Source organism: Podarcis raffonei, chromosome 7 (assembly GCF_027172205.1).
Source record: "Podarcis raffonei isolate rPodRaf1 chromosome 7, rPodRaf1.pri, whole genome shotgun sequence".
In the NCBI taxonomy this organism is placed as follows: Eukaryota; Metazoa; Chordata; class Lepidosauria; order Squamata; family Lacertidae; genus Podarcis; species Podarcis raffonei.
The window spans coordinates 53,445,673-54,022,388 of NC_070608.1; positions in this window are offsets into that span (position 1 = coordinate 53,445,673).

Below are 576,716 nucleotides of genomic sequence, written 5' to 3' on the forward strand. Positions count from 1 at the left end.
ACGACCTATTAGATCGATAAAATAAATCTTTTCTGAGATAATTACATGGCATCTGTGATCTATTTTGGTGTGGCTGGGCTTCCAGGAAGATGCTGTTGCTTGTTTTACTTATAACTGGCATAAATTAAGAGTAGGACTAAAATGCCTTTCAGTGTTAGCTTTAATATAGTATGGTCCAGAAAAAGGTTTGTTAAAAATAATCATTTTGTGCTTGAATTGTGACTATGTCCTTGACAATAACATATTTTTGTACTATATACATAGCTTTAAATAAGCACAATAAAGTACATATAAAAGTTACCATTGTAATTGATACAGTGATTTAATAACATTGTAATTTATCCAGTGGTTTTGAAGATTTTCAGTTGCCAGTTATCACTAGTCTAGCTGCAGTCAGTAAGGTCATTATTAACTCCAAATCTGTTTCCTTGGTTATTCCTTTCAAATATCCTAAGAGAGTTTGCTATGGTGTTAACACTATATCACATCCAATTATGTCAGTTAATCTCCATGTTTATATGTGGGGAAATAAAGCAGTAATATTTGGATAATGTAGATGAAACATATTTTTCTCATAAAAACGAAAAGAAAATCACTTTGTGCTTTAGATATTACTCCAAACATGCTATATTTAGGGATGGATATGTGCTGATAAAAGTGTAGTGGAAACTGTTCTGTTTGACCATAATTCATACTTGAATGTGAACAGACTACAATGTGAAGGTTGTCAATAAATTATTATGAGGCGAAAATGCTCTCTTCTTCCATTTCTTGTTCACCCATAAAATGACCAGGCGAATAGTCAACAGCATGTAAACCCAAAAGCCAGGTTGTCATAAACTATCTAGCATCCCCATGGCAAAGATAAACAGCAGCATAAAGGAAACACTGACAACACCATATGCCATTTCATTCTTATGTATGGATATTTTGAAGATTTTTAGGTTAAAAACAAATGGAAATGTGGCACTTAAGAGGATGACATTTATCAGTTCCTGTCAGAGGGAAAAAAACCACAATACTCAGGAGATCTTAAATGTTGACAGTCTGGGTTTTTTTTAAAGCAGATTTTCCAGCTGCACAAATTCCCTTTCAGACACCCCACCTTAAGAAAAAGGAAAAGAAACCCAAATCAACACAATACATGCATTGCTCCTTGCTAACAACCTGTCCCAGAGGAGTCAGTAGTTTTTATCCACTATATAGTAACTAACAGGACAATTCAATGACCCTTGCACTAATGTAAATCCCAACTCAATGACATGGTGCAAAGGCCATTGGATTCTCCTGAAAGTTACCTACCGTATTTTTCGCTCTATAACACGCACCTGACCATAACACGCACATAGTTTTTAGAGGAGGAAAATCCCTAGGCATGCCACCCATAGGCATTTCCTCCATAACACGCACAGACATTTCCCCTTACTTTTTAGGAGGAAAAAAGTGAGTGTTATGGTGCAAAAAATACGGTATCTATTCCTGCACCTAAATTAGTCATGTCCAATAATTTTAATGAGCCTACCCACAGTAGGCCTAATGTTGGATGCAACCTATTGATAATAAACATGTAAGCATAGTTTTATTATCTATGTCTCCTTAAATAAGGCATACACTGGTTTAATTTATGGATAAAGCGATTCTATTCTTGTCAAGCTACTATTCACAAAAGTTTTATCTCACGACCTAGCCAAACACTGATGATGCTTTTAAGCAGAGCCGGCCTAGCCATTAAGCAGAGTAAGGCTGCTGCCTCAGGCAGTAACAGCCCCCTTGGTGGTATGCTGCTAGTGTCCTGCCTGCCTCGTCACCTCTGCCAGTGACAAAGACACACCAACACAATTGGTATCAATTTTGGGAAAGATTGCATTCACTTTGGGAGAGATTTTGCCCAAAATGGCATGAGTTCTTGCAGAGTGCACAACATCTCATGTGGTTTGGGGCAAGATCTCACTCAAAATCAATGCGATCTTGCCCAACATTTCACCAATTGTGGTGTTCCTTCTCCACCACTGGCAAATGCGGCAGGGTGCGTGGTGGCAGCCAAAGCAGGTGGGTGGTGGTGGGAGCAGCAGTAGGAGCAGAAAGGCAAAGTGGCACCTCCCATTTTGTCCCAAGCGGCAAAACAGGACGTGCCACCCCTGATTTTAAATCACCCAATGTCCATTTTGTTGAGCAACAGAATCATCTTTTCATTTCTTAGGCACTCTGGGAAATTGCAAGCTAGTTAGCCCATGTGCAGGTCTTGAAAGAGAGGTGAACCTGCTATCCTTTCCTTTAAGAATAGATGTTTCGATCTGTGGATGAATTTGGCCAAATTTTGATCTTGAAAGGTGATCATTGCTCGTACCAAGTAACCATCGTAAGTACTCTATAGAAGCAATATCGTTTGGCTTTACCACTCCTGGCAACATATCATTCATGATGCTCAGGAAATGCATTATGCGATCCATCCATGAGAGGAAACCCTTTGGTTTTGGGTAGTTAACAAACACAAGTTTTTGAGGGATTAGTATCAAGTTCTGATCTTTTTTCTGGATTGGAACTTGCCAGTCCCGTAGTATGTCACCATCAAGATTGTGGGCCACATCCTCTTTAATACCCATATTTCTAATTGGTTTCCTTCCAGGGCTCTGAGATGTTACTTCCGTTATTACGTTTGTTTCAGGGCTCTGCTTTGGGATTTCCTCCTCAGGTGTTAACTGGGGTTTTGCCTTGTTTGTGGATAAATATCCTGAATATATTTTATCTTGTGTGTGTGTGGGGGGGGCAAACCAAAAAGTTTCATAGAAATAAACGTGAAGGCTTCACAAGTCCCTAATTTCTAATTTGTCTTGTGTGGCTTAGAAGGCTTTCACTGAAGTCATCATAGGGCATATTGTGATTGCTAAACTGCCAACTTTCTTCCCCTGGTCTGCTTATGACAGCACTCTGACACTCCTGTTACCATGTCAGCACACTCTGTCTTTGGGGAGGGTCTCTCTCTACTTGAAGAGCTTATGGAGTTTCACAAGCAGGTACTCTGGGAAATGATTATGTAGCTGTCCAAAATGCAAAGCTAAAATGGCAACTGTGTGCATTATTTCGCAGCATGTGCTTTGATGCTCTGCCATGTATCATCTGCAGCTAAGAGCAAGCAGGTCACGACACAGATGTAAAACCAAAATGAGTTTACTGCTACTTTTGACACAGTCAATAAATAATGTTTCTCTCTTTCTTTCTTATTTTTTTCCCCTTCCAAAAGATGTGACTATAGCTCTCACAAAGGTTTCTGGATTGACAGCAGGGAAGATTGAAATTCTCAATTTAGCCATGGAGCAGGTAAGGTAGAGCAAAGGCAATAATCCTTCAATATACTGCAACCCTGACCAGGAATGACCACTTCTAAGGATGAGAGGGAGAGGTGCAGGCACTGTCTTTATTCAGTCCTTGACCTCTCTACTGAGATTGCCAATAAAAGTAGAAATTAGTGTCGGCTGCAGTAGCATGGATTTTTGGGTTTTTGTTTTTTTTAAGATATGGGTGAAGAGAGTGGCTGCAATCCCCCACTGCAGTCTGAAGTGACACCACCTGTGCAATCAATCACATTTTCGGTAGGGATAACCAGGAAGCGAGAACCATGGTCAGCATAAATAAGACCATAAATTTCAGTCTGCTGCTTGAACGCTCCTAAGCTTGCTAGCAGCCAGGGTGAAAATAACAGGTTGTATTAAAAATGCACGAGCAATAAAACAAAAGTCAAATTTCTGCTCGGGAGTATCGCCATCTCCCTCCTTAATTAAAGAAGCTGTCATTGGAAACCAAGCACAACTTATTGATTTGTGTGGCTTCTGCAAGGCCACATGATAGAGAGAATAAAAGGAGCACTTCTGGCTTCTAGCGAACAGATAGGCTCAACTGTATAATGACATGCTAGGTGGGCTGAAGCTAAAAATAGTTGGCTCTCAGTTTGGATAGAGGAATATGTTCTCTTCCTGGTGTGTTTTGGTTTAATTTGGCCATCTGTTTATATATGTGAGCCTATTATTATTATTATTATTATTATTATTAAGCGTGTTCTCCAATAAATGAGAGCACGTGTTGCGGTGTGGGCCGCCGGGCCAGGCCTCTGGTTGCCAGGCAGGTTAATAGTTGTTGCCTGGCATTGTGATTGGATAACCGGGTTGCTGGGGCAAATTGTATGTTGCAAATTGGGTGGGTGGGACCATAGTCTTCAAATATCAGTGCACTCTGGTTTCTCTTTCTCTTTGCAGAGTGCATCGGATCACCCGCCCGCCCGCCCTCTTTTCCGGTTGACCTTGCTTTGCCTGTCATGGGGTCGTCTGCCTTGGCGCAGGGGCCTAGTAGGAATTTTGCCATTTGGTGATTGGCTGTGCCATTTGGTTTTTGCCTACTACTCAGCAATTCGTCACAACTTGTAAGGTTGTGGTTAGGCATTGGTTATAATATGCTGGTGGTGGAGGGGTCAGGTTAGGCCGTGCCTGCCCCTCCCGTTGCGCTGAAGGGAATTCCGTTAAAGGATTCCTGGGGCTTGCCATGATTTCGTCCAATCCCTGTCATGGGACCAGGGCCGCCCAATCCCTGTCATGGGAATCCTTGTCATAGGACCGGGCCGGCAAGCTTTCGGGGAGCTGCTGGGGTGAGCGGCGTGGGTCCGACGCTTAGCTTAAATGATCCCCAAGTTAGACTTTCCCTTCTACTGGCTACCGGTCGGACCTCGGGATGTCAGTTCTGTCCCAGGCGGGGGGACAGATAGTCATAACCAATGTCTAAACAACCACTCACTGATTTTGTATTTTAATAAAGTTGTGGCCAAAATAGTGCCCCAAAACCAAAACTAAATTACGTGTTATGTGTGAAGTTATTTGAGGGGTGGCCTGGGGACCTACACACGCAATTATTATTATTTCATACTCTCCCTTCACCATGAAGTTCCAAGCCGGGTGGAAACGATTTAAAATCCAATATAAAAACAGTTAAAACAGATTACATTCAAAAGAATATCATGGGTCCTGAAATATCTCTCTCTGGTGTCAAAGGTCAGGGTAAAAAGGTATGTCTTCAGTATTTAAAGTTTAATGTTTTCCTATGTTTTCATATATGCTGGAAGCTGCCCAAAGTGGCTGGGGAAACCCAGTCAGATGGGCGGGGTACACACACACACACACACACACACACACACAAAATTATTATTATTATTATTATTATTATTATTATTATTATTATTATTATTATTATTAAATTTAAACTCCATAATGAAGGTGCAAGACACACCTCTGTGGAAATAATAATAATAATAATAATAATAATAATAATAATAATAATAATAATAATAATTTATTATTTGTACCCCGCCCATCTGGCTGGGTTTCCCCAGCCACTCTGGGCGGCTTCCAACAAAGATGAAAGATACACTAAAATGTCACATATTAAAAACTTCCCTGAAAGGGAACTACCATAGGACATAGCTCCTGAACTAGACTGTTGGGTCTCATTTTACGCAGGGTATTAATAACCCCAAATGAATGTACAGTATGTTATTAACAAGACTAGCCCCTCAACATAATTGTTCCGCGTAGGAGGATTCTATTTGCTTCCTTGCTTATTTATTCATCACATGGCTACCCCACCTTTCCTCTGAGGAACTCAAAGTGAAATACATGGTATCCCTTCTCCTGGTTTTATCCTTATAACAAGTCTGTAAATTAGCTGAGGCTGAGAGGCAGTGATTGGTCAAGGTTACTCCTTGAACCTCATGACTCAGTAGGAATTTGAACCCTGGTTTCTCAGGTCTTAGTCCAACACTCTAATTAGTTCTCCCACCATACTCAGGAATGTTGGGTTGGTCTGCTCCTTTTCTTTTGGTCTGAGTAGCACTGATTTAGCCAGCGTGGGCACACCATTTCCCAATCACAGGTACATTGATATCTAAGCACAACTTTGCACATTGGGTGGAATTCAATGTTGCACTCATTCAATCTATGCAAGCATGCCAGCTTGCCAGGCGGAATAATGTCTCCTCTGCCCACTGCATGACATTCTGGGGCTACTCCTGATCTCCCCAGAACTCATTATTGTGGGGGGAGGGACACACGGGGAGGAGAGATGGTCTGACTCAATGTAAGGCAACTTCCTATGTTTCCTATGCCCTCCAACTTAGGTAGAAAGTAAATGCCTTAGCTAAGATGTATGGTGCATTCTGTCCATGGTCAGAGAAACTTGCTTCTTTAGCCAGCTTGAACATGTACAGGAAAAAAACCCCTAGTTCCAACTAGGACATGATACGGAAGAGGCTCACCCTGGCATCAAGCCTCATCAAATTTTGAAATTATAATGGAAATGAAATATATGAAATGCAAACTCTTGTTCATTGGCCTTCAGTAGTAAACCAAGCAGCCAAAATATGGTGGTCTGTTTAAATGGCTGCAACTCCTGCCAGGAAAGCAGGGTGGTGTTTTTACTCTAGTTTATAAGGACTATTAATCATAAGGGTTAGTGAAGCTGCTTATCCCTGCCAGCTGATAAAGATAAGGTAGCTGAACAAGTTAACTGTACAGAAAATGACAAGCACTCAAATCAGCAATTGACTCGGCAATTACGGTGACAGACACAGAGGCCGTGACAATACTTTGAAAAATGACATATGTTCCTTTGGCCAATTCAGGCTCATCAAAGCATGTTCATTCTAAATTAGGAAATGAAAGATCTGAAGCTGGAATAGGGATGCTACAACCCTCAGATCCACATTGCTGAATCTGCACAAGAGGCATTGATTTGGAATTTTAGTCATCGGCTACACCCATCCTTCTGGCTTCTCTTGCTACTTGTCTTCTGCCAAGATGGGGGGGGGGAGGTGGGTCAATAATGGTTGTTTGTCCATAAGCAAATATTGTTGCAAATCTTATTTGCTGTCTTTCTGTGACTACAGCTCAGATTGATGTGTTTCTGTTCATGCAATCTGTTTTGAGCCATCTTTTCTGGGCTTCAGAACAGCAGTTGTTTTGTAGCATCTCACGACAGCCATTTTCCAATGTTGATCAGGATCTATGCATCCTTTTTTTTGTCCCTTGATTTTATTTACACCCCACTTTTTCCCCTGACAGGGACTCATGGCACCTTACAGCTAAAAAGAAGAATGGCCAGAAACCTAGGAAAAAAGCAAACATTAAAAAGAAATTGAACACTGATGGAAACAAAGCTACAAACACACACAAATTAAAAGCAGTTGGTTTCCAAAATCCTGTTGGAACAGTCTTTACTTGATGGCAGAAGAACAAGGAGGGAGAAAGTTTAGCTTTTCATGGGAGGGAATTCTAAAGGCTGGGAGCTGTCACCGAGAAAACATTGTGTGCCATGGAGAACACTCAATTTGGTAATCCAGATCTTAAACTGGAATATGGTGCTTTTCTACCACCTGAAGATGGGATATTCCTTTTCGAAGGTTGAATTTTTAGCTAGTTAAAAGCATTTATAAATAGCTTAATATTATAAAAATCTCTAAGTGGTGCTTAACAAAATAGAATAAAATAAACAATATGCTTAAAACAATAATGCAACATAAAACCGTAGAACATTCATATAAAAAGAGGAACCTGGGGAATTCTAAAGAATACAACAGGGTCTGATCATACGAGCCCACTGAACTATTTCAAGACCAGATCCTGGGTGCGTTGACTTGATTGGGTTCCCTCAGATTGGGGCCAGGGCCACATGGGAATGGCAGTGGCTGTGCACACACCTAGTATATCAATTAGGACAAAAGGGTTGTCAGTGGGAACCTTAAACAGGAAGTTGGCATGATTATCTTTTATAGCTGATGCCAAAGGGGCAAAGGATGTTTCTACAGATTTTAGGGTTAGGAAAATACCAATGGGGGGTGGTGGCAGAGGGAAAGTCCCCTCTTCCAGACAAGGGGGAACCTATATCTTCATGTTTGTTGAAGGGTATGAAGCAAAAGTGGGCAGCAGTGTTCACCTCCTGAAATGAGACAGCATGATATTCATGCAGCAGTGCTAATAGTGTTTTGGAGGCACTTTTGGCATTGGTGGCAAAACCAGACCCTTTGAAGTTTAAAGAGTGAAGCCAAAAGTTGTTGGTCTCCCAGCTGCACCAGTGGACTGTGCTTTATGGGCTGATGGTGGTGCTGAATCTCCCCTGCTATAGCCTCATGAAATGGCTTCTGCCATTAAAACATTGCTTTGGAAGCAATCCTTGACTTCTTAAACATTTTGAGATACTGGTTAATATAGGTATCAGACTAAATTATTTGAGCCTCATTCCCACTGAAATCAATTGTATCATTGGTTTCAACCCATTGAAAATGCAGACTATATATATTCCCAGTCTGCTTGGGAACAGCAAGCATTTAGAGTCTCCCCCCCCCTTAAAAAAAACTGTTTTGAAAAAGTGAGCGATTGTTTTCATAATATTCTCAGTTTTTCACATTTTATTCTTCTGATCTGACATTCAGGTCATCTCACTAAGGGCTACACTATTAAGTTTTACCCAGGTCCAGTCTCTTCTGTTTTCATAGTTTAAAAGTTCTGATTCAGCATAGCAGTATGAAAGGTATGAAAAAACCTGTCCCATTTCTCCTTCTTTCACATGTGCTCAAGCATCATGGCTAAATATCAGTTTGGAATGAACTGCTCTGGCTCTACTGCTGATGGATTATGTGCCCTTAATCAAATCATTGTCTCAGTTTCCTAATTTATATAACAAAGCTGATATTTTAACACCTACCTGAGAAGGCTTGATGTCATATTAATGAATGGTTCTAATTAATTAACTAACAGATTAACTGATGACTATGAACTACTTCATTAACCTTTGAGAAGCCATCAGTCAAATGCAAACTGTCAGTTCTGCTTCTATGTCTATTTGAGATACTGAAACACTTGAAGAAATAAGGATTTATTAAGTGCCCTCTAAATTCTATAATAGATATTGAATCAAGTATAGAGAACCTTTCAAATATGTGAAGAGTAGGTCTTTTAAAATAAAATAATAAATAAATAAATAAATAAATAATTTTAATAACAAAATAGTAGAATAACAGGAGGCAATATACAGGACACTGAAAAGATGTTGGCCATTAACAGTATAATCATCAAAACTGTTGGATATACCCAGCTTCATATAGCCAGCATACTTAACTCTAGTTAATACATGAAGGGGTTAAGACCATAGTGTAAAGTATCCTGCCAGGCTTAGCTAGATCACACCACCTCACCTTGGGAGGGAGGATTACCAAACTCTTAGTTCTATTTTCTTTTACCGTGTGAACCAGACAAGGAAGGACGTCTGTAGGCTCTGTGGCTTTAGCAAACCATCTTGGTGTTTCTACACAAATAATTTAGAAACTCTTACCTGTTTTGAAAGTAAGTTGTACTGCCTGTCTTTTCTTGCTGCTGTATGGAAAAGCACATGAATATGACATTCAAAGTTTGTAAGTACTGTAAACCATTTTTAACTTACCAAATGTGTGGTCTCTTTCTATGCTAAGGGGAAGTGGGAAACTCTATAAGTGACCTAGAAGGGGATATTTTAAAGGTCCTATAGCCTATATTTCCACACTTTGCTGCATGTTTTGTGATTTTAAATCTCTGCTGGGACTCTCTCACCAAAGAGTACTTGCCCCAAATCTGAATATAGGCACCCAGGGAATTCTCCTTTTATTATCTAACCAAAATACTAAAAACCAACAAAAGCTGATTCACTGGAGCATTCGTCTCTGATCAGCAGCTACGTGTAAACTTCTTTTTGAGTCCCTTAATTGTTATACTAGAGAAAAAGATCTAGTTCTTTTCACTGTAAATCAACATTAAATATAAGAATCAGGAAAATGAATTTATACAAGCATAAATCTCCTGCAGGTGAGGTATATGCCAGTATAAACTCCCTGCAGGTAAAAGGAAATTAGACACAGCAAGACGTTTACCACTGTCATCAGTGGAAGCCGGGTCACGCTCCTGGTCTAAGTCAATCATTAACTTCTGCAAAGGGGTCCTGGGAGTGATTGTGATTTTTAACAAGCAGTTTTGAGGTGATTCTGTTTACAGGTTTGGCTTGTAAGTATGTAGCTGCTTATTTTCTCTTAGGCTGCCACTTTGTAAACCTCTGTTTATAACCCATCTGCTCAGGAGGGGAAAGCTCAGCTTGGCAGTCTCCCGTAAGTGTTAATTTGATTGTTCCACCTTCAGAACTGCAATGATTGGCATTATTCAATAGATCACCTTCCTTTGTGCAAAGCATCAGTCAAAAGGAAGCGGTCACATTTTAAAGAAGGATGTTATCACAGAGAATGGGTAGGAAACTAAGCTACCCTCTATAAACCTAAGTGGACATCTGTTTGAGGAACTAGTCCTATCTAGGAATTCAGCCTGATAATAGCCCTTGTATTCTGGGCACTGTCTCTCCATAAGAACCACAATGTGAAGGTCAGTTGAGGGCCTCTCACTGTACTCAGCTGAATGTGGTAAGAAGGAGGCCCACATGACCGAGAACCTGTGTTATCAGGGTACCAGGGGACTGGAGTGGAGGGAGGGGTATGTGCCCAGCATGCAGATATTATCAGGGGTGAATTGGTGTGCATTTATCTAGCTCCCTACCCATATCCAGCACTACCCAGGGCTATTGAAATTTCTGATAGCCCTGCCCTTGTTACTGACAGAGGCACTAACGGGGTTCCAACAAACCCCACACAATTAAAAGAATGCATGGTGGGTGTGGGTGTTCATGGGGTTGAATAGGGTAGTCGCATCCCAGGGCCCGGGACCCCTGCTGGTGTCTGTATTGACAATGCATTCAGTTTAGTGTTCTTCCATGCAAGGTGGATCATTCCTGGAGGACCTCTAAATGTCCACAGGGACGTTTCTCTCACCAATCATATGGCCATAGGGATGATGGAGAAGACAGATGAGTGAATTGGTGGTGGTCATGGCAAGTGCTTTAATTGTGATGTGTTTTTAGTTGTTGCTTTGTTAAAGGTGTTTTATAGATTGTAATTGTTTCACTGATTATTTGATAATCATTCTATACGATTTATGCTGTTCCATTATGATGTTCTATTATGGTCTATCATGTCATTATTATTTATTGTTTGTAAGCCGCTTTGGAATTCCTTTGAAAGAAAAGCAGCATAGCAATGCAATCCATCAAGCAAGTAAGAACCATCCCACTTTCTCTCTTAATCAATGAAGTGTGCTCATCTAGATCCCCCTACTGTAACTTGAAAAGCTGCAATGCAGTCAGAGGTTCAACTTCGCCACTTGCTAAACGCACAACAGGGTGAATAGGTGGGCTTATAGCCAGAACCATAGCCAGGTGATCTTGTGCCCCTGGCAGAACCGTCCAGATTGCACCCCCTAGCCATTGACAAATTAGCTCTTATTTCCACCTCTCCTCCAACTCCCCCTCCATCTATTCAATTCACCATCTATTTAAAATGATTTCTTATGAGGCAATAATCAATATTTATATTTATGGACATATTTTTTTAGCCAATTTTGCGCCCCCCTATCACCTGCACCCCTGGCAGGGCCCCACCTCTCCACCCCCTAGCTACGGCCCTGCCTACAGCTCTAAACTGCTGCTGAGGAACACTGGTTTGTCACTTTACAGAGATATGTTGCCTCTTGCCTGCCAATTGGTCTAATGGTGCTGCTTGATTGACAGCTCCTACCACTCAGCATCATGCTCAACCTTGGTGACAGGAGTGGCAGATCTACACACTCAAGTAGCACAGTGCATGGGATACAACATACTGTTCTGCAAATTATTTAAAATTCCTGTGCATAGAACATTTGCTAGGATGTTCCTATCTTATTTCTCCAGTTCTGTTAGAAAAATACTGCTGTGAAGTGCGTATTTGCAGCTATATTTGCTCAATCATTATGCATAAGTAACAGCTTTTTGGGGGGGGGGGTTCATGCATTAACACAAACAATGACTGTGCAACATGACTCATTCAGCCTAATGTATGCAAGTAGGATTTTAAGGAATTAATTAACCTAGATAATTTTCACTCCTTTAATTTAATTTTGTGAGAGTTTTCATTTGGCCCTTTCCTTCTGGCCTTGAAAAAATTATCAGCCCTAACATATACCAAATCACAGTAAGGCAACCTCTCATGGGAGTCTTTTCTACTGTTGAACAGTTCTTACCACCAGAAAGGTCTTCCTTGTTTAGCCAGAATTTCTTTTCACATAACTTGAATCTATTTGTTTGGGTTCTAGCCTCTAGAGCAGGATAAAACAAGCTTGCTCTATCCTCAATTTGGCAGCCCTTTAGATATTTGAAGATGGTTATCATATCTCCTCTCAATCTCCTCTTTACCAGGCTAAATAAACCTCAAAAGGCTTAGTTTCTAGACCCTTGATCATCTTGGTCCTCCTCCTCTGTACATTCCACCTTGTTAATATCCTTCTTAAATTATGGGGCCATGAACTAAACACAGGATTCCAGGTGTGGTCTGACCAATGCAGAATAGAGCAGCACTATGACTTCCCTTGATTGGGCTACTATACCTCTGAGAGCACCCTTTTGCCCTCTGGCCCCTCCCTGTCAACCTGAACCATCTACCTACCTTACTACTCACAATTAGTTCAAGTGCTGGTACTTTCAGCTTTCTCCAGTGTTGTCTTTGCAGAACTCAACAGGGAGCAATGAAACTAGAATTAGCTGGTTCTGCCCACCATTACTTCTGGCACCACCTACCTCTGGCCTCCCTACCTTCTTCCTTACTGGGCCACAGGCATACTGCAACAGGCCAAATAAGAAGAAGGAAAAACCTTTTTTTCTTTAAATCTCCAAGCCATTCTAGAGGGTATGTAGCCTAAACTGTGGACCAAACTAAAGGAGTTGGGTGAAAGTTGTTTGCCTCATTAGGGTAAACCATAGGTGAATATAAAGTAAAAATAAAGGGACCCCTGACCATTAGGTCCAGTCACGGACGACTCTGGGGTTGTGGCACCCATCTCGTTTTATTGGCCGAGGGAGCCGGCGTACAGCTTCCGGGTCATATGGCCAGCATCACTGAGCTGCTTTTGGCGAACCAGAGTAGCGCACAGAAACACCATTTACCTTCCCGCCGGAGTGGTACCTATTTATCTACTTGCACTTTGATGTGCTTTCAAACTGCTAGGTTGGCAGGAGCTGGGACCAAACAACAGGAGCTCACCCCGTCACGGGGATTCGAACCACCAACCTTCTGATTGGCAAGTCCTAGGCTCTGTGGTTTAACCCGCCGCGCCACCCGCGTCCCATATAGGTGAATATATTACTCCCAAATAGCATCTTGGAGAGATGCTAGATCTAAAAAATGGGTTAAGCTTCTCTCTACCACAACCACATCATGTTCCAATTCTAAATGCCCCATTGCTGCTTTGAAGTGAAATTGAAAGAGACAGGAAATCACAAACCTGCAATTTCTCAACTCATCTAGCTTGGCACTGAAATGGGCACCTTCTTGTCAGAATGGAATGCTGCACGAGATATATTCATCTGAGTTTTGAATCATTTATATGCTGGCCTTTTTAATTTGCGACCACAGAAATAACATGCATCCCTCCCCACCCCACGAAATGGGATATTGCTATCCTACTATACCCTAAATCAAGTTTCAGGCAAGTAAGGATACAAGGCAATGTAGGGATTAACAAAGATGGCAGGGTGGGTAGCTTGAATTCAGAATGAGCTACTCTTGTATGGAGCTTGGCAAGAGGTATTTATTTATTTATTTATTTATTTATTTATTTAGGTTAATGTGATGTATCTCTTTCCTGAAAGGGTGGGGGGTGTAGGGAGGGAGGAGGGGTGGAGGGAGGAGAAGGAAAGCATGGGGGGAGTTTGGAGGGAGGAGGGGTGGAGGGAGTAAAATGAGGATTTCTTCCCCCAAACATCAAGCGAAGGGGGGGGGGGGTGGCTTAGAGAAACCAAGAGGGGTGAGGTTTAAGAGCACAATGTATTCCAAGCCCCAGCAGCCTTTAAATTTTACAGTGGGCTCCCGATTTAAGTGGTACCAATGGAAGGGATGGCAGGGTAAATTAAACCCACGCTAGAAGAGTAATAATCAATAAACGGCAGGCACAAACACATGCTGCAAACACACACACATGACTTAAAATTGGAGAGGAGCCCTGAGGATCATTTAGTCCAACCCAAGCAATGCAGAAATATTTAGCTGTCCCATACAGGTTCTCAAGGACAATGGAGGGGGGAAAACACATAAGCACCCTGGCCAACAAATTAAATGTAAGGCAAACACACTCAGTCACCCAGACCAGCCATGCAATTGGACAGGCAAGGGCAATATAGGGGAAAACATACAAGCATCCTGGCCAAAATGGAAGGAAAGCGAGGAGACGAGGGAGAAAGAAAGATGGAGCCACACTCACACTCAGACCTCGCTGGGGGCACGTGCTTGGCACAAACAAATCAAGCACCAGGAGTGGGGGGGAATAGAAGGTTAAATGTAGGTTTTTACACGGAAAAGAGAACACAGCAAGGCAAACCTGGATGCCTGGGTTTTTCAGAGCAGTAAAGCAATGAGCGCACGCAAGCCTCTTAAAGTTAAAAGGCATGCAAGGAACCAGACACCCCCCCCAACTCCAAACCTCATGGCTCTTCTCTGACTCGCTGCGGGACGACGACGACTGAGGAGGAGGCGGAGCTGGAGCCGCAGCATTAAGCTGCTAAACACGCCCCCCGGAGACACCTGGTTGGCTGCCTCCGGTGGGCGTGGGCACCAGCCAGGTGAGGAGGGGCGGAGCTCGGGCTGCCGCCCACAACCACTCCCCTCTCTTCCAGGGAGGAGAGTCTTTACCATTCATGTAATGGAATATCCAAGTCATAGGAAAAATTATCTATTCCAAACAGCCTTTATGTCTCTCATAGTTTTAGTAGTTAATATTCTTTCTTAAACACTTTTTTATTGCTTTCAGCAATTTCCCCCAAAAGGATAAAGTTGGAATTTTAAAACCATTTAAGGATCCTTCCCCCATCCTTTCTTTATAGTTTATTAGTGCTCAGTTTTCTGTTTCATGAGATGGAGCTTTGCAGACTATCCCGGATGATCTTTGGGGATATATATGTTTAATATACTTTAATATTATATTAGCATATTTGGAAGATAAAAAAGTTTGCAGAATCATCAAATTGGATCTCCATATAGCAAATAAAGCAGATTTCATTGTCTCCAAACATCTACAGAGGACCACAGCCAGAATTCCCAGTGCACACAGCAAATTTAGTGAGAACAAGAGAAAGATGGGAATGTAAGTCTGAGTAAGAACCAGACATTATACAGACATTAGAACCATCTGTCATTGAAAATTGTTTAGACATACATAGCCGCTTAAGATAGTTCATCAGAGATTTCAACTGGCAGGTGGTAAGCTTTATAAAAATTAAATGTGTGGTATTTACTTTTACTTTTCTTTGAAATTGCCTTGAGCCCTGGGGAGACTGAGAGCTGCATAGTCTTTGAAGATTTGTTTTTTTACTTGTGGAGTCTAATTTTGCCCTTAGTAGTAAAAACAGCTTATTTTTCAGATAGTGTCAATCAGCCGGTTCCCATTAGCATCAGTGGACATACCTTAAATCACACTTAAATCACACTTAAATGTTGCAGAGAACACTGAAGGTGTGAAGAGGCTCATCATGTTTTCGGATCCTTTGTATCTCACAATAGTTGCTACCTGTGCCCATCTTACTGCATTCTCGAAGTAGGCTGAAATTACTATGCCATAGTTTCTCATGAGGCCAACATCCTCTACCAAAATGCTAACGTTGGCCTGGGGCAGAGAAATTGAAGAAGGGTCATAGTTCAATAGTAACTGCAAATAAAGTGCCGTGCTATCACACAAGGGAAGGAGCGGAGATGAGTCAGCTGTTTCTGAACTCTATTGTCCTACTGCCCCCCATAATTTGCAAAGGGACAACTGGTGATTGCTTCTGCCTGCTCCTGCATATTCCCATTGCTGGTTTCTCTTTTACTTCTTCTATGGGAAACCTTTTCTATTCCAATTCACATCCTGTGTGATTTAGAACCCTGGCAGACAAGAGCCCTGCTCGAAGGCAGCAGATTCTGCCACAGAAGTTCCACCACCAACTTGTAGGGGCTGTTGAAATAGTGATATGGACATGTAGGAAGAGGCAGAAGCCACAGGCTGTGAAGATCATTTGTATCTAATAAAGGTAAAGGTACCCCTGCCCGTACGGGCCAGTCTTGCCAGACTCTAGGGTTGTGCGCTCATCTCACTCTAGAGGCCGGGAGCCAGCGCTGTCCGCAGACACTTCCGGGTCACGTGGCCAGCGTGACAAGCTGCATCTGGCGAGCCAGCACAGCACACGGAACGCCATTTACCGGGTACCTTCCTGCTGGTAAGCGGTCCCTATTTATCTACTTGCACCTGAAGGTGGTTTCGAACTGCTAGGTTGGCAGGCTCTGGGACCGAACGACGGGAGCGCACCCCACTGCGGGGATTCGAACCGCCGACCATGCGATCGGCAAGTCCTAGGCGCTGAGGTTTTACCCACAGCGCCATCCGCATCCCAAATGGTGCAGTATTGTAGCTAATACTGCACCATTTTTGCCACCATTTTTGGTGGCATGCTACTCTTTTCATGAAACTTTAGATCTTTCCAGTTGCATGCTTTTGTTTCACACTCAATTCCATTTGGTGCCATCTCCATCTATTGTCATATGGATGGGTTGATTGTTCTACAAGTTCATTTACACAGGGCTTTTGCAGTAAAAACACGACACTGGCCTTTTAGGTACAGGATCTCTGCAGATGTCAACTCTGATGTGATGGAACTGAATCCATATGGAAGCACTGCTCACAGCAGTCGTTATTGCTACAAACCCAAACTTCCCCTGATGGCAGCAGGTGATCTTTCGAAGGTGGTTCTTGTGAACAGGTTAATCTGAGGTAACCTAAACTCCATATCACCTGGGTAAGAAGGTAACCTTAAAGAAACCCCACAGCTAGTCATACTGAATTCTAATAATGCTTTGCCTGGCCATGTAATGAATAAGTGCATAGAAGGTCTGAAATACAGCGAGGTGATTTAAAATTTATTTTTGTAAAATAGTTTTGTCTGATATCTAAAATAAAACACTGGGTTATTTGACATGCTCAGATTAAAGAAGGGAATTATGCTATTAATATTTCATTCCATGTCCTGTTTTATATAGTTTAAATGTATGGGTCATAGTGGAATATTTTAGTCTTAATGTTGATATCAAGGGATAGTTTCACAGTCATTCAGTTGGATCGGTGAAAGTACCCATGAAATGAGGACTTATTAAATCCAGCACTAAAGCACCTTAGCTTCGGAGCACTTTGACACTCAATCTCCAAAAACTCGTGAGTATAATTACTATGGTGAGCAGCCCCATTAAAACCATAAGATCATTTTCAGAGACCATGAGATCCGGAAACTGTGGATGTCATCAAGTTGGTCATTGTCTGATAGTTCCTTATGGCAACCTTATGATTTCTCAAATCTTCATACAAATAATAATAATAATAATAATAATAATAATAATAATAATAATAATATCTTTATTGTCATTGCCCCCTCTCAGGGACAACGAAATGTTGTTGTTGGAGATAAATATTTCTCATTCTTCCTCTTCCCTGCAGATTTTTACAGTGCTGAAGTTTTGTGAAGTAATAACTCCTAGGAACAGTTAAGCAGAATAAAACCCACTGGACAAATGATGAATGTGTGTTTTTGTTTTTGTTTTAAAAAAAACATTAAGGAGACCACACACACACACACACACACACGGAAAATAATAGTGTTAATCGAGTCATCCAAGACATTACTTTTTACATAGTGGGTTTTTTTTTGGGGGGGGGGAAATCTTATTGGTAACAATTTATTTAACAAACCTCAACATATTTTCCAGGTGTATTCAGTGTTGATCATGGACTTTAGTGGAATATTTGAAAGCAGCCATGTTTTCTGCAAGACCTGTATCAGAAATTCTGTATTCTTTCCTTACAAAACAGCACATGCAATGTTGGTTTTGACATTTCTTCCTAAAGAGTTGTCACACTCTTTATACATCAGTAGTATTTCCCTCCTCCTTCCAGCTACCCTCATTTTCATAGGAGTGGATTATCTGCCTCCCATGTCTTCATTAACGACAGACATCTTCTTTTGCTGAGAGAGTTGATTGCCAGGAATCTGCCAATAATATTTTACACATGTTTACAGTCAATGTGACAAACTTAATTGGTTGATTTAAACAGCTGCCAGGCGACTGTTAGGGGAACAACTGAACAACCGAAGCAAAACACACTCACACTCGCTTATCATTTATACAGAAAGCAGTTAGAGGTAGGAATTTATTGCATGAAGGAAAGGAAAAATATAATGCGAGCCACAGATGAAAGAAGATTCAAATGATATTCATACAGGCATCATCGTGGCATTAACACTGTACCCATTCACTTAAAAAGCAAATTGGTTTAAATACGTGAGAATATAGTGCACATTTTCAAACGCATACATAGAAGCTTGCTTCCTTGCTTCCTTCATTTTCCTTCTTTCCTTTTCTTCCTTCCTTTCCTTTCCTTCCCTTCCCTTTCCTCTTTCATGAGCTCATGGATATTTTGCAATGTTCCCTGTTCCCTGTAATGAATAGATTATAGATCTATTTACACATCCTATTTTAGAGATCCACAAAGGCAAAACCTGGTTAGAAGTAAGGTACTTTCCAAATGCAGTCACCTTTTGCTCCTTCATCACTTGTGGTGTCCATGTATAGCAACAACTAGTGACAGATTTAAGTCTGGAAGTAGTTGGATTCTATCAGGGTGACTCATGGGAATGGTCATAATGGTCTAGTTACACAGCTGTGAATGAGATTTGCAATAAATGGCTGATGATCACTGGTTTTCTCTTCACTAGAAACAGAAAATGTGGACTGGAGAGAATGAAACATATGCCAAAAAACAGAAAAAGAGTACAGATGAGAATTTAAGCACTGTAGGCCTGTGAAGAGTAAAGAGTCTTGATTCAAAATTTTCTTGAAGAATCATTGTGCTTCCCCCCTGCCTTGTCAAAGAGAAAAAAATGATTATGGAAAAAAGCTTGTATTTGTTTTCCTTGTCTAGAGACAACCTATTAGTAGAGATAAATGTCTTTTCCTGAAGCTTCACTGCTTTCAAATAATTGTATCAGTGATTACTGAATTATGTAATATTTTCAGTATCGGTCAAGATTAGCATTGAGGGGCACCCATTTAGAAGTGCTCTTAAAACATTTGGCTAGAAGGCAGTGGCGTGTGGTGAAATTTTTCAGAGGGGAACAGTTAGGATCAGAGGCAGCAGCTTGAGAGGGTGCTGGGGGGCTGACATGCATGTTGATGTTGTGACGTTCTGATGTTGCACATGTGAGCACATGTGAGGATTGTGCCTCTCTCCCTAATCTGGGCAGAAGCTTCCCAGGCTTTCAGAAGGAGGTGCTAGAGGAACATTTAGGATCATAGCTTAGTCCCCCTAGTCCACTGACCACAGCTAGAAGGAGTATCTTTTCCAAAAAATAAATTGAGCAAAACCTAGGCCACAACTGCATTTTAAGCACTATTGTATCACTTTAACCAGTCATGGATTTCTCCAAAGGATCCTTGAGAATCTTTGTTTGTTAAGGATGCTGAAAGTTGTTAGGAGACCTTTACTTTCCTTAAAAAGGTAAAGGTAAAGTGACCCCTGACCATTAGGTCCAGTCATGACCGACTCTGGGGTTGCACCACTCATCTCGCTTTATTGGCCAAGGGAGCTGGCATACAGCTTCCGGGTCATGTGGCCAGCATGACAAAGCCGCTTCTAGTGAACCAGAGCAGCACATGGAAACGCCGTTTAGCTTCCCGCTGGAGCGGTACCTATTTATCTACTTGCACTTTGACGTGCTTTCGAACTGCTAGGTTGGCAGGAGCAGGGACCGAGCAACGGGAGCTCACCCTGTCATGGGGATTCAATCCGCCGACCTTCTGATTGGCAAGTCCTAGGCTCTGTGGTTTAACCCACAGTGCCACCCACATCCCATCTAGTTTCCTTACAGAGCTACAATTCTCAAAGAGTTCATTGGGAAATAGGGGATGGTTGTGAGAATTGTAGCCCTATGAAGGGAATAGGGATCTCCTAACAACTCTCAGAATCTTTAGCAAAGGACAGTTCCCAGGATTCTTTGGGAGAATTTGGGGGAAAGGACTATAAAAGTAGTATAACTAGATTCTTAATGCATGGTATGGACGTTGCCTTAGTCAGTTTATACAATTTTTTATGAGATTGAAGTTGCATTCTCCTTTAAGATCAAAATTATTGTCCACCTCATCTATGGTATGAATGATAAATGTTTGTGCATTGCTCAAACTTTTCAATTAGGACTGGGCAGCCTCTTCACATGCTTGGTGCAACCATACAGTTGTTTCAGAGAGAGGAAACATCCAATTGCATTAATTTCTTGTGTAAAACACATGATTCACTGTCTCTAAAACTTCTGACATCTGCAATATGGGCAAAGATTAAACTTGACTTTTGCTTCATTTCAGAAGTCGTAATGCTTAATGAGCCTCTCAACTTAAAACTTTGTAAAATATTTTAGATTATTTTTTCCATGTGCTTGTTCTCCCTTCCTCTAAAGTTAATGGGTCTGATCTCAGTGAAAACAACATTGTCCAGAGTGTGCTTTGTCCAATTATTTCTGATGTTTCTGGCTACACTCAGAAGTAATAAAAGCCAAGCCTCTTGTGTAGATGCTGCAATGTCATGCACTTATTTCTTTCTGAGCAGCTGATTAATTTACTCCTGATTTGCAGCATTCCTTGCCTGTAAACAGATAGGCACAACCTCACCAGATTATTCATGCAATTACCAAGATGGATTGATGGCTCTTTATCTTTGCCTTGGCATTATTTAATTTTGCTAAGCATTATTTCTAAAGGAACAAACTACATTACAAAGTTGGGTATGCCAGTGGAATAACAAGTTGAACTAATCTCTAGGAAAACTCTAATGCCACAGAACTGCTGTGTTTCGGAAAGAGATATATGAAGAGCCAGAAGGTCAAAACAATAAAAGAGAGAGTCTACCGCTACCGTTTTTAAGGCCCACATTTGTTATTACTAATAGAGAAGTGAGGGTAAGTGTCTGCCTCAAGCCTCGACTAGGTAATAGCAACGGCTTAATGATAAGTTCAGCCACATGCAGCCCCCCTGCAAGCTGGTGATTTACTTCCAGGCCAAAACAGGAAACAGACCATTTACTTGCTCCTGAAGGGAACTCTTAGTGTCATTTTTAAATGCTGAAATACTTTGGGCAATGAAAAGACAATGTTCAAATGCATTCGTAGGGAAGGAAATACCCAGTATATATGCCTTATGTACTATCAATACTGTCAAACAAGGCACGGGGAACTTGGCTCTCTTTTTATGTGGATACTTTTAAGAAATGAGAGCAGTACAGTAGACACATGGACCATTAACAGCATCCTGAAGGCCAGTTCCAATGGAAAAGGAGGGCAAAACTAACAAACTAAGCAACAAGAAAAAAAATGCCAGAATTGTAAACATGTTAATAGTACTCTACTCAAGAGTACTATTTGCTCAAGAGGCTCCCTCCAGTACAGTGTGGAGAGTGCTATGGGAGGAAAGGGAAGATTGGCAGGCATCACACTCACTTCCTTTCACCAGTAGTAGCCTCCACTGTATGAAAGAGCCATCCTTGAAGAGAAGGAGCCCTTCTGCTTCTGGAGAAGCAAATCTAAATAAGTAGAACCCTCTGTTTGTGGGAAATGAAATATAAATCAACAACCTCCCCACATAAACAGCCACTTCAACAACAAACTAGACTAGAGCTCTTCTTGAAACCAGAGCCGTCTTTCCTATTGGGCTTACTGGCATGATGCGCCAGGGTGCTGGCCTCTCAGGGGCGCCCCAGCGAGTGGGGGAGCTGTGCGGCTTTGCTGGCGGCCTCCCCTTTCCCTGTGCACCTGCCAGCTGTGCCCCGTCAACCATATGGCTGGCGGACGTGCAGCTTGCCTCCCAAGCCTCCATGGGAGGAGAGTGATCCCTGCAGAGGCTTCGGATGGAAGCTCCACCCCGTCAACTATATGGCTGGTGGGTGTGCAGCTTCCTTCCCAAGCCTCCGTGAGAGGAGAGCAATCCCTGCAGAGGCTTGGGAAAAGGTTGACAACTCTGGGAAATGGGGGGGGGGGCGCTGGAGGGATCTTTGCACCACGGCGCCGGATATGCTTAAGACGGCCCTGCTTGAAATGTTTGTTTTACTTGCATATACATATCAGCTCATGAGATCTCTAACCTGAATTCTTAAAGGCAACAGGGTGCTAACCTCTGCCTACTTATCTAGGGAGTAAGCCTCTTTGAACCTAATGGGGCTTAACTTTTGAGTAGACACATATAGGATTGAGCTTTCTCACAAGGACTTTATGGCAATTGGATAGCTCAAAAATCCTTGTAGCTGATTCAAGCCCTTCCCAATCATCAGGGTCTTCTGAGGCTTTTCAGGAAACCACTAGGGGCAGAAATATCAGTTTCATCACTCCCCTTTCACATGCTTTCCCCTGTGTATTTTGGAAGGAAATCTGCAAGCACCCACTCAAAACACATAACAAAGGCATTAAGATAGTTTTGTAGGGACTGTCTCAAGGACAGTGCCCATGAAAATGTTCCTTTCATGCTTAGCTTCAAGGTAGGTAAGTGAAACCATTGGGTTAATTGGTCTGTGGTTTCTTCTAGTGCGCTGCTCACAGTTTTATTTTAGCTTATTTGTAAATGACACATTTTGATTTGATTTGAGGATTGTCGTTTATTTACCCTTTGCAGAACCAGATAGGCTACATTTATTTTCATGGACATTGTCAAAGGCCTGGGTATAGTATATAAAAAATAACAACAAGCCAGCTTGCTGAATTTTCCTTGCTTACAACTGGGATCTCTGCACTGCTGAGAAAACTCAAGCTCTCTTTCCCAAAGCCCCTTAACGTGCACAGAAATATTGGGATTTGAATTAGAGGCTAATCAGGAGCAGCAGATAAAGTGACGTGTCTGAGGCCTGCCTTTTTTGTCGCCAATTACTCCAGGCTCCTGGTGTTCATGTCTTCCCTGTACTTTCTTTAATTAGCACTTTATTAGCTTGGCTTCAGAGAGCCGAGCCTGGAGAAAACTTTTTTCCAAATCCTCCAAATGGTTGCAAAACAGAAGGTGATTAAAGTTAGTCTTAAGCAATAGGCAGCCTTTGAATCTCGGAGCGCTTTTTAAAAGATGCGCTCTTGGTGCCTTCCTCCTGGAGGGATGTTGTGCTGTCAGTAACTGTATTTGAAAAAGCAGTCTCACACACCATTAAGCTATTTTTCTGTCTGCTATTGATTGAGACCTATTATAAGAAGAAGAATCTTGACATTCTCCCCTGGCTTCCGCCATGAAATGAAGCCTGACTGTTGTTGACAGAACAAGGAAATACAGGTGTTCTGCAGGATTTATGCAGGTGATATGACAAGCATGAAATTCTTGTGCTGGAAGAACTGTAGACACACAGACCCTGCACAGGTGCAGAACTCTTCAGGGCCAAAGCCATAAACATACTACTTAATATCATCCAGATCACAGTCCGCAGAAGGTGAGCACTGGAAGTGACCAAAGTACTGTACCTACTAGGCACCTAGAGTAACAGGAATAAGAAACACGAATTATTATTTAATAATAATAAAATTATTATTTAATAATAATAAATGGGGTGGCTGAAGTGACCCTTCCATCTCACCCAGATTAACTCCTTCTTGCCCCCAGATAAGGTACTCAGTTGACTGCAGCCATTATGACAATGAAACAAAAGCAAATGTGCTTCCTTATTTCTGGTTTAGTACCCTTTCATTTAAGAAAAAAGTTTTGACATGTTTTGCATTAAAGGTAGAGTGTTTGAGAAAATCACTTTGCAACAATGTGACTAATTCTGCTTTTTTATTTTATTTTAAAATGCCTGTTGTCTCGTTTGCATTTCATCTCATTGACTAGTGCTCCATTTCTGGACTGCCATTGAATTGGTGAATGAGAAAGCGTGTCTTCCAATAGAGTTCTTGCATTGCTCTGGTCTAAAGAGGAAGAAACAAGCTTGGTGCTTGGGCCAAATAAGACCAACCCCCCAAAAAAAAACCTTTCAGTGCAGATAGCACAATGCTATTATGTTTTGCTTTACCTCAGACAAAATTTTAATACAAGTGAATCCTATGACAAATTCTGCATGGATTGGAAAGAGATGAATTAACAAACACCCCATACATATGTTGTCAGGGCCGTCTTAAGCATATCCGGTGCCATGGTGCAAAGATACCTCTAGCACCCCCCCCCGGAAACTCCAAAACAAGTGAGGGGGCAGTGGAAAATGTCCTCTGTCCTCCCCTCGCCCGTGGTGGCGGCGATCAACCAGGAAAACGTGCTGGCGGACATGCTCTCTGGCGTCGGGGCGCCCGAGAAGGCAGCCTGGGAAGGCTGCGCACCGCCTTTTGCCAGGAAGTAGGAGGAGGACAACGACTGGGAGCAGGGCCGTCTTTAGCAGATGCAGAGGCTTGGGAGGGAAGCTCCTAAGCCTCTGTGGGGATTGCTCTCCTCCTGCGGAGGCTTGGGAAGGAAGCTGAATGCCCGCCAGCCATATAGTTGGTGGGGTGTAGTTGGCGGGCGTGCAGGGAAAGGGGAGGCTGCCGGCAACGGCGCGTGGCTCCCCCACTCGTTATGGCACCGCTGAGAGGCCAGCACCCTGGCGCAACAAACCACTAACACCAATGGGAAAGACGGCTCTGTATGTTGTATCAAAGAGTTGCATCACTCTCATAAAAACAAATCATTCTGCAGTGGCTGCACAGTCAAGTTGACACCATCCCAGTCCCTGTACCCTTTAATTCAGCCATTGCAAGAAGTAGACTAGCTGTCCACCCCTGGGCTGTGTGTATTAAAGTATCTTATCATAACCTATAATCTCCTCAGTGCAATATAATGAAATGTTTGGCATATGTACAGACTTACATCCTCTTCCTTGCTGAAATATTTCAGCTACAACAGCATGAAAAATACCTCTAGGTACTTTATCAGTGGATGTAGTTCCATATTCTTGGCAGGCAAAGCAATTATCTGCTTCTCCTCTGCTTGCTAGACATGCTTACTGTTGACTTATCGGATGAAACCTGTTTACAAGTTACTTTACTGAAAGTCAGCCAGGCTATCCTAAACATTCGGAAAGCCCGGGATCCTTTGCAGTGCAGCACAGTGGATCAAGGCAAAGGCAGTATTGAAAAAGTGATGCACCGACCCCACATTCTGGATGTCCCATGTGTGTGTCAATATTTTGGTAGCGGAAGCATGTGGTCCTCCATCAGGATCAACAATAACTGTTTCAACTGATCTCCAGGAGTGTAATTTTTCTGTCCCTTAAATGCCTTTCCTGAAATTTAATTACCATTGGAATCTATGGGACATTTTCTTTAGCCATGACAAACAGTGCAAGCCTAATCACCTCTACTCAAGTTCACAAGAGGTCTGCTACAATAAATATGTCATGCTGTATCCTAACCCTACATACCTGGAAGTAAGTTCCATTGAACTCAAAGGCACTGTCTTTACAGTAGACATGCACATTCTTGAACTACCAGGGTGATAACCAACTGAGCCATACTTAAGAGTTTGTTAATGACAGGTCCAAATCAATGGACTAAAACCACTTATGTCAGTAAGTATAATCTGTGTATGACTAAATATTGGATATCACCCTTAGGCAGCAAACTTAAACCCGTTTATGTGGGAGTATCCCTAGTTGAATTCAATGGGACTTGGTTTTGAGCTGACATGGTTAGGATTGCAGCTTGAGTCTTTACAGTGCCAAAAATGTAATTGGCTGGATCGAGACACATCAAAGGAGTGTTTCAGTTAAACACATTGTAAACTTGGTATGAGAAATTGGGTTGGCAAAAACAGACCTCCACAGCGCCTTCTGGTGTTACAGTGTTATAATGCATAAGCAACACATATAAAGCGATTTTTCTTTGCCAATGTAGTAGAGTCCTTTGTTTAAATATTTATATATCTGGAAGTTATTATTTTTTTAATTTACTTGACCAGTAGGTTATAGGTACTTCTGGTGTTTGTGTGAACTGGGACAAGGGGTGGGGATAGCATAAAGTTCTGTTCTGTTCAATGGAAAATGGAAAACAGTGTTGAACTGAAATTTATATCACGCAGGATGTAATTAACCACCTTGGAGTTTAGCCAAAGCAAAACTGCTTGGTAAAAAGAACAGCAGCTAGGTAACAGATGCTCAATACTAGAGAGATGAGAGGCATATAAATAAGTATAAAGAGAGGAGGATATAGCTGAACAACCATATTTGAGTTACAAAACAGATTCTGAAATAAAGTAAATGTTGAGTATTATATTTTCTGCCATGTACAGTATATTTCAGTCGGATGAAAATGCATTAATTCCCTACACATACTGGTGTAAAATCTTAATATGAATTCCTTCTCTGTCTCACAAGCATTGTTTCTAAATAGCATAGCTTTAATCATGTTTGATGGTAATATTGCAAAGCATGGTCTTATTTAAAGCCTACAAAATTAATAAGAAGAAACTGGCTCTAATAATATTGAGCAATATGTAGCCAAGATGACAAAATATAAAATGTATGAAATCACTGGGCCAGCTTTGCATAGGACTGTGTTGCTAATAACAGTAGTTAGAAATCAGGTAGATTATTTGTTGATGTTTTGCTTGGTCCTAAAAAAGTTATTGTCTGACTATATTTTGAAAATTTTATTCCTTCCTCATAACTTGAAGAGTACTGAACGTGACAGTTCAGAGTGGAGTCCAAAAACTAGATTTCCTACTGCTTAGAGAGGGGACTTTTACTCTTTGAGAAGTACATTCCCTCTAACCACTAGGTCATATTACCTGATTTGGCTTCCCTCCTCTTTGTATACCACCTAACGGTAATTGCCAGCTTTGCTGACGTAAGAACTGTCACGTTCCTCTTTTCTGCCATTCTAAAACTCACAAAGAGCGTGTGTGCTTTGCTCATTCTGAGTGCAGATCCAGGTAATCTATGGATTTTATATTTTCAAAAGTGGAGGATTCCCAGCAACCCTCAGTGCAACCTGTAACTTGCATAGCACTTAGAAGAACACAAATGGTTTCCTTGTGTCCCTCCAGATGTTGCTGGACTACAACTCCTATCATCCTTGACCACTGGCCATGCTGGTTGAGGCTGATAGGAGCTGAAGTCCAACCAAATCACTGCAGTCCAATTCTCATCTGACTAAATGCAGACTGTGTGTGCACATTCAGAGCACTTTCTTTCCCTCAAATAATTCTGGGCACTGTGGTCCACATACCCTCCAACATTTCTGTGATGAAAATAGGGATGTCCTATTCCATTATAAAAATAATTTTACTACATCTGACTGGGTTGCCCCAGCCACTTTTGATCTTTTGATGGTTTCCAACATATATATATAAATGATGGAATATTAAATATTTTAAAACTTCCCTATACAGGGCTGCCTTCAGATGTCTTCTAAAGGTTATATAGTTATTTACCTCCATAACCTCCCATGTATCTATTGTGAAAATAGGGACATCTTAAGGAAAAGTGGAACATTCCAGGATTAAATCAGAAACTGGGATGCCTTCTATAAATCTGTGACTGTCCATGGAAAATAGGGACACTTGGAGGGTCTGGGTTTCAGAGTTACAAATTCCTAGCAACCATGAACAAAGTACAGTGAGAGTACTTTAAAGGTATAGTGTGCACATATACTTTGTAGATTCAGTTTGAAACCCTGTCTGCCCCCCCCCCCCGTTTGTTGGAGGATCCAGCTTGAGGAAGACTTGTGGAGAACTCAAAGACCTCCTGATAATTTTGTGACATTTCATTTGGTCCTAACAAAGACATTATTTAACTGTGTATTTTAGATGTTCAGCATGATAGAAATAATTTCCCATTAGAGTCATTAAGCATGATCTACAATTTAGACTCATTTCCCCCTTACAGCAATGGGGTTGCAGCCTGAGATAGGGGCCCATTACATTTCTGGACCCCTGCAAAGTGTACCCTTCCTCTTGTTTCCATGTTTGGTCCATTATTTCTCTGAGCCATAGAGTCTAATTTCCTGAGCCATCTGTTAACTAGCATTTTGTTTTCCATTCTTCTTCATGTTGTCCAGGCTTTAAGTTTCGCTTTATATTCCAAGTGTGTGTGTGTGTGTGTGTGTGTGTGTGTGTGTGTGTGTAAGCAAACTGCAAATAAATCCATATATATATATATGGAGAGAAAGGTTTCTCTCCAGCTTTTGCGACTTTAAAAAATATTCACAAGTTTTATTTGTGTTTGAAGGGTTTTTATTAAGCGAGAAACTGTAGTCCTATCTAGTCATCTCTCTGCCATTATGATTCTTTGTGTGCTGCCTGATGAGGGAGCTAGGTGGGATGTGTGTATATACAGTATGATTAATCTTGATTTTTAAGTGTAAATTGCACACAAAAGAAATTTTCACAGGCTTTCACAATTTTATTTGTTTTCTTATTTAAAAGAAAAAAAACACAATATATTTTCCCAAGAGAATTGTTCCAGAGAGAGAGGGAGAGAAATAGCACCAATTACCCAACTATGAACAAACTTTTGAGAGAAAGTGAGAAGAGCTGAATCACCTTCTTACCTAAACAAGAAATCCAAAAGAAGTGACAAAATACTGCAGAGATGTATGGAGTGACAGGTAGATGTTTTACTCTAGAGCAGCAGAATAACCCAGTTATCTATGGTAGCACAGTCCAATGTTGTTTGTACTGCTGCATTTCAATCCATATTTAAGAAACCAGCAAACTTCACCATATTTATTACATGGTGAGTTGGTTGTCTATGTTTACACAGTGTTGACACTGCATCTTGTGATGATTTAGCTAGGTCAGGGCAGTAGCAGTTGATGGGGCAAGTTGGCTGTGCTCACCTGACCTGCCATCACGTGTGTTGCTGCTGCTTACCAGAAGGTAGAGTGGGAAGAGACAGGGAGGTTGGTGTGGTGCAAACACGTTAGTGGAGCACTGAATTTGGCTCTGTCAGTGCAACTGCACCATGTTGACTTTGCCATCACCTCCCCCTCTCGCTCTACCACCCAGTAAGCAGCAGTAACACAGGCAATGTGAGGTCAGGTGAGTGCTGCTGGGTGACTCAGGGGCAGCCAACATTGTGCCCTACAGATATTGAACTCCCACAAGCTCCAGTCAGCATGTCCAAACATTTGGAGAGCCCTGGATGACTTAAAAATGATATCCATGTGAAGAGTTGGTACATCTCTGAGTACTGGATTCTGAGGTCAAACGAGAGTGAAAGGCCAACACATTTCTGCCCTTGCCTGTGATTTTCTAAGGGAACCAGGTTGGGTGCTTTTGTGGTCTGCTATAGAAAGGCAAGACAATTATGATGCTCTTATGATCATGTAACCCAATTCAACATCTATCTTCTGTGGAAGCATTAGCTGACTTCCTTGCATCTCTGCTCCCCCTATGTGATCTCTGATTCTTCGTTTGCCCAGTGCCACTTTGCTGTGATTAACAGATTTACTTCACTTTTCTCTTTTTCTCTTCGCCCCCTCTTTTCAATTTTCACAAATTGAGTGGTGTTGCCTCAAAGTGAAGAGCTGGGTTCTTTTTGATGGTTCAGCTTCACATGTCGTTTCTGAGCTTCGTAATCCTGCTGGTTTCACTCCTGCTCTTCAAATTATTTTCCATCTTTCTGACCTACAGAACACTTTTACATGCTGTTTGCAGACAACTGCTAACTAAGCCCAGCAGAGAGCCCAAACCTTGAGAAGTCTTTCAACCACCTGTTTCCAAAGAAAGACTAACAGAGTTAACAGGTGGCAAAGGAAGAAAGCATTCAGGGGAAGAAGTGGTGGTCAGGATTCACTGGGTGCCAAAAAGCAGCATAATTCAGGTCTGAGCGAATAAAAGACTAATTCAAGAAAATATGGAGATGTTTTGAAGACTGAAGAAAGGCAGCCACAAAAGAAGAAATGGCAAAGCATTTCTGTGTGGCGATTCCTTTGGGATTGGTTCAGGTGCTGCAGCTGGTGCAGAATGCTGTGGCCAGGTTGTTGAGTGGAGTACCTGGACACACACCTATTACACCTGCGCTGAAGGAACTGCACTGGCTGCTGATCAGCTACTGGGTCATGTTCAAGGTCTTCTTGTTAAAATATAAAGTCCTGAAAGCACCACCTGCCCCTCTATAGACCCCTGAGATCACATAGATCAGGCACATCCAACTCCCAAGAGACTGCAATCTACTCCCAATATAAAAATTCTGGAAGTGACCTACCCATGAAGGTAAGGGGGAGCCAAAGTTGTTGACCTATTTTTAGGGGGGAGGTGCAAGCCAAAGTTGTGGACCTTTCTTTGGGGGGTGGGACGGAAAGCATGTTTAGCTTCCTTTGGTGGGGGCATTGCTCACCTAAAACAACGACGCAGCGGTAACGACTACTTTAGTTTTCTAACTCGTTGGCAAAATAGCCATTGGACACAATAGAGGAAAAGAGTGAGGGGGGGCAGGGAGTTTCGCTCCATTGCTTATCACTACCGCCGATCAATAGGGATCCTGTGATTGACCACAATTGACCATGATCACCCAGGGATTGGACATCCCTGACATAGATCGTCTGGGGAAATTCTACTTGTAGCACAGCAGCCTACAGAATAGAATAGTACGGTGACCCCAAAATAGGCATTTTTGCTGATGCCTCTGTTCTGTGAAATGCCCTTACCTCCGCCATATGTGAAGCAGCAGCTATCGTGCAAAGGTGTATCTTTTTGCCTAGGCTTAAGATCAGCCCCTGATTTATGTGTGTGGATCTCCTGAATCTCTGGTTTTTCTTGCTTTTATGTGCTTTTATATTTCTCCCTTGGTGTTGTCTTTTGGTTTTAATGGACATTGTTATATTGCACATAGTATACACTTTGCAGGGATATTTAAAATGTGTGGTTTAGAAATGCTTTAATATAAATAAATATACATAAAACATGCTCAGTTGTGTGGATATTTCATATGTGCTGGAAAGGCAGGAAACAGCTGGCCAAATTAGGCCCAGAAGAGATTCTAATTTGGGCTAAACCAAACCAAGTGACCAGCCTCACACCTGACATCTTATGTATCATGTTTTTGTATGTGCTGGGGCAACACAGCCAGATGGGTGGGGAATAATAATAATAATAATAATAATAATAATAATAATAATAATGTGTGGGGCTGGTAAAAATGCAGCTGCAAAGGAACAATAGGGAGTTTAAAGTGTCTTCTCAATTATTCTGTGGTAAGCGGGGATCTCTCAAAGCACCAATCGGCTGTTCTTTGTTGAGGGCAACCCCCTTTGAAGTAATATGCAGGTGTGGTTTGGAGTCAAGCTTACACCATTCCTTTGCAGGCAGCTTTGCCATTTGAATGGGGCAAAGGCAGATCTAGGGGAGCATAACCAATTTGGTTGCATCAGGCATGGAGCTTCTGGGGTGCCGCAACAGGCTCTGCAACTATGAAGTCCAATGGAAGGTGTGAGGCAGGGGGATCACCACAGTCTTAGAAACATTTGTGAAGGCAGTCATTCTGTGGCTTTAGGCATACATATCACAGCCCACTAGTTCAGCCTAATTTTGTGAACATGTTGTTGCCTACTAAGCAGCAGCATCCCATTACCATCTGTTAAATCTGGTGATACACTGAAAGAGTAATATTTTTAAGGATATACAGTCTAGCTATTTCATTTATGAGTTGTGTGCCATTGAAAATTATGTGCCATTAAAGTGATTTAACAGTTAAAAACATACTGGCATAAAGACATATGGGGATAAAAATCTCCATTTAAAAGTTTCATTTGAAAAGGAAGGTCTTCAATAGGGGCTGAAAAGAGACTGCTTCTTTGATATAGAATGAGCAGGAGTTGCAAAAGCTACTGGATTGAACCAGGGCTCAACCCAATAGGTTTCAATAGGTTTCATTCAAGAGTGGTTGTGAAGGGAGAGGGAAGGTATTCCCTGTATTTTATATTTAAGTAAATTGCTCTGATAAATTTTCCCTGTATTTTATATTTAAGTAAATTGCTCTGATAAATTGCTCTGATAAATTGCTTTGCTGAGTTTGGAAGAGGCCCACTTCCTCTTTCTGCCGGCTAGCAGGGAGAGAGAGCAGCGGCTTTGCTAAGAGGCCAACTTCCTCTTTCTGCCGGCTAGCAGGGAGGCCCATTTCCTTTTTTCTCTCAGCTAAGCAGAAACTGCAGTTGCTTTCCGCACATGCTCTCTGCTGCAGTAACGCAAGAGAGGAGCACACGAACAAGGGAAGGAGGTGGGCTTAGCTAGTCAGATAGCCATATGCCATATAAGGAAATAAGCTTAACCTTGCCAGCTGATTGGAGGGAATTGGGGAGATGGACATGCTCTCAGGTATAAAAATGCTTGTTTACTTGTATCGTTGTAGCCAGTCTTTGGAGAGGACTCCACTGGCTGCCTCTGCGCAGATCTCAATAAATCTCTTTTCTCTGACCAAGAAGTCTCTGGAATTGTTTTTCCCCTCTGGCCACGGGGTTGGCGGACCACTGGACCTCCGGGTACTGCTAATCTAAGGCTTCATTTTGGGGGCTCGTGTCCGGGATGGGTCCCCACCCCACGAAAGGTGGACCGAGGGGCCAGACTCGACCGGGTGAGCAACCAGGACCAGCGCTCGCAATCTCCAGCGCGCACCCTGCCAGTTCGTAGGGGGAGATCGCCATGCTGTGCCTGAGCCGAGACACCCAGTCGGGGGAGAAAAGAGGACGGCCGAAGGAGGGGTCCGCAGCGGAACAGGTAACCCTAAGGGAAAGGGCGTGGTAGGAAGCCTGATCAGCTTCACCTGGCCGTGAGCAGTAGAGTGCCGCCAGGAAAGGGTCTGGCTGTGAGCAGTAGAGTGCCGCCAGAAAAGGGATAAAGGGTCTGGCTGTGAGCAGTAGAGTGCCGCCAGAAAAGGGATAAAGGGTCTGGCTGTGAGCAGTAGAGTGCCGCCAGAAAAGGAACAAAGGAACTGGCCGTGGCAATAAGGTGCCGCCCCGCCAGACAGGGACGGGAAAAGGGAAAAGGGGAAACAGAGGTGGCAGTAGAGTGCCGCCAGTAAGGTTGGGGAAAGGGGAAACAGAGGGAAAATTATTTTGGTGTGTTTTGTGTGTTGCATGTTGGAATTATATTGGGGTGTGTTTTGTATGTTGCATGTCAGATACTCCAGTGGCTGAATTGTCAAGTGTGGGCCGGGGCTTAGCGTCCCCTTGGCCGAGCGATTGCAGGGCTGTGCATTTCTTGGCAACGCGAGTTCGCCAAGTCACAGTCTGTAGTGTGTGAAGTGTGAAAGGATCTTAAGCCCGGTTAGGAGCGGAGTATCTGAAAAAAAATGGGGTCTGGGGCAAGCCAACGTAGTCCTCTGAAATGCTTTTTAACCAATTGGAAAGCAGCTACGAAGCATGATGATTGGGGTTCAAATTGAGAAGAGAGAGGATGAGGACATTATGTGAGGTTGATTGGCCCACCCAAGGAACTAATTGGCCATCGGAGGGCAGTTTTAATTTGCAACTAATCAACCCACTATATCAAAATATCTTGGACGTCCACCCAGACCAGATCCCTTATATTTCTACCTGGAAAATCAATGTAGAAAAGAATCCACCGTGGCTGAAAGCCTGCCGAGGCGACGCCCCACAAAATACAATATGTGCAGTCTGACTGGCAGGGAAGTCAGAAAGGCCCCCCGGTGATACCAGATCCGGAAGGAGAAGAGGGGGAAGTCATTAAACCGCCGCCACCCTATGCTCCACCAACTGCCCCTCTAGCGAATCCCCCAGGCCCAGGGCCCCAGGACCAGGGAGGAGCCGGCCCTCAGCCTGAACCCTCCAAGGTTGATGAATTAGAGAGCGAAGAGGAAGAGGATGATGAGGAGTTTATGAAGGGACTAATTGAGTTAGCAAAGAAAGGAAAAAGGCGGACTCAGTATCAGACACTGAGGTTGCAACAGTATGTACAACCCTATGCGGAAGAAGTGGATGTTAGTTCCCATTTGTTGGCAGCAGCAGGATGTTCCCCAACACAAGGGAAGAAATGGCAGAAGGAATGGATAGAAGCAGCAACCAGGGCGTCCCTCCATAAGTCCCATAAGGCACAGAAAAGGGGTGGGACTGCAATGATGCCTCTACGCAGAGTGTATGACCCACCAGGCCCCCCCCCCAGGACAGGGTGGGGAAGCACCACCATGCACTTATACAGTCCAACATGTGCCTTTTTCAAGTGCTGATGTGTGCAATTGGAGAAATTAGAACCCTACCTTTGAGGAGAACCCAGATGATATTGCCAACGCCCCATTATAAAGGCTGCCTTTGTAGCTCAGGCAGCGTCCGATATTCGCCAAAAAAAAAATAAAAATCCAGAAGCCTGAGGGGTTCATCGACCATGGGCTGCAATGGATGTTGGAGTTAGCTCAAACCACTTACAATCAGAGAGATGAGGAAGCCCAGAGAAAAAAGGAGAAGTATCAAACAAAGAAGTTGATGGCATTACAGGCTACCACACCCGCCCCTCAGAAAGAGGAAGTGCCCGGGGAGGAGGGCGAAGCCGTCTCGGACGGAATCAGTGCGCCATCTGCCGACAGGAAGGGCACTGGAAGAGAGAATGCCCTATTCTATTATTAGGAAGAGATTTGTTGGTAAAGTTGCAAGCCCAAATTACCTTTAAAGCCATCGGGAGAAGCCACAATGTCCACTATGTCACTTGGGGAACTGGTTGTGGAGGCACCCCTGAGAGAGTACTGGCGCCTCATGATGGTAAAAGAAGAGGAGGGACCCATCCCCGCCAGTATTCTGGAACAAGTGAACCCCACAGTATGGGCTGAAGGCAACCCCCTAGGAATGGCAAAGAATATCCCACCAATAATTGTGAGGCCCAAGCCATTTGTCAATCCTGTTGCAGTAAATAAGTATCCCATCCCACGAAGGGCGACTGAAGGAGTGTGGGTGCATCTAGAGCGACTGCTCCAACATAGGATCTTGAGGCAATGCCAATCACAGTGAAACACCCCTTTGTTACCAGTGAAGAAAGGAAGCAGGCTATTATCCTGATACCAGAACCAAAGAACTCCGTGGCTTTCTGGGGTCTGCAGGATTTTGTAGGATATGGATACCTAATTACAGCATCATTGCCAAGCCTCTACATGAGTCAACCAGAGGAACTGAGAGAGACCCCTTTGTTTGAAGCACAGAACAACAGCAAGCCTTCGTGGATTTGAAGAAGGCACTACAGCAAGCCCCAGCGCTTGGCATCCCAAATCCTGAGAAACCCTTTACTCTATTCGTGGATGAGGACCAAGGGACGGCGAAAGGGGTTTTGTGCCAAAATTGGGAAGCTGGCAACAGCCAGTGGCATACCCATCTGAGCGCCTGACGCCTACAGAACAAGGCTTACCGCCGTGCATGAGAACAGTTGTGGCAGTAGCCACCCTACTGAACAAAGACAAATTTACTTTTGGCCAAGACACTGTTTGTGTGACCCTGCATGCAGTCCCAGCTTTGCTTGACATGAAGGGTACCTATTTTCTCTCCCAGGCTAAAATGAGAAAATGTCAAATGTTATTGCTGCACCCGCGTTTGAAGTTTCAGGTCACCACCGCCCTCAACCCAGCTACCCTGTTGCCGGTAGGAGAAGGTGAGGAGCAGATGCACGATTGCATTGAAGTAATGGATGAAGAATATTTTAGCAGGCCTGACCTCAAAGATGAAGCAAACCCCCACTGGCCTTCATGGTTTGTGGATGGAAGCAGCTTTGTTGAGGCTGGACAGCGAAAAGCAGGCTATGCAGTGGTAGCCTTGGAAGACCAAGTGATCGAAGTGCAGCCACTCCCGCCTGGAACGTCGGCCCGGCTGGCATAAATAACAGCGCTCACCAGAGCCTTGTGCTTGGCAAAGGGACAAAGGATAAACATTTATACTGATTCCAAGTATGCATTTCTGACTTTACATGCCCATGGAGCCTTCTGGAAGGAAAGAGGTTTGCTTACCTCCAGAGGTAACCAGGTGCCTGTTATAGAAGATCATTCCCCGCTATGGGCTACCTAGGTCAATAGGATCTGACAATGGACCAGCCTTTGTCCACTCAGTTTTGCCATAACCCCCCATGCTAGTCAAAATGTGCAGTTTGATAATTATGTGCAGTCATTCTCCCGAGATTTTCTCTCTTTCTTAACAGGTGGACCCAGGCCCACTGCTGTTAAAGTTGCTGACCTCACCCCTTGGGTCCACCACACTTAAGTGAAGAAGGCTATTTTAGATTGGACAGTTACACCAAATCCTGATGATCCTCTGAAGCTAACCATCTCCAGAAGAGCGCCAGACAACTGCCCTGCTGGTGTCACTCCGGACGCTGACACTTCTATGCACGGCTGGACAAGTGGATGGGAGGGACACCCGCGGGCAGCGTCCCCAACGTAGAGACTTTTTTCCAGCAAATTCTGAGGCACCGCCAGGACTTTTGATATTGGGGCCAGAACTCTTTGATATAGTCACTCCGTGTGTCAGGCCTCTGCAAGGGTGGATATATATTCCTGTGGGTATATGTTAATATATGTAGAGGGAGAAGCCCCTTTCGGATACAGTGTGTTGGGAAGAAATCATGAGAGTATTAAGCATCCACAAGGACAGGTGGGAAAATTGGTTAAGATAATAGGCTCCTCCTCAGAGAGGTGGGACACAACCTCCCAAGAAGCAAGGCAGCTGATAGAGCACGAGTATCAGTGGGCCCTTCAGCAATAAAATAGATATGTCCCAGATAATAATGTCAGCATTTCAGCCACCATTGATCACATGGAAACAATGATAGCCAGGAACCCGCTGAAAACTACAGGAGGTGATCTATGGGGTTGGTTATATTCTTGGCTGCCTCATGGCAGTTGGCTCAGGCATATTGTGGTATTATTAGCAGGGCCGCTGTTAATCCTTCTGCTTCTTTGCCTCTGTATACCCTGCTTCGTGCAATGCTTACAAGGTGTGATGCAAAAAGAATCATGGCCCTTATTGCTCTTCCCCAGGATTATAGACCCGAGAGACCAGGACGAACCTAGGAGATAGGTTGTCCCAAAAGAAGAGGAGGGAGTGAAGGGAGAGGGAAGGTATTCCCTGTATTTTATATTTAAGTAAATTGCTCTGATAAATTTTCCCTGTATTTTATATTTAAGTAAATTGCTCTGATAAATTGCTCTGATAAATTGCTTTGCTGAGTTTGGAAGAGGCCCACTTCCTCTTTCTGCCGGCTAGCAGGGAGAGAGAGCAGCGGCTTTGCTAAGAGGCCAACTTCCTCTTTCTGCCGGCTAGCAGGGAGGCCCATTTCCTTTTTTCTCTCAGCTAAGCAGAAACTGCAGTTGCTTTCTGCACATGCTCTCTGCTGCAGTAACGCAAGAGAGGAGCACACGAACAAGGGAAGGAGGTGGGCTTAGCTAGTCAGATAGCCATATGCCATATAAGGAAATAAGCTTAACCTTGCCAGCTGATTGGAGGGAATTGGGGAGATGGACATGCTCTCAGGTATAAAAATGCTTGTTTACTTGTATCGTTGTAGCCAGTCTTTGGAGAGGACTCCACTGGCTGCCTCTGCGCAGATCTCAATAAATCTCTTTTCTCTGACCAAGAAGTCTCTGGAATTGTTTTTCCCCTCTGGCCACGGGGTTGGCGGACCGCTGGACCTCCGGGTACTGCTAATCTAAGGCTTCAGTTGCAACACTCCTACCATGAAAGATCAACTTTCTCAATCACCTTCCTGAGAAAGAGAGTATTTGTGATTGAGCAGTCATTGTCACAAATAAGTGGGTGTCCTGCGCACACCCAGCCAAGGAACACAATGGCGGATAGTTATTTTTTTATTGACAAAAGAATGCACTTGCAGCAGCTCCCAAGGCACACTGGATACACATGTCTTTACATAGCTGGAATTAACTTTTCCAGGTTTGTGCCCAGCAGACCAGTTGAAGCAACAGTGGGAATCATGTCCCCCTCAGGCTTATGCAACCTTGTCTGACAGGGTGCACACATGCAACCCAATACTTCTCCTGCATGGAAGTCATTGTTGCACTCTCTTCTTCAAGCCCCTCCTGGTTCTAGGAGACAGATGGCAGTGGATGGTGGAAATTTGTCCAGCACCTTGTCTACACTATAAGGCTACATCAACTGAAACTGATCTCAAATTTGATCCAAAAATGCAACCTAACCATATCAGAAAAAAATGGCATTCTCCAAAAAAAATTACGTTGGGGTCTTATTTGTAGGATCATAATGTTCAATGAGCTTGAACTTAACTCTTTCAGTGTAACTCATTTTCAAATAAACTTCTTAAGAATTTAAACCTGCAGTGATTTTGAAAAAATGAACCAGTGACTCCCTCCATAGAAATGAAATGGATTTGGGGTAGGGGAGTTCCATGTACCTATCAGAGCTTAAGAATGTGAGAACTTTTCTCTTATTTAACACATAAATGTCATTTTTGTTTCTATTCTTAAATGGCTGAAGTATGCTTTTTTAGAAATACATAACCAATAGGTGGCAGCACTCGATCCAGTATTTTTCAATGGTGTTCCTTCCTCCATTGTTATAGGCAAGTTAATTGATTTGGAGAAGTGTTTCACTACAGAGCGATACACATGGTATTACTAATTCAAACACATCCTTTAAAGCACTAACAGATTACAGACCTTCATAATGACTTAATTAGAGCATCACAAACAGTGGCATCGCCTCCCAATTTAGCATCAGTGATTTCAAAAGATCTACTAGGGTTTTTGTCCATAGGAGAGGACACATACACAGTGATTCTCCACACCTTACTGTAATATTTAGTATGACCTATGCCGTGAAATCTCTTGATATGCACATAAAGTTTACACACCAGTTCAAGAAAGTTTTAGAATGGCTTCATGGAAGCAGCTTCCCTACAGTTACGGTAACAAATGTGCAGAACATTGGTCTAAAACCCTGACCATAAACCTTCTTGCCATATCCCAGCTTCAGAGGCCCATCCCTTTTCAGACTTTCATTAGCAAATGGATTCTGTCTGGTCCATGTTGAAGGTCCTCAGGGAACTTTGAACATTGACTCCTTTCTATTTAAAAGCACTTATGTCTCTATATTGCACATTCATTGGTCATTTCTTTCCATGAGGCAACTTGTCAATCAGAAAGAGCTTCAGTGGCAGCAATTTCCTTAAAATCAGAGCATGTAGAAGCTTCAGCCTCTAAATCAAAGGTCAATCTAGTCCAGCATTCTGTCTCACAGTGGCCAACCAGATACCTATTGGAATGCCACAAGCAGGACATGACTTCAACAGTGCTCTGTCCACCTGCAAATGGTGTTTAGAGGCATCCAGCCTCTGGCAGTAAGAATATAAGAAGAGCTCTGGTGGATCAGGCCAAAAGGTTCATCTATTCCCATATATCAGGCAATCTGAAGTCTGCAGGTATTTCATAAAATTGTCACAGGATCACTGTGATATAGATGAAATACAAGCTCAATCCTTGTTCTAGCCTGGCAGGCTCTCCTTAGAGCAGAGTGGATGTTCTTTATTCCAGAAGTCTGGAGCATCATGTCACTCCAAAGAATAATCACTACAGCTCCTCCGTGTCCCTTACTTTTGCGTCCTGACATTTTTATCTAGCAGCTATAATGTTGAGGTACAGATTACTGTCTGAGGAATCTTTAGTCCTTGTATCTGTTTCCTGGTACCTAAGTTATGTTGGCCAAAAGGCTATTTCATTTGTAAGAAGTGAACAATAAATTGGGCCTTGAGGAGAAATGAGCTGTAAGTCCTAGCAGGAGGAAGGAGTCGCAAGACTTTTCTGCTGATATAAAGCAGAATTCGCCCAGGTGCACATGTTTCATACACCTATGAAAATCAATAATATGTAAACCAAACATGTTGTTAGAAAGCAATAGACACAGCATGGATTTTCACACAGTGAAAGTGAGGGGAAATAAGGGGGGAAATTAAAATTGTTCTGAATGCAGCATATGATCAAAAACTTAATATATTGTGGTATTTAATATAACAGTTCAAAGTACATCTCATTCTGCATCTTTTCATTCTTTTTTTATTTGTTTTGTGTCTGCCCAGTTTTTCACCTAACATTCTGAGTATCCCTTTGAGAGAATGTGACATCTCGCAAAATTGTTTTTGCCAAGATAATAACAAGTATGGCAAAGCAATAGAGGCTGCAGTCCTGCACAGTTACGTGGGAGGAAGTTCCATTTGACCCTGTGGGGCAGCATCTGCTTTGAACGCAAAAGGTCTTGGGTTCAATCCCCAGCATCTCTGGGTAGAATTGGGAGAGATCCCATCTGAAACTCCATGCTGGCTGTTTAGCCATAATAATTAACATTCATTCATTCATTCACTCATTCATTCATTCATTCATCTGAAACTCCAGCCAGTGAAGACAATAGTGAGCTAGATGAACCAATGGTCTGACTCAGTATAAGTCAGCTTCCTGTGTCCATACATGCTGAGTAGACATGCATAGGGTTCTACTGCAGGTCTGTGACCCTAACCCATTACTGAGGAGATAAGACATTGTTGTTGTTTAGTAGTTTAGTCGTGTCCAACTCTTCGTGACCCCATGGACCACAGCACGCCAGGCACTTCTGTCTTCCACTGCCTCCCACAGTTTGGTCAAACTCATGCTGGTAGCTTCGAGAACACTGTCCAACCATCTCGTCCTCTGTTGTCCCCTTCTCCTTGTGCCCTCCATCTTTCCCAACATCAGGGTCTTTTCCAGGGAGTCTTCTCTTCTCATGAGGTGGCCAAAGTATTGTAGCCTCAGCTTCAGGATCTGTCCTTCCAGTGAGCACTCAGGGCTGATTTCCTTAAGAATGGATAGGTTTGATCTTCTTGCAGTCCATGGGACTCTCAAGAGTCTCCTCCAGCACCATAATTCAAAAGCATCAATTTTTCGACGATCAGCCTTCTTTATGGTCCAGCTCTCACTTCCATACATCACTACTGGGAAAACCATAGCTTTAACTATAAGGACCTTTGTTGGCAAGGCTCAGAAAATTTATGCATATAGGTTGGATTACTTCAATGAGCTCAATGGAGGTCCTTCAGGTTGGTCCAAAAGCTGGAGCTAGTGCAAAATACAGTGGTTTGACTGTTTGACTGACAGGATATTCTCACCAAGTTATTATAGCTACAATCCCTAACTGAAGCTACAATATAATACAATATGTTGACTTGCTCTGATGGTGCCTGCTGCTTAGTGGAGTGGGGACTATAGGATTGTCCGACTCAAACACACCAATCTGCACTATTTTCTGTCAATTTTGCATATAAGAAACCAACAACAGTTGGATGTTTACAATGGTATCTGGAGGGGGAGAGGTGTGTGCATGTGGGAGAGGAGAGGAATGTACATTGATGCAAACCTGCAGCCTCACCAGACAGTCTCCTGAAGCAGTGCAGTTCTTAAGAGCTGCATCACATGCTTTCCCCTTGAATGTTTGCATCAGCATGTGGAACAGACTCATATTTTATACGTGTAAAACCTCCAGACATTTCAAGCAGAGGAAAAGGAAGAAATCTTTAGTTTTCTGGTTTAAAATAATTTACGATGTCAGATGCCTCAGCTGCTAGTAAGCATATTAAGAACCCTATTCTCATGCATCTGAGCTTCTTTTGTTGTTGTAAAAATAGATAAATTTAACAGCTTATTCTGTTAGTAATATATTATTTTAAACTATGTCTTTCTATGGTTTCCCACTCCATGGTTCTATAACTCATTCCCTGTATTATATGCTACTCCACTATCTGTGATGATTCCCAGCTCTCTTAATAAAAAGCCACAACTCCCATGCTGTAATCACTGAAACATCTCACCCTCCGAAGTGCCTCAGGATGAAAGTGATGGAGTTGGATGAATCAGTGCTGTTTTATTACTGCATACGCTGTGATGCTAATGGCTTCAACACTGAACGTATTACATGCTAAAATTAGCTGAGAAAAGGCAGGTGGGCATTAATGATATGTACTAGGCCCACCCAATTTTAGCCATATCATGTGCCCCTGCCTCCTGGTAATGACAGTAACTAAGGAAATGGATGGAGGAGAAATTTGGTTCTGTTTGAGTTTTTTTGTGAGCCTGCCTAAATTGCACTTATTGCAACAATGGCAAAACTCAAAGCTATCATTTGAAATTCACACTTCTCTGAATTTTGCAATTAAGCTTGCTGATTGAAAAAAGTACAAAAATGTGGACTTTAGAGGAACACGTGCATGAAAATGCACATTAGTGAATATAGCATATAAAAATACACTAAATACTAAAATATTCTTCCACATTACCTAATACGTTGGTTGCTATTATTGTGTGTGGTAACCGGAACAGCAACACTACAGAAAGTACGACAGATAAAAGATGTAAACCAAACTCATATCTTTAGAAAGTGTGGGAAGGTGAGTTTCTGTTCTAATATTGTTTCTTGTTGTTTTGTAATGTGAGAAAATAATGAAAGCTAAATAAAAATACACTATATTGGGGAAAATGGCTTGCAAAAATGTGTATATCAGGTAAAGCAGCACATATGAATGTATGTATGCACACTAAAAACACTAGAGACTATGTCCATTTTTTGAAACAAAAGCTTATTTTTAAAATGTGGTAAGTAGATCTGTAAGGGTAAATTTTCATTGAAACTGGGTGTGATGCATTTCTTTCAAATCAGTAGAGTCTTGCAAAGGTAAAGTATTAGTCATATTTAAAAATGTATATCTTACATTAGTTTTCATTTTTAACAGCTAGAAAAATCAGCTGGATTACACTTGTTCAACAAGGAAAAGTTCTTCGTCTCATACAAGGCTGCTGGTGTTAAAATGACATTTTAGTTCAAATAAGCTAGAACTAGAGGAGAAAAACAGCAGACTGAATACTTAACAGAAGTATCCAATTCTAAAGGGGAGAATGAGAGAGAAACAACAGCAATTAACCATGACATCCAACATCCTGCTTGACTTGTGCTGGGGTCATCCTGGCACTGGGAAGCAGGGACTGTCAGGGGACCAGATTCCCCACCTTCCCCTGATCTGTGTCCAACATGCTCCACTCCACCATGACATTAACCCAACACATCCCCTTTTCTGCCCTATCAGTACCTGGGCTCCAACTTCAGCAGGTAGCTGCAAGAAGAAGGCACCCTCTTTGCAGAGGGAAGGAGATCTTAAATTTCTGGTGGCACCCAGGACACTCTGCCAGGGAAAACTGAATTGCAGGGCTAATCTTAAATGAAATTTAAGAAAAACGAGTAAGCAATACTGGGAGACTAATTACAGTACAACTGTAACAGTTAATGGTCATGGTTTATCCCAAATAATCCTGACAAATTCAGTTTGGCGAGATGCTAAATTTTTGGATGGATACCCTTCTCTGACAATACCAAATAACTAAGAAAATCCTGGGATTTTAACACATAACATCAAAATACTAGATTGGACACATTTGCTGACTTCTACTTTTAACTAAGGATTGCTATGACGACTCTACCCATGAAAAATAGGATGTGTCCTGGAAAAAAAGGACATATGTCAAGCCTTGTTATGATTATATTATTACACCATGGTTTGGAAGCTGGACCAATTTCCTCGCAACTATTAACCAAAGTCCCAGAGGCCATATCATTCAACTTTTTTTTTTTAATTAAGGAGGTGTTTCCAGCAGTTCCAGTTGAATTTTGTTTTGCTTTATTCACATATACAAATTAGTGTAAATTAATTGACTACTATTTATTTAGAAATGCTTTCTACATCACATTAACAATGTCAGAAGTGACACATCTCAGGTGAAAAGGCATCCATAGTTCTTGTGAAAAGCTTCTCAATACTATTCTAATTCAGGAAGAGTATCTGATGGTAATTATTCTAGGACACTTATGTCAAGGCAGTTGAAGCAGTGCAGGCTTGTCCGCCAGGGCAAATGGGGAACTGCTCTACCCACACCAATCTGCTCTCTGTTCTTTCACACCTTTCTGCCTTCTTACTTACAACCAGTCCACAGGGTTACCACAGGGTTAGAATTCCTGCTCCATGATTGCAGTCATGGGATTTTTGTCTATCACATGACGGAGTATGTTTTGACTCCGACAAAGTGGGAAGTGATGGAGACAGGATGTTTGTGTTACTGTGTTCCATGAAGTGGGACTATTGTCCTTTATTCTTTCTCTTTGCTGTCTACTGCTAGAGAGAGAGGGAGGCATGTTGCAGTGCTCTGTGTGTGTTTATATGTAAATAAAGTAGATTAGCCAAAATGCTGAGTTGCTGAGGTCTGTCAGGACAACTGCGCAAACTCTGTAGATCCCTAAGTGTGCCGGTGTCTATTGGCATCGTTTGCAGTGATGTTCAGGCAGAAGAAAGCTTTTGAAGCTCCTGAATGAATGACCAGGAGGGAGAGAACATGCCAATCGGGCATGTGTCTCTGCCAGGGTCCTACTCGAGTGTAGGACAGCTCCTGACAAGTACCACAGGGTTAGCTACCTCTTCCTTAAACTCAGTGTTGCCCCTTGTAGAACTTATCATAGAGGACAATGGGGGGGGAGAGACTAGAATTAGTTGACTTTGCCTGTCACTGGCTCTGGCTGCACATGCTGTTGGGCTCCCTGTCTCCTGCCCTACCAGTCCCAATGGGAACCAGCCACCAATGGATTGAAGTAATGTCACTCTCAGTTGTAGGACAGGATCTACATGCACATCAATCCTACTTGTGGGGTGCTCATGATATCTACACCCCAACCCACTGGGCATAAGGACAAGTTTTGTCCCATCCTTTCAGAATTTCACGCAATTTTCTTATCTTTGAGACACTGAAAATGTCAAAGAAAATGGCAAATAAATTATATACTGCAAAACACTCAAGCATTGTATAACGCCAAGCAAATAACCCAGGTGCCAAAACTACAGTAAGTTTTTCTTTATTAGCTTAAATCCTTTAGGAACACTTAAGTTTTAAGCTGCCTACAAACAGCAAAGGGATATTTAACCAGAGAGGAGTATTGTAAGGATGGAGAACTTTCCTTAGGGAATGGTGGGGAAACAGCAGATTATTCTCCAATGCAACTACGTAATGTTGCTAATGATGCACTTCTAGGATTTGCATTTCTATATTTGGAACAATGTGCAGTGAGGGATATGGATGCACTGTGGCACAGGTAGTTTGACAGATCTGCAGGGAATGCAATACATGGTGTTAGAACATCTGTTAAACCTGCCATCAATTCGAGGGCAGCCAAAATAAATATTTATCTGTTAGATGATCAGGTAAGTCTCACATCATGTTCTATATCCCAAGAATATTGTCTTCAGAAAGCCTTTTCTTTCCCAGCTGTTTATTTCATGTATACACACACACACACACACACACACACACACTTTATATTTAGTACACACCGAATAATATACAAAAAAGGCCAGATATAATTGTTGATGTGTATGTGTAATTTTATGCATTTTTAAAAAATGAACATGCATGCAAATTTTGACCAATATAGAACTTGCAATATTGCTATAGTTTAGGTTTGTGTATCTTTTGATTAACAAACCAAGCACAATCCACCAGACATATCACAATAACTTAGCGGGCTGCATTTCTCTGAGTGGGTTAAATATTATGCAGGTTTTTACTCTGGTCCCATGTGGCCCTTTAGGCTTCTCAATTTGACCCTTAGAACTCTTTGCAGGCCACAAACCTGCTTCAAACTCACTGTTTATGTCTGGCTGGAGTATTTAATTGAATTCAGACAATGCCTCTTGCCTCTTGGATGGAGGATATAAAGGGGTGTTTGAATGTGTGTAGAAACTAGAGTGCTGTATAAAGTTAAAATTCACATCCATTGCTCTCCCCACATTTGCCTCTGGCCTCACCCACCACTGGCAGATGGTCCACAGAAGGTAGCCCAGAAGAGAATGTGGCTGAAAAAAGTTTCCTATCCCTGCTCTACTTACTGGAGTCTCTAATGAGTGGTCCTGATGATAGCCATCTCAATTATAGGCATATGATTCATACAATCATTCATTTTTTTGGGTCAAAATGAACATGCTTTAGAGCAATGTTTCCCAACCTTCGGTCTCCAGCTGTTTTTGGACTACAGTTCCCATCATCCCTGACCACTGGTCTTACTAGCTAAGGATGATGGGAGTTGTAGTCCAAAAACAGCTGGAGACCCAAGGCTGGGAAACACTGTTTTAGAGGACTGGGAGCATGACAGGAACTCGGCTAGATGCTAACAATCTACAGGAACGTCTCTTAAAAACTGATAGCTTGACAAGTACAAGGGAGCTGTTTCTTTGCCCATTGGCTCCCCTCCCCATGAGCTTGGATGAGACCTTAAAATGTTATGCAATCTCGGTTTTCAAATTATACTTGGCAGAATCCCCTCTGTAGTTTCTGGTAGCGCTTACCCTGTCTTAGGCTGTTTCCACTTTACTGCACAAGCAGTAGGTGATCCACACCTGTGCTTCTCCATCTCGCTGTAGCTGTTAACACTGTCTAGTTTGCACAGGGTGTGTTTATTGGCACCAAAATCATGTGAGCATCTGGATGGGGTTTCAAACAGAGACTCTTTCACCACAGTGGAGGGTCTGTCTACCACCCCTACTGCTTCTGAGCATGAAGCTCTGTAGATGGGTATTCAGAAAACTGTACATGTTTCAAAATATCAAACAGAAAGAAGGAGCTGGGGAGGGGTGTGTGTGTGTAAATCTGCTTTCTGGTTGAATGGAATGATTTGTCTAGATGAGCAAGAGAAAGTTTACAAGAAACCAGAAAGGGAAAATTGCCAGAAATTGACAGCTTGAGCACTAGCAAGTATTAAAACCCTCTTTGCTAATTGCTGCCATCACAAATTAATGGAAGTCTTTTAAGTCTCTTGTCAGTGCTTATGTGGCATTCCATAGTTAAGGGATTTCTATGCTGTACATAACAGATGTCATCATTAATATGCAACTACATATGCTTCAAGTCTATAAGGTTTTGCGTAACATTTCTCAGCCTCCTTGGCCTTTATTTTCCGTTCTCGTTCTTTCATTCCACCGTGGCTAGCTTGAATTTTATTTTATTTTATGCCTATTATTGCTTTCCACTCCATTGGGGGCAGGGGGATCAACACAAATTTGATGTGCTCTCTCCTGAAGGGTTCTTCTTGAATATTTTGTATAGAAAGATGCAATATAAATCCTGATAATACATAATAAGCATTAAGGATAAGGCTGATCAGAATGACATTCAAACATTTTCAGATATCTTGCTCATGGGGATGAAATCCACTCCACCCACCCACCCCACTTTGTTTTGTCTCCAAGCAACTTTAAACAAAATGTTTCCTGAGACTCCTGCTGGTTTTCAACTTCTAACTTTGTTAAAGCCTAAAACCTCTCCTGCACTTTTATTATATGGTGTTTTCCTTTAGGGAATTCATTTGAGTCTTTCAAATCTTAGATATTTTAGATGAAAATAGATAATTCTTTTATGAGACTCTATTGGCAACAGAAAATGGCTATCCCTTTGTTCCTTCCTCCTGTTGATCTTATACAGAGCTACTGGTAGGGGAGTCCCGTTTTTTTAAATAAAAAATGTGCTTTTATATGCATTGAAGTCCAGCAACAAAGAATATTACCATCAATGTTTTCCATTCCCACATCCATCTGTGGTTGTACCGAAGCCGCCGTTGTATTTAATTTGTTTGCAGGTTCTATGGGGTTGCGATCAAGAACATATTTCAGTATCAGGACTAGTTTTAAGAATCTTTTTTTCCCCCAGAACTCTCTTGAAAGCATTACAGAACTATACTCTACTTGATTGCTGCACTATTAGGGTTTTAAGAAGGCAGTGCTTGCCATCCCACTCTGTATTGATAGCATGCATTACTGTTCCAGTTCTGCTGCAGTTCACCTTCCACCAAAAACTAATGCTTTTCATTTCACTGCCCACTGTGGTGAAATTACACAACTTATGGAGCTTATGCATAATTAATTGTGCAACTTACACAATTAATTAGGTATGTTGCATTGTCATTACATTATTCCACACCACTCATCTAAATGCCAAAGAAACACAATGCAAATAGTGAAAAACACACGCATCAATTCTGTATTGTTTCTGGACTGAAAGCAACAACAACATCAAATACTGATTGTATTCACTGGATTGACTTCCATTTGTCACATGGGATGAATAAGCAAACTTTGGCAATTTCTGTTCCTGTTCTCATTGGAATTCTCTGACTACTATACACTTGATGACTAGCAGCTCGGTGTTCCCCCTGTGTATCTTGTGTAGTGTATGGAGCAGAAATGACAGCATAACATCACATGAAGCCAAACACAGTGATGCCAGTGCTTCCTGGAGAGGAGGAGGCATCCAAACTTCAGGCAGTGTGGTCACAGTCATATGTTCATCACTAACTTTATGCCAAAATGTCACCTACAACTTCACATTACGCAAAGGCTGGGGAGACATTTTGGCTCAGCCTTAGGCAACGCTGAGCCAAAAACTGTCCTTCAATTTATTGAAAGAGGCTTTTGCTTTTCTTTCTTTAGAATTTCAGTGGGCTTGTGCTTATTGTTCAAGAAGGGTGTTTGTTTTTATCTTTCTTTTTATTAAACCTTTATCCAGCACTCTGCAGCCTCCCTGGGTGCCTGAAGTCCAAAAAACCTGCAACCCAATGGGAGGACTTACCTCATGATGTCTTCCCCTGAGCTTTAATTGAAGCTTGAGAAACTGGAGAGACTGGCTATCAAGCACCTGAGACTGGGGTGCTCATTTTGTTTTTTTAAAGGGAACTCCTTTTTCAAAAAAGCAAAACCCAAAAAATCTGGTCACACACACAGCACACAGGTGTCATGCCTCCCTAGCTTCCTGAGCTTACATGAAAACACAGCCAATATTATCAAGAACAGTGGACACATGGGAAGGCTGTAGAATTCAGACTACCAGACAGAAGATTTCTAGAATGAAAGAAAGGATAAACTGTGGCCACTTTAAAAGTAAAGTAAGCATAACAAAAATTCTCTAATCCACACAAGATAATTTCTCTCCCTGTCTCTCTCTCTCTTGTTTGACACCCCCCTTGGAAATCCCTTTGGGGCAATTTCTGAATGCAATTTCTCTTCTTATTGATTGATAGAGAATTCTAGGAAAAATGCAGAATATATTTTCCATACCGCAGTAGCCCAAGAGTGTTTTGGTGGTATTGTGCCTGTGTCTGTCCATTCAAAAATGCAAACTTTTATTTTGGTGCAGCCATCAACAGGCAAACAGCATTGTGCACACCTGCCCTAATGTACCTTGTTGTTTCTGTCTTCTTTCCCCCCTTATCTTTCAACGAACATTGCATCATTCATCTTTCTTGCAACCACCAGCCAGGGACGCATAACCTTAGAAATCCTTTCTCTAATGTCCTTCTCTCACCTTCATGAACAGACTGTAGACTTTTATTTTTCAATCAGAAAGAAGTTGATGTCTCTTGTTTTGGTACTGAACAGCTGATCATCCTCTGCCTCAGGGATTTGGCACTTAACGCCTGAGTGGGAGATGGAAGTGTGACTGAACACCAGTGAACTGGAGAGCCTTCAGCCAATCTTCTGCATGCCTTATGTAGTTCTTAAGGTTTCTTCAGGTCAACTGAACACTGCTGCTTATGTTCGTTGACTGGAAAAGCAAAATATCTATATCTCTTGAAAAGCATCAGCAGTGGCAGTTCTCTTTCTCCTCACATGCATGGCAATACTAGTGAAGATTAACACATACACACAAATATACGCACAATTGGTGCTTGGTGGAAATAGGTGGCATCTGCTGCAACCTACAGTCTGATACAGCATGGGACCAGGATACTTGAAAGATAATATCACCACTTATACCTGTATAACCAGTCACTGCACTCTGCAAGTGAGGGCCACCTGTGGTTACCATCTTAGCAGGACAACTGTTCTGTACAATATAGGAATTGGGTCTTTAGCATTGTGGCACCTACTATTTGGAATTCCATCCCATTATAGATTAGACAGTTGGTATCTCTGTTGTCTTCTCAGAGCCTGCTGAAGACCTCCCCACTCCAACAAGCCTTTTGAGTTTGGATCAGTGTGTGAGCATATTGGAATTGTTGCTAGATGTTTCTATTGTTTTATCATTTGTGTGTTTGCCACCCAGTGATACTTTGGAAGGAAGGGTGGGCTGTAAGTCTAATGAATGAATGAATGAATGAATGAATGAGTGAGTAAGTAAGTAAGTAAGTAAGTAAGTAAGTAAGTAAATAAATAAATAAATAAATACATGCATGATCACTTGGGTTCCTTTATACTGTCAGATAATTCCACTGTAGTACTTCTAGCCCAGTTCTGCAATGTACTGTTATTGCACCTTAGTTAAGGTAAGATTTGATTGCTTCCACATTACACTATGAAGTTCATTTGTTTTATATAGGATGTGATCCAAGTTGGTCACTATTATCTAATTCAATATTTTTTAAAAAAGTTTGATTGTTTAAAGCCAACGTTAAGGCTATTTTATGTTGGCTCAAGCTCCACAAAGCTGGAAAACTTGAAGGTGAAGTTGATGCCACAGCAGATCAGTAATGATGTTGCCCAAAGTCACACTCCATAACCTTGTTCTTTCAGGCTGAAATCTAGATGTGGAGGATGGAGTGCATGCGACCAACAAAGATGTTCAACATTGTTATGTTCTTGTATTGCCTCATGAAGCATTTGAGGCTTTCTGCTGATCTAGATGAAGCCTGCTGCTGCTGTCCTGTGCATTCCACCTGAGCATTCCACCAACCCCTTCTTTGATAGCTCACATTCCAGAACTAAAAGAAAGAAAGAAGATAAAGCACATGGAGTCCACTAGGTGTCTCACTCTACAAGCACTGGTGTGCTGGCAGAATTCTAGCTTCAGAATGAAACTGAGCATGCACCTTATAACTTTTGCCAGCAACTGCTGTCATAGGCTTTGATGAAGCAGAAAAATCTTAACTTTTGAATAACTGCTCAACGCTTCATCAAACCAATGGAACATTTATCAATGCTGATAAATCTTCAGTGGGTTTTCGCAATTACCTATTCATTTGCTATAATTTATTACTGTAGTCATACTATTGAACCTAGCACAGTTCACATGGGGTAATCTTAGATCTGGTTTATCATAATAATCAAACCTTTATTGGCATCACTTACAAACATTCAGAATAAATAAGCCAGTGCGATCTCTTTGCCATTTCAACAGTACAGTCATTTGCCAAAGGGAAGAAGAGGCGAGTGATCCATTTCATCTCTGTGGGTCTCCAGCAAGGGCAGGATCCTGTAGCATACTTCAGTGGCAAAGATCTGGTTTATGCATCAGTTCAAGTTATTCATAGACTCTTTAACTTTTTCTTTTCTTTTCTTTTTAAATCTCCCAGGAGTAGGGTACAGTGGCGCCTCAGGTTACATACACTTCAGGTTACATACGCTTCAGGTTACACACTCCGCTAACCCAGAAATAGTGCTTCAGGTTAAGAACTTTGCTTCAGGATAAGAACAGAAATTGGGCTCCGGCGGCGTGGCAGCAGCAGGAGGCCCCATTAGCTAAAGTGGTGCTTCAGGTTAAGAACAGTTTCGGGTTAAGTACGGACGAATTAAGTACTTAACCCAAGGTACCACTGTATTACAAATAAATAGACTCAGCTTTGGGAACCTCAGTTGGGAAGGTCAATCGGTGATTAAATTATGATTCTGATGCATATTCAGCATCCTGCAGTCTGTTTGGGTTATGGTCCTTGTCATATAAATATATCATCCTGTTCCCCACCATGGTGAACCAGATGCCCTGGGAAACCCACAATAAGTACATAAGTATAAACATGAGTGAATTTGTCATTTTTGCTTTCTTTCCATGTCTTTTTTTCTCAATTCCAAAACAGTCCTCATGAAAATTTCTCAATATTTTAGAGCAAATGTCTCATAGTATACATTTTTGTATGCAGTTTGCCTAATTCATACATTTTTTGCAAAACAATTTTCCTAACATGATACAATTTGATATGTTATGTTTAATAACATGCACATTTATATGCAGAATATACCCTAGCACAGGCATTTTTGCATACATTACTTAACTGGACTGCATTGTGAAAATTCAGAGAAGTATGAATTTTTAAGGGTAGCTGTGTTTCAGTCTGCATATTGTTTTGGAAAATGTGAATTACTTAAGTTAACCTTTAAATGCAAAGTAAATCAAATTTTTCTACCATCCCTACATGAGAGCAATAGTCCTCTCCCATTGCTGCTGTCTAGCAAACAGTATATCGTATACTTGGTTTGATTTGAATATATATATATATATATATATATATATATATATATATATATATATGCTGCCATTGTACAAATCACAGGACAATTTACAAGAGGCCAATAGATATAATGCCCCTACAATAAAATAACACAATTCTTAAAAACACATAATAAATAATTAAAAAACAATTTCTAAAAACAGCAAGTTTTTGAATTAATATCTAAACATTGTCTTGATTTTGTATTCTTTCAAGTGGATCCCCAACTCTTGCCAATATGGAGGTTTCCACCCACATATAAACCTAAAATGGTTTGGCTTTGTGGTCAAATTGCTGCAACAGTGCAACTTCGGTTGTAAGTATCCTTAATATATCCTCTCTTTTTGCGTTAAACATCAGATAACAGAATCTGGCTGCAATTTACATTTCCCTCTTCCATCGTCGTTAACAGAATTATTGGGACATGTATTCTGAGGATCATGGCTTTCAAGCATGCAGATCACTGGTATTCATTGGCACAGTATGTACTGTCAATATGTCAACAATGCTGCCAGAACTAAACAAAAAAGCATCCTTCTTTAATGCCAAGCAAGTACATGCAGCTACTATATATGACATATTCAGTAATAAGAACCTTAAAAACTTAAATCCTTTTTTTACCATGAATTAAAAGAAAGTAAGGCTGTTACATATTTTATTCTTCAAACATGAACTACAGTAAGTTAGCTTATTAACTGCATCTTTGTCCAGTGGATCTGCACAAAGCAAATCCATAACACCGTATAACTGCCAGCTCCTACCTTTTCAGAAACAGTGGTGTGCCATTGCAGTCTATTGTAAGCTTTATTTAGGGTTCTTCAGTTGAAATCCAGACTCCTGTTCAAAGGCAGAGATCATGCCTTGCATTTAAGAATCCTGGAAACAAATGGATCAGAAAACCAGGACCTATAACTTCAAAACTTTCTCCTTTTGTAACTGAATACCCTGCTGGGCTCAAGCAAAACCATAACTTATGCTCAGCTCAACAAATGACACTTCAAAGTTGTTCTTCTAGCTATTGTATAAATATCGCAGCTTCCTTAAGGGAAGAGAAGATGGCAAAGATAAAAGCTCAACATGTGGTCTTCAGGAGGCACACTCCATCCCTGATTGCTATTAGCTTTTTATTTTCTTTATTTCTTCCTTCTGGTATTATCACTAGGTAGCTCTCCTGCCAACAGCAACAACAACCAGTATCAGCAAAGATTTCACTGGCTTGACTTTTGGAAAACAAAGTGAATCAGCGTTGTCTGTTGTTTAGGCCTCAAAGCAAAAGAACAGCAGCTTGCTCGTCCGTCCTTGTTCTCCCCAGATCTTTCCCCGGATAATAACTCCCAAAATAGAGCAGAAGTTTTCTATTTCACACATCCTGGAAAGGCCTGATTCAGACATTTGACAAAGTCAGTGTGGTATGGTGATTAGAGTGTTAAACCAGGGCCTGGGAGACCAGGTTTCAAATCCCCGTGCAGCCATGAAACTTCCTGGGTGACCTTGGGGAAGTCACAGTCTCTCAGCCTCAACTCCCTCTTACGGTTGTTGTGAAGCTAAAATAGGGAGGATGAGGACCATGATGCCACCTTGAGCTTTTTGGAGGAAACCACTTGACAAACCATTTAAGGACCTTTCTGCCTGCTGTAACAAAGCGTGTTCTCCCTAAATGAGAACATGTGTTGCGGTGGGGTCCCTCTGTTGCCAGGTAGGGTGATAAAATATCATCCTGGCATTTAATTGGATGGCTGTGTTGCTGGGGGAATTTACTTGTTGCAAATTTGGTGGGAGGGACCGAATTGTTTAAATTCTGAGCACGCAGCTTGGTGCTTTCTCTTTCGCTGCGTGAGCCGGATCACCCACCCACCCGCCCTGAGTTTAGAAGGTTTGCTTGACCTTGCTATGCCTGTCATGGGGTCATCTGCCATTGGGGCAGGGGCCTGGTAGGAATTTTGTCCATCTGGCTGATTGGCTGGGCCATTTGGTTTTTGCCTACTGTGTAGCAAATCGTCACAACTTGTAAGGTTGGCGGTTTGGCATTGGTTATCAATTGGTTGGAGGAGGGGTAAGGATTGGCTGTGCCTGCCCCTCCAATGCTGCTGCGGAAGGGAATTCCGTTAAAGGAATCCAGGGGCTTGCCATGTTTTCATCCGAATCCCTGAATGGGGCTAGGGCCAGCAAGCCCCGGGAAGCATGCGGGTGAGTGCTGAGGGCCTGTGACTCAGCTCCATTGCTCCCCAATATTGTTTTCCCTTACTGGCATCCGATGGAGTTCAGATGTCAGTTCTGTCCCCAGGCGGGGGGACAGATAGTCTTAACCAATGCCTAAGCAACCACTCACAGATATGTATTTTAATAAAGTTGTGGCCAAAATTATGCCAAAAACCTTAAACAAAAATTTATGTGTGAGTTGTGAGTTATTTGAGGGGTGGCTTGGGGACCTCGATATGCAATTATAATGTGCTGCGCTAAATACTGTGTGATTTTCAATTGTATTTTATTGCTTCTTTTATTTCTTGTATTACAATTTGAATTCCATGCAGGCAATAAAAATACAATTACAATCAATATACAAAGTCAGTGCAATGAGTGTGCTCTCTCCTGGCTTCAACCACAAATCCACACACATGCACCATGGACCACCTGAACGAAGCTTGCGGATCAGCAGTGCATCACTGAAGTTACTAATCTAAAAGGTCTGTAAGCAAGCACCCTTCAACTAATTTACTTATTAATGACTGAAAAACTCGATCATTCTTTTAAACAGGCACAAGCTGTTAATACTACAGTCCTTTACTACCATTGTTAAGAATAACAACACTCAGTGTTTATTAATTAGCTTCTTAATTGATGAATCCATAATTAATTCCTACATACTCTCTAGAAATGCAAGAGAGGAATATTTTACCCACTACGAAGATGAAGGCAATTTGAAATTAGGAGCGTGTCAGCTGGGAATTGTAATCACATGGTATCTATCCATAAGGCCAAAGTGGGACTTGAGATCTCCCTGAGCATGTATGATTCCAGTCAGCTACCTAGCTGCTTCCCTCTGCCATGCAAGATCAAGGAATGATTCAATGCTTTCAAATGACTCTTGAGTCTGAAAGTCCACCACTTCTAACTCCTGGCACTGAAATATGTTTGCAAATGCAGTTGCTCATTAATAAGCCTTGTTTGTCTTTCCCCCCCTGTGCAATGTTTTCAAAATTTACCTGTTCTCAATTTCTCATTGTTCTGCTATTCCAGTCATCAAAAATGTGTCAGTGAAGTTAAGAGGCTGAAAGTGGATTCATGTTCTCTTAGCTCCGTCTTGACCTGTGCTGAAGAAATATATATGGCCTCTTCAAACACTTAACTGTCTATGAATAAATCATTTCCTTTAACAAAATGTGAAGGAAAAATACAGTTTAACCTGTCTGTTTCAACATAGCTTTGCTTTCAGAGTTCATGGAGAGAGGATTGTTTCTTGATTATGTTTCATTATGAACCATTTATATGGACCTTTTCGTGTGTAAATAGCTCTTGGTGTATTTTTTAAAAACCACAAAACATCACAAAACTACTGTTTGCATTTAGCAGATGGAAACTCAGACTGAGAGATTGTGGTTTGCCTAAAGCCAGCAGTAACAGGAGATGTACAAATTTGAACCCAGGTTGTATTTGATATCCAGTGGAGCACATAAGCTCTCAGCAACTGAAATAAATTCTCTTACACATATCTCTATTGCTGCAAGGTGCTAACAACCAATACCAAGATGAAAGTCTACCAGGCTTGCATGTTGAGCATGCTGCTTTACAGAAGTGAGTCAGGGTGACTTACAAACACCAGGAGTGATATCTCAACACCTTCCCCATGTAGTAAGTCAGGAAGATTTTGGGCATCACATGGCAGAGTCTCAAACAAAGATGTGCTCTCCTAAGCCCACATTCCCAGCATGTTCACACTCCTGGCTCAGTGACGTCTATACTGGCTTAGTCATGTGCACAGAATGGAAGATAGCAGCATCCCCAACGATGAGCTGGCTTCAGGCACCAGGCCCATTGGCAGACCAACTCTGCATTACAAAGATTTCTGCAGATGAGACATGAAGGCTGGCAACATTAACCCTGCTGTGTGGGAATCCCTTGCAGATGACCGCAGTGCCTGGAGACAATCCACAATGGTGACCAGAAGAGGAATGACCCCTGGGAGGAGCGCAAAGAAGAAATGCCATGGTGCATCTGCAGCAGCACAACCAGAAACCCTCAGCTGCCTCAACTGCAATGAAACATGTCTCATAGAATCATAGAATCATAGAGTTGGAAGAGACCACAAGGGCCATCGAGTCCAACCCCCTGCCAAGCAGGAAACACCATCAGAGCACTCCTGACATATGGTTGTCAAGCCTCTGCTTAAAGACCTCCAAAGAAGGAAACTCCACCACACTCCTTGGCAGCAAATTCCACTGTCGAACAGCTCTTACTGTCAGGAAGTTCTTCTTAATGTTTAGGTGGAATCTTCTTTCTTGTAGTTTGGATCCATTGCTCCGTGTCCGCTTCTCTGGAGCAGCAGAAAACAACCTTTCTCCCTCCTCTATGTGACATCCTTTTATATATTTGAACATGGCTATCATATCACCCCTTAACCTCCTCTTCTCCAGGCTAAACATGCCCAGCTCCCTTAGCCGTTCCTCATAAGGCATCGTTTCCAGGCCTTTGACCATTTTGGTTGCCCTCCTCTGGACACGTTCCAGTTTGTCAGTGTCCTTCTTGAACTGTGGTGCCCAGAACTGGACACAGTACTCCAGGTGAGGTCTGACCAGAGCAGAATACAGTGGCACTATTACTTCCCTTGATCTAGATGCTATACTCCTATTGATGCAGCCCAGAATTGCATTGGCTTTTTTAGCTGCCGCGTCACATTGTTGGCTCATGTCAAGTTTGTGGTCAACCAAGACTCCTAGATCCTTTTCACATGTACTGCTCTCAAGCCAGGTGTCACCCATCTTGTATTTGTGCCTCTCATTTTTTTTGCCCAAGTGCAATACTTTACATTTCTCCCTGTTAAAATTCATCTTGTTTGTTTTGGCCCAGTTCTCTAATCTGTCAAGGTCGTTTTGAAGTGTGATCCTGTCCTCTGGGGTGTTAGCCACCCCTCCCAGTTTGGTGTCATCTGCAAATTTGATCAGGATGCCCTTGAGTCCATCATCCAAGTCGTTGATAAAGATGTTGAATAAGACCGGGCCCAAGACAGAACACTGTGGCACCCCACTAGTCACTCTTCTCCAGGATGAAGAGGAACCATTGATGAGCACCCTTTGGGTTCGGTCAGTCAGCCAGTTACAAATCCACTGAGTGGTAGCATAGTCAAGACCACATTTTACCAGCTTCTTTACAAGAATATCATGGGGCACCTTGTCAAATGCCTTGCTGAAATCAAGGTAGGCTACATCCACTGCATTCCCTTCATCTACCAGGCTTGTAATTCTGTCAAAAAACCAGATCAGGTTAGTCTGACATGACTTATTTTTCAGAAATCCATGCTGACTATTGGTGATCACAGCATTCCTTTCTAGGTGCTCACAGACTGTTTGCTTAATGATCTGCTCCAGAATCTTCCCTGGTATTGATGTCAGACTGACTGGGCGGTAATTATTTGGGTCCTCTCTTTTCCCCTTTTTGAAAATAGGGACAACATTTGCCCTCCTCCAGTCTGCCGGGACTTCGCCTGTTCTCCAGGAATTCTCAAAGATGACTGCCAGTGGTTCTGAAATCACATCTGCCAGTTCTTTTAATACTCTTGGATGCAGTTCATCTGGCCCTGGAGACTTGAATACATCTAGACTAGCCAAGTATTCTTGTACTATCTCCTTAGTTATTCTGGGCTGTGTTTCCTCTGCTGAATCATTTGCTCCAAATTCTTCAGGTCGGGCATTGTTTTCTTTATCGGAGAAGACTGAGGCAAAGAAGGCATTGAGGAGTTCAGCCCTTTCTGTGTCCCCTGTTTGCATTTCACCATCTTCTCCTCTGAGTGACCCCACTGTTTCTTTGTTCTTCCTTTTGCTACGAACATACCCATAAAAGCCTTTTTTGTTGCTTTTAACCTCTCTAGCAAGCCTGAGTTCATTCTGTGCTTTAGCTTTTCTAACTTTGTGTCTACACGTGCTGGCTATTTGTTTGAATTCCTCTTTGGTGGTTTCCCCCCTTTTCCATTTTTTGTACACATCCTTTTTTAATCTTAACTCAGTTAAAAGTTCTTTAGATAGCCACCCTGGCTTATTTAGGCACCTTCCATGTTTCCGTCTCATTGGTATTGCCTGAAGTTGTGCTTTTACTATCTCCCTCTTAACAAACTCCCAGCCATCATGAACTCCCTTTCCTTTTAGTATTACTGTCCATGGGATCTCACCCAGCACTTCCCTAAGTTTTATGAAGTCGGCTTTCTTAAAGTCGAGAAATTGAGTCCTAGTATGCTTGGCTGCTCCTTTCCGCTGTATAGTAAACTTCAGAAGAGCATGATCACTCGCGCCTAATGATCCTTCCACTTCTACCCCACTAACCAGGTCATCAACATTGGTTAGGACCAGATCTAAAATGGCTCTTCCTCTTGTTGCTTCTCCCACTTTCTGGACAATGAAGTTGTCTGCAAGGCCAGTGAGGAATCTGTTTGACCTTATGCTCTTGGCTGAGTTTGACACCCAATAAATATCCGGGTAATTGAAGTCCCCCATTACTACTGTCTCCCTTCCTTTTGCATGCTTGGCCATCTGTTCCAGGAAGGCATCATCTATGTCCTCCGTTTGGCTTGGGGATCTATAGTAAACTCCCACAATGAGGTCACTGTTATTCTTCTCTCCCTTAATTTTGACCCAAATGCTCTCACTTTGGCTTTGGGGTTCTAAATCTTGGATCTCTTCACAGGTATACACATCCCTGACATATAACGCCACTCCTCCTCCTTTCTTGTCTGGTCTGTTTCTCTGAAATAGATTGTATCCCTCCATTATTACATTCCAATCGTGGGACTTATCCCACCAGGTTTCAGTGATGCCTATTATGTCATATTTAGTTTGCTGTACCAAGAGCTCAAGCTCATCTTGTTTATTTCCCATGCTTTGCGCATTAGTGTACAGACATTGAAGTCCATTAATCATTCCCCCGTGTCTCTTATTTAAGGATTTTTTCCTCCCACCACTAGGTCTGCGTGCTGTTTGCTCCATTCAGTCTATGACATTTGGATGATCATCTTCATTAGTTGATAGACTCCTACCTTCAGGAGCACTGTCTCCCTCCCCCACATTAGTCAGTTTAAAGTCCTCCTGATGAGGTTTCTGAGATTTTTTGCAAAAACATTCCTCCCAACCGTTGTGAGGTGCAGCCCATCGCTTGCCAGAAGTCCATCTTCAAGAAACTGCATTCCGTGATCTAAGAATCCAAACCGTTCCTGTTTACACCATTTGCGAAGCCAGTTGTTCACTTCCACTATTTTTCCCTCTCTCCCTGGGCCACGTCGTTCAACTGGGAGGACAGATGAGATGACAATTTGTGCATTTAATTGCTTCAATTTCCTGCCCAGAGCCTCGTAATCTCTTTTGATCTTCTGGAGGCTATTGCTTGCAGTGTCATTGGTTCCCACATGAACCAAGAGGAAGGGGTATTTGTCAGTGGGTTTTATGATTCCTTGCAGTCGTTCAGTTACATCTTGGATCTTAGCCCCGGGGAGACAGCACACTTCCCGAGACATCTTGTCAGGCCCACAGATCACTGCTTCTGTTCCCCTCAGTAGGGAATCCCCTATCACCACTACACGCCTCCTCTTAGGTCTGGTCAGGATTCTTCTGTGAGCTGTCCATTCCAAGGTTGCCTGCACATTCCCTGAGGACTGACTTTGCTGCTCGTCTTCATATACCTGATCGACTTTAATGAGGGAGAGATCCTCAAATGGAGTCTGCTCTTCGTCTTCCATGCTAGGGGAGAGGACCTCAAAGCGATTGTGTATTTCTAAACAATCAGAGCGAACCCTGGGCCTCCTACTTCTTTGAGTCACGTTTCTCCATATATCTGGCTCCTGTGTTGGTGAACTAGCCTCCTTCTCAGGGGAGTCCCCTGTCTCCTCCTTGGTGGAGACGGTGTGCTCTGTTGCTTCCAAGAAGAGCTCCAGCTCTCTAATTCTTTGGAGCGTAGCTACACGTTCCTCCAGTTGCTGGACTTTGTCTTTTAAGAGGGCAATCAACATGCAATTGCTGCAGGTTGTCTCTTCCATATATGTCTCTACAGCTGCGGCAGGAGCTGTAAATCTCCAAAGGTTTGGCTTCACCAGTAACAGCGCACTGTTCCACTGCTGCCTTAGATAGATGGATGGCAACATGGCTAAAAGTGCTCCTCTACAAGTGGTATTATGCACAAAGCACAACATGCTTTTCTTGTAAGAATCAGGGGATGCCAATTGTAAATAGGTTTCTGTCACTATTAGGTCACCATGCTAGATGAAACCGATTATAGATACAATGCGCCCATGATTTAACACAAAGAGAACATTTCCTTGACCCTCTGCTATAAATTACTATAGTTACTATAAATTACTTACACTGTTTCTAAATGCTGCAGTGCCTGGTGATGACACAGAAAATGAACCCCATGACCAACATAAAATAAATAAATACATTTATCATTCATTTTCTTTTTGTGTGACTGACACACAAACAAGAAACATTTTTTTATATAACCACTAAACAACTGATTTTGTGTCCTGCTGGAAGATGCAGCCTGTTTGGTAGAGGTCTCTGATGAATACATTGCTACAAACACGATTGTCAGGCTATTCACATTTTCTCAGCATACAGCAGGTTTTACATACACTGAATGTTTAATTAATTTGCTGATTAATGCTTTTTTTATTATGCTATTGCCATTTGGCAGCTGTTTTGACAAAGCTGCCTTCCTCATTATGGAATTTTGACTTGTAAAAGGAAGTCAACCGGAGAAAATGGGCTTATTGAATTATCCAGCTCACCAATTATATAGTATAAAATTATTCATCCTGATATAATTTGATCAGGAAAAATCATTTATCTTTACTAACTGTGTAAAATTAGATATTATTCTGCTGGATAGGTGCAATTTTGCAAGTGTCTGTAGTTAGAGAACTTTTAAAAATTTCCTTGCGCACTGAATTATTGCCTATTTTCTGATTCAACTTTGTTATCAAAAAGGTTAGTTTCTGACTAATCGCTCCATTGAGCCCAATTCACTCAAAGCTTTAAAAGCAACACTTAGCCATTTCAGAGCAAAATGCCAGACTAGGGGCCCATTATTGGTGATGACGCTTTGCAAAAGCTAAGTTCAAGTATGTTTCAATCTGTTAGGAAATTAATTAATCCAAAATCATTCTTAACCATTTCTTCATGGAATCAACATGGCATAATTGTTCAAGTCCATACAGCATAGAAATAGAACTATTTGACTAAAACCATGTAGAAACTGGGAATATGTGCTAGACTGAATGTTTATCCGGCCCCCGGGAAATGCTCTAAGAACATAAAAAGAGTTTAGTTGGATCAGACCAAAGGCAGAGCCTTCCAGAGGTTGTTGGACTATACCTTGCATCACCCTGGCCAGCTTAGTGTGGCTCATGGGAGTTGTAGTCCAGCAACACCTGTAAAGGTAAAGGGACCCCTGACCATTAGGTCCAGTCGTGACCGACTCTGGGGTTGCGGCTCTCATCTCGCTTTATTGGCCGAGGGAGCCAGCGTACAGCTTCTGGGTCATGTGGCCAGCATGACTAAGCCACTTCTGGCAAACCAGAGCAGTGCACGGAAATGCCGTTTACCTTCCCCCTGGAGCGGTACCTTTTTATCTACTTACACTTTGACGTGCTTTCGAACTGCTAGGTTGGCAGGAGCAGGGACCGAGCAACGGGAGTTCACCCTGTTACGGGGATTCGAACCGCTGACCTTCTGATCGCCAAGTCCTAGGCTCTGTGGCTTAACCCACAGCGCCACCCACGTCCCATCCCAGCAACACCTAGAGGGACCATATTAGCTGCCCCAGGTTTATCCTGTCCACCATTCTGTTCCTGCAGTAGCCAACTAGAGGCCTATGAAAGCCCACAAACAGGACACAAGGGCAATAGCACTCTTCTGTTCATGTTCCCCACCAACCAGTATTCAGAGACTTACTACAGCTGATACCAGAGGTGATAGTCATTATGACCAGTTGCCATCGGTATCCTTATCCTGTATGAATTCAGCTAATCCCTTTCAAAACCACATAAACTGGCCACCGCTACATCTTGTGATAGAAATTCCAGAGTGTCACATTATCCGTTCTCATCCTCACATCTAAGTAATATTAGGGCACTGCTTGTGCTGGCCAGTTCTTTTGTTACAACATGATACTTGATTGAATAATCATAATATATTTTGGCTTCAATCCTAAATCCTCTTACCTGGAAGTTACCCCCATTGAATTCATAGGGCTTATTTCTGAATAGACATAGTTAGGGCTGTGCTATTGCGCCTTGTTCCTAAGAACTCTGAATAGGAATTTCTGAATAAATATGTCTGGAATCTGCAGGGGTTCTTGATCATGGACCTTCATGTTTACTTGTGTCCTTAAACTGCTACCACTAAAGCATTAACTTGCTTCATACTGCCATTAATTAAGGTTAAATGCAGATTAGATTTATATCTTCTGTCTTCAGTTCTGCTCAGAAGCTTCTCTTTGATGCTGTTCTTTCTAGCAAGAGAGATAAGGTACTGCCAAGTGTGTGCTGTCTAGTAGTTCAGCTTTAGAAAGCTTGATCTTTTTGCTATGACCTAACAGCTCTGGTGTTTTTGTAACTTACCTCCAGGTAATGGGCTTGTATATTTTCTTAATGAGGTAAGGCAACAGCTCCAGGTCAAGCAGTAAATGGAACAACTTCCCACCTCTGTCATAAGTTTAAAGGTGACTGAAACAATATGATGCCTCATTTTTTCTTCCTTTTCACCAAGATAGTTTCCTTTTAGATTGAGCTTCTCCATATTTCAGGCAGAAAATCCTCATGTATCTCTCACATTCAGAAAGATTCTGATGATGGCCAGCATGGGTCAAATACATTGTCTGGAAACTGAAGAAAGTATTTTAGTTGATACATAATTCAGTTTCTCAAGCAAGACATTGACTGTGTAACTTATACCCGCTTAGATATCAATAAAAGAGGGAAGCATGACAAAGGCACTGCATTGCCACAGCAACAACATACGAGGCAATATGGAATTCATTCCCAATTAAGGCTGCAATACTATGTACACTCAAAAGTAAGCTCTGTAGTCTTCAATGGAGCAATGACCACTGAGAGAAACAGTTATCAGAAAAGAGAAGCTAAATGGCAGCTGGTCACCCATCTGAGCCAAAAGTGTGACCTTCACCAGGTCATCTTGTACTCTGAGACAGCTAGATGAAATAGCCATTGCATTTCATGGGGGGAGCAGCCCACGATTTAATCATCCCTCTAACAACACATTAAAGTAGACAGCATACGAAGGCCTGCTGAGCACTGGACATGGGCTTATGCATCTTAGATGAGGCCCTAGATTATTTTGTAAAGGGGAGGAAAAAGACAAAATGGATGGATACTACTTAACAAATTTATTTTTATATATACCGTATTTTTTCGTCTATAAGATACCCCCATGTATAAGATGCCCCTATTTTGGGGGACTCCGATTTAAGAAAATGAGGGAAGAGCTATCAGTATATAAGATGCCCCCAAATTTTGGATATTATTTTTTAGGAAAAAAACCTGGTCTTATACACAAAAAATACGGTATATATACATTTCTGTCCTGCCCTACTGATGGACCACTCGATACAGTTTACAATTATTTAAAATCACAAAAGAATAAACATATATTGAAATGCAAAGAATAAAACAATAAAGACACAACAGGTAAGATACTCAACATTAAAACCCATTTAGGATCCATCCAGCTCTAAGATTCTGTTTAAATCATGAGCTGGATCTAGAGCAAAGTTAAACGCGCTTAGATCCCAACTGAAATTGATAGGGCTTAAGTTACTTATGACTAATTTTCCACATTAATTTCAACAGGACCTAAGTGTAAATTCAAGCCCTATGGTTTGAAATACATCCTAAAACTCATAAAGCAAATTTACTAGAGAATAAGTCCCAAAGAATTTAAAGGACTTATTTCTTAGTATACCTGTTCAGGACTACAGTCATACCTCGGGTTAAATATGCTTCGAATTGAGCGCGTTCGAGTTGTGCTCCTCAGCAACCCAGAAGTAACGGAGCGTGTTACTTCCGGGTTTCGCCACTTGTGCATGCGCAGATGCTCTAAATGACGTCATGCGCATGCGCAGAAGCGGCGAAAAGTGATGCACGCACAGACGTGCCATCGCTAGTTACGTTTACCTCTAGATGCGAACGGGAATCCAGAACGGATCCCGTTCGTATCTAGAGGTACCACTGTACACTATTTGTTCATTTTAAACTTCTCACTCTAATGCACAGAAATCTACTAAAAATACAGTCAACCACCAACACTTTTATTTTGGAACAGTTGAATTAGCAAGATATATTGATGACTGAATATTCTTCTTTCAATTCCAAATCCTACTAAACATTTAACACCTATCAAAAACAGTAGTTGTTGGTTGAAAGGGAGGCTATAGGAATTCCTCCATGAGATAAGTTCTCCAGTTTATACAATTGCATAACACTTGGAGCTAAGTTGGGTACAGAAGTTGGCTTCCTCCAAGCCATATTACATTGGTCTCTGCTGCAGGCATGTTACAGACCTGATAGACCAGACGAATGATCCATCATAGCACATCATGCATAGCTACTGTAAAAATTGTTTCTCCAAGGGGGACATGTGGTATTTTGCTTTGTAGAGTGCTTTAGGGATACAGTGCCTCAGAGGGTGAATGTATAAAGGTTAAGATTAATGTTGCTGCCTTGTCCATAATTTGGAGGAGAAGATGAAAGTGCTTGATGGACGAAAACAGCAACTTAAATGCTTAGGGATATTTAGGATGACTCAGATAGCTGATGAATCTCTTTAAAGGTAAAGGTAAAGGTACCCCTGCCCGTACGGGCCAGTCTTGACAGACTCTGGGGTTGTGCGCCCATCTCACTTAAGAGGCCAGGGGCCAGCGCTGTCCGGAGACACTTCTGGGTCACGTGGCCAGCGTGACAAAGCTGCATCTGGCGAGCCAGCGCAGCACACGGAAACGCTGTTTACCTTCCCGCCAGTAAGCGGTCCCTATTTATCTACTTGCACCTGGGGATGCTTTTGAACTGCTAGGTTGGCAGGCGCTGGGACCGAGCAGCGGGAGCGCACCCCGCCGCGGGGATTCGAACCGCCAACCTTTCGATCGGCAAGCCCTAGGCGCTGAGGCTTTTACCCACAGCGCCACCCGCGTCCCGATGAATCTCTTTAGGAGCTACCAAATATAAATGGGGATCCTTCAAGTAGCCAGACAGATGCTTCAGAGAGGTTCATAAACATGGTGTGATGGTGATTCAGAACCATGTTCTGAGCTTCCAAGGTTTTATACAGTAATTGGGTCTGCTGAATTAATCAAACCCAATGCACTATAGGCCCAATATATGATAACCATTGTAATGTCATAGGATATCCTGAATGATACTTGACGGGGAGAAAACTTATAAAGAAGATGGATTATCTGTATTTATTAACTGTACCTCAGCTATATATCTTGTGGTAGTAAATTTTGCACTTTGCCCAACTCTAAATGCCATCTATCATCCTATAGTAAACAAAAAATGATGTGATGTTTAATGGGTGATAAAAATGCCCATAAGATTTGCTTGTTTGTCAAACTGTTATTAAATGTATTTACAATGATAAAGTATACGAAAACCACCAATAGAGAGTTCCACAGTATTTCTTATTTTATAGCTGACATCACCATGAGATGATACTTAACAGTGGGGGTGGCAAGGGAATTTTAGATTCAAGACATGCAATTCAAGACATATCCCACTTTGCTGTCCAGAGCTGTTTTTCACCTTGATTATGTTGACATTTAAATTGCAGGTTTGTCATAAATCTTTGGAAGATTGTGGACCTTATAAAATCAAAGGCTCTGAGAAAGAAAAGATCAAGAGTTTAAAGCAGAAAACCCATTATTCTGCTTTCATAACATTTTTGTACACATACTGAGCAAGGGAGATCAGCATCCAGTGTAACTCTCATCTATACTGGCAGGCCTGGAGCGAGCCTCCCATTCATGTCCAACACAAGAATGGCATGCAACCACTTATGGGTCATGATTATATATTTTGCACTAAAATCACACCAAGCAAGCAACCATATACTGACACCTGTAATAGAATTATCTGTCAACCTAGGCATATGCAAGCTTCATTGACAGGCAGTGAGTGATACAGGAAGGGGAAAGTGGGTAGTAAGAGAGACTGAAAGTGTGTTTGGACAGGCTCTATCACAGATAAGAGAAGATGGAGGCTAAAGAAGGACAGGATGGCCAGTTGTTCATGTGGGGATGGTCATAGCAGCCTCAGAGCATGACATGGTGATGTCTGCTGGGCTTTAACTATGCCTGCTTGAGCCTTGCTTCAAACATTCATTTGCCCTGATTTGGTATGGATTGCCTAGCGTGTTCCCACACCACTGCTCTTTTTGTTCCTTCTTGTTCGTGTGCTATTGATCCTATCATTGTGCTTTGTCTCTGCCAAACCGCTCCCTGAGCACTGTGTGGATGAATATATTTATATGCTCAACTTGTGATTGCCTAATGTAGAGAAATACAGCTCGCAACTATTTACTTCATCTTTGATCAGCCATTCAACAAATCATCTATTTTATTGGTAGGTTAGTGGGTGAAAAACTACATAATTTCAACCAGATTTCTGATGGATTTCATGGGAGCCATATTGCCATAAAGGCCTAGATCAGAATAAGGTATGTGAAGTATTGGGAAGCACAATGAAATAGTGCTAAGTTGATGTTAGGACTGTGCTCTGATGAGCTGCGAGTTCTTTGAGATAACTCTTTAGGACTGTTATTCTGGTTCATATTTTTCTTGTTGTATATCGAAGCTTTTTGCTATGCTTACCATTATGCAACTGAGGGGAGTGCCATAGCTGAGTGATAGAGCGTATGTTATGCATGCAAAATATCCTAGATTCAATCCCTTTTCTAGATAGGGTTGTAAAAGACACTTGCCTGAAATGCCAAATGACCACTGCTGGTCAGGGCAAGTCATTACTGAGCTAGATGGACTTGTTTCCTGACTGGGCATGCTCCTGTTTACAAAGAAAACCCCAGCAACAGTTATTTTAAAAACCAAAAGTCTGAAAACAGAAAAGTCTGAAAACAGAACAACAAAAGGAAAAGAGATGGCCTCTAGCACTAGGCAAGAACCTCCTGTGGATTTTGATAATGGGAATATCACCGAGTATTGGGCCTGATGGAAGGTATTCATGAAGCTAATATTTGCAGGCCCAGAGGCAGGCACTCTGTCAGAAGAACAAAAAGCTGCACAGCTCCAAATCAGCATTGGACAGAAAGGTAGATATATCTGCATGGCCTGGGGGGCCTCTTGACAGGCTATCTGCAGTAGCCAGAAAGAAACCTGCAGTTTTTTCTGCAATATTTGAAGCATAACGTTGGCCCAGAACAGAAATGTCTGCAGACGGCACAAAGTGTTATATGAAAAACAGCAAGGGACAGGCATAGCCAGTATTTGAGAAGCGCATTTGAGCTCTGCCAAGCTGGTCTGGTGAGAGCAGGTGTGGGGTCTCTGGGCCAAAAGAGTTGCCAGTCTTTCTACCAGCTACCTACATTGAAGCTGTCAATGGGTGATGGTGCGTATTTCCATTCTGTGATGAACCTCATCTTCTGATTTCTACAGAATGAATTGCTGATGAAGGGGGTAAAACAGGCCAGGCTGATGCGAAGAACCTCTGTTGATTTGTTTCTTGTACCCCAAGTTGTCACTTAGAAGCAGATATGTGCATACAAGCATGTGTATATGAGGCTCCATCATTATGTAAGGAAGCACTCTGAGAGATGCCTTATAGCCTGAGAAGAATTTCTAAAAGTAGATTTGTTTTGCATGTGTTCAATCATAGGTCAGTTCCATCCCTCCGCTTTTTGCATATTTAGAAAAACATGTAGACCTCCTCCCATGCATCTATATTGTTCACATTTTGCATGCATTTTGAACACATGGTTTCCATACACTATTCATTTTGTACTCACTTCCCCTATAGAATATGAATTTTGGGGGACATTTATGAACCCAGTGTGTAGTCAGACTAAGAGCTACGTTCCAGGACTGGCAAACCAGGTTGGTTTGCTTTAAATTGGGGACAAAACAAATTTCAGGCTTGCCTGCTGTTGGATTAAGTATAGATAAACAACCTTATAAAACAGTAGCCCAAATGTACGGTAAGTGTTGCAAGCTGAAGTCATAGCCAGTTCTTTGCGTCAATATTATGCTTATGGAGATGTCTTCCTTAGTTTGGATGTCACAAGCCCTTCAGGCTGGTTTCTCAAAGATGGATGCTTAGCCAAGGTTCTTGGATGCTTCCCCCCCCTAAACTGCACCTGGAGAGCATGAGGTTCTGGAGTTTGTGATGAAGCAAAGCATGGCCGGCAGAGGTTTCTGTCCGCCGCACGTAAGCCAAGCTGTGCTCTGCTGCACCTGCTGGAAGGCAAACATGGGTCATCTGTTTGTGATGTGGACTGTTGCAGCCCTTGCAAGCCATCCATCATGTCTGGTCTGAAACACCTGGCAACTTGGCCATCTGTCCATTAAGACTTTCCTAGCTTACTGATGGGCCCTGGCCTATCCTTTTGGAATGAATTATGACATATTGCATAGTTTAGATTGGCTCCCCAATATTGTGGAAATAAATATTCCTAAACACCCTGCTACACTTTTATGAACATTTTGCTCGAGTGAGAAATGAAGCCAAACAAAACAACACTTGAAATGTATTCCTTCTGACTGTTTCTCGGGGAAACAATTCCAACAAAGTGGTGGCAATATATCAGCATTTAACATACATTAGGGAGTTGAATGTGTCAGGAGTGGTTTGAGCAAATCAGCTAACGTAACTTCTCCAGCTTCTAAAAAGTAAGAACGTAAAGAAAGCCAAGAAGGACTTTTACTGACGGTATCTGCGCCATTTTATTAATATTAGTCATACAATGTGAGGATGTAGGACATCTCGCGAAATGCTTTTTAATCTTTTACATTGGGGTAAGGGAGTAGACCCAGTTGGTAGGCTAGATCCTTGCTTCCCACATCCCTGTTTAGGGGGAAGGTGGCCAACTAAACTGCAGATAATCTAAAACTTCAGTGAAAGCTGTTAATCTCCTCTTTGAAGGTATGGAAGCTCCCAAGCCTTGGGGAGGCTAGGCAAATTTTCATAGAGTTAAAATATGGTTCTGCATTACATCTGAATACAGTAACTAGACTCAGCCTACCGGTCATGCACAACTCAGCTTGAACTATTGCTGGATCAGGATTATATATTTTGAATTAAAAATCACACTTTGAGCAACGATTTACTGACATATTTAGTAAAATTATCATTCACCCTGAGCATGTACAAGCTTTCTCTGTCGGCTCCTTCACTGGCAATCTGTGAATGGTGGAGTGGTAGAGAAAGTGGAAAATGGACCTGCTTTGGCAAGTGGCCAGGGTTGCAAAAACTAGTTTTTTCAAGGCATGCATATTAACCGGGCTATGGATTACTTGATTGATCAAACACTCGATTGATCAAATACATCATTTTCTATCACAAGCAAACCTCACAAAGGATGATTTCCAAATTTCCAAAGTATTGCAACGCAAGTGTTTTCTCAGGTATATTGAAATGTAGTAAAAAGAAGAAGACTGTTTTAAAGCCCTTGGGACCCAAAAGCACCTCATCCCACATTGTTCAGTAAGACAGGAAACTTCTATGGATATTATCACTGTCTGAAGTGCATTATGCTTGCAGGAATGTGATGGTCTTTTCTGTGGTGGCAGAAACTTTGGAACACCTTCCCCAGAGAGGCTTGGCTGGCTTTGGCAATGAAATCTTTCCATTTCCAATTTAATATTATTTTCTTAATTGCTCAGCATTTTAAAGGGGTTACATTTGGTGTGTTTGGGCTGCTGTTGATTTCTTTTAAAAGCTTTTATTGTTTTTTGATAGATTTTATTTTGCTTTTATTGTTGATATTATTGTGGACTACCCTGGGATGTGAAGGCTGTTTAGATTTTTTTTTGCAATTCTTTCAGAAAGGATAATAAATGAATTCTTTCAGAAAGGATAACAGAAAACGTAAGCTTGTTTTCTATTGCCTCCTTTTCATTTTGGGATCGAGAGCACCACAAATACTAGAATATGAACAATCACTAAATGTTCCTCCATGGTATATAATGATGTGATTTGTAATCCTGGCATCACAGATGTGGAAAAGATCGGTTCAACAACTTTATAAAAGAAAAAAGGTACAGCAAATTATGTCTGAACAGTTAATCTTCTAGTCACTGCTTGTGCTGCCTCTATCCATGTTGATACCACCATAAGCAATCTCAGGTGTGCTCCCTTCTAGCAGTGAAGAGGAATAATTAAAATAAAAATAATTTTTAAAAAACAAACAATAGTGGCAAAGCAGCAGGCAACACAGCCTCACGTAACGCCTTTCGGATGCTCAGCGATGCCTCTGACAGCTCAGATTGCTGAATGCACCATCTGTCAGTCTTCCACCCACAAACTTTAGAAATTGTGCTTTTCATAGCTTAGGTGTTTGTGTACACATGCAAACACACCAGTATTTTGTTAAGTCTCAGCTAATTGATTTTCAACACGTTCAAAAGTGTATGTCACAAGCTTCATTTTTCTACAGGTAGCAGACCTGGGTCTGCACTGTATCTCTGAAGACTACACCATGGTTTCACATGACCGAATGGTCCACACTACAAAATAAAAATAAAAATCCCTGCACATAAAAGTCCAGGTGTCAGGAACAAGGATTCTAGCATAGGCTCCCCACCCCCCGACAAGCTAGTTTTCTTTCTCAGATTTTTGTTTTTGGAAGGAGCATCAGGCAGCGAGGGAGGGGTGAGGGAGTGCGATGTGGGAGGAAGAGAGGGGGATCTTTCTATCTGGCAATCTTTTGCACAAACAAAACATTTATGCAACACTGAATTCCATCCTATAAAAATAAATTATAGGCTGCAATCCTATACATTTTGGGTGGCTAACCCTTACCCTTGGGGCTGTTCTACCCTGTTCACATGCAACCCGCCCCCCATACCTCACTCATTTTGGCAGTAGAAGCAAAATGAAAAAGAACCATAAGGCAGATACAGACTTATCAGCTGATCTGCATGGATAAGCTCAGGTGAGGTGTGTGTATACCTGCATGTGTCTCTGCATCTCTCTGAGGAGTGTGCTCCTGTGGAATGGCACACCCAACACTGAAATGTAATCCACGTGCAGTTAGCCAATGGTGAGTGAGGCCCTTAGATGAAAAGAAAAGTTTGACAAAGCTGCTATATACACTTACTTTGTGGAAAGTCGCATTGAATTCAATGGGGTCAACTTTGGCTTAGATATGGACAGGGATGCACCACAGAACAGTTAACATTAAAGCACCACTAGAACAGAAACAATGATGACAAACAGAACAGAAGGAGAGTAAAACAGCCAGACTACTTGAATGCTTCTTTAAAAAAATGCATTTTCATGCATATATTCTAGCCACTTCAGTTAATGGCCTAATCACATACGTTTTAGCACTTTGCAGGAACATCGATTATCAAAGGGAGAAGAGACTGTTACTTGATAGTAACTTGGGCACTTTCACCAACAGAAATTGATTTCCCCTTAACTGCCTTGTATTTTTTCTCTGGGAACAGGTTAATGGTGACTCTTTAAACAGGATTGGCAACCTCCCCGCCTCCTCTGTAGATCCCTGTGCCTTTAACAGCTGCGTGGAAAACAGAAACCCAACCTTTTCCATTGTACAGATGGAGTGATAGGAAAAGCTTCACCCACCAGGCTCCAGCTTGCCATCCTGCTTAAAGCACCAAATCTCTACCAGGGGGGAAAAAAGGCACCCATAACATTTATAACAAGTGAAACTGAAAGAGGCATTTTCTCATCTCCAGAGTGTGTTTGCAATGAAAGGTCAACGGATAAGATCTCAAATAATCTTGCTGCTCACGCCTGTGATAGATTTTCACATATTCATAATGGGTTTCATTTACACATGCATATTTTATGATCAGCTCAGCTCTTCTTGCACACTAAATTTATGTAACCTAATTGCGCTCTACTGTAATTTGCAATGTACAGCTCTTGTTGTTCTTCTTCCCTCCTGTGGCTGCAGTCCAAGGCACTCTTCTCTGTACAGAAGTGCCTGAAAGCTCGGCGCACAGTGCCATGCCATCTTCATTTTAATTGGCTGCTGGGGGAAACAAGCCTTTGAGAGGGAAGACTATTTATTGGCTTTCAAATATTTAAGACCTCCTAGAACTGATGGGAATTATAATGACCTTACCTTACCTTTGATGTAAAATGAAAATCGCCTGTTCAACAAAGCATACTGCATAATACTTCCTTGCAGCATTAGTTTAAACCTCTGACAGTGCTTATTTAATGCACCTTTTTTAATATGCGCACACAGGTTCAGAGAGAAATATTAGCTAAATTTAAAGCCTTATGCACACATATTTTGCTCACACAGGGTTAAAGTATGCTTTCCTTTTAACTATATCTGTCACTAGTGATGTGGATGTCTACAAGGCAAAGAACCAGATAAGGCACTGTTTAAAGAGTGCCATGAGGAGCCGTCTGCCATTTCATTAGAGTTGCTGAATTTCAGCTTCAACTTTGAGACTCTGGTTAGAGTAAAACTAGACCTCAAAGGATGCAGGGCGACAGGGGGATGATTCACTACCATTTGTGAGCTCCTATTTTAGAAGGCACTAGGGGAAGCATAGTTTCACCCCCTTACCCCACCCTCATTCCCTCCCCAAAACCCTTGTTCAAGTCCTGACACCTCTGCCAGGATCTCGCCAATGTGTGGCTATGTAACAGAAGCAAAGTCGCACTCAAGTTCTGGCAGCTCCCAAGGAAAGAAGATGTTGTTTCAGTTAAGCCCAGAGCTCAATTTAGCAGTGTCCAATGTGGGACTCCAGCTCCCATCAGCCTTAGCCAGTATAACCAATGGTCATGGATGATGGGAGTTGTAGTCTAGCAACATTTGGAAGGCATCACATGGACTCAACTGAAGCTTTAACACCCCTAGCCCAGCAGGACCTTATGAATGCCCAAACACTCAAGCAAATAAACACTGGCATTTAAGATTTAAACACCCAAAAAAACCTCTTGCTTTTCCTTGTGGAGATACTTTGGGTGGTTTCAGATACCATAAAGTCCAAGGTGACTCAGTAACTTCAGAAAGGCCTTCAGAGATGGTCCTAGTTTTATGTCAGCATCCAAGGTGTTGGGAGCAAAGAATCTGTAGCTCAGGTTACAGCAATTGATGATCTGGATCTCTTTAAGGTAAACGTAGATCATATAGATTCAAATTTAATTGAATAAGGGATTTGGAAACTGGACTGTTTGTAGCAGATTCCAATGGATGCAATATTCTCACATTCATTCTGCTTTTCATCTCATCCACCACACAATGTCTGTGTCCTTCTTTAATTAAACAGATGCTCATGCCAGTGTGTTCAGATTTACATGACTTTCACTATCTGGACAAAAGGGGAAGTACCTGGCTTGCTGGGTGCCATTGGCTGTCATTCTGAAGTGCACCGCTGTGTGGTCGTGACTTTAAAAAGAAGAGGGGGTGGGAGAAGCTGAACACTGCTTATATGGCATTCACAAAGTTGTCACTGTAGCTAACAATGTGTCAAAGCTTCAAGTACAAATAAATGTGAACCTTACCTCCCAAGGTCTCCCTTCTGGTTTTATCTCTGCAGTGAAGTCAGTGTCGCAACAGCCCTGAGAGAGACTTGAATGAAACATGTGAAAGCAAAGCATTAACGTGCTGCAGGATGATGGTTTCTAAAGCTGTTTCCCATTTCTCTCTTCTCTTTATGGTTTATTTCCCCTGACTTTGTTCTCATTAGTCTCAGCAAGCAGAAGTTAGTATTATCCCGAGGAAAGCTACATAGAATGCTACAAACCTGCTGTTGGAGGTGAATGGAACAGAGTCTCATCAGTTTTAGGCAGTGGAAAATGTGAATGGCTCCAACTTTAGGATCCTGGTTGGTAGCAGTCATTTGACCTTGATATTTCCTGTTTCAAGTGTTCCTACGTTAGCAAATCCTATGTGGCAGTTGCCAGTCAACGCTGCAAATGACTGGGATTAATTCACAACCCATGATGGAGCGAAATATAAAATTTCAGAATCAGAGCCCCCATCCAAAATTAAGATGGATTGACATTCTGGGCAGTCTAGGCCTGTCCAAGGTAGAAGACCATGGGTTGATTCAACAAAGAACAAAGCAACCTCTTGTGTGAGCAAAAAGACTTCTGTTTGCACAACAAGACTTCTACCTCTCTCCTTTCCCAGGTGGCCCCTAAATCTGTTCTGAGCCCCCCCCCCCAACCCTCTGGAGCAAATTAGGAGATGGTACAGGGCACACATGAGGAAGGAGGGCAGTTCCATGACACTAGCAGAAATCATTCCATTAGCACAATTATTTAGATGAACATTATCCATGACAACATTGCATCTTGCAAGGCCAAAGCTGGGTAACTTGTGCCCTCGGATATTGTTGGAGTCTAACAATATAGCCAATGGTCAGGGTGATGCAGTTGTAGTCCAGCAATATCTGGTGGGTTACAGGTTTCATGTCTCTGTGCTAGACCCCATGGCCTCAGATGCTACTGACTGAACACTTTTGGCTACACACAAAAGGCAACATCCGCACCACAAATTTAAAGCACTCTTATACCACAATCATAGCTTCTACCAAAGAATCCTGGGAACTGTAGCTTGTTAAAGTTGCTAAAAATTGTGGCTCTGTGAGGGGTCTCCTAACAACTCTCAGAAACCTTAACAAACTTCAATTTCAAGGATCTTTGGAGGATATCATAGATGTAAAACTAATATAAATGTGCTTTAAATGTATGGTGAGGATATGGCCAAACACTTCAGCTGTGGGTGGAGATAATGGCTTATAAGGTACAAAAGCAAGAAAGATGCTTTACACAGTCATTTGATTCTCTTATTTGTGCATTTATAGTACATCTGCAGAGGGTGAGGGCAATGGAAATTCTCCCAACATTGGCTTATTCAATCTACTTCTGAATTCCTTGTATCTTTCTCCTGTAACTTGCTCTTTACAATGCTGAACCATTAATATATTCAAGTTCATTGGAAAGGCTGAAAAGTTTAATGTTCAGAGCCACCATTCTTTGCTTTTGAGATGTTACACAGATAAGGAGGTAAGTAAATCCAGGCATTCATCTTAGAACTCCTCAGATACCTTGCTTTCAGCTCCAAGATGAACAGATGAATGCTAATGCTGTTTCTGGAGTGTTGTGTTGTGTTTGTAGCTTTCTCATAAAACTATGACTAGTTTCACATGATGGCATAGCTTGTGTTACAGTCCTGCAGGCTTCACCAACCTGGTGCCCGTCAAATAATTTGGACTACCACCCCATCATCCCTGACCATTGGGATGATGGGAGTGGTAGTCCAAACCAAGAGAGGATAATACTGGAAGCTCTGAGCCCAATTTTAGCTTCTTCAGAATATGCACAGTAGTGTCCCTTTAGGCCAGGAGTTTTCTGCTATTTCCTCAACCAGCATAATGTTTCTAAAGAAACTGCCCCAATAAGCATATTAAGCAATAAGCATATAAAGGAATTTGCCTGCAAACAAATTGGACTCATGGTTTGTTTGTTTTTTGCCTTACTCATCGCAATAGTCACAACTTTGGCATTTAAGGCGAACCTAGTCTATTCCCGAGGAAGGGTGAGATGGTGCATCACCCTCCTCACATTGTGAGCAGGGCGACAGAGTACTCTGGTAAAGGGGCCTGGGTGGAAGAATCTATCTGTCCAGAAGCTCATGTGGAGAACAGATGGCCCAATAGTCTTCCCAGTGGTGGCCTGGTGGGTCAGCTGAGTTGATCTGTGTCTTGGGGTGACTCACAACCCGGGCATGACCCATGGTTACACCAGCATGGTGTAGTGGTTAAGAGTAGTGGACTCGTAATCTAGTGAGCTGGGTTCACTTCCCCACTCCTCCACATGCAGCTGCTGGGTGACCTTGGGCTAGTCACACTTCTCTGAAGTCTCTCAGCCTCACTTACCTCACAGAGTGTTTGTTGTGGGGGAGGAAGGGAAAGGAGATTGTTAGCCGCTTTGAGACTCCTTAAGGGGAGTGAAAGGTGCAGGATATCAAGTCCAAACTCCTCCTCCTCCTCCTCCTCCTCCTCCTCCTCCTCCTCCTCCTCCTCCTCCTCCTCCTCCTCCTCCTCCTCTTCTTCTTCTTCTTCTTCTTCTTCTTCTTCTTCTTCTTCTTCTTCTTCTTCTTCAAAATCAGCCTTCTGACAGGAGGCTGATTCAGGATACATACCCAATTCCTTAGCCAAAGCCAACAACATCTGCAATCAATAAAGTTGTAGCCATTTTCAATTCCAAAATGTTGTGGTGTCAGTTATTCTTCTTCCCATCATCGCCATCTTCCCTGCCTTATCTGAGACACACACTCCTATCATATATGGGATGTTGGGGATTTTTCTTAATCTCCTTCCCACGAGTTATTTTCTGTTGTTTTCCAATAGGATAACTTTCGCATATGAGAGGGGACAATAATTAAGGCTTCACAGAAGCCAGAGGGGGGAAGAAATACATCTGCATAGCGCAAAGTACAGAGAGATATTAGTAATGGTAGTAAATATAATAAATCATTTGACCAAATGTGAGGTACTGCAAGTCTTCCATACCTAATGTGCTGGTGGTGAGCGAATTGTTATGAGTTTGGTGGGGTCATTATGAATGGTATATTGGATCTCTACCATACTTGTGATCCTGTGTCCAGTAATAATTTAGCAGAATAGGCTTCAGAAACTGCCAAACCAATTCCTTTATCAAGGTAATGGTTTTGTCTGCCTAGTTAAGTACCATGAGTTAGCCCAATTAAAGTTGCTCTGTGCCATAGAATGAATGGGTGGTCCTTTTCCCAACCGCGCACTCCTCACTCAGCTGCTACATGGGTAAAGTTGTGTGTGAGTGAGCTGGAAGCTGGAGACAGAGACATATTTGCTTTGTGCTGGACTTCAGGGTTCGCCTGGAAACCTAAGGAGAAGCAAAGTTTATGGGAGTGTTAACACTGTGAGCCCCTCTGATCTATGGTTGGGTTGTGTATATATACATAAAACCATAAAGGCACCACAGCCTCCACTGACCTTCACTCCAAGCAAACCAAACCCTAGGCAATGCTCACACATCCCCAGAGCTTCTCAGAGGTTGGTGTGGCATGTAGCCATAACATTTTAATGCTGTCTACCATTTGAGCTTTGTGAATTTCAAAGTAGCTTAGGGGCAAAAAGCAGGGATAAACTGTAGTCATTTATTTATTTGTTTGTTTAATTATAACTCTCTCAAGGTGCCTTACACAACAGCATATTAAAAATACAATTTCCAACAATCATAAAATAGAATGCAACATAAAACCTCCCATATAACTCACATTAATAAAACATTAATTGCACATCCATCCTAAAGATGGAATCCTACCCTGCCCTCCATAAGCCTACCAAACCAAAGGAGCTCAGTGGCAGGATAGGCCCCTGTTGCTCAATTGGTAGAACAGGAGACTTCTAATCTGAGGGTCGTGGGTTTGAACCCCACGTTGGGCAAATGACTCCTTTATTTCAGGGTGTTAGATTAGATGACCCTTGTGGTACCTTCTGACTTTACAATTCCATGCTTCTAAGCCAGTGAGGAGAAGGCAGTCTTCAAGGGCTCTGTAGTAGCTTTATGGAGGCCAGCTAGCAGTGAATCCCACAGTCAGAATGTGCTTAAAGATGTGAATACTTTCCAAACTGTTTTCTTTCTCATCTCTAAAGTTCTGTTTTTGACAGTGGGGTGTCACCCAAAATGATGTGCAAACCTGGTAAACTAAGAGCCATCCAAAAATGCAATTAAAACTTTTTTAAAATCACAGTTTGAATTTGATAGCACAACAAAACATGGTCTAATTAAGATCCAGCCAAAATGTTGTCAACAGGAGTCCCAGCACGAGAAAGGCTCTCTGTGTTAACAGCTGTAGAAAGCCTATAGAACAGAATATATAGAAAATAGGCTAGCTAGCAGAAAAGTAGCCAGGTGTACTTCTACTGGAAGAATATAACCACAGACAATTGGCAACTCTTGTATGTAAGTACCGACATGTGTCAGCCTGAGGCTTTAATATATGTGTAACAGGAATCCAGACCACAAAATGGAAAATGATACATCTCAATTTTATTGAACAGTAAATCAACCATAAATTGAAACTACAACAGAGGACAACAGTGATGAATTTCCACTTGTGGAATCAGTCAACAGCTGGTCTCTCTGATCTTCAGGAACATGTGAGACCTAGACCTGTTCCAGTCAGTCCAGGACAAGGCACTCAGTTATAAGTAGTGGTTAGTGTCCTCTCTTCTCCATCAAACCGCTTGCACCTTCTTTTGCAGGATAGTTTTCACTCTGCCTGCTGTTCCTCTTGTACTATTTTCAGCAAAGGCAGCACACAGAGGCACAAGCCACTCCCCATGGCTACTCTCAAGTCATGTAGCAATGTCAGCAAACCAATTTAGCAATGTCACCAAAGTAATCTGGTAAGTTCAGCTGAACAATGCATGAGTCCACAAACGTTCAACAACATGTCCTGTGTCTATTTTTTAATTGAGTTTTCATGTAGAATTTTAGCCTGCCTCTACCTGGGTGGCACTGTGGTCTAAACCACTGAGCCTAGGGCTTGCTGATTGGAAGGTTGGTGGTTTGAATCCCCGCGACGGGGTGAGCGCCCATTGCTCGGTCCCAGCTCCTGCCAACCTAGCAGTTCAAAAGCATGTCAAAGTGCAAGTAGATAAATAGGTACCGCTCCAACAGGAAGGTAAATGGTGTTTCTGTGTGCTGCTCTGGTTTCGCCAGAAGCGGCTTAGTCATGCTGGCCACATGACCCGGAAGCTGTACGCTGGCTTCCTCGGCCAGTAAAGTGAGATGAGCACCGCAACCCCAGAGTCGTCCATGACTGGACCTAATGGTCAGGGATCCCTTTACCTTTACCTTTACCTTATTAGTATTATCTAGTTTTACTTCCTCTTTTTTGAAATAAGTTATTCAAGTCCTCTCTTCATCAGCATGTCTATGGATGCCTGATTTTTGTCCCATGGTGTGCACTGCACAATTTTTTTCTTTTCAAAACATTGCATCCCTTTTCAGCTAGGTGCTTGTTCATCAGACTTCATCTTCTGTGGAAGCCTAGGCTTATAGTTCTCACTTCCATTAAAGATAGGGCAAGGAGCAATGCTTTCTCCACAGATCAGATGCAGTGGTACATATGGGGAAAGGATGTATGTAAGGAGACAGAAAGGCAATGAGTCCTTTGAAAAAGTTGCTCATACCTGTAAATGGGATGCCTGTTTGCTGCATCACTGGATGAAAGAAAAGTATTGGATTGCCTTTGCTAATCCTGTTTTATTTTAATGTTCACTTCAACATAGCTGACATAAAGATCTTGCTGTTCCCTCAGCGTAAAGGAGATCATTTCTGCCCAGTAAATCCAAAGACACTCAGCTACTGTGTACAGGATGACATAGTTAGTCTTTCAAGTCTTTGTGGTATGGGAGTCCCAAGTTATAAACCCAACTTTTGACAAGCTGACTTCTGCTTCTTCCTGGTGCTGTGAATCAACACAAAAGCCAGAACCTGAACATTAGGGATTGTTTCTATCAATTAGCCAATGTCAGGAGGGATGAGTGCTTGATTTGCCTGGAACTATCTGTTTTGTTAAGAATCATTGTGTGGGTCATCTGCTTCTGAACAGGGGGATCTGTTGTACTGGAAAGCAAAATCAGCTTAGATTTTGCACAAAGCATCCAGGAGCAGGGAAGTTTGGGAGGAGGAGAATTAATTTTTGATGTAAAATGTGGTCTGGAAAAAATGCATGAAAATCTATACAAATATTTGGTCAAATATATGTTGGAAATGTGGGACGCGGGTGGCGCTGTGGGTAAAACCTCAGTGCCTAGGACTTGCCGATCGTATGGTCGGCGGTTCGAATCCCCGCGGCGGGGTGAGCTCCCGTCTTTCGGTCCCAGCTCCTGCCCACCTAGCAGTTCGAAAGCACCCCTAAAGTGCAAGTAGATAAATAGGTACCGCTTTATAGCGGGAAGGTAAACGGCGTTTCTGTGTGTGGCACTGGTGCTGGCTCGCCAGAGCAGCTTCGTCATGCTGGCCACATGATCCGGAAGTGTCTCCGGACAGCGCTGGCTCCCGGCCTCTTAAGTGAGATGAGCGCACAACCCTAGAGTTGGACACGACTGGCCCGTACGGGCAGGGGTACCTTTACCTTTACCCTATTATGTTGGAAATGTAAGGAAAAACAAGGCACCTTCTATCATATGTGGTGGACATGTAAGGTAGTAAAAGAATTTTGGGAAATGATATATAATGAATTAAAAAAAATGTTTAAAATAACTTTTTCTAAATCCCCCGAAGCCTTTCTTTTAGGAATCTTAGGTGTCAAAATCCCACTGGAACAGAAAAGACTATTCATGTATGTGACCACAGCTGCCCAGATGTTATTGGCCCAGAGATGGAAAGCAGTTAAAGTCCCATCCAGAGAAGAATGGCAGATTAAGTTGATGGATTATGCTGAAACAGCAAAAATGACCAGAAGAATCAGAAATCAGGAAAACCAAAACTTTAATAAAGAAAGGGGGGATTTATAATTTATCTTTAAAACCATTGTAAACAGTTAAAATTGTTAGTAGGATTGGAATAACACTCGTAGTTTAATGGTGAATTTTTGATATAATGGAGATGTAAAAGATTCAGATTATTATAAAAGATGCAGGAGGAAATGATTAACAATAGGACCCACAAAGAAGAGGATGAAAGTCCAGGAGATTCTATGGAATCTTGTCTTTATGTTGTATGTTGGATATGTGATTGTAAAACTGTAATTTGAAAAACCATCCCCCCCCCCAAAGAAAATCTATACACACATTTGCCACGTCTTCTAATGTCATTCCTACTTTCTGCGTGGGCAAGTTTGTCTCATCCACCTTCACCTGGAAGAGGCTCCAATGTCTGGCCATGCAGACTAGCAATGATGGGAGTTGGAGTCCAGCAGTGTCTGGAGGACCCAACATTGGCTATCCCTGAATTAGATTACTGGTCTACGTTTCGTTCCAGTTCTCATTGAATTACGGTTGTGATCCTGGGAGCAGTTATTTGCAAGTGCCATTGAAATAAATGCATGTTTTATATTTCTGTCTTCATGACATTTCTCCCCATGTATATGTAAAACAATCTTCTTTTCAACCAATATTGAAACATGCTACCACTAGACTATCATTACCTCTCATTCAGACTGTGTAGTACACTTAGCAGTTATTCTTTGCAGTATAGCTTTGTAATACAGTGCCTCAAAGCTGAAAACAGCTTTTATCCTAGATTGCACCTGTAAACAGCTTCTATCATGGACAGTTATATGGGTTAGTAGGCAACCCTCTACTTACAGTGCCAGGAGTAGGTTATTTATACTATGACAGGCTCAGAGATGTGATAGTGAATGCAACAATGGGGGCTATATCTGCAGCGATTTCTCAGACCCCCCCTCTTTTTTATTTCACTTCTTTAGAGGGACTGCTATAGCTTTTAAGTCAAGTTTCATTTTGGAACAAAAAATAATAAAATAAATGACAAGTCCATTTATAAAGGGAATCAATTTATTTCAGACTATTCCACATTCTCTTCCTAACACATTGCACATGTAATGGACTGTGGGCTCTTAGGATTTACAAGAGAAGGGAAGGATTCCTGGAATGGGGTGGTAAATGAGCTGCAGCCATAGTCAAGCCTTAGAGGAACATTAACCAAAATGTTTGCTCCTGTCATGGACTGAACACAAGAAGATTCTATCATTGCTCACACGATGAGCTATCACAGTGGGATATGTCAGAATCCACAGGGTGCTAAAGGTATATGCTCTTTATATAACTGGGAAAAGGCCACAGGTAAACTCTGTTTCTTTTCTGAGCCAATTTTGATAAAATTTCTGTATTTTGTGAAGTTTTGAGAAGGAATATTCCTGAGAACAAAAGAAGAACCATGCTGAATCAGACCAAAGGCTCATCTAGTCCAGTGTTCTGCTCCCAGAGCAGATAGCAAGATGTCTATCGGAAGCCCACAAACAGAACCTAAATGCAACAGCACTCTCTCAACTTCTGCCTCCCAGTAACTGGCATTCAGCCTCCAAAAGTGGAGGAGGAACATAGTCATTTTGGCTAGTAGCCATTGATAGTTTTATTATTCATAAATCTATCTATTCTTCTTTCAAAGCCATCCAGCTTTGTAGCCAGCATTGCATTTTGTGGTAGCAAGTTGTGTAATTTAACTATGCTCTGTATGATGGGCTACTTCCCACTTTTTGTCTGGAATCTCCCACCATTCACCATTTCAGTTCAGCAGGAAAAAAATATATATAATGAAAACTCCATATGAATTTTGTATGAAAAGATCTATGAGATGATACAATCTGATCGCAAGTTTTTATTGCAAAAAAAGGTAAACTTTGCATTATGATACCTCCATTTTCATGTGCTTCCTTTGACTGGTGTTCTCACCTGAGAAGAAGAAGAAAATGTTATCTGGGTGCTAAATGCACTGGTCCTTCTCTGGATCCATGCTTTGGAAGAAACAAATAGCCTGAAGTGGTCTGCCTATGTGATTTAAAGGGGGAAAGTTGAATGCTGACCGGTTGGCTTTCTGTTCTGTATGAAATGTTTGGCTCCTTTAAAATCCCAACATGGGATCTACTTATTTGTTGCAAGTCAAAGTCAGGGAAGCATCACATTCCAAGCAAAAATAAATGTTACAATAAGTGGATGGCATAAGTACTACTCAAAGTACTTCAGAAGATTTTGCCAAATAATTGAATCAAGCAGAGCTAAGAAGGTTGTATATACTGTATGTGTGTACACTGCTTCTCATCTCTTTCACCCTGCCCCCGCACTGGTTTGAAGGAATGGGTTCATCTTTCTTTGTCAGTGTTAAGGCTGGATGTTCCTCCCTTCGCTCTTCTTTTTTTGATTTTGAGAATGGAGATTTGTTCTCAGTTCAGTACTTTGTGAAGTTTTGAGAAGGAATATTCCTGAGAACAAAAGAAGAGCCATGCTGAATCAGACCATAGGCTCATCTAGTCGAGTGTTCTGCTCCCAGAGTGGATAGCAAGATGTCTATCGGAAGCCCACAAGCAGGACCTAAATGCAACAGCACTCTCTCAACTTCTGACTCCCAGTAACTGGCTTAAAGAAGACCTGGGTGTACAATTAATGCAACCCCCTTAAAGGAAAAATAAATAAATAGGGTTCTATTGTGGTTGGAAAAAATGCTAGCACTAATATGAGAACTAGTTTAGGAGTAGGACCAAGAACAGATTGGGAGCAGCCACTAGAGCTGGCAAAATAAAAGGGAGGAGGCGTGGGAGAAGAGAATGCAGCAGGAGATAGCAAAATTGAGAAAGGACTTTGAGAAAAAAAGGAAAGAGCAGAAGGCAAATGGAGCTGGTGATTCAGAAAAGGAAAAAGAAGCCTGAGCAGAAGGACTCTACAGAGCAAGAGGGCCAGTGAAGGAAACTACTGACTCTGTAATATTGATTATATTGTTGCTCTGGGGATCACATCTATTCTTCAGAAAGGGTAACTTTCACAAAGAGCTGTTTCTTGTACCAAATATTCAGGTTAACCTTGCACAGGCACTTACAATTCTGGACACGTGGTAAGACTCATGGAAATGCACGGTTTACCATGTTAGCCAGAAGCGATGGACTCAACATGTTCTCCAGCAATGAATCAGGAACTTGGCCACAAATATGGGGACAAGCAACCGGAGACACTGGAGCTTTAATTGTATGGTGTAAATGAAATGTCCTCTGACGAATGTTGACACTGGGCAGCATTTTCAAGGACAATCAAGAGAAGAGCAGTTGCCAGGGTTGCCATAAGTCTGCCTCAGTCTGCTGCTCCTTTATTTGTTTTCCACCACCACCACTACTAATAACAACAAAGTACTACATAAAACAAACTGTGTTTCTCACCAGATTTACAGTGAGAGCTTTTGTCCCTGACATTAGAGCAGGGACAGCTTCTTTCTGAGGTCAGATGGCTATATTGTGTTTCATTTCAAAAATCGTTTCTCTTTATACTCCAGCAAATTTATGTTGGGAGCAATGTGAGGCTCAAGGTGCTGGCGGGTGCTGAGTCATGGCATCAATTTTAGAAAATGTCCTTCACGGAAAGCACAGAGCATTTGGTGTGCTTTCACATTTTAATTTAGTCAACATCTTCGACAAAGGAAAGGATAGCACCAGAAGGGCTGAAAGGAACACATCGCTGAGATCAGCAGTTTTCCCAAGGACTTACTTTTTTATTCCTTAGGATTGAGTTTGATCATATACTTTAGAAAGCAAAGTAAAGGGATTTTTTAGAAGCACCGATAGGGAGAAACTAGCTTTGCCCTGGAATCCTCAAGCAATGCAAGGGACATGATGAAAAAACAAAAGACTGAAACCATTATAACAACAAGTTATAAACAATCTCTCACTTATTTCCTCAGAAGCTTGTGTGGCTTTCTGTAGAAAACAGGCTGGAGGCACCAGCAAACCTATTCTGTAACTTATAGACAGTGTTGATACAGCACCCTACATTAGAGAAATAATGAAACCAAAAGGATGTCAATAGCAAGTCTTTTACTGTTCTGACTCACCCATATCAGGTACTCACTGGGTCAAAGCAGGCCAGTTGTTGAAGGATCACCAATGGCTCCTAGTGAGCAAACTTACTCTAGCAAAGACTGGAGGTGAACTGAAGTCTTACAGGTCCTTTCCTCCAGTCTACCACAGTAAGCCTCTGAATACCAGTTGCTGGGAATTAAAAGTGAGGAGGGTGCTGTTGTGCTCAGGTGCTGCTTGCTGGTTCCCATAGCCACATGGTAGGCCACTGTGAGAATAGGATGCTGGACTAGATGGGTCATTGGCCTGATCCTGCCCCCTTACTAAGCTCCACCCATTTGGCCTGAAGACTGTTGATCATAAAGGGCCAATCCCTTGACCTGAAGATGAATCTCTCTCTTTTTTTGTGGCTACCTGCCTGGCACATTACCTGCACCATTGAGCAGCCATGGTTTGGGAAGCACTAAATTACTCTCAGGAACCAGGCTTGGAAGACTGGATCTGTGAGGCTTCCAGCTCAGACTCTGCAGGCTGCAGACCACCAGATTCAGGTTCCATGGATTCTGACTCTTCAGCCTCAGGGGGCTGGTGCAGTACCCCAGAAGCCTCAATCAACTCTTCTTCCTCCTTCAAGATCTTTCCTAAATCCAGAGCCTCTGACTCACAGTTGTCACTGCTTCCTACTTAATAAGCATGTAGCAGATCTGTAGTCTAGAATGCTGCCATTGAATTCATAGTAGGGAGGTATTATAGAATGTCAGAACAAAACTGAGCTCTGCTGATATTTGACATGCCAAATGGCTCCTGAATTGTGAACTAGAGGGTGTAGTCACCTCAGAGAATGGCACTATGAGTTGGATGATGCAATTCAGTCTTCGCAGATTATAATAACATGGGGAGGGTGTTCCAGTGTTAAATCAACACAGAAGTAATTGCATCCCAGTGTATTTGAAAATGTAATGACATTAGTTCTGAAGATGCTGCACAAGATGAATGTCAGAGCTGAAAGAACAGCAAGGAAGCATTTTGTTCTACCTAAAGATAACATCTGCTTGTAGATAGCAGAGGTGTTCACTGACCACAAGACTCAGTTGAATTCAGCTTTTTGTGAAGCAGCCTACTTCATCCCACAGTGATTTGTGGTCTGTCCGAGTCTACTAGGTTTTCAATCTTCTTATTCACTATTCCATTTTTAGGGAAGATTTTAATGTTTAATGCTGGATTGTGTTTTTAATATTGGATTGGGAGCCACCCAAAGTGGCTGGGGAAACCCAGCAAGATGGGTGGGGTATAAATAATAAATTATTATTATAAATTATTGTTATTATTATTATTGGGAAATAAAAAACATAGACAACTCTCCCCACATTTTAGACATAAGTGGCTGAAATTTTTAAGCATGGCTGCCACTCCAGAGTGTATAAAGCCTCCTAAATTACAGCCAAATAGTTCCTGGGGGTTTTGTATGGAACCATTTTAAATTTATGAGTTTTTTTTAAAAAAAAAACACCACACACACTTTTTTTTAATGATCGGAACTGGATGACATTTGTAGACAAGCTTGATCCATCTGAGAGCATGGATACTGGAAACTTTCAGAATAGCTGCAGTGGTTCTTCTGAAAGAGCAGAGTTTATAATCTGGAGGTAGTAATATATGAATCATGTTTTTTTGGGTTATCAATCTGAAACCTGAAAGAGGTGTTGGGGTAAGAAACATGAAAATTGTGGACAAGCAAATCCAGGTGTTTTGTGCTGGGTACTTACAAGTTGGACCTGTCAGTCAAAATGGAGCTTTCTGTGTGTTTGTTCCTCAGAAACAAATTTCCCTTAATAGAAGGTCTTTATTTTGCACTTGTAAAGTTGCTTCCCAAAGTACTGGGATTGGAAAGCACTGGCAAAATAATTTACTCTGATGACAAACTGTACCTGTCAGTTTCAAAGGTATACTTTCCCTCTTCCCCATCCTGGAGTTTTTCTTAAGCTACAGATATAAATTTTGATTTTTCAAGTTAACTCCCTTTCTCCCCACACCCTCACCATTTTCTGTAATTATGTTGGTGTCTGGATTGCTGAGGCCTTGAAAGTCTAAGGTTCCTCCTTAGACTAGTGCCTGCCTTGCAGATATTTTGCTCCACCCTGCCTCATTATTTTGGATTCATACAAGTCTTTTGCACACCCCTACGGGATCTTACCTGTCAGCTAGGTGCCGGGATGCCTGCCTCAATATAATGGGATGAACTGCAAATAGCACAATGGCAAGCCAATATTTTCTTGGTTTTAAGTTTAAAAATTGGTCTCAGTCACTGGTTTTCAATGCCCTCTTCTGCTTGCTCTACATAATATTAATGTGACAGCTAAGCACTGGTACATTTACAGTTTTTTAAACTTACACATTTGACCACCTGCAGAAAGAGAAGGTGAAATCAGTCTGGGCAGTGGGCAGTGAAATGAACTGAAAGTCTGTGTAACTTGCAATGAAGGAGCTAAAATTTCACCCTTTGATTTATCTAACCCATTGAAAACCAAGCTGTTCTGCTAAAAATATATATCTCAATATCAAGTGCTTTTGGTGAACTGCTCATAAAATTCCCAAAATGAAAGAGAGACAAAAAGCCTAAGAGAGACTAAAAATTTAATATATCTGAATAAATTATTACTCTATGCATATGAACTTCATGTGCATAAAAAGACTATTGTATGATACGAGTGAGACCTACAAAGTAATAGGGAGCAACATGTAGAAATTATGTTCAGGACTTCAGCAAGCTGGTCATGTCCTTTTTCATGACACTCTTCCATTGCCTTTCTACCCTGATCCTACTCCTTCCTCAAAAGACAGTAGCACCCCTTGTCCATCAAGCATACTTACTCCTCATTAGAGGGTTTTTTTTTTGGGGGGGGGGAATCTTCTAAGGGAGTCCTTCTCCCCAAGGGCTCTTCCCCTGCTTTCCATTTATTTTCCTACACTTTTTTTTTTTTTTTGCAAACCTTGGCATTTCCACAAGCCTGCTCTTGTGTATTTTTACAACATAAAGAATGGCCTTCAAAGAATCACCTCTCTCCCTCTCTCTCTCTCTCTCTCTCTCTCTCTCTCTCTCTCTCTCTGTGTGTGTGTGTGTGTGTTACTATTCTAAAGAGTAACAGAAACTGTCATGTTTGTAAAAGTGTAAAGGTTTCCCTCCCTGTTTAATAAATCTTTCACACACTTGGTAAGGAAAAGGCGTGTTAGCCTGGAAGGACACAATTACAACGAAACAGAGACACAAAATCTCCTAGTCAATAAAAATAGATACCTGGCCTGGAAAGAATCATATGGCAACATATATGTGGTAGCCATGCATATAATTTACCCATATGGTGTTTAAGAGATACAGTGAGTAAATTGCACAGCCATTAGCTACGTGATATACTGAAAAGAGTTGATCAAAAAGACAGATTACTTTGAAAGGGCCCTGTTTATTTTATCATAGATAAACACACACACACACATTTTATCAATAAAAGTATTTCTATAGCACCATCTAATAAAATATCAGGGTGGTCTACAACTGTAAAACACAAAGCTATAAATCACCTTGTCAATATGACTAGACATTACTTGGGCTGTATTTTGTATCTGTGGGTGGAAGACAAACTTAACTCAAATGGTGATACTTACAATTTTTTATTCACTCCCATATTGTGTGTGGGTATATAGATGAAGTTTTGTGTGCATAGCTGCTACTGTTCTGGCTTCTGGGTTTGTTTTCACTGAACATATTCACACAACCAGTCACCACATGCTGTTTCAAATCAGGATAAGAAAAGCACAGAAAGAAAAAAAGGTTGTGGGAATCATTCTTAACTTTAATGAGATCCCAAGGCTCATTCTCTATTTTTTGCTTACTGTGCACTTAAAACCATGCAACATTTTCCAAATTCATTTTAAATTACCATTTAGATACCATAGCTGTGGTCTTGGGGGCAGCAGCTCCAAGAAAGTGAGTGAAGTCGGAGCATGATCAATGACCCTGAATACTAGAACTGGCAATTCACAGAAAATCATTTTGAACTTAGTCTCACACATTGAGGAATCTAGTCTTTGTAGTTAGTCCCATAAATCCTAAGCCGTTTTATGAAAGATGCATTAACTTTCTAATTGTTTTCTCACAGCAATGTGAACTGATCTTTCTTATTCTTTTTGTTTCTGCATTTTTTAAATAGAATTCTTCAGCATTTGATCATTGGGATTTTAATTGCCAACATGACTGCTTTCCCCCTGTGTCTGATATATATATATTCCATTTGTACTGTTTTCCAAAATGCACTTTATTCAGGATTATCTTGGCTTGGTACACTCAAGGTCTTATTGTCCATCTCTCCCACTTCCTTTGTTGCTCTATGAGTCCTTCTCTGACTATGGGATGGCAGGAGGTAGACCAAATATGCAAGTGACAGAAACCATAGAAACAAGAGGCATATTTATTACAATTTTCAATGCACATATATGAGGGTGCATTTGTGGACAGAGATCAAAACTTTTGATACATATCTTAAGGCTTGGGTCAGTGTATTTGGGTGTTAGTCCTTCAGAGAGTCTGGTTCCAAACCATTTAGACCAGGGGTAGGCAACCTAAGGCCCAGGGGCTGGATCTGGCCCAATCGCCTTCTCAACCCAGCCTGTGGACAGTCTGGGAATCAGCATGTTTTTACATGAGTAGAATGTACCCTTTTATTTAAAATGCATCTCTAGGTTATTTGTGGGGCATTGGAATTTGTTCATTCCCCCCCATATAGTTCAGCCCACCACATGGTCTGAGAAACAGTGGACCAGCCCATGGCTGAAAAAGGTTGCTCACCTCTGATTTAGGCTTTAAAGGCTAAAACTATAAATAATTTGGGCCTGGGAGTGAATAGGCAGCTACTGTAGCTGCCACAGAATGGGTGCAATATGTTCAGAGCACTGAGCTCCTACAAGAAACTGTTGTTGAAGCATTATGCGCCAAATGAAGGTTTGGGCCATCTTTAAGAGCAGCTTCACAAAGAGTGCATTGCAGTTGTCCCACCTGGATGAAACCAATCCATTTGCACTGAGGGAAGACTTGTCCTTCCAAGATGATACTGCAATTGAGTAGCGTATTATGTTGCTCTTGAGATTTGTTTCCCTCTGCAAATCACGCCGAAATAGTCTGTTATTCTTTGTGACATTGATATGTGTTGAACAAAGCTGGAATCAGGGTGGGGCGCTTTTAAAAGCAGATAGAGAACTGCTTTACTTTGGCACCAAGCAGAGTACTGTAGTAAGTGGAAAGAATGAGATGATACATCACTGATACTAACTTGCTAATGAAAGTGCTCCAGTGCAGAATATGTCAGATTTTGTATGCTTGAACAGCTAGCCTACTTTGCGAAATTAGTCATTAAATTCCCCATATCTATGAAAGAAGCTGGAAGGAGATGCAGCATATTAAGCAGCCATGTTAAACCTTCCTGTTGTTGGTTTTTAGTTTTAGCACAAAAACAACAACAACCCAGTTTTTAAATGTTCAACTATCTTGCCTTGAAATGTGAAAACATTTCCTGTAATAAATTAGGTTGGAATCATAAGGTCACATTCCCTCAGAAGCAATCTGTCAGGGATTGCATGCCAGCAATGGGTGGAGCTAAATCTAGTGGAAGGTGGGGCCAGAGCCAAAAATCGATGCGACCATGTCTTCTCACTCTTTCTGTGACTACATTTTGTCACTGTCTCTGACCCCAATTGCACTATACAGTCATACCTTGGTTCTCGAATGTAATCCATTCTGTAAAGTCCATTCGACTTCCGAAAATGTTTGAAAACCAAGGCACAGCTTCTGATTGGCTGCAGGAGCTTCCTGCACTCAATCAGAAGCTGCAGAAGCTGCGTCAAACTTTCAGGTTCCAAAGAACGTTCGCAAACTGGAACACTCACTTTTTGTGAGCATTTTGTGGCATTCGGGAGCCAAAACGTATGAGTACCAAGGCATTCAAGAACCAAGGTACGACTGTACTTTCAATTATAACCACTGGAAACATAGTTTGATTCAAATGAACTGCTTGATACATATCTTCCTAAACTGAAAAGAGACACAGCCTTAAATGTGAATAGGCTCACATTGCCGATTTTCAGCAGATGAAACATATAGCACCAATAGTCTTTTCATGGAGGAATGGTCAATCCTGCACTAGAACACAGCGGTCATGTGTAGACCAATTTACACAATAAATGTTACGCCTGTGTGAGCTGTCAGTCACAACTGTGCATCAGTGTGTGTATAACCAGCTTGGACAAAAATTGCTTTATGTGAAACAAAAACATTTCTGTTTCAAAAAGTATACACTGGATCACTTTGATATCTTTGGAGATATTCAATAAAATTCAAATGTATGAAAAGAGAAACTGCCTGAGCAAATATATATGTAAGCTTGAGGCACCCGACGTGGAGCTCTCCAGATGTTGGTGGACTACAATTCACTGTCATTCCAGACCACTGAACATACAGGGCGCTATAGTTGGGAGTTGTAGTTCAACAACATCTGGACACCACTCCTGCTGCAAACTCTCACAACATGTGCAACCCGATATTTCTGCCTTTGTGATGTTATCAAATGCTATAGGAATGTTGCAGTATTCCTATTCACTTGCTGCCACCATATCTTGAAATTTTAAAAGGCTTCTTTTTGTCTATACAGGCCTTCAAAAAAGCCATTGTTCAACCTCAAAACTAACCCAGAACAAATATTTCCAGAGCCACTGTTTCCTTATATGATTTCCCCATTTACATTAAAGTAAAAATATTCAGAACACCATGCCTAAAACCAGCAGTTGCTTTCAGACCAACAATGCAATCTATATATAGCACACTGAGCATTTTTATCCAATATGAAGTGGTCTGCGATCCTTCCCCCACCTGTAAGGATGCAGTGTTAGCTTGTGGCTAGTAGAATTAGATAGCAATCCACTACCCCATTACTTCTGGAGCATCTCTATTGATGTTGATCAGAGTAATCTGAGCAAATGGGTTTCTGATGAGACTCCATTTTTGCTTGCCCCTCCCCCCCGGCCATTTCTGTAATAACGACAGGCGGAATCACCAAATGCCAGAAAATACCATCATGTTATTTATCACCCAATAAAAACAGCTGGCATCTGAGTAGTGCAATCTCTCTCTTTTTATTCTTTTTTACTTATTAACACTTTCCGTCTCTATTTCATAACAATTGTGTATGCTTATGCAATTTACTGCAAATTATTCTTTGGGAGAGATGAGACTATAGAAAATAGGCAACAGCAGCAAATCAGTTTTATATGTTTAACTCAGCGGGGTTTCAAATCAATAACTAATGCATGAATTGAAGATATCCATAAATAATTTAATGCTTAGTGAAGCTCAGTGACTATAAACTAATACTGCTATCATTTTTAACACTGTTTACAACTGCACAGATGCTTTCCCTTTCCCAGGCATATTTTCCACAATTCATGCCCAGCGATGCCTTTTCTCTCCCGATTGTCCAATTCCATCTTCCATCAAGTATAAAGGGGTGGGAGGGGCAAAAAAATTATTTTGATACATGAATGTGTGGTTGTGGCCATTATCTTAGAGGAGGCTTTCCTCCTGTGCAAGGAAGGAATTCCTCTTCTAAATCATCCCAAGTTGTGGAAGGTGTGTGTGTGTGTGTGTGTGTGTGTGTGTAAATACTTACGTAAAAAAACTTAATGTTTAAGGGAAGGTTTTAATGTTTGATCTTTTATTGTGTTTTTAATATCCTGTTGGAAGCCTCCCAGAGTGGCTGGGGAGGCCCGGCCAGATGGGCTGGGTGTAAGCAAATTAATAATAATAATAATAATAATAATAAGAAGAAGAAGAAGAAGAAGAAGAAGAAGAAGAAGAAGTAGTAGTAGTAGTTTTTAAAAATGGTTCCAAATTAATCTGGAATGATTTTTTAATCAATTCAAAGGGTTTTCATCAATTAATTTAACTAATTGACTCAAGATACTATTTTGCAAAGCCAAGTTGGGACCATATGTTGATCTGGAGGGTGTATTTTCTCAATCAGGATCCCTTAAGAAAGTGGCCTCTGAAGGGCAGCACACCCAACAGTGCTGTTCTGTTGGCTACACAGAAGGACAGAACTGTGTTAGGATCTAAAGAGGTCAAGCAATTAGACCTTTGGTGAAGAAGGTCCTGAGGCTTGACCACACACAATCCCTGTTAGTTCAATAGGCTAGATTCCAGGTTCAAAGCCTAGAGTCCTAGCACGGATTGTCAACTAATGAACTAATGTGTGTAAATATCAAGCAGATCCACAGTACAGCTGGCATTTATTCTTTGACGGTGGACCAGAGTGAAGACTATTGCACTATTGCTACCAAAACTCTGCCCTTTGATTGGCAAAATTGAGTTTGGGGGACTATCCTGCAATTCCTTTCAGCCATCCGAGGAGGATCCCAATGGCCGGCTGCAAGGTGACACGTTTTTTGCCAGCTGGGTGGGGGGACCATGATGGGCTGCAACCACCGCCCACTCTGGAACCAGGTAAGATGCCATTCCCTGACAATGAGGCAAAAAGATTGGAACCTTTTCACATAGAAAGAGAACCTTTTGAGAAACTGAAGGGCATATTTCAGCAAAACAATGGTTTTAATTGCCACAGTATTTTCTAGCCTGTTCACAGCCAATATTATTCTGGAATTATATACAGAATTATAAGAATACCTTGGATAGATGTCAGCACGCCCTCTTGTCTGCCTTCAAAATATTGAAACATTGTGATGTGCCCTTTTTGTTTGCTTTTAAATTTAAGTATGCCACTGTGAAATATATTTACCATATCTAACTTCAAATAAGTATTTTATAAAAGTTGAGTGCTGGTTGGTAAGTATAAAGGTTCTAAATCACAATAGTAAGTGTCTACCAAATTAGCCAAAACTGACCCCAATGTAGTATATAGTGGTACCTCGGGTTAAGTACTTAATTCGTTCCAGAGGTCCGTATTTAACCTGAAACTGGTCTTAACCTGAAGCACCACTTTAGCTAATGGGGCCTCCTGCTGCGGCCATGCCGCTGGAGCACGATTTCTCATCCTGAAGCAAAGTTCTTAATCCGAGGTAGTATTTCTGGGTTAGCAGAGTCTGTAACCTGAAGCGTATGCAACCTGAGGTACCACTGTACTGCATTACCACCTGGACTTTCTGATTTAATACCATTTTAGTAAGTGAGCTAGTATGAGGTACATGTTGGACCAGCATTTACCCTTTCATATTTTTGCTATGAGACCTTAGGTTCAATTTATCTCAGATTTAATTATACAGAAGTCAATGTATAGATGCAAGATGCTTGCCAGAATCATCCCAGTTGTAATTCAAAGGTTGCAGAGAAGTCAATGGAGTTCCACTGTGATGAATTAGCCCCAGAGGCTATATTTTTTGCTTCTAGATTTCCAGGATGATATGATTTTGTTGTTATATTAACCACACTCTATTGCTGCAAATCAAGGAAACAGTGGGTATACATAGTAACTATATGTAGCTGTATCTTAATAGAAATCTTTGCTGCCTTCTCTGCTGTATAGGAAAGACCTGCTTATGGCATGTGTTACGAGGACTTGGACACAGGAATTGGGATTAAAATGCCACAACTTTATTGAGGAAAATGAATGATGAAACTAAGCCTGAGGATTGGTGGAGAGTTTGAGCATGCAGAGTCAACTAGTCTTGTGATTAGGGGCATGGGTGGCATAGTTTTGCTCTGCAGCAGGATTGAATCTTGCCATATGAATAATATCAGTCAGTAGCACCCAAGAGGCAAGCTGCCATAGAAACTTAGCTTCATCTCTTCTGTGCTCTACTCATACTGTTCCTCAGGGCATTCTTTTGTTGGCCACACTTTGGTGTATTTGCACCGTCTTGTTTACTATTTCCAGAGTTAACAGAGCCACTTGGGAGGCAAAGGTCACGAAGCAACCAAAAGATCTGTCCAAACATCAAATTCAATTATATTGTTGTTGTCGTCGGCATCCGTTTGCTTGAGAGACAATGGAGTTGCTACCAATATACCATTATATTCAGGGAGGAGGAATCATCCAGATGATGTTGAACTACAACTCCCATCATTCCTGTCTACTGTCCAAACTGACTAGGTTGATGGTAGTAGGAGTCCAAAAAACTGAAGGACTACAACACCCCAGTTCCTGATTTAATATTTACCCTTTAACTACCAGGAAAGCAGTGCATACAGATCCTTGACAGATGTCACTATGGTCCTTAAGCAGGACTAGATCTGATGAAACATCTATTTTAAAGTGTTCGTTTGTAATTCAACCAAGTACAGTTTCCCATAATTTACTATAAATTTAAAACGAATGAATCTAACAGGAATCTGAGCTCATGTGCATCTCCCTCTGCTTGCAGTGCACACTCCTTTTTGTAATTCAAAACCCATTCTATTGTGATTTTCTGCAGTTTCTTTTGCAAACATAGCTGCTCCAATGTAATATTTATCATTAAACAATGATTACAATAGCTAATCAGACTTTTAAATTGCTGACATTATAGAGAAGGCAGAAATATATGAATGTTGTCCATTCAGGTAAACCAAGCCATTTGGCTTGTGAATTTTTATATATGTGAAAATAAAATTATTCCCTGTTTTAGCTCAGTCCCTGTTAGCTGCCTAGTGGGATCCATTTCAGGACAGAAAAACAGAATGTAAATATTTTCAAGAAACAAATTAATGATTCTCAGCTGCTTCTAAAATATGCAGGAGCAAAATTTAAGATATTTGGAGGGGAAGGGGAAGAACTGTAAATGAGCAAAAGTGCCTTCAACATCTGGCCCAGCATTTATTTCCATTCACTTTATTTCCAAACAGTGATAAAAATAGCTTTATCAGAACATGCCAGAATTTTTGACATCAACAATCATTTTGGCATACTGATTCCATTTTTAAAGCGCTTCACTCAAACTTCAAATCCCTGTCAGAAGAAACAAACAGTGCCATAATCTAATGTTCTCGCTGCTTGGGGGGAAGAGGAAAGCTTTGAAAATTGTGCCCTCTTGCAGAGTCCACATTCATCCTGTCAAAACATTTAACTTCATCAGCTCCTTCTGCTGAATTCTGCATTAATATGCAATGTGAGTTTTGTGAGAGTTATGGTCTGTCATGCTTTCTACAATATGGTACATAATGACCACAAAACACCTGTCATTTGCTTATCTTGTCTTCAGCAGGGTCTGCTATAAAGCACAACTTAAGGCCTTTTAAATAATTAGATAAATACATATTTTTGACAGGAATTGCTTTACCTGACTCCCAGCAGTAACAACTGGAATTCATAAACCCCAATTGACTGCATGTACACCTAGTTCTCTCTCTTACATTCATAATTGAAGGTCTGCTTTTGTTGTGGCACTTGACATACCCAGAACAAGATACTTCTGTCTGTTTAGTTGGGACTGGAGGTGTTGTCATATCTTGTGTGTGACAGGTGTTCAGGCAGAGCCATATCTAAATGGAAAAATCCCACCTGAGATTTGTGCTGCATTGATGTTGTTTTTTAATGGGAAGTATTATAATCTTTGACAACAATAATTATCCCCAGGCTTGCACAAATTCAGTAGTTGAAAACTGGGTTGAGGATGAACACTTGGGTTGTCTAAAAATTCCCCAGGAATTTTAAAACACTGAAGGCAGATAGACTAGTTTCTGATGGTGGTGGTAATGATAGTTCCTGTACATTTTGCCTCTTATCTCAGGTTGGTGTTTTTGTTTGTTTGTTTTAAATGGCAGTTGTGATGACAGACTTCTGGGAGCTGCCGGACCAGTGACATTGGAGGGTGAGGAGAAGGGGGGAATTAAGACAGAGGTGGGCAGCTCAGGCCAACCACAGAGTAACAGCTTTAACAAGAGGGTCTGGTTTTGCAAGTTCTAAGGCTTTGATAAGTTGTAAGGGGAAAGGGGTGAGTTTGGGGAGGTAGTTGGTGTTTGGTGGGGATAGTCAGGGTTGGCAATTGAAACGAGAAAGGACATAGCCCTAGTATAGCTATAACTATATATATCAGGCGTGGCCAGCTTCCAAGAGACTGCGATCTACTCACAGAATTAAAAGGTGGCAGTGATCTACCCCCGTTTTAGTGGGGTTCAGGTCAAAGTTGTTGAGCTTTTTTGGGGAGGGGGAAAGTGTTGGAGATTCATTCCTCATGTCTGCAGTCATGGGATTGTTGTCACATGACGGTGTATGGTTTTCATTCCACAGAGTGGGAAGTGACGGACACAGGATGTTTGTGTTACTGTGTTCCATGAAGTGGGACTATTGTCCTTTGTTCTTTTCTCTCTCTGCTGCCTGATGAGAAAGGGGATGGAGCTAAGTCAGAATGCTCCGAGTGTATTATATGTAAATAAAGCAGATTAGCCAAAATGCTGTGCTATTGGTTCTGTTACGCAAGCTGCGAATACTCTGCGGATCCCTAAGTGTGCTGATGTCTCCAAGGCATTAGTCGCTGTGATGTTCAGGCAGAAGAAAGCTTTTGAAGCTCCCAAATGACTGACCAGGAGGGAGAGAACATGCCAGTTGGGCATGTGTCTCTACCTACTCGAGAGTAGGATGCCCGGTTTTTAGGGGGTTCAGGAGGCATAAGTTGCTTAGCTTTGGGAGGGGGTGCAACATTTTTACATTATTTTGGGGTCAAAGAGAAACACCAACTCACCGAAGGATCGCTGGGGGAAAAACCCTCGGTTTGTAAACTCCGTCTCCCATTCTCCAACAATGGCGGGCGGGGCGAGGAGGCGGGGCCAGAAGGGGGCCAGCGATCGACCAAAACCTCACAGGGATCGACCGGTAGATCGCAATCGACCTGTTGGACATCCCGGATCTATATCATAGCCTCTCTCCTTGTTCTAATGTTACAGTACACTCCTGAGAGCTACTCTGCAGAGTCAGAAGCTCTTAAAAACCGGACAAAGATTCATTGTTGGCACGTCTTGCTGTCAGGTTTCTTCCATACCCTCCAACATTCCTAAACTGAAAACAGGGACATTTCTCCTTGTGCTCCACTCTGCTCCCCATTTCTCCCCACCCAGGGCAGCTTGTCCTCTGCCTACCCTTCAGAGTCAGGGAATTATGTGTGGCTGGGACTTGGTGGTGACAGCATCTCCTCTTCCTTGCCTACTCTCCAACAGTCACTATGAGCTGCCCAAGAAGGAGGCAGTCAGCAACGGCCATAGAGGGGCTGTGGAAAGGTCACTGCAGCTCAGGACAAGCGCTAGCTCACCCTTGTCCCCAAGTTCAGCAGCAGCAGCACTGGCAAGGAAAATAGGGACATTCCGGGATCAGATCAGAAGCCAAGATGGCTTTCATAATTCCAGGACTGTCCCTGAAAAATTGGGACACTTGGAGGGTATGGTCTTCTTTGCTATGGAAAACAGAACTGAGTCTTTCTGGGCTGGGAGAGACATTCTGTCCTGCCCATATCCCAGGGGTGTTTATGGTTCATAGTAAATCCTTCTTGGTGCAGTGGAGGATGTCATGCCATAATCTGTGCTGGAGTAAGTTTCTGCACATGGAATGGGGAGGGGGACACCGTCCATCTATGTACCTATTTGAATTTAATTTTATATAATCAAAATGGTAAAAAAAAGAGAGAAATGGGTACCATCTTGTCCTTTACCTCAAGAAGCAAAGTCTTGGGAAAGAAAGAACCAGGATTTATAGGGGAGGGGGAACATATAGATGGTTCTGTTCCATTTCCAAATGGGACTTGACCAGGCATGCGATTTATTCAAGATTTTTAGAGCAGCCAAACAATCCTCCAGCAGATTTCTCTCATGAATGTAAGATTATGTGGGGATGGCACTGATTACAAAATAAATTCATAGGCAAGTTTCTAGAAGAAATTTATTTAGTACCAAAAGCTGCGATGAGTGAACGGGGACCTGTAAATCAATAGCACTAATTTCTGTTGTTCACGTTTTATGCATTAATGACAGTGTAAAACAGGGCAGTGCCAATTAAACACACACTGAGATAAATCATAGCCACTCTAGAGAACTTTCTGAAATGGCACTTAAGGTAAAGAGTAAATAACCTGTTTTTATGTACTCCCCTAATGGCTGCCTCTGTTATCCCTCTTGTGTCATTGTTTTCCTATCAAAGCAGAAAACTGAAAGACAGCATTTTTTATCTTATTCAGTTTTCTATAAAATGTTATACAAAAGAAGCAAAACTGTGGCAGGCAAAATTTCAAGATTTTTTTTTTTACAATTCTGACTGATTAAAGTCAGTGAGTGATATCCAACATATAAACTGAATAGCACAGACCACTTGAAATCAATGGACCTAAGTTCATTTTCATTTTAGAGAGTCTATTCTGAATATAACTTAGCTGAATATCATGCAGAGAGACTCAATGAATGAATATCTCAACAATCACCCTAAAAGGGCTGGGGCATTGTTCACATTTCAAGTGAATACACCCAAAGCCTTGAGGCACTTCTCTTCCTCGAGGCTATGAAATTTATACTGGGGGCAGGGAAGCTATATGCAGCAGTGACAGGAGCATCTTTTCCTGCCAGGGATTGTTATTTGTACAAGTGCCAGAATCTCGTGGGAATCTGATGCCTCACAATACCTTCTTACCAAGAAGGTTTCCTGCTAAGGATTCTGGAACTTGCAGTTCCAGTTTCTGGAAGGAAAACACGGATGATACCCAGCTCTACCTCTCATTTAAATCAGAACCAGTGAAGGTGGTGCGCTTCCTGTGTGCCAAGAAGTATGTGTTTTGGGGTGCTGTCCAAGATCGCTGCCCCGATCTTGCACGGCACCCCAAAACACACATTTTTGGGTAACATGCCCCCCAAAAGTGAGAAAAAGAGGCATTTTTTTAAAAAGGCTGGACCAGGCCAAAGACCCATCTAGTCCATCTGTCAGGCTTCAGTGAATCTGATCCCTCCCACAGTGGCAGCCAAGAAGCAGAGAAACAAAAAAAAGTTCTTACCAAGTAATTTATTCACTATGCACAGAGAGAGACAAAGGAATGCAGTCTAACTAGGATAAAGGCATTACTCCAAGTAAAGTCCAACTCACTACGTCTCTGTTCTACTACTCTCAATGCATGCCTAGTCCTGGGAGAGGGGGGCTCAGGAATGCTTTCCAAAGACACTGAGTCTGTCAGCTGTCTCTCCCATGGTGTTTCTTCTTCCTGCTGATCATCTCCCAGTATTTCCCAACTTCTCCCCTCTGCAGCTTCTGAACTATGCCCTTCTGCAAACCACTGTTCTAAATCTATACTGTCCTCCTGTTCTTGGGAAGGTTCAGGAGAAGGGGGTGGTGGCCCCCACCATTCCTCCTCAGTCCACCCCCTGACACCAGGACCGTGTTCTCATAGTGGCCAACCAGATGCCTATGGGATGTCCATAAGGAGGACCTGAATGCAATATGGGCAAGGCCTGTTTAGTGGCAGTGCCACCACTGTGGAACTTTCTCAACCATTTCTTAAATTGGTGGTTAAAGATTTTTAAATATATAATATAGATAGATTAGATTAGATAGAGTTATGTTGTGAACTATGTTTAGGACCCTCTCCAGGTAGAAAAGCCAGTATAAACAAGTTGTTATGGATAAATAAGATAGGAGGAGCTATATGGTGAATATATAGAACACCAAGAATTATCCATAGCTAGAAATATTGGTTACCCTGATGGTAGGCAAATACTTGGGGGGGCATCATATTCTGGAATTCACTTTCCTGCCTCTTACTCTGTCTCATATAATGTTAAAATACTATCAGGCAGGCCCTTATTAATTAGATCCACTTCTGAATCTGTTTTCTATAATAATACTTTTAAATAAATAATTGCAGTTGCTTCTCACTGGTTTATTTTAAGGCTCAGGTCTAGTGTTGAAATTGCAGTCATCACCACAGAATCCAGCACCACACATCTCCACGCCTTGCTGAGACTCAAGGATACTGATAAGTTTTACAAGCTTATAAATTCGCTGTGAAGAACCTGTGGGGGAATTGGGAAGAGAACCAAAATCTCCTGTGCTTTTATTCACCGACCTTTAATACGGAAAGTCTCAGCTTGGCTGAATTTAGTAGTTTAGCTTGTACACACACAATTCACTGCCACTGGGACGTTCTGTAAGTCCGAGCCGTAATGAAAGAGTAGAGCAGACTGACTGGGGATGAGCACAGCCACAGTATAGCCATTAATTTGGACTTTTACATTTCCCCCTTTGAAGGGCTTTTATTTACAGTCCCAGCAGCAGCAGCAAAATGGAATCCTGCTGCTTTAGCTAATGTATGTAGCCCAGTGATCTATTAACTTGGCCTTTGCTAGAGGATACTTTCTCCTGTAACTATATTCTCAAGATGTGCTTGCTAAACAGTAGTATCAGGTTAGTGGCAACGGCAACAATATCTGCATGTAAAAGCCCAGAATTGCAGACCAGGAAATTCAAAGGTCGATTGATTATGAAACCAGAAGGAAGCATTTTACTTCCACAGTCTGCCTTCCTGCTCACCACTCAGATGATGGAACTGCAATTTTATAATCTCATACTTTCCTGTTGAACAGGCTGTGCTTTTTTAAAAAAGAAGACACACACTTAAATGTAAAAGTTTCACATAAAGTACAGTGGTACCTCAGGTTACATACGCTTCGGGTTACAGACGCTTCAGGTTACAGACTCCGCTAACCCAGAAATAGTACCTTGGGTTAAGAACTTTGCTTCAGGATGAGAACAGAAATTTCGCAGCAGCAGTGCGGCAGCAGAGGGAGGCCCCATTAGCTAAAGTGGTACCTCAGGTTAAGAACAGTTTCAGGTTAAGAACGGACCTCTGGAACGAATTAAGTTCTTAACCCGAGGTACCACTGTAGAGCTAACAACAGATTCCCAAGCGACTCATTTGATGTTGTATATTGTAAGTAACACCAAGTAGAATGTGCAACTCAGTTTTATTTAGCTCAAAAATAACATTTGTTTAATATATTCATAAACTCTTGGAATAATAATTTAGGTGATTTGGAACAAACTGTAGTAAGCCTTGGGTTTGTGTTTCTCCACTCCCTTCTCTTCTTTGCATGCCAGACAAGGAGAGTGAAAGCTTTCACTTCCACGTTTCTGTGTTATGTTTGAACTCAGGAAATTGCACTTTGTTCCAACTCATGGGTAGGCAAACTAAGGCCCAGGGCCTGGATCTGCCCCAATCACCTTCTAAATCCGGCCCACAGATGGTCCAGGAATCAGCGTGTTTTTACATGAGTAGAATGTGTCCTTTTATTTAAAATGCATCTCTGGGTTATTTGTGGGGCATAGGAATTTGTTCATTTTTTTCCCTTCAAAATATAGTCCGCCCCCCCCCACAAGGTCTGAGGGACAGTGGACTGGCCCCCTGCTGAAAAAGTTTGCTGACCCCTGTTCTAACTAGTTGGTTTCAGATCCTGGCTCCAGATGGATTCTCTATACAGTGGTACCTCGGGTTAAGTACTTAATTCGTTCCAGAGGTCCGTTCTTAACCTGAAACTGTTCTTAACCTGAAGCACCACTTTAGCTAATGGGGCCTCCTGCTGCTGCCACACCACCGGAGCCCGATTTCTGTTCTCATCCTGAAGCAAAGTTCTTAACCTGAAGCACTATTTCTGGGTTAGCGGAGTCTGTAACCTGAAGCGTATGTAACCTGAAGCTTATGTAACCCGAGGTACCACTGTATTATATTGAGGCTGTGAAAAAAGAATGGATGCACAAAACATCTAGGGTGGGGCCTCTATGTGAAGCAAGTAGCCATAAGTACTGGTAAATGAAGTGCACCAGGGGCCAGCACCAATCAGGCTAAATCACTGAACAGTCAATGAACATGTCCATGATGCTGCCCAGTAAGGGGATTTAAGATGAAATGCTTTCTATGGAATGTTCTACACATTCCAAAACTTGACTCAATATCATAACCTTTAAAAGTAATGCAAATGGGCATTGTAGTAGAAAAATAGATAGGTACCCTTTTCACATATTAACTGGGTTGTCTGAAAGAAGAGTCAACTCAGTGGCTGCTCCGAAATTATGAAATACATTTGCTCATGTACAAAATACAGGTAATAACTGTTCCATGACTTGAAATGCACACAGTGTGAATTGGAATTTTCCAGTAGTGTTGTCTATATAATTAGCAGATGATGCAGTAGGGATGTGATGGCAACAGAATTAAATGCAAAAAATAAAATATAAAAATACACACAGTCCCCAAAATAACAGGATTCTGTAAATGCCTAGAATGAGAACAGTACAGGTTTGTGACCATGGATGTGTGACGTCTGTACCGATGATGAACTCACAGGGCTTTGTTCCAAACTCATCTTGTTGGAAATAGAAGGTCGTTATGAATATAAGGTGTGCAAACTAAGCAGCCAGAGCACAGTATTTATTTAGTACAACATCATTTCATTTCTCCTGGGACTCAGTGCAGCAAAAGGAGATGTTTTTAATTAAGAACATAAATTATAACCTCTCCCAGGAGAGTGATTGAAATGATCACCACTGTCAGGATATTAACATGCTTTGCATTTATTTCCTTTATAAACTCCCACTTACAGTTTGTTGTCTGCATTATAGACAGTATTAGCTACCTGGCTATTCCTTTCTTGTTCCAAATGAAAAGCCTGTCATAATGCAGTTGATGGAAACTTTTTGAGATTTATCCGTGATGGAAACTTTTTGAGATTTATACAAGACAATCCATCTATAGTGTTAAATTTTTTTGCACATCCAAGTCAGAAGCCAATTTGCAAGATGCTTTATCGGTCTTACCAGAATGCCCAATGGAGCTACGACTCTCTCTGCTCATATGCACCTACCTATGTTAGCAGGTTTCACAGGGCTGGCGCAATACATTTTGCTGTCTGAGGCAAACTACAAGATGGTGCGTTCTCTCCAACCCATGTATAAAAGCTGACTGGACTGGCAAGTGAATCTTCCTTCAGTGCTGGCAATTCCATTGCACATGAAGACTGCAGGCTCGCTTTGGTGGCACAACAGTTGTTTCTCCTCACTGCTGTTTCCTGCTACCTAGCACCTGCTACCTGAAGCAGCCAACCATCCTCACTCTGCCTAATGGTAGAGCTGGCATTGCATTTTTGGCCTATAAAGAGAATTTCTAACTTCTTTAATGTTTCTTTGCATGGTTGCCAGGAAACAACTCTTAAATATGGATGGGTGGATTTCCCTCATTCTATTCTTTTATCATCCTACACCCCCCAAATTCCAGTTGAACTCAGTGCTTGCATTGCAAGGATGTATAAGTATGGCCTCGTTAGATGCTGCATTTGAGGACTGCAATGGGAGCCATGACATAGTCCACCCTTTTTACTCAGGGGTAGCTCATCCTATTTTGCTGCTTGAGGCAAAATGGGAAGTCATTCCCTGCCCTACCACTGCCACCTGTGCCAGCTGCCCACTGTCTAAACATTAGGCAGAAATGGGAGTAAAAAAAAAAGTTGCTCTTTGGTGCAGCCCCCATCTTTCTGTCTTTTTTCTTAAAAATCAACTTTATTGAAAGTTTTCCACATACGATTCAATAAAAATTACACTAATCTTAAAAAAGAAAAATAGAAAAAAGATGAGAAAAGGGAGAGAATAAGAAGAAAAGAATGAAAAGAAGAAAAGGATATTACAAAGTCCTCTATCAAAATTTAATCTTAATCCTTATTCCACAAACAGAAAAGTGCGTGTTCCCAGCTCTCATCTGGGAGTTTCCCCCTCTTCCCCCAGCCTCTCACCCTGGGAGAGCCTCTCTGCCTTGCCCCTCACATAATCCCCATCTTGACCAACATTCCCATATCTTCTCTTAGGCGCAAATGCAGAATATTTTGTCACATGAAATGTTTGGAAAAATAGGGACCTTGAAAAAAAATGTATTGAGTGATGGAAGAATTTGATAACCCCTAAAGGATTGCAAATAGTCAAAATATGGATATTGATGCCATACATTATTTCCTCATCATTTTTTTAAAAAATATATATGTTCAAATCCAAGAGAAATGCACTGCTGTTTTAAGAACCAAGACAAATGTATCATTGTGACATGTAAAAGAAGGCACAATCAAGCTGGCTGTGGAGAAAAGAAGGAATTGCTTCAATATAAAAACAGGAGATATATTATGCATCTAAATCTGCTACAAAAATAATATATTAACTCCTGTTGTGAAATCTTGATAAAGAGTGAAGATAAAATGCTTACAGTTAAAAGCTTTATCAGAAAGCCCCAGGGCCTGTTGTGGGAACTAAAAACAGCCCCCCTCTCTCCAACAACAATTGCATTAGAGTTTTGTTAAGGAATAAACTACAGTCCAAAAGCATAAATCATCTTGTTAGTCCACAGTTAAGTTTTAACAACTGGAAGAAAATGCCTTGAGGTCTGAATAAATAAAGCTCCCCCCTGCCCCCAGTAAGGGATTCTTTTTCTTCTTCTTTTACATGATCAAGCTTTGGCATTTGAAATCATTATATCCAACAGAAAGAGTATCTGGCTGTCTAAAGCAGCATCACATTGGACCCCAAGCACCAATGGTTGAAGCTTTGGTTATTTCAAGATGGCTCCAAAACAAAGCTGCTAGTAAACATCGTTGGTTACTGTGTATTGATGCACCTTTCTATATATCTAGCTATTTATGGCTGTGCCAGTACAGAGAGAAACCTGCACATATGCAGCAAATTCACCCAGTCCCCCACAGGGTATATGACCCACTTTTCCTTTGAAAGCTGCAATCCTGTACACACTTGCCTGGGGGTTATTATTATCCAACTAAGTGGGGGCTATGTCTGAGCAGACACATGCAGGATTGTACTGTTAACTACTAGTCATGTGCCAAAATCTGCCATCCAACTTCTTGCAAACCTTCTTGCTCTGCGAAAAGGGCTTCTATTTGTGTGCCTCATTTTCAGGACACATGAAGAACGTAAAGGCAAGTCTGTTGGATCAAGCTGATGGCCCATCTACACCAGCATCCTATTCTCACAGAGACTGACCAGATGCCTGAGGGGAGCCTGAAAGCTGGACATGAGCAAAAGAGCACTATGGTATACCAGAGCAACTGGTATTCCAAGGAATAATGCCTTTGACAGTAAACTTTCTTTAAAATTTGGATGAACATGGGTTCTGAGTTGGTGTTCTCAATTGGCCAAGGGGGGTGAATCTTTCTTTCTTTCTTTCTTTCTTTCTTTCTTTCTTTCTTCCTTCCTTCCTTCCTTCCTTCCTTCCTTCCTTCCTTTCTTTCTTTCTTTCTTTCTTTCTTGCAATGTGTTACTTTATATATTGTAATGTCTATTTGTAACTATTTAAAGTTACAAATTTCTACTATGAAAATGCTACTATTTCATTTTTGCAATGGACAGCAAATTCATTGTCTGCTCTACACAAAATCCAGATCTGGGATTCTATTTGCAGCAACTTTCACACACCCCACCCAGAAGAATTTCATCAAAAATTTCTATTGCTTTTGATAATTATTGAATTCATTCTTTCTTTCTTTCTTTCTTTCTTTCTTTCTTTCTGACTTTAATGCCATAAGTCTTAAACTTTGGAAATTTCAACCCAATTCTACTTGAGCAGCACATAAGCAACACATTTATTTAAATCTAATATAGTATTCAATTTGCAAAATCTTTAATATTGTTCCATTCGACCCTCCAATGGTACAATTCACTTAAATTTATATGGGGTAGGATTCTGGCTAGCCGACGCCGTCTGATTCCACCATTCTAGTGGTAACAGCTTTTGAGAAATCATTTTTATGTTTGATAGTTCTAAACTGTCAGTACTAATTTTCACTTCTTCTCCTGAGCCAATTTCTTGACAGCTGTGCTGAATTCTCCTTTGTTCTCTTTCACTGTCCTTTTATTGTCCCATATTTTCCTTCTCTGATGGATATCAGTTCCCTCTTCCACACTTTCCCCCATCTGTTACTCAGTTTGTAGTGTGCATCATCCAACCAACAGACATCAGTTAATTAAGGACCAGAGAAAAATGAAATGGTGATGGGTAAAGCAATTAAGTACTTACCTATTATCAGTTGAGTTCTTCAGGGAAACTACCAACAGTTCTATAGGCAAGTAGCTTAAGAAAGACTGTAGCACTGGTAGAGCAAATTCTTTGTATGCAGAAAGTTCCATGTTCCTGACATATCAAGGTAGAAATGGGAAAGACTGATGTAACCAGTCAGTGGGCAGGGCTGCGGTAGACTGATCAATAGTATGACTTGATAGAATGCAACATCATATGTTGATGCATATCTTAGAATTTCAGAAAGTTATAAGCAATGAGATGGTTTAACTCTAGGCCCAATATTACATTTTCAAGAAGGAATTATTATATTGATAAAGCTAAACAAAGCAAAACAACTGAGTGCACTCTTCATCTTGGGGGACTTTGGGAGGGGATGGCAATTAGTCAATCAGTGGCAATTGTTTATCTCTTGCTTTACTAGTAGTGCTTTGTTGCTGAATATTTAAATGATTATTTGGAAATGTGTATCTGTGTGATTTAAATTTTTATTGATATTTGTTGTCATTTTAACAGTCCCTGTCCTGAGAAAGATGAGTTGAAAATGCCACAAACAAATAAACAAACAATGCTCATTGATCACAGCAAAACAAAAGAAGATTTTCTCTTCTTGCTATGATGCACATAGAATTATGAACATTCGTGCTTCCTAAAATGGTGAATAAATACTATTATTTCATAGCTGTTCCCAGTTTGTACAGCTGATCCTTTGCAATGTTGCCATATTGAATTCCCAGATCCTGTTACTCTAAAATATAGTGTCTTTGAGTTTGGCAGCATTTCTTTGTCCATTGCATTTAAGTTGCAGTTAAATTGCTCATTAAACCTCAAGCAATGCAATGTAATGCTTGCTACCATTTATAGTCAATGCTCTCCAAAGTACAATTAGAAAGAGTGCTATGACACAGAGCAATGGAGACAATTATTTCTGAAGTTACTAATGCTAAGCTAATTAGCATATGGCATCTAAGACAGCTGCTGATGCTAAATACTGAGGGACTAATTAGTGTTTGATGTTAATTAGCTTCTTCTGCATGAACATTGTCCTTAAATGTATATGCATCGCTGCCATTGGGCTATTAAAATCCAGGCCTGTGCATGTCTTGCAATAGTATAGGGTGTTATACTATTATCATATTTGAATACTGTATGTAAAAAAGAATATATATCACCATCAGGAAGATAATATGCTTACAATCTACGATCTGAAGCAGCAGGTGGGAAGTGGTGGTAGATGAAATCAAGGAAGTGATATACAGTTGTTCCAGTTGTCTGTGTTTATATTTAGTTACAAGCTGAGTTATGGAAGAGCATGGGGTCTAGGGGGTTGTACAAAAGGCCCCATGGGAAAAGTGGTGGTTCTTCTTTGGAACAATTTGAATATGTTAAGATAGCTGATGGGATAGTTTCAAGCAGATGGAGCTGGAAAGGAGACAGGAAGAAGACTTTTGAAGGAGCAGGACAGCATAGAGCTGGGGGAAAAAAGAACAAAAACACAAGACAGAGATAGAGAGAGAGAGATGTTCCTGATAAAATTAGTGAATGATCATTTTGTCTAGAGACAGACAGTCAGGGCATGGATCCACTGCAATGACCTGAGGAAGAATGACCATTGGGAGGCGTGCAGAAAGAAGAAACACCATGGTGCATCTGCAGAGGCACAACCAAGCACCTTCATCTTCCCCAGCTGCAACAAAACATGTCTCACCCAGATTGGTCTCTACACCCACAGCAGGGGCTGCAATCTTTCAACAGTTTGATTTCACTCCCAAAGGCACACTCCTCCATTGTCTCCTGAGACAGATGGATGCCAGCAAGAACTGCCCTAACCTTGGCATCAACTACCAATGCTTTAGGGTTTAAACAGTGACATGAAAATTGCTGACTCCTTCCACATTCACACTTTATGAATCAGTTTGGAATGTCTTCCATTATTCTAAACAAATGCTCTGCAGCACCTTCTGTTTTTGCTAGGTTATGAGAACACATTCATGGCCATCTATGTATATGCCTTGCATGCATACATTGCATCAAATCTAAACCCATTGTCAAGTATGATAATTGACCTCCTCTTAGAACAATAAGCAGACAAGATTAGGTTGTGCTGATACGTGTTTATGCAAAGTGAGGCATAAATGGTAGTGGTTACTGTGGCAACACCTGCAGCTAGGAAATGCCAGTGCTGCAGATCTGAATATCCTGAGCTCAAGGCATGATTAAAGTCTCCAAGTGACCAGGGAGGTTATAGCCAGAAATGGAGAGAAGCACTCAGTGTCTGCAGCAGTAGAAGGTATTACCAGCTGAGACAAGCAATAGATTCTGCTTTAGAAGCATTTTCTCACCTGTCTTTGCAGCTGGATAATACGATAATGGCAGCAGAGGCAGAAACCAGGACTTTGGGGATTTAAGGATGCCAACAGAAAATAATTTATTAGCAGACAACTTGCAAAACAAGTCATTTATAATAGCAAAGCCATACTGCAGAATGCACTGTTGACACTTAGAGCCTGTTATGAAAATAATCACGCCTCCCCTTGTTTTCAACTGGTTAGTGATTTTATTTCCCACCCCCCCACTGGACTACCCAGCTCGTGGCAAACGAGTATTGATGCTACTTGCTGGAATCTCTGGCAGCAAAATAAAAGAGAAGGAGTAATATCCTCCTTCAAGCATCATTGTGCACTATTGAACATGCCACCCCAGCTGTGGCTACACCTGATACTCCAGGAAAGTCTTGGGGTGGGTGGGGAAAGAAAATGTATAGAACATTCTGAAGGAGGGTGGACATTTCTTTTTCTTGAATTTCCAAAATCTATTCTAACGTTTAAGTTATTAAAAATATAAGAAAAGCGCTGCTGGATTAAACCAAAGGCCTATCTAGCCTGTCAAGTCCAGCATCCTAAAATTGCCCACAAGCAAAACAAAGAGGCAATCAATAACACAGCAAATGATATTCAGAGCTATTCTGTTTCTGATCCTAAGTTTTAATACGACTGTGTGACATAGGCACCAACTCATGGGGAAGAGGTATCTTCAGCTCTCTCAATATTTATTGGCAGGGGACTGAGCCTCCACAATGTGGAGGAGGTGGAAGAAACTGAATGAGGAGCTGAGCATGGCACAGCATCAGTGTCTGGCTCCTCCTGAGTGTGAGAAAAGGAGAAGCCACCCACATTGAAGCTGTGCGGTGCTGGGCTCTGTGCTCAGCCTCCTCCTGACAATGTGCATGACGTGCATTGCATGCATGGCATCACTGGCTCACATTGCTTGTTGTGCGACACTGGGCCCCTTCATTATTGGGTGTAAGATGGCATCTCTGCTGTGTGATGATTTAGCATAGCTGTCAATGTTTCCCTTTTTAAAAGGGAAATTCCCTTATTCCAAATAGGATTCCTTGCAAGAAAAGGGGAAAATTGACAGCTATGTGATTTAGACATGTGGTCACGTAGCCAAATAAGGTCACTTGAAATACCTGTGTAACCTATACAATAGTTTTATTGTCCACCAGCATCTTGATAACATATTGTACTGTGCTACGAGTCATGATGGCTATGCTCTCCCTTCATGCTCAGAGGCAGTAATGCTTCTGAATACCAGTTGCAGGGTGAGTTCCCATCCCCCCCAGTGGAAATAAAGACACATGACACAGTTATTAAGGTTAATGGGCTAAAAATGGCCACAACTTTATTGCCAACTATATCCAGCTTCAGCCTGTCTGCTTGAAGTCTGGGAAGGGTTAACCACCAGTAGGAGGAGTCCTTCTGATGCACATCAACTAGGAACTCCCCCGGGGTCACCGCTCGGGGGCGTGCCTTAGGCCCTCACCTCCATAGGCTTCGGACAGGGCCATGCCCCCCATAATCCTTTATCGGACTACCCTTAAATATGCGGGGCAGGTGATGGCGCTTCCTCCCCTCTTCCATCTACAAAACAATACCAATACCAATGCCTAACTGCCAATACCAAGAAAGTTGTGACGATTTGCTACGAGGTAGGCGAAAACCAAGTGGCTGGTGTCAATTTGCCAAGTGGAAAAATTCCTACCAGGCCCCTCAGTGGTGACCAACCAAGGTCCATAGCAAGGTCAAGGAACGAAAACCTTAAAGGGCAGGAGGGTGGGAAACAGGAACAGCTGATAGGCGGGAAAAGAGGGAGATCCCCGGATGCGCCTACGTTAAATAGGGCAGGCCATGCCCCCAGAGCCAGCAGATTGGCTGGCCAGGGAGTGACATGCCCGGGGATTCCCCTGATCGCATGGAGGCTGGGCTCCAGCCACCGCACGGGTGGTGGGGCTGTGATGCCCGCAATCCCACCTCCTCTGCAGGGCGGAAGTGGCTTTGCTGGAAACCACAGTTGCTGGAAACTGAATACCAGTTGCAGGAAGTGCTACTGTGCTCAGGTCCTGCCTGCAGGTTTCCCACATGCATCTAGTTGGTCCTGTGAGAACAAGATGCTGGACTAGAAGGTCTATTGGCCTGGTCCCACAGGCTCTTCTTATGTTATTTTGTATTGTATAGCACTCATATTCTCTATCTGTGATGCTATGTTTGACCAATAAAGATTGTGTAACAATTGGAAACTTTCATTACAGAGTTGCTGTAAGCCACTATCTAATAATTTCAGACACCATCTGTAACGAGGATATAATAATACAATGGTTGTACTTTCCCTTCCTATCTTAACTATGTAGATATTAACACTGGACTACAATACAGCAAGCCACTATTTCTCAACCTGATCGTGTTTGCGATACTGAGATGCTAATACTGAACTGTATTATTAAAAGATATCGCCATCATTTATAATTTTCATGTTTTGGAATCTGCAGCTCATAAAGCTCAGCTATATTATTAACTGAGTGTCATTTCCCCTTAAAGTTCTTGAGATTTTGAAGGTGTGTGGTCAGTGGTTAGGAGGATTTCATGTGTAGGTTCTTGCACAAATGTTCTTCAATAATAGCTCTTTGCTGTCAAATCTTGGGGTGAACAATATCACAGACTACCCAGCCAAGCATCCTTTGGTTTGGTGTATGCAATGTGAAGATTGTAGCACAAGGCTACATTGCAGATTTATACAGTGCTCTCTCTTCCTCTCCCAGTGTCAGTCTGTTGTGCAGGTGGCCCTTGTCTTCTTTTTTGTACTGTTCTGACCTGAGCAATAAAATCTATTGCAGAAAATCAGAACAGAGTTTGAGTCACTCATCCAGTGGGAGCCTAGCTATCAGGTTCACATCTGCCATATGAGGACAATTGTACTGGAAGAGAAAATAATAATCTAAATAGTAGGAGACCTGAGCATAAATATCTGCTTCTATTTGTTCCTTTTGTCTTCTTTTTGGGGGTGGGGACTGACACTGCCAAATTATTGCAGTGATTATTGTTTTGGTATAAAATCATGAAAAACAGCAAAATAAGTAAGGATGATAATATTTTAATAAACACACACACACACACACACGAAGTCATCTATGGGTTCTATATGCTTAGATCATTGATCGTTACAGTTCTCTTCTTCATACACTACCACTACAATTGGCATCATGGATACATTACTTTTAAAAAAAGATAAAACAGGAAAATTGGACCACAAGCAATGGTGTATAAACCAAATAATGGGCTTTATAACCCAGACAATGCATAGTGAACATTTTTACAGCTAGAAAAGGTGTGCTGACAATTCTCTGAATTATCTTTATAGGAATACTGATAGGAACTCAGATTCCCTTTCTTTGCAAATGTAAAATACACACTTTAAACAAATCTCTGTGTCACTAAACATTCTGAACACACCCTTCAAAATTGCTAAGGAGCTCCACATGACCAAGTAATGGGAGAACAAGTATTCATAGCAGAAACTTCTGGTGCTTGAGCAACTATTGCCACAGCAAAGAGTTTCTAGATACTTCAAAGCATTCTAAAAATGGATTTTATTTTCCCCCTCCAAATATTTATTTTCTTTTGTAAGCAATCCACACTTTAAAGTCTTGGATTTCTGCACTGATACCTATATGCAGCTGTCATTGTTATCACTCTTAATGAGATAAAGTAATGGCATCAAATATAACCAGGAAATCTGTTCAACATATAAAAGGTGTGTTGCTGTACACAAGGGAAAAAAAGAAATGAAACAACTCAAAAATCCACCAACATTTCCCATTTCCCATTATGACATGGTGTATATGTTTCTATCCAATTGCATCTCCTCGCCACTTACATAAATGCTAAATGTAAAAACACCAATGGGAATTCCCACCAGTTCCCCATTTAAATTCGTTTTATGAACTGGCCTTCAACTTTTTGCCCCAAACTCTCTCCAGTGTAATGTCTTTTCGCTCTTCCTTCCAACTTTCAGTAAAAGCTTCTGCATGCTTGATTTCATGGGCTTCTTTTTGATCAATGACATCTGCCAGCCCCTTGTAATTTATAATGTTTTCCTGGTAGTGTAGATCTGAACTGATTAGTGCTCTTCGTGGGTATCTTACAGGGCTGATTTTCATAGTGGAGATGATTTGCACTATCTGCCTGTTGGGACACTTTAAAGCATCTCAGTTTGGATATCTGAACCGCCTGACATTCAAAATCAGTCACTTTGGAATAAATAGGCCTGTTTGTCTACAGTTTCTTTCCACAGCTATAAAGAGTGCTTAGTTCCAGCTGACTGGGTTTGATCTCTGCAGCTAGAAGATCAACTGTTAATTCCTTCTGGGATGCTTTGACGCTGGCTGTTAAGTTTCTGTTGGCGAGCTTTGATCACATTCTCTCCAATTTCAATTTCCGCCAGAGCTGCAGTTAGTCTTCCATTCACACTGAGGTTGTCATGGGTTCTTCACTAATGTAGCACAGCCATCTTCTTCTTTTAGTTCTCACATGTGCCTGGGTAAACCTGGAAAATAGTCTTGAACCTTGGCATCTTCTTCTTTGGCAATCACTCATAGCCAAGTAAGATTGTATTCCATGAATACGGTCCGTAAGTGACTGTGGAGGCCAATTCTGGATCCACACATCCTTCCACAGTGGGGAACTTGGAATATATTACACCCTGTGTAGCATCAAGACCCTGCTAGAGGGCTGAAGTATAACTGCCTGGAGAATTCCAACAAATTTGGCCTTGATTGCTTCATATATGATGAATGAGAGCTGAGGAAAATCAGTCTAGGGTTTTTCTCAGCCATCCCTCCCACACACATACTCCTGACAGATAGATCATAAGAAAAAATGACAATATGATAAAAGAATATGGAACCATAAAAGCTCTCGTTCAAGGCAAGGGTAACAATGATAAAACCATTGGCAAAATAAAAGAGATTAGCCAATCTTTTTGCTGCTTACTTACCTAGCCTTGTTGTAAATCCTGACTGACCTTTTCTTTCTCATGTCCTCTGGTGCCTAATGACTTTCGCAGCTACGTCTGAAAAACAAGATGTAGCAAATTCTCACCATGTATGATGAAGCTTCAGCCTTCTGCTAGCCATGGGATGAAGCTGGCATTTTGTCAATGCTCTTGAACTGAAGTGGTGGAGAGATCAAACTGATATAAGTGTTCAGTTTGTCTTTCTGTATAGATCCTGACCATAACTTAGCAGTATACATAGATCACTCAAGAATCACTCCTGAGAGTTATGAAGCCCCTTGTTGGGCCTTTGCTAAAACCTACTAAATTTTTGACAAGCCAGCAATGTGAAATGAGCAGCAGCAAACGACAAAAAGCCTCGTCTGGAAATGGAATGTGAAATGCAATCGTGCTTGACATTTTTAGCATCTTGCAAAGCATAAGGAGCAGCTGAACCATGTTATTACAGGCTACATTTTTCTGCTGATATAGCATCGATGAAGTCAATGGGGTTGTGACCGTCAAAATCTCTGGCTTAATATATTAACTAGGGTGTATTGAAGGACAATAAATACTGCAGCTCCAGGTCAGTGTGGATTTACATGTCTAGTTGTAGTGAAGATCACCATGTGAGGAATCTGTTCACCACAGCCTATTTAAATTCCCGGTTGGTTCCAGACCCTTACTGGAACAAAATCCTATGGCAGGCTTCCCAATCTGGTGCTCTCCGGCTCTCCAGTTGCTGTTGAACTACATCATGGGTGTAGCCAAGGGGTGGGGCAGGGAGGTTCTGTCCCCCCTAAATAAATGAAAATAAAAATACAGAGGTAACTGAGGTTCTGCCCCCCCAACAAATGGCCTGGCCCCCTAAAAAAAATCCTGGCTACGCCCATGGCTCCCATAATTCCTGGCTATTAACCATGTCAGTTGGGATCCAATGGAGTTGTAGTCCAAAACATCAGGAAGACACCAGGTTGATGAAGGCTGTCTTACAGCAAGAAATCCTTTATTTATTCGCCTTCACACCTCTTGAGTGTCTGGATTTAGCTGAAACATTTTCTTGCTCTACTATCTATCATTTTGCCTCCTTGTCTGAACTCTCATTCAATAATCAGGATATAGAACTGGTGAGAAACTATTAGGATTCTACCACGTTTGTGGAAAATATGTATATCCCAGCAGAGCTTAAAGAATCAAGGATAGTCACACTGTGTGTGCTGAAATAAATCTTGTACTATGCCATTAATAGGAATGATGACTCTGCTAAATCAATAGTTCAGAATCTGTTGCACAAATCTGATTTTTACTAGAGAGCTCTTGTTAAGTGCAGCTGGGAGTCCCCCTTGCTCGGACCATTCACCTGCCTCTCTCTCATTTACTGGCTTGGCTTAGAAGACTGCTCCCTATGAAATAACACAGGGTCATTAACTTAACAACTGTCCCCATCATCAAATGCTTAGCTGTGGGCTAAGAGAACCATCATGCACTGTAAAAAAGGGTATTCAGAATCAGATGAAGCAAGTAGAAAATCCTGTTCAAATTCAAAGATAGTAGTTACAGAGGAGCATTATGTTAGGATTCATAGAAAGTAAGAGCACAACAAATTGTACTTGGGCTCATCCAGACTTTCTCTTGTGCTGCATTTCTGGGCACAGGTGTGTGCTTCAAAGCTCCGTGTCCAAGCAGCCAAGCACTTTTTTTCTTGCCCCGGTGTTTTGCCCATGATACCCTATTTACCTGTTCTGATTCAGCATTAAAGGGCAGGTTTTCCTGGATAAAGTGGTGGAGCAAAAAAATAAAAAAGCAACTCCTAAAATGAAATCCAATCATTATACCATTCTAGCAGTATCCTAAGAGGAAAAAATATTTGGTGTTGCCCAGGAGGAGCCGCCTTTCTTAGAAACAGACTCCAGTCACTTCAGGTAAATTCAAACAGAAATAATTTTATTTAAGTATAGTCTTATTTCCTCTTCAGACTCCAAGCCCACACTGACTTCCTCCCTCCCCTCTATAGGAAGTTCCTTCTTCAGCTATTTCCCCTTGACTCAAGAACTAACTATACACATGAAATGAGCATCCCCGCCTAAACCATATACAATATAAAAGGTTTTGGTAGTTATGGCTTTTAGCTTTCATAAGTTTTACTGCATAATAAAAGGTAAAGGGACCCCTGACCATTGTGTCCAGTCATGACCAACTCTGGCGCTCATCTCGCTTTATTGGCCGAGGGAGCTGGCGTACAGCTTCTGGGTCATGTGGCCAGCATGACGAAGCCACTTCTGGCAAACCAGAGCAGCGCATGGAAACACTGTTTACCTTCCCGCCAGAGCGGTACCTATTTATCTACTTGCACTTTGAGGGGCTTTTGAACTGCTAGGTTGGCAGGAGCTGGGACTGAGCAACGGGCGCTTACCATGATGCGGGGATTTGAACCGCTGACCTTCTGATCAGCAAGTCCTAGGCTCTGTGGTTTAACCCACAGTGCCACCCGTGTCCCTATATACAATATACATTTATATAAATAAAAAGTAGAAATAAAAGGAGTATTGGAAATGTTTGATCACGAGCATCATCTTTTGATCTTGACTGTGTCTTGACTTCTAAAGCCAAACCATTAAAGGGGATTCTGTTCCTTCCAAGATTTAATGGCTTCTTTCTATTTTCCTGCCTTTATGAGCATTACATTTCTAATAGACTCCATGCTTTGATTTCATGGTGACTGATAGCCAGCTAACTGGAAAATAGAGATCTCAAGCCTAACTGATTTTTAAAATCTGACTGCATACCTTGGACCAAATATTGAGGGCCTCTTGACACATTTCCACAGCATTTTTTTGTTTCATACCTTTGGTCTTAGGAAGGTGTCGTGAAGGGCTGATCTGACTCATGGCAAGAATTAAGCATCTCTTTAGAGTTCATTCATGAAATGCTAAAACTTTGCAGGAATTGATCTTCAAGTACATTTCACAGAATCATAGAATCTTAGAGATGGAAGGGACCCAATCGCCTGCAATGCAGGAATATCAGCTAAATTAGAGAGCATAAATTACATTTAAATTAGAGAGTATAGGGGTCCTCAACAGGATGTTCTTTTTATTGTGCATTTATGATTATTTGTGCTCACAATGATATTGGAGCTGTTATACTGCTTTGTTTCCAGGCTGTGCAATAACGTTTGGGAATCTTCACAGAACAACTAATAACTTAGTTGGTGATGTGTGGCCAGTCCAGTACAAATTCTCCACTAATGCCCTATTGCCTCAACGACATGTTGCAGAAGTCTGCTTACCCCCTTTTGGGATGTGGCAGCATTGTGGGATGCTCAGAATCTCCCCCCCCCCCACCAACGTGGAAGAGCTGGGCCGCTTGGGGCTAACTTCAGCTGGGATGAGAGTTTCAGCTTGCACACCCAGCTTGAGATCTGACTCCACATCGGCCTGCCAAATTGGCCAATGGCAGGTTGGTTCTGAGGGCAGGGCTCCCCAGAGGAGGGCCTGATGGAGCAGTCAGGCTTCCCTCAGGTCTGCTCTGGGGGGCAGGATTTAAAGCTGCCCATGCTATCCCTGGCATCCACATACCAAATGCCCATCTGGAGGGCTCAAACACAAGGTGAATACAAAATCTGCTTGTGCCCCATCACTTAGCAGTCATTTCTCATTTTGGAGAGACTCGGGGGGCAATCCTTTTTTTTTAAAAAAAGTTGATTTTTATTAGTTTTTACATTTTAATATTCCATATAATCATCATCAATACAAGAAAAATATGCATAAATCCAAAATTCCCCCCTCCCCATTGAATTCCCTCAACAACCTCTTCTGATTCTCTAATAATAATAATAATAATAATAATAATAATAATAATAATAATAATTTATACCCCACCCACCTGGCTGGGTTTAATTATTTACCTCTTCTGCTGATTTTATTTTACCTTAATTTTAAAATCTTTTGGCTACATATTCTCATATTCTTATCATTTTTATACCATATCTTTTAAATCCCATCATACATTTTAATTATTTTCCAATTATTGCTCCTTAACTCTTACACTTGTTTTCTTTTGTAAGTGTTTACTCAAACCCTGCTAGTGAGTCCACTTTTTTACAATATTTCTGCAAGTAATTCGTAAATGGTTCCCAATCTTTTTTAAACTCTCTATTGTCTCTGTCCTTAAGTTTCCCTGTAAGCTTCACCATTTCAGCGTATTCTATAAGTTTTCCTTGCTACTCTTATTTCGTTGGTATCTTCTTGTCCTTCCATTTTTGGGCTAGCAAAATCCTGGCCGCTGTTGTGGCATACATGAATATATTTTTTTCTGATCTTTTGGCAAGTCTTGTCCTGTCATACCAAATAATAAAGCTTCTAGGTTTCTTTTTTAGCAAAATCGGGTGGGGGGGGGCTATCCTGTGGCAAGATCTGCCAAGATGAGCAGCTTTCGATATGGCAGGTTTTCCTTGGCTAAAATGGCATCAGATGGTATTAAGTTCCCAACCCTGGCTAGCCCCAAAATATGCTGGTGTAGTTTAGTCAGCCAGATTCAAATCTCCCAAAGCAGGCGTTCCAGGGAAATGGTGGGGTTAGTGCTGGGCATGGTGAGCAGGATGGTTAAGCTGGAGTCTAACTCTGTGCAGTTCGGTCATGTGACCAGACAAAGAGGGTCATGGAAGTCAAACTCTATTTTAAAGGCTTGTTTTCCCTCTGACAGGATTGGGCCAGCTGAGTTGGCTGTAGTCTTGCTCCTGAATGGGGTTGGGAACCTGGTGTAATTTTATGTTGGCTTAATGTTTTATGCCAGCTTCTTGTGTATAGGTTTGCTACCTCACTCACTTAGGGAGTGCCTCTTACCTGCATATATGATGCTTTTCATGCACTAGGCCTTTTCAGTCAACCCTTTTTGCCTTAAATGATATGTGCTATCTGCTCAATGTTAATATACCTTCTCTGTTACAATGTTATATATTCTACGTTAAAATAATAAGAAAATAATATATTGTTTAAAATGCATCCACTCTAGTTTTAATACAAATCAACTTATTTTTGTTTTCATCATATAATCTGGAATATGATACGAAATAATTAATGCCAATATCAAAATACGTAATATGATCTTTCCTTTTTACTTTAGTTTCAGCTTGCTTAAGATATCTAAAACATGTCTACATTTCAAACATAGGCAGGTACATTGTTTTGAAGGAAAATAATAACATATATTATGAGAAGGAAGATGAAAAATATATGCATATTGATTATAGTTTGCTTGCTTGACTGATTCACAAGTGAATATTGATTGGCTGGATCAGCATGTTGTAAACCATGTTTCATTCATCTATGAATGTGTAACAGTCCCCCCCCAACATTTGGGGGGATATTAGAGTTGAGGATTTCTTAGGAGCCTTGTTCTATTGTGCAAATAAATCAATGTGCATGCAAGTGTGTGCGTGCACTAGGTTTCCTTCTCCTTTTCAGAACTTTCCCTTGGGGTCTTTCAAGTTTAATATTCTTCATGGAAAAAATGTCATCTGAAGCTGGAATAAACCTAGGGGTGCCTTGGAGATTATTTTTGCACAGGTGATTAATGCTCAAAACTGGAATAAGGTTATAAAAGCAATTCCTAGAATCTCTGTCATAGATCATATAAAAAAGAGAAAGTGAGAAAATATGCACAAATCCTGCAGTTTTCTTACAGAGTCCTAAGCAAATGTTTCCTTTCAGTTCAACAGTTTGAACTGTTGTCTGCAGACAGTGGCTTTGGTTCTTGCCTGGGAAGAGGCAGACATTTGTGACTGTCAGTAACACTGGAAACTGTACAGCTCCTTTAGTATGTCAATTCAAAATAAAGTGGTTATTAGCCCCTAAGTGAAGAAACTGTATTTGGATACCAAATACAGTTGGAAGATCTTTGTTGGAAGCCGCCCAGAGTGGCTGAGGAAACCCAGCCAGATGGGCGGGGTACAAATAATAATATATTATTATTATTATTATTATTATTATTATTATTATTATTATTATTACCACCACCACCCTTGATAATTGTTAGCTAGTGTCAAAGTTACCAAGTATTTTATGCTTGAGCAAGCAGGGACAATTCAGCTCTGGGCTCTGGGCTGATTATTTTCATCATTTCCTATGTCTGTTTAGGTCGAGTTTTAGGGCTAAACAGACTTGTTTGCCTGGGCGCATGCCTAGTCCTAGGAGCTAGACAGAAGGAGTGTATCCCTGCTAATGCTGCTGAACCTCTTGGTAATAATCTTCAGGGGCATCTGGCTGGTATGGATCTTGGAGGCCCTGCTTTAAGGTCTTTCCAGTCCCATATGCTGGATGTTCCCAGAAAATGGTGCTAGGGGACTTTTGCTCACCTCTTAGTAAATGGTCTGTGGTCTGGAGCTGCCTTTGCACGCAGAGGTTGGGCTTGCCTGGGGGAAATTTGGTTACATTCAAGTTAAACGCCTGCAATGCTCTCTACATGGGGCTGCCCTGGAAAAGAGTTTGGAAACTACAGTGGTTGCAAACTGTGGCAGGCATGTTTTCCAGACCATGTTAAATTGTTGCTGTGGCACTGGCAGCCAGTTAGTTTTGAGCCATAAAGATAGAGGTTTTGGTCTATCTTGTCTGCCCGGGAAGAAAGTTCAAAGAGGCAACTACATCTTGGCTATCAGCTGATGATGTGTTCATACCTAATTCTTATAAGAGAAATTGCATAGAAGATATTATAAACAGAATGCACATATTCACTCTTTCGTTACGCTGAAGCTTGGCATCAAATCACACAGTAATGCAAAGTCCTCCTCTGCCTAATGAGCAAATATTATTTATTACATCAAGCCAACAGCTTTAGGAGGTGAAATTGAACGTTCTCATATGTTTTCTCCAATCCCTGAATTGGGACTTTTGCAAAAGGTCTCTTAGAGCTGTGTAAATACACCTGCCTGCTAGAAGATAGGGACTTCAATTAGTGTTCTCGGTGTTCATTTCCCAATTGCGGAAAATATGCATTTTTCACTGACAGCAAAGAAATTTTTCTTCTGCCTTTTTAATTACAGGTGCCAACCTAATGTCTCTTGACAGCAAGTACATTTTGACGGCAAAATCTTGTTTATTGCCTTCAAGGTTGACTCTTTCTAACAATAACTGCCATTTTGATCTTAAACATTTGAGGGCATTGCATCTATCTGTCTTTGATGCTGAAAATACCATGGTTGAGATCATTGTTAAGAAGTCCTTCTCCATGTGTCCTACTCTGCTATGATGCCCAAATTGTGAGAAGAACCCAACAATAAGAATATCTGTGGAATATATAAGCTCTTCTAAAGTGTTCAGTTTGGTGGAAAGGTGCAGCAAGTAGAAACATTCAGGATGAACTCCATCTTCTTGGTGAGGTCTGCACACTGGGGACCTGCACAGCCAATGAATGATAAGTCTTCATTTGAAGAAATATGCCTTCTCTTACAAAGGCTTCCAACCTGGGAATGAGAACCAGTGGGTTCAGACCTTGCAACTGACCCAGAAGCCAACTTTGTCCCCAATATTATTAGACGACCTTATAATGTCATCTACAATAGCAAGGTTTCAGTCACCAGATAATCTTTTAATGTGATAGGACGTGATCTGCCACCAGTGCCCTATTAAATTCTATGCAGGCTTCAATTACACAACAGTTTATTCTGTTTCCCCAAAATTTCCCTGTTAATTTCTGCATTATATTTGAGTTGTCACATGATATAAAAACCACTTCTGGAAATCTTGCAGAATCTCATGGAAGTTTAGTGCTCATTTCCATGTTCATTGCTTCCATAAGAAAAAAATGTTTGTAACAACATTAATTTTTTTTTAAAAAAAGTGGGGACGACAATTAAATTTGATAGGTATACCATTATGCAGTTCTTCCTTGTCATTTTCATGTGTGAATCATGGGGGAACAGAAGCATGCATGTGGGGGAGTAGCGATGTCCAAAGATTTTTGCTGTTGTGTAACAACACACTCACTGATAGGAATGAAATTCAGTGCAACTGGTCAAAAAGCCACAGCTCCATAATGCAACAGGTATTGCACTTTGAAAGGATTGTTAGAAACCTAGACAGATGCACCAGCATTATCAGCAGGGAAACTAATGCTATATTCCCTGTATTTGAAGGGACCAGCAGAGAAATGGGACAGTCTCTACCCAAAGGAACAAATGGGCACAAATCTGACAGCTTTTGCTGATAAATTGAATTAAGCTCACAGTATTATGCAGTAAAACTTATGAAAGCTAAAAGCCATATCTACCAAAACACATGTAGAAAATTCCATTTTCTTCCAGTGTAACAGCCCCTTGGTTAAGTTTGGTGTAATATATTCTTCCATTGCTGGTAATATTTCTTTTATTTATGCTTTTTTACAGTATAAATAAAAGAAATATTACCATCAATGGAAGAATATATTACACGAAACTTAACCAGAGAGCGGTTATACTGGAAGAAAATGGAACTTTCTACATGGGACGTGGGTGGCGCTGTGGTCTAAACCAATGAGCCTCTTGGGCTTGCCAATCAGAAGGTCGGCTGTTTGAATCCCCGCGACGGGGTGAGCTCCCGTTGCTCGGTCCCAGCTCCTGCCAACCTAGCAGTTCAAAAGCACGCCAAAAAGTGCCAGTAGATAAATAGGTACCGCTCTGGTGGGAAGATAAATGGTTTTCCGTGCACTGCCCTGGTTTCGGTGTCCTGTTGCACCAGAAGCGGCTTAGTCATGCTGGCCACATGACCTAGAAAAACTGTCTGCGGACAAACACCAGTTCCCTTGGCCTGTAAAGCGAGATGAGCGCCACAACCCCAGAGTCGTCTGCGACTAGACCTGTCAGGGGTCCTTTAGCTTTACTTTTTCTTTTTCTTTACAAATACTTTCTAAAAAATAATAATGGAGTTGCTTCTGGTTCATTTACCCTCAACTCAAAACGTCCAAGTCCTAACTGAGGATTCCCTCCACCCCCTTGATGTACAAAGTTTGAGAAGCACAGCTTGCTTTTCAGGCCTCATGCTGAGTTTGCAGGCCTGACAATTACAGGAATGATCTTTTGATGTAGAAAATAAGCAGGTTTATTATGGAGGTAAACGAGAGGAGAATATGGGACCTCATTATGTCATTGTCACAAATACGCTACACTTAGCCAAATAGGAAGCAGTGTATTATTTTACTAGAAGCTAAGACTGCTATCATGCACCCCTTTAAATGGCAATTGCGTGTATTATTTGGCAAGTTCAATATACTATTCAATATACTACCAATTTCTTGAAAATATGGGTAACTAGATTAATCCAAGTGTATGTCCACTGAAATGCAGAAAGTCTCAACAGCTCATTCTTCTCAGAGAGACACAGCCAAACCAAATCAAGCATCACTACCTCATGATGAAAACTGCTCTGTACTACACAGAATCGACCACACTTTCCCTTCTCACATCCATGTAACTGAATCTGCTTCTCGCCTGCAAATTTTTCAAGTTACATTTAACCTGAAAAATAAATTCCAAGTTAGTGTACCAAGAAATGTGTGAAGAAGGGATGTGGAATGTGTCATAAAGAAATAAATTGAGATAGACTTCTCTGAGCATTAGAATGCTCAGGAATGTGTGAGATCACATGTTTTTTTGTTACTGATCAGAATTCAGCTTCTCGAAATTCACATACTTGGGTGGATGGAGAATTGCCAATTATCACTGAATATCTGGACTATAGGTGGAATCCATTCCAAAGTGGACTCAGCTAATAAGATCTGTGCAGATCATTATCTGGATCACATCAATGAAATCAATGAAATCAATCAATTGATTATGCAGAAAATGTTATAATAATAATAATAATAATAATAATAATAATAATAATAATACAATTTTATTTATATCCCGCCCTCCCCAGCTGAAGCCGGGCACAGAGTGGCTAACAACAATAAAAGTAACACAACATTCTAAAATCAATTCATTTTAAAATCAATTCAATGTAAGTGCCTACCCCCCATACACACCCTTTAGCTCAAATCTACTTTTAACATTTTCATTTAGACAACCCATCTGGGCACATGGATGTTGATGTGGTTAGAACACTTTTTAGTCCACAGTTATTTTAGTTATCTTTACTATGTTTTTAATTATTGCTTTTAGCTTTTTAATTGATAATGTTAATATTAAAATTGCTTAGAGATTTTATTCCAAGCAAGCAGTATATAAATAAATAAATAAATAAATAAATAAATAACACATTTTGTTCTTTTTGATGATTTTTGTAGAATTGAACTTCATTGGTTTATTTATTTATTTTTTTAAATCACTCGTGTGCAGCTCTTCAGAATTAAGCAGATGTTTTATTCTCAAATTCAGAAAAAGAAAGAAGGCATTCTTCTGTTGTATAAGTCTCTGAATTAGTGAAATTACAAGCATGCAAACGGCATGCTTTAAGGGAAGGAAATAACATTCTGAAATAACGTTGACAGGAATATGCCTGTAGGTCTACACCAAGAATAGGAGAAGCTACATGGTGGTTAACTTCCATTAGATTTTTCATCTTTATATTCTCAGTTGCTGATTACAGTGCCAGGAGCAGAGTTTCTTTAATTTGGTATTTTGTTCTCTCTTCCACTCCCATTAACATGCTCTTAGAAGCTCTATCCTGGAATGAAGAGTTATGAGGTAAGTTCATGGCATATAGCAAGTGAAGCTTCCCTTCTACTAGAAACAAAGTGGTTTGGAAAGCTTAACCTGCTGGCCTTCTGCCTGTTTTTCACCTGTTCAAGGCACAGAATCCTTTCAGGAAAAATAAAGATTTGGCAACTCTGGTTGTTATTTTGTCCTTGGGGACTATGGAGTAAATGCAGCAAATTACAATTTTTTGAACAGGTCCATGGTTAAGGACCTGCCATCACTAACCTTTACTTCCAGCACTAAGAAGAGTTCATTCACTGTACAACTAAATAAAATATCCACAGTTGCTTATGGACTCATTATAATGAATCATCTGTGATTTTTCTACATGGCACAAGAGTGCCACCATTTATCCCTGACACCAGGAGCATACACTTTTGAAAACAGAGAATAGATGGATTAAAAACCCGTAACGATAAGCAGCTCATAATCACTTTAAAGCTTTAGCTAAGCTTCAGCGCCTCAGGCTGCTGCCTCTATGGTTGCTCTTGTAAGCAGACTTAGTTATTGCTAAGGTTGATCTTCATGCAATATAATATTTTGTTGATGGTGAAATATGATTATTTCCCTTAGCTACACTATCAACTCTGGTACATAAACTCTCACTTAGACTCCTACAAGTTTGAGAACAAAAAGTCCAGCTCCAGAAAAGTTAACCCACAACCTGCAGCCACAGCTGCAAGACCATTTGTGGACCATTTTTAAATATGTAGGAAAAACTACAAAAGCAATGTTCTGCAATGGGGTGGTCAATATTTTCAGGCCAGCGAACACATTTTGAATTCTGAGGATGTTAGAATGTTCAATAGGGCAGGCAATTTTGTGGTCTTCCAAAAAAAAAAAAAATTCAACAACTTTTGGGGTGTCCTGGTTTTTACTTTGTGAAATATGGCAACACTACTAGTCACAGAATGGCTGCTATGGGGTCCTGGTGTTATACCTGCCACATCTAAAAGAGCAGGAAAAATGACAAGGCCTTGAAAAGGTACAGGGAAATCTCCCCATAAGTCCACTCCACCAATTCAGCGAAGGCACAGTCACTCATAGAGAATAAGTTATTTGTTCAGAACAGATGGTAGGATGGGCATCCAACACTGGCATCCAATGAAAATTCGGCATATCAAAGTGAGTGTATTCAGTGTAGGGCAGGCTAGGCCAGTGCAAACAGGAAGTGAGCAGAAAGAGCAAACAGTCTCTCATGTATTGTGGATTTTTGAGGGGATATTTGCCTAAACTAGGCGTCAGCAACATGCGGCCCATGGGCCGGATGTGACCCATGAAGACTGTTTTACCAGCCCACGAGCCGCCCCTGAACTGAGCCACCTGCTCAGTGAGTCCCCTGCGCAATGAGCTAAACCGATGCAGCATGGCATGGGGACTTCCCGAATAGCGCCGGAAATCGCATCTGCACATGTGCAGATACCGGAAATCGCTTCTGCGCATGCCCAGATGCCAAAAATCGCTTCTGCACAGGTGCGATTTTGGGCATCTGGGCATGTGCAGAAACGATTTATGGCGCCGCGGACATGCGCAGATGCAATTTCCGGTGTTGAGCTGTGCCAGCCTGGCCTACAGACAATCTCTGTGGGAGTGATCTGGTCCATGGCTGGTAAGCATTGCTGACCCCTGGCCTAAACCTTTGGCTGGTGCAACAGGAGGTGCTAGTGGATACGGTGGCATTCATGGGCCGCATGCTACTAGCTCCTGCTATCAAGAAGAACCTAATTATAATTTTAAAAGCATTTTTAATTGTGTTAGCCCTGGCAATTCATAGGTGCTCACCCCGTCCTCTTTTAATGAAGGGCAACTCAGCCAATCAGGATGCAGGAATTAGCACATAGCCATAACATATGCATACAGTCATAGTACATATGTACGTAGTACACATTACAACCATGGTAGCTCTGTCTACTAGTAGGAGGTAAACCTGTCTGAATTATAGATATGTGTTCTGAGTGATGTGCAAGCAATATTGCGAGGAAAACAACAAGATTAAAAAATATCAACATGTCATGAGCTGCCATTGGATTGGTCCCAATTAAAGTCCTGATCGCATCACTGGGGTGTGATGGATCTGATTTATATCAGAATGGGATTTTGAACAAACAATGTTATTTCCCAGGTCTCTGGATAATTAATGATCATATCTGGTGGCTAAATGCTGACTGTTCACTTGTTGCAGAACTAATATATCTATGCTCTTTTTGTATTGCAAACAAAATGAATTCTGAACAGGTTAGTTAACCAAGAGGTCTCACCTTGCTTGGCCAACTATCCTGTCATGCCTCCTAATAAGTCAGATATTATCTGCATCTTTCAAGATGTTGTGAAAACCTAAAAGCAGTCCATCAGCATACCACTCCACCAAACCCCTGCACTACTAGTCTGGCCGTATAGATAGATACAGCACTATATCCCTACAGACAGAGTGGATGTGCTGTATGGTTGAGAGCTCTTGATTAAATGAAATCAATAATTTTGCTTTTGAAAACTGGTTCCAATGTCTTGCTTTTTGTGCTTTCCCCCCTGTGGTTATGCAGTGTGCTCATGAGAATAATTAGCAGAGAAATCCAGTGGCATGTGGGCAGTAAGATCCATTGGAGAAGGATCAAGAAATCCAGAATCCTGCTGGTCTCCCTTGCTCCAACTCACCCCCAGAATGAGGAAACAGCAGACTAGCCCTGAATATTTTTCTTCTCTTTAGGACCAATGGAAGGGGAAATCTTGGGGGAGTGGAACAACTATGAAAAAGGAAGAAAAATGCAGGGCTCCCACAGTTTTACATTAGTGGTGTAAGACTGGAAGGGTGTGAATTGGGTAATTTTTAACCATGGAGCCTCCCCAACCATTCTCATTGTAGTGTAGAGCAAAGTGACATTTAGCATAATTTTGCTTTATGATCTCCCATTTCCTGTCTTTGGAAATTACGCACCCAAATGTCCTGCATAAAATATTTGTGGAACTCAACAATTTCTAGATACTTGGTGTACCCAAATTTACACTGCCATCATTTTATACAATGGTAGTGAGCTGAAGAAGAAGAAGAAGAAGAAGAAGAAGAAGAAGAAGAAGTAGTAGTAGTAGTCAACAGTAATACAGTGCACATCTAATATGATTTTTTTTTTTTTTTTGGTCATGTGTAAACTCTGCTTCTACACTCGAAGGATCTGAAATAAATGTTAATCCCATCTTTTTGAAGACATCAAAAGGGTTTATGAGGTGACCTAAACCTCCTGCTTTGATATCATCTTAATCTCTCCTAAAAAAGCTTCCATGCCTTGTTTACTATTTAATTACTCTATGGAAATGATTTGCTATTCCCTTCAGAAGCACTTTGGTTAATTTAGTAGCACTGTGGGGTGCAAGGGACTGCTCTAACTTTGTAATGCTCATCTGAGAGCTAACTGGTGATATCAGTGCATATTTGCATAATTTTATAAAACTGTATTAAGCCTCATACTTTTCTCACTGCTGGAAACCTGCCCAGAGGTATGTCTAATGGCTAAATGTAGACTGTTCACCTGCTGTTGAAAGAAGAAAATGTTTTTAATAAATTTAGGAGGGGTTTCTTTTTCTTTTTCTAACTATTTTTGGTAACTGCTAACATTTGTTATAATAACTTTGATGAAGCCCTCTGCTACCAATCCAGAAATATCAGGTTGAACATAGATAGCAGATGTCTCTGGGTAGAGTCTTAGTCTGACCATCCACTTTCCCCCACTTGTCTGCAATTGTTTTTAATGGTCTGCAGACCTTGACAAATTCCTTTTTAAAATGAAGTGGCTGTAGTTCAAGTTCAGCCTGTTCCAAAAGGAACTAATTGCAGTTCACATTCATGCCATTACAAAATGAACTTGTCTGCTTCATGTTCAGTTCACTGTTCAATTCAAGTTCGCCCAATGACCCACAGCTATATTTCCCCCAGAATTCAGAATGTTAAAAGTTTCTGTGCTCAAATGCGATCCTCTAGGCCACTGCCTCACCCCTGGGACTCTCTCCAGCTAAAACCAATCCTGAGCCACACCTCCTACCAGACACCCACTCCCCTCTTCAGACCACACCACTCATAGACCACACTTTGCACTCCCTTTGAGTGATTTTGCCTAGGTGGAATATGTGAACTTTTATTATGCTTCTTGATTGCCTAAAAAGATAGAGTCTGGCTAGCAAACTATCCTATTGTGCAAAGGGAAAATTCACATCTACCACTCTGTTCTGCTTTGCCTTTGGCCCTGCCCACTCATGGCATGTGGCCCTTGGAATGTTGTCCAGACTGGAATGTGGCCCTCAGTTTCCTCACCCTGTTCTAGATCTCTTGGGCAGAGCACCCACGTAAATCAGGCTTCTCTTAATTTTTTAAATATGCACCAGTCACAACTTCTAGCAATTCCCGTGTCTGGCCTCTGTAACGGCAACAGAGGTAGAGATAAATCTCCAACTTCCAGCCAGATGACCAGCTGCCCTAGGGGTAAATTACAAACTTCCCAAACTGCAAGGGAATGCTGCCTCTCAGGAAGGTCAGGTGGTACCTGGTGAGGAAAATTTCTTGTTACCCCACCCACATTGGGGTTTTTTTTTGCCTTCAAAAATAGTTCTACGTTATTTCATATTTTCTTACAAAGGAATATGGATTCTGGGCCTCTGATGACAAGTAGGCGACTGTGGATAGATACTTAAATCTACAGGATGGATTGTGTTTTGGCTTGTGTTATTTTATTTATATTTATTGTTTATTTATTTAATAAAACTTATTTTTAAAAAAACCTGCAAAGTGGTTCACCAAAACAAAAAACACCACAGCAGTAAAATCAAGAAAAATTAACAATCCTACTTCAAAACATACAAAAGCTAAGATATTAAGATTAAAATTACTTCAACTTCCAAAGCATCTAGGTATGCTTGCCTAAAGAAGAATGCTTTTAGCAGGTGCCTGAAAAGAGTCTAGCAATGGTACGTGCTTTGTTGCAATAGGTGGGGAGTTCCAAAGTGCAGGTGCTGCTCCACTGAACTGAAATTTCAGCCATCAAGACATAGGAAAACGGGGGACTTCCAGGTTAGTGCCATCGGCAAATGGCGGAGTTCCTCCGATTGGGGGAACGGGCTCCGTGGAAATTGGGTCTGCCCACCGCGGCGAAGGTGGGGACCCACTAGAAATCCCAGGCAGAGGGAGCCTGGGAACGTGGGGTTCAGCAGAGCACCAGGAGCGCCTCCCATACTCGCGGGGAACCCCAATTTGGGGCTCCGGAGCAAAGTGGGGTGAGCAGCGCGGTGCTGCGAACTGATTGCTATTTTCACAGAGGGAAGCCGCACAGCCGGAGAGCGCTGACTTTTTCCTGTTGACAATTGGACTCTAAACAAGTACCCGTGAGTAAAAATGGAAAATTGGATCAAGAAATACTTGAATTAGGCTCTGAAGCGGGAAGGTTCAAAACAGGAAGTCCGCCTCCCACTTTTTGTAAATAGGCTGAAGCAAAAACCTTACAATCTAATAGCCTGGAAAGTTGTCATAAAGGTTGGAATTTCCTGCATTTACAACTAATAAAACCCCCTTGGAAGCAGGTGAAAAGGGGGGGGGATCTGACTGTTTAAGCCTGCAGGAGAGGGAGTAAAGGAAAATAAGTTTCCATAGTCTCAAACCTGGGAATGGGGTGTCAGAACGGAAATTGCCGGAGACGTCCATTGATTGTACGTGGAGCATTTTGACAGATAGTTTAAAAAGAGAACCAAACTGACTTCAATGCTGCCTTCTGCATTTTAAAGAAACAAAGTATTTGAAAATTGAAAACTGAAAGTAACTTTCTTTTGTTGGACATGTTTTAAAAAGATGGATACAAATAGAAATTGTGTCCCCTAGAGGGAGCTTGTCAATTTGTTGCTGCAGTTTACTTGGAGACCTCACAGCTGCAAGATTGGGATCGTGGGACCAGCTGTTTGACCTTGAATAGAAATGTGTGGGGAGGAAGTTTTGGTGTCTGCTTTTTGCAAGACAAATGCTTTGCTGGAGCAGTTGCATGAGAAGACGGGTTTGATGAAGAAGTTGGACTTGATGACTGCTGTAGCCAGTGAATATGGATTAACAGGAAACATAGGAATTATGCAGCGACCAACTCAGGAAATTGGTTCGACAGGGCAAGTGCAAGGGCAGATGAAGATGGAGGAGGCTGCGATCGCACCCCAAGCAACACAAATGGAGAGATCCGAAGCCCTGCAGGAGCATAAGCCGCTGTTTTGGAAGATTGAATTTGGAGTGGGCCTGGGAGAGCCTGGAGTTAAGGAGGCTCTTAACTTTGGGGGGACTTGGAAATATGCTGACAGCTATTTTTTGGATAGTTACTTTTTGGATTACAATGATGATGGCTGGGAGTGGGACTGTGGGGAATGGGCTAGTCTGATGAAGGAAGATGGATATAACTATCAGTTGGAATCCCCCAGAGACCTACTCCTCAAGGAGAAATGGAAGAAATTAAGAAAGAAACCAACAAAAGATAAGGAAAAGTGTAAGCATAAACAACAAGAAGAAAATCTGCAGAAGAGGCATAGAAGAGACTTAAGGGCCTCGGACATAAGATCACCAGGTTGATGGACTGGATGGAATGGACAGTAAGGACTGACATAACCCGAGACCAGGAAGAAGGGACGTTGGATAAATTTTTTTTTTAAAAAAAGAGCCTATAAAAGGAAAATTTTCTGTTTATTTTTGGAATTAGTGTAAAACTAATGAAATATTAGGGGAAAAGTTGGAATGGAATTATCTGGCTTTAGTAGAAAGGATATAAGGAGTTATGTATAAATATGTTTTAAATTTTGAACATTAAGGTTTTCTTTTTATGGTAAGACAAGGTTAACTAAATCAAGGTAAATTGAATCACAGAATATGTCAAAAGATGGAAAGGATTTGTTGAGTTAATTAATAGGTTAGACTATCTAAATAAGAATTGAGAAAGACGGAAAGAATTTGCTGAAACAACGAATTAAATTAGAATACAAAAAGGGAGGTGTGAGGAGGTCAAAGAATTAAGGAAATGAAAAGATGTAATATGGGATTTGTCTTTTTTTCTTTTTCTTTTTCTTTTTGTTGTGATGTATTTGTTCCTTTTTTCTCTTATTTTTTGTCCTTTTTCTTGTACTTTTGAAACTCTGAATAAATATCATTAAAAAATAATAATAATAAAAAAGACATAGGAAAACGGCCAAGTAAACAGCTAGTTTAGTGGAGGAGGGTCAAGATATTAACTGATATGCATGAAATTTCATATATATCTATATAATCCCTAGTGTAGTAAGATAAGACCTTTGGAGCAGGCATTTTTTAAAAAATGTTGTTTTTTTAGTAGGGCAGTAATTGTTCCTTGATAATTTGTCACCCCCTCCATGATGGCACCCAGGGTGGACTTCCCCCCGCCCCCTTCCTACGTTCCTGCCTCTCAATCAACCCTACGTATGGGGTTTTTGTGCTTCATTGAAAAGACAAAAGACCAACTGCATAATGTGACCAATGTTAGCTTAAAAAACAAACAGATAAATTCAACCATCACTATAAAAATCCCTTCTGCAAACATGAGAGCTATATCTTAATATTAACTATGTGTCTATTCTCGCTAGCTTCAGGGAAAGCACCTTATATTAATGTGGTTAAATATTTGCAACTAGTGGGTGGTGGTGGAGGAACGTACTCTACTTTTCTCTTTTAGCCTTTTATAAACTTTCTCACTGCTTCTCTTAGCCAGTCGGTGGATGAGCAAAAGTGCTTAGCTAAAAATAAAGTATGTGAGTAAAGTGCCTAAACTTAATATTTAGCTTAGGAAGGTTGGTGAGGTGATTGCTCTTATTCAAACTGCTCCACCTCACACTACGGATAAAATTTGCAAAGCAAGCAGAACCTGTTCATTCTGTGGAAAGTGGCCTTTGGAAAAAAGAGGTGAGGACAATCAGGCAAATTGTCCAGGTTCCTTATAAGTGAATTTATATTTTCCAATTACATTAAACAGGGGGAAAGATATAAAGTTAATTACAGATCAGCAGGCTACCACTGAAACATTACAGCTCTTCTGCGGAGTGTCCCACAGAGGAAAGAGGTGGGGGGGGGAATGAAAACCATCTACCCTCCCTTTTTAAAAAGGCCGGGATATCTTCGACTGAAGTGAACCAACATGGATTTGCTGACTGTCCCTCTTTCAAAATTAGAGGTCAGACAAGCAATAAAACCAATAAACAAGGGACAGTCTCTACGTGTGCCTGCTGAATTTCAGAACACGCTTTATGGCCTGCTTTATCTTCTTTCATTGGTAGACTATTAAACTACAATCCATAAACCACTTACTCCAAAATAGCACTGTTTAAAGTCAATAGAGCTACTCATGTTCTAAGGATCATAGCTTTACACTGTAATCCTGAGTTAGCTAGCTGGCAAAGTTCACAAAATTAATCATAATGTGAAATCTGGGATCAGTGTTGCAGGGCTGGCACTAGCAGAGAAGACTCTGGCAGGCTTGTAAGATTCAATATTACTTTCATCTAAGCTTTTGCATGTTAATCCTGAATCAGGAAGCTTTGATATTGTGACCAATTTTTGTGCTGCAAACTGCCCTGTGATCTTTGAATGAAGGACGGTATATAAGTTTATTATATTATAATAATAATAATAATAATAATAATAATAATAATAATAATAATAATAATGACACAACCAATTTACCAGGTGGGAGGCAGATTACGGGGTGGCATGAATGTGGCCATGGCTGAGCAGGTGAGGGGGGGGGGTCAGACGAATTCCTCCTTGGGAGATCTTGTGGGACATTTCCATATCTTTCAGGGCTGGGCAGGTCTCAGGCAGGAACAGGATAGCAGCCCCCTTTCGATGGACTGGCTGGTTATGCCATTGGGCTTTCCCTCACCTTGTGGTCACCAGACAGATTCCTATTGCATGGCATGCACCATGCTGGGTCCTTCTACACTGGGCAACTTCCATAGCATTCCCAAGCAGGCATTTTGGAAAAGGGTGTCAGATTTCAGATCAGAAGCTTATGGATCCAGCTAATGGATGTCATACCAACCACTACCTTATTGTGATCAATAAAAACATCTCAGCCTCCCAGGACTCTCTTTGACTGACCTTAAAGTTGCCATCCTTGGAAAAAAAAGAACTTCAGGGGAAATCATCAACATTTAAATTTTGAAAATTCAATTCAAGCTTATGGCTTGAATCAAGACAAATTTTCTTTGTTTATTAAATTTATTTATTTGATTTTTCAACTTAACATTTTACAGAGATATATCAAACACAAATAATAAAAACAAGATTCGAAGGAATCTCCTGGGCTTCCATCCTCCCCTATGTGGGTCCTAGTATTAATCAGCAAGACAAATGTTTTATTTATCACACTGCAAGTATTAATTAAGATACCAATTTAAGGATGTCTATGCTATCATTTGGGAGAGGGCGATATTTCTCTCTCTCTCTCTCTCTCTCTCTCTCTCTCTCTCTCTCTCTCAAACTAAGAAGTGGCTGAGTGATGTATTTTCTTGCTTGTACATTTGTTTTAAACACCAACAGCTTCACATCAGCCAGATTAGTTTTCTCAGTGTTTGTTTGTGCAGGGAAAGTATATCCTCCAATAGGCACCACAAGGTGAGGCTGTCCTTAATGCTACCTGCCCTTAATGCTGTCCTTAGTGTTTCATTTTCTATCTGCAGTAATCAATGAGAGAATAAAATTCTTAAGAGAGAATGCTGTGTCTTGTGGGGGAGAATCAGAATTTGAAGTCTTTATTAATTTGGGGTGTACCTAATTTTATTTAAATCAGCATGGATTCATTTTATATTATTTGTTCCATTTTATTTTTGTTTAATGTTTAATTTTAATATTTGTTAAAATATTAAATAGTGATGTTTCCTTTTTAAAGAGGCATGTTGAGATTCCCCAGGGAAATACAGCATATTAAGTTTGTTTAAATTCTTGTTTATTTGGATCCGAGTTAAATTCTAGTTCTGCTAGCTTGTCTTACTTTCATATTGTTAAACTTTGTTTTGTAATGATCTGGTGAAATGAATCTAATGCTGCCTGCAGAATGCTAAAGAACTCTGGGCGATTTCTTCCCCAAACCAAGAAGTAAGATATATATATAAAAGTTAAATGAAGCTTTTAACTTTTCTTTTTAAAAAAATCTCTCTGCTGCTTTTTGAAAAAAATCCAAGGCTTGTTAGTGCTCCACAGGCAGCATTTAGACAACCTTATATCTTGCAAAGCCCATGGACCTAAAGTGGAGAAACATAAAGACATAGAAATATAGAGTACAGAAAAGTAGGAAGTAGAGAAAAGAGTGACAGATAAACGTGAGGCTTTGCAGCAGCCCTGATCTAACTTGGGTCACTTTGTTCGTCTGTTTTCAATTCAGAAAGTGGTAAAAACACACTTATCCATCCAATTCACCTAATTATTCAGCACCAGCACAGATCAGTTCCACACACCTATTGCTTACTCTGTTTTGTAGTGACTTCAGCTTGGGGTGAAATAGACTGAATCCCTGCCTTACAATCCAAAGACTTCAGGTCTAAGACTAGCTATGACATCTAGCCCTATGTCACTTCTTCTATGTCTCACAGGGCGGGTATAAGGAAGTGACAAGAGTGCAATTACCGGTAACCTGCATGTCTATTAAAACCAGCTAAAGAGGTTTCAAGTGCTTTAGATGAAGCTCTCAGAAACTGTATATTCCTACTATAAAATTCCATGCACAAATCTCTGCGTGTGGATAATAAACATCCCCCACAATATACAATGTACACAAACATAAAGTGAGTTAAAATATCTCGTAGTCAGTAGCACTGGAATATCTATTCATATCAGAAGGTCAGGGAGTGATTGCATATTGATTTAAATGCAATTTAAATGCATCCATCTTACAGATATGATTTACCATAAGTTTGGAAAGGACTAGTGCAAGGATATTGAACCTCTCGCACTAAACATTATGTCATGTTGTTGGGAAACTCTGGCAAAAATTAGAGTGTGTTATAAATGCCTTAAGTGGATTTCTAAAACCCATCTCTTTAGAGCCAGTGCAAAATAAAGTTAACGTATTGCATACTGTCTATTATAGGAGAAAAGGGCTTCCGGAATTTAATAGAGATTGCATTCAGTGCACAAAGTGCTATCTGAGCATGGGAACAGTGCCCACATAACCTTCCCTAACCTGGAGTCATCCTGATGTTTTGGACTCCCACATTTCCTGACTGTTGGCCAGGGGCTGATAGGCATTGGAGCATAAAAGAACTGCACAGCACCAGTTAGGAAAGGCCGCTATAGCAGTTTACAGTGCCTTGTAGCCCTAAGATAGGGTTGGTGGTAGGGTGCCCCAAATTTTCCTTCCAAAATGTTGGGGTGCTTGTAAAGGACAGAAGTTAGGAGCACAGCTGGGCCATCAGCCTAAGCTGATGGAAAGCAATCCCTGACATGGAGGCCACCTGAGCCTGAAGTGACAGCAAAGGTTCTAGAAGTACCCCCGAGCTACGTACCCACTCCTTCAGAGGGAGTGTAACCCCATCAAGAGCAGACCACCTCCCATCAATTTGATCTAGGGAACCACACACTAACAGTGCCTCAGTCTAATCTGGATTGAGCTGCAGTTTGTTGACTCTCATCCAGCCCATTACTGAGGCAAGCTAATGGTCCAGCACATTCACTGCCATACCTGAAGATGTAAAGGATATTGCTAACAATGTACTACCAAATGCCAGATAACCCAACACAGCAGTTTCATGTAGTTGTTAAACAGCATAAGGGATAAAATTGAACCCCAAGGAACCCCACATTGAAGACTTTGGGGCCAAAGAGCACTCCTCGAGCGCCACCTTCTGGAAACAACCATCCAAGTAGGACCAGAACTGCCACAAAATGGTGTGACCATCTCCCACTCGGACAACTGCTCCAGAAGGATGGCATGGTTGATGGTATCGAAAGCTACCGAGAAGTCGAAGATAATGAAAAGGGATACATTTCCCTGTTTCCCTTCCAACGGAGGTCATCATACAGGGTGACCAAAGCAATTTCTATGCCAATACCGGGCCTAAACCCTGATCTAGAAAAATCAGTTTACTCCAAGAGCACCTGGATCTGATCCATGACCACCCACTCAATAACCATGCCCCAGAAGGAGAGATTGGCAACTGGCTGGTAGTTACTTAGATTTCCCAAATACAGGGAGGGTTTCTTGAGGAGTGGTTTTACCACTGTTTGCTTCAAGTAGGCAGGGATCACCCCCTCACAAAGAGGTATTAATCATTTCCCTGGACCAGCCAGCCACCCACTCCCTGCTAGTTTTTATCAGCCAAGAGGAGCAGGGGTCCAGAACTAGAGTCAGTCGGGATTCCAAGGCCAGGATGAAAAGGGCAGCAAGGCAGGGAGCAGGTCCTCTAGGACTCAAAGCCAAGATGGAGCCTACTCCATTTCATGTATTGAATTTATATACTGCCCTATATCTGGAGGTCTCAGGGCAGTTCACAAAAAAAATCACAATATTTAAAAACAAAATAAAAAACAACAATCCAATAACACCCCCCCCCCTATGAAAGAGCCACATTTTAAAGGGTATAGGACATTGATTAGGTCAGTCAAAGGCTTGGTTAAAAAGGAACATTTTTTCCTGGCGCCTAAAGGTGTACAATGTATACTTCAGAGTAGACAGTAGGGACGGTAGAGAATTTCAACTAAAATGAGAGAAAAAATTGCTGATGTTTGTTATTTGACCTATTTCCAGAATTGTAATGAATTCACCTGGCTACACAAGGGTTAAAATGGGTAGGGAGCAGAGGCATGCACACAAGTCCCATCCATAGCATACCTGTACACAGGAGCTTCTCTCAGACCTTCATGCTGAATGGAGCTTCTCTACATGGTCTCTACACAGTTGGGGACCATATGATTCCCAAACACTTGGGGACTTTTAAGTGTACAGTGGTACCTCGGGTTAAGTACTTAATTAGTTCTGGAGGTCCGTTCTTAACCTGAAGCATCACTTTAGCTGATGGGGCCTCCTGCTGCTGCTGCGCCGCTGGAGCATGATTTCTGTTCTCATCCGGAAGCAAAGTTCTTAACCCAAGGTACTATTTCTGGGTTAGCGGAGTCCATAACCTGAAGCGTATGTAACCTGAAGCATATGTAACCCGAGGTACCACTGTACAGTGGTGCCTCGCAAGTCAAAAGTAATCCGTTCCGCGAGTCTCTTCGTCTTGCGGTTTTTTCGTCTTGCGAAGCACGGCTATTAGCGGCTTAGCGGCTTAGCGGCTTAGCGGCTATTAACGGCTTAGCGGCTTTAAGAAAACAAGGAAACAAAGGAACAAAGGAAACAAACTCGCAAGAACTCGCAAGACGTTTTGTCTTGCGAAGCAAGCCCATAGGGAAAATCGTCTAGCGAAGCGACGCAAAAACCGAAAAACCCTTTCGTCTTGCGTGTTTTTTGTTTTGCGAGGCATTCGTCTTGCGGGGCACCACTGTATTCAGTTGAATATGCACAGAAGCTCCATGCAGTGGGTGAAGGTTTGAAAGGAACCTTTACATGCAGGAACATTGGAGATAGGACATGTATCGGCATCAGCATCTCTCTACACCAGGCTTCCTCACCCTCAGCCCTCCAGATGTTTTGAGATTACAATTCCCAGCATCCCTGACCACTGGTCCTGCTAGCTAGGGATCATGGGAGTTGTAGGCCAAAAACATCTAGAGGGCCAAGGTTGTGGAAGCCTGCTCTAATGCATTTCCAGGCAGACTGAATAGGAGCTTCTATAGAGTTAGGCTCTTTGTATATTTCTTCATCAGTGAAGTCTGGTGGAAATGATAGCAATATTTGACCTTTACTTCCAGCGTAACCTAGAATACATATTGCTTTATCAATTAGAAGTAAGTGCAGGGCTGTGCAAAAATGGCCTCTCGAAAAATTGCCATCCTATTTCCAGGCAGGGAAATTACATGGAGAGACATTTGATTATTGCATACCTGGAATATAGCTTACTGTGAAAAAGAAGGTGGTCCATCCATTGCTCTACCCACTTTTGCTTCTAGTCCTGCCTTCAACTGGCATGCATCTCTCCCACAAAAATTGCCCACATGGAAATGCAACTCTCAGGCTGAAAATGACTCCACATCCTTTGTTTATAGAATTGCAGCCTAAAAGATTCAAGCTAGACTCAAGTTAGGCATAGCTTTGCTTCCTTCTTTCTTTGTATTAGACATGGCTGCTTTTCTGTGTCTGTGTTCCTAACAAATAATGAAATTTAAAGTATTTTGCTTCAGATCCGCAAGATTCATTTTGGAACCAGTGCAATAAAATAGTTCAAGCAGTCAACAGCTTTTTAACAAAGTGGGGAAGGATTTGCCTGGCAGTTTATGAATTACTGCACAGGCAGCCTAAGAAAAAATATCTTTCTTCTTTTAAAAGAAACAACAGTGACTAATCTGGGCAAATGGGCTTCTCAGGTGAAATATGTTGATTTAATGATGAGGCAAATGAAGCAAAAGTCACCACCCTAAACTGGCTGATTACAGTTAATGTTACATGGCCAATTATGAAGTGAACAATAGCAAATCTAGTGAAGAATAGATTTGTTTTGTTTTTCTGAGAAAGGGCATGAAAAGGGGCAAGCTTAAAAAACCCCCACATTTTTTAAAAATGAAAAAGGATGTTGTGAATATCTAATAAGACACTAATTGAAGTATAATTTTCTGAGTCAGTGTGGATATTTCTTGTCAGGTGCACTTAAAAATGTCTTGGAGGTAAGCTGCTGATGCAGTGTACAAGGAAGTCTAAATATAAAATTGTCATGCTATCATTTTGCTAATGGGAAGCACTGAATAATTCAACTCCAGTAATAATAAGGCAAAATCTATCTTGTATCTGTATCTTATGAGCCAGGATGTTAATTTACTTTGAGCATTTGAGATGAGATTATTATTATTTTCTTTTGCTCTGAAAGATTAAAAAAAACCCAGCACTTTTGTGTCATTCATTCATTAGGGTAGGATGAGTGATAGTGAGATGCTGTAGGAGCAAAATGGAACTGACTCCCCCTCCACATCCCATAACCTGGAAAGAACTGAAGGCTGTGGAGGAGGAGCTTACTATAGGATTCAGCTAGTGATGACAGAGAAATTCACTACCTATATTGCACTTACCAAAACAAGACACAGACCAAAACATAGGAATCCTTCAAAATTCACATTTTTGTGAACTTTGCAATGCTGTCCTCCAACAAAAAATATACAAAAAAATTCATATATTAGGGAAAGTGTGCATGGAAATGCATATATTAGTGACAATAACATACCAAAATCCATTGTGTTAAAGGAAATTCCTTGCAACATGCAAGTATTGGGATAAATGCACACTGATGAATTTTCATGATCACATTTAGAAATGAATCAAAAAGTGTTGTAGAGATGTAGCAAGCTGGGCTTAAAACTAGAAAAATGAGAATTTGAGAGAACCTGAAATGGATAGGTTCATCCATCCCTAACTCCATGAAAAGTAAAGTGTAATTATGAAAGTTCATTAACCACACACAAAATGACCCCTTACAAAAGTTCATTTTTGCTTTCCACTGTCCTTCCACTGAGCATCTGCTGGCTTATCATTTTTGTTCCACACCAAACCTGGAAATGTCTTTTGGCACTTGACAGAGATGTTCCAATAGTCAGTTTCCCTTGAGAGACCTGTCAGTTAAACTTTACTCTGAACATCAGAGCTTGCATGGAATATGCAAGGTGGTTTAATATGTGTGTGTGTATGTTTGCCTAGGCAAATTGTGATCCATCCTGTCTGAGGCTTCTGCAGAAAGTTGAACTAATTACTGGCTGAGGCTTCTGCAGAAAGTTGAACTAATTACTGGCTGATGGATGGATGTACTGAACTTGTTAGTCACCTGTGACACAAATCAGTCACGTTATGATATGAAATGCATTTTCACAAAACACGTTTACACAAAAACACACCTAATTCATTAAAAAAATGCAGAAAGCCACCACCAATAACAATAGTGGAAAGCTTTGGTAACATAATTAACAGCACAATGTCATCAAGTATTACTTGGTGCCAAAAAGATGACAGTAAATGCACTAGGTGACTCTTACTGGGTGTAGTATTCCATAAATACAGAGCTGCAACTGAAAAGCCCTCTCTGTGATCTTTCAAGTCTCCTTAAAGAAGGGACACAGAGATGGGCGTCAAATGAAGATTTAAGGGTCTTCTCTGAGTTGCCAAATCTGCTGTGGACCCATAAGGAGTTCTTCTATGGCCCAGATTTCATTACTGAGGTTTGTAGTTCACACCAAAGAACAAGTGAGGTCAATCAATTATTTTTTGACTATCCACCAGCACTTGTTGAGCCTTATTTCAGATGGTAAACAGCACCTTTTCCACAAGGCCAGTCAACCAGAGACAAGTTTTCATTCAATGATGAGAAGTTATTCTGATAAACAAAGTTTCAAATGATTTCTTCTTAGCCTATTCAGCTTCCTAAAGTGCTGTGTTGTGCACCATCTTCCTGGTTCAAAAAGTGATATAATGCAGATCTCAGTCATTATTGCACATTACATATGCATTTGACTTCCTTTGCTTGCAAATCTGAGAAAGTCTGCACTCCTACAGCCTATTAAGGATTCATATCTACAGCAGTAAATAAGTGATTTTCACAGATATTTGTGTGATCTCTGTACAATGTTGAGAAGCGGCTTTGTGGATTATAACCTTTGTGCTTGTACATGTGTAAGCTGTTCTGAGTTGCTGTGATGATATCTCAATAATGTTTCTTTTCCAACTATTGTCTACAAGGAATAACAATTAGAAAGGGGCTATGATCTGAATTACTGGGACAGATTGCAAAGTAACACTAGTTATTAACCAATTAATTTCTGGTTACACTGTTGCAGATGAACTGGCTTGTGTGTTGAAAAAAAATCAAAGGCCACTCTCATTTTCAAATTCAAGATTATGGTCTAGGCCAGGCATAGGCAAACTCGGCCCTCCAGATGTTTTAGGACCACAACTCCCATCATCCCTAGCTAACAGGACCAGTGGTCAGGGATGATGGGAGTTGTAGTCCCAAAACATCTGGAGGGCGGAGTTTGTCTATGTTTGGTCTAGTCAAAAGCTGTTCTCTAAGAAATAGCATGCATTTATGCTTTCAAATGTTCTCAAATTTCTGTCAGTGTCATTTTACAATGAAGCTTTCCTATTCTCTTATATAACAATACATTAATAAAATGTGTGGCAAATCATTTCTTAAGTGTTCATTTCTTATTACGTCCCTTCCACCTTTGGCCAGTGAAAGCATCCTACCAAAATTCACCAGTATATGATGGTATCTGGAAAAACAATTCCATCATTCTCATCTATAAAAATGAAAGCTTACTGCCATGTCCCCGTATCACCTCCAGTTTCACAAATAATAATTCGTTTCTTTTCATTGGAAGTAGCCAATCATATTGCCTATATAGTGGCACAAGCAGAAAATTTATATAAATGTATGTTCAGTCACAGGGAAGCATCTCAAAATTCTTCAAATGTAGTGTTCTAGTATTGCCTCCATATATACTATCAACTAGAATGTCCACTTCAGTGCCTGTAAAGTTATTTTTATTTTATTTTAAAGGAGCTAGTTTTGTATCATAGCTAGTAGTAGTTACTATCAACCTACTAGTCAAGAAGTGTGGATCAGAACATTTTGCATTAGCAAAGATCGAAGGGCTCCGGCATCCCTGCTGCTCATATGAGAGTAAAGTGGGGGTAAAGAGATTTTTTAGTATTTAGTATTCTCTATTATGTGGAGTTAGGAATCGGTGGAAATCGCATAAAGATAAAAAAAACACCAACAGAGATAAAATGTAGAGGCTTTATGGCTTTAAATCCATCCATGATGTTCCACAGACTGATTTTTGAATCAAAATATGTTTTGTGTTACAGAGTTTGCTTTGTCTCCTCTGTGATGCTCAGTCAGGTTTTGTCCTGCAGCAGGGGAAATGAACCAGTCACTTGGATAGCAATAATCATGATTGAAGTTAGAATCCAGGCTCTGCAGGCATGTTATTTCAGTAATTGTCATGAAATATATTAGTGCTCAGGATTCCTTCTATCCTTTAGGTATTTCCTTATTTATTTCCCTTGCTTAGTTCTCTGCATATGTTGCAGTCATTGCTCAGCCCCTTCATCATTTTTCTTCTTAAAAATAGAATTCCTCATATAGCATTAGAGCTGGTCAAGAAAAACACATTACCTTGAAATGAAAATAGCTGGATTTTATTATTCTTGTGTATATATTAGAGTTGTGTGAAATACTATTCTCTTTCAATTTTGAGACTCAAAATAGTGCTTTCCTCCCTCCCAGATCTGTTTAATTGTTTGAACATTATCTTTTTTTTCAGTATTTTTGTCATTGCTCCTCCTGTCTGCTGCTGCTTTGACAATATGTTTTCTTCTTCTTTCTTCTAGCTTCTGCCTCTCTTAACCACATGGGTGATTAAGATTAGCCAGTTAGGGATTTGTGTAATGAACAGCCACTTTTTAGTCAAACTGGCTGCATGATAACGGTGGCAAATTCAATCAGGAGTGAAGACAATGCTTTCCATCTCAAGCATATGGGTGAACCCAGCCAATCAGGGATCACATAGTGAATGGGTAACATCATGATATTACAAGACCGATACACTTTAACAAGAAAATGACATTATTGATGACATCCAAAGCCATTTGAGAGAAACAACAATATTGTGTGACATAAATTAATACACAAATATTCACAGATATTGCCAATAAAAAACCCCCTGAAGGTGGGGATTTTGATGCTGCCAAAAAATATGCAAAGATGCTCCTTCTTCTACAACACCCACAACACACCACCACTGGGAAAGCTTTGTATCTCTCACTTCATTAGACAGGGGAACCTGGAAAAGCTGGTAAGGGTGAAGATTCTCTTTTGAAGGCTATAGGAAAACAATTCAAGCACTAGGCCAGAGAGTGTAACAATGGGTTCATTATTTCTGATGTGTTAGCTGAACAGAATTTTTCTTTTCCCTCATATCTGTTTTACATCCTTCTTCCTTCTCTTCCTACTTTTTTTTTTTAAAAAAAGAGGAGCTCTTCTGGATTAGGCCAAAGGCTTATCTAGTCCAGCATCCTGTTCTCACATTGACTAGCTAGATACCTATAAGAAGCCCACAAGAAGGACCCGAGAGAAGAGCACCCTCACCATCTTGTCTCATTCCAAGATCCATGGCCTCCTCTCATGTGCAATATTTTTTGTTTTCTATCTCTCTGTTCTTCAGGCTTCCTCCCTCTCCATCTTCAGATCCCTTCTTAAAGCATGCTTCTCTAAGCAGACTTGTCTAAAGATTCCCAGCACAAATGTGTGCACATGCAGAGAAAACCCACATCTGCAATTTTCACATGTGATGGTTATGCGCAAGTCATACACTACTTTGTGAATGGATGCATTTTCCATGTAGGAATTTAGCAACAAGAAGGAATCCTATCCATATTTACAGTATTCAATTAATCCTAGCCATATCTACAACACTCTATATATCTACTCTTGTACCTTAGTATTTGTATAATAGGAAACTGATTCCTATTTTTATACACCCCTCATAAATGCATTTGATACTACCCCTTTTGCCTTTGGACTGCAGATCTCCAGTTATTTCGCTTTTCATTAAGGTAGTAAAAAGCACTTGTGCAGCATCATTTAGTTACTATTATTTCACCCATCATAAACTGTGCTTTCTGCTTCCAAGGTTACCATAGTATTTGCAATTTTTAAAGTGCTTGGTCTAAAAATTTCTTTCAATTCAGAACTGAGCATGTTGTCCATAAATGTAACTCTAAGGCATTGTCATTTATGTATCCCATGAGCCACTGAACAACCACATAAGAACAGCTCACAGTTGTATCTGAGTGCTAAAGCCAGAGTGCAACTGACACAATCATGCAGGAGCTGGAACTGAATCCTGGCTCCAGTGCCAGTAGTGCTGCTGTGCTGGTGACAATTCATAAAACTCTGCAGCACTTTGTGAGGCCTTCCCCTTTCTCTTCATGAATGGCATGCCTGGTACCAATGGTGGGCAAGCCATGAGCCGTATGCAGCCCAGTGGAGGCTGGGGCCCTTTGGAACTGGTAGGATAGAAGTGAGGGAGTCCAACAGTAGGTGATGCTAGAGCTAATGATAAGCAGAGCCTACTAATTATAGTTTCTCCCCATCCTTCTCCCTCTGAGATATACACTGAGACTAAGGAGGAGGAAGCTTATAACCAGCACCATCTCTCTAGACATGTTGTAAGGATCTAGGCAGGTGGGAGGCTGCCTGAGGACAAACTGAGATTAGTGGGGCAGTTCCACACTTACCCAAATGGGCCAGCCAGTGCTGGATTTATGTATAAGCTAAACAAGCTATAGTTTAGGGCCCCACTCTCTTGCCCCCCCAAAATAAATTCACTATTAATATATTTCTTCTTAATTGCATTTCAGTTTAACAATTACTTTGATAAAATACATATTTTGTTATGTGCAAATGGCTTTAGATACCTATTAGGTCCAAAATTACCATATAGCATATATTCAACACAAAAAACATTGACAATTTGTTGTTGACAAAGGACAGCTGGACATATAAAGGGCCCCATTACCTTCAGTAGCTCAAGGCTGCATCAAACCTAAATCCGGGCCTGGGGCCATCCACCACTCATGCAGCCCTTGCACTAATCTCACAAGTCTTCTGCAAATGATCCAGGTTACTGGACAGGAAGTGAAAATCAGAGAGAGAAGAGGGGAGGGGAGGCTCTGGGTGAAGTCGCATCTGGCTTCAGCCCAACCTAACTGCTAATATATGACCTGAAGCTTTGGGGCCCTAGAGAGGAGACAAAAAGGTATCTTCCTCATTCCTGCTTCCTATGGATGTCATGATCACAAAATGAGTGACTAGCCTGATGCCCTCAAGGAAAGTTTTGTGCATTTATTTGATTCCATTTATGTATCACTTCCTATTAGACCTCTTGAAACAATTCCACATGACCTCACACAGGCCCCCTGTACCCCTCCCCACTCCTCCCCCAGCTGAAAATTAGATCAAAGCAATAAAACAAAAAAGAAAATGCCTTCGTTGTTTGCTTCAAACAAACTGCTAACATAATATTCTGAAACTGCAATCTTGTAGTAAACCCCATTGAATTCAGTGGGGCCTGCTTCTCCATAGACAAATAGGCTTGAACTGTGAATTCAAAATATGTCTGCAGAGCATTCTAAATAACATTTTGCACTGAGTTAGGATCAATTCCTATGTTTGCATTCTTCATTTATTTGGACTCTAGTGAAAAGTATCAAATTTGCGACCTCTTATCTGGAAACAAAAAGAGGAGGGAATGCAATAACTGAAATTCTAATTCATTGTGATATAATTAGCTTTATTCATTTGGTAGTGAAAACTAAATATCTCTGTCAATCACATTTTAGAACAATGGCAGGAACAAGTATTACCATGATGAGAGACATTTAACTGTTCTGTTGTATTCAGCTAAATTGTGACGAATGATTAGTTTTTAAAATAATCAATTTCATCCTTGTCACCCATAATCTTTTCCCCTTCTGTATTTTGCATTCATTTCCAGCTGTAGAGGTGCACATCAGGTGAGTTAATAAGCGGGGACGGACGGACGTAATTAACACATGCCCACAAAGGTTTAGTCAGAGTTATTTTTGTGACCAGAACTGGGTCAGAGGGTTAACTATAGTACATACTGAACCTGTCACTGCACTGTTATATTTCATAAGCATGAGAGATGACCAGACTTCAGGGAGTGTTGTTAACAGAACTGGTCTGATGATAATATAGACCCATTTTTAAAATGTTAATCTGCATAATTCAGATGATGGGCTTATTGTGTGCCATTTAACACCATTTAATTATGCTTAGAAGTGGAACAAGTTAGTTGGGAATGAAGCCATTTCCTTAACAGATAGCTGCATCAGCAAATGGTAGGGAAGATGCTGTACAAATGGTACCAGTCTGTTGTGAGGAAGAGGGAATTCATACAAGAATGCCTGTAATAAGTCACAAAACTCCAACAGAAGAAGCACTTCAAATTGGTCCTAGGAAATTTGAGGATCTGGATATGTCCAGTATCAAGGCTGGCCCTACAATTAGGCTGTGTCAGGAAGCTGACTTGGCTGTCATGGAAAGATGAAAAATTGTTGCTTATTTCATATAATATTCTCATACATTTACTGCCAAGAAGGGAGAGAAGCACTTGTGGATTTTTCTGCCTTAGGTACCAAAATAGCTGGACTAGCCTTGGGTACTTTGCACCTTGATTTTAGTATGGATAGATAATCATTTGTTCCTATGCCTCAGGCAGCAAAATGTCTTGGACCTGACCAGGATTTATATTGATTGTCTTCTTCAGGAGTAAAGCAATCTTATGCATGTTTTTTATCCCGCTGCCTTGTCACAAGCTGTAAGTGTGCCACTGATACAAGACAGCTCAAGAAGACTGCATAGGATTTGCTTGCCTCTCAAAAAGACAATCAGCCCCAAACCAATAAGAATAATGTTTGAGAGCCTGCACTTCAGATGTTTCATTAGAATACTTTCCATTTCCCCCTCTTTGAATGAAGATTTGTGGGTCACGATGTGATTATGCTCACAGTGTAATGTGGTGTCCTGAATATGCGCAGCTGAATAGGAATGCCTGATTTCTCAATCTTCAAGGAGCTTAGGGCCTTTCGACACTTTCCACTTATAGCAGTATAGCTGCTGTTTGATCTGACATTGTTAAGAGTGAATTTATAGCTGATTGTCAGCACCTTTGGTCACATGTCACTGTTATTACAGAGTGAATGTGGGGTTTTCCTTTCCACACTAAAGGCCAGCTGTGCCTGAATTGTGAAAAATTATATGACTGTAGTCATATCCCTTATGTACCCTTATGATCTTCCAGCCAGTTGTGAACATGGGAGATAACTATTTTGTGGCTTATTACAGTGGTACCTTGGGTTAAGAACTTAATTCATTCTGGAGGTCCGTTCTTAACCTGAAAATGTTCTTAACCTGAGGTATCACTTTAGCTAATGGGGCCTCCCACTGCCGCCGCACCGCCACCACACGATTTCTGTTCTCATCCTGAAGCAAAGTTCTTAACCCAAGGTACTATTTCTGGGTTAGCAGAGTCTGTAACCTGAAGCGTCTGTAACCTGAAGTGTCTGTAACCCGAGGTACCATATTATTATTATTATTATTATTATTATTATTATTATTATCATCATCATCATCATCCTAGTATTCTGGAATTCTGATCTTGTGGGAATATAAGACATTAGAAGAAGAGCTGTGTGTCTGCCTGAGCTGTGGCAAATCTGGTTAGTGTGATGAAAATTTGTCTTCAGCTACAAATTAGGGTCATGGGCAGTATTTTGACCCTGTGCAATTCTGCCATATCTCTCCTCTGAACTGAGCTAGCAAACTGATACCTGTCACCATTCAGAAGGAAATGACACAAAACACATGCCCACCCCCACCACCCCACATGATGCTTTTCACATGCCTCTCAAAGGAAAATATCTAGGTTTCATTCTGGATATTTCCCAAACCAAAAGAAAACTAGAAGAAAATGCATCTCTATTGCATAAAAAATTTGAAAACTTTAATAAATATCTTTTTTTTTAAAAAAAGAAAATGCATCTCTAGTGCATTATTTCAGAATACTAGCTGAATAATGATGATGTTATGTGGCAGCATGCCAAAAACAAACAACCATCCCAGCAGCTATGCTGCTATAAATGGTAAGTCCAGAAAGGCTCTTATTGTCATTGTATTTTACTTGCACTATGGATATGGTTTTGGTATTTTCAGTGTCTTTTCAAGAACAAATTCTATAATTCTGCAATACTAGCAATGTCTATTGGCACCAGTTTAATAGAAGCAGATGCTCCATTTCTCTCCAGATTTGACCTTTTTGTCAAACAATGGCTCTCAGGGCAGGTGAACATATTTTATTCTCCCCACTGTCCCAACAGTAGGAAGTTTCAGGACACCCTTTTGCAGAGTCAGTTTCTTTGCTCAGAAAGAATACTGGAGACATAATACAATGGCCTTTGTAATGAACTGTTTAAAAAATAAATGTATAGGTCGGGCAGATGGAAGAAATCCATACATCCATGCCGTACTAGACCAATGTGTTATCCACAGTGAACCCTTTCATTCATGAGCCATTGCTGTACTGGTATATTTTGCAACCACTGTTGCCACTCAGAGGGCACACTGTGGAATACAACACTGTATCTCTCTTGTTTATCATGGCATCCCATGCCACACACCACTGCTAAACCGTGAAAGGGTTTAAGTCCTGTGTGCTGTATTGTCTTTCTCTCCCCCTTCCTCTGGTACATCTGTGTGCATTTCTGCATGCAGTAAATGCAAACTGAGTTATTGTTGTGTCACTTTAAAAAGAGGAAGAACTCAAAGCAACCCATGGGGGGAAAAACAAATAAAAACAGTTATAAAATTAGAAAAACAACCTAAAATACAGTTATAAAATTAGAAAAACAACCGTAAAGTGAAATGCGTATAAGAGCAAATTGAACTCAAGCCCACTCCACTTAAGTACTGAGTTAAAGCTAACCTCACTGTGGGATGAATCTGCTACCAAGGGGATGGGTTAGAACCACTGTTTCTAGCAGTCACCTTGGATGGGTGACTCTTCCCTGGATGTAAGCATTGGGTCAGTGCTATAGCGAGTTTTTGGTGTCGGTAACAACCACACACCAGCCCCTGAAATGGTAAGCCTCAGGGCCAATGAAGCTCTAAATTATACCTCCAGGGGGGAAAAAATGACAAACTAAGCTACACCTATCAGTTCTAAGGAAAGGGCACAGCAGAAATGTACGGTAAAGCTCTTGCTTGCCTCATATTTATTTCAGTGTGGTTGTGCAAGAGTATTTCTGAGCAAGTCCTACCCTTAGGCCATTGGACTATAAAATGTCACTATTCTGATGAAACCTTGAGTGGCTGCTGTGAGATGGGTAAATTACACTTGAAGTATTTGTAATGAAGCATCTGGCTTCTGACATTTTGCAAAAATTAATTAATGGCTTATTTGTGATCTTCTAACTTTTTATTAGGTTCATGCTGCTGGCCGCCTGGGCTTATTGAAAAAGAGGCAATGATTTCACAGTATATTTTACAAGGCTCCTTTGCTTTGCCTGGAGTTGATTCCATCCTCCTCCCAACCCATCCCTCCTCCCGTAACCAAATCCCTGAAGAGTGGCCAATGGGTTCTATGATTGTATATAATAACGCAATGCAAATCTGAACCTGGCAGAGAGTGAATCATTTGTAATCTAAATGGATACGATAGACAAATGGAGTGAACTCACCTATTCAGGAACTATGTATAAGTGCTCCATCCATTCATCTCTCTCCTTTTAAGCTGATGATGAATGCAGATCCCATTTTCAAGCCTCTCTGCTTGAAGTCTCCTTCCAGAAATGACATTTTTCACTTTTTCAGCATGTTAAATGGGGGTGGCAAGTACATTTAGCATAGCTAATGTTATAAACTGGGAGGAAAGGCAGGCTGCAGTGTGGCAATTGTGTGTTTGGGTTTTATCTTAAGGAAATATTCAGCAATATTATGATTATGATTATTATTTTAAAAAGAGGTTTGAACCACACTTGTAAGCCCATCTTCATAGTTCAGCAGAACCTGTAATTATCTAAGTCACTATATTAATGAGTCATCAAAGTATGTTTTTTAGAGAAGTAAGTAGTGCTCTCTGGATGGTCTTTTACCCATCATATTTGTATTCTTGAATTGCACAGCAGATTTATCAGGTAGAATGTCTTCTGCACTCACTTGGCCTGACTATCTGCTTACAAAATTAAGCAGCCAAGTAGTTGCATGACATTATAGAAGCTCCAAAGAAGGGGCAAATAGGAAATAGAGAAAAAGAATGTTGCTATATCCAAAGCTGAGCTATGGTTCCAGGATGGACAGCATATCAATGTTAGAGCACACGCTTTGCCTGTAGAACATCACAGATTCAATCTATGACATTCCCAGGGTTTTTTTGTTTTTTTAAAGGATTTGGTAATAACTGATGTGTCTGGAACCCAACTGCCAGTCAGAATAGATTAGTGCTGTGCCAAACATTTATCTTGTATTTTCCCAGACCACTCTCCATAAATCATAAGAAAAGAAATTATGAGAGAGAAAAGCATGGTGAAATTCCCATGAATGGAGCTGTTTTGTGGCTCCTTTTGCTACCAACCTGAATGAGGTATCTCTCTTAACCAAGATCTGAAACAGGATCTGCAGCCGCTTCCATAGGTAAAGGGACCCCTGACCATTAGGTCCAGTCGTGATCAACTCTGGGGTTACGGCGCTCATCTTGCTCTATAGGCCAAGGGAGCTGGCGTACAGCTTCCGGGTCATGTGGCCAGCATGACTAAGCCACTTCTGGTGAACCAGAGCAGCGCACGGAAACACAGTTTACCTTCCCACCGGAGTGGTACCTATTTATCTACTTGCACTTTGACATGCTTTCAAACTGCTAGGTTGGCAGGAGCTGGGACCGAGCAACAGGAGATCACCCTGTCGTGGGGATTCGAACCGCCGACCTTCTGATCAGCAAGTCCTAGGCTCTGTGGTTTAACCCACAGCGCCACCCGCGTCCTGCAGCCGCTTCCATAGTTGGCACCATATTGTCCACAATGTTGTCTTTGGTTTATGTTTTCTAATACTATTATCATGGTTCACAGAATGACTATGGAGCTTATACTCAACAGCTACTTGCATAAAACACTGCATAGTTACTACTTTTGTTTTATATATGTTATAAACCTTTAAACTCACCAATGGATCTAATAAATGGGAATGGATACTTTTAAGTATGAGTATAGTATATTTTAAGTGCTACAGCCATAGTGCTCTGGAATGAGAGAGAGAGAATCTTTGATAAATATTGCAATGTGCTAATGCTAAAATATTTTGTGGTGATGATACTTCAGATAGCATTTTGTTCAGCTGCCTGGCTATCATCACAGATGGGTCTTAGCAGTCAGGGCACCCTCATGCTGCCATTGGTTGAGTTCCTCTAACTGTTGTGGTCACAGAACATTATCTACCTAAATAAATGCACAAGTGGAATGTGCACAGTTTGACTTTCCCTCCTTCTTCTCACCCTATGCACCCTCTAAATCTGTTCTGGGAGTTCTTCTAACCCTCCAGAGCAGATCTGGGTATGGTGCAGGGCGCACATGGCAAGGAGAGGATTGGGAAGGGAAAATCTCATTGTGCAAGGGGAAGTCATTCTGCTCACACCATTATTTAATTGAAAACGACCTATGACAATCTGTGTTTTCCATTGCTGAGCTACTGTGACCCAAAATGGTGCAAGGCAGGCAGAAGATCACAGGGAAGGAGTGGAATCAGAAGCAGACAAGTGAGAAAGGAAGTTTGAAAGAGGAGCTGATCTAAACAAATCAGATGAAGAGAAGATTATCACCAGCAGAGGTTTGAGAGACGAAGGGACAAAGAGAAAAGGTGCTGCAGAGGTGCCGAAGGATCAAGTTCACATATTTAACACAGGCAGATAAAAAACATTGAGTTCAGGCTTCTGGATTGTAATATACTAAGTGACGGGTAATGAAAGTTCTTATTTGATTGTATTTGAAAGAGTAGAGCAGGCAGAGTTGTAGTGGCCCAGGGTCATGGGGGCTCAAATACCCATTCCTGCAGCTGGGTCCCTGTCTCCAGCATAAAAAGTGAACTTTTTAACCACTGGGAAGAAGTTTTCTCAAAATATAAATTCCCATGTACATTGTGGATAGTACATCGCTGGATTCTCCTGATAATGGATCGGGATTACTCAAGGACTGAGAGGAGAAGCAACATATGGGTAAAAGATCTGCAGTTAGAGGAAGCTGCAAAGACTCCAGGTATCCACAAAATTCAAATTAAGAAATCCTTCTGTGAAGCCAAAAAAATGTGACATTTTCTGTGCAAAGTAAGAATAGATAAGGAGAGATGGGTAATTTTGGCAAATAAAGGTTGGAAACCTGGTATGGGTTAATTGCAAGGTGTTTTTTTTTCCTGCAGTGCATGGGAGTTGCTTTCCTTAAGCAATTTATCTTCCCTTCTTTGTCTTTTGTCAGAGCAGAGAAGACTGCAGTATAAATAATTTGGCTAAATCAGGCTCAACCTGCTTGTAATACTTAGTTGCATAATTCTCTCTCCTGAGCATTTAGGAAGTTTTTAAAAATACAAAGTAGCCTTAGGTCTACAATTTGGTGGAGCTGCAGGAGGGTGTCTTTTTAATCCTGTCCCTTCCTGCCGTTTCTCTGTCAAATTTCAACCACCCCTGCCATCATCGAGGGGTTTCATATCCTTCCCCAGTGGATAAAGAAGCAGGTGGAAAGGGGAATTTTGATTGGAGAAAATGGCAGGAAGAGAAAGGATTAAGCACCCCTTCCTACTGCTCTTGCTGCTCCTAACTACAGTTTCCAAGACAGCTTTATGTTTAAAAACACACACACAAACCACCACCACTTTGGGGGAAACAGCTGTTTTCGTAGCACAACCCCAGTCCTATGATTACAGTCAGTGGCAAAGGAGGAAGCGTTTGCACATACGTAGCTGAACAGCTGGTTAAAGGAATTTGCTGGTGATTAATTTGCTACTGAACATTTTATTTAGAAGTACATGTCATTGCTATTCATAGGATCCAATAGGTGTTGATGCGGAATGGAGAACAACTTTCCTTGCGTTAGAAATATATAAGAAGGTGAGTAGTCGTCCTCTTATATCCAAGTAGTGCAAACTTCATAATTTAAAACAAGGGTGCAGAACTCCTTTTTGTTCCCTCATGCTCATCTATTGGGGGAGGGGCCTGTGCCAGTGGTGGGTGTGGCCAGAGGCAAATATGGTTGGAGGAACAGATGAGACCTTCACCTTTGTGCACATTAGGTGACATTCTAGCCATGTGAAAGCCATAAGTTTTTACACTTCCCTTGCTCTAGAGGTGCTGGGTTGCCCCCAAGATTGAGGGCAGGGGTGTTGCATGTTGCACACACACAAATGTGATGTCATTCTCATCGCATGTTGCCCACTGGAGTTGGTGCACCTGCCTTTCTCTCCTTTCAGCGAAGCAAAAGGCATCTTCACAGATCAAGCACACATTCTAGCTAGCTCAAATAAGTCATAGAGCAGAGCCAGCGAAGAGAAGTGGCCTGAGGACCAGACAGAGGCGTCTAGAGAGCTATGTTCAGCCCATAACACAACAGTACCATAAGCCCATAAGCCAGAGGTTCCAAATCACTGACCTTCAGATCCAAGATGCTGTTCTCTCCCTTTGATACTTGCATTAGAATAACCTGTCCAGAAATTCCCATTTTCTTTGTGGGCAGCTTCTTTGTGCACATCACCACCATTTCTCGGGCAGAGATTCAACAAGTGCTGCTGTGTGTCGGGAAATCTGCACCACTTGAATTTGCAACTGCCTTGGCTACATGCCAGGCAAATAGTCTCTCAAGGGGGCAGGGGGAGGTGACCACCCTGGGAAGTGATTGAATTGGAGAAGGGAAGCTTTCTGGAAATAGCTACATTAAGCAGTTTAAGAAGATGACTCATATATACAGTCTGGTATATGATTTCACAGCATTGTCTATTATTGATTTATTTAGAAGTGCAGCCATATTTTTGAACTGTTCCTTAGACACTAGCTGATATATTACAGCATAAACATTCAGAGGAAATAGCCGTCTTTGTCAGACAGGCCCCTATAACAGAGGCCCCACACATGGCCACACATATAGAAGAGGATATATCCATATTGGCATTGGCTCTCCATTATTCAGGATTTTCACTATTATTCATATATTCACTAATGAATACAGGAGAGCTAGCATGGCATAGTGGTTAGAGTGTTGGACTAGGGTCTGGGAAACCAGGGTTCAAATCCCCACTCAGCCATGGGTGGACCAGTCCCTTACTCTCAGCCTAACCCATCCCACAGGGTTGCTGTGAGGATCACAAGGGAGGAGAAGTATGTAAACCACCTTGATCTACTTGGAGGAAAGGTGGGATACAGCTGTAAAGCATCATCATCACCCTGAGACTGGGGTCACTTGTTTGCATTAGGGGAAGTGCTGTAGCTCAGTGGTAGAGCAATGCTTTACATGTAGGAAAACTCAGGTTCAATCCCTGGCATCTCCATCCCAGCTAGGGCTGGGAGTGATACCATGTGGGATCCTGGAGAGTTCCTGGCAGTCAGTGAGAACAGTCCTGAGCTGGGTGGACTGATTGTCTGGAGGTAGCTTTCTGTGCTCCTACTATGTACTTGTTCTTGCTTTGTGCTTCTGATACACTCGAGTATCTTACAACTGTTGGAGGCTGGTCCATTGGGACAAACTGAGAGCCAGTGTGGTGTAGTGGTTAAGAGCAGTAGACTCGTAATCTGGTGAACTGGGTTCATGTCTCTGCTCCTCCACATGCAGCTGCTGGGTGACTTTGGGCCAGTCACACTTCTCTGAAGTCTCTCAGCCCCACTCACCCCACAGAGTGTTTGTTGTGGGGGAGGAAGCGAAAGGAGAATGTTAGCCGCTTTGAGACTCCTTAGGGTAGTGATAAAGCAGGATATCAAATCCAAACTCCTCCCCTTCTTCTTCTTCTTCTTCTTCTTCTTCTTCTTCTTCTTCGTCTTCGGCTTCGTCTTCGTCTTCGTCTTCGTCTTCGTCTTCTTCTTCAAACTGCCCCTCCAACTCCAGTTTTCCCTTAGCTAGTCCCCACTTGGCAAGCTTCTTACTTACAACCAGTCCAGGGAGTCACCTGGCTGTCAGATTCCTCTTCCTTAGCCCCAGTGTTGCATTTGTAGAATGTAGCAGGCAGGAAGATGGGGACTAAACTAGTTAGTTTTCTCTGCATGTAATTGTGTCTGGCTGTACCTGTCATTGGCTCTGACACCAACTACCATTGATCTTCCTGCCTTCTGACTTACGAGTCCCAATAGGCACTAGCCACTACTGGCTGCAACAATATCTTTGGAACTGTGTGAGCCATTGTTGACCTTTCGTCATCAGCCCTTATCCAGGCCTTGTGTAGCAGGGGAGACACACAGGTTGTTGTTTAATACATGACAATATCTACGGAGAGCCTTGTTACGAAGCTGTGTAAAGAAGGCAATGTGTTGGACAATTTTTCTACCAGTTTACAATTCACGGTGAAAAGCCTTTTCTAGGCTACCTGCAGGCCTTTTTAAAAAATCTGCACCCATGCACAAAATATGTAGTTCTTGGGGTGGGGAGATGTACAGTTTCAAAAGAACAGTTGTGCAGTTCAAAACAAGAGAAATGCAAAAGCTGTTGCTGATGTAAAAGATAGCAACATGAAAGGTGATGTGAGTTGTCTATATTCTACTGGATTTCTTAGCTTCTTTAGGAAATACAACGTATAGACCACCCATGGTCATATCACAATGATAAAGTAAGTTCAAACCTGCACCCACCATAATTATATTTCAAAAGTCTAAATGCTGCCAAGAAAGAGGGATAAAATGGAAACCTATTTCCTTAGCAGAAGAATAGCTTCAAGAAATTGGAGGACAGGTTCTGACCCAGCAGTAGCTCCACTTGCCATCCCAGGATAGCAAAACCTAGGTGCTGCTATGATGCGGGATGACACAGATAACATTTGCTTTGATTTCTGGCTGTCCGGAGATAGATTTATTTTATTTTATTTTTTATTTTTTGAGCGTCATTAGCAGCTCTGGAAGCAGCTGCTAGCTTCCAGAGCACAAACACTGCAAGCTGCAATTAACACTGTCCACAAGGGAAAGGTGAAAAAGATAGCAGGGGGGGCGGGGGGAGTAGAGATACAATTGCATAAGCTTAAAAAGAAGGGGAAAGTGTATGTAAGATGCTGATTCAGTCTTCCTGAGTATGAATCACTCATATTGTGTCACAAGAAAGAAAAGAAAAAAGCTGCAAACTTAGGAACAGAAACATAGAAAACTGCCTTATACTGAGTCAGACCATTGGTCTAAGTAGCTCAGTATTGTCTATACAGTGGTACCACGGGTTAAGTACTTAATTCGTTCTGGAGGTCCGTACTTAACCTGAAACTAAACTGTTCTTAACCTGAAGCACCACTTTAGCTAATGGGGCCTCCTGCTGCCGCTGCGCCGCTGGAGCACGATTTCTGTTCTCATCCTGAAGCAAAGTTCTTAACCTGAAGCACTATTTCTGGGTTAGCGGAGTCTGTAACCTGAAGCGTATGTAACCTGAAGTGTATGTAACCTGAGGTACCACTGTAGTAAGGTGCTGTGGGGGATGACTTGGTTCTGCAGTGCAGTGCTATACATATTTACTCTGAAGTAAGCCTCACTCTGTTCAATGGGATGCTGCTCTTAGATATGTGTGCACAGGATTGCAGTCTCAATGACAGAGGCGACAATGCTAAATACATTGATTAAAAGGAAGCAAGTCTCATTGAATTCAGAGGTACTGACCTCTAAACAAAGATGCCCAAAATTGTGCTGTTAGTGTACTAGGACACAGTAGTAACAGCAGACCAAAGTATGAACTAGACCCGGCAACAGAAAATTCCTTTTGAAACCTGTGTGTGATACATATAATATACCCATGTGGTTTCTACATGAAGCTAATGTGTCCTAAGTAAACAGTCTCTTTTCCCCAGTAGCAAACATGTTGCTTTTCAGCTGATTGGAAAATGTAACATAAAGCAGGATGCCTTGGGAGCAGTGCAAAGGAAAGGGACCATTTAGCAAGGATTAAAAGGTCGTGAACAGGGAGCCTCCATATTTTGTAGGACTCCAACTAACATTGGTCCCAGCTGACACGGCCAGTGGTCTAGGACACGGTTTCCCAAACTTGAGTCTTCATCTGTTTTTGTACTACAATTCCCATCATCCCTCACTAACAAGACCAGTGGTCAGGGATAATGGGAGCTGTAGTCCAACAACAGCTGGAGACTCACATTTGGGAAACCCTGGGCTAGGATGATGAGAGTCCAATCCAGCATTTGTTATGATCCCTTCCCCTGTTTTTATACTTCATACAAAGTGCAGAATTTGGGGCAAGAATGTGGGATTGGAATGCAAATGCAATTTAGGCTGGACTGGCTTGTAATGTGAGGCAAAATAAAAATAAAAATACTTACAGTGGTACCTCAGGTTAAGTACTTAATTAGTTCCAGAGGTCCGTTCTTAGCCTGAAACTGTTCTTAACCTGAAGCACCACTTTAGCTAATGGGGCCTCCTGCTGCTTCCGCGCCGCCGGAGCACAATTTCTGTTCTCATCCTGAAGCAAAGTTCTTAACCTGAAGCACTATTTCTGGGTTACCGGAGTATGTAACCTGAAGCGTATGTAACCTGAAGCGTATGTAACCCAAGGTACCACTGTATATTGCTTGTTGTGAAAAAATATTAATATTCTGCACTTCTTCAAAAGAAGCCAAAGCAGCTTACAAAAACTATGCTGTTGCCTTGAAATGGTAAAATAATATCTAAATTAAACAAAATGGAAATAGAATAAAGCAGCAAAATAACCCCCAAACCCTATCAAAAATAAAATTGCCGCATATTCTCAATGCAGCAGAGGAAACAGAGGAGCCCTGAGTCTGAGGAGCCAAATGCCTTCTTAAGAAGCCAGGTTTTCCCTTGGTACTTATCAATGCAATCCTTTGCCTACAGAAACATGTGACTCATTGAGTTCAGTGAGACTTCATCCTAGATAAGTGTGGCTAAGATTTCATCCTAAATAAAATAAAAGCTTGAAACCAGGTGGACCTCCTTAAGAAGGGGCATTTCACAAGGTGGGCACTAAAGCTGAAAAGACTGTGTTCCTTTGGGATGTCCACTGTAATTGCATCCTTCAGGATTTTCTGCATGTATTAAACATTTAAATGAAATAGGCCTCTCTAAAATGAAATTGTCATCAGCAGTTCACCGCAGACCCTCTTCTGGGATGTGCCATAAATACTTGAGAATGGCTGATTTGTTTTTTCCCTTTTTAAATGAGGATTACATTCGAATATTTTTTTTAACTTATTTGCAGCCTGAACATATTTTTCCAATAACAACAAATATGCCAGAATCTCTGGTTCTGTTGGATCCCAAACAGCCACACTGATACTCCTCATAAAGGGTGTTGTATGCTAGCTCCACATAATGCTTTCTACTGTCTTTTCTGGGCTGCAAGTAGTTTCTCAGCATGACAGCCCAGAACATGGAAGATAGTATGATTATACATAAATCTGTCTCTTCCCTTTACAATCTACAGAGAAACCTCCAATAAAGGTTCATCTCAAGACCTGTATCTATTTTAAAGAGGAAAACTTGTGCAATATGCATGTGTTTTATACTGGGTTGTCTCCCTACAGTACTAAACATAGTAAAAGTGGTTCCCTGTGACCAGTAGTGACCTGCCACCAGTTTATTATGCTAAACTCTGAAGCAAAATATGATGAAGGTCAGCATCCCTTTTCATGTGTTTAGCACATGCTAATTCTGAACTGTGAGGACCACAAAGTTCTTAGTGCCTGGCCTATGTTACAGCCTAAGACTGGAAACCTCAGGCATAAGCAGCATATATACATGTCAGGGTGGGCGTTGGTTTGATCCTGTTATCCTCCATGTATTGAGAGAGAGAGAGAGAGAGAAGGTGGAAGGGTAGCAGAGGAAGATGACTTAGAATGGATTCCTGCCACATTCCCATGGTACATTGTTTCTCTCCAGAAAAGAAGTTTGACTAAATGCCAAGCTGGCTGGACAGGAAAGTCCATCTAGATGCTGTTGCAGGGTCAGAGAAGCAATCAGCAGAGCTGCACAATGCACTATTATTATTTTTCCCAGACATTCTTGTTTCAATTAAAGAAGTCGACCTTTAGAGTCCCCGTTCCAAAACAGGCAATTTAACAAACTTCCTTGTCTTTGCTCCTTTGGCACTTACATCGCATATGTCTCTGAGAGCTTATATTTGTGCTGTGCAGGCACTATTGTCTGAGATATTTGCTTTTTTGACCTGAAGCACAATTTGTCATTTGCAGCTGCTTTCCAAAGAAACTAACGCTACATAATTAACAGCCCTGCATACCTTTAATGACTGAAGTGCAAACTTATTGGGAATTGTGAGCTTTTGCTTCCTGGTGGGTTTGCATGTGGCTGCCATTACCATTTATCATTTTGTGAATAGTTATGAGTTAAGCATGTCTGAATGGAAACTGATCAATATTGGTGACTGCCAAGGTGACAGCTTTTTTAAGTTCCTCTTCCTCCCTTATTTGTTACTTTGGAATGGCATATGAAAAAAAGCACTGAAAACAATGGCATTTATTTAGGTGGGAACAAAACAAACATCCCTTCCCACTGCAATCATGCAGAAGGACAAAGGTCCGTAGGCAGAAGATATATAAATAGCTTCAGACCAAAATATGCATGTCATATGGTAGGGCCCTAAGGCTTTCTTACCATTCTCTGAGTTTCTGTGAGGAAGAACTAACAGCTGTTTCCAGTACCTTTGCAAAGCCAAGTAAATCCTTAGTGATTTCTCCAGAAGCCAGCTTGGGATGCTTTCACCTGAGAGAGCAACTCATCATCACTGTCAAATAAGCAACATAATTCCAAGTTTACCATTTTGCAGAGCTTTCAAAATCCAGCCAGCTTGAACCTAACATAGCCAGAGATCCAGGAGGAACATCAGAAACACAGGAGAATGAGCCAACCAAATATCCCCTCTAGTAGACATCTATCTATTCACATAATATATACAAGGTGATTGAATGTGCTTCAAAATAAATGAGGCTGTGAGGCAGCAGGTAGTAAATAGATCTTGCAGCAAGAAAGGATGTGTGGCAAAGGCGTGAGAAGGCAGGAGGAGTCCAGTGCCTGAGAGAAGTGGTGATCAGTGGATAATAAATGGTAAGCAGAATGGTGACATTATACCATGTTCAGTTATGAGCTTATTGTATACGACAGGGGTTGCCCCAGCTAGCATTGCCAATGGTCAGTGATTATGGGAATTGCAGTATAACAACAACTGGAGGGACATAGTATAGCCGTTCCTGGTATACAGGGTTTTTCTTGTCTATGTAACGTTGAATTCTTCACTATCATATAGTGTGGCTAAATAATTTTCAGTTTTTAAGTACAGTGGTACCGCGGGTTAAGTACTTAATTCGTTCCGGAGGTCCGTTCTTAACCTGAAACTGTTCTTAACCTGAAGCACCACTTAAGCTAATGGGGCCTCCCGCTGCCGCCGTGCCGCCGGAGCCCAATTTCTGTTCTTATCCTGAAGCAAAGTTCTTAACCTGAAGCACTATTTCTGGGTGAGTGGGGGCTGTAACCTGAAGTGTATGTAACCAGAAGCGTATGTAACCCGAGGTACCACTGTATCATATTTGGAAGCAGTTTTTCTGCTCTTATTCAAGGAAGCCTGTAGGGGTCATGGTGTCATTCAGAGAACTTGAAGAAACTAAAAATTTAAAGGTGATCTCTTGGGTGTGGGTGGGGAGTAAATGTACCGCATCCAGACCACATTTCAGAGGGCCCATGAAATGTCTAGTTCTCTTTCTGCTGAAGGTGCCTGGGTTGCCTTGCTATTACAGTGGACACTCAGGTTGTGAACGTGATCCGTGCGGGAGGGACGTTCGCAACCCACAGCATTCACAACCAGCAGTGCCATGTCTGTGCACGTGCGGGTTGCAATTTGGCGCTTCTGCGCATGCGCAAAGTGCAATTTAGTGCTTCTGCGCGAGTGCCGAAACCCGGAAGTAATCCATTCCGGTACTTCCGGGTTTGGCGCGGTGCGCAACCCAAAAACGTACAAGCTGAAGCATCTGTAACCTGAGGTATGACTGTATTTTTAAACAAAGTATTATTGTTGTATTCAAGTCAAAGCAAAATAGGCCTATGGTTTTCTGGGAGGGAGAGATACAACAGTGTTGTAGAGTGATTCTAGGACTTGTAGCATCTTCAACAATATATCAAGAGGTTCTGTTTTCATGTCACAGTATGCCCCTCTCCACAAAGCAAACAGACTTTCTGTGACCCAAATAATGAAATATAATTTTGGGGCTGTAAGTTAGTAGTACATTGGTAAGTTACTAAGTGCAAAAAGCCCTTGCCTGCAATGTGCAGTAATAAATTGGGTATGATGTTTAGGTGAGATGATCTTTCAGGTATCTTAATGTGTCCCAACTGCCTAAAGGAAAAGTAACTGCACATAAGGAAATATGAGCTCATCTAAGACATTATCTACAAAAGTGTGTCCCTGGAAACATATGTAGAGCATTTGTGGAGGGGGGAAATGACCATGAGTAGAGCTATTATTCAAGGAAAAGAGGTGCCAGAACTCAGCCTAATATGGAATGTAGGATTTCCAATATGATGGCAGAAATCTAGCTCAATCAGGGTTCCTGTCCCCCTGAGATAAACTATGTATTTATACACAGCCCCCTTCAGATTGAGGCTGGTCATGTGTTCTCAGGGCGGACAGCACTCTGGCATGCCATGTCACTGAGTGGATGGTGCTAGCCTCTTACATTTCCACGAGCCCTTTCATGCTTTTGGTACCAAATGCCTGAGTAGAGTTATGTATTAGCCTCATGAAAGTACATATAAAAAAGTGGGATTTCATCTGTTTTTCTTTTTGCTGTTTAAGAGTTCCCTTTGAGAAGAATCAAAGGTCAAGGTTATAGGTGAGGTGTGCATTACAGCTGAATTGCCCAATGCAATTTTAATTCCAGGACTGCAAGGCTCAGAACTTTGTCATGCTCTCAGAAAGCATTAAGGGTATTCCATCTCCTGCAAATTGAAGCTATTAGGAGTTGAACAAATAAGAAAGCACCACAATATTTGCTTCTCAGGTCTTCTCACTTCTTTCACATGTCCCAGCCAGTTACAGCATCTGGCAGGTCATCCAATTTGTTGCACACTCCTAATGCTACCAGAAACAACTCTTCTTTTCTGGCTTTAGGTGCCTGATTTGCATAACAAACCCACAAACGGAATATAGTTATTTAGTAACATCTATGATGTCTCCCCACTCATGTCCTTCAGAAAACATAATACTGAGTAAAACCCTAATTGCTGATGCATTTCCAGAGCAGAACACACACACACACACACACACACACACACACACACACACGTGTGTGGGCAATCTTTAGCGGCATCTGTTTCCCCAGAATATTCCTGAGGCAAATGTGATGGTGCCTGTGGCTTTATTTTAAAGTTAGGTTGTTGACTGACTGCTCTGGTCTTTCTAGATGTCACTTTCCCAGATCATTTTTTGAAACAGTGTGTTTTGCAGATTTTCTCATGAAAAATAGAAGCCATGTACCTTCCTAATGCAAAGCTGTGAAGGGGAGGACGAGAAGGCTTAATATCTGTCATTCTTCACATTGTCATTTCCCCTTAATATGCATTGTTTAGAACTTTAATGTGCCAGGGACTACATATGTTCAAATATTTACATATGTCAAAACATTATAAAGTAGATGAAGATATGTGGAAATTTATTTCTAAAATAACAAAGGTTAGAGTCCAAAAACACTAATGGCAGTTTTCTCATTGGTTTGCAGAAAATTACTTTTATTCTTGAAACTTTATACAACAGTGTATAGCCTTTTGTCTACGAAATGCATATTTGTGTGATGGTCACAATTTCCCACCTCTCCCACCACCCTCAGTGCCTGCCAATCTGACAGACCTTTGAGGATATGTGGCAAGTCTTTCTGAAAATCAACAAAATGCACCCTATTTTTTCTAATAGTCATTTTATCATATCACTGTTTATCAGCAATCCATTTTGTTCAGCCATATATATACCATATCCTTGCCACTAGCTGAATGTGTCAACTGACAATTGAAAAGTATTCCCTTAGATGTTATATAAATATATATTTAAAAATCTATCTGTGGTGTTAAATCTGTTATGACTAACTCATACATGCAAATCAGGGTATGCTGCTGTCATCATCAGCTAGATATGCGTACATAAACTAGCACCTACTGCCTTGTGAAGGAAAATGTGATAATAAAACTCTATAAACATCAATCTCCAAATGACTCCATTTCTGTATGAAAGGATCAGCAGCAAATAATAATAATAATAATAATAATAATAGGCATGCCAAAGACAGCTAGCCACACTTAACCTAAGTATGCTCATTTAGCTGGAGAACTGTGGTGCAAAATTCAGACAAGTGTGACTTTCAAAGGATAGCTCTGTTTCAGTTTGTCTATTGTTTCAGAATGTGTGAATTAGGTAGGTTCACCTTTAAATGCAAAATGAATCAAATTCCTCTCCCATCCTCATCCTCAAACTCAAACTCACTGTGTGGTGTATTGGCTCTCTTGTCTTGCTGTACCAGGACCTGCTTAACTTAGTTTTCCTGCCCTGTGTTTTAGTTTCAGTTCTGCATTACAAGTGTGTAAGGAAAACTAAAACACAGTGCCTGGGAGCCAAGTCAGGAAATTCATGGTATGGCAAGCCAGGAAGGCCAGTATACCACAACCACCACTGAAGAGTCTGTAAGGGAAAAGATGTACCATGATTCAAACAGAGAGAAGTGGTGTTTCAGAGGTGTGAGGCGTAGAAAGGAGCTAGCATATACCTCTTAATGTCCAGCACTGAATAATATCCCTGCTCATTACCCTGTTGGTACCCAGCACACACCTAAAACATGAGGATACAATTTAGTGACTTTAGAAAGCTCTGCTATTAAAAAGTTGAGGATTAGATGTGTTGAAAGCCTCTGGGAACTTTGGTGTGGAGTTTTTCCTCAGCTGTTTATGACACGTCTCTGAGACTTTGGATGACTTCAGTGAAACTTGACCAGTTCCTCTGAACATTATTTAAAAAGCTCCTAGCTTCTATTTGAAGGTGGGATGCAGGAAGTCCTGTAATTTTGTGTGGGAAACTGTGAACTTGACTTCGGTCTGGTAAATTGAACATCTTAATGATGACATTCAATTTTGTCCTATTCTAACACATATTTTGCCTTCAAGGATAAGCCCCTTTCAGATGTTAAGGGGACTCAATTCACATGACTAAGGGGAAGTGGGGCTACTGGCTCAACCTACAACATGCACACACTGAGAATTGATGCCCGCAGGAGAATCCATACCTAGGTCCATGAAACAGGGTTCCAACTTGTGTACAAAGCCTATGGCATGTGGTGTTCTATGAGCATAGGCTTTCCCCCTGCAGACATCTATGCTCATATATGCAAATCAGGGGCAGAGAAATCACACAATATCGGGGCACACAGCAACACAGCCCCACTTCCCATTAATTACATGGAGCTCTATTGTGAAATGGGCTCTGATGCCTTACATCCATGTTTTCATTCCCTTCTTTCTCTGCCTATACAGAATGGAAACCTGTGCACTGGTCTTGGCTGTAGGGTTTGGCTGATGGCAGCTATTTCTTGGCCTAACTGCTGGAAATGAAAAGTACACATCAGAATTTATTTCCCACTAGCTGTAAGAAGCCTGAAATGCTTCCCACTTGAGAAAAACCAGGTTCCATAGCCTAATATGAATATTAAATAATTTCACAGCTTCCTTAATGCAGATATTAAATCCGCAGAAAGAGCTGTACCAAACAGTAAAATATATTCCGTATTTCATAGCAACATCCATTCTTGGAATACAGGTTTTTCCATACTGAACGTAGTAAATAAAATTTTATTTTCAATAAAGCTTATAGGTATTTTTATATCCCAAATGGCCCTGATTTAGTTTTTTAATTAAAAATATTGCTCAGGCCCAAGTGTGGCTTTATTGATTTTGAATTTAGCAGTTATATTGGTAGACACTTATTTTGACGAGAAATCAGTAAAACCTTGTGCCTCCAGTAATAGCAGTCAGCTTTGATTGGCTTCTGTTTAAGCAAGAGCATATTTAAAGTAATCTATGCACTTTAATAAATAATGAAGGGAGCCATTTGGACATTTTGTTTTGTTTCTGTTCTGGTCATTTTGTCCCTGTGTATCTGTTTCATCTTATCTAAATCTATTTTTGCACAATGTTGTTTTCTTATAGCCTTTCTAAATTAAAGTGAAAGTTTATCAGACACATAGCAATCTCACAGGGGTTTCAGAAAGCCACAGGCATGGCATTTTCTCAGCCTTATCTGGTCAATCGTGTCCTAGTTCCCAGGCATTTTTCACGGCACTTGGGAGGATTATTGCAGAAACACACACACACACACACACACGTAGATACAAAGACTCAGTGAGGCTTTTAACAACAATTTTACAACTGGCTGGCTTGGAATATTACAATAGGCTGAGCCAATGAACAGCACATGTTTGACAAAAGAACAATGGGCTCAGTAGTTCTCACATTTTATATAATTACTTCTTGAATGAAACGCCAGTTAGAGGGTAGAGGTTTTGACAACTTTTTTGATATACATTTTGTAGTACTGCAACCTGATATGAGCAAGGCATTAGGAAGTTCATTTGCATCAGGCCAAAGCTCCATCTAGTCCAGCATCTTCTTTCTGCAGGGCTCTTCCAGGTGTCCTGTTTGTAGAGCATTCATCCTGATCTGCATGCACAAAGTTTACGTGGAGCTTAGACCAAATATAGTCCTTATTGAACATTCTTTCTGATTTGATTTCAGTGAGGTTATATGATAATGAACATTCATTATGGTTTACCTATATATCTTCCTGCTAATCATATGTCCATCCCATACATTTCAGTGCATTTCCCCTTCATTTCCCTAACTGCAAAAACTCAGGTTTGTGTGTATGAGTGCGTGCGTATGCTATGGCAACAGGGTGCTTTAATCTGCTTAGTTTCACAAACCTAAATTTCCGGTATGCACTTGTATTCCTCTCTCAAAATACTGACAGTATGGAGGTGATCACAGTGGTGGTCAACCTGTGACCCAACCAACAGAGTATGTTAAATACTTTTTATTGGTTTCTCTCTCTGGCAGCTGATATTCAGAAGTGAAGTACAGTGGTGTCTCGGTTTAAGAACAGTCCTGTTTACGAACTATTGGGTTTATGAACTCCGCAAAACCGGAAGTAGTGTCCCGGTTTGCGAACTTTACCTTGGTCTAAGGACGGAATCCGAATGGTGGAAGGACACTGGCAGTGGGAGGCCTCATTAGGGAAAGCGCACCTCGGTTTAAGAATGATTTCAGTTTAAAAGCGGACTTCTGGAATGGATTAAGTTCGTATACCGAGATACTACTGTATTCCTGAACCTGGTGTCATCTGGCTTTTTGGAAGGCCAGATATATCCCATCAAATTATTGATTCTCATGGTAATGTTCTTTGTGAGATGGAGAACAAACTTCAGATATTTATGTAACTTGGGCTAGTAAAATGTGTTGTGCAAATTTGTATGTAGAAAATGTGTGTGTGATTTGTGCCATGTGCATGACCATGTTCTCTCCCAATAATTTTTCTTTTACAAAGATAGATCCAGTGTTCATGCAGTAGATATGAGCAGGAGTGTTGCACCAGTGATTCTGTTTCCGCTATCTAGGATGGAAGCATGTTGGAACAGGATGAAATATAGGGCTTTCTGCACTACAATTACAGAACACCTTGCCTTGTGAGTCGGCTCCCTGCTTTACTGAAAGTTGCCACTTGTTGAAGACCATATTATTCTAGGAGCTCACCTTACCATCACCATCCTCCTCCATGAGTTGTAAAGACAATTTCTGCAGAGAGGATCCTGCAGAGTCCATGTAGGTGCCATAAGAAAGCTGCAGAGATAGTGCAGGATAGTGCGCGCCCCAGAAATGATCTCTTTCAGCTTCTGCCTTCTGGAAGAAGGTACAGGGTTATAAGGACTAGGACAAGCCGCCTGAGAAACAGTTTCTATCCAAATGCGATTTTGGTTTTAAACGCAGTGTAAGATAGTCTTTATGTGAGTATATTGTATTCAATTATGGGGTATCAGAGTTTTTAGGGGCTAACCAGGCTGGGATAGCTGGGATAGCAGGCTTGTGGGTTTTTGAATGTCTCATGTAGATTTCTTCAATTTTGTTATTCTGTATAGGACAATGACAATAAAGATTATCGTATCGTAGGCCATGGATGTGGATTGGGAACGCTTTTCATCCCCAGTACCTCATGCCCTTGTGACACCTTTTGAAGGCTCTATGGTAATGTTAGGTGGTGCAGAGCAACTGATGCAACTTGCTTCATGTGGCTACATTCCAGTCATGTGAAAGTCATAGATACTAATACTAATTTTATTATTTATACCCCACACATTTGGTTGGGTTTCCCCAGTCACTCTGGGAGGCTCACACCATATATAAAAACATAATAAAACATCAAACATTAAACACACACACACACACATCTTCAGCAGCCATCCAGGCCAGGAAGGTGCATGATCATAGTACAGGTATATATTATAACCAGGCAAAAGCTGTTGTGGAACAGAACCAGTGAAGGGTGTAGCCTGGGAAGGAGCAAGGCTGGGGAAGACCAGACAGAGTTTGGGAGGGAGGCTGCATTTGGGCCCTGGGCCTGAGATGTAGCCTCCCTGCACATTTTAGAACCCTGACTTTCTAGGGCCCTAAATTATACAGGGATCCTACACAAATAGAAGAGGGCTTCTTGCTTTGAAAGTTATCCCTTCAACTCATGAAGGGAAATGCAGCTAGCATGTTCATCTGGACTCTCCCTCACTAAATGAGGGTCTTAGATTATCTGTACAGGCCTAATGTTAAATTTATAAAAGCTTTAATATTCATTTCCTGTCTGCCCTTACTATACCCCTTGGCTGATCTGAACTTAGGTCTGTTGTGTTAACATCCGCAGGGCAGTATGCTACAAACTAATTTCATTAAGAAATAGAAACCATCCCAAATTGTGACTAGTTATGCATTGCGATTGTGTTTCTTAGTAGTTATTCTTCCTGTTTCAGCAACCACTTGACATGCAATGTTAATTAGAGGCTCCTCAGTTTTTTGCTTGTTGCTTTCTTCCTTTTGAAGAAGTGCCGTTCTCATTAGTGCTGTGAGCTCTGCCGTTACATCCTTTTCCTGCTTTATTGCCACTTCGATCACAACTAATTTGGCCTCTAATTATTTGCTCAGATTTAAGAAAAGGTTTACAAACCCAGAAGTTGAAAGTTAAGTTATTAAACTCAAACATAAAAGATTCAAAAGCAGCTTTTATATTTATTCACCAACCATCTTCTAAATATTATATATGACAGAGTTGGCAATCCAGCCACCCAAAGGCAACATGGCATCCTTGGCCTAAGTCCATGTGGGCTTCAGACTAAATTCTTGCCTGTGACTCCCATCTGCACCATACATTCAAAGCAGTATCATGCCACTTTAAACAGTCATAAAAAGGTAAAGGTAAAGGGACCCCTGACCATTAGGTCCAGTTGTGACCGACTCTGGGGTTGCGGCGCTCATCTCGCTTTATTGGCCATGGGAGCCGGTGTACAGCTTCTGGGTCATGTGGCCGGCATGACTAAGCCGTTTCTGGTGAACCAGAGCAGCGCACGGAAATGCCATTTACCTTTCCACCGGACCGTTACCTATTTATCTACTTGCACTTTGAAGTGCTTTCGAACTGCTAGGTTGGCAGGAGCAGGGACCGAGCAATGGCAGCTCACCCCGTCGTGGGGATTCAAACCACTGACCTTCTGATCGGCAAGTCCTAGGCTCTGTGGTTTAACCCACAGCGCCACCTGCATCCCTATTTAAACAGTCATAGCTCTCCCCAAATAATCCTGGGATGTGGAGTTTGTTATGGCTGCTGAGAGTTGTTAAGAGACCCCTAGTCTTCTTTTAATTATGTTTTACCTTGATACAAGTGGATTGGGCAATGTAAAGAAATGTAGCTTCAAAAGTCCATTCAACTAGGTTTTTTTTTTTAAAAAAGTACATGGATATGGTTTGGTGGGTAGAATTTTTTTTGACTGCAAAGTTTCTGTAAAAAAGTACATGGATATGGTTTGGTGGGTAGAATTTTTTTTGACTGCAAAGTTTCTGTACATTTAAATAAGGTTCAAGCTCTCTTTAGATGTTTAAAAACACACAACCTCCATCACATGAGTGGGGCAGATGCTTTGGCAAAGGTGTCCCAAGCTGTCAGCCTTGTTCCTCCATCAGCAGTCCAGCCACTGTAGTCTGCACCAGCTGGAGTTTCTGCAACATGCCTGAGGGCAGCCCCACATATAGCACATTACAGTAATCTACTCTCAAGGTTACCAATGAATGGACTACAGTGGCAAGGCTATCCCAGTCCAGATACGACTCTTGGTGTAACAACTGGAGCCTGTAAAGGACACGTCTTGCCCTAGAAGTGACTTGGGCCTTTAATGACGAAGATGTATCAATAATTAACCCCAGACTACATATCTGTTCCTTCAAAGGGAACACAACCCCATCCAGAACAGGCAACTGGCCTATCTTCCAGATATGGGAAGCACCTATGAACAGAGCCTCTATCTTCCCAGGATTCAAACACTGATGAAGAGGGGGGGTGGAGTTTGGGAATCCAAAGGGTGTATAATTATAATCTGTTTTGTTTTTATTTTTGTTATCTGTTTGAGAATTGAGGAAATTGAGGAAATTGAGAATTGAGGAAATCGTGGAAGGGAATTTAGGTCGACTTTAGAAAAAGGTTTTAAGAATAAGCACTGATGTATTACTATTGATGTTTATAAGGCAAAAGTGGTTTTTTAAAATGAACTAAATATAAAAAGGTTAAAAATTAGGGATAAGAACTTGTTGAACCAACAATTTGAATTGGAATACAAGAGGGGGAGGTGTGGGGAAGTCAGGAAAATATGTTATTGAAAATAAGGATTGTGAATTCTATGTGTTTTTAAACTTTTTTTTTTTTTTGATTTTTTAATGTATTATAATGGAAAATTTTAATAAACATTTGTTTTTTTTAAAAAAACAAAACACTGATGATCAGTCCACCACTCTGTTTATGCACTTGTCTAGGACTTGCATCACCTGATTCAGATGTTATGGTGAGATAGAGCTATGTGTTACCAGCATACTGATGACACCACGCTCCAAAACTCCTAATGGCGCTTTCCTTTATCCTTGCAGAAATTCTCTGCTGATGAATTTTGGAAAGCAACAACAATCTGTTTTGCGAATTGCTTACAGAGCAACCAAACACATCAAATTAATCATCATGAATTATTTCAACTCCTGCAACTGGAGCTGATTGTGATGTCACTTAATTAGCTGGTAAACCAGTCAACATCACTCTAATGAGTATACAATTCTGTGAGTAGAGGTGGACCTTTTGATGGGTTTTAAACAGTTCAGTAGAGTTCCACTAGTATTCAAACCAAGCTTTTATTTCCACTGTGCAATGTGACATATAGGCTTGTGCTTTATCCTTCTGATCTTTTTACACAGAGCAGTGGATTGATCAGTGAGGTTCCTTGCAGCTGTTCATTCTGCTTCCTCCTGCTTTCATGAAGCAGGAAGATGAAGGAATAGCTGCAAGGTGTCTTCCTACTCAGCCAACAAGGAGTGGTAATAATGTTAAGGGTGATACATTAATGCTACAGCTATGCAGCTGCTGGTTTCATAATCATTCAAGTAATGACCTTCTGCCTTGGCTTCACCCAACTTCAGGCTATACTCCTATGTGTGTGTGTGTGTGTGTGTGAGAGAGAGAGAGAGAGAGAGAGAGAGAGAGACTTGTGAACAAGTCCCATTCAAATCAGTTGGACTTTCTTCTGAGTAAACATGGTAGGATTATACATAGGATTATACATACTTCATGATTCCTTTGGTTCAATAGCTCTTGGGAACAAAGCTGATGTACAGCTAGCCCAGGAACAAGTGCTCAGGCAGAGTGTCCAAAGCTGAAGATTTTGCAAAGTGAATTATATTGAAATAATAATTACTTGGCAATGCAATATGCGCTAATGGATGCACATCCTTAGTATGCTGAGTAGATTTCAGTGCAGATGAATAGGTGAGAATTAATATCAGCAGCAGCTATTGTTACAAAGTATAGCTTTCATTACCCAGGAAAATAAGATGTAGGTGCACGAGTTAGTTCTAATAGAAGAAGCAGTAGAGGCTGAAACAGTGTACAAATCCAAAGAGAATGACAATGTCCAACAAGCTTCCTTGCCTTTTACACGACAGCTAACTTTATGACCACTAATATGCATTAACAACTTAGAAAAAGAGTTCCTTTGTTTTATTCTAGGCTATCATGTCACTTTGTTGCAAATTAGTACTGGCTTCTGTGCAATACAGACTTGCACACTGATGCAGAGAAACCAGGAGTGGTGATAGGGGAAAGGCAGATATATATTTAAAAGAATGATGCTAAGTTTGCACACACTTTTGGGGGGCAGGCATAGGGACAGAAAATGAAATGACAAAGCTGGCTGGAGGTACACAATATGTTTAAAGGTTTCCTAGAGAAGCACAAAGTTGATATATTGTGTGCTGTCCATTTGGCTCCAGCTATCATTAGAATAAACGACACACCATCAGTACAGTAGTCTGCAGAACGGTCAAAGCCCCAAGGGTTGCCTCAGACTGACTTAGAGGGGGGCCTGTCACATTCCTGGCATTACACATTCCTGTGTAACCATGTAGATTGGAAAAGTAGCCAACATGCTGCTGCAGGACTACAACTCCCATCATTCCTGAATACTGGCAATGCTGCCTGGGGTTGATGGGAATGGGTGTCCAATAGAATTTAGAAGTCACCATCTTAGCTACCCACATACTGGTCTGGATGGTGTGATGTCTTTGAGTTTCTTGGGTCCACGGGATGAACACATTCAAGGATGATCACATGGACAGCAATTTTTAAAGTCCTAGGCCAAACAGAAACCAGCACTTCAGACTATCAAAGTGAAAAGCCCCAAAGCAGGTTGTTTCTACATAAATCTGTCACATCTCCAAGTGAAATGTAGGGAGTTATATCCTACCTCCATTTTGTGAGCTCCCTTGCAAGCACCTTACTTACTTACTTACTTACTTACTTACTTACTTACTTAAACAAACCTCTATATCAGTCTTCATTTGAAGAGCGCAGGATGGTTTATATTATAACAACATAAAAATGCACAACATAGTAACAAATGAAAACAATAACCCCACACACAGTTTAAAAGGCCATAGATTGGTTAATTAGCCAAAGGCTTAAAGGAGGAATGCTTTTGCCTGGTGCCTAAAGATTTGTGATGACTTCGCTCAGAAGTTTTCATTTGGTTTGGAAAAGTCTGTTGGGAAGAATCTAGCAAACTTGGATAAAACACACTTCAGTATTTCCTGCCAAAACCTTTCCTCCATGAACAAGAGGCTGTAAGCCCCCTTTATATGCACTGATATGCACTGATATCTTTTCCAACTGCTAATGCTCAGTCTCCCTCTGTTCTTAATCTAATCAGAGGAATATTAGTTGGCTATATAAAGCCCTGAGATCTGAAGTGTCTTTTAGAAAGAGTACTTTGAATTCCACCAAAAGCTTACATTTCCTCTTTTGTTAAGACAAAAAGACAATTGTCTTCCTTTGTGTACTCTTTTGTGAGTCTTTGTAATCAAAGGCTGACTTTGAACCTTCGGGCTTGGTGATTTCCCCAAAGGGGCTTCTTAGAATATTTCACATGAGTTTTGCAAGAAGGCCCTCTGCCTAACTTATTTTTAGAGGCCCAGGGCCAGTTCTTGTCTCTCTGACCCCCACACTATAGGCGAGAAAAGAGTTTAACATGGTACACATAGTCTCACTAAGAAGAGCACAATTCTAACCATGTCTCCTCAGTAGTAGGTCTCATTCAGTTCAATGGGGCTAACTTCTAGGTAAATAGGATTAAGATTACAACCCTAGTCTCTTTTTCTTCCAGGGACCTCCACCTGGGAAAGTCTTCCTATGATTCAGGAAGATCTCTTCTTTTAAACTTCTTTTTGGATTTATCCTGACTCTCAGCATCCCTGCACCTCCTCCCTGTATTCCAGGAAGAGCAAAAGGAAGGAGATGCTCCATTTCCCCCCAAGAGCTTGCCAGCTTTTCAACTCACGCTGCAACCACCTATCATTCCCATGAAAGCTGATACAATTTACCATGCAGTCTTACTGCAGCGTTACTTCTTATCCCCTTCTCGGCCCTTCTCATCTTCAGGACAGCCTTCAACAGTAAATTGCCATTTTCTTTGCTTTATCGGTGAAACTCCATTTCTGGAAAAGCTTAATCTCATCTCTGTTGTTCACATGAGTACCTCAGAAGGGCACTCTGCTATCTTGACTTTAATTCAAAGATACCCACACGTGCATTTCAGGAGATGTACAAGGTTCTGGGCCAGCTTTACCAGAAAGACTGTAGCATGTCCTCCAGCAGATTAGAGCCACAGTCACCGGGGGAAATGGTTTAGCGAACTTAAGCTCTGAAATTTCTCCACCCAGTCATTTGTGTTCTAGAAAGGCTCATTGCCTGTAGAGAAGAAGCTTGTAGATGTATAGAGACATGAATGCCAAGCAAGTGTGATGACAAAAGCTCCCGTGTCAGATCATTGACCTACCTCCTTTAATGTTGTCTTCACTGATGGGCAGCAGCTTTCTAATATTTCAGAAAGGACCCTTTCTCAGTTATACCTGAAGATTAAAAGTACTGAATCTGGGATGCTTTAAATGTAAAGCATCACACACACACACACACACACACACACACACACACAGTGGTATCTCTGGTTACAAACGCTTCTGGTTGTGAATGCTTCAGGTTACGAGCTCCACTAACCCAGAAGTAGCTGCTCCTGGTTGCAAACTTTGCCCCCGGATGTGAACGGAAATTGCATGCTGGAGGCATGCACACAGTGGGAGGCCCCATTAGCGAAAGCGTGCCTCAGGATAAGAATGGTTTCAGCTTAAGAATGGACCTCTGGAACGGATTAGGTTCCTAACCAGAGGTACCAATGTACAGTCATACCTCGGCTTCTGAACACCTTGGGAGTTGAACATTCTGGCTCCCGAACGATCGAAAACCGGAAGTGAGTGTTCTGGTTTTTGAACGTTCTTTTGGAAGCTTCTTGCGCTTTGGTTTCCGAACATTTCAGACTTACTTGTGAGGTATGGCTGTACCACTGAATTGTGGTCTCCGACTTGCCTAAAGGATTTGGCTGATCACGACAGAAAAGGCAGGAATGTCAAAATTCTGTGTCTCAGCTAGTGATGTATGAATGTATGCCAATCAATATTCATGATATTTTCTATTCTGCTGCAATTGATTTATTTTGCGCAAGTCTTTCTTCCAATTCATCTTCTTCTGATGGGGAATTATTTGAAACATTTACATACATTGTAGCATACAGCATAAGCTGGTATGCTCTTATACCCCTTCATGGATCACTGCCTTGTCGTGGCGAAGGGGCTTGAATAACTCCAAGAAGCGATGAGCTATGCTGTGCAGGGCCACCCAAGACGGACAGGTCATAGCCAAGAGTTAAGACTAAATGTGATCCACCTGGAGAAGGAACTGGCAAACCACTCCAGTATTTTGCCAAGAAAATTCCATGGACATAAAAAAGAAGAAGCTTTGAGAAGAAGGTGAGAGTTTCCAAGGCATGCTCTGGTTCATGGGGTCACGGAGAGTCAAACACAACTAAGACGACTAAACAACAATGCTCTTATAGGGAGGTCTGGATCACTCTTTGCTAACCACTTCTTTCACTAATCCACATAATATATGTTCCTACTTTTAATATGCATTTCCTATGTTGATTGCACATTTGATCCATCCCGACGCCCTCAGTTTTGTTCTAATCTTGTCCTTAAGGAACAAAATTATGAACAGAAAAATAAGGAAAGAGGGACAAGTGTTTCCATGGAATCTTGAGTTTAGCAAATAATGAAAAGGCTGATTAATTGTATGTGACAGCTAAGTTCTTTCCTTTTGTACACTGTGGCAACTCTCAAGGCATAAAGTCAGACTTGGAAACCTATTGTAGAGATACAGCCAGTTTTTTGTTGGGAAAGGAAATACTTCATGGTGGTGGTGGGGATATCCTGCCAGCTCACCGCATAGAACATGTTATCTGGCTTCATTTATTTCTGTCTCTGATATCTATCACGCCAAATTACAAGATCCTTTCATCTTCTTGAAACAATGAGCTGCAAAAGATAAATGTTTAAAAGACATACTTAAATCAGTTACGATTAGATCCCAATGAAATCAATGGGATTTAAGTTACTCATGGCTAACATCACACTGATTTCAATGGGATGCAAATGCGACTAAAGTATCACGGAATTCTTGTACACTGTACATAGTATGTTAAAGTTGTTGTATCAGGCAGTTTAGTTCATTAGATATGAAATTATGCACTTTCATGATGAACTTATTACTTGATGGTTTCCAAATGTCATCAACAATCTGGGTCATCTGACTCCATTTTTGGACTAAACATAGGTAGTCTTACCGATACTCAGGCATGCCAATTCTAGGGGGCTGATATGTCCCCTAAATCTTTTTTGGAAGGGCCGGGTCACCTCAATGTTGAGGCTGCCCCATGCGCAACGGTTAGTGTTAGGGTCATGCATGTTGCAGCTTCTGCAGTTCCCCCTCCTGTCACACACATATGATGCATGACACTTGCATGATGTCGCATGCATGTGCTGCATGCTGGGCCCCCTAAATCTTGGAGGCAACCCAATGCCTCTTCTAACACTTTGTTGTCGTTATTTAGTCATTTAGTCGTGTCTGACTCTTCGTGACCCCATGGACCAGAGCACGCCAGGCACTCCTGTCTTCCACTGCCTCCCGCAGTTTGGTCAAACTCATGCTGGTAGCTTCGAGAACACTGTCCAACCATCTCGTCCTCTGTCATCCCCTTCTCCTTGTGCCCTCCATCTTTCCCAACATCAGGGTCTTTTCCAGGGAGTCTTCTCTTCTCATGAGGTGGCCAAAGTATTGGAGCCTCAGCTTCATGATCTGTCCTTCCAGTGAGCACTCAGGGCTGATTTCCTTCAGAATGGATAGGTTTGATCTTCTTGCAGTCCATGGGACTCTCAAGAGTTTCCTCCAGCACCATAATTCAAAAGCATCAATTCTTCGGTGGTCAGCCTTCTTTATGGTCCAGCTCTCACTTCCATACATCACTACTGGGAATACCATAGCTTTAACTATGTGGACCTTTGTTGGCAAGGTGATGTCTCTGCTTTTTAAGATGCTGTCTAGGTTTCTGACCCTACTGAGGCCAAATCTAAGCATAGCAGCACTATGCTTCCTATTAAAGCAACAACAACTCTTCGGTGTGGTCAAATCTTGATGTAGCTGTCATAATTTATGTCCTTGGCTTCCCAGGAAGATTGGCTGAAATATATGATAAGCCTACCACAGAATGATACCATTGTATAGTCTTTTTGGGCTACTGTTGCATGGCATTTGACAGTATATTCTGGCTTATCCACTTGGAAAACTGATTCCAGTTCCACACCTTATATTGGCCACACTGGACACATAGGAGCATATGAACTGCCAAAATTCTGCTGGCATAAATTTAGAACCTTGAAATGGGAGTCAAACCACCATTGGCTAAGCTAATTGCAGGACACTAATGAACTTTATGTATTTATAAAAAAATACGTATATACTGCTTCATAATAAAAATGCAGTTTGAAGTAGTATAAAAATATAATATAAATGAAAAAACAACAACAACTAAAAATCAGACCAGCAGCTATTATGGAAAGATGTATTCTTAATTCTTAAGGGCAAAGGTCAGTAATGGAAAGCTAAACATCAGTTCAGTTGTTGTTGCGAAGGCGAAATCAGTTTGGCTAATGACTGTGTACAAGGGACAAAGGAGATTCTGGAAGCAGGACTATGGTCCATAACAGGTTGAGCTATTTGTTAGTCTAGTCCATTACTGTCTATTGTGACAATGGGTCTTTACCATCACCAACTACCATCAAATAACAAATCAGTTGGAGATACCAGGGATTGAACCTGGGACATTCCACACACAAAACACCTGCAATATGAATCAGCTGTTCTCCAACCCCTTAAAAAAAGGTGGGACTTTTCACACAAGCCATCAGGACTGAAAATATGGTTTGGGATGTAGTTTGGAATGTAGTTCTACAATTATAGGCCTGAAGGTGGTTATTAGGGGAATAATTAGTTGGATTATCTTGTTTCACAAAGCCACATTTTGGGATTTCACGGTATACCATGTCATGCAAAAAACATCCCTAAAGATTTTCCAGACTGAAAGAATGGCAAATTTTACAGATTGTTGCATACCTGGCAACTTCTGTTCTCTGTTGTCTTTGGTGCCGAAATCACATAGTTTAATCTAAAGAGAAATATCATTTTGGATGCAAAATATGGCAATCAACTGTCAAATATGCCATTCCTCTTTCTTCTTTTTTTATTTTTCATAAAACTAGGATTTAAAATGCAAAGTGACTGTTTCCTGACTTTTAGAAGAGATTTTGTAAAATAAGTATGTGAATGGCATGAGTAAAATGAAAGTCAGACATCCTTATGAAACAACTCCCATAAAACCCACCAGATTAATAGGTACAGATGTATTATTAATGTGCAGAGGGGAAATACCTGAGCTCAATTTTATGATTTTCAATGACAATGGATTTGGGCAGAGAACCTCATATTCCTCATGTTAGAATTATACATATAATTCTATTTCTGGTGCTGCATGGAGAATGAAGAAGCAACTGAATTCCCTTAGAAAATGCCGGATGCAGCTTGCTTAATTGCTGTGCATAAGTTAGGTACATGCAAAGCATTTTAATTGCTTATTTATAGCCAATGAATATTTCAAGAATAAAACACCACAAGTGAGACCTACAGTGCAATGTATCCAGCCACTAAGAGGAGTGCTTCTGTTCAGGGCTTCAGCCTGCCTGCAATAGGAGCTGTACTGTGATGTTCAAGCCTCTCAGATCAACAGAGCTTCAGGAGAGGGTCAACTAGGAAATTTCTACCACAAAATATCTTCTCCTTAGGGTGGCTACTTAAACATTGCATCCAAAAGAGAAGGAAGGAAGAAAGGAAGGAAGGAAGGAAGGAAGGAAGGAAGGAAGGAAGGAAAACAGGAAGATAGGAAGATGCCATCATCTCTGGTAACAGGCACAGTGTCAAGTTCCTCCTTCTACTTCTTCCTCTTCCTCTGCTTCTACCCCTATTCCTCTGCTTATTGCTCATCCTTCATCAACAGGTCCAAGATTTGCTTACAACAATTAAAAAAAAAAGTTTAAACAGATTTCAATCATTGGAATAGAGTGGGTCCTGAAACCACACATCTGGGGTGTCAAAGGCCATGGTAAAGAGGTGCATTTTCAGCATTCATTGAAAACTATATAGTGATGAAGCCAGACACACCTTTGTGGGGTAGGAATTCCACAACTTAGGGGCTGCCACAGCAGATGTCCTCTTCCAGGCCCCCACCTCTAAACTTCTGAAGGAGATGGAGCTACTGAGTTGCTTCTTTACCTTTAACCTGGACCTGGACCACATGGCCGTTCAAATAGAAGACTGCCCATTGTAAGATGAACGCACATCCTACTTCTCCTCTGTATTAATTCAATCTGATATAAAGATCCTGAATCTGAAGCCAACCTTTGGTCTCTGCAGTTATTCACTGGGGTTGGTTATTATTCTTATCCTCTGTGCCCCTAATCACACAATGCAGCTAATAATGTGTTTCACTTGTGTATTTTTAAAGCTTGTGGAGCATGACTGCACTAATTCTGCACAGAATCAAAGAAAACACATAGAAATGACTCCTGGGCCATGGTTTTTTATATTGTGGCCAATCAGCATAGACCAGCTAAAAACCTAAAAAGGATCTGAAGATCAGACCAAGTCACATTGTGTAAGCAATTTCCATACCAGCTTTGATAGAACAGTTGACCTCTATATACTCCTATTATAGTATCAGCTCAAAGACCTTAAAACACTTTTGTTGTTCCAAGTTGACTTTCAGTTAAAAACAAGGTGCAATTGATTTTTTTCCTGTAACAAAAGGTGGATAGCCATTATTGGGAAAGTGTTTAATTTGTTGTCAATTAACCTAATTGATGTAAAACTCTTACCGGGTTTCAGGGGGCATGAATATCCCTCTGTGTTCTTAATTAAAGAAATATTGAGTTTAAAGAACTTTGTACCAAACAGTAAAAATGGAAAGAATTAGAAACTGTTACAGGGCATCCCTGTGTGGTCCCTGTACATTGGGCAGCTATTATACCAGGGCTATTGCTAGTGCACTGTATGGCTGTATCCAATACTGCCCTTCCATTCACTTTGAAAAAAATTACAGGCCTGTGCTAATGGAAAGTGGAGGGAATTCTCACCAGTTCCCCTTCCATACCTCAGCCTGAACAAACATTCGAAAATCTACTTTATTGTAGCTGTATTAAACCAAGGGTAGAAGGCTGGTAGTACTTGTACATAAATAAGCTGCATCAATGTCTAAGAAATAAATAATTGGGGAGCACATCCTGACCACAGAGCATAGGCCTGACCCCAAGGAGAGTAAAAAAAATGCAGGTAGCTGTATTAATCTGTTTTTTAACATGCACACCTACACCAACCAAAGGGCAGCAGTATGTAGCATAATACCAAAGTCATTCACATCAGCATAACTGCAATCCTACGCATAGTCTACTAGGAGTAAGTGCCATTGAACTTAATGGTGCTTACTTTGATCGCATAGGTTCAGCTTGTAAACTACCCTGAGCTTTAACAAAATATATTTAGCCTGCTGATTCACAACCTTTACTTTTCAATTAAAAATACAAATATCATCACAAAGGAGAAATACCATTCAAACTGTTAGTATAACATAGGGACCACATCCAAGGAAAGAGTTCTGCAGCCTCTCTTTGGTTTTCCCCATCTTTCTCTGGCTTGCTCTATGACATTCTGCCACATGCAAACATGAAAAGCCCATTATCACATCATCCCCTTGCCAAAGCAAGGAGGGTCCATCAATCACCCTTGAGTAGATTACATCATTGATACTGCTCTGGGGGGTGGGGAGCCATGGACTTGCACCCCCCTGCATTTCCACTTCACTATAAAATGTACCAGTACACCCTTGGGATGGGGACAGGAAAAAACCCCACACATTTAAAGGGATAAATTGACCGTTATGGTTGCAATAGCACGCACTGGCTTTAATAAAATAAATAAAATAAAAACACATTCCCTGTACTTGCCGAGAGTTTGACAGAAAAATAATGAGCAGGGTTTTTCCCCTTCTTCTCTTCAGCTTAATGTTTGAAGAAGAATCCAGAGAGTATGAAGAGCCTCAGAACTGCAAGTGTGAGGACAGCAAGAACAAGTAAATTGAAAGGAGAGAAGCTGAGGAAGAAATAGGGCAGAAAGGTGATAATAATCTTCTCACAATAATAAACACATATAGGCACACATGCATGCAGCATGCAAACATGCACACATTTTCTTCACTCCCTTATTATTTAAAAGTTCAAAGATGTGTGTGTGTGTGTGTGTGTGTGTGTGTGTGTGAGAGAGAGAGAGAGAGAGAGAGAGAGAGAGAGAGAGATCAGTGCTGGCCTGCATGGATGGGGGAGGGAAGTCATCAGAGGTGGCAAGTCAGTTGTTATATTTGGCACAGTCTGTAACTCTCACCAATACATTCACAAAGTGTCTTTTCACAGTGCAGGAAGCTACATTGTGAATAAAATCTATTGTGTGTTTCCTTGTGTCTGTTCCTAGCCCTTTTCAGATATTCAAAAACCAATGGATAATGAATGCATGCAGGGCTGGGAGGCAACAAGTTCCACTCCTGACCTGTACATTCATTAGTTGGTCTAAATATGTTAAGGCTGTAAGGTATGAGAACTCCGCTGGATGAAGCCATGAATCCATCTAATCCAGCACCCGGTTTTCACAGTGACCAACCAGACACCTATGGAAGACATATAGAATAAAGCCTATCACCATCACCAGAAAGAAAAATGCGAAATCAAATATGCTCACCACGCAGCCACCTCTTAATTATCTGAAGGTGAGAAAATCACAAAAATCCAATCCTATCTTCATTAGGGATTATGGAGAAAAATGAATCTCTTTTATATGCCCCCCACAAGAAGTCCCTGGACCTATTTGCCTGCAATATGGCAGGTTTATTCAATTCTGGAGGTGCTCCTTATACCTATAAATTTCACCAAGTTTGGCCAAAAGGCAAAAGCAACAGCAGTTGTTAGATTTTCCATTATAGTGAAAGGGGAAACACTGAACCGTTTTATACAGAGTGGCTCAGGAATCTCAAAGTGACTGTGAAACACATCAGTGCTTTGTTTTGTTTAAAAAATGGATAGATACAGGGTACATCTTGGGGATGGGGCATGTAATTACCAGCATCTCAAAATGAGTTTGGAAATGAATAAGATGCTAGTGAAGTTCTTTCAGAATTGATGCAATATGGGTGAAATGGGCTATATCACTCAAGGTTATGGCAACTATACTCTGTACTGATTGAAGCCCCTGCACAATCCTTAAGGACAGTCCCATGTAATCCAACCAGGAGGTTAGCAATGTATCCATGCAGCAAACCTTATCTCTACCACTAGTCATTTAACATCAGACTGTTGATACGGGATTGCACTATGGGAAATCTACCAGGTGTTTTGTCAAATCATCTGAAAAGGACCCAAACCACTCCTGCAGTGAAAAATAGTAACATGGCAATTATTAAACCCCAGTCGATTCGCTACTGAATGTTTGGATTTGGTTAAAAGAGATGCTAATGTATTCTGGTTGATATCTAATTCTGCCCTTTAAATACAAAGCCATATACTTGAAGATGCTTATTTTTCAAGCTATGTATAGCTCTTAATTTTTGTTGGGTTAGCTCCATGCACTCCTGCTGGTACTGCAATAGTTTTCAGCTTTTGCAGAGACAGACTGTTATTTTCAATGATTCCAGGACACCAGGAAAATAAAAATATCATTCATGATCTGTTTTTGAGACTGAGGCTCAGAGTGATAGCAACAGGGTGGGAAGTCAATGGATGTGAAATGGAAAAAGACACTCTCCCTAAGGGGGGAAATGTTTTATTTATTTTTTTAGGAAATTGAAGGCTGCAGATATCAGTGGTGATAAAAGCTTAGCAACCTATCATGATCATTCCATAGGCGTAGTATTTTATATTTATAAACAGCTATTTTTGTGCTTATTTGTGTAGGTTTTAAACTTAAGGCTCAGGTTATTTAGGAACATTGCAAGCCAATTAAGACAAGACAAAAATGATAGCTAAGGACTTTATATCGGTGAAAAGCAGGAAACTTTTCAGAGCATAGTCCCATTTAAGTGAAATAAGGCATTGTTTCCCTGATTCAGCTATGACAATTTATATTTGGAGAATTACAGCACACTTTTTCCTTATAAGCAAGGTCCATTTATGTTAGAATAGTGGCAAGGATAGCATAAAAAGCTAAAAGCAGAAGCATGCAGGTGAAAACTCACTGATGTAGTAAGGAAAAGAAAAAATACCCACCAGGTTGCTACTAAATACAAAATCACTTCTACATTTATTGGCTAAGCAAAAGTTATCAACCTGCGATGTAAAACTTAATCAATGTGCTTCCCTGGAGAGGGTGTTCCAGAAATGGAGGTCCAGCATGGGAAAGGTATCTTTCCAACTTTGCTTCCAGCCAGGAAAGGAAATCTGATGTGTCTCAATTTCTGAGACAGGAAAAGGCCATCTTTCATTTACCCCCAGACACAAGCTATATGGGCATTTAGTGTTTGGATGCAACCTCAGAAGGATGAGAATCACACCTATGTCTATGAGTTATGATCTGCAGGCATATCCAAACACAGGAAGCTGCTCATATACTGAATCAGATCACTGAGCCATCTAGCACAGTATTGATGACATTTCAGATGGGAGTCTTTCCAACCTCTACCTGGAGAATGAACCTGGGAGCTTCTACAAACAGAGGTGCTGTTCCACTGAGCTATGTCCTACAAGTTGTTTCAGCCCACAAGCCGGGAAACATATATATATTCTAACTCAGATACTTGCTGTAATGCCAGTTGGTTGTTTGGGATCTTCTTCATTGTTTCTCCCAGGTGAACAGTTGACAATTGCTACTGCAAGTATCTGGCTGAGGCTATAAATATACAACCTGGCTGCTATACATGCATAGACAGTGGAATTGATAAAGGCATACAAGTCTATTAGTTATGTACAAATTTCTTTTTCTTGCTTTATTTACAGATACAACTGAAAATGCAAAACTCTACAGCATAAACAAGGCCTGATGCCTTTCAATCACTTTTTGCTTTCAGGAAATGTCTAGCTTATTTCAATGATGGACATGGCACTTCTCTAAAGCCAATTCATTGGGAGGCAAGGAACATTAAAAGGGTTATTCATGCATTTTAAACAGTTCTATCTTTATGGAAAAAGAGATGCCAGAACTCACCATGAATGGTGAGTGGCAATGGCACCCACCTGAGATTCTGAGTTCCTGTGAATTCTGGCTGAAAAAAGCTCTGATTTTAAAAAATGTAAATGTAGGTAAACTATACATGGTAAGCTCTTTCCACATAGCTTACCAGGGCTGGATGTGGTTTCTATCTTCAAATGATGCCTGAACATCAATCCTTCTAATTATTCCTAATCATCTCCAAAAACACACTCAGATTTTTGTTTCGTTCCCTGCAGAAGTTGAGCAGTAGAAAGGAAAAGGCCAGCTAGAATGTAAGGCATATGTAAAATATCTTACAAGGTAGGCTGGGAGTGAATGCATGGTGATTGAAATGAGGGCAACTAAAGGAAAAGAAACAAATGGGTTTTTTAAAAAATAAAATATAAATAAACATAGGAGATCTTTATTTACATTAGTTCATCTTCATAGCACAAGATGTAATTCCCAAGGGAAGACAAGGGTTTCCGTGGCAGGCAAATACCCCAGTATTGAATCAACTGATGAGAGAGATGATAAGAAAAGGGACTAATAGTAGAACATGTTTTCATTTAAGGACAATAGGAATGTATTAAGGTAGCTGCAAATAGCAGCTCAGATGGAAAAGCACTGAAGTATCTGTGCCTGTGCATTTCATTTCATTTGAAAGCCATCATAGCCTTATCAGAAACAAGAAAGCAATAAATAAATAAATACTGCTTTCTGGTTGAATGAGTAGAATTGTGGAACTCATGAATGTCTATGAAAAGCATTGACTCTGTGTACCAGTCAACATCAGGGGCCTTGTAGAGCTTCCACTGAATTTTGCCAATAGCAAAATTCAAGTCATAATGGAGATCTCTGCTTAACCTTAATAATTTGGACAGAGAATTTTCCTGAAGGGAAATAGGAAGCACAGCTGGAGGTCCTTACATGGAGAAAAATATCTGAGGCAGATAGTTGTTCTCTTTCAGCAGATATAGGTGACACTGTTTTCTTAGGAGGGTTAACAAAGGACATCCCATCTTTCTGTTTTGAGAGCTAGATGGGTAGTCCAGCATGATTTCAAATTCAACTGTCCATAGGAATAATCTGTTTATTTTGCTCTCTCTCTGTTTCTCATTTTTAATCTTAAATTCACATTTCCACATCATTTTGTGAATTATTTTAAAAAATAATTCACCAGCACTTTAGTGTACATTTCCACTAATCTAATGCATTTCTAATATATTATTTTTATTAATACATGCATTTATATGCACACTCTACTAGAGTATTTGCATTTTCGTACACATTACTTAGCCGTAGAACTTCATTTCAAAATCTAGCAAAGTGCAAATTTTGAAAGGTGGCTGTGTTTTCATATTATTTCAGAAAGAGTGAATTAGGTAGGTTCATCTTTACATGTGAACTGAGTCAAATATCTCCCTCATCCTCAGCTGTAGATTAGGCATATGTGTTGAGGTAAATCAGGGTACCAGTCTGTTCTGCCATTCCACAGCAGTTTCACTTTCCTTTTGGAAGAAAGCTTTGCCATTATGACTAGTGCCAGACAAGACCTGAAGAAAGCAAATTCTTCGTCCATGTAACTTTCCAGATGACCTTGGCCTGTGAAACCACATATCGTGCAGAAAGATCTTTGGAGGAAAGGAGGATTAAACATATAATAACATAATAACATATATTAAAATGAGAGGCAATGCTAAATGGACAGTTTGGGCATGGAAGGTTGGGCCCAAGGGCAGAAATGAAAGACATCTAGTGCAAAAAGTTAGGACTTAGGTGCGGCATTCAAGGATGGAGCTGCATTCAGCATCAAGGCCTCAGTCAATGGACATGATATGACAAGATTGGGAAATGTTTAGGTTTCAGTGGAAGATTCAAACATTTCAATTTTTCACCATGAACTATGCATTCTCTATAGGAGAGCATTTTTTTGGGGGGGGGGGAATGGTACTCAAATCAATAGGGATGCGGGTGACGCTGTGGGTTAAACCACAGAGCCTAGGGCTTGCCGATCAGAAGGTTGGCAGTTCGAATCCCCACGATGGGGTGAGCTCCCATTCCTCGGTCCCACCTCCTGCCAACCTAGCAGTTTGAAAGCACGCCAAAGTGCAAGTAGATAAATAGGTACCGCTCCGGCGGGAAAGTAAACGGTGTTTCCGTGCACTGTTCTGGTTCACCAGAAGCAGCTTAGTCAGGCTGGCTACATGACCCAGAAGCTGTACGCCAGCTCCCTCGGCCAATAAAGCGAGACGAGCACCGCAGAGTCGTCCGTGACTGGACCTAATGGTCAGGGGTGCCTTTACCTTGACCTTTACTCAAATCACTTTGTTTCAGATCCATTTTGTCCCATTTTCCAATATGTTTTATGTCACATTCCCTAGCAGATAAAACCACACAGATCTACACACCCATTCAGAATTGAAAGCATCCAAAATAGCTGTAACTATAGTGTATCCTCTAGGGAGCAACTTGAATGCTTTCCTGCTTTGACACATGATGGCTAATCCCCATGCTGTGCTGATTGAGCAGCTTTTTACAGATAAAAAGCTCCCTGCCTTGATGTCAGCATCAGTGTCCACAGAGCACATTAATGATGCTCAGGGAAGGAATCAAGTGATTCATTGAGCACCTAGATATGGGTACTTTATTGCTTCCTAGAAATAATGCAATGCAAAGTATCTTCAAGATTTCCAAGAGGGGTGTTGAGAAACTACCTCCAAATTCAGACAATCTAAGTAAAAAGAATATGGAATAAAATGTGAGTAATTTTGCTTTAGCCATTACCATTAACTGGTGAGAAGTCAGAAAAGATCTTCTGGTAAGTGTGAACTACTAAATATAACAACAACAACAACAACAACAACAACAACAACAACAACAACAACAACATAACACATTTTTATTAAAAAGCGTGCTCAGGGTGGCTAACAGTAAATATAGAGTCATACCTCAGGTTGAAGTAGCTTCGGGTTAAGCATTTTCGAGTTGTGCTCCGCGGTGACCCGGAAGTAACGGAGTGCGTTACTTCCGGGTTTCACCGCTTGCACATGCGCAGACACTCAAAATGATGTCATGTGCATGCGCAGAAGTGGTGAATCGTGACCCGTGGATGCGCAGACACGGGTTGCTTTCGCTTCAGGATGCGAACAGAGCTCCAGAACGGATCCCATTCGCATCCAGAGGTACCACTGTAAAACACTGATTAAAATGTGACTTAAAAACAGCATAAAATACAACATAAAATGCAGCATCAATATCAATAAAATTCAAAAATTCAGGGGTCATTTTGGGGAAGAAGAAAAAATCCCAGCCAGTAGACATCAAATGATCACCAGGGCTAACTGGCCAAGTTGGTCCTACTAGGGCCAGCAAGGAGACCAGAGAAGAATTTAAATGTGGGGTCCCAGAAAGGGTTTCTTTATAGAAGAGGAAAGGGAAAAGGGAATAGAGCATCAGGCCAATTCAAATTGAAGGCCAGGTGGAATAGGTCTGTCTTACAAGCCCTGTGGAAGGAGATCCTTCAATGCATCAGCATATCAATGTGACCGGTACCCCATGAGTCTTTACCAAACATGTAATGAAGATCTAGTGTGCCCTTCGATTTGATATAAAATAACGATAACCTTCACGTTTATAATCTTACACTTGCAAGGAAAATAATGTCTGAGAGCTACATGTTGCCTGAAAGGGAGACATTCACTTTTATTTTTTCTCTCCCCTCTTCAAACACTTAACACCACTGTGCATGTATTCTTTGCATTCTCTCTGAAAATATGGTACATGTCGCCTTGAGGCTATACTACAGTATAGCTAATGGAGGCCTCAACCTGCAGGTTGAAAAGGGGCTGCCCTTATCTCTCGAGGAGAAGGAAATATGTTGAAAGCCAGGAGGTAGTTGGTCAAAAGAAATAAGAACAATAGTAAGAACTATGAAAACACATAACTTTTAAAAAGATATGAAAAGATAACTTCATTGAAACCCAGTGTCATAGAATTGATACAAAAACCACAAACCTAAAACAGTCTTTTAAGCGTTTTTTTTTTCATTGTTGGAAATTGTTTAAATTTGGGGTGTGCTGCTGTGTACCCCCTCAAAGTTTCATCTTTTTTTGTCAATGGTAGTGGGCACCCATTGGGACTGGTAGGCTGGAAAGCAGGGAGCCAAACAGTAGATGGCGCCAAAGTCAATGACAGGCAGAGCCAACTAATTCTAGTTCCCTCCCCACCCTCTTCCTTGCCGAGTTCTACAAGGGACTGAGACTGAGGAGGGTGACAGTCAGTGAGAGCCCCTGGACTGGTTGTAAGTATGCAGGCAGTGGCTGGCTGAAAACAGACATAGTGGCCCATGTGCCCTAATGAATCAGCACGTGTGTGTATGTGTGTGTAACTTAGAAGGAAACATGGAGAAGCCCCCAGATGTTGGCCCAGGGAACTGGGCCACCCTTGAACAAGCCCATAGGACCCACAGAACTCTACAATGGAACTGTAAAATCCTTCTGTGGCCAGGGAAGCTATCTCACTCAAACAAGTTCATTTATATAATCTCTGCAAGCTCTTCCTCAAGTGAGTGACCTGTTCTATGAGCTGAGTGCTTTCAGGGGAAGCCCAGGAGCGCTCCTTTCAGGGTTCAAGGCATCCACAGCACCTGCAGGATGTTGGAGCGAGGCCAACTGGAGATTTATATATGCTGGCAGGACTACAGTGCAGTTAGCTCTAACTACCCAGAGGAGCAGGCTGGCTTGTTAATGGGCCCTCTCTATTTTCTACAGGAGTGCCATCATCCTCTGGGTCAGCACTATCTTTGGGTACTGGGTCCTGATGCCCTGTGACATAATTGTCATGGGAAAGGCTTACAGAGACAGAATCTGTCTTTTAGGTTAGTTAGCTTCCAAAGCCCAAACTTGCTTTAAAAAGCCTATGGGTTGCACCAATCTCTTCCTTCCAAGATTTGCGAATTTCAGTGAGCCTGAGGGCTAGCATACAAACTGCACAGCCTGCTAGATTCGCAAGGGGTGATTTTACACAGGATTTCAACCAAAGTGCAGAGAAATATGTCTTGAGCCTTCTTCTTTTTGGTTTGCACAATTTACTTAGCTGTATGACAAGAATTTGCTTCCACTTTAAAATTGTAAACGTTGGTGTGAAAACTAAAACTAACAATCATTTGGCTTGTCTGTAATAATAGCAAAGAAGCAGAACAGCAGGTTGAGAAAATAATCAGCTCTTATTTAGTTCAATGTTTATTGGTTAGTTTGCATGACAAGGAAATGCACATATCCTAGTCTATAATTGTATAAGCCCATCCTATGATACTGAATTGGGCACTTGGGAATTGGCTGGGGAGGGTCTGGCTCTTGAATTTTCATAAGCACTCTAATCATTAAGCAAGATCATGCACCTAATTTGATAAATTTCCTGGCTCACCTATAGGGTGAGAAGCCATATAGGAGAAAATGGACTGTATTAAGAAAAAAGGCTTGCATTCCAGTTAATCATAAGATTAATTTTCTGCCAGATGTGTGTGGATGGGTGTTCAGCGAGCATTTTGTGGCTGACCACAGGATCAAAGGTGCTAATTTGAATAAAATATTTGGGTGGACAGCTAAGTCCCATCCCACATAATTGACCATAACATGTGATGCACACACACCATTTTAATGGCAATGCAAATCAACTTGGGGGAGTTCCCCCTCAAATATTTTACTGGAGGGGAGAAGGAACCTCGGCCTCTAGGAGTTGGCTCTTATGGAGGACTTCCGGGTTAGCACCAACGGCTAATGGCGGATTCCCTCCGAGCTCCGGAGGGAATCGGCTCTACAGGATTAGGGTCGCACCGCTGCGGCGACGCGGAGACCCTTAAAAATCACAGGCGGTGAAGCCTGTGAACCTGGTGACTCGGCGGGCACCATTTGCGCCCCCCCGACCCGCGAAGGAGCCTTTTTAAAGGCTCCGGAACGGGGTGAGCGGCGCGGTGCTGTGAGTCGTCTGCTTCTCCTGTGGAGTGAAGCCGCGTGCCATGGCCGGAGAGCGCTGACTTCTTCTTGTGATTTGGACTCCAAAATTAACAACCCGTGAGTAGTACGGAAATTGGATTTTTAAAGAATTTTTTTTGATGAATTAGTTACGATCGGGGGAGGTGTAAACAGGAAGTCAGCCTCCTCCTCCTGTAAATAATCTAAAGCAAGGACCTGCTAACTAAGGTTGAGAGAATTTTTTTTTCTTTCATTATTTGGCGAAAGACATTAATTTCACGATTTGGCACTAGAAGAAATCTTACTGGAGGATAAGAGCTAATTTTGGGAGTTGAAGTGCCACCCCCCCGGACCCGGGAGCGATCCGCGAGAGAGCCTGCTGAAGATATTGTAAGAGTTTGACAGCTGTCAAATTGGCTGTCAGACGGAAAGAAAGAACTTTGTTTCTGTTGCTTCTGCTGGCTATATTTGTTACAATTTGACTATATTTTGTTGAAAACAAGGAAGAACTGATACAAACTAATCTGACTTTTGGATTTGAAATGGAAAGAACAATAAGTAACCAAAATCCCTCTAGAGGGGGTTTTGGGATATTACAAGAATGGCTGAAGGAGGGGAAATTCAAGTTGAACTGGACAGAGTCTTTGTTCTCTTGGGAAAGTTACAAGGCCAAATTGATGTTTTGGCTACAAATGTTACAACTCTGGACTTAACAGTAAATAAATTCATTGAATCTGACAAGGAACCGACTCAGGAAGCTCATGTAGCTGAACAAGAAGAGAAACTGGAGAGCTTTGAGAATGGGAAGAAAGAGATATATGGTGTTCCTGAGAAAAAGGAAGGAGGAGCTGTAATTTCACAGATGGTAAAGGAGAGCCAGAGGCCTGGCATGATGGCTGTAAAGGAAAATAAGAACTTGATGGTGAAAATTTGGTTTGAATTGGAGACTGAAGAATGGAGAGATCTTCTTGTGTGGAGATCTGAAGACCTATGGATTACAAATCTGATTAAGATGGAAGTTGGAGCTTTTGGGACATTTGGATTTAAAAAGAGTAAGAAACAAGACTTAGGCTCCACTTTTGAGTATGGAGGTCTGGTTGGAAGAAATATGGACTTTATTGGACTAGAGCTTCTCTGAGATTTGGTGTTTGATACTAAGGACTATCTAAAAAGCCGGCAGAGAGGAACTGAGAGAGAATTGAGAGCCTCGGACGTGAGATCCCCAGGCTGAGAGTAGATTGATTGATGGACGATTATTGGGATTGGAACCGGGAAAGGGGGGGTGGAGTTTGGGAATCCAAAGGGGGCATAATTATAATTTGTTTTGTTTTTATTGTGTTTTGTTATCTGTATGAGAATTGGGGAAATCGTGGAAGGGAATTTAGGTCGACTTTAGAAAAAAGGCTTTAAGTATGAGAACAGATGTGCAAGTATTGAGGTTTATAAGTTATATGTTATAAATTTATAAGTTAAAAGTTTAAAAGTTAAAATTGGTTTTTCTAAAAGGACTGAAATGTAAAAAGGTTAAAAAATTGGGGATAAAAACTTGCTGAGCCAACAGTTTGAACTGGAATACAAGAGGGGGAGGTGGGGGGAAGTCAGGAAAATATGTTATTGAAAGAGGACTTTGAATTTTATGTGTTTTTAAATCTTTTTTTATGTTTTGTTTTCTTATTTGTGTGTCTGTGTTTCTTTTTGATTTTTTTGGATAATGGAAAAATCTTAATAAGTATCATTTTAAAAAAATAAAAATAGGAGTTGGCTCTTATGGTCCCTTATCATCCTCATCAACCCTTTCCCAGCAATGAGACTTAAACCATGCCTGGCTTGGAGCTGATCACCCACCTATTCTCCTTCTACCACACATACCTCTGCTAGTTTACTTGAAACAACTCCATATGAAGTAATTTTCAATCATTGCAAACATGCACTGGATTATGGAGAAAGCTAGAGAGTTCCAGAAAGACATCTACTTTTGCTTCATTGACTATGCAAAAGCCTTTGACTGTGTTGACCACAGCAAACTATAGCAAGTTCTTAAAGAAATGGGAGTGCCTGATCACCTTATCTGTCTCCTGAGAAATCTCTATGTGGGACAAGAAGCTACAGTTAGAACTGGATATGGAACAACTGGTTGGTTCAAAATTGGGAAAGGAGTATGACAAGGCTGTATATTGTCTCCCTTCTTATTTAACTTATATGCAGAATTCATCATGCAAAAGGCTAGGCTGGATGAATCCCAAGCCGGAATTAAGATTGCCGGAAGAAATATCATCAACCTCAGATATGCAGATGACACAACCTTGATGGCAGAAAGTGAGGAGGAATTAAAGAACCTTTTAATGAGGGTGAAAGAGGAGAGCGCAAAATATGGTCTGAAGCTCAACATCAAAAAAACAAAGATCAAGGCCACTAGTCCCATCACCTCCTGGCAAATAGAAGGGGAAGAAATGGAGGCAGTGAGAGATTTTACTTTCTTGGGTTCCATGATCACTGCAGATGGTGACAACAGTCACAAAATTAAAAGATGCCTGCTTCTTGGGAGAAAAGCAATGACAAACCTAGATAGCATCTTAACAAGCAGAGACATTACCTTGCCAACAAAGGTCCGTATAGTTAAAGCTATGGTTTTCCCAGTAGTGATGTATGGAAGTGAGAGCTGGACCATAAAGAAGGCTGACGGCCAAAGAATTGATGCTTTTGAATTATGGTGCTGGAGGAGACTCTTGAGAGTCCCATGGACTGCAAGAAGATCAAACCTATCCATTCTGAAGGAAATCAGCCCTGAGTGCTCACTGGAAGGACAGATCGTGAAGCTGAGGCTCCAATACTTTGGCCACCTCATGAGAAGAGAAGACTCCCTGGAAAAGACCCTGATGTTGGGAAAGATGGAGGGCACAAGGAGAAGGGGACAACAGAGGATGAGATGGTTGGACAGTGTCCTCGAAGCTACAAACATGAGTTTGACCAAACTGCAGGAGGCAGTGGAAGACAGGAGTGCCTGGCGTGCTCTGGTCCATGGGGTCACAAAGAGTCGGACATGACTAAACGACTAAACAACAACAATGGAACTATATGTATGCCCTAATATCCATTAACATTTTCTAACCCATTAACAAAATTTCATGGGCCATATTTGGCAGATGCCATTAAAAAACAAGCCCTGAATATTCCAAAGATCTTTATTGAATTGCCAGATAGAGGCCTTGCTTGATAGGAATTCCTTTGTTGACATCCCCATTGGCCCTATTTTTACTGTGTTCTTGAAGGAAAGCTCTTTCAGTTTCATTAAGCAGGGCAAAGGTTTCCCAGATGCTTCAGTCAGTCATTGAAAATTCATAAATTATCAAGCCCTGATATCAACACTCTAAATTCTCAGATCAAAATACTCTGGTGGTTCTTCTCTGCCTTTGTTTTCCAATACCAGTACCCAAGCTGTGCAAGGTCAATTGTTCAGATGAGACTAATGTGAAGCAACTTTGCATGTACATGTAATTGATTTAATCTTTTCCTTTTCAGTTTTCTTATTCAATCTGAATTATTTTAATACCGTTTTATGACTCTATAACGAAGCACCAATGTTGAACACGTGGAATGCTGCCCCAGCCTCCCAAATTAATTAGTAGGTATGCTGATTAGTTGGTTTTCTGTAGTGTGGGGAGAAAAACAACAAGAGTTTTATGTTTTTACATTCCTTGCAGCAACGTTTTGAATCTGAATTATTTACTGCTGAAGTGCTTTACAAGCACAAATCCTCATTACCGAGGTGTTGCGTATCCCCTGCATGCTGAGCCTTCTAGATCTATTTGGAATTGCATGCCCACCATCTACAGCGAAACCAAAGTTATTATGGTTTTGGTAGATGATAAAGGCACCATTGATTTCCAATATTCAGAAAGGGTTTAGATCATGAAGCTACAATATAATTACATGCTCCAGTGCCAAAAAAATGGTGTGATGGTGCAAGAAACATAAATTCCTATCTATTGAATATATCCTTCAATAATACACCAGCATTGTAATTATTGGTAACCCTCTGGGCACTGTGTTATGGCAGGTTACCTGTGTGGGGTTATCACAGATATATACTGTATGTTACATGCACATACATACATATATAAAATACAAGATTCCCCCTCTAAAGAAATAGGTTCATCTTATTTTAAACTGCCAAGGACATGGGTCTATACAGTGTGCAATCTAGCATGAACCTGAAATTAAATGTACTTGCTGCAGGAGCTATTTGTACAGTGTGAAGTGACCACCAACAATTTGTATTGCTGTTGCTAGGAGCTATCAAAAGAAATGTCACTCCTCACAGCAAGTGATGAGATTTGACATATGGCATCAAAGCATCATTAAAACTACACCTGCTGCAGAAGTGGTTGTGTCTTTCAGGAGACTTTCAAGCAGAAAAGGTTACTCCAAGAATGCAAAAGGGCAGTGCTCATTTTCTTTTCCCTTAGCAGACAATTAAGAAGCTGGAAAAATTGGGTGGAGGGAATCATGGAGAGGAGAGAAATGTGGCAAGGGGAGGGGGGAAAAGAATGTGATGGCTTACTTAAATGTTTCAGGGAGGAAATATTATAATAATAATAATAATAATAATAATAATAATAATAATAATGGCCTTGTTGGATCAGACCAAAGGCTAATCTGACCCAGCATCCTGGTCTCTCAGTCACCATCTAGATGTCATTGGGCAGCCTGCATGCAAGAATTGGGCAAAATAGCATTCTCCCCACTTGTGATACCCAAGATTCCCAATCCAGGATCTTTAGTTATAAGTTATGGGAAAGAATAAAACACCAAGGGAAAGGAAGGTTGCCCCCACTGTTCAGACACTTGTAGGCCAAATGTTTTGGTGGGTCTTCATGGTTAAAAGAAATGCTTGTTTTCTTAACATGGTATAGTTATGTCTGTTTGTAACCAGATGAGATCCTTAACCTGTATAATGTTGTCAGTCTCTGATTCCATAATGAATCCTTGATCTTAATAGTTTGTGGATGGAAGAATATTTGGAAATGTAGCTCCTGTTATTTATTTGTTTATTTCATAAAATTTATATTCCACTCAATATGTTTAAAAACAACAAGCCTTAAATCAGTTTATCTCTTGTTATAAACAAGAGACAAACAACTATTTAGAAGCAAATTCAGAAAATGGCAACACTATCCTGGCCTTATCTGCCTAAGCTATCTACCTACCTATCTTTCTTTGGCATGGACTACATTAAGCCTGGCTCCCCCCAGTGTGATGGGGCTTCCTCCCTCTCCTCTCTACATATCCCTAGGTCCCCCCCAAATCCACTGTGGAGAATCAGGAGAGCCCCCAGAACAGTGGGCAGGGGAAGTAGAAGTGAGATTGTTCCACCTGCCAAGTAGAAATGCTTGCACTGAGGGAACTAACAAAAGTGTGAGATGTTGAATTCCTCCCTTTGTATGGAATTAATGCCTTGATTTTGACCAAGTGTGAAGAACCTGAGGCCCCTTGGATGAGGGGTGCACAGATTATAGGTTTGTCTTTCACTAGGAACTTAAGATCTACTACCCATAGCCATATGGTCATAAGTAAGGAACAGGATGCCCCCAAGCATATTCTGAGCCTTGGAATTTGTTCTGTTTACCAGAAATGAACTGAAGTGAGTTCCAAGTACCTTCACACAAAGGTAAAGTCCTGGTTACACCACATTTTCTTTAACAGCCTTATGTAAAGTGGGAGTCAAATGTTTGAACAACTGGGAGTCAGACTCTTGCTGATTAGCCTTCACAAACCTTCTGACCTCCAGATGTCATTGAACCACAGCGAGCATCATCCTTGATCATTGGTTATGATGGCTGGGGCTGATGGGAACTGCAGTCCAACAAAATCTGGAGGGCACCGTATTGGAGAAAGCTACCCTAGATTTATTTAACAAGATATATATCATAGAACTTAATCAAAAAGTAGTTTATGTAAAATGGTATAAGATGCTCAATACAAATAGCAATAAATACAAATAGCTGATGTTCGACTACAGCTCCAATCATCCCCATTCATTGGCCATGCTGCCTGGATCTGTTCATCACCCCCCGATGTACGTAGATAGTACACATTCATTTCAATATTATCTATCAGCTGGTCAAAAGAAATTAAACGAAACCTTTTCTTACCCTGGAGATATGCTGTGAAGGGAACATAACCTAATAACACTGCCTACCAAGTCCTGCACCCTGTTCTTACAGTGACCAATGTTCTCTGTTCTCTGGCAGAAATGAAGTTGGCAACCCTAGTTCTTAAAGTCTTTTGTTCCCTCAGGAGACTAGAGTTGAAATCTGAACAAGTCTGGCAAAAAGCCAGTGTGATAGATGTGAATTTGTAAGGGGGAACCAAATTATTATGTTACAGTAATAACAAAAGAGACTTCTAATTTGATCTTTTCTTTTGTAGGAGGCGAGACTGTATCTATAGTAAAGTGACTTGTTAATCATGTTCTTGTTCTAATTTAAAATGAAACTTTGAACTTAATCCAATGTGCATTGTAGTGCAATGACTAGAATGGAAATTACATGGCTGGCAGAAGACCACAAAACCTTTAAAAAGGCTATTAGAATGTGCTATCTAGGTTTATTAAAGGTGCTTGTACAATTCCATCTTCAAACAATGCATTATACTTCAATGGTTGCATGTGTTTTATAGAATGGTCTCCGGATAGCATAATTTCAAGGTCAAAGCCAGTCTACAACTCAATAGGTAAGTAATCTCTGGCAATGATTTTGAGATTAATATAGGCTATGAGTTCTTCAGTCCATTTTGTCTAGATCAAGGGCAGGTCAAGAAATAAGAATTTTGGGAACTTCCTGCCATAATAATATACCAAAGTACAAAAACTGAAGTCCTACAGTCTGAGGAGGTGGAACAGTGGACAATATAGCAGGAATCTGTGGCAACTCTATTTTTGGATGACATTAAGGATTTATTACTTAAGTCAGAAGGAGGGGGAACTGTGCTGAAGTTCAAGAAAACATGTGCAGGGGAGTACAAGAGCTGAAACTGAAAAGGTTAGGACATGGAAGTCCTGGCTCAGTGATGGTGGTTGCCAGTAGAATATCAACAAATGAAGGTCACACAGCTTGGATAGGTTGATTCAGTCGACCAAGGTGAGAGTCAGCCATTCAGGACTATTTAAATCTTCATAATTCAAAAATGTAAAATAAGAATTGCCTTGATGTCTTTCACCATTAGTTTGAAAGTTATGCTTCTATCACAGCCAGCCAGATGCCTCTGGAAAACTGGCTTTGAAGGTGATGGCAATTGGTAGAGCGCATGTTTTGCCTGCAAAGGATACTAGGTTCAGTCCCAGCAATTATAGGCAGGGAGGAGAGAGAGAGTTGGATATCTACTACCACTCAGTGTTGAAAACATGGAGTTAGATGGACCGATGATGTGACTTTCCATGATCATTTTGTGTGTCATCAGCACACAAATGTGTGCCACATTTTCCATGAAGGTCAGTTGATTAAAGTTGCTACCTTGTAGAGCTGAAGGGCTCTCCTTTTAGCCCATAGTGGGATAATCATTGGATGTGATTTCATGGGGTGGTGTATGTATAGGCTTCTTAAAGGCAGCCATCACAAAGCTTCACATTGAACTAAGAACCAGAGTAGACTAGTATTTGACTTAGAAGAAGAAGAAGAAGAGTTTGGATTTGATATCCCGCTTTATCTCAAGGAATCTCAAAGCAGCTAACATTGTCCTTTCCCTTCCTCCCCCACAACAAACACTCTGTGAGGTGAGTGGGGCTGAGAGACTTCAAAGAAGTGTGACTAGCCCAAGGTCACCCAGCAGCTGCATGTGGAGGAGCGGAGATGCGAACCCGGTTCACCAGATTATGAGTCTACCACTCTTAACCACTACACCACACTGGCTCTGACTGCAAGTTAAAAACCCACCTAGTTACCCAGGAATGAGTTGGGACTCAGGCAGCTGAGCCAAAGATCCTAAACTGCTAATCCTGTCAAATCTTGCCATAGGTTTGTGCCCTTAGTAATGCAATAGTTATTGATTCATTAATTTATATACCTTTGTGGCTTTTACACTTCTTGAAATAATATCATTTTAATTGAAATAATGAGCTCCTCATTAAAGTATTGGGGAGGAAAAAGGTTCTGCCTTGATAAATTAAATAGGTATTAAAATAGGGCAGAAAGATATTGATTTCAAAAGCGCCTAAAGCACTCAGTTTGTTTTGTTCAGTAGAGCAAATTTGTTTGATTGCAGTTATGGATTCCTTTTTATAGGACATATGGCTCAGGATGATATTGTACATTTCAGATCAGGTTCTAATATCCAGGAGGAAAACATTCAGGAAACAGAGGATGCAATTCTGTACTGGGCAGGAACTATTTATTCCACAGACATAGGCACTAATTTATTTGCAGTTAATCTCCACTGAGAGAACTTGACCGTAGTGGTAAGCTAGCTGTACTTTCTCTAATATGCCCTAAATGGAATCTCATCTATTATGTCATCACAGTCAAAAAAATGCACTTTAAGATCAATTTATTTTTCCACTGTAAGCATTGTTCCTATGTGGGCTTCAGACTCAACCACCTATTTCATTTCATTTTTGCTGCTGATAACACACACACATCTCTTTTTAAAATGTACTTTTGAATACTTCCTCCTTCCCCACTCCCCCCCCCCATCAGTTGTCTAAGCATGGTTTAGAGAAAGCTGTGTAAAAAACTCCAAAAGAATAATTTTTAAGGTTCTGGGGAGTTGTTCAGTTCCTGGGCTATCTAAGCTATTTAAGGACCCTTCCTCCTGACCCAGGAGGATCCTGAACGTTGTTTCTGCTAGCTAGTAAGAAGAGTTATGGGAGGCCAGCAGATCCATCTCTGCATCTCTACCTGGCAGCCCTTGTGACCTTGGGGGCTGTGAGCTCCCCCAGGACTTGGAAAGGGAGACAAACACAAGCTGTTGCTTATTGCCATCTCTGTGTTTTTCTGTTGTAACTGTGGACAAGAGGGGGCAGTTTCTTGCTGTGAATGTTTTAGGGCAACAATTCATACCACTCTGAGCGAGAGCCTGGATAGGTTTTAAAGTGGTGGCAGGTGGTGTTCCATAGAGGTCCTCTTTGTGTGGGACATGGAGAATGAATACGTGGGCCACCATAAGCAAAGAATGGGGTGAGAACAGTTGCTAAGACCATTGGTTTTTTAATCTATTTGACTGCCTTGTGCTTGTTTGTTTTATCTAGGTGTTAAATTAAAAAAATAATAATTTCTGCCCTTGTAATTTTGGTTTTTTGCCTTATGACAGAATTATTAGTTTGTATTTTACTGGACCTGCTTGTGTGACTTTGGCAATTTTTGTACACACACCCCCCCCCCCCGGTGCTTATTTTATTACTTTGTTTCTCCAATCTGAAATTGAAAATACTCAGTTGAGAGTGGGCTATAAATACTGTAAGTTAAGTAAGTAAGTAAGTAAGTAAATGAATCCTCATTGGTAACTAGCTCAAGAAAACTATTAAAGATCAAGGAAGCAAGGGAGATGGCTGAAACCATGTGATTCCACTCTTAAAACATTACCAGTGTTTGGTTCTGGATTATGCTGAAACCTGTAACACTCTTCAGAATTTTATCCATTGGGTAGCAATGGGGGAGAAATTTGATTCAGTTCACATTTAAAAGCAAAGCTACTTAATTCACACCTGAAACAATATGTGAACTAAAATGCCAGCATCCTGGAAAATGGGCACTTCTCCAAATTTTGCAACCAAGTAATGCGCACAAAGATGCATGTAATGAGGTAAAGTTATATGAGTAACTGTTCCCTTGTTCAGGGAAGTTTTTAATATTTAATGCTGTATTGTTTTTAACAGAGTGGCTGGGGAAACTCAGCCAGATGGGCGGGGTATAAACAATAAATTTTATTATTATTATTATTATTATTATTATTATTATTATTATTATTAACATGCAGAGATGAATTATATTAAGGGGAATTGCTTGAAAAAATGTGTGTTTGGGGAAACTTGCTCTAAAATGGCAATGATTTTTTTCATCACTAAATTTCCATGGAAACATTTTTAATGCCAACTTATGTAGAAATGTGGAGATATATTCCTTAATATAGGAAATATGGGAAATTGGTGCTCAAATAATAGCTTTAAAGTATCCCCCCTCCCGAATCCTTTATTTTGAGCCACTCCATTCAGGTGTTGAGCTGGTCTTGCAGGGAGCAGGGAAATAGATCAGACTCGTGGACTGCTTCAGGTTTGACAGGTATTACATGCAAGGTTATAAGATGACCAGTATAAAGAACAGCCTGGCTTGCTTCTGTGCTCTCAAAAGAAGTTTCACTTCCTGAAATCAGGAGTTGAGACTTCCTGTGGCAGGGAGATCGGTATGATCATCTCCTTAATATCTCCAGACAAAGCTGCTAATTAAGGGGTGGGGGGGAGTCAAGCATACCCTTGTTACTTCTGCTGCTCAGGGCAACAAACCAGTTTAATTATACTGGCAGTGGGAAACCTGTGGCTTTCCAGATGTTGCTGGACTCCAACTCTCATCTGTGCCAACCAGCATGGCCAAAGATGAGGGATAGTGAGAGTTATAGGCCAGCAACATTCTGGAGGACCAAAAGTTGTCCATTCTTGGATTATATGTTGAACCATACCCACAATTGGGAGGACGCGGGTGGCGCTGTGGGTTAAACCACAGAGCCTAGGACTTGCCGATCAGAAGGTCAGTGGTTCGAATCCCCGCGACGGGGTGAGCTCCCGTTGCTCAGTCCCAGCTCCTGCCAACCTAGCAGTTCGAAAGCATGTCAAAGTGCAAGTAGATTAATAGGTACCGCTCCGGCGGGAAGGTAAGCGGCGTTTCCGTGTGCTGCTCTGGTTTGCCAGAAGCGGCTTAGTCATGCTGGCCACATGACCTGGAAGCTGTACGCTGGCTCCCTTGGCCAATAAAGCAAGATGAGCGCCGCAACCCCAGAGTCGGTCACGACTGGACCTAATGGTCAGGGGTCCCTTTACCTTTTTATACCCACAATTGGCTGGAACAAGGCTGAGAATGAAACCATGGTTTACCTCCATATAATTTGTCGCTTTCTTTTTAATGGGGAAAAATTTGGAACCATTTTATCTCTCATGATTAACAAAGCTTCTTACTGTGCTTTAATGTAACACTATAACTTGCTAGCTTTGAAATTTCTCTACATCACAAGCTAGAGTGAACATATTTGCCATTAATTTTAATATCACTATAAAAGCACGAATCTTTTTTCTGTTATAATGTATTTAATTATATGCACATTACACATGTTCAGTGTGATACAAAACAAAAGTATAAATTTTCTGCATTGAGGAATGTGCAGTGTTTTCCTAGGAAGCAATACAAATATACAATATTTTATGCATGAACAAGTTTTATGGCACACTTTCTCCCACAACCATATACTGTAGAATCCTCTTTCTTAAATTCAATAGATGGCAGTGAACAAACACTTCTAGCCAGTGGAGGACCTGCAAATGGTATCATTGTTAACTTTATTAATTCACCTCAAGGACCAATGTTGCTCTGATGAGATGCATTAACGGAGCTTATCTTAATTGGATAGTCAGAATGTCGGTGTATTACATTCTTTCTTCTTGCAAATTATTGACCTATTTACAGGTGACTCAGGCATAAGAGGGCCTCATACTTTTCTGTGGGGTGTGTGTGTGTGTGTGTTTTAAATGGCACTTCTTTGTGCTCTTTGGTTATAGAATAGCCTTGCTATGTTTCATTTGATCATAGTAAAATATCATTGTGAAGACTATATGAACAGAGTGTGTCCTTCAGCATTTTCAAATTCAGTTTCTTTGTAACTTGGGTTCAAGTATTTTATTTTATTCTATAACACTCTCTGCTTTCATTTCCACCAAACTACATCATTTAAGGTTTGTTTATGTGCAGTGCAGACTGAGGTATTGAAAATATGTGATAAGATATATAGGGCTTCACTTAAATCATTTCTGTGAATTATCTCTTAAATCCTTACTCCTTTATGATAGACAAATAATATTGTTGCTGCAATTTATTACCCACCCTTCACCCTAAGGACCCAGCATAGGTTGCAACAATTAAATTACAACATTAACATTAAAACACAGCATCGCACAATGTTACAAACAGTTTAAGATAACTTTAAAATACAGAAATATGGCAGGTCCTAAAGCTATACATCTCAAGTGTCAAAGGAAAAAGAGGTTCAGCATTCACCAAAAGCTATATAATGAAGATGCAAGATACATCTCTGTGGGATGGGAGTTCCAAAACTTAGGGGTTACTCCAGAGAATGCTGCTACAGAGAATGTCTTCCATGGACCACCAGCTACCAAACTTCAAAGGGTGATGGAACAGCCAAGAGACCCACTTCTGCTGACCTTGGCACATCAGGGGGTCTGTATTTTAGGTATTTTAGGCCTGAGCCATTTAGGACTTTAAACACTTATGTCAGGGGGCAGCAAACTTTTTCTGCGGGGGGCTGGTTCACTGTCCCTCAGAACTTGTGGTGGGCTGGACCCCCCCCCGCACATGCGCACACGCACACACCTTTCCTCCCTCCCTCCTCTCGGAGACAGAGCAGGTGAGATACCTCCACTCACCATGTTCAGATGGAGTGGGCTGGGCTGGGGAGGGGGCGCCCCGCCGGTGCTGAGTCTTGGCTAGCGTGGAGGGGCCGCAGCCACCCCGCCAGGAAGAGCCCCTACCCCTAATGTGCTACCAGCAAGCAGCACAGAAGAGTCCTCCTCCTCTTCCTCCTCCCTCCTCGCAGGCTCTCTGCTCCCGTTTCTTCCCACCCCTTCACTTCTCCTCCTCCCTTCTCAGAGCTAGACATCAACAAGGTGCCCTGCCTTGCGCCTCGTCCTGATTGGAGCAGCAAGTCTCGGGAACGGTCGCCTTTGGCCTCTGGCTCGCATCAAACCGGCCAATGGAGGGGAGGTCTGAGGTTGCTAAGGCTTCGGATTGGCCAGCATCGCGGACGTATGAGTAACCTTGGAGCATGCTGGGAGATGTAGTGGAGGGGTGAGAATCGCAAAAAAATGGCGCCCGAATTTTTTTTTGCGTAAAAATGGCAATTGCTCCGATCCAAGCAGTGATTGCAGAACCATTCGTGGGCAGGATCCAGAGGGCAACTGGCCTGGATCCGGCCCCATGTGCCGTAGTTTGCTGACCCCTGACTTATGTGAACACCTTGAATTGGGCCAAGAAATGAACTGGCAATTGGTGCAACCATTTTAAATCAGAAGTCTGTAAGTTTTATTAAATAAATAAATAAGTTCTAATTATCTAAGGCAGACATAGGCAAACTCAGCCCTCTGGATGTTTTGGGACTACAACTCCCATCATCCATGATCACACAGGTCCTGTTAGCTAGGGATGATGGGAGTTGTAGTCCCAAAACATCTAGAGGGCTGAGTTTGCCTATGCCTGATCTAAGGAAATATGTTCTGGGTAAGGAGGATAAAGATAACTTCTTATTGAGCTGATACACTTCTGATACTAAAACCTGAGAGATAATAAAATGCTCACATTAAGATTTCACCCTAGAAATTTCTGTTACGAAGAAATCCCTTACATTCTATTCATTTCTATGAAATTCCAATTGGTGGGAAGATGGGGTCTTGGTGTAGCTCCTCCAGAAATTACTGACTTGGAATTGTTCAAAGAAGCCTGTTGACCCTGGATTTTCATCCAAAAATCATCTTGGTGTTTGCTTAAAAGCACTTGGGCTGGGCAGAGTGTTAATCAGAGACATTTCTAAAAAAAAAAAAATCCTTGTACGTATTTCTCTAAATTTTTGCATTATCAGCTTATTTTTCTGAATGAGAACCAATGCACCAAGGTGCTGAGAACTGAAGCCGCTTGATGGGTGAAGAGCACTTCCCATGGTTCTTTGGGAGGAGCCATGTGTTTTAAATGTGTTGTGCATGTATCGTGTGGATGTGACCCTTCTCCTTCACTTCAGGTAGCAAAATGTCTTGAGTTGGCATTGTTTCCAATAGCTGAATTTTGATTCTGCTTTGTGTTACTTCTGCCGTTATTTCCTGCAGACACCTGTACTGAAACAATGTAAAAAGATCCTACATGGGGACTCTGAAGTAACCTCCCTCCCTAGATGTAAACTGTTAGAAGATCCAATGAAAGACCAGTGACCCAAGCAGGGAAGTAGTAAGTGAAAGACATTCAATGGGTATCTCATTAGCAGAGAAGGGCAAACGTTCCCATGGGGGTTGTGTACAACCTGGCTGTGTGGTGCCACATCAGAATGTGTGCTTTTCTCTGAAGCACCAGAATGTGGCTGGCTGCCTCGTATTTTTATCTGTCAAATGCTGCCATGCTTGAATGGCTATTAGCTTCATTCAAGTATATAATGGTTGATTTGCCACCCTCGTTTTACTCAAGGGAAGAAAGAGTCTCATTTTTAAATACTTTTTATTTTTTTAGTTTTTTGCCTCTAGGAGGTGATTTTCCCTTTAAAAGCCAAATCTCATTATGACAGAAAACATTTGGCTTTCAAACACTGCTTTGTGATTCTCAGTGAAACTAAAGCAGCTTGAAAATAAATGAAGCATGCCTCAGTAAACAAAAGGCGCAAAGCTGATAGTAGATCCAAAGCCTAAATAGGCAATGATTCTGGAAAACACTTTTATTGCTGGCTTTCTAAACATCTCTCCCCTCCCCCCCCCCCAGTGTGTGTGTGTGTACATGTGTGCGCGTATGATTCAATTTCTGAGTCAACAAACTCTAGATCTCAATTCAGTGGTTTCAAGTCAGACCACAGTCTTCTGCACCATTTCGAATTTAGCATGTATTTGTACGTAAATATGTAACATTGCAGGTACTTGAGAGAGAGAAAGCTATATATGTTCACATTAGATCTGAAGTCTCAAGGGAGGGACAGAGTCGTGAATAAAACCATGATTAACCCACTTCTTGTGTTGTGAATGGGAGGTTCAGTTTCACGAATCCAATTCTGAATAGTTGTGGGTGAATCTCCCTATTGCTAGCACAGGAGAATGTATCTTATGAATATAAAGAAGGTGTGCAAGCCGGTTGTGCAACATTTAACTCAAATCTCTTTTAATTCATCCCTGGGAGCCTGTTTTTATTTAATTTGCATAAAAACCAGTCATTTTGGTGTTAGCAATGACAGCTTATGTTGCATTTGGGGGGGGGGGGTTGGCATACAAACCCTTTTTTTATAAAAAAGGAAACCAAGGTTTCTGTTTAATTATTATATATCTCGTCTTCTCTGGAGGCAAGAAGAACTTTTCATTTCATTTTTCCTTCCCATCTTGCTATAGATTAAAATACAAGAACAGCTTTAACTGAGCAATTTCAAAGTGAAGGTCAGAAGTGGCCTAAACAAAGAACGCAGCAGGGCAAATTACAGTTCTTCTAGCCATAAAAATAATTAAATGCAATAAACTGCATTAGAATGTCATTAAAGATCTGCCTCAAATGTGCAAGACCAAAGGAAGCTAGAGTTGAAAGCGCACTGCTACGGTATTTGTGGTTTGAGAAAGAAAGGTCTTTCTCACTGTAATAACCCTAGGACTTTTTTGTTGGAATTAGAAGCAGAAAAAGAAATAGAAAATCTCCTCTCATTGAAGTCTTTATGAAACTCTCCAGGGTGTCAGGGGGGTCAAGAGAGACCCATGGTGAACTCTATGCAAAAATTCAGAAATGACTTCCCTTTTTTTGTATGATTTTCCAAGAACGCTACAGTCTTTCTGGAGGCAAACCACTGAATTTTAAGTAGACTAAAATTAGCTGCATGTAAATGAGGAAACAATGGTGATACTGGACATGAAAATAATAACACTGCACATTAGCCAGAATGAGCAGATTTGTCTTTGCTTGGAACATAATTTTCATAGATGCAATTAAGCTGGAGAGAGGCTCTTTGGTGTGGTTTAGACTTGAGCACCACTTCCTGCCACTTTCTTAGAAAGGTTGGCGAGTGTGAAGGGTCAGCTTCCTGGTTGATGAAATGGTGAGAAAAAATTGTTATTGATCGCTCATTAAAGCACATGCTTCTAGCTAATGTTGCTTCCTCCAGATCCATCAAACTCTTCCCTACACATCCTGTTTTGTTTACTTATGCAATGTTTTATATAACTCTAGAAACATCAAATTATTCTGCTTATCCTGGTTGGGTTTTCCACAAACTCTCCTCTAGCTCTTCTCTACCAGTGAAGTTATATGCCAATGTAAATGAAAGCAGTGTTGATTTTAACATACACATACAATCAAACAGGGCAACAGGGAGAAAAATGATGCTTGCAGCATTTGGTGTTTGTGAAGTACCCCCTTATCGTAAAAAGTAAATGCAATTAAGGCATTTTTTCTTAATTTTTGGAAAACGTGCTTACTGTTCCAATTCTCTTTCCTAGCAGATGTTCTGATACAGCAGTTGTTTGTATATGAACCCTCTGTGTCACCTTTTATTTATTCATAGGGCCTCCCACTCTTCCACTCCTCTTGTTGTGAATCATGTAGGTGCTTGACAGCAAACCATGATTAATTGGTGAATGCTGCATTAAGCAGGAGGAGAAAGTGTTGCTGACGACACATGCCTCTCATTTTGTTAAAGGACAGTAGCCAAAGGAATTCTGAACAGTGGAACCACAGCCAATAACGTACATTTTTTTGCTAAATGTTCTTTTAAAAATAGTAACAATAACTGGACCAATTTTAAAGGTGGAAGCAGTTAGTAATATGATTAAGCAGTACTCTTAGTCACCAATTTAGAGCATGGTTGCGTTTATTTTTTGTCATTAGATTTATCTTGAAAAACTAAGGAGATGGAAACTTTGATTTAGACTGATGCTTAAATTGGACAGACTTGTTGATTTAAAACAGAGCCATAAAATGTTCTTTCACGAAGTCTACATGAAGCAGCAGCCTGCTGCACTATGAATTTTATTTACTGATCAGAGAAATACTATCACAGAATAGTCACTTACTATAATGTCAACACATTATCCAAGTAACAGGTAAATTATTGAGTATTCAATAATTTATCAGGCTACATTTCTAGTGTTTAAAATTCCAGATGTGAAAGTCCATGATTCTTTCCTTCAAATGTTTATTTGTACCTCTGCAGCTTGATCTGGTAATAAAAATCAGATCATGGTGTGATAAATGTTAAATTAACCACTGATGCCAACTGCAACCAAAGTCTGACTTTTGCTACTGTTTATCATTATCTAGCACCACACAGAAGGGATAAGGTCTTTCCCCAGAGGGTCTGCTGTCTGCATTAATTGCAAGTACTATATGTAATCTCCTTCTTCCCTCCCCCTTTTTTTAAAAGATATCACAGAGCAGGTTATAAGCGAATCCTGTGAAACTAGTGCTACAGCTCTGAAAAATAATATAAGAAGGTTATTCACAACACTATACATATATGAAACTTTATTCTGAGTAGACATGTTAAGGATTGCAAAGTAAGTGTATGCTTCCATCCCATGAACACCCAACTGGGGAAAACTCATGTTTAAATGCATTCATCCTGCATGCATTGTACCAGGACTTTGCCATTTCATAGTGCAGTTGGGGACTCAACTAATTTAATACTCATTCATACAAAAAAATACTTCAAACTAGATGCCAGGGAGGATGAGTCTATTCCTGTGCACCATTTTATGTCTCAGTTGTATTCTGTGTGTATTAGGCAGGTCTTTGTATAAGGGTGGTCTTTATGCCAGAGCCCATCACTGCATGTGACTCCAGCTCCTCACACAAATGTGTGATGGTCAAAAGCAGTGATGTCAATAAGGACATTCACAATATGTAACTCTCTTCTTCAAATGACTACAGGAGGACTAAGGTGAGAAGGCTGTGCTCACAGCATTCTGACTGCTTTATCCCTCACAGTGTCATCTCAAAGCTTTAGGACACAGAAAAGAAGCTAGTGGTGATTCTAGATGGAACGTATTTTCCTGGGGATGGGGTAGATTATTTACCTTTTCCAGATACCAATGCTAGCAAAGTTATTCGTATCTATGCACTGAAAACTAATTTTGGAAGGTCATAAAAACCCATCTCGAAATCAAGGCGAGTTTCACAAACCTCCTCTGAGCTGAAGAAGAATCCATCTCATAGAGCTGCCACCTTTTGTTTCAGTCCCTATATGTCCATCATGCTGTCTTTCATTTTCATATTAAACTCCCCAGGCATACACCCCCCATAAGCAGCAATTGAGGTTGTTTGTGGGAGTCAAGCATGGGGAAGTTAAGTTGAATGCAAACAAGGAGGCATAATGTTTGGCACCTAGCACAAGATCTGCAAATGGGGGTGTCTAGTTACTGTGTTATGCTTAGGCAGAACTTTAGAGATAGGCCCACACATCATGTCACTATTTATGACCACAAAATGTATTTATTTTGCAAATAGTTTTTGAAAAGGGAAGTGCAACAGCATGGAAACTGAAACATTTACTTTGATAGATATTACTCATGGGAACCTAAACCAGTGCACTTAGGTAATATCAGCTGAAGTGTAAATCAGTGTTGCAAACCACACATTGGAACCTTTGGAACCTTTTAGTTTTGCTAAAGCTTTCCCCCCATCTAAATAGGCACAGTGATTTGTTACCTTGTATCATGACTCACTGGACCATATTCCTGTCTACATTATGTCTATGTATTAACTTTTATTATGACTGTAGACCACATTGCTTTGTTTATAAGGTAGAGCAGTCATTTGCTTGCTCACTTGTTATAGAGATTGATACTCAAAGTGATGTACCAGTGCAAAGTGATGCACCAATGAAATGAAGGGATGAACAACAGCAAGCGCAGCTTAAAGATTAGAACAATAATGAGAAAACAACAAAGGCTTTATTGTTTTACAGATGAAGAGTTTGGCTTTGATATCCCACTTTATCACTACCCTAAGGAGTCTCAAAGCTGCTCACAATCTCCTTTTCTCTTCCTCCCCCACAACAAACGCTCTGTGAGGTGAGTGGGGCTGAGAGACTTCAGAGAAGTGGGCCTAGCCCAAGGTCACCCAGCAGGTGCATGTGGAGGAGCGGAGACGCGAACCCGGTTCACCAGATTACGAGTCCACTGATCTTAATCACTACACCACACAGCAGCCCCTGAAACAACTGGCAAATGTGTGTATGTTTGTTCTTTTACCATGGCTAAGCCCTGCATCTGCACTGTCTCAGGGTTCTTTGGGGGAAGCCATGACTATTTATAGTGGTATAAGACTGCTTTAAATGTATAGTGTGTAGATGAAGCCTATCGGCATGTCAAGAAAATCCATCCACAAAATACAAGGTGACTTGAAGTGCTGTGTTTTCAGGGGAAGGGACAAGTATGTGCAGGAATCGTATGATGCAATCAGGGGAGGCAGGAAGGAGGAATAGATGGATGGAAATGAAGATTAATTATACAGAACACTAATTATCATGAATATCCAGTCTTCCACACATCTCAGCACTCCTGTTCTCAATGACACCACCTTTATCATTATACTTGAGGTCCGCTTCTCTTTCCACATTTTGTGGGATAAATCAGTCTCATATAATCAACATGCTTACCTCTCATTAATGCAAGAAGGGGTTAAGACTATAGAGTGAGCTGTTCTGCCAGGGTTAGCTCAGTCACACTAAGTCCTCACCTTGGGAGGAAGGGTTACCAATCTCTTTGTTCTATTTTCTTCTACCATGTGAACCAGAAAAGGAGGGATGTCTGGGCTGGTTGCTCCAAGCTTAGGCTGTGTGGCTTTAGCAAGCCATCTTTGTGTTTCTAAACAAATAATTTAGAAACTCTAACCTTTTTTGAAACTAAGTTGAACTGCCTGTTTTTTCTTGCTGCTGTATGGGAAAGCACATGAATCTGACCATTGAAGAGTTTGTAAGTAAATCATTTTTAACTTAGTGAAAGTGTGGTCTCTTTTTATACTAAGGGAAATGGGTAACTTTGGAAGTGGCTTAGAAGGGGATGTTTTAAAGGTCTAACAACCTCTATTTACATGCTTTACTTTGCGGCATGTTTTGTGATTTTAAATCTCTGCTGGAGCTCTCTCAGCAAAGAATGCTTGCCCCAAAGCCAATCTAAGCATCCAGGGAATTCTCCTTTTATTCTTTAGCCAAATTACAAAAGCAAAACACATTTCTCTTGTCTGCTTTTGGCTTCAGACCCTGGCATTACTACATCTTAAGCATACAGCCATTCCTAAGACTCAGCTACATTTGTAAAGAAAAAACGCTTTATATGCATTATAACACTGTGACATCAGATGGTGATGTAGAATCCCCTCTTTTGTCAATATGATTTCCCTTTATGAAGTTTACAACCCGTTCAACTGAAACGCTTTTTTTATGTGTCTAGATCCAGCCCTAGTTTTTGTTTTACAGCTACAGATACAGTAAAACAAATGAAATTTCACCATCCTTGTTGCTTCCTCAAAGTAAACAGCACTGAATAAATGCATAAAGAGTGGTATGGATTCTCCAGTCTGTTAGTTCTCTGCAGCATTGTCCACCCATTGAACCTAGCCTGAGGTGGATTTTAAAAAAAGCTCCCCTTGCTTACATATATCTTTTAAAAAACTGGTTACTGTACTCTCAGTTTAGGCAAAAGACCTTTATCTGTGAACCCATGTGAAAAATATTCAAATTTTAGTGAAGTAAAGAGAGTATAAGATATTCACATTTCCTTCAAATAAATGGTGAAGTTCCCAATGCATTCCAAATGTGCTAGTATAGTTTAGCAGAGAGGTTTAACAAGGATGAGTTTAAAATATCTATGCTGCATATAATTAAAGCAAGACGCAAGGAAGAGATCATCTGAATGAATTCCATTTTTTCTAGAAAAATGGAAATGGAGGATTATTTTCTAAAAGGTTGCACCAACAGCTTCTGTGAATTTGTCTCTCATCATAGTGCCATTTTAACACAGTTTATTAAAGCAGTGTTTAGAGAAAATTTTCATGAATCACTAGGAAACAAAGGGCTATCCTACACCTCCTGCAGTTCAACCCACTGAATTCCAATAAGATGCAAATCAGTTTAAATCCACATCCTGCAGTTTAACTAGTTTATGAATTACACATTATTATTATTATTATTATTATTATTATTATTATTATTATTAAAGAAAGCCAAGCCTGGAGGAACAAATCTGAGAGGAATATTCAAATAGCCGGAGAGCAAAGAATTCTCCTTTAGTGTTAAGAGTTACACGGAAGAAATAAATATTACAATTATGATTATGATGTTTGTCCAACGAATGGAATTATTTAAGATTTATTTGGAGTTTGACCACTATTTTTAATAATTAAATAAATAAAGTTGAGAAGTTTATCTATATCAAATGTAAGCCCTGGTTGAATAGGCTACAGCTGGACTTATCACTCTAATACTGATTTCTGTTTATAAGATAAAAGAGAGAACCATCATATGGTTGTAGGCTTGTTTGAAAGTTAGTTTTGGATCCTGTTTCAGTCATGCTTAGAGTAGTCCCACTGATTTCAGTGGCCCTGCTTTAAGTATGGCTAAGGTGCCAGAGCACCAGACCAAGCAGCCTCCTAAACTAATCATCCATGGAAGATGGCTAAAGATACCTGCCAGTAGCTTTCAGAACAATCAAAACTCAAAGCCCACCATAAGCCAATTAAATGAAGGGCAGTGTGGAGTAAGTGAAAAAAGGTGTATCGGGGCCAATTGATGAATGCCCCCCAAAACAGCCCATGTGGTGACTGGCTAAACTCACAATGCCCCAGGGTGAGAAGGTAAGATGAAGGCCTACCTTTCTGATTGGCTCACTAGGTGTCTCAAGTTCCCAATCCCTCTCCCTTTGGTAGAAACTATCCCAAGGCTTTCGCTATCAGGGTAGAGCAAATTTGCACCCCATCTAAGAGGCGGTGGAGCAGCATATCCAGAGTTGGAGTAAACCCTTTGAAATCAAAGTCGGATTCCAATTCCCCTCTTCTCCCTCTCAATTAGTTGATGAGCTCTTTTGTTGATGATCTGATCAGATTGTGCACAGCTCATGTGCACCACTCGTATATCACACTTCATATCAAACTATAGATATCTTCCTGGGATCTGAACTGGACCAAAGTTTTGCAGTGTAACTCTTTACATGTCCACTTGAGTCCCATTGAGTTTAATGAGATTTATTTCTAGGTAAGCATGTACACGATTGCAGGCCTAGTGAATAGGCGGAGGATGAGCTACTAACAGATATATAAGGAAAGTCATAAAAAGAAAAGAAAAGAAAGTCTCCTAGTTTTGGATGTGCTTGGGCTGCAAGGATGCTTCTGAAAACACTATTTATCTTATATTTTTAATTCTATTTATGGTAACAATAAAACTACATCATCATTTGTCAACTGAAATATCATCTACCAAACAAACTGGCATTACATATTTATGAGGTATAATTCAACCTTGTTAATATTATATGAAAAACATGCTTTTTGAAGAACATCTTTTTTGGATATAAATGTGTCATTCCCTTGTCTTTAAAAAGAATATGCTTTGGCTTTTGTAATCATTGTTTTCTAAGGGATTTGGCAGAGGGAACGCACCCTGTTTTAAGAAGAGCCTCTTAACACTTGGCTCTCATGATGCTTAATGGTTCTCAACTGCTATTTTAAAAAACCAAAGCAGTCTTGTTAATGATATATATTCATTGAACGATTTGCATCATAACATATACGTTGCTAGGAATGAAAGTGTTCACAAATTGTAGTTGGCAAAATTTCCAAGCTTCCTTATTTTAAAAAAACAAACCAACAAACCCTGAATGCTTCTTTATTCTGTTTCCAGTTCTACATTTCAAATCTTGTCAATGAAATACTAGGATCATATACACCTGTGTTTAAATCCATGTTTTGCCAGGAAGCTCACTGGATGACCAATAATTATTAGCCTGACATGCCTAACAGGCTTGCTTTGAAGATTAAATAAGAAGATTAAATATAAGTTGTGGAGGCTGCTAGAAGGAAGGGTGAGATAAAAATGCTGCAGTGGCATGTAATAAGGCCATAAGGAAGTTCATTGATCACATTTTCTAAATCAGCCAGTAAATTTATGGACTAGATGACCCTCACAGCCCCTTCCAATTCTGCAATTCTGTGTAACAATGTAGCATTGATAACAATACATTCTCGCTGCCCCCTGTTCTCCTTTATTTGAAAAACACTGCCATCCCTATTTAACTTACAGAGTCATACGTTTTTGAGTAGTACTAATTCACAAAAGAATGCATTTCACATTTTTGCAGTGGTGGAATTCAATGGGAAGTGATAGTCTGACATGCTGTAGATTCTTTTTCACGGAGAACCTTTTGTTTCTATTTCACGGAAGAGAAGAACACACTACAGGGGCAGGAAGACTCTTTAAACATGTAATTAAATTCTCATTGAGACTGCTGATTTGCATGTCATAGTTGCTCTGTTAAATTTAGTCAACAGTAATGATACAGTTGGAGTGTGCCAAGAAAGCGAAAGCATATGCTAATTATATGGAAGAAAAATGGCATGATTAATCATATTTTATACTAAACACCAGTAAGTATAAATGATTGCCGCAGTTTGCAAGTGAAGGTCACTCTTGAACTTTGTGCGATATGCTAATGATGTTTGAAGACTCTTAGCACAATGTCGCTCCTCCAAATGGGGCTGGAGAAGTCTCTTGTCTCTATTTTTGTTTCTTTTCCCTCTCCCTTCTCCCTCGTTTCCACCCATGAGAAATCCTAACAGCACATACATGAGAAAGATGAAGACAAATACGCTTCTGAAAACAAGCATTCTTCTTTTTCTTTTTTTCAGCCAGAAGGGTAAGAATGTTTTTTGTCAAGGCAAGCACTCGGTGAATTAGATAGCATTATTTAGAAAGGAATCATCAAGAAAAGTACACGCCAGCCCACTCCTTTGAGGAAGAGTCGCAGCTCAGTAGTACAGTGTCCTGGGAACTGAGGGCTGAATAAAAAAAAACACACACATGCTGGGATGAACTAGGACTACTTCATTTCTGATTACACCCAGTAAAAACAACCGCAGAGGGAAACAACTATCTGTGCAGGAACTATAACAAATAATGAAACTGGAGCCCCTGGGGTGACCAAACTCCTGCTTGCAGGAAATGGAGGTATTGCAGTGCAGCCTCCACCTTTGCCCAGGCAACATCATGAAGGTGAGTAGGTAGACTTTGCTGCATCCCTACTCCAGTGCCCTATGGGTCCAGGTGAATGAAGAGCATTGGCTTCAAAGGCAGGCCCTTTCTGGCCCTGGGCCCCTTCAAGGTGCCTACAAGGGGCAACCTGGCTGAAAGGTAACTGCTCCCCTCCCTGAACCTAAACACTGAAATGACTGAATTAACCTAGTTAAAACAACACACCAGAACATCTAGTACCACCAACCAGCTGTCCAGTGTGGAGTAGGTGGTAAAAAACCAATCCACAAGTCAAAATGTAGATTAGCCAAAAATTCCTGCTTATCCCCAAAGTGACAGGGAGGCATGGAGGGTGCTGCAATGAGGAGATGAGGGCAAGGAGCATTCTTAAATAGGGCTCTGAAGCCACCCATGAATTAAATGACTTTGAACTCAAAAGACATACATAGGAATGTACTGAAAATGTGACTATAAAATCAGCCTTGTCAGTGTGGGTAATTAACATGCTATTTGGGCTTCCCAGGTTTGCTGGTCCTTTAAACAAGCCCTTCCTTTTTGTAGGCTGCTTAACTGCTTCCTCTAAATCCTGGATGGTTCACTCGTGATCTTGGATCACATAGGAGTCCCTGTCACACAGAGGGGCTACACAAATTCATGGGCCAGCCTTCTGATCAATGTGTGAACATTTTAGGGAAGTTCATGCCACATCCTCCATGCATAGCAAAAATACATGGAATGGATTGTGGGGCTGGGCAGACTCGTCCATCTCCTGTCATGCTCTCTTGATATTCATGGGTTCAATATTTGTGATTCGAGGACCCGATCCCCGCTTGGGGAATGAAGACATGTGGACACAGTATATTAGGTTAATGGGCAAGAAAAGGCCACAACTTTATTGATTACAGCATGTGAGAAGGTATTGGCTTAGGCATTGGACAACAGCAAATTTGACTCCACCCACTCGGAGAGGGGTGTCTGATGAGGGGTTAACCACCAGTAGGGGGAGCCTGTTGATGCAAATACAACTATAAGCTCTCCCCTGATGTCACCGAGGGTCGTGCCATGGCCCCCCGCCACACAGGGCATCGGACAGGATCCACGACTGCCGGATTCCTTTAACGGAATACCCATAAGTGAAGGGGTAGGTGATGGCCACACCTTGCCCTTCCATACACCAACAACACATTCCAATGCCTAACTGCCACCTGAGCCCAAAAGGCTCGCCGCCAATACCCTCACAGCTGCAACCAATCCCTAAGACATCTAATGATGTCAGCCTGCCATATGTCGTTGCTGCGATCTGAAAGATGAACACCATCATCCCGGAACAAGGCCTGATCGCCAATCCGGATATCATCTTGCGGGATAACTAGGCCATCCATGAAACACACTTTGCGCGCTAACATGCAATTTAAGAGTTCCCTGGATTTTTCGATGGCCATAATGTTATGCAAACTGCACCATACCCTTCTCTTCAAGAGTGAGGACCAAAACAAGGCTGTTCTGGGAAATAAAGCAGCTGAGAGGACAGGGGGCCCCTGCGTGACGCAGGAATCGTCTCCCGCTCACAATCCCTCCCCTCTGGAAGGAGGAGAGGCTATATCAAAGGGACTTCTACAGAAGGAAACTTCCTGTGCTCTACACATGTATTTCAGTATATGTGCAGAATTCCTTATGTTGTACATAAAATGTGCAAAATGTTGGGTGTATGGCAGCAGGTGTTGGCGGGGCCCAGGTCACACAACTCCCTGCCATGTGTTCTTTCTACGGGGGGGGGGAGTTGTATAACCCTGACCCTTATGACTCCACACATTTAATACATGTATGTAGAGGGCTTTTCTGAATAGCTTTGGATTGCCTCATTTCTGTCCCTGTGGGGGAGGGAGTGGGAGCTTCAATTATACAACCCCCCTCATTATCATGCTTTCCTCTCCTTTATTTTATAACAAAATAGCACCACTTTGATATAAATCTGCTTTATACATATATATATGATGCTTCCTTCCACTGCAGGAATGGAAACTGACATGGAAACAATGTAGAGTGACTGTTCAAGGAGTAATTGAGAGGCTAGTCATCACTAATCCCCAAGCTGGATTCAATAGGGAACAATAAAGAGGGACTGCTTTAAAGCTGGAGCTGTGTTTGTTTCACTGCAGATTGCACGGGTGCTGCTATTTTTAAAGTTATTAATGATGTTGTTCATGCTTTTAAGTGCACGCTGCTCGGAAAGCCTTCAGAAGAGAGAGCAGGGTATAAATATTCATTAAAATACATACATAAATATCATTATTATCGTTACTTTAAAGATCAGTTACAATTAGAATCAGCCCCCTTGAAATGTTGCAAGGATCTCCCATGGGAAGGGGCTTGGCTTCCTTCTTGCCCTCCCTCCACCGAGTTTTGTGAATATCTTCCTTGGGTGGGAAGTGCTGGATCTGTTCTCCTTTCAATTCATGTATCCCGTCCGGACAACACAGGTGGTTGATGCTTTTTTCGGCCAGTTGTAAAGTGGTAGAGAAGCGACATGATAGATGTTTCTAAAATTATGTGTGGCATGGAGAAGGTGCTTAGAGAAAAGTTTTTCTCTCTTTCATAACACTAGAAAAAAGTGAATGTTGGGAAATTCAGGACACTTATAAGAATGTACTCCTTTATGAGGCATGTAGTTAAACCATGGAACTGGCTCCTGCTGGAGGCAGTGAGGGCCACCAACGTGCATTGCTTCCAAAGAGGATTAGACATTTCTACTAAAGCCAAATAATTTCATTCCACCATTTTTCCTAATTCCCAAAATAAATTTTACCCTAATTCCCAAAATAAATTTTTAAAGCTTTCTTCCAATCTTCATCCAACGATATTAGGAGATATGTATAAATAAGTATTAAGTTCTAGGCTTTAAGGTATTTTATTGTAAGATAAGGTTAAAATAAATTAAGGTAAATTGAATGACAGAATATTTTGAAAGATGAAAAGGATTTGCTGAGTTAATTGATAGGTTAGACTGTTAAGATAAATTATCCAATAAAAATTGAGAAAGATGGAAAGAATTTGCTGAAACAAATAATTAAATTAGAATACAAAAAGGGAGGTGTGAGGAGGTCGATGAAACAAGTAAATGAAAGACAAAGAGATGGAATATTGGATGTGTGTTTTATTTTTTATTTTTTTATTGTTATTGCTGTATTTTTCTTTTTCTTTTTTCTTTTTTTCTTTTTTCTATCTATTTTTTATATATTGTAATGTATATGTTGTTAACTTTTTTTTGCTGTTTGTTTTCTGTTTCTCTTTTTTGTAATCTCTAAATTCTTAATAAATATCATTTAAAAAAACAAAACAAAGAGGATTAGACAAATTCATGGAGGAGACCAGTTTATGGAAACCATAGAAGGGGAGAATGCTTGATTTTCCTGCCAGCATCTGCACAGCTTGAGGGAATGTGATGTTGGACCAGATAGGCCGTTGGCCTGATCTACAAGCTCCTCTTATGTTCTTAAACTCAGATCTCTCTTGACTTTGGTCAGGGATGGATCTACTATGAAACTAATGAAGCTTCAGCTTCAGCTTCAGGGCCCCTAATCCCAGAGGGCCCCAGAAGCGACTTTAGTCCACACTGTTTAAAAAAGTTGAGTCTAGTAGATGGGATCCTCATAACAGAGGGTCCTGGTTGCGCGCGGGACCCAAGAGCTCACCTGATAGGGTTAAAATGGGGGGGGGGAGAGGAGCAAGAAGTCCTGGCCATTCCCCTGGGATCACACCAGGCGATTTTAGCTGGTGGGTGGCGTGATCCCAGGGGTTTTAAAAACAGCAGTGTGATGCAAGGAGGGGCACTTGCTTCACACTGTTGAACACCCACCCACCCTCCCTAGTTTAGGTAGAGTCACTTGGCTTGCTTTGGTTTGGGTCGCCTGTTTTGGAACAGGGGCTGGGTAGGAAATTTTCCATTTGGCAGATTGGCTTTAGCTATTTGGTTTTCACCTACCCCTTAGCAAATCGTCACAACTTGTTAAGGTGGCGGTTAGGCATTGGCTCAGTTGGATTGTGGGGAGGGGAGGTGCGGCCATCACCTGCCCCTCCAGGAACTGGGTATTCCGTTAAAGGAATCTGGGGGTCCTGGATCTCATCCGAAGTCCGCTTAAGGGGCTAGGGCCATCCCAAGACTTAGGTTGAGCTTGGGTTGGTCCTCATCGACCTAGCTCCCTTGTTTGGTTTACCCCATTTGATGATCACCCTGAGAGGTGGAGCCAGTTATAGCGGGGAGTCAACACCTAAGCCAATACCGCTCATGTGGTTGTATTTCAATAAAGTTGTGGCCAAAAATTTTGCCCAAAAACTTAAACTAATATAAGTGTCCATGTGTATTTATTTTGGGGGTGGGTCTTGGGTCCTCGAGGCGCAAACCCAATTTGAATCACACAACTCAAACTGATTTTTTGTTGTTGTATCTATTTCAAGAATCCTGAAGTTTGAGAGTTAGTAGCACAGGTGTTATAAAAGTTGTTGCAATCAACCACATTGAAGATAACAGTGGTTACCCTAACCTTGTTGCTGGTTGCAAAGGGACCCCCATAACAGTTCAAGCTTCAGGGCCCCAAAAATGTAAGTCCACCTCTGACTTTGGTGAGGTTTTGTATTTGAAAGTCTTTCCCATTCTTCTTGGACTGGTTGTAAGTGAGAAGGCGGGTAGGTGGAGATTGGTTGAGGGCCACACTACTACACCAGCAGGACACGGGTGGCACTGTGGTGCTCTTGGGCTTGCCAATCTGAAGGTCAGCAGTTCGAATCCGCATGACAGGGTGAGCTCCCATTGCTTTGTCCCAGCTTCTGCCAACCTAGCAGTTCGAAAGCATACCAGTGCAAGTAGATAAATAGGTACAGCTGCGGCAGAAAGGTAAATGGCATTTCTGTGCACTCTGGCACTTGTCACAGTCCTCCGTGCACCAGTAGCCATCTAGTCATGCTGGCCACATGACCCAGAAAGCTGTCTGTGGACAAACACCGGCTCTCTGGCCTGAAAAGCAAGATGAGCACCGCAACCCCATAGTTGCCTTTGACTGGACTTAACCATCCAGGAGTCGCTTAGCTTTTACCTTACGTTTACCTACTATACAAGTCTCCACTAAGTGGATCACTGCTAATATCCCTTGGTACCTTTATCTGAAACATACTGCAGTATCTTCATCACAAACACACACACACACATTTAAAGGAGCTGAAAAAGAACCAAATATGGCTGGTCATTGTGTCAGTACAGCATCTGTCAATATGAAGGGCTAGAGGAAAAAAGGAACAAATGCTTTCAGAGTTGAACTAGATGCTACTCCAAACATGGGACTAATGGCAATATCAAAAGTCAAGTGCATAGTTCCCCTTCAGCTCTCCATAACACTCAGTAGTGAAACACTTGACATGATGTTGTCATGTTGTTCTCCTTCCCTCTCTGAGGCAGCGAATGATGGTGCAGGATGTGTCACACAACATGATAATGTTCTGTGATACATTTCGTTACTGCACACTGCTGTGGAGATCCAGGAGCACTGGACATAGGATTAGAGTAGTACCTTGGTTCTCAAACTCCTTGGTTCTCAAACGCCTTGATTCCCAAATGCTGAAAACCTGGAAGTAAGTGTTCCGGTTTTCAAATATTTTTCAGAAGCCAAATGTCGGATGCGGCTGTTGGCTATTGTTTCTGGGGCACCTGCACCAATCAGAAGCTGCACCTTGGTTTTCAAACATTTCGGAAGTCAAACGGACTTCCGGAATGGATTAAATTTAGCACTTTTGTTTTTGCTATTTCTTTTGTGTTTTTGTTTTTGAGGCTTTTTCTGTTAATTTGTTTTTGTGACTGTGTGGAACCCAGTTCTGCTACTGATTGATTGTGTGACTGCGGAAATGGATAAAAGTCCAAACAATAACTATCATCAGTGCAGGCAAGAATTTTATATATATATATATATATATATATAATCTACAATACTGTCTTCTTCATTTTATAGTACAGTGCATTGATTGTTGCTTTCATTTTATGGATCAGTAGTCTCATTAGATAGTAAAATCCATGCTAAATTGCTTTTTTAGGGGTTGTTTTTAAAAGTCTGGAATGGATGAATCCATTTGAATTACTTTCTGTGGGAAAGCACGCCTTGGTTTTGGAACGCTTGGGCTTTGGAACGGACTTCTGGAACGGAATAAGTTTGAGAACCAAGGTACCCCTGTACTTCTTTCAATGGCAAAACTGTATTTAGGGGAATGTCTTGCTCTCACGTGAGATAGGAATGGACAAATCTCGATTTTGCTTTGTCTCAGTTTCTCTCCACCTCTGCTAAAGCTCAGTTCACATTTCCACACCAATATGCATTTTTTAAAGTCCTCATGAAAATTCACCAGCATCTTCATGTGAATTTCTCTTAACAGACACATTTTGGAATGCACGTTTGCAAAGCAGTTAATATAATGCATTTTGCATGTTATTTTCACCAATATGTACATTTTTATGCACACTTTGCCCTACTATATACATGTTTGTACACATTACTTGACTGAAGAACTGCATTGCAGAATTTATAGAGGAGCAAATTTCTAAGGATGGCTGTGTCATTCTGGAATTGTGACTCAGGTAATCTTGCCTTTGAATGTGAACTGAATTGAATTGTTCCCCCATCTTTACATGAGGGACAAATTACCTCAAGATGGGCTGTCAAAAGAGTCCTGGGACTCAGGAGAGTTGGCTTGCAATATCTTGAACTAATCTGAAGAGCTTTATACCCTTGGTAATATCTATTGAAGTCTTTCCTCTGAAAATATTTGGGTAGAGTAACATTTAAGAGCAAGTAGTGAGAAAAACTTCCCTCATGTTTCCTGTAAACTAAAGAAACTTTCTTGAAAATATTAAAATAGTATACCATGAGGAACTCATCTCTCTCTCTCTAATAAAAGAGTCGTTGTGTTGTGAAGAATTGCTCTTCTCGTGCACTTAAAAAACCCCCAACTCTTTTGACACAGTATTTTTAACACACACATCCCTAATATAAAATTCAGGGATAAAAATCCATAAAGGTTATGGGAAAAGCCGTGTAGCAGAAAAGAAGTTAGTATGCAGAAAAAGCTATTGATGTTCCACCATGTTTTAACTTCTGGCAGTTTTCATATTAGACTTAAAATAAGGTGGTTGGCACAAGAATATAGCTTTTGTTGTTTACCTCTTCAACTTGAGATACATTCTTAAGAACATATGGACAGAAAAGTTCTACAAAGTCTCAGTGATTCCATTTGCTTGCTTGCTTTTTGCCATCAAACATTGTAAATATTTATCCTACTTCTAGAGGGGTTTAGAGCTTTGTATCTAAGTAACAAGACCTTAAGACCAGTCAGATGGTTAATCGGTAACCAGTGTGGATCTTTTAGCACTGACATGCTGTGCAGCCAAGAAGGTGAACCGCTAACCAGGCCATAGCATTTTGCACCAGCCTCAGCCTCCACACAAGCCATAAGGGAAGCACACAGAGTGTGTTACAATGACCTAAACATGAGGTTCACAGCTCATACTCATGGTGAAATTATTGCTTTCAAACACCATGTGTACATTTTGGAGAACTCTCCATATCCTTACACAAAAAGCAGCTCTGGTGCATGCTGCAATCCTTTGCACTATTTCCCCATTTACTTTCAGCAAGCTTTACCCATCTAGCAATAGGGGCAGCTCTTGACAGGTTCTCACTTTTGATGAAGTCAAGCTGATAAGTTTTAAGTGCCAAACTGAGAGCTGCCTCTTCCATTTTTCAAAAAAGGTGAAATTCACTGTTCTCTCTTGAATCCTCCACTGATGTCCCCCAGTTATGAAACCATCCCTTTGAATGCACACATGGTACCTGAAAAATATTCCACTGTAGCCCTGAATAAAGACATGTAAAGAGATGTGATGGAGGTTGCATGATGGGAGCAGAGCAGAGCAGCTATCTATCCCTGGATCTGTGGCCCTCTAGGTGTTGCAGGGCAAATGTCTGCATCAGGGGACCTCCTATATCCTGCACCAATCAGAACCTACAAGTCCACCATTGTACGGCTATGGAGCTTGATATGGAGATGTAATAGGATCACCTCCCTTACTGCAGTCATCAAATACCTGAACAGGACTTGTGATATTCCTTGAACCTTTATTGATTTATTGGTTTATTTTATTTAGCAAAGAATTATTTAGCACTTGTTTGTAAGAAATCCTCTAAGCCATTTACAGAAATATAAAATAAACATTAACATTACTGATAAAAAAAGTTAAAAACAGGTATCTGAAAACATCCAGAAGATGATTACAACCAACTGTTGCTTTAAAAAAGCAATAAATTAAACACATGTAACTTATTAAACAAAAATGTTTTAAACAGGCCCCAAAAGAGTGCAGTGAAAACACCTGTCTGATGTCAACAGGTGGGGAGTTCCAAAGTCTAGGTGCTGCCACACTAAAATATTGTTTTTTTACAAATACAGGACAAATATTATGTGGCACTAGTAACAGTGCCAGCTCTGCAGATCGAAATGGTTGAGTGTGCATACGTGGTTTAAGGCAATCCTGCAATTAAATCTGTCCCAAGCTGTTAAGGTCTGTATATACTAATAGTAACACCTTTAACTTGGTTAGGTAGCAACCAGTGCAGATATTTAAGCAAACGTGTTACCGTATATGCTGCCAAGGTCTCATTCCTGTCAGCATCTGTATTGCAGCATTCTGCACTAACTGCTGCTTCCAGATCAAGAACAAGGGAAGCCCCACATAAAGTACACTGCAGTAATCCAATCTTGAAGCCACCAATGCCTGAACTATAGAATCAAACTATCCTGGTCCAGGAACAGCCATAGCTATCACAACAGTCATAACTTGTAAAAGGCACTTGAGGCCACCTGGGCATCCAGTGACAGAGATGGATCCATAAGAACCCCAAACTGTCTACCTGCTCCTTCCAGATGAGTGCAACCCCATATTGGGCAGGCAGTTTCTCCATCTCTGACACCACTTTCTCAGACAGGAAGACCACTCACCTCCATCTTACCAGGATTCAAGCTCATCTTATTATTCTGTGGAGAAATAGAGCAAGTGTCATCGGCGTCCTGATGGCACCATACCCCCAAACTCCTAATGACCACTCTCATGGTCTTCATGCAGACACTGAATAGCACTGGGGAGAGAATCGTGTCCTGCAGCATCCCATAGCATGACTTCCAATGGCCTGAAAAGTACTCCCTAGTACTACTCTCTAGACTCAGTCTCAAAGGGAGGACCAGAGCCACAGCAACTCAGTGCCTCCCATTCCCATTCCACAGATCTGGTCCAGGAGGATACCATGGTTAATTATATCAAAAGCCACTGAGAGGCAGGAGCAAGGTCTCTCTCCCCCTGTCCCAGTCTCTGCAAAGCTAATTTCAGCATAATCAACTGACAATACATTCATGTTGACTGGTCAGGATGTAAAAGTGATTTTCTGGACTGTCTTGACAAATTGAAAACAACTGACAAATTTAAGATTGCGAACTATCTTAGAGATTGAATCCATCAGTGCCCCCAAGTTAGATCTAGTGGTCTGTGAGTGTTGTTCTGTTTTTTTATGGGGAGAGATTCCATACCTCAAGCAGCTGCATTTAATATAGAGATTCATACATTTGATGTTGATTATGGAGCTGTTAAAGGCACAGAACCTCTGCGAATACTTATAGCGCACAGGAATAGCCTATCAAATTACTGGCTTCTCTTGTTGAATTCATCTCATCAAGATTGCTGGTAGCAAGGTCAATGTAGCTATAAATTTTAATTGCAGGTTGGTGAGTTCCAGCCAGATCTACCACTCTAATTGGCATCTACTAGTCAGTACAAAAGTCTTCATCCTTCAGAACCAAGGAGTTGGCATCAAAGGATTCCCCTAACAATCTTACCTTAAAAGTTCCACATCATTTGACACTTTTTCTTTTTCGCTAATGGGCCTCTGAGGCTAGGGAAACAGGACCCATGAGAAGCACCTGAGTACAGTTTGTCTTCTATGTGCAGGCTTGAAAGTGCAACAGGAGAGGTTAGATGTTAGTTTATATAATCATTTTAAGTGTACCTATGTAGCTTAACCCTATAACATATAATAGGAGGAAATGCACCTGAGAAAAGTGCAGTTAAATGCCTAATAGACAGTATCAAAGCCTTTCCTTAAGCAGAAGATCGGAACATAAGCAGTGTTGTGATTATCCCTTGCTTTTATTCATTTTTCTTTTCGCTTTCACACCAATGTGAACTGCATAAATGTCCTCACAGGCATGCTATGTGTGCATTTTGGTAGAATGTCCATGAAATAAGACAGAATCACTACCAGCACAATCCTATACCTATGTCTACTCAGAAGTCTTACTGAGTTCATTGGGGCCTTCTCCCAGCTAAGTGGGTATAGTGCAGCCTTAATATCCCACAACCCAATCTCTGCTCAGCCTCAGAAAGCACATTCCCAATTTTATAGTGGAAACACTATAAAAAGTATAGGACTTTTCTATGCAGTCCTGTTTTGGTGGAGTAAATGAGGGTAGAGGAATCTGTGGTCCTCCAGATGTTGCTGGACTATCTTACATAATCCCTGGCCACTGGCCATGATGTCTTGGACTGATGGGAATGGGCCCAACACCACCTGGAGAATAAGAGGTTCCCTATCTCTGGAGTAAATGTCCATGTAATCATGGTTAAGCAGTCTTGTATGGATTTCTGGTTTGTAATTCGATTTTAATTATAGCAATGGAAGGGCAAATGAGGAGGCAAGCTTCTCATCTGGGGTCCTTGTACTGCTCATTCCCATAGTTGACATCTGTGTCCATGACATGGAGGATAAGGCTATCAGTGGATACGAACCCTGATGGATTTGTTCTACCTTTGTTGTTGGAACTGGTATGCTTCTGAATGCCAGTTGCTGGAAATCACAAAACTCAGGTTTTATTTGTGGGCTTCCCATTGCCAACTGGTTGGCCTTTGTGAGTACAAACATGACACCCAGAACATGCACCTACAAAGTGATGACACTTATCATTACTGCTTGTGCATTTGGGGCTTGTTTTGCAGTTGTACCTGGGAGGAGAATTTCCTCCCTCTAGATTTAGATGGAAATCAGGTCATTTACTTCAGGGCAAATCCAGGTTCTGAACCAAAGCTGCCGACATCCGAGTTTAGATTTAAGGACTAATAGATTTGCAAGCACCAGCTTCAGTACTACGGAAGCCTTGGTGCAGGACAGTGTCACTGAAGTCTTAGGAGAGACATCTAGGCAAGAAACCCAGAGAGTCTGGACACTGTACATCAAGTGAGCTAGGTGGAAATGACCATAACATAGATGCTGCAAATTTAGGGAGAGAAAAAGATGAAGGCAAAGAGTGGGTAAAGAAGAAAAATGACATTCAAGTCCACAAGCAGATGAAGGTCCCATGAAGCAAAACATCAGCAGGAGCAACAAAGATGACAGCATCTGGGAGGCCACAAGCTCCCAGTACAGCAGCTCCAGGGAGTGCCTCAGTGATAGTTCTGCTCAATCACTTTCAGGAAAAGGTTATTTGGCAAGTCCCCTTACAGCTAATTCTTCAATTTCACTTCTATTGCCGTTTGATTGTGAAAGATTACATTACTTGTTAACATGTTCACAGGCCCTGAGGGAATACAGAGCATGCAAAAAAAGCTTTGAGAAAAGGAAGGCCTTGTCCCTAAACTGCCTCTCTCTCTCTCTCTCTCTCTCTCTCTCTCCACGAGAGAGTATTAAAACAGTTTATTATTTTTTATTCTTTCCACTTTTGCTTTTTGGTTTGTGCAAACCATATGGCTACAAATCCAAACATCATAGCTGCACAAATACAGGCCTTTGTTGTCCCCCTTTCCCCTGTTGTATTTCTTATGCTCAATTATAAGTATGCATGTATGTTGAACTGTATTGTTGGAACATATAAAACTTACCCAACTCTGTTAGTAGAGATGAAAGCATCAGCTAGGCATAACAGTGTTTACTTGAATTTGTTTTACTCTGGAAGTAATTGTGTGGGCCTTCTAAACCACCCTGGAATCAATTTTTGATGAAGAGCAATAAAAACACAAACATATATTTGGTCCATGTACCAGGCTTTCTTCTGCGAATTGCTTTCATATGTGTCCTATTTTACAGAGAACAGTCTTCTATTTGAAGGGCTGTCCAGTCTGAGTCCCAGTCTTGAAGCTGCCTTTCAAAGATTTGCAGCTGCCCAGCAAACTGAGCAGCCAGGTACACAGGACACCTGGTCACAGTCTCCCCCAATATGGTGAGATGCATTTCTATCTAAATGATGGACTTTATACCCACCAACCAACATACAATCCATACATAAATTTATTTTGTCCTCTTTATTGGTGATATGTAAACAGCTATTTTAGTTGCTTTCCTCTGTCAGATGTTTATGGGGTTAGCACCTTCTGCTCCCTCAGTAACATTCCTTATCCTACTACATTCCACTGTGTGTTTTCTCTCTTTCACCTTGGCACTATTTCTCCCACTCTTGGTTGGGGATGGGCATATCTGTCAATTCTAGTTTTTCTAAGTTCTTCATCTCTCCAACCACAGCTTCAGTTCTCCACATTTTCTTATCAGTTTGTGAATTATTTGAAAGCCCTCGTGAAAATGAACCAGCATTCTCACGTGGATTTCTCCTAATGTACACACAATGCGTATGCGATTTCCCCTAAGAAGCACTTCTTTTTTGCAAAGCACTTTCCCCTAAATAGTTTTTTGTTTGCTATTTTCATGAATGCATGTATTTCTATCTACATTTTAACCCGGTATGTGCATTCTTGAACACTTTACTTGGCTGGAGAACTGTATCGCAATATTCAGAGAAGTGCATGTTTCAAACAATAGCTGTGTATTGGTCCCCATATTGCCTTAAATTGCGAAAGGGGTTGAATTTTTCTTCCATCTTTAACTTCAATGTTCAACTGTTCTTATTTTTTATATAGGTTGGGTGTACTGTGCCAGCACCATGCAGAAATGCCTGTGTCACTACATCACTTGTAGACTGGCTGTATGACTAGACCAATCATGCCAAGAAAGTACAGTGGTACCTTGGCTTAAGTACTTAATTTGTTCTGGAGGTCCGTACTTAACCTGAAACTGTTCTTAACCTGAAGCACCACTTTAGCTAATAGGGCGTCCTGCTGCCGCCGCGCCACCGGAGCCCGATTTCTGTTCTTATCCTGAAGCAAAGTTCTTAACCTGAAGCACTATTTCTAGGTTAGCGGAGTGTGTAACCTGAAGCGTATGTAACCTGAAGCGTATGTAACCCGAGGTACCACTGTATTGTTAAGTCCTGGCCGCTATTTTATATGTGGAAACAGTAGCATGTACCACACACCTTTCAAAAACACAACCTTTAAAAATTATAGGCCACTGGGGGAAACCTAGATAACATAGATATAAGAAGATGAAGGTGACCACAGCAACAGCAAGACCATCCAACTCCAATGAGAATTACCCCAGGTTAAAAGGGTAAAGGTACCCCAGGTTACCAGTCCATCAAAACCCAGGATTATTCTGGCCCTTGAGGAAAACCTAAACCAGTCGTATATGCTTCTGCTTGCAAAAGTGATCCATAGTGGTCCTTACAGTTTGCTTTTTAAAGAAAAAGAACACATTGGTGTCCACAAGATGAAAACTCTGTCAAGGGATGCTGTCTTGATAATGATGCCTGAATGAGGCTTGTTAGATCATAGAATCATAGAACTGTAGAGCTGGAAGTGCCATCTAGTGCAATCCCCTGCAATGCAGCTATCTGAACTGGCTCATACATGGCAGATGGCTGTCCAACCTCTGCTTAAAAACCTCCAAGGAAGAAGAGTCTGGCACCTCTCATGGGAATCTTTTCCATATGCTGAAGCTCCTCTCCACACAAAGAATATGCAAGGGACAAAGCTTTTGTTCCCCTGCTTTCTCTGAGCACTGAAAAACATTGCTTGCAATAAGCATCCATAAGTCAATTCTGATTTATGAGGGTTTCCAATTATGTGGATCCCTGCTTACCTACATATGTTTGTAGATGCGTGTTAATGATGGCTGTTTCAATGTGTGAATGACAAAGGGATGAAGCTGGCACTCAGCCACTCATTCAGTATATGCAGAGAAGAGCTATAAGACTGAGGCATGTTATGGTTGAAGAATATTTGGCTTAGATCTTTCTCTGTTTCAAATAGCCATGTTGCTTTTGCACTGCGAACTGAAAACTGAAAACTATTTTTAAGTCAATGAAATTAACACATTGTTCTTTTTACCTAGAATGGTAGGACACAGGTGGTATGTATGTCTGCAAGACAAGTTATTGATCTTCAGGTTCCAAAATGATACAGTATAATATAATAAAAGTCTGCCACTAAACTCTCCCCATCAACCAAAAGCACTAAACTCTCCCCATCAACCAAAACCACACACCCACGCATATATATCTGCTAAGGAAAAATATCTGTCTGACGATTGCTTCTAGGCCAAAATTTAAAGGGGCCTCACCCTGACAGAGCAGTCCTACAAACAAGGGAGATCCGTAGCAGAACCATCATCATATACCTACTGGCTCACTTCAGTGTTTGTTAGGAGGTTGCTTTGTAATTTTAATTTGTTTATTTGTTAAATTTGTATACCACCCTTCATCCAAAGATCCGAGGGTGGTTCACAACATAAAAATACAGCATGAGAACACAAAATATATAACAAAGCACAAACTAATAAGCCCCTACACTAAAAACATTTGAAAGGCATAAACCCCAGTTGAAATGGATCTATGAACATGATATAATGAAATCCCCATATTTAAATTAAAAAAAACCTCCCAATAGATTCAAACTACAATTTCCAATAACACACCATAACGAAGCTAGGCATTCGTAGCCAGCCAATGCCTAACTGATCAAGCAGATTTTGGAATCCTGTGCAAACTGAATAATGTGTTTATAATTCCTCACTCTCTAAACTATGGTGTGCAAAACTGAATTGGTATGTCCCTTATAGGAGCAGTTCCTCTGACGCTGATACCATTGTATGTTTTGTTGAACAATCTGTAATAGATTAAGACAATCCACCATGGTTTTCCTCATAACCTGCATGACCCAAGAATAATCAATAAATGAGTGGTCTGTTCATTTTACAATTTCTTTGGGTTCTCAGACATACAGGTCGTATGTTTCAACCACAGTGGGATATATGAGAAATAAACATTCCTTCTTCAAAGACAGTAAAGTTACCACTGGGATTTTGTGCAGTATGTAAACTACTGGGATTGTGTGCATTAGACTGCACTACAGATACACTGATGTTTGAGAAGATGTTATTTTGAACATTTGGATTGTTAGGACATTTCCATTTTAAAAGGCAGTTGTAAGGGAAGAATAGCAATTTTTAGTATTAATCGGCATAAAATTAGCATTCTTTGCAACCATGACAGCATTTTATGCATTTCCAAAGTGGGGACTCTATTAGTCAGTTGCAGAAAAAACTATGAAGACTATTTCTACTATTTCTCTTTCAAAATTATTTCCACCATTTAAATTGAAACTTGAATTTCAATTGAAGCTTGAATTGTTTTCTGTATTGGGGTTTAATGTCAGAACTAGTGAAGAATTAATAGAGGTAAGTGTCTCTGAGTGTGTGCAGAGCACCGTCCCCTAGTCACTGTGCAATGATAATTGGATCTATGTATCTGGAAGTGCAGGGGGCATTTTCAGATCATAGGGAAGGCTAAACGTAGGCAAATTTCATTGAACACTAACTAGCTGACATCTGGAATATTTTGCAAAATATACTTGCAGTTAAAAACACATTGAAATTCTGCAATCAGCAAATTCTCTCTCTCTCTCTCTCTCTCTCTCTCTCTCTCTCTCTCTCTACCCCCACCTATCTAGGTACAACATAACTAGACATTTTGATTGTCCTCACTAGCTTAATGCTGCCATTTTAAAAATGGTATTCATTATTCTAACCTCACATAGCTTTTAAGAGAAACCTGCCTGTTTCAAAACAAACAAACAAACCTAGTGCCATATTCAATCCTTTTCTTTTTTAAAATGTCTCTATTTACAACTTGAATAATGATTTATTAGAGAAGCTGAAAATTGTTTCCATTCTATTGTATGCAGATGAGACTTGTGTCCTAGATTCCCCAAGGCTTTCAAAAAGCACTCAGCATTCTGGATAAATATTGCAATAGAAATGATTTAATTATATGTCTAAATTACTGATATTTGGCACTAATAACATTATTTGGCATCTGAATAATAGTGCATTTTAATATGTAAATTCAGTGGAAAAGCTGTGATGTTATCTTAATTACTCATCACAGTGCCAGAAAAATAGAAGGACCTACTTGTGTAATTTCTTCAAGAAAAGAATAATAAGTGATTATTCTGTTTGTACAGCAAAGGGTGTTCTATGCTAAAGAGTCTTATTTGGAAAGAAAAGGTTGTTCTGGGCTCCTTCCCGCCCCCCCCAAATTGTTTGCTCACCTCATAATTTGAATCTGACATTTAAACTGATGCAGACCTCAGAAATTGTATGCCATTGTATTTTCTGCATCACATTAGTTTGCGAGGCATGAATGCCACACGGTAACCTAACAGAGATGAGGGCTTGATTAAGGTTGTGATTCTTTACACAATTACCTGGAAGTAAGTCCCACCGATTTAAGTTGCTTTGATTGACACATCTAAAGCAACCTGCAGCTTGCCCCTTTGAGTTTTCCATTGTTTTGTTTGGAAAATTAATGTCTAGAGTGAATTAAGTTTTCATCCATCCAGGTAGCATTTATGAGATATATGACATTGAGGTAGAGCATCTGTCAGTGCTTTGCTTAATGTAAGTCCCAGATTCAAACTCTAGCATCCATAGGTAGGGCTGGAAGAGACCCAGATCTGAAATTCTGGAGTGCCACTGCTGGTCATCATAGACAACACTGCACTCGATGGACCAATGGTCTGACTCTGTAAGACAGCTTTCTATGACTCTATGTTGATAAATCTGTTGACAGAGCAGTGTGCTACCTGTTGTGCACTGCATTTACAGAAGAATCAGGAGAAGGCATTAAAAGTTTGGAGTCTTTCTTAGACAGTTGAGATGAGATGAGCCACCTAATGGGGAAACAAGTCAAAATGTTAAGGCAGAGAGAGGAAGTGATGTCATATGTCCAAATATGTAAAGCAGGTGTGGAGCAAGAATGATGGGGCCAAAGAATCAAGGAAATGTTTGCAGCATTAGGAACTGAAAAAGCAATGGTGAGTGAAACATGGAATCTTTGAGCAATGGAGCTGAAGTGCTTTGCTACACAGGACTCATCCCAACTTCCACTTGTCCTACTGCTTTCCTACAGGGAAAAAAGATATTAATTGGAACAAATATCAATCAGGTTTTCCACATATTGACAATTCAGTGCTAAAAAGTGAGTTTTCCTGCGGAATGTTATGGGGCAAACAGAATTGTGATCGTATCTAGCCCTAGAAGGCAAAGGGACAAGTGGTAAACTTCTCAAAACTCTGCTTTTGAAGCAGAAGTGCGGATGAGACCACTGATAAAAGTCTACTTAACGGTAGGGGTGGGTAATATTGGACCTGCAGAAGTTGCTGGAATAACTTCATAACACTTCATTTGACAGAAACTCTCTCGAAAGCAACCTGTTCTCACTTTCAGAAAATCCTACGGTATTCTGTGCTAAAATAAAGACCTGTATCTATGGATAGTGCATTAGCATATTTAGGAGAAGGTTAATGAACAAGGTCACTTGTTCATGTAGAAGTGACTGGTGTTTCTCATGCTTAATCCATAAGCAGATCACTTGTGCAGTACTGCATGAGATAGCTTGCACCTTTGCAGCTTCAGCAATGAACATTTTGAAGCAATGAATTGCATTCATCCTTATGGGCTGCTTGTAAGTACAATTCATTATAACAAATGCTTACTCCTTTAGGCATATAGGTTTACATGAAAGAAACCAGTTGCATTGCAAACCAGGCACTTATAGAATGGAATATCTGTTATATACTGGATTGCCTCCATTCTGCCTGCTAATCTCTGATCTGCTTTGCTTAGTGCATGGACCTCTTACTCTTGTGAAGGTGTGATGATGCAGGTAAGTTCTTATTGCCTGTATAATGCCACATATGATGACACTGAGGTCGTGGCACTGCTGAAGCAGTGGCATGAATTTTTCATTGGACCGAGAAGGATACCATCCTTCCCTCTTAATCAGAGGAAATGAACAAAAAAGTATTGCATTTTCAGATTATCTATTTAAATGTCTCACTGGATCCACGCCTCACCCTCTTCTCACTCAGCTCAAAATGTTGTAAATTCTGCAATTAACAGAGTGACAAAATGAAAGTGCCTTTGTGGTAAAGCAACGGATGGAGTTATTAAAAAGAGGCTGTAAACTCAAACTGAGCTACAATGACATGTAAATGGGTGATGGTAAAGGCAGATCAATGCTGCTATATCCTGGGTTTTACAATATCTCTGTATGCACATCAGACCTTTAAATAGCCAGGACTTGTTTGATTTAATTAGGTTTCTTCAGTTTGGTGTGAGAAATGCTCCCAGTAGCCTAATACCATCTTCAATCTTTATGAAGGGTGGGGTGAGCGGGTGTGAAAAATCTTGCCCATATGGTGAGACATCAGAATCTTTCTAATTCCCACCTTTTATTTAATAGGTAAATTTAACTTTTTTAATATTCTGCTTGGCAATGTTTAAAGTTTAACACTCTGTAGGTCATTATACTCCTTTTCATTATTAAGCTGCTCTGTCCTCTTTGGGAGTACTTGCTAAAAATGGAAGCCTTCCTGTTGGGAAATAACTGAGGAATACTAATTAATCCTTAAGTCCCACATGTGTGGGAAACTACAAAAGCAACAAAAGAAATGAAAGGCTAACTGCCTGAATTAAAAAATGGTGGGTCTTGACCCACTCTCTGGCCAAATGAGTCGCAAAAGAATATATGCAGTGTTTGCAAAGCACAGGAGATATAGGTTGTTAGAACTTTAAGTGTCCCATTATTAAGCACTCACAATGTGTTTTCAATGCTTCTATCCCTTTCACACTGAATAGACCACAAATCTAAGTAAGTTTAAATGGTTTCCTTACTGTAATTAGAGGTCTCACACATACATCATTCAGCGTTTCTGCAGAAACAACACAGATAAAAACGTATTGAGTACAAAATACCAAAATTATCTTCAAGCATGGAGCTTTGGCTCAGGCTTTCTAGCCTTGTGTGCCCTGTCAGTTATGTGGTTCAGAGAGAGAGAGAGAGAGAGAGAGAGAGAGAGAGAGAGAGAGGAGCAGGAAACAAGCCAAGCTTCCTCCCTTCCCAAAGGTGAGTGGGCATGACATAGCCAAGCCTTCTCTAGAAATTTACAGCTCTGTGGTCCTTAACTCCTTCATTTAATAACTAGCATAGGCATGCAAAATCTCCCACATTTCAGACATGATGCTCATCAAATCTGAAAAACAAATAAGAGCTCCAAGAAACATCTATCACTTTGTTTGTTCTGCCTAGGAGAATCCAGCAGTTATGTGCCCAAGGTATGGGAAAGTTTTTTGTAGCAGACATATCAAGACAGAAGTGCACACCTTTTTCCTCAAAGTCAAGGCAGTATTTTCGTGTAGCACCTCATCCTTACTATCATAAATAATCCTGGGAGGTATAGTTTAAGAGCACTGAGGGTTGTTTGGAGACCCCCATTCCCCTCACAGAGCCACAGTGCTCAGAGTGATTTTACAGCCAATCCCTCTTCACAGTGAGCTCTGGGAACTGTACTCTGTGAGGGGAATAGGGGTCTTCTGACAAAACGAGATTTGCCCATCCCTAATTGCAACAGAGACCTTTAATAGCTGCAAAGTTTGTTATTTCAAAACATGGCTGCATTGCTAATTTTTGGGATGTTGTTGAACTCAGGGAATCAGCTCTCCACCCAAAGTCTGTGAAGGTGTGCCACAGAAAAACAGCAGAGAGGAGATAGATGGCCCAGTTGCTGTGATGGCAGGCATGAGACATCAGCATTCTCACCCAGCTGTGATGGCACATTGTCAGTACTCTGGGGATTAGGATAGGGAAGTACAAAGAAGCACCATCCCATTACAATCTAAAGACCTTTCTTTTGATGTTGTATGTTTCCTTCCCAGCCCCTATGGGAAGACAAGGGGCGGGGTAGGGAACATTTGTAGCAAGGTAGCTGCATCCAAAGGAGAAGGGAAGGCAAGGTCAAGAACAAACCTGGGAGGAGTCAGAGATTTGAGAAGGAGCCAGTTGACCCGACCTGAAACCCCTTCCCATCAGCAGACATTTCATAAAGTGGAAGTTACTTAGAGAAGAAATGGGATAGATCTACAGTTCTCCCTATTATCTCATGGGAAAGAGATACAAATATCTCTATTTTTTAATGTCAGGTTTAATGTTAGATCTGTCCATTAAATTGAAATAATTCTAATCCTTGAGTGTCACAGAAAATCTCATCAGTTTAATTTATAAACAAGGTTACCCATGAATCACAATGGCTCTATTCGAGCCCTAATTGGCTGCTATGTGGCATGGAATAGCTTGGCATTCCATCTCTCATGGAAAAATCTGAATATGTAGATGCACCATTGTGGGACTTCTTCATTTAACACAGCTTACAGCTGTTGCCCATCCTGCACAGAGCTCAGGTCAATGTGGTTTAATGGTTAGAGCCTTGAACCAGGTCCTGAAAGACCAGAGTTCAAATCCTACTGGTCATGAAGCTCACTGGGCAACGTGGGCCTGTCACAGTCCCTCAGCCTACCCTATTCTACAGGACTGTCATGCAGAGGAGGAGAAGCCCATTTACTACCTAGAGCACTTTGGAGAGGAGATGGGATATAAATGAAATAATGAATAATTATTTCCTGTATGTCGTCATCCATGAATGTTTCCAAGAACCAAATTCCCTTTCTCCCTAGATGACTGGGACCTTTCCTCTCCTCTCCTCTCCCTACCCCACCCCACTTACAGGTCTCAGAGCAGGAGAGGGAGGGGGAGGGGCAGAGAGAGAGAGATCACATGTATGCTTTCTTGAGTTTCTTGGTTGAAGAACAGAACAAAAATATAATAAATGCATCATGTATGCTTCAAATTCCCATAAACTATTCTAATAATATATTTTAGGGATTGTGGTCAGTGTTGTGATTTGAGGTGATTAAAACCACTAAATTCGAGCTTTTTATAAAAAGACACTATTAATGATGCACCTCCACTAACTCATACACATGTATATAAATTATAAATTAACATCTTTCTTGTCTCAGAAGCTGCTACTGATGTGCTAACAGTGTGGAACCTTTAAACAGTTTCTTACTAGCTGAAGTTCCTACATTCAGAAAAAGAAAAAGAAAAAAGAAACCACAGTGAAAGATAATAGCCTGCCACTGTGGTATAAGACCATTAGATTGTTGGGAAAATTCCAAGTCAGTCTTGGTTTACCTTGGCTGCAGCAGAAGCCCCATGCTGAGCAGAGACATATCTGATTGACCCATCATCCCTGCTGGAAGCCTCTCCTCTTCTTCTAGCCTTGACTTGTGTGACCTCAAAATAAAGTGCTGATATTTTACAATTCATGACACAAAAGGAAAGGAGAAAAATGAAAGTGGAATATATTATTAGGGATATAATTTGCAAGCACTGCTATCTCTGGATTACTTTTAACTTCTGGAATCAACAGCAGCTTTTATATGTCTACCAACATTAACAGCAGTGATCAGTGGTCCTCTCTACCTACCACTAGTGACAGGCTTAATGAGGACCTTTAATCCTCCTCTCTCCTACCTCCCTGTAAAATGGCAAAAGGAATGCTGGATCAAGAGCATGCCAGTGTCAGCTTCTTATCCCTATCACCCATATTTTTTTGTTAGAAGTCACACATGCAGCCCAAACATATACATCAGTATTCAGGAATAAGCCTTCTCTATTTAGTAGAGCTTACACACATAAATGTACATAAGATATTGGCCTGAGGCTAAAGTTCTATACATATTTATCTGGGAGTCTCAAATAACTCCATGGGACTTGCTTCTGAGTAACCATGTATTCCTATACACTACTCAATATTGCACAACTCAATTTTGAAATGGGAGGAAGATAAGCAACCTTTCAAGAATTTAGGACGGGTGGGGAAACCAGCCCGCCATACATTCCTCATCTACAACTCCTATCAGCCCCAGCCACCATGGCTAATAGTCAAGGCAGATGAGAGTTTTCTAGTCAAACAATTATTAGAAGGCCCAAGCCATTGCTGGTTTAGGGGATACTTCTTCCAAATTCAGGGTGGAATTCAGTGCTACTCCTACTCAGAGAAGACTCATTGTTGTTAATGGACATGACTGAGTTCATTCATTTCAATGGGTCTACTCTGTCTAGGACTTAGTTAACTTCCGCCTGTAGACTCCAGCAGCTCTGTTCAACACATATCCCCACAATACAGTGCACCTCAGTGTGAAGAGGACAGAAAAGATATTGCAGAAGCCACCCAAGTGCAGAAGTGTCTGAATTTTTACCTAGCGGCTCATTCCAGTTGGTCACATTGAAAGCAGTGAAGTAAAAGTCAGAAGATCTACATAAAGAAATGGCAAGCAGAGGTGAAATGTCTACAGTCAGGTATGTGGTAGAGTGAGGTTTTTTCAAGTTGAGCCTGGGAGGTGAATAAATCTTATTTGGTTTGAAGCCTATAAATAGAATCTCTCAGCACTCTCAGGGATGGAATTTGAATTCTTATAACCCATCCTTGGAATATATGTAGCTCAGAAACCAGTGAGTGGAATTTGACTCAAGCCTTGTTGCCAGGGGAGAAAGGTAATCTGCCCAGGATTCAAAGCCAGGCCATTGCAAGCTTCAGTACCACTCCCATGCATGGCTGCGCATTCTCCATGTGTGTTTGCACCTCTGTCCTGATCTGGCATCTGCATAAAATGGATCATCACATTCCAGAGCACATGGTGATTGGCCCGAACTGACTTTTCTTGCCTGCATGAGGCTGGGATTGGGAAGGGTCCTGAGGACATGACATGAGGCAATGATAAAAGAAACAACTGAACTACACAATGAAACAAAATAATTGCACGTTTTGATCATTGGTGGGAAATGTTAGCTAGATCTGATCGCCAATCAATTTCAAAGTTTCCCACATATCCTAATCCAAAGGGTCTCATATAAGCATGTTCAGAATATAACAACAACAACAACAACAACAACAATAATAGTCGATGTAGCAAACCCCCAGGAAAGTTTATAATTCCAGGTTTAAGAGTCTTGCATGCTACAGTTTCTGATATGGACTGCAAAAAGCACACTAAATGGTGTCAAATTAGCACCTGAATTTGATTCAGATTGACATGGTAAACCTGCTAAGCTTTCCCCCTATTTTATCCAAGGATCACTTCTGACTGGATCCAAAGTGAACTTTAGAGAGTATGTGCAATTTTACTCAATACCATATTTTAATATGATCTTACAGCCATCGTGAGGTTATGCCACCATGCAGGTATCTCTCCAGAGAAGTTTGTGTTCCAATTCAAGTGTGCTCTAACTTCAGTGAAATTCCTTTGGAGGACAGGATGCAGTTCAAGACTGCTTCAAATACTGCATATATATTTTCAGTTGATTTTGCCCACTGGCAGATAGATTCTTTCTATGTTTTGCTCAGCATTTAGTTTCCTAACTAGAACCAGAAAACACTGCATGTTGGCTTGCACAAGATGCTCAGTGTGATTGTTTCAGTCTGCTTTTGTGCTTGCCTTTTATTTAGTAGCTGTTGCAAAGAGTGCATTGCTAGGGGGGTTGACAGGTAAGGAAAAATATTTGGACCGTTTGCCTTGGCCAAGTACAACAAAAGTGCCAAAATCGATGTGACAAAACTGTCTCTTCAGGTCCCACCATCGAGTCTAAATATTTTATAGACCCTGTGCAGACACACAAGGCAACGTAAAGTACTTCTACTTGATGGCTGTGAATTACGAAGCAGCTCCCAGTTTTCCAGAGACCCTAGGTGAGATCTAAGAATGCTTGCCAAAATGTGTCTTGTAAATAAATCAGCTTTATCTACAACCCAAACACTTTAGACAGATGGCCATTTAGAATTCAGCATTTCACTAGGGAGGGGAGAAAAAAGATGAGAGGGAGGGAAAGCGAAGGAAACAAACACAGCATTCGAGCAAAATCTTACGGTGCAGGGTATTAATTGTTAAGTGCATCCAATTTTGTTTAGTACAAATACACTGTTGGATTGAAAGTGCCAACTAATTAAAATAAGGAAAATAGATATTCTTAGCTCCAATATTAAAATGTCTGCTAGCACTCCATTAAGGTGACGTTTGATTTATTCATAGTAATGGAAATGATTAATGAGCAACATTTGAGTGTTTATTATAGAGTAGGCCCATATGCAGAAGTGGATGCCGACCAGATGATAATATAAAATGCATTACACAGACTGACACTCCTGCAGGTATCTTATGAGATTAATGGCTTTCATAACCATATTTTGCTGGGACATGCAGCTACAAAAGGCAATGCTAGATACACTACCGAAGATAGACATATCTCCTAACAGAAGGGTGATTGACATGTGCATGATCACCCATTAATTTCTCTTTCCTTGTAATTTACTCTGAACTTCAGGAAATTCACTCGGGGCTCGTCCAGCTCCCACTTGTCCCACTGCTTCCCCCTGGGAAAACCCAATTTTTACTGTTGAACTGGAGCAAATGTCAATTAGGTTTTCCACGGACTGACATTTGCTCAGATTCAATGTTAAGGAGTAGGCTTTCTGGGGAAAGCAGTGGGCCAGACCTCTTGGACCTGTGCTTAGAAGGCATGGGACAACAGAAAACTGCTCAGACTTGTGCTTTCTGAGCAAAGCACAAGTGGAAGTGGAAATGAGCCCTCGTTCATGTTCCATCATCTGATTTATACCTGTTAATGGCCAGAAGCTGATGCATGAAATCACACAAGCATGCTCCCCTGGCTTGAACTGGAGTTGGTTTCATCTCTCTGCTCTCTCAAAAGGCTTCTATATTGAACATTTGGCCTATTACTTTTGGTGGTTAGGAGTGGTGCTCCTTATAAAGTAGCTCCTCCCACTGACCTGGTCTCTTCAGCTTAGTGCAGCAACCAATTAACCTATCCCTTGCAATGGAGCAACTCCGCAAGCAATGGAGCAATTCATCATCTGCAAAAGGGGACCAAGTATCTTTTTCTACCTTCTCTATACTCACCTATTCCTGTAATCTTGTCATATTTCTTGGTCACAGTTGGCTAGCAGGCAGTCTGGGCAGGTGGGGAATAGAATAGATTGCCCTAGTGAGCACCCTGAGGCATCTTAATAGAGAAGGATTTTTTTTCTAACCTACTTTGCAATTTCTCAAGACATTGGTAAGGGGAGCATCCATGGGGCCTGGAGGCTTCATTCTTCTGAATGTAGGATGGGGGTAAGTAGGACAATCAGTTGGCTCACCTTTGGGTGAATGAAGTGGGAAAGACATGAACTAATTCATTTCCTGACGTCACCCACAAAGGCAGTTTAGGATAAGTCACCCCCAGCCTCCCACAGCTAAACTTCCCATTTCAACTGAATTAATCAGCCCTGGTTGCTTGCTTTGCTATTGTTAATGAAGCTGTGACTCTTCACCTTATTATCTGTGTCTTATCCTCCTTCATTTGCAGGGACAATCAAAAGGCATTCCATCCAAGGAGACATGAGCATTTTATAAGTGGTGTTAGTTCTCTGATGCCTCATTCACATATGCAAATCATCATTTGGTGTAGCAATCAAGCGATGAACATGAATGTGTGAATCAGCCCTTGAGGAATGTAGGCTGAATGAGTAGCTTGAGAAACTGAAGCATTGTTTGTGAGATGATACAAAGAAGCTCTATCAGAAGTGATAGCCCACTCTCACATGCTTGCTGCTGCGGTTGTCAGGTGAAAAGAATGCATTTATGAACCAATGCACATTTTGAATGTATTTGTTATTTAATCACACTTTCTAAAATAACTACAGTGAAATGTTTCCTTCAAACAAATTTAAGAGCTTCCATTACACTGGCCACTCTCTAGTTTCAGCCAGAATAGCATGGAACAGCTTCTTCGTTCTCCCACTTTTAAATGACTAAGTGAATGTTGCAGTACATTTTGAAAGTAAGCAGAGATCAGCGCCCATTCTTAGTTATGTTAATTTCAAATGGAACTTTTATCCAATGGATTGATGCCTGCAGTGAGGATATTAAGGAATCTTGGCTTTTGCTTCAAAATACTGCACACAGTGGGAACAATATTGTGGTCAAATGCTATCTATCCTGAGTTGAGTCATTGTTTACCATAAGCACATGAGAAATCTATTCTTCCTCTAGGAAGAACAAAATAGCAAAACAGAAACGCATAAAGCCCTGCCTAATAAACCCAACTCACATATCTTCCTTACTATACATAATGGGATAGATTGAGATGAGGTCAGTCGTACAGCAGCCCCAATGAAATCAATGAGACTTAAGTGAATCCAACCCGCTATCTTAAATTATTGAAGCAGATCTTAATGTTTTCAACAAGATTTAAAGATATAATGTAATGATGCATATCTATAAAAGTAAAAGTCAACAGGCTCCTGCCAATTATTTGCAAACACATAAAATTGCAGTACAGTAGATGTAATTATTACTCATATTTTAAAATGGTTCAGTATTTTCTCCGCTCAATTTACAAATGATGCAGTTGTTTTGAGACCTGTTATTTTGATTGTTATGCTGTTTTAGTGGGCTTGTTTATCATATACTTTAATTATGGATGTTTTAATGTTCTGATGTAGTTTTACTATACATTTTAATTATGGGTAGCTGTATTTTTAGAATTGGTTTTATTCTTGTTATTTTGCTGCCAGCCCTTATTTGTTTGTGAAGCATCTTTGTATTTGTTATTGAAAGGAAAGGTGGTGTGTATGTGTACTACTACTACTATCTCTTCCCTTTACTAGCTATACTCTGCAGAAATGGGAACATATTCATACAAAAATGGCCTGTAGCTGGTCTACCAAATCTTCTCCTATGAAAGACATACCTCTAGGCATGTGTGAATGCCCCCTGGGTTTTTGTTTTTTTTTTACTATTATGATCTCTTCTGTTTAAATTCCTCAGATGCTTGGCCTTAGGAGGTAATGCCCTTTCCTACATTTTACTGCAGTGAAACTCCAGGGTGTGTAAATATGTAATTGCATCAGGGATATAGACCATCTTAAACACAGAGTCTTAAGAATGTGCTCTTTTCAAGACAGCATATAAAAAAAGAAATCAAGGTTGGTGTGGAGACAACAATGAAAACCATAGCGCATGGTCCTATGTATGTTTGGTCAGAAGTAAAACCGTACAGGTGCACTTAGAATTGTAACTAGAGATAACTCTTATTATTGTTGTTTGTTGTTTTTGTTGTTTTTTTAAAAAAACAACAACAATATTATGACACAAAATTAAAAAATGGAAATCAGAGGGTCATTTGGGGAACAATCTGACAGTGTGGGGCTGCGTGAGCTCGCAAGCCTGGTAGAAAATCCTTTGCTACCTGCCTAAAGTATGCAGGCCTTGTGATTTCCCTGTCAAAAATAATATAGGCCCATAGATTGCAGCAAAATACTGGGCTTTGTCCAGTATCTTCTCTGTGTGAGGGGCTCATGGGAAAAAGCTGTCCCATGAGCCCTTGCTGAAGAGGGGAGGGGCAGCTTATATAAGGCTGCTTCCCCTGGAGCTCACAGCCATTTTGCTTTGAGAGCTTCCCGCCCTTCCACCCTTGAGTTAGAGCCTTCATTGAGCAATTTTGGGTCACTGGAAAGGATTTCTCTCTTTCAACCTAATTAGCACATGCTTGGGGTTTTGTTTTTTGTCTTTCCCTCAGTGAAATTATGGATTTCCTTTGTTAGGCGGAAGAACACTGTATGAGGGTGGAAATGGCATTGGTCAGGATCAACATAGTATAGGGGGGCTCCTATAAGGAGCCTGAGGGGAGGATTGACCATGGCAAACCCAAGCGTGGGTTCTGTATCTGCCTGCTTGGAATCTGCACCCTGGTCTCCCAGTGAGACCTTGCTTGCTTGGCTTGCACTACAGCAAGATTCAACAATGGCTGACAATGGATCCAAACCCACTGGATCCATTCCATCAACATGGACTTGTGGAATGATGAACTGATCCTGGGACCCAATGCCATGCCAACCCTTGCCCTGCCCGCTGCTGTCAATAAAGATTTGGCCTGATTTTATCCCATCATCATTGTACAGTCTGGTTATTTTCTGCTCTCATGGGTCACATAATGTGCCTGCTTGGGCAATAAGCTTACACTGATTCACATATGATTATTTCCCTACATTACTGTCATCTCTGAAGATGCAAAACAATGCAAACCACATCTATGTCACCATGTGAGATGAATGTCCAAATGTCAGGGGTGGGGCAACAATGAGCCTCCAGATGTTTCTGGACTACAACTTCTTCCATCCCCTCGACCACTGACCATGCTTGGTGGGGCTGATGGAAGCTGGAGTGTTGCAAGATCTGGAGAAGCATAGGTTAGCCACTCTTTCATGAATGTTGTAACTTTTCCAGTAGAACAATTTTCTTCAGCTTGCTCAGATGAAACACAGTGTAGGACAGTCTCCCTCTGGGGCTGCCTGTTGTCAAAAGCCACTATGCTGCCACATTTACAGATACAAATGCATCTTTTTATAACAGCATCCTTCCCTCATTTCCAAGTTACTACTATATTTGGGTCTTTCAAGTGCATTCCCCAAGGATCTTCATGGTATCTTTTAATCTCTAAGCCACTCAAGGCAAAGATGTTTTCTTTGTTTGTATCTCTTTACCCTAACAACACTATTAGTGCTTTGATAATATCCTTGAATTTCATTACTGGATTCTCCACTCCTTCTTCCATGTAATTTAATTACAATTTTAAATAAGACCAGCTTTTACACTGATCCCTGTGGTTATCCCAATTTCCCAAGATAACTCCATACATTGCTGTTCTTCATTAACCTTTATTGATTGTTGTGCAGTGGGCTTCACTCCTCTTAACACTGATCTTAAACAAGCTAATTTAAATTTTGACTTTCAAGTAAGATTTAGTGAGGCAGGACCAAGAGCTTTGTGAAAAAGCAAGGATGGTAGACCCACAGAACAGTGGCTGTGAGCCATTGATTTTTCTAGTTAAACATTTTAAATGCAAATCTAATGACAAAACCACGACAAGTCTATTATTTAGCCTTAAATCAGGAGTGGAGAACCTCTTTCAAGGCAAGGGTCATGTTCCCTTCTAAACAACATTCTGAGAGTTGCACCCCGTTGTGGGCAGGGCCAGAGGTAAAATGGACGGAGCAACAAATAATATTTTTAGATTTGGATTGTAGGCTCGTTTCTAAACACCCATATCTATCCCCCGCCCCCAGACATTCCAGAGGTATTATTAGAGTTCAAGGACAAATTGTAGACAGGCAAAAACACTCAAGGTGCAAAGCAGAGCCAGTGGTGGTATGGCCTGGGGAAAGAGGTTGTCTTTTGGAGAGAGTTCTGAGAGACAGATATAGAATGCACCCAAGGAGTCACTTTTTAAAACTCTTGTTTGTTCAAGGAAGCAATCATCCCCCAATGCAGCGTGTTCAGTGGTTAGTGAGTGACTCCAATGTGTTGTTGTTGTTTAGTCGTTTAGACGTGTCCGACTCTTCGTGACCCCATGGACCAGAGCATGCCAGGCACTTCTGTCTTCCACTGCCTCCCGCAGTTTAGTCAACGTGTTAGTGACTCATAAAATGGCCCTTTTCACTTGGGCAGCTTGGAAGATCAGAAAGAAGGAACCGTAAGGGGAATTCTGAGGTCTAAATCTGAAATACACTTTGTATAGTAGTGGAGGCCCCCTGGTTATAGTCACGAGACGTTGATGGTTCTGTTTGTTTCAGTTGATGCCTTGATTTATATTTTGTGCCAGAAATTGTTTGTGTTTCTTTTTTTGTCATGACCTTCAGCTAGTACAATAAACTGATTAATTGACTGAAAGACTGGAGGGCAGTGAGTATTCCACTCCTGGACCTGAGGTTTCTCACCCTTGCCGTAGATAATGTAATCTTTCCTCCCCAGTTATAAAAGAGCTGCATGTTTCATGTCCTGAATACTGGTTTGGTGTTCCCATTTTTATCTGATTGGGTCCTAGCTGCCACCCAGGTTGTTGGATCAGACTGAACTCTTGTTCTTCATCTTACTGTGCCATTCTGCTCCTGATTCAGCACACCTTACTTTTACACCCATAGCTGAATTCACTTGCAATAGTGAATTGGTTCTTCTACTGAAATGAAAAATGTAGCCTCTCCACACAGAAGTTTCCCATCCACAACTGATCACACATGACACAAATCTCTGGACTGGAGTAACAACATTTAATTGTGCCTTTTTCCTACAGCAGGGGTCTCTCCCCACCACACGATGTTGTTGGACTACACCTCCCATAATTCTTGACCCTTGGCCATGGTGACTGAGACTGAAGCTGGTGGGACTGGCAGCCTGGAGGTCCACGGGTTTTCCAATCTCAGCCTTATGGGGGGGGGGAATTTCCTCATGCAAATAAAATAAATTTGTCCCATGTTCTTGAACTACAAGTGAATAGGGAGGGAAAGTGTATGAGATTAGTTATACAATTTTGTATACAGTTTCTGACCCAAAAACTGTAGCTGTAGCTAGGTTCCAGTCAGGGAAACAGTGGATTATATTTAGTAACAAAGTTATACCTTTGTTCATTAATCAGTGGGCCTCCTTTAAATTTATTCATGCTGATTAATGGGTCTACTCTGAGCAGGGCTAGCATTGGACGCAACCCAGGGAGAATTCTGTTATTCAATATGTTTGCAACATATTGGGCACATGTCTCTTGAATGACTTCACTTTGGAGGGACATTGTAATTGTGAGTGATAAACCTGTTCCTGCATGAGAAACCAAATTCATTTATAGAAAAAAACCCAACCTATTGGCCCATAAATATTCCTTATGTGTAACAGTTAGTGGCTATTTAGACTATTCAGTGAATCTTCTAAAAGATTACCAGGAAACGTATTGAGACAAAAATTCAATTGAGTGCTTTATCAGCTCTTAGAGTCAAAAAAGAATGACTAGGAAAAGAAAATACCTTTAAAAAAATTGTGATAACAATAAAATAGTTAGAGTGCATATTTTCATTTGGTATCTGGAGCCTATTTAAAATATAGTACAGTTTTATCAGCTTTCTTACCCCCCCCTTTTACTGCCTTGTGTTGCTCAATTATCAAAAGAGATTTAAAGCTTTCCTTTAAAATTATACTGTAATGTGTCTATACAACTGAGAAGACTAACATAAGGATTAACATATATCAATGTAAAATGTTGACAGTCAGTTTGTAAATGCATATGTTACCAAGGGCCACCATGGATTTAAAGTTTTAAAGACATGAACAGAATGAAAGAAAATGCTCACCTGAGCTGACCAGGTTGTTTGCCTTTTTGTTTGTTTGTTTGTTTGTTTGTTTGTTTGTTTGTTTAACATGCTGCCCTTCATCAGAAGATCAAGGGTGGTTTGAAATATAAACTAGAAGCAGCTCATTTTCATTCCTCCTGGTCATTAATCATGTTTTGTAATATTATTTCAAATTATAGATGGCAAGACATCTTGGACATACTAAGTTTAGAGAAAAGAAGAGCTAAGGGTTATCAAAATAAATAAAGAGAGAGAGAGAAAGAGAGGGGGGGGTTAAAAAATACTGCACTATCATTAATTATCCTCACCGAATTACTCTCAAATTTACTCTGACCTCTCTTCCTCCTCCCCAATGGTTTAGCAGAGGTTAAAAAGAAATGAGTCAATGCTGTGTACTCTTGTGAGTTTTGTTGACTCTCTTAAATGCTCATAAATGCCATCGTCAATATCTCTGTACTGTAGGTTGGGCTGATGAGTTCGGGGTTGCTATATTCAGACTGCTTGCAGGGGACTTAGGCAAAAGAGAAGTGGTGTCCCTGCATTGTAGCCCAGTGTTGTTATCCAGACTCCTGGTATTTTTCTCTTGTCCTTTTGTTTGGCTGCTCGTAAGAGTTTTTACTTTTCTTTATACAAAAAAATACAATGATGAAATAAAACAGCTACATCTTGTAATTACTGACAGAAGTTAAATGCATCTTCCTCTTTATGTGTAGATAGGAGCTGTGCTTTTTTTAAAAAAAAAATGTTTAGGGGTACTCTCATTTTCCCACTCATATTGAAATACTGCCCCTCAATAAGGCCAAACTTAGATTCACAAAATGTTTAGGAGTATATGTACCCCTGCGTCCCCCCAGGGGGGAAAAACCAGATAGGCATATATGTTCCACTGGCATCATGGATATTTTCATGTTTGCTTTATCATACTATTACAGTTTGCATTTAGTAGTCTATTCTCTATAATCTGTGGAAAGGTTTTGATATCCCCACTCCCCCTGATAAATTCAGTGAAATCTCTCTTCTGCCACCCCAATTTCTATGCCCACAAAGATGGTGGAGAAGTTAAAGAGGCCATTTCACCACAGCTCTTTTTTAAAAAGTGTGAAAATACAGTCTATGTGGGTTGGGACTATGAAGCTGATCACAGCAGCAGAGCTGGGGAAGGTGGTGAGTAATGGCTTTGCTTTCCTAGCCACAGGAGAAAAACTGGTGTACATTTGTTGGAGGAAACAGTATTAATTGCAAAAATAGTCTAATGGGAGAATGTTGTCTCTGTGCCACTACTGCAGTCAACTTTACAGTCCCCAAGTGAATTTCTCTTAAACAAGATGAAACAAATAACCATATGCAGTTTGAGCATCAGGGTTGCTAAACAGTTTAAAAATGTGTCATTAGCCAACATTAACAACCCCCCCCCAAAAAAACCACCACACACACACACACACACACACACATACACAAAACCACTCTTGTCATTCTCTTTTAATGGCTGGTTTGGATTTCCAGCCAAAAATATGCTGTTCAAAACATACCTCAACTCCAGCCTAAATTCAGCACTGAATTGCAAAAAGAAGCCTTATTTTCCACTATAGGTGTGTTGCACTTTTAAATGTGCATTTCCTTCCAGAGAATTAGTGTAAAAATGGATGGAAAATAATTAGCATGATATGCAAATTAGGTTGTGTATTGAAGGAGTAGGACTATGGAAATACTATTCAAACAGCAGGGTATGGGAATAGTGACTTGTCACTTCCATAGGCTCCCCTTGTTTGTCATGAAAATGCTGTTACTTCAGGGTGATGACTTTGGAGTGACAGCCTTTGAGAAACAACCTGTCCCTGAGTAATCCTATGTCAGTGTAGTTAGAAGTGAATCTCGCTAAATTCAGAGCTGTTTATAGGATTGCAAACTTGATCCTATAAATGATTATATGATTGTAATCTTGAACTTCCTGTGTGAAAAAGTCTTTAAACTACGCCCCCCCTTGAAGTAAATCCCACTTAAGTCACTGGAACTTTTCTTCAGGAAAGTATTAACAGACTCTCCAAGGTTCTGCCCAGTGGTGACTCACCTCAGGCAGCCTTCATGCCTTGACTGAACCTATTTACTACCCACCTTGATCCTGTACTCACCTCTCAATATGTGAAATCTCAGGACTCTCCCTGGCCCTGCAGCCCCCACCCAAGGGAAGATGGGGCACAAATCAGCATCCCAAGCATCTTCACACACATTACTACCTCTCTCAGTTTGCAAATAAAGTGAACTGAATGTCTTTCTGCAGGGGGGTTCTCCTTGCATTCATTTGAACACAAGTAGGATGCTTTCTGCTGCTTAATCTTTTCAATTCTAGTGCTGTCCTCAAGTTGTTTACCCCCTTACAAGATCTACATAGCTTTACTGCATCTTTCTATCCATATTTGGGGGGGGGGGAAGCAATTTTGAGCTGACAAATGAGAAGAGAAATAGTTAAACTGGCCCTACTGTCCCCTCTTATTCTGCTCAGGTACAGAATGTCTCGGCCTAACTTTGAGTTTTTTTCTTAAAAAAGAAATGGAAAAAGCACCATGGAGCTCCATTTAATATGTAGCTTGAGCTTCAGAGAAAAGGTTTTTAACCAGAGACTGGTTTGTCACCTTCCCTGAAGCCTTAACTCGGCATCTCAAAACTGGGCCACACATAATCACCAAAATTCTGGGTCATGTTCCTTTTAATGCCTCTTTATACTTTCTTGTCTAACATTCAGACTGATCTACAGGAGAATAAGAATTTTACGAACATGTCAACTGATAACAATAATGTAGCTAGAGAGGTCTGCAGACTTTTTATCAGGCCTTGGATTTTTTCTTCCCCTTGTCATCCTGAATGCAGATAACAACTATATGATTCCCCGCCCCCCGCCTCCAGTCTATAGCATAGAATTGTTTTTTAACATGCATTTGCACAAAGTCTGAGATCTTCTGATGTCAAAATATTTCTTAAACCATGCACCATAATCACAGCATTTTCTAAAGGCTTGGTGGTTAAATCAAGGATTTTAGTGAGTGTTAATTTTGCAAATTTAGCTTGCTTTTAATTCCTTTAAGCAGCCATGTTTACTCTATTACTTGGTGGAAGGAAGATTTATGTTTGCTTTCATCACAACAGAAAAGATAAATCAATACAGGTAATAAATCTTTAAATGCTTTTTAACCTTACATGCTCTTTATAGGTTGAGAGATAATCAATAGCTATGACAGAAAAACTGCATACGATTCATCTTTCAGGACTGCTTGCCTTTTATGACACAATGCCAATAGTTCAGAATGTAAATGTCATGATCAGTTTTCCTTCCTCCTGAAAAAAACAAGCAGTCTCCGTAAGCTAGTTGGGTTATTATTCCTTATAAATACCTTTCAAGATAAAATTGCCACTTGATAGATGTTTGCATTTGGTTAGGTGCTCTGTCAAATTGGACAATCTAATTACCCAATTAGGACTTGCTGCTTAGTGCAGAATAGTTTTGACTGCATGTCTGGCAAACAATTATGACCTCTCTTGACTATATTCTCTCATTGTTGATTCATTAATGTGAATGTGTGTCCAAGAAGATTTCTGTAGCCAAGTGTTTGGTATGCTATGAGGTAATTTTTCTTCTAAGTAGCAAAACTTAATTTCATCAGGTTGAATTGCTGTTAAAATAAGCATCTGACGTGGATTATGATGATTATTATAGTTATATGCTTTTGTTAGCCATTTCCTTTTTTAAAGCCTCAAAGTTACTTAACAACAATAAAGTATGAACAGATAAATAAATTAAAAGCCTTTAAGCAAAAGGAACATCATACAATACAAAATTTCTAAAATGTTCTTCCAAAAATAAAATAATAATAAGGAAAAGTCTTGCCCTAATCTCTAAAAGTTGAGTGCCACAGTAGAGGCTAATTTAGCCACCAAAGTCTGAATGACTAAAAATGGTCTGGGAACAAGATCCACTGGGATGAGGAGATTTGGATCCAGTAGATCTCCAGCTGAATTGGGAGGTTCTTCCTTAATCCAAAACTTGACCAGAAATATGCCAGCATATATTCCCAATTCTGATTAATCCAGGACCACACTGGCTATACTGAGCTGAGCCGATTTTAGGCCAGGATAAGTCCTGAAAAGGAGGCTTGGGGGGGCATGGCATAGTGGGAACAGAGAGGCAGGACAGGCTGGATGCTAAGTCATGTGACCTGGTAACATTGTGTAAATCAAACCAGAAAAAAAGGGAGGTGTAACTCCCTGGTGCTGGAGGAGACTCTTGAGAGTCCCATGGACTGCAAGAAGAATAAACCTATGCATTCTTAAGGAAATCAGCCCTGGGTGCTCACTGGAAGGACAGATCCTGAAGCTGAGGCTCCAATACTTTGGCCACCTCATGAGAAGAGAAGACTCCCTGGAAAAGACCCTGATGTTGGGAAAGATGGAGAGCCCAAGGAGAAGGGGACGACAGAGGACGAGATGGTTAGATAGTGTTCGCGAAGCTACCAGCATGAGTTTGACCAAACTGCGAGAGGCAGTGGAAGACAGAAGTGCCTGGCGTGCTCTGGTCCATGGGGTCACGAAGAGTCGGACATGACTAAACGACTAAACAACAACAACAACAACTCAAACCCTATTTTAAAGGTTTGCTTTTCCTCAGCTGGGCTTAGGTCAGCTGAGTCAGTTATGGTCATGCTGCTGAACCGAGTTGGGATCTGGAATAACTTTACACCTACTTAACATATACAGTACTAGCGGGTTTTGTACTGGCTTTTTGTGTATAGAACTGCTTCCTAAGCCAATGTTATTAAACTGAACTAATTCATTTCAGGAATTGGAAAAAGGGACACTATGCCAGAAGCCTTATGTGATAAGGCAAGGACTGGCATGGGTGTGTAATTTTGATCATTTGACTGATACTATTTCAACATTTAATTGGGGCTAACAATGTGCTACAACTTGATCACAGGGCTTAGCATCCAAATGAGAAAGGGAAAATTAAAGGGATAGTCTCAGGGATTGGGAAATAAGGAACTAGGATTAAGTAGGCAATGGTATAAATTAACAGCAGAATAGAGAAACTGTTATTACTGCCTAAATCTTCGTGGCATAGTTTTTTTGTTTTGTTTTTTTTAAAAAAAGATTTTAAAACCTGACGGTTAGCTGGCAGACAGGAAGGGGAAATTTAGTTGAGTTCTTTCTGAGATTATCTTCCTTAGTGCTCAGGGGGAATACCTATGTGCAGAAAATTAAATGAAGCTACACGTTATAGCAGAGATAGTTTTGCATGCTGTCTAGGGCTGGGTGATTCTTTCCATTTCAGTTTTTCTCAGATTCTCATTTTCACCCTAATATTAAATTCCATTCACTACAGTGCTTCATCAGTTTGCATTTTTAAGAAAAAAACAGTTCTCACAAACATTTCTAAGCATTCTGAGCATATTCTAATTATACACATTGTGGTATGCAATTTTCCCTAACAGAATGCACGTTTGCATGTTCCTTTTGTGGACGCGTGATTTTTTAAATGCACACATTCCTTACTATACATGTTTTTATTCATATTTCTTGGTTGAAGAATTGCATTACAATTTGGGGAAGTGCAAATTTTGAAGGATAGCTGCGTTTCAGTTTGCATATTATTTTGGGGACTGTGAATCCTTATTCACATCCCTACCTCCCTATTCCTGTCTTGTATTCTTAAAGGAGCTTTTGTACAGGCCTCATTTATTTATTATGCTTTTCAATTATGGTGCTGGAGGAGACTCTTGAGAGTTCCATGGACTGCAAGAAGATCAAACCTATCCATTCTGAAGGAAATCAGCCCTGAGTGCTCACTGGAAGGACAGATCATGAAGCTGAGGCGCCAATAATTTGGCCACCTCATGAGAAGAGAAGACTCCCTGGAAAAGACCTTGATGTTGGGAAAGATTGAGGGCACAAGGAGAAGGGGACGACAGAGGACGAGATGGTTGGATAGTGTTCTTGAAGCTACCAGCACGAGTTTGACCAAACTGCGGGAGGCAGTGGAAGACAGAAGTGCCTGGCGTGCTCTGGTCCATGGGGTCACGAAGAGTCGGGCACGACTAAACGACTAAACAACAACAACATTTATTTATTGAAGAGAATAAGGGGCCCAAACAAAATAAATCTCAGTAGGGTCATATGTAAAGTTATTCACTTAGGCAGGAATAATCAGATACACAAATGTAGGATAGGAGATGCCTGACTTTACAGCAGTTCATGTGAAGAGGATCTTGGGGTCTTAACAACTACAAGCTTAGTACGAGTCACAAGCAGGATCTGAACAAGCATGTTCTCTCCTCCTGTGGTTTCCAACAGCTGATATTCAGAAGCATTATCGCCTCCAACTGTGGAAGCAGAATATCACATTCATGGCTTATAACCATCAACAGCACTTACTATTCATCTGTCTCTTTCTTTGTTTTATAGCCATCCAACATGGTGACCATCGCTCCCGCCTGTGGAAGTGAGTTCCAAAGTTCAACTATGCACTGTGTGAATAATTACTTTCTTTTATTTGTCCTGAATCTTCAAGCATTCTTCTTCATGGGTTGTCCACAACTTCGAGTGTCATGAGAGGAAGAGAAAAACTTTTTGCTCACCTTTTCACTAAAGTCCCAAATGCTGAAACCTTTCTTCATAGGTGAGCTGCTCTGCCCCCTTGATCACTTTGGTTTCTCTTTTCTGAACCCATTTAAGGATTTATAAATTGCTGTGCATTTAGAGAGGCATTCAAAAGCAGAATATAATATAATATAATATAATATAATATAATATAGCATAAAAACTAATATGAATGATAAACTTCCCAGATAAATCAGACTAATAAACAAAGGGCGGACATCTCTGCCAAAGACTGCACAATCTGTTTCTTATAGGAAAGCCCCTTTAAGTACAGAAGGTCTGGTTGTGTCCCTTAAGGTGATATGCTTCAAAGGATAGTTGACCCAAGGTCAAATATCGAATCAATCTGTTGTTACTTTAGTTCTTCCTAGGATGTTTTCTGATGCGGATGACTAAGTTGCAGATAGCAAAAATGTCACTCTTTCCTTAAGTATAATACTTCTATTCTAAGATAATAGCATATATTGTTTTTATTTTAACACATTTTTAAGAAAAAATAAAAGGGGCACATGAAGAGTTCCAGGTTGGTATTTTATGTTGAAAACAAGACCAAAATCACCACAGCAAACCATCAAACATAACCTGCATTCAGCTAGAGCAAAACATGATTCAGTGGTGTGAGCATTTAATTGCTTGGTATCCTCAATTTGTTTCCTTCCTTCTGCTATAAGCTTCTGAGAGGTCAATTGGCTTTTCTACTTTGTAGAACTCTTAGGCTCAATATCTTGGGAGTTATGGCTCTTTCTCTAAAGTGGAAGTGCAGGTGTTTATGGCTGTGAATAGAGCTGAAAAGGAGGACCTTAGGTCAAACTACACTTAAGGTATAATATGCATCTATATTTCTTATTTTCTTAAAAAATAATAATCACAGTCATATGGGTGGGTGGGGAATTATTATTTGGATCACAACATGACAGAGAAATAAGTCCTGGAAAGACTTACCATGCTCATGAAGTTAACATTCTCCTCTCTTGCTCAGACATTGCAAGGAAGAGATTGGAAATATCCACTTCCCTTTTCAAGCTAGTCACTATAGGACAAATTAGATAATGTAAACTTTGTTTAAAAAAACCCCCAACAACCCAGAATCAAACTATTGTTTAGGATCCCTTTTAAAAAAGCAAATCATAGTTCGCTTTAAACAAGCTAGAGGTCTCAATTTGAGTTTAAATCAGGAAGGCTATGCTTCCAAAATCCTCCTGGCCACACTGGTGATTGTACAAGTCCAAGGTTTACAGGGGATCATTTCTGTAAGAATGACCAACTTTGGTTTAATTAGCCTGAACTGGACCATAATGACACAAGACTATGCGTTCATTTCAGACCAAATGAAAACTGAATAGATCCTGTATGGGTAAATTTTAATTCATTATCCACAGACATGTAACAGTTGTATAGAACAATATAGATCATAAGACTGCTGTGTATTTTGAAGAATACTGTTGAGAATTCTGGATTCATATTGAAAATACATTCAGAACCAAATGACCTTGGTCCGAAATGTAAAAGTGCCATACAGTTCTCCATGAATTGCATAGCTGAAAAGGCAGCTGAAGCTAGTACAAGCATTTATAGCCAGGGATGCCATTCAGTAGCCAAAACTGAATCCAGAGGCTTCCCTAAATTATGAAGCCATTTTTTACAATATCTTGGTAGGATTCATAACTCACAATCTTACTGCTTTTGTGAGTTAGGGGCTGCAATCCTATACATGCTTACTTGAAAGTAAGTCCAATTAAATTAAATGGGACATTTCTGAGTAGGGATTATAGCAGTGCATTTTTAGTATTAATTCCACCCTGCAGTCCTTCTTGAACCCTACCCAAGGTATCTATTGAAAATTAAACATTTCAGGACTTCTGCACTGAATAAAATATTGTAACGAAGTACACAAAGAATATCATGGAGGTGAATGACAAGTAGAATAAGAATAATTTCAGGGAAGTCCCTTATTTTGCACTTGTCAAAATGACATAAATAAATAGACAAATATGATTACTCACAATTCAGTGTGAGGTGAAGAGAAAGGAATCTCTCTGCATCTCTTTAACCTCATCAATAACTGACCATTTAATAGGAAAAATGTGATTGTCAAACTAATTAGCTAGCTCTGAGCTGGAAACATCCTATAAATATTGACAATAAAACATTCAGGAGCTAATACATCAATTATATGCACCTATAATGAAGTCATTTAACTCTTGCATAGTTGTGAATTCAAAGAGGTCTATGTTAAAAGGTCAAATTGAGAGGTGAGGTTGAGCTTTCTTTTTCAGTATCAGTACAATGGCAAACTGGTACCCGTTGACTTGGCAGTTGCTTCATGCCCCAGATATGATGCCACGCAATAGTTAAATGCAGAGGAAACATGTATCGCAGTGGTTAAGAAATTCTACTTCTGAGCTACAGACTCTGAAGGTGGCTTAGACCCCAATTTGCAATGTGGGGGTAATAATATTAGCCTATACTGTACTTACATGACCCTTGAAAGGAGAAATGATACAATTCAATGAACACCTTCAATGCTGTTTCATTGTAACTAGCAATACGTTGGCATGAATTGTAGTGTTGTGTCCTGAATAAACAAAGTCTATGGGAACCATTTGGAACAGACAACATACCTAAGCAGATAAATTAAGCAGAATATCACAGGGCAGACAGAGTCCAAACTGGGAGCCAGATCCCAGAGCTGAATAGTTAACAAACAAGGCCAGTCAGAGACAATGTTTTCAGGACCCTGGACAGGACCCTGTGAGCTGATCACTTTGTTCCAAGTTGAGTAAACTGCTAACATGTAGCCTGTGTGGACCTGGTGCTAGCACTGCCTGCTTCTTCTTGGGCAGTGGTTTTTGCTGCGTTCCATGACTTTGAGGGGAAACTGATGGAGTGGGCTGCCTTCTTTACTTATGGAACTGTCTTGCATGTTTTAGAATCCATGAAAAACAAGGTTCTGTGATGAACAAGAAGCTTCTGCAAGTACAGGAACCTCCCCATTTTGGAAGGCTGACTTCCAACTCACAGAGGGTGACAGGATTTGGCAAAAGTGGTAGAGCTAATGTGCTAGTCCCCATGTCTCCCCTTGCAGGTTTACTTAATTTGGAATAAGAATGCCTAAAGAGGACTAGAGTCATATAGTTAGATCAGGGCCTACCACCATGGCTAAGGAATGGAGAGCCTTAAAAGAGAAACCCCCAGGCCATGAAGCTGAGGACTCCATCACCTCCCTACCTGTCACTTTACTGACATTGGTGGAAAGGAATGGGAACTCCTGAATACCTAGCAGGAAAGGTGTGCATCCTCCATGGAGTCCCATTCAAGGATGCTATTTCTGGGACTCCTGGTATAAGGGTTTTGGGTTGCAGGGGGAACCCGGCTCCCAGGTTCAGATTCATTATCATGACTTGTGCCCAATGCCTACATCTCTAGTGCTGGGTCACCCAACCTGCTTCATTCTTCCCTATCTGTGTCAGTACTCTGGTGTTTGAGAACCAGGTCAAGACAGATATATCCCAAAGGGCTAATTTGAAAACTGCTAACATTCCAACTGTAATGAAGCAAAGGAAATTTAATAAGACAATAAAGAGAAGACACTGTTGAGACATATGCTCAATGCCGCTACACAGTTCTTGTTTATAGGTATCTCATTCAAGCAGGAAATGCAGGGTGGCAAAGAGGTTTATTCAGTCAATTGTTGTTTGCCATGTCTGAGACAACACAGCATCTGGCAAACTAATTCACATATTAACAAATCTATTATACTATTTGAGGCCTGTGGGGATTGCTTTCTGTTTCTAATTGTGTTACAATGTCCAGCAATGGTGGCTTCCAGCAAATGATTAGCTACAGGGTGTTTTATTGGAAATTGATGTAGCAATGCTATATTTCATCAGCACAACAGATTCCATGAACTCGGAAGGATAAATGATGCACAGGGGTCTCATTGGATAGGTGATCAATACTGAGCTGTCTGTCTACATGAGAATTTTATAGCCCTTTCTTCTAAATTTTCTTTTTGAAGGGCTTTGACCATTTCCCTACCTCAGCAGGGAATCTCAGTAGGGGGCTTAGAAAGCAATAGGGTGGTTTTAAGTTTTCTAAAAAGAGCTTGGAGATAAATAAAAAAAGTTCAATGCAATTCTTCATGAAAAAGGTTAACATTTCAATTTGCAATATCAATTCGTTGTGTTTATTTGCATTGGAGACATGTTTTCCTGGAGGCTCCACCCTGTCAGCATTAATATTTTGTTGTCACTGCCTATAGATTGACCTGAGCAAACGAGGTATCAGTATCAGAATAAATATGGAAAATAATATATTCTTTCTAACTCCCTATCAAATGATCCTAAGTATTGAAAAACTGGAACATTACTATTTCTAGAAAAACATACATATAATTAAATCACAGCTACATTTTCTGTTGATCCAGGATAGTTCTTTTGGATCTGTAATTAATTGTCATTATAATTTTCTAATGAAAAGTTCTACATGAGTCATTCTTTTTTAGATAGATATTCTGAAAAATTATAGCAAGACATTACATTAGCAGATCAATAGCATAACCCAATCCATCCAGTGGGTCCTCAAAACAAAACAAAATGTGCTCTGAAATTTTCATTTGTGTTCAGTCATTCCCTGTGGTCAGTCATCCATTTTATTCAGTTCAGTCATCCATTTTGTTCAGCAAATGCCCTTCAGAGATTTGCCTGGAAGAGGACTTCCTGTTGGGAGTATTCAGATAATTTAAACCTAGCAAGTATGAGCTTTACTGTGGATATTTATCCCAGCATTCATTTAAAAGTGATGAGGTCTACAACAGTTGTTTTTACTTTTTCTGGTGGCATTGCGTTATTATCTAAATGTTACTATTCAACAGCATAACCAGAAATTGTTTTCAACTGATTAACTGGCCATATTACAGGCAATCTAAAGCTGCATAAACTTGAGAAACGGTTATCCCTTGCTGTTTCCTACTGCTTGTAGATTTGAAGAAAAGGTGTGTAAAACTGGTCAAGGTATGCAATGAACTTCTGCAATGCCCTCCCTTTCTAAAAAATAGAAGCATAAGTTGTGACATTTCCTGTGAAACACAAAGTTACATATTAATTGAAAATATGTTAATGTAACAGAACCACTCAATACTTTTAATGAGGCATACCAGTGTTCAGAATATAATCTAAGGTGAGTAGGGAGAGTTCATCCATCTCTTTCTTTTAATGCTATTGGATGATGCTATCCAGTAAGCTTTCAAGCTCTAGGACAGTTCCCAGATGATTGATATTTATGGCTCTCCCCCCCCGCCCCAGTTCTATTTCTGAAATTTTAATTATTATACGTCATTATGTGTCAGAACCTGGCTTAAGCAATATTGAAGAGGTAGGACATAAATCTTTGAAATAGATTTTAAAAAGGTACTATTTATTTATTTTAAAAAAGCATTTTTGAGCTTCACAAATGTGTTTGACTCATGGGTCCCTGCCCAGGAGCAACACGTTCAGGTTCTGTAAATTGACTTGATAAAGCTCTTAAACTAGAAGCCACACAGGTGAGCGCTCACAAAAAAACCACAACCCCTTTGAATCAGGCTGGCGAAATCAACTCAGATAGCATAATGCAATATCTAAGAATAATGGCCTTATGAAAACTTTGCAGTTGTGGGACTTTGCACTTCATATTTTCCTCCATTCCCCATGGAGTGCGAGGGATGCTAAATCAGGTTGTAGCCTTCAGTTTTTGCTATGTAAATTAGATTAAGAAAAACTTGTCTGTGCTTGATGCAGGGAAAATGCTTTTTTAAAACAACAACAACACACACACTGCGGTAGAACAGAGTGTTTATCTGGAAATATAGAGAATACAATAGATTCTGAGAGGAATGGAGGGATGATAGTGACCTTCCATGCATAGCCTAGAGCCAAAGCTCATTGGAACAATAAGGAATATCACCCAGCCAAATCCCTGTGTGGATTCAGCCTTCTATCAGCACACACCTGAAGACTGGGTTGCAGGCCAATGCCTCTCTGACCATGTGCCAACAGCCTGTGTTTAAGACAGTAAAGAGTGTGAAAGAAGGAGGTCTGAGTAACCTATCCCCTCATAGCTGAGTAAAAGAGCCAGGACAGAAAGCTCTTCAAGTGGCACAATGTATCTGATGCCACAGCCTTCCTCTTTGTCACTCTGACTCCTAGATTAGCCACCTGGCACTGGTAACACCCATCCCTGGTAACAGTGATATGTGATAGGGCAGAGCTGCCTTCCTGACACCAGCATTGCTGCTGGTTGCCTGGGCAGATCAGGGTGGTGCTGAGATTGGGACTACATGGATTTACTGGTAGAGACATCACCACCAATTCAACATTCCCACTTGTACACCTGCCACCACACCTCATGTGGCAGAAGGCTGACAACTAAGGACATATGAAGCTGCACAGTACAGAGTCAGACCAGAGTATTATGGGCAGCTCTCCAGGGTTCCTGCCCATCACTCGCGATCTGACCATTCAAGTCAAGATGCCAGAGATGGAATTTGGCCCTTCCTCAACACCCTCAACGTCCTTTGTTTCTTTCCTGGGCAAAAAATAAAACCCAAGAGGGAAAAATACCTATGAATTCCAAAATGAAATATGCATTGAAGAAATATATGTAAACTGCTACTCATATAGACATGGAGATTTCAAAGTAGAAATCTGGATTTTTGTTCAGCTTTATGTGGAACAGAAAACCATTTACATAATGACAAGGGGAAAACCCTGCTGAAGTAAAAGAAGGCTAAAGACTCACAGCACATTCATGAGACAAAATCTGCATTAGTATTTTATCAGTTTCATTACTAACCCTATTTATCTATAAGAGACAAAATGTGAGGTTGCTCCACAGAAAGTGGTTTTTCTAATATACATAATTTAACACAATTGCTAGTGCATCATCCATCACAGTGTATTAAGACTGAATCCTATTAGTCTAATATACTGCTGTTGCAATATGAAAGGGGTACTACTCATTCATCATGTTGTATTACTGCATATTGTTAGTATTGTATTAGACTAATAATACATTTCTTAATAAAACTCAATGAAATTTCCTACCTAAATGTTCCTCTTAGTATTTGAGAGTTTTCAAGGCTCTCTCTAATTCTCTCTGTGTAAGAGAGGGTGTGTTTGAAGTGTATAAGGTGTATGAATCCCCAGAAGCTATAAGGAATCAAGAAATGCCCAAATCACAAGAATGTTAAACTTGTGCCCATAACAGGGACCAAGAAAGGAGTAACTCAGCCAACATGCTTTGCAAGCTGGAGGTGGAAATATAGAGTTAGTCAGGAAGTATGAGTTGAACTAGGAGCCACTTTGTTTAAACACGAATCACCTGCAGAGTGAAAATGGTTGGTGGGGTAACACTAAAACATACCAGGCCAACATACATGGGAAAAGAAAGGTGCAGATATGTTTGAGAAAAGTGAAACAATGTCTCTATGCTTAACTATTAATTCCAGATGAGTTCCAGCAAGTTCTGGCTGAAAAAAGCCCTAGGCATAGTCTTGGACAGAGCAGAGATTGTAGCCTCTGCCTGCGCCTCCAGAAAATAGGGTATCCCATTAAAGATATCTAAGGGAGATGCTTCTGTCCAGATGCCCAGATAGAGGCTAGTGCCACAGCACTCCCCAGGTGCAATCCAGAGGGGAAGCTACTCTTTGATGTAGGTGAAGAACTCCCTCTTCCAGCTGACCCCCAAATTAAGTACTCCCAGCCGTCAGGCCAGGAGGGATGTGTTCTGCCCCATTCCTATGTCGCCTCTTACATCTGTAGTTAATAAGGTTGTGGCCTAATTTGACCCAAAATAGACCTCATCTTGTCTGATAATTAATGGTTAAGATGGTCAGGTGGGGGAACACCTGCGCATGCAAAAGTGAAACTATGTCTGTAAGCTTAGCCATTAATGCCAGAATGTGGGGTTGGGGAAAAGGGAGAAACTTTGCAAGACTGCATGTTATATCTCTAGATTAAGCACCATGATCAGAAGTGGTGGAGGAATTTTGTGACTGACAAATCTTTGCAATTATTTTACAATCTTCTCCAAGCCCATTGCTTTGGAGGCAAAAGTAGCTTTACAAAAGCAAAACAACACTTGTTCCCTCTAAGCAGATACAAGGAAACCATTGCAGCTATCCTTCTGCAACTTGGCAGAACTCAGCCTTTCAGAAGGGGTGACATTATTGTTATTTATTGAATTTATATACCGCCCTATTCCTGGAGGACATTTCATTCAACTCTTGAGTTGTTTTGTTTGTTTGTTTAGAAATTGTGTCCTTGTTTGGGGAGGTTCACATTTTAGAGCTGTCTGGCATGAAAAAACAAAACAAAAAACAACAACCTCATGAACCTCTCCATAACTTGACAGGTTTATTCCTACTTAGGGAGGAGGGTATGTGCCTGAAAATTCCCTTGGGAAATCAAACTATTTTTTTTTTATTTCCCAATAGTGAACAGAAATAGGGGAAACAAAGGGGATTCAGACCGCAGGTTGAGTCGGGTACCTGAACAAAAGCAGACCCAAAGGTGTCTGAGCTGAATCTTGTTGAAGATGCATAACCCTAGTTCAGGCATTTCTTCTGTTGATTCATAATTACTTCTGTTGATTCATAATTACTTGTTGATATTAGTTTTCTGTCCATGTTGACGCTAAGTTTTCCTCAGAAGTTTTGGAGATAGGATTTATGTGTATGTCAGACTTTTCGAACACTGCTCCTGCAGACTCAAAGATAAAAGCATTACTGGTGGCAGTGCCTTTAATTGCAGTAGTAACCTTTCTAGACGTCTGCTGTGAATAGAATACATGGAAGGACGATCACTTCTGTGATTCCTGAAATACATAAAATTTCATGAATACAATCATTTTTGTAAGGAGATGCAAAGAATTGAGCCCCACAGTGTTGTAATTCCGGATGGCAACCAGGACTATAATTATGCCTATTCTCCTGAGCTGTTTGTTTCATGAAAAATCCCTCTACAGCACTAAGAAGAAAAGCAACGAACAGAACAAGGAAGCATGCTCCACTCATTCAGCTTTAGATAACTAATGAGAAGAAATCTGGCATTGTTGCCAGAGCGAGACCCAAAGGACTCCTTGTTTCTTCCTATTTCTCTCTTGCCATTTGCCTTCTTTAAAGCAAAAGACGAGCTTTACTTCTGATAAATAAGCCACCAACTTCAGGACTGCATGACTTTCAATTTAAGTAAGACTTGAAGCCCAACCTCAAGACGGTTGTGTCAGATATTAGTGAAAGAAGATCAGCATGCATTAAAAAGACATATAATTTCAATTAATAGAGATGACGAAAGGTATATATTATTAATTCAACAGAACACCCAGATAGGAAGGGGAAATAGAACATCATGTGTGGGTTTTATTGCTCTGAGAAGCCTTGAGTTCAGGTTCCACTCTCTTTTACATTTAGATAATGGCTTATATCCAATGCAGTGCCAAGGAGCGGCCCATCAACACCAGGACTTCCACTTGCAAAATGGGACTTGGTCACTCTCCTTCCACCCAAGTGCCCCAAAATCTGCTTTCCTCAGCCCTCTGAACCAGATTTGGGTAAGACACAGGGTACAAATGGGGGAAGCAGAGGGGGAAAGTCCCATTGTGCAAATGGAAATCATTGCACTGATGGGATGCTTCATGAGTACAGCACTGAATGCAAACCAATAACTATGGTGAATGCTTATTTGCAGAGGATTCTATGACACACACACACACCTTGATTAAATGGTTGACTTTGTCATCCTGGGCATCTCCTCTTCCATTTTCTGAAAACTTGGAAATGGATCACCATTATGGTTTGGCTCCTATATCCACTTTCTTTGGCGTGAGCGCAACTGAACTGAGTCAACCTTATTTATGAGTAGACTGTGCTATTAAGTCCTGTGCTTCATCTTGTATTCCCAATATTTCACCCTGGTCTTGACTAAATTCTTAACCTAAATGCATAAAGGATCTGTATAAAGCTATGGTTAATATGGATCCAGGCATAACCCAACAGAAATCAGCACCATCTTCCAGGGCTCTAATTGCCTCATGCCAACTCTCTAAGAGCCTACCAATGTTGTATCGTTATCTCTATACCATCTGTAAGATGGAATTTTCTATCCTTGACCCTGTGCAATTCTTTTTATTTTCCTCCTTTTATGCTCGCTTACCAGTATGAATCTCTGCATGAAATCCATTGGTATGTAATGCAGTGTGAAATTACTACTGCTACTAAAAGAACAAAACAAAAAACCGTTACATCCAAACTGTAGGATGAGTTTGAAGTAACTCAGAAATGCCCCCTTTTTAGTGTAAGATCAATACAATAATTGCTGTTATATTTATATCTCCCATATATAGATCAGGTGAGCCATTTTACATTTAGTGAACTTATGAGTTACACTGCGTCCCCCTAGAAAGTAAACATTACTTCTTATGCTTTATCATTTCCTCTTATGAACAGAGGGATTATTCATTCAAATTCCTTAAATCCTCCTAATACCTGGACCATTAGTACAGATCCTAACTCTTCAGATAGTAGCTGATTTCTTATGAATCTCGTGAGCAATAAAGCAAGCTTGTTAAATAAAATAGGAAGTATCAAATTTTAACCAAGAACTCATTTGCAATTCAGTGGTTTGAGCAGAAAAATACAGAAAATCAGATAAGTACTTGTACAAGTTACATGTAGATCTATTGGGAGGCATGGACAGTAATGCTAGAGTCTATTCTGCAATGCATGGATAAATTCTACTTATTATTTCAAATCTTCCTTCCTGGGACTGATGAACCTAATCACATTATTGTAACTTCTGCATCCAAATTTGTCATGATTATACCATCTTAAGATATTGAATTAGCCTTTAATGTACTAATGCACTTATATTCAATTTGATACCTAAAATTTTGAATGGTATCTGTGATTCCAATCATATAATATTCCTTTAAACCAGATGTGCCAGGGCAAACTCATTTGAAGGAGACAGTGTCATTCTCATGGAGAAACTCCTTTGTGGCTATATTTTAATACCCTTGCTGCCTAAATTTAAAGCTTGCCTTGAGATTTCTATGAGAGAAACCTGATGGATCACTGTTAGGGAACAACCAGTGGATCCTGGATATCTGACACATGAATTCCCTCTTTCAACAACCCCTAATAAATGCTCAGTCAAGTGGCAATTCTTAAGGACCAATCTTGAGAAACTATTCCACTCTACCTCGAGGCTTTCACGCTCCCCAATGCCAGCTTGCCAGCACACAAAATGGTGCTGAAAAGAGGCAATGGAATATAAGTCTCCAAGGGAGAGGACTATGTCTTTAAACTCACCACTCTTCAGAAAGGAGAGGGAGTTCAGGAGGAATCATTTTTCTAAAGAGAGATATAGATGAGAAGGGTAATAGCCAGGGCTGGCCCACCAGTGAGGAAAGGTGGGGTGACCAGCTTAGGCGGTAGGATCGACAAAGGCAGCAGATCCAGTTTCCAAGGACTGCATTACCCACTGCTGCTGTCATTGCTTCAGTGGCAGCAACAACTGCAGCATGCTCCTTGGAGGCCAGATCTGCTGCCTCCCCAACAGTCCTCCATTACCCCATCCTGCCTCTTGGTGAATAGGAGGCAATGCTAGTTTACTCGCACCCTTGCTCCAGATACAGATCTTTATTCCCTGCTGCTCCTGGTGTAGATCTTCACAAAGCAATGCACTGTTTCCAAACAGAACGTAACTTTCTTTTTGGTTCATCTCTGGCTTCTGAGAAGGAACCAAGCAAACATGCCACGTGTTCTTTACAACGGCTACCCGGAAATGCCCAATGCTACTAACCTGTAACCCCTCCAGAACACATTTCATTTAACTGAAGTGATGTGTTTCAGTGAGGTGAAGGGCAAGCTGTCTAAGTCTAGTTCTATCTCCCCTGGTACTTTTAATACAGCCAGTAATTATATTTGTTGTTCATAGTGCGCACACCATTTGATATACTGAGCATGTCTCTCATTTAGTCTAGGGTCACCTTTTGCCACCATGGGATTGTAAAGAGGCCTTTGAGTGAGAGAACAGGTTGTCTTTACCCCACTGTAGCCCAACATGGGACTGGTGCTGTAATTAAGAATCAGGCCGCATTGTTAAATGCTGCATTTGCTTTGGATTGCTTTGCCTTCAAAAATCCATTGCCAAAACAAGAAAAGGGCAATGAAATCAAAAGCATGAGCAGCATATATCTGTGTGCAGAGAGATGAAAAATCGAACAAAACAAGAAAGGGAAAGGAGGCAGGGAAGACAAAATAATAATAAACTGGTATGCTGGCTATGGAGAGGAGGGGGAAAGCAGACAAAAGGATTGGAGTTCCTGTTTACCTAATTCAGCCAGGAACTTTAATTAGAAATTGAATGAAAAAAATCATTCAAAAAGAAATGCTGGAATCCCAGGCTTCCACTATGGGTTACAACCATTAAAACCCAATGTTAAAGCAACAAAATTGCCATCAAAATCATCAGGAGGGCCAGGGTTTCCCCCACCATTGTGGCCATAGCATAAATATAAGGAACATATAAGGACTGGTGTGAAAACCTGTTGAAATACCTTATGGCTTAATTGCAAGCAACTTTGAAACCTTTTATCCCTCTCTGCCCCCCAAATGCACCGCAGGGGGTCACATTTCAAGTTAGCCTGCAAATCAGCTGATGAAGCAGTTGGTTGATTAATGATATTTTTAGCTATCTTTTTAGAAAAGCCACCAAGCTTTGTTTTCTTTTTTCACTGATAATTTTTAATACTTCTCAGAGTTCTTTTCCCCTTCAAGTTATTAGACAATGTCTCGGTATTTAGCTATGCTTCTCTAAATCATGCAACAGGAAAATGCAGAAATTTATGTAAGCCTATGAAATATTAATTTGTTGTCGAAGGCAACTAGTGAGTGCTTTGGAAATGAGTGCTATAGATTATGAACAAACGGTATCTCAAATGAGTAAAACAAATGCAGCTCAACATCAGTTAGCTGACAGATCCAATATGTTTGATGAAGGGAGCGATCCTACACACAAGAAGCCGGCATAAAGCTAGTCAGTGTAAATTAAGATGGCATAAATTACACCTGATCCAAGTTCCCTTCAGCAGGTTGCTATTACCAGATTGCTGCAAAATGGTCACATCACTTTGGTACCCCCATTCACAGGTGGCAAACTGGAACAGCCAAACAGATTCGGCAGTGCTCTTATTGCTGGTGGTGGTATTAAGAAAAGAGAAGCAGCCTCCCCCCTTTTAAAAGTTTCCACTGTGAGGTTAACAGTGAATTTTCCTCCCCTGGCTATTTCTGAGGGTGTGGTTTGAATCAGGGAATCAGTGCAAGGAAGGAAGGATCAATATTTCTCACCATGTATTAGTACTGATCCAGAGCAAGGATCCTGTGGCTGTTTTTAGTGACAACAATGAAAGAAGGGGAGAGCTATATGCTTGGAAATCCTTAAAAGTAATTAACCATTGGAGATGCATTTAGGTAACGGACAATTTGTCATTATAGAAAAAAATCAACAGTTAAAAAAACATAAACAAACATACCTGATAAAATAACATCCCTGGGTAGGCTTGCCTAAAAAAATAGTTACCAGGTGTCAAAAACAATGGTTCCTGCCTATTATTAATATTACTTGAACACTGCTTTTATATACTAATTAAGTTAAGGGTAATCATTCATTCTTTTTCACTTTATCAATGGACACAGAGGAGAGCAAAAGATGGAAATTGACTGAAGGAACTGAAAGCCATGCACACAATCCATTTCTTAATTCCAGTGTAAATATAAATTTAGAAATTCTCCTAGTTTAGAAAGTGTTCTGTGAGGCAGAGTGAAGGTGTAGAATGAGGTAAACAGGCTCATTCCTAGCACACCATAGAAAGTGACTCTCAACTGACTGTAGTCAGAGAAGTCTCCCTTCTCTGGTCCCACCCTACACATCCCACACTAAACGCCCCGTTGGGTGATTTTATACCAGCCTTGGCTCAGCCACCTTTTACTTAGCTGGCTAAGTTATCCAAGTGTAACTTTGGTTGAGCTAGGGTTGGGGACTTAAGCAACAGCTGAGCCTGGCTGAGCTGCATCGCAGCAGATCCTGGCATAGGATTGCCCCCTGAAACCACAACCTAATGTATGCAAGGAACCTGGACTTTTGCCACTTTATTCATTGAAGCTAACAAGAAGAGATTGGCCCAAATCCAAGGATTTCAGCTCAAACAAATTGTTTATTGAGTTTATATATGTGTACATCAATATTGTAGCAATCAATACATTTGCAATTTAGAGTCAAATGCTCATTTCTATCTTTACGATCCAAAAGCCCTCCCCTGCCTACTTTTCCTTTTGAAGATTCAGAATGGGCATAACAGTTAATCAGAACTGAGCAATCACGATCTTGTTCAAGAGATGTTCGGAAGGGACAGCTTTGCGAAGTGATTTGTGACTCTGGCTGTGTTTGAGAGAGTAGTCAAGGAGAATAGAAAGCAAACCCTGAGTGTTTCAAGACACGGCGGAAGAGCTTGTTGAAGTGCTCTTTAGAAAACATTGCAGAATATGACTGGAGTAGAAATGGTAGGGAAGGAGTCGATAAAAGTCCCACTTAGCAGCAAAAAAGAAATGAGTTTTCAGTTTAAAAGAAAAGTTCTGTCATAAAAGTAGTCCCAGTAACTCTATTGCACAGATGTATTAGGACTGAGTGCATAACCCACATTCAAAGTAAGGCACACCACCTAGACGGGATGCCTTTCAATGCATTCCCAAATGTTATTTTAAAGGGTTCTGTGATACCCTAGGTAGCTACTGCTCTTGCATGAAAACCACTGTAGCCATCTGAAATTTGACAGGATTCAGGTACTCAGAAGGGGAGAAGTCTCTCCTTTTTATATAATTCTACCCCCAAATAAAAAAAGAGTTATTGAAATTTCTTTTAAAAACTTAATAATGAATATTTAAAGCTATCTGGTGTGTGAAATTGCAGTCAAACATAACTATGCATTAATGCTAGCTAGTGCATGAAGGGGTTAAGACCACAGAGTTCTGTTCCTGGACTCAGCTAGGTTACACCACTTCTCCTCCATGAGGGAGGAAGTGAAACTGTTTCTCTTCCCTTCTCCCTCCCTCTTCCAGCCATGTAACTGACCAGGGCAGATTGTGTCCTAATTCAAGTTCAGACCAAATGCTTGAAAATATATGCTGTATTTTACACTCAGGAGTAATTTACCTGTGTTCTCCCTGCTGCTGCATGGAATAATGTATGAACCAGACCCTTGGATTTAATAAGTAGAGAATCTGAAGTTACTTAACAGTGTATGGTCTGTTCATTGCAAGGGGGGGTAAAGAGAGGGGGCAAGAGCTGTAAGCAAACTAAGCAGGGTATGAAAAGGGTTTAACAACCTATATTCCACACTATATTCTGCTTAATTCTGAGAGTACTTTTAACTGTTGGGGGCTTTTTCCCATTGGAGAGTGTGCAAAGCCCCTCATTTCTGAATTACCCACACAAGGGTCAGAATATCTGTCTATCTGCTGGCTGTGTATCTTAATATATTATTTCAAGTTTTTATTTTTATTTTTTTAGAGAAAGCTGCTAGATTTGGAACTGTTCCATAGGGTATTGGACTAAAAGGTATTTCAAGACTCTCCTGGCACTGGTGTGTTTACCTGGCACATTACACTTTAATCTGGGATATCCCTCTTCCCTTAGGTGCTCCTGATACAAGCCCATTATTATTTTTTTCTGAATGAAGCATTTGTTTTAGTTGAGGTCACTCTTATCAGTGAAATAGCAGGCAGCTAAATCCTCCAAGACTCTGTTACCATTCAGTATGCATTTGCAGCTACCTTAGGGATGCAAAGACAGAATGAAGACTATGTATCTTTTCCCATTGTTTTTTTCAGCTGACCTCACAAAATGGAAGGCCACTTCACCAGTATCCATTGTTTGTTTGTTTATCTTCAAGAAGTATTGCTTATTTCTCTTCTTTTCTTGTTAACCAAATGCTATACATCCTAATTCTGTCTATAGCAGACATCTGGCTGTTACTGGAATTAAGCAAGTACCATATTTTAAAAATATGTTTATCCGGACTGTCAGTGATAAAATGAATTTTATCCAGAGTGTCTAACTTTTATTCCATTGTTAGGCATTTGCAGATACATGCAGTAATGGATCACACCACTGAAAGTTTAACACTGAACTTTCTTAAGTCTGAAAAAGTTCCAGACATTATGTTCAGCAGGCCATTGAAAGATCATGCTTCACACTGCTCTCATATTTTGAAGAAAGAGCGGTCAAATCAACATCTATTGTTGGCAAGGAGAAGACTTGCACCCAAACTAGGTCTGCACTGAATGCTCACCTGTTTTCATTTTGAGGGCAAAAGTGTTGTCCTCAAAAACCCTTTCTGTACATTGTTCAGCTGCTCATTACATTGGCACTGTTCCTGAAAAATACTGAAGCTCCTCCTTCATGTGAATAATGACCCCAAGCAACCATGAAAAAGCCCTGCTGGATCATGTAAAGCCCATGTAACCTGGCATACAGATCTTAGTGTGGCCAACCAGATGCTTATGGGAAGCCTGCAATGGGATTTCATTGCTTGCCCACAAGCAGGAACTGAATAAGATTAGCAGTCAAGGGATATGAGGAGTGGACCTCTTATGGATCAGTACCAGTTAAGAAATAGGAAGCAGGGAGTAGGAATAGATAGACAGTTTCAATGGAGGAAAGTAGAGAGTAGTTTCCCCCAAGAATTAATGTTGGAACCTAAGCTTTTCAACTCGTTCATAAGTTATCTTGAGTTGGGGTGAGCAGTGAAATTGCCAAATGCACTGATGTTACCAAATTGATCAAGATGGTTAAACCAAAGTATGATAGTGAAGAGCTTCAAAAGGCTCTCTTCAAATGGTGTGAATGGACAATAAAATGGCAAGTGCAGTTCAATGTGAGCAATTGTAAAGTAATAATGTGTGAAACTATACATCCTGTCAGACTTTGCATAATGATAACTTCATGAACCAACTGAGGGCAACAGTGGATCACTTTTAGCTCTGAATTTGTATGTATAGAAAGTTTCTGAATGTTGGAACAATTTTCACTGTTTCCATTTTTATTTTTATTTTACAAAAGCATTCCTCTTTCCAAGTGAACAGTTGCTGCAACCCACTGCTATATGCTATTAGACAGGGAAAACATTTTACCTGAACAGGGAATACTATGTGCACTGTACAGATATGCAAGAACTTGTGAGAGTGCAGCACGTAAATAGACATTTTGCATTGGAACAATTCTATGCAATGAATAACTCTAGTCATTTTTCTTTCCTAAAGAAAAAGATTTTGTCCTGGGATACATTACTGTAAATTAATTCAGATCAATAATCTCCTTTTGTAAAGCCTTGAGTGATCTAATATCCAATCCAAGAAGATCTGATCCAAAATAAAGCTGTTGGTTTGTGATATTCATCAGTCAAATAATTTTTTTTCTGAATTAGATTAATAGCCAATAATAATTTTAAGTAAGTCTTCATTTTAGAACTGCTTGGCAGCTTCTGCAAAAACAGAAGTAGTTCATGGCTTGAAGGGACAGGCTGTCTGCTCCTTTTCGTCTTCAGGAACTGACGCTTGCCTGTGGTGCTTGAGTCACAACTCAGGGGAGTTGGAAATGGTACTAATAAAACAAATTGTATGTGCATCGAAGAGTGCATATGTGTCATTGCACAAAAATAGTGCATATGGGTCATTTATAAAAGATTATCTTTAAATCTATCTCTGCAGTCATAAAGGAAATTCCTATGTTGATTCTTGGTGAACTCAAAAAAGGCAACCCAATCATTCTAGGGAACTTTGTTTCTTTTTCAGTGTCCAAGTTCATGAACTTTGGATTTGATCTCAGCACATCATGAACTGCTAGACTGGAGACTGGCACAAAGAAACAAATACCTTAAAAGAAGCAGACTGTATAATGGTGTTTGCTCCATGGCATCTACAGATAGGGATGAGACCTAGGTGTGGGACAGCTATGCCAGTCCCCGTGATGACTATGAGGACTTGAAGCAACGCTCTAAGACCAAGATCCTTTAAGACAATTCCCCAGTGGGAAGTAGGGGGGACTCATAACCACTTATCACTGCTTCCTGCAATGAGAAATTGTGACTAACTCTAATGTATATGCCCCTTCATGGATCACTGCCTTGTTGTGGTGAAGGGGCTTGAATAACTCCAAGAAGCTGAGCTATGCCGTGCAGGGCCACCCAAGATGGACAGGCCATAGCTGAGAGTTTAGACTAAATGTGATCCACCTGGAGAAGGAACTGGCAAACCACTCCAGTATTTTGCCAAGAAAACTCCACGGACATAAAAAAGGAGAAGCTTTGAGAAGAAAGTTAGAGTTTCCAAGGCATGCTCTGGTTCATGGGGTCATGGAGAGTCAAACACAACTAAGATGACTAAACAACAAATAATGTATATGACAAGAGTGACGGGGGGGGGGAGGTGCCATGGGGACAGCACCCCGCCCCCCAAATGTTGAATGTGGGAAAAATTCCTTTGTACTTAAAGTGCATTGCAGAGTTGTTACAGCAGGCCTCCAAGGATGGTTACTAATCATGATGGCTGTGCGCTACCTCACATCAGAAGCATTATGCCTCTGAATACCAGGTGCTGGGCATCACATGTGGGGAAAGGCTTATCGTCTGATCCATTGGGGCTCTTTTCTCATTTTTATGCTACCAACCTGAACAAAGGGGCAACAGCAAACAAGGTAAAATGGCACTTGAGTTAATCTCAGGATAGATCTTTAAGATCCTCATCTACATGGCTCCAAGAACTTATATTTCTGGGAAGAATTACACAGCTGAAATACAGCCACAGTCACAGATGTAAACGGTGTCAGCAACACACTGTTTGCCTTTTCCCCTAGTAACGAAATGCCATTTCCAGCTCTTCACGAGCAAAAATTCTGTCTGTAAATAGAAATGGCTGCGAATATAGTGATTGCAATGATTAGTTGCATTAATTTTTCACATTAATGATAGTTATTATGTCTGCAGTCGTCCACAAAATAATGAGAGTTCCAAGCAGGAAGCTATAAACACAGTTGTAATTAAAGATAAGCAAATGGTAAAATGCTGCAGAATGAGATATTTTCATGGATTGGTAATCTTAGCCCAGACCATTGAACAGGTGGCAATGCAGGCTGCTAGTCTGAGCATCAGGCATATTTAGGGCAGTTTGTTTGAGCACCAAGCATATTTAAGGCACAATTCCCGACCTTTTCCAATTCACTGGCATCCAGTTACCAGAAGTCTTGTGAAGTCTAGACCATCACTTGCCACCTGCCTTGCAGAGCTAACAGCTCCCCTAGGCCTTTTTAGTCTGAATCATGAGTTTCAAAAATAGCACTTTAGAAGAAATTAAATCACACACCACTGGATGAGTTATGTTACATTCTTGGCTCTTGGAAATCAGCAGAATTGAACTTTTAGGAAAATAGAAGAGGGGAATACCGGCTGTAGGGAAAACTCCAAGGACCTACCATCTAGAACTAAAAATTGTTCTTAGGCTGGAAGGTTATTGACTCCTGACCATTCTGAGAGTTAATAAACCCATTTAGTTTTCAACTACATTGCTTTTCCAGAGGCTTGTTTTAATGAAGGCACTATAAATGCTAGCTAGGGGCATGAGCAGCCAACTAACAGGAGTGTATACCAGGAGGAGATTCACACCATATACATTTGAAGCACTGTGATGCCACTTTAAGCAGCCCTGGCTTCCCCTCAAAAATTTTGGGTGCTGAAAATTGTTAGGATACCCTTACTGCCCTCTAAGTGTTACAGTTCCCAGAGTTTTCTGTGAAGTGGAATTGATTGTTAAACCGTTCTGCTAAGCATGCTCAGCCTAATTTATGGTGGTTAGGGAAAGGGGATACCCCATATAAAATCATGCAAATTCATGAAGATCCATTTTAATTCTGCTGGATCCAACTCTTATAAAGACATTGTTGAAAAGGAAAGACTCAATGTGTGCGTGCTTCCTCTCTTTCTCTGTCTTGGAGGGAGGTAGAAGATATCAAAATCCCAAATGTGTCCATGAATCTAAAATGGATGGCAACCACTGCTGTATATAGCTCTATGGAGCTGGATCTAGAGAGACACCTCACAGGATGTCTGCTCAAGTTGGTGCTCAGAGCCAACATTAGTTCCAGGCATCCTTAGGCAGTGTCAAGGCCCAAATAGAGCCCACCACTAATGCCTGCCAAGCCTGCCCTTTCCTTTCCTTTCCTTTCAAACCATGAAAGGTGCATGGCACTGATGTTAATGGACATAGAATGCAACCTAAAGGAATCTGATTCCTCTGAGCCTGGGGAGACACTTCTTATGCCCTCTGTATACAATCAATCAATCAAATTTCTGCATTCAAGCGTTATTTCCAAATGTATTAATATATTCTAGGTGTTTTAAAAAGTCTTCCTCCCTAACAAATAGGAATTTAGGTCAGTTCATTAATGTTCAGATAGTGTGGCAGAGAGTACAGTAGAGATCTCTTATGCACACAAATGTAGAACAAGAAATTGTCAAGCAAATGTCAAACTATTCATATTTTTTTTGTAAATGTGTCAAAAACAGGATTTTTGACAGTTCTGCTGGAAGTGTGAATATTTCCCCATAACTCTAGCTAAAGTATATTTTAAGTTCAACGCTTGCTGGTCTAATATGTCAACTCAGTATATTTGTTGTCAAAAATTCAGGTGATGCTTTTTCATCTAACACAGAGAAGGAAGAAGGTGTCTTGTTCTGAAGTTGCCTGTTACAATTTTTTGCTGCCCTGATTGGAAGGGCACTGTTTGAAACATGGTAAAAGGATGATTTATTTGAGCATCTTGCAGACTGCTGTCTTCAAAGAGTTTGCACTCCCATATCTTCACTTATAATCACAACCCTGCTAAAGAAGCTAAGGTAGATGTACATCACTTGCTGGATCAGAACCATGGGTGTGAGACTCCACTGGACACTCAAGATTATACACAGCATTGTATTCAAAGTGATGTGAATTTGAATGCACCTTGGAGACCAGGGTTCAAATCCCTACTTAGCCGTGAAACTCACTGCATGACAGTCACTGCTTGCCACCTAAGCTACCTCATATGGCTGGTAGAATTCATTCAATTCCTTTTTGTTTTTATAACTCAAAGAATGAAACAAATAGGATACATTTCCTTAATTTTTCATTCTTTTTTTTAAATGAATGCACATCCCTAATATAGTCAACATTTAAATGTTCTATGGACTTTTAAAATATAATATTCCCAAATGCCAATGCAAAGTTTTCATATTCAAAGAGCTAAATTCCAAATCTTGATGAGATTCAGATAATTTTTCTTCATTAAATAATTACCAGCATATATACTCCATGCTTTACCTTGTATTAGTATTACATATTTTTGTTTGTTGACTTTTGCAAGCACTAAAGGATGCTTTATAAAGTAGTAGGCAAGGCCAAGTAAGTGAAGCAAAGCAAATGCTTAAGGCCTATTTGTTAATGCAACACTTTTCAAAAACATGATTTAGTAACCAGATACATTCAATTTCCGGCTCCATTTCATTTGTTACTAGAATTCAACAATGTCTAATCCATCAGGATTTTGAGGTATCAGCTGCTTCAGATCACTGTTGACCTGAAGGGGAACATCTACCACCTGAGGTACAAGTTCACCAAGCATGAGGAAAGCTATTAACAGTCACACTTCTTGAAGCATGTCTTTCTAGATCTATTAATCATCTGTTCTATGTACTTTATGCCCTTTTCTTCATTTGTGTCTATTCTGGATGTGGTTGTGTATGTGTGTTGAGAGAGAGAGAGAGAGAGAGAGAGAGAGAGAGAGAGAGAGAGAGAGATTGGTGAGTGCCTCCTGTGGCAACTATTTCTTACTCCTTTTACATTTGAAGAATGTACGGTAATCACAAGAGTGGGCACATGTGCAGTAAACAACAGCTGTTATGACAATTCAGTCTAGAAAGTGCCTGAGCTATCATACCCTTAGATGCTATGTTGATGGTACAAGGCACAGAGGCAAGTTTTTTTGGGTATCTATGTTATGGTTGAATAAGACCAGAGAAGGACCCTGAGATCCATGTTCTCATAATGGTGGCTTATGTGGAACAACTCCAAGATCTGAAGTAAGAAAACATTTGGAATTTGTACAGTGGTACCTCAGTTTAAGAACAGCCCTGTTTAAGAACAATTTGGTTTACGAACTCCACAAAACTGGAAGCAGTGTCCCGGTTTGCGAACTTTACCTCGGTCTAAAAACGGAATCCAAACGGTGGAAGAGGTGGGAGGCCTCATTATGGAAAGTGCGCCTTGGTTTAGGAACGGTTTCAGTTTAAGAACAGACTTCCGGAACGGATTAAATTCATAAACCAAGGTACCACTGTATTAGGGATTTCACATGTCTGCTATACCTGCTTCTCTGTGACATTTGGACTACATATGAAGTAGAAGGAAATATGTATTCACATGAAAATTGAGCTCAGAAAAAACACTGCTTAAGCTTGCACATGTTGGCTGGCTCACCAGTTGCTGTGCCCAGCATCTTTAGTTTTTAGCATGCACATGGCAGAGGGAAAACTAAACAGTAGAAGCTTTCACCAATGGCATCGTATGTGAACATAGTTGTGTAAATGGGCTCTTATCTCCCAGTGAGAGATTATTTCTATGCTTAACTTATTTTGAACGGCCAAAGCCTGAGATATTAAGAAGCACCAGCACTGCATGCTTTGTGCCCCTCCCATTGTTTGCTTCATTGACTACCTTTCCTCTATTGTCCTATAATGAGACTAGAGTGATCTGTGATGCAAGAGTATCTTCTTTCTCTCCTTACACTTACACAATACCTAGAAGAGTGAAGCTCTGCTTCATTATGACTCCCTTTATTGATTATGCTGCTGTCTTTAGCACCATCAATTTCCATTGCTGTTAAATTATATCTATGATTATGTTTTGCACCTTTTGGGGGTAAAAATGCCTAAAATGAAATTGTGTAGACGTTAATGGCATTGTTGCTTAGGAATGGACTGTTTTCCATTTATCATGTGCATGAATATGGATGAGTACTATAGCTACCACTTTGGGTTTTCGCCCAAGAAGAAAAATAGTACTTAACATGTTTGCAACCAAGGGATTTATGTCTTGGGACATAAAGAGCAATGAAGCTGACATTAACTATAAAACTCCAGTTAGCACCTGCTCCCCTAATCCAAGCATGTTCAGTGAAGTTTTTCAAGGCAACCTAGGGGGATTCAGATGAACAGTACACTCTAATTTTAATTGAGAATTGAATGCCCCAAACCCTTGAAAATAGTAGCAATTACCTCTTCAGTATTTCACCACTCTCTATTCATGGTGCAATGCTGCAAGATGCCAATAACTAATCTGAACACAGAAAGTGACACTAGTTTGGTCTAAGAATGCTCCTGCATTAGTCATAGGAAGTTGTTGATGTTAAGTAAAGATGGAAGAGATAATTACAAAGAATAAAGCATCAGACTATAATATAGATTTTAAGAAAGTCAATAACTAGTATGATAAGTTGCAAAATGTCATAGGTAGGAGGGGCATGCTTCGATGTATAGTTATTGCAGTTCTTTTTTAAAAAGGTGAAAGCCATAAGCAAATGTATATGCAACACCAGAAATAGATTGATTTACCACTCCTGGTTCTTCTCTTTTTTCACTGGTGTCAATTTAGCTTATTTGCTCAGTATGTAATTAAAAAAAATAGTTTTGTTTTTTAAAGAGTGAAATCCAAAGGATAATTATGTTCTGGTCTGTGTACTAGTGTGTGAGGTGCAAATTAGGTCAGTGTGGGCTGAACAAAATGTGGGCTGAACAAAATGGGGTTCTGGTCCCATTCATGTACCCCATAGCTTTGTGAAATATACTTTTTCCTGTAGATTGGTCTCACAAGCACTCTAGGAATGTCTGAAAGAGCCAAGTGGGCATGTCAGGACTGGGAATATTGTGCCTTATTATATGAGCTTCACCCAAAGCCCAAGTAGAGTGATCTTGCCATCATATATCTTGCTCATGTCATTCTACCAACTAAATGTAAGTGTGAAAGCACATGAGGCAATGGAGTAAGCCATTTACAATGCCCCCCCAAGCCAAATTAAGACATTCCACCTGCTGTGCATGGCTTAGCTAGGGAAACCAATATAGCTGCAGGAACAACTCCTTTCTGCCATTCATTTTTTTATATATTTTTCTCACATCTTTTCACTATATACTTTTGTGCACAAATGTCTTTCAAGTGACATTAATGGGAACTGCTAGGTGTTTATTGAAGGAACTCTAACCTCTGACATATTTTGATACATGCCCCTGCTCCTAATTCTTCCGTCGTAAAGAATATACAGAGCATGAAATCAAGCCAATGTCAGTTTGATGTTGGGTGAAAGGCCTGTTGATTAGGAGACGTGCTATGGTTTAATCTATGATCACTTGGTTTTCTGTAAAAGAGGGATTGCCTCTTCAATTGGGCCTTAAATTTTATCATACTTTCTACATTTCTGATGCAGTATAAACCTTTTCCCCCCTTATACCAGCAAAACTCTATTTTTTGGTATATGTTTATTTATTTTGTTGGAATATTTAAATTTAGTTTGCAAGCCATCATGAAAGTTGTTACTTAATTTACAGCCTCCTCACAGCTTTCCGTGGGCAACAGAACACACTTTACCAGCCTTGCCACAGTTTCATTATCTCTTTTCATACACATTCTCACCTGTCCATGATGCGCAAGTCTGAGATTTTTGAATACACAAATGCATTTGCAAAAAATATATATCTATATTTTTCTAAATTCAATAATATTATTTTATTTTAAAAGAAGCAGTGGACATTAAAAACTAATAACGCTGTGGATTAAACCACAGAGCCTAGGACTTGCCGATCAGAAGGTCGGTGGTTCGAATCCCATGATGGGGTGAGCTCCCGTTGCTCGGTCCCTGCTCCTGCCAACCTAGTAGTTCGAAAGCATATCAAAGTGCAAGTAGATAAAAAAGGTACCACTCCGGAGGGAAGGTAAATGGCGTTTCCGTGTGCTGCTCTGGTTCGCCAGAAGTGGCTTAGTTATGCTGGCCACATGACCCAGAAGCTGTACGCCGGCTCCCTCGGCCAATAAAGCGAAATGAGCACCGCAACTCCAGAGTCGGTCACGACTGGACCTAATGGTCAGGGATCCCTTTACCTTTACCTTAACATCTTGACATTGCTGGTGTTCCTATTTTCAGTCTTCTGTTGAGAGTTTCCATGTGTGAAGGAGGGTTAACATGCCCAAATAGGACCATTCTCTTTCTGGAAATGAATACTGAAGCCTAGGATCTTGACCAATGAGACAATGGCACAGGGAGTCTTTTGTGATCCAGAGAAAGAACAGCAAGAAAACAAGTTAACAAGTAAATATGCTCAAGTTAACAAGTAAATAAACCTTACAAGGACCAAATGGTTCAAACCCTTTTTCAGGAATAATTTTTTCACCTTTATATAATGTCATTGACTTCAACTCAGTACTTGTTTCCTTCTGGATCATCCCAATTGTTTAACTGCCTCGCCCCAAACTGTGTTATTCCTTACAATGGAGTTTGCCTTATAATATAAAACTCCACTTCAGATTATTTCATGTAACAAACTGATTGATTTTTGACCTTTCCAAGATACTATTAAAAGCAACTAACAATGAACCATTTTCCGGCTGCTATATCTTTGACCGTCATTTCTAAAGAATTCTCGATCCTTTCATTTAAAATTCATTGGTGTCCTTGGTCACATCCTGTAATCTTAAAATGTCACCTATAATTATTTTTGCAGAAGCTCTGGGCTTGTTTTATAGTCCCAAACATGTATTTGTCCACAATGCCATGGCCAGCTTGTCTGCTTTTGTGCCGGTTCCTTTTTATTCCTTTCTAGTTTTTCCCTTCCCCACATATTTTCTTGCAATAAAAAGAAACCATTTAGCTAGTTTCTATATCCAGATACCATGTTACACAAAATGCTGTTAAATAAATGTACTTTCCATACCTACATTTACATAATGAACCACTCTTAAAATGGCAGATGGCACAGTGAAAGCTTAGTTAGCTCAAGACAGATCTATAACCACATTTTCCCCCAGTGTTTAATGGGTTTTTGAGGTGAATCTGTTCCCTATAAGAAGGAATTAATATATAAGGCATGTGTATTGTAATGTATATTTCAGAACCATTCCCAATCCCTGTGAAAATGGAGAGTTGGATTTTTTTCAAGTATCCCTAACAGGCATTTTTGTGTGATTTTCACTAATATATGCATTTAATGCACAGTTTAGCCTAATAAATGCATTTTTATTCTCTGTGTTAATTTGGGCTCTGTTAGGCCTTCATATCAAGCAGTTCTGGTAGGCTTATAGCACAGCAGAGCAGCCATGATAAATGATGTTGCCATGTGCTCTGGTTTCTGTCATGGTGTTTCATTGTGCCAGAAGCGGTTTAGTCATGCTGGCCACATGACCCGGAAAGCTGTCTGTGGACAAACACTGGCTCCCTTGGTCTGAAAGCGAGATGAGCGCTGCAACCCCATAGTTGCCTTTGACTGTACTTAACTGTCCAGGGGTCTTTTCCTTTTACCATTTACCTAGAGCAGGCATGAAGGATTAAAATGGGTGGCTATTTGCCATCTCTGTGTAATTTCTGTGTAAACTGCTTGAAACTTCATGCTAGGTTTTGCTGTTTGCTGGGATGTTGTGATCCTGATGATAAGAGGAGTAGGAAGGCATCCATGAAGACAAAACAAAAGAGAAAGTAGAACATATTTTGGAAGCCAGTGGTGGAGTGTGCCAAGGTTCCCTGTCCTGAGAACCATTGATGCAGCAGGGGCCCAATTTACGATACTCCCTTACCTCTCTCTGATGCTCTGTTAGCTTGCTTTGTCAGTGTTATTTCTTACTTCATATCATTAAACAATTAATTAGTTTGTGCAACTTATATAGTATTGCCTTAAGATGCTTTATTTTCATAGGTAATTTCCCCTCTTATTTTTCATAATACCATCAAGCTCTGTGCACCCAATAAATCAGTGAAATCATTTAAATCACTTTTTTGAGTCTGTGGTTACAACTGTTTAGGCTCTGCTCCTTCTTCTTATTTCATTGCTGCTGAGAAAATTCAGATCCTGATTTGGGGGACCAATTAGTATTAGCGCATTGGCCAAGGATTGGCATAGTATGCACTGGTGCTCATGGGATCCCTAAATTAGCATTATGTACATACTTTTTGTTTGGAGAACTGCATCACCAAATTTGAGTAAGTGTGGATTTTGATGGATAATTGTGTTTTGGGTCACGTCTTAGTTGGAGAAGTGTGAATTGGGTAGCTTCTCATTAAAATGCCAACAAAATCAAATTCATTTCCCACCCTTATGTCTCCCAAATATTTTATTACACTAACACTGCCCAAACTATCATAGCTGGAAAGAATGATGTGTAAAGAGGAATTATACATGGATAAACAACCTTAGAACAATGCACAAGGAAGTGGTGTTTATATTAGTTTTGAAAGTATTAATGTTCATGCATCATTAAAAAAAAATCTTCAAGATGTTTCTGGGTCAATATATGACAGCTGAATCAAAAAACTCATATCCACAACAGGCCACCAGGTTGACTATTCAGCAGCTGCTGCTTTCAGTTTCATTGAGGGAAAAAAGGTCTTTGTTGATTTTTAAATAGAAACAAGTGTCTCACATGCAAAGAGAAACACATATGGAAGCAGGGACTTTTTGTGCATGGTTTCCTTGTAAGGTCAGAACTGAGCGCACAGACACTCTTCTATACACAAAGCATCTATGCGATCTCTGTATTATGTCCCTTCCCACCTATCTTGCAGCTGGATGAGAACGTTGAATCGTATCCACAGCCTTGAGGAGACATACCTCCTTTTTCTACTCAACAATAACTCAAACTGGACCAAAATATTTGTTTACACACACACACACTCCTGCCTAGCAGTTTATTGCAGATTTTTGCCTACAAGAAGAAGAAAAAAGATGACATATGAAGTTGTTTTATTATTGAGCTTCCCACCTTTTTTCCTTAAAGTTTTGTTTGTTTGCTTGTTTGAATTGTTGTTTTATTCATGCTTTTATTGCACCAATTTTGGGCAAATATTTGCAATTGCCATTCGGTTTGCAACTACCTTCAATATGAATACATTCATTTAATATTGAATATTCATTATTGAATAACTTCAATACGAATACAATACATTCATGCACATCTGACCTATAATAGGTAATAGAAATCTGTACATTAGATGACAGTAAAAGCCCTTTTGTGGGTCTGCATTCATAGACAAAAATAGCAATCTCATTTTGGTGCTTTGTTTTCTCTGAAGAGCATAGCCATCTGTCTAACACCTGCTACCTGTGTACTGTCTGCTTCTTCCAGCTGACCTTAACAGTCTCTCTGTGCTTGTTATCTGTGACACTTCACTGGCCAGTTTGCATCCATCCATCCTCTGCTGCTGACATCCTACCTGAGTACAGGCTCCATCCTCTGACACTTGGTATGCATGCAGCATCTGGGCTTGGATTGGACAGCAATGGTGTAGACAGTGATTTGTGGAGCAAGACCTCTCTGGGAGCACATTGCATCTCCTAACTTGCTTCATTTCAACTCTGTCATGACTTTTTTTCTTCTATTCATCATTAAGCTACCAATCTTGGCCGTGGTATTGTTTACTTGTATTTCAAGAAACTCCTTTGAATTCTGCAACAACTGCTCTGCAGTGACCCTGACAAGCACAATGAATAATTTGAAGACTTGATTTTCTCTTTCAAAAATTCATCATAACCATCATATTAATTTATTATTCCTGTTTATTGTGATCAATTCCCTTACTAAACTTAAAGGAGAGTGGAAAAGAGAAACAACAGTGACCATAGTCCAGTGGCTAAGAGACTGGGTCAAATCCAACCTCTATCACTGAGTCATGATGTGGCCTTAGGAAGTTACCAGCCCAACACCTGCTTCTAACCATTCTTATATGGAAACAAGTGTCATTCATTTCCATCTCAGACAGGTTTTTACTGGCAATAATGTCCCCATTCTCAGAACCAAAATGAACAACAAAATAACATAGAACAACTACTCCAGAATATTGCTCTGAAGACAGATTAGGCTACCACCTTGCTGAAGCTAGCCAAGTCTGGGCCAAGTCAGTGCCTGTATGGATGATTACCTGAGAACCACATGTATATTGTTGAGTTCCATGAAAGAAAAAAGGTGGAAAGTTCGTAGATGGTTCCAGTCTCCCATTGCATGTTTGAATGTATAATGCTTTCTCAATATGATAAAATAAAAGAGTCATGGTTGCCAGCACAAAATCGGTGTCATGTACAGCAAAAAAAGATGGTACTCTACACCAGTAAGTAAAAAGGTAAAGGTATCCCTGCCCGTTCGGGCCAGTCGTGTCCGACTCTAGGGTTGTGCGCCCATCTCACTTAAGAGGCCGGGGGCCAGCGCTGTCCGGAGACACTTCCAGGTCATGTGGCCAGCGTGACAAAGCTGCATCTGGCGAGCCAGCGCAGCGCACGGAAACGCCGTTTACCTTCCCGCCAGTAAGCGGTCCCTATTTATCTACTTGCACTTTGAGGTGCTTTCGAACTACTAGGTTGGCAGGCGCTGGGACCGAGCAACGGGAGCGCACCCCGCCGCGGGGATTCGAACTGCCGACCTTTCAATCAGCAAGTCCTAGGCACTGAGGCTTTTACCCACAGCGCCACCCGCGTCCCTCCACACCAGTAAGTACCATCCCAATAAATCAACACCTACATATTTGTGTGTGTGCATGCACTCACAACATTCAGAATTAGCTTGAAATGTCCTTAAAATTTGATTTTAAACTGTCCAACAAAGCTGATCACTTCTGAATTTTGGTTGTTTTGATATGAATTTCTTCATTTAATTAAAATAGGTAAAATGTCTAGCCACATAACTGCTTGCTTTTTTATGAGAGTGATGAAGAAGACCCCTCCCAAAAAAACAACCCACCCTGCAAAATTGTGCAAGAGCTTTTAAAGTACTTTAGTCACAAGGGCCAAGTGGCAATGTTCATTCTTAATAAGAGCTGATGTTCCTCACCTGCTATCCCCAGTTAGCCCTTAGAGGCTTGAATAAGTGAAAAATAGCAAGTCTTTATAAATGTTGCTATCTCACAATACTATTTTTGAGGTTCCCTAACCCATACTGCAACCTATTTTTTTTATCATGAGTAAAAATCTTTATTGTATAAAACCGTATTTCAGTCTGCATTAGGGTAATCTGCAGTAGTGTGCAACATGACTGTCTGTGCTGGCGACAGATTTGGACCATCCAAAATCCATGTTATGGTTTGACATCTAAACTAGCCTTCTACCAAATCAGACCACTGGCTCATCTAGCTCAGTACTGTTGACACTGTCTGCCAGTGATTTTCTGTGGTTTCAAATAGGAGCCTTTCCCAGCCCTGCTTAGAGATTATGCTGATTGAACTTGGGGCATTTACATTCAAAGCATGTGCTCTCCCACTGATCTAGTCTTTCCTCAAATAGTCATGTGAATCAATCCAAATATGTATGTATGTATTTAATCAATTCATAGATTGCTTAATTGCTCTGATACAAGAAAATATCTAAACAGCTTACAAAGTAAACAAAAACAAAGTCTTTTTTCAGGAGGAACTTGACGGAATTCAGTTCTGGCACGTCTCAGGTGGGCGCCATTGCCATTCTAAGAGAACAAGGGAGGGAGGGACAAATAAACCGTTTGAGGTGTTTTACTTTTTAATCAGGGGACACGGGTGGTGCTATGGGTTAAACCACAGAGCCTAGGACTTGCCGATCAGAAGATCGTAGTTCAAATCCCAGCGACGGGGTGAGCTCCCATTGCTCGGTCCCTGTTCCTGCCAACCTAGCAGTTCAAAAGCACGTCAAAGTGCAAGTAGATAAATAGGTACTGCTCTGGCAGGAAGGTATACACCGTTTCCATATGCTGCTCTGGTTCGCCAGAAGCGGCTTAGTCATGCTGGCCACATGACCTGGAAGCTGTACGCTGGCTCCCTCGGCCATTAAACTGAGATGAGCGTCGCAACCCCAGAGTCGGTCACAACTGGACCTAATGGTCAGGGGTCCCTTTACCTTTACTTTTTAATCAAATGGTGTCTAAGTTTTATTAAATAAAATACTGTAAATAAAATGAAAATATATTCTGTGAAGGAAAATCCAGAATCAAAATACTGAAACAAATTATTGAGCAGGGCAATAAAAATATAACAGTTGAGAAATGCCTGAACCAACAGATACATTTTTAATGGGCATCTAACTACTGATGTCTCTCAGATTGGATAGGAGAGGGTGTTCTAAGAGGACTGGCAAAGGCCCACTGCAAAAAAGAAAAAGAAAAAAAAAGGCCTGCTTCTATGTTGTCACTAGATGAAAATCTTCCAGCTGTGGCACAACCAGCAGGACCTCCTCTAAGGAGTCTAAAGATTGACTGGCTCTGTTACAGGGGAACAGATCTGACAGAGGTGTGCAGAAAGTGAATAGAGAAAAGTTTTTCTTCCCCTCTCATAATACTAAAACTCAGGGCCATCCAATGAAACTGAATGTTAGAAGATTCAGGATAGACAAAGGAAGTACTTCGTGATGTAGTGGTTAAGAGCGGTAGACTCGTAATCTGGGGAACCGGGTTCGCGTCTCCGCTCCTCCACATGCAGCTGCTGGATGACCTTGGGCTAGTCACACTTCTCTGAAGTCTCTCAGCCCCACTCACCTCACAGAGTGTTTGTTGTGGGGGAGGAAGGGAAAGGAGAAATGTTAGCCACTTTGAGACTCCTTCGGGTAATGATAAAGAGGGATATCAAATCCAAACTCCCCCTCCTCCTCCTCCTCCTCCTCCTCCTCCTCCTCCTCTTCTTCTTCACTCAGTGCATAGCTAAGCTGAGGTGCTAGTTCAACTTGAACATCAGAACTTGGTTTACTTTAAAAGAGGATTTGATAGATTAATGAAGGATAAGACTGACAGTTGCTACCAGGCCTAATGGCTATGCTCTATTTTCACTGCCAGAGGCAATATTCCTTGGAAAACCAGTTGCTGGGAACCTTAGGAGAGTACTGCTGGGCTCAGGTCCTGCTTACAAACTTCTCATGGGAATCTGGTTAGCCACCTGAGAGCATCTTAGTGGAAAGATGGCCCTTTGACCTGATCCAGCAAACTCTTATGTTATGCTACTCGCTGGATCATCACCTTGTCGTGGTGAGTGGGTTTGCACATTCTGATGAACCTTGTGAGCAAAGCCATCAGGAATCTTGTACTCCCAGCAGGGTCACCAAGGCGTTAAAGTCAAAGGGAAGGAGCTAGACAAAGAATGATCCAAGAAGAGGCGCATGATAACAAGTGGTATGTTACAACAGCTGTGAAGGCAGATGACGGCTGCAGCAGTTAAGAATCTACTGGTTCATCGTGACTACTCATGCCATCAGAACAGAGCCTTACTGCGAAGACTGTGCATTGGTAAGCATGCACTGATCTACACACATAAAACAAATTCACAGACAGGTGTCTTCCAAAAACCCATCATGTTATATAGTAGTTCCCTCACAAGTTGTAAAGCACAATAAATTCTCAGTTAATGTTGTACTAGCTAAGACAACTTCACACAATCACAACATTTGATAACTTATCTTTCAATAGCACACATCTGAATATGTAATCCATTGCCACTGCTGTCATCGCACATGGCCAAACCCTTCCTTGGAGGGGGAAGCATTTGAGGGCTTTTGTGATGTGGTGACAAAACCCATTCATGCTTCAAACCTGCATGTGGTGTTTAAATTTTAAAGCACACTGTGCTAATCTTTCAAAAAAGATTTCATTAACTTGGATACTGTAAATTAATTACCTCATGCAGCTCAAGATATTGCAATGAAGTGGTCTTTCAGCACATACGGCTGTGTCCTGCTGAGCAACAGCCAGCGAGGAATGTATTATTAGTAGCAACTGCACTTAACTTTGTATATTAACAATTTTGACTTTTGTAGCACACCCTAAATGGTATTTAGAAAAATTGTTAGGAACTGGCAAGTTTACTACAAGTGATCAGCATTTATAGATTTCTAATTGTATTTTCTCTTCTGAGTAACATGGTTGCTGTTGATTAGTTTAGCTGTTTCTTTACATATGTATGCCATTATCTCTCATCAGAGCTCAGCCTACCGAATCTCCCAGGTGGCTTCCCATGCAGGTGTTACCAAAGCCAAGCTTGTCTCGTTTCTGAAAATGAGCTTGGTGATGTGCCAAAATACTCTGCTATAGAACATTTTCATTAGGTCATGACTGGTCAGAACTTTTCTTTTACTAAAAGAATTAAGCACGGCATTTTGCTTTATTTTAAGTTTTAAGAAGATGTCACCCACTGCACTTAGAGACAAAGCAAGTGGAGTTAACTGTTGTACACTCATACAACATCTCAGCAAGCACGTTCCAGCCTAGAATTCCTTCACACTCAAGGAGCAGGGCCAATGAGAGGAGGCCAGATCTGCTGCACCTGTGGATCCTGCTGCCTGAGGTGGTCGTCTCACCTTGCTTCATGGGTAGGCTGGCCCTGCTGTTCTCACAGTGGCTAACCACGTGCCTATGGAAAAGCCTAACAGGACCCTGCAGTTTCCAGCAAATGGTTTTTAGAAGCATTAGACAGCTCAGGACCACAACACAAGAATGGGCCTTTTCTGCAGTGGCTCCCCATCTATGGAATGCTCTCCCCAGGGAAGTTCGCCTGGTGCCTTCATTACACACCTTTAGGCGCCAGGCAAAAACATTCTGTTTTAACCAGGCCTTTGGTTGATCTTATTAACATCCAACACCCTTTTAGAATGTGGGCTTTTAGAATGTGGACTTTTTTGGGGGGGGCTATTGGGTTATTGCTTTTGGGGTTTTTTGAATGTGGACTTTTTTGTGGGGGGCTATTGGGTTATTGCTTTTGGTTTGGTTTTATATGTTGTGAACCACCCTGAGATCTCCAGGTATAGGGTGGTGTATAAGTTGAATAAATAATAATACTACAAGAACTGCCTCTCCCCATATGACCTGACCCAGACCTTGTGAACATCATCTGAGGCCCTTTTTTACATGCCCCTCCACAAGCAGTCCAGAGGGTGGTAACACAAGAACAGGGCCTTTTGTGTGGTGGTTCCCCCATTTGTGGAATGCTCTTCCAAGGGAGGCTTGTCTGACACTTTATTATATATCTTTAGGTTCCAGGTAAAAACATTCCTCTTCACTTAGGCCTTGGGCTTATTAAACAACTTTAAACTGGTGATGGACTTAGTTTTCTTTGTTATTATGTAATGTCTTTTTCGTGTTTCTTACCTTAAACCACACTGTGATCCTCAGATGAAGGGTGGTATATAAATTTAATAAATAATAAATCACAATTACTGCCTCTGACTGTGGAGGCAAAGCATAGGCAACATGGATAGTAGTCACCAATGTCAATATAAATTGCTGATGAACCTTCTTCCAATGGTTCAAATGCATATCAGGACATTCTCTTTAGATTAGAGTCAGCATAAATTTAAAGAAAACAACTCATACATAATAGTGCAGTTATACAAATCACAGCAAACTTCCTGAACACTGACTTTATTGAACAAGTCCATAGCACCAATATAATTTGATTTTCACATAATTGCTACAGATCAGGGGGAAAAGGAGTATTGAGAATCATTTCAAAGACACGAACATTGCCAAAACGTACTATAGATACTGGGAGTGGAGTAAGGATTGTTAGATGGCAATGGCATTTTAACACAGATTTACAAGTGCCTGACATTTCCGGTGCATTTTACAAATTAATTGAACTCATAATGTCAGATGACAGCCTGGAATTCAGAGTTAAATGTTGTGTGAAAGTATGGGAATTCTGAAGCACGTCATCAGTACACTGACAGAGCCGTTGTACATGATGCCTGATTTTTAATAGGACATTGCCAGCTTTAGTCCCACAGTTATCTGTAACTCTTTGAAGCCAAAACCAAATGGGAAGGCATATTAAGTGCCTATTGCCACAAGTAGTTGTCTCAGAGGTGCATGTCCACTGGGACCATGGACATGCACCCCTACTCTGCCGCCCCACCCCTGCCACTGCTGTGGGAACACAGAAACAGCACTGGAAAGCAACAGTGATGCATGTGTGATATGACATCATAACAGGTCCTGTGTATTCTTCAGTCTGGAGTATATCTGATCCAATCTCTCAGAGAACTTTAAGAAAATTCTACGCATCTTAGCTCTTAATTCTGTCAGCTATTTCTCCAGGAGTTTTGCATCATATCAACAATCACTGAAGCATTCAATGTTCTTTTTGCCATGTTGAGTTCTATTACTGTCCTCCTTGGTAGTCCCCACTTCCAGGAACTTAGAACGCATTTCTTTCTCACACAGATAGAATTCGGTTTCGGTTTCACAGCAAACACAGCATCTACAAGATGGAGATTTAATGCAGGTTCAAAGCTTTCTTATCAGTTGCATTCTTTCAAAATCAAGTAATTAATTTAGGCTTTTTGATTTATTTTCTAGCCTGCTAAGAAATGCTTTTTTGGCTCTCAGCAGCCCACCTGTGCTCTGGGTGCTAATTAACTGGCAGGTAGAAAATCCAATTTGTATTTACTTCCAGTCTTACTAATAGTTAAAAGAAGGGAGTTTGTTGACCTGAATTAAGGGCTATTATGTCATTTGTGGTGCTGATGAATGTTTCTTGCTTGAGATGTTCCTGCATTCACCAAAACGTCTGTCTCGGGCATGATGAATGTCTTCTTCTGAGCATGTGAGGATTATCCCTGAACTCCCTTATCTCAAAAGGGAGTTTTGGTAACCAAGATTTATACTTTGGTTATCTAAATCACCGCATAATGATCTCTGCTGACACTCTTATCAGCAGTTGATGACTATTCCACAATTTTCCTCCCCGGAAGTCCTCTGGAAGGGGATTATTTCAATCACTGATTAAAACCTTGGAGAGCTGTTCTGAGCCAGGCTATACAGTGCCCAGTAGGAAATCCTCAAATGAGGAAGAATTGTACTGAACAACAATAGTGCTTGTGATTAATCTCTGCAGTATGATAGTTTTTGGCTCTTCTGAGTCACTGTGTAAATAAATATACTCCAATACATGGTAGCTCTCAACATGTCATATTGGAACTGTGATCATCAAAATGCAGATATTTTGGATTATTTATTTCATCTCTGTTTCAGTTTGAGCCACAGAATAAATGAGAAAGACTGAATACAATGGGGACCTAACTGGAACCTTCAAAGAGAACTCAAATAAATGACTACCTCCAAAGCATTAAAAACACTGAGAAGCATTTTTTAAAGACAGCAAAGCAGGTAGGCACTGAGCAAGTGCCCAGGGCATTTGTGCTTTGAGTGCCACAAAGATTATAATACAGAAATAGCAGACTTTTTTTGTTAGCATTATAACACTTCTGCAGGTAGAGCGTTTCAGAATACGCCTTGATAAAACGTATTAGTTACACTTATTTTCTCCCCATCTTTCAAGGATCTTAAGATCTGAATTCACATGAGCTCTCCATACATTGGCAGAATGTGTGGAGGGGGTTGCATGGCCACATGAGGTAGTCATGCCCTCTGCCATTGCTCCACAGTCCCTTGTCAGTGTATCCAGTGGGCATTGGGGGAAAAAGCTATCTGCATACAAATGGATGGATGTAAACCTCCTTCCAGTGTCCACCAAACATGCAGACATTGGAGGAGTGCAGTGGTGACAGTGAGGGAGGCCTTAGAGTCTTTCTTTGAAGGGTTTTCTCTGTGACCCCCACTCCCCATTTTTAGAATGCTATCTTTTTTTGCATTCTGATTTGGCTTTGAAATGGTATACAATAGTGTGATCAGATTGGCTGTAGGACTGAGAGATTATAACATCATCACTGCGTCTTCTAGAATCAGGCTAGACTGAGAAATCCACAGGGTTATGTGGTAAAGTTTAGGGTTATGGGGCAATTTGACTCTGTGTCTCTCTGCTCCTATTCCAACACACTAAGCATGGCACTAGCTTGAGTTACACATTCTTGAACCATTTTTCTTTCTCCCTCCAAAATTTAATATCAATTATTTAAAGGGTTTCCAGTCAGTAACAAGAAAACGATATGCTCTACAATCCTCCACACACTGTCTGCTGTTCAAAAGAGAAAGAAAAAAAGATGTTCTGGTCTTTGCGTGTCAATATTTTCTGTGTTTGTGGTGACTGAGTGATGAAAGATGTAAAGTGAGATTCATACGCAAGAAAGCAATTTGTGGCAGGCAATAAGGAACATACAAATGAGTTGAAGGCAGGGGAAGCTTAGGCAGAAAGAAACAGAAGATTCCTAATTTCCAAGTAGCACATTAGTATTTGTATAATGCACTTTTCTTCACCCAGAGTTGAGTGAGAGATGTCCCCGGTCCAAGTACAACTCAGTGATTATACTTCCAACAGCCATGTCAGGAAGAACAGGCTGAGAGAGAGAGAACTCAGGAGCCTTCATAGATGAGAAGGAATTTCAGCCACCATATATCCAAAACTGGACCTGAGTGGCAGAAGAATATTTCTAAAGAATTCCCAGCAAATCAAAGTGTTAGGTTGATAACCAATCAGATTCAGGGAGGATACCCCCCTCCCAGTTTTCTATGTGCTGATAAACAAAGTCAGCCAAGCTCTGATTCCTGTACATGTCATGATGAAAGTCCATACACCTGATATGGACAGCTGCTATGACCCATTCACTTTTTATTGGAAGAGTTGTGGGGAATTAGCTAAAACCCTTTAGGTTATATGGGCATACAGTTCTCACCTCATAATATAATATGCATAATATAATATGTGTGGGGTGTGACTATATTACTGTGCCCCATTACTTATATGCAATGCTATTCTACTAGAAAAAGAGGTGCCAGAACTCACCATGAACACCTCCCTTGTCCTCTTAGAATGGCAATGGCGCCCATCTGAGAGGTGCCAGCAGTGAGTTCTGGCTGAAAAAATGGCCCTGCTTATATGTGATTTCTGTTTTGTTAACTATGTGAACCAGTCTTGTCCTTTTGAAGACATGGATCAAATTCTGATCCTCTAAGGACTGGTATATGACAAATTAATATTATATTATAATATTTATATTTTGTCTGTAAAAGTGACAGTTGTTTGGTAGGGAAGTTGATACATCTCAGAGCTCCATTTTATGTCACCTGAAACCCTGAATCAAAAACTAGTGTGCTATTGAAACATGTGAACAGAAAAGATCATTGAAGTTTTCTTTGGATAATTATCTTTTGAGGATCCCATAAGAAATCTGCTTGCTGTTTAATTTTGTGGGTTTAATGGCAGTAAATACCCCTTCGCTGGAAACACCCTGGGGAACTAAATGTCATTGACCTATTAAGTAATACATTTAATCTCTGGAAAATCTTCCTTGCGTTCTGTCTAACTAGTGAGTGTTACCTGAAACAAATAAGAAGAAGAGAAGAGCCCCGATGGATCATGCCAAAGGCCTTCTCTTCTTTCAGTGGCCTATAGGAAGCCCACAGGCAGGAGACCCAATGCTATTTAGAGACACAATGTTCTCTCTATGCAGAGCAGTCTTTACCCGGGGGGGGGGGGCAAGGAGTGTGGGGCACCCAAGCGCCGAATTCTGGGGGGTGTCAGGCACCCGATACTGAAGCCGCCTAAGCTCTTAACTATCTACATGTTATGAAATAATAAATATTTTTGATCAAGCTAGAAAAACAAAATACATATATACCTAGGTATTACCAAAATGTATACCTACTGTTTCACTAAAGGACTTTTGACTTTGTGTGCTCATTTACTAAAGACGCACTGTGCCAGCGGCTGCGCTTATCATTCACAATGGTGGCGCTTGTCAGACTTGAACACAGTCCCATAGAGGCAGGGGAGTCTTTAGCATATGTGATGCCGGGTTGACTGGGACAAACCTTGTTATGCTGAATTCGTATTTTCCATAATTTGTATACGGTGTTTGATAAGGTGTGGTTTGCTATGCCTAATAAAGGATTGATTGAAGGACTGCCCTTGATTGTAAAACCCTGATTAAACATGTTAAACATGCAGTTGGGGAGAGGGGTCCCTGGGGAAAGTGAGGGACTATAAGGCCAATTTAAGCCTTTGGTGCCCTCAGACAGAATGCCGGACAATGCCACAGTGCCTCATAGTCATTACATTAAAACGTGCTAGAATTTAGATGTTCTTTTTATTATCAAACATACTTGGGATTGGTTTTCTTCTTCTTTGTCCAGAGGCGTCACTACTTCTTATATTATTTGTTGTGTTCTGAAGAGACTGGGGGTTCTGCAAATGCTGGAAGGCACTTGCTGATGCAAAGTCACATTCACTTAATACAACTGTAAAAAGTACAATGAAAGCTCCCACTTCCACATCATGTTATTTTCTTCTCTTGGCAGGCAACTGGCCTCTCTCCCCCCACCCTTGAATGTGTAGCATAGCCTCTTTTGGTTTAGCGAGAGATAGAGATAGTGAAGTAGTTCCCTCCCAGGAATAATTGGCTGTTTCTCCCTCTTCTGTGAGTTGCACAGCTACACAAAGCAACTCTCCCCCTCCTCCCTTCCATGGTTCTTCATTTCTCATTTGCATATTGACAGCAGCTCACTGTTTTCCTGAATGGAGGAAAAGAAGAATTAGAGGGATGAGATGAGACATAACAGGTTGAGAAAATTAAAATGGAGACCGTCAAGGGAGATGCGCTGAGTGGGGGGTGGGGGAATATGAAAGTGACCAAGAATTTCTGATCTTTAAAATGTGCTTGTGCAAACCCCTTTCAGAGGAAGAGTTTTTGTTTTTATCAATGGGGAGAACTCTGAAGGTTGTACAGAGAGAATGGCAGAGATGGGAGACAATAAGGTAAAAGACAAGCAGGACAAGATGCACGTTACAGGAAGAGACAGTCAATGTGTGCGGGGAAAGAACTTTGATAAGACATGCAGCAGCTTTGGACTTGAATACTTCTGGAAACAAGCATGGAAATCAAACAACAGTTTGATATCAGGGGCTTTTGTCATCGTTAAGAGGACACAATGGCCAAAGTCCCAAAGGCCATATGGTTAGGTTAAGGTAAAGGGACCCCTGACTGTTAGGTCCAGTCGCGGACGACTCTGGGGTTGCCGTGCTCATCTCGCTTTACTAGCCGAGGAAGCCAGCGTACAGCTTCTGGATCATGTGACCAGCATGACTAAGCTGTTTCTGGTGAACCAGAGCAGTGCTCAGAAACGCCATTTACCTTCCTGCTGGAGCGGTACCTATTTATCTACTTGCACTTTGATGTGTTTTCGAACTGCTAGGTTGGCAGGAGCAGGGACCAAGCAATGGGAGCTCACCCCGTTGCGGGGATTTGAACCACTGACCTTCTGATTGGCAAGCCCTAGGCTCTGTGGTTTAACCCACAGCACCATTTGCGTCCCATGGTTAGGTTAGGTTTATTTAATTTATAAATTGCTTCCCACAACCAAAGTCTGGAAGTGATTTTCAGGAATAAAATCCAGTAATAATTATGCACAAATTTATTAAAAACACAAAAATGTTCACTTGGTGCTGAGAGATGACAAAATTCGAGAGAGTGTTCCATAGACAGGTTACTACTACAGTTCATCATCTTGCTGCCACCTTCCAGACCTCCTTTGGAGGTGCTGTGCAGAAAAGGGCCTCAGATTATGATCTCAGGCTCTAGACAGGTTGATATGCAGAAAGGCTGTCCGGAAATCCCTGAAATATTATGAAGGGACATTCTCAGACAGCATGGGAAGGAGCTACTTTTGCCAAATGTAGCACAAATGCCCAGAATTGTGTGTCATTTCTGTTAGCAGGCACCACTTACACATTTGTGTCACTGCATGTCACTACTTTTCACATGCAGAGCAAGCCACTCTTTATGTGGCACTGGGAAAGGAGATGTCAATGGGATGGGTGAATCTGCTCACTGCAGTTTCTCTTAGTTTCTCATTTGTGCAGCCTTAAGTTCAGTTATTTCCACATCAGTTTGTAATTTTTAAAAATAGGCCTCATGAAAATTCACCAGATCTTAGTGTGAATTTCTCCCTATATATACATTTCTGTATGCATTTTGTGTGTGTTCTTCTCATAAATATATGCAGTTTATGCAATTATTTTCCTAGTCTATGAATTTATGTTCACATTACTTGGCTTACTTGTCTGGAGAACTAACTGTCTTGCAAAATTCAGAGAAGTGCATATTTAGTAGGATGTATTGGACACTGGTAGATTGACATTTAAACGCAGACTGAATAGAATTTCTTCCCCCATCCCTAATGTGGTGTTAAAGCCCCAAGTAAAGAATCCCACTCATGAAGTTGAAATATTAGCATACATACGTGGGACAACACAATTTCCTGTTTGTTCATCAAGTATTAGCACTGAGATAGGAAACAGGCAAGGTGGCTTCAAATCCTGCAGAGAGATTTGTGGAATTAGGGCAAAGCTCACTTTTAGTGATGGAACAGTTGTAGAGCACAGATTGCATGTCTAGTGAAAAGGACCAGATAGTGGATGATGGAAGACCCTGGAGAGCTACTTCCTGCCAGCAAAGACACTATCATACAGACTATAATGGGCTAGAGAGACAACAGCCTGGCTTGGTATAAGGCTACCAATGTGTGATTCACATTTCTGTCTGGGGGAGGGGGACCTTATCTTCTGCTTGTGCAGCTAAGCTGTTCCTCCGTATGTATGGTGGAACTAGAATAATCAGTGCTGCTTCTTTTTTCTGGAGGGACGCAGGGGTACACATATACCTAAAAATTTTGTGTATTTAATGGGAGAAGAAACTAAAAGTTTTTTTAAAATATTAGTTTCTTCTCTAGCACGGTGAATCATCAGTTCCATTGCTACCCCCAACGGCGGCTTCATTTCCTGTCATGGTGTTTCTTGAGCCTCAGATGGAATGAGAGTACCCCTAAAAGCACTGAGAATAACTATAAACTACAAAGGATTAACCCAACAGAATCTCAGTACAAGGACTCCTGCTTGCACAATGGGGCTTTCTTCCCTCCATGTAAAAAAATAAAATAAAATGGCCTAGGGGGTTGTAAAAAAAAAACCCAGAATAGTGCACGGGGGGAAGGGAGGGGTATTTATCCACCAGCCAAACAGGAATGTTTATGTAGATGGAATGACTGTAAGAGCACAGCATTGAATTCCACCCAGAAAAACATTTGCCATTCTCACTTGGAGTCATCTGGTTGATTAGCTTCAATGAACTCTTCTCTTTCAGCCACATTTCTGCATAGTGGATCATTTAATAGCAAGTGTGTTTCCTTGTCAGAGAAATAATCAGCCAACCAACTGATTCCCTCTATACCAGCACAAACCTTTCCTCGCCAATTAATTCCTTCATAGTTTTATAACTGCACAATGTTGACTTTGGAAAGCCAAGACTTGCTTCAAAGGAATGCTCAAAGTATTCTACTCGCTTCCGTTTGTATTCATATCCTGTCCTAATGAGTGCAAAGATGATTTGCCCCACACCACTGGAACGAAGACACAAGACTGTAAATTAGTTGAACTATGGACCAACTTTATTGACCTGTCTGATTTGCAGCCTTCTTAACTAGTTAAAGACACCAGCCTTGCCAACTAGGAGCATATATGAGATTATCCAAAGGAAAAGCAATATTCATGCATTATTTGTGTGGAGGGCATTTAAGCACTGAAGCAGGAACTGCTGGTCCCAGCCACAATGTCACACCGCTAAGCTAGCCATACACCAGACACTTGTTTCCCGAGTGTGGGTATCTAAAAAGGAACCCCTGACTTTTGTTACCATCTGCTCACATATATAGAGTTCCTGCCTCGATGTGTGAACATCCTACATGCGAGTGACAAATGATCAGAGCTTTTAATATCTTATTAGGAGTTTGGGAGAGGGGCAGACTCTCCATAATCTCTAGATTCAGTAACGAGCTAGAATGTGAGAAAACTCATAAGCAAAGTTTGGTTAATTAAAACTCAGCCAAGCGCTGTTGCATTCAGTTTAGGATCACAAGCCCAGGCAGCTTTACATAGCTAGCCAGCGATAAGCCAAGGCATTAACATGACAAAAGGTGTTGGTGACCCTTTACATCAAAAAGGAATCCTTGGGCCTGAGCAGACGGAGGTTGACAACGTGACAGAGTGTGTATATGAAGTGAAAGAGGTGTGACTTTGGCAGAGGCTTGGGTCTTGAACAAGGTGTGCTGGGAACAAAACAGAAGAACAAGGACAAAACCATCTTGGCTGTGACCAGAGAAGGTTGCTCTGAGGGACCGGAAGCCATGACTGCTGATTTGGACTCAAGCTGGCTGAGAGACACTCTTGGGGTATAATGTTCTTCACCCCGTCCATGGGAGATTTTGGTAAGTATAATTGGTTTAATTCACACTGAAATGGGAATGCCTGTGTATTGGTGAAATAGTTTAACAAGGGGATGGAGTCAGCTTTCATGCATCCAGTCATTTCAAAATGCACAGTATTATGACCTGATATTTTATTTTCACTTATATATTTAAAAACATTTATAAACTGCTTAATATTTGAAAATCTCTCAGCAGTATATTTTTATCTCTTCTGTTGAATAGCTTGAGTGTTGTCTGGATTAGATAATGCAAATCTTAATATTAATTTATAAGGGTGGAAACTCCCTGGGCAGAGATAACAAGACCAACCAGAGTGAAGCCAAAGACAGACTGCTGTCTCTACCTAGTTCTCAGATCACAGAAGTTACATGCCATTTGTTGGAAAGCTATCAAAGCTATCAAATTCATTTTAAATTGGTATATAACATGCATGTACAGAAATATAGGCCATATGCCAGTACAAGTCTTTAACAAGTGTTCATGGGGTTTATAAGCATTGATTTTTACACATGGCTTTTCTTTGAGTACATGGGTAGGAGTTCATGTCAATTTTGCTTCTTTAAGATAGGCCTATATGAAAAGGAAAGCGTTGGCATTAGAACTGACTACAGTAAGGATGATCACCAGGAGTGGTATTAGAAAATTCATTTCAGCATTTTAGGACAGGAATACCCACCCACACACCTCATTAGGGTGCATTGACAAGCTTTAGCCAAATCTGATAGCATGACAAAAAAACAGCTGGTAAGGAATGGGGAAGCCTTTCAAACACAAAACCCCATCAAAGTCAAGGGTGATCAAAGGTTAGGCAAAGGGAAGGCACCACCTCAGGAGATTTCAGGGGCAGTGAATTTCAGATAGCTTTCCAAAATCTGTGAAGTTCCAACCTGTGTACAGCATATGGTAGCCAGTTCTTACATGAACAAAACATTGATTTCAGTGAGGCTTGGAAGTGTGTTTAGCACTTAATAATGACCGTTATGGCGCGATAACCTCACATCTAGGGTGGCACTACACATGAGTGTGCTCATATGCACACATGCCTGTATGGTTGGTGTCAGGAATGAGCCAGCTCCAAGCGAAGGTTTGCAGCCAACTGCAGAAAGCAGCCAGGAACAGAGAAGCTTAGACTTTAGTGAGGCAGGGGAGAGCCGGCAGCTGCAGACTTCGGCGCTTCCTGACCTTTACGGGTGGGCTGATAAGACAGTAGCTGAGAGCAGGCTAGAACACAGCTAAAGCTCTCAAAAAGCACAAACAGGAGCGAATAGACTCAGAGACAGCCTCTCTGAACAGGAAGAGTTTGAAGCTGATCCACTAAGTCAGAAAAGTTGGCGAATGGGAGCGCTGCTAGATAGGAAGCAAAACAAGAGACATAAAGGTTGTAAGTTCAATATCTTATGTAGACACCGGAAGCAGTCTTCAGAAGGGTCATCTTGAGTAATGATGCCAGAGGCTTTGTTTGAGTTGTCCGGAGCTTTCTGTTTGTTTTTGCAATAAAGCCTCCTTTTTAATTACCGTATTTTTTGCTCTATAAGACTCACTTTTTCCCTCCTAAAAAGTAAGGGGAAACGTGTGTGCGTCTTATGGAGTGAATGCAGGCTGCGCAGCTATCCCAGAAGCCAGAAAAGCAAGAGGGACTGCTGCTTTCACTGCGCAGCGATCCCTCTTGCTGCTCTGGCTTCTGAGATTCAGAATATTTTTTTTCTTGTTTTCCTCCTCCAGAAACTAGGTGCGTCTTGTGGTCTGGTGTGTCTTATAGAGCGAAAAATACGGTACCTACGTTTACTGTGTTATCAAGCAGGGAACCTGGACTCCTGACAGTTGGTGACATTTTAGAGAAGGAAGAAAGAAGTGGACTCAAGATAAGCTCTGTATTACACTAATGCAGAGTTAAACATGTGGGCAGGTTAATTCAAAAAAGGGGATGAGTGATAATCAAAGGCAGACAAATCACCCAATCTAAGGCCCTGTTGTGCTCTCATTGGTAGGGTATGATACACAAGTGGAGTGGAGGGCAAGACTTTTTCCTTTTTTTAACTGGTCATCCATTGGCTCCCCCTATTTCCCCCCCCCCCCATTCATCCCAATGAGCGAAAGAAGGGATACCACCTCCAGAATGCTCAATTCCAGGGGAGTATTGTAGGGAATGGAAGGGTAGGACTGCAATCTTAGCCTAACCTAAACAATAACCTTAAACATGTGTAATGCTTTGATGAGTTATGGCCTCTGCAGACCCTCCAAGTGTCTCCATTTTCGAGGGAAAGTCCGAGATTTACAGAAGCTGTCCCAATTTAAGATTTGATCCCAGAATGTCCTGCTTTTCCTTAGGGCATCCCTATTTTCATCAGAAAAATGTTGGAGGGGACATCTCTACTTTTATCAGAGAAATGTTGGAGGGTATGTGACTGTGTGGTATTCAATGTGCCTCTTCCATCCTCATATCAAACATTATGAAGACTAGGTAGGTAGACAACTTGAGGAGTTTATGGTCCAGCAGCAAGGTAAGGCCATATTGTACCAAGCACATTGCAATGGCTTCATGATCAGTAGGCAAACAATATCATTCCTTTCATTATATATGGCTGCTGTTCCTGCTATTCGTCTTGCTCCCCCAAACAAATTACTTCGACAACACAAGACTATGACAGATCTTGAAAGTTCTGGTTTATAGAAGTGTGCTTTTATTTGCTATTTTCCATATAAGATTTCACTTGATGTGTGTTGATCATGTAGTGCATGTAGTCATACCACCATACATTATATTTTAAATGAAGGTTTGTGCTAGGAAAAACTAGGGTGGGCACATTGTCTGCTTTGTTTGCCTAATACATTTTGTGTTGTTAAAAGAAGTATCTGAGGAGATACTGGCAGGGGAGAGCAACATCACATCCCCAGAATCCCACAAAAGGGCAGTCAAGTCCACCAGACATGGAGCTTTCCCATTACAGTGTAAGTAAATATGCATTTGTTAGCTTGTTCCCACTGTGACTTTCATTTCTATGGCTTCTTTTTTTTGGGGGGGGGACCCTTTCTTAGAAAAAAAAAACTGCATAGCAGTGACCCTGGATCTTTTGTGCTTGCAGAAATCTGAAGGAGGGAAAAAACACCTCTACATGAGATTGACTTTTTTTCTTTGTGTCGGCAGCAAAAGCTGGATGTGTCTCTAGCTATTATTTGCAAAAGGAGGTTTAAATGAAGGGATGAACCACTAAGAAATTTGGCTGCATTTTGGGAAATGTTCTGTAGCATATTTTCATTGATGTTTTTGTACTTTAAAAAAATGTTGACAACTTGCGGTGGGTGGCATCATGACTGCAACCAGTGTCTTCCTGACTCCTCAACCCTGATACCAGAGATTAAATGCCATCAGTACATATGGCAGGCAGAATATTGTATTCATTTACTACATTTATATCCCACATGTTCTTCTAAAGGAGCCCAGGGAAGGCAAATATATCAATACAAAAACAGTACGATGGAAGTTAAAAACTCCTAGGTTGGATGTAAACACATCAAAGCAGCATTTCAGTTAAACACGTTGTAAACTTTGTATGAGAAATCATGCATGGAACTCCACAGCGCCATCTGGTGCCACAGTGTTATACTGAATATACAACACATATAAAATGTTTTTTTCTTTACCAATATAGCTAAGTCCCTAGAAACCATTGCCTACTCTCAAAACTAATAATTTCAGTGTTGCCAGGGACAGGAATTTTAGTCATCAAATGCCTGGATAAATAGGAATAATTTAATATCTATCTGAAAAGTTAATAACAAGGGAGACGGACAGATTTTAATAGAGAGGGCATTCCACAAATGGGGAACCACTGCTCCTGGGTTGTTAGAGCAGGAAAGGATATGTCTAGTGATGGACTTTGTGTTCTCAAATTTCAGTAGTGCCCTGTGCAACACTCAAATTGGCACTTTTCGCCTCTCATGCTGTGCTCTACAGCATTGTTTCGGCCAGGCGTCTGAATCTAAAACTGCCTCTGACATGTCTCCCTTATCCCACTATGTATCCTGCATTTCACTTTCATGCTGAAGCGGAGAAATAAAAGTGCCATAGCTTCTAAGTGATTACAGCCACCGTATTATGTAACAGATGAAACTTCCCAGCAGACATCAAGGGGAGCCCATAGCAGAGCAGAACACAAGTAATCCTGCCTTCAGGCTGAAAAAGCCAGTTTGGTGATCCCTGCAACCAAATGCACAAGACTGAGGAGTGTCAGGATGACTCCCTCCCAAACCCCTCCCCATTCAGATAAATTAAATAAATCCATGGCTAAACCTCTCTTCCAAGTTACTTCTAATGAATTGTGTTTAAGGATTCCCAGAGCCTCTCTGCAATTTAATACAAATGCTCAAGATTTTCTGGTAAGTAGCAGCTTTTCCCAGGTGAAATAACAAGGGTATAGGAGAATTATTGAAATAAAGAAAATGCCTTTTATAGCTTCACAATCTCAAACCATAATTAGTTACTTATTAGCTGAATATTTAGACAATAAATTTGTCATCCAGTTTTAATTGTGTTTAGCCAAGAACCCAAGGCCCAAAGAAAATTATGTGTTCTTATCTTGAATTGGCACCAATGGGCCACAAGCACAAATACTACAATCCCATTAAACTTAGTAGGGCTTATTTCTGATTAGACTTGTATACTATCCATCCTATTAATGTCAGCATGATATTGCACCTAAGCTTCTTCAAAACAACTATAGTCATGAAAATCAACCTCAGTTAGAAGATAAATCAGATTCCTTTCTAAGTTAGAAAGGTTTATCAATCTTACTGAACTATCTCTTTTTTCCAGTGGTTTAAACAATCATTTTCACTTTGTAACTATGGAGACGCACTTTAGACTTTACAGTAATCTGCTGCTTTTCCAAAGAACTAAGGGGACATTTTTAGTGGCTGTATATCTGGACCCACTAAAGTCAGTTCTGTGATATATTTTGGACACAAGACTGTTTATCTTTACTTGCCCCTTTAACAAATCAAGCCATGCCTGCTTGTTGATAGTCAAACTTGCCCTTACAGTCTTGCCATGACAATGCACTTATGGGTGTTTTCAGTCATAGTGTGTAAATTCTACTGTTACGATAGCAGAGCATCAGGATTCTATTCATCTTCATGAGGGCTGCAATTGAAGCATCCAGGCAGATTAGAGAGACCTGCACTCTGTTTTGGTTAGGGGAAAGTAAGTTTGGATGTTGAATACAGAGTATTTTCCTCTTGTCAATGGCTTGGGATCACTTGCTTGGTCCATTTTGCAATGTTCATTGAGATATATTTCTTGTCCATCTGACCCTTCTGTGAGAGAGTCCTGGTACTCTAAAACAACAGCATGTAACTTACATGGGTACCGCTATCTTTATAAACCATTCTCATAGGAAGCAATTAAAGACCTAAAGCAAAGGACTCATAGTTTTAGAAGTACCTGAGACTGTGGATTCTAATTTTAAAAAAATCAATGCAGATTGCATTTTTACTCCCTCCTAGTCCTATTGTAAGACCTATTAAAAAGTAGAAAACAGATATTTTTTAGTGCACAAATGAATTCCAAAGCTGCACTCAATCGATGCTGATTAGATTTACAGTTTAACAGCCATTTTTATTGTTTTCACTGGAGAATTTTCTCCTCGATTATGGCTCTGGACAGATCTATACAGTAGGAATTGCTTTAATCTCATATACTGACAGTGCAACTGCCCCAATACAATGCAATTTAGCTCTCCCCAAGCCAGTTTCCCTTTTGCTTTCTTACTTATGGCAAGCCTTCCCAAGGTTTGCACACTGACTGACACCGTTTTGCACACAGCTCGTCCCCAGCTGCGATTCCACTGATCAATTCCCATTTACTGACATGATTGTTTGCATCCCATTGGATTAGAAAACTGGCATGCTTCAATGGACAATAGAGCTATATATAAAAAAGCTATCCCTCTGCCACTATGTCTCCACTCTGCATAGATCTCTGTGGAATCTATGGGCTTCAATTACAGGCTTATGCAGGAAAAGCCAATGAATGGATGAGAGAAGCTTTCTCTATGGCACTACAGTATATATTACTCACACATCAAAAGGAACAGGTAACCTGCACTGTTTACTGACCAGAGACATCACTTACCCTGAAGGGTTACAGCATTCTGTCAGAGTGTGATTAGGTGCAATTCATAAGCAGTTTAATATTCTTAAATGGAGTTTGAGTTTTCCTGCTGAGCTGCTCCTTGCCACAGGTCAAAATTGTATTATGCATATTCTTTTCAGAAGGATCCAAATACCTACAGATTTCATATGCTTGCCTAGTAGCCTCAACCTCTGCAATAAAATAATAATAATAATAATAATAATAAGAAGAAGAAGAAGAAGAAGAAGAAGAAGAAGAAGAAGAAGAAGAAGAAGAAGAAGGATTGCAATGTTGAGTCATTCTTCAGGATGTCAAGAATTACAGTATAAAGTGTTTAATTGGAATCAGCACTTTGGCCTTAGAAATGTGGAGATAGAAAAACAAACTAAATATAAAACTGTCATAAAGAAAAAGTTGGGGAAAGATCAATACTTGGATATTTACCTTGGTGTATGTACATGTGGCGGAAATAAAATGTAAATTACTTCACACTGAGAAAGGGTGAGTGTAGAAGTGTATAAATGCAGCACACACTAAGGCTGCAATCTCCAAGCTACTTACTCAGAATTACTCCTATTGATTTCAGTCGGAATGGGTAATTGCAGAATACTTAATATGGAGGAAACAACCATGGCGTAGTCCATTTTTGCTTTTTTAGAGCCATTTGCTATATTAACTGTCAAGCCAATACTGTTTGCTGAATTGGATTTGCAACACAGCTTTGTGGGTGAATCACCAATAGACCAATACATTTTTAATTAAACATATTTCTGCTGCCAGCTAAATAATAGAGCCCCCAAAACAGCTCTCTCCTAGTGTGCTAGGCAAGGGGATGCTTGAATGTTAGAATCACAATTCCTAATTCAGCACTCGGATTTTGTTGTTGTGTAGTCATTTAGTCATGTCCAACTCTTCGTGACCCCATGGACCAGAGCACGCCAGGCACTCCTGTCTTCCACTGCCTCCTGCAGTTTGGTCAGACTCAAGTTTGTAGCTTTGAGAACACTATCCAACCATCTCGCCCTCTGTCGTCCCCTTCTCCTTGTGCCCTCAATCTTTCCCAACATCAGGGTCTTTTCCAGGGAGTCTTCTCGTCTCATGAGGTGGCCAAAGTATTGGAGCCTCAGCTTCAGGATCTGTCCTTCCAGTGAGCACTCAGGGCTGATTTCTGGACCATAAAATGACCATGGCTCAGCAGCAAGCAGAACACCTACTTTGTATTCAAGTGTCAAGATGGGAATCAGGAGCAGGTCAGCACTTACTCACAAAGTGCCATTGAAATGACCTCTATATTCAAAGAAGCAAAATGGCTTAGGCCTACCTAATGATCACAGTACTTCCTCCCAGCTGGTCTTGCCCCAATGAGGCACTTGCAAAGACTGAAGGTCCCCATCTTCCCACAGCTCTCTAAGGCTCCTCCTTCTCTGGAGCAGTCTGAGGCTCCTTCATTTTGTCTCTCATTGCTCTGCCCTCCTCATTCCTCTCTGTGTTCTGGGTGACTGGAAGGGAGGGGAGCTAGACACTGCAGGAGGGGGAGATTCCTGACTTCCTCACCAGCCTGACTTATTGCTGCCTCTTGGCCCTCCTCCTCTCCACCCTCTGCTTTTGCCTATGGACTACTCTCTGCAAAAGCTGCTTCCTGCTCACTAAACCCAGTTACCTCTTCAGCTTCCTCCCAGTCCACTCATCATTGTCCCACCACCAATCTCCTGGCTCTGAGCCTTCTTCCCTCACAGGTTCCCCAACTGGTGCCTCCTTCCACTCCTCTGCATCCAGCCAGCCCATGGCATCAGGTGGTCACAGGTTCAATTCCAGGCAAATCTAAGTTGGGCTGAAAATATCTATTTAAAATGCTGGAGAGCCACTGCCAGTTAGTGTAGACTATTAAATATCAGACATAACTAGATGGTGCCATCCAAATGTTTTGCACCATGGTGCTGTTGTTCCAATCATCTCTGACCACTAGCCATGCTAATGAGGCTGAGGGGAATTTTAGGTTTTTTTTAAAAAAAAAAAAAACATCTGGAAGATAACAGGGTAGGGAAGGCTGATCAACATCTCTGAGCTGGATCCAGAGTGTTTCTTCCACAGATACTATTTAAATAAAGCAAATAAAGAAAAAATGGATAAACCTTGTTCAAATCCAGATTGCCCTACAACTATCTTAGCTCTGATGGGCTTGATGAAAATTCGATATTTCTTCAAATGTCACTGAATGCAAAAATCATAATTGTCTAATTATGCTTATAGAATGGGGGATCTCTCTCTCTCTCTCTCTCTCTCTCTCTCTCTCTCTCTCTGTGTGTGTGTGTGTGTGTGCCTGTGTCTGTGTCAGTGTGTTTTATCTAAATGCTGTTGATGTATGTGAACTAGATTACTAGTTGAAATTGGCTAACAGAAGGCAAGAAAGCAGCTGAAAGATGAATGATTCTGATTGCTTGGGACACTGGAAATGACTTTTACACCAGCGATATACATGCATGCACAAAAATTTCTCACCTGGATTGTCTGTCCATGGATGGATCACTTCAATGTATGTATCTACAATTTCCATTCTGCCGTCTGTTAATCCAGACTGTCTAGGTGGGATATTAGTTCACATTTAGGCATTGATCGGGCAGGGATAATGTGTGCCCATGCATCCAAGTAGAGGATCAAGCCCTTAACGTGTGGTGCCGCTATCCATAAATGGATTAAGCTGCTGGAAAAGTGACAGGACCATTGAGCAGTAATATCCAGGGATGACATAAAAAGGGGTGTTTTTTGTTGTTCTTTTTCTGTTTTGCTAAAGTAATTTATTACCCATGAATGATGCCAAGCAAGTAGAAATGAGAAGTGAAGCCCACAGAATAGACAGGCGCTTTTAGCTACAAAAATATTTTGTTTTAAACAAAATCTAAAGAAAAAACAATCTGTTTTCACTGAGATGGGCAAACTGTCCTACATCTGAGCCAATCATAATGATAACCAATCATAATGGTAACCTAGTAGCTTGGTCATCTCATCCTACCAAGTAGCCAGAAGGTTTTTACCATGCATTAGGTGAAGATGCATGTATTCTGCATCGTCCTGACAAATGAGGATATTTTATCACAAATTGGGTGAAGATTTGAAATATAATGTGTGGTTGAATAGTCATTTCCAAATTACATAGATTCTTGCTATGTATATTTTCAGCTAACTTGTTGGCTTATAAGTAATAAGGTTGCTTGGGGAATTAGAATCAGGGGAATGCTTGCCTAAAAAGAGGTGTCTTAATGAGCCTGTGGGGTGCCTGTAGGATAGCATTTGGCTATCAAATATTTAATAACTGAATGAAAGATTGGATGAAAGTTGGTGTAGATATTCATAAAACCATTCATTGTTTCATGTTCAAAGGCAAACTCAATTCTCATTGTCATTTTCAGACTATATTCTAATGTGAAGTCTGCAGTCAGCCTTCAAACACTACTAGATTTACATTATGATTGTTATTCTTTGGTCTTGCTCTGAGTAGGCATAAAATTTTGTATCAGTCCTCAGATAGCATCCTAAGGGTTATGATATGAAATGTTTCATGTTTCATCCTGGACCTATTTGTTCCAAAGTGATCTCACTGATAATAATAAAAAAAACCCACCCATGTTAACAGCACAATAGATAGATAGATAGCTTAGTGTCAATTAGAAGAGGGATGAATTGCTGAAGAAGAAACAAAGGAACTGAAGAACACATCTTCAAATAGATCTCTCAGCAAATTGAAGTTGTCCAGAGGACCAAACAAAAGCCAATCAGTAGGTGTTCGGAATCTGAAACTAGAGATGATAAGGCAATCATCATGGTGAAAGTCACAATGCAATGCCAATTTTGATTCAAGTTGTTAGCCTAGAAAAGAAGAGAAAAGCCTCAATCGACTTTTAGCAGAATTAATCCAGATTCTTCTTGCTCAATTGGGAAAAAACCCCTGCTCTGACTCACATGGTATCTTAAAGTGGACTGAAGTTACACAGAGATCACAAAGGTTAAAGCTTAATACAGAAGTCTAAGGCTCTAAAATGACCAATTAGGCATCACCCAAAATTAAGACAAAAGAAGTCACAGATTTGCATAAAATTAGCAGCAAATTTAAAAAATAATAAAAAGCAATAAAATGACAAATAAAAATACATTGCAGATCTTCCCCTATCAAGGGAGACTGTGCCCTGTGTGCCTGCTCTATCTGCTGTCCAGGAGAAAATTATGAAAAACAAACTTCAAGGGCATCTTGATGTTATAACTTTTTATCCTTAAACTGCACTTGCATCAGACATCGTTCCAAAGAGAGGACTGCCCTCTGACAGACATTGAGATAGAGGACTATTCCCTGTAAAGTTGGACCCATGGTCACTCTAACTGGGTCAGTTCCCTTTTTTGCTTGAATTGATTGCTTTATTTTGCTTCATTCTGCTTTTGCCTGATCAACAGAAGGTGACGGGAGAGAGCCTTTGTGTTTTCCTTCATGGAATGGCAGGTTCCACCTAAGATCCTTCATAAGGTAGCTGTTTCCGGATGAAGGGCTATGAGGGGACAGGGACTCTGTTTTTTCAGCAGAGGAAGGGTTTTGTCTTGTCCCATTCTTCAGAGAGCTTTCATAAGATAGTTGCTCCTCCAGAAGACCTTTCTTGGCAGGCTTTCTGGCCTTTGATAGATGATAGATAGGTAGATTATAGATGATAGATTTACTAATTTGTGTGTGTTTATATATATGTATATGTATATATGTATGTATATATATGTGTGTGTGTGTGTACATTTTTCACCACGTAGTCCTCAAAGTAGCTTACAAAAATGAAATATGAAATATACAAAATTGAAAAGAGAAATTAAACCTCCAACATGTAAAACTCAAGAGTTTACAATATCCAAAAAGAAAAAAGAAAGTAAACATCTGAGAAGCATTCAGAATGCAAGACCTCCTGAAATAAAACTTTTTTTGACCAGGAGTCTGAAACTCAGCCTGTCCAACTTCTCATGGGAGGGTGTTCCATAGAGATGGACCCACATCACTGAAGTACCAACTTCTCATTGACACGAGTCATGCTTCTGGGCCATAGGGAAGCACTAATAATTATCCCCCTGATTATCTCAGTGATCGACTTGGGGTGTACAGGATAAATCATCCTGGGTATCCTGGTCCTAAATTATTCAGGGCTTTGTACACTAGTACAAAAACCTGGTACCTGGCCTAGTAGTAGATGCGAAGACAGTGCAGTTCATGTGGTGGTGGGGAGTCTGTTCCAGTTACCAGTTTAGCTGTGGCATCCAGCACTAGCTGCAACTTCCAGACTCACATAGCACATGTTCAATAATCCATTCAGGAGGTTACCAACACATGAATCACACCAGTCAGGCTATTCCTTTCCAGGAATGGCCATGGACTGGGATGTATGTGCTAAGTACTAATATCAGCTTTGGGGGCATTTTTGGATGTGAAATTATTGGATGTTTTTGCTTTACCTGTTGATCAGCTCACAAATATTGATGCATGTTAAACAACATGTTCATGTGGCAGTGATTATGCTTTTGTATTATGTATTGTACTGCTATATTGATACTGTTTTGTTTTTGATGTGAACCTCTTTTAGCACAGATGTATTTATGAGAAATGAGGTATATAAATAAATTGGCAATGACTACCAACCTCTGGGATCTGAGCTGTAGAGTGTACCCCCAGGTGTGAATTTGGCTAACCACAGCCCAGGCCCAACCCTGACAAAGTTACCAGAAAAATTCTATACCACAGTTACATGGCATGGAAGTCTCTTTGCTCTAGTATTTGGTGTGAGGACAATTCACTGTGGATTAAAGGGCAGAACTACATCATTCAGGTAGTTTGGCCTTTCATAACTCCCCCCCTTTTTTAAAAAAAAAGCCAGTGTAGATGGAAGATGAGTTCAGACACCCCCTTTCAGGAATCCTGACAACAACTCCCTGAGAGGAGCACGATTTGGACTGGGGGCGGGGGGCAGTCCCTGCTTAAAATATAGGTAAATGTGTTAATCTGTTTGCCTCTTTTTCTGGTTTAGCTGAAACAAGATTTCATGCTTCTCAAACCTTAATACCTCTGTGATGTTCCCATATCTCCATGTACCATTATAGGTCATATACTGCAGGTTCATGATAGTGAATGTAATTTAGCAGTAACTTTAATATTCATTTTTTCCAATTTAGAATGCCTATACTTATCCCTTTAGATTAGCTCCTAATTATTTCCCTGATAGAACTTAAGTTGTTACCGTCCACGGACATAACGTATAAATTAAACTACTCATTGCTTTTGAGAAATTTAAGTTATTAATGTGCTCATCTCAGCATCCCTGTTTATTTCCTTTCATTATAAATGATTTATGTGATTCATTAGATTCTGGTAATTATCATTTTCGACCCATAACTCTGTTATTTATGCAAGCTCTGCTTCTGTTGATGAAGTGCACTGCGATTTACAAGACAGGTTTGATAAGTTGGATATACAGGATAATGAAGCCAGACAAATTATCTTTAAAGGACAATAAGGCATGCTGTATTTTATTCCAAGAAATACTGTAGCTGAAAATATATCATGAACCCTTTTCACAGTACTGGAACTACTAGAAGAACCTCTCTTCAAATAAAATCCCAAAAAGAAGAGAACTACATATCTTAAAACAACAACACTGAGACTTTTATAGACTAAATTAATGGATTAGTATGAATAGTTTTGAAAATTTGCCATAGGTGTTAATTGGGGGGAGGGGGTGGAACCCCAGGCCCAGGGATGAAACATTGATTGATTGATTGATTGATTGATTGATTGATTCATTGCATTTATAGCCCAACTGGAGCTCAAGGTGCACCCTATCTCCCCTCTCTTATATCATAACAATAATACAATCATATCTAATTCCTTCTGTTGCTCATAATTCAAATCCTCCTCACAAATTCATCATGATGAAGAGCTATGAGAGGAACTCTTAACATGATACCAAAACTCATGAGTGGTATCCAGCCAACTCATACTCAGAGTAGTCCTATTGAAAGCAGTGAGCACAAGTAAACCATATCTCAGTGCAATCCTAGCCATGGCTGCTCAGAAGTCAGTCCTATTTAATCAAATGGGGTTTGCTCCCAGGTAAATGGGGTTAGAAAGGAAGTCTAATTTAAGACAATTGATATCAGTGGGTTTACTCTGAGTGTGGTTTAGCCAGATTACCATCCAATATTTCTCACCCATTGAAGATGTAACTGGATTTGGTATGGCATAAAGTTATAAATAACTAAAAAAAAAAGAATGCTCTTTCTCCAGCTAAAGCCAAGAGTATGGGAAGCATCCAGTTTACCTTTCATCAAATACTGAGCTATTAATAGATGCATTTCATTTAATTGAAATATGTAGTAATCTCTTTGATGCCTGCCTGATGCGCATTAGACAAAAACACACACATTACAAATCATCTTGCATATATATATATATATATATATATATATATATATATATATGCACATGCACCCTGAGAACAGGCTTGACTGCATACTGAGACTGAAATCAATCTCCCTGCAGTGAACAAGCAACAAATTGCATTTATGATAGTGTGAATAAGCTAAAGGTGAAAAGGCCAATATAGCTTTTCATGCTTTATCAGTAGTTTGAAAGGTAATACTCCAAAGCAAGGCTGTTTGAGTACTATGAACTTTCTTTTTAATTAACTACTGTATACGCGTAATGGGAAGCCTGAATTCTGCCCATACATGAGAGTTTTATGGAAATAGAAATGAAAGTTCAGGCTTTCATTGTAGATGAAGCAATATCAAAGGCTTCTGGTTTTTTTTTATTTCTCCCATTAGCTGTCTCTTTGAATGGCAGAGCTGAAAAACAAGGATGACCTTCTACAGAGAGATGTAGCTAGCAAGATAAACCCTTACCTGGGGTAAAACTTATATTTGCTTCACCACCTTTTTCATTTTATTTCATTGTCAGAGTAAGGATACCTGCAGGCCAGCTGAGGTCCCACTGGAAGTGGTATCAGTGCTGGTCTGCTGGTGGAGAAGAGGTCCACAAGCACAACTAGTGCTGAGCCAATTTTTTTCCCTGGGTTCTGCCCTTCCCAACTGCCCTTCAACCGTTCATAGGAAATTACATGCAAATTATCCAAGGAGGAGAAAAACCAACGAATGGGGTGCATTATATTTTATACATGCACTATCTTGTTTTCATTGTGGCAAAGTGGTATTTGTGAGTGTCCTTCCATTCATCCTGCAAATCATCCACCCAGTTGCCTGCAGCCTTCCTGGGTGCTTGCCTTCCCTGAAAATTCAGCAGCAGCAGCAGCAGCTGGGCTTTCTTGTAAGCATCAGAAGGTGGGGGGACTTCCTATCTTGTGCCCAACAGCTGTTCTTTCTTTCTTTTTCTTTCAGTGATGTCTTTACTTTTAAAGAAAGTGTAGATTTTTTAAAAGAAACATAAAAGGAAGAGCTTCAATAAAATAAAATAAAAACAGTAAGCACCATGATCATGTTTTGTTTCAGTAACTGCAAACTAGGTGGTTTATTTATTCATATACCACTTGATCATAAGGAAACCTTGGAGTAGTAAACATTACAATTCTCAATAAAAGTGGGCATATAATCATATGGATGTACACAATTCCTGGAAGCAGTTTGTAATGAAGATTTGTCTATTCCTTTCCCAGTCTTCCTTTCTAGACTTTATAAAGAAGTGCAACATAGGAAATACACTGCGAAAGAGAGAGAGAGAATAGACAGTAGCAAAAAAGAAGAAGAAACAAAACACATGTAATTTCTACATAGCTAGATAGGCTATGTAGTCTGGCTGATGTCAATAGGCAGGGAGTTCCACAGCATAGGTGTTGCAGCACTAAAAGAACAATTTCTCACAAGCACAGAATGACTAAGATGCAGCAGCTGTAACAGTGCCAGCTCCACAGATTGAAGCAGTCAAGTGGCCATATATGTTTAAATGCAAACAGAAGTCAATGAGCACTTGAGTAGATATATCCATTGACATTAAAGACAATAAATTCCCGTATCTGCTAATATCAGTGAAGAAGCACTTGTTATTTAAGGAGCTCCTGGACTAAGGTTGTTATGTATTTATGCATTCTTGTCGAGCACAATGCAAAGAAGCTCCAAGCTCAATAGATGTGAAGCTCCTTGGGTGGTACTAAGGCAGTTTCTATCATCCTCATAAATACAGGGTTGTTTTGAGGGGGAAAATGGTGTGGGGGCACCATGTGCACTTCTCTAATCACACCCCTCTGACATGTTGCAGCGGAAAACCAGGACTCCTTGGAGCCTTGTGTGGTGTAGTGGTTAAGAGTGGTGGACTCGTAATCTGGTGAACCAGGTTCACTTCCCCGCTCCTCCACATGCAGCTGTTGGGTGACCTTGGGCTAGTCACACTTCTCTGAAGTCTCTCACCCTCACTCACCTCACAGAGTGTTTGTTGTGGGGGAGGAAGGGAAAGGAGATTGTTAGCTGCTTTGAGACTCCTTCAGGTAGTGATAAAGCGGGATATCAAATCCAAACTCCTCCTCCTCCTCCTCCTCCTCTTCTTCTCCTCCTCCTCCCACATGAGTCACATGACCTGTGAAAGAAAACGATGCCCAAATATGGCATAGTTGAGGGGTACATAATCATTTGGTAGTGGGGATTAGGGAAGTGTACATAGCAAGAAGTGTACATGATAGAGAATGTACAAGATGACTGCAAATAAACAAATAATAAAGTGAAAAGTAACGCTCCTTCAAATGTATGCTCTATTCCAGTTACTCCATTATATTTATTCCCCAGTTTACACATTTAAAGGCATGCAGAAGAATGAATCACCTGAATCAAGTTAAAAATAAATTAGACCACTGACATAAATGGAAATGCAATTGTTTTGAAGCCTGACATTTAAAACAGTGTTTTGGGACTTTCTTAAACACTTTTCCATTTAAATATTTCCACTCCATTTGCAATGAATTCAAATAACTCATTTAGATTATAAACGTGCACAATGTCCATATTCTTTAGCTTGCGTTTATCCTAAAAGGTGGCACAATGGATTAAATAGTGTGCATTAAACTTGGCACGATAAAGAGATTTCCACCCCCTCTTCTTGTTAGTCCAAGACAAGGAGGTGAACAGCCTGATCCTCTAAATGGACCATATTAGGGGACGCCACAGGTAATGCCACTTGGTGCTACTAACTGCAAAAGGATTGCACCTTCCTGTTAAGCAAAGAGGCCTTCAGAAATTCTTGCTGTGCAAATGATCAATTTTTTGTGTTGGCTCAGAGGGTTGATTCCACATGCTCCTATTTGATGACCACATGAAATGACAGTATGTCCTTTTCAGAGGCTTGCTTCCCACCTGGGTGAGCTGTTCAGTTTTTCCTCCCCTCCCTAATCAGGTACATGACTTCGACCTTATCAGACACATAAAAGCTCCATAGTGACAACTGTATGGCTGGTGGAGATGCCTCTTTCTGTCAATAATTCAGTGTGATGTGGAGGCAGATTCATTTAAGCAGAGAAACTAAACAGCTTCCTACAATTTGCTGAATATCCATGAGGCCACTGAAAAAAAGCCATACACTTTGTTCCATATAAAACTTTTCTTTGAGTTCTCCCAGTGTGGTGTAGTGGTTAAGAGCAGTAGACGCATAATCTGGTGAACTGGGTTCGCGCCTCCGCTCCTCCACATGCAGCTGCTGGGTGACCTTGAGCCAGTCACACTTCTTTGAAGTCTCTCAGCCCCACTCACCTCACAGAGTGTTTGTTGTGGGGGAGGAAGGGAAAGGAGAATGTTAGCCGCTTTGAGACTCCTTAGGGTAGTGATAAAGTGGGAAATGAAATCCAAACTCTTCTTCTTCTTCCCTAGTGGGACTCTGACCTCTCTTTCACCCTTCCACTCATGACCCTTCAATACTCCCCCTCAGTTTTGGGGGCCTGTTCTAGTCCCCAAAGCAATTTTTCTAATCTTCCCTCCCAAAGACCCGACCAATTTGGGCAACAGTGTCAATCAATCAATCAATCAATTGGACCCAGCATGGGAGTCAGTGGATGGGAATGCAAATTGCCCCTCCCCAGTAATCTGATCAATCCTCTGAAGAGTGGGGTGGGGGTGATAGTCACCCTTCTCAGCTGAACAGCATTGTGATCCCCAAAGGGTTGGCCAAGAAGGATGTTCCATGCTTTCCCACCCCTTCTATATGGGGAGGAGGGAGAGTGCCATGGTGCACAAGCAAGGGCACAAAGGGAAGAGGGAAGAAATTCCTACTCTTGCCTGCCTCGCCCTGTTTCTCTTTCCACCTTTCCACCTTTCCCATTGTGTGAAATATCTAGATGGGAACGGAGAACAATAGGTGTGCAGAGTGAATTCAAATAACTCTCAGATGGTTGCATCAAAAATAGTGCTGTGTAAAGCATCCGGTCAGTAGAATGAGTTTTGCTTGCGCAATGGGTCCCCACACCTCTTCCACTTGCACCCCCTAAACCTGTTTTCAGAGTTCCCCCACCCCTCCATATCATATTTGGGGGGGAGGGGGGGAAGTGTTATTGTGCAAGCAGAAATCCTTGTGCTAATCCTTGTATTAGTTTGGATACTACCCAAAGTTAATTGAGAAAAAGAATAAGATGATCATCTGAAGAGACAGGAGGGGATGGTTTTCATGCCCATAGCAGGACTGAGGTTCAAGTCTCCCCACCCAGCCCAGATCCATCATGAAGATGATGATGATGATGATGATGATGATGACTGATGAAGATGCTGGTGCAGCAGTGGGACTAGGAGGAGGCAGGTTCTTCTTCCTTCCTGTTGAGATCACTCTGGAAGTGCACAGGACATTCCTGTAGCTACTGAAAAAAAAAGAATAAATCCTGTGATCATAATTGTTCTGGTATGAGCAGTTTTCTTACCTGGCTCCAACAAGCTGTCCTAGGGATACATACCGCTGTAGGTAGCTGGTAGGCCATTTTTTTGAAGAAAGGTTTTGTGGGCCAAATTCGGCCAACAGGCCAGCAATTCCCCATCCCTGTTGTAGTTCAATGAACCTGCTCACCTCTCTCTTTTTTCCCTTATACTTACAACCACAAATTTTCAAAAGGAAGTTTAACTGAGCATTTTTCTAATAGTTTGAGAATCTGAGCTACTTTAATTTTTTTGGGGGGGAGGGGGGTTAATGGACAACATCTGTTCCCTGAAACAGTTTTCATTGCGGATTTTAAAAGAAAATTCAAGCCAACAAAAACCCTTCTGAGATTTATTCAGATAAATGGGTTGTATCTATATTAATTATAGAAGACTAAATTCCAGGAGTTAGCTACAATTGCAGTCTTCATACTTGAAGAATAACATTAGAATGATGCAGCTGTGTCTTGGACTGGGAATAGAAAGAGAAGAAGATCTAGTCTAGCTATCTGTATTTATGCCCACCTGTTATTTGAAGGAATGTGAGGAGCCAAACATTGATTCACATTTCTCGCAGCATGATTCAATGTAAAGCATAGATTTTTGGGGGGGCATTTTAAACCCTCTGTTATCAAGAAGAAGGGCATGACCTCGAATCATTCAGGCCTTGCTTGTCTGGAGGGCTCAACTGGACAACTTTGCTCTTAGTAATCAATCTAATGGTAGTCATGGAAACAAATGCACTCACCACATGCTGAGGTACTCAGCAGGACAGAGAGGCCAAACTGTGGTGTATGTGTGCTCATGAGGGAGTGAGAGACATTTAGAACCAATCTGGTCTGATTATAAGGCTTTCCCCTTTGTTTCCCTTTGACTAGATTAGGAGTATTTTGATTTACAACTACAAAGTTCATGCATGTGTGATAAAGAGAGTAAAAGCATGTATCTACTAAGTTGTGCACCAGATATGGCCAAAGCCCAAGCCAAATTGGGTATATTTGAAGGATCCCAGATGCGTTGGGTACACATGCTCATGGATCACTGAAATTTGGGTTAGACTGGCCCAGAGCAATCTATGACTGTTGGAGCAGGGCATCAGGTAGAAAAGAGAGGCAGGCAATGTGCAAAATTTGAGACCTATTTGACTAGTGGATTAATTTTCCCAGGAGAAGGAAGGCCCAAGTCGCAACACTGCTTCCTGCCTATCCACACTCATGCATTACAATCCCTATCATATAGTTTGGTGCTAAAGGAGCTCTCTGCAGATCTGAAACTCAGTATAGCACTGAACTGTAGACAAATGGCTTCTCAAAATTCTCCATCATATTTGTGGGCAGAGAAACTGTGTGAACCCTTTCATGGAAGCCATTAGCAGTGGCACCAGAATCACTTCTCCCTTCCCAGTAATTATCTTGCTGCCACTGCAGTGCTTGGCAGCAGTGAAAGAGTTGGCAACTTGGACACCAATTTGCATCTTCCACAAAGTCCTGGACCAAGCAGGGAGGAAAGAATGGCAGCCACCACAGAAAAACAGTGAATAATATTGGGGGGATTTCTAACAAGTGATCTGCCTTTTCAAAGGGATTGGGGTTGGGCAGGGGAATGTGTTGTGAGAAATCCTGGTTCAACTTTATCAATAATACTGCAGCACAGCAGAAGAAAAGCCCTAAGTTCAGTCCAGGAGGCAGAACTGTGAAGGGAGAAATATGGCACTCCTAAGAGATGGTGTTTCTGTAGTGACTCATATCATCAGAGATCACCTCGTTTACTACATAATCTTATACAGGTTGACTCAGAAGTACTTCCCATTAATTTAATGGGGCTAACACTTTGGTGAGTGGGTATAGGAGTGCAGACTTTCTATTTTTTATTTTCTCATTTTATTTTTTATTTTTTATTATTATTAAAATAATTCAGCATTAATACACACATATTGCGAATATGTTGTTGTTGTTTAGTCGTTTAGTCGTGTCCGACTCTTCATGACCCCATGGACCAGAGCACACCAGGCACTCCTGTCTTTCACTGCCTCCCGCAGTTTGGTCAGACTCATGTTTGTAGATTCGAGAACACTGTCCAACCATCTCGTCCTCTGTTGTCCCCTTCTCCTTGTGCCCTCAATCTTTCCCAACATCAAGGTCTTTTCCAGGGAGTCTTCTCTTCTCATGAGGTGGCCAAAGTATTGGAGCCTCAGCTTCACGATCTGTCCTTCAAAGCTTACAAACATACATTTCATACAATCCTTAAAAATGTTCAAACATACGTACACTCAATCCCTCAGATAATTCCTTTTCCCATCACCACCCACCACCCCTCACCCCACCATTGTGTTAGACTTCCAATCTACTCAATTGCAATTTCTTTCAATTTCTATTGCTTTCTTTCACACACCTTTAACCTAATTTCATGCTTCTTTTTCTATTACACATTGTTATCCATCTTATTTAGTATTTCAGTATTTAAAACGGAACTTGTTTATTCTAATAGGAGTTCTGATTTTTCAATATGGTTTTGCAAGTATGCTTTAAACACCTTCCAGAGTGCAGACTTTCTCAACTAGTTACAGGATACTAAGGCCCTTCAACCCTTTCCAGCTTGCCTCCTTCATAGTACTTACTTTGGCTGACAGCATCTTCTGGCTATTTTTTCCTAGACCTGGACAAATTAGTTTGCAGTATTTCTGGGCCAAGTCAGCTTTTCATGAGATCACTCATTTCTGCATGAAGCAGCCATGCTATTTTATTTTAAAGAATATCTGCACTGAAATTTGTTTTTAATAATCTATTATATAGGTATTTCATTTTTTTCCTTAAAACATACAATTTAAAATGTATATTGATACATTTTTTAAAAATCAAGACTTGAATTGAAAGATTCAGGAATATCACACATAGCTAAATTTCAATGCACAGGTTGGTCTGGCAGGTGTGTATCAGGTCATTTTATACAAGAATTCACAAATACCAAATTCATATCCATCCTCACATTCCACCATTCCATATAAGAAGTAATCAAGAAGTTGGAACCTGAAATCACCCTTGCTGTTGTCCCAGTACTGAGACTAAACTGAACACTCATCTGATCCTCTCCAACACTACCTTTCCATTTCTTCCCCAGACATATTTATGATGACATAGCAATTACACTGATTTAAGGTTCCGATAATGTGACAGTGCCACTACACTGTTAAAATTCACTATGTGAGCATAAATTCAGCACATCATTGCAGTATAGATTTATGCTGGAATGGGAGATTTAGTTGCCACCATGTTTTCATGGTATAACTTGAAAATGGGACTGCATTGTTAGTTTTTAGGTTAGAGCAAAACCAGTGATTTAAAATGATTTCAACTTTCCATGAACATGGGTATGAGAAGATTTATTTACTTTACAAAATGTAAGAAGCAGCATTTTCTTTGAATCATATGAGTGGTTGGGTTTAGAGGAAGTTAGAATTTAGTCTCATTTGAATCGATAGGACTTACATGAGTCTTGACTAACCTGTTCTAATTATTTAAATGGGACATATAAACAACACATTTCCTCTCTATACAATGCATGGTACATAGAAATTATATGTCTTTAAAATGTTAAGTCTATAGCTGAAAGATATGTTAAAATGGTATAGATGATGGCTCTGATCCCAAAGGAACAATTGCAAGCTTTGTATGCATGGTAGATATTCTACCTAGGGATATGTTGCACCTTGCTAAATATTTCTGCATATATTTGCACCTTGACAAAACACGTTACTGCATTTCCTTCTGGTACTTATCTACAAAATGAAATATGCAATATTCATATTTTTAAAACCAGGAATTTCCCATTCTTTTCACATATTATTTGTATTCTAATATTGTCCTCCATTTAAAGATGGAGGCTTTATCTTGTTTCTCATATTTGCTGTAGAACAGCGGCGGAGGAAGCAGCTCAGGTACCTGGGGTGGGGCGAGGGTGGAGAGCACCACGGGGCCTCTGGAGTCTGCCTGCCTCCTCCCACTCAGCTGCCCTACAGCTGGGGGGTGGAGGCAGCCGGCAGACAGTTTGGGCAGTGTGGAGCCTGCGCGCGCCCAAGCTACCGCATCTCTCCCAGTGGTGACACCCGGGGCAACCCGCACCCACCGCACCACCCTTCCTCTGCCCCTGCTGTAGAAGAATTTTGATTCTAATTAACTAAGGAGCGTGTGACTTTTCAGTGGAGGAAAAAATAGACAAGTGCATATGAGCACATTCTTCTTTTCTTTTAAATGAAAAAAAAAGAAAAGTTATCTTAATTGCTCTTGCTGGAGGGCTTAAGTATGCAGGCAGAGCTATTTTCCACCCTTTACCATGCACAGTCTTGTTGCCTGTGATTCCTCTCCCCCTACCTCCTGACTGTGTGCTTAATTAGAGTTTAAATCTCTAATTAAACACTGTGCAATGCCTGTGATTCAGTTTGGGGGCCAAATCTGGATTGAGCCAGCCTCAGATCGTATGAGTTGGATTGAATCCAAGTGTTGGATTGGGCTGTGAATCCGCTAAGTCCAGATGCTGCATTTCTGTTTGTCAGAGGTGGTGGTCACTAACTCATAATGCCACTCTTTGTGGTGAGGTCATTTGTCCCTCAAGCAATTTATCCTTGTCAGTCCTTAGTGTTCACTCTTTTTCATGAGCAAATACAGGACATGCATCAGGGTCTTGCGGTTTTGCCAAAAACAAATGTTGTGATCACAGAGGAAGAGAAATGTGCTTCAGGAGATATACAAATATACAAGTCAATATGTATGATGTCCCTTCTAATGATCAGTGATACTTTACTGTGAAAGTGAGGATCCACTTCTCTAAGCTAAAAAATGGTCATTTAATTAGGCCTGTGCACATAGCCTTGTTATCTAGAATGGGTGGTCATCCTTTTTGGAGTCTAGAACAAGGTAGACATGTCACTTACAAGGATAAGATGTTAATGTTGGAAGTAACATAATGTACACCAGTGTGACATTATCACATTGAAGCAAGAAAGTTAACACATACTAACAATACACTCCTATACATGTCTACTCAAAAGTAAGTTCAGTAGGACTTACTATCAGCTAAATGGGCATAGAGCCTCAGTCTAAAGCAGCAAAACAACAAAACAAAACCTACTAAAAGAGAGAAACTTCAGCATTCATGAAAATGATCAAATTCAAGGAAGCTTCTGGCACTGCATTGGCTAACATTTATAATGAAAGTTTGAAACTCACATCAGGGAAAACTATGTTATGAACATATAAGTATTGCATTTTACACCACACATGTCCCAAACAAATAGAGATAAATGATGAACATAAATTCAAGGCAGGATTCTTCTGTGTTTATTTTAAATGCCTGGTAGAGATGTTTGTTTGCATGCCATGAAGCCCACCACCTGCCCACAGCTATGCGTTCCATTTCCATGGGCATCTGGCTAAATAATAAACAGATGTGCATCATAGGAAAACTATGCCTCCCGTGACATATAGACTTTATAGACAATATTCCAGAAGGCTGTATAGAATGACTTTGTTACATGACTTAATGGTCTTGTACAAAATACATCAATATAAATATGTCCTTACTCACTGTAACAGAAAAATTCCCAAACACCCCCCTCCCTTTAAAAATTTTCATTCTTAAGAAGAGCTTGCAAGACAATTAATTTTGTTCCAGCCTGTTTCTGTCTTGAGCAAGTCTTTTATTTATTTATTGAAATATCAAACAGGACATCATTGTGAGAAAGAGTAGGGACCAAATCCTTTTCTTGCTTCAACAATACTGAAATCCGCAAGCATGCCTGGAATTTTTCTTTTATATGTATGGGCAGGGACATTGGGTTGGGGCCAGGGGAGCAGACCAAGACATAACAGTAAACTAATTCACCCTGGCAATGCTTATGTTTAAAGAAACAATGAGAAGTGCAACTTGGCAAGCAACTTCTTAGACCTGGCAGAATTGATGAAATATGCCTGTTCAGAGAGAAAGGAGTAATGGGGTGTTCCTTATCTTAAGTGTGAATGACAGACAATGTCAGGAACACTGGTGATAAATAAAACTAATGGTACAACTTGTCTCCTCCATGTCTCATAATGAACGACTTTAGTTTTAATTCTACATCCCCATATATCTATGTCCTATAAATCCAGCCAGTTCTAACCCAGACATTTAGTGTGTGTGTGTGTGTATATACACACACAAATACATATTTGCATTAACATTTTAAGTGCTACAGAGGAGAAACCACTGACTGCAAATACTACCACTCCCTGTCTCACTTTCAAAGTCACAATCTGCATGGACTTTTTCATAGCAGGGCGATATTCTTCCTTTCTTTATATTTTGAATTTTATTGATTAAACTACATCAAAATACAGGTAAGACACAGGTGGTAGATAAAGATGGACTACCAATTAGCACAGTATAAACCCTCCATTGGGGACGCAGGTGGCGCTATGGTCTAAACCACTGAGCCTAGGGCTTGCCGATCGGAAGGTCAGTGGTTCGAATCCCTGCAACGGGGTGAGCTCCCGTTGCTTGGTCCCAGCTCCTGCCAACCTAGCAGTTCAAAAGCACATCAAAGTGCAAGTAGATAAGTGCAAGTACCTCTCCAGCAGGAAGGTAAACAGTGTTTATGTGCGTTGCTCTGGTTTCACCAGAAGCGACTTAGTCATGCTGGCCACATGACCCAGAAAAACTGTTTGCAGACAAACATCGGCTCCCTCGGCCAGTAAAGCGAGATGAGTGCCGCAACCCCAGAGTCATTCGCGACTGGACTTAACTGTCAGGGGTCCTTTACCTTTACCTTTTTAAAGCCTCCATTGGTAAAGGTAAAGTACAGTGGTACCTTGGGTTACAGACGCTTCAGGTTACAGACGTTTCAGGTTACAGATGCTTCCGGTTACAGCCTCCGCTAACCCAGAAATAGTACTTCAGGTTAAGAACTTTGCTTCAGGATGAGAAGAGAAATCGTGCTCCGGCAGCGTGGTGGCAGTGGGAGGCCCCATTAGCTAAAGTGGTGCTTGAGGTTAAGAACAGTTTCAGGTTAAGAACGGACCTCCAGAGCGAATTAAGTTCTTAACCCGAGGTACCACTGTAGTTCATTTTAACCACAGAAAAGCTATATAAGATACTTCGATATTCCCCCAAATTCTGTCTCCTCTGTTTTCTTTCATGATTGTTCCTCCAGGGATGGCAAGGGGGGAGGGGGGAATCATCAAGACAATCATCAAGACAGTCCTGGAATCATACTCCCAAAGTAACAGTTAACTCAACAACCAAATCCAGAACAACATATGAGGTTGAAGTGGGCTAGGAATGCAGGGAGAGTCATTAGAATTATTCTAATTATTCTAGACTTTCAGCTGACCAAGCATTGTTCTAGATAGATTTCTTGTCTTGAAGGTGTCAGTCTTAGAAAAGAATCTTGCATGTGTGAATTTATCATAAATTGTACAATTATCCTGATAATAATAATGACTAGTTTTACTTCAGTTTTCTCTTAATTGCATTTATTGTTATGGTACACACACACACACACAAATGAATTGCCTGGAAGTGGGAGGGGGGAGAGAGAAGAACTAAAATGTCTGCATAACCACTATAATTCTGGATGCAAACAAGGCATAAATTTATTTTGAGACAGATAAGTATATTCTCATCTTCTTTTCTACATCTAGGCAAGCATTTCCACTAGAATAAATTCACACATTTAGACTAGTTGCTTGCAGCTTCACTTTCACAGAAAATTTGATTATTTGTGCAACGGAATCATGTCTTAATTAAACTTTTTACCTGCTTAAAACATTTTTATTTCCCATTTCCTCATAAAGTTTGACAGAAGAGTCTTTTCCCCCCTCACAAAATCATGCCCCTCCTCTCACAATGAGAGTGCTTCTCACACAGTCATAGCAGGGCAGAGTAAGTTTGCATATGAAGAAAGGAAATCTTTTAAAATAAAACCCCCTCTTTGCATAAAGAGAGAAAGGAAATCACACAAAGAGGGCTGACAGTTTCCACATATTACCCTCGAAGTACAGCAGCATGGGGAGGGGAGGGGATTATTGAACTGTATCACAAAAGTACCAATTAAAATGGGGTCAGGTAAAGGATGGCTTTGGAAAATGATTCCAAAAATAGCACATTGTTAGTGCAAGTGTCTCTTCTTTGTGTAGAAACTGAGTAACAAATCTTTATTACTGCCAATATAGCTTCCAGGGAAAGAGAAGCTATATTCAATTCCTGAGTCGTCAACCAAATTGAAAATGAATTCTTATTGTCTTCTTCATATTTGGATTGTACATTTTGAAATATCCTCTCAACCCCTAATCCTAATTGCTGGAAGAGATATGTTTTGATTTATAAATGGTTTATATCACAGTAAGCCAAAGAGGTGTCTACAAGGAGATGTAGCTGGACTGCAACTCCCATCACACTTTGCCTTTGGTGGGACTGATGGGAATTGTAGTCCACTAACATCTGGAGGGTACCATGTTGATTATTTGGGCTTACAATTTAAGTATGCACAGCTTGCCCTGATTGTCCAACCACTTGCATGAAAGCCCAAATATGGGAACAGTGGTGAAACAAGTCCTTTCTATACCCAGAGCAGGATTGCTGTTCTCCCCCACCAGCCTGTATCAGGATGTGAGTGATGCTTCTTCAAGTTTTACATAAGGCAGGATTTTGTAAGTAACTTGTAAGCCTTAAAAGGCAATGCAGCATTCATTAATTATGTAATTCTTCAGTTGCCTCCCAAGCTGAACAGCTCCAGGCACGCCTGGAAGAAGCGGACCATTTGGATCCCTTCCAGTCGGGATTCAGGCCTCATCATGGGACTGAAACTGCCTTGGTCGCACTGGTTGATGATCTCCGGTGGGCTAGGGACAAAGGTGAGAGCTGTTTCCTAGTTCTGCTGGATCTCTCAGCGGCGTTCGATACCATCGACCATAACATCCTTCTGGACCGTCTTGAGGGGCTGGGAGCTGGGGGCACTGTCATACAGTGGTTCCGCTCCTTCCTCCTGGGCCGTGTTCAGAAAGTGGTGTGGGGGATGAGTGGGGTGCCTCAGGGTTCTGTCCTCTCCCCCATGCTTTTCAACATTTACATGCAGCCGCTGGGAGAGATCATCAGGAGGTTTGGGCTGGGTGTTCATCAGTATGCGGATGATACCCAGCTCTACCTCTCTTTTAAATCAGAACCAGTGAAGGCAGTGAAGGTCCTGTGTGAGTGTCTGGAGGCGGTTGGAGGATGGATGGCGGCTAACAGATTGAGGTTGAATCCTGACAAGAAAGAAGTACTGTTTTGGGGGGACAGGAGGCGGGCAGGTGTGGAGCATTCCCTGGTCCTGAATGGGGTAACTGTGCCCCTGAAGGACCAGGTGCGCAGCCTGGGAGTCATTTTGGACTCACAGCTGTCCATGGAGGCACAGGTCAAATCTGTGTCCAGGGCAGCTGTTTACCAGCTCCATCTGGTACGTAGGCTGAGACCCTATCTGCCTGCGGACTGTCTCGCCAGAGTGGTGCATGCTCTGGTTATCTCCCACTTGGACTACTGCAATGCACTCTACGTGGGGCTACCTTTGAAGGTGACTCGGAAACTACAACTAATCCAGAATGCGGCAGCTAGAGTGGTGACTGGGGGCGGCCGCCGAGACCATATAACACCGGTCTTGAAAGACCTACATTGGCTCCCAGTACGTTTCCGAGCACAATTCAAAGTGTTGGTGCTGATCTTTAAAGCCCTAAACGGCCTCGGTCCAGTATACCTGAAGGAGCGTCTCCACCCCCATCGTTCTGCCTGGACGCTGAGGTCCAGCGCCGAGAGCCTTCTGGCGGTTCCCTCATTGCGAGAAGCAAAGCTACAGGGAACCAGGCAGAGGGCCTTCTCGGTCAGCAGATGTAAGTGATAAACAACTATCTGACATTCAGAAGACATCTTAAGGCAGCCCTGTTCAGGGAAGTTTTTAACGTGTGGTATTTTACTGTATTTTTGGTTTCTATGGAAGCCACCCAGAGTGGCTGGGGAGGCCCAGCCAGATGGGCGGGGTATAAATAATAAATTATTATTATTATTATTATTATTATTATTATTATTATTAGCGAATCTTAAGTTTTCTTCTTACGTGAATTGCTCTGTGTGGATCATTCTTTTATTAGCCTGGCTGTGACCATAATAAACCTATTGTTTTGATGTTTGTGATTTTAATGTGAGCTTTATGTGCTTTGTTTGGTGGATATACCATTTCTGGTTCAAAGATCTATTACAAATTGAAATAGAATAGATCAAAGTGGCATATAAATTTGTAAATATAAATTATAAATATGGCTGGGAATCTTTGGGCGTACTGCTGCTGAGCTTCCAAGTTCTGATTACCCAAGACATGACCTACCTTGAAGCTATTCTGAAAAAAATAAGCAGCTAAGTGCTCTTTTCCAAAGTTCTAAGCCAGGCATAGGAAAACTTGGCCCTCCAGATGTTTTGGGACTACAACTCCCATCATCACTAGCTAAAAGGACCAGTGGTCAGGGATGATGGGAGTTGTAGTCCCAAAACATCTGGAGGGCCAAGTTTTCCTATGCCTGCCTAAGCCACCAGTTTCTTCCTTTGCAGCCTGAGGGATTTAGTAGCTGAATATACGTTATTGTGTTAGCCAGCAGCTACTCTTACTAGCCTACTACGCCTGCTAGGTTACTTAGCAAACTCATATCTGTTTTCTATCATCATCATCATCATCATCATCATCATCATCATCATTATGCTACAATACAGCAAAGAATCTTTCAGGTACCACGGAAGAAACAAACTTTGATAGTGATAAGTTATTTTAGGTTGCATTCCAAGTCCCCTTTGCACTTGGAGAGTATTGTGTGTAGAGGTGTTCTTCCACCCAGTTGACCTCTGCTTGTGGCATGACACTAGAACATTTGGGGCAGTGAGACGGGTTCTGCCACACTGGGCACTGAGACTAAGGGACACTGCAGGATATTGCAACTATGATGTAGTGAATTGAGCAGGATGGAAGGCAAGAGGAGGTGGAGGGACGGGGGACGGACAGGCACCAAATTTTGGCCTTGTATAGGGCACTGCTGAAATTTGAAAAACCCAAGTCTTCCTCTGGTGCCACCTTCATTACTTTGCTGGAGAGGAGTTCCCAATTCCACCTGCTGAATGGGTGAGCAAGCTGAAGTACCATCCATGGGAACCTCCACCAATGGTACCCCCCCCAAAAGTCCAAAAACAGGGCATTTCAGGGGCAAGGAAGGACTGAGCTGGCATGGGAAATGTGTTATTCTGCAAAACAAATGGAATGTCAAGTAAAACACTTGGAAGGCCACTTTGGTTACTTAGCATTACTTTGCATTTCAGTAACAGTTTTAGTTTTCTTTATACACCAAAATAGGGCAATATTTTCTCCAGGTGGCAACAGTTATGCACACCACTTTCAAAAGAAAAAAAGATGGGACTGGTGAGTTCATCTCTGTAGTAACAATGTAGGCATGTGTTTTTTCAGGTCAGGACAATTTATGTCCCATTACTGCTGATTTGATAGATAACATCAGGACAAGGGACCCAAACTGAGCTGACCGAAGACTGCTGTGCCTGTGATGATCTGTTCTTCATCTTTTCAGTTCTCCTTCTTAACTAAGCTCATTACTTTGCATTTTGATTTTCTCTGGAGCCTGCAATTACTTTATGTATTGATAGCTCTCATCTAAAGCAGACTTTTAATACAAAAGTGCTCAGTTGACTCACTCCTTTGATGAAACATCATGTGTATCCATGTGCAAGCTGCTCCAAAATAGGGGATGGTTAAGATGCAGAACAAATAATTTTCAATATGAAAATCAGGAACCTAATCTGGTATTCTATTCTGTATATGCAGGTATACAGTGTAATTTAATTTAACTGTTGATTTGTTGGATTCCACTATATGTGGCGTGCTTTGTTCATTTTTTTGTTTGTTTGTTTACATTGCCATTTTAATTTAAAAAACCTTTTGATGATTTTTTTTATTAAAATGTGATACAAAAACAGGGGGGAAAGCTTTTTGACTATAATTTGGAATCCCTCTAGCTGTGTGTGTGTGTTTGTATCAATGTGGATTGCCACCTGTTTCTTCATTGTTCATCTGTTTGGACCAATTAGGCATGAAAGAGTTTTATTCAACTGAGTTACATGCAGGGTAGTTCCATTAAAAATGATGGACCTAAGGTAGACATGTTCATTATTTTTAATGGGTGCGCTCTGAGCAAGACCAACATTAGATGTAACCACTAATATTCCTGTGGTCATTGTCCTTCATGTTGATTCATTTTTTTTTATTTCATAATTTTTACTCCGCTTGAGAGTTTTTAAAATAAAAACCCCCAAAGTAGTTTACAACTATGTGTGCAACTATATTCAGCTGTCATGGGATTAATCATCCTATAGTACCTCCTCTTACCTTCTTGAGCAAATACCTCAAAATAAGCACTCAGGGTAAAACCACATGGAAAACTGATGTAGTGCCTGACAGAGGGAGAGAAGTGCTTGAATTTTGTAACACACCAAAAACAGGCAAGAAAACTACTGTATTTTTTCCATGTATAAGACTATATTTTTTCCTAAATTTCTGAAGTTTAAAATAAGGGGTCATCTTATACACAGATAGTGCATAGTGAATTTTCTTAATTTTGAGTCCCCCAAAATAGGGAGCATCTTATACACGGGGGGTGGGGTGTTATACACAGAAAAATATGGTATGTCCTGGCTCGAAGATTCAGCCCCAAGTAGCACTACAATCATGACCAATTCTGCCCGCAGCTGAAAAAATGAACTGGGAATAAAGCTTACTATAAGTTATAGAAAAGTTTAGAATGTGCTATATGCAATTGGGTCACTGAGACATGGAAATTGCTACAGAATGGACATTAAAGAAGCCAACCAGAGATATTCTATATCAGCACCTCTTGCGCTTTTTCATGGATCTCTGCATTCCAATACAATACAGAGGATCATACATTCTGAGCTTCATTGGAAAGAAGGGTGAGATTTCAAATGAATAAATATAATGAATATACCTTTTCCCTCAAAGGGCAAATTAACCCTGTTACTTAGGTTTATTATGCAGATATGAGCAAATCAAACTTATTGATAGTCCTAAACTCGTCAAATTTGATACACAAATCATACATCCAAGTTTTAGGAACCAAAATGTTTAGCAGCTAGCAATCAACCAGGTTCTAATCCTAACATTTTATAGATTGAAATCTGCCAAAGATGACAAAAAGAAGTTAACAATTGAAGAATTGATACTAAACACTTTGCCATTGCAAATTTTGGAAATCTGCTGAATATTTCATACAACACATTTGAGCAATTTTATATAACCCTATTTCATGTTATCGAGCTGGCTTTCTTTTCATTGCTTTTCTTCAAGCGACTAATATTAAAATGGCACTGCTGCTTTTGAATCCATTAGAAATGATTTCTGCGATCATTTGTGTAAGTGCAATAAAACAGAGGAATGGGGGAGGGGAACCACCCACCCAGTCTTATATTATTACTGCATGGAATTAGATTCCAAAATGAAACAAATGGTATTCAAAAAAGCAATAGGAATTCAAACACCTGCACCTGTGGATGTAGTAGTCTCCCCACCCCAAAAAATAAAAGAATAGGAAGAATAAATAGAACATCACTCCAATGAATAATAAAATGAATTAGTCACTCAGGTTAGCATCCCCTGAAGGAAGCAATGTTGGTGGTAATACACTGAATATTATCCACCTCAAAAGTAGTGATTGTGGTGGAAATTATCTCCCCCTCCCACCCACTCTGAAGCCCTTAACTCACATTCATTGACTGTTCACAGCCACTGTTTGCTCACAGTCTCCATTCTGCTTCAGGTCCTCCCCCTTCGCCAGTGTTTCTTCTCTTCCAGAATGATGTCACCCGAGGAGGGAAAACAATGCTATGTAGCCAATCAGATTTAGACAGATCCCCAAACAACTTTGGACCAGGTTACTGAAGCGAACACCTTGCCTTATATATCCCTGCCTGTCAACTGTGCTCAACAGTGCTCTCACTGCTGAGAGTACCAGATGTCCCAGTGATGTGCTTCGTTTGTACAAGAAACCAGGCTTTTAGTACTGCTGCTCCAGCCTTCTCAAATCAATTACTAGCTGAAATTAGACAGGCATTTAGAATCACAATGCTTAGGTACCCACTGAAGACATTTCTGTTTAAAAAGGCTTTCCCTGAGCTGTGGCCCAGTCATTTAAGAAATAGTGTAGAAACAGTTTTATTGATTTTAGAACTTGTTGGAATGGTTATGTTTTGAGAGTTTGTAGAAATGGTTTTAATTGTTTGTAGAACTTTTTATTTCATTTCGTTTTTTATCTTCTTGTATATGTCTTTAATGTCTATAAGACCTGAAGTGGTTTATAACTTAGTAAACTAAATAAATAAATGTGGGTATTCCTAGCGGAAAATCAAGAATGTTAAGTAACACAATACTTTTAATCTCCCCTTGCCACAAAGTTGATCCGACTAATCAGAAGTCACTCCAGGACTCAAAACATTCCTTGCATCCTCTGCAATGATCACCAAATTGAAGGCCCCTTTTGTTTATAGAAATATTGTAGGCTCAATTCTGTGGGACTGCCTCTCAGCTGAGATCAGACGGGCCTCTTTCCTGCTAACTTCCAGCACCTGATGAACCCATTATTTATTTTTATTTAGAGGCATTTTAAGTAATTTTATGGTTAATTTTAATGATTTTATCTATATTATATCTTTTTGACATGTACAGCCCTTGGAGACTGCAGTGCTAAGCAGCACATACAGTATAGTAATCCTTCATCCTGCATGCATTTGACTTGCACAATTCCAACCATTTATGATTGAAATTGTGCCAGTCAAGTCCCAAGCAAGGCAGAAAGCTTAAAAGCTCATTTTGGACTCGGTCAGCTTGGGGTTACCTGGCACAAAAAGAGCTTTGAAGCTCTCCACCTTGGTTTCTGGGGAAGGCCTACTTAGCATTCCAGCTTTGGAAGCTTCTTGTGACATCTCAAGGGACAATCCAAGTTCCCATGACATCTCACACAAGCATCTATAGCCTTCCAGAGCTGGTGCAGCACATAGTCTTGCCCAGCAAAAAAGGCGGAGAGCTTAACAGTTCTTTCTGAGCTGGATAACCCATGGACTCTCTGCCCTGCTTGCTGGTCAAGGCCATCTCACGTGACTTAAAAGGCCAGGGATGCTCTTTTTATCCCACTTACCCACTAGCCATGGGGTGACTTCAAGGGTTAAGTATATAAGATGAGTTACTACTGTACATCGTAGAAATAATAATAAAATGATATCACAGCATTCTAAAGAAGTCCACCAATGAGCTCTCAGTTCTAATGTGAATTATATGTGATAACTGTTTCAGCATGAAAAACAGAAAAAGGATGATTGACAACACTTAGGTTGAGTGGAGGGGAGACATTTTCCCATCCTCTGAACCCCCCGGGAAGCTCAACAAATAAGCTGTACCTGAAACTGGGTGTGGAGAGTGAAGCTGCATGGGACACAACTGTGAGCAGCCTGAGGAAGTACCATCCCCCTTGAGCCTGGACATAAAAAGCAAATCTAGAGTGAAAGACTCAAAACTCTTTTTTGTGGGTGAGCTGAGTTTGATTGGACCCTGGTTGATCCCGAGAGGCTGAGAGGGAAGGTGTGTCTGAAGGAAAATTTATTGATATTGATTTTATATATTAATAACTTTGTATTAATGGAGCATTTTTATATGTAACTGTGTGTTTTTGTAACATTTTGCTTAAGTTGTCTGCTGTTGCTTGTACATGTTTTGAGGTATTTTAAAAATATATTAAGCAGTATAGAAACTAACTGATCAACTGAATATTTTCATTATGACAAGAGGGGAAAAAGTGTTTCCTAAAGCCCTGTGTACTGCCATTTTTCATTTGAACTCCACCTTCTTAATAACCAGGCCTTTGCCTGACCTGATTTTTAAAATGCTGGGTCTTTTTAGGGTTTTTTTTATTGGGTTGTTGTTTGTATTTTGATTTTATGTATGTGATCCTTTATGTGAACACCCAGAGACCTTCGGGTATAGGGCGGTATACAAACAAACAAACAAACAAACAAACAAACAAACAAACGCAGATCAGGAAAACACTAATCCAGCAAACTGGGTGCAGCAGAAGGAAAGGACAGGCAGGAAGTAGACAAACGAGATTTCAGAATGACATGCATGGTCAATAGTAGGTATTTCAGGACCCTGGACAGGGATCAGGAAGCTACTCTTGTTCAAAGAGCTCTTGTTCAAACTTTTTATGCTCCCTGAACCTGACTGCACTTCTCAGAATCCACCCCGTTGCTGATGAGTACAGAGCTTAAAAGGGCCTGAAGCCCAGCACTCTGTCATCTCTACAAGGGCTCATGCAGAGCATGCTGCCTGCATTGTCGCAATGGTATATCGTGTAGCACTAGCCAGGCACCATTACAGGGCTGAGCAGGATATTTTTCTGATCAACTGTGATTGAACTGTAGTAAATAGGTTACTTGCTGTGGTCACTTGGCAGATACGTGTGGGAAAGGGAATGGGATTACCATAAAGCACTTTTCAGGTCAACAATGATTCTGGAGACTTGTACACAGGGCTGTGGGACTCATGGGGCAATGTGTGGTTCACTTCTGAGGCTAACTTGGGTCACTCAGAGTTGTGGGCCTTTCTGGGGATGGGAGTTAGGAAGCTGCCCTCTGTACTGAAGGGGTGTGGCATGTGGGGGAGAGGTGGAATTAAGACCACCATTCCTCCCTGAAGGATAATTATACCCAATTATGACAGACTTAGGAATCTAATAGCATTTTTGAATATTTTCCTCACATTGATTTCCCCCCATATGCACTTCATAAGCTGTAATTAAAAAGTGGCCTTAGTTTAAAAATACATTTTGTGTCTTCTCTGTTTATTCTCGGTCTCCTCACACAAGATGGAATTCCTACAATGTGTTACTGCTTCTACTTCTTTCCCTTTCCACCCTCAGAAAGCAGAATGCATTCCAGGATATTGTTCAGGAATCTGGGGTTGGAGGAAATGAACACTCTGTTAAAAGAACAATGGTATGACATTATCAGCTGACTGAGTGGCCATCTGAGCAGTTATTTCAAATTACAAAACAAACAAACAAATATGATGTCAATTAAATCTGGTCCTAAAGCCTCATGGAAGCATTCCGAACTTATGCCAGCTCAAATTGAAGAAAACAGAGGAATTAGAGACCCGCTACAGGCCAGGGAGCAACCATTGTTCTCTTCAGGATGCCTTTCTTTCCTTTGAACTCAAAAGATGCTTTAAGGTGTGGTGGAGCAGGCACCTGGTTGCCTAGCTACAAAAATCAAATTCTGTGAGGGGAATTCTGGGCTTGTGTTGACTGTTAAAGCCTCTTCAGAGTCTTCTCCACTTCTCTGATTCCCTGATGAATGCAACAGTCAGAACACCAGATGAAAGCCATTTCTCTGACAGAGACAGCTTGTATCTAAAAATATTTTGCTTTTCTTGTATGATTAACTGACAGAGCGAACAAAGGCATGACTTGGAAATTGTTTATCAATATTTCTCTAAGAGAGACAGCTTGTATTTATAAATATTTAGCGTCTTTGGTGGAATGAGCATGAATAGGAAGCCATTTGCATTGTGCACACATTATCAGGCAATAAGCTAATTACCAGAGAATTATAATCAATTATTTCAGTCAAAGATGCCAACTTTTTCAATAGAGGCATCAGCTAAATGAGTTCTGATAACTGACTGAGTATAATTAATGGCCAACATTCAGTTTTACATTTGGATTTGCACACAAAAACATAGCAAAAGTGTGTGTGCTTTGCAGCTGTGATGCCTCAAACTTTCTGCATTGCTTGATTATTCACCAAAAAAAGAAACGTATGCAGAACAGCTTGGATTACTTAGGTGAATGGAATGCTAAGGACTGCATTAAATAGGAATCATAGATTCTTCTTCAATTAAAGCACGCATAAATATTCAGCATTTCTGACACCTGTCGTGTTCTAGTGCAGCAAATTATGGAGCCAGATTGCCAATCTTTATAACCTGCTTAAGCTTTAAAGGGAATGGAAACCATGAAATTCATGGATATTGCTGGTCCTTGAAAGCTGCTACTGATACAAAGGCAAAAATAGAGTCAGTATACTGAAACAAGACCAAAGAATTGGTAGTTAGTTAAAACATATTCATCAAAATGCATCAAACTGCTGATAGGTGAAGTCGACTCAGTTCAGTTTGAAACTTGGTCACCATTTGGCTCTAAAAAGGGCTAGAAAAATTCATAGCTGATTATTCTATCAATGGCTGCTAGTCATGTTGAGAACGAGGATTTAACATCCAAAGAAGCTTATTGCATTCGTGCTACTGCTTGGTTCTTTGCAAAAAACAGAATGCCAGATTAGATAGATCTAGCAGAACTCCTCTTATGTTCTTAATTGCAAATATTTTCTGAGGACTTCAGAAACAGCCACTTTTGCCCTTAGAATTCTAAACTGACTTGCAATCTTGATTGCACTGTTAGAAATGGTTTTAAGATCACCCATTTTGTGCTTCTAAGGCCAGGAAACCAAGTTCAAACATAGCTCAAACATCCTCCAAGTGGGCCTCTAGCGACTAGTGGACAAGCCCAGTGATGGGTTCTGGCCTTGGGAAATAAAAGCTTCATAGCCCCTGAACTTGTCTATCCAAGCTCTTGACAGTATTTGCAACCAAAACAATTCAGCAGAAGCTTTTTATTACAGGATCTGCAAGCTATCCCCTGCAGCCTATGTTTTTCTTAACTTTTTATTTATTTTTTCCTGAGACAACAGAAAAACTTCTTTTGTTGGTGCTTTGGAATTCGTTAACCAAATTGATAGTCTGAACCAAGTAATTACAATTTTTGGTAACATCTTTCTTTGTTTTTTTAATGATTCAGAGTGGTATTGCAGCTAGATTAGAGTTTTAGGTTTGACTACAGGAGATCCTGGAACAAATCTGCGCTTATCAATGAAATTTATTGGTAGGCTTGGGTCAACAGTGGTAGTTCTTGTGGTCCCTGAATCCAGAAGAAATTGAGACATAGAATCAGAGGCTCCGAAGGCACCACCTAAGGAGCTAGATCAGGTTCAGGACTCTGAATTGACTGCTGGGGATCAGGTGACACATGCACCTGAGGATGTCAGACTGGAGCCTTCCAAATAGTCACTCAGAGCCTCATGGGCCCCTTCCCTCAGAAGCTAGATGTCTTCCACCATGCATCACTGGTGCAGGGAGAGTGCCAAGAGAAGGCTATGGAACAAAGTAGTGTCCATCTTCCTATTAGAGATTTGGACCTTTTAGGCTCTGAAATTTTCCACAAGGGGGTTTAGCCTGGAAGAGGTAGCCTGGTGACAGAGACTTCAAAGGCCTCAGTCTCCTCCTAACCTTTGCTGGAGCATGTTGTTCATGTGGAGCTGGCTAACCAGCCTTGCCTCATTCTCCTTGGGATTTGTCATCAGACAATAGGTAAAGGTAAGGTAAAGGACCCCTGGATGATTTGGTCCAGTCAAAGTCGACTATGGGGTTGCAGTGCTCATCTCGCTTTCAGGCCGAGGGAGCTGGTGTTTGTCCACATCAGACAATACATTAAGCTGAGCATGTGAGAAAGAAATAAAATCATGCATGTCACTTGCTCTTTCTGAAGGAAGGCTAGGTTCTCAATATATTTTAAAGGGTAGTATTTGAGGCACTTCACATTCTATGTTTTCTATGTATGCATTTTGAAGATCTTCCTGGAGAAGTGTTACATTCACATCATTGTAATTTGAAGGTAGATGTGTGTTTCAATTTCAAAGAGGCACTTAGCTGACAAGTTTGCTGCTGCAGAGTATTGCACATCCATGTTGCAACACCATCACAATGTGTTCTATCAGCTGCCATAGGTGTTGTATCAGAGCACTTTCTAAACAGTTGCTTGCCACTGTTATGGTTCAAAGAGTAACACCATGGGAAACTGAAAGGTTTCATTAGCTAACATGATCCAATTGCCTCCATGACTTCAGCAGCAAGAGATTAGCTGACAGACGCTAAGCTATGAACAAAGAATACAAGATCCAATCCAACTTTGTTTGACAGATCTTTGGGTTGTGGAGACCTGAAACTGAAGACTACAGTGGCTTTGATCCAGAAATTCTCACGTGTGAGACCAATGCTAATTTGAGCCTTTTGCCACACCACACAATACCCAGAAGGCCTCTAATCACATAAAGGGTCACATTTGGGTGGAGAAATCAGTGTTGCTGTTGTTGAAAACAGTTCATTGCAAATAATTTTAAAGGAGGAAAGGTGGATTTTAGCACTGCATTAGTTTTAACCTGCTGGTGCTCCCTTATATAATCCAACATTTTAGTGTGTATTATATGGCATTATAAAAGCTCTCTATATAAAAAGAAAATCATTTCAAATAATAAAAGGAAGTCAATCACAGTTGAATGATATCTTATTTCTGAAAGTAATGCAGTTCTTAGGCACACAGAGTACAGAATATTTTTTAAAGTCACAATGAATTGGAAAAGGACCCACGCCAGTCACCTCCATACCAAAATATGTCTTTGTGTTTTGCTACAGGTATAATAAAAAAGAAAAGAAAGATGTTGTCTATATTTGTTACTGTCTTCTTTCATAGTTCCTTAAGACATTTTTTTAAAAGCCAGAGGTTGTTTTGGGTGGTGGTGGGGGGGAGTTGCCACTCACAAGCATTTCTAAGAAACTTTCTCTGTGATCAGAAAATAACTTTATTTTTCACACATATAATATCTGGCCTTTTAAGGCTGGACTTCTACAACATTGCCATAAGGAACTTAACATTCCAAGATATTCATTACTAGGAAAGAACATAGAAGGTGGCTTTATTCTGTATCAGAATGCTGGTCCATGTAGCTCTGTGATGTCTTCAATGACTTTCCAGGGTTTTAGGCAGAAGTCCTTGTCACCCCTACCTGGAGATGCTAGGGATTAAATTTAGAACCTTTGACATGAAAAGCAGCTGCTATACCACTGAGCCATGGCTCTTCCCTTATTCAAGCTCTTACCAAGAAGTTAAAAGGAAGAAAATATTTAGGGTGGTATCCAACAAAGTCGTTCTGCTGGCATAAGGCTTTTGACTTGGCAATGGAACTTTCCCTATTTTTCCTCTCCCTGCTTGCCTACCATGTCCTTCTAAACCTGTTCTGATCCTCCTTAGAATATTGGGAGGAGGTGAAAGCATGCAGGGAGAGGAAGTTCTCTTGTGCAAGTTCTTCTGCTAGCAGATGTCCTTCTCTAGATACTATTCTCAGGCAGCAATGCCCATACAAAACTTTTCTGTCACTTTTTCATGGGTTGACACACAAGTCTACTCCTTCCCTTTTTTGCCTTAATGTGTGGAATAATAATAATAAATCTGCATGAAACTCTGCATTTAAATACTTTACATCATGTCTTTTTAAATGTGCATTTCTAAACATCATTTATCTCAAGACATACATTTCTAAACACATTTTAATCTCAAAATAGACCATTTTAAAATGTATTTCAATGTATATATTGAGGTGAAAATGGCACTATAGCATTTCAAGACATGATGGATATGTACATTATGATCCCCACACGATGTCAGGATGCATATATTAGGTCAGTACATATTTTCAAAGAACAAAACCCTCAAGCATCCAAGTCTTTACACTCAGTGGATCAAAGCTGTGGAGAATAAAGTATTAGTCATCTTACTTACTGCAACAACACCCTCTTTTAAGGAAAAGATTAATACCTCTTGGATAACCCAACAATGATGTCAGTAAAGGGAATCTCACAATTGCACTTTATCTCCTATATTAATTTCCAAATCCCACCACCACCAAGCAGGCATTAGGAATGTACTAAGGTGGTTTACAATATTCTTTTTGGTGGCATTGATGATTATTTGGATGGGATATCATTGAAGGAGTAAATCCAGTCACCTCCTCTCCTTTCCTTAGCCATTGGGCAACAGAGTTCATATTGTGTGTCCTAGGAAAGTAAGATGCAAGCAAGACTGGAAAGGTGGCATCAGTTCTCCCCACATTTGAAAAAAGTTAATGTCTCTGTTTGTATGGCAGTTTGTCTTGTACTTGTCCCATTACATTTTTAATTGTCTTACTGGTGTCAGAAAGGTGGTTTTGTGAGTCCACTACACCAGTCACTACCACTGCTCTGAACTAAACAAAAAGCAGTTTGGTCCTTTATAAGCTAAAATCCACTGGTGTCAAGATGGCCAAAATTTGGAAATCAGGACAACACAGGGAAGGTGTTCATTCACAATTTATATGCATGTTCATGCGGACTTTCCCTGTATCCAGATTTACAAACCAGCTGCTAGTCTGTTTACTTTCAAGCCTAACTGTGTGGAGTTTCCGAGCATTTAATTTTATACAATTACCATTCAGGGACAAATCTGCAGGGGCTATGCTTTAAATAGAAATTTAAACCATGTCTCCATGACTCCAGTCAGCATTCCCATCTCTGATCTAGTCAGGAATCCAGACTCTCTTATTACTATATGCATTTGCAAATTGAAGAACACCGCCCTAAATGTCCTGTACTTGTTATAAGCAGTGCCTTTGCGTAAACATCAGTTTGTGCAAGCTATTCTATAGCATGAAATGAAACTCAAGGCTGGAGCTGCTGATAGGCTTCAATGGCGGCTGCAAAAAAAAAAAAAGTTTGAATTTCTTGTTCAAAGAGAGAAGCTAAAATTCTCCATGTCTTTATCAAGTGTCCCCCAAGCCAAGATTAATTGCCGCTGGGGTGCCAGAGACACCTGTTCTGTGGCATTACAATATTATCGGATGCTGTTGTTTTCTGTAAATGATTTATTGATTTATCTTGACAAGCAGCTGTGCATTTTCTACAACACTGGGAATGTATGCATTTAACACGACTTAATTACACAAGCTATAATAAAGAAACTGTAAAATGGCAATATGTTGTTGTTCTTCCCAAGTAGCTCTGCTGAAACAGATAGTGCCTGGGTCGTGTTCTTGCATAAGGCTGCATTATGAAATGGGGAGGTGGCAAATTGTACATTTTAGTTTTAACTAGATGGATACAAATGTGTTTCGCTCTTGCAGGAAAATGCAAACAGTGTGACATGCTAAATTTCATAAGCCTTACATTAGAGTAACAATGAACTCTTCAGACACTTTCCCACTGGCAGTGAATAATATCCCCCTGTCATTTATAAATAAAAGGATAATTAAACTTTGCTTAAAAGTTAATTTCTTGGCAGAAAAGGGCATAAGCCAGAGACTCACACCTCATTACCATCAATGGCTGATAGCTCATAAACAGAACATTAAGCACAATGCAACCATAATAGAAAGTCTCCAAGAGAGGTTTTTAAATATATATATATTTAGGTCTGTGCAAAAAAAAAAAAGTTTCTAAGATATGTACAAAAGATGGAGCACTTCCATTAGCTCTATTTGTTACAATAAGTGGAAATTATACAGTGACCTTTTCTTCAGCTATCTCGGTTTCCCCATTTTTAATCATTACACAAGATTTGGTGGGGAATGCTGCTGACACATTGCTCCTGAGGGGGCAATTAGCAAAGAAGGAAATTCTCCAGAAAGTCAGCAAAATCTTCTCACTTTACAATGTAAAATGACAGGGAAGAGCCCAACTTTGGGGGAATGTCATAATACTCATCTCCATCTTGTGAATTCCAATATGCCTTGCAATTATAAAAAAGTCCATTAGAAGCAAATATCTGAGGACAGTAATGCTAATGACACAAGCTATTATCAGCTATAAATATTGCATTAAATAATAGAGCACTAAGCGCCTGCAATTCACTCTAGAGCACCATATTGATAAACCCTCAGAAGGCAAAATCCCCCAACAACTTTTGATCATTTAGGTAGCACCATTTCATACACTGCCACTGCACTGAAAACATGAATCTAGGGATTTCTTGTATGCCGTAAGAGATCATGTTATTTATCATCTCATTTAGGAGCTACACACTGTTTTTAAAAAATAAAAAAACACTGGGGAGCTCCTGAAACTAATTCTATGCTGATTATTTAAAGAACACAAACATATATTTTATTGCTTCATTTCTTTTATTACTTTTATTAGCATTCCTGTAGAGATGGTTTTGTGATGGTACAGGTACATAGCTGAAGCTGTCCAGGGTCCTGAACAACTTTTCGAGTGATAATTTAAATCTCAACATAGTAGAGCTGCTACAAGGTTAAATTCCATAAATGGGGAGTGAACATGGACCACGGTTAGCAAACTGTATGGGAATCAGCCCTACTAGAAAAGGTAACCAACAAATTGAAACTATCATGGGGACAAACAAAACAGGATGACTTCAGCCCAATGTGGCTCCCCTTTATTACATATATAGCCCAAGAAGACAACACCCTAAGCCCCACTCCTGACAACACATGAATTGATATGGCTAATTTGACCCGACAACTCACTCCCCCTCTCACACACAAACAAAGTCACTGCAATCAACTGAATACAACCAACCGTACTCTGTGCTCTCCAACCTCTCACACTGCAAAGAAAAACAATCCACCTGACTCTGACACCAAACACTGTACATTTGTTGTTGTTGTTTAGTTGTTTAGTCGTGTCCTACTCTTTGTAACCCCATGGACCAGAGCATGCCAGGCACTCCTGTCTTCCACTGCCTCCTGCAATTTCATCAAACTCATGTTGGTAGCTTCGAGAACACTGTCCAACCATCTCATCCTCTGCTGTCACCTTCTGCTTGTGCCCTCCATCTTCCCCAACATCCATTTTACTATGGCCCCAGGTCAGTCATGGATGAGGCAAAGAAACTTGCATAACGCTGGGATGGGAAGCAAGCTGGGTTGCTGAAGTTGTTGAAGAAGAAGAAGAAGAAGAAGAAGAAGAAGAAGAAGAAGAAGAAGAAGAAGAAGTTGTTTCCACACAGGTCATAGCTGGATGTTCTTCCCTAACTGCCAAGTATAGGATTAAATGTAGCACTTCAAGACCCTTCTTGTAAATGTAGAACTGTAGCACTTCAAGACCCTTCTTGTCATAGCTACTGTGAATCCCACAGTACATGCTTGAATAATTCCACCTCACAAATTAACCACAATGAAATAGAGATGGAGCTAGTTATGCAGTTTTATACTCCTTTGGTTTTTGGGAACTGTTCTTAGAAAACATTCAGCATCTGAAATAATTTACAAGGCCTACTGGTTACTGAGACCTCAGCAGTGACAAAACTTGGGGCAGTGTTGGGTTGAAATAACCGACAGACAAGTAGCAAGTGTCATATGGGAGGCATCTCTCGAGCAAGTCTTGGGGAGTCTCTTTTATTGAATATTACAGCATTGCCACATATGTGCTTATTGCTGATTGGTTAACACAAGTACAAAGCAAAAGTTGCATACAAGCATTAATCACCAATAGATTAAAGGCTGGGAAAGGGAGCACAGAACTAGACAGGCATGAAAACCTCCTGATTAAATTATAACTAGTGATTGATATAGCAAGACTTAAACAATTACGTTCCCATAGATGTGGTCAACTATGCATTAAGAACAGGTCAGAGTATAATGTTTTCCTGAACTCAATGTGAACTGAACATTCTAAGGTGATGAGGGAATGTCTTAGTATTAGAATGGTTTGTGCAGCATCATGTGCAGAAGCAAAGCTTAGAAGCAAGACTTCCCATCATGCCACAGTCATGTGCAGAAGCAAGGCTTCCCTTCAGGGCAGGGGTTGTATTAGAAAGTGTTTCTAAAAGAAAGAGAATACAGTATTGGGCAGAGCACAATAGCACCCATAATATTACATGTGTTGATTACTCAGGTAATTTCAGGTAATTTCATGCAGTGTTTTAGGCGGAGGGAACGTCAGTGCATAATCTCTGAAGTGGCTACTGCTAATACTGTGGAAAAAGGAAAAATGTAAAGGTGATTAAGTGAACAAATACCATTGCTTTCCATATTAAAACAATTAAGTGAACATAGATGCAATAAGAGGTGATAGTAAATATTAATAAACTAAAAATATGCACCAACTAAGTGGGAAAGGAGACCAAACCATCTAGCCCTGCCAATGAGGACAAGCCGGAGAATCCAGCATTCATCTTTTTCTTTTTCTTTTTAAGGATTGCAGTCCTTCTATATTCTGTTCTGTATCATCACAGTCTGCAGATGAGCAATCTCTGTCTTCAACCTGACTTGCCAGCACAATAGCCATGATTTAGCCCTTGTACCATGAAACAGTAAAATGAGCTGAGTCTTCTTTTAAAGCAGCTTTTTAAATCTCATTTTTTGGGGATCTTGGGGAGAGTCACATAGGTAGGGAATACTAAAAAGAGAGACAATTCTATAGATATACGGCATCATATGAAGATACCATTGAAAGGGAACTTGTAGAGCTGGCTCCAGACTTTGTTCCTGCCAGTGGGAGCATCCTCTGAATGGAGTTCAGAGGACACTCCTCCTGGCAGAGGGCAATTTTTTATTTCTTCCTTTTTTTTTAATATAAATTTTTATTAATTTTCCATACATTCAAATCATTTATCCAAATCTTACCACATTTTAACAAAATTCATATTTTGAACTTCCTTCAGCTTCCCTGACAATCATCCATTTTTGCCCTTTAGTGCGCATTTCTTTAAATGCATTGCCATTTGTCTTCCCTCCTTTATTTTATTTACATTCAGCAATACCTCTTAAAAAGTTTTTACAGTGCTTCTTGAAACCCCACTAGCGTTGTTTGCACCTCACACACATTTTTCAGATAATCAACAAATTTTTCCCAGTCTTCGATGAACTTTTGGTTTCGAACATATCTTATTTTCCCAGTCAATTTATCCAGTTCCGCATAGTCAATCAATTTCATTCTCCATTCTTGAATCGTCGGTATTTCCTCTTGTTTCCATTTCTGGGCCAAAAGAATTCTTGCTGCCGTAACTGCATACTGGAAGAGTTTGAAGTCTTTTCTTCTTATATCTTTCCCTGTAATCCCTAAAAGAAAGGCTTCTGGTTTCTTAGCAAAGGTGCATTTCAACATCTTTTTCAGTTCATTATAAATTGCTTCCCAGAAGCTTTTAACTTTCTTACATTCCCACCACAAATGGTAGAATGTTCCCTCTTTTTCTTTACATTTCCAACATTTGTTACATGTTTTATACATTTTTGCCAATTTCACCGGGGTGATGTACCATCTGTAAAACATTTTCATAACATTCTCCTTCAACCTCATGCATGCAGTAAACTTTAAACTTTCCTTCCATAATTTTTCCCATTCTTCAAATTGGATATTATATCCGAAATCTTTGGCCCACTGTATCATTACTGATTTAACCTCTTCATCTTTCGTATTCCATTCTAACAATATCTTGTACATTTTAGACAGAGTTTTATATTCATTGGCTATAATCTCAGTCTGGAACTTTGAGTCTTTTTCTGCATATCCACTTTCTTTTATATCTTTTTTAAACATTTCATTTACCTGAAAATAATGCAACCAATCATATACATATTCTTTAACATCTTCATATGGTTTTAGTTTCCATTTTCCTCCTTCTTTAGTTAATAATTCTCCATATGTAGCCCATTTCCCTCGCATATTAATTTTTTTGACACTCATAACCTCTAACGGAGATAACCAGTGAGGGACTCTTGGTTCTAGGAGGTTTTTACACCTGTCCCATACTTCTATTAAAGAACTCCTGAAGATATGGCTCCCAAATCCTTTATGAACTTTCTTCTTATCTGCCCATAAATATGCGTGCCACCCAAATCTGTTATCGAAACCTTCTAAATCCAATAATTCCGTATTTTCTAGTTTAATCCACTCCTTTAACCAGCAAAGACATGCTGCTTCATAGTATAATTTCATATCTGGCAGGGCGAAGCCTCCCCTTTCCTTAGCATCTGTTAATAATTTATGTTTTATTCTTGGCTTTTTGCCCTGCCAGATGTACCTTGAAATCACTCTTTGCCAATCTTTGAAAATCCCTACCCCCTTAATAACAGGGATAGTCTGAAATAAGAATAACATCTTTGGGAGCACGTTCATCTTTATCGTAGATATTCTGCCCCAAAAGGACAGTTTCATTCTACCCCACACCTCCAGATCCTTCTTAATTCCCTTCCATATCTGGGCATAGTTATTCTGGAACAGGTCAATATTTCTGGGAGTCAACCAAATTCCTAAATATTTTACTTTCTTTACCACCTCTATCTCTGTCTGTTGTTGCAATACTTCTATCTTTTTGTTCTCCATGTTTTTCACCATTATTTTAGTTTTTTTCTTATTCAATTTAAAACCAGCCACTTTCCCAAAATATTCAATTTCCTCCAATACTTTTTCAACACTTTCCCCTGGTTCTTCCATCGTTATGACCAGATCGTCGGCAAAGGCTTTTACTTTATATTCATTCCGACCTACTGATATCCCTTTAATTAATTTGTTTTGTCTAATCGAATTTAGCAAAACCTCGAGGACCATTATAAATAACAATGGCGAGAGCGGACAGCCCTGCCTTGTTCCTTTAGATATTTTTATATCTTCTGTAACCACATTATTGACTATCAATTTAGCTTTCTGTTCTGTGTAAATTGCCTTGACTCCATTAAAGAAGTCGTTACCCACTTCCATATGTTCTAAATTCTTCAGCATAAAGTCCCATGCAATGTTATCGAAAGCTTTTTCCGCATCCACAAACATCAATATTGCTTGTTTCTCATTGCTGGCAGTCAAATATTCCAAAATATTAATTATATTCCTTACATTATCTTTCATTTGTCTGCCTGGCAGAAAACCTGCTTGATCTTTGTGGATGGTATTTTTCAGAATCTTTTTCAGTCTCTTTGCCAAAATTCCTGCAAATATTTTATAGTCTGTATTCAATAAAGAGATAGGCCTATAATTTTTAACTTGAGTCAAATCAGAGTCTTGTTTCGGAATCAGAGTGATATATGCTTCCTTCCATGTTTCTGGAATTTCTCTAACTTTTAAAATATTATTCATAACTTCTTTCAATGGAGATAACAAGACATTCCTCATTTCTTTATAATATCCTGAGGTAAATCCATCTGGTCCCGGGGCTTTACCTTTCTTCAAATCTTTTATCACCTCCTTGATCTCGTCCAATTCTATTGGGGAATTCAGCTGGTCTCTTTGTTCTGTCGGGATCTTCTGCACCTTTTTATCTTGTAAAAATTTTTCTATTTTCTTCAAATTATTCCTCTCTTTATTTTTATATAGCTGTCTATAAAAATCCAAGAATCCTTTTCTGATTTCTTTCGGATTGAGAATCTCTTCACCATTTACAATAATCTTGTTAATCGTATTCTGTTCTTTTCTCTTTTTAATCTGCCATGCGAGTAGTTTCCCTGATTTGTTAGCGAACTCAAAATTTTTCTGTCGCATTCTCTTTATATTCCATTCCACTTCTTGGTTTATCATCATTGCGAATTGGGTTTGTAAAGTCTTTATTTCTTGTTTAATTTTCACGTTATTTGGTTTTTTAATTAGTTTTTGCTCATTGTCCATGATCTGCTTTAGGATTTCTTTTTTCCCTTTTTCTCTGTGTTTGTTCTTCAATGAGTTCTGTTGTATAAAGAATCCTCTCATCACTGCTTTACTCGCATCCCAAACGATATTCATTTTTGTACCTTTGTCAATGTTGTCTACGAAATATTCCATTAACTTCTTTTGTGCCTTTTCTATGATCTTCTGATCGTCCAGCAAATAATCATTGATTCTCCATCTGAAAGATCTTTCTTCAAAACCTTTTATTTCTGCTTTTATTGCACTGTGATCTGAAATTACTTTAGGTTGTATTTCTACTTGCTGGATTCTTGGAGTCAGTTCATTTGAGACCCATATTTGATCAATTCTTGACATGGACTGATTCGGTTCTGAATGATAAGTGAATTGCTTCTCCAATGGGTGTCTAAGTCTCCAAATGTCAACCAAATTGCAGTTCTTGGTCATTGAAAAAAAAGTCTTTGGTAATTTCCCTTCTCTATTTAATCCTTCTCTTAGCCTGTCCATTTCCAGTGACACCACCCCATTCATATCTCCCATTATTATGATTTTCTGATCCATATACTCAAATAGTTTTTCTTCCAAAGCTTTATAGAAATCAGTCTTATTTCCATTAGGTGCATAGATCCCGACAATTATTAGATTTTCGCCCTGCCATTTGATCTGAACTGCTATGATTCTTCCTTCTTCGTCTTTGAAAATTTGTTTGGCGTCAATTTTATTGTTAATGTATAACACAACTCCCCTCTTTTTCTCCCTATTTGAAGATACAAATTCATTCCCTAGTCTTTTGTTGATCAAGATTTTCCTGTGCCTCTTTGCCACATGTGTTTCTTGTAGACAGATGATATCCAAATTTTTCTTTCTTAAAAATTGTTCAATTTTATTCCGTTTTTTTTTATCATTCATCCCATTTATGTTCCAACTCCATATTTTTAAAGCCATGTTGAAGTCCAATTAAATAAATTTAATTTAAATTAATTATAACCTATCTTCTTTTTCCCCTTCTTCTTCTTCTTCCTCTTCTTCTGACCTCCTTCCTTGATCTTCTTCCTCTTCTGCCGATTCTGACTCATCTTTAGGTCCTGCTCCTCCTCCTGCTCCTCTTTCCTCTTCTTCTTCCACTTGTAATTCCTTATATCTTCTCGTGAATTTCCCTATTTCTTCTGGGCTTGTCAGTCTGCGCTTCTTAGTTTTGTAGAAAAATGAGATTCCTTCCGGAAATTCCCATCTGAAATCAATCTTGTTTCTCTTCAGAATCTGTACTAGTGGCTTGTAGGGGTCTCTTCGTTTCAACAGCCTTACTGGTATGTCTTTAAAAATGATTATATAACTTCCATCAATATATAATCTCTTCTCTCTATTCTTTTGTAGTATCAGATTTCTCATCTCTCGGTCTTTGAACGTGATTAGACAATCTCCTGGAAATTTCTTTGCCTTTGTTGTTCTTACCCTCATCCTGAAAGCACTTTGTACTGTTTTTCCCATTTCCTCTGCTGGCATCTCCAACCATTGCGCAATTTCTGTTATCAATCTTTCTTTAATGTTTTCATTCTGTATTCCTGGTACTGATCTCAACCTCAGATTGACTTCCCGCTGTCTCAATTCATTCATCGCAATTGCATCCTTAATTTCTTCCTGGGATTTATTTATTTTAGTCATCTCTACTTTCAACTTTTCCTCCTCCCGCTTCACATCCCTCATCTCTGCTTTTGTCTTTTTTAACCCCTCTTCTACTGATTGTGTTCTTTTAGACACCTCCTTTATTTGTCCTTTCAGTTCATTAACAGTCTCATCAATTTTTTTGTCCATTTTCCCAACTTTATTATCTACCTGTTCCATTTTGTTATCTACTTGTTCCAATTTTGTTTCCAAATTCTTTTGGCTTTGTTTGATTTCTGCAAACATTTTCAATATTTCTGATCTAAAATCCGATTCCTGCTTGGATGCTCTCCTATCTGCTGGTACCCCACCTTCCGCCCCTTTCTTTTGTGACATTTCCCCAAACCTTTCCAAACCCACAAATTTATATACTCAGAGGAATAATAAAAATTCCAATTCAAAATCTTTTGGAGATAAAAATAACTATGAAAACCAATGGAAAACCAGAACAAGTGTCAGAGCAATTGCTTAATCTTTCAATAGTTTAAGGGGGTAGAGCTCCCACTGTTACCAACGTCAATAACAACGGTCTTCTTGCCCCCAATTGGGCTAATCCTTAATTAAGATCTTCCTTTTGTCTTTATATTTATATTCCCGAATTTAAATCCAATAAAGCTCAGTTAAACTTTTAATCCACAGGAAACATCCCAGCAAGATGAGTTCAAATAGAATAGTAGTCCAGCGGAGGAAAAAGGATTCCAGATGAAAATAAACAAATAAAGATGACTGAATGATGTGCTTAGTCCCAAATCAAATTATATTTTCTTTAGACATCCCAGGAATGCGCTGTTGCAGAGAAAAAGGAGTCCACGCAGAGAAAACAAAGAGCAGGAAGGAGCCAAGGTCACTTTAAAAAAAATTTTCCACTGACTTACAAAGGAGCTCAGAAAAACAAGTTGTAATAACTCAGTCCAACCACTAGGGGCTTTACATCCGCATTTAAAAAACAAAAAATAGAGGAGAAAAAAAAAGGAGTTGATAAATCCAAATATCCAGATTCCGCCTATATTTTAATATCCAAATTTGTATCCAATTCGAAAAAGGACAAAAAGTTAGTAAAAAGGGAACAGGGGGAGAGATGCGGCTTCTATCTTTACGAGTGAAAGTGGTGCGTCAGAAAATTTCACTCTTTAATTATTCTCCGTGCCATCAAAGATCTTTAAACACTCCCTCCTTTACGTTCTGTTCCCCTATTAATCCAATTACTTCTTCCCGTACATCCAAGTCCCGAATAGTTACTTTTAACTTCTTTATTTAGTTCTAAAAGTTACAGGAGAAATGGAAACAATAGCCACTGGTGGCAACTTACTTTCGTTTTCCAGCACCGCAAGGATTACTGCGTCAAAAGTGATTCCAGATGACAGCTGAACTCGGAAAAACAAATCTTATTAATCCGGAGCCTTCCTCAATTTCACCTCTTAAAGTTGCTGCTTAAATTGAGTCCAGATTTCTTAGTTTTGAGAGCGGAGCGCGGTTCTTCCCAAGCTCGGGGCTTCGCTATTCGGATGTAGCAATGGCTTCCCGATAGCCCGCTGTCCCGTACCGCCGTACTCTTCACCCTTTTAGGGGCTACCTGACGGCCGGACGGGCAGTTTTAGGGCACTGCCGGGAACCTGATGCCCTGGACACCCTCCAGAGGCTTTATGGGGAGCTACTGCGCCCTGTAGCCCCCCTTTTCCATCCGAAATAGCTGGGACTTCTCGGAGCGAGAAATCCCTCGCTTGCAGCAAGATCGCGCGCCACCGGAAGTACCAATTTTTTATTTCTTCCAAACACCACTGGGATCCCATCACTGATTCAAGAGCATTGTCTCAAGGGGGAGGATTCTTTCTGTTTCCAGAAGGTAGATCCATCCCATGCACAGCTTCAGCACTTATTCATGATGTTTTTATGCCATGTTTCCCCCAAGGAGCTCAGAGTAGGATACAAGATCCCCTGTTTCATCTTCACAAGATAGTTAGACTGAAGAAGTTGTGTCTGGCCTAATGTGTTTCCTGGATGTGAAAAGGCTCACATTGATCCTAGCCTCACTATACTGCACTGGCTCATTTTAATATCACATAGGAAAGTTTGGGTACATAACCATCCCTCTCCCTCTACCCTTATCATTCCATTTCTGCTGTATGTATTTACCCACCCACCCCCATTGCAATAGAAAGAATAGCTCCCCACCATCTAATACTGACAGCTAATAACTCTACTAAGCCACCATCAAATAGTCAGGACTCTGGAGCAGGATGCATATTTCAGATTTGAAAGTGTCAGAAACAATGATGATTTCAAAGCTCACAATCAGTTATAATTCCCACCTACCCACCCTTCTCCATATATAAGGGCAGCAAATCCAGGCAAGTGAATGTGATCCAGGTGGGAGAGTCATACCCACATAGATGCAGGTGACAGCAGAGGCCACCACAATGAACCACCTCTCCACGCAGCTCCTCTTTGTTCTGCTTTGCAGAAGCTGGACCCCTTGCCTCAGCTGAAGGAGCCCTGGTCAAGCCACAGGCCCCACACCCCCTGCCTCATATTTCAGATGTCACAGCAAGATATCATAGGAAATTGTCTTCTACCAAGTCAGACTACTTCTCCATAGTTCAGTGTTGCCTATTTTGACTGGAAGTGACTTTCTGAAGTCCCAGTGATCATTAACAGGATCTATTATATTATCCTTTTAACTGGGATTGAACCTGGGGCCTTTGTATGCAAAACAGGTGCTCTCCCACAACCCTCCCTTTCAGTATTTTAGTTCTGTGGAATAAGGAGCATGAGTAAGATGTCTGTGAAAGGAAATAAATAGGCCTAGTGAAATAGTAAGAAAAATAGGAGCACACTTAACAGGATGTAGAGTGACTCTATGGAGACATGGGATATATCTTACAGAAGGTGTGGATTGTGTGGCAGAGGGGAGATGGAAGTAGAAGAAATAAACTGGGCTAATTAAGAAGAGGACAGCCTGAGAGCTGGCCTCTTCTCATTTTATGCAGAATAACTTTTTATCTCAATATACTCTATGTAAATAGAAGATATATTTTTTCACTTGCTTTTGGATTATCTATAAAGTGTTTTAAAATTATCTGCTTCATGTGGGTACAGATTTATTACCTTGGCTTCAATAAATGTTGAGAATGGACACTGGAACAGAACTGTGCTTAATTTATAAAGTATGATTTCTGACCTAGTTGTTATGCTACCTACTCTCAAGTATTAGGACTCAGAAACAGGCAGTTGAAGTTAATAGTAAAACATACTCCACAGTGATAGAAACTCATTATGCACATGCTGTGAGACACTGTCCTTGTTATCATGGCTTCGTTTCACTTATCTGAGCCCTTGTTATCTTAAACTGGTTGGCAGGCAGAACATGGCTGAATCCTGGTTGAAATTAAGCATCAGAATTATAATACACTGCAGTGGTTCAGGAATTGAAGGGCACAACCCACATATTTAGTTCCCATATACAGTGGTACCTCAGGTTAAGTACTTAATTTGTTCCGGAGGCCCGTACTTAACCTGAAACTGTTCTTAACCTGAAGCACCACTTTAGCTAATGGGGCCTCCTGCTGCTGCTGCGCCACAGGAGCACAATTTGTGTTCTCATCCTGAAGCAAAGTTCTTAACCTGAAGCAATATTTCTGGGTTAGCGGAGTCTGTAACCTGAAGTGTATGTAACCCGAGGTACCACTGTAGATCTAAGGAATTTAAGGACCTAAGGAACATAGCATGTTAGACTACTTCTTGGTGCCATTTTGGTTGCCCGCTGATGAGTTGTAGTCAACAATAGTCCTACTCAGAGTAGAAGCATTGTAGTTGATGAACATGACTGACTTGGGTTAATTATTTTCAATTGGTCAGCTCTGCATAGGACAAGCTGGGCATGGCCAGAGAGAGAATATCAACAACGAATATTTACCTAGCCCCCTGCTCTTCAGGGAGACATAGGCATTCTGGACTTAAGCCTACTTAGGCCCAAAACATTGAGACAGGATATTCCTGTGCACTCTTGTTAAGGGTCTTCTCTTAGAATTCCAACATGGGGTGATCTGACTATCCCTGGGGTTTGAGATTTACTCCTAAGGAAACTGGAGGAGGAAAGGGGAAATTGGCAACTTCAGAGATATAAATACACTGTACAACCATTCTGGAACAAGTGGTCTGCTGAAAGACTTACTGGTGAACATAATTTATGAAGCAACATTTCTGACATAAATACTTACTTGCAGCAGATCTGGTTCTTTATTTGAACCCTTTTCCAGGTGTGGTACATGTCTTCTTTGATGTGCCCCTTCCCACCTTGGATCCTTTTCCAAGAGCTAAGTTAACTATAAAAGGTTTTTGAATTCTTATAGATGAGGTATGCCAGTGGTCTGAGACACATGAAGCACATCTGAGTTTAGTCTGTGCATGGGTGAGTGACCATCTTGGGTTTCATTGTGGAGGAAAGGTGGGATATAAACATATTTTTTTTTTATTTTGTTAAAACCCAGGTAGCTTACAATTCTTGACTAGTGGTCAACTTTCGGCCTGGTGGGTCACCGTTGTTCTACGACATCTCAGTGGTCATTCTTATAATGTTTCCTGCAGGCCTATAATTTGTTTCTATTTTCAAATCCTAGTCAAAAAAGCAGTTTTAATTTGTCGTATCAATATACAAAGGCTGAATAATGTCTAGACAGTGCATTTTTGCTTTATGTCTCCCTCAGCATAAGAGGGAAATTTTTATGTTGCCATCCCTATTTATGTATTTGGTTTAGGGATGCTCATCTCCCATTTTTCTTTCCTCTTAATCTGATTCATGACATTCTCCAAGGCCCTCCTTTCCTAATGCAGCAGCAGCACGTATTGATATACTGAGTTAATATCATAACCCATATTGAAATGTGCTCCTGTAATGTCATGGGGCCCAATGAACCAACTAAATGGTTTACGATCTTAAAATCAATTGATCTCTTAAAGATGTCAAATAACCATGCCGAAGGAGAACATTTAGCCAAGATGCATGCTGGGAAACTTGGGAGTCAATGCTTCACTTTAATCTTTAGGCCAGTAATAGAATCAGTCTTGTTTGCAGAGAATGATCCAGTTTAAGCTTGCAGACTTTTCTCCTTGTCTCCAGTATTCACAAGGTAGCCAACCAATCTAGATTATTATTTATTTATTTATGATTTATTTATTGCAAAGTAAATACATCAATACAAGACCATACATAAAGAATAATATAAAGAAAGAAAAAGTGAAGAAGAAAAAAAAATGCAAAAAAGTAGACAGTAAAAGAATAAAGGTATAATATTTCAATACAATAAACACTATTTTTAATAATAATAATAATAATAATAATAATAATAATAATAATAATAATAATAGACTTCCATCACTCTCATAACACTTCCTTTCACATTTCACATTTTATTTGTATTTCAGTATTATTTTCATCTTAATATATACTGTATGTATATTTTCCCTTTTCCATTCACGAGGTCATTCTAGACAGCCAAATTTTTACATTAGAACCTTGTCTTTCTAAATAGTCATTCAAGCAATTCCATTCCTTCTTGACTGTATTCATTGGCTTTAGTCTTATTATATCTGTCAATTTGGCCAGTTCCAAATATTGACATAATTTAAAAAACCATTCCTCTTTGGTCTGTACCTGGTTACCCTTCCAGTACCAGGATTCTTGCTGCTGATGTTGCGTACCGAAAAAAAATAGTATTTTCTTTTGAAAATATCACTGTTCAATATTCCCAAAAGATATGTTTCCGGTCTTTTGCTATGTGAAGTTCTTAGTAACTTTTTTATTTCTTCATGGATCATGTCCCAGAACTTTCTGATCTCTGGACATGTCCACCACATATGGTAAAAGATTCCACTCTGCTTTGTGCATCTCCAACACTTATTACTAACCCATTTGTTCATTTTAGCCAATCTCTCTGGTGTTAAATACCATCTATGGTGCATTTTCAGGTAGTTTTCTCTTATTAAATAACATGCTGTCCACAGTTTTTTCCACTCTTTATATTCAATTACATAACCTGAGTCCTGCTCCCATCTTATTATGGCCTTTCCCTTTTTCTCTTTTTCTATTTGAGAATTCTGTAACAGCTTGTACATTTTGGAAAGAGTCTTTTGGTTGTTCTGTAAAACCTCCTTCTCTAAAGTCGATGTTTTATTATCAAACCCTTTTAATGTCTTATCTTTTTCAAAGGTTGTCCTAAGCTGGTAGTATTCTAGCCAACTTACCCCTAGTTGTTTGAGTCCTTCAAACCTTTTCAGTTTGGGACAGTGATTTATCTCATCCACCAAGTCTCTGTAAGTTATTGTTCATGTTATTCTTATGAATGGCAGTTGACTCTATAGGTGATATCCACCAAGGGGTTTTTGTTACAACTTTGGATTTATTCCTCTCCTAAACTTCGAAGAAGGCCTTCCTCACTAGGTGATTTCTGAAGCCTTTATATGCTTTTATTTTATCGTGGCATAAGTAGCCATGCCACCCAAAAACCTTGTCCCAGCCCTCTAGGTCTTCACAGCCATTGTAACATACTGCTTGTTATCATCCGCCTGTTATGCCGTTGAGGACTTCTTGGATCATTCTTTGTCCAGCTCCTTCCCTTTGACCTTACTGCTTTGGGTGACCCTGCTGGGAAGGTCAAAGGGAAGGAGCAAGACAAAGAATGATCCAAGAAGTCCTCAATGGCAGAACAAGCGGGTGATAACAAGTGGTATGTTACAACCGTCATCTCCAACTTCTCGAAAGATTCCATCAACAGTGTCTCCGAAAAATCTTACACATCACTTGGGAAGACAGGCAAACTACTATCAATGTACTGTTATGAAGCAAAGATCACTAGTGTTGAAGAACTGTCATTTTAATCACTGATATTCTGCCCCATAATGACAGCTTCAATTTACCCCAATTTTCTAAATTTTCTTTAATTTCTTTCCATTTTTTGATGTAATTATCTTTAAATAAATTGGTGTTCTTGTTTGTAATCCAGGCCCCCAGATAGTTTAGTTTGTTTGTGGTCTTTAGACCCGTTATTCTTTCTAGGTCTTCTTGTTCCTTCTCTCCCATATTTTTTGTTAATACAGTGGAACCTTGGGTTAAGAACTTAATTTGTTCTGGAGGTCCGTTCTTAACCTGAAACTGTTCTTAACCTGAGGTACCACTTTAGCTAATGGGGCCTCCTGCTGCCACCATGCCGCCGCCACATGATTTCTGTTCTCATCCTGAAGCAAAGTTCTTAACCCGAGGTACTATTTCTGGGTTAGTGGAGTCTGTAACCTGAAGCACCTGTAACCCGAGGTACCACTGTAATTTAGATTTATCTTTAAATCCTGAGACCTTGCCGAATTCATTCATTTTTGCTAGTGCTTTTTGAATGCCTTCAATTGGGTTTTTGGTGGTAATAATCACATCATCAGCGAATGTCTTCACCTTGTAACATCGGCTACCTAAATTATTGCCCCTTATTTCCTGGTCTTTCCTTATTGCTATTAAGAGTGTCTCCAGCGTTGTAATAAATAAGAGTGGGGACAATGGACAACCTTGTCTAGTCCCTCTTTCTATAATAAATCTTCAGTGATTTCATTATTTATAATTATTTTGGCTTTCTGGTTGTCATAGATTGCCTTAATTCCATTCATGATGTTGTGTCCTAGTCTCAAGCTCTCAAAAGTTTTAATTAAGAAGTTCCACGACATGCTGTCAAAAGCCTTCTCCGCATCTACCAATAGCATTGCTACCTTTTTGCTTGGTTTCATTTCTGTATATTCCAGTAAGTCAATAATTATCTTTGTATTATTTCTTATTTTCCTTCCTGGCAAAAAGCCAGCTTGATCATTTCCTATTACCCCATTTAAGAAATTTTTCAGTCTGTTAGCCAGGATACCTGTAAATATTTTATAATCCATGTTTAGTAGTGAAATTAGTCTATAGTTCTTGATAAGTTTCAGATCCATACCTTGCTTTGGTAAGAGTGTTATTAGTGCTTCATGCCAGGATTCTGGGGTTTTCCCTTTCTCCAATATCTCATTCATGATTTTTTTAAGCTTAGGGATAACTATTTTCTCTAATTTTTAATAAAATTTTATCAAAATCCCATCTGGACCTGGAGATTTCCCAACTTTCATTTTCCTTATCACTTCTTTAATTTCATCTGTTTCTGTATTTGAGTTACAGGTAGGTAGCCGTGCTGGTCTGCCGTAGTCAAAACAAAATAAATAAATAAATAAATAAATAAATAAATAAATAATAAAGTCTAGATAGTGCATTTTTGCTTTATGTCTCCCTCAGCATGAGGGAAACTTTTATGTTGCCATCCCTATTTATGTATTTAGTCTTACATCTCAGGAATAAAGCATACAAAGGATCTCAAGTTATAAAAGAATTGCATGATTATTATTACAGTCCTGTGAATTGGCTGTGCATCCCTTTGAATTAGCAAACTGGTATATATCACTCCCCTTTTATGCCCTATAGATCTCTTATAAGTTATAAATGTTCTCTGCAGGGAGGCCTGCCAGTAGCCAACTTTGTCTTCATTTTGGTACCAAGCAAAGCCATTTTTGTTTTCCTGAGCCTTGGGGTAGCAGCAACAATTGGATATTTTTTCTCTATGTCTAAGTATAAGAAAATACTATAAGAAAAACAAAATCATGCTGCAGTTCATATGGCCATCAACAGGCAGCTAGCCCATTCTCAGGGTGAGAAGGTTGCACAGGAAGGCAAGTGATGTTGGCTGCAGGTGGCCCAGATGAGCTGCAGAGGAACAGCCAGGAAGCTTCCTTCTGTTGACAGTGGCATGGTGGCAGAGGATGAAGGGGAACAAGACTCCAACCCACAGCGATGATAGTGGCAACAGTAGTAGCAGGGATTGCAGGAAGGCCTTTGGCTCAGGCTTCCCCCACTCTTTTGGAAGGCTCAACTGAGTAAGGTGGGTGGCCCATGCAGACCTTCTCATGATCCATCTGTAGTTGCCACCTTTGTCAGTAGCAGCAGCAGTTCATGAAGGGAATAAAAACATTTGTTCCTCTTCAATTCCATTTCCCCTACAAGTGGTGACAGCGACAAGGGCATATTTTGTTTGGGGTGAACTGTAAGGGGATGAGGATTCACAATGGGAGGGGATGGGGACTGAAGGAGCTATGAGTGGTTGGGAAGTTTGGGTGAGTTGTAAAGGGAAATGTGTTGGCAAGGGTGTGTGGGGCTGGAGGGGGGTGGATGGTAGGAAGGATGGGCAAGCAATGTGAGCAGGGGTAGTAGCCCTTAGTTTTTAATATTTCTATACCTTTTTTCTAACTGTACTTTATCCTTCTTATAAATCACTTTGGGACTTTTTGTTGTGGGAAGTGATTTTTAAATTCAACAAACCTAACCTAACCTAAATTGGATATCACTTATTCTCTTTTCCCTATTTTCTAAATGTTTACTAAGTCAGGGAATCTATCTTCTGTCTATATTTTCTTTCTAACCTCCGAGAGCATAAGCAAATCGCAGTCTTTTCTTATCTGTCTTCATCTCTAATGTGTTTTGTCTGTGCCCCAAAGAAAGACATGAAAATGTCAGATAAGAAATACAAACCTTGAAGTTGCATCATCCTTGGTATGACTAGAGGTCACTGCTTTGCCAACATTGTATTATTCCTGCCGGGTCTAATGGAATGGAAGGGGGAAGGGAAATGTTATTATTTACTTAGAATTCTGTATTATAAATGGCAGCTATATATGGCTGTCTCTATCCAATGAACATCATGTCACTTTTTACCCTGCTACAGTTCCCATCTCCCTCAAGTTGATGTTGTCTCTCTTCTGGTTTGAAGAAGCCTGGTCCACTTTTTGAAGTTATTCTGTGTGCATGTGAAGTAGAATTAGCTTTAGATTTTAAGTATCTGGCAATAAACTGGAAATAGTATATTATTAAAAGCTGCGGAATAAAACCTTAGAACCAAATGATGTTAAATCTCGTTGGAATTCTAAAATGAATAAAATAAACCAGAGAAAATAGTTGAAAGTGAGAAATCTAATGTATAAATAAGAAATAAAAAGGCCATATGGAGCATGTAATGTGACAGCTATTTGTGGCAAGGAAATAAAATTATATGCCCTGAACCAGCAAACACTATCCATGCACTGAAATAGGTCATGAACCAAAACTATATTTGCTGAAGAGAAATAACTGTGCACTTTGAACTAGCAGAATTGTCATTCAATCTATTCAGTGGAACAATCTATTCAGTGGAAGATGTACGAAGATGTGTGTTGCTTGCTTACTGCATGCAACAATTGGGGCCTTAGGATATATATGATGCCAAAAATGGCAAGTGGGAATGTTATGAAAATTGCAGCCAGCATCTCTAGAGCTCAGAGGTGGGATCAGACAGATCCCTATCTCCACCTACCCTGGCAGGCCCACAGGTGGGTGGGGCTGCCCATCTGTCAATCAACTGATGTCACACTTTGAAGCCAGCACAGCAAGATTTGTAACCCTTTGGTGTTTGAAAATGACAGCCTACACTTCCAGAGACTCAAAGGATCACGGGAAAACTTTGTTAGGTCTGGAACTGGTTCATAATGCAGTGAGGCTTCCTAATTCACAGAAGCATATACTGAATTTGCCGCTATCATCATAGAGTAGAAGCAAATCTGTTGGGTGCGGAACAAGTTGCTGAGTTAGGGACGTAGCCAGGAAAACCTGGAGCCACTGAAATGCTTACCTAATTGTCTCTATTTACACTTGGTTTTATTCTGATTTTTTTTAAAGAAGAAGCTGTGAACAAGTCAGTTATGTTGCATTTGTGCTTTTCCCCCAAAAGCAAAATTTCAAGAGAACTATTGCTTTGTTTAATATTAATTAGAGAGATCCAAATATTTCCCAGCCTCAGGTCCTTATAGACTTGGACATTTTCTCTCCAATGTTGGCTGTTTGATGACCATCCTACAAAAATCTTGTAGCCCCCTAGCAAATCCTAAACCATCAGTTGGAAACTGCTATATACGTAGTTTTTCCGCTCAATAATTTGATGAACTGTAGTCCAGTAAAAAACAGTGACCCAAATCACTAAACTGTTCGAGTTTATGGGTTTTTGAAACACTTTACATAAATATGATGAGATGATGGCTCATATGTTTACTGAAAATGCATAAACATGGACTTATTATGGAGACAATTGCCTGACTAAATGAATCATGATGAATTGGGTTAGCATGCTGAAATGATTATAAAGTCCATGGGACTGTAGAAAACATTTGTACAATTTAATAATGGAAAGCAGATGCCGTTTCCCATGTGAAACTGATCTGCATAGGCTATTTTCCTGCTGAATGACAAACAGCTTTCAAGACAAGAGCATTAACAGACACCGGTCCTTAATATGTTAAAGTGTTAGAGTGATAATGTTCCTTTAATGATTCAGCATATATGCTATGGGTTAAAGAGCTGGCCATCACATCATGTTACTTCTGATAAAAGGCCTACATTTTGTTTAATCTATTGTTTATAGACCATGATTCATTGCACTCCCCTGCAAACCATAGTATTTAACAAACTTAAAGGTGTCAATAAACACCATTTAAAACCATACTGTCAGGGAACTGCCATCAGCTCAGAGGCGAGAGGTGGAAGGGCATTTGGGTTACAGGGAGCCTCCAAAGATTGTGAGAAGCAGCACTTCCTCCGCGGAGGAGGGAAGCCCCGCCTCCAGTGGGGAAGAGATGCAGGGCTCAGAGGATGCAAGAGAGAGCCAAAACACTGTGCGTGAGCAAAGCGGGGGGGGGGAGGCAGGTCCCCCTTTACCCATGCCCTGTCTGTGCAGTAGGTTTACGCACAGAGAGGGGAGGCATTGGATGGGGTTAAGAGACTACTCTACTGGGGAAAGTTTAAGGACCGACCACTCTCAGATTCTGCTAGTGACTGAGCAAGACATGGAATTCAGACGTTCTGCACTGTAAATGTTTTTGCACCGATAATAAAGCCTTTGAAAAGACCAGTGGGGATCTTGCCTGTTCGCTCTCAAGCAACCACGCCGGTAAGCATAACACATACAATAAAACACATTCACAATTCGGGGGGGGGGGGGCAAAAGCAACAATCAACCAAAACATAAATATTTTCACGTGCCTTTTTAGGGATATTGACAAATTCTGATGAAAATGGAAATGGAAATTTATGGTGTTTGCTTATATATCTACTATCTGAAAGAGAAGTCAATCCAGTGAATATTATTGGCATTCATTGTTGTTTTTGGTCTGCAAATGATACAGTATTGTAGGCACAATCTATGGTCTGCATGTGTATCCTAGCCCCCAAACATCCTACTTCTAATATGGTCATGGTTGTTGTTGTTTTTAAATGTATACCTTGCCCCTTAGCCAAGCTGCCCATCAGACCATAGATCAGATCAGATTCTCCTAATCTGAAAACATGACCACTCCACCCCTTTGACCTTTTCACTGTTGTTGCACTACCCTAAGAGCAATTCAGAAAGCTAGTATTTTCTGAAATAAAGTTGAGAGAAGGCAGCAAAGCATCATATTATTCCTCTTCACATTTTTGAGTGATGCTACCTTATACTGAAGACAACAATTGTATCTCTGGAATCTTTTTTTCATATGCCCAATGAGACTTTATTGTTCTGCTTATGCACATGCAGTAACAAGTAAATGTTCTAAGCAAAATATGCCCATGAGATTGTGTAATGGTATTACGGCTATAATGATTCTCTGCAAATGACTGATGCAGCTGCTGACTCCTGCAGGCTGGGAAACAAAAATAGAAAGAGGGATGCCTAGGGAACTTTAATGTGGGTTCTGGATCAAGGGTTTGAATGAGATGACTCCCCACCCCTTCTTCTTTTTAAACTGAATTGCCTGACAAGCTATGGAGGCTTCTATCACAATGGAGGTTAAATGTCCTTAGACATAAAGGGGAGGGGGTAGTGGCATGGCAGGAAGCTCTGAATCACTGTGAGTCTCCCCTATGTACATACCCAGAGACATTCATTGCTGTATTTCAGAATAGAGCCTCAGGCAATATAGTGCCAAAATGCACCCTGCTACATAATTATGATGCACATCCCTTTGAGGCTTTGCACTGGATTGCAATGGAATCGACATGTTGCTGGGTCCCTCCTAAATACTTTTCACTTACTATTTATTTGCTAGGTTCAGAGTAGGAATGAAAAGTAAGCCAGAGACTGATGGAGGCTGCAGTCCAATTTAACTTACTTGGAAGCGAGTTTCACTTAACTCAATTGGACTCACGTACTTCAAAATAGACATCTGGTTTTCTCATAATGAGCTACTATCTGCTCTCAGACTATTAATTTCCCCCACAATCTTGATGGAGTGGGATGATATTGGTGAAAGCTGAAGAAGAGTTGGAGCAGATGGTGCTTGGGTGGAGCTTTGAGAACCTCCATATTTGGAGGGGTATTAGCTGCCGTTGATGATGGCATATTTTGATGGTAAGTTTCAAATCCTGCTGTGAATACTTTATACTGTATTGAGCTCCTTCTTTTTTTTAGCACTGATGCTAAAGCATGGTATCAAAAGTAAGTTCAAGGATAACAAATCAGAGAAGAAAATAACCATCATCTGAAGACAAATCACAAGGCATCAGAGTGGTACTTAATAGCTGTTACTCCCTTGAATGGAAGGTGATTGACTAAAGGCCAGGAAATGGGATTGCTCTTTTTTTGAGGCAGGGAATAAGTCACTTTTCACAGCGAGTGCCTCAAATTCCTGTGCAAAGAGAGACAAAATAGAAAGGGTTGTCAAAGTAAACTAGGCTATCCTCTAAAAATGCAGTGAAAGACACCTTCAAGCCAGAAACACAGAGCTGAACCATTCCTTAGATTGCAAAAGGGCTGCTTGGATATCATGTCTTGGTTGCTATTTCCTCCAAGAAATCAAATAAAACCCAGGTGTGATTCTGCACCTTCCTCACTCACTCAGAATTGAAAGTGGAGGAACGGTAGTACCATCTCATCTCTCCACCGCATTGGCCTGCCACACTGCTGAGGCTCATAGCAAAGGAAAAATCAAAAATTAGATTAGCAGAATCAGAAGAAAGATACAGTATACTATTACCTGGCCAGTGGTGATAAACATAGATTCAACCAATGAAAGAGAGTCAGTTATTACCAAGAATATTCTACTAACACATCTATCAGAGTAATGGGACTTTCCCCATTCTCTTCCCCCTGTTTGCATACCATGCCCTCCCCAGATCTGCTCCAGGAAGTTGGGGGAACCTCTAGGACAGATTTATGGGGAATCACAGAGAGAATGTTCTATTTCACAAGCAGAAATCCTTGCCCTGAAGGAAAGTTTTCCTTAGTGCTACACTGGATTCCACCTAAGGTGTAAGTCTTTGTGTGAGATTTATTTTAAAAACAACAACAACAACAACAACCTACAATTGCAATTACTTGAGGTTATTAAGGATGTGGGTGGGGAGAAACATGTAGGCTGCCCATAAACTGTGGTGAGAATATGGAGGGTGAGGGAGATGCTCAAATAATAAAATTAATCTATCTCCTGGTAGTGTAAGAGATGATGGAGAAGATCTTTGTTAAATCTAAGTGCCTAAATGTCTTTTAATCACACGTAATGTTACAATGCATTTATCAAAATTTCTTTTTGTCATAGTATACGATTTATATTTTTCTGAAGGTTTAAATGTGCCTTTTTACATGACAAAAAGTGTCCTTTTGAATTCATTCCCCAGCAGTGAAAATCCCTTTAAGAAAGCACTGATGTGGCAGTGATACAGCAGGAGAGCAGAGAGCGCTGAAGGCTCCTGGAGGGCAGCTTCATGTGATACTGTGTTTATGCAGCATGTGCTGAACTGAGCTTCTTATTTTCTCGGAAAATACCAGCCTGGGGAAAAAACTGGAGACGTCCAATTACCCATGCTGTTTATTTCTGTTATCCATTCAGTGTTTTCATTATCCCTTTCCATTTCTTTGGTCTTTGTTCTACCAAAGTGCAGATTGGGGCTCAGGCTTGGCTTTGTATTGTATTATGACGCCATACTTAAGCAATTCCTCACTTAGGCTACATCCTTGATTTCAGGGACTTCGTGGAAGATAACGGTGCACAGTGCAAGGAACTGCAATTGTAGTGTGAATATTAATCTTAATGGGGCCTTTGTGTTCATGCAAGAAAATAGGCCAGGCTCAGCTAATCTCGCAGATCTTGTAATATGAAGATGTAGCTGAATGGTTCAAATTCAAGGAGGATTTCCAAAAGGGAATTGAAAGCTGTTCAAATTTTCATGAGTAGAATCACATGGGGAGAAAAGTAGGGCTGTCTTGGCCCACTTCATTGGAACCCTGTTGCCAGAACCATCACCACCCTACTTGTAGAAGGGATTTGAGGCAAGGAGCCTACTCTGTATGTGTAGGGTTCTAAATCAGCTGCAGAGAAGGCCTCCCATATCCTTTCTGCAAATGCATCACAGGAATGTGATAGAGGAGGCTGATCCAATGAATATTTGGATGATTGAATAGGGTGACTGTGTGATCACCTGATCCCTATCTCACAACTGGAGACTAGCTCTGGTGTTAAAAGTAAATCCTTACCACAAAATAAATCAAAAGGGGGGGAAAGCCCATAACCGTAACCATAAATGTGACTGAGTACAGAGGTTACATCATCATCATCACCTTCGTCTTTAGCATTAAGAAATAAATATGAAGTGATGGGTCAGAGCTTACATCAGAATTAAATCAGATCAGAAGCCATCAACAACAAATCAGTTGTTGGGCAAGGAGACATTTTGAGACATGTCTAGCCCAAGCAAAAAGAGGGCTTGTCAGGGGACGCGTATTAATACCCCATCCATAGTGATGCATGAGTCATTGGAAGTTTGCATAATATTTTATAATATTTTTGAAGTGCTTGAACCTTATCCTGGAGGTTCGGGACTATTCCATACGATGGGTCGACCCTGATGGATGTCACTTTAAAATAGTCCCATCTTATAATGCAAATGATTCCCCTCCCCACTGTCACCAAACATGCTGGTCATGGCTGGTGTCAACTTAAAGACAAACCACATGGTCAGTAAGAAGAAGATTTTTACTATTAATTGGTTATTGCATAATATTTCAAATGGTGTGTGTGTGTGTGTACACACACACACACACTACACACACATTTCTAAACAGATTATTTTAAAATTCATATAATGTATATTAATTCATTTTCATTCATGCACTCTGCATCTCTGACAGATGAAACACACACAAGACATTTTGCGCTTTATGAATGGAGTGTTAACCCTACGGACTTTTTGTAACATTAAGTCTTCCATCCTCACTACAACATAATATCTATCACTATGATACTTGGCTATCCCACCCACCCACCATGCATGTTCCTATTTTACTAAATAAGCTACTTTTGAGAAGTTTCCTTATTTGCCTCCAGGATGTTGAGCACCTTTTGCCATATAATAGAATATGCAATAAAAGAGAGAGAGAGAGAGACTACCCCTGATGTTACGGCAGCTTTCTATAACTGTTATAATCCCACTGAAGAGAGTTTTAGCTCAAAACATCTGGAGGGCACCAGGCTGGGGAAGATTGTGCTATAATACAGAGAGGAAAATTAAGCAATAGATTAGAAAGCCACCTGAGTTACATCAGAAAAGCATGTTTAAACCTACAATATATATTTTCCCCTGACTGTTTTGTATTCTACTCCATCCACCTAGGGTACAAAGAAAAGCATTAGATGTGGCAGTTACTTGACTTCCCAACAGCATATGAAATCTAGTTAGCCTCCCCTTACCTTTGATGTTAAAAGTTATTGTGAAGTTGTTCTAAGTGTAGCAAGTGGTCACCCAGAGGAGTCATGCCATCCATCTCATCTCACAGGTGTGTTGAGTGGAGAAGAGAGAGAGACAAAGCTAGTGATGCAGAAAAGCCAGGAACGTGTTTGATGTATTCCTGTTTTCAAACAGACTTCGAAAGCAAAATTAGCTTTGGTGCAACTCAGACAGTATGGATGTTCATAAATATATGCATAAAACATCTGGTTTAAGAACAGCTTCTCTGCAGTGTGTCATGCCTTCTTCCATTATAATGTATGACTAGAACAATTTTCATAAGTAAAAAACATTGTTAACACTGAGTAGAAATTGAAAATGCCTTTGTTGAAAGTCCCCACTTCTCAAACTCTGAAGTCAGCAAAAATGCAGCCTACATAAGAATACACTTCTAGTGGTATCTGTCTTAAAATATAGAGTTGAGGTTCAAAATTTTGGTCCCAAGGAATATTCTGCTAAATAGCTTCAGAAAGTGACCTCTTGTTGCTGTTCACTAACCTAAAAGGTTATGGTGGTTACATTTACATACAAAAATGCCAACAAATTTTGGAAATTTAAAAAATAATAAAAAAATAAATTTATTTATATCCCGCCCTCCCCAGCCGAAGCCGGGCTCAGGGCGGCTAACAACAATAAAACAGTACGACAGTACAACACAACACATCACAACACTCTAAAATCATTCATTATAAAATTAATTCAGAGCTCCGCGAAGATTGCCAAAGGAGGGAGTCAGGCTGTGCCCTGGCCAAAGGCCTGGTGGAACAGCTCTGTCTTGCAGGCCCTGCGGAAAGATGTCAAGTCCCGCAGGGCCCTAGTCTCTTGTGACAGAGTGTTCCACCAGATCGGAGCCACAGCCGAAAAAGCCCTGGCTCTAGTTGAGGCCAGCCTAACCTCTCTGTGGCTCCAATCAGAAATAAATCAGAAACTGATGTGGAACTGTGGAGAACTGAATTTAAGACTGGAAAACTTGGTAACAATAAGTGACATATTTGCCCATCTCTACTGGCATCTGCAGAAAGGGTATTTTTTTGCTATGTACCCCATTTATGAAGGTTCATCACAGAATGGCTCATTTGGCAGGAACACTTAAGTCTCTTTTGGCACCAAGCATCTGTTTTTATTCAGACCATTTTAAACATTTCCAGATTATGATTATGATTAGTTTGCCTATTCCCGTGGAAGTGGTGTTTTTCATCCAGTTTCTTCTGTTTTATATTTTGGTGGTAGTTCAACGTTAGAACCATTTTATATTCTTTTAAATGTTTTCATATGTTTAAAATGCTGCCCTGAGAGTATTGCAATTGAAGGTGCAGGCTGTGAATTGTATGCATAAACAGATAAATAATGGTGGCAGCTGCCTCTTATTTATTAACTCTCTTAAGCAGAAGCTCAAGTAAGCTGTGACACCTGTTTCAGCCAATTGAAAGTGCTTATTGTACTACTGGTGGATGCAGCCAGGTTCAGTTACTTGAAAGGGTCTACAACTAATCGTCTCTCTAATGTGTAACTTGGCTTGTTATAATGTCACACGTTTTGAGGTGTGTGTGTGGGGGTCAACTTTTCTAGCAATTGTATTGTCTTATTTTTCATTTGTGCCAAACTCTGGTTTTCTAACTTTCCAGAGATGTAAAATTGCCCTCCTTTTCATCCCCAAAGTGAGTTGGGACTTGTAGTCAATGAGAGCTCCTGGTGCTGCCTTGTATCCCATTTTCTCCCCCAAGGTGGACAATTTTGCCTTGAGGAAGAGAGAGTAGAATGTCCTGGGTCATATGACCCAGCAGAAACATCCTCTGAAAAAGAAGCATGGGTCACGCCAATACAATGGAAGGCATGGAAGAACCCATAGAACTCCAAAGGAGGCCTGATTAGGCTCAGCTCATGGGTGTCTCACCCGAGACCCCTTATAACCAGTCCAACCACAGTCTGAGCCCAGACTCAAAAGCACAGATGATAATGGACCTCATGGGAAGCCCAGAGGTGGCACAGGATTGTTTGTTTGGCTGCCAGAAGGTGTTATGGCTAAGTGTCCTCAGGTATAAAGTTCTCCTCAAGAGGAGGGAGAAGATTCACCTGTGAACAATCACCCAGCAGATGACCAGGAAGAGGAGGAGTTGGTCTTGAGGATATAAACCCCTGACTCTGCTCTGGACTCTTGCTTGGTTAACACATCCCTACAGATCTCTTTAATCTCCAGCTCACTTCCTCAGCTCCAGAACTCCCCAGCTTAGTTCCTGCTGTCAATAGGTGGGGATGACCTTATAACAGACTTTTTCATCCTGACTCCCAAAACCAAATAGTCTTGCTTTGATATTTTTTTGTGCTACTCCTAGACAGGGCCTGTGCATTATAACTAACTCAAAACAGCTGGAGTTGATTTTGTAATTACTTTCTCTTTTGTGCTTTCCTTTAGCATCATTTTGTCTGGAGACCTGTCCTTTAATAAGTCATCTATATATATACAGGCCTACAACTTAGTTTTCAGGCAACACAATTAGTGCTTCCTATTGCAGATCGCTTGAGGAAATACTTAAGGAGACGGTGTCTGAGGAATCAATCTTGCTAACAGATAAGGCACCCATGAATAATAAAATGGCAATGTTAATGAAGAACTTGTAGTAACACAAGTTTGAGTCTCACAAACTCTCCCTTACTCCAAAAAAGTAATTACTTTAGAAATGTTACAGCTTTCCTTCCATGTTAAACTAGCTAATATCTACCTTTCATTTTTTCCTCTTTCCTTGTCTTCATGATCTCAATTAAGCCTTTAGATACAAAGCCAATTCACAAACAGAATCTTCCTGTTTCAATTCACATTTCTGTCAGCTGGAATCAGATAACTCATTGGGTTCTGTGTTAGCTATGAAAACAAGGTTTTCCTACATCACTTCTTGTCCTTGTCCCAATGCATTCCTCTTTGAAAATGAAAAGATACATATCACATCTGTGCAGGCAAAAGCAATTTCATGAAGATGGGCCTGTTAACTAATTAGAATAACAGGGTTAGCTGTCTTTTCTAACATTCTGCACAAGAGAGGAAACAATTAACAAGGGTTTAGTTGATTTAGCTTTCTTTTCAATGTTGCAGCCCTAGTAGGGACTCAGACTTCAATTCTAACCCCTTACCTGAGGGCATGCCCCATTCAATTCAACACATTTTAATTTCCGAGCAGACATGAGGCACATCCAGACTGTTTCTACATCCAGGTTGCACAAACGCCCTCCAAAATATGGACTTGCTAAGATAAGTGATAGGGAAATGTTTTGTAAAGAGTCGGATATCATTCGCTTGATACAATATTGTCTAACCTCCCAGCAAACCGGCCAGAATGAAAGGCGCTGTAACAAGGCAATCTTATGCACATTGAACTCCATAGCATTTATTTGCCAATACAAAAACAAACAAATAACACCCACCTCCACATTTAAAAGGCCATAGAATGTTAATCACTCAAAGGCCTGATTATAGGCCTGTTTCATCTTTCAATGAGGGATTGTATACAAATTTAATAAAGAATAATAGTAAGCAAATGGAACTGCACTTATTGATTACTGGGAGGCATGAATTAAATTTGTTACAACCTATCAGTGCAAATAGGGATGGCAGGAACATCTCATTTAGAGTTAAGAACTTTGCTTGATTAAAGGCTGATTTATATGCTTGTTTGAGCTAGGTTTATATTTTCTGTATTCTCATTGTTTAATTATTCAGGGTTGTGACGCTATCTATCTATTTATTTATTTAAAAAATCCAATTAAAAATGTGCAGTCACCTAATGGGACATAGCACCCTGAAAACCACATGCTTGACTGAAACCAATCAACTTAAAACTACACACAGAAAGCATACACATTAGACAAAAAGACTGAAGTACAGCCACCACACTGTGTAGATGAAATGAAGTGCAAAGTACAAGCTACTACTATGACTACAGATGTGATCAGTTCAGGGCAAATGAACCAGACTGGTTCTTCTAAGATGCTCATTAGTTAGCTAATGATTGATTTGCCGTAGCAATATATCCCAGGAATGTAAGGCTGTGTGGCATCTATAGTCCATACCAAAAACATAGGATTAACTAGTCCTGATGGATCAGACCAATGGTTGATGTGCATTCCAGCACCCTACTTTCCACAGTAGCCAATCAGATGTTCCCAGGAAGCTTACAAGAAGGGCTTTAAGGTGGCCACCCTCCCTACTGTCAATCCCGCTAACAACCATTTAGCCTTCCTCTGCCTCACCTCTTCTTCCCTGAATTCTAAATATGATGCCATAATGCTGTATCCATTGATGGTTACTCTGAAAAGACAGCATCGTAGTCCCCATCCACATGGCTGTGGCTGGCTATGCAATGAGCCAGTTAAACAAGGCCACAAATGCAATTTGAGGAGAGCATTTCTCAAGAGAAGAAATTTTTGATGGCTTATGGAAAACAGATAGGCCTTTGCAGATCCAACAGCTATGACATTATGGGTTTTTCATTGCTTCTCTGTTTTCTTTCCTTGTGTCACAGAAGGTTGTTTAACACAGGCCATTGTCTCAGGTGCATAATTATTTCTGATTTTAAATATGCTAGCAGCATTTGTTGATTAGAGATGGATGAATCTGTCATTTTGGGTTTCTCTTAGGGGGCAATCCTATGGCACTGAGACGAGCAGTTTAGGATGCAGCAAATCTCCAGCTCAGCCATCTGATTCCTGGCTCAGCCATGCTCAGCTGTCATTAAGTCCCCAATCCTGGCTCAGCTAAAGAATATAGGAAGATATTTTAAAGTATCATATGGTGGTGAAATCATTGTTTATGCATTTATTTAAATCTTTTAAATGTAAAATAAATGAAAAAATCTTATAGTTCATACAAACATACACTTTATTGTCTGTGCTGTATATGAACCAAGATTTAGCAGAATGAAAATGGCTGATTGTTTATGATTTGAAGATTTATTTCTGACTTTTTTTGTTTCTTTACACCTCCTGACATGTACAACACCCTTGATACTTCTGCCACATGGAAAACAGCTATGCAAACATTGTAGATTTATGTTCATCACTTACATGCTCTGCACACTTTGTGCCTTGCATATTTACCGACAGAAGGCATTGTTTTACTATTGTTAACACTGTAGAGTTATTACAGCTGTAAAAGAATAACTAGAAGCCACAAACAGCAACATTTTGGGCTCAGTTTTACTGATCTGTCTTACTGATGGGTGTGAAAGTGAGAGATAAAAAGATGTGGTCTGCACTCATAGAATTATAGAGTTGAAAAGGACCCTGAGGGCCATCTAGTCCAACCCCCTGAAATGCAGAAATCTCAACTAAAGCATCCATGGCAGAGGACCATCCAACTTCTGTTTAAAAACCCCTAAGGAAGGAGAGTTTACCACCTTCCAATGGAGTCTATTCAACTGTTGAACAGCTCTTACTGTCTAATGTTGGAATCTTTTTTTCTTGCAAGTTGATCCATTGGTTCAGGTCCTACCCTCTGGAGCAGCAGCCCTGCTCCCTCTTAGACTATTTAAATCCCATTGAAGCCAATGGCATGTTATAACTGGTCTAAATATGCACGGAATTGATGGACACAGAATGAAAAGACTTGCCTTTTTACATCTGTGATTTGGGTTTCTGGCATTCTGTAAATTCTATAGCTGTACCTTACAAATCCATTTTGTGTGATGGTTAAGGTTGTAATATTTAAAGCACATATGCTGGTTTTAAAAAGTGTTTTAAGCTAAGTTTGCAGCTAATTGGTTTTGAATTGTGTTTACATATGAAATTATTTTAATTGTTTTGATAAAGATTGTTTTGTTTTAACTGTTGATATTATTGTTAATTGCTTCAAGGTATTTAATAGGAAGCGATACATAAATGAAAACGAACAAATATAAATTGAAACATACATTTTTTTGCCTCTGTTACGCCCATTTTTGCCCCAGCTCCACTCACCACTACCTGGAAGGTCCTGCGGAATTGTGCTCGTCTCTCAGAAAATGTTCCCCATCCCCTAGTTTAAGCAGAGATTTTCAATGGCTTTGTAATATGTGTTCACTTAGAACCGGAGCACCTAAAATGTTCCTTGCAATTAGAAAACTAATGTAGTGTATCACAATTTAAAGAAGGGGGAGGAAAGGGACTTCCGGGTTGGCGCCATCGCCGAATGGCGGACTCCCTCCGAGCTCCGGAGGGAGCCTGCTCGGCAGGGGCTGGGTCCTACCGCATCGGCGACGCGGGGACCCTTAAAAACCACGGCCACGGAGGCCGTGGACATGGAGACTCGGCTGGCACTGCTAGCGCCCTCCCGACTCGTGAAGGAGCCTTTTTAAAGGCTACGGATCGGGTGCCGGGGAGAAGCGTGGTGCTTTGAGTCCTCTGCTATCCCTGCCGAGCGAAGCCGCATGCCATCCGGCGGAGAGCGCTGACTTCTTCCACTGAGAATTCGGATTTGTAACAACAACCCGTGAGTAATTTGGAAACCGGGTTTAAAAGGAGAAAAAAAGAATTTTTTTTTCGGATTTGATACGAGCGGGGGGGGGATCCAAAAAGGAAGTCAGTCCCCCTCCCTACTGTAAACCTTCCAAAACAAGGACTGGGAAACCAAGGTCCAAAAAGAATTGAATTGCTGATAAGAACTAAGAATTCCACGATGGGAAACTACAAGAACTGTGCTGGAGGAAGAATTGAGGGAGAAGGAAAACGTAACCCCCCCCCTGGGAACCGGGGTGATTGAGGAGAGAGCCTGGCGAAAAGCGAAGGAGATTTTGACAGCTGTCAAAGTAGCTGTCAAAGTCCGAAATTTAAAGAGGACTTGATTATGAGGACTTTGCTGGTTAATTTTGCTACAATTTGTTACAATTTGTCAAAACTTGGATATAAAATGGCGAAAACATGGATAACAATCGGACTTTTGGACTAGAGAAAACAAAGTTACAACAATCCCCCTAGAGGAGTTTCGGGACATTACAAAGAAGGTCGTAAGTGGAAAAATACCATTGGAATTCTACAGGACTGGTTATCTTCTGGGAAAGCTGCGAAACGGAAACAATATTGTGTCTACAGGGTGTTTAGCTAAACAATAGAATTTTCTATTGAAGAAAGGAAGGGACTGAACGTATGTTTTTGTTCCTGAATAACAATAATCCCTGCAGACCTACTAAACTTCTGAATTAGAACGTTTTGGCAGCGGAACAAGAGGAAACTGGACTACAACTTGGAAAGAACAATGGGGGGAGCTTTATTAAAGATTGGAAATTAAATGGTTTAAAAATAACTTTAAAAATAATTATAAAAAGAAAAAAAGCCAGCAAGGAATCGGGGGGAAAATGTGATTTATGGACTTTAAGAATTCCAGGCAGACAATATGGATTAGTGGTCAGGGGGAAATTAAACCGGGGACGGGGGGGGGGAGAACTAGAATCCAAAGGCTTGTCAACTATTTTTTGAATTGGCTTTTTTTCATTTACTATATTTTTTATTTCTTGTTTCTTATTTCTTTATTGTGTGAGGTGTCTTTATCACTAAAAAAAAGGGGAAATTGTGGAATGGAAAGGGGGTGGGCCCTGGGGAGAGAACTCTTGTCTTTTATTAAGGGTACTGGTGAGGACTGAATAATTTTAAATTTAAATTTGAATAATGGTTTAAACAAATTAAGTTTTAATTAGAACTGAGAACTTGTGGAGCCAACAATATGATAGGGGAATATGGTAGGGGTGGGGGAAGGAGGGAGTCCCGGAAAGAGGGTGTTTGAAAAGAAGGCTTTGAATGTATTCTATTCTTTTTCTTTCTGTATCTCTGAAAATCTTAATAAATATTATTTAAAAAAAAAAAATAAAGAAGGGGGAGGAAAGGAATTTGGGAATATTATAAACTATTATACCACCTCTTATAAGCTGAGCCACTTTTCAAGCTTCTCTTCTTAAGCCGTGCGTTTCAATTCAGCTTTTGCTTCGTTAGTTTGCAAATAAACACCATACATTTTGCAGGTATAATAAAGCGAGCTTCTTATGAATGACCGCAATTCCTGTATGCCTGAAAGATACAGACACAAGCAAGTGAGCATGTACACCGATTTGAGCTCAGAAGAGTAGGAAAGACAAAAATGTGTTTTTAATGCGTGCACTCTTTTCCATTTTTAAGCATGCTATCAGTCTCGCTTCTGTCTGTTTCTGTCACAGGGGTGATTTATCCAGCTTTGTTCTAGCCCTGGGATCTTATTGCTCACTCCATCACTTCCATCCCCCCGTAATGTGAAAATAAAGCCGAGGGGTTGGGGTTTTTTTTGTTCTGAAGTTCTTTGTCCCTTCTAATTTGCCATCACTGAAGGATGCTGTGTGAGACATGAGCAAGAGGTGTCAGGGTTAAAGGGGCTATGGAGGAACTGCAGGGTCAGATAGAGGCACAGGTTGCTTGGCCTATTAGAATGTAGAAATGATCTTTGGCAGCCTCTGAGTTATCAAGGCAGCCTCAGAGCTTCCTTCCCGCAATTTAGGTGTGTGTTGCCTGGGTAACATGAATTTCCAGGCATGCTGATCATAGATTCATGCTGATCATGTTGTTTCATTCCCTGTCAGGCCTACAATACAGAGCTGCGGACATTGGCATGGAAAGGAGTGGTGTTATCTGCAATCTCACATAATTAGAGTTTTTTTTATGGGCAGGATGATGCCATCAGGTATGCTGCCGCACTTGGTGCATTACTTTAATTGATGGATGCAGTTCACAGGTTTTCAGATGGCCATTGCAAACTGAAGGGGTGCAGCAGCAGTAGTTATTACTCAAGATAACATTTCTTTAAGTTCTCTACTTTGAGCACCCTGTCAAACTCACCCAGGGTGACTAAAGTAGATTCCTATTGTGCAAATTTCTATTGTGCAAATTCAGCCTCAGATCTTGTGCTTAGATTTCAGTCCCATGTGACCTGTGCTCTGTGGGTATCCCCTTCTCTTAGATCTACAGTGGTACCTCGGGTTAAGAACTTAATTCGTTCTGGAGGTCCATTCTTAACCTGAAACTGTTCTTAACCTGAGGTACCACTTTAACTAATGGGCCTCCTGCCGCCGCCATGCGATTTTTGTTCTCATCCTGAGGTAAAGTTCTTAACCCGAGGTACTATTTCTGGGTTAGCGGAGTCTGTAACCTGAAGCATCTGTAACCCAAGGTACCACTGTAGTTCACAGCTCACTCATACTGGTGGGGGAAATGCTGTCCCATGTCAGACCTTAAAACAGGAGCATACATTCTCTGTGGTGATGCCCACTTTGGAAGACACACACCTGACTAACTTTCTGCAAGTGTTCTGGAGACTAGCTGAGATGCATTCCCCCCCCCAATTGTTTGTGACACTGGTTTTGTTGTTGTTAAGATTATTTTCTATATGTGTTTATTTGTACTGGCCCTTAACCAGTAGCAGCCCATGCAAACCCTCCAACATTTCTCCGATGAAAATAGGGGTGTCCCATTCCATAATGATAATTTTACTTTTTATACTCCACACATTTTAGTGGATTGCCCCAGCCACTCTGGGCAGCTTCCAACATATATAAAAACCTAATAAACATTAAACATTTCTTTAAAAAACTTCCCTATACAGGATTGCCTTCAGACAGCTCGGGAGTCAAATGACTACATACCCTCCAACATTTCTCCAATGAAAATTGGGACATCCTAAGGAAAAGTGGGACATTCTGAGATGAAATCAGGATGGCTTCTCTAAATCAGGAACATCCCTGGAAAATAGGGACACTTGGAGGGTCTGCCCATGTGGTGAAGAAGGCCCAAAATCACAAAACGTGGATGGGACGGGGTAGATTGCTGGTGAGGTCAGAACTGCCCAAGCACACAGGCAGGAATGCTAGATGGTTTTCATTGGTGGAGCCACACCGTGTGATCTCACTGCCACTCTGCTTTGCCCCTTCAGGAAAGCTGCAGCATTGCCAGTGCCAAGACCATGGCTCTGCAGCTCTGCCCGGCCACATGGGACACTGCTGCCTTTATCCTAGCTTTAGTTGTTTTATATGTTAGAAATGTAGCATTCAAAAGTCATAAAACTAATATTAATAAATAAACCTAACTGAGAATGAGCACGAGAGCAAGAAAAAGAAAGAAAGAAGAAAGGAACCTTGTTTGCCAAGGATGATGGTGATGATGATGATGATGATTTATACTGTTTACAAGGCAAAATACCTTCTAAGCAGTTTACAAGTATAAAAGCAATTATAAAATCCATGCTTAATTAAAATACACAAAATCATAGCTAAAAATCATAACCATTAAAATACTTCTCCGCTCATATTACAGCAGGAAGGGCATTCCACAACACCGGTGGCACTAGTGAGAAATCCCACTTCAATGTTATCACAAGCTAATAATTAGGCCATGGAACAACTAATCAGGTTCCATTGCTGATCTTAATGCCTTCTTTTAGATAGCACCATTACTGAAACCTAGTTAGTAATCCACTCTCTAGCACACCTCTCCAGCAATGATGGTCTTCATACAGATTTTCAGGTGAATAAATGCACAGGCCATGGAAATGTTGCAATTGCATGTATGATACTAAACACAGCTCATCCACACTGTCATCAAAGCTTGTGTAGAGAAGAGAGAATTCCAGACACCCGGAGGCAGTAAAAATAGCTCTGTCATTGCCCCCAGAAGCCAAACGAATAGATTTCAGTATGTTTAGGTGACTGCCATGGTAACATTAATTCTGGCCAGATATGTACATGTAGATAAGTAGACTTAAGAACAGCTTCTTATGACAAGTTCGGGAAGTCATAATTAGTATTGGGGGTGGAAATGACAGTTAACACACATTGAGCAACAACCCTCCAGGCATCAAATACTGATTGATACCAGACAGCAATCAGTAAAAGAAGTCTGGAGAGTGGTTGCTTTCAGAATGTTGATACGCATTTCATTTAACCATGGCACCCACAATGTTATAATCCATTCCCTTTTTATTAGGCTTTGAATGTGCTTGCAAGTGCTTTGCATTTGTCAGTTTAGCAAAGCTCTTCCTATTCATTTATTCCAGTTATAACTATCACATAGTATAGTCCCACCTTTCCTCCAAGGTGCTCACAATGACATGCATCATTCTCACTCATTTTCTTAACCCTCTGAAATAGGTTGGGTTAAAATATCATACAGTGAAATTCATCACTTGATGGGGATTTCAACCTGGGCCCCATTATTCTTCCAGCACTCCTACCGCTCTGCTTCCTATGTGTTACCAAGTTCCACACTTTTTATATAACTGAGAATACACATTATATGTGGCATCTGTTGTTTGTTTGTTTTTAAAAACACTAGTTTAATACTGTATTAAACTTTAATATCTGTATTAAAGTTTTCTCAAAATCAATAGCCTTAATATCTGGAAGGAAGTTCCATCTTCCGTGATATGTCAATGAAACTTGCAGCACTCATGCAAGAAGTCAGTTGTATGCCCCACAGTTGCCTAGTGATAAATAAACACATGGACAGGGGTATTCAGGTTTATGGGATAAAATAGGCCACAGCTTTATTGGTTACAGATGTGAGCAGTTTGGCTTAGGCCCTGGGTGAAGCCAAGCTATATCTTGACTCCTGCCCATCTGCAGGGAGTTCAACTAAGGGTAACCCACCAATAGGGGGAGCCCTATGACTTACATCAAATAGTGGCATTGCCAGGGGTCCATATTGGGGTCGTGGCAGGATCCACACCTCCAGATCCCTTTAACTGAGGAGGGGCAGGCAGAGGCTACAGCTTCCCCTCCATTAAATAAAGGCTTACCCAGTACCTAACAGCACTCATGCAATAAGTCAGTAAGTATTTGTATTTGTGCAACTAAGCTTTTAGGATTGCAGCCATAATCCATTAATATTTATACATTGTTGGCATTTTAAAATGAAATACCCTTTGATAGTGATAACTGCTGCTTAATGTTACATAAACTATGGAGCAACCTCAGGGGAGCAAATTAGATTACCTCAGAGTAAATGCTTCGGGGCTTGCTAGTTTACAGCTTCATTTTTATTTTTTCCTGCACAAAAGTATGAGAAATGTCAGTATAATACCTTAAACAGGAATATGGTGTTTATATCTACAACCCTGGCTGCTTCATTGAAGAAATGGTTAAAACAAATCAATGATTTCCATCCTAAGTCTCTGGAGGGGAGAACTTATCCCCCAATCCTCAAAATTCCTCATACGTGATCATTTTAGCAAGTAATTCTTGCATCTGGCCATACTACTTTTCTGATCCATTGTGATGCTGACCAAGCAATATAAAGCAATCTTGAGGGTTCTGCAATAGACCAGAAACTTAAAATTAGCCTAAATCAGGGCTCTGGACCAAGATGCTTGTTCAGGACCATGGTTAGCAGCATCACAACTATGACAGAAAAAGTAAGTTGTCTCAACAGCATCTTGGAACAGTTGGTAGAGTTTTATAGTTTGAACTAGGTGATCAAGATGAAAGTCCCCCTCCCCCTCGAAGAACTGAATCTGGCTATTTAAAGGCCTAGTGCCTTTTTCTTAAGTAATTGGCTTCTTTCAAGCTGCAAGGACTTAACTTTGGGTTCTTCACCAACATTGGTTTAGAATCACTGTATGAGTTTTCTTCAGGTGGCAGAAGAAACTTATGAATGCAGACAGAGTTAAAGGAAGCAGAAATAGAGGGGAAAGAGACTCTTTCTTCCAATCTCTGTATGAGACAGATAGTAAAACATAAAGTCGGGATCATGTATGAGTAGGAAGAACATTTACAGCATTCACATGCATGGCAAAGCTTTATGGACATGTACATATATCACCAACTCTTCCAGTGAACATGCTGCAGCAAATTTTCAGGCATGACCTCCCAATCATCATCTGTGTCTTTGAAATATCAGCATGAATTTGGAGAGGGACAGGATACCATACATGTATGGAATGTCAAATTTCCAAGGTTTAATCCCTGGGATTTCTAGTAAAAAAGGCCTGGTTGCAAGGTTGGGAAAGACATATGCATGAGTCCTTGAAAAGCTATTTCCAATCAGAATAGTTGGTATTGGGGTAGATAAGTTAAATGTCTAACTCAGCATAAAGCAGATGTTTTGTACTGCAGTGTGCTCTACAAAGGTCTACCACTGAAAGCTTGGAAACTTAGATGGTACAGTTCACATCCAAATTATAGTGATGTAATGAGAACACATTTTACTTCCATATTTTTGTTGTTTTCTGAGGATGTTCTAGGCATAATTCAAGTCTTGATTTTAACTCATAAAGTGCTGCCCCCATCCCTTCAAGACCCTCTCCTTCCTACTTGGGTGTGGGACTCTGTGGTCTCCTGAATGTGATCTCCTAATAATGTCTTCCCATGCTGCCAGTTTGAATAGGATGGATATTAAGCGAGGCTTCTTTTTGAATTCCTCCCAACTTTTCAATCCCTTCCCTTCCTCTCCTGTGATTAAAACCAATTCTTATTTTTCTCTGAATGTACTGTCAGATCTCTGTATTCTGTCAAAAGAACAAGGGGATGATTTTATGTGAGTGGTGTTTTTATACATGAGCTATATTTGGAATATGTGGAGTTAGAAATCTAAATAAATCTTAATGATACATGAGCATGTTCACTGTTAATTTTTGAGGTTCAGAAGCTCGCCATGACAGCCCCCATAACCACACACCCAAAAAGAGTAAAAAAAATAAAAATGCAGGCATCTGTGCTGATCTATTATATGCCCGTATGTGTGTACACACAAATACCAGACAGCAGCTGTACATGGCATAAAACCCAATTTAGTTGAATCAGTTGACAGTCACAGAATGGTAAGCTATTCTCGTTTTCTGACTTCCCCTGTGCTCCTATAGCACAATCAATCATGACTTCCCCTATGCTACTATACCACAAACAATAGTAGAACTTGAAAGCCTAATTATATCACCTCATTCACTTGCCAGAATGTGGAGAATCTGTCAATTACTCCTATTCTGTGGGGCACAGGATTCTGGAACTGCAACCCCCCCCCCATGTTTCCCCTCCTCTGCATTACTGAATAAAGGGCATACTTCTGACTGAAAAAAAAAGATAAAATAGCAAGCTACTGGAGAAAGGCAGGAATGGGTTAGGTTTTGAGACAAGAGGCTAAACAATTTTGAAGAGGAGGCAGCAGAAACTTCCTTAAGAGATGCTCTGGCTTCTGTCAGAAGATGTGCTGATTTGTTTTTTTTTTTTTTAATAGAGGTTTTATTTGTATTGGTCCATTGTTCCCCAAGGCCATTTCAGCTTCATTAATAGAAATCTGATGGTGTTGGTGGGGAGGGTTACGAGCTTTAGAAAGGTACATGTAAGAGAAATCATGTTCATCATGCCAGCATCGTGGTTCATTTATATGCACAACTAGCTGAACTAATTCAATGTATTTTTCTGTAAGAATTATTATCACCAGCAAACAGGGGGACAAGGAGGAAAGAGAGCTTGCCTATCTGATTCCTGCGGAATAGCCAGCACTCCTTGTTAACATGTTGTAAAATATTTGCTCTTGTAGCAGGAAGTGACAGTATATCAGCAGCTCTGAAATTTCCCCGAGACTGCCTGCGCTTCCCTAATAAGCAACTGGAAACAAAACAAAACAAAAAAGTGCCCAGGTGTTCACCATCTCTTGGAAAATTGACTGCAAACTGGTTTGCTCTTGCCCTCTCTCCAAGCAAAGCAGAGAGAAAAACAAAAAGCGTACAAATATAACCTCATTAAATAAGACAGCAAGCCGAAGTGGCATACAAGGCTATTAAGCAAACTAGATTGGCCCATAATAATAAGGAACATATTTCACGTGTGTGGTGTGGTGCTTGGGCATTTAACAAGTAATAGGAGTACCAGGTTGGCAGGTAGTTAGGCTCCTCCATCGGTATATCATTGTCAATGGCTGAGCTGTCTCAAAAGCAGCACTTATCTCATACACTTTATTGCTTGATAGCTGGCTGATTGCTTTTACAAAGCAATAAATTGATGGACTGATTCAGCAGTGACATTAGGTTATGTTCATTTTTTGTGATTGATGCTCTGAATTAGAAAACTCTTACTGTCTCTTCACCGTTTTCCAAATATGAAATTCGAAAGAGGCAAGATGAGCATCACAAATGAAACGACACAGTGAATGCCAAGCCGGTTAAATTTCTGCATTTAAATAGCTAACTTGTTTGCTCTTTAATTAAGTGCTCATAATTTATTTGTTAATGCTGCTCATTCAAATGAAAATGATTTAAAGAAAGAGCTTCTTATATTGCTGTAGCTGAAGAGGTGCACACAAAGGCGGTTCATCTCTCAATTAAACAACACTGAACAATATTATCAAATTTATTTATTTAATAGACTTTATATGCCATTATTTCATCACTTCTAAACAGTTTACATATAAACTATTGAAACAAATCCATGGAAATAGTACAAAAAGAAGCAACATTATGAGATATAATATTTAAATTATATGTATCATCATGATACATATATTAAACACTGAAATTCAGATATACTGACATCAATTTCATTTTTACAATTATTAATAAAAAAGAAAAAATGATACAACCAGTAAAAGCAGAATAAAAAGAGAAATAGGTAAGAAAAAGTGGGTGGGATAACATTTTTCCATTATAAAAGTCAATATTATCATAGTATTCATATGATAAAATCTAAAGGATAATATTTGTTAAAACAGAATATAATTGTGATGCATCTTGAACTTTAATGTTTCAATACATAATGAATAAACTCACATTTTCCTATGAAAATATTACATAATGATCTCCTTTCTTGAGCTCTTATAAGTTTAACCAGTTGATAAAAACATTTTATAAATTGGTAGCATGGACTCTGTCTCCATCTCATTTCCTGTAACATTCTTGTCATAAACCTACGAAAAGTACAGCTAATGGATATTGTATTAAGGAGAGACACTGTTGGTTCCCTGTCAGCTAAATGCCGACATATTCCTTCTGAGCATAAGAAGTATGTACTAGATGATGTTCGCCTAAAGGATGACTTGTCATTGAAGGCCTATATATATAGGTCTTAAGGCTGATGAAGAAATACAGTAAACAAACTTGAAATTTCTCCCTTGAGCATTCCTGAAACCCAAGGCAATTGAAACAGGATGGTCAGAAATTTATGTGGTGAATATGTGCATGTATCAGCTAGCACTAGAATAATGGTTATGGCAGGAAACAGGAAAGAGGAGAGGATTGATAGCAGGTTTGGAAGGAGAAAGGAGGAGTTGGTCATAACACTCCTGAATTTTTTGCAACAGATATCAGACTGTTAGATCCAACTGAGAAAAGCCCAATGCAATTCATACAGGTGTGCAAAAGCAGTTTTATACTTCTCTTGGGTTGAATTTGTGTCCAGATGGAGAGAATATAGAGCAGCATATGCAGTGATCCGAATGATACCAAATGCTTGAAGTCCACCTGGAAGAAGTTACCAGTTAAGCACTGTATCATACAGGGATGGTTCTGGAATTCAGAGCTGCAGTGTTTCAGAAAGAAGCACCCTCAGAAACACACCACTGCAAGCAATACCCTCCCAACCAAATGCTACACATGGATATTATATGGATGTTGGTACATAGGCGCCTAAATGATACTTATTTGTAAACGCAAAAAAAAATATGCTCAGGTCAGGTAGTTCAAATTCAAGTGATTTGGGAGTCCAAACTTGCCACACAGCAGATTCTGGTGGTTTTGATAAAGGAAGGGTGCCACTGCTAGTTAGACCAATGTATCCCTGTTCCACATCTCCCCCCCCAAGCCCTTGCATAAGAATTATCTTTTATTTATGTTTATCCAAGAATTCCCTGATCTTCAGCTTTCGGCTCCCTTAACTATGACTTATTCCCACACACTCTTGCCCACAATGTGGAGGCAACATGTTTTTATTTTTCTGTACGATCCCTGCCTGAGAGTGACAGAACATCATCATGTGCCATCACTCCCAGGGGAATTTGCTCTGACCTGCATGAAACTGGTTAACTTCTGAGGCTGTTTAGGAAAACAAAGGAACAAAAACAAAGGCCACACAGCATGCATTGGACCACCACATGAAAAGATATGCAGGACTGTAGGTTCTCAAGTGGACTCATGATCCAGCCTTGGTCATGGTCCACCAGATTCAAATCAGGTGAATCTGTTTTGGCATACAGGTTTGCAGATTACCCCTCCATCTCTATAGGGAATAGAATTTATCAATATTCCTTAAGTAGAAAATATGCAGGTTTTTAGAAAAGGAGGCTAAAATCACATTGGGTCCACTTTGTAACTTTTTCATTTCTTTTTACAAATAGTAGGGAACTTTTCTAAAGAATGATTTTAGCTCCTTAGGGTGTGAGAGTCTGATTCTAGTTCCTGAAGCAGAAATTCCTTTGCTCTAATTGCCTAGTCAATAGTTGTGACATATATTTGGGGTCGAGAAGCTGTTGTTATTCCATAGTGTGTGGAGGTTATGACCTTACTGTGTAGAGTAGCAAAGGCAACACTGTTTAATAAGTTGGACCTATCATGTCTCACATTTTATTTTCTTAATAGCTTGGTCCATGTGATTAGAAGTATTTTAGTAGGAGCTAATTACTTTTACAAAATAGGAGAATTTCACTGGGGCAGGGGAAGAGGGGCTTTCTTTGAATCTTGTCAAGTTGAGAGAAGTACAGAGGAAAAAGACTCTTCATTTCTTCTTTTTGTTCACTTGATATTTTAGTCCAACGTTCCAATCAATAACTTAATAGCAACTACTGTAGCCTTTAGGTCCCTAAGTGAGAGTTGGCATTTAACTAATCTAATCAGTGCAGAACATTTAGATCTATGGAGAAAAAGCTATTACACTTGCTGAAAAACAGGAGATAGACTTGGACCAAAGGGAGCATCTATTATCCAATCTGATGCCTTTTGCAGAGTGTGCATCACTGTGAATGTGCTGTCTTTGATGTGATGATATTTATTGGTAAATAAATGATGCTTTAATTTATCAGAAATTTAGCCTGTCAAGCGTTTGCTAACAAAATACAGGTATGCCTTTGGGGCAACTGTGGAATTGTACAGGATGTGCGTATTCATGTAGATTATTCATGTTTGGCATGTTAGTCATCTCCTTACAGCTGAGCAAGGGCATCATAAGCATCATTTAGATACAGTTAGAGAAAATATAAAAGTAGCAGGCTGATCCCAAACACTGATCCCAGTCTGTCTCACTGAATTCAGCGGGGTGAACTCTCAGAGGAGTGAACTATGCCTCATTCCACTGAAGCCAATATTTCCATAATCTTTGGTATTTTAAACTGCTGGTTTTGAGGTGCAGCTCTCTATTCTTCTGAAAATTTCATAATTTTTCTACTGCTTTTCCAAAAAAGCAAAACATGACAAACAGGTTAAAAGTCCCTATTTTTTTAGCTCATGAATAGGCCTATGAAACTGGGAGAGCAGTTTAGACACAGCATTAATTCAAATAATCGTAGAGTTGGAGTTCTTATATTTAAGATAATATAGCTACATCCGTAAATATTGTTTAGTGAAAATAGCCCTCTACAGTCCTAAGCTTTTAAAACTTTATCTGATCAGTACACAATTGCAGAGCACTCTAGATGTAATCATCAGGCCCTCAGAACTGTAGTACTTGTGCAGTTAATGGTTTGGCAATTGCAGATCTAGAAATCGGTCAGTTCGGATTGAAAACAAAATCATGGAATAAAGGGTGCATTCAGACATAGGAATTATTGCTTTTGTTTTCCTGGTTGTAATTGCTTGAACTTATCTATGTTCCTAATGTTCCTCTTATACTGTTGCATTCTGGAACTGTGGCTTTTTGAGTGATATACCACCATGTTGTATTAAATTCCATTCATTCACCAGTGGATGTGCTGTGTCACAATAGCAGACATCATTGGACATCCTGCCACTCTTTATGCACAGGAGTGCTTCTGTTCCCCATGTTTTACCTCTGAAAACAGAGGGAAAGAACTGTATGCTCAAATACTGTCTCAAATTTCATCACATGTTATGATCCATGAAAATGGGGAAATTATAGTGCAAAACAATCTTGCAGGTTTACAGGTTGCAAATGGAATTTTTACTTTTTTTGGAAGCAATTAACAGATTTACATAAATGGTTTGCATTGTGTGAAAGATCAAATAATACACAGAAATTATCAGGTAAGGAAACATCAGGAAATAAGAATAAAGTTGTCTGGATGCAGCCAAAAGTAAGGTTTCTAGCGCAAGACTCAGTCTCCCATGGAAGTTTCAGAACTTCTTTAACAGGAATAAGAAATAGAACCTGAAAGGTTCATTGTTTAGGGTTAGGCCTTTCAGCATGATTAAAAGGTAGACATTTCTTCTGGTGTTTTGCACAGCAGAATATCTGAGCCTTTCATAATTAAATTAGTTATGAAGCCAGCCAGTATTTCAGCAGGAGTGAATGAGATAAACATATTCTATGGGGGGAAACTGGAGAGATCCTTTGGACTATTTCACAGGACATTTTGGAAGCATTCCTAATCTTGAGACTTTGGTGGCAGGGAGACTCCAAAAGTCTCATTGGGGTAGGCTGCTGTCATGTAAAGGCAATAAAGCAAGCAAGGATGGATGCACTAATCTCTGTTCCTGCGCCACTATGCCCGTTACCCTCCATCAGCTGGAGACTACCTGAATGATTTAGAACCCCAATTTTACAGGGTTCTAGATCATGTGGGGAGCCTGCTCCCTCCTTCAGAAGTCACTATCAAGCTCATAGAAAGCAATGTGCATGTGTCTGACCTGTACAAATAAGTAACATGCCTTAATAAGGCTAAAATCTTTATAAGGATAATAAATAGTAGTAGCAGTATTTTCATTTCTATACTACAAACTATAGAAAGTTGCATAAATTGTCAGTCATGTTGGATTCCTTTTGCAGCTTCAACGACCCCAGGAGGCAGGAATGACCGCTCCCCGCTTAAAACGGGGGGCACCCTTTGCGTGGACGCGTGCAGCCCCTAGATCTGGAGCGGCTCCAACAGCATAGGCTTGGCTTTGCCTTCCCTCAGGTGGGATACCTGGAGGTCTCCGCCTACCTCAGTCAGTTGTACAATCCCACCTGGGGGAAGCGTTGCCAAGGAGACCAGGCCAGGTAGGGGAGGGATTGCCTGCCCACACAATAGAGGGAGGATCTTACCTGGGAATCCTCACTTGGCTCCAGAGCTTCTTCGGGAAGGACTTCGCTGGACTTCCTCGCTCCAAAGGTAAGCCTGGGGCCTTTTGGCCTCCCCGCCCCCCCCCCCCCCGTGACAGGGTTCCCTCTGGCCCTCTGGCTGCCCCCCATGCCTCCGGGGGCGTGTGGGACGCGGGGGGGAGGCAACGCCACATGTGGCCCCTCCCCTTCCCCCGCCAGGCCTGGCGGCCCTGGGGTGTGGCGGGTGGTGGCAGAGGGGGTCCCCGGTCACCCCCCCAGGGCCTCGGTGGCCTCCAGGCAGCCTTTTAAGGCCACAGGGGGGCCCGCCCCGTTTTGGGAGGCCTTACTGGGCCTCGGGGAGGCTCCGCCGCGTTGTGCGGACTAGTCGGGCCTCCGGTGGCCTTGGAGCCTCCCCTGGGTGGCGGGGGCCTTCCTGCCGCCCCCACGTTCTGTGGGGGGCCGCAGGCCGCGCCGCGCTGCCTTCCCCAGCTTTGGCTGGCCTTTTAAGGCCGCAGGGTGGCTCTGCCGCCTCGCACGGCCTACACCAGGCCTCTGGCAACCCTGGTACCTCCCCTGGGTGGCAGGGGGGACCTCTGCAGCCAGTGGGCATACCCGCCCCCCTGAGATGGCCCCGGGGGACAGTGTGGGCCTCTGCTTGCCCCCCACCCCCCTTAAACTGTGTGGCGGGGGGGTGGCGCCGCATCACGGGGCCCTGCCAAGCCACTGTAGGACTGGTCCCTTTTGGGAGTGTGCAGGGCCTGCTTGGTGGTGGCTCCATGTCCGCAGCCATTTCAGTGGCGACCGCATGGCGGCAGCCATTGCGCCGGTGGCCACATGGCGGCGGCCATCCTGGATCTGGCTGCATAGCGGTGGTCATGCCTCGGTGGTCCTCAGGCACACCTATGGCCTCATTAGGTACGTATTGGTTTTACATCTCACCATCATGGCTTGCCAGCAGGTGCAGCAGGCATCGCGCTCATTATCGACGAGGGGAGACTGCCCATGGACCTCAACTGAAATCTGTGCAGTGATTTTCTAAACTATTGCTTGTTTTATTTTGCAGCCTTCAGTAGCGATTCCTGCTGCGACTCAGTTCTTGCCTTATCTCCTCCCCTCCCATTATTTGTACCCTTACCTTTATCACTAGAGTGTGTTTGCAAATTGATAGCGGGCATTTCCTACCAATCATTGCCCCCCCTTGTTTTTCAGATTCCCTAGCATACCCCACTCTATTAGCCCCACACCATGCCACCAAAGCGTCAGGCTGCTTCTCCTCCCCGCACCAGAAGGGGCACCGTAAGGGGCGCGCCCACCAAGCCTGCCCAGAGACAGGTGACTGGACAGCGGAAGGCGCGTGCGACCAGGGAGGAGGAGCCCAAGCCCAAGAAGACCACACACAAGAAGGCAGCGGCACCTAGAGGGTCTTCTGGGTCCATAAGCCCACTAGCCTTGGCAAGCCACGCCGGCAGGGGGTCAGCTGCCACGCCGAGACGTACAGAGAGCTCCTCCTCTACCCGCTCCTCCCTTAGTAGCAGTCTCTCGCACTCGGTGCGTGGAGACAGTAGGGACAGGACCATTGCCCGGCTGAGGCGCCGCCTGGAGCGGCGGGATTCGCGCAGAGGGCACTCTGGGTCACCTCACAGCCGCAAGCAAGGGCGCAGTAGCAGCTCTGCTGACCGCCGTGCTCAGGAAGGTGGATCACGCTCATCATCCGCATCCACCAGGCGCAGAGGTAGGTCCCCCCCTTCCAGCTCCTCTGACAGGTACAAGAGTGACAAGAGCCCTGAGTCGCACAGATCGCGTCATCGTGGGAGGAAACACCGCAAATCCAGGAGGAGGGGCCACAAGTCCAAGAGGGACTCTTCTGGATCATCTAGTTCCTCAGGTAGGTCCAGCTCCACTGATAGTGAACGGGGGGGGAGCATCAAAGGCTATTGGGTTACAGGCCCCCACGCCCCAGGGCTGCCGCACTGGGTCTGGCGGCGCCGCAACCATAGGCACAGGCGTGAACATGGTGCTATCGCGCCGTGCGGTGAGGAGGGCATTGACTCCAGAGGTAGCATTAGGAAATCCAACTTCAAAAGAACCGACCAGCCCCCAGGCCTTCGCCTGTGTGAGAAGTTGCGGGAACGCATCCTTAATGGGGAGTTAGTGGATTTGTTTGATCTGCTATTCCCTGCCTCTTCGACATACCTAAAATCTAAATCCGCCGAGCAGAGGAAAACATAAAAAAGTGAGTGTTGAGCGTACCTTTCGTAATTGGCTCACTGCATACACCACTTACATGGGTATTATAGTCGCTAGTTACCCTGACAGGGGTTGGCACCTGACCAACTACCTACTTATCATCCTAAAGGCTGAAGCCATGTCTGGGGGGAGGCGGCACTTGCCTATGACCAGGCATTCAGGGAGCGGGCGGCAGGGGATGACACAACTAGATGGGATATCAAAGATGATGACGTGTGGTCTGAGTTGGTTGCCCCATTCTTCAAGAAAGGGTCCGACAATGTGAAACAGTCCAAATACCAATCCAAGGCCCCTAAGAGATCTTGCTGGGAGTATAACAACGGTTCCTGCTTCAGAGAAAAATGCCGATTTGCTCATGAATGTGAGCGCTGTAGTGGATCTCACCCCACCACAAAATGTTTTCGGGGGAAGAAGTTTTTTCGAGGCTCCCGCGGATCAGGCACAGGCACATCTCAAGACAAAAGAGAGGCCGGAGCCTCTACAGGCTCCACTGGCACACAGCAAAGCAAAAACAATGCCAGCAAATAGTGTTCTCCTTTCCCTAGCCCCCTCACCCATATCTCTATCAGCAATGCTGCCTTTTTTACACCAGTACCCCAATAAAGAGGCAGCAAAATACATTGAGGAGGGCTTTAGGGAAGGTTTCCGCATCCCAGTGGTAGGCACCCCTTCATGCACCAATCCCCCCAACCAAACGTCTGTCCGAGATATGCCACACATTGCCGAGAACAAGATCACCAAAGAACGCTTGCTGGGGCGAGTGGCAGGTCCCTTCACAGAACCTTCATTTCCCAACCTCATAGTGTCTCCACTAGGTATCGTACCTAAGAAGGCCCCAGGTGAGTTTCGATTAATACATAACCTTTCTTACCCAAAGGGTGGGTCAGTAAATGATGCCATTCCCCAAGAACAATGCTCAGTCAAATATGCATCTCTTGATCAGGCAATCAGGCTGGTTAGGGAGTGCGGCCCAGGCGCGCTCATGGCAAAATGTGACATCGAATCGGCCTTCCGTTTGTTACCAGTCCACCCCAGGGACTTCTGGTTGCTAGGTTTCAAATTCCAGGACCAATGGTACTTTGACAAAGCTATGCCCATGGGCTGTTCCATCGCATGCGCTGCATTTGAAACCTTCAGCACATTTGTGGAATGGACCATGAAACACAGGTCAGGGTCCCACCGCATTTCCCATTACCTAGATGACTACTTTTTGGTTCAGCCAGCGGGCTCAGACGCATGCGCTAGGGCGCTGGCATGCTTCATTCAGCTGGCGGCTGAACTGGGAATCCCGCTGGCAGCGGACAAGACCGAAGGTCCAACCACTGTCATCTCATATGTGGGTATTGAACTGGATTCTGTCAGCCAAACCTCTCGCCTGCCCCTGGCCAAACTCGCCATGTTGAGGGAATTGATAACTACCATGATGGCCCAGAAAAAGACCACGTTGCGTCAGGTCCAGACACTCTTAGGACACCTCAATTTTGCATGCAGGGTTATCTCGCCCGGTCGTGCCTTTTGCGCACACCTAGCCCGTCTCACGGCTGGCGGTGTTGCCCCCCATCACCACATCAGGGTCACCCACACCATAAGGGAGGACCTCAAAATATGGCTGACCTTCCTGGAAAGTTACAATGGGGTGTCCTTTTGGCAAGATTGGCTGCTGCCTAAGGAACAGCTACAGGTGCACTCTGACGCCTCTGGTCGCTTTGGCTTTGGTGTCTACTTCAGGGGTCATTGGTGTGCGCAGCCTTGGCCGACATCTTGGCATGCGGAGGGCATTACACGCGATTTAACTTTTCTTGAGTTCTTCCCAATCCTAGTGCCTCTCCGTGTGGGGGGGCACCTCCTCAAGGACACCAGGGTGTGCTTCTGGTCGGACAACCAGGCGGTGGTAAGAATCATTGCGAAGCAATCTGCAAAATCCAACAGGGTAATTCGCGTGCTCCGTCTCTTCGTGCTGGAATGTCTGAAAGGTAACATCTCCTTTTCCACACGGTTCATCCCGGGCCTCAATAACGACATTGCAGATGCCCTGTCTCGCTTTCAGATGGAGCGTTTTCGCGACCTAGCACCCGAGGCCGATCAACTCCCAGAAGCCTTTCCGGAGGACCTCTGGGAACTTGGACGAGAGAAGTGACAGCAGGAGTACTGAGCGCCCTTGCACCATCAACATTGCAGTCCTACACCAGAGCATGGTCCCAATTCGAAGCGTTCAGAGATAAGTTTGGTTTACGACGCAGACGTGCAGCTAAGGAGTATGATGTTCTAAAATATTTGGTTCACCTAAAGCGTAGAGGCATGGCCCTTAAGACCATCAGCCTGCACAAGGCCGCTATCTCATACTTCAGCAACTGTTTTTGGCTCCCAGACCCCTGTAACACTTTCCACGTAAGGAAGCTTATTGCAGGGTGGCGTCGCTCCCACCCACCCATTCCAGATAAGAAGAGGCCAGTAACCATTGAGATCCTCCGGCTGATATGGGATGCGCTCCCCAGCATTTGCTGGTCCAACTATGAGGTTAGGCTCTTCAGGGTGGCCTTCTCCCTGGCCTTCTTTGGTGCGCTCCGTATCGGAGAGTGTGTAGGGGGCACATTGTCACCTCATCGCAGGGGCTTGTCTGTGGCTGATATCAACCTTGACAGGTGCATGATACAAGTCAAAATCCGAGCCTCCAAAACCGATCAACTTGGTAGGGGTTCCACGCTAAGTCTAGCCTCCTCCCCACACACTGGACCATGCCCTGTCACGGACACACACAAATTCCTGAAGGTACATCCTCCGGGACCAGGCCCCCTCCTCATTCATGCATCAGGCCGCCCCATGACCCGTTGCCAATTTGTCTCAATATTGCGTAAGGGCATCCATGCTTGTGGAGGCAACCTGGCACAATTTTCCGGGCATTCCTTTCGTATCAGTGCAGCAACCATGGCAGCTGCGAGCGGCCTCCCGGCAGAACACATAAAAACAATGGGGCGGTGGCGTTCAGCTGCCTTCAAAGGCTACATTAGATACAAGCAGCAGGCACTGACAGATACCATATAATCCTTTCTTTCAGGCTCAACCCCCAAACATGTGTGGATCTTCGGCCACAGCATAGTGCATTGGGCGGCCATCCATGCCACTACTGGTCCAGGCGGAGAACATCTGGGTCTGCAGCCAAAGATCTCCATTTCCTGGTTCAGTCAACGTGGAATGCGGTGGGATGCCCTGCTCCCTCGGTTGCATCACAAACTTGCGTTCCACCACCCGCCAAGCGCGGTTGTGCTCCACCTCGGCGAAAATGACTTGGTCGTGCATAAAAGCATAATTCTGATCAAAACAGCGATCGCAGACCTGGAAAGCGTACATGCCTCTCACCCCAGTATCATGATTTTCTGGTCCGAACTTCTGCCACGCTTGCATTGGCGTGGCAACATCAAACCCACTAGACTTAATTACACTGTGGAAAAAATCAATAGGGCAGTGCGCTCTGCAACCACTCGCATGGGAGGTCGGGTCGTGAAACACCCCAACATTAAAGTTTACATGCAGGAGCTATTTCGGCCCGATGGCATGCACCTATCGGACCTTGGCCTGATTGACTGGTTGGAGGATGGCAAAGGCGCTTTTCAGATGTAGGTAGTCTTGGCGGCGAGACCGCAATCTTTGCGGTCTCGGGTGGCGGTATCAGGCCTTGGGCGGAATCCTTTAGTCCATCTTCCTCTTTGCGGCGGCGATACCAGGGTTCCCCGTTAAAGGGGTTTTCTGAAGGGAGGCTTTGACCGTAAGCCGAAAGGTCGTCATTGCTCTCCCCTGCGGCGGCGGCATAACGGGGGCGGCTATCTCTGCTTGAACATATGTTCTCCAGAGCTGGCCCATCCCCCCCACACACACACTGGATAACCCTGATGCTCCCTAGGTCCCCGGCTGGGGACTAGGGAGGGAGAACGCCCAATGCCTGAGCCAAGGTCTACCCACATTTGAAATTTAATAAAGTTGTGGCCAATTTAATCCCATAGCACGTTGTCTTGAGTCGTTATTCCACATGACGGGGGGACCGCGTGGGAACTGGGGACTCCGCCTGTCCACGCAATTGTTGCAACTACCACTGGTGAACATGTGTCCCAAGGCCCATGAGAGCATGTCATTCTTGTGAGTCAAGAAATTAATGAACTACTTCTGTACTATTAAATTTAATTTCTGGCCAAGCATTTAAAGGATTACTTTTCATTAGTGTGCATGAAGAATATTATCTATCATATATAGATGTGGTAGCCCAGTCCTTAGCTTTGGATAACAGCTACAAGGAAGGACATTGCCCGGGTTTGGCATTTCCTGGTTCTGGTTTGGTAAGTTTCTTCCCTCTCCCTGATGCTATCTGGAATGCTAGCACAACCATGACTATAGTGTTGGTATACCTGGAAAATATCTGTGTCTAATTTGGTTCATAATTGGCCTCAGAATGCCAAGCTATTTTTCATTTGGGTGGGAGGTTTTTCCTTTTTCTGACCCCAAAATATGAATCAGTATCTTTGGGTGGGCCATCTATGGGTCTCTCCTGCTCCAGAGAGTAGGATCTGAACCAATGGATTCAAGTTACAAGAAAGAAGATTCTAACTAAACAGCAGGAAGAACTGTTTGACAATGGAATGGACTCCCTCAGAAGTGGTGAACTCTTCTTCCTTGGAGGTTTTTAAGCAGAAGGTGGATGGCCATCTGTCATCATCATCATCATTGTATTATTATTTATACCCCACCCATCTGACTGGGTTTCATGTATGATCTAGTTGAGATTCCTGCATTGCAGGAAGTTGGACTAAGTGACTCTTGGGGTCCTTTCCAACTCTACCATTTTATGTTTCTTTGACAAGTCGGTTTCAACAATATTTGTGACCTTTTTCATGTATCCTAGTTCTGAGACCATTTACTTTAGTCCTTATTGCTGAATAGTTGTTCAAATACCTGAATCCCAAGAGTGGCCTTCATTGCAAGCACCATGTCTTTTGCAATAGCTTGGAAAGTCAAGAGCAAAAGGAGGCACTTTGAATAAGCATCTGCTAGGATCAAAATTTCCATCGACAGCAGGAATTCCTGGGGCAGTCTCAGCTACGCCTTCAGAGGGAAACTAGCATGGCACATTTACTCAGGTGCTGATTTCCATGTTGTGTTCAGCCTGGCTATAGATAGAATGTCATCCCTTCAAAAAGTAATCCCTTTTGCTTCTGAATCTTTTCCCCACCCCAAGCCATAAGTATTCTAGGCTTGTGGAAATAATTTGTCAAGACAACCTTTCTTTCGACAGAGAGTTGATAACAGTCCAAACTTCCAGCTGATTGTGTAAGACAGCAAACTCCTTAAAACAGACATCATTCTTCCTTTTGTTGTTTGGCTCTTTAGATTCCCCACTATCCTTCACTTTAAGTGCACATCCACTGTTGGATAGGATGACAAGACAAGGTAGCATGTCATTTATTTAAACTATAGCCTTTTATCACACCGAAAGCAAGGCTCTGGACCTTGTCGGATTTTGTATTCAATAGAAACACTCAGGTCATTGCTCCTAGATTTAGCTGATAGTTACAAGTATTTTACCAATCTCAAGTTCCTTTGTTATGCTTCACAGCTTCCCCCACCCCCAGGAAAAAAAGAGAAAACATTTATATACTAGGATTACATTCAAGATCAACAGAAATACAATCATCTACTACTAATTATACTTTCTCAGAAATGGTTAAATATTATTTTTATTATTCCCTATGGGTTTGGTCCCATCAAGAGTACTACCAGATTGATAATCACACTGCATGTACAGTGTTTTAGCAAATGCCTAATTCAGTCAAGAAAGATTAAATGAATTTTGAAATATCACCAACACCTGGCAGCAAACAGGGATCCATGAGTGATTGTGTAGCACCCTGCTTGTGGTTAACGCTTAGCTGGAATGAAATATTCAACGCAGCAATAGAGAAATTAAAATAATAATTTATTTGTCAGACAAATAAATGAGAGACACAGTGGTATATGGTTACCAAAGCTCTGCCCTTTCAGCCCTGATGGCCAGCACTTATATTCCCTCAGCCCAGCCCCCTTGCTCCTCCTTTGGCTGCCTCTGTCCAATCAGCCTGGTTGAAATTCCTATTGGCTGTTTGCTAGAACCAATCATAAAAGATACACCCATTTCCTATTACCTTTTATGGGAGACAGAGAGCTATATTTTCTTCTATTTATAAATGGCAAATAAGTAGTCATATATCTTACATTTACCTCGACCAGGCACCTTAATTACCAGATAACCTTTGGCCCCTCTTGCCCTATTCCCTGCAAAACAGATGGCTAATGGTTCTAATTTTATCTTAAACAGAGATCTTGGGTTCACCTCCTCACACACCATCTATGAAAGATCTCCTTATTTGGAGGTCTTTAAGCAGAGGCTCGACAACCATATGTCAGGAGTGCTCTGATGGTGTTTCCTGCTCGGCAGGGGTTTGGACTCAATGGCCCTTGTGGTCTCTTCCAACTTTATGATTCTATGATTCTATGAAATAAGAATCTAACATAAGAATCTAACATTTCTTACTTTCTAAATCCTTTGCATAATTACATTTAAGCCAATATATTTCATAACATATATAGTTTTTTAGAAGAAAGGGAACTTAGTAAAAGCTAAGCTAAATTCTAAGTTCTCTAAAGCTTCAAAGCAGTTTCAGAGAGCTGCTTTGCCTAGTCCAGCTGCTGTTTCTATTTGACCTTTTAACCTTATGAAAATGTGGCTCAAGTCTCTAATGGGAGGCACAATAATTCTTACTATTTACCAACTTAATTGCAGCTTGATTGTATTCTGTAATATGTAGGGTCAGTGACCTCAGCCTTTTTATGACTGCAATAAACCAGAGGGGCCCTCTGTCTAAGAGCTTGCCAGCTGCCTGCTGGTTTCCTGCCTCGAAAGAAACATTTGTGAATTTAAGCTCATTTTTAGAATACAGGAATCTGATCAAAATATAAACCTTGATCAAGAATACAGGCTTTGATCAGATGCCTCAATTGAGCCCTTTCATTTGCATTATTATTCACACAGTGAGTTAGGGACTCTCCCTGCATTTGAAGACAGGCTTAGGCAGATTGAGCAAATGAGGCCAGTAGTGAGTCCAATGGTCAAGAAGGTGGTTTCTACATGTGCTGTAGAGGGAAGTGGGCAGATGGGGTCATTAACCTGGGAAGGTAGCCCATCTTGGAGAAGGAAAACTCTGATTATACACCCTCAATGCCTTGTGGGCTATCTTGAGGAGAAGCAAAGACCAAGGCGCAAACCTTATACAAATCTGGAGTGGAGTCCCTAAGACAGTTGCTTTGTACACCTCCTTCCAGCAACTCCTGCAGCCAAGCTGGTGCCAAACATATTGCTCTGTTTTCCTTTGGACCACATCAGAGAGGCCAAGAGTGGGGGTCTAGTTGCATGGACAGCTCAGGACCTCCATACACACTGTCCAGGCTTGCGCCCTGATGAGGTTACTTTAGTGCTGCTAATGCAGCAGTTTAACTTCACACACAGAGGTGTACTCCACTGTCTCTCGAGGCAGATGGATGCCAACAAGTAACTTCAGATGTGCATTTAGAAGTTCCCAATATCTTATTTCCACGTTTCACAGAACAATTCTTACTAAACAAAATGAATAAACAGTACTAATAGCCTCTAGAGGCTTGGCATGGAACAACCACAACAATTATACTCCCTTCAAGCAAAACCTATTAATTAATGAGGTTCTATTTTGATGGTGATTTATCCTTTTTCAAAAGCTCTTGTTAATAAGGATTGGGAACCAGTTGACTCTGTTTTTTTCTCTCTCAAGCAAATATTTTATTAACCACAGGAGAATGGAGGGAGTCCCCCAATTAATGAAACTGATTGATACATAAATGTGCAACTCCTGCTGAGAAATTTTGTGACTATCAAAGAGGATAACTTGAGATTTTAAAAGAAGGAAACAGTCAACAAGCCTTTCTCTTCAAATATTCAGAATTTAGACGTATATTCATCTTTCAAAGCCAGCAATATGTACATATTAATGAGGAGGAAAATACTAACATCCTGGCGCTCTCCATTTTTTTAGTGGAAAACGTCGACATTTTTCAGATTTTCAAGAGGACTGTTCATAAATTAATGAAGCCTTTGTTTCAACTACTGCATTATGCAGATTGCAAAGATTGATATCACTCTTGAATATAATGGAATCAGATACATTTTCTACCACTTGCTGCACCCAAAGAACATGCAAACCAGGAGCTTTGTGGTATTAGCACAAAGTATGTCTATGTAAAGTCATTTAGAGTGGCCATTAAAATTTTGGAGAATGGTGGCATCAATTCACTGATGACATGCTGCTCTTCTTCTCAATAACATCAGAACAAAGTGGGGCTGTATAACCTCTGGACCAGTGAATTTGAGTCCTGGGAAGACAGAGGCTGTATCTGTAGGGGGTTCCCATGGCTATCTTAGATAGGGTTGCACTCTCTCTAAAAGAGCAGGCATGTAACTTGAAGGTATTCCTGGACACACCTTTGTCACCAGAGCACCAAGTGATCTCAGTGGCTAGGAGTACCTTTTACCAGACACATCAGCTATGGGTGTATCTGGATCAGGATAAACTAGCTTCTGCAGTCCAAGTATTTAGAACCTCATAACCTCTATGTGGGTCTCAGAATTCAGGCTTTTAGTTTTCCGGTCCCATACTGTAGAACAGTCTTCCAGCAGCGATTCAGCAGGCATCCTTGTTTTTGACTTTCAGGCATTTCTTGAAGACTCTTTATGCCAACAGGCCTATACATTTAGTTAATTTTCTTGAGTAGCCAGCCTTTTAAATAAATGTTCCATATTTCTTTGAAGGTTTTTTATATTCTTCTATACCACACTGATATTTCTGTGAGAAAGCGGTAATTAAATAAATTTATAAGTAATAATAATAATAATAATTTTTTATTTATACCCCGCCCTCCCCAGCCAAGGCCGGGCTCGGAGCGGCTTACAAGCAATAATAAAAACAAGATGAATGATTACAGCTTAAAAACAAAAATAAAAAAAACAAGATTAAAATAATGGAACATTAAAATATTAAAATGTAGCCTCATCGCAGGAGGAGAAGGAAAAGAAAAAAGAGAGGGAGGGAGGGAGGGAATCAAATTGGCTCCAAGCCAAAGGCCAGGCGGAACAACTCTGTCTTACAGGCCCTGCGGAAATAAATCAGATCCTGCAGGGCCCTGGTCTCATGAGGCAGAGCGTTCCACCAGGCCGGAGCCAGAGTTGAAAAGGCCCTGGCTCTGGTTGAAGCCAATCTAACTTCCTTAGGGCCTGGGACCACAAGGGTGTTGTTATTTATGGACCTTGAGGCTCTCCGTGGGGCATACCAGGAGAGCCGGTCCCTTAGGTACGAGGGTCCTAGGCCGTGAAGGGCTTTAAAGGTCAAAAGCAGCACCTTAAATCTGACCCTATACTCCACCGGGAGCCAGTGCAGCTTGAAAAGCACTGGGTGAATATGCTCCCATGGCAGAGACCCCGTGAGGAGCCTCGCTGCAGCATTCTGTACCCGCTGGAGTTTCTGGGACAGCTTCAAGGGCAGCCCCACGTAGAGCGAATTACAGTAGTCAAGCCTGGAGATGACCATTGCATGGATCACTGTGGCCAGGTCGGGGCGGGAAAGGTAAGGGACCAACTGCTTGATGCGGCGAAGGTGGAAAAATGTCGCCTTGGCTGTTGCTGTAACTTGCGCCTCCATGGAAAGGGAGGCATCAAGGATTACACCCAAACTCTTAACGGAAGGCAATGGCACTAATTGGGCCCCCGCAAGAGAAGGGAGTTGATCCCTCATCCCCATGCCATCCCGACCTAGCCATAGGACCTCTGTCTTCGAAGGATTTAGTTTCAATCGGCTCCCACGAAACCATCCAGCCACAGCTTCCAAGCATCTGGTCAGTGTGTTCGGGGCCGAGTCGGTGTGGCCATCCATCAGCAGATAGAGCTGAGTGTCATCAGCATATTGGTGACAGCCCAGCCCAAAGCTCCAGATAATCTGTTAAAAAGCATCGGGGAGAGAATTGCGCCCTGCGGCACTCCACACACCAAGGAGTGGCGCGACATTTCCCTCCCTAGTGCCACCCTCTGTCCCCGACCAGAGATAAAAGAGCACAACCAGTTACGGGCTATGCCCTGTATCCCCACGTCTGCGAGGCGGTGGTCCAGAAGATCATGATCGACCATGTCAAAGGCTGCTGACAAATCTAAAAGGATCAGCAGTCCTGACCCGCCTCGATTCAGTTGTCTACGGAGATCATCTGTTAGGGCAACCAGAGCCGTCTCCGTCCCAAAACCAGGACGGAAACCGGACTGAAATGGATCTAATGCCGATGTTTCCTCCAGAAACCTACCAAGCTGTTCAGCAACCGCTCTCTCAATTACATTACCCAGGTATGGAAGATTTGAAACTGGGCGGTAATTGGACAGGTCTAAGGGATCTGATGAAGTTTTCTTTAAGAGTGGACACACCACTGCTTCCTTCAGTTCCCCTGGGAATGTCCCCGTGTCAAGGGACAAATTGATAATTTCAACCAGGGGGGTCCGTGCAACATCTGGACACTCCCTAATCAGCCAAGATGGGCACGGATCAAGGAGGCAGGTGGTGGGCCTACCAACTTGGAGGAATCTATCCACATCAGTAGGGAGTATCCGATCAAAATGGTCCAACACTGGACCTGAAGTCAGTCGAGGGGCCTCCAGTTCAGTCACTGTATCTAAATTGGCAGGGAGGTCACGGCGGAGCAACACGACTTTCTCCGCAAAAAAGCTCGCAAATGCCTCACAGCTGTGGGTCGAATTTGTGCTTAAATTTGGTTGTCCTCCTAAGGATGTTATTGACCTAATTATTCTAAAAAGTTGTGCTGGGCGAGAGCTAGCGGATGCAATGGAAGCTGCAAAGTAAGATTTCTTAGCAGCTTTCATAGCCATCTCATAGGCTTTCAAAAGCGTCCTATAAGATGTTCTTGAGGCTCCGTCACGAGTCCGTCGCCATACTCGCTCTAGCCGTCTGAGATCCCGCTTCATTTTCCGGAGCTCCTCAGTAAACCAAGGTGCCTCGTTTCGACGGGGTTGCAGAGGGCGCTTAGGCGCGATCTCATCAATGGCTGCCAAGAGCCGGTTATTCCAGTCCTCAACAAGGTCATCTAATGAGTCGCCAGGAGGAGCAGGGTTCCGCAAGACTTGTCGGAATCTATCAGGATCCATCAGTTTTCGCGGACGAGCCCAAATAGGTTCGCCACCCAAGCCGGGGAGGAGCGGGAAGTCAATCTTTATCAAGTAGATAAAGGGACGCGGGTGGCGCTGTGGGTTAAACCACAGAGCCTAGGACTTGCCGATCACGAGGTCGGCGGTTCGAATCCCCGTGACGGGGTGAGCTCCTGTTGCTCGGTCCCTGCTCCTGCCAACCTAGCAGTTCAAAAGCACGTCAAAGTGCTAGTAGATAAAGAGGTACCGCTCCGGCGGGAAGGTAAACGGCCTTTCCGTGCGCTGCTCTGGTTCGCCAGAAGCGGCTTAGTCATGCTGGCCACATGACCCGGAAGCTGTACGCCCGCTGCCTTGGCCAATAAAGCGAGATGAGTGCCACAACCCCAGAGTTGGCCATGACTGGACCTAATGGTCAGGGGTCCCTTTACCTTAACCTATAAGTAGATAAACCAGCAGCAATTATTTCTTGAGATCCAGATATTCTGGAGGAGTCTTGCTTGGAATTATATGTCCATGGGTGTTGTTGGTCAAAAATAGTGTCCACATTTGTTGGCATGTTTGTGCCACACCAGCTTTTTGCAAAAAAAAGTTTCACTTTGTGCAGCCATGCCATTAAGCACATTCACACAAGCAGCTTTCCTTGTTGATCAATACCCACACAGTACCAAATTAATACATGTACTGCTAAATTAATACATGTGTCTGGTTTTCACGGAACCTATCAAGTGGCAGCTGTCAAACGATTTGCCTCTTACGTGTTTTATGTGAGTCAGTGCTAAATTGGAGCTGTTCCAAGTAGCCGCTCATCTGAACTCTCTGTACCAAAACCATCTAGAAATCAGAGCATGAACTATCCAAAGCTCTGATTGTATTGTTCAAATTGCATAGCATGAAAGGAGAAAAGACAGGCAGGTAAACCAAATTAGATTCAACTTTCACATAGTGATTCTGGTTTGGGAAAAATAAAGGCTGGGTTGATTTTCTAACTGATGTTTCACTTCATTAATAAATCTTGTAAACACAAGGGGGGATCCAGACTTAGCAAGCAAATGTATAGCCCTGAAAGGGGGCAGTTCTGGAAGTGTGATGAGGCAAGACTGGGGTGTGGGGTGTGGGAAGTTTTTGATGTATAGGGAAGTTTTTAATGTTTGATGTCTTATTGTTGGAAGCTGCCCAGAGTGGCTGGGAAAACCCACTCAGATGGGTGGCATATAAATGCTAAATATATTATATTATATTATATTATATTATATTATATTATATTATATTATATTATATTATATTATATTATATTATATATTAATCTGGCAACCCATAGTAAGTTAAGCCAGCACAAAGGGTGGTGTAGCTCAAAAACTGTTTTAAATGCTTGTGTTCCCTGGCTCAGTCTGCAGCAGCCCCACTGCTTAACAGAGCTTGGATCTGGTGTGATGTTATTTTTGCTTAACTTACACTGGTTTGTTTTTTGCCAGCTTCTTCTGTATAGGGTTTTTCCCTTAGAGATGCTCTTAAAAACCCATTGAAATCAAGGGGACTTTAGGTTATGATTGACGTATTGATTGATAATACTTATTTAGAACTTAATATACAAGCCTCTAAATGGTTTACATAAAATATGCCATAAAATCACAACTCGGAATACATATACAGTATAAAACTCATAACCATAAAGCCAAGCAGTGCATATTGATTTCAGGCCAGGGAATTTCTACCCAAGCAGATGGGTTTTCAGCTGCTTAAAACACATTACAGTTCCTGCTTCTCAAACGGCACATGGGAGGATGTTTCGGAGAGTGTGCGCCACTACCAAGGAGGCTGGCTTTTATGTAGATATTCCACTGATCTTGGAACAGCTAGCTGGATCTCAAGGGTCTCTCCCTCCCTCTCTCTTTAGTCTGCTAGGTATCCTAACCCAAAGCTGTTTTGGGCTTGATATATCAACAATAAGACTTTGAACATGGCTCAGTAACAAACAGGCAGACCATACAGTTATTTTAATACAGGTGAAGCATCGGAATGGTTAGATAGCCTACTAAGCATCCTAGGCACTGTGTTCTGCATTAGCTTCAACTTCTGAACCCAAGCACCAAGGTAGTCCCTTGTGATTATTGATTTTAGTGGGTCCACTCCAGCCAACACTGAGTTTGGATCCAACCCAGTGTCTAGTCAAACCAAACCTGAGCCAAAACACAGACCAAGTCATATTTTCAAACTGGAGCAACCCAAACCAGACCAAATGCTCCTGACCAAATGTTACTGGTTGAAGAAGACATTGTTCAAGGCCCAAGTCATGGACCAGAATGAATACTGAGACAGTAAAGTGATAATCTGAATAATAGAATCATAGTTGGAAAGGAAGATGAGAATCATCTAGTAGTCTAACCCCCCACAGTGCAGGAACATGCAGCTATCCTTATGCGGATCAAACCTGCAACCTTGGTGTTTTCATCACCACACTCTAACAGGCTCAGCTATCCTGTTGTAGAATATACACACAATGGCCTGTGCATTTCTGCATCATCTCCTACCACTCAGTGGATTTGTAACTGGCTGACTGACCGAACCCAAAGGGTGCTCATCAATGGTTCCTCTTCATCCTGGAGAAGAGTGACTAGTGGGGTGCCACAGGGTTCTGTCTTGGGCCCGGTCTTATTCAACATCTTTATCAACGACTTGGATGATGGACTCAAGGGCATCCTGATCAAATTTGCAGATGACACCAAACTGGGAGGGGTGGCTAACACCCCCAGAGGACAGGATCACACTTCAAAACGACCTTGACAGATTAGAGAACTGGGCCAAAACAAACAAGATGAATTTTAACAGGGAGAAATGTAAAGTATTGCACTTGGGCAAAAAAAATGAGAGGCACAAATACAAGATGGGTGACACCTGGCTTGAGAGCACTACATGTGAAAAGGATCTAGGAGTCTTGGTTGACCACAAACTTGACATGAGCCAACAGTGTGACGCGGCAGCTAAAAAAGCCAATGCAATTCTGGGCTGCATCAATAGGAGTATAGCATCTAGATCAAGGGAAGTAATAGTGCCACTGTATTCTGCTCTGGTCAGACCTCACCTGGAGTACTGTGTCCAGTTCTGGGCACCACAGTTCAAGAAGGACACTGACAAACTGGAACGTGTCCAGAGGAGGGCAACCAAAATGGTCAAAGGCCTGGAAACGATGCCTTATGAGGAACGGCTAAGGGAGCTGGGCATGTTTAGCCTGGAGAAGAGGAGGTTAAGGGGTGATATGACAGCCATGTTCAAATATATAAAAGGATGTCACATAGAGGAGGGAGAAAGGTTGTTTTCTGCTGCTCCAGAGAAGCGGACACGGAGCAATGGATCCAAACTACAAGAAAGAAGATTCCACCTAAACATTAGGAAGAACTTCCTGACAGTAAGAGCTGTTTGACAGTGGAATTTGCTGCCAAGGAGTGTGGTGGAGTCTCCTTCTTTGGAGGTCTTTAAGCAGAGGCTTGACAACCATATGTCAGGAGTGCTCTGATGGTGTTTCTGCTTGGCAGGGGGTTGGACTCGATGGCCCTTGTGGTCTCTTCCAACTCTATGATTCTATGATTCTATGATCTCCTCTGCATTTTGTTCTATTCAAAGCATCATAAAAGTTGGATGGAGATGGCCAGTTGTCTGTCTAGAGACAGGACTACCTTTGGATAGAGAGTGAGGGTTAGCTTTTCCTGCTATGCTCTTATAAGAAGGGGAAGATCCCACAGGATCTTGTGAGAGGGGAGCCCATAAGGAACCTGGGAGGAGGATAGGCTTGAGGCATGCCAAATCTCTTCCCCTGGTTGCCCAGTGGGACTTTGGACACTTGGCTTACACCATGCCATGGTCCAACACTGGCCAACTCCCACAGTATAGGATGGGATGCTTCCCAAACCCAAGCAGAATGGATTTCCATCAGGAAGGACTGAACAGAATAAGTAATTGATCCTTGCCCTACTGTCATGCCAATCCTGTTTACCTGCTAGTTAGTCAATAAAGTTGTGGCCTGATTTCACTCAACACAGGTGTCTAGTCTGAGTTATTTCCATCACACTCATGAGCCACAGACATGCTGCTCCCTGGAAAATGTGCCATATGCACTGTCAGTGGGTGACCCACCTTTGCTACATTGAGTCAGAGTGTAATGAGAAGGGAATAGCATATTGTTAATAATCTGGGACTGACTGAAGCAGTCATAAGTAGCTGATAAAGAATGAGATCAACTTCTTCTGTTGGCAACTGTCTGCGTGTATAAACATGACTTGTGAAGACAAGAAGCTTTCAAAATTCAGGGCTTACATATGCATTCTGGAGGGAAGAAAGAAAGAAATGCCTGTGTCTCTATCCACGCCTTCCAGACTGTATTTTTGACATATTTAATCAAGTGCTGGAGGAGACTCTTGAGAGTCCCATGGACTTCAAGAAGATCAGACCTATCTATTCTGAAGGAAATCAGCCCTGAGTGATCACTGGAAGGACAGATCCTGAAGCTGAGGCTCCAATACTTTGGCCACCTCATGAGAAGAGAAGACTCCCTGGAAAAGACCCTGATGTTGGGAAAGATGGAGGGCACAAGGAGAAGGGGACGACAGAGGACGAGATGGTTGGACAGTGTTCTCGAAGCTACCAACATGAGTTTGACCAAACTGTGGGAGGCAGTGGAAGACAGGAGTGCCTGGCATGCTCTGGTCCATGGGGTCATGAAGAGTCGGACAAAATCAAGGTTTAAAATATGTGTTCAGGGAAGGGAAAGCCTGCATCTCCTTTACCATCACCCTCTCCTCACTACCCGACTGCTGTTCCTTTTGTCAGTCTTGGATTGCTCCAGGTGGGCCTAGCACAGGACTGTCTGGGGCTGCCTTGACCTCCACTGGCCAAATCCTTGATCAAAACAAATTGGCCCCATTTGGCTCAGGATTCAGCTGGAGCAGTTGCCCAGCCCTAGGCCTGAAAACAAATACAGGTAATCTCTGTCTCTCACTTCATTCATGCAAGTTCCCTTGCAGAATGGAGCTTTCTTCCTGTCATCCCCTGGTCACACCTCTTAAATCTATTTTGGAGGACCTTCCACACCCCCAGTCCTCTGGAAAAGATTTGGAGGGAATAGGGCAAAACTTTTGTTGCATAAGTATATATCTTCATGGTAACTGAATGAGTGTATGGCATATTGCCCCTAGTTTTCAGTTGCACAGAGGATTCTACATTCATTCAATCGAACGTGGTTAGGCTCTTCCTCCAGATCTTTATCTCCCCCATGTCTGGAGCAGAGCTGGCACATGTGATGCCTTCAACCCTTCCCCCCTTTTAAGCCCACACACCTTTACCCTGAATGCATGAATAGGACTAGCAATGGCACACAATTTTATACAGTGGTAAATTGTTGTCAGCATGTAAGACATGAAAGAAGTCAAGTTGTGCCTTAAATTAATCAAAACTCATCTCCAAAGCAATTTGAAACCAAGAATGACAGGAATAAAAATATAATATGGAACAACACAAACAATAAGGCAGGCCTGTGCAGCTGGTGCATATTTTATAGGAAATTAAAGTCTGCGGATAAAAAAATGAGCGGTCTAATCTAAATATTTTATAAGCTCTCATACATGGTGAGAAAGGGGAATTTATGTTTAGTTTTTGATGTTTTATAGAGGCAATTATATTAGTAGAAGCTACCATATTGTAAATATTTAGAAGCACTCTAAAAAAATAGCACATTTTGTGAAGAGGGAATCAGTTCACATGCCAACAGAGGACAGGGTCCTAAGTTTATTCAGAGAGTTTTATTGAATTATTTTGACAGTTACTTGTTTATGCGTCTAAGGCTACAGTCCTAAACAGAATTACTAGGGAAATCTCACTGAAGTCAGTGTGGCTTACTTCCAAGCTGCATGGCACTTAGGCCAAAGGGGGACAACTAATAGAATTAATGTGGAAAGATGGACAAATGCAATCTAAAGGTGGCACTAGTTTTGTCACTTGGACTGGGCCATCACTCAGTGGTTGCATGTGGTTTTGCTTGTAAAAGGCCCCTTGACAACTGAAAATAGGGCTGGAGAAAACTCCTGTCTGAAGCTCTGGAAAGCTTCTGCCACAGTACACAACTTTAAGCAAGATGGAGCCATAGTCTGATGAGGCAGTTTCTTAGGCCCCTCTTTATTACAGTTTAGTGACTAGAGTCTTTTCAGTAGTGGCACCAAGACTGTGGAACTCCCTCATCAAAGAGGATTGCTTAGTTCCCTCTTTCTTGTATGAATTTTAGGCTTTCCAGTTTCATTACTAGTTGTTTGGTATGTGTTGAATTTACTGTGTTGCTTTTGGTTTTAACATGCTGACTCTTTTCTTATTGGGTTTAGGGCCATAGAAAACATCAACATGTCCTCCAATATTTCTCCAGTGAAAATAGGGATGTCCTGTTCCATAATAATAATTCTTTATTATTTATACCCTGCCTATCTGGGTTACCCCAGCCAGCCACTCTTGGTAGCTTCCAACATATATGATAACATAATAAAACATTAAACTTAAAAAAACTTCCCTTTACAGGGCTGCCTTCAGATGTCTTCTAAAGGTTGTATAATTGCTTATCTCCTTGGCTCGGGGGTCGCATAACTCCACACCCTCCAACAGTTCTCCAATGAAGATAGGGACATCCTAAGGAAAAGCAGAACATTCCAAGATCAAATCAGAAATCGAGACAGCTTTTGTAAATCTGGGATTGTCCCTGGAAAATAGGAACACTTGGAAGGTCTGCATCAGATCTCCTTCTCTGAGGTTGGAGAGAGATTTCTGACCATGGAAAGGGAGCTTTGATGTCTGTTTCCCTTACCCCCACCTTTGCCTTACTGATGTTGGAACTCTGATGTCAAAAGGGTTTATATGTGACCATTAGTATTACGCTGATAAAAAGTCCACTCTCTTTTTATCAAAAGCAATGAATGAGATGGGAATTAGGGAAAATCCATGCACCTAAACTCAACATCAAGAATTTCAGGAAATCTACCCTAATCGATTCTATGATATGGTACCACCAAATAATGTATTATTGATTTGAAATTGCTGTTTTAAAATGGTTATTTCTCTCTTCTGTGTTGTTGCTAAAGATAATGGAATATTCCTTTTAAAAAAAGAAACGTTCTTCAGCCAGCTGTTATGTTTACTAGCTTTTAAGACTCCTGCGATGGTTTACTATGCCTCTGGACAAAATTCAGGATTGTTCTATTTTCCTTTGAACATTTGAAGAACCTTGAAGGGCAACTAAGCTGCAACAAGCCTGATTTCACATAGTAATGCAAATTTTGTGAGACAGGAGAATATACCTTGAAGCATAAAACTTGAGACATTTCACAGTACATACTTTACCTGTCTGAGTGATGGCAGAGGTGAAAAAGGTGCCTAGGTCAGAAAATGCAGTTTTCTGGGAGCTAATTTCTAGTGAAGAAAATAATGGTTTTAGAGATACGATATATATATACTCCCAACATGCATTGGCTTAATTTCACTTTAATTGTCTTAAATTTCTGGAATTGTGGTTTGGTCAGATGATCCCTGTTATAATAGATCCCTAACTTCTCTCCTTCTACTATTTCCAGGTTTCCTTAGGAAGGGAGAATTACTATTAAACCTGCTTAAATCTGTATGCCCTGAGTATACATTAAGCAGTAACTTGAGGAAAATGCCGTTTACTTAACGGTATCAAAGTGTTAGGGTTGTCAGAAAAAATCAATTCAGTTTGCACTTTAAGGAAAACCTGCCTAATTCACACCTTCTGTAAGAAATATGCAAACTAAAACTCAGCCATGCTTTGAAAATCACATTTATCTGAATATTTGAAAGCAATTCTCCACCAAAGGCTTGGCTACAAAAATGCAAATACTAGGGTAACATTTTACATAAAAGTGCATATTGGTGAAAACAGCAAACAAAAATGCATTATATTGGGGAAAACTGTTTTGCAAAAATGTGTATATTAGGTAAAATTGTATAGAAACATGACTATATTAGGAGAAAATTACACTAGAATGCTGACGATATATAATGAGGAGTTATTTTCACTGCAAACTCTCATCAATATTGAGAACTGAACTTAGGACTTGAAAAATGAGAAAGTGAAACTGACAGATTCACCCACTTCTACAACGCATAGATTGGCTGAAATTTATTTCTTCTCTTCTGTTTATAAGGATATAAATTAATATTAATGTGATGGTTTCTCCCTACCCTATTATATTTGCTTTTTGCAATCTTTCTCTCCCTTTCCAGGGCTGGAATCAGCACCCAACATAGAAGGATACTAGTTGGGGCCCATAAACACAGGGCCCACCCAAGGAAATGCTTCTGTGACCAGGAAATGCTTCTGTGACCACAGTCACCAGGTTCCATGCATTTTCTTTTCTCACTTGTGGGTCTTATGATTGTTGGGGACAAGCATGCACAAGAGTAAGAGGGATGGCAAGACTGATGTGTGGACAACACATGGAAGAGGTCATTGTCTGGTGCCTCTCAACATCTGTAGCTGGGCAACATCTGTATCTCTCACTTTTCCTCTTTCTTTCTTTCTTTCTTTCTTTCTTTCTTTCTTTCTTTCTTTCTTTCATGTAGAAGGAAACTGTCTCTGTTTGAGCACCTATAAAGCAGACTAACAAAGAGAAAGCAACATGAAGTAGATCACATATCCCCCTGCGCTGTAGACTGCATTCTCTTCGTGAAAGAGAATAACATTGTGCATGGCAGATTCTATGACCCAACAGACATACTGGAGAAACAATTAGTTATTATCAAGAAATGCAACTGCTGCCAACAGCCCAAGAAAAGAAAAATCAAAGTCTAAAACAAGTGAATTAATTATATATTTCAGAGACCGCAACATTTACTCTGCCTTGGTCAGACCACACCTGGAGTACTCTGTCCAGTTCTGGGCATTAAAATTTAAGGAGGATATTGACAAGCTGGAACAGGTGCCGAGGATAGTGACCAAGATGATAAAGGGTCTGGAAACCAAGCCTGATGAGGAATGGTTGAGGGATTATAGTAGTGCATTTTCTTACCAAATGATTACAAAATACACCTGCAAGCCTGTGAAAGGGGATACAATATTCAAGCTTTCTGGTTTATTACCTGTAGATATTACTTGCCATATATCTGTTGGAGGTTGTCCAAGTATGTGAAATGAACTGTTTTTAATCAAACATTGCTAACTGGAATAGGAGAAAGAAGAATAATGATTTGTGAATGATCTCATCTACTGAAGTAACAACTGCTTTTTCCAGCAGTCACCAGCAGTAGTCATGCACAGTGATAACCCTGCCCCCTTCAAGAAAAGCAGACCCCCCAAGTGTCACTATTTTCCAGGGACAGCCCCGGATTTACAGAAGCCATCCCAGTTTCTGATTTGATCCTGAAATATCTTGCTTTTCCTTAGGACATCCCTATTTTTATTGGAAAATTTTGGAGCTTCTGGCAGGACATCTCTATTTTCATCAGAGAAATGTTGGAGGGTGTGGAGTTATGTGATCCCCGAGCCAAGGAGATAAGTAATTATACAATCTTTAGAAGACACCTGAAGGCAGCCCTGTAAAAGGAAGTTTTTAATGTTTAATATTTTATTATGTTTTTATATATGTTGAAAGTTACCCAGAGTGGTTGTGGCAACCCAGTCAGATGGGCGGGGTATAAATAATAAAATTATTAATATTATTGATTAGGACCCTCCAACATTTCTCCTACAAAAATAGGGATGGAAAAGGAGGTAGGTCAAGGATAGTTGTCCATCTAACATTTGAACCATCTGGGTGACCTGCTCTCATATCCTATAAAATAGTTTCTGTAGCTTGTGTTAAACCAGCTTTGTGTTGTTTAAGGCAACATTCACACCACATATTTAAAGCACTGTGGCATCATGTTAAACAGGCATGGCTTCCCTCAAAGAATTCTGGGAGCTGTAGTTTTGTTAAGGGTGCTGAGAGTTGTTAGACCCCTATTCTTCTCCCAGAGCTACAATTCCCAGCATTCCCCATGAAGGGTAACCACCTTTAGCTCTGGGAGGGAACAGGTGTCTTCCTAGCACTCCTTATGAAAACTTCCACCTCATTCCTGAAGTTCACATGTGCTTATGATGTGCTTGGACCTGCCAGATTGTGACCAACTAAGTCATACTCAGAAACTACCCATCAAAATCAATGGGTTAAAATTATTCAAGTGCATTAATTTCCTCGGGCCTACTCTTTTGTATGGCTTTGACATAACCCACTGTGTGCAGGTTTCTGCATGTTTGGACTCCCCTATTTATTTCAAAGGCTGAGCCCAAAATAAATTCCCAGCTAAAGTTACTGTACTTTTCCATGTATAAGACGAGGTTTTTGTACTGTAAAATAATGTCAAAAGACTGGGGGCGTCTTAAACACAGGTAGTGGGTAGGGGTGACAAATGATTGGTTGCAGCCGCAAGCTGCAGATTCTCATTGGTGATTTGGTGTGTGATTGGTGGCTGCAGCCAATGCTGTTTTGTATTTACTTAAGCTGCGTTAAATGGGTGCGTGATTGGTTGCAGTGTCAAGGGCTGTTGTGGATTTTCTGCTGCTGCAGCAATTGGGCTTGTGATTTCCTTCCACTGCTGGCAATCGGGATTGTTAGTGAGCGACATGAGGGATTGTTAGCGAGTGATGCCAGAGATTGTAACCGTCGGGTTAGTGATTTACTTCATTTCCGCCCAGAAAAATCTCAGCAACCTTTGTCACACACACCCCAAAAGCTCAGCAACTGTGGGAAATCCTCCCCCCAAAAGCTGAAAAACTCCAATCCTCCCCCAAAATAGGGGGCATCTTATACAAGGGGGCATGTTATACACGGAAAAGTACAGTACTTCTTCATTTGAAACAAATGGAGAAGCTCTATGGGGAGGGGCTTAGTATACCCCTTTTTTTACTAGACAGCGATCACTGAAGAGGGCAGACCTAATTCACCACTGATTTGTTTTAAATACATTACCATAGCAGAATAGACACTAATGCTTTTATAGGAGAAGCCAGAGAATGGCTTTTGTACATCGCTGTTTTGCAGATTTTAAAAATTCAACTTTACATTTCTATGAATAATTAGTCTTCATTTTTTTAAAAAAATAGTTCTTGCTTCAGAGAAATACTCTGGAATCCGGACGAGGTCTCTTGAGAACTTTAAGGCTGTTTTATGACATGTTTTACAAAGCTGGCTCTATTTTTATGGAGCTCCTGGATCTTTTATTCCTTTGGTCTGCTTAGAACAAAATTAATTTTGAAAATAAAACTTAGTTGCTCCCTGACGTCCTTCAAATTGTTTCTGTCATGCTTTATACAAATGAAATCTGGTAATCTTGTCTGCTGTGGATTTTTTTTCTTGTGTATGTGTGTGTGGTGTTTAAAGTTTAGTAGAGCCAGGACAATGTGTTTAATTGGCAGAGCAGGAGGCAGCTTTATGGTAATCATGGTGAGAATGTTTTATATACTTCAAAGAAGGGCTCTCTGGAGCTATGACAAATTGCATGCATAATGCAAGATAGGCAAAAAGGCGTCTTTGGTGATTTCACATTAAGAAGCAAGTTGTACACTGTTTCTTGGTGGAATTTTAAACACAATATTGCTGGGGCTTGCTGAAGATTTTTTGCAGTTTGAGGAGAAGGACAAGATGGCAGCTTCTTATTGCATAACTTAAAAGTTGACGAATCTGGTTGTTAAATCTCTTTTGAACAGTGGTGGTGTCCTCCTCTGCAATTGAGGACTGTGGGCTAGTTTGGGGCCACTGTTGCCCAGTATCTTTTACCTAAGGTAGCAATTATAACATTTTTTGCAAGAGCCATGTTCAGGGTTTATTGCAGACCTATACAACCCTAAATAATGGGACAAGGGGCCCTTCCCTATTATATGCCTGGATGACTTCTAAGATTTTCCAAGCATACCTTGGTTACCTTAACCACAACTGCTGGAATGTCATCTTATGACATCTTGAAAGTGGGCTTTCACAGCTTGGTAATGGCACCCACTCTCCCAATGCCTTTCCACATGCTTCCTACTTTGATCATGGGCACTGTGCAAGGGGTTTCATAATAACTGACAATGAAAATGGGTCACCTGATATCACTTTTATATCAGGAGATTGACAGGTGGACAGTACCAACCATCTATCAGACTTGCTTCATGAGGGTGAGGGGAAATAAGTCTCCAGTCTACTGGCAGATCTCGTTCTCCACCTCTCTAATATGGGGTGTGATTTCTGTTGGGCAGAATTGTCCTCACCCTGATTAGGTTTAAACTTTGGCTGTAGTAGCTTCAAATGAGTTTCCTGCTATTGGTGAATTTACTACCATGTTACACCACTCCTCATGGCCTTTGATTCCTGAAATTACGGTGCCAGAAGGCAACATTGTAGTTAAACAGTGGGGAAAACTACTAGGGATATATGCAGAACCCAAGTGAGAACTTTTGTTTCTTATTTGTTATTAATGTTAAATCTAAAATACAAACAAACAAAAACAGAATCAGGGTTCCAAAGCAAAGGTTCAGTACAGAAGTTTTATTTTCCAAATAAATAGAGAGAAGATAATGTAGAATAGTAAAACCAGCAAAATACATAATGAAAGCCAAATGCCATGATTTGGTGGGGAAAGAGAGTTTTGTAGATTTGAATTTCACGCATAAGAAATGAAATTTCACCAAACAGAATATAAATGTTATGGATCTTCCTTTCCCTTAGAAACACATAATTTGTGAATTATTTTCATTGCTATAGCCAGAATCTAGGCTTGCCATATGGCAGGAAAATTCCTGACATGTCCTGGTTTTCGGGTGTAAAAATAGCGTGGAGGGGAATTTTACTGAATCGGAAAACATTTTGAAATTTTGCCAAAAGAGCTTCAAAGGTCAACAATTTGAGTTTGCCCCCAAATTTCTCTCTCTCTCTCTCTCTCTCTCTATATATATATATAAACTTTTTAAAAATCTCAACCTGCGGGTGTCGGGAATTTTACTTTTTGAAACACGGCAACCCTATATTCTTGTACTGTAGTATCTTCCATTTCTGGATCAAAGAAGTTCTCACTGCAGCCAGCATTCATGTAAGAAATTCCTTAGATTGAAAACTTAATCTCTGATCATCCAACAAGTTCAAAATGGCAAGTTGTGGGAAGGCTTGGATGGGACATTTGATTTTATATATATATATATATTCCTTCAGAAACATCAATCCCAAATGTTGATGCGAGAGGGTATTCCCATCAAAAGTAGAAAAATATCCTACTACTACAAGCAGTGCTTCTGTCTTGGATGTAATATTCCAGCAGTTGATACTGATAAAAATACTCTTTCTTCTGTGCCTTCTGTAGGGTATGCTATCAAAATATCCTTGAAATGGTCAAAAAAAACAACAACACCTCAGATTTGCCTTGAATTCTGTCCTAGATGGAACTTGGTAGAAATACACACACACACACACACACACACACACACACACACACACACACACACTGATTTCAAGATACAGATTGTATCACCTCTCATACACTGTTACATATTTTCACACTGTTGCAATATTACTGTTTTATGTAGTGTTAATTTAAGAGAAGCTACACTTCTCAGAGGAACTTGCTATGACCCACTCTGCTACAGTCTCCTGATCTCCTTCACTTAGATAATTTAGTTTTCTTTGATTTTCCTTCCCTGTTATTGGTTAATTTCACAGGAACTGCAGGTAATTTCACTTGATCTTTGATCTTTAATTTTAGCTCTAACCTTGCTTACCTCAGTAACCTTCCTGAACTTTAAACCTGTATGTGAGGCCTTGCATAAATGCAGGATCTAGAGGACTACAAGTAAAAAGAAAATATGACTGTCTGGATCAGGCTTTTGAGTTGTAGATTAATGTATTTGCTTATTTTAATTTGAAATGTCTGTAGCCTGACTTTTATCTGATAATTTCAGGGCAAGGAGCAGTAGAACTCCAATTAAAAAAACCAACCCAGATCAAACAGAAGAGAACATAATAAAATGCACACTACAATTTATCATAAAACTATTGAAACATCTAAAAAACTCAGTTGAACATGAATAATCTATATATTCACCTTTATTTTCTTTGTGCATTGCTTTTATACAATGTTATGTGTTGGCGTGGTTGCTCGAGAGCGAACAGGCAAGACTCCCACCAGTCTTTTCCAGGCTTTATTATCTGTACAAAAACATTTACAGTGCAGAGCGTCTCAAGTCCATGTCTGCTCAGTCGCTAGCACAATCTGGGAGTGGGAGGTATTTAAGCCTTCCCCAGCATAACAGTCTTTTGACCCCCATCCTTCTCCTCCCCTCTCTGTGCGCGAACCAACTGCACAGAGAGGGCACTGGCAAAGAGGGACTTGTCTCCCCTCCGCTTTGCTCAGGCTCGGTGTTGCGGAGGAAGAGCTGCTTCGCACGATCTTCGGAGGCTCCCTGTAACACAACTGCCCTTCCACCTCTCGCCTCTGAGCTGATGGCAGTTCCCTGACATACAACAATAAAATTTTGAATGCTTAAACAAAGATCTATTTTCTCTAAAAGAGTGGAAAAGAGACATCTAGATTCCAGCCTCAGTTATACTGAAACTCTAATTCTATGCATATTTATTGGGAAGTGAGTTGTGTCAAACTACATGGCACCTACTTCTGAATAAGTGCACATTTTTAAACATTTCAGTTCAAGAAGTGTCATCATTGGTCTTAGCTTCTCACAAATTTTTGCAGATGGGATGATTTATATATGTTCGGTCAAGGAAGAAAAATATATGGGGGACTGATTTTGAGTGGAGATAAATAGCTGGAGGGAAGGTGTTTTGTAGCTCTTCTATTTACTTGATCAGAGCTCAAAGTTGCAGCTTCTTCAGCCTCTTTCTTTCTTTCTTTCTTTCTTTATTTATTTCTTGATATTCAGAGTTGTGTGCCATGCCTAGTTTTGTCATTGACAAATACAAAAAGTTTCCCTTCAGAATTTCTCATGCATCACACAATTTCATAATTTCTTCCTTTGCATTGGCTCTTGCTACATAGACAGGGACGATGTTATTTCTATATATGTGGAGCAGTAGAATTGTATTATTTAAATAGAACAAGGTACTATACAAGCTAATAAGAAGAACAATTTCTAGAGACTTGGGCACATTCATTTCTCCATTCAAAGTTCACTTCTACAGAGTTCATACAGCTGTCCTATAACACACAATCAATTTTAGCTCCTGTTTAATGATACAGAACTGCGGCTTAGATATTGTAACTTATTCAAGTCTATTCTGTGAGACCCTTAAACCCAATAATCCCTAGTCTACATTAATCAGACTATCTACTCATTTAAACCCATTAATAAATGGTCCAATCAGTTCAAGGCAAAGCTTAAAAGGAAAGCGTCTACGAACAAGTCTGATAGACTATTAGTTTTAGTCAAATATCACATTTCTTTTCAGTGCAATGAAAAGGAAAGAAGAATCATTCAGTACACATTTACAAATAAACATTCCTTTTTTTACTTAAAGCAATACATTTTCTGAAGTTGAAAATAAAAGATTGCGTAGGATTAAACATTAATAAACAGTTTTCAGAAACACGTCATTAGTAAAACAAATATTTATTTCTTTTTAAGACAGTTTGAAATTGTATGAAAGATTGAACCAGACACTGCATGGGAGATACTTCTATTTTAGAATCATTTGGCTCACGTTCCAATATGGAAATTAAATGTGCACAATGATTGTCAGTAATGCACAATGCCAGATTCGAGCAGCTGTATTTCCTCTATTATTGTCAAATATGATACATTTTACAACTTTGCCTCTTGTCCCAAAATACATGTCGGGCCTTCATTAAATTGCCGATTAAAGCCCATAGGGAATACCCATAACTGTATTAAGGCCAAAGTTTAATGAAAGCATATAATTTACATTTCATCACATCACAGGCATCTTTCCTCCAGAAGTGCTCGATGTTTACTTGTTAGTCACATAATTCTTCTGCTGGCGTTAATCTGATGTGAACTGTTTGGCAGAAGGTATCTTGTATTATTTAAAGGTTGGTGTTCCACCCATCCTAATGGCTCCAGGCAACCAACAGTTCAACCTTTTCTTCGGGCCAAGTAGTTCAACCGTTCTACTGCATCTGTTCCTTTGTGTCTCTGCGTGAGGAGTTTGTATGGGTGCGATAGAAACAGTGATGTTAAAAACACCTTTACACACAGAGCTTCCCTCCACATTGTTATTCTTAAAACAAACAAACAAACATTTTTGAAGATTTGTACAGGAGAGCTGTCCATTCACTGACGTTTCATTAACAAACATTACATTAAGCATTCATTTCAAATATAACCACCAATTTTAATTTACATATTTTTTTCAGAGTCATCAAATTAAAGTATAACGCTCTCTAAAAATCTCTCCCTCTCTTCCCCATCCACCCACACTTGTATGCAAGTGTGTATATCTCTCTCTCTCTCTCTTACAGTCATGATGCAATTTTCACATTTTAACTCCAGCTTAGAACCACTTCTGAAATTTGCAAATTGTACCACAAGGCATTAGCGTGACTATTGGTTGCGAAGGTGGATTTCAAAAAAAAAGAGTAGCACCTGATTTGGAGTATCTCCGGATACAAATGCAATTTCTGGCAAAGATTTGGGTGAGCATGAAAGCATATTTTCAGCTGCAACATTCATGTAAATTTCTTTAAACAAATTGAGAGTTGGGCTACTCTGCATGGAACACCTGAACTAGCCCATTTCTACTTTACTAGTGACAAACACCTTTGACTTTTCCATGCACTGTGTTCATTTCTTTCTGAGCTGACCTGGGATATTTACTTTGCAGACTCCTTTCCCGTTGCTTATAGTGCAGATTCATTAGCTATTTGTGTCATGAGACTGGCAGCTGACAAATGTCTGTATAAGCTAACACGCTGACAGTTCACATCCCATCTTTGTTGCAAAGACTTTACAAATATGAAATTACTGTGATTATCATATTATCAGATAGTAGAGAAATATAATATATTATCCATACCAGTCTTGCCCAGAGCCTTTGCCCTGATTCTTCTGGACTACTATTCCATCAGCCACAGCCAGCATGGCCAATGATTAGGGATGATGGGAGCTGTCATCCAGCAACATCCAGAGGACACAAGGTTAGTGTGTGCTAATCCATCCCAATCTTCTTCCAGGAATGCCATCATATACTTAAAATTTTATTTTTACTCATTCTGGTTTTGAAAACCATGTTCTCCCAAGTCAAAGAAGTTTCATTAGTGGGACTTAACATGCAACCTACATCAACCTCCTAATACAGTCTTCTAGAACCTGACGCCATTCAAATGTTTTGGACTATAATCCCCATCATCACTGGCCATTGGTCATGCTGACTGATGCTGATGGGAGTTGGAGTCCAAAACATCTGGACAGAACCAGATGGGTAAGGCTATCTTGATAGTGTGACATTATCACTTCTTGTTACATTATCAGGGGACAGTGGTCTGTCTCAAATTCTTTTCAGTATGTGACGATTTGCAGCAGTTGTCCAGGCTTCCATTTACATTCATTCCCAGTGTGCTGCGATATGACAATGGCCGCAGCTTGAAATACATTCTGAAGTCATATTAAAGAGTTGGGATCAAATCAATGCTCTAAAATGAATCATCCTCTGTCTAAATTGTCATTAGGTTCATTGAACCTACACTAATAAATGTTAGTTGAAATAGCATGAGGAACATCAATCAAATAATAAAAAATAAACAGCAGAGCCAAAGCTTTTCAGTCTTATCTATATACTAGCTTCATGATTTTAATCATAAAGCTCCTGGACTGTAAACTTTGATTTGTGGGCACCTGAATTGCTGCTGACAGCAGCGGATTCTGCTTAGTTATGAATCTAGGTAATAGATATTTACTGCTTAGTCTATTCACATACAATTTTAATATTTGTACATTTTATGAATCAAAAGTATCAGAATGCTGCAGAATAGTGTCAGCAATATTACGTAAAGAGCTGAAAACTGACAAAGCTTGAAACTGTCAGTCACACAAACTTAGTGTATAGGTGGAATCTTTTCAATTAAAGATGAATATTCTCAACAAAAATACTATGTACACTTTCATGCAGAGGAATATTCACACAGCCTTTGGGTTGGGAGTGAAATTTAATGGAAAAAGTCTGCTCTGGTCTGGCCACAATAGTATTGGGTAGGAATGAGGGGTGTGGCTCCTTTGACTGCCATTGGATATGTTTTTATGATGTGAGAACGTCAATACGGCAATTCCAAGAAGTAAACCTCTGAAACTTCCTCTTCTTTATTTCACACTTTGTGATCTGTGACAACAGGGGTATGTGTGTACCTGTATGTTGGGCAAGTACAATGGCAATGCTGAATCATGAACTGGCTAATTGTTGATCACAAAATGGTTAAGTTGCAGAAAGCAAAGAGTAGGAATCTATGGTCAGTTCTCTGAATGGAGAGGCGTAGGAAGTATTGGTATTGGGAACTGTGTTTTTTAACGTGTTCAAAAATGATCTAGAGTTAGGAGTGAGCAATGAGGTGGCCATGTTTGGTGATGCTACTGAATAGTTCAGGGTTGTTAAAAAGAGATTGTGAATAGCTTCAAAAAGACATCTCCAAACTGAATAAATGGTTGGTAGAATGGCAAATGCAATTCAGTGTAAGCAAGTGTGGATTTAGGAACACCTGAACTAGACCATTTCTAACCTGAACGGGTTAAGACCATAGAAATGTTTTCATAGATGCAGATAGGTCATGTCCCTCACCTGGAATGAAGGAAGTTTATTCATTGGTTTCCTTTCTTTCACCATGTAAAATCTCCAATATAGGACGTGCCTGAGCTTTCTCATGACAACCTCAGACCACGTGCTTAGAGCTATTTCACTATATTTTGTATCTCAATATGTCTACCTGTGTCTTCTTAGTGCTTCCTGGAATGACACATGAACCTGACCTTTGGAGTTTGTAAGTAAAGCATTTAAACTTACTAAATTATGTAGTTTGTTTATTGCAAGAGTAGTAGAGAGGGAAAGTGCTGTAAGTGGCTAGAACAAGATATTTGAAAGGTCTAACAGCCTATTATTCCCACCCTTCACTGTGCTGCATGATTCTGTGATTTTAAACTCTGCTGGGGGGCTCTCTCTTGCTGGATAGTGTGTTTATTCCCTCACTTTGGATCTAGGGATCTAGTCAATTACTTGATTAATCACCCCACATGGGTGCTCTATCTTTATCTATTTTCCACTCCACAATAACACCACCAAATACTTCCTTCCATGCTGGAACTGTGGCAATAGGATATGCTGAAACTACAGACTTACTCAGAAGCAAATTCCCCTGAAATCAGTCGCACACCTTCTCATAAACATGTGTTTAGAACTGAGAGTCTGAGAAACTGACAGATTTTATTTATACTTTTTTGAACAAGCCTTTCAAACTGCATCACTAAAAGTGAATCTTGTGGGATTTCCAAGGCTAAAACTACTTAGTAATATATGAACTTGAAAAGAATGGTAAATAGTAATTTGGAGAAATCAGCCCAGCTGACTTGACTGTGGGGAAAGTGGGGGGAAGTTGAGTTGACTAGACTGGCGCAAGCGGGTTGCCAACTGGGACTGTAATGAGCAAGTTTGCTTCAATACAAGGCTGGGAGATGGGGATTTATATTCATTCACCTCCATTGTCAGCAAGCGTAAGGATGAAATGTGCTGTGTGCTGTGAAAAACATGGGGGAACCTTCACCGCAAATTGAGATGGCTGCTAAATTGACTCGGCAGATCCTATTATTATTTATTTAGTGCTAGAGGTAAAGCATGGCACTTTAAAGATGAGGAGTATGACAAGGTCCATGCCCTAAGGAGTTTCCAATCTAAATTAGAGAGCAACAGAAAATAAAATCAGAACCTGATGGGCAGATGAGTGGGAAGGAAACTAAGTAAGAAGGATGGCATCCTGTCCTCAGGAGAGGAGTATTTTGCAAGGAAAGCACGTCATATCATTTGCTTCTTTGTCTTCAGACATACCTGGCTGCTTGTCGGTTTATTGCTTGGTTTTATTTACCATTTTATCACAGGGCCTCTGCATACTTTATAGCAGAATACCTAATAAAATACGATGCCAGTGTAAAGCAGAGGCATGTTGGTTTATAAGAACAAGCCTAAGTACAGACAGAAGACACATAATGAACTAAAATGTCTTTGAGTTCCTATTCTGCATTATTGTGAAAAATTGTTGTAACACCTGCAGGTCTTAAATCAAACATTTCCCCCTGCAGTTTAATTTTCGTATTAGACAAATTCTAAACAAGACATGAAGTTGTTCAGATTTTTTTGTGTGTGTGCAGAGAAATTGGAAGCTCGGATCAATACTGCTTGGTGGGTCATAAACTGTGTAAGTCTGAGTTAACTGTCTAGTGCCTCCTCAAACTGTTTTGAACTGCTTCCTGGCACATATAAGTAATAATTCACGTGCTGCTATTAAAGCTTTCTTTCCAGAGTTATCCCAAATGTACAGCATTAGCAATGCAGAATTATCTTTAGACCTTCAAGCAACACTCAGTGAATGCCTTCACTTCCCCTTAGGACACCCATTGTCCTTTAGGGTTGAACAGGTTGGTGAGGGGAAAGAGAGACCTATATTCTCTCCCATGGGCTCCCGTGAGAGCCATGATATGGGTGGGATTTTTGTTTTCCTTGGCTGCTCTCTGTGCCCCATCTGCTGAGCAAAGTCACTCCATATTGATTGCAGAAGAAGAAGAAGAAGAGTTTGGATTTGATATCCCGCCTTATCACTACCCTAAGGAGTCTCAAAGCGGCTAACAGTCTCCTTTCCCTTCCTCCCCCACAACAAACACTCTGTGAGGTGAGTGGGGCTGAGAGACTTCAAAGAAGTGTGACTGGCCCAAGGTCACCCAGCAGCTGCATGTGGAGGAGCGGAGACGCGAACCTGGTTCCCCTGATTACGAGACTACCACTCCCAACCACTATACCACAGAAGCTTGTTGTTGTTGTTGTTCAACACTGGATACAATTCAGCCCTGCTGCTCTGAAATCTTAATTTTACTAACAGACAGTGCAGTTGAAGTCCAGTTTTTGGAGTGAGCAAGAAATTTATGGAGTGTAAGCATAAAATTAAATTCTCTTTCAGATTGGAATTTCACATTTATACTTCATTCAGCTTTAGCACTTCTTAATTTAATAATTTGAATCATATTTGATTGTTTTAATCTGTTGGAAGTATGAAATAATCATCTGCTTGTATCTCCAAGTCTCTGGTATTGTAATACTCAGTGCTTTTTTCTGGGGGTACACAGGGGCACACATACCTCTAAACATTTTGTGAATCTAAGTTTGGCCTCATTGAGGGGCAGTATTTCAATATGAGTAGGAAAATGAGAGTACCCCTAAACATATACTTTTTAGGGGGGAAGCACTGGTAATACTTATTAGTTGTTTTCCAATATCAACATTTGATTTATCACATTTAAAACTTTAAGATCTAAACGTTGTGAGAATATGAAAAATGGCTTATTAGTGTTTGCATTTAGAAATTCTGTAGATGGAATGTAAATTAGAGTTCAGATCCACTGAGCAGTAGAGCGCAATCATTACTTGGATTTAAAGTCAGACATTTTTTTTATATAAAAAAATTGCTCTGCTTTGAATATATTACATACTTGCAGTTGCTTGATTCATCAGGGGCAAATCAAGGGCACATCATCAACATCTTCCAGCCAAAGAATTCTGGAAACTGTAGTTTGTTAAGGGTTTCCCAACAATTCTCAGCTCCACTAACAAAATATAGTTTCCAGAATTATTTGGTGGGAAGCCATGACCCTTAAAGTGAATTAAGAGTGTTTTAACTGTATTGTGTGGATGTGATGTTAGCATGCAGGATCTTCTCAGACCTTAAGGGTTAAGTCCTGAAAGCGACTGCTACATGCTTTCTACAGATGTACTTAGAAAACTCCCTCAGACCTTTATGCTCAACATGTGAATGTCCGAGATCTCCTGATGACATTGGTGTGTGGCTTGTATATGTGTGCCTCTGCCCCTCTACGCATTTTAACCCTTTCATGTTCAGGCAAATGCCTGAAGAGGGGTTGTGGTGTAATTCCCTGACACACAGAAAGCTAAAATAGCTCCCCTCGTCACATCAAGCAGCTACAAGTGGTATAAGGCTGAATTCAGCTAATCTGCTTTGGCCCACCGCACTTACAGCATTCCAAGAAAACAGAGCTTATCAAACTGAAATATTGATCCTGAAAAAGATAAAATTCTATCCTGTGCAGTGAAAAATGTGCATATGGAACTTATTGTGGCAGGTTTTAATGAGCACTGTAGTATCTGTCATCCCTGAAGGATAGGGGAGCAGGAGTCTGCTTGAAACCCAGAAGTCTCTCGAGATTAAGAGTGCTCAATAACTTACCAAGCTTCAGCAATTTATTATTTGGGAAAGTACTCCATGACATGACATGATTAAATTATTCAGTCAATAATGCAGAGTTAGCTTTTGTCATGAATGCATCTGATGATATAAAAACACTCAATGACCCATTTATCATATTGCTTCCCACTTGATACATTGCAGCTGCTGTCAGTGACCCATTTCCCCCCTTCGCGTTAAGAGCACTAATTAATGCATGACTGTGATGCATTAACAGCAATAAAAGTGCATAAGTTGGTTGACATATTTAGAAAGCGATTGAATAGGCATTTGCTAATGATACGATGCTAGGTTTCTCAGTCATTTCAGGATGGCATTTAAGAATATGGGAAGTGCCATATTGGAAGAGATGAATGGTCCAGCTAATTAAATCCCCTTTCTGATGGCTGCCAATGCAGCTGGACAAGGAAATAATATAATGCATGTGGCATGATGGGACAAAATTGCTCTGTGTCCTCGTAAAATGATTCCATTCTAATCTGAAGGCAAAGGCTTGAAGGTTCTTCTAATAATAGCTGATGGGAATTTCCAGCTCACTGTTGGAACTGTTGGTTACATTTTCAGTGGATCTAGAATCATAGATTTGTAGAGTTGGAAGGGACCTTGAGGATCATCTAGTCCAACCCCCATAAGGGGATCGAACTTGCCACCTTAGCATTATCAGCACCATGCTTCAAGCAACTGAGCTAGTCCAATATCAGTTTGCTTAAAGCAGGCATGACTAACACATGGTCCTCTAGCTGCTGCTGGACTATGGCTCCTAAAATCCCTGACCATTGGCCATGCTGACTGGGACTGATGAGAGCAATACCTGGAGGGCCATAGATCAACCACCCCTGGCTTTAATAAACGACCTATTCATGCTTACCTAGAAAGACTTTCTTAGCTGACCTGTGTGGAATTGTGCTATTAGAGTAAAATGGAGAACCGTTTCTTCTTTGTTGCAAATGGCAAGACGTGTTTAGTATGCTTAGAGGGCAAGTTTTTTGGGAAGCTAGTATGTTGTGTAGAATGGTTTTGACTGAAAGGGGTCACAAAGATAATTTCAGAGCAAAGTGGTTTGATTTTGTTTGATGTCTTTGAAGTAGCAAGGGCCGGATGCCTGTGCCAAATAGATTCAAGGGAGCATGTGCAAGGTCTACAGGAAGCAAACCGTGGTTGCTTAAAAGTCATGGATTTTTAAGTCTGATATATAATTTACCAGACAAGTCAGCCATTGTATTAGAAAAGCATAAACACAAATTAACAATAGGGCTCTATATTGGGGGGAGCTTCATAGACATAAATAAATAGTACATCATCAGCCATCACTTGCACTTAAGAGATGCTGGCTGCGATTCAGAACTGCATAGGCTCCCACTATCTCCTTATGAGGAAGAGATGTGTGCATCCCTTCTAAACTGCATTGGTGCAATGTTGGATGGATGTAATTTTGAAACCTCTGCTGGTTCTTCAACTTGTGAGGAGAAAGGCTGTTGAGACAGAAGAACTACAGCAACCAAGAACACCAAGTCATAGAGGTGTGGGGAGGGTATCAGGGAAGGCTTCTGGTCCATCTGTCCCTCTGGGCAAAACTTTGCTGCCCTCTGCTGTAAGCACTGCTGTTTTGTGCCAGTAAAAATATTTTACACTGGCCCCATAGAGTTTGAGATGGAAATCTGAAGGGATGAGGAAGGAGCAATGTTATCAGTGTGTCAGATGAATACCCCTTTAGGTGATTTGTACAGTTAGTATACAGTGGTACCTCTGGTTATGTACTTAATTCGTTCTGGAGGTCCATTCTTAACCTGAAACTGTATTTAACCTGAAGCACCACTTTAGCTAATGGGGCCGCTGCCGCACAATTTCTGTTCTCATCCTGAAGCAAAGTTCTTAACATGAGGTACTACTTCTGGGTTAGCGGAGTCTGTAACCTGAAGCGTATGTAACCTGAAGCGTATGTAACCTGAGGTACCACTGTAATGAATTGATGGATATTGGGTGGTATTTAACTACCATGTCCCATCAAGGGCTTCCACCTAGAATAATAGAATTATAGAATTGTAGAGTTGGAAAGGACCCCAAGGGTCACTTGTACAATAAAACTTTTCCCTTCTTCATTCCCCCTGCACACCTTCCTTAAAATTGTATCAGAAGGTTGGAGGAACCTCCCAATTTATTTATTTTTGCCTATATTTAGTTTCTAAACTGGGGTCATCAGGACCTAGCCTTGCGTTTAGGTCGCCCACCAGCAGGACCTTTGCTCCCAGATAGTCTGTTAGCAGTAACCTGACATAAGAGTCCAGTCTATTCCAGATGCCCTCAATATTGGTTTTTTTGCTTGTTAGGTGGATATAAGCATTGATAATTCGTAAACTGCAGTTTCCCCAGGATGTGAGTAGGGCCATTGCTAGGTGGTTTAGGGGGGACAGTTCCTTACAGGTGGCGTTTAAGCAGAGTGAGATTAGGATGCATAACCCCCCTTGAGCCTCCCTGGTCCTCTACCTGCAACCGCTCTCACTGCATATGTATAGTATCCTTCCAATGATGGGTTTTCGGCCGCCCACGTCTCTTGGAGAGCGATGATGTTAAAGTTTTGACGGTAGAAGGGAATGTCTGTAGAATGGGAGAGACATCTGGACCAGCCGGCAACATTCCAGGAGATGATGTTTAGGGCAGCAGTTGATTCTTGGATTTTTAGATTCCAGGCTCTCATAGCTGTTTTCTGCCGCTGATTCTTCAGGTCCTTTGAGTTTGGCTTGATTGAGCCACGATGTGGAGGAATGGGGGAGCCTTTTAAGGGGAAGACTAATTTGGGGGTATTAATTTGTCCGTCCAGGCAGACACCCGCTGAGACCTTATTTCATTCTTCTGCATGAATAGCTTCTAGTATTCCCAGGCAGTCCATGAAGATTGAGCCAATTCCCGGCTCTGGCACCACTAGCTCTACTTGTTGCGATTTGGATTGGGCTATTGGAGGGGGTGTAGGAGAGGCTGTTTCTTCTGGACACAGATGTCGACAAGTTGTCCATTCTTCGTTGGTTAAAGGCTTTGATTTGCAATTGATGTAATTAAATTCCATGGGAGGAGGCGGGGCTAGAGGTGGAAGTGACTTCCTTATGGTCGAAAGTCTTTCAATAAGAGCATCCTGGGAAAGTAGGATCTGCTCGAGGTAGGTTGTTAGGAGTTGTTCATCCTTTGAGGAGAAATCCTCTTCTGGCTTATTTGGTGAGGGCGGGATTTTGTACAGCCTGCCAGAATGTTTAAGATTGCCAGCCTCTGGGTAGAGCGGCTTGCCGTTTTCAGCGCTGTTTGATTCTGCAGTGCTGGTTTTGGTTTTTGGTCTAACTGGCCTATGAGCTCCTAGAAGTGGTAAAGGGTCTTCAATGTTTTCGAAGAAACGGTGCACAAGCAAGCCAACCCTCAGAAAATTGTCTTTATTTGAAAGGGTCTGTTTAGTTGAGAGCCCGTCCTTAAAAGTCACTATAGCCCTATTTTGGGCCATATCATGAGGGAGGAATTTTACCTTGATGATATTTTCTGCTGTCACGAGGCCCCTGGTGACTATTTTGATTTTTTCGGGAATATTTACTTTTCTTTGAGCATATGATGGGTGTCCTCTATTTGTGGAAAGTATTGTGAAGGCAAGTCTGTGATTATTTAACATTAGCTTCCAACAGGTCTGTGTTGTTTTATCTTGATCCTTTCTTGTTATGTTAGGGTACACAGGATTTCTTTGCGATGTCAAGAGAAGGGTTGATTGCATGGGAGCTGGAATTTTCTTTGGTTTTCCTATTTCCCCACTAGGGGGCGGTGTGTGATCCGCTGGGGTGTGGGGCTTTTCCTCAGAGAGCTTTATTAGCATGCATGAGTTTGTGATTTTCTTTTGGGCTGTAGGAGCAGAGTTCTTTGTTGTTGTATTCTCCAGCAGCTTAAAGAGCTTCTGGAAATTCATTTTTTTTAGTCCGGCAGGTCGGCGTTCCCTTTCGGCCTCTCAATTTGATGTTTTTGGTCTTCTTCATTTTTTGTGCTGAGCATCTTCTCTTTAAGGTCGGTTTCTTGGGAGCAAGGGACCCTCCCTCCTGCACTGAATTGTTTCTGTTTGTTTTTTTGTAACCGAGTCCCGGCTTAGTTTCACCTCCATTAGTCCTAGTCTCAGATGTCATGTGAGGGAGAGCAACCTCATGGTTCTTAATCAATTCAGTTAGGGTGGTAAGCAGGTTCAAGCTTTCCGAAAGGAAATTTTTAATTGGCTCAAGTTCTTTGCTTATCTGTGTGAAATGAGTTTTGAGTAACTCTTCAAACATCCCTGACAAGTAGAAGATAAAGTTGTCCGGGTACTGTAGCCTTAAGCTGTTTGGCCATTTGTCTGTTTCAGTCGGCTCAATCGGGGAAGGGCACCTTAAATTCTCTCCTGATAGGGAGGGAGGGGGAGGCTCGTTTGCCATGGCTTCTAGGTTTTCCAGGAATAGTTCCTGTTCTAAACTTGCTTCAGATCCCTCTTTGGCTAGCTCAGCTTGTTTTAGTTCTGTTGCCAGGTCCACTCCCTCACCCCCGAAGTTAGTTTTTTCCTCCCTTCCAATCCAGGTGTGGTCAATAGACCACTCATGAGAATGGAGGTTTCCTGGATTGTTTATTTCAGCAGCCTTGGGATGGAAGTAGGTCGAAATTTTGGCTTGTTTTTTCTTTGGAGGAGTTGTTACAGGTTGTAAAGGTGAAATCCCCAGTTCTGTGCAACATTGTCTTGTAAGCACCATCTTCATACTCAGAAATAAATGGGGCTGTTTTATCCAACCCACAGCTTTATGGGCTTTTCAAAGGAGGTGGTTCAAAGTTGATTTAAGTAGCTTTAAAAGGGAGGGGAGGTTTAAAAGTCCACCCGACAGCTCCTGGAGTCCTTTACTGATAAAAGTTGGCAGATATTTTCAAAGGTTGAGCCTTTTTATCAGGGCAATTTGATCATTAGAGCTCCTACTCACTCAGCAGAGACTCAGTTGAGACTTGACCTGGCGCCATCTTCCCCGGAAGTCTCTGGAGGAACCTCTAGAACAGCTTTGGGAAGGGAGCACAGAAACAGGAGAAGGAGAGGACATTCTACTGCACAAGCAAACATCCTCACACTGATAGAACATTCACTTAGAGCTATGTTGAATACTAGTCATTGACAGTGGAAGGGACTGAGAGGCAGGTTTGGATGTGTGCAATACTGAGGAGGCTGCTTCAAATAACTCAATGCAATAAAACAATTGTGTGGCTGTAGCTCACAACTCACAGGGACGTGGGTGGTGCTGTGGGTTAAACCACAGAGCCTAGGACTTGCTGATCAGAAGGTCGGCAGTTCGAATCCCCGTGACGGGGTGACCTCCCATTGTTCGGTCCCAGCTCCTGCCCACCTAGCAGTTTGAAAGCACGTCAAGTGCAAGTAGATAAATAGGTACCGCTCTGGTGGGAATGTAAACGGCATTTCCGTGCGCTGCTCTGGTTCGTCAGAAGCGGCTTAGTCATGCTGGCCACATGACCCGGAAGCTGTACGCCGGCTCCCTCGGCCAATAAAGTGAGATGAGCGCCGCAACCCCAGAGTCGGCCACAACTGGACCTAATGGTCAGGGGTTCCTTTACCCTTTACCTTTCGCTCACAACCTCATGACAGCATAAGAACATAAAAGGAGCCTGCTGGATCAGTCCAAATATTCATCTAGCTCACAGTAGCCTATGAATTCATAGGCTCACAGTAGCCTATGAAACGGACAGGGTGTTAAAATGTATGCTGTGGGTGTGGCCTTAAACTCATTTGTATTCATTCCTGAAGGCATTTTTCCCCAGTACCAGTTATAATGCATTGAAATGTCTTGATCTTGGAGGTGGTCCAAAACAGTTATGTTGTTGGGTCTCTGGACCGTAATAAAGATTGTTGTTGTTGATATGTTGTTGTTGGTGGGGAGGGGTCTGCATTGCTTGTTTTGTTTCTTTCAGGTGTCTACTAGCTATTACTGCTTTCTGCCTTACAGCTACAGCTAATAAAAATGCATCTATAGAGATGTATATAATATGTTACTGTTTAGTGTGCATATTAAATACTGATAGATAGAGGGCACATATTTTGCTTGAGCTCCAGTGTTAAAGGAACTGTATAACCAGAAACACAATGTTCAGAGAGATACCCAGTAAGGCAATAAAGATGAAATACCTTAATGGATTTCTTTGTGTAATGGGAACAATTTTATTTAAGATCTTGCAACAAATCTTGGTGGAATCCTCGAGTTCTGAGAATACTGGGGGGAAATGACTCCCATTGTAACCTTTTAAATATATGCAACTTAGGAATTTAGAGGATGCTAAAAGTTAAATAGGATAGATCCAGGAGAGGGTAATATTTTATTCTAGGTTCACACTTTCTATATTATTAGTTCTTGAATAATTTATTTTGCATTTTATAACACACAAATCCCTGGCTAGCTTTTTTAAAAAGTATTGATGCAAGAATGTAGATGCAGAATCCACATTGTTAACCATCCTATCACTTGTCACTAGATGTTATGGTTAAGTATAATTCATGAATGAGACATTTTAGCATAAACCAATATGTGAATGTGTACACGATGAAGGAAAGATTATGTTTCATTTCCACAAAATGCAGATGATCTGGTGGGAGTTCACATGGTTCAATGATACTCGGGGTTTGTTTTTTAATATCCCTGCACATAGAAAGCTAGCACATCAGGGTGAAGTATTCTGATCTAGCATCTCTTTCCTGTGTTTAGGAAAGAGTTTGTAGATCCCCACCTACAGTCTTAATTTGTCTCTGCAGTGCTTAGGCAGAGCATCAGTAGATGCCTCACAGCTGAACAGGGTGTAGATCTGGTGTAATTTATGCTGGCTTAATTTACACTAGCTTCTTGCGATCACTGACAGTGCAATTATCAACCACTTAACTGGAAATAAGCCCCATTGAACCTATTGGTTCTTATTAAGATTGCATTCTTATCAAGCATAGTTGTTACAAGAGTCTGGGGTTAGTGTCCATTTAGTGTTCATAACTGGACCAGAAGTTGGCCTCACCAACATTGTGCTCCTTCTTCAACTTTGCTTTTCTGACCTTCCTTCTTCTCCAGCCTGCTACATGTCAGGAATCTCAATGGTTAACTCACCAGAATGCTGATATGATAATAATGAGATGTTGACAATGTAAAGGTCACTGGATGCAGATTTTCCAATCTGAGGCTCTTGTCATGATCTCCAGAGACAGACTTAATTAGGTAAATAAGGGTGCAAATCAAGAATGAGCAGTACAATAGTTATTTACTCAAGAGCCCTGGCCAAACTAGGAAACAACCTGCTAAACATTAGTGGTTCGGCAGAGCATCTGTTATGAAGGCTATCCTTAAAAGAGATTATCTTTCCTAACTACACCTGAGAACACACCTCCTTTTTACCTGTCCATGTCTAATGCATCAAACTCCTCCTTATTATATCCCTAAACCCCTCTGTTCTATATGCCTACCTATGAAACTCCAAACCCTGGCTTTGGCACTGAATAGTTAAAACAATCCCACCTTTGATGAGTCTCATGTATCTTCACATTGTTCTCAAGGGACACGTTTAGCATATCATTGGATGATGGACCTTTGGGCAAGGAATCCTGATGCCTGCATTGAGTCATGGCTCCATCACATACCTGCATCTACACAGCTACAGGGAAGCTCTGGCTTTCTTTGCCAGTCCCCTCATCCACATGCTCTGATGAATTGAGGTGTTGTTGTTTTGGGATAACATTATTTGTCAAAAAAAATGTGTACATACAATGAAACAGTTCTATGAAAGAGAGAGCTAGATGCCTTGCATCCTTTTTAACATAGAGGCAACACATTTGTAAAAAAAAAAAGTCAAGAAAAACAATGTATATAATAATAAATTATTTCAGGCTTTAATTTTCAACTCCGCCCCCATCCAAGTGATGTATATAAGGTAACAGGAAAAGATGCCAAATTCAGAAAGTGCTGAATTTAATTCGCTGTTATGAAAGAAGAATTGAGAACACACCCTAAGCCTGAGTGTTGTGCTTCTGATACTTCATTGGCCTTTAATTTTAATTAAATATACATCTTGCATTAGTTAAATGTATATCATTCATTCCTTTTTTCTATTGACTATAAAAAGCTGCATTTTTATTGTTTATGTTGTTATCAGTAGCAGCAGCAACAATAACAGCACAGATATAACAAAAGCATGCCTTCACTTTCATACTTACAAAATGATAATATCAACAGGTCTAAGCATTCACAGTGCACTCCTATTCTTGTCTTTCCCAAAGTGTCATTGATTTCATTGGAGCTTACTCCCAGATATATAGGAAGAGGAATGCTGCCGTAGTCACCTTGAGATCACAGAATACAATATCACCAAAACAGACTTTGGAAGCAACAGTAAAGAAGAAACACGAGGGTAAAATTTATGATAGCCAATGTTTCCAACAAAAGAGAATGTCCAAATATTATTGTGGAGATGCTATTGCTCATGTCCTACTTAACGTACTGTACAAGGCACATAAATCTACCCAGAAATGCAATAATCTTGTACATTGTCCTGCAGTTACAATGTTGACAATCTCAAGTGGCTGTTAATGCCTGTGTTTACTAGACAACCAAGAACTCAGTTCTACAATAAAATCCTAAGAATTGTAAAACCGTTAAACCACTGCTGTAATATACAACAGAGGCGCTATGAAAAAAGGGAATGATACCGTGAAACAAGTGATGATATATGATTTTGCTCCTTTTTTTTTGCCGAGAGGAAGAATATTCAGAATACTCGGTTTACAGTCATCCTCTCCAAAGTGGAGAGCACAACAGGCTTTTGTTCTCTTTATGCAATTGTTCCTATGTACCGATTTACAAGCTGTGGATGGATATTGGGGAACCAGCAGCCCACTTACACTAGGCACTTCTTGCAAGGCTTTTTTAGTTTCAGAACACATGGCTGATCCAATATGAGGAACATTCCCCCCTCCCCCTTAGATATGTAAAGGCCTTTTATTTTTATTTTTTATTTTTTTAAAAAAAAGGTGGGGGTGCCCTGGGATTGTTTTCCTTATGGCTAGCCAGCCAAAAGGAATTGGAGGGATTCATTGCTTCATTGCATCCCTATCAAAATGAGCTTGAATTGTTTCCATGGGTCAGTGGTTCCATCTTGAATAGCTACGGCTGAATAAAATAGAATAAAATGAGTCCCCACTTGTGTGAATGTTGAACTCTCTTCAAAGCGATACCATTCTCCCCATCATCACAAGGCCACAAAGCCACACTTTATGTTGTTTGTAATAGGCCTTGCTTTAATCCATGTATTCTAATTATCCAGAAATCAGAGTTGGCATACATGGGTTAACTGCAAAGTACAAGGCACGGCCACATTTTTTACACAGCCTGAAATATGGTGCTATAGCCATAGGGTTATTGCTGGAACCATCCAGTCATGACAATGCTGTTTTATGCAACTGCAACATCAACAAAAGTGAAGGGGCGGGTCTGTTCATGGCTATGTACTTGCTAAGTAGAAAATCTGAGATCAGAACCTGTACAGCAGGGCATCTGTTCAAATAACCTGTCCAACTGAACTACTTTTTTCTCCTGCAAAAGGCACTCCTGTACTCCCTATAAACACCTGCCTTGCAGGTCTCTTTTCAGTTCATTTTGTTCTGAAACAGTAATTATCACTTCACAGTGAGAGGAGCTTGGGTGTTATGGTTGGTGAGAAATGGAGCATTCATTCTCAATAATAATTCTCACCTATTGAAACTATACTGAGCAGTCTCTGCAATTATAAAATAGAACGCCACAAATGCCTCACTGGAAGTTTTCATGCTCTCTGAATAATGTTGAGCTGGGTGTTTTTCTTTGGTGTATTCTTTTTCTTATAAAAATCAGAAGGAAGGACTTTGGAAAGCCAGGACCTATGATGTGATCAGTCCAAACTCCCACCGAAGTCTGCCTTGTGCTGATGGAACATTTTAGCTGGATACCGCCCATAGCTATCCATAATTAAAATGCATAGTAAAATAATCTCATGAAAACATTCATAATTAAAATGTATAATAAATAAGCCCATTAAAACAGCACAAGTTAAGGCAGTTGAAACAATTAAAACAGGAGGTTTAAGTCAGGAGATCAGGCAAACACTTGTCTCAACAGCTGAGTCTTAAAGAGCCAGCTAAATAGGTCAGGTACTTTTGATACCTGGAAAATATGAGAACAAGGAATATTATAAAAACCAGAAGCAACAGGACTTCTGTAACTGGGCCAGTTCTACTATTTGGCAGGGTAAGTAGTGTGCCTCAAACTGCAGATTTTGGAGCACACTTAAAAAGCAGTTGTTAGTCAATTAGTTAATGTACTGTTATAGATCTATCACTGTGGGAGGGCATCATTTGGATTTTCTGCCTCAAGCATTAAGATATCATGAACTGTATGTTTGGAGTAGTTCTAACAACAGGATGGGGCTGAAACAGCTGAAACATATCACTGAATTGCTAGGAGATGAGTAGACTGGTGCTAGATAAGGCTAGGTATAGAGGAGACATTTGATATACTTCTCATTTAAAGGCAAAAGGACCAAACCTGTGCATTCTGAAATGATTTGAAAACTGATACAGATGTTTTCTTTGAAATTTGCACTTTTTCTGAATTTTCCAAATTTCATATTTTAGGGTTACATGTGCAAATAAATGAACATTTTAGTGCAAATAACATACAAAACGCATTATAACCGGGGAAAATTGTATATATGTCAACATTGCAAATGAAAATGTGGTCATTAGAAGAAATTTGCACCAAAACGCTGAAGAATTTCCATAAGGATTATTTTTTTTTAAAAGACAATTGGTGCAGAAATGTGGAGAGCTGAATTTAAGAATGGGGGGGGGGATAAACTGAAAAAATGAAAATTAACAAATTTGTTCATCCCTAGGCTTCAATTTAATATAATAGTTCTTCTTCATTGTTGTATGTTTTTACACCTTCACTTTTGGAAATGCTAGATTATGTCATTAAATAATCTTGCCTCCTGAATTGTTGCATACAGAACAAGTTTCAAATGGAAATATGCCACTTGTGTGCATGTGTAAGTTTGTTTTTTAAGTTCAAACATAAATCAATAAGCACTTTTTGCTTAATACCTCTCAGCACTCCACTCCTATCCTTCCATAGTTTGGTCTTCCCCAGAGCACTCACTTTCCAATGAGCACATTTATGAGAGGAGAACATTGTCTCCATGTAAATAATGCATCTAAATTGTTATGATCCCCATTATGCTGCATCTTAAATATTCACTGAAATATGACTCGGCCATATTACTAAGTCTCTAATTTCGCTTCAGTAAGGGGTGACAGTCTAGCTAAAAAAGTAGTGCTGAGATCAGATTTTGGAAACAATCACATTTTGTCAAAATGTCCAGTGGTGATGATGAAATGCAAATACTTCAGGCTAGAATACCAACATTTCCTCATATCAATGTGTTTAGCCCACTGAATGTCCCATATTGAATTCTCAGCTGATATTTAACATCAAAATGCATGGTGTGGGCAAAGGGGACAGAGAAATGTTTTCTCTCTCTCTCATAATACTAGAACTCAAGGATCCAGGATGGAAAAAAAAATACTTCACATAGCACACCATTAAACTATAGAATCTGCTTCCACAAGAGGCAGTGAAGGCCCCCAAATTGGATGGTGATGATCATGATGATAATTATGATAATAACCACCTTGCCCATCTGACTGGGTTGCCCCAACCACTCTGGGGGGCTTCCAACAATTATAAAAGCATAGTAAAACATTAAACATTTTTAAAAAATTAAAAGAGAATGAGGCAATTCATGGATGATAAGGCTATTAATGACTAGTAGCCACAATGGTTATGTTTTAACTCTCCTGCTGGAGTCAATATGTCTCTGAATACCAGTTGATGGGAATCTCAGTTGGGGAGAGTGCTGTTGGTCTGACTCAGGAAGGCAATTCTTATATAGTACAGTGTCTTATATACCCTATTAGCCCGAATATTAAACCACACTTGCAAATAAGCCACACCTTTAATATTCGGAGGGTGGGGGGAGAGAGAAAGACAATACCCAAATATAAGCTGCTCCCTTAAAATTGGGTTCCAGTCTGAAAATCGCTGCGGTTGGTAGAAGTGTAACTCTGAGCCTATTTAAGACTTTGATCTTTCAAGCCCACAAAAGTTACCATACAGTAGCTCAAATCGCTATTCAATTGCTACAGTTTCGCAGGCTCTCACACCTGTAAATGGCAAATGAACAGTCTCAAGCTCGCAAATGGGCAAGAAGACATTTTTTTGCGCTGTTTTACCATATGTCTGTTTCAGCAGCGATATCGTCAAAGCCCATTTTGGTAAGGTCGCGAATTTAAGCCGCACATTCACTTTTCACAGTCAAAATTTTTTGGGGGGGAGTGAGGCTTATATTCAGGCCAAGACGGTATTTGACTATGTGTTTCAAGAGGGGGCAAACATATTTCAACTTCTGTAAGAAACAAGGTAATGGATTCGAGTATGTGTCTATATTAAGGAAACAGAGTCGATCACTTCACCTATTACAGAAAGAATCCTCTGCAGATACTTGATTTTTATCGGTTAATTTTAATATTGTTGGAAGCAAAACTTGTTACACCCCAAATAATATGTGCTTATTCCACAGGCAGTTTCTCCTTAATTATTTATACTTCCTATATCTTTTGCTCTGTCTTTTCCTTTTGCGTGGGAAGCTGAGCTCTTGCTGGATTTCCTTATGCTAAAAATAACCTGCTGAATTTCAGTGTTCAATCTCATGCATCAGTTGAAAAGTCAGCCACAGAGTTAGTAATTGGGTGCTGGGAAATAAATACATTATCTGCAGTTTCAGTCCAAGCTAACAGGTCTGAATCCAAAATCATACTAGAAAGGGCGAGTCTGTTTGGAATTGAGCAATTTTTGCTCAGGCTCAGTTTTACTATTAGAATATTCAGAATATTTTGAGTATGCAGGACCTATTATATCAATCTTCTTTGGCATAGGTCATTGTATAAAATGAACTATGTGCCCATGGCTGAAACTCTTGAGTTTGTGGATTAGAAATTCAAGTTGCCCAATTTTGGACAGGGTGTAAGCTGTGGGTCACAGATCCTTTGGCAACTTTGGGCACTTAAAGTTCAAGGTGTTTGAGGGCAGAGAAGAAGCAAATTTCCACAGCCCCAAAGGGGAGAAAATTCCTTTTTACAAAAACAATGCAGAAGACTTTATATCATTAGTTCAGCATCAGAGGTTGTAATGGTTCTGAATACCAGTTGCAGGGAACTGCTTATTGCCCATACACTTTAAACACCCATGTCTTACACCAAAGAATTCTGGGAGCTATGGTGTGTTAAGTGTGCGGAGAAGTATTAGGAGACCCCCAGTCCCCTCAGAGAGCTACAATTCCCAGAGTTCCATGTGGGGTTTAAACCACTCCTGGAGTTGTAGCTCAGGTTATAATCTATGTTGCATGAGATAACGACACCCCCCCCCCCATTACTAACAAGGGGAAGCAAATTTTCAGAACTGCATGAAATAGTCCCATATTTTGCTCTGATTCCTCATGGCACCAGATTCAAATATCTCTTTTCTGCTAAGTTCTAAAACTGCATAATGTTAGTCTAAAGTGATTCTTTTTATCACGTCTCGCAGCCATTGCAATGACTTGGGAACAGGAAAACACATATAACTGCCCATCCACACTTTTGTTTGTCCCATGATTTCAAGTCACAGATTTGAGAAGTGGTTTGTTTGTTTTTGTCCTGCTACTTTCCCCAGGAAAACCCACTGTTTACTGCTGAATTAGAATAAAACCACAGAAAACTTTATTGACATTTGTTCCAATTCTGCGGTAAACAGCAGATTTTTCCCAGGGAATGCAGTGGAACAAAAAAAGAAAAGAAAAATAAAGATAGCCTCTTGGACCCATTACTTGAAATCACGGGACAATCAAAAGTGTGGGTGGGTTATTAGTGTAAATGAGTCGAATGTTTTGAAACCCCATTACCCACAGCAGCCCTCTAGGGTGGGTATTTACAGACGTCTACCTGCCATTTACACTTTGCATGTTTGCTGCAAGAAACACAGACATGGACACAGTCAACACGGTTGCTATTTAGATGTGGAACCAGTCTCAGAATAACAGCAAAGAGGAAGCGGACAGGGGTGGGGGTGGGGGGAGCAGGAATATTATAAAAAGAAGATGACAGCCACAAAGTAGCTATGGAATCAGTGAGAACTCAAGCTCAAGGCTTAGCAAACTAACAGCTTTTTTTTTGGTGGAAATTTGTATTGTCAGCCACATGATTTTTTAATAGGTGAGTCACAAAATGTATCCTATGCATAATTTACCAACCAAATAACCTTTCATTGGGTGCACACAGCTCTCAAGAGATTTCCTGTTCCTCAGGCCTTCAGTGGTACAAATGCAATGGATTGGAGTCAAAAGAAAAAATGTTCAACAAGGTGAAATTTGCATGTGGGTGCAGTGCAAGACAGAATTAGATTCAGTCAAATGTCTTCTTTTATTTTTGTGGCACAGTTAAATGAATGGCCATGAAAATAATTTTTTACACTGTGCTTTACAGTGCAGTCCTAACCATGTCTACGCAGAGGTAAGTCTTTTTTGTTTTCAATTGGACCTACTCCCAAATAAGCGGGGCTAGGCTCATGGCATCATTCTTCCAAATGAAATAACCTTAAAACCAACTACATCATCTGGTTGCAAGCGGTTTCTGTGATCCATTCCCAGTGTTGCTGTCCTTTCCGTATGAACATTTGTTCATTTATTTCATTTGTTAAGAATTCTTATAATCCATCCTTCATCTATATAAGTGCCAGGGCAGAGTACCATACAATGCTTGATCAACCTAGCCTTCATAGAAACACTCCTAAACTTTATATACCATTAGCTTTGATTTTATTTTGTGCAGATCAGATTAAATAGTCACAAGGTGAAGTGGTCATCTGAAATCTCCATATCATGACCAAGCTTCAGTATGTGGTGCCAACATAAGCAATATTCTTGAAATGTTTGAGATTTGCAGTCAGCTGGATCTAGAGTACTCACAGTGAAATCCTATATATGTCTACTCAGAATTAAGACCCGTAGCAGAAATGGGCATAGGATTGTACCCCAAAGAGCACTCTTATTTATCTTGATTTTAAGGCCCCCTTACCTGAAAATCAGCATAACAATATTTTAAACAATATTATTTCAGCAATGATTACCCAGCTACACAGATGCTAGCATCTCTCAATTATTCTCATTTTCTCCCATGAAGTAAGAATTCCACAGCACATTGGTCCAAGACATCTAAGTTCTGCAAAGCCACTTCCAAGCTGAGGAGGAGGTGGGGTTGTGGGCCCATCCCCTCCCCACGCACAGAGCAGGGGAATCCTCGGGCGGATCACCAACCTGGCCGGCCAATTGGCAGGCCGGGGAGGCGTGGCCTAACACATTTAAGGCTGGTGCGCCCGGGGTCCCTCCTCTCTTCCCCGTTCCAGCTGATTCGGTTTCCAATCCCGCCCTCCCTTAGGTTTAGTTAGCCCTGACCTTGCTATGGACTCCGGTTGGTCGCCACAAGGGGCTTGGTAGGAATTTTTCCACTTGGCAAATTTCCAGCCATTTGGTTTTTCCGCCTCCTCGTAGCAAACGTCACAACTTCCCGGTATTGGCTGTTAGGCATTGGCAGGGGTAATTGTTATGCAAATGAAGGGGGGAAGGAAGCGCCATCACCTTCCCCCAAAGTGAAGAGTAGTCCAGTAAAGGACTCTGGGGGGGCGTTGCCCTGTCCTAAGCCTACGGAGGTGTGGGCCTAAGGCACGCCCTGAAGCGGTGACACCCGGGGGATCCTAGTTGGCATACTTCAGCAGGACTCCCCCGGTCAGTGGTTAACCCTCCCCGGTCTCCATGCCGGGTAGTTGATAGGAACCAATGCCTAAGGCCAATACCTCTCAATTTCTGTAATCAATAAAGTTGTGGCCTTTTACGCCCATTAACCTTAAATAACGTGTCCTGTGTCTTCATTTCACAAGGGGGAGGGGACTTGCCACGCAATGACTCAGATGGATACAGAATCAGATCCACAAACCAGCATAAGCAAGAAGGATCTTGGGGTATCAAAATATGGTAGTTAGTAGGAATCTACCAACCAATCCATCTTCTGAGTATATAGCAAAATCACAGTCATTACATATGCAGGCACAGGTGAATTTTAGTTTGAAGGAAGAAAATTAGTTTAAATTTATTCGGCAGTAATGTCATTTATTGAGATTCCCATGTGCACAATGTCAGGAAGACAGAACAGGACTTTTAACTTTGACACCTTTTCACACATGGTACCGATGGTACGAGTGTGATCTTGCTACCACTCTGATCAAAACTTTAGACTTGCTGTGGATCTGGATGTTTGTAGCAAGACAAAAGGACAAGTTGTTCTTTTGGGAACAAACCAGTCTAAAAAGAAGCAACTCATTTGTTACATCTGGCATCCCTGGAGCTTACAATTACATTGGACAAATGATGACAAATTGAAGGACCGAGAGCAAATTCTTAGCTCGTGCTGCTTACTATCTGGGTTTGGCATTTCATGCTGTTGAAAGCACAGGGCTGTAATATTTCTGGTGCAACTTCTACTGTAATTCCTAATAACCTAAGCCACAGATACAGAGACCATGGGCTCATAAAACAAAGCCATGTGTCAAATAATGAGACACAGACCAAAATAAGTGTGAATTCAGAAATGGGTTGAAAGTGTGGGATAGAGTATTTGTTGATTTTTTTTAATAGATAAATGTCTTACACAAAAATTGTCAAGTATCTTTTGAAATCCATGTTTAACAAGTCCTCAGGATCTCAAACTGGCAAAAATAACAGATTTCTGGCTCCAGTATCAAGCAGTGCTCCCACTTCATTTTTCGTAGGACAATTCTCCCATCAAAATGGGGAAGGAATTTCCTTTCCATCCTCCTTGGGCACAAAAATGTGAAATAATGGTTTTCATTGGGGGAGGGGGCTGCAGTGTTTCTCAAACTTGGGTCCTCACCAGTTGTTGGACTACAACTCCCATCATCCATAGCTAGCAGGACCAGTGGTCAGGGAAGCTGGTGGGAGTTGTAGTCCAACAATATCTGGGGACCCAAGTTTGAGACATTCTGGGCTAGAGGCTGACCTTACCACCAGCCTGATGAAGACCAACATCCTTGGTCAGGACATCAACATCACTCCATTCATCAGCATGGAGGCGGTAGGCGATTCTGACTACTTGGGTTGTGCCATAACCAGCAACCTCTTCATCGACCACTGCTATTTTTCTAGAAAAAGAGGTGCCGGAACTCACCATGAACACCTCCCTTGTTCTCTTAGGATGGCAATGGTGCCCACCTAAGAGGTACTGGAGTTAAGTTCCAGTGAGTTCCAGCTGATAAAAAGCCCTGCCATCAATGATGAGCTGGACAAGCATATTAGCAAGGCAGCTAAGGCAATAGCTTGCCTCTCCAAAAGGGTATGGGAGAAATTAATGGTATTGTCCAATATCAAGATGAAGGTCTACAAGCCTTGTGTGCTGAGCATGCTGCTTTATGGAAGTGAGTCATGGGCAACTTACAACTGCCAAGAGTGATGCTTCAGTGCTTCAGTGCATCTGGCAGGACAGAGTCTCAATCAGAGATGTGTTCTCCCAAGCCCACATTCCCAGCATGTTTGCGCTCCTTTCTCAGTGATGTCTATGCTGGCTTTGTCAGGTCCACACAATGGAAAATGGCAGGAGAAAGCTATGGGGAGCTTGTTTCAGGTACCAGGCTCAATGGCAGGCCAGCTCTGCATTACAAAGATGTCTAAAAATGTGACATGAAGGCTGGCAACATCCCAAGTGGGAATCACTTGCAGATGACTGCAATGCCTGGAGACAGACAGTCAAGTGTGCACCCATAGCAGTGACCCAAGGAGGAATGACCATTGGGAGGAGCACAGAGAGAAGAAATGCCACGGTGTATCTGCAGTAGCATAACCGGACACCTTCATCTGACCCAGCTGCAACAAAACATGTCTCTTCCGTATCAGTTTCTACTGTATTTTCACTTCACTTCCCAAGGCACACTCCTCTACTGTTTTCCAAGATGGACAGATGGCAACAACAGTAGTCCAATAAGCCTACTACAGTGGTACCTCTGGTTACATACTTATTTCGTTCCGGAGGTCCGTTCTTAACCTGAAACTGTTCTTAACCTGAAGCACCACTTTAGCTAATGGGGCCTCCTGCTGCTGCCGCGCTGCCACCACGCAATTTCTGTTCTTATCCTGAAGCAAAGTTCTTAACCTGAGGTACTATTTCTGGGTTAGCGGAGTCTGTAACCTGAAGCATATGTAACCCGAGGTACCACTGTACTATTTAAAGACAAGTATTTCCCCTTTTAAAGATTCAAATAGAGCACGTGTAGCTCTATTGAGCTATGTGATTATTAGCTTCCCCCCTATTCTGCTTGTAGTTTATTAAAACTAAAATAGGTCCTTACATTGTAGGGCAGAGTTAAATAGCTCACTTGTCTGAATGATGCATTTCCTTGCTTACTTCTGGGCATCGCTCTAAGCTAGATAAGAGATCATTATTTGGACACAGAGTACATCTTGCCTACAGTTAAGCTGCTTTCCTATTTGTGTAAGTTCATTTTACCTAGAGAACTGCAGTACTTTCTCATGTTTCTTCTAGCTAATAGGTCATAAATTATGATCCTCCGTTGGAGACATCACAATCTTGCCCACATATATTGTGAAACACAATGTTTTTAGACAAGAACAGCTAAGAGATATCAGGAGCAGCACCAGAAACTGACCTGGCTAAGGATTATGATCTTGCTGAGGCATCTAAGCCATATAGACATGCAGCTGTTTCAGACATAGTTATCTTCCCATCTAGCTATATTCATTTAAAACCTTGCAGCATTCCAATGTTGGTACTTGTCAGGGACTGGCAGGACACTGACGAGTGTGCACCAAAGAAATGGGGGCTAGAGTCTGACTCGGGAGAGGGGACCAGTGAATTGTGGGGACCTATACCAGTCAGGATGGGACACGGGTGGCGCTGTGGGTTAAACCACAGAGCCTAGGACTTGCTAATCAGAAGGTCGGCATTTCGAATCCCCACAACGGGGTGAGCTCCTGTTGCTCGGTCCCTGCTCCTGCCAACCTAGCAGTTCGAAAGCATGTCAAAGTGCAAGTAAATAAATAGGTACCACTCTGGCAGGAAGGTAAACGGTGCTTCAGTGCTTCTCTGGTTCACCAGAAGCAGTTTAGTCATGCTGGCCACATGACCCAGAAGCTGTATGCCAGCTCCCTCGGCCAATAAAGCAAGATGAGCGCCGCAACCCCAGAGTCGGTCACGACTGGACCTAATGGTCAGGGGTCCCTTTACCTTTACTATACCAGCCAGGAGGCAAGAGTTGGAGGGAGGGGAAGCTTCAGAGCTGGAGGGTGGATCACAGGATGGGTCAGAAGAAGAGGAGGAAGAGGCAGGACATGCATGTGAAGAGACAGGTATTTTCCCACCCTCTCCTGCACCACTGTCACCCAGAACCAGGAGGGGGTTGAAGAGGGAAGAGCTTCCAAACAGACACAGCCTCTGGATGTGTGCATGCAGCCTGTTGGGGGAAGGTACGTAGACTGGTGTGGGGCAGTGGCCTCTTGATGCTGCAATTGCTCCATACAGTGCAGACCTGGGAATAGCTGCCTAGATGCTAGACTGGTGTAATGGTTATATGGGGTTGCTCGTGCGTAAGTTGCCGCCACTCCTGGCTAGGTTGCCTGGTTAAACCTTTTCCTGGCTGGACAGCCCTTCACTTCGTGGCTGTTTTAGTCGCTAGCAGAATCCGTCAGTGGGCGTTTCTTGAACTTCTTCCAGCAAAGAAGTTCTTTGACGCCAAGTCTACGCCTACTTTCCCTGCGCGGAAGTCTTCTGCGCAGGGTGGGTGTGGGTAGCGGAGGACCTGTGCTCTCCCCGCTGGTCTCCAGTGAAGAGTCCTGGAGCCCCCTCTCCGATTCCCCCATCCGCCCCCCTTTATCCCTGGTGTTACGCTGATTTCCTTCCCCAGCTGATGAGTTCCCTCTCTCCCTGCTGGGCCCTTCTCCGGCATCACTTGGGAGCCTTGCCTCCACTTCTGGCTCCGATGTCAGTTCCCTGACAACTGGTGTGCCACAGAAGCAACTGTTAAGTGTCTGCTTTTGAAAATAAAGAGCTAACCATCTTCCATGTGCATTCCTTTAGCTGGGGAGAGCCCTCTTGACAACATGGGGAGTGGTTTGAGTGAAATGGATGCCTCACTAAGGAAGGACAGGCCCCACAGGACAGAAAAAGAGAGGTGTGACTTAGCTGCTCAGTTGTACTTTTTGGGTGGTCTTTGCTAGTTTGAGTATAGTGGTACCTTGGTTCTCGAACTTAATCCACTCTGGGAGTCGGTTCAACTTCTGAAACCATTTGAAAACCAAGGTGTGGCTTCTGATTGGCTGCAGGAGCTTCCTGCAGTCAATCAGAAGCCACATCGGATGTTCAGATTCTGAAAAACGTTCGCAAACCAAAACACTCACTTCCAGGTTTGCGGCATTCAGGAGTTCATTTGTTAGGGTGCCAAGCCATTTGAGTACCAATGTACCACTGTACTGTATTTTTGCCATGTCATCTTGGTTGTGTATGTTTAATTTGCTGTAGTTGAGAGTGGTGATGCTTTTGTTTTATTGTTTGCTGCTGCTCTGTTAGTACCTTGTAATACTATGGATTCTAGGAGTTGCCAGCATGGTGTCCATGGGTGCAAATATCACTGCAGAAATCTATCACTATGCCTGATGGACCATCTCTAAATGTAGGCTTGAAAGAAACATTCTGTTGTACCCAATATTATATGTTTGTGCTTGGTTGGTGTGTGTGTGTGTTTGTATGTGTGCATGTTCTTAATTTGTTTTTAGTTACGTTTTGTAGTGTTATAGGATGGCAAAGTTATTTTTGTGGTAGCTTTTGTCATTCACATAGGTTGCAAACCATGCTGAGTGCAGTCATGTAAAAAGGTGGCATCTAAATTACAAATTAAATTTCATTCATTTTCATATGAATCATACTGAAGTCTCAGATGCACGTTTCATTCAGTTCATTCCTATGTTTAAAATACCCCTTCCTCTGACTGTGCTATCTCAGCACAGGTTTCATCATTTCAACACTGAGTGCAAATTTGGATGCAGAACAGATTGAGATGCTTATTGCTAATTTGAATTAAAATATTCATGTTTGGCATTCCTGTTTTGACAATGCCAGCCTTATTTACCACAATGCTCACCTGACATGCAACAGCATATTTTAAGGATTTTTGCTTATCAGCTGTTTGGTTTGTTCATTTACATACCCCCCATGTGGTTCAAAGAAGGCAGAGCCAAATAGCTTTATCTCATTTTATCTTGCCAATTGTGTTGTGAAAGTTGACAGGCCAAGAGCCAAACTACATTAGATGCCAAAGTTGAAAGTAGCAGCTGAAGCTATACACTTCTTGTTTGAACCAAAAATAGTGCAATTAGTGGATGGGGCTGAATCAGCATCTAGACCAGTTTGTAAAGCACTTTCTCCTCCCTTTCTTTCAAGCCCAGGGAAGCAGTGTGTGTTCTGAATCAGTTTGTAAGCTCAGTAGTGGATTGGATGAAGGCTTGGTTTCCCTCTGCCATGCTTGGATAGGCTCAGCCAGTAATAGCTCTGCTCCAATATGGAGTTTGCAACTACTGCTGTCTACCCGCATTGTTCCCTGTTTTGCCAAATGTGAGAGTTCTTTTGGATTCAGAGGCAATCACAACACACAAATGGATGGACGTTCACCCCATATGAGAAACTTGTATATCTGGAGCCTAATATCTAAATTCCTCCAACGCTGTTCTCCGAATCCAGACTTGCAGAGCAGATTCCAGTATACAGGGGCCAGCGTAGTTCACCAATTCTACAGCTGCACAATTCAGCCTACAGACTGCCCACCAAGGGATTGTAGCACATTGTGGTGCTGCTTATTCCTGGAGCGCTAACACTAAAGCAATAAAGTTAACAAAAAAAACCCTTGCCAATAAAGGTGCCAATAAACAGGGAGGCAGAATCGTACAGACCAATCAACCTATCTCCTCAAAATACAAAAGTCCTCCACAATAGGTTTTCCCTACATTCCCTAATTTATTTACCCCCATATTTGCACTACACTGGCCTTGCTGCTGCCATGCTCCTCCACCTTAAGGTAAACAGTGACAGCATAGTTAACTAGAGGTCAGGTGAGCACACCTATCCCAATGACCACTATGGGACCTCAGGGTGGGGAAAAGTAGATGTGGTTTGCCCAGTACAGTCTGGTAGGCCAACCTCTGAGGCTTGGCAGCTTGTGTGTTGGGGGGTTCCTCTTCACCACTACTACATCCCATGGACCTGGTACACATAGCATCCTCGCCAGCTGTTTTTACAAGAACATTCAGAGTTTCAGACAAAAGACTCTGATGTAACTTGTTGTCTGGCTCTTATGGAATTACACATAAGCTTAAAAAAACCAAGGTGACTACAATATATATTCCATCAAATAATGCCAAGTCATACATTTAAAATAGAAGGTGCTTTGCTTGTTTGTTTTTAAGAATCCCCATGATTAGGAAAGATTGTTGTTTGTTTGTAATGATTAATATGCAGTTTTAAGTAGACAAATGAAAATATGAATACTCTGGGACTAGTAAAGTAGAACAACTATTAATGAAACAGGAGGAGGAAGGAGGGGGGATCTTTATTTGCTTTTGAGAAAAAGGTAATTGGTACATAAAGGAGATCTTGAGTCAAAATCTTTTTTTTTCTCCACTTGGTTTCAAAGAGAGAAAGCAAGAGATGGTTCAGTGCAGCACACCATGAAATCCAGGGAGTCAAGGAGTATGCTTTGGGGATTCTTAAAATCTTTGCATCATTAAAAAAAAGAAAGAAAACAAAGTCAGCATGCTACAGATGTTTTCCTTGTGTTAAATTTGATATGTTTTCAGGATAAAGCCACCATTATATTCCATTTTCTTCAGCATTAAGTTAGGTTTGTTTTTTGTTTTTTCAAAAAACAAACAACTATTGGTTCTCAGGTGGACGAGGACTTGACAACAGAAAAGAGTTTCTTTAAGTTTACAACAGATCAAGGAGAGCAGTAGCAAGTGAACTTACTAAAGTTCTTTTTCATGGCAAACAAATCTGAAGAAATGCATACCACATGGAAGCAAAAATGAATATTCACAGCGGGTGATATCCAACAGTCATGATCAGAGTTGTTGTTTAGTCGTTTAGTCGTGTCCGACTCTTCGTGACCCCATGGACCAGAGCACGCCAGGCACTCCTGTCTTCCACTGCCTCCCGCAGTTTGGTCAGACTCATGCTGGTAGCTTCAAGAACACTATCCAGCCATCTCGTCCTCTGTCGTCCCCTTCTCCTTGTGCCCTCCATCTTTCCCAACATCAGGGTCTTTTCCAGGGAGTCTTCTCTTCTCATGAGGTGGCCAAAGTATTGGAGCCTCAGCTTCATGATCTGTCCTTCCAGCGAGCACTCAGGGCTGATTTCCTTAAGAATGGATACGTTTGTTCTTCTTGTAGTCCATGGGACTCTCAAGAGTCTCCTCCAGCACCATAATTCAAAAGCATCAATTCTTCTGCAATCAGCCTTCTTTATCGTCCAGCTCTCACTTCCATACATCACTACTGGATAATCAGAGTAGACCTATTTAAATCAATGAACTTAAGAAACTATTGTTTTCACTGGGTCTACTCTGGATATGATTAGCACTAATGTTATGCATCTGCATGGTGCCATTTTGTATATAAACGAAATACTAATCTTTACATTAGTGTTCCACAACAGGAAAGAAAGGTCTACCTAGTGAATTCCATAAGTATGTGCTGTGCAAAGATGTCCTGAATCTCCCACCACTCAATTTCTTTGGATGATCCTCAATCAAATTTTATGGGGGGGGGAATTATCTATCCATCTCCACCACACTATGCATAACAGGATAAATTTCCACCATGTGCTTCCTTACCCACATTTCCCCACCTAAGTTTAAAAGCCCTGAGCATGGATGGATATACAGTGGTACCTCGGCTTACATACGCTTCAGGTTACAGACTCTGCTAACCCAGAAATATTACCTCAGGTGAAGAACTTTGCTTCAGGATGAGAACAGAAGTCATGCAGTGGTGGCGCAGCGGCAGCAGGAGGCCCCATTAGCTAAAGTGGTGCTTCAGGTTAAGAACAGACTTCCAGAACGAATTAAGTTCTTAACCCGAGGTACCACTGTATTTCAATGGTCACTTAAATGATACCCTACAGCCTTTTTATATACCAGTAGAAGGGTTCCTTAGATAGCACTCATGAAAGTATTGAAATGCCCTGGCAAGCATTATCAAGTGCCTGTTGAATAGTCACCTTTTGCAACAAATCCTTGGCACATGCCTTAGTGGTAAAGCACATACTCTGCATGCAAAAGAGTCCAGGTCAAATCCCTCACATTTTCATTTTAAATGATTAGGTAGTAGATGGTAAGATATCTGGAAACCTGGAAACCTGTAGCCATTTGAAACAGACCAGGGGTGGGGAATCTGTTTTCCTGCAGATGTTCATCAGCACCAGCCAGCTTGGCCAATGGTCAGTGGCGATGGGGTTTGTAGACTAGCAACATCTGCAGGGCCACAGAGTCATCACCCTGGAGCAGAAAAAGCTGGGGTAGGTAGACAAATAATTTGCCTTGGGACAAAGCAGCTTTCTGCATCCCTAAAGTGGTCATCCTACACCCAGTTATGCACACTGGGACCTTAGTGCACATAACTAAGCACATTATTATATTCATGCATACATGCCCTTGAATCCTATTGACTTCAGGAAGGCCTTAGCATAATACTGTGCACACCTAATATTTCATTGCATTCATAATTATCTCTACATTAAAGAACAAGCATACAGTTTGTTCAATCTATGCGGCAGTATTTGCAATAATGTTTTCCATAACGTTATCTGCTTTTCAAAAATCAAAGTGCTGTAAAAAAACAAAAACTAGAACAGGAGAAAGGTTAATTTTGATAGCCAACTATTAGGATGATTTTGCTACAGAATATTCATGACTTGTCAAGCAGTCTTAATAAAAATTTATGAATTTATGAATGTAATACAAATCAAGCAGTAACCCTCTTGAAACCTTATTCCAAAAGTACATTTTTGTTGAAGCAAATAATAATAGGTCATTTTAATATATGACCTTTCCTATTAATCTTCTCTGACCATCAGTTTGACAGCCTAATCAAATCTAACTGTAAGTTTTTAAAAGTCCTTTATATTAACATCATTATTGTAAATTAGTTCCAAATTGTGTCTTTTCATATTATGAATGTTCACATATTCACTGCTCATATTTCTATACTCTGAAACAGCTATGAATACTCTTTAGAGATCAGTAAGCTTCATTATCACCATTGGGGTGGGGGGCAGAGGAAGGTAAATGCAGAAGAAGTGGGGATTCGAGCTGGTGATTGCAGGGCATCAAGCTACGTCATTTCAGACCTAAGCCATAAGGAAGAGTGTCATCTACCCAAGAAAAGTGGTAACCCCAGTGTCTCTCATGATTAAATAATTACTGAGTGTGTTCATTATCCCACACATTGGAAAGCATGGAAGAGATTGTTTTTTAAACAAAGTTACAATCCTACCCCCCCCTTACCTGAGAGTAAGCCTCATTGAAATCCACGGGGTTTATTTCTATAACACATGTATGGGATTGGAGCATAATAGGTTTTTAAATCTAGGCAGAACTAAGTCTACAAGTCACATAGAGTAAACCTATTGTTACTGCCATTATATATAGTACTGATAATTTTTAAAGTTTTATATTGGAGCCCAATTTTTAAATGGTTTGTCAATTTGCAGGAAATTCTCCATGGTCAACTCTTCCAAGGTCAACAAGGAAAGCGATATAACTTTGTGCAATGAGCATTCTGAAGTCTCATGGGCCTTTCATGCCAGCCCCATTACTTCAGCAGCTTTAAGTCTATGGCCCAGATTCAGTGTTTTCTGTTCTGCAAGGGCTGTTGTGATAGCAAAGGGGCAACAGTGATGGTTGTGCAATATGAAAGTTAGTACAATGCTTGCAATAGATGAAGTTTGTTGCGCAACAGGTGGTGCAATAGGAATTACCAGGGCTACCGCAATCTGTTGTGCAGCCAGCCACGAGAACCATGGTGGTTTCCTGCACCTTCTATTGCACAAGTCGTTCCACTTCTGTGACTAGTACACAACCAAAGGACTTCAATATAGCACTATGTTGAGTTCTTCCCTGTGTAAAGCATGATCCAGTGTGAATGTACTGAAAATGGGCCTGAAAATGATGAAACACAAATGGCAGACATAGACATGTAGACGTGGTGCCCTCCACCTGTTCTGGAGTCTTCTTTGCCAAGCAAGTTCTGGACTACCATTCCCATCAGACCTGCCAGCATAACTAATGGTGAGGGTTGATGGGAGTTGGAGTCCAGAACATCTGGAGGGCACCACAGTGGCTACTCCAGTGTATGGCAGCAACCAGAACTGACTCAAATTTGAAAGGGGCAATTATTTGTTTGCAGCCAGACAAAATTCATTACAAAATAGAATTCCTTACAATAATATGGGTTTTGCACACATTTGATTATTACTTATTTTGATTATCACTTTATTATTATATAATCTCTAAAACTGTAAGAATTTTGGGTTTTACCATGGCAAAAATGGAAAGATATTTTATTTCTGCCATTGTAAACTGCTTCAAGCTGCTTTGACCAGGTGTTTTTGTCAGGTACTCATAAGAGAGAAGAGCTTCTCAGGTGATTAAAATTGTGTTGATCTTGTTTTCTGGCAGGTTTAACAGAAGGGATCTTTACCAATCAAAATGCAATATTTTGCTTGCCAAAATGCATCAACACGCTCTGCAAAGGGCAATCTTAAAACCATAAAGAACATTTAATATTACAGCTAAGACTGTGGCATTTACATTTGCAGTACAGCTCGATTTTACATTTTGTCATGTTACAATGGGGAAACCAAACTCAAGCAACACAAACACTTCAGCAGAAAAGCATCAAAGAATATCATTCCTTGATTTCACCAGCCATCTAGTGTTGAAGAGCTTGTTTGTTTTTGATCAGATTTGGCTGATGCAGGAAGTAAAGGTCTTCCAGAAAAATGTAATATAAGGATGTGAGTCTATAATTTCTGCCAGCATATTTCTTCATATAATATCGAGTTTCAAGCTGAAGTCAGGCACACATGGCATCTTGAACTTCAGCCTATCTGTGGGCAGCAAAATTGTGGGGACCATTTCACCAAATATATTTTGGGAGTGGAGAAATTCCCCATCGGTTTCTTAGGACAGGGCTCAACATTAGTAGCGGCAGTAGCACAAATCCTTTCTTTTCTCTCTACGTTTGTTATCTCCTACCACTACACATGGCAGAATCAGCAACTCTATAGACTGCCTAGTTATAGTACTTAGGCGGACTAAGCACGTATTTAGGGCACCAGCAAAACAGTGTCTCTCTCTCTCTCTCTCTCTCTCTCTCTCTCACACACACACACACACACACACACACACACACACACCAATATTTGACATCTGATTTTTTTAAAGCATAAAAGTAATAAACATGGGGGGAAATTAGGAATTTGTTAGACTTCCTTACACTCTTTTCCACACTTCCTTCCCATTTTTCCTGTTCTCTTTTTATTACTTATCATCACCTAAACCATGGGGCATGTTAAGAACATAGATGGAAGTAATGTGAGGAAATCAGATCCGGCCTTATGCTGCAATGAATCTATGTTTTATTATTGGTTATTTATATTGTTATGGGTTTGCAAGGGGCAAGGGTCCCCTAAGATTCCTGGGTGCCACGAAGTCAAGGCTTGCTGCTTCTGTGTTTTTACTACCCCCCGCTTTCCTTGGGGCTCACTGCACGTGGACCTACAATGCACACCATTATTATTATTATTATTATTATTATTATTATTATTATTATTATTATTATTATGTGTGCATGAAGAAGAATGAATCGTAACTCAGAAGAACATATTGCTACATGCCAACCCCAATCTCTGCTAAGTGGTAGCAACAGTGCTTTTTTTCTGGGGGTACGGAAGGGTACGCATACCCCTAAACATTTTGTGAATCTAAGTTTGGCCTCATTGAGGGGCAGTATTTCAATATGAGTAGGAAAATGAAAGGACCCCTAAATGTTATTGGGGGGGGGGGAATCACTGGGTAGCAAGATTTCAAGAGGTTCAAGATGCTCATTTGGCATTGTGTTTCCATTGGGAAAGCAAGGCACAGAGGAGTTTTCAGTCTTAGAAATATGGTTTATTCACACATATTCACACATAAAGCCTTCAATGGAGGGGAGGTATAGAACATTATGACCCAAGTGTGTCCCTCATTGTTCCTCTCATAGCTTCAGCAAGCTTGGGTCTAAAGCAACAGTCAGTCATTGCCCCCTGTCTTTCAGTGCAGCCTCTTCCTGTCAACACTGTATGTTCTGCCTACTTCCTTCTCCTCCTTTTCAGCAGCCTTTGCAGAAAACAGCTCCTCCTCTTCCACTTCCAACAACCCCGCTGTCACCCTGGCAACCTCCATTTCAAAAACCTCCTGCAAAAAGCACTTCCCCTGTGGTGACATCACCACAGAAAATCCTGGCAGCTCCCGCCATTCTTGTCTGATGCTGAATGTTTCACCATGAGGAGACTTCCTCAATATCAAGCAAATGGTTGGCATAATTCCTGACAGAAGTGTTAGAAAATTATATTAATATCCTAAGGGATGGTGCGCTGTGCACTATTTCAAATATCTCTATGGAGTATTCAGCCATTTTGCAGACATGTTCTTGCATTTGAATCTTCAATAATAAATAATAGTTAAATGATTTTAACAGGACAACAAAAATGCAGAAGTCCTAGAAAATGCATGCTTAAAATATAATTTTAAGCAGAGCAAAATAGATAAGACCCTGCCTTTGAAAGGTGAGCACATCCCTTTGTTCTGCAAAGGATTTGTTTCTACTGTTGCAATAGCATTTGGAAATATCAAGGCCATTAAAAAAATCTATACTTTGAAAACTCTAATTTTGGAGAACTTTAACATTTTTAAAAAAATGATCATATGAAAAATCAAACTCTTTTTTTTAAGAAATAAAGGAAAGCTTATAAAAACAGACTATAGGTGCTTTCCATTGATTTAGAATTTTCCTTGGGGGAACGTCCATCTTCACTTGTTTGCATAGGTAGTGGCATGCTTAATTATGCTGAGACTCAAAAGTAAGTAACACAGCTGTGTCTATGCATATGTTTATAGTTTGAAATGCCGCCTTTCATAATTGTCTTTGTAAGGAAAGGGAGTGGGATAGAGCTGTTAGGAAATTTCCTCGTGGCTGGCAAAATGCCTTTCACACACTAATGATTATCAAGCTTCACAAAGGAAGTACTGAAACATGATCTTTTTGCAGGCAAATGTGCATTTGGGTAATAGAAATGATTCTGAGCTCAAAAACACAAAAGACTGCATTCGGAGCCTGAGAAAGTATCAGTAAATGCCCTGAAAATGCCATTTCTGTCTAAGATCATTTGTTGATTTCGTGATGCATTTGGACCTATCATCACAATGATGACAAAAAGACTACCTTTGACCACTTGGATATTGGATAATTAAAAAGGACAGAAATTTGATGCATGCAGATGCAATCTTATGGTCCCCAAGAGGGCATTCCATGGGCTATGGGATTTTTCTGATCTTCCTCTCTGAGGGTAGAAATCTGACCTTGTGTGCCTCATCCATGAAGCCACAGAAAGGTCTACAGCCGGTGCCCCAACAATGTCAAAGTTCTGATGTGTCAGGAAAGGCTGGAGAGCTACAGGATCCAAAGCCACCCCATTCTCCCTACATACTCCAGACAACAGACGCTAACCTAGTTTATTTCTTTCCTTGTAAGCTTCAAAAAAAGAAAAGCCGGGGGGGGGGAGCCAAAGGAAAAACACATCCCCCAACTTCACCCTTGCCTGTGCAACCCTCTAGGACATAGGGTGGGGGAGAAGTTTATCCAACTTCAGTTCTCTGCCTACTCATTTGGATTTCTCCATTAATCACTAGTAAATGTCATGTGTAAATACATATGGGTGGTCTTTAAACAAGCTGCATGAGAAGAATTTGAGTCTTACACTTCTGCCATATAAGGCTATGAACAGCCAAATACCTTTGGTCCATCAACCTCACTCATTGTAATGCCTACTCTGATTGGTCATGGTTCTCCAAGGTCTCCAGCAAGGGTTCTTCTTTAGCCCTGGTACCTGAGATCTTTACCTGAGAGCCAGTGTGGTGTAGTGGTTAAGAGCGGTAGTCTTGCAATCTGGGGAACTGGGTTTGTGTCTCTGCTCCTCCACATGCAGCTGCTGGGTGACCTTGGGCTAGTCACACTTCTCTGAAGTCTCTCAGCCCCACTCACCTCACAGAGTGTTTGTTGTGGGGGAGGAAGGGAAAGGAGAATGTTAGCCGCTTTGAGACTCCTTAGGGTAGTGATAAAGCGGGATATCAAATCCAAACTACTACTACTACTACTACTACTACTACTACTACTACTCTTCTTCTTCTTCTTCTTCTTCTTCTTCTTCTTCTTCTTCTTCTTCATCATCATCATCATCATCTTTAGCCAGCCTTTCCCAATCTGTTGCCCTCCAGAAGTTTTGGACTAAATCTCTAATGAGCCTCAGCCAGCAGGGCAAGTAATCGGGGATTATGGGACTTGTAGTTCACAGCAGTAGAGGTCACCTGGCTGAGGAAAAGTGTTTTTCATGGCAATGAGAGGTTTGAATTTGGAGTCATCTGCATTCAAAGCATGAGCTTCAGTCCCTATAATATGTTAACCACTTCATTCAGCTATTTTGGAGAGAAGTCAAAATATCAGGTGGTATCTAGTAAAGCTTTATCCTGATTTATTCTTATGGTTATTATAATTCTTATACAACATGCCCATGATATTTCTCCTTTGATGTATATGTGTGACTTTATTTGGGTGGGTGTGTATCTTTTGCCCACAAATTAAACACAAAATTAAATATACCAAAGCTAAGCAATTTCTTTGTTATAATTATAGAGAAATCTCATGCAGAAAATGTCAGCATGTTTGAATTAGATTAACAGCTGCAAAAGGGTTGCTAACAAATTTGCATTACAGAAGGACAGTTTTATAATGATATAAATAGTTACAGATGTATTAATTTAAAGTCCACTAAAGTTGAGACATTTTAAGTCTCATTTTATGACAGAGAATCATCTGCAGCAATTTGGAAAGAAAAAGCAAAATCGCTTCTCATCAGCAGCGAAAATTGTTTAATGGATTTCAGCTTTGAGATTCCCCCTCCCCCTCAAGAGGTTTATCTTAGCATAAAATTAGATAGGATAAGGTCAGGGGAGATCTGTGTGGCAGTTGTCATTCCTATTGTGTTTCACAAGGTAGCCCTGTGAATGATGTGATATTTTGTTTTGGCAATTCGGGTAAACAAAGGTATATGTAAGGAAGGGGTGACATATGGAGACAATAATATTAGACAGGCTTAAAAACAGCTCATTTTAAAATATGCTTCCATTTCTTTCCTAGAGAGAGAGAGAAGAATTATCCTTTAACATCATTGAAAAATGAGGAAGTGTGTTAGAGGCCAGAGAAAGTCCATATTCTGTCACTGTTTAAGAGAGGGATAACTAATCTGCTGTACTAAAGATGCTGTTGGTCTCCAGGTGTCAATCATGCCTGAATGTTAGTGATGCTGTAACCGAGAAGGTTACAGAACAGAAACATGCTCTGAGTAGTTGTGAGTGTTGTGAGGAGGTTCTATACACCCCCTCCATAATGTTACATGAGATGAGGGTGGACCAGTGGCGTAGCGTGGGGGGTGCAGGGGGGGCCGGCCGCACTGGGCGCAACATCTGGGGGGACGCGCTCGCACTCACAGCTCTCTGCCCCTACTAAAATCCACGGGTTAGGGGGCGCAAATTACTTGCCTTGCCCCGGGTGCTGACAACCCACGCTACACCACTGGGGTGGACTAACTTGGTGTAAATTTTTATTAACATAGCTTAAGAAAGAAACTATGTTGTGTCAAAGTTGTCCTTTTTGAAACACCTCAGAACACCTTATCATGTTGGTATGCTGACCCTACAAAGCTATGGACCATATACAATCTAAGCAGCCATGGGGCGAGAGATGTCCCTGACATTTTCCAATGGAGTGCAAGCTCCAGGCTAGAAATAGCAGTATCAGAGCTTTAAAGTGCATCATTTTTCCATTCTGTTCTGAGTTTGATTTAAATTGCTTTTTAAAAAGCCTTTTAAACTAAACTAGTATTAAAATGAGAATGTTAATACTATTTAAATGTGTCTTCTGACGTTCTCTGACAATTTTATTTTTCATTTAAATGTGTCTTTTTAAAAGTTTGAACTTCTGAGAGCTATGCAGCAGCAGATGGAGGAGTGCAAACTTGCTCTGTTCCCATGGATCATATTGTTGAGGAATTTGCAAAAAAAAAATAATCAAAATCAGTTCCTCAAGCATCATTAGCATGAAGTATCAGCCACAGGTTCATATGAAGGTTTGGTAACTGAAGAGGTTAAGCAGCAATTAATTTTTCTAAAACTTTACTTAAAGCCAAGACATTTAATTCTTGGCTACTTGTTCTGGTTTGGGTTTTCCTGTTGTTGTTGATTTAAACTGTTTATTGAACTTAGCAATTATATCAGAGTGATCACTTCTATGGGTTTTTTGCTCCAGGCCTTATGTGGCACATGCCCGGGATGTAATCTGACAGCCTGTATTTACTGGTGACATTGCCTTCCCTTGCCTTGTCATGTATTCAGTTTGTGAGATGTCTTAATTGTGCAAGCAAACAACCCCCTCGGGCCAGTGGTACAGTTATTATTCCAAAAACAGCTATATCAGTTTCTTGCCTGATGTGACAACTTCCTCCTGAAATTATGTCAGGTTATCATAAAATAATTTGGTAGGACATAGAAGGATTCACTACTGTGTTTTGGAAGTATGTAGGACTTTCAGTAGGCTGTGAATGGGGGGGGGGATATTCTATAGTATGTTTATTTCTATATTCAGTTAATTAATTTTCAAATGTTCAAGACACCCAACTTAATTGAACAGTGAATTTGCACATGCTCATAAAGACTGCAGACAGCAAGCACCATCTTAAAAGACATATCCCTTCTTTTTCACACAGGACAGAGTGTGTCCTTTAAGATGGTACTGGCTATATCAAACATAGTCATCGTCATCATCGAAAACAAAAAAAGCAGTCTGTTTCAACACTATAATTAGCTCACATACCAGTTTTAGTCAATTAATTACCAGATTCATTAACAATAATGCACATGATTAATCAAATAAGTTTACTTTAACTGACAACACCAATCTCTAATAACCATCCTTTTAAAAACACAACAAATCAATTTCTAGGTTCAGTAAGAAAGAAAGAAATGAAAGGTGTCTGAAACTCAGATTCAAGTGCGAAAACACAATAGAGATGTTTGAAAGATCCCCACCATCACACTTATATCATCATCATCATAATCATCATATTTATCTACTGATAGATGCCAAAATAGGCCTTCAAGCAGTTCAGGAAATACAAAAAGCAATTGTACAACTTTATTAGAAGGCGCAATAATTTAAAATATGGCATTGAATGCATAATAAAACAATCCCATTAAAACACAGTGATTTAAACAAAAGACTCAGGTCAAGAGATGAAAGAAATGCCTGCATAAACAGGAGTATCTCTAAGACCCAATGGAATGCCAAAACAGATGTACACATGTAACCAGTGTGTGTGTGACCACAGCTTCCAGGGCTGATGACCTTCTGGCCCATCAACCAACATTTGTGCCTTCAACATGTGCATAAAACTGAATGTGTTTAGCGTTACCACACAATAAGGACCCCTGATTGCAGGGTTTCCAATTGCATTCTGAGCCAATACACCATGTAATTGTAGGAATGAATATGGTCTTCAAGTCATTTAGTCTAACACAGAGATGATTTAGGGGATACTTTGCACACATAGGCTCTTTTTCCAGACATCATGGAAAGTACACAGATGTCAGCAGCAATTCTACTTCTCCCTTCATGCATTGCATGAAGGGGGTTGTTTTAAACATACCTAATGTCCTCAAAGGGATGTGGGTGGCGCTGTGGGTTAAACCACAGAGCCTAGGGCTTGCCGATCAGAAGGTTGGCGGTTCGAATCCCCGTGACGGGGTGAGCTCCCATTGCTCGGTCCCTGCTCCTGCCCACCTAGCAGTTCGAAAGCACGTCAAAGTGCAAGTAGATAAATAGGTACCGCTCTGGTGGGAAGGTAAACAGCGTTTCCGTGTGCTGATCTGGTTCGCCAGAAGCGGCTTAGTCATGCTGGCCACATGACCCGGAAGCTGTACGCCGGCTCCCTCGGCCAATAAAGCGAGATGAGCGCCGCAACCCCAGAGTCGGCCATGACTGGACCTAATAGTCAGGGGTCCCTTTACCCTTACCTTTAATGTCTTCAAACATCTCAGTTGGAGCAACCATATTCTCAAGTCCTCTGACACCTGGAAAATCCAACCCAGTGCCTTAAGAGCAAATAACGGAGGAAGAAATGCAGACAGTATTACATAACATTCATTCTCACACACAAAAGTACACAAAGCTTGCTGATGTCACTGTCCTCATTCTCAGTACAACTCATTCTTGAGACTGATGGATTAACGTGTGGTTTCTGCAGACTTCCTTCTAGGTGCCGAATGATCATTACTCATTGCCACACACCAGTGTGTCAAGAGGAAGCGTAATAATTGATTTGAAACTCTACAAGAGACATTAGTCACTGCTACGTTAAGTAAGATAGGTAAATACAGCTCCACTTATCAGGGTCTTAAAATGTCACACTTTAACGTGAAGGATCATGTGTTGGAAATTAATAGCCTCCATGTAAAACAACTTAAGTACACAAGCACTAGCAACACCTTCCCAAGTTCAGCTCACTGCTGGGCTACCACGATTGGCTGCCAAGCTCCTATGGGTGGGTACTGTTAGGCTAAAACCAAAAACCAAAAAAAGACTGCAGCTAGCAGACCATCACCTCAATTTCCTGACTCCCCACATGTTGAGAAATCAGGATCAGATTGCCTTCAGATACATGTTTAGCTAGGATATTCAGACAAGGTCTGAGCCCACATCCATTTTACTACACTACACACAAAGATACATTGGGCAGATTCCTTTCCCTAAATGTTGCAGCCATAAAAATGTGTTAAAAATAGAAAGAAAGTTTCCAAGCAGGGTGTGAAAAGGCCGTTTTTGTTTTCAGAAATATTCAGAAAGAGAGAGTGTGTGGTCTGTGGCTCTGTGGCTCTGTGGCTCTGTATGTGTGTGTGTGTGTGTTTGTGTGCGTACGCGCCTGCACGCGCAAGTCTGAAGAAAATGCTCCCCTTATCCTTCATTCCACATCCCCTTCCAACTCTCAAAGCAGGAATCAGCAGTGAGCTTCAAAGAAGCTTAAATGTGCAGCTGTGTGGCCACTGTGAGAAGAGGAGGCTGCACTAGATGGGCCATTGGGTGTAATACAGCAGGCTTTTCTTATGTTCTTAAATAAGCAGGGGAGGCTAGCCAACAGAACAATTCTCTAATGTGAATGCAACACTGAAGCTTTGAGTAGGAGAGCAGAGAAAAACCAGCAAATGCCTTTCAAAGGAAACAGTTTGCCAGCATGTTTAAGATCATATCACTGTGAGCAATGTGAAAATTAATGCGGGGGGGGGGGTGTTTAATCTTCTTTTTTGCCTCTCCATAACTAAAGAGTATCAAGATTCATACATGCACACTGCTGAGTGTTTCAGTCTTTATGTCCCTACTGGGATTCTTCTTGAGCTGCCATGTTTTTCAATGCTTTTCTTGGATATATAGCCCAGTCCACGTTGTTATATTCTGTACTGGCATCTGTCAGTGGTTCTTTGGCTGTAATTCCTGCTTTGCAGGGGGCTGGACTAGATGGGTCCCTTCCAACTGTGCAGTTCTATGATTTCATATATACAGCTTGCACTGCTTGTGTACTGAAGGAGGTGCTCTGTACGCATCTGCTAATAGTCATTGTGTACGCACATGCAACTGCTGACATCATTCATACTGAAAAATCATGTTCTGAAAATGTAAAAAAAGAAAGAAAATGCAATAAAACATATGACATTTATTTTGTCATCCTTGTCAGAAACATTACAGAGCCTGTGGGAGATTGACATTAAAATTTTATTGGGGGAGTCAAACTCATGAATCTCCAGTTCTAGTGCAGCTTATGAGCAGTTAAAGTTAGGAGGCATGTATTGACTGACACCTAAGTGATCAAGACTATGGAACATGCAGAGCTGAGTCTAAACCCTGTCACATCTCCCACCCCCCCACAGTTGCTGCTCTGCACTCAGACATTTCCTGCCCCGGAATGCCTGCCATTATCCCAAATGCAGAAAGGGGTGCTGATGAGAGGACTGTGTATACCTCATAACTGACTTCCTAGATTGCCTCTGTTGCAAAGCTGTAATTCTCCTTAGGATTTCCATGGCTTCCAATTGCTTTTATTGCAAAATCACTACAGAATAGCAATACAGTCTCTCAGCCATATGCATATGTGTTCATGTTATCAATCCATATGTGACTATAGCTGAAAAACAAGGAAATCATCAATGAGCCAAACATGAAATAGATTGAACATGAAATAGATTTTTTTCTAGTGTGAATAGCCTAGGTAAAAGGGTTCAGCTTAAAAATAATAATTACTGCACTGAATTTTTGAGGCTTTTAAGATCAATTACTAATCAGTAGGGGGAGGGACATGCGCCCCATTTGTCATGAGTATTTAGTTTCATGAACGTTCTGAAAAAGGATTGTTGTATTTTCTCTTCCGTGCAAGTCACTATATTAACTAATAATTAGAGCAGCAGAATGCTATTTCTGTGTAGCTTGCCAGTTCCTTTTTGTTCACCCAGAGGCTGCACTGTCTCTCACTTTTATGCCGATAACATTTATCTGGACCTTGCAGCTTGGACAATGTTTTTACTATATCATCTCTTTTTTGTTGAGGAGGCATTCCTTGTGATTTTTTTAGTAGACCAATTGAAATTACGGTTATGGACCTAACTCTGACTAAAACTTAGTTGAATACCATTTAATGCATGTGCATCAGCTCTGCGTGCACCCTGAATTATGAAGTGTATTGGGGTGACTGGAGGAAGATTCCCACATTTCAGGATCACACTGTTAATAAGGGATCTCAAGTCAGATCAAGAAGTCTTTGTGCTTCTGGCTTCCTGTTTCCAGTGGTGGGAAATGGCTGACTCCCATACGATCAGATCCCAGCTGTGCCGGTAATTCAGGGCTGATATGGGGGTAATTAGCCCTGGCAGACTCCCAAGGGTTGGGGAGGACTGTCTCACAGACCCTCAGATTGTCTGAGATTGTCAGGACACTGGGTCCCAGAGCACGACACGCCTAGTACTCTCCAAGGTCATTCTCATAGCCGGAAATAACTGTTTGATTAAATGATCGGATTTGGACAATAAACAGACATAGTCTGGACCGAAGATGACTAAGGAAAAACCTGCAGAACTGTACAGTCTCTGGTGTTTAAGTTTAAGCTCAGACTTCAAAGAGATTCTCATCATGGTGTGTGGATTACGGAGGTGTTTGGTATGTCTTTTGTTTCTTCTTAACATCTACAATTGGTTTTCTATGCCAAACCTTATTAAGAAACCTTTTTTTAAAAAAAAAGGAGTACAGATGGACTTCTATTTATAATTAAGTACTCAACTGCACAGCTTTACTTAGACTTGAAAGACTTGATAAAGATAAAAGAAGAAACAAGATGGTGCTTGTTAGTATGACACAGCACGGAAAAATGAGAATTCCTCCCTTTTTCGAGGGAAGCAGGAAATATTTGCTGGCTGACTTTGTTGTTGTTTTTTTAAAATATTTTTTATTACCAGACCAATCAAATCAAATCACATTAATTCCAAATTAAAAAGCCAAATTTTAAATTTTTGTTGGGGGTACCCATATTTCAAGTTCCGAAAGGGATCCAATCATCTTGTTGTTGCTGCTTTAATGTCCACAAATCTGTCCAAATGATGTTCACAATTCTATCCAATCCTTTCTTGTTGTTTTCCACATCTCTTCTTGTTATTTTCATATATTTTTCCTTTCTCTTTGTGACCTCTGATAGCCTCCGCAAGCAAGTTGAAACAAATTGTAATCCTGTGTGAGTTTTTCCATTCATCCAAGAGTCATATTCAGACGGCTGCCGCTTTACATCGCTTCCATAAAGAAAAACACTCTTACTCTCTACTCGCTAATCTTCACAGGTCTGTCACTCCCTTTCTCAGTCTTCTGAGGAGGTTCTGCCAGGAATCCAATATGAAAACAAATCCATAGCTTCCTCCTCCTCGATCATCAATCTTTCGACAAAACCTGCCAACATGGCGACTCTCTTTTTATTGCTGTGTCATTCCAAAAGCTCTTGTTCTTTTCCAGATCTCCATAAGCCAAACTTTTGGTTAATAATCCATTTCCACTCAGTTTTTAATCATCCCGCTTAGGTCAGTTATGCGACGGCTCTTTCTTGGGCAGGGGTTATTGGGTAATCACATAGAAGAAAAGAAAAAAAGTCCCCCCCATCCAGTCCCGTTCCGACATACCGACCCTTTGATGTATCTTCTTCATGCTATATTCCTGTTAAATCCAACCCATCACTCTACTTCACAGAGGTCACTTCAATTAGCAGTCTTCACTCCCGTTCTTCACTTGAAATATGTGCATTTGCTTCTCTCTAATTGTTTATTTTGAGCTCCTGCAGCCAGTTCGCGCGATCAGAGACAGCGTCCGGGAGAGCCGGCCCCCACGGGGGCCAAGCGCCTAGTGCCTTCACCCCCTTCTTTCGAACTCGGGGGTGATTTATGGCAACAGCAGGCGAGGCAGTGTGAGCCAGAGAGATGGTATTGTTGGCCATCTTCCAATGCGCCCCTGATGGCCCTCTGCTGCTGGCTGACTTTGGATGTGAGGGCGATTTGGCTGCGACATCTGTCATCCCATTGATCGCCAGGGTTGATTCGGCTGATCTGGCTGGCTAGGAGGGTGTCCCCTTCCTCCCTCACCGCTCCATGTGCGTCTGTCCTGAAGCTGCGCACTCGGTGGAAGAGGACGACCATCCCAGATAGAAGGAGTGTACCGTTCTTCAGTCAAGGGTATACGATAGCTGCGCTCCCCTGCTAGAACCTCCAAACATGCTGGCTGACTTTGTAATGACTTGAGATAATAATTTGGGACAACATATAGTGCAGCTGTTTGCAGAAGTTTTTCATTATGAGCGAGAGAGAAGGCTGAATGGATATCTAGCAGCCCCCCCCCCGGGGCCCGGAAGGGGGATTGTGTGGTCTCCAAGAGGCTGATCGATCGCCAAATGACATATCTGTGGAATACAGTTCATTTACATTACAATATTGCAAACAATATGCTCAACAATTTACAGTAATAGCCTAACAATGTTGAAGCTACTGTGTTATTAAATCTCAAACGAAAAGCTAGGACAACAGCCCGGATTGGAATGATTTAACAACTTGGGAGTCACTGCGTCATTAAACTTCAGATGATAGACTTGGACAACAGCCAGCATTGGAAGATTGGAATGGAGTCAGGGAAAGCTGCGCTGGCAAATAGACAGTTAAATATATATATGGTATATACACAAATAAAGCTGTATTCAACGGACGAAAGGATGTATGATTTTTTACATGACTGAGAATCGCAGAGCCAGGGACGGAGAACTTTAAAGTGTTAAGATCGGGATGTGGAAAATATGAAAACAACGAGAGGAGGCAGAACTGAAGATTTGGAGATATGCTTCAGAGGTCCAGACTATGGGGAGCCTGGAAAAATTAATAATAATAATAATAATTTGGATTACAATTTGGTCTTTTTTAATTTTAGTTTTTTGTTTTTAATTGGATTATGATGTGGACATGTTGATTGGCTGTTTTTATTGGAAAATCAATAAACATGATTTAACAAAAAGAAGTCTTTGTGCTTCTGGGTCACTATGTAGCCTCAGCTGTTAAGAAAATGCACAACTATCACTGTTGTTTTATTCTGATAAATGAAACCAAGCTGTATCCCCAAGAGTCTACAGTAAGGGCAGACCTCTACACGCCACCTCCATACCTTGGCATGAGGGGGTTGGGGTGATGTCTCTCCTCCTGCAGTCTTTCCTGGAAATTCACTTTACCTATATATGTTAACTGAGGTCGCTCTCCACCCCCAACTCAATCCCAGAGAAAATAAGATTTACTTCAGAAATTCATGATGAGGGACAGAAGCCCATACCCACCAATTACATTTTTCTCCCCCATATTTTCTGGGGATCCAAGCCCTTTTTCCCATCACCACCCCTTACCCCATATAATTCATATTGTGCCCACCTGAAATTTGTAAAGTCTACCCTTTTGAGAGATTCACTGCAGGTATCATTCTGAAATCTGGAAACTTCCTTCCATGCCCATACCTGCAAATTACATCCAATTTTAGCAAAAAATGAAAAAGCTATAGACTTTAGTTTTTTTAAAAAATCAAAATTTAATGTGCTTTCACTCTCAAAGGAATACTCATAATCTTTTACTCCTGGGGGACAGAAGTGGTTGGAACAATACCCCCCCAAAGTGGGTTTCATTGAAGACAGCATGTTTATTGTTACCTCAATCCTAAATGGATAATGAGTATGGTGCTGCAATTTGTTTCCACAATTAATAGCAGCAGCATGCTATGGTCCTTTGAATGTTTAATGAAACAGCAACTCTGACAAGGGAAATCATTGCAGAGATAACAAAGTCAAATACAATAAGCAGGAGATCCTGTAGTAATCCAATAAGAACATTACAGATTTTCTTTAGTATTGATCTCTTCCTGTGGTTTTCACAGTAGACTTATTTCACCGGAAATATTGATGCTGTGTAGCATTTTATTGTGGATAAACCTTGATTATTATTATTATTATTTTAAAAAAAACCTTTGTAAATTACTTAAAATTGTAGGTGAAGACTAAGCTGTGTGAGGTTTGGTATACAAGAACTCCAAACAAGGTAGAGATGATCAGACTTATGGACTTTGCAAAATTCAATTTTTGTTTGTCTGTAACATCAGTCAGTATCAGGAATAATCACTATGCTAAGTATGCTATGGAAGTACAACCTAGCCAAAATGACCTTCTATGTCAAAATTATGCTGGTACTTCACTGCCTGCAGTGGGATGCTTTAAAACTGCCAAAAATAAAATGCCTGATGCCCCTGTACAGTAAGACAGGTAGGGAGAGGCCATGGTCTCATGTGTCAATAACCTTCAGTACAAATCGCCACATCACAGGCATAATTTCTCTGAAAGAGTTCCATTTCAGAATGACATATATCTTCCTGCAGCATTTGGAGGGAAGGGTTGGTGATTACTTGGTGGAAACTACACATATATAAAAATAACACTGTGAAAATGCTTTCTTAAAAAAAGTTTTGAAAAATACATTGAATTTTGCATAGCTCACTGTTGCTGTCTAGTGTCACATTTGTATATTGAACTTTACAACACATTTGAAATGTTTTACAGTGGAACTTCATGTTACATACTGTCCTCCTTGCGAATGTTTTGGGTTACGAGCTCCACTAACCCAGAAGTAGATGCTCCTGGTTGCGAACTTTGCCCCGGGATGTGAGTGGAAGTCACACACTGGCAGTGCAGCAGCAGCGGGAGGCGCCATTAGTGAAAGCGTGCCTCATGTTACGAGCAATTTCAGCTTAAGAACGGACCTCTGGAATGAATTAAGTTAGTAACTGGAGGTACCACTGTATTTGCAGCTGTGTAGCTGAGTCCCTGGTAAAGAGATAGCCCAGCCCAAACCTTTGCAGTGAATTTTCCCACCTTTCATTTTGCTCCAGTGCCCCATGAAAATTCAAGCATAAAGTTCTCATTAGAGAATGTTCTCCTCAGCCGTACAGCAAACCGGATAATCCAAGATGCCACGTACCGGAGCACAGGCTTGCTATGTGTGTGTTTTGAAGCCTTTCAAGTTTGAACCCTGAAACACTACATGCAAAGTTGACGATAGGCCTGCTACAGACATAGTAAATCCGGAGGATTGTGTGGAAGAAGATCCTCAGGCCATGCTTATATGGAAGCCAATTTAGGATTCATTCTTAGGAAATGAAAAAGATCAGTTGTGGAGCACATGCTTACATAATACAGATGGCCCCAGTAGTAGCAGGACTTGAGGAGATCTTGAGGAGATCTTGAGGAGATCTTGCCCACTGAGGTTCACATTAAAAGATGTATCCTGTTGTAGCCAATAGAATAGCTCTCTCTGTGTGTGCATGTGTACATATGTGCATGTGGTGCCCACAACAGGTTCTCTGCAGTGTTCACGTCTGAAAAAGTTGGTGACCCCAGCTGTATGTTCGAAAGCACGTCAAACGATGTTTCTGTGCGCTGCTCTGGTTTCGCCATAAGCGGCTTAGTCATGCTGGCCACATGACCTGGAAGCTGTCTGCGGACAAACACCGGCTCCCTCGGCCAGTAAAGTGAGATGAGCGCCGCAACCCCAGAGTCGTCCGCGACTGGACTTAACAGTCAGGGGTCCCTTTTCCCTTTACCTTATGGTACAACCAGTGCTATTTTTCTAGGGGGAAAAGAGGTGCTGGAACTCACCATGAACACCTCCCTTGTTCTCTCAGAATGGTAATGGCACCCACCTGGGAGGTGCTAGAACTGAGTTCCAGTGAGTTCCAGCTGAAAAAAGCCCTGGATGTGTCAGTTTTTGTACAGACTGTCTGTTCATCTATCCTGTAGCACTGCAATTTGAATACTAACAAAACTAAACCAGGTTTCGAGGCAGTCATGTGAAGATGCATTTGAAGCTAGGGTTGTCACACGTCTTCATTTGGCAAATGAAGTCCTCAAGCAATCATCTTGCTCTTTCTCTGTCTCTCTCTTCGCGACCCCTTTCCATATGAATAACATTAGTGAGAACTACTTCTCTGGCTGAGATTCTAGCATGACATTCTGCACTGGTAATTAATAAATAAAATGTCACCTAACATCAACAGGGTCAATGTGGAAACTGAAAGTGACAAGAACATGCTAAAAGCACCAGTCAGGAGGTCAACGCCATAAGGAGCTTGCAGAGACCGACTTGTGCATAAGCTGAGGTTTGACTGAAAGAGATAGAGTTGCAACTTCAACTGAACAGCAGCAGCAGGCAGGCAGGCTGGGTCGGTTATATAACATATTTAGCAGAGCTGCTGTCTGTCTAAATTTACTCCAATTGACATGGCAACGTGGGGTGTGCTGGGAACTGAGCTTACTAGTGATGCTAGAAATGCTAACACAGCATGGACATATTAGGACTGGCAAGGAAATGTAAATTTACAAATCCATCAGTCAAAGGAGGTCAAATGGCACCAGTTACTTTAATACAAAGATTTCCAATGGTTGGAGTGCATCTTGAGCCATTTTAAACGATTTCAACAGATTTCACTCTGCATACTTAGTACATTCATATTTCAGATAACTGAGGATCAATTCATCGAAAGCAGGAAGATAAATGCATCAGAAGTAGTGATGATCAGATTTTCCCCATATCATTCCTGTATTGTTCAGTTGCTTCATTCTACCTTTTGATTCTTCTTCCAATTAGCATCTTTTTTTGGTTTCTTTCTGCTGCCTCAATGTCCTTGCTATTTAAGAACTCGGCTATCGCCAATAAACTTCAGACCTCAGACCACTGGCACCAACTCTAGGGGGCCCTGGGTGCCTGGACAGCCACAATTTTTTGAGGGGGCTCAGCCTGCACACTGCAGGACTCCTATGCGAGTTCCAGTTTTGTACTGGAAGTGGCATTGAAGGCCTGATGTGACCTCTGAGGTAACATCCAAGGTCCTGTAAGGTGTCTGACACAACTTCTGGTACAAAACCAGAAGTCATATTGGAGGTTTCGCAAGGCCTTGGACATCACTTCCAAGGCTGCCCTGAGCCATAGAGGTCACCTCCGAGGCCCTTCCAGGCCTCTGACGCGACTTCTGGTAGAAACTGGAAGTTGCATTAGAGGTCTTGCGAGATCTCAGATGTGACCTCTAAGGCCCCACATGGCCTCAGAAGCATCACTGCAGTGCACCTACGTAATGTGATGTCATGCCATCATGATACATCGTGAGCAAAACTGGGAACCCATAACCTGAGGCCCAAGTTGGCGCCCTTGCATCAGATCCACATCACCTACATTTTCACATTGTGGAAACTAAGATCATGCTCCCAAACCCTAGTTCCACAGTTGTACATGCAGGAAGGGAATCATTTCAGCTTGAAAAAATTGTTCTGTTGCTGGGTACCACCACTGGCAGCTGCTGTGATGTGATGGTGCTTATCTGACCTCCCATCACCAGCAGAGGGTCGAGGCATCAGCAAGGTCAGTGTACTTCAAATGTTACAGCAGTGCTAGTCTGGTGCTCCCACTAGTGTAGCTGTGAAACGACCCTCCTCCTCTTTTCTTCAAGCACTGTCCAGACCAAGGCTTGCTTAATTTCTGCAGGCTGTTTGCTAAACTTATGCAGTATGGCTGACCATAGCTGTGAACGTTTCCCTTTTTTTAAGGGAAATTCCCTTATTCCGAATAGGATTCCTCACAAGAAAAGGGAAAAGTTGACAGCTATGTTGACATTGTCAAAAATGCTCCCCTCTCACATCTCCCAGATCTCAGATCATTTGTGCTGCTTTTTTTATATAACACAGAATTGTTTTAGTTTGATAGTTCTTAAGGCATTAAACCTTAATTTACATTCTACATGTCCGTTGAATCATACCAAAGAAGATTTTGTTCATCCTAAGATCTTAACAAGAAAATGAAGCTTTCAGATGTTATCTAGAAACAAATAAAAAAATAAGAATATTTTGCAAACAGGCAATCAGCATAGACCACTAGAGTTATGCCTTCAACTAAGAATCAAAGCCAAAATGGTGCTGCTGTTCATGCATCAGATCTATGGCACTGCATGAGGTTTCAGTGGCAGATGGGTGGTGTATCCTGGCATCAGAAAAAAAGCTTCAGGAAAAAAGCATGAATTTTATTTATTTATTTTTTAAAGAAAATGTTTCCCAGTGTGTAGCTGAAAGGAACCAATGCAAATAAAGAAGAGCGGAAATGGAGAAAAAAAGTGGGTGGCAATTAGTTAAGCAGTACTAAGAAAAGAAAAGGGAAAGGGAAACTGTGCCCCTCCCCCCCAAAAAAAATGTTCATGAATTCCAGCCACCATCATCCCAAGCCAGCATGACAGATGGTCAGGGTCAGGGATCATGAGAGTTGTAGTCTAGCAACACAGGTTTCCCTCCTATGTACTAATGTAGCAGACTATCTTTCTGACAGGAATGAGTGAAAGAAACTGAACAGAATGCTAATAATGGCTGAAAGCTGCCTTTTCTATGTGAGTTTGGCATAGTGTGCATGTTTGTTTATGTGCAAGCTTCCTGAGCAAAATCTTCTAAAACCTCATATTATGAGGTAAGCTTGAATCTGGACCCACCAAAATGATAAAGGAATTCTAAAGCACCAAGTGGATGAGGCAGAAAAATAGAAGCCTTTCATGGGGCAAGAAATCTTAAGAAATTGGAAGGTATGTTTCAGCAAACCATTAGCTTATTTTGGCTTGCCCTTTCATCAGCTGGGGAATATCAAATTAGACCTACAATGGGCCATATCTTTGACACCATTGCCAATTTTGAAAAATTGGCAGTTATATACACCTCCTGTTAACACAAGTGCTGTATGTGAAAATGACCACTATTTGTGTGTGTGCGCGCACACACACACACACACACACACACGCACAAAACCCATGGTTGATAGCAATGTAAAGGATATAAATATCAGGGTTCACAGGATTTATTCAGCTGAAATGTATATTCTACTGCCTGTAGTGGCTTTCATCTTTTACAATCCCAAGGCAGCTCCTTATTTAAATATCACCAGTCAATGAATTAACAAGAATATTAAATATGAAAAAGGAATGAAACTAGATTGTGTGACCATGTTCCATTTCTTGGCCTTGTTTTCAACCAGATGTGTTCTTGTTATCCCAAGGTTTTCTGTCAACTGGAGGCCCCTACACTTTCCACACAATTTGTGGGAAGAGTGCTGCTCTGGGAGAGAAGTGCTCTGGTGTTCCTTCAGCAATTATCAGACTATAACTGCACCCTATGTAAGAGCAGATTGCATTCCCAACCTCACTGGAAGGTGTCTTTTCAGTTAAAGGGTCCCAGGCTGCCCCATCAGTTCTGGAGCAGGGGAGACTCTGGTCTCACTGCTGCCTCTGCAATGGAGTTCTCTGAGTCTGGCAACAGTGCATTGGTATCAGGTGCCAATGGCTCATCTGGTGGGCATTCTTTTGAGGCTTGTCCTGCATGCCATTCCCCTTCTGTTTTGGAGTCCTCATCCTTTCTCCCCTGTAGATGAACCTATTCACCAGGTTCATGTCATCCCATCATTTCAGTCTTACATAGGTGGTATATAAATAAGTGGCACAGTGTTTAATGTGTGAATTGCCCCCAAGCTATCAGGTCCACAGGAGTGTCAGGAGGGAAAGAGAAAGAAAAGGCAATGAAGACTGGAATATTATTTCTTATTAGACTTGTGTTTTTTTGTTATGAACTTTCCAACGAAACTGTCGAAAGTAGATCTATTTCTTTCACATGTTTCAAATATGCCTACTGCAGCAGAACCTTTACTTTGCTATAAGAAGTCCTGAAGTAAGTGCAGGTTGGCCAATGCAGACACAATGAGATCCCCTACAGTCCAATCTATATTTACTCAGGAAACTTCAGCTCAGATATTGAATCCATTTTGCTCACTGCTTGTTACCCAATTTTCTAGCTCTGTTGTGCAATGCCAACTTACCACCTCCTCACAGAGTGAGTCAGTGGCTCATCAAGGTGAGAAAGGAACCAAAATGTTTTCAATTTCCAGCATGTTGCTCCAACCAGGAAGCTGGGGGGGTGGGGTGGGAAAGAGAGAGAGAGAGAGAGAGAGAGAGAGAGAGAGAGAGAGAGAGAGAGAGAAGAAACATGCCCTTGATTGTTTGATTGGAAAAAGTCACTCTACCTAAAAGAGAAAAATGGCTTGTATGTTATTTTCATACAGTTGCTATTGTGTGAATGTACCCTACCACTCTGTTGTAAAGTTTCCTCCCAGCACAGCACACAAGTTGTAACTTTGTGTGGCTCAAGCATCAGGATTTACTGCCACCACATCACATTGCACCTGGGTCGAGTTTCCCTTTTCTTAAGGACCATTTTCTTAAGGAACTTTTTCAGAGATCCACATTCATAGCAAGTGGTAGAAGAATATGGAGGCATATATAGCAGTAAATCAGGGAGGCTGACAATGAGTAGACCTCCCCCCACTTTAAAAAAATACAGATGGTATTGTGGAACCTCTATCAGTCACTCTCTGCCATATTACCTCTTGCAAAATGTGGGTATATTCACTGACATGATTCATGTGTGCTTATTTATTTCCTATTATTCCTGCCATGGATTGTGGGAGACCATAAACATACATTCTGCCTCAGAAAACCCTGCTTAGAATAATTTAGAATTGATAATGAAATTGCAGGGAGATCATGGAGCTTAGCATAAGGAATATAACCTAGTTCGCCCCCTTTACATCTTCAGTGATTGGCAGAAAAGAAATGTGTATTCAGTTCCCATTCTGCTCTGTACACAGTTGGATAGGGACAATTGCCATGCCATGTGACTCTTGGTCACCTTGGGGCTTGACCATGAGTGGTTACTCACATATGCCCTCTGTGTAAGTAGCTAATTCCTACTGAGTGAGACTATTGGCTTATCTCAACCAACTCTGGCAAGTTTCCAGGCAGAATTTTTTCTTGAGAAGAAGAAGAAGAGTTTGGATTTGATATCCCGCTTTATCACTACCCTAAGGAGTCTCAAAGCAGCTAACATTCTCCTTTCCTTTCCTCCCCCACAACAAACACTCTGTGAGGTGAGTGAGGCTGAGAGACTTAAGAATGCAGCTATGCTCAGGACCTGCTTGTGGAATTCCCCTGGGAATCTGTTTGGACAAATGCTGGACAAAATATAATAGGCCTTTGGTCTGATCCAGGAGGGCTCATCTTATGTTCTTACCCCACCTGCCAAAATCCCTTGCAATAAACACGGTATGCCAATGAATTATGGTCCCTAGTATTCTGTAGATCCAGGTTAGTGAAAAGTGGCAAAATAAAGATGTGGAAAGTTCAGGTATGGATATATTCAGAAGGCATTGTTAGGGCAACATCGTAGCAATTTTCCTAGAGTTGCAAGATTACTACAATCCTTCCATCAGCACACCAATGATCCCTGAACTTTCTGCATATTTCTTCTTATACTTCCCAAAAGAGAGACTTATGCTATTATTATTTTTTATTAAATTTGTTTAGCGCCCTTCATCCAAAGATCACAGGGCAGTTCACAACATAAACATACAAAATGGAAACACAAAATACATAATAAAACATCAGTGGCTACCATCAGTAGCCTAACATGGCTAGCAGCAGCTCCTCAACCATCCCATACTGTCCAACTTTTTCAGGTCAAAAACTGGGACACACATCTTCCAGGATGTGCTCCCAAATGTGACCCGTGTGACAATCTCACCCTGAAAAGGCACTTTGGGGGTGGGGGGTAAGATGAGATTGCGGCCCTGAAAAAGTGCTTTTTCAGGGTGAGAGTGTGGCACCCAAACGGCTACCACAATCACACATGAAAAACAGAATGTCCCTATTTTCCAAGCCACTTGGTGGGTATGCCACCTAAGCTTTCAGTGGGTGCAGCAGTGACCTCCACATCAACAGAGTCTCTTGCCAGCAGAGGGATACCTCTGTCTAACACCCCACAGCAGCCCTGATATGAGGGTTAGTATTGAGCTATTGGTATTGCAACCTTTGTAACACAGTGATTAATATGCTGGCAGTTAACCAGGAAGCTAGTAAGGAAGGAAAACAGTCTTATCGTTTCTGCTTTGGACTCCAGCCAGCAACAGACCATAATTTGTGCTAAGCAATCTAATCTACCATCTCACTTTCTCCATGCTTCCCTACGAAAGATTTATATCACATGTGATTTAAGTGATAAATGTAATGCTGCACTATATTAACTGTAAACTATGCCAAGATATGAATTGCACTTTAATCTAAAGCACTGCACAAGCCAAAACTTGAGGGGAAATAAGAGGCCATGAGGAGGAAAAAGGCAGAGCCTCACATTTTCCAAAAATAGAGTAGTCAAAGGCATTCTTTCTCACCAGTTATAGTTGACAGAAAGGCTGCTGCTTTAGTGTTCAAACCAGGGGTTCCCAGGTTCTGGGATCTGGGTGCTCTTTGCCAAACAATCGGACTCCATTATAAATTTTAAGACTTAGTTGTAAAGATGGAACCATTTAGCTGTAAGAGCTTCACCAACAGAGCACACTAGTTAATCAGGGCATTGCACACAAATACCTTACTTCGGCAATCAGTGCCTATCAGCTTAGAAGTGAAATAGGTCACCCAATAATGTAATGGTATCTAATCAAACCTATATACTACGGATGTGCACCCTGAATTAGGAGGTGAATAGGGATAATTTGGATAAGGTTTCCACATTCCTCTGTGTGTGTGTCTGTGTGCGTGCGCACGCACGCACATGCACGCGCAGAGCTCTGTTTTTAACAGATCTAATTTGGTCCTGAATAACTAATAAAGTTGGAAAGTCACAGAGTGGCTCAGGAACAGATCGGGCTATTTCCCAAAGCAACAAATACAGACATAAGCTGAATTTTGTGGCTACTGCACATTCCTACTACACAGCTATAAAACAGAGGTGGGGAACCTCCACCCACCTATGCCTAATTAGACCTGGCATGGGTCCCAGTTTGACCCACAAGGTTATCTCCGCTTAACCACACTGATTTGCACTGGTTGAACAGCTTGTTGCCAATGTGAAAAATTTCTCTTAAATCCTCATTGGCTGGAGAGGTCAAAGTGTGGGTCATTGGAATACAAGCATCTTTGTCAATGCAGAGATCGATCTGACTTCTTTGTGAGGATTTCCACATTCCCACTCACATACCACCCCAAACAAATACTTCTTCAGTAGAATGAAGCTGCATCTCACTGAAATTCTCTCATGGTTTCCTGAATCTTCTTTCTACCTCCAAGGGAAATAAAGAATTCACATAATGTGTGGGTCATTAGAAGGAGAATAAATTAATTAGGAACAATTTACATGGCACCATTGAAGATGTATTTTTCTGATACGTTTAAAGCATTCAACAGTGCATTCTTTCAAAAACAAATATCCCAATGCCAATTGGCATTCATAAGTGTTGGAAGGGGAGGTCTGGCAAAAGCTGGGGATGTTGGGAGTTGCAGTCCAGATCACCACTCCTGTCTTAGACCTTGTCTTAGACCTTGTCATACTGGGCTGCAGGACTTTTCCTTGTTCATTTGTTTGTTTGGATAATTTGACTGCCATCAGGAATAAAGTGTGAGAGACTGGGAGAGACATAACCCAGGAACAAAAGCTAGTCTCAGTGGCCAGACTGACCTCATCTCTTTGCTTGGACTTAAAAAAAATAACCATTGTCAACAATAGTGAACAAAGAGGTATGACTATACTGCTTACCTGACCTCCCTCTGGCTACATTGCTGCTGCATACAGGGATGGGGAAGGGGGAAAGCAAGATGGTGGTGAGGTGGGTGTGGTGCAAACATGCTGACAAGAGCTCTAGATTTTCACCATGCCATTCTCACTGCCAATCTTGCCTCTCCTTCTGCCCCAGTATGCATCAGCGATGCAGCTGACAGGAAGTCAGGTGAATACTGCTGCTCTACCATGCTGCCCTTGACTGCTTCAGATATTTGTTTATGCTATTGAGCAATTTGAACACTGCCACAATTCTTGTTTCTTTTTATATTTGGTACCTTATGTCATCTAATAGTAATGCAATACACTAAGCAGGGGTTACATTCTGGGATTTTGCCTAAAGCCAGAATCATGCATACTCAAAACACATTGGGTTCAATGGTGGGTGGGATTACCAAAGTCATTTTTCCTAGAAACCTACCCTGTTTTCACACACACACACCTTATTTTTTTGCCACATATGTAAAGTTAAATACGCACAAGTTAAATGCACATAATATGCAGCCTTGTGGTACTTCTACGTATAGACCCTGATGCAGCTAATGTTAGCTGTGATTGTGCAACCCTACACACGCCTATCCTGGAATAAGTGTCATTGAGTTTAATGGGGCTTACTCCTGCATAAGTGTGTGTGTGTGTGTGTGTGTGTGTAGGATTGCAGCATAAATCGTGCTGATTTCAGTGGGACTGAATTAGTAGTACCCCAGTGTTTCAATAGGACTTAGAATGAGCTTTCTCAGGATTGCTTCTCATCACCAACCTTGATTTTGCTTCGCCAAGACACAGAATGCAGAAACATCAATTATCCACTGCATAAAACGTCAATTTTCATGTGAATTTGATAAGTATCTCATGGGTCTGAAAGAGAAGTTGCAACATCTGTCAGTTATAAAGCCAGAACAGATAAATGCATGGCTGAAAACTGATTTCACAGGCATAATAGGAATGGTGGGCTTTTGTTACAATCAAAAGGTGCAGCAACATTTATATCATTCTCTTCCATATCTGGTAGACTTGTTCCTAGAACGACACATTTGTGATAGATTAAGAGTCACTTAAATAGAAGGGATTTCTGGTTGTAAATACAGTGGTACCTCAGGTTAAGTACTTAATTCATTCTGGAGGTCCGTTCTTAACCTGAAACTGTTCTTAACCTGAAGCACCACTTTAGCTAATGGGGCCTCCTGCTGCTGCTGTGCCGCCAGAGCACAATTTCTGTTCTCATCCTGAAGCAAAGTTCTTAACCTGAAGCACTATTTCTGGGTTAGCAGAGTCTGTAACCTGAAGTGTATGTAACCTGAAGCGTATGTAACCCGAGCTACTACTGTAATTCTAAACTGTATTCCATTGCTTTATATGAATTTCAAAGTTAAAAGTATGTTGATAGGCTCATTGTTGTGTTGTTGTTTGTTATTATCCATTGTTGTTAGACATATCGCTAGTAGGAATAATTATTTTTTACTCCTAATTCTTTAAGTTGATTCTACACAATGCTAGCAGATGGAGCTCATACCCACCAACATTTCTCCGATGATAAACCATTCCATAATGATAATTGTACTATTTGTACCCCATACATCTTATTGGGTTGCCCCAGCACTCTGGACAGCTTCCAACATATATAAAAACATAATAAAACATCAAACATTTAAAAAACTTCCCCATACAGGATTGCCTTCAGACGGCTCAGTGGTTGGATAACTCTATACCCTTCAACATTTCTCCAATGAAAATCGGGACAGCCTAAGAAAAAGTGGGATCAAATCAGAAACTGGGACAGTTTCTCTAAATCAGGGATGTCCCTAGAAAATAAAGACACTTGGAGGGTCTGGGAGCATTGCTACTGCTCTTCAGAATCCTGAATCCACCGTTGCCCTATACCAGGAAGCAGAGGTCTCTTGTGCCTCTTTATTCAATGCAGTAATCACCCATTTCCCTGGCATGTGAACAAGTCAAGAATGCCATTGGCACCCAGTGTCCTGAGAAGCCCCACTGCTCCATCAGCATCCACAGTTGATGCCTGTAGTGGGTTCATCTTTATTTTTTAGTCTAGATGCTGTTTTAATTTTCCTTGTTGCTCCAGAATGCCTTTATGTTAGGGGCATTGTGAGAAATTCAATGGAAGCTAAATACAGACACCTTATGCTACTCAAAGCACTGCTGCCCCTCTTTTTCACTAATGGAAGGCAAATTTTGTAGACAGTGGTGGTTGGGAGGGCTGAGCTGCTTACCTGGTTTCCCAACATGGGGGTCACTTCTGGTAACCAAGAGAGAGTGAGAGGGGCAAGGCACCAGGGAAGTTGGTTCTGCCATTGAACCCACACTGCACCCAATTCCCTGCTACTTTCTCCACCCCATGGGGTAGGCAAACTAAGGCCCGTGGATGGTCTGGGAATCAGCGTGTTTCTACATGAGTAGAATGTGTCCTTTTATTTAAAATGCATCTCTGGGTTATTTGTGGGGCATAGGAATTTGTTCATATTTTTTTTCATAATATAGTCCGGCCCCCCACAAGGTCTGAGGGACAGTGGACTGGCCCCCTGCTGAAAAAGTTTGCTGACCCCTGCTCTACCCCCTCTCAATTACTAGCAGCAACCTCCTTGGGAAGCCAGGTAGGCCATGTCAAGCTGCTGTGCTCCAACTCACTGGTCACTACTGCTTCCTAAGGAAGGATGGGACCTACCAATAGAGAAAGAGACTCACTGGAAAACACTTTGCTCAGGGGGCAACTCAAACCTTAAGCTCGCTCTAGAGAAAAACTGGGTGTCTCTTCCTAAATAAGTACAATGAAGAGGTTCAGTGTGGGACATTTGTGGGGACCAACAAATCCTTGAACTGATCCTTGCAGTTGAATATCTGGAATAAAAGTGCCCTGGTGGTTACCATTGTAGATAGGTGACCACATAAAATTTCACAGCACAAGCTTGTATTTAATATCCATTTTGAGATTTTTATTTTTTTTACAATCAAGCGGTGTATAAATTTTATGAATATAAAGAAAGTTGATAAAGTTGATGCCATTAGTTAACCTTGCATCTGTGTTTGGGTGTTGGGGAAAATCCCAAGTGACTTCAGTGGACTCGCAGCCTACTGTATATTAAATTATAGAGATTTAAGTATTTAAAATGTGAACTCTCCAGAGAGAGAGAGAGAGAGAGAGAGAGAGAGAGAGAGAGAGGTCATTCTGCAGAAGGTCACTCACTCTGTTACCATCCATACACTTAATGTCTAATAGCTGGACCCTAGCTGCTGTGATTGATTTTTGTAACTGGACAAAGAAACAATTCACTGTCTGCACTTTGGCAAGAAGCTACATTGTAAAGAACAGTGGTAGCTATTAGGCAGAAATGTATTGTAGAAGAGCTATTATCTGTTGTATCTAAGTGCATGGGTTAGGAACAGAAGCCAGGAACTCAGCCAGCACTCCCATTTATGCTCATATGACCCTATTAAAAAATGTAGGCTGGGTATACAGAGTTTATAATATATATATAATACACTCTACCCTGGATGCACACATTGAACTCCTGTGCAAACAGACTTTTCAATTCAACAGCAGGTGCTGCCTTATATATACACATACAACTGTAATGAAATGAATAGGCAAGCTTTGGGGGCAGGATCCATGTGTGCTATAGAGTCTTTGTTGTATCAGGAAGATTCTGTACACAGAGGATGAGAAGGAACACTAGTTTGTGCACCCACAAAAAAGTATGATAGATAGTATGATAGAAGACATCCAAAGCTTATAGGTATAGGTAACATCCTTCATAAACCAGGCAAGGGAAACCTTTGGCTCTCAGGATGTTGCTAAACTGCAACAAGGGTTGATTTAGATGAAGATAGGCCCTAGGCTACTCCACTTGTGAGGCCCATCCCCAACCCTCATAGCTAGAAGAAAAAGGAAGAAGAAGAAGAAGAGGAGGAGGAGGAGGAGGAGGAGGAGGAGGAATTTGGATTTGATATCCCGCTTTATCACTACCCGAAGGAGTCTCAAAGCAGCTAACATTCTCCTTTCCCTTCCTCCCCCACAACAAATACTCTGTGGGGTGAGTGGGGCTGAGAGACTTCAGAGAAGTGTGACTAGCCCAAGGTCACCCAGCAGCTGCATGTGGAGCAGTGGAGACGCAAACCTGGTTCCCCAGATTGCGAATCTACCACTCTTAACCACTACACCACACTGGCTCTCAGGGGAAGTGTTATAAACAAAATTGAGTGAAGCCAAGGATGATGACGGGTATTTAAAATTCTGCCATTAACAATTTCTCCTCTAAAGGACATAAGATATTATTGTTAAATACCACGGCGATTTTTAAAAATGCATAAAATTAGCACTGAAAAACTTTTGCAATAACTGAACTTTGTAAACCTTTTGTAGAATAAGCATTTTTTAGGAAAATGAAGTTGTAATGTTATTCTTAAAAAAACCCCACAAGCGAAGGACTGGTCAGGGCCACTGTCCATTTACTGTATTTACTTTTCCCAATTTGAACTATCAAATGGTGAATTTCTTGAGTCAAAATGAGAGTACCCCTTAACTTTTTTAAATAATATTTGGGAAATAATTCATTCCTGGATCTTTCCATGGGCATGAAAAGAAGACTGGAAGATGAGCTCCTGTTTGTTGGTTTCTGCTTGTATGCCCTGAGAATAAAAATTGAAAGAATGCAAGATTCATTTTCCAACAGGTCCAGATAGACTTTTAGTGAAAGAGATTTTCTTACTTAGTGCTCATACAGAATAAGCTCATTGAGTGTCAGGCACCAACAGCTAGAATATTAAGTGTACCTGAAGGGGGCAAAAAATAATTGGGAAAAGGCATATTGTATAGAAACGGGCAACAATATTTCCCTTCCAATTTCAGTAAGCTCATCCCCCCACCCACTTCACACATGCCCAGAGCTATCCTCTGTGGAAACACATAATAATCTTCATTAACACTCAAGGCTTCTTTCAATTAAAAATTGTGCTGCCAAATTTGCTTACTTGCATATGAACATTGAAGTGATATACCTTGGGTAATGAAGGAATTTGCCTCCTAGGATAGTTATATATTTCTTATTTACTAAATGTCTTAGACACCTGGTAGCAACTGCTCTCTGGGAGCCATATAAAGACAAAAGAAAAGGCAGAAAAATAAATATAGCAATTAACATGTTTTAAAAATATGAAACAGCATCAAACAATTCTAAAATGAAATCAAAGTGATATTGAATTACAAAGACAACCTGAAAATATCAGAAGGTGGAACATTTTAAACTACAGAAGCTGAGAATTTAAAAACAGGATATTTAAATGCAGTAGGTTTTAAAAAACTAGGGAAAACATAAATAGTTCTTCCTGGTACTAAAAAGATATCAAAACTGTATTGTAACTTTTGAATAAATGTTTTTTGAATAATAAAAAATAGGTGCCAGGTGGCCCTCTCTAGACAGACCAGTTAAATTGATCCATTCCTAGAGATTAACACAATCCATTGGATTTCTTAATTCTCCAGAAGATTTTCCAGACAGCATGGCTGATGCTTCTGTCAATGACTGAGCTCCACAGTCTAATACTAAGAGGTCCATCAGCACAATTTCTCCAAAGCACCTTCTCCAGCTTTGAGGAGTCCAGAAAGCCCATAGTTTTCTTTGAAGCTATGAGCAGTGAAGCAGGCTGGATGATGGCCAGAGCACAGATGGCACAAATCCCACTACATATCTGGATGAATAGAGGTATGAGTACATAACTGCACCTATGAATTGGCAATGGTGCCAGCAAAGAGAAAATATGTCTCAGCTGCTATTGAATCCCCAGTGAAATACCCAGCACATATGTGTAGAGTAGTAAATCGCTTGTGCACACCAATGGTTCAATAGCCTGCTGCAAAAGATTCGCCAAACACCTTGAGGGCAAAATCACCCAGATGCATGCCAAATCTAGTGATCTATGGGGGAACTGGACCAGATGGGTCCAGGGAGTGGTTAATGCCTAATTAAGAGAGGAAGTTATGCCCACTGTCTTGAAAGAGGTGGGGGTAACACCCCTCTTGAAGAGGTTCTCCCTGGATCCAATGGTTTTCGAAAACTACTATCTAGTCTCTACTATTCCCTTCTGGGGCAAGGTGATTAAGAGTGTGGTGGATGAAGCATATTGATCCATTTCTATCTAGCTTCAGACCCAGTTTTAGCACTGATGTAGCCTTCCTTCTCCTGAGTGATAACCTCTTTGGGGAGAGAGACTTGGTGAGTGCTACCCAGTTGGTCCTCATTGATCTCTCAGTGGTTTGACACCCTTGTTTATGGTGTCCTGCTGGAAGAATTCAGAGGAATGGGACACACTGTGTCAGGGACTGGGCAGAGGAGGAATCGTAGAGACCGCCTCCGCAGCCTGACCCTTTCAGAGAAGAAGAAGACAGTTTAGAATTACAACAGGGGTTTGAAGGAGGTCACAGCTCAGAGGCAGATGAGGCTAAAAGCTGGGAAATAAAGGGAGAGGAGGGGGAGGAAGCACCAGGAGGGCAACAGATGATGGACACAGTGTCTTTAGAAAACATTCCAGACCCCCCCTCCTCCAGAACCTGACAAACCTTGAAAGTAGTAGAGCAAAGGGCTCAGAAGCAAAGGGCCCTCGTAGGGGAGATGATGATGACTGAGGAAGTGGGAGAAAAAGGGGGTGGAGAGTCACTCAGGACAATGCCATTATTCCAAGAGGCTGCATTCCAAGCCTCTCTCTGTAAATATTGAATAAGAAGCAGATGGTAAGAACTTTCTTTGTCTTATCCATTCCTGGCAACCTGCTGTGGAGTTGCTTCCTCTGCTGCCTGATACCCTGTGCTACAGCGGTTCTGCTCCTATCTGCAGGGTTATCACCATAAAGTAGTACTAGGTGACTATTGCTTAGCCCCGGAACGGTCCATTATCTCCGCTATGTTATTTAACATAACAGCTGAATAAAACAGAGTTGCTGTGGCTGAGTGGTTCTCATCTCTGGGAATTGGGTGTATGAAATGTCCTGGGTGGGGTTGCACTCCCCTAGGAGGACTCATGCATTCTAACTGTTTGGTACCGGAAAGATGATGTGTAATATTAGCATGCCAGAAAAGCATCAATTCGGCATTTGACAAATGGAGTACTAAGTTAACAGATGAAAGGACAACTAGCACATGTTTTATGCATACTTAAACATGATCAGGTACACATGTACATAAATGCTTGCATGGGCTTTCCTCACAGCATGTATTATGTATAAAACAGGCCTGAGAAATGTCAATAAAAGAACAATGTGCTTCATTAAGACTAGCAAAATTTCTCAGAGGCTTCTTCTAAACATTGTTATGCCATCACTGAAATATCTCTGAATTAAAGTCCAAGGCCTGTGAAAAGAATGTACAAAGTTATCAGAGAAACATGTTTGGCTAACTCTAGTCATCAGACATCAAGGACAATGTAGCAGAAGAAAAGACAGCTGGAAGGAGACCTGTATAGCAGCCAGCTACATGGGACCATCAAATTCCATCTGGCTCAGTTACCTGTGCCTCCAGCATTAACAGTTCCAGATAACAAATGGTAGATAACCAAGTGAATCATGAAAAAATGAATTAAAACAACAAGGGCATATTTTCTTCTTGAGCTGTCTTTATGGATTATGATAGTTCAAGAGGGAAAACTCTCCCTGTTATAATCATGACCAGACATGAACCTGTAGTATCTTACAAGGAGTTATTTTGGGTTCTATCTTTAAAGCGCAATGCTAGCTGATCCTTTAAATCCCTGCTGATATTTGACAATGTAAATTCAGTCTCATTATTAAGTCAGATGACCAGAAGTAAATGCTGTGGTGATGGACTTTGCCTATGAACACAAACTGAATTCATGGAGGAGAGGATTTTCAATGGCTTCTAACAATGATGGCTATGCCCTTCCTCTACAGTTGGAGGCAGCAATGCTTATGAATACCAGCTGCTGGAAACTATATGATGGGAGAGAGCTCTTTTGCTTGAATCCTGTTTGCAGGTTTCCCACATCTGGGCATCTGGTTGGCCACTGTGAGAACAGGATGCTGGACTAGATGGGCCATTGACCTGATTCAGCCAAATCTTCTTATGTTCTTGTGGAAAGCTGGCTTCTCCTTGTCAGAGAAGTCCTGCATTTTGGGAGTACTCTTTTGCCTTTCTCTTCAATCACCGCTGTCCCTACAAATTTGATTCAGGCCTTACAAATACAGAATAAGAGTAGAAAGTGGTCCATACTAGACTCTCCTAATGCACCATTAGAATTACCAGAAACATTTTGCATGTATTTATCTAAGTCAGCATTTCCCAACGTAGTGCCATTCAGATATTTTGTACTACTACTCCCATCATCCCTGATCAGTGGTCATGTTGGTTGGGATTGGTGGGATTGGATTGGATTGTTGTACTACTGATTGTAAGACAACAACATCTGGCAAAGGCTGTCCTAGGTTCACATGAGTTAATTGGCCAATCACGTTTTGGTTCATCATAACCTGTCCCCTATTCTGTGTTAGCAATTTAGCTTCACTTAGTTCCACCCTCTCTTCCTTCATACTTAATACTTTTCTTATATATATTATGATGTTCAAAGGCTGTCAATTACAGTAAAAAAGGAGGAAATCTCGTATACCCAACAGGTAGAAGCAGAAGGTATATTCTACTGGGCAGAAATTATGCACTATTTTGTTATTTAAGGAGAAAAGAGAAGAACACAAATGATATTTGGAAGCTATTTCTTTTGTGGTCATTTTTCTTACTATCTCTATCATGTCAATAATTACAGTACTTAAAAGTTGGGAAGTCAGAATAAATGCAGCATCCATATATGATTATATATATTACATGATTTTACAATGTACCAAGCCATGAGTCTTTAGTCACTTGGTATTAAAAGAAAAATTATCCATAAGACTCACAGATTGCATATGCTAAGAGGAAGGCACATTTGGCAAACCCTCACCATGATCAACTCCTGCCCGAAACCTATATCCCCACTGTGGAAGAACATATGGATCCAGAATTGGCCTCCACAGTCAATTACGGACTAACTGTTAAGACCATGTTCATGGAAGACAATCTTACTTGGCTACGAGTGATCGCCAAAGAAGAAAAAGAAGAAAGCTAATATCCCCATAGACATTTTAACACAGCTGGTGTATGAATGATTCAATTGAAAGGCACAATGATTGAAAGATAATAGTTTAAAATTAGCTTGCCTTGCCACTAAAGAGATGGAAATTTTAAAATTCAACTTATTGCACATATGTCTCTTTCACCGCATTGCAGCATTTTAAAAATGAAGCAAGCCATTTGACAACAGAAAAAGAACTTGTTTCAGGCACCTTGAGGTGAAAAATAAATGGAGACACAGAAAAGAAATTTAGAAGTTTTCTATTGTATCTGGGAAAGTAGTGAAACAAGTCTGGTCTACCAAATAACTGCTTGGTAGATAGGCAGGCAAAATGCAAAATTGCAAACACACGCAGCTATCTGTCTAATGAATATACATAGCTTCTGTTTTCTTTAAATAGCCATCATTTTAATGGCTAATGGTCCAAACCCATATATTTCTTTGCTAGTATAAGAGCAAGTTGCAGCAGGGCACCTGAGGTTGTGTACACATTACCATTTACTCCAGCTCCATTCACTTAGCAATTATGCTGAGGTATGTCTGTTGTTGCACTTGTACAGATGACAGCACATGCACAGAAAGTAGTTTCATGAATGGGAGTTTTGGAGTAGGGATTGTGGGCATGGGGAAAGCAAACAGGTGGCGGATGTTAGGTAAAGATATCTCCATCCCCTTTCTAGTGCGTACAGCATTGTGCATATACAACATGGAACAGCCAGCCTGCTTGGAACAGATAAAGCACATTCATGCACAACTGAATCTAGACTCCTTGAGGTCTGGAAAAGCAGTCCAAAGAAAAAAGGTATTTAAAAAAAAATGCACAACATTGATACTAAAGCTTGGAATCCTCTGAATTATGTTTCTCCAACTGATGTTGCTGAGCACAATCCTGTGCATATTTACACACAAGTAAATCCCACTGTGGTAACTGGAACTTACTCTTGAGTAAATGTATTTGGAGCTTAAGAGTGAGTGCGGCATTGTGTTTAGTGTGTTTGACTAGGATCAGAGAGTCTTGAGTTCAAATCTACACGCAGCCATGAAGCTCATTTGGGGGACTTTGGCTTGACCTACTACGCAGGTTTGTGGTGAGGTGGGGGGGGACCTATATGAACCACACTGAGCTTCTTGTAAGAAATGTGGGGCAGAAAAATAATAGATAAGTAAGTAAGTTGTTGACTCCTGAGGCACGAACAAGCATGTACAGTATTCCACCACCTACATTCCAAAATTTAGGTATCCAAACAGAATTCAACTGAGACAGAACTAACCAGACAGTGAAATCTCAGATCAACACTGCAGCAGAACTATTCCATTTTGCTCACCCCTAGTTTTTAATAAAGAGTAGCATTGAATATTCACCCGGGGCTTATTAGTGAGGCGGAGAAGAAATACACCACTGTGGTTATATGACTTGACACCAAGCCTCACAAAAAGAATTGAACTATTTGTGATCTCGCATAGCAACCATTTAACGTTTCAAGTGTAAAGACTCCAAACAAATGGTTATTCTCGGGGGTAACGTTGAAATAGAACAAGCCTGCCCATCTGCAGCTTTGCTGTGTGACAGGCCTGCCGCCAGCTCATTCCTGTGCTAGTATTGGGGCTCTTCCAAGAAGCCATATGCAAGCATTACAAAAAGCTTGATAGCCCTGTTCTCAATCTGATTTCTAAACAGGTATATTGGTAGAACAGGAGAGGAACGGAACACAGCCTTTCCACAATGTTCATCTCCTTTGTCAAAAGCCCACCAGCTCTTATTTTGAAAGGAACTCATTGCACACAGGCTGGTTTCAAAATCCTTTTCCTTCTTAGCATTAGTGAATTTAAAAATAAAACTTTGTAAGAGATCAAATTAATGATGGCAGCAGTTTTAGCATCAAATAGTGTGTACCACTTTGGGATCCTTGGAAATGAAAAAGTGTTTATAAATTATTTTAAGGGTTTTGTATTTATTTTATTTAACAAAATGCATCAGCAAAACCTCTAATCAACATAAACCTCTAAACGGTTCACATAAAATAATATAAAATATACACAATAAACAAAGAAATAACATATGGGAAAAATGTGTCTTTAAATTTTGTTGAGTAATACGATGAGGTTCTAAAAGTAGGGGTTTTAGTGTCTTAGCATCTAAATTTTCTATTATAAAAAATACTATATGGTATTAACATCAAACACCTACCAAGCGTCTCACTACATCCCATTGAAGTTTCCATAATGCTCTTGATGTTGAAGATATTGGGCTTCTGTAGCTGTTGGCATAATCCCCCTGAAGTACTGATGTGAAGCAGTCATCCATCGTATGCCAAAAAATTATCTGAAACTCAGGTCCAATGCAATTAGCAGGCATGTGGTTTTTGTTCTTTGTTATATAAATATCAGGTACAAAATAGCTAGGAAGGGGGAGTTTAATTCTTTATCTTCCTGTGATGGCGAAAAGAAAAATTGAAATGCTATTTGCATTTCAAGGGAAGCTCCAAATGCATAAAGCACAGGCGTTTCCAACCTTTTCAGGCCCTTGGGCAAATTTGGATTTTTGACCAGTCCTGCTTGTGCACTTCTCATTGCTCCTGGATCAATGACTCTTCCCAGAGACAGAAAGAGAGAACATTCTCACTCTCTTCACTCTTTCAAGGGATATCTGATTCTTGAAGATCTGAAAAAGGAAGTGGAAAAGAACATCATTCTTTTAGCTTCTTCCTCAAGTTCTATGTGGTACTTAGTGGAGAATAGAGTAACCACTCCCATCTCGTCATTATCAAGAGAATATAACTTCCAACTTTTTTCAATGCAAGACCAGGATGTGTATCTCCTGGGATGTGGTCCTAGGTGAGTCACATGGACCACACCTTGCTCTCGCCCTCCAAAAGTGTTTTTTTGAGGGTGAAAACACGGTGTGAGAGTGCATGAGATCATGGCATCCAAAATGGCCAGCAAGATCTCATGAGAAAAAACGGGAGTGTCTAGGCAAGAAACATAGGAGCTGCAGGTGGGACCTTAGAAGCCTCAAATCAAGTCTTTTTATCTGGATCTTTGTAAACAGGGACTGAATACACAAAGATGGAGAGTGATATAGCAAAAGGTAAAGATCAGTAGAAGTGACAACACATACTTATCTCCGATCTGCTGTACTTTGCTGCCATGCCTTTCTTCCTTACTTTTACTTCCAATAGCTGTTTCTTCCCTGTCCTGGACAAGATACATGGATCGAAGTCTGTCTGTCTGTCTGTCTGGGATTATGCATGATAATATCATGATGCTACATAACCCCTGAGATTTGGCTAAGTGCTGATACCCCTGAAAGCAAAGACAAGTTTGTCTGAAGGCAATGAATTCCAAATGCTTTAGTGATTTTGAAGCAATCATGAAAAACAATCTGTGAAATGGGGTGTGTGTGCATTTTTAAAAACAGACTAAAAGAATTCACAGTAATATGTGATTATTTTCAGTTTAAGCATATTAAAAATCTGGACTTCTACTAGGGGACAAAGTTGATGAGACATGTCAACTGCATGAGCATTGGCCCATTTTTATTTTACAAAATAATTCGTTTCCTATCAGCTGAAGGAAATATAAGATGGAATAAAAGAATTTTGTTGGACTGCAACTTTGGAATTTATGAACCCATAGCTCCCGTCATCCCTGACCATTGGCTGATTGAGGCTGATGGGAGTTCAAGTCAAACAGAATCTGGAGGGCATCATGTTGGCAATTTCTGCCATAAGAGAAGAAGAAAAATGTAAGGGAAAATGGACATGGACACAGAATCTTCATTATCCCTTCCATTGCTGGACCCATCTAATTTGTAGCTCCTGTTCCACAGTGACATCTGCCTCCCACATCTCATCTAGTATGACCCTAAAGAGTAGAGCAACAAGGACAGGGCTTTGCACTTTGGCAGAGTGAAAATTGTAACAAAACACTTCAAACAAAAGCATGGCTGAAGAACAGAGAATGGAGATCAAGGCGTTTTCAACATTTCTGTATCTCATGTATGTGAACTGTGCTAGCTCTCTATAATATTAAGCATACACATATAGATGTTTGCTTTTAGAGTTAGCAAACAACCTTGCTATTTTCCCCCATGCTACATTTTTTGCTCATGTTTATTTTCAAGACTCTTACAGAACCTCTTGGGGCTTTGATTTCATATTAGAAATCTAGATTAATCTGTTAAACTTTGACAGGCCTGAAGTGTGAAAACAGCATATGGCTGTGCAAAAGAGGAGCTCTGGAGACCCCCCCCCACCGCTCTTAACAGAATGTAAGTCTTCATACTGTGCTCATCCTTATTCACTGCATGCCTATCCATATTTTAACCCTGGAAATAGCAAGGTATCAGCCTAATTCATTATATTTTATTCTCTTAACATCTGCACCACTTGAATGGTATCCCTGGAAAAATAAAAATTGCCTTTCACAAGGACAGTGCATAATTGCTTTCCATATCAACTCCATTGGCATGATAAATACATAGATACGCTACTGTGTCATTGAATAAATTAAACAAATTTATGATTAAAACGTCTATCAGTGAACAGTAAAATCCATAGTAGCCAGATGAAAGTTCCATTAGTAGCAGGGGCTTCAAACAAAAATGATTCTTCTGGGCTTGGGACATTAGACAGAGTCACCCCTGAGGTCATTGATACTTCCAGCATAGATTGCATTAAAACTTATATTAAAAATGTCCTACAGTGTCTAACCGAGTGCTAGCTTGGTTTGGGCAACAGGGCCCACTACAGACTTAGCTCCAAAAGCAATAGCACCAAGCAGTAACAAGGGAAGTCCGAAGGCAACCATTGAATTGAGGCTCTGGCGAACAAGCTGATGGATAGGTAAATGGAAGCAGGAGAGTGGTAGTAGTGTAAGTCAAGAAACTAGTGAGATGATAAGGCAGGGTTGCCCTGCTCTAGTACCTAAGCTGTTGGAGAGTAGTTCAAAGTCTGATGTTGACATTTAGCTTCTTATACTAGCAGAGCTCTTGTATGTCACCCACAATCTTGTCAGACAGCCTTTTACGTCAAGGGTCAGACCTAGACTATAGTATTGGTCCTGTCAGCTGACTGATCCCCAAGGCACAATCCCTGCTCACTTGGGCCCATAAAATCTGTATAAAGGACTGGTTCTAACTTGTCTCATTGAGGGTCATCTCAATATATTTTGTTGTTTGAGGCAAAGAATAATATGTGCCCCTTTCTCATTCCATATCCAGAAGTCAACTCAAGTGGCAGTACAATCTTACTTCAACACTGGCAACAGGACAGAGTCCTCCACCACACCTGATGGCAGCAGGGTAGCTTAGGGGCAAGGAAAGTGCCATGCATAACTCTGTCCTCCAACACCTCATCACTATTCCCCTCTCATCATCTGCTGCTTCAATGGACTGACCCACTCTGTCTAATGGTAGCACTGGTCTTGTTTTCATCAGAGAACACTTTGCATGCTAAGCTTCTGTTCACTTCTTTTCTGTTACTGCCTTTTGGGATTCAACTCTATATGCTGTCTGCAAACCTTTAAATCATGCCTCTCGACTGGAACTTGACTGGTACCTCACCTGGACTGTGTGACTTTTGCCTTTGGTCTGACAGCCAATACTCTCCGCAAGCCCTAAAATATGACCGCTTAGAAGCCCAAGCCCTGTTGGGCCCTGACACTGGCAATTAAACTATAAAGTCATCTCCAATGTAATTCTGAGTTTTCTCTGAAACACCTTCAACAGAATTAACAACTGATTGGAAATGTGGACCAAAGACACAAAGGGAATTGATAGAATTCTTAATGATATTGCTTTTCTTCTTCTGTCTGGGTATATAATTATCCAATTGTACTGAATGAGATTTTGATTTGCTATTTCACATTCAATAGCAGAGATCAATACCAATGCAAATTAAACAGAGAAAAACCTGCAAGCCTTTTCATAAAAAACCCCTGTCATTAGAATCCAAACTATAGTTTCTCTTGTCCTGAGTCATTTAGGCGTTTAGCCAATGTATGCTTTGAACAAATGTATTGGCTTCATGATTAAAGATAAGGCCTCTTTTGTTCAATTCTGCTGCTGAGACATTATTTTCCAGTCAATTGACCAAAACTAAAAACAAAAAACCCACCCAGCTGTGTGTGAGTGTGTGTCTGTGTGTGTTAGCAAAAAGGGAGAACTTTTGTATATACATGCTGGACACATTAGCTCTGTATGACCTCAACCTAGAGGACAGCAGCAGTATCACTTAGCTGAGCCTTCTAAACATTCCATCCTCAAAGCTCTATAATTTGGAAACTGCAACATCTTTATCTGAGCAACTAATGATTAACTGCATCCTACCATCATCCCAAACAAACTTGACTGAAGTGTTGTTTGATGTTTTTATCTCTCTGTCTGTCTGCCTATGTATTTGTTGAGCAAATTTTTAAAAGCACCACATGGGAGGGGTTCAGATAAACGCTCTTAATACAAAAGCTTTGCCTAAATTCTCCTGTTATCGCACTTGTCAAATTGAGAAAGCTCCAACTTCCATAAATAAGAATGCAACGGCCGCAAAAAATGATAATTAAAAATATTGGTTTTAAGGCAATGCACAGTCAAGCTGTGGACAGAAGCAGCTGGTAGCCTGGATTCAGGAGCTAGTGAGTTTCAGAGAAAAGAGCAAAGAACAAACGTGGGCATGAACAGGAAAAAATAACTTGAGATTCTTCTAAGGGCCTCTCTAACTTGGTGGATTTTTGTGATTGTAATCTGCAACACGTCACTGATACAGCAACAGTGTCTGTGACAGATTTCTACTGCACTGTCCACACTTCACTCAGCTTTATTAGTTGTTCTGTGATGCTTCCCCAACATTACGGTGTTATTATCATCTTTGGGGGGCATTCTTGTGCATAGTGCAACAAAGGCACAAGAAAAACAAGAACTCTGAACATTTGTGGTATGAAATGTTACAGAATTTCAACAGGAACCAATAGGACATGCTTTGATTGGAAATGAAGCAGTATGCTTGCCTTGAAACTGCTGCAGGCCTAAGCAGTATTGAAAGTGAGATCACATATAACCACCCTGATACCATCATGAGCACAAATCATCATGAATGCACAGTAAAAAGGCTGTCTGGAAGGACCCGTAAGAAGAAATATTAGCAGATGGAAGACAACAAGACCATCGGAAGAGAAAGAAGAGAAAATGAATAGGAAGGGACCAGTGAGTGAAGAGCTTAAAATAAAAACCCAAAGGAAATGAATGAACTCTTCTTTGAAGGGAGAGTAAACAGAAGAATAAGGGGAAACAGAGATGCAGAGAAAGGAACAGTCATATTAAGAATGGAAGAAAGAGAACACATCTGAGAGACAAATTTAAAAGAAGAAAGTTACATTAGTCAACCTGGAAGAGAATAAGACAATTAGTATCTTTGCTATAGTTAAAGTGAAACAGAATGTCAGCAGAATTTGGGAATCACAAGTGTTTGCAGTAGTTTGAATTTTAAAAGTAAAAGGAGAATCAAGGATGAAGCCAAGGTTTCATATTTGGTGAGAGGGGCCAGGATTAAATTCTTTAAGTAATTTAATGACCCTTTTAGTTGGAACACACACACACACAAACACTTTTTGCCAAACAGCCAGAATTAAAGCACATAACCATAGCTCCATAAGAAAGTCCGGACATCCCCCCCACATCCATTTTCTCCTGCAACTCTCTAACCAGTAAACAAAAGGGACAAATTCTTCCCAGTAGTTTCAGTGACCCAGCAGTCTGGACACTGGACTCAGAAATCAGGTCAGAAATCACACACAAAAATGGAATAAGAATAACAAGAGGATCCTAGGATCCAATGCAGTTTAAGTTGACTAGTAAAATAAATTAGCAGTTTGAAAACATTTGGAATACAGAATACATAAAAATAAGAACCTGTGGAAGGAGAGTCCTCCTCTGCAGGACACCAGTGCCAAAAGCAGAAGCAAACCATCAGCAGCAAGTGCTTCTTACTGGTCCACCCTCTTGTTGATGTTTCCTCATCATCCTCCAGTGACAAGGAAGGTTGAGCATCACAATTGCCACTGTTCCTGCCTATCTAGTAAGTGCTGATGGTTTTTAAAGGGTTTTGTCAGGTTTAAAGGGTGTTTGCAGGCTTTTCCAATGGGTGCTTCGAAATATATGCGATTTCACATATGTGTGCGGTGCCTCGGAATGTAAACCCTGTGTAAATTGTGGGGTTGCCTGTATGGCTTTAAAGATTGGCCAGTACTTTGAATTCTACCTGGGCAGGAAAAAAACAACTGGAAGCAAATGTAGATCTTTATCATCAGCTATAATATGCTTGCATGAATCTTAAGGTGATTGCCTTAAAAATTAATCACCAACATTTGCATTTTAGTTTATAAATGGTAGCCTTCACAGCAGGAATTTCCAAAGCCAAATTCTAAAAGCTTAAAATCTCATGTCTATTTCATTTCAGCTCTGCTTCGTCTCTGTTCTTTGTCCCCCCAAAGTGTCTTCAACTTCAGCAAAACAAAGCTCAGAGGAGCTTTCAAAAGAACGAAATGAACTCAGGCTACCTCACTGCAGATAGATTGAAACAGATCAGTAACAGTCAAACACATACATTCATATATCCCATACTCACAACACCATCCAATATAATATACTTGTTTGATGAATCAGATGAATGAGATAGAATAGACAAAAATACATCTGTCAAAAAAGCAGTTTTTTCATTGCAGATGCAACCCGCTCTGACTCTCAAAGGGGAAGCTCAGCAGCCCATCGCCTGCTTTAACTCTTTTCCCTTTTTTTCTTTTTCTTTTTCGTTTTTGCATTTATCTGATGTTTGCATTCACTGAGGTTTTCAGGCTGAAAAGAAAACCTGTTCAGAACTACACTGCGTGACTACAGATTTATTTTATTTTTCACTGCATTGTATCCTCATTTAACAACAGGATGCAGTCATCAATACCCAAAGGATCTGGAACCATAAGGGTCCCTGAGGCAACAGCTGCTCTGTTTCTGTGCATAAGAGGAAAATGGGAGGAAATCACCTCCCTTTTTTTAAGACAAAGGAAACCATTTTTGATTGAATTGGGTTATTTATGAGAAAATATTTAAATTTAGCCCGGTTAGACTCCACCCAAAATAGAATGTCACACACTGTCCTGGATCAAATTTCAAATCAACCACTAAAAAATCAAGAGAGAAAGCGAGCAATACATGGGTGGGTAAAATCATTCAGTCATATGAAAGAGTACCACAGAAATTGCTGTCGTCTTTTCATGGGCATTGCCATGAACTTATCTTAACTGATACCACGTGTATTGATGAGTTTTTACTTGTCTATGTAACTGGCTTTCCCAGAATTGCCTGTTTTCGTACATTAGCATATTTATAATAGAGAAGCTCACCATGGATTGACTTTGCTCAAAAGTTGGAATAACTTAGAGGAGGAGAGCAACCAAGATTATCAAAGGTCTGGAAACCAAGCCTTATGAGGAACGGTTGAGGGAGTTATATATGTTTAGCCTGGAACTGAGAAGACTGAGAGGAGATATGATAGCCATTTTCAAATATCTAAAGGGCTGTCACATGGAAGATAGGACAAGCTTGTTTTCTCTTGCTCCGGAAGGCAGGATCTGAACCAATAGCTTCAAGTTACAAGAAAAGAGATTTCAACTTAACACCAGGAAGAACTTTCTAACAGTAAGAGTTGTTCAATCGTGGAACTGAGTCCCTCAGAAGATGGTAGACCAGGCTTCCTCAACCTCAGCCCTCCAGATGCTTTTGGCCTACAACTCCCATGATCCCTAGCTAGCAGGACCAGTGGTCAGGGATGATGGGAACTGTAAGCTCAAAACATCTGGAGGGCCAAGGCTGAGGAAGCCTGTGCTAGACTCTTCTTCCTTGGAGGTTTTTAAGCAGAAGTTGGATCATCATCTTTCATGGATGCTTTAGTTGAAATTCCTACATTGCACAGTGACCCTCAAGGTCTCTTCCAACTATACAATTCTACAAGTCTGAGAAACAAGGGAAGGCTTAAAATTAACAGATCCTAAAGTTTTGGGAATTTTTTTTAATGTATTTTTCTAGATTCCAAAAATGCAAAACATTTGGCAAAGGCAAAACTCATGAGATATAGTTTTAAAGCCAGGGACCTCTAGATTATCATATTCTCAATCACCACCTGAGTAAAGCAGACTTCCCATTTTAAAAATGATCCCTTCAACTCATAGTTGATAAGGATGAAGAGAGTGAAAGCAGAAGCTAGGGTGATTATTCTCACTCTTCCAAGATCCATGGAGTCCCCAGTATAGACGTGGCCCAAAGCTGTTCTCATAGTGCTCAGTAAAATGAAGGGTGTACTAGACTGCATTTTAAAACATGATCTGGAATTCAGCTCAGAAAAAAGAAACAAGAATGGGTACCATCATATTTGTGACAATGTAAATGAATTAATGCTATTTGAGATCATACAAATCACCAGGTATTGAAATAACAAAACACCATGAATTGAGACATAGCACAATGCAGTGAAATGCAGATATTCCATGTGACCAGCTGTGGGAAATTTATAATTGGCTTATAATGAATCACATGTTGTTGAACAAGTCTCTTGATTAGATAAATAATGCCTTGAAATGTTCTGGAGATGCATTAACCTGGTTTGTGTCAGTTTCACTTTCATTTTCACAAGGACAAAGAAACCAAATTGAACAAATTGAATGAAGGTGATCCAAATTAAGGCAAATTACACAGCCACCAACTAAATAAAGGCAGATCAAATTAACCTAAAGCAAACAGTTATGAATTACGAGGCCAGAGTCTCAAAAACGGGGGTAATTATGACTTCAAATATCCATTTTAAAAAACAAATATTTAAGCATGATTAGTCAGTAGAAAATGTCTGGTTTTCTGGCACCCTGAAGTGAACTGTATTAAAAAGAGAATTCTACCCAAGAAACCCCCTTTTTTTAAAGTCGCTGCTTTGTGAAAGTTAGGGCATTCAATCACTTTATTAGTTAATATACATAGATCATGAACCTAGGCCTAACGTACACAACCAACTATTTCCAACACACAAGGAGACATAGAGAAATGTGCCATTTTATTTATTTATTTAACAAAGATGGTATACAGTTTGATAGTAAGAAAACCTCAAATAAGTGAGGCCTAATGCCCAAATGCAAAATCTGCTGCTATAAAATGGGAATGTTAAGGATTCTAGGAAAGGATATATTGAATAAGTATTATCCTTCCTTCACTCACGCTAGTAAGTGATGTAGCGGAGCACATTCCCCTCAATATAACTGGAAGCTAGTTTGCAGATTCGTTTGAATCTCTTAGTTAAGATTATTTCCTGGTGTCCCCTTTTATCCCTCTTAAAAGAATAAAGAAACGAAAGTCTTTCTGAGCAAAGTAACAACAAGTTTACTCACATTGCAGTTCACGATGTGATCCCTGAAAGGCAGGCTTTACTTAGTAGTTACACAAACTGAGTGTGAGTTCATCTCACATGGAGACTGAACTCATGTGCTGCTGGCTGAGAGCCAGCAGACAGCAAAATTACATTAAGACAACAAAATGGCTGCAGGAGAGCAGCATGGCAGCAAAAGAGCAGCAACAAGCAAGAGAGCAAGTGAAGCAAGACGAACGACTGACAAAATGGCTGCATGACTCGGCTCTTTTATGGAGTCAACCAGAACCATGCCCATCTCCCAGCTCACATGCAGGGGAGAATGATCCAGTCAGTGGAACAGGAAATTACACTGACTGGATGTCCCCCAGCTGTGCCCCTCTAGGGAAATAAGGAATGTTGCATTTGACTGTACCAATGGATTACATCCCACAATTAGAAGGAACCTATTATTTGGTTAAGGTAGTAGACAATTCACATGTCATAGGTGCATAAAGTGGAAATGATTGTGCCGATCCTTGTACTTCAGCATATGCAAAATGTCAGTCAGCAAGAAACATCAGAAAACCAACGCATTCTCTGATAAGATTACATGCACTTGCATCTGTGGGATAACTATCCTATACTATTGGGAAGAGTTCTGGGGAATGGTTGTCTTTGGCATAGTTCCTGCATTATGGTGGAGCATAATTTGGGATAGTGATGTGTCAAAATTTCCTCCTCTTTGTTTTTAACCATTCTGCATCAATTAATGAGGGAGGAAATGGATTCCAAAATTATCAAAGGGGAGAGAAGAATCTGTGTGAAATTCTCATTGGTTGCATGTGGGGTTCTTGTTGCACTTACCTTGCTTTTGAAGTAGTTTGTGAGTATTCCTTCTTTCATTCATTGAACCATCTCATCATTTGTCCATGCTCTACAGCCTTCCTGGGTGCCCATGCTTCAGTTGAAACCCAGTAGAAACCATCTTAAGGCAACCCTTCTCATCAGGCTTCCCCCCCCAAAAAAAAAAATCAGGAACCATCCAGGAAGCTTGCAGAGTGCTGGGAAAATGTTTACAGGAAATGAAAATATATTCACAGGACCCTTCACTAACTCACAAAAATAAGTTAAGCTCAGAGCCTTGCACCTACCAAAATTCTAAAGGAATTCTCAAGAAACTATCAAGTGTCCAGTCTGACAGTGTGGTAGAAAAACACATTATTCTATTGCCAAGGAATAAAAATCCTCATAAATTGGAGGGCAGATTTTGACATCACTGTAGATATAGGAACAGCAATATGTGTGGTCTAATAATGCATTATACAAATTCATAGGAAATGACGTGTAGCTAGTTACACCATTACACAAGCTGTTTTCTGTCTCATCCCTCTCTCTATATATATAAAAGCTCACATCCATCATTTTATTAAGAATCAGTTGTCAGGAACTTCAGGATCTGAATTATAAACCTTGTCTGAGGCTGGAATCTAGTTTATTTTTACTCTATTCCTATATCTATCTATCTATCTATCTATATCTATATCTATATCTATATCATCTATATCTATATCATCTATATATATATCTATATCTATATCTATATATATATATATATATATATATATATATATACACACACACACATATACACCACTTGATTGAACTTCAAATTAGTTTATGGAAGAATAAAACATTAAAGGTATCAAAAATAATAATTATTAACAACTATTCAAAATATTCAAATAATAATTAAATTCAACAATAAGATAAAAACCAGATTAAAGCACATGTCAACATTCTACATGTCTTAATAGGCTTGGTGTGGGTTTTTGTTTTTTTTGCAGGTGCTGAAAAGAGTACAGTGAATGTGCTTGCGTGGTATCAATTGGCAGGAAGTTCCAAAGTGTGAATGCTGGCAATTTATTACAAATGCAGGAACAAGTGTTATATGACACCTCTAATAGTTCTGCAAAGCAAAGCAGCTGAGCTGGCATACATGGATAAAGTGATCTCACAAGTAAACCAGTTGAGCAAATTATCTTGGTCTCTCTCTCTCTCTCTCTCTCTCTCTCTCTCTGTGTGTGTGCGTGTGTGTGTGTTCAGGCCCAGAAAGTGAAAGCGGGATGCATTATCATCCCTTGTGACTGGCAAGCAGTATGAAGTCTCTGGACTGGTCAGCCTTCATTTAAGTATTTAAAGACCAACAGGAGGAGTGGTCAGCATTGAAGTGCAGCACCAAGTCTCCTGTCAGTGGTGTCACTGCCACGTGGCAGAGTGGTGAGGCGACGCGGCAGGGGACAATGAGATCGGGGCAGTTTAGGCACACCAAGAGAGCCAATCTGGCACTCCTACCGGTCAGTGCAACTGAAATTTTCCTGACTTCTCTGACATTAGGAAGGTACTGAAAGTGTCCACCAAAGCTGAAAAAGAACAGCTATTTACTACAACCATACATGTTCACCCGTGTGTTATTGTTAACAGCATCAGAAGTGTTTGCTTTTTAGTTTTGCTGCATTGTTCCTATCAAGAAAGCAACATCATGATTACTTCCCACTCGAGAGATGCAAACTTAGACCAAATTCAATTAAAGGAAGGCCTGGGGAAATCATATTGATGCTGCGTTTCTTAATTCAACTCATGTGATAGGAACAATTTTTAAAAGAAAGCCAGTCATAAAAGATAGACACACTACCACACCCTTTAGTAGCTCTCCATGCAGACTTTATCTGATAAGGAGCCAATAAAGTTTCGGAAAGATCTTTGCTTACCTCCTTCACCCACTGGAGCATTTTAATTAAATTGACCTCCACTACTTAATCAGACAATTTCCATTAGGACACATAAAAGACCTTATCCATTTCATCTAGGCACTTGACTAAGTCCCTCCAATCATTTTAACTTAATTACTAATAGATGAAAAATGACTTGTCTAACATAATTCCTGTCAAAACAATTCTAGATCAGAGAACTAATGTGAACTCCCAGGGAGATATCATTACATTCTGAACAACATTCTTTATGTAGATTAGAAGGGGGGAAATGTTCTGAAGTTTTCAACTTGGCAGACAATTCCGGCACACTTTAACATGCTCGCAGATGAACAAGGATCAAAGTTTCTTACTCGGAAGCAACAATATTTTCATTCTCTATATTGTATCTCTTCAAATGGATTTTATATTCTGTTGGCATTTCCTCTTAATTTATACATGAATTTAAACATGCATGAGCTGCAGCCCACCTAAGGATGTTAGAAGGCAGCAATTTCCCTTCTAACCCAACTTTTTCACCATCTGCACTGTTTCTATTCTGCTGCAGTTTGTTTTCTGACAAATGTTATTCATCTTGTGTATGCAATTTGAGATAATTTATATAAGTTGCATATTTAATGTAATTAAGAACATAATTGTTTTCACACCATTCATTTCAGTGCAAATGTCACTCATTTCAAAGCAAAGGAAACACAATTAAAATGGGTCATTTGTGAACTGAAAGCAACCAAGAGCAACAGTGAATACTGATTGGTATTGGCTGAATTGATTTCAGTTCCAGATATTAGATGAATAAGCAAACATTGACATTTTCTTCTATTTCTGTTTTCATCAGAATTCTTCAACACCCCAAGCCCACCAAATATCACAGCCTGAAAGGTATGGATTGTTACCTTCTGGACATTTGCCAACTTTCTGTTTTGTTTAGACCCAAACAGGGGTACACCAATATTTGCTGACCTTGCTAGTCAGTGTTCACTTCTGAGTTCCCTATTGGAGCTAATCTGTGGCTTTTCACTTTCAGCTTCAGGTATGTGTCAAATGCTACCAAAATCTATCAGGACCAGGCATGGATTCAGGGGTTGTTGATGCTTGGAAAGAAGTGAAATGTGCCTTTTTCAGCCAAGAACTGTATCACAAAAGTCAGAGAACTGATAAATCTGAAGAATAGTTATGTTCCAATCCGATATAATAGTATAGAAGGTGTGAATCTTTGAACCAAGTGAAATTTGTTTCCATCCCTAGGGACTGTTGAAGTGAAAATGATGTCTGTCCAGTGCGTAATCCAAAACTTTATGGAGTATTGACATATGAAGTTTCCCTCTGCCCAATTCTCTTCTTTGTCTCCATGTACTGTATAAAATTGGATTACCTGTATGGAATTGTGACGTTAACATATATGAGAGAGTGCTGGAGGTGAGATAGTTAAACAGGTTGCCCAGTCAGGACCCAGGGGGGTGGAGTCAGTGGGACTATAAAACCAGTTCTGGGAGGAGTTTGTGGAGGAGTTCGTTGGGAGTTGTTAGTGGGTAGTTGGTTGGATTTAGTGGGTTGGCTGGTTGGGAAAGGCAGTTGGTAATAGACAGTTAGGGCAGTGGGTTCTTGAGGGTGGGGAGGTAGAACAGATAGAGAGAGGAAAATAAGACTAAGAAAGTAAAGAGCAACAACGTTTGGAATGCTGTAAAAGTTTTGTTTGTGTCTGAAATAAAATACACTCTTCTTTATTAATTGAGAAGCTGACGTGATTTTACCAGGGAGGACCTGGTTGGTGGCAGCGGATTAGTGGTGTATGGGTCAATAGTCCGTGAGATGACCAGGGCTCTGTACGAACGCCACAGGAATATTTTGCAATACTGAAGAAAATGAGAGAGTGTTTGCTGGTTTGAAGCTCTGTGATAGCACCTGGCTCCTTATGTGAGAACAAGAGCTGTGGGATTGGGACCACCCTATTTACATTCAAGGTTTCACCCAGCTAGTTTTGACACCTAATGGCTCTGAATGCTTGCAAGAGGGCAATGGAAAACATTGACATGCAATTTCTGCTCCCATCAAGTGAATGAAAAGTTCAAAACTCTATAGCACAAATTGAAGGTTTATTTCATGGGGAACTTTGTATACAGTTGACGCAAGTGTTACAGAGCTTAGCATAGCATAAAGTGTTCTGTTTTGGACTCTTTCCCATGAACTCAATAATAGGTTTCTAATAATTTCTTCCTGACCTATTTTTTAACAGCAGTTTCTTCTCCACTGAGTTAAAATTAAGCCATTCCTAAATTTAAATGCCCCACTTTATTGGTTCTTTGTGCATGTCACAGCTTTGTTGCACACGCAGAGTAAGCGCAAGAGCTTGTCCACCCACTTCAACATAGGGACCCAATTCCATGTACATATTCCCTTTATTTCATGCAGCCATTACAGTTAATAGGGTAGTCTATTCATGTGGGGTTTTTATAGGCTACGGATTGGGACAAGTTGTCTTTGCCTCCACACCACAAAGAAGAGTCACAACACAAAGCACTGGGATAATGGTTATATCTATTAATATAAAAAGTGGAGGAATTTCAAACTAAACTGAACAAATAGACTGGATTCAAAAGAGTATGGGCAGCTGAGGATTTTAGCAAACTCTGGTAGGGAAGCATACCCCAAACCCCTGGGCATGTGACGCACCACGGGGAGGATGCATGTGGCTCCCCAGCTAAGGATGGTAGGAAATGACTCCAACTTTCCTAGGTAAGCTTGCTCAGTTGGTAGAGCATGAGACTCTTAATCTCAGGGTCATGGGTTCAAGACTTATATTAAGGAAAGTGATTCCTGTATTTTAGGGGGTTGGACTAGATGGTGGTCCCTCCCAACTCTACAATTCTATGTTTCTGAAATATACTCGGAGTCGAGAGTGGATTTAATGCTCTTTATTCAGCTCATAATGGTGAGGAGGAATGGAAGTTCTCCCACCCCCAGAATGTCTGCTTTATATACATTATTTACACAATGGGCCCCATGTGATTGGCTAATTCTGGGATTCTCCTGTAGGCCAATCAGGTCGCGGATTCACTTCCACCTGGAGCTGGATTGGGTGGCTCCTGTGGACCAATCAGACTGCTGCATTCTGGAGCCTATTGTTCTAGGACCAATCAGGCTGCTGCATTCTGAATCCTGTTGTTCTAGGACCAATCAGACTGCCGCCTTTTGGATCCTATTCAACTCAGTACATAACAGTTTCTATGAGCCCAACACACAGAGAGAGACCCCACTGTCCAGGGTGCATCCAAAATGAACATTTCAAGCTAAAAGGGTTCCCGCCTGGCATTATGCACCGAAAGATTCCTGAAGGGTGTACTGTTTTTTCCCCCAACTTCCTCACCTGTCCAAGAAGGGAGGACTTGTAAAGTTAGGCTCTGACCTCCTCCCAAATTGCCGGAGCCCTCATGTGGTCATCCCTCAACTTACTCAAGATGAGCCCTTGTACCAATACTTATTCAATGCAGCAACATGGTATATTGCCTCGTCTGACAGAGGACTCTAGCTCAGAAGACTTAGTGGAGTCCCATTATCCCCCTTCCACTCGGTCAAAAGCAATAACCACAAAAGCAGGTTGGACCCCTTCAGATGAATAGACTTCATTCATTCAACACAGGCAGCTTTCCCCCCAACTCTTGGGAATTGACTGTTTTGAAAGAAATGACTAGTGCTGTGATGTTTGTACTGTAATGATCCATTTGTTTTCATGGACCTCATATACCAGAACCAGATTTAGGGCAGTTTGGACAGTTTCCCCCCACAGGGTGCCAAGACAAGTGGGTGCAAAATTGAGAAGATCCATATGGGGGTGCCAAATTTTGACCTTACATGGGGCATCATATTATGAAAGATTACCAAAGTCCTCCCCTGCATATATATATTCCATTAATGTTCAGTTTTTAAAAATAATTGCCCCCCCCACATACATACACACCTATGTTTTTAACTGTTTCTCTCTTAGCTGTAAGCCACCTTGAGTTCCTGTCAGGGAAAGATGCAGGATATAAATATATTATAGTAATAAAAAGGATCAATCTAAGACTGAAGCTAGCTGAAGTCTTATAGACAGGTTAGCCCAAGCCCTGCATAGAGCTGCAAAGAGCACTTGCAAAAAAAAGCACCACATAGGATTGCATCCTCCTCTGTTCAGCGGGGTGCAGGGTTCTGCTTCACAGGGACTTTTCCTGTGAGGAAGGTGTTAAGTTGTGGGTGAACATATCAGACGACACAGCGATTCTTCAAACAGCTCTTGTTTATTCACAGGCCAGAACAGAACTGAACTGAAGGGTTCAGCCAGCCTGCTTATATAGAGCTCCAATACAACGTAACTGTAACAACTTTCTAAAACTATCCAATCACTGAACGTCACTTTCGATCCCTTATTTGCATAACTATCTACAGTATCCCCCTGCTGGCCCAGGGTGAGAACTTCAGTACATAACAGAAGGCATTTGCAAAGGAGCAACCTACAGCCAACAGGATTGACTCCTGAGCTAAGCAGCTGATAAGCAGAGCATTCAATCCTTCAGAGTGCTTTTTTGCCAGCACTTTCCCTGCACAGTAGGCTCTTGTGAAAGAGCCTAGATCCTTACCTTATGTGAAGTTCTCCTTGTTGTGTGATACTGAAGCAGACCAACATCTAGGCACCATTTATACTTTAGATCAGGTGACATTTAAAAAAAATGAAGCTCTAATTCATTCCTGTTCCAGAGATATTAGTACTTGTCAGATCAAAGTCCAGAATTAAAAGTAGAAAAGAATCAAAATTCTTGCAAAGCATTGTTTCTCAAAGGGGTTTTCCTCCCTTCTGTTACAACTTTTTCTATCCAAATATCAGTCACACGTGGTTGAGATTAAAAGATCTGCTTGATCAATATTTTCCACCAGGGGTACTCACATTCCAGCTGCCTTTCTGCTAAGTTGTGTTCTATAAAGAAATTTAGCTCAACCCCTTCTCCCTAATGCCTGAGAACACTATTATAATGTATTTTAATTTCTCAGCTCTTCGGAAAAATTAATCTAATCTTAACTTAATCTATTTTAATGAACCCTACCTAGATGAATTAGATTTCAATTAGATTTTGATTAGAATGAGTAAGCGAGAGACTGCCGCAATGGAGAACAAAACAACATAGTCACTGACACTGCCCAGGAAAAGGTGGAAACAAAACACAAAGATAAGGCCAGGGTTGGTTCCCTTGAAACCCCTGCCCATGCTCTGATGACTACAGGCTTAACTACATACTCTGTAGAATTTCAGCCTTGAGCTTCATCTCAACGTCGTCTGGAAATACATTGTGAAAACTATTGTATTAGCCTATCAGAGAGCACCACATCTTTTATAACCCATTCACCTGATATATACAACCAGTTATCCTTCAAATACTGCCTGTTTGAGAAGTTTATCTGCTGTATGGAAGGCTTCTGCAGTTGCAGCTAAGGAAAGGCAGAATCTCTGCAATGAAATTTTGTAACTTTTATATGTAGATATATATTTTTTTACTTGAACTGTGGAGGGCAGGGAGAGCCAGCATCTTAACATAACTGCATATAAATATGCAGCATCTGATTCCACACATATCATAATGGCAGCACACATATTATTACATATTGCACCATGCCTGCTAGTTTTTCTTTGCTTGCCTGTTTGCGGGGGGAAAGAATAATCTGTTTTGACACTCTTTGAAGTCCTTTGGAGCAGGACAATTAGCACACTTTCTTCTTCCTATACCAATCAAAATAGAAGCTGCATGAATATAACTGTACAGTTATGAACTCTGAGTACAGTGGTTGTTTCTGTCCACCAGGGAAAGGCAAGAAAGCCAAGAGTGCAGAAGTGGCTTCTTTGATGGAGTGGAGCCACAATGCTAGCTTCCTGCCAGGAGGAAGATGGGGATGTAGGAGCTGTGTGTGCACAAAAATAGAAGCAATCTGACACACAGTCCCAAGCTCTCCACCACCTTTGCCCTCCCCTTCTTGATAAATGGCAGGTACATCACTTCTAGAAAGCTGGTACTGAAACTCCATCCCACCAGATGAACCACTTCTGATGCAATGCCACCAGCTAGTCCATCATGGATTCAAATAATGTTATTAAAAAGCTAAAACACAGGCTACAAATCTGTTGATTTATTTTTTTTACCTAATATGTTTACCTAATTTTGAATATATATTTTTCTTATGAGATTTATAGGTTTATTTAGAAGGGTGTGTTCAGTGTCAGATCAGCTCTAGTTAAGATATAAATCTTCCTCTATCTTTGCAGTTCTAGATGTCACGGACCAATCATTACTGGAGCCTATATGAAACATGATCAGGCCACCCTTCTCTATATTCAATAAGACAACAGAGCAGAATGTTCTAAACATTATATTCATAACTGGAGAGTTCCCTTAGGGTGGATTGCTTGCAGTAGAATAGTAACAAAACTTAATATCTTGAAAAATAATATGCACTGGGAAATTTCCAACTACATTCATCACACAACTGACATTTGAATAGGTTTGGTTTAATCAAACACCTAGACTTTTAGCTACCTTCCCACAACCACTACTGAACTATTTTCTTTCAGTTATATTTAAATGTATATTTTAAATTCCATATATCTATGTTTCAACTCCTTCACTTTGAATTTACCTTTTCCAAGTCCCTTTTTAAGAATATGGCTGACCTGGCAGTTTCTGGCTGCTTGATCTTACTAAGCTGTAATTCTGAATAAAATCCACTTAAATTTTACTTGCTGCACAGACAAAATAAGGAGGGCTTCACTGGAGAATAAATAGGAAAGGGATCTCTTCTGACAATGGAATAGTTACAATAGATTTTGGGAAGGTGGAGGGATAGGTTCTGATTCAACAAATTCAAGAAAAATCAGGACATCTTTTCTGGTACCCAAAAGAAAAAGTTAAGAACCACAACTATATTTCACATTCCTTTCAAAAACTATCAAGGCTTCTAGGCTCTGATGCACAGTTGTGTCATTGACATATGCCAGCTCCTAAAGGCTTTTATACAGACCTAAAGCATAATGTTAGAGCACTTAACAAGAGCATAATGTAATGTAGTCCTAGAGCAAAATATAACGCAAGATAACCTGCACTGATTACTGATTTTTGTTGGATGATGTTCTGTATGTTATGTTGTGACTCACTTTGTTATTTCTTTCCTTTTGTTTTACTTTTTATAAATGTAAAATGGCATATAAAACCTTTAAAGAAATAAATAAAGCAATATAAACCTCTTGATGGTAACTGGTGATTGATTAAAAAAAATTTTTTTAAAAGGAATTTAGAACTATAATGCACCAGAATTAAGGAAACCATGAACTCCAAAGGCAGATTTTGGCATGTGCTTTTCTTCACCCATTGCAGACTGGACCAGAATTTATCAGAATCCACTGAGGTTCAATGTAGGTATAGGCTGACCCTACACCTACTTAGAGGTTCAAGGCCTTGATGTATGATGTTGGGACCGTGAGAACATGGGGAACCTAAAAATTACTGAACAGTCTCAATCTGATGGAAACTGAACTTTCTTTGCGGAATAATTTGGGAGTCAAGATATAATGGGAACCTTCTTAACATCCAGTATTCAGTAGACAAAATTACTTGAGATATTTCTTGGGAACTAATGGTAGTGCTGAGATTTGTTATGTTCCTGGGACTAAAATACATCTCAATGAATTGTAATGCTGACCTTGTTTCTGAGATGAACCCCTGAATTCTTCTCATATTTTAATCTGAGTTCAAGAATCAATTTTCTTGCTCCCAGCCACTGATTTCTGCTCTGGCAATGTTCCCACTCCATATGTTCCTTGCTCATGGTTTCTAACCATGTTAAAAGATTTCTAATGTACAGTAGAAAGTATAGAGAAATTTAGGTTGCAGTTCTATGTCATCAACCAGGGAGCAAGATCAGTTGAATTCAATGGGGCTTTCTTCTGAGTAGCGATGCTTATGTGAGGCTTTCATCCATAAAAATAAGGATTGTGCTGATGTGGAGATGAGAGTTTCAGTATTTCTGAGGTCCTCCTTCAAGGGTCTTCTGCTGGTTCCCTCACTGTGGGAAGCGAAGTTACAGGGGACCAGGCAGAGGGCCTTCTTGGTAGTGATGCCTGCCCTGTGGAACACTCTCGCGTCAGATGTCAAGGAAATATACAACTATCTGACTTTTAGAAGACATCAGAAGGCAGCCCTGTTTAGGGAAGTTTTTAAGGATTGATGTTTTTATTATGTTTTTAGATATGTTGTAAGCTGCCCAGAGTGGCTGGGGAAACCTAAGATAGGAGTAAAATAAATAAATAAATAAATAATAAAAACTAAAACTAAAATTTGACAATCTTTTTTTATTAAACAAAAACTGGTTAAGGCAAAGGAAACATAAATATCAGTTCAGGCAAATTTAGGAAACAGATTTTTCCTCGACACATTTTGGGGAAATATGTTTGCGTGTCAAGACCCCGAAGCCACCCCCTTGTTGATGAATAAGACACAAGGACACGGATATTAGTTTAATGGTTATTGGGCAAATTAAGGCCACAACTTTATTGGTTACAGAATGTGAGCAGTATTGGCTTAAGCATTGGAATTGACCCAACTATATCTGACTCCTGCCCGTCATGCAGGGAGTCTAGTATGGGTCAACCACTGGTAGGGGGAGCCCCATCAATGCAAACCAACTCAAGCTCCCCTTGGGTTCCCGACGGGGTCGTGGCATAGCCCTAGCCCCACCCCGGGCTTCCGACAAGATCCACACCCCTGGAATCCTTTAACAGAATACCCTTAAGCTTGGAGGGGCAGGTGATGGCCACACCTCCCCTCCCCCATCATCCATAGCAAGACCAATGTCTAAACTTGAAAATAGGGAGGGAGATTGAGGAAGCGAACCCAAAGGAAGCTCTCCGGCAGGCGTCTCAGTTTAAATGGGGCCTGGCCATGCCCCCCCAGACAGTGGCTTGGCTGGCTGGACAATGATATGGCCAGGAACCTCCGGGTGATGCAGGACTTCGTCCCCCACCCCCGGACGGGAGTAGGTGGGCAGGCGGTCCACCGCAATGCCTCCCCACTGGGAAGTGGAGTGGATTTTAAGACAATCACAATGAGCAAACAGTGTCCTTTCGTGAAAGCAGCTCCACATTTCTGTTTTTGTCATTGACTGTTGTGGGCCAACAACTATGCATCAAAGAGATGTTTCAGCACAACTGTGTATTTACTTACTCGATACAGTAATTCAAACATAAGCAGAATAATAAAAAGTGTGCTTATTGATGTAGAACAATAAAGAACAAATTGCACATGGGCCATGGCAATTGCTCATAGGTGATTGCTCATCAGGCATAAGCCTGATTTATATGATACAGCACAGCATGGGACCCACTTCCACATAGGAATTCCCTCCCCAAATACAGTACATGTCATTTCCTATTCAAAAAGGAAAAGGTATGCCAATAAGGTGTCTTTCATGATTTGGGCCACAACATGCTCTCTTGACCCTTGTTTAGCATGGTTTATTCAAGCTGGGCAGGGGGGTTGGCTGGGTTGGCTCATCTTTGTATGAGGGGGTGGTGCCTGATGCCTCAGTTGGCAGTACTGCAAGCACTCCCCCCCAAAAAAAACCAGCAACCCCTCCCTGGAACCTGGAATATGACAGCTGCCATTCAGTCACAAATACCCACCTTTTTGTCAAGCTGTTTGAGAGGGTAGGGGTGGTCTAGCTGCAGACACTATTGGAAGAAACTGACTATCTTGATAAATTTCAGTCTGAGTGTGTATATATGAGGTGCCCTTGGACCAGACACACACTCTCAGCCTCACCTTCCCCAGAGGGTTGTTGTCAAGATAAAATGGGCGGTGAGAGAAACATGGAAACACAGAAACACGAACACTGCTCTGAGCTCCCATGAGAAAGGGCAACACAGAAATGTAATTAGTAAATATGTGCAGGCCTCTAGCTGCTGGTCCTTGAATGACAAGCAGAGCACAAAAGCACCAAGTCTGATACAGCTTTCATCTCCTTTTTGTCATTCAAACCCAGAGTTGAATTTTATGTTTCCGTCGAGTATGTCAGTCATTGCCGGTATGGCCTACTTTTAATGGTCTACGAGGCAGACAAGATGTCATTGATTGTTAAGGAAATACAAGCCGTATCATAACAGCCAACCGACAATGTGCAAACACACCTAACCCTTCAGGCAAGTGTTCAAGCTAGACATTACATAATGACTCACATTTATTACTTGAAAAATAGCAGAGATGCAAAATGATTTCTTTTCATCGGCCCTCAGAACAGAGGAAGCCGTGGGAAGGAGCTTGCAATGCCTCATCCTCCTTAATTGCTTCCTTTCTTCCCTGGTTCATGTACCTATTCCTTTATATGGTTCAACCTTCTCATATCCCCAAAGGCTTCCTTTTCAAATATTGTGTGGCTTTGCTCTCGTTGACGCCATGTGTTTTATCCACTGTGCTTAGGCAGTGCAGATTTGCAGATTTTGAACAATCTTAACATAAAGTAAAACTGGGAACCCAGTATTTTAGACAGTGTGACACCTACGACTTCTGTGTGACTTGCTCTATAATTTAAATGTATAAGGGGCAGATTTCCTTTTTCTCACTTTTACCTGCCACATTTTATGTCCTTAATAAAGATATTTCTTCATGCTTGGCATAATGTTAATTTGTCCCTGGGTGAGAATGATGAAAGATGAACTGCTGGATTTTTTTTTTTATCAAAGAATAAAGTAAAGTAAAAACATTCAAATTTCAAATGTTTCTGATAAATACTTTGAAGAATTTTAGCTTTTTATATAAAATATAGTGCATGGGTAGGCAAACTAAGGTCCAGGGCTGGATCAGGCCCAATCGCCTTATAAATCCAGCCTGTGAACGGTCCGGGAATCAGCATGTTTTTCCATGAGTAGAATGTGTCCTTTTATTTAAAATGTATCTCTGAGTTATTTATGGGGCCTGCCTGGTGTTTTTACATGAGTAGAATGTGTGCTTTTATTTAAAATGCATCTCTGGGTTATTTGTGGAACATAGGAATTCATTCATTTACTTATTTTTCAAAATATAGTCTGGCCCCCCACAAAGTCTGAGGGACAGTGGACTGGCCCACGGCTGAAAAAGTTTGCTGATCCCTGATATAGTGTTTAGTCATCATTTGCTAAGTTATAGGGCTATCAACACTGTTGGAAGTACTTGCACAACAGAAATAAAGCTCAAAATTGAAGCATGTGTATTCTGAGGTAAAATCTTAACATGGACATTTCTTTCTTTCTTGCCAAATGCTCAGGGCTTGATGCATACCTTATAATAGTGACAGAAATTTCACCAGAAAAGTATACAACATTTTGTACTAAAGTTTAAATATAGTTTTCTACCACTAACCCCCTCCCGCAATATAGTTTCCACAAGCCACCCATTATGTGACTGACTAAGTCAGAGAGCACTTTCCTTTGCTTTGCCTACTGTGACAGTTTACGGGGAGTATATACATGGATTCCAACTATACTTCAATTCAGTTGCTCTAGGGTGGCTGTTTTGGCTTTCATATTGTTTTCCAAAGTGTGACTCTGCTAGATTCAGCTTTAAATGCAAAGTGAATCTCATTTCACTCCATCTCTAATTCAAATATTCATTGCCCAGGTAGGTGCACAATGTGACCCATGATAACAGCAAAATAACCAGACTGTACAAGAGTGATGGGATAAAATCAGGCCAAATCTTTATTGACAGCAGCAGGCAGGGCAAGGATTGGCATGGCATTGGGTCCCAGGATCAGTTCATCATTCCACAATAATGGATCTGGTGGGTGTGGATCACTCCAAACCTGTACGATGGGAGTTGGCCATTGTTGAATTGTGCCATAGTGCAAGTCAAGCAAGCAAGATCTCACTGGGGAACCAGGGGGCAGATTCCAAGCAGGCAGATACAGAACCTAGGCTTGGGTTTGCTGTGGTCAATCCTCCCCTCAGGCCCCTTATAGGAGCCCCCCTAGACTATGTAGATACCAGCGACGCGGACTTATAAAAAATATTGGGGGGGCCCGGGAAAGCTCATGAATAATAAATAAGCTCATGAATATGCAAATAAAGTGGCGCCGCCTCCTCGTGAGCGAATAGGGGAGAGCGTGCTGCGCCTATTAATCAGCTCCAAAGGAAATTGGGTGGAGCTTTTGCTCGGGAGGGAGGGCAGGAGGCATGCAGCCCGCCCCCCCTGTGCATTTTGGGCTGGGGGAGGGGCGGCGATGGCGCTCTGCTGGAGGGGCGCCGGAGATTATTGGGGGGGCGGAGCCCCCCCAAACGAATTTTTGAGGGGGCTCGGGCCCCCTCAAGCCCCATGGAGTCGGCGCCTATGGTAGATACCAATTCCATTTCTGCCCTCATACAAACAATGTTCTTCCGCCTAACAAAGGAAGCCCACAATTTTACTGAGGAAAAGGTGAAAATAAAACCCAACCAAGTGCCAATCAGGTTGAAAGAGAAAAATTCCTTTCCATCCCTGTCAACCAATGACCCAAAATTGCTCAGTGAAGGGTGGGCAGGTGGGAAGCTCTCAAAGCAAAATGGCTGTGAGCTCCAGGGGAAGCAGCCTTATATAGGCTCCCCCTCCCCTCTTCAGCAAGGGCTCATGAAACTGCTTTTTCCCATGAGCCCATCACACAGAGAAGATACTGGGCAAAACCTTGCCCAGTATTTTCCTGCAATCTATGGGCCACAGCACCACCGGGCAAAGGCATCCCATGCTTACTGGGCACGGAATGGGATTTCCCACAATAAATGGTTGACTATATATTTATGTGTTCACTTTTTAAAATACTACACAGATACTAAATGATATGGTTGGCAGATGTTTACAGATAAATGGCATAATGAGGTGAAGAGTTGCATTTATGTATTTAAATTTCTATATATCACTATTCATAAAATATATCAGAGCGGTGGTAACAGTTATACATAAAACAGTACAATAAAAGCTATCTATTTAATCCAAAATTAGCTAACTATATTGGAGATGTGTATTCTTAATTGCCTGCATAAGCCTGATGGAATAGAAAAGTTTTCAGCAGGTGTTTAAAAGTTGAAAGAAAAGGTGCCTGTTGAATTTCTGTTGGCAAAGTATTCCAGAAGACTAGGCTGATAACTCTAAGGACTCAGTTTCTTGTTACTCCCAAATGAGCCTTGCCAACTTGGTGCATGACCAACAGTCTTCCTACAGGTGATTTCGGTGGTTGAGCTGTGATATAAGGCTTCAGGTACCCTGGACCTAAGATGAGGCAGACATGTAAGAATGTTAAAGAAAGTTTCAACTTTATTAATCTACAATCAGATCTGCAATGGGAATATAAGAACATATATATTTCTTCCCCTGCAATGTATTCCACCTCAAACTCTTCTATGTCAAAACAAAGTGCATTAAAACTCATAATGAAAAGAGCAAGGAATTCAACAGAAACAAAGCAGATATATTGGTACTGTTTCAAGTAACTTCATTTCTTTTTTCCTTTTTGTTCCATCCTCCTTTCTTGGTTGAGATTTATCACTTTGGAGTTTTTCCTTATGAAACAACATACAGAACATCAAGCTTAGCTTTCCTTTCCCCCATTATATGCCATATATTTCTTGACCTGGCATGTTCACTGCTCTGCTTGGTATCAAGCTAGATCAGTCATGCCAGGACGCATCTTATCAAATATCAGAAGATGCAATAGAGGATGACTGGTTTAAGCTGATGCAATGTGATGGGGCATATCAAGTGAAAACTGAACACAACTCTCTTAAACTTGTATTTTTGAACCAAGCTTCTTTAATAATGAAAGGGATGTTTGATTGTTTTGATGAAGTTTGAACAAAATGTATGCTTGCTGCTGCTTGTGGTCTCTACCAGCCCTAGAAGGCTGTTGACACTAAGCCACAATCAAGACCTATTTTGGGTTGTTGGTTATTGAATAACTTGCATAGATTTCATTTTATGGATGGGCAAAATCAGACAGGTGTCCAGAAGTGGATGCAGGTGCAGAATGTATACTAGATATGCAAGTATAATATAGCATTCAGCTGGACAACTTGAAGCATGTGCAATACTAATTTAAAAGCAGAACTACCTGACTATTTTATGATTGGAGCTTCGTAAGAGGACTGTTCTAAGAAACAAAATGTCCTTGGCATTTCACCACTCAGTAGCTATGGAAGCAGTGATATTAGGAATGTTCTAGTTTGCATAAGAGAGGTTGGTGGTTATAGTGATGGATGGCATAGGCATTTTTCAGTTTCACACTGAGATTTTTCTGAGAAATTAACAAAAGGGATCCAGAGCACAAAGGTCTCACCCACCTGCAGTTTATCCTGCACTTTGGCATTCTCTGTATATGTGCCGATTAAGATGTGAAGTTCTATGAAGATATGGGAGCCTATTAAAAATATTTTTAATAAGCTCATGTGATGCTAGTAAAAACAAAGTGAAATAAAAAGTCATTTTCAAAGGACAAATTAATTGTTTAAAAGACCCGAAATCACCCTGTGACTAATGTTACTGAAGATGCCTATTCAAAAATTCCTAAATGCTCCACAACTCAATGATGTTCATTCCAATTAAAACTGAAATTATGAGATTTAAATTGATTTCAAACATCCCACTCTTCTAACAAAGCAATGAATCATTGACAATGGCAAGCTGTTTCTACAGCTAAATGCAACTCAATGTGGATGTGAAGTAGATTCGTTCAAATATTTAATGAACAAAGCTGATACTTAGGGTTGTGTTGTTAACTATTGTTGGTCTTTTGAAATAAATCTACACAAAGCAGGAGGTTTTTCAGCTATATTGGACTGGATCCACAAGCTGGAGGGTTGTTTTCAACACTGGAGCAGCTCCTCCTATTGCCATATAGGTGAGAGGAAAAGTGTCAAATTCTTCAGCTATTATCTAGCCACTTTCTCAGAAACTTCCAATAAAAACTGCATTTTCCAGGCATTTTCCCACTCCATTTTTTAAAAACTTTAAGCTCTTTAAGTAACCAAGAGGGCAGAAAGAAGGAGATATACACTGACTACTTCCTCTTCTTTAGCCACTCTTTTTGACACCAGCCCCAGATCACTCTGGGTGGACCTGATCCAACTTGGAATGATCTGGGGTTACTTCCAGCTAATCAGTCCGAACCTCAGGTAACTCAAATCAGTCCAGGATCCAGGATTTGACCAGATCTGGGGCATAGACCTAATAATCAGCTATGGCTACATGTACCGGTACTTTCCCCCCACCTGCAGTACTGCTGCCTAAGAATGGCTAAAGTCCAGTCCCTGCATAAAGACAGGATCATATAATGATTTGTCCTCCTACATGCACACATCTCCACATCATTCTACACAATATGTGCAATGCACGTTGATCAGGTGCTGTACAGAATGATGGTTCATGACTCGTAATTAGTTATGTATCTAAAACATTCTGACACTATGTCTAGAGGAACTTTCAGGAGTGCTCCTGTGCCTTATAACATAGGCAGCTGTCCTGTGCAATTACTCAAGTAATTGGGGGTACAGAGAGAAGTCAGTGGAATTGATTCCAAAGTCAGAGGCTGCAAAAACCCTTTTAGATGTAGATGAAATTTATGAATGTTTGGGCCATAGACCATTCACCTATAAGACAAATAAGTACAGTACAAAACCCAACAGTATAAAATGCTGCATAAAATCACATTGCTACCTAGAATCATACATAAAAGCTACATCTTTAGAGTACTACATAAAGCGCATGTAACATATATAGAACTTGCATATTGAAAGGATAAAATTTAATACAGATAATAATTCTTGCTCGGATTTTCATTTCTGCTAGGTCAAATAGAGAGACCCCTTTTAGATCTCATTGCCACTTGTTTTACATTTCTTTGAAAGCATCTGAACTTCCATATTTCCAAAGTTCTAAACATTATTAATCTTCACATATGATTTATAAAAGAACATCTAGCAGACTGAGATCTAGTGCTTTGCCAAGGATACCCACTAGCCAGGGAGAAGAAATTGGCTCAGTCAGTGAACTAGCATCTGTCAGCAAGGAAGTGTGGCTAATTCTGTCGGATTTCCTTCTCCCTCAACAAAATAATCTGGCAAGGAAAACTCAAAGAGAAATGCAATGTAAATCATCTTCTGTTGTTGTTGTTTTTCAGGTAATATGGTCACACTGATAACATGTTTTATAACTCGGTCACTATTTTACCGTTATCATTTACAATATATTAAACATACTTCTTGCATTTCAGGTACATTTGAAGCTTCTTTCTACCTTCTAGAGTAGGAGCGACCAACACAAAGCCCTCTCATTGTTGGAAACTACAACTCCTAGCATTCCTCCTGAGGATTGAAGGTGCTAGCTGGGGAAAATGTAGTCCAAAACAGCTGGAGAATGGAGAAAAAGCCTTGAATACTCTAGACATGCCCACAACCAGAAGCATTTTCCATGGAATACCAAGTCAACCTGAATTAAGTCCAGTTTACAAAAATAAACAGCTTGTAAAGTGGTTATTTTCATAAGTGCCCGGAAGGCTGCTGCCCATGGCCTATTTGCATGCAGCTATTTATATGTGGGTCTCCTGCTTGGCACACAGAATCAGTGTTGCCACCTCAAAATTTCAAACAATGGTATACAGCTGTGTGGCAAAATGAGTGGCTCCATGTGGTGAATGCCACCTGAAGCAGCTTTCAAGCGGTCACCATATGGCTGGCTGCTTGTGTGAACAAAGGGCTCAAATATCAGCATCTCTCCTGGGCACAGAAAAAAATTGAGATGATCTGTAGTCACATAAAATTTGTTGACTAATTCTCAGAGGTAGTTGTTTTTAAGCAATCTGGCATTTAAGTCTTTTAAACTCGATAAAAGTGTAATGAGAATCTTGTTATTTTACTTTACTCTTTAATAAAGTGGGGTGACTAGAGATATTGGATTTGTAGCAAAGGGAACAATCTTGTATGCACACATAGGCACACACTAGATAGATAGATGATAGATGATAGATAGATAGATGATAGATAGATAGATAGATAGATAGATAGATAGATAGATAGAGATAGATAGATAGATAGATAGATAGATAGATAGATAGATAGATAGATGATAGATGATAGATAGATGGATAGATAGATAGATGGCAAGTTTTCATTTCTTTATCTTTAAAAAACTTTCAAAATGTCATGTTTTTTATCTCCTAGTTTTCATAATGATCACTTTACTATCTGGAGCTGTGGCTCCTTGTTAGCCTTTAGTCCTAAGATGCCCCACTGTGCACCGTTGCTTTCTAATTATTTTAAACCTATCAATTAAAGCTTCTCTCTAGTGTTTACTTCAGAGACTTGTGCATAGAAGCCCTGACAAAATGTCTCCAAATTAGTTGTAAAAAAAACAGTGGAGAAAGTCAATGAAGAGAGATGACCAAAAGAAAAGTAAAAAACGTCTCTTTCTACATGCACACCAATCCATTTCTTGCAGTTTTAATTACATGAGAAAGACACAGAGATTCAACATGGCTTTTCCTCAACACTGATTTGGACTTAGAAAGAGCCCTGCTGAATTTGCTGAATACCAGCAAACTACTTGTTACTCAAAGGTCTGAAATGATTTACTGTGCAATACTGTGTAAATCACAAATAAATACCAAGAAACAAACAAACAAAACCATAATGGACACAGGAAGCTTGAGCAGCACAGGGATAACAAATAATATCATCTTAGTTCATCAAAAGTTTGGGCAGGAAAAATAAGTGCTTACCTGTCACCAAATAGATGGCAATTCAAGTGAAATGTGTTTGACAATCTCTAAACAGTTGCTGGGTTTGCATTTGAGCTGTTTGTGTGAGATGCCAACTTGGCTTTATGTAGGCATTGCACATAGAGCCTTTTATACAGAGCTGGGGAACCTATTGCCCTCCAAATGTTGTTGCACGACAACTCCCCTCATCCCTGACTACAGCGCCCATCATCCCTGACCACTGGCCACACTGGCAGGGCAGGGCAGGACAAAGACCTTTTGCTGCCTGTGGCGGACAAGGTGGCACCCTTACCCTCACCTACTCTAAGAGTCACATCTGTTGCTCTCAGTGGGTTTTTTTCTGGGGGGATGCAGAGGTATGCATACCCCTAAACATTTTGGGAATCTAAGTTTGGCCTCATTGAAGGGCAGTATTTCAACATGAGTAGGAAAATGAGGGTACCCCTAAACATTTTTTTTAGAAAAAAACAACACATCAACCCATGAAGTTGTTCAAAAGAATGTGACCCTCAAGCTATGCCCATCCGACCTTAAGGTCATCCTTTCACAAAGAGTATTCCACTCTTTCTGCTTCCTCGTCCTAACTTTTTCACTTCTTACCTCAGCAATGCCTGTAGTGCAGGCACACCAAGTGGGGGGGGGGCTGAGAGGTCTTCACCCCCAAAACAATTTTCAAGGAGGGGGCTTGGCTCTCCCAAAATCCTGTGGCCCCTCTCTACCTCCTCCTCTCTCCCTATGTGATGTGGGCAAGAGGAGGCAGAGTGCGGAGCCCGGCAGCCCCACTCCTCCTCCTCTTCCCCCCCTCACGATGTCACGCAGGGAGCAGGAGGCTGAGCCCAGAGCCCAGAGCCCAGATCCATGTTCCCCATTCCCACCCGGCATGCAAGCAGCTGTGGGATGCCCACGTGTCCTGGCCTGGTGCGCGAGGGGGTGTGACACGCCACGTGGTGTGCCCCTGCAATGTGCGGGCAAGTCGGTGCCCCTGCTGTAGTGTGCTATTTGTTTTGCTCCCAGGTGAAGTTCCTGCATCTGCATGTTCCCCAAATCACCTGAAACCATGTCACATCCCTCACCTTGGTGCTGCTAAGTTTCCCAGCACAGAGATATATTGTGCGCCTCCTAGGCAAGCAAAGAAAAAAAGAACAAGAAGGTGATGTTTTTACTTCCATAGGAGTGACAATCAACATCATGCATTGCTGGAGACAGCACAAGCACAGTGTCTATAGTCAAGCCTACAGTTAATGCAAGATTTTATGGCAGCAGTGAAATAATGAGTGAATTTACATATTTCGCCTGTAGGCCCTCTACTTGGTGGCTATTGAGCACTATGGAACAGTAACAAAAATTATCTGCTCCCTGCTGTACCTAGAGATCAAATAGGGATTTTAAACTTTGTTGAGACTAATAGAGGCAGCTGTGGGTAGCAAATGGAAGTGTTGTAATTGTTGAGAGGTCTCTGCAGCCCAGGCAGGAGGGCAAAGTTAAAGGCAAGCTGGACACCTAAAAGAAAAGAGCCTTCTAATCCAAACCTATTTTTAGTCTGCATTTCCATTTCCTATCAGTTCAATGGAGAACCAGCATTAAAGTTGATTGGGTGGGGGAGAAACACTGAATTTGCAGTGATCTGTCAGACATCATCTCTGACAGAAAAAAGGGCTGCCAAATTTGCTCAGAGGCTGAGAGAGCTACTTTGTGATTTCCTTTGCTACACCTAGCAATTTACCAGAAGATGGGGGGGGGGGAGCCAAAACAAGCTCCAAACTCCTGCCGGTGACAAAATCACACCCATTTCACTTTTCTTAGGCACAGTGTCTCCCAAGGGGTCATATTAAATTGAACCATCTTACACTTGTTTAGTTGGCTCAGAGGGAAACATTGGTGCTGTGTCAGACAGAAGAGTGTTTTCCTTGAAAGATTAATATCCACAGGATGACTATACGTTGCTCTCTAAGGCCACTGGCAAAGTATCTGAATGTACAAATCAAAGAAACAAATAGCCCAAAGCCTGAGAGAGACAAAAGTCTAACCTGCTGCCCAATGATTACTTCATTCTCATTGGTTGGTTGTTTGGAGACAATGGAAGAGTACACCTTTGGAGGTGAAGTCAAACCATTTTGTTGCAGCTGGGGCTTTTTGTTGCAGCTAGGGTTGTGCTGACACAGGTATACCATGGTTTTTCTTCTCTCTGCACACTCCTCCCAGCAGTCATACCTCTTCTGGTCACTGCTGTGGATACATAACCTGACTGGTTGCCTCCAGGCACTGTGGTCATCTGTAAGGGATTCCCACATGGTGGGGTTAATGTCACATTTGCAGACATCTTTGTAATGGAGAGTTGCAGGGATGCCAACTTGAATAAAATATTGGGCGGGGGGAGCAGGTAAGCCCTCTGTAACAGATTGAATGGAGCAATGAGGTGACAGGTGCCTCTCCTCAGTCTTCCCTATCTCTCTGGGCTATGACATGGGCTGAGTGTCCCAGAGGGAAAGAGAAAGCAAATTAGCAGTGGCAAAGAGCTCGGCCCACATGGGAAGGATGCCTATTGAGGGTATTTTGTTCTATCACCTTAGCGGCAGAGGAAGCCTCTTGGGCACCTGGGGCAGAGTGCCCAGGAGCGGAGCGAATCGCCCATAGGAGCAGGGTGAACTGCGCATAGGAGCGGGGCAGGGCGGGGCATGTGGCACCCGTAGGGACAGGGGGCACGACGCCCATAGGGGTAGGGCACCACGGGGCCTCAGCCACCCTACAGCTAGGGGGGAGGCAGCGGGCAGACAGTGTGGAGCCTGCGGGCGCCCAAGATGCATGGCTCGGGGGTGCTGCAGCCCCGCAGTGAGTGCCACCCACCATTTTGTCACCCCCCTCAGTGGGGACACCTGCGGCGAGCCGCACCTACCGCATCCCCTCTTGCTACGCCCCTCATCACCATGCCCAATTTAATGTATGTAGGCTACACCAGTAACGAAGAACTTTTGCTGGTTTTATTTTTTTGTTTCTACACCTTTTAGTCTGCCATCCATCTTGGAACTACTCCCAAGAACACAAGTCTGGAGCATGTTCGGTTTCAACTTTTTCTGAAGAAATACCTTTGCTTTTTGGCCACTACATGGCAACTGCATAAACATATCTTACAGCCTCCTCCCTTGAAAAAAACAGTCCTGGAAACTGCACTGACTAATAATTTAACTTATTACACTGAATAACTTGAATGAGAATAAGCAGGCTGGTAACAGGCAGGTGGGCATGAATGCAAAGTTTGAAACACTGTTCCCCTGAGGAGTTCACTATGCCACAGCTCCCTTTGTGGTGCTTGGCGGTTACCACGGCTCTGTGCTGTAGCAATCTGAGCACTATAGAGCTACTTATGGTTTAGGAAAAACTGGGGGCAAGCCTTTCCCCTCTATGCACTGACTGGAAGCAAAGGGGTGTGAGGCTGGTGGCATAAGCTTTTATCTGCAATCAGCATGCATGGTAGGTGTTAAGCGCTTGGAGCTATAAGTCACATGAAAATAAAAGGGGGTGAAATTTTCTTCAGTGTGAGTGGGAATTTAGCCTGAGGCACTCTGCTTAACTGCAAACCAGAGGATTTCCTTTATTATTGTTCTCTTAACCACCATATCAAACAACCAACAATTCCTTATTAAAGTGGCTGAAGTTGCCAAAGCTAAGCATAGCACTATTTGATCCAGGAGGAGCAATTTAGAGCTCAGCTATTTTCAGCCTACGCATGCACCTGCAGTGTTAGGGGCTTTTTTTGTTTTTTAAGCTGGCAGTCTGAAAGAAAGAAATACAACTAACAGTTGCCCATTACACTGCCAATCTTGTTTATTGTCAAAAAAAGGTTTATTCGTTTTCAACAGGGAGCCCAGTTTCAAAATTAAAGAGGATGCAAAGATTATTCCAAAAATATGATCACTCCAAAGACACTGCAATTGAAAGGCGGGGGGGGGACATCTCCACACTGAAAAAGGGGTTGGGAGTGAGGAAATAACAACAACTAACAACAACAACACTGATCTTCCAGCTTGGTACATCTCCCTAGTGAACCTACTGTGACGTTTCATGAATAAAGATGTGCTAAGCCTCATTGGTAGCAAGATAAGGAAGGATAGTTAGTGTCATCTATTCACCACAGTTAAAATGTGACTAGAACAATTCGATTACTTCTATCACAGTTTTCAAGTTTGAGTAAAAAAAAATTGCTCTGTAATCCAGTTAAGTACCAAAGTATGGAGAATATAAGTCAGTTTCCTGAAATGATTGATGACTGTGCTTTCCATGATAAGACTGTGTGTGTGTGTGTGTGTGTGTGTGTGTGTGTTGAGGGGGTGGGATCCTGAAGTCATAATACAGACAGTGCATCTTTGGCTGTCAAGGAAATCTTTTCAGAAACAGTTTGAATCCTTCGGCAAGTAGAAAATATAAACATTACTGAATCCCACACAACTGGGAAGGGGAGTAAAAGTAGGAAAGGGAATCCATTCCTAATATTAGAAATGTATTTTTTAAAAACAAACAAACTCAACTCTGATACATGATTGGTTTAAATTCTAATTCTTGTTACCCATGCATGTGGCTTTTTTAAAAATCTCAATAAGCAGCAGTTCAGTTTGGGTCTGTTTTGTAGCAAAACTTCAATCTCCCCATAAAGCTGGTTCAAAGAGTTTGTGAAAGGTCATAGTTCAGTTGTAGAGTATCTGTTTTTTCATGCAGAATGTCCTAGATTTAATCCCTGGCATCTCCTGGTAGGGCTGGGAATATTCCATGCTAGAAAAGTGTGGGATAAATCCCCCTCGTGTAACCAACATCCTTAATTCTAATTAATGCATGAAGGAGTTAAGATCATAGAATAAGCTGTCCTGCCAGGCTTAGCTAATTACTGTATTTTTCGCTCTATAGGATGCACCGGACCATAGGAGGGGGAGAACGGGGGGGAATTCTCCCCCTCTCTGCGAAACGCCCCTTCAGCGAAGCGGCAGGAGAAACGGAGCCCCTTTCATTTCTCCTCCCGCTTCACTGAAGGGGCGCTGCGCAGAGAGAGAAAACTGTGCAGCGCCTCTCCAACAAACAAAGCCTGGAGAGCAAGAGGGATCAGTGTGCACCGACCCCTTCTCGCTCTCCAGGCTTCAGGCGGCTATCCGCAAGCCTTCGGAGTGCAGCGGGAACTCCTGCTGCACTCCGAAGGCTTGCTGATAGCTGCCTGAAGCCCCCGGAGCACAGCCTTTGAAGCCTCCGCAGAGCAGCGGGGTGCCTTCACCCCGCTGCCCTGCGGAGGCTTTGCACAGCCATCCCCAAGCTAGAACAGCGAGATGGAGTGCTGCGCAGCTTTTGTGCAGCTAACCCCAAGCTAGAATAGCGAGACAGAGTGCTGCGCAGCACTCCGTCTCCCTGTTCTGGCTTTGGGCTTAGCCGCGCAGCCTGCATTCACTCTATAGGACGCACACACATTTCCCCTTAAATTTTGGAGGGGGAAAAGTGCGTCCTATAGAGCGAAAAATACGGTAACTTCCTCTGACCTTGAGAGGAAGGGTTACCAAACTCTTTGTTCTTTCACTTGCATTATTGAACCCTACCAGTAAGGAGGTTCAAGACGGATGCTCCAAGCTTAGAGAATGTGGCTTAAGCAAGCCATCTCTATGTTTCTAATAGACTTTCTATACAAATAATTTAGAAACATTTACCATTTTAAATTGTATTGCCTGTCTTTCTTGCTGCTGTATGGAAAAGCACATGAATCTGACCTTTGAAGGGTTTGTAGGTAAACCATTTAAAATTTACTGAAAGTGTAGTCTCTTTCTATGCTAAGGGAAGAGAGGAACTTTGGAAGCAACTTAGAAGGGGATTGTTTAAAGGTCTTACAGCCTATATTTTCAGGCTTTGCTTGGCTGAATGTTTTGTGATTTTAAATCTCTGCTTGGGCTCTCTCACCAAAGAGCACTTGCTCCCATACTGGATTTAGGCACCTAGAGAATTCTCCTTTTTATTTTACCATATCTATTATTTTTCCCTTTTAACCAGTTTAAACGAACAAAAAGCTGGAGAGCCACTACCAGTCAGAATAGACAGTATTGTTGGTCTGACATTTTGTTCCTATGTCATTCATCATTCCCAGGTTGTATTTCTTGACTTCTTATTCCTATCCCAGGAGAACTTACCATAGGATTGCCCTCTAAATTTAAAGACTCAGAGCCGGCCACTGGGCTTTGCCAAATATGAACTTAAAGTTGAATTATATGGTTTGATTAAACTGTGAACCAGGCTATTAAATAGCTTTATATAACTGTTTTATGACTGGCTATTTGCCAATTATTTTTCAGAATATTTTAAATTATTTATCATTGCATTGCTGTTGTATTAAAAATTCCCATGAGAGACCACAGATGAGCCAGAAAGCAGGGCAAAATGTAAAATATATAAGTAAATAAAAATAGAATTAAACATTCAATAAAGGGTAAAATCAGTTTCTTCAGCCATGTCCGGAGCTTAGCATTACATTTTTTGTTTTGCTTCCAGAAAAGACACTTGTTTAAATATTTACCACTGCTATTATTACGGCAGCATTACCCAAGTTATTTTACAGTCTATACATCCTGAAAAACAAGACCTACATAGTGAGATGAATGTGAAAAGGTTGTGTGTTTGTTTTCCCCCAAGAACGTAACTCTCTATATTACATCCCAACATGAAGAATCACACTGTTTGTGTATGGTTATTGTTTTTTTAACACACACATATACATGCAAATATTGCGGTACTCTGTCATTTTTCTCTTATGATACAACTGTATATAGAAGAATACAAATTATACATCTTTATGAAATATTTAAAAATGCTTGGGGATTGCTCTGCTTGTGATGGATAGTTGACTTTTATGACTTTTCCCCTTCATTTTATTAAAGTTGTATAATACAAAGAAGTGGTCTTTTTATGCATTTTACTCAGTTACTCAGGTGAGCCAGTGTGGTGTAGTGGTTAAGAGCGGTAGTCACGTAATCTGGGGAACCGGGTTCGCATCTCCGCTCCTCCACATGCAGCTGCTGGGTGACCTTGGGCCAGTCACACTTCTTTGAAGTCTCTCAGCCCCACTCACCTCACAGAGTGTTTGTTGTGGGGGAGGAAGGGAAAGGAGATTGTTAGCCGCTTTGAGACTCCTGAAGGGGAGTGAAAGGTGGGATATCAAATCCAAACTCTTCTTCTTCTTACATTTTTAGAAATCTCTCTCCCCCTCCCTCCCTCTCTCCATCTTGCGTTGTCTTACCTGCCTTTAACCACGAGGTCCCAGGACAGGCGACAACAATTTAGAAACACAATATTAAAATCTTTTAAAACAAATTAGAGTTAAGAGAAAAATGTAGGCCCTAAAATCTCTCTATCAAGTGGTGTAGTGGTTAAGAGCGGTGGACTCGTAATCTGGTGAACCGGGTTCGCGTCTCCGCTCCTCCATGTGCAGCTGCTGGGTGACCTTGGGCTAGTCACACTTCTCTGAAGTCTCTCAGCCCCACTCACCTCACAGAGTGTTTGTTGTGGGGGACGAAGGGAAAGGAGAATGTTAGCTGCTTTGAGACACCTTAGGGTAGTGATAAAGCGGGATATCAAATCCAAACTCTTCTCTTCTTTTCTCAAAGACTAGAGTAAAGATGTAATAAGGTGGGTGATATCCAATGTCATGTAAGCAGACTTTCTCTTTCTTCCATGCAGCCCTTGTTCACCTCAATCCAATGAAGGACATTTGGGGGGGAGTATAGGAAGGGGAAGGCATATCTTGCTTGCTGAAGTCCATTCCACAGTTGGATGTCAAAATGTATGGTTAAAGATGACTTGAAACTATTTTATTCTATTGCAGGCTTCCTCAGACTCAGCCCTCCAGATGTTTTTGAGACTACAATTCTCATCATCCCTGACCACTGGTCCTGCTAGCTAGGGATCATGGGAGTTGTAGGCCAAAACATCTGGAGGGCCAAGTTTGAGGGAGCCTGTTCTGTTGCTTGTCACCAGCACACAGCTGTAAACCGACACACATTAACGGTGATGAAATTTCAGAGGCGGATTCACACCACCGCTTTTCCCAAGACAAGGGGACTTATTTGTCTTCTGAATAATTCATTGCAAAATTATCCCATTGCCATTGCCTGCATGTCAAACATGAGGTCTGGGTATCAGAGAATTCGGCTACCAATTTCCCACATGTCCCTGCAAAAGTCAGTGTAGCGGAATCTTTTCTTTCCCACATTAGATTTTCCCATTCATTTTAAACACTCATTGGAGAAATGAACAGGCCTTTAAAGCTGAATTAATATTTAAAATACTCTGGAGCACAAAGGCATTCATTGCTCTCATAATTTTAAGGTATCGTTAATGCAGAAGGCAAGAAAGAGTCAATTTGCATAATATAAGGGAACATATCATGTGCTTCAGAAAGAAGCAAAAATTATAAAGGAATAGTAATGTGTTTTATTTGGGGGGTGGGGGAATCAAATCAACAGCGCTTGACATGCTTCCTCGACTATTCAGCTGACTTTTCTTTCTTTTCTAAAAAAGCAAAGTGGAAAATACTTTGAGCATGTCTCTTTCGGTAATTTGTCAGTGTATGAAAGCTAAGCCTATCAAAGGCTGTTAATAGTGGTCAGTTGAATGGGACAAAGCCAATGAGCCACCTTCCCAACACCAGCATCAGCTTACCTGGATGATACACTAGCATAGCAATAGAAAGGTCAGGATCCCTTGCTGTACTAACAGATTGACTCCACCAATGCATCCACACAGCTCTCACATCACCACTGTCCTGTCCACCCCCATTGTCATCCAAATAAGCTGGACTGAGTGGCACAGGGTCCAAGAGGGTAGTTCCACTGGCTGTTACTAGTAGCTAGTAGCCAAGAGAGCTTAAGGGAGCAATCCTTTGGCAAGATGTAGCAGATGCCCAGCCGGCTGATTCCCAGCTCAGCTAGTGTTAAGTCCCCAACCTCTGCGCGGCTGAAAATACGCCAATGAAACTTGGCTAAGCTGAAGCCAATTTAGTCCCCCTTAAAGGGGAGCTCTCTCTCTCTCTCTCTCTCTCTCTCTCTCTCTCTCTCTGTGTGTGTGTGTGTGTGTGGTGGCAGTGGAACCAGAGAGGCTGGATCCTAAGCTTATTTAGCTTGGTTATGTGTCCTGGAAACTCAGCATAGAATCCTGTTTAAAAACCTTGTTTTCCCTCTGTCAGGCTTAGGCAGAGCAGGACTTGGGTTCTGATGACACTTTATGCCAGCCTAATTTACACTGGTTTCCTTTACACCAGACTCTTGTGCAGGGGTAGGCAACCTAAGGCCCAGGGGCCGGATGCAGCCCAATCGCCTTCTCAATCCGGCCCATGGACGATCCGGGAATCAGCATGTTTTTCCATAGATAGAATGTGTCCTTTTATTTAAAATGCATCTCTGGGTTATTTGTGGGGCATAGGAATTCATTCATCCCCCCCCCCAAAAAAAATATAGTCCAGCCCACCACATGGTCTGAGGGATGGTGGACCGGTCCACAGCTGAAAATGGTTGCTGACACTTGCTGTCATGCATAGGATGGCTTCCTTTATGAAATCTTTCAATTGATAGGTAATATACCTCTGATTACTGGATGCAAGAGACAAGCACAACTGGCAGCTGATTTGGGGTGTCATGAAAGGACATGCAAATTCTTATATTTTTTAATTAATCATCATCATCATCATCATTTTACTCCCATTGAGGAATGCTTGTGAGGTTTCTGCTTCAGGCGCAAAAATAACTTGGCCAGACTTGAATATTATTAATCACCTTGACTGGAGGGGTCTGTGTGCTAATTTGCTGTTCTGTCTCAGCAGCAAAATTATCTTTGGCCACCCCTGGACAAACAACAGGAAAATGCTTCTATCTTGCACCATTTGTGACCTTCCCATCAGTTGGCCACTGCTGGAGACATACTGCAGTATTTGATGGTGTAAGACAATTCTTACGTTATTATTAAATGTCAACATCTTATAGGTAGCTAGGCTGTAAAATGTTCTGAGAAAGACTCTGAAACTGCTTAGTCAATTCCCATTAGCAAGTTGGCTTTATATTGCTATTTGATTCGCAGAAGTGGCCTTTGGTTCTTGGAATATAAACACAAATCTATTTGCATTACCCCAAAATACTCATTTGTCATATTGGGCCTGCTGAACACTGCTTAATTTCTAGAAATTGGTACAAGAGAGAGGCATCTCCCTGTTGTTTGTCCAGGGATGGCCAAATAAATTTTGCTGCTGTTCAGCTTATTTTTTTAGTCGTTTTGTTAATAGTGTTTTATGGATTGTAATTGTTTTACTGATGATTTGTTAATTATTCTATATGATTTTATATTAGTGATAGTCTATTATGTTCTATTATGTTCTTGTTATTTATTGTTTGTAAGCCACTTTGTGATTAATTTAATGAAAAGTGGCATAGAAATATAAAAAGTCAATGAAAAATGCATTTGAATTACTTTTCTGAATTCGAGTAGTTATCTTATTGGGTCCGGACTAAGGCAGCAACCCTAAATACTTTGTTTTCTGGGAGTAAGCCTCAATAAACTCAATGGAATTTATTGAGTTAGACTTGCATTAGATTGCATTGTAAGTCATGTCCCACTGAAGTCAATGGAGAAAGTCCAGACTAACATTCAATTGAAATGAATGGGGCAACTGCAACAAACCTAGGCTGGATCCCACCCATTGGTGGTTTCCCATGGAGTGTAACATGGCCATCCTTTCAAGTTACATTTTCTTTCTTATTTGTTAGCTCTAGATTCTCTAAGCTGGATGGAGCAGTGACTAATAGTCTGGTCACACATGCCTCACACTATATAGAGATAGATGCATACATAAAGCTTGAAGACATACTTCAGAATCCCTAATGAAATGAAGAAATGTGGCTATCTATATTGAGATACCAACATTTTTCAAGTGGCGATGGTCAAAGGGGACAGTTGCAAAAATAAAATAAACGAGTACAATATTTTATTTACTCGTTTCTCCTTGGATAGAATTGCAGTCTGTGCTTAAATGTGTGAATTGATGCAGCATTTTGGGAGTTAAATTGTAAAATGTAGTTAAATAGGGAAATTACTAATGACGGCTTAGGTCCTAATCCTGCAAATCTAACTTCCTTCTCTCAAAAGTGACTCCATTGTTTGTTTCTTTTAAATGCAGAATGCCAAAGTAATTGATTCCAATGGGACTGCTCATTGAGCAAAGCACAGCTTTGTCTGACTAATAGTGACAGTTTCTGTTGCTGTACTAAGTTTCCAGGATACAATTAGGGTTGCTAGATGACCCTTATTTAAGGGATATCCCTTTCTTTCAAATCACCCTCAACCAAGAGAATAAAATGGATGCCCTCCTTATTTCACCTTTGTCAAATAAAGCGCTATAGCTCTGCTATCCCCTTTACTTGAAAAAAAGAAAGGAAATATATGGATAACCTTAGATCTAAACTGATTAGAAGGTGTGATTCCACTTGGAATCTTATCTTTGCAACTGAGAACGAGGAAGCAATTTAGTACAGTATATGTTTGTAAGAGCCAAAGTAGATATGATACCATTAATGCAATAAGCAAATGTACAAATGTTGCTGTTGAAATTTTTGAAATTACAATTTAAAAGTGCCGTATTTTTCCATCTATAAGACGCCCCCATGTATAAGACTATTTTGGGGGGGGCTCCGATTTAATGAAATGGAGGGATATCCATGTATAAGACGAGCCCAGATTTTGAACATTATTTTAGAGTTAAAAAAACATAGTTTTTTATACACGGAAAAGTACAGTAAATACAATGCATAGGGGTTCTGAGCTGAACAATGGCCTTTGACCCTTCACCCCAACCTGAGATCCAAGTCTGGATCAGGGCTCCTATACCTATCATTTCATTAGAACTAAAGCCTCCAGGGCAAGGAACCTTTGTTGTTGTAGCACAGGTAAAGTTAAATCCTAATGTATGCAAATGAACCCTAGAAACTGAGGTTTAGAGGGAGTTTGAATCATCGCAAGATGCAGTGCTGGATTATCCACTCACCTGGGGCTCTGGGGGAGCGGTGGGGGTCACACAGTGAGACCATGGCTAGTCCTGGAGGACCATCATCTTCCTGTGTGTCTGAGGGAGAGGATGCTCACTTGCCACCACCCTCCTCAGCTGCCCCAGACTTTCCATCTGGTGCAGGCCTCACCTGTGCAACCAATTCAGGCAGGGGCATGGTGGCTGGGATCTGTCCGCTCCTGCCAAATTTAAGAGAGTAGCCAGGTGCAGGTTCACCTCTTTGCTGACTGTTGTGAGATTTTTCCACTCACCCATTCAGTCTGTTGGGGGATCACTCAGTGGGGGAGCGGGCAAATTGGCCTAAGGACCTCAGACTGTCCAAGTGTCCCTATTTTCCTGGGACAGTCCATGATTTACAGAAGCTGTCCTGGTTTCTGATTTGATCCCAGAATGTTTCAGTTTTCCTTAGGAGGGCCCTACTGTATTTTCATTGGAGAAATGTTGGAGGGTTTAGTAGGATGCCCCTATTTTCATTGGAGAAATGTTGGATGGTATGGACCCCAGAGCCATCTGAAGGCAACCCTGTATAGGGAGCGGTTTTTTATGTTTAATGTTTTACTATGTTTTTATAATCTCAGGAAATCAGCCCTGAGTGCTCACTGGAAGGACAGATCGTGAAGCTGAGGCTCCAATACTTTGGCCACCTCATGAGAAGAGAAGACTCCCTGGAAAAGACCCTGATGTTGGGAAAAATGGAAGGCACAAGGAGAAAGGGGACGACAGAGGACGAGATGGTTGGATAGTGTTCTCAAAGCTACAGAAGTGCCTGGCGTGCTCTGGTCAATGAGTTCACGAAGAGTCGGACACGACTAAACGACTAAACAACAACAACATGTTTTTATATATGTTGGAAGCCACACAGAGTGGTTTGGGCAACCCAGTCAGATAGGTGGAATATAAAAAAATTAAAATTATTTTTTATGGAATGGGACATCCCTATTTTCATCAAAGAGATGTTGGAGGGTATGGGACCTTGCTATAGCTTACATGGTCATTGTATTTGGGGCCAGGGAGGATTTTTCTCCAGCAAGCAAATTGTCCTACTTCATCGCAACTGTCACAACTTTGGAGGATGAGGCATTGGCCTAGATTTGTTTAATGTACTGGTGCTTGAAGTATTGACTTGGTAGATTCATATCAATATAATTTCACCAAGATAATTTCTCCCCCATCCCTATATTCTTTATTTGTTTCAAAATTGTTATACCACTAGATTGTAAATCGAACCTCTGACTTCCAAAAACAAAACAAACATTAAAACACTTTAGTATTTGTATAGTGCTTTAAATGCTTGCAGGTGTCCAAAGTGCTTCACACTCTTTAGCTATTGGCAATCCTTACAACTAAGGTGAGTCATTCCCAACTGAAGCAGCTTTTGTCTTTTCCTGTTCTGGAAATGGCTATTGACTAGTACTTATCCACAATAGTCTATGGCAATCTGTGTTATTCAGTGGAACTTGCTGCCAAGTCAATGTGCACAAAATTATAGTGGAGGTCTCAAGTTTTAATGGTTTGATAAATGGCCCAAACACGAATTGTCATGGGCAGATTGGCAGCAGAATAAAAGTACTCTAAACAAGCTTTGAAACTAATATTTTCCCCCTAACATCAAGAGTTCTATTAAGAAAATGCAGCTTTAAATCAAAAAGCATAGCATCAATTTAGTTTTTCTTCTGTTTTTATGATATTCATTCATTTTGATCTTTCATGCTGCAGAATTATAAAATACTTGTGAAGTGTAACACTTTTGTTCTTCATTTGATCTGATCACATCAGTGCATTGCTTTCATATCCCTAATACTAGAAAAATAATATCCTGCCAGTTAACTTGGGAGGGCTACTTTGTATACGGAAAGGAAGGAAGGAAGGAAGAGGAGGGAGACCCTTAACTGGAAGAATGACTTCTTTCTAAAATAAATGGGATACATTTCATATGGCAGATTTTAATCATATGAATTTAATAACTTACAAATTGGAACACAAAAAGTGAAGTAATAAGATATACCACTTTTGTTTTTCATTCCTTCAGTCTATACAATTAGCAGCATGAGAAAGAAGGAAAGCCTTTATTTTATTTTTAAGGTAAACTTTATTAGGGAAAAGGAAAATCACTACTTTATCACTCCATTGAAGTATATGATGTTCCTATTCCTAAATTTAACAATTAGTGATTCATATTAGCAGCAAATATTAATTTAAATTTCATTTTGAAGAGTACCAGCACAACCCTGAGTGTGTTTACTCAGAAGTAAATCCTATTCTATTGAGACTTACTCCCAGATAAGTGTGCAAAGGATTGCAGCCTGTATGCTGGATTGGGTTTGTCCTGTTGGCTTTGCTCATGGGTATGTGATTAGAGACAGGTAGAACATAATGGGGATCAATATGCCAATGACACCCAGCCCTATTCTGTGTTGTCACCTGAGGCAGGTAAGCTGAGCCATTCCTTGAATTCAGTAATGGGCCCTTTGAGCTTCTCCGCCCACATTGTTCAGCCTAGACACTGAGATCCAGCTCTGAGGGCCTTCTAGGGGTTCTCTCATTGTGAGGTTACAGGGAAACAGGCAGAGGGCCTTTCCAGTACTTACGCCCACTCTGTGAAATGCCTTCCTGTCAGATGTCAAGGAAATAAACAACTATCTGACTTTTGGAAGACATCTGAAGGCACCCCAGTACAGGGAAGTTTAAATGTTAGTGTGTTTGATGTTTTAATTTGTTGGAAGCTGCCCAGACTGGTTGGGGCAACCCAGTCAGATGGGAGGCATATGAACAGCCGCCGATGCAGCAGCAGCAAATAAACTGAGGTGGAATGCTGACAAAATGGAGGTGTGGACCTGTGCCAAGAAATTAGGTGTGCAGTCTATTCTGCATGCAGTTCTTATTTCCTTGAAGGAAAAGATAAGAAATCTGGAAGTACTTCCAGATCCAACATTGTCCCTCAAAGCTCAGGTGAGCTTAGTGGTGAGGAGTACCTTTTTCCAGCTTCAGTTAGTTCACAGGTTTTTACTGTTCCTGGGTTTTTTTTCAGCAGGAACTCTACAGAACTCAGTTCTGGCACCTCTCATGTGGGCTCCATTGCCATTCTAAGAGAATGAAGGAGGTGTTCAATGGTGAGTTCCAACACCTCTTGTACATGAAGCTGTCCTTGGAAAATGACTTGGAAGCTTCCATTAGCTGCCACCAGAATTTTGACTGGTCTGTCTATTTGCTTCTGTGCCTAATTCAATATGCTGGTGCTGCCACCACAAGATGCTGAGAGGGGTTCTTCTTGGCCTACCACCATTAGGAAGACAAGTTTGGTGGTGACTGGTCTTCTCTGTGGTCCCACCTTATTTGTGAAATGCCCTCCCATTACGAGTAATAATTTTTTAAAAAGTATTTACTTTTATGTAGTACCTCACTTCAGTGTTGGCACTGATGAAGGGCTGCTTTAACCAAGTAAATAAAGAGGCTCTAACACCTGTAGAGGCTCTAACATCAGTAGGCATTGCCTACTGTAAAAAGCTACCAAACACCAAGTTCCAGGAAAGTCTTGAGTTGTTACATAATTGTGTTGCTTGCAAAGTGGCACTGGATTTTAAAAAAAATAAAAAATAAAATACTTTGTGATATTAAAAATAGAAATGGAGAGCTATCGCAAATGATTTGAGCCATTCAAGATTTGATATTCCTACTGATCCTGACAGATCCACTCCAAGGCAATCAGTTAGCAAGCTCTATGCCTGACTCTGTAATTGCCCAAGGGTTGTTCATATAAATAGCTAACCCAAAAGTTGCAGAAAGCATTATAAAAACAACAAAAAAGCCATGGTTTGTTATGAATTTGTACTTGATAATTATATTTTCCTGCAGGTTTTAGCCATTGCTGCAGCACTATACACACTGTTGCATCCACATGTCCATGAAACAAATACAGGGCAACTGGGACCACACTTACTAGTCCTGCCCCTGGTGTCACCTGCCATTACCTATGTGCTATAAAGGGCTTTTCAAGCTGCTATGTGTCAGTGAGTCCAATTCCTACTCCTGCTTTGCAGTCTCCACCTCTCCCCTCAACAATGGGCTTGTTAATCATAAATATATTCTCTGCTGTATTCTCTCATCTCACATTTGAAATACCAGAACTGCACTGATGAACAGAGAATTGCTCTAATCGTTTGATATCTGATATTTCATTATTGAGAATAAATGCAGTAGAATGCTCAAATGAAAATACCAATATAATATAAGAGATAATCTAATTATAGAGCAAGGAAATTTATTTCGAGATAACGGTTGTGACTTACTAAGAATCAAATTAAAAGCATCTATAGAGGCTTAATATATCCTGCTGTGAAGTTGCTCTTATTTATTAACAATAGTAATAAAATCAACCTTAGCTGGTTGATTCATACAAACACAGTCTTTCCTGACAAAAGAATTCTTCATTATAGAGAAAAACATAAGATTCTGCTTTCAGAAAACCTAAAAATGAGATTTAAAAAACAAAAACAAAAAAACCCCTGGAAATATTTTATTTATTATTTTATTCTATCTGTGCTATCTATATGGGTTTAATTTAGAAGGTGTGGTTTTGGAAAATGCTGGAAGACTAGAAGGGAATATGATTACCGTATTTTTTGCACCATAACACTCACTTTTTTCCTCCTAGAAAGTAAGGGGAAATGTCTGTGCGTGTTATGGAGCGAATGCCTACGGATGGCGGGGGGATCTGCTGCAGTCGTGAGCAGAGGATCCATGGTTCCCCTTCCTTCCCTCCTCCGTGGCTCGCTTTGAAACAGCAAAGCGGGAGAAGAGCCGCTGAGTGGGGAGGAGAGAGGGACAGAGAGCCTGCTTGCTTTAAAGGAGCAAAGCGGGAGAGGAGAGGAGCCTTCTCCTCTTATACCCCTCTTCTGCATTATTAACAGCATCCTTCTCCACCCACCCCACGCGTGTCCCTTGTCCCTTGAGTGCTTTTCCTTCCCTCCCCACTCAAAACGTGGTTACAAAGCACAGATCCACATGGATCCTCAGGATTTTTGCACTGGGTCATCCCAAATTCACCATCAGATCACATAGCATGTCCATGGCTACAGCTTGCACCAAAAAAATCACGCACCCACTGTTGCCTGGGGCCACAGTGGTGCAAAAACGTGGTTACAAAGCATGGGTTCAGATGGATCCTCAGGATTTTTGCATTGGGCTACCCCAAACTCACCGTCAGATCACATGTCTGTGGCCACAGCATGAACCACAAAAATCATACATCCGCTGTTTCGTTAGAATGTTTTTTTTCTTGTTTTCTTCCTCTAAAAACTATGTGCGTGTTATGGTCAGGTGCGTGTTATAGAGCGAAAAATACGGTACATATTTTGAAGACTAGGTATATAACCTAATTGGATCTTAAGATACACAGCTTTGAATGTAAGTTTCTTTGATCAAGCAGGGGTCTCATAAATGAAAAAGAGTTGGGTTTTGCCAAGTTCCTCTTCTTGTTGGAGTCCCATCCTCTTCTGAAATGTTGACCAACCCCTCAGAGTGATTATTCCTGTGGTACAGAGGACTCCATGGAGAAGGAGCAATCTGTGAAATTATCTCACCCCATTTTAATTAGTTGATTCTGGGAGCACACTTCCTGTAAGGAGAACCTTGTTCACAGGACCTTAGGATCCAACCACATAATGAATATTGAAATACAGTGGTACCTCGGGTTACAGACGCTTCAGGTTACAGACGCTTCAGGTTACAGACTCCGCTAACCCAGAAATAGTACCTCAGGTTAAGAACTTTGCTTCAGGATGAGAACAGAAATCGTTCTCTGGCAGCGCGGCAGCAGCGGGAGGCCCCATTAGCTAAAGTGGTACCTCAGGTTAAGAACAGTTTCAGATTAAGAACGGATCTCCAGAACGAATTAAGTTCTTAACCTGAGGTACCACTGTAATGAAATTATTTACTTCAGAAGCAAAGTATATGTGGTGCTGTTGAGTTTACAGGCCAAATGGGAGACTCTCTGGGACTCATAATGTAAATCACAATGAGCTCCTAGCAGAAGAGCAGGATATAAGAGTGATGATGATGATGATGAAATAATGGCAAGGAAATACTGAATTGTCTTCACTGCTAATCAGCTGAGATGCAATTAAGTCTGCTTCTGTTTCATGAATCCTTTTGCTAAACTGCTCAAAAGTTTCCCGTATGTAACCTTGCATCCAAGGCAATTCCGTTAGCCTCATCAGATTCTGGACTTGAGGTTCCACTTTTGTGAGTGAAGAATCACAGCCATGCCATTTCATCACCCTCTAACCCACACTTCAAATATTATGAAGAATATAAACGAACGGAATAATTTGGAAATCTACTTCTTATTCTGCTTGTGAACGGCTTCAGGCACAAGTTTTGCTTTCCTCAACACAACGTTGATGCCGGTTGACGTTAACTGTACTGTATTTTGACAGGGAGCTCATCCACCTTTAATTAATTCCCAGGAAAGCCCTTATGTGTTACCAGAGTGCTGGCTACATAAAGTAGTAAGTCTCTTTCGATTTATTTGTTGTTGTGGGCTGCTCTGGCTGGTTGGACATTTATCTTAAGGCCTGGACCTAGAAGGTAAAATCATTCTAATGAGCAGAGGACTATATAACAAGATTCATTCCTATCCGTTCACAAATGTACTTAGGTAAGTAGCCTTACTGGCTATGTGACTCAAAGGAAACAGATATATTGCCACTCAGTTGTGTGTTTTTTTAATGGAGTTCTTCTGTAAGGGACTGAAATGTTTCTTTTAACTTCCTGGGAAATTGAGGGTTGCAACTTGATACAAAATCTGAAAAAACTGGAAGATAATTTATTTATTATTTTATTTACATTTTGCCTTTGCTTTCAAATGCAGGATGCAACACCACTAACCATACCACAGGGACTGAAGTGACATGGTATTAAAAGACCCAGGAAAAGAGAAAATAAATAGCAGTCTTAGCCTGGCAAGAGTCAGTGGTGGTGTAGTGCTTAGAGTGCTGGACTAGGACCTGAGATACCAAATCTCCACTCAGCCATGAAGCTCGCTGGGTGATCTTGGGCCAGTCACAGTCCCTCAGCCTAACCTACCTCAAAGGAGATGTGGGTGGCACTGTGGTCTAAACCACTGAGCTTCTTGGGCTTGCTGATTGGAAGATCGGCAGTTCGAATCCACGCTATGGGGTGAGCTCCCATTGCTCTGTCCCAACTTCTGCCAACCTAGCAGTTCAAAAGCACACCAGTGCAAGTAGGTAAATAGTTACTGCTGTGATGGGAAGGTAAACAGCATTTCCGTGTGCTCTGGCTTCCGTCATGGTGTTCAGTTGTGCCAGAAGCAGCTTAGTCATGCTGGCCACATGACCCAGAAAGCTGTCTGTGGACAAGCGCCGGCTTCCTCAGCCTGAAGTAAGATGAGTGCTACAACCCCAGTTACCTTTGACTGGACCTAACTGTTCTGGGATCATTTACTGTACCTTTACCTTTTACTTTACCTCAAAGCATTGTTATGAGGAGAAAATGGGGAGAAAAAGAACCATGTGTGCCACCTCAATCTCATTGGAGAAAAGGTGGGATACAAATTTTAATAAATAATATGGCAACCAAGCTGCTTTCTCTTGAGTAGCATTACAGAGCCAGGAGTCAGGACTCAGTGTTGTCACAGGAGCCTCACATAGTCTCTATGGCTAGGAGTACCTATTTCCAGCTGCTGCTGGTCACCAGTTATGCCCCTTTTTGAATAGAGATGACTTGGCCAATGTACTCCATGCTCTGGTAACCTCCAGATTAGGCTATTGCAATTTCGCTTTATAAGGGTTGTTGGAAAAGATAGCTGCAAGAATGCATATAACACCCATTCTGAAGCTGCTGCAGTTGTTTTCTATTAGTTTCTGAACCTAATTCAAAGTGCCCACAATTATTTTTAAAGCCGTAAACAACTTGGGGCCCAAATCTCTGAAAGAGTACCTCCTGGCCAGGAAAGAAAGAGGCCCTCCTAGTGGTTCCACCACACAGGGGCAGGAATCAGGTGAGGGCTTTATCAGTGATGGCTCCAATAAAGTGGAATTCCCTTCGCACAAACGCATGTCTGGCACCATCTCTTTACAGCTTCTGCATGTTGCTGCTGATGCACCTTTTTATCCTGGTCTTCATATAATGAAGGAGTGATTTTGGAGACTTCCCTGTCATGTGCTGTATTGATTGTTGATTGTTGGTTAGGTTTGTTTACTATTTTAGTTATATTTTTATAAGCCAATATGTGCCCTAGGATCATTTTGTGAAAGGTCGACATGAAATAGAATAAATAATAATAACTCTCTCTCTCTCTCTCTTTCAGCCATCCTGCAAACTTCAGATTAAGGGGTCTCAAATTCAAGACTTGTAGAAATAACAAGAAACTTGGACCATGGGACATTAAGAATGACACTATTCAAAGGAATCTGTTTAGTCTAGCCCCACTGAAATAAATAAAAGTAGCATAAGAGAGGCAGACACTAAGCACCTTTCAGTGCTACCAAGCATCATAACATCTTAATTTGCAGTCTGCATTTTCAAGCAGTAAATACAGAGTTTTATTCTTAAAGTAAAATAAATTTAAGTGGGGAGAAAGGAGAGAGAAAAAGTTGAAAGGATGAACAGAGAGAGAACTCTGAGGAAATGGGGGAGCCTGTAATATTATATTGTCCCTTGGATCGAGCACTTTACCATCTAGCAATGAAGATGACAAAGAGATAATTAAAAAGTTATTGCAATATAAATGATTCAAAAATTGCAATTTGTCTCACCATCTAGAGAATTTTTATGCTGAAGCTCCTAAAAAGTTAACATTCAGCTGAATAGTTAGAGGTCCAATAGGCTTAGAGTAAGGCATCTTGAGCCTTTCCCCCAAACATTAAGTAAATAATCTGTCATAAATAAATTTCTGCTTCTATTTTACTCACCAGAAAAACAGCTATACCAGAATGAAAAGGCATTCTCATTGTAATAAACTGGGGATGGGACAGAAAATTCTAATAGATTGTCACAACCATAGTTTTACTGGTGTGCTTATTATGAGTTTTCAGAAGTCAGTTCACTAATAGTAAGCAGAACCCAGCCAAGTTAAACAAGCTTAAGCCTCAATAATACTAGTGGTAGAGTCAAGAACATTCCTAATTCTCTCCACAGGGAGGAGCCTGGAAGGTATAATCTGAGTCTGGCCCAAGAGAGATCTGCTTAAACTTGATCTCTGCTTTGGCAAGAGTAGCCTAACCCTACTGTGTCCCATGCTTCAGGCTACATTCCTACTTATTTGGGAGTCAGCCCCTATTGATTAACTGGGATTTACTTCTCAGTGTATCAATAAATATAGTGTTGTGCTATAATCCACCTTTAGGCATCCATCACCATTTGCCATGGGCTCTCTTCTGGACAATACAGGATACCATCAATCCTACTGAAATATGAAATAAAATTCATCATGTGCTTAACCCTAACTAAATTGTTAAGTATAACACAGACTATTTGAAAACAGCTAAGTTCACAACCTCATTAACTTCTTGGATTTGAAGATAGCTCAGCCCTAATGAACTTATCAAAGGAAAAAGCTGCATAATTTATCACTTCAGATTGAATATTATTGGCAATGCTTTTTTTCTAAAAAAAAATGTTTAGGGCATACTCTCATTTTTCTACTCATATTGAAATACTGCCCCTCAATGAGGCCAAATGTAGATTCACAAAATGTTTAGGGGTATGTGTACCCCTGTGTCTCCCCAGAAAAAAACCACTGATTATCAGTGTACTGGAAATATGCAGAAGATCATTGGGATATTGAGGAGTTTGTGTGGTGTGATGCACTTCATCTTTCCATAACCCATCTTCCTGAACTTCTTAGTAGTCTGAAGGTGTGACTATGTCTGCAAATCACATCTGATTCTGTCAGAAAATCAAAGTTAAAGGCTGTTACTTTTTAAAATAACGCCCCCCCAATCCCTTAGATATATCTATCTGCAATTTAGTAGACTCAATCCACTCTGATGTACCTGTAAAATTCATCCACTTTAGTCAAAACAGGAAAATGTTTTAGTCATTTATATATTCCCCATTATAGTAAATAGTGGACAAAGAGCTTTGTTTTATAAAGAGTGGCTTAGAACCTAGACCACAGATTAGAGGGAGCACAGAGAAACTCAGATTTCAATACTTAGGGCAATTCTTAGAGTGTGCACACCCTTAATATTTTCCCTTCAGACCTATTCTGATATTATTTTTTCCCTGGGATGTGCAGAGAGGGCACGAGGCTCTAGACCTGTCCCAAAAGGCACTTATGCTGCCGTCTTGCTGTGCTGCTGACTAAACTGCAGTCCGTTAAAAAATAGTCACAAACACAAAACAGAGGAGCCCAGGAAATGTATTTAACTGCTTCATTCTTTATTGTGTTTATTCTGGAGGCTCGCATGAATAATTCAGGACATTTCAGGATTGCTGAGGGGAAAATATATTCTTTTAAGAGGTTTAGTTCTCAAAGGATGTTTTTACCAAGTTAAGATGATGGCAGCAAACTTTTAGGAAATATGGGGTGATTTTGAAATACTAACCTGCTCAAGAATAAGCAGTGCAACATTAATACAAAGAGACTGTCAGAACTCTTGCCTCAAATCTCTCATTTTTATTTTTTTAATTGTCTCTGCAGAGTTCAGTCAACTCAAAATATTGTTTTCCTGAAACCTACTTTCGAGAATTGTCTCTGATGGCAATTACAGTACATGCCAAATTACCCTATAGAGTCGATAATTTTAAAGAGTTAAGAAAAATCTGTACCATTTGAGCAGTCCTTTCCAAAAACCTCATTGTAAATCATCCTAGCCGGCTGGTGATATTTTATCTCTTCTGACAGAGAAAAGGAGATATCAGATAATCTTGTACTGTTGCTTGACAACAGCAGTGATCATTTTCATTCTTTTCCTGCCGAATGTATTAAACTAGAGAGGTCAAGTAGACTTTGGTGGACCACACAGCTGGTCATTTGTTAATGTAACAGAACTCTCATTATCCTGTTAACTGACCCTTAAATATTTCAGACTCATTAAGTCTGTAAGAAAAGCTCAGCTGGATCAGACCAAAGGACTCTTTGCTACCTCATTCTGTTCTCACAGTGGTCAACCAGGTGCCTATGGAAAACCCACCAGCAGGGCATCATGTGTCCCCATGTAGTTATTGTGGAAATGAATGGCTTGTGTGAATAGCAGAAGTTGTTGCCTTTTGATCAACTCCAGCATTTTCTTTTTCTCTTTCAGTAGTATAGCTTGTTAGCTAATCAGGTAAAGGATGTCTTGCAGCAAGGGATGGGGAGGAACTGGTCTTCAAGATGTTGTCAGACTACAATTCCAATCATTACTCAAGCACTGGCTATATTGCCGAAACTTGTTTCAGGCATTAAGTAGAAGAAATTGAACTGTGTCTGGGGATGGGGGTGGAACAGATGTGTAAGTTTAGGATGCTACAGTCAGAGTGTGTAAAGCAGGTTGAGAATGCATTCACATGGCAGTTGATTCTGTTTTCACGTCTCCCTAAATGCTAATTTCCCACATTATATTAAAGCTTTCCCATGATTTAAAAGCTACTTCTGCAACAACAGTGGAATACAGTGGAACTAAAGTGGGATACAGTGCAGGTTTAACAGTTATTTCCATATTATTTGCAAATGGAACTTTTCTGGAAGCAAATAACATGGAAATTAGCACTAAACTTGCACTATATTGTTCCAGAAGTGGCTTTTATGGGAAAGCTCAAGTATAATGTGGAACTTAACAGTTAGGGGAAAGCCATGAATAAACTGCTATGTGGATGCACCCTATGATCTGCCATTTACGCCTTCACTTTCCCCACTTTACTGTCCAAAGCAGTACTAAGGCAAGCTATAAAAAGAGGGTGGAATCAGCACAGGAAACTGATCGGGATGGAAATCTCCCCTTCGGTTTATCAGATTGATCTGCATGGATCAGCACAGAAAGGAGTCTAGGTCTGTCCTGTGAGTGAGCTGGCCACACCCAGAGCTAGCATGCAGCCCTCAGAGTGTTAGCCTAGGTTGAATGTGGCCCTCAGACACACACAAAAAAAGGTTAGCCATCTCTACTCATAATCCTCAATAACAATAACAGATGGATGTCGCATCTGGGTTACTGTTTACATAGAAACTCACTGCAAGCTTAGTGAATGGTTGTGCAAACTTTATTCTTGATGAGGCCTGAGAATCTGCACAAAATAGTAAATAATTTTGCCAGTCCACACCCCTGAGTCAGCTGTTCAAGAACTGGCTTCCTAGGTGTTAAAGGAGCTAGTTGATAATGCATATATTATAGGGTCATTGCTTACACATGTGTAATAGTTATTAACCATACATTTAGCATTTGAGGCTTTCTGGATACTTTAAGTAGCATGTTGCAATGTTTGGCAATGCACAGGTTCAACCACTTGCAAGTCTTTTGCTATGTCCCATGGTATATATTATGCACATTGAAATACAACCCTTGGGAAGAGGCTTAGCTATGCACTGCAATGGAGTAGTACACATTTTGTTTGCATGAAGAGGGCTCTTTTAGTGGATAGGGAAGCCCATGGCAATGAAGGAAGCCCATATAATATATGAGAGCTGTGTCAGTGGGCCAAGGGAAAAGTGCATTCACTGAACCTTTTGCCATGAAACTATTGGTCACAAATCCATATATGATAAGGGGGTGACTTGTCTTCAGGAACAAAAATTCATATCACAGAAAAGTCTTCACACATTTAAGGTCACCATCCTTACATGGGATTTACAAGTTTCAAGTGTCTAGTTATGAATTCATGAGCTGGAAATGTGCAATCATAAAATTTATTAGCCTCCCCCAGCTCAACCTTTTAGAACACGACACTATGGAAAGATTTATGAAGTTGCATCAGAGTTGTAAGCTTATGATGTCACCAGACAATTTCACATTATCCCAATTTTTTTTAGAGGCACAACAGTCTGTATCTTATGAATTACTACAAAAAAGAGCCATACATTTTGGGAACTGAGCAGGCACATTAACTGCCAAATAGACGTTCAGGAGCGCCTTTTCATTATCTTGACAAAAACATGGCTGGGTTTTGGGAAACTGAGCAGTATATGACTCTAATATCTACTGCCATCTCTGTAAATCTTACGGCTAGTAACATCCCCAGCCTTATTATATTGTGGATCTAATGTATCACATGGCTGATTAGTGGATCCATAAATTCACTCAACTAGAATCAAGAGGAAGTTGTGCATTTTTCATCTTGCTATTTGTTCAACGCACTGGGTCTACTAGACCCTTAGAGTTTAATGTACTCTACGTAGTAATCAGCAACAGTGCTTTCTCTATTTTCCCTCTGTTATAAGATACTAAATCCCTATTGCTGAGCCTCAATGGATCATTTTAAACACTAATCTCTGATAAAATGGTATTCATTTGATACTGTAAAAATCACTAGAACCAGATTTCCCAAGATAATATTGCAACTAACAACTTATTTACTGTTCTGAAATAATATAGGCTCCATAGTTCACTGGTAAAGCTCATGTTCAGACATCTCCAATAGAGTTAATCAGCTGGATGGAGCTGGTGCTACTTACAGTCCAAAGCATTTGAAGTGCACCAGGCTGGGTTTGGCCAGAGAAGACCCAATGTAAGGGATCAACAGTTGGCAGAATTATTCTTTCTTTGCGGATATGCAGTAGACCGAGCCTATATCATAAACAAGATATAGCTTAGCCAAAACTGCATGCCTGTCAGGAGCTGGAGTCAGGGGCAGGTCAGCAATAAAACACCTGGTGATGGTGAAATTACTTCTTTATTCAAAGAAACCAAAACAGTTCAGGCCTAGTGATCACAGCAACTCTTTCCAGCAGGCCTTGCCCCAATGAGGCAGTTGCAAGGACTGAAGGTTCCTGCCTTCCCACCTCCTTCCCCAGCAGCCTAAGGCTCCTTCATCGTGTCTCTCTTTGCTCCACCCTCTTCAATTCTCTGCATGTTCTGGGAAGCCAGAGGAGAGCTGGTCAAAGCAGGAAAGGGAGATTCCCTGGCTTCTTCAGCAGCCTGCTTCCACTCTGCCTCTCCCCCACCCCTGTTTCTGAACTGCTCTCTGCCCCAGCCTCTTCCTGCTCACTAAACCCTGTTACATCTTCTGCTTCCAACACCTCCTCCTCCCAGTCTGCTCCCAGCAACTGGTCTTCAGAGGCAAACTGGTACTACATTTGGTGGTGGAAGCAGCAGATAGCTACCGTGGCTAGTAGCCATTGATATCCCTAGACACTATAAATTTGTCTCTGCCTCTTTTAAGGCCATCCAAGTTGGTGGCCATCCCTACATTTTGTGGAAGCAAATTGCATAGTTTAACTATGTTCTGTGTGAATAAATACTTTCTTTTGTCTTCAGCGTAGAATCTCACACAGCTCACTAATCGCTTATTGAGAGCCCCGTGATTCAGAGTCTTGGGATTTTTCCCCACAATTCGATCATAACTGGAAATGTTATGTATGTGTAGAGGGGTATTTAATTCCACCTCCACCTTAGTAGCAACCTTTCCTTTTCCCTCAACTGCACTGCATTTATGTTTTCTCTGAATCTGAATAAACTTTGGGATGTGATACAGTCATGTGGTTCTCTGAACGGTATCCTGTTACAAGATTTATGCATTTATATAACCAATCAATTCTTATAAGGAAATATCACCTCAATGTGGTGAAACACAAATACAGCACAGGAAAGGCAATACTTAATTTCAGTGGTTCCATTTCCTGTAATTATCTCTATTATAATCTCTATAATTCTCTTTAAGTGAAGGAACATTTAGAAAGAGTAACCTCAAAAGAACTACAGAGCAGTATAATCTTACAGTGGCATTTCTGTGAAGAAAAAACAGTTGTATAAATTCTACCTAACTTAACTTCCTCCTCCTCCTCCTCCTCCTCCTCCTCCTCTTCATTTTATTTTTAAATGTCTTGTTGCTTTTGTGCAACAACAAACAAAGGGATGGTGGTTGTAACTATGCCCTTTTCCCCTTCCCTTTTAGGAAGGAATGTGAACAGAAACGTGTTAAAAATATATCACCAGAGTGAAAAGAAATCAGTGTGGAAAAAAACAATTTGGATTCCACATACACCCACACACCCACCAAAAAAAACAAAGATCCACATAATCCAAAAAGTTAATGTATTTCTGACGTTTGTTATATTATTACTATGTTTGTATTTTGGTACACTATAATGTAATCGGTGTGGCCTCTGGCTAGCATAATAAACTTACTGAATGAATGTATTTCTAATGTGCTGTACTTAATAATCAATGTAATATAGTGTTTAGAATGTCCAACTAGAAGGGTAGCTCAATTGGCTGGAGTGTGGTGCTGATAACACCAAGCTTGCATGTTTGATCCCCGTAAGAGACAGCTGCATATTCCTGCCCTGCATGGGGTTGAACTAGATGATCTTCAGGGTCCCTTCCAACTCTATGATACTAAAAAACCAACCTATGAGAGTTCCAGTAGCTTCAGAGAGAATGAAGAATGCATTTGCCAGGTAGGCCAGAACATAATGTGTCCTTGGCACATGGCAAACAAGCTACTTTAGAGTCATTAACTTTCACAGTGCTTGAAAAAAGATTGCCTGCTTTAGTCACAGCTGTCATCCTCTGCAGTCCTTAAATCTTTTTGCTTTTGTCACAGGCCTGTGCTGTGAAAGGGAGAGCAACACAGTTTTGGCTACTCACACGCTATCCCTTCTTTCCTATAAATCAAAACATCATTAGGTAATCTAATAGGTTATATATATTCAAAACAAGTTAGACCTTGGGCGGAAAATTTAACACAGAAAATAAATGATGGAAACTCCAAGTCTGTACAATTTGTGACCCATCAAGCTGAACGCAACCCAACAACGTTACCTGACTGCTGTGCACGTGGCAGGGCCTCAGTTTTCACCATCATAGGCAAGAGCCCAAACCAGAGGTCTGGCAACTTCTTCAGCATGGTGTAGTGGTTAAGAGTGGTGGACTCGTAATCTGGTGAACTGGGTTCATGTCCCCACTCCTCCACATGCAGCTGCTAGGTGCCCTTAGGCTAGTCACACTTCTATGAAGTCTCTCAGCCTTACTCACCTCACAGAGTGTTTGTTGTGGAGGAGGAAGGGAAAGGATATTTAGCCTCTTTGATACTCCTTAAGGTGAGTGAAAGGTGGGATATCAAGTCCAAGCTCCTCCTCCTCTTCTTCTTCTACCAGGGATATGGAATGTTTTGGGCAACCTTCTGAAGGACTGCATTCCAGCTGCAGGTATGGCCAGAGGCAGAAATGGATGGAAGACCAGCTATCAAATGTCAGAGATTTCAATATGCACTCAACCTGACATCCATCTCTCCATCCTCCAGTCAGCCAAACAAGAGTGTAAGGCCCCATTCTAGCCTCTTGAACCTTTTCTTATGTAATGTAATGAAGTGTTGCAACTCTGATATATTGAACGGGGGGGATTAAGAGGCTGCATGGGACAAATGGGATCCTCATAACTGAGGGTCCTAGTTGTGCATGGGACCCAAGAGCTCACCTGATAGGGTTAAAATGGGGGGGGAGCAAGAAGTCCTGGCCATTCCCCTGGGATCACACCAGGGAATTTTAGCCAATAGCCAGTGGGTGGCATGATCCCAGGGGCTTTAAAAACAGCAGTGTGGTGCAAGGAGGGGCACTTGCTTCACACTGTTGAACACCCGCCCACTCTCCCTAGTTTAGTTAGAGTCACTTGGCCTTGCTTTGGTTTGGGTCGCCTGTTTTGGAACAGGGGCTGGGTAGGAATTTTTCCATTAGGCAGATTGGCTTAAGTCATTTGGTTTTTACAACTTGTCACAAATCATCATAACTTGTAAGGTGGTGGTTTAGCATTGGCTCAGTTGGCTTGTGGGGAGGGGAGGTGCGGCCATCACCTGCCCCTCCAGGAACTGTGTATTCCATTAAAGGAATCTGGGGGTCCTAGATCTCGTCCGAAGTCCACTTGAGGGGCTAGGGCCATGCCAGGACCACAGAAACCCCGGGGTGAGCTTAGGTTGGTCCTCATTGACCTAGCTCCCTCGTTTGGTTTACCCCATTTGACGATCACCCTGAGAGGTGGAGCCAGTTATAGTGGGGAGTCAATGCCTAAGCCAATACCGCTCACATGATTGTATTTCAATAAAGTTGTGGCCAAAATTTTTGCCCCAAAACTTAAACTAATATAAGTGTCCGTGTGTATTTATTTTGGGGGTGGGTCTTGGGGCCTCAGGACTCAAACACAAACAAAACAAGTATGGTAGCCCATTCCCCTTGGAGTATACTCAGGGAATGAACTTCCTTTACCACCATTTTTGTGACCAGACTGGCTATTTTGACTCTCCATGGAAGCTATCTGGCGCTGACATAGATGACCCCTGACAGAAAAGAGAGTTTGCTTGGCTAGCTGATCTCTAGCCAAGCAAAGCCTTTTGTCTACCAGGGAAATTGGCAATTCTTCTCCATTTTGTATTTTAGTTACCCTGGAGAAGAATTCAGGGACTTGTAATGCTTGCCTCTCCTTTGAGGCAGGCTTTAACAAACCTCAAGTCTTTTCTAAGTGTGGCTCACAACAACTTATTTGTTATCCCTAATCCTAATGAGAGAGAAGTGTATCGTAGATTATCATTTTCTGCATGGGACTTTGGAGTCCAAGTTCATCATTTTTAATACCTATGATTCTTCAGCAATTTGGAAGCAAGTCTCATTGACATCAGTGGAGCAAACTTTCTAGTCTAATCAGTGGACTTTTTAAAGGCGTGAATAGTAGTGGATGGTAGAAGTGGAGGAAACCTAGGACTGCACATAAAAGCATGCAATTATCCAAGTACCTGCAGATATGCTATTTATATTGATTTATTACAATGCTGCCCTGTGACTTAGAATTCTGAATCAATTTAAAGAGTTAATATATGTCTTTGATTAAAGTAAAGCAAGTTAGACATCAAGACAAGGGCTGTGTTTAAGTTCAATAGTGATAGCAACTGTGCTTTTGGGATTCCTGGATTATAAGAACCCAGTGAGGCTTTGTTAAAGATGACAAACTGCTTTCAACCATAGCATGCCATTCAGAAAATAAGGGAGGGGAGTAAGATTCCTTGATCCTTGATATAAGGTGTGCCTCTCTTCAACCTGTAATATGGATAGTGTCCAGTCTTTCCAATTTCCCCCTTTCCATTCTAAATGCATTTATTTATAGCTGAATTAGTTTTGTTCCACAGACAGCTCTTGTGATGAGTAGCTCTAAAGCCTTGACTATTGTGTCCCCAACAATGCATCCAACCTTCAAAGCCACTTAAATACCATGCCCTTTTCCCCCCTTCTAAAGGAAAAGAACAACATGCAGAGCCATCTCTAAGTATTCATCATTATATCTGATGTGGCATTACGTCCATTAGCATGAACATCTCTTACAAAGAGCTGTACTCTTTCTACCATCACCATAGAGAAGAAAATTTAATAATTTGATTTAAACAAAAACCTTACATGGCAGTATAGTTATACTTTGTAATGCTTTATAAAGCTGACAAAATCAGATACACCAGATCTCTCATCAATACAATTGAATTCCTAATGTAGCTGTATTCCTTTGAAACTTGGGTGTACCAGCTAAAGCTATGTTGCAAATATTAATATTGTGCAGTTTCACGTGACTGGAAGAATAAGAATTGACTTCTTTTGGAAATGAAGTATTGTCCAGACCCATGAAAATATTATTTAAATTTTCCTAGAACAACTTTATTTAAAACAGAATTAAAACATCTAATATACATCTAATACATCCAATGCGTCCATACAATGTCTTGTGCTGTCCAGCACAGGTTCAGCATCTTAGAAATAAAAGATAAATTCAAAAATTCAAACTTTGTCTCTCTTCCAATCCAGCCTGCTTTAGCCTGTCTCTAGCCCCAGGCTATTGCAGCTCTTGGTTTGAGATTTGCAGCTCAATACCTCTGTCACCTGATAGAAGGTTACAACACTTACATGTTAACTACCAGAGAAACGACAATCAGTTAGTTAATCATTAACTCGGCAAGAGCCCAGAATCCTTAGAAAAACAACTGTGGAAAACCCCCAATCTTAGCAATACACATTTTAAACCTCCATTAATACACATACATTTTCATTTCTGTGTGATTTAATCATTATACTTAACAGGCTACACTCTTATACCTACTTACCAGAGAATAAGCCACACTGAACTCAATGGCACTTACATCTGAAAAAGCAAGTATAGGATTGTGCTTTAATAGTGTGACTCAGAAAGACCCTAATTCAAATAGTGTCTCCTCTATAAGCTCACTTTGGCAAGCCAAAGCATCAGTTTCCCACACTCAGAGCCAGTGTGGTGTAGTGGTTAATGTGCTGTGGTAAGACCAGAGTTCAAATCCCCAATCACCAAGCCCTGAAGCTTGGGTGGCTGACCTTGGGCTGGTCATAGTATCTCAACCCAACCTATCCCATAGATCTGTTGTGAAGATAAGATGGAAAGGGATAGAATTATGTATGCCACCTACAGCTCCTTGGAGAAGTGAGGTATAAATATAATAATAATTACAATAATAAATAATAAATAAAAACTGTAATATGGTAATAGTAATACAGTTATTGATTTGTTGTTGTTGTTGTTTAGTCGTTTAGTCGTGTCCGACTCTTCGTGACCCCATGGACCAGAGCACGCCAGTTATTGTTTTACTTGCTGTGAAATATGTTGTCTATTGCTGAGGAATATTCTTATCATATGTTAAGTGAAAATCAATTAACATGTATATTTTAAAGTGTGTGATGTGTAGTAAAAACTGGCCTTTTTACTGTGGTTTTTAATGGCTAACTGATGAGCCACTCAAATTTTACCAGAATTTGTTGTCTTGGGTATGTTGTTTATCTTGCACTGGTTGTATCTTCCGTATGGAGTACAGGGAGGAGGGAAAATGTCCTCCCCAGGGCCAATTAGGGAAGGGGGGAGCTCCAAAAAATTCTACTCAACCCTGAACTGGTAACTGACTAATCCTACAAATTAATTCTTAAGGGATAGGAAGGTTCAGGGGGGGGCATGCTAGAAGAGGATGGTGAGGATGGGAGTAATCCTTGCTTTTAATGGGCAACTACCTCACCTCACCATTGACTACACTGATAATGATGCTTCATTCCTTCTCCTTTATTCCTTCCTGCATTCCTTTGTGGGTGAATCACCCCCCAGAAGATTATCATTGTGAATAGAAAATGCCTCATGCCTTATTAACAGTGTCTGTGTGAGCCTTTGATACTTATCACAATGGGTAGTCTCCAACTAACTCCTACTTAGAGTAAACCTATTAAAAATAATGGATTTAGATTAGTCAAGTTCATTCATTTCAATGGGTCTAATTTGAGTATAACTTAACCCTGGATACAATCCAATTTTTCTATTGTTCCCTTAGATCTTTGTAAAATAAGATTTACAGATAAAACTAGATATATTGCAGCTTTTATCGATAGTTCCTGCTTTCATTTTAAAAGTGCATTTTCCCGGAAAACATACAGGCTTCCATAGATACGGGCTGTAAATCTGGATTTTACACACTTTTATTTACATAGGAAACAGTCACCCAACCTTTAAGTCTCAGACACAGAGATAAATGTGTCTGTGCTTCTGGACTGTATGTGAATTGACTTAATCTTTCTGCTGTTAAATGCCATATGAACAGAACAATCCTTTTGAGGTGGAGCAACCACCACATCCTATAACTTGCTGGTTCAATGCAGGGCAGAAAGTGGAGGTGGCTATTTACTTATTTCCCCCTGTGCAAACATTAGTACCAATAGGTGGGAATTAATTATACCACCTCCAGAGCTGGTGCAGTTCTTGGATCTTTAGAGGGCATGTCAGGGTAATGGGGACAGGGCTGTCCTGCCCCATACCTTTCAGCGGTGGCCAGGAGTGCCAACTTGGCCCCTGGGTGGCCAGGGCTGTGGGTGCCATGCAGTGTGCATGGCCCTGGCAGTGAAATTTGTGGGTGCCCAGCCCCTTCATGGGGAATTTTGTGGGTGTTTGGACACCCAGGCCCCAAGGAGTTGGCACCTATGTTGGTGGCACATTGTCTATGAAGTTATCCACAGGCATGCCAGAAACTCCTCTGTGGCTGCACATGGTATTCCCACTGTGAAGCAACACTTCCATAGATCCCCTGGCCGGCCTTTGGTTGACTGTAGAACAGTGATCTAAAATAAATCTTATATAAACCTATTTCAGTTTGAACAGCACAATCCTAGCCATGTCTACTCAGAAATAAATCCTACTGAATTCAATGGTGCTTACTCCCAGGTAAGTGGGATTAGAATTGCAGCCTTAGTGGTGTAACATTCTTAATTCCAATAGGAATAATACATTTCTACTGATCGCATATAACCAATGGCTACAAATCTTTTCCTCACCCCCCCCTTTTTATGTCTCGAATAATGTATTGTTTGGAATGATAATAAGGTGTCATATATTAAACGCAACAGCCATTTTTGTTCAGATATAATTTCCGTCAACTGATTCAAATTTTGTCAGATGACATCTAATTGGGGCATTTCTCTGAAGCAGCGTTTTAAAAGTGCTTTATCTTTATGGTGTTCTTTTTTGTTTGTTAGTTTGTTAAAGCAGGTATATGTGGAACTTAGCTATGATATCTATATATGCCATAATATTGATTATTTTATTATTTAATTTCCATACCACTTAATATATTAAAAATATATCTAAGCAGTGTACAGAAAACTGAAGGAACATACAACTTTAAAATATTGCAAAAATACACAGTTGCATATAAAAAAATATTACATTAATATAAAATATTTTCATTAAAATGATCATCACATTTGTCCATTAAATACAAACAGGAATTTATTAGGTCCCTCATAAGGAAATCTGCATTTCCCATGTCTAGATATGTGTCGAGGAATAAAGGCCTCCAGGTCCTTTCATTATGGGAAGTTAAATAATATTGAAATCTCACTGGCTTTATGTGGCACAGAATTATAATGCAATTAAAAAGCTCTGATATGTGATTTGTATGGAAGGCCCAGAGAGCTGTAATCTGATTAAGTATATGACTTATGTGAATTACCCACAGGGAGTTAAAAGGATCTAAATAATTACAAGCATAGTGCAGGTCATCTACAAAATATATTGTCTGTGAAAAGATTTAAGTATGTGAATTAATATATTTCCATTGATTTGGCCCACAATAAGCTGTTCTTGTATAATATTGTTTCACTGGTCATCATTATTAATGTTTGGGGTCAAATTCTCAGCAGTGTAGTATGGCATAAACTTATGTATTTCTACTATCCGTGATAGTAAAATTTCTTAATAGCACACATATCAAATGGATTCCACCAGCTTATTTGTTTACTTCAAATTCTGTCCTTGATCTTAAGATCTTAGAGATATGACAATATTACAAAAGCAGAATGCATAAAAACATCATATGTTTGTCTAAACCGGCATGTTTTGAGCTGGCCTCTAAAAAAGCAACAATTGTGATGCCTCCTGAATTGCAAGGTGTGGGGGTTGCAAAGCCAGGACACTGCTGTGGAGAAGGGCAAGCCGTGTATTACCACATTATATAAAGACAGTAAGGAACTCCCACACTTGTTGCAGCTAATTTCAGCTTCTAGGCAGAACTATTTCTGGGGAGATGCTCCTTCAAGTTACCAGGTCTTAAGTCATTCATTGACAACCCAAGCGCTTTATCATGGACCACTCCTTTAGACTGGAAATATATTGGCATCCTTTGTAGTCCTTTAAGAAGTGGAGTGATGTGACTCTGAACTGGTATGTTGCCCATGAGGGAATATGTCCCTTCAGATCAGAGGTGGCCAGTCCCATTCTGCGACCTGAGACAGAATGGAAAGGCCCTCCCCACAGAAGCCTGATTTACCAGGTTTTGCAGCAGCAGTATCTTCCAGGGAGATCTTGCAAGATTCATTGAGATTCTCATGAGATCTCTCCAGAAGCACACCCCACAGGATTCCACTGCCTGAGTTTTCTATGTGTAACATTTTCTTTCCATTATAGAGAGGACCATTCAATGTGAGACTCTGACCTACAGTCTCAAATCATATAGACCCGTCACAGGTTTACTACCAAGGTGAGATATATGGCAAAGATGTAATGCATTTCCTTATGTAAGATACATGCTGTGTGGTGGTGCTCACTGCACAGAACATTTTGTTTTGGGAGGGGGGTCTCTCCAATATGGGTTAGAATTAGCAGATGTCTTGATCTACCAGAAAAAGGAATTAGCCAACATTAGAACAAGCCAAGAGAAGTTACCGGTACCTAATGGAAGACAAAGTTACACAAGATATACAGTAATTTAAACACTGAAAATGTGAGGAGGAAACTGATATTGCAGGCAATTCTCTCTAAATATCATTCCACCTTTCTATATAGTCAGGGAAGAAAGTTTTCTTAAATTTAATGTGACATAGTAAGCTAATTATACTTTTACAACACAGAACTGTTAAAGCAGGGTACAAGAATAATTCATAAGCATCCCAAAGAGATATGAATAAATAAAACTGGCACAGTAAATCTGCATACCTTAGGAATGACAATTAAACAATCTATTGTAGTAGAAGAAACCTAGCTGAAGAAGACAGGGGCGGGGACCCATTCATAGTGTGACGAAGTGAGCAAAAACCAGAAAATGGGCTTCAGAAGTTGTGGCTTTTTTAAAGAAACATTTCTTGGGGGAAACATTTTTTAAGAAACATTTCTCTTAAGCAGATTGCTTTTGAATTGTGGGCACAAAGGATAATGATGATGATGATGATTAAAAATATGATTCAACATTTATAAGTAGCAGAGCATAGGATGAGGTACGGGAATTCCAGTGCAGGCATAAAAAGTGTATGTGCCCTGGCAGTCAGTGACCCTACTGCAGTAACACTAAGGAAGAGCTCCTATACAAAGCAGGAAGACTATGCAGAAGACATTGTGTGTATGTGAAAGGGTGTCAGAGTTGTTGGTGGCACCTAAATAAGCCTTTTTAAGAACTGTGAAAGGAGCATTAGCCAGTTAGCACCAGTGAAAATATGTACTGATGGAAAGACATAACAGGATTATTGTGAAGCAAGTGTTTAGGAGAAGTGTTACACAACAGATTTCATGCAGCACTTGTCTAACATGAATGCTCCAGACAGTTTTCAGCTTTGCCTTCAACAGCTGCGGCTGAGTATCAGATCAGGTTGTCCATTTGAGAAGGTAATCATGGAGGAATGCCTCATAATCAATACATTTTACTTGAGAAGAGGCTTAATCAAACTAAGGAACTACTGTAATTTTCACACATGCCAGCTGATGACTTTAGCTTTGACTGTGAAAAGAATACCCCCAACATTCAGGTTGCTTTGTGCTCCAAACCAGGCAAGGATGATCATCTTCATGTTAAACAACAGTGTCTTGCTATGTTTGTCAGTCTCATGTTGATTGGACTTTGAAAACAATGTGCTACAGATTCCCCTTGGATACTCATTTGCCATATATTATATCCCCCACTTCCAAAAAACTTATTCCTTGCCTCCTACAACCATGATGCAATTCTGCAGCTGAACTTAAGTAATTCTTAATGAAAGAAATGGGAGGGACAAATGAGATTGTGTATGTGTCCAGGTATCAGACTGGAAAAGTTGGCTAAACTTCATAAAGGGAAAAAAACAACCACCACCACTGGCAACAGCAAATGCTACCTGAATAAAAGTCTGCAAAGAAAAGAAAAAAGATGGAAAGGTGAATGAAAGGAAGAGCTTTTGAATGAATGACAGTGATTAAAAGAAGCACGCAATGATGTTGGAAAAACAAGATGAAGTCTATGCAAGTATTATATGGTCCAGTTAAGCCAGAGATGAGTCAATTTATGGATTACTAGCTATTTTTAGTTAACACTCTATGGCAGCAAGCTGGTGTAGAGCAAGCTGGTGTTAAATTATGGTTGTTCAGCAGCAGGACTGCTGCTGCTCTGCCTAAGCCACACAGAGGGAAAGCAAGTCCTTAAAACAGTTTTCTACATCAGGTCACATGACAAAAATGAATGGGCATAAGATCCACCCTAAGTCCACCTTCTCTGGTCCTGCCTACCACCCTTGGAATTCCCATTTTGGAGGATTTACACTGGCTTTGATTCAGCCGGTTGAACCAGAACAAGCAAGTTACAGTACACGGGCAAATTTTTGGCTGAACTGGATTTGGGGACTTAATGCTGGCTGAGCCTGGAATCAGCTGGCTAAGCCGGAGACCCACCGCATCCTAGGCTACTCATCTCAGTGGATCTTTTAATAGGCTTTTTCCCATATCAAGTGAATTCCTAGATACAGAAGCTCTTACGATGTACGAACATTATCCCATCAAGGGCTCTTCCAATACTGATGGGTGATCCAAGCACATGACAGATATGTCCAAACAAGACATTCTAAAATACTAAAACTAACAAGAAAGTTCATGGCCTTTAAATCATAATAAGTAAATAAATGCATCACAAAGTATGATCTCTAGCATAATTATACAAGGGAACTTATGATTAGAGTCCAAATAAAAGTAATTGTTTCATTTTTAATACAACAGAACACTACAGCTCAGCAATGCTAAATGTACATGTTCATATACATTGTTAAAAAATAAAAAAGTATTGAAATTAGCTGTTTGGCTACCAAGTACTATATATTTTGGGTTGAGCATCTGCAAAACAGATGGCCCAAAGTAACACTTGTAATTTTTTTCCCAACTGGAGACATCCAGGTGGCACATTATTTGTGGATAATTTGCAATCATCATTTCCAAAAGATTATATATTCAGCGGAGGTATGTGTTTGTTTATTATTGAATCCTCTAAACTGGCATCATGAATTAATGATTTATTACATTGCATTACTTTGTTTATAACGCACTGTTACATTACAGTATGTCAAGTTGGCTAATGACTTGTCACATTATAAGATATCACCAGGCTAGTCTACATCAATTTAAAGACTAAAATGCACATTGCCCTCTCCAGACAGAGATATTCCAACCTGAATGAGGGAACGTTCAAGCAGATTGTATTTTTTTCCAGCAAGATGGTATTCTCAAAAGCATCTTTGGGAGGCTTTCTTTTTTCACTAATTATAAGACTTCTTGATTATGAAGATAACATTATGCTTAAAAAGAAGACAACACACTTCCACGCACTTAAAAGCTAGATGTTTGGGTTTGTTTTAACTAGGTGCCAGGAAGAAGGGTCCTAACATGACTTTTTGGCTGACCCATAAGAGCAAAAGGGTCAGAGACCAAGTAAAAGCAGACAGTTCCTCTCCAGCTGTCCCCATTCTTCACTTAACCCCAATGCTCAATGGTGTCGACCACACCATGCGTCATGACACATGCTGCGGTGTTATGACGTCATACCACAAGGCGGGACACGAGCTCCAGCAGCGTGGCAGCGACTGGACCCCTCCCACCTGAACTCTGTGCTCTCTCTTTCCCCCCAACTCTTCTCTTCTCTCTCTCTTTCCCTCCCACCCAAACTCTGCTCTCTCTTTTCCCCCAACTCCACGCTCTCTCTTCCATGCCCCCACCTGAACTCTGTGCTCTTTCCATGAGGCATGGTGCCCCCGCACCTACCCCTGCATTTGTGGGTGCCCAGCCCCTATATGGGAATTTTTGTGGGTGCTCGGGCACCCAGGGCCCTGGGAGATGGCGCCTCTGCCAGTGCATGAGCCCACTCTCCCCTTTTTCCATGTTATCACTCACTCACTCTCTGCCTGTCTTCCTCCTTCATATCTGCATTGTTGTGGCTTGGTGTCCCACTCCAGAACTCCTGGAGTGGGTCACCAAGCAGAATATAACTAGTAGAAAATATTTTGAAGTGCTTTCATTGGATCAATGGAGGAGGAGGAGACATTTTAGATACATTTTATGACAGCTACACTGGCTGCTGGTCCATTTCTAGGCACCATTCAAAGTGCTGCTATTGGCCTATAAATAAAACCCTAAATGGATACCTTCAGAGATTGTCCACTCTCACATCAACCTGCTTATATATTAAGATATTTTCCAGGCACCTCAACTTTGGGAATTTCTCTCAAGAGAGATTCACCTAGTATAAAGTTTGCCTTCTTTTCATTGACTAATAAAACACATTTTTATTTCCCCAGTCCTTTTATATCTTAACTCAGATTTTATCTAGTTATGTCATTGTTTCTTTTGCTACACTTATTAATTTTACCTTACTATTGTTTCATATTTTTATCCTTGGTTTTGTGTTGAAGCGCATAGTATGAAATATCATAAGAAATAAATAAATGTATACTTGCACATTTATGCTTCGGCTTAAAATGCATTCCAGGATTTTATATTTTGAGGGTTTGTTTATTTTTACCACTGGAATTATAATGCTTTATGGCATTATCCTCTTCCTGGCAATCTGAATTCTCAGCATTCCTGAAAACATTGACTCCAATCATTCCTCAGGCAGGGAAAATCCCAAATTAGTGTATATCAGAAACAGTCTGCACATACCCTATTCTGTATCACTATATTCAAGATACTCTGTAGTGCTGACCTGTAGACATTTTATGTCAACCTAGTTATCTTGAAGAAGAATATATTCCATTCCCAGTTCACTGAAAATCTGGTTGTCTCTCAGCATTGGCAAGTGCAGTTCTGACTTTGATTAAGTTCCAAGAATGATTGTGGGGTGCAGAATCAGACAAGCAGAGCTGAGGTAGCCTAGGGGATAGGTAAATGAATGCTGGACCTCTCACAACCAGGTCACTAGTTCAAAGCATATGGAGCATTTCTTAGCATGACTGAAAGTTGCTGCTGTCATAATCGTTCCATCCTATATAGGTCCTTGTGGACAGATGTGCCCATCACAAATACAAAGAAACCATCAAAATTGCCACTAATTGGCTTCCTTCTTAGCAGTTTTAGCCAAGAAGACTTGTGCTAGAGAGGCTTTGAGACTCAACTACCCTCTAATCCCTTGGGGTCTTGGTAAAGTTCAGGGAATGGCATAGATAATTCAGCAGTGGGGGCAAGAAATGTACACTATAACTGAGTGTGCTCCCATATAATTAAAGCTTTCATTCTCCTTGGTTGTCAGCCTAATGTCAAGCTAGTCTATATTTACACATAATAAAGACCAAGGCAGTAGAAGAAAGAGTAGTACCTGGCCTTTTCATATAAAGTGAAGAAAGGTTGGGTTCACACAGCCTCTCTGGTCTCTTGATGGCCCCCCCCGCCCCCCGCCCGCCTGCAACACATGCAGCCACCTTGCATTGAGAGCCATGCACAGCACACTCTGGCATGCTAACTACATATGCGATCCCCCCAAACCCTATCCGGATTTGTAGAATGTTGAGTGTTTATTTCTGTTTTTCATATTAGCATTTATTTTAATTATTTTTAAATGTTTTAAATAGCATTTATAACTGTTTTTACTGATAAATTCATTGTTTTATTCTTTTTGAATGCCACTTAGAGGTTTTGTTTTCTACACCATGAAGCGGTATATAAATTTTATGAAATAAATGAATAAAATTAAATCCTGCCATCATCCATGCAGTCAAGCAAGAGGCATAATCACAATTTTCCCTGGTCTTTGACACATGAGAGATATGTTTTTGTGACCACCCTATTGACTGTCGCTTGATACAACCTGCTGATGCTCTCCCAGCATCTGAACATTTGGCATACATGATAAGGAACATTACACACATAGCAGTGTATGTTGACAGAACTCCATCAACTGATATGTGAAAACCTACTAGTTGGTCCTGGCGTGACCCATGGTGGGTTGCAACAGCAATACCACCACCAGGCTAACATATGGTAATGGATTAAGAATTGGGTTCCCAAATGCCTGTTGAAGTTAAAAGTGGATCCTGTGTCTAAAAAGGTTGAAGATGACCTGATGTAAGGGGACATATGATTGACCCAGAATCCCTGCCCTTTGTGTGAAAGAGTTCTATGTTCTTACATTGCTGTGTGGCTAGAGATCAAACTCACCCACTCCAAGGGCACTGAGAGTAGGGGTCATGGCCACTGGGAGCACTGGAATTCTAGAACACGTGGACCACAACCACCTAACACATTTTTTGAACATACATGGGGTACTCCTGAATCCTTTGTTGTTATGCAGTTAGAAGGCATCTCGGTTGCATAAATCAAACATTTCCCAAATCATACTGAGCTCTATTCATATTTGTGTGTGCACCAAGAACTGCTACATTGGGGTGCAGGTCACTTCTTATTTAAAGCTGGTTAAAAAGTTAGCTGTGGTTCATTGCAATGCCCTTAGCTTTGCCTTAAGAAAGTCTCAGCTTATTTCTTAACACAATAAGGATTTTAGCTTCAACTTTAGAGCAAAATAGGTCATTCCATGCCACTCGAAAATCACCTCAAATACATTTTCGTGTATGAATGCAGAAAAGTCAGTGCCTGCTCTCTTTTTGTCATCCTATGAAATCACATAATTAAAATAAAGCAGGATCACTTTCTGAACAAAATAATTCCCTTCACAGTAGTAATATATCTCTGTGCTACTGAAGTGGTGAAATGGGGATATAATTAATCCACTGCCCCCTTATCAGGACCAATAAAAATTGAGCAATAAAATATAATCTGATTGTGCCATTAGCTCAAATGAATTTTTCATCATCAGTTCACAACTAGATCATACATTATTTTTCAACAGCTTTTTAATGAGATGAAAGATAATCAAGGTCTGCAGTAAAGTACTATAGTACCGAGTCTGAATAATCATTCCATTTTCATTGAAGCCTCCATAGATAACTTCCTTGGTCTGGATTTCTGGTCTGGATATGCCTGGATAATTGTTAACAACTACATGTGCATACATGAACACATACAAACATGCATAATTTTATTTGTATGTTGCCTTTCCCCAGTTCAAACTATTCTCAAGGTAGTTTAGAACATGAAAAAGACAGAATTACAACATAACAAAAGTAGTCATAAACAATAAATGCATAACCAACCGGAACAATTTCCACATAAATCACAAGATATAAAATAAAGATACAAAAAAACCAGCAATAATAGCAGCAGTGTCTCCCCACACCAACAAACCACCTTGAAGGACCACCCTCCCAGCCTTTGTTGCAGTAGAGCAGACATTCCCAGTCTGGCAGAGTACAAATCCCTGACTGGTGGTCATGCTGGCTAAGAATGATGGGAATGGTAGCCCAAGAAATCTGGAGGGTACCAAGAGGGGGAAAGCTGCATGAGGAATGGAACAGAAATTCATTTGAGTTCACACATTAATGTCACACTTCCCAAAATAATCTGCAAGCTAAAATACAGCTATTCCTTGAACTGAGTACTTTTCTGAACTTTGTGGTGCCATTTTCCAACCACTTCGAACTGATCTGGAGTTGTCTTAATCCACTTTGGACAGGATAGTCCATTCAGCATTCAGCATTCAGCATTCACCCAAAGCAGTTGTCCAGCCCCAATATTAAACAATCACTTTGTGTTGATGTTCCCATGCCTCAACATTATCGTTACAATATGTTGTTAGCAAGTCATGTGTTGTTTACCAAGTCACATTTATCGTTTGTTCCATAGCTTCCTCCTGGTTTCCGTTTAGATATTTATATATCTCTGGGCAGGAACTTTGACCTTTTCTCCTCTTTGAAATACCAATAAATCTCTGATCAATTAGATAATCCAAGATTGCAATATTCAGACCTTTTGAATAAAGCCAAAAGAATAAATGATATGATGACAGTGTGATCTATGAATCATTGCAGATGTATTCACACTTGCTACACCTAGTATATTGTTAGTTTCTTATTATCACGTAAGTGACACTAAGAAAACAGATGATCTTGATATGAATCAGCAGTGTATACATTTCACTTCTAACACCTTATGTTCAAAGTGCAGTTGGAAGATCAGGAACAGGCCACAGTAATTCCAATGACATCAATGGAACTAATTTCAATTCATTTTTGAATGTTTTAAATTGTAGTTTTCAACTGTCTTTTTACTGATAATTTTCTGGTTTTAATCTTTTTGTAAGCCACTTTGAAGTTTTATTATAATCAGGTTTTATATTCATTTTGTAAAATAAATAAATAATTTCACATTCCAGAAACACCCAGAATTTGGTGGTGCATTTGAGGGTATCTGGAGTAGCACAAAATTAAGAACTGCTGTGGTGTGTTCCATCTGGTTCAAGTCTTTCATTGGTAGGCAAGATTAGGCCTACTCAAAGGCTTAAAGGGTAAAGGACTGTTAAGTCCAGTCGCACTCTGGGGTTGCAGCACTCATCTCGTTCTGTAGGCTGAGATAGCCGGCATTTGTCCGCAGACAGCTTCCGGGTTATGTGGCCAGTATGACTAAGCCGCTTCTGGCAAACCAGAGCAGCGCACGGAAACACCATTTACCTTCCCATCAGAGCGGTATCTATTTATCATTGCACTTTGATGTGCTTTCGAACTGCTAGGTTGGCAGGAACAGGGATTGAGCAATGGGAGCTCACCCCGTCGCAGGGATTCAAATTGCCAACCTTCTGATTGGCAAGCCCTAGGCTCTGTGGTTTAGACCAAAGGCCTACTGGGATGCTATTCCTGGTGTAAACTGTACAGAACAAGACAGGGATTTCCTCACCCCACGTTTGCCACCCAATAGGGTGGGAAGTGGAAGATCCATGCCATGCAAGCCATTGCATTCTTCAAAGACCTGGAAACTCTGTTCCCACACCTACAATATGCACCAAAAGTTACACCAAATCAAGGGACTGTAGTTTCCATAACCAGCAGAAAGCATAGGATTATATATCACTTCTGTGGTTTACATGGGGTTGCCTTTGAAGACTGCTCAGAAACTGTTCAGTTAGTTCAATATACAGCAGCTATAATATTAAGGGGGGAATCATATGTCTATGGCATTATATCATCTTAATTGGCTTCCAGATTTGTTTCTGTACACTATTTTAATGTGTTTTAATGGGATTTTATGAACAGCTTTCTCAAGTCTCATATGAACTTGTCCACTCACTGAGGCATCCTTCTGAAGCCATATTTCAGCCCCTTCCCCATCTGAAATTCAGTGTGTAAACATGCAACCTAGGGTCTTTTTCTTGGTAATTTTCAGAATACTGGATCCTAGATGGCATCCCCATTGCCTCCCCATTGGGGCTAGTCCTGGGCAACTTTCTGTCATGCTGAGCATAAGAAATGTTTTCAAAATTTTAATTTAATTTAAAGCTTCTGCAAAAGAACATATATCTAGATTCAGTTATCAAAACATTTTTGTGGGGGTTCTGTAGAATTCACATGTAGCATATTCTGAGTAATTCATTTCAACGGTTGTTAACAATAGCTAAATGGCATGTCTAATCTACTTAAATGGGACATCTGGTGTAGCTTGATTGGAAGAATTTCCAGATGTGGACTGGTATTTCTAAGCATACATCTTCTTTAAAGCAGTATTCATTAGTCTTCAAGCTGCTAAATGTGAATCAGGAAATGAAAATAGATTGCAGCAGCCATAAAGTGATATCAGGAACTCTCAGAAAGCCACATTACTGAATTAGAACTAGGGTGTCTTCATTCATTCTTATACAGGGATGCAGGAGAAATTCAATTTTGTTTGCATTTTAATGAAAAACTACCTAATTTGCATTTCTCAAATCAATATGCGAACTGAAACACAATTATCCTTTGAAATTCACCCTCTTCCAAATTTTGAGGACAGTTATCCAGCTAAGCAATATGTACAAAAAGGCATCTTTGAGGGCAATGCTTCTCAAACTTTTTTCTCTGGGCCACCCTTTCAGAATAAAAATTTGGTTGCACCACAGTGAGTCTTCTCCAGCACTCTGTTTGAACAGCGATTCTGGATCACAACTCAGATTGTCCTCAGTAGGACTTGATGCTCTTACTCTCATTTCGAAAAGATATTGAGCCATATTCTGCAAAAAAATAAATGATGCAATACTATATTACACTGAAATGTTTACCTGTTTCTTTGATTGTCCTTGAATCTTTCCACCACACTTGCCAGGCTCTCCTTCCATACCAGTGTGGCATGCCATACCCTTTGAGAACCACTGTATTTGGGAAAGTGTACAAAAAATAGTGAAATTTTTCCATACTTCCCCTGTACGGGAGGAGACCTGCGACATACATCCAACTGAGCTGTATGTACACTTAGCAGAGTTCGGCAAGAAGCAAGGCTGTGTAGGTATGTGGCATCATGAATTTTCTTTATTTACAGCAAATCAAAACAACAAAACATGGCTAATGTGAACAGCGTCTCACACATGCATCTTCTCTGTCCGAGAGCAGATAGCAAAGAGCAAAAACCAAAAGCACACAGAACGGAAGTTCTCCAGTCTGAGTTCCATTCCCACACTTACAGTGTTATGGAATGTAATCAGAGGATCACATGATCCTGCGATGAGAGAATGAAATACTGACAAAAATAACATGCAAAAATGCATTATATTAGAAGACATTGCCTACAAAAATGTGTATATTGGTTAAAATGGCATACAAAATTCCCAGAAAAATGCTGATGAATTTCATGAGGATTTTTTATTTAAAACTTTGCAAATTGCTGCAGATTGGAAAATTGAAAAACTTAGAGATAACTTAATGCCTTTTTCAACAAATAATAGGTAAATCGCCTAGTGCCAACAGTAGTCAGCCAACATGGAAGTGGGTCACTTTCTCCATCATTGAAATTTCCTGGTGTAAATGTTCACTGTACTCATCACTAACCATACCACAGTTGCCAGGGAAGAAAGCCAAGTGGGAAAGGAGAAAGTGGATCTTTAAGGACATATCACAGCCAAGTTTGTGTTTCAGCTGAGAGAGCTGAACACACTTTTGGGTTGGTATTGTTTAGCTGGTTTGGGTTTTGTTACTATGGCCCTGATTACTTAAAATGCTTTTAAATTGGGCTTTCTGTGGGATGTGCCAGGGAAGAGAAGAGCTGGTGAGATCCATGGGGACCAATTGCAGTGGCTCAGGCTAGGGGGAGGTATGGTGTAGGGGTGGGGCAGACTGGGTAAAGGGCATATGGTACAGACAATTGGTGACCGTGCTGTGTGCCAGCCCTTCCTCCAACATGGAGAACTGCAGTTGACCTATCTACCAGGACTTGGGTCTGTGGCTGCTGCTGCTGAATGCCAGGTCGGCTCAGAGTACGACCTTCCTCATCCATGAGCTGATTGTGAAGGGGGAGGCCAATCTGGTCTGTATCACTGAGACCTGGGTGGGTGCACAGGGTGGAGTTGGCCTCACCAGCTGTGCTCACCTGAATTCCCAATGCAGCGCCAGGATAAACTTGAGTTTTGGGGAGAGGGTGTTGCTATGGTCTATAGAGATTCTCTCTCTCTCTCTCTCTCTCTATATATATATATATATAGGCTCTCTAGTTGGGAAGGGCATTGGGCAATCAGGACAGATTAGGGATTTGACTGATTTGCTGCCCAACTCACTGACTAGCAGTCTCCCTGCCTGAGCTGACAGAGATGGTTTCAGAGGTGGTGTTGAAGACTCCCTGCTGGTTTTAGGGGATTTCAACATCCATGCTGCAGCAACTGGCTCTGCAGTGACTCAGGACTTCATGGTTGCCAAAATGACCATGGGGCTCTCCAAACAGGCCACTGGCCAAATGCATGTGGCAGGCCACACTGTACCTTGTTTTCACAACTGGGCAGAAAGAGAGTCATATTATGCTATATGCCACAATCAGGAGTTTGAAATACAGTGTTGCCAAAGGAAATTATGTACACAGTGTGGGCTGGGTCATTTATACATGACTATCTTTTATCTCCTATACAGTGGTACCTCAGGTTAAGTACTTAATTCGTTCCAGAGGTCTGTACTTAACCCGAAACTGTTCTTAACCTGAAGCACCACTTTAGCTAATGGGGCCTCCTGCTGCTGCCGCACTGCTGGAGCACGATTTCTGTTCTCATCCTGAAGCAAAGTTCTTAACCAGAGGTAATATTTCTGGGTTAGCAGAGTCTGTAACCTGAAGCGTATGTAACCTGAAGCATATGTAACCCGAGGTACCACTGTACAGGAGTCAAATTTTATTGTTGTTTTCATGTTCAACAACTCTAAATTATTTTCACTTCAGAGGCATTTTGTATGTTTTGCAGTGGAATGCTTTGTTTCCCCTTGATATTTTTTACTCTTGTGCTATGCTAAGCTAAGCCAAGTTTTGACCTGCATTCCACCCATGGGAATTTCACTGAAGCACTTTTCAGGCACATGGTGATTCTTTAGACTTTGTGCACAGGCCTGTGAGACTTGTAGGACAAGGTATGAATTAGAGTTAATTCACTCAGATTTCTGGGGGTGTAAATCAGGAAAGCCACACTCCTCACCTGAAAAGGTGTGGCACAGGGTGAAGACAAGGCATAACACTATTTTGTCTCCAAGCAGTTAACTAATACTTTCATTTTTATGCACACTTCCCCCCATTTTTGTAAACATTCTTTGTAGGAGAACTCAATTGCAAAATTAGGATAAGTGTGAATTTTGAAGGATAACTATGTTTCAGCTTGCATTTTTTTCAGGAAGTGCAAATTTGATAGTTTTGCCTTCATATGTGTACTGAATCAAAATTCTTTTTCCAACTCTAGTTATAGTTGAAGTCTGTTCCTGCACATTTGTTCCCTATGCAAATTATGAGATTTTGTTCAGTAATGTAGCCTTAGTTTATAACACCTCTTGCTTCTCTGCCCTTGCCTTTTCACACAATGGCATAACCACTAGAAAACATAATCAGTAAAATATAAGTTAAAGACATCTCCTTTATAGTACTACTGAAAGCCAAAAATAATAAATAGCTCAGTATAACATACAAAGCCACCTATTTCTACAGCTCTACAGTTAGCCACTTAAGACCGTACAAATTCCCCATTTCTTTTTCCCCATGAGAAAGGGCAAATTGGAGGTTGTTTCTGTGTTTCTGAGTATGGCTGGAATTGCCAAGTTCTGCTCTGCTTGGTTCTGGCAGGGAGCAGAATTGTTTTATTTTGTTTTGCCAAAATCCTGGAATGCCTGGCAGAATTCAGAATGACATGCTCTTAGCCAGTGTGATAGTGGTAAAAATTGCACTATGCATCCCAAAGGCCCAGCCTTGCATCCCAAAGGCCCAGAGATCGAGCGAATAGAGGAGTTCGGTTTCTTTTTCTGCATTTGAAGCTCCTTCCATATACATAGAGAAGGTATGGAAATCTTCCTTATACTGAATCTGCTGTAATTTATGGTTCAGTCAAGGTTGGTGCTATCAACCTTGCAAAACTCAGAGGGGCACAGCTCTGACCTTTGAATAGCATTATACCAATAAAGGCTGAATGAATGAAAAAGGGCACAGTTTTATTTTTATTTTATATTTTGAAGAAGTTTATCATTTTGAAGTAATTTATATATTAGAATTTTTTTTATGTATATATGAAATAGGTAGACCATAGAGTTGATTGGAAAATGCACTCAATTTTAAAGTGCATTTAGAATTACCTGCACCTGATATTAGTCATATTTAATAAATGACAATGATTGTATGTTATGTTGCTGTAAACAAACCAAATGAGATCCTGGGATGGTGGAGGTGATGGGGTGGGGGCAGGATATAATCTTAACAGAGAGCTCCTCCCATGGGGGCCTGGAGGGGGCACACTAGTTCTTGGCCTGAGCTCAGGAGTGTCACCACTCCCTCAGCTTGCCAGTGGGATTCTGGTTGCATTGGTATTCACACTGGCTAACTCCCACAGGATCTCCAGAAAACATGCTGGAATGTGTATAGAACTTCATAATGGAAGTCCTGTGGATCGAGGGCCCGACCCCCGCTATGTGAAATAAATACACAAGGACACGTGATATAAGGTTAATGGGCAAGGAAAGGCCACAACTTTATTGATTACAGCAGTGAAAAGGTATTGGCTTAGGCATTGGATGACTATAGGAGGTGGGTTTATTCAACAGTAGGTGGAGCCTGTTGATGCTAATCCAACTATAGGCTCACCCCTGATGTCACCGAGGGTCGTGCCATGGCCTCCCGCCAAGCAGGCATCGGACGGAATACACGACTGCCAGATTCCTTTAACGGAATAACCCACGGTAGATAGCATAGGCGATGGCCACACCTAGCCCTTGACACAGCACAACACATGAATCCAATGCCTAACCTACCCACCAATACCACAAAAGTTGTGACGATTGCTACGAGGTAGGCGAAAAAACCAAAAAACCCAATGCCAAATGGAAAAATTCCTACCAGGCCCCCCAGACAACCGGGGTGACCAACCTAAGGTCCATAGCAAGGCCAAAAACCTAGACCCTGAGCTAAATGGGAGTGGAGGGTGGGTGACTCGCTGAGGGACGACGACGAATGAGGAGGAGGCGGAGCTGGAGCCGCAGCATTAAGCTGCTAAACACGCCCCCCGGAGGCACCTGGTTGGCTGCCTCCGGTGGGCGTGGGCGCCAGCCAGGTAAGGAGGGGAGGGGGCTAAGGCCCCCTACCAGGGGCGGAGCTCGGTCTCCCGCCCACAACCACTCCCCTCTCTTCCAGGGAGGAGAGTCTTTACTGGGCAAACAAATTCCAACACTAATGTCATGCCAACCTTGCTTACTTCAGTGTAGTTCATAAAATTATGGCCTGTTTCAAAGTACCTTCTTGTTTGGTCTGTGATGAAACCAGACCCTGCCTGCTTCCCAAGGAGCAACCTCTCAGCTTTACTGATTCCCTCTGCTCATCAGAGGACAGTGGCTGGGATATGAAGGGTGAGGCTGAGGTCTAGCACAGCACAGTGTGATCCACAACACAGTGTGCTCCAAAGGCAGAGGAAGCGACTGAAAAACACCCCCTACACCAATGCAGAACTCCATTCCACCCCTGTATGCCTCCTGCATGACTTCTTCTTTACTCTGCCATGAGGTGGTTGTCAACACTTGTTGATCATATCCAGATCTTCTGCACTGGGGAGGGGGATGTTTTCATTGGGTGTGTTCTCTCCCAGAGCTAGGGGGATGGGAAGCTTGCTGCTTTATTTTGAAGGGGATTTCTCTGTTTTCAGATGCTCCTGAAGTATTGTGATGAGGTAGTTTGGATGCAATAATCAAATGTATGTTCCTTTTATAGCAGTTTGCCCACTGAGAAGCACTCCAATAGCCCATATTTTCCATGATGAAGATCAAATAATTAAAACTAAACTATTATAGTTGGGTTTTTTAAGCTTACTCTTTTAAGCAGTTTTTATATTCCCTAAACTTTGTTTAGAATATTACTCATCAGAAAAAGGTGCAGGAATGGGGAGAAAGGTGTTTATCCCACTTTCTATTTACAGAAAGCAAGGTACAGCTTTGCACAAACTTCAATAAAATGAGTTCAGTAAAATATGTTGGTGCAATGCTTTCATTTAAAAAATGACAAATATACCTACACACCTGAAGAGCATTTTTCACAATGGCATCCGGTATATCGTATCCACAATTAAAATTATGGGATTTTTGCAGGGTTCCAGAATATTACTAATTTGAAACTTCAGCTTCAGCATTTTCACATAACTTCTCATCAGTTCTACAACATTTAGGGTTGATGCTAAGTGTGAATGATGCGCAAAGACAGGAAATTGTGATGAATAACTAGAACAAGTCTGCTGTTTCCAAAAGTGTAAATACTCTAAAGCTGTGATAAATGTACCTGGAAAAATTTACCATGAAACTGCAGCTGAATAGCTGTATTCCTAAAGCACAGATTTATGCTACTTGGGAGTTAGCCTGACAGTTCCATATTCTCGCAAATACTCTGTATTTCATATTATGCCTCAGAGTGTTATCAGAAAGGTTAATTTCAGAAGCCATTGAAAAGAATTTGTCCAGAATGAGGCAAGGTTCACATTAAAATGATATACAAAAATAAAGTGCGTACAGACCAAGGTTATTCGAAGCTGACCTTCCAAATGAAGTAATTCAGAGTAAGTATTAAATCTGTAAGGATCAGACCACAACGTACTTATATTGTGCCCCAAAGCCTTCAGAATTCAGAATGTTTTTTTAAAAAAGGGGGTGGGAATCTTACTGTACAAGTCACAAAAGGCTGCATTCATAAAATTCCTATCATACTCTAAAGGGATTAGGACATAAGACCCAAGATAGGGCCTCACAGAGAAGTTCAAGTTGGCTTCTCAGTGCCTGAGAAGCTGGATGCATTCCATCCATTCCCTATTGGGAAAAGTACGGAGCTTCATTTGAGAACTTTTAAAATAATAACAAACACCTTACTTGCTATGTTTATATCCCACCTTTCCTACAAGGAGCTCAATGTACCTAATGATCCTATTTTATCTGCATCAAAATCCTTTGAGGTGGGATCTGCTACTTTCATTGTTGGACGCAGTCCCTTGAATACCATTTTTTTGGAATCACCGGTGGAGAGAGTGCTGTGAGCACAATCACTGTATCAACCCCACACTGGTCCAGAGATTTGCTGTCTACCACCTTTTGCCCCAGCCAGCAGAACTGCATCAGTGGTTTCACCACTCACCAGGTGGCGTTTTAATTACAGAGTAAATTACTGTACAAGAACCAAAAGGCTTACAGAGAGAATTACCTCCAAGCAGATATATACATATATAAGACTGTTCTCTAAGTAGAATATACCATTCTTTCCCAATATTCCCCCAAAGGCACCCATCATTACATTTTGATAATGTGTACATTTGAGCTTGGTCAACTAATCAATTAAGAGTTAATCAATTAATCAGTTAATGTATCTTTGGCACCTGACACATACCTATCCTTTCTGGAATTCATGTGAGAATATGAGTGTGAGTGAGTATATATGACATATACACTCAATTTGATGAAAACAGAAGCCCAAGTGAAATGTGCATTGTTTTCAATGGGGAAACACATCTCGGGAACTCATCACCAGGTATTCGCTTGCTCTCATGCTAAACCAAAAAGGAGAAGGAAGCTGAACACAACCCAATAAGCTTGTATAATGTTTGGAGGCTGCTATAAAATCCAATAGGCAGAGGTGCAATAAAAGCTCCTGAAAAATAGGTCAGGCTCCTCAGAAGACTAGTATCGGAAGGGATCAGCAAATTTTTGCCTCTTGGCTGTCTATGTTCAGAATAAAAAGTATTTATTTTCTGGCTTGCTGGAAATTGCAAAGAAAATAATTGTGATGCAAGGAAAAAAGGAACTTTACAAAAGAAGGAAAACAAAAAAGAAGCCAGAGTTAGAAGTTGGCTGAACTGTGTGAAAGACAACGACGGCAATAAAAGTTCTCAGATCCTCTCCTCACCGATGGATTTCCTTTCCAGCTAACATGTCAGATGGCCTGCCAAAATTAAAAGGTTTGTCAGATGTTACATCACATGCTGTATTACAGGAAAAGGTCACAAAGCAAACTGAGAAAAGGGACTAGACAGTTTTAACCCTCCGGCTATCCTTTATTCTAAAAGGCAGGGTTATCAGTCACATTATTTTCTCAAAATGCTAAAGAAAGTCAATACGCAAATTGCAAGGAACTAACCTTTATGGAGCATGACTACAGGCTCCTGTTGGATACTTGTGGGTGGCTTGCTTTACCTCAGTACAAAACTATTCACTTTTCTTTAAGTAGTTCATGTAGTCTTTTCTCCTTTTTTCTCCACCCCCGCTCCCCGAAAAGGTATTATATTTTGAAAGGCTGGAGAGATGATTCCAAGTAAAAGGAAGAAAAGGTTTCCATCTTGAAGGAAATTGTAGCGCCACCAATTGGGCCTGACTTCTGGTCTGGGGAACTCTGGACAAGGTTCACACTCCCATCCCATGGAAAAGGGCCATAGTTGAGCATGCAGAAATTCCCAGGTTCAATACCTCACATCTCCTGTGAGGAAGAAGCCACCTGACACCTTCCAAGTCATCTTTTGGGGGGCATCAAAGCCCATCCTGTTTTGAGATACTTTTGGTATGTCATTTTGTTTTACAGTGGTACCTCGGGTTAAGTACTTAATTCGTTCTGGAGGTCCGTACTTAACCTGAAACTGTTCTTAACCTGAAGCATCACTTTAGCTAATGGGGCCTCCTGCTGCTGCCGTGCCGCCGGAGCATGATTTGTGTTCTCATCCTGAAGCAAAGTTCTTAACCTGAAGCAATATTTCTGGGTTAGCGGAGTCTGTAACCTGAAGCGTATGTAACCTGAAGCATATGTAACCCGAGGTACCACTGTATTTACCATTTGCTTTCATTTTGTTTCAGCTTTGCAATTTTGTTTTGTTTTGTTTTTTTGCAGGGGAGGGGGGCGGGGAGCAGATATTTCACTTGGACTGAGCTATATTTTGTCACATAATATCAGGGTAGCTATCATGCTGTCCCAGTCAGCACAGTGAATGTTGAGAGTTGATGTAGTCCAAAACATCTGGAAAGCACCACATTAGCTGCCTGCAGTTTATATGATATTGTTTTATATCTTTATGTTTTATTCCTTAGTTATCTTGAAAACTATTATTTGTAAAAAGGGAGCATACAAATAAATAAATTACAATTACAATTAATTTGTTCTTTTACCATCGATACCATAGTAGCAGCTTATTGTAGGGTGCAGGCTTAAGAAAAAAAGAGAAAATTGCCTCCTCTATAATGCTAGCAAATTAATGTAGCATATTTTGGAAGGGGGTGTTTTTCTCATTGCTGGCACAGATCCTGAAATGTATCTTTGCTTTGTGAATTTAGACCTCAGGGTGTATCATAACTTAACTATAGCAATTAGAGTAACATAATTGTATAATGATAGCCAATGCTTGTGAAAGTCTAAGGGATAAACACAACCTCGGGCTCCATATCCATCAATACCCTGCTTGATTCATTTCTTTGATTGCACAGCCTTAAAGAGTGCTTTCTATTTTATTTCAAAAAGATTGCCTTTCAAAGGCTTAATATGCCTTACTGTGGCTCTGCATATGTTCTTTCCCTTGTTTCTGGATGCTGTTGGCAAGCAGTATACCTCAACCTGGTTTTTTATCCCACTGTGAAAAACACCAGATGTACAAAATTAAAGTTCAAGTTAATCAAAATATTGCTTGACAAAGCAAATAATTGAATTGCACTTTCCAATGCACTGTGGTAGACTATAATTAACATGCAGTATCTTCCGCATTTGAATACAACTTCCAATTTCCATTTTAACATCATGGAATGCTGTCTACACATTTTTTAATGGTGCCCATGATAATAATATATTCTGTTTTTAATCATATTCCACGTTGCAGGAAATGAAGCTTGCAATTTCCCAGGTGCTTACCAAATTACTCCTGCAAGCTAATTCGCAACCCCCAAGTTAAGAGTTTCAACACAGTGCCCATTAACAGCCTGCTTATGTTCTTCCTGTACAACAGAAGGTAAGTTAATATGTGCTTCAATTATATCCAGTTTGTGCATTTATAGCACCCTGTGGGCAGCAGGAAGAAGACTGTAAAGTACTTATCCTGCTTTTTTAATGCCCCACTATATTACTGGAGAGAGAGAGAGAGACAGACAGACATGACAAAGAGATTGAAACTGTATCAATTTATGAAGAGAATCAATAATGAAACTCAGCTCTAAAGCATTGATTGGAAAATGCTGCAAAGACTGTCTAGAAAAGCAAGCTGAATTTATTTTTTATAAGCATTATTAAGACTGTCAGATCTAATAAAACAGACATCAAGTTTATTTTTATCAGGTGTGGGGAAAATACATCTGGAAAAGAAAGCCTTAAATGAAACGAAGAAATAAATCCCTCTTTTTAACAGCCTCTGTCAATCCCAAAGAAAATTATTGTACCTATAGGTATTTCCCACTTATGCAAAACAGAGAGAAGAATGAGAAGAATCAGAACACATCTTACTCTTATCAAATTAAAAGGAATCTGAAACCTTAACTATGCATTTCACATCCGTTGATTTTTAGCAGTGCTAACCCAAGTCAATTGGCTCCCAGAAGCAGAGTGCAATCTCACCACCATTAAGTATACCACTGAGAAAGTCTTGTGACACCATTCAGGGCAGACACAGTTCATGCCTTCATCTATCCTTCCCACCAGGTGCCACTTAAAGCAGATCACTTCGCTCTGTGATTGCAGCAAGTGCAACTTTCTCCACAATGTACACACTGTATCCGATCCACAGTAAATCACATGAGCTGGTGTGGCATCTGCAAAAATGCATTTGAAAACGATTTCAAATAACTGTAGCATTAAGAAGAAAGTCAGCGCACACAGACACATTGCTGATAGCCAACAGTGCTCAATGAGCCAGGCCAGAGATTCTGTTCCCATGGTAGAAAAGGAGTCATGCAATCACGTCCCAAACATGTTCACATTGTAATGCAGGGATGCCCAATGGTGGTGCTTTCTAGATGTTGTTGGTTGAAAACACTCTTCATGTTCAGAACATGACCAATGGTCAGATGATGAAAGTTCTAGTACACAGCATTGGTGCCTCATATACAAGCAAAAGAATTGTAGCCTTTGTGCATATGGCATCCATATGGATCATATTTGGCCCTATGATCATGGCTAGAGGGACATTGGTTTTCCACCATGGAAACAAGGCTTCTGAAACAGGCCTGAGAGTCTTTTGCTTTCCAGCACAAAGAAATCCAGTGCAATCCAGCACAAAGAAACAGGCAGTTTCTTGGAATTAACATTATATTTAAAACCACATCAAGGTGTTTAGTGCTTTACGTCATTTATTCTCAGCACATACATGCTCATTTCTTTAACTCCCCATGAAATATGGAAAACAAACAGTGGGTTTAGGCTTAAGGCACTTGCAGACATTTTGCTACTGCTTTCAGTTGTCGAATTTCTTCACCTTCAAACTTCACTTCAAATGCCAGATGGTTGCAGCAAACACCAATCACTCAAGGGACATGTGTCAGTCCTCTAGTAAGCAGTGCCCTTCAGGAACTTTAACTGGACAGAAGAAGTTAAGTTTAGTGCAGTGTATTGTTAATGATGACCTGAATGGTAAGCTAAATCTTAGCTAAAGAAACCTATTCCCCTTATCAGGAACATATGGGTTGCAACTTGCAGTTTTTTGTTAGTTCAACTGCATCACAAGCAATCCGGAAGAGAGTCACTGATTTTTGCCCTCCTCCATCCCACCTCACTCCACCCATTAAGATTAATTTTGTCTTTGTCAGGAATGATTCAAGTGGAAAACAGTCAGTCTTTAGGACTGCTAGTTTATGGTTTACTGAATTTTAATTCTGACTTGGACTATTTGCATGGACAAACATTCCATATGTAATTTAAGATACTTGCAAATATTCTTTCCAATAGTGCTGCCACTAAGGTCAAATAATGATTTGGATTAAAAAGTATGATTCAGAAAGTATAGAATTTTGCCTTCCCAAAATCTGCCATGAGAAAACATGGAGTTTTCCTTCTGTGCAGGATTGAAACTCTGGTATTCTTTTACCAAAAACGGTTTGGGAAGGTATTGAAATGCCATTATATTTTTATCCTTCTTCAAATCACCTTCTGTAATTACATCCACATGACAAAAGTTTTGTATCAATCCCAAATTAACTGAAGGAAAGGAGAAGCCCCTATTGGCCCCATACAAAAGCGTAACAAAATGTGTCAACTAAAAATAAAAACTGGGACAATAGATCATTGGGCAGTTGTGTTGTATCAGGTTGTAGGCTAGAGAGACAGAATCACAGAGTCATAGAATTGAAGAATTGGAATTGGCTTCCTCAGCCACCAGCTGAACAGAACTGTGCTGCTCCCTGTGACTTGGAGCCCAACACAAGGCTGCAACCGCTGTCTACCCCGGGACTGGGTAAGTAGCCATTTTTTAAATACTTCCATCTCAATCTCTATGAAGAGCATACTGAGTTGGTGGGTGGTGGTGGGCTATGAAGGATAAGGACATGAAACTGATCACTTACCTCCAAATTCCTGGGAGATTATGCTGTTGTCAATAATGGTTTATTAAATTCATCCGGCCTTCTAGCTGCAGTAGGAGAACTATCAGGAACACCTTGTATACTTTGTATTGTCTGTTTAAAATCAAAGGAGGACCCAAAGCATTCTTCAAACTTCACACAGAAACCGGGGAGGGGAATACTAACCAATGTGTTTTTCTTTCCTCCTCCCCTTGCTTTTTTGAGACATCAAGAAGCATCAAGTTTGTCAGCAGAACTGCAGATATGACTCTATCAATAATCCATGGCACTTTTTGTATTTCCCAGCTGAGGCTATTATACAGCTTTGGATGACAACCTGCTTCAACTTCATCATATGATCCACTGGGACAGAAACTCATAACAGCCTTTCAACATAGATCCTTCATATAAAGGGTAATAACTGCAACTAGTTGGTTTAGCAGGATTTTCAGAGAGAAGGGAAGCAGCAATGGACTGCAAAGGAAGAGAAAAGCAGATTGACACCAGACAGACAATTGCAGAAGGGTGATACCAAGGGAACCCAATACTGTAGGTGCCTCTGGTAGATACCTCAGTTAAGCTTTAAAATACAGTTTATCTGTGGGGGTTTTCCACTATGAGAATAGTTGTTTTTAGGACACAAACAAAATAAGCATGCAAGTTACTGGAAGTAATAATCATTTGTCCTTGAAATGAATTAATGCTGAAAGCCAAATACTCTTACAAATGCCAATAGGGTCTTAATGTCTCCAAATAATCATAATTCCGTATATGAATTGTATTCTTCCTTTTGGCACTAAAGAACTAATGCAATAAAAACTCATTTTAAAAATAACAATCTAAAACCAATTTTTAACACTCAAAAGGTGGGAAATAGGAGGAAAGGGAAGAAAGAAAATATATGTTAAAGGGAATCTGCAATAGCTCCTCTACAACAGGGTTGGGGGAACTGTGGCCCTCTGGAAATTGCTGGACTACAACTCCCATCATCCCAGATGGAGCTGCTGGGAGTTAAAATCCACCAACATCTGGAGGGTTGCAGATTTCCTACCCCTGCTTTCCAACCACCTAATGCAGGAATAGCCATTGAGGTCCCACCAGATGTTTTGGGGCCACAACTCACAATATTCCTAACCATCATAGCCAGTGGTTATGGATGATGGAAATTGTAGTCCAGCAACAGCTGGGCTCCATTCTGGGTACCTTGACTCAAAGAAATAAAACTTAGTTCATACAGTTTTAAAAGGTAAGAAGGAATTTCCACAATGAATACTTCTTTTCCTGACTTTTGTAATAATTGTGGTTTTCATTTTTATGCTAGTATTTTGATTGACGATTTGGTTGAATATGACTAGTGAATTTGTTTTGCAGAGCCTCAAGTTGCTACATTTAATAAGTGCAGCCTATTTATCCACATTGTCTTAACTCTTCTTCCTGGTGTGCCAGCAAAGAGGTGATTCAGAGACCATACATAGCAGAGAGTGGATGGCTGTAGTACCTGTGGACAAAAGAGAGCCACACAGAAGGCTTGATGCATCCCCAGACACTAGAAACATCAGAGTCCAAGATGCATTTGGATAATTAGACAATGAGATAAAGCTCAGTCGTGTTCAAAAGGCAGGTTTGCTTAACCCATGCTAGTCACCCACATGGGTAATTGGTGTATACCATCTTAGCCAGCTGCTTGCTGGTCCAGCATGCCACCTTAATGATCCCTGTGCCTCTCAGTGCCAGAAACTAATTGCACCAGGTCAGCACACATCCCAGTGTTGCTTCGGAGGCTGTGTGCCAACTTTAGCTTTACCATGCACAACATTCCGTATGCTATTGCAGCTTTTTATTCCTTCCCTAGATTCTGCTTCATAGCAATTCACATCGCACAAACAATGGTATATTTATTCTTTTTAAAAAGCTGACTCTTAGATATATTACCTTTCTAGGTGCACATGGGAACCAAAGTGATGGATTTCCCCTAGCCCAAAGGATCGAAGCATGCAATGTTACTCAAAGAACAGAAGGAGAAAACAATTCCAAGGGATAAATATTCAACAGCTCAAAAACATGGGAACTTGCACAGTGACATGAGGGGAGCATCACTAACAGCATACAAATCCATCCCTTCAATACTATTTGGATGACTAGGAAGTATCCATCTGTTTTAGCTTGTTTTTACTTTCTTAAATGAAGGTGTAGTTAATGTCCGTTAAATAGCAATGCTTCAGAACTGGTGGTGCCAGTAGGGAAAAAAATGGCTATGAGCTCTTGAAAGTTAAGCACCTTTAATTCCCACTGGTTTCAAATAGGAACAAAAACATGGCCGCTGAAGCTATAGGTCAGGGAAATATCTTTATTTACCCCCCAGAGGAGCTTGCTTTTTTAATACTTCTTTTCTTCCTTTTTAATCTTCCACACAAGTGTAAGAAAGAGAGGTTTTGTTGTAGGGAATCTATCATTGTTGGAGCGTTTCCACTCAGTTGCAGTTGCTTCCTTTGGGATTTGAAGCTGAGAACAGAATGGAACAACCTGAGGGAACAATGGTTAGCAAGTTTCACAAATTGCCAGAAAGCTGTGGGAACAATACCTCCTATCATATTAAAGTCTAATGTGTATTGTACAGCTTGTTTCACATTTCACAAGAGGAAAAGCTATTGGAGATGGGAGCTGCATATGCATTGTCTCTCTGGAGGCATCCACAATACATACTTTTTTAAAAACAAAAATCTTAATATTACTCTTAAACTACCCTTTTGCTCACACAATCTAGAGTATGTGTACAGCATGGTAAACAGAACATTTCGTTTTCTTCTAAAGCATGCTTCAGACACCAAAATAAATAGAAATAGAATAATCCATCAATTTCGGTTTCTCATTTTTCCAACCCTAGATTTACTCCTCCATATTCCCACATCAGCTTAGGATTTTTTAATAAAAGAAAAGGAAAAGGTCTTAATGATCACTCATCAGCACATTGCTCAAATAAACACAGTTTAATACAATTTTGTTTAATATATACATTTTCACATTGTGCATAGGTGCACACACCTAGCGTATTTCATGGCTACGTAGGGATTTGAACCCTTATATCCTAGTTCCTATCCTAGTCCAACACTCCAATACAGCAACAGTGATAAAAAGGCACATTTTTTAAAACCGGAAATATATAACACATAGACAATGCTAGCCAAACAGCGTTTAAGGCTGTGATCGTAAACTTAAATGCATGGACTTGGAGTAGGAATGGGATTTAACTGCATGTCCCAGTAATTCAATAAGAATGTTGGCATTTTTCCAAGCCGTCAGGTACTAAGAGCAGCAGGACTTTCACTCTGTCTCTTACTCCCTGCACATATTAATTAGTTTTCAGGATCACATGTATTTCTGAGCCACTGAACTCAAAACAGACAGATCTGTTTCAGGGACTTCCTTAATATGCCTACAAATTATTTGGACTAAATGCTAGGCCATTGATTAGTTCTCAAATGGATAATCTCAATGGCTCCAGCATGATCATGTCAGTTTTTACTCAACACAGGATAATGATGATACATTGATTCTGAGGACTCAGTGTGCTCAGTGTTTTCTCAATGAATTCTTATACTGCACATTAATAGATCCAGAACTTAGTACCTTTCATAGCTCTATCATTGTAATTCATCGAGAAAGAGCAAAGGTTCTGGTATCTGACATGACAACGAGTCACTTGTTACTAAGAATGGGTACAATGTATTTCCTTGACTTTGAATCACTCAGGCCTCATGGGTGGGATTTTCAAAAGCATTCACTGTTGGCTGAACTCTGCTCTTTGTGAAGGGAAAAATGAGTGCCTTTGAAAACCCCTAGGACTTGTAAAGGCAGCTGAGTTTCAACCCACATGTCTAACAATAACTTTCATGAGCAGGAGTGGTAGCGATATTCTAACAAATAGCAAGTATATACTTAGAGACAGACTTTGGAAACACCCTGGCCCCCACTTTTCCAGTTGTATTTCTCCCGTCCCTTTCTTGGTTTTACTTAAGATAATCGCAAATAACAAAAAATGTATAAAATATTATTTTATAGAAAGCAAATATAAAGGGTACAATTTTACAGATTTCCCCTTTTTTAGTACATGGTATTTTTATAGTGCTTTCATTAGCATAGGTTGTTCAACATCTTCCCCTGTTTCATTAGACCAATAATGAGACTATATTTTTCAACAATTCAGTTATCAGCCAGGAAGAACTACTCCTTCATGTCATTCTGTGAGCTTCCTAGTAGCATCTGGTTTGCCATGGTTGGAAACACCGAACAAAATAGACCCTTGGTTTGATTCACCAGGGCTCTTCTTATTGTCTTATCTCCTTAACGCACTTAACAGATAATAATGAATGAGACTAGTTTGGAATGCTTAAAAACATTCCAACTGTTCAGAGAACAAAGCTGTGGCAGAATGATGGAACATTCTGTAAGGGAAGGGAAAGTTGTAAGTTTGTATTGAATTCTAACTGTATACTGGTTCTAAGGACTGATGTATCTTTGTGAGACAGACTGAAGATTTGGAAAAGGTTCCAACAAGCATATGAGATGGGTGGATGGGTAGGTTGATGGAAGCACTGGAAAAACAATAGTCTGAGTAATAGGAGTCTGAGAAAGGGTGAGTGCAGGGAATGAGGAAGTGAGCAGAGTAGAGAAGGAACTGAAGAAGATAATCACTAATGAGCAGAGAAGGAAGCAGGCAGAAAATTTGGAAGACTGTGGGCCAGTACTGCTGGATATAATGGTTGAAGAGAAAATTAATTGGGTGAGGAGCAATTTCTACTGCCATTGGATCATTGTGATCTTGCACTCCTAAGGGGACAATAAAGGAAGATGGAAGACACAGTGGATGATGGAGGCTGAAGTTCATAATCGATTGAAACCAAGCAGTTCTATGTTTGCAGGCTTCTATTCACTTGTAATAGCCAGTCTGAACTGGAAACAGATTTGCAAAGCACATGAGGTGCAGCAAGTTTCAGATGGATCGTATTACCAATGGGGGCCGGTTCATCAGACCAGTATGCCATCCTTTACCCTTGTTTAGGTCTTCAATTGCACTTGCAACATGCTGGTCTCAGTGGGGATAAGCACCTTGCACTTCTGATTGCAGGAGAATCACTGCATCTTCATTCCTGCTCAACAAAGCTCAAAACCAAATTTGTGAGGTGTCAGCAGCTTACTTTTAGTTGAGTCTGCCAATTCTTAATTGCTAGAAGTAAATATATAAAATATACTGATTATTAAAGTGACAAAATGAATGATAATGCTCTAATCTAAAACATTTTATGTCCTAAATTTGTGTACCTCTACAATTTTGTAGTTATTCTCTCATCTGTAAAATATGGACATGTAGATGAAGGCATACAGTCTTGAAAACTGAGCATTTGACAATCAGTTACTGCACTGTGCACTGAATTTGGCTAAGGCCTGAATCCCAAGTCAAACTGGGCTTCATCAGAAGGATCTAGCCATAATTCAAATTGGCTTGAGACAGTACCAGATAGCTACAGTTGGTTCAAGTGGCCCAGAGCCATCCGTGCTATCAGGGGGGGTGGGGTATCAGGCAGAAAGAGGAGGCAGGCAGACGTGATAAGACTGCCTCTTTTTGAAATTAAAAATTATTTACATAAGCAGATACAAAATGCAGTAAAAAAACATGAGTGTAACAAAAATAAATATAGAAATGGAAAAATGAAATGACAATACAGAGGGAAAGGGAAAACTAGCATATCAAGTGAAAGTGCAATGCCACATACAACTATCACATATGAGAAGACAGAAGCAAGTCAGGAGGCAAGTTAAATTCTCCATAAAGCCTCTCTCTATATTTGTCTGTAAAGCAAGAGGTTTAGTGCAGTTGAGTTGACATAGGGGGAAAAACTTATACCATCTTAAATGAAAATGGTCTATTTTTGATGAACTCTCCATTTGTGTGCCATGCATTCTGTAAATGTTATATTCCATACTTTCACTAGCCACTTCTCTTGGGAAGGAGGTAAGTCAGACTTCCAATGGGAAATCACTGACATTCTGACTGTGTCAAGTAGCATAAATATCAAATATTTGTGCATAATGGGCGAGTTGGTAGCATACTCCAATGATAAGAGTGCCAGAGCTGGGTCTGGGGACAGAACCTGAAAGGTGGTAATGGAAGTAGTATCAAAAATTTGGGCCCGGAATCTCTGAACTATGCAACAATCTCACCACATATGTGTCCACAACCCTGCCAACAATTTTAGAGTAACCTTCAACAATTCGAGATAAACAGAGTGGAGCCCAATGTCATCTTAATGCTTTCAGTGTTTTCAGTGTGGCTTCCTATACTCTTACAGAGATAGTTTTAAGTGGGGTTTTTGGCCATATTGCTTCCCATACTTGTTCCTCTATCCACAGACCCAGATCACTCTCCCATACTGATTGTAGCCCCTGAAAAGAGCCTACCAGGTGGCTGAATCTTTGCAAGAGAAGCTAAAGGTAAGGGAATACATTCCCTGCAAGACCTCATCGTGTTGTCTAGCCTCTCATTCTTTCCGCCACTGCCAGACTGCCCCTTCTTCCTGTTCTTGCTTCCTGAATCAGCACTGCAAAGGACTAGATCATCCTGCTTAGCAGCCATTCAATGGGGGGAATCTGATTCTATGTGAAACCTGTGTACCACTTTCTAGCCTATTTAAAACCCCATTTTAACTGTATGTAAAATCTATTTTTAAAAACCTAGCTCCAACCCCCCTACCCAATTACCCTAGGGGAGAATCCAGAGTGGGGTGAGTGACCACTGGGGTGGTACAAAGCAAATTGGCTCAATTTGGTGGCCACAGGGCAGAATAGGAGGGTCCAGGCACAGTCCTTTCAGCTGCTACAGCTATTTGCAGAATGCTAGTGCAGAGCTGAAAGGAAGGCCAACTTAAATGTTTCCATGTCTCTCTAGTCCTTCTCCCATGTCATCTTCTGGGATATGATGTTTGTATTCCAGTACAAGAGTTTAGATTATTTATCACTTAGTGGAGCATGTTGGATCTTAAAGATAACAGTTCACACATCCCCTCTCAACAGGCTTAAGTGTGACATCAGACAAATCTTTAAATGTTTAGTTTCTGATACCAGAAAATAGAAATATTAATGTTCTAGATTACAGAGTAGTTGTAAAAAATAATGTAATATGTGCTTATAATGCCAGGGATAGTGTATAGAACTAGTTAAAGAATTCTCAATCACTTCAGCACCTTGGAGAGTGCTCTCTCCCTCTCTTGCAGCCTTAAACAGTTTTGCAGCTTTTTTCTGGGGGAAATCAATTGCCCTGTCCATGGTTCAGATACAGTCACATGCACATGATCTATTTGCTTTAATTTATGTTGTTTAAAAAGTCTGGAAAAGGAATACAGTGATAACTACCTTTAATCAGCCATCCATGTCTATGGACAGTGGATCTAAATACAGTGGTACCTCAGGTTACATACGCTTCAGGTTACAGACTCTGCTAACCCAGAAATAGTACCTCGGGTTAAGAACTTTGCTTCAGGATGAGAACAGAAATCGCGCAGCAGCAGTGGGAGGCCCCATTAGCTAAAGTGGTGCTTCATGTTAAGAACAGTTTCAGGTTAAGAACGGACCTCCGGAACGAACTAAGTATGTAACCAGAGGTACTACTGTAACTTAAATAAACCATTCATGGTGTGGTATCAAACCAGATGTTGGAAACTACAACTCTCATCGCTCCAAGGCAGCATGAACAATGGTCAGAGATGATGGGAGTTGTAGGACAATACACCACTTGGGAAAGGCTACTGTATTTCATTAACTGGAAAGGTACTACTGTGGGTTCACAGTCTTACTCTACAGTGCACACCCCGTGTCCTCTGGAGGGTATTTTTTTAAGGGGCATACGCGCACCATGTATTTGTTTCAATATCTCACGCTATGAGCAAGAGTGGGGATAGATATACCCCCATAGCAGCCCTCTTCTATCAGTTGTAGGGATAACTTCTGAAGAGGGAAGCCTTCTGTACTCGTGCTGACATTCCAGTGTAGAAGCTCAGCCCTCCACCCAACATGTCGAGTGCTGCAAAAACAGCAGTTCAAGAGAGGTTAATAGGTCAAATATTCAGTGTCCCCTCTTTCTCAATAGTAATTGCATTTGGGAGAATGCCAGATCACTAGTGATGTTAGAGGTTCACTATACTGTTAGGCTGTAGTAACTTCATTTCTGCCACCAAAATATTTCTGAAAACCCTCATAAAGGAATACAAGAAATACTTGTACAAAAAGAAGATAAAATAATTTTAGTTGGAGTAAAAAGCTCAGAAGTGTAAAATGGATTTTGGTGTAAATACACAACCTATCACATCATCATTCATCACCAAGAACAATATGTAAAGCAGCTGGAAAAAAACCTTCAATTAACTATGAAAGAAAGTAAAATACTTTTTTCGGCATCTCTATGAAAGTTGTACATAATAGTCGTCACTTCAGCAATAGCATTATAGTAACCATCTAGACGAAAGGCAGAAGGTGATAGAGGGTAAATGTATGGTGATGTGTCAGATTCTCACTCTTTTGCTCATTATTGCTGCAGTACATAACCTACATGCACTGCAATATTCTTCTGGGAACTGAGGGATTGTTGTGTTATGACAAAGTTGCAATTACAGCCAGTGCCATTGAAAGACAAACACCTGGTTTGCTGTTCCAAAACTGGCATCAGCTGCAGTATCTTTCAGTTTCCTGAGATG